The sequence below is a fragment of the Hippocampus zosterae genome, chromosome 7 (genome assembly GCF_025434085.1).
Source record: "Hippocampus zosterae strain Florida chromosome 7, ASM2543408v3, whole genome shotgun sequence".
Lineage (NCBI taxonomy): Eukaryota > Metazoa > Chordata > Actinopteri > Syngnathiformes > Syngnathidae > Hippocampus > Hippocampus zosterae.
The window spans coordinates 1,930,995-2,382,161 of record NC_067457.1 but is presented as its reverse complement, the minus strand read 5'-3'; the positions used below and the strand labels follow the sequence as shown (position 1 = coordinate 2,382,161).

The following is a 451,167-nucleotide window of genomic DNA, read 5'->3' as shown; positions in this document are numbered from 1 at the left end:
CTCCCCCCGCCCCCCCTCCCAGCCTGTTGGAGGTTGAGACGGGACGACAACTTTTAAGGATAATGACAGTTAATTAAATTCATTTGAGCAGGCGAGGAGACGGATCAAGTACAACCTGACGGCCGGGGAAGGAGTGTCGACCTGTTACTGCGTCTGCAAGGTCATTTACAATCCAAACATATAAAGGAGCAGTTGTGGTGCGCCGGATGCAACTTGTGCCCTGCCCCAACCGCTTCTCACAGCAAAGAGAGGAGCACGCTCCACATTCTTATCCGCGCCCATTTTCCAAACCACCTGGATTGACCCCCGGCTCCCATGCGAGAAACATGGTGCTCGTACCTGCCGTCTTGGCGGATTTGCTTTTTTTTTTTTTACCCCCCACCCCCTCCCTTAATGTGTGTGTGTGTAGTAGCATCACAAACCGACCGTCATCTGCTTCAAAGTCTCCCATTAACAATTGACAAAATAGCAGCCCGCCCCACGCTGGGTGGGGAGCGACCCACCGAATGTTGTCACGAAACAGGAACGGGAAGTGATGCAGGAAGCACGGGGGGGGTTGGGGGTTGGGGGGGTAGGCCGGTTAATGACCAGCGCTGCGTGCGTGCGCGTGTTCAGCCTACCTGCATGCTCTTGTGTTTCCTGCGTCTCCCTCCTCTCCTGGCACCTTTCCTACCCCCCTCCCTCCTTGCCTCCCTCCCTTCCTCCCCCGCCCTCACCTCCCCCGCCAGCCTGTCAGACGAGAGGGTGGAAGGCAGTGTGGCGGGCGGCGGCGGCTTCTATTTGAAGTTGTAATGGTGTCAAAAAGTCAGGGCTGACTGACAGACGTCAGTCCCACAGGGCCTCATTAAAAACACCGCCACTTGACAAGGAAATAATTGAGCGCCGGCGACAACCTGAGGGAGGGGGTGGGGGGTGCGCTGGGTAAGGGAGGTGTGCGCTTACTATCCCCCCCCCCCCCCCCCCATCTCCTTTTTAGATGTTTTTATTTTCTTGTCACTACTGTCACCGGGCGATTATGTTCATTAAGAGGCAGCATTAAAAAAAAATAAATACGGCAAGCCGAGACTCGTTTTGAGGGACGTCAGCCCACTGCCCCCCCCCCCTTCCCATTCATTAGTATCCCACCTTTTAAACTTGTCAAATATTGGTTAGGTCTTCCTCCAGCAGGCAGGTAAGGCGGCCACCCCTCCCCCTTTGAGACGCCACCCACGTCTCCGCTTATATTTTCAAATCATCGCTTAAGCCCCCCCCCCCCTCCACTCCCCCTATTGTGCAGGACCAAAAAAAAAAGTCAGACCCCCTTCCCGCCCTCCATAGCAACAAACAAATGGTGATGATGTCATGCCGCCCCCTCACTGTGGGAGTGAATGGTGGGAAGGTGATTTGGGACCCTCAATAAAACTTTGGGACCCCCACCCCACCCTTCATGATGCTATACCACCCCTGGCCTTAGTGGGGCGCTCCACCCCCCGAGTGGTCTTGACTCTTGACCATCGAGAGACATTCCTGCTTGAATTTCCAAATGATTGTTTTGCTGGCCTTCTTGCACCCACTCAAAGAGGCACCTGCCCCAAGTTGCGAACCCCCCCCCCCCCAACCCAACCCTTCATACCGACAAAATGCTGATGGCATCCCTCTTACGTCCTCGGTGGGGCGCTTCTATGAGTACCAGTTTCCCACCTGCCTGATGTTTGTCAGCCATTTACCATGACAAGGGATCGTGACGAGAGGAGCACCGTCTCACAAGGGGGAGGGGGGGAGCCGTCCACTTGGATAAGGCATCCCAGCACCCCCCCCCCCCCTACCTGTAACACCCTATAATGCACACGTACCGACACACGTGCACATGAGAAGGCTCGTCACTGCGACAACTCCCCGAGGAGACACAACAATGGTGTCGTTTGAGCGCCACAATCAATCCGCCACTGTTGATGTCAAGCCCCCCCCCCTCTCCCCCACCTCCTCCCAGCATGGCGGGACACACGGTGCAGTGTTACGCCGTTCACAAGAGGCGCCACGTTCTCCGCTTGTACGCCAGAGCAAACGGCTTGTTTGGCCGGCAGAATTTTTCAGGTTGTCCCGCTGATGCAACAACGGCCGCCATTTTCACAGGAAGTATCGATCCACCGGCATCTAGTATCATTTCGTTCTAGATCCATCAATATCGTAGGGGTTGCTTTTTCCTTTGAGACTACCGCGTGATGCGCCGCCGCTGTAAAATTGAATTGCCTGGAAAAATTCTTTGAAGTCATTCGAAGACTTGAAGATGGCGGGATAAGAAGTCTGGTTACGTCTCTGCCAGAATACGCCTATTTCGTGTCCCATCGCGGTCCAAAGAAGCCGAGACACGTTCCCCCTGGAGGCGGCTCGGACGTTGATCGAGAGCGAGCACCTTTTACTCTGCCGGCCCTCCGCCCAGCCCGGCAATTTACTTTGCATGCGGCGTCTTAGCCGACACGATTCTAAATTTCCAACTGGGAGGAATCAGCTTGTTCAAAAGGCGGCCTGCCAGTCACGCTCCGCCCGTAGCCCGAGATCTGAGCGCCGCGTGATAACCCGCGACATCTCGCCGCGAAAAAACGGCGGGCCGATCAGCTTTGATGGAGCACATCCGCCGTGACAGGCTACTGAAGAGCTTGCTAATGAATGAGGGGGGAGGGGGGTGCAGAGGCGGGGGGTGGTGTTGGGGTGCGTTTAGCACCCGCGATGAACAGATGGACCGACGGCGAGCAGAATTCGTGCTTTGCCACCAAACTCCTTTGGAGCAGGCGTATGGGTACCGAGGTACAGTGGAGAACGTGACCATCTGATTGGTTCACCGTTGAAACCGCAGATTTTTGCAGGAAGGGGCGGACCGCCTTGTGCCCCCCCGCCCGCCCCCGTGATAACAAATAACGAGCCCAACTGTTTTTATTGGGGTAAACAAAACTCGTCTTCCGAGGGCTAAGGCAACAACTTTTGCTCATGTCAAGGCCTGCTGAAGACCCCCGTGAGTTGAGAGGCCATATTGATTCCCCCCCCCCCCCGCCTCCCCACCAGCCCCTCCTTTCATGACTCTGGGATTGCCCATTTCCTCATTCATTTTTAAAGACGACTCATGAGATTCTTCTGTCCCCTTTTCTCAGATTTTTTTGACTCCCATCAATACCACAGCCCCACCTCCAACCCCCCCCCCTCCACCACCACCACGCCTCCCTCCACACCACAACGCCACCTGTTGCAACCCCTTTTCCCCATTGCTCCCGCTCCCTCCTTGACCCTGAAAACTGTCATTCAACCACAGATCACAGCCGCAGAATATGACGCCTTTAAATAAAATATGGTGAAAATTTTAATTAAAAAAAAATTATTTTCATGTCTGCAAGAAATCATTTGGATTTTGCACCCCCCCCCCCCCCCTCCACCAAAAAAAAAAAAAAGATGAAATTTGAAAAGGAAAAAAAAATGCTGGAGAGATTTCAGCACCATGGACAGATTCTGCAGCTTCCTTCATCGTTGAGCTGACCGGAAGAATTGTCCAGATGCTGTCGGATCTTCCCGGTCAAAAAGGAAACACGGACCTTCCTGATCAGGGTGACGGCAACAACAAAGTAAGAGATCTATTTTTTTCATCGATCATGCCCTAGACCAGCGGTTGGGTCATATTCATGGTAGAAATCATTTTATCTCGGTCTCATTTCTAATACCACAAAAAACTGGCATTTGAGCAAGGGTGTGTACACTTTTTATATCCATAACTCATTCTTATGCTGTTTTCCTCTTTCACTATTTCGAGATTCCTCTCCGACCAACAGGTGCTCGTGTTTCTCTGGGGAACCTTCACAAATGTGGCGAGACCACGCACAGTTCGTGTTATCATTTTATTTCATTTTCACGAAGGGTATGTAACGGATTCAATCGCAAGTCACAAATAATGGCCTTCCGGTTTTCTTGCGTGCTTTCTCCTTCACAATTGCGCCCCAACCCCCCACGCCCCCCTCGCCCCCCCGACGCTGACAGGGAGTGGAGGTCACCCAGAGAGGTGCCTCGCTGATGGATGCCACTCGGCGCGCCTCATCCGGCCGAGCCGGCAAGTGAGCGGGGGGGGGGGGAAATAAATAAATAAGTAAGCAGTGGCATCAAAGGGATGTTCAAAAGGAAAACAAAGCCTGCGTGCGCGTTCGTTTGCGAAACACACACACACGCGCACGCACGCATGTAGAGTGTGTGGGGGGGGGGGGGGGGGGCGAGAGAGACACACTTTTAGTTTTTCATTTATTTATTTATTTATTTTGCTCTCCAATGACATCCAGCTGCAGACAAAAGAAGGCAGAAAAACGGCAAATGTTTGATGTTTTTTTCCACGCGTGCATCCGGGCGGCATTTTCCAAAAAGCAACAAAAGCGAGCCTGTGCATTTGCCACTGATAAACTCACCTAATTGCAGATTTTTTTTGGTGGGGGGGGCGGAGGAGGGGGCTACAAACTAACCAACAGAGATATGCAATGAACTAAAACCTCAATTGGAAACAAACAAGTCAACCTTCTTTACCACTTAGCATCAATGCTAACAGCCGGCAATCTAATCTATGAGTCGTCACTTGCCCGAGCGGTTGTACTCCGTTGACTCATCTAGTAGGCGCCAGATTGAAGACTTTTTTTCCCTTCGTTGAGCCTCTCAATCCAATAAACTTGATGCTAATGCTAATTAGGTTGCGGTGTGTTAACCTTTCGAGCAAGTGACTGAAAACAAAACGGCGCGGCGAGCAAACAGGACTCGCGTTCAAATATCAAATATAGCGACTGAGACTAGCGGCGCGCTAATGAGCTGAGAGAGAAATCGAGGCCTTGTTATGCATTCCATTGGGCTTCCAGGCAGGACACGTAACCGCTGCAATATCGGCTGCTCCATCCAGGCAGGTGTTCCTCTACTTTAATAGGAAGAATGGCCTTACGTTGTTTTCGATGACGAGCCAAAGTGAATGGCAAATATCTGCAACTCGGATCCAGGCAAGATTGTAGCCGTCCTTTCTGTTTGTGTTGTTGCTCTCTTTTTTTTTTTCATTTTGTAGCCTGCTAGCATGGCCTTCACATACTCAGCATGGGCTCAACACATGAAATATTGAGGAGGCAGGGGGGCGGGGGGGCGGGGGCTGATGGGTGGCAGGAGACGGGGGATCGTGTGGTGGCTGCTGTACCAGCTCCCCAAATCAAAACAAACGTATGAAAGCCTTACCTTCAGTAATTAATGTTTTGTTTGTTTGTTTCGCTTTTGTAAAATGATTTTGTTTACATTCCTATGTTTCGCGCCTGTGATCTAAACCAACTTCTGATTTTTGGGGGTGTGGAGGCGGGGGTTCCTCGGGGCAAGAGGGGGGGGGGGTTCTCCTTGAGATTGACAGGAACACAGAAAGGGTCGACCCGCTTTGACGGGCTCTCCTGTCAGGATGAAGCCGAGGTGCTCTCTCAGGGCTCCGCCAGTCTGCCCGCCCGCTTTCCAGCGCACCGCACCGCTGCCCTGATTGGCTCCTTATCGTGCTGCTAATCACCCAAAACACGCGCACACATTTAGGTGTCCTTCCCTATTTGGAATCAACAGCGCCCCCAAAAAAGCAAAAAAAATAAATAAAAAATGAGGTAATCCTATTGGCTACGGTTGTCGTGGTAACCCCATGTTATGTTAGTGTTAGCATTGATGCTACAACGTTGTGACTGTTTCGAGTTGTTTTGTTTATGACTTTTATTTTTTTTTATTGGTTTGAAAAAGAAAAGTTGACTGACTGAGTGACTTATTTTCACTTCTGTTCCAGATGCTTGATTCTATTTTTGTTTCAATGGCTGACGTCCCCCCTCAACGAGGAGCGCATCCTCACATCATGGCACCCTCATCCCACGCGGCAGAGACTTGGATCTCGCTGCGCTGGCTCGTTGACGTCCAGATTCACGCAAAGACTCCACCTGTTAGGATTTCAATGATGGGCTTTTCTGTCCCGCTCTTCATGCGCTCTTGAAATCAAGTTCGGGTGAGTTGAGTCAAAGCTATATTTTTGCGGACATGCTTAAATTTGAGCTTAGGTGAACTTTCATTTTTTTTTGTCGTCCGGCGACTTAAAAAATCTGCATCTGGGTCCGGATTATTTCATTTTGTGCAACCACTTCACGTCAATGAGCTTGTCGTCTCTTTTGAAATTCGATGAATTGTGCAGCCCCAACAGAGCGTCGCGCTTCTTCTTCAGCCACACAGCGCTAGCATGCTAATGCGGCCGCCTTAATAGCCCGTATGATGAGACTTTATCTATAGTTTGTGCATATAATCAGCAAACTAAAGGCGCCGACCCCCCCGGGAGCGAGTTCACCCGCTGACACTTGACATCTTTATAATTAAGCGGCGAGGTCTAATCTCTTCCTCCTCACATGACACCAAGTGGCCAGCCGTCACATTGCGGCCCGCCATTTAATATGCTTATAAGCAGCATGTATTATTCACATATGCAGATGAGCTCCTGTGCCCAAACAGACTTTTTGACACGGGTGCGGGTGGACCTGCCCTTCTTGCAATTTTTATTTCCAGCCCCCGACAAAGAAAACAAAGTTTGCTGCCAAGGACAGTTTGATTTTTTTTTTTTTAAAGCCATATGATAATATGGAATTGTTGTTGTTGTTGTTGTTGTTGCTAGCGCGACAGTTCATTTCAACAAGTAGAGACTGACTATCGACGGCATGAAATCTTTTATAATCTCGGAGTAGCCGATACTTTGAAATAAGGCCCGATCCCGATCCACTTTTCTTCATTGTCATCACTTGCAGCAGCCCCAAATAAATAGATAAGAGTTGCGCAATATGTTTTCTCCCCGTGGTCGGTTGGCACCAGGATGTAAATTTGCCCTTGTATTTTAGTCGCTTGGGTGAGATATATTTGGAGTTTGGCTTGATGTCGGGCTGAGGTTGAGGCAGCAAAGCTTTTTGGGGACGCGAGTGGAAGAAAGAGCCTTTTCTGTTCCCTTTGAGCTTGGCTGACCTGCGAGGGGCTCGAGTGAGCCGCCGCTGCGACGGCCGTCCTCGGCGGGCCCGACGAGGCTCGACAGCCTCGTAGCTTCGCCGCCTGGCACGGCTCAGCGCAGACGAAAAGGCAAAATTTGCAAATTAGGATGAGCTTGTGCAACAATCTTTGCTATCGAGAAATAATAGGGATGCATAATCAGGACCGGTTAAGAGTTCACGCTTCATTTTAATTATGAAGTTAAAGATTTTATTTATGAGTTATTTTTCTAATTCTATTTTATTATTTATTTGTTTGCGTTTTGGGGTACTTTTTAAAATAATTTTTTGTTGCTGTTTTTATGAATTTGTTGATTATGTAGGGGGACTTGTTTTTTTTTTTGTTATTTTTGTGCTTAATTACGTAGTTTAAAAATTGGTTTGATTGTATTATTTCAAGTTTTTGAATTAAAAAAAAAATGTAATTATGTTATTTTTATTTAATTTTTGTTGTTTATTATTTTAATTTTTAGGTCATCTTTCCTGACTTTTATTTTATTTCTCCTTTTGTTTTTTTTCTGGTTGGTTGTATTCTTATGACTTTTTTTTTAGACTGTTATTTAATTATTTAAGTATGTAATTATTTTCCGTTGACAATGATGTCTTCCAATCTTGGAAGACATCATTGTCCATGGAGGACAGCTGCAGAAACATATTAACACGTACAATATATAAATGGGCAATTTCATTTTCTATTCCTTTACACTTTTGTCTCGGATGAATGAATATATACGAACCTCTTTTACATTATTATTATTATTTTTTTTTATTAGATTGCAGGTAATTGTTTCCATTTGTTGTTGCTTCCAGTTGCCATTGTGCCACTCTCGTAACCACCTGTTGTGTTATTGGGGATTGGGGGGGGCGGCTTCAGTTCCAATTTTTGTGCGCACGCGTGTGTGCGCGTGCACGTGTAGGTCACGTTGGAATGTGTTGCACAAATTGAGAGAGGCTCCAGAACATTGTCCGTCGGTTCCATCTTTGCCTTTCGTCGTTATTGACCAAACACAGTCCGACAAAGAAGTTTTTTTTTTTTTGCCTCCGCCCTACTGAACATCAAAGTAGCAAAGTGCACCCCCACCCCCACCTCCGCCATTGCAGGTTGCCCGCCCCCTTCTATTAGGCGCCCTTAAGAACAGAGGGGAAAACATCCATTTGCGCCACATCAATAGCCGCTTGCTAATCAATTGAAAACGACACTTGTATGGGGATGCAAATCCAATCTTTGTCTTCTTCAAGCTTTTAGGAGATGCGTGTCGGGTATTATAAAATAAAAGGAGAGTTTTTTTTTTTTTATAAATCTAAAAGATGCCGAGGTGTTCGTAATGGTCCAAATGAAAGCCCTGAGGAGATGGCGGCAATTCGTTTTGCCTGTGATCCAATGACGAGTTTGCGAGGCGGCTAATAAGCAGAAAGAACAAAGAGGAGTTGGGGGTGTGGGGAGGGGGGTCAAAGTCAAATTTCTCGCAGTGAAAAAAATTTACTTTGTGCAATTTTGAATTTCACGCAAATGGCCATTTTTTTACACATGCGAGTGCATGTGCAGTGCTGTGAAATCTTCTTTTTCAGAATTGTTGTTTGATGTTGCATCCGACGGTGCTAATTGTCGTCCAAAGTTTGATAAGATCTTTCCTGGGCGACGGACTCGCGTGCGTTCTGAAAAGTTGAGCAGGAGAAACTCGTGATCCAGCAGCTCCAGGCCTTTACCTCAGTGACGCCGAGACAATACGTCGTCCCGTGGCCCGGAATATTCATTTTTCATCACAGGCAAAAGTCATTAGCGCCGCCGCGTTCATTGAAATTCATCTGGCCAAATCCTGCAGCGATGTGCAGCGCATTGATTGTTGCGCAAGACGAAGAAGACCCTTCGGATGCAAAACTTGAGGCCCATTGATTTTGCCGCGTTCGTTTTCTCAAATTAGGACCGAGGAAGACCGCAAGGGCCGCAGCCCCGAAACTCCGCTGGAGTGTCGGCGAGGCGCGCTCGTCTACGAGTGTTTATTTGCGGCACCTAACGATTGGCGTTTTGGCAAGACCTGAGAGATAATCGATAGGTCAAACAAATGGCGTCTGAAATTTCAAACAAAAGACGGCTGCTTGCGTACGGGAGTCTCACGCTTTGCTGCGAAATTTGTGAGGACTGCTACTTGCTAAACATTCTGATGAATACATTGACTGTAGTTTAGCGCGCGCCGCTTAGCACAATATGCTCGCACAAATCCGTCGCCACCGCAACCTTGATGACGCTTGCCGTCCTTTTTGACTTTGCATTGTGGCGAGCACAATAGCCCCCCCCCCACCCAGTCTGCCATCCCTCCGGCTAATGAACGGCACACGTTGCTCTCGTTTTTGCCGGCGTTTGACTCAAGGTCAGCCGCCATTGTGGCCCTCATTAATAAGTGCGTGGCGTTTCAAAAGGGAAAAGATTTGACAAGATTCTTCAGCGTTTGCCAGACTCGTCGGCAGTGGAAGAAAATCACCTGCAACAGCTGCAAAATGAGCAAAATGAGCGGCGGCGTCTCGTTGAAATCGGAGAAGAATTTTTTTTTTTTTTGCACAGTGTGTTTATTTTGAGTGAAAAAAATTCAACATTGGATTTAAGCAACCACTTGATGGCTAATCCTCAAAATCGTGATCACATTTTGTTGCCGTGCTCCACCCACGCGATTGGCTGAATTTGCTTGTCGAATGCAAAATGGCTGCTTCAAATCAAAATCATGTCATAACAGGACTTGAATTTTGACGAAATTCGACAACGCAATAGACTTTGGGGGAAGCTGCATGTGAGAAATTTCGAGTTGGCCAAATTTTGGTAGAGGCAACGGTAGCCCTTCAATACAATCGTTGTAAGGAGCTTACAAAAATTTGATGAGATTTTTTTGGGCAAGGGGGTATGTGTCCAACCCCCTCAAAAGAGGCAATTTGTGTTGTTGTTGTTTTTTTTTTAGTCCCTCAAAGGCTTGGAATGTAATTGTTGAAGAACCCTTTTACCTCTTTTGCTTGTGTCACAAAGCAGACCTCCTGCTTCCTGTTTGAGGAAGACCCTTCGACAAGATGCTCCCCACCCGGCCTTTTAAAGGACATTCTGTCCCTATTAAAACATGGGGGAGGGGGTCCCCCTCGGTCAAAACGTTGGACTTGTTGGGTGGCAACAGGAAGTGCTTTCTTTTTTTTCCTTTCGTGATGACAAGCATTGAGCTGGACTTTATCACCAGCCGTCTCATATTTCTTGCAATATTTGGCCACTCTCGCGTCTGCGGTTGAAAAACCTCATACATTTTCCAGTGACCATCATGCTTTGGGGGTGAGTAGCAGCCGTCTTGGCGACTTGCGGCGCGGTGAAAATCGACATCAATCACACAGGTGTTAACAACAACTCACATTCTTTGGCCGTGCGCCCTTGATTTGGAAACATCTTTACTAGTTTTCGTACAGCCATGCCAAGGACTTTAACAGTCATTGATTGAATTCCGTCAAAAAAAAAAAGGGCTCAAGTGGTGAGCCCTGCGGAACCTCGCCTGTGTACTTCTTTGCGAGGTTCACAAATCAGGTTTTGGTTTGGTCCCATTTGTTAACGATTTAGCCTTGGGGATTAGCGCGTGACAATTGATCCGTCTTTTGTTAAATGGCAATATTTGCCACAAAAGGGGTGGTGCTTCAATGCATAATTAGCCCTTTGTACACTTTTACAGCAACAAATACGCGTATTTGTTCAAATGGTGAAAATCGAGCTCACAATGACAGCCACGATGGATCGTCGTGATCCGAAGCGACAACTGCTCGCCGCTCGTCTGCTTTGGTCTGGAAAGTGGGGGCTCTGCCCATGAGCTCAGGGAATGTGTGTGTGTGTGTGTGAGTGTATGTGTGTGTAAGCTGCCTCCCCATGTAATTGGCTGGAATGTTGGAATTGCCAATGCCGTGTTCATAATTGTGTCATTTGTGTGTGTCGTCCATGTGAAATTCATTGTGAATTTGCTCACAGTTCCATTAAACCACGGCTCCAAAGAGAGATGGCATGTTCTGAAACGAGGAGATAGTGGAAGCGGCGCTCATCACCGATTGATATCACACACACACACACACACACACACAGAGCCCCTGGAAAGGGAAAATGATTCTTCCTCCTTTTGTTTACATTACAGGTAAGCTACTAGTACAGCATTGTGTGTCTTTTGTTAACCTTTTTGAAAATAAGGATTCTGTACATTAAAAAAAAAGAGATAAATAAAAAAGCTCATCATTTGACACCCTATCCCCATAATGGAAAAACACCTTATGTGAGCAATGTTTCATCATCTCATTAACATGAGTTAATTTTATTCTTTTATTCTGATCTGGGTTCACATGAAAAATGTCTTGAGAATAAATATAAGATAAGATAAGATAAGATATCCTTTATCTTAATATCTTTAATATCTTAAAGATGGTGGTAAAAATCCAATAATTTTATTTAAAAAAAACAACAACAAGAAACAGCTCAAACAAGTCCACATGATGGAGTATTTATTTTTCAGACTCGGTTTAAAAAGAATTTATTTGACACATTGTGATCTCTTTTTACATGTCGATCAATTGTCTTTTTGTCTCAAAGAAAAGGTTGGAAGATGATTTTAAATAAATAATAATCATCATCATTTACCCCCAAAATAGAAAGCAAATAGACATTTGTTCTACCCACTCTCAATTATATATATACATGTACTGTATGTCTACATTATAATTCACGTTTACATGTAGAAACAATTCTTTTTTTCTTTCCACAATCTCATTTACAAACAATTTCCCCCTGCGTGCTGAGGATGACAGTACAAAATGGAATTTAAAAAGAGATTTTGAGCAGCCACGAGGAATTCTGATTAGTCCCACAGGACAGCTCACCTGTCACGCAGGCCCGAGTGCACAAAAAAAATGTGGGGAAATATTACCTAATATGATGAAAAATAGATCACTGCAGACCAAACAAGGGTTTGTGCTTTTTTTCCCCGCAAGATGGCCTTTGAGGAGAGGAATATTGTGAAATATTTAAAAATGTAAATAGATGTGAGGGAATGGTGAAGCTAGTTCTCGTTTCAGCCCGCCCATGTGTGCTTTTATTTCATTTTTTTCATGCATGCAACAACTCCTTGGTGTCTTTTTTTCCTGCAGTGTTGCCTTCACTGTCCTACCTCGCATGCTCCGACAGAGCCGGCTTCCTTCCTCCCTCTCTCCTCCTCCTTTTCTTTTTTTTCCGATTTATGAAAACGTCACTTCAAGTCCCTCCCTGTTTGAATCTCATTAGTTTCTTGTGTGTTTCTCCCTGTCAATAATCCCGAATCCAGACTCTCTCTATTTCCATCCCTCTCTATCTGTCAATCAGCGCCGCCTTTGAACTGAAAACCACTCCGACCAACTTCAACTCTCTCAATCCGAGCACCGCGGCTCCTTCACCGGCTTCCCCGTTTCCGGCAAGGGTCCCCTTCTTTTTCTTTTGGGGACTTTTTTTCAGTGGGGACCGCGAACGCCACACGCTGTGTGTGCGTGTGCGTGCGCGTGTTTTTTTTTTCTACTGGAGGGGGGCAACGCCACCTACGACACCCCCGAAGTCTCGCAAAGTGGCACTTTTTTTCGACGGTGAGGGGTCCTTTAAAAATATATACAAAAAGTTTCTCCTTTTGGAGGACTTCCCCCCACCCCCCACCACCACTAACGAGAGCAGCAGCAGCAAGCTAGCCGCCTTCAGTGAAGCTCGTGGGGGGAAAAAGCGGAGCGAAAATGCCGCAACTGAACGGCGGTGGAGGGGACGACCTGGGCGCCAACGATGAAATGATTTCCTTCAAAGACGAAGGGGAGCAGGAGGAGAAAACCTCGGAGAACTCGTCGGCCGAAAGGGATTTAGCGGACGTCAAGTCGTCGCTCGTCAACGAGTCGGAAACAAATCAGAACAGCTCGTCTGACTCGGAGGTAAGTTGGGAGCTCGGCAGCCCCTCCACAACGCCACCCCCCGGACAACTCCGAGCCGAGTGGCCGGCGGCGGCGGCTCGCGAGGCGGCCAACTCGCAGGCAAAGTTCGGCCTGGGTGTCCCGCTCACGCAATGCCCGTGTTTCATAGTTATTTTTTTCTTTCTTTCTTTTTTTGTCTCCCCACTCCAACGTCTCTCAAGGCGGAGAGACGGCCTCCGCCTCGGTCTGAAACTTTCAGAGACAAAACGCGAGAAAGTTTAGAGGAGGGTGAGTCTGGCTTCCATTTGAAACTCCACACAGCACACACACGCCCGCCCCGTTTGTGTCTTTTTCATTTATTGTTCAAAAAACAAAACAACTTTTGGCCCTTTCTTTTCTGTGTTCTTTCCGCCAAAACCACAACTCCGGTCCCGCCATGTTAGCAGCGAAGAGGCAAGATGGAGGGCTGTTCAAGAGCCCACCGTACCCGGGCTACCCGTTTATTATGATCCCCGATCTCACCAGCCCCTACCTCCCCAACGGATCACTTTCTCCCACAGCGCGCACAGTAAGTTCACCCTTTTTGTTGTCTTTCCTGTAACGACGCGACACGACACGCGCAAACCCTGTCACCGGCGTCTCGCGAAGGGGGGGACAAAAGTAGACAGTGTATCAATAGTCGACTTTTTGCCACTGTCCGTGAAGTGTACAGTTGGAGCGGCTCCCGAGTCCTGGCTGTCGTCGCTGCTAGCATGCTAAGTGGCTAATGAAAAAGGGGCTTTTTGTGGCAGGCCAAGTGTGTGTGTGTGTGTGTGTGCGTGCATAGTTCAATTTTCGATCACAACAATTCTTATTTATTATTATTGTTATTATAACAAATTATATTGCTTAATTGGGATTTCTTTAAGTCATGAATAATGCATTTATGTAGTATTTGCTCAGCCCTCATCAAAAATGCCCTCTTTTCCCTTCTCAACAATGTGAAAGCTGCCCCCAATCAAATATGCAAATGAGCTAGAAGTGTGCTGCTATTTGCATGTGTCAAAAAAAAAAGCAGGAAGAACGTCCACACATTCGATTGTTTTCATTTGTAGGATTATTGCCATGTTATTTTCTGGGGTGCAGCGCACCTCGTCATGAAATTAAAATTCCAAGTTCATCAATAAATTCAGGTTATTTATTTAGCTGGTGTTTTAATTATGCAACTCGCAGATTCCCACTGGGCCAAGGGCGAGCCTTAAGCGCCGTTAACCCTCCCCCACCCCCAATTTCCTCCCTTTTTACATACTCCCCTTATATTATTTTAAATGTTTGCAATTACGAGTCAAGCACTTTAGGGCCTGTCATCTCATTTTACAAGGTTAAGGCGTAAGCGAGGCATGTCGGAAATTGGAACCCTCCAAGCCGCAATACACCCCTCACCCCCTTTTTCAGTACAAGCTCAACGCCTCATATTTATCTCCTCCATTCTCTATTGTGCACACCCTGAAAAGGAATACGTTGGATAAGGGAGAAAATATTGTGCGCCGCTGTAAATTTTTGAGGCGTCTATTCCTGTATTATGTCATTGAAAAGGTAAACAGGACTATACCCATCTCCCTTTTTTATTCATGTCTTTTGCCGTCCATCATTTAGTCTCATTAAAACTGACACACACACACACATCAGTGGAAAGCACTTCCTCGTACAAGGAGTCGTGTGACGACGCTTTGCACTTTGCTCTTTCGATTCCACCTCGGCGTCATCTTTTTATAATTGTGATCCACAAATAAATGAGCATCGTCTTCAATTTCTTGATCCAGATTTTCGCCGATTTAAATGCATCATTCAACATCTGAATTTTCAGAGTTAAGACTTTCCTCACTTCATCTAAAAAGTAGCTTCCATTCCCGGATAACACACATCACTTGAACTCCAAAAGGGCAGACCTTAATTACGCTTAAAAATTTAACAAACAACATTTACTATAACAGTAACATTTAATTGCTACTTCTTGCTTTATTTATGTTTTTCTTTGTGTGTTTTGTGTGCACGGACTCATTGCGAGTCATTTGTGGTGGGGAAGCTTTGCTACTTGTAAGGCGATAATATTTTCTTACATTTCATCAAGGTGGGGCCCTAAAAACCCGCAAAATGTCCGCAGTTGGACTTCCTTCAGCGTGTGGATGGTCTGTAAATAAACCCCCCCACCCCACCCCAACATCCTCTCCCGCTGTGTCTAAGCCATTAGCGTCTTTGAAGTGGTTGGTGTCTCTAATATCAATGTATTCGACTTAAAGCCGCCATTAATAATTCACCTGGACATTGATTAGCTGTCTGTTACGTGGCAACTCGCGATGATGACGGAGAGGGAAAAAAAAAACAAGGCTTTGATTTGGATTTGGAGGCAATGGTGTTTTTTTTTTTTTTTTTAACAGAACGGCAGGGAGGGTTAACATCATTTATGTGACCTCTGGCGGGAATCCGTTTCGCCAAGCGCCGCCGAGTTCCAAAGAGGCCGCCAATTGAGTATAATTTTGACACGTGTCCAGGCTTTAAAAAGCAGCCCCCCCTCCCCCCACTCTCTGTTCACTCGGCAGACGTCCGCTCAGCTCGGACTTTTCCTTAAAGCCGGCACAAAGACTCGCTGGGCTGCGCTTGGCCTCTCGTTTCCTTTTTTTCTTTTAAACACTGGTTCAGTGTGGGCTTACATCCCACCAAAACAGGTAAATGCCCTCCATCCTTCCACGTTGGCCCACCCCATGGCCTCATTATTTAGAATTTTGGCCAAGGGATTGTATTCATCTGGATGTAATATTGCCCTCCCCCCCACTTCAGACTGAAACAATAGTTCATTAAAAAAAAAACAATTTAAACACACTCCGCTTCTTTTTCTTTTCTTCATTTCAATAATACATGTGGCTTTTATTGTCCCAAGAAACGTGCAGCGACGGCATCCTTTTGTATCCGTTCTAATTGGCGCGCTGAGCGACGGTATCTCGGCTCAACATGGCGGCATTGTCAGCACAACAATGCGTCATCGTATGGATTACGTGTGTTCGTCCTCCTGTAAATGGATTTCTTTTTTTTTTTTTCCTTTTTGGGCCAAAGATGAGGATTTAAAGGATTGTGTGTGTGTGTGTGTGCACGCGTGTTTTGGGGGGTGGAACGTGGGAGGGGGCTACACCTTATCAAATTGGCTTTACATGCTAATGGCGTCTAATTGGTGTCTGCAGGGGAGCAGGGAGTTGGGCTGGGGGCTACTGGGCGTCAAAACCGCGCAACGTTGCTGGGCCCTTTTGTCTTGCAAATCATTTTTGTTGAGAGAAAAAAAAAAAGTGTGGCAGTGGAAGCTTCCAGATTTTTTTTTCTTCCCCTCCACGACTCGTAAAATCTGTTTTGGATTTGCCGAGTTAACTTTAAGCGACTGCGGGGGGGCGGGGGGTTAGGAAGTTTGGCGCACTAAAACACGGGGCCTGCGATACATTATCGGCCTCGCATTCTCTCGGCTTAATTAGTCCGAAATGTAATTGTTCACGCTCTGCGAGCAAAGAGAGAGTGAGAGGTTTTTCTTTTTTTTTTCTTTCACTTTTATTATTATTATTTTTTTTTTTACAGAACAATAAATCACTCGCATATTTGCGCCGTGATTCACGTGGAGGCTCGACCTCTCCCCGGCTCGACATGTGGTAAATTGTGAAGTCAATGAATCGCAGATGTAGAAGCGCGGGAGGGGGGGGGGCGTGTGGGGGGGGGGGGACTTTGGAGAGGCAGTACAGTAAGGTTTTGTCGGTGCCTGGCGAATGAATGGGAAAGATTTTAGCCGTAAATATTTACTGAGAGGATGTGTGTTTGTTTTTTTTTACCCCCCTTACCCCCCCTGCTCCCATCATCTCTGGTAGCAGGGCTTAATTGTCTAAATCGGAGGATGTTGGCAGGCTGAGCTGTCACCATCTGAAACATTTAAAAATAAAAAAATGTGGATGTGTTTCCCATCAAATTTTTAACTGGTGCGAAGGGAGTGTTGAGCAAAATGGCGGCGGCGGCGGTGAGGCGCTTCAGCTGCAGTCACGTCGAGCTTGGATATTTTTTTTTCTTCTTAAAATGAACTTTATTGACACTATTGTTTTAACATCTTGACATATTTTTAGTTTTATGTCGACAGGCTTTCACAAAGGCATTCGTTTGGCAGCTGTGCGCGAGTAACCCCAACCCCCCTTTTAGTGTAACCCCCCCCCTTTTTTTTTGTAGCCGCACTCCCAACCTTCCCTCCCGTCGTCGCACTCCCCTCTCTCTTATTCACTCCCTCCCTCCCTCCCGCGCTCACTTGCTCTTTCTCCCGTGCATTTCTATAGCCGTCGTGGCAGCAGCACACAAAGATAGCACCGTGCATCCGAAACGCCAACTTTTGTCATCGTGTTGAATACAGGCCCCATCCGGCTCTTAAATCCACGTGCGTTTACGTTAACCCGTTTTCCTTCTTCCATCTCTCGAATCTGCGGTAAAAAAGTTGACATATTTAAAAAATTAAATAAAATAAATGGCTGGAGCGCAAGCAGGCCTTCTTATTTTCGCCGAAATGCCACGCCTCCCGTTTGCCTCGAGAGCAACCTCGGCGTCCGAGAAGCTGCGAAGAGGGCTTTGGAGTCCGATGGATAACCATCAAAATGCTTGTCACCGCGGTTCGGCCTCAAGTGCAAACACGGGCCACAAATGCCAGACTCATTTGTTCTCCTAGCACAGGTGTCAAGCCTGCGGCCCTCGAGGGCTTTCATTTCGCGGGCTTTCCATGTTTCCCCTCCTCTAACACAGCTGAGTCAAAATGATCAGCTCATCAGCAAAGACCTAAATGGCGGACGAGTGGATCGACCTGCGGCGGCTCGGAGAGCGCGCTAGCGGGTAAATTCAAGTACGTTCGCACAAACTCGGAAGTATCTCGGGCGTCACGAACGCAATCAAACGTCCGTAAATGCCCATTGATTTCCTCTCCAAAGTGGATAGAAGATGAATAAATCCGTTGGCAGCGATTTGGAGGCTTCCTCGTGGTGTCACGTTCAAGTTCAGCTACTTGAACGCAAGTGTCACAAGTGCCAACGATGGCTTTTCCTTTTGTTCTCCAAAGCGGATAGGTGACTATTAAAGAGCGATGTTCCGACCACATTTTTTTTTTAATTTTTATTTTTGCACCGCAGTCTGAGTCTGAGCCACTTGATTGAAGTACCCGCCATTATGTTGTCATGATTCAAAACCTCTGCAATGCAATGACTGAGAAATTAACAACCGCATCAAAATTGTCTCAATTATCTTAATTTTTTTTGGGGGGGGGTAAAAGTAACCTAAGATGATGGTCTGTTTATGGCTATATATCAGCAGTAATGAACTAAAATATTTTGTTCTTGAATCATTTACAAATCCGATCTTTTCGGCTGATACCGATCAGTGTTCAATCCCCGATTTTCGATCGTGTGGGTCGGAATCGGGACAAGCCTACTCACAAAACCCCCCCGGGGATTTTTTGGAGAGTTGCTCGTGGTTAAAATTCAAGTTCATTCACAGGGGGGAAAGTCGTAAAGTGGGAGGGAAAGTACAAGAAAGCGGGAAACGAGTGCAAGTGGAGAGGAGGGAGTCGGAGGGTGGGGGACAAGCTGGGTGGCGGGGGGAGGGGTTTAGCGGCAGTGGAGTTGTGCTGCGGGGTCACTCTCACAAAAGCCAACTGAATGGAGTGCATAATTGCTCCTAATGGCGGGGCAATGAGAGCGGTGACAGTTCCTGGTTAGATGTCTAAACAATGACCCCCCCCCCCCACCCACCCCGATGGCTCCACAAAAAGCAGAGCGGGAATAGAGCGAGGTTGGCCAACTCACTTTTCCCGCAGGTGTTGAAGTCTCGCTGTGCTGGTCTGCCGCCGGCGGATTGTGCGCAAAGTTTGGGAAAGGGTCAAAGGGCACCGGTGCTTGACATGCTTGTCGTTGACAAAGAAAGGGAGTGGAGGGGAGGGGGGACCCTTTTTTCTGACCACCACACGCGCCTTGTGACAACTGTTGGTCATTGTTCTCTCTCCGAGCAGCGCCACTGCAGCTTAATCTCTCCTCATTCCAGACCCCCAAAATGCATTTTTCACAAATTTCATCGTCAATCAAACCACATCAAAATGAATCCATAGAAAATGCATAAAAGTCTTTTTTATTTTTATTTTTTAAAATTTGGTTGACCTAGTTTGCAGCATGGGATCGGGTCAAAGATGTGGTCATGCCGTGACATTATAATTGTCAAAATAAAACTAATTTCTCACCAATTATCCATCTGTCCATTCTCATTGATACACTTCGACAATGTATTTTTATTCATGCTAATAATTGATATCTGGCGCGTTCACTCTGCAGGGAGTTCCTGTTGGAAATTGGCGTTGCTGTATCCTAAATGGCGATAAAACTCCAGCCTGTGTATTTTTTAATCTACTCATTAAACTTTTAATTGAAGCGGGATAAGCTCTGAGGAGTTATGTGCAATTGTGTAAAGAAAAAAAAAAACAGTGCGAGGGCACTAATGAGGCGATCTGAGTACGTACGGACGCGTAGCCGCATGCCAAAGGTAAGCGGAGATTTGTCGGCGCACGCCTGGCGCAATAAATTCATCTGCTCATCGACGGATTATGGCAGGATTTGCACGTTAAAAGACAGGAAAAAAAAATTTGCGCCATGATTTGAAAATGCGAAAGGCTAATAAATAAAATAGCACTTTTTTTTTTTTTTTTATAAATCCCTCCACCCTCGGAGGTTGATGAGCAAATTCCAGTGGAAAAGCAGATTAAGAGTAAATTAAATGTTGGCTCCTAAAGCAGATGTTTGGAAACCTATTTTCACAATAATAATGCGTCTCTTGTAAAGAGACAGCTGTCAACTTGTGTACCGCTCGAGATAACATTTCATGTGAACAGCTTGTTGTGGCCACACATGGCACCCCCCCCACCCCTAACATGTGGGCCCTGCCAAGCATTATAATGAAGGTAATGGGCTATGGCGTCGCTAATACGGCTCCAAAAACACAACGGCGACAAATTGCGAAGCGTACTTGCTGTGGGTTATTATTTTTAATAATTGGTTTGATTAGCTTTCTTTAGCGCCATTTTCACCAATGCCTTATTTAAACTTCCAATTAGATTTTTTGGGGGGGGGCGTTATCACCCTTGACCTGCGCGGGGCCGCAAGCATGTCCCAAAATGTTATTTTTCGTATCCGCAGGACACAAATTCGCCGTTGTGCATTGCTAGAAACACCGAACGGTGTGCTCATTTTGAGGCCCAAAATCCAGTCATTATTTCCTTTCGGCTCCACCTCGTCAACGTGTTCAACTCAGTGCGCCGCATCAGGTGTAGGTCACTTCCCAAATTGACTCGCCGCATTGAGTGAATTGTCAATTGTCCTCCTTGCGTGGAGGGGGGTCAGATTGCATCAAGTGACTTGTGTGGGCCACCGCGACCCTCGCCGTCCACCCGGCGGGGATTGACTAACTTGACTAATCGACAAGAGAGAGCGAGAGTGAGGGGAATGGGCCAGCCCACCAACAACGGTTTGGCACTTTTGAGGCGGAAGGTGATGCAATTCGGTCACCCCGGAATGACTTGTTTGATTGGAATAATGATCGCACGGTACACGGCGGCCGACAGCTTTTCGCCGCGTCTCCTCCGCTGAACAATGGCGTTTGTTTTGCCGCAACGAGGCGAGCAGAGCCCAGCCCCAGCGGTGACGGATGTATTGGATTTTTTTGGCGCGCGCGTCCCCGCGGTTTGAATCTCGGCACCTCGCGGGCGATATCCTGCTCTCTCTGTAATGACGGGGTCTGGAAACAAAATTGGGGCGAGTTCTGCGGCAGGTTCCCAAGTGGCAGTTTCTTTTCCTATCCGAGGGAGTGGTAGACCGTATTTTTTAAAATTTATTTATTTTTGCTTGGTTTGGAAGCCACATAGGATTCAGAAGTCCAAAATTAACACCGCAAAGTGTGTCTTTGGAGGCCTCAGCGACAATGTGATTCGCTCAAGACAAACTCTGGAATAACGCGGCGTTCACTTTTGGACACCCCCCAAAAAAAAAGAAATCTGGTCCATTCCCGCCCAAGTCGCTTCGGGTGATAAAATGAGCGTAACCCATCGGAGTCGCCGATGGGAAGTTATTTTAGGTCACGATCTATCGGCACGCAATCGAAAGGTTGCAGCTATGAATCAGAAACCAACAGCCGTCATTATGAAAGTTGAGATTAGAAGATAGCATCACTCCGGCGGGGGTTGGCCTCCGTGTCATGTGACGCACGTCACAGTGCCCTTTAGAACCTGGAGGCTCCTTATCTTCACTTTTTACGGCGCCCGCCTATCTTTATTGGCCGCCGACGCTTGCCCCTATTCCGGTTCGTCACAAAAGACGGAGGAGACGACCGACTCCCCGGGTTCGCGCTCCGAGGACCGGAATCCGGAAGCCGTCGCTCTTGTCGCCCTTCTCCCGATCCGTCACGATCCGGGCAGGCGTTGGTTGGTGTCGGCTCCTTTGCGCAAGAATGCGATATCCACTGTTTGAACAGTGGCTTGTTTCAGGAGCGCAGGGAAGGAAGTAGCTGCCGTGTTTACATAGTTGAATTGTCCTTTGCTCCCCCCATCCCCACATCTCCTACCCCCCTCTAGTGTCTAATGGACGCCTCTTCAAACATTCCCAAGTGTTGCGATGACCCCTACTACTAAACACGCGCTCGATGCCCATCGAAGAGCTCGACATTGACGTACGGTCCGGTCGTCGAGCTAATTGTTGTTTGAATTAGCACGTTATGATCCCATGACAAATGTCTGGAGCACGCCGGCCGCCAGAGCGGAAAATGTTTCCAGGGGATTGGCGTGATCTTTTGCGAGTGTGTAAACCCGCCTTCAACAAGATGGATAAATGCAATTATTGGGCAGACCCGCAGTGGAGGAAATCCATTTAAAGCCCGTAAAGCTCAGCAGGGTCCGCGCTTAATTCATTTGGCCAATTTGTGGGGTGATGTACGAGTGCAGGGCACATTAGTCACGCTGGGGAGGGCGGGGGGGGGGGGGGCGTCTCGCCGGCGTGGATGGACGCGGCGCCGGGAGAGGCCGCGGAGGGATTAACGGAACGTGAGAGAGATGCCCGTCGCTCGCGAAAGGAATTTCCTTGGTGGACAAAACGAATGACACCCGGACGCGGAAGTCGCTGAAATTCGTCCATCATTCGCCGGAGTCTAATCACTTAGCAGTTGCAAAAAAAAAAAAAAAATCAAAAAAGAGTGGCTAGCGCAGTGCCCGTGTCGAGGGAAGCTTCAAACTTCGCATTTGTCACCTGACAGAAATTCCGTCCGGCCTCCGCGTGAAACCGTGCCGGCCGGGGGGGGTTGTGAATGCGGAGACTTGTCGAAGACAGGTGCCGGTCGCTGTCCCTCAGGCTTGACGCGCCGCAGCTGGGGAAGGACTTAAGGCTCGCGGTCAAGTTCGGGTCGGAGGCCTCGGCTTGAATTCCCTCCTTGACTGCGAAGGAGCCGGACGGGAACAACAAGACTCCAATGAATCCCCGTAGCGGAAGTTAGCTGGAGCCACCTTTTTGGAGCCACCTAATGGTCTCTTGGCTGCCCCAGGAAGCCCCCCCCCAACCCCCACCTCCCCATCCTCGGGAGTGTGAAAATCCAGCCCCGTAACTTTTGCATGTGCATATGTCATCATCCCGCCCCTATTTCGTCTGCGAGCTGCCGCCCAAAGTGCTTGCCCAATCTCCAGAGAGAACAACTGTTTTCTGCCGTGTTTAGTCAGGAGGAATTCCCTGCCCCGACTCGGAAAAAGGAGAACTTGTGGAAGTTTTCGATACGCCCCTGCGGATCGAGTTTCATCGGTGGGGCCAGCGGTCTTTACACAACTGTTCCCAGTTAGTGGCGGGATGCCAGTCTCACTCGGGTCGCCAGTTGGACAAATGGTTTTCACTACCGCTGGGTTTAGTTTCACACTGTGCCGCTCAGTTGCAGAAATATTCAAGGTATCGTTTTCAACCCCCCCCCCCCCCCCCCGCCCCCAAAAAAAAACGTCACCTGGAGAACACGCGTGGAATTCCGCACGTATTTTTGGACCGTCGGCACGGTTGAGATATTCTGCGGCTGAGGCAGAAAGAGGCCCCCGCTGACATTTGAGCGACAAATGAATTGACAAAACTGGCCCCCGACTCCATGAGAGTCTCCTTTGTTGGCTTCTCGACGTCCTTGGCGAGACGACGAGATGCGGTCGGAGACGCCGGAGAGAGTCAACCTCTAATTGCTTCAAAATGATGATTGAGGCATCAGCATGGGTGGATGCTGCTATGGGACTGCTTCCACTCAAGGGGGGGGGGCGGGTATCTGGAAGCCAGTGGGATTGCTCCCCAATGACAAATGGTTGTCATAAAATCGACCCCCGCTAACCACAGCAAATCGCACTTTTCTTGGCGCACGGCGAGGAGACAATCGTTTTCCTCATGTTTGGAATCGGCCTTGCCATGCGGTTTGCTCGGATGGGCCGCCTGGAGCCGACTGCTTCCACATCAGCCCTCCCGCTCTGGTTATAGTCGGTATTTATTTATTTTGCTTTTTTTGTCTTAAATACCGCAGCGATCAGTGCCAAACGTCCCCCCCGCCCTCCAAATCGCCACACAGTCATGGCCTTGTATTCTCAACTCTGACAAACAAGAGGCACACCTGCCCTTGTGACTCGGGTCTTTTTACCCCACTTGTAGCCCACCCACCCCAGCCCATGGGCCATGCCGTGATTTAGCGAATCACCCCGCTTAATGATTCAATTGGGCATAAAGTCATTGAGAGGCAGCCTGCTTGCCATCTGTCCGGTTGAGATTAATACTCTCTGTAATTAAATGTGACCTTGGGGGCCATCAAGGGAGATTCTGGTGGGTGCCAGTAGCCAAAGATTTAAAGTTAAAAAAAAAAAAATTGCATTGGATGACGACACGTTTACAATGAAATGTTTTTCCGCCCCGTCTTGGGTTTGATGGTTGAGACGAAAGCTTGACCGAGCGTGTCCGCGAGATGCGTTGATAGCCTCGACGACGACTGCCGTTTTAACTCCTCATTATATGCGTGGTTTTGTACGGACTCCCGAGCGTTGGTTTATCTTTTTGGACAGCGTCCAGAGACTACAAGGCCTGCTTCTCCTCAGCACTCCAGCCAGGTCGGCGTAAAGGGCCCTGCAAAGCTCCGTTATTGGATTTCAGGCCTGATCTGGTTGTTTTTGCAGCGTAAACAGGACATTAAAGACAGAGGGTGGTGGTGGTGGTGTGGTGGTGGTGGGGGGAAAAGATGGCGAGCTAATGAGTCTTTGTGTCAGCGTGAGCGCGGCGGGCGGCGGCGCTCGGGAGTTTTCAAGCCTTATCCTCTGCATCCGCTGTCGCGGTGACACGCGGTGAAGAGGAGCCGACACCCCTGCGTCGGTCCGATTCCAGTCAATAGAAATAAGAGACATTAGCGCGCTTCAGTCTGTGCCTTGCAACTGCAGCCCGTCCCGTTCTTTCGGGGAGGAACAACATCCCTCTGGTTCCGCCGGACCAAAAATAACCATTGAAATTGCTATGGTTGCGTTAGGTTGCGGCGGCGGCGGCGGCCTCGTGGCAGCCAGGAACCCGATTTGAGGTGGGATGGGAGGCCCGGCCGGGGGTGAGATCCTCAGGGTAGTCAGGCGTTGCGGACTACGATGAGAAAATCAACCCCAGCGCGGGAAAACGGCCGAAGCTGAGATTTGACCCCCTAACCACTTGGCCCATCATGCTGCCCCAGGTTGTAAATGATGTCAGCATATTAAAAAAAACAACATTTTTTTAAACATACTAAAAAATCCATCATGACGTCTCCCCAGCATGCCTCAAGTTGTTCCTCTTCTCAACACGCTCGCAGCCTTCAAACTCCCTTTGGAAACGCCTCCCCTGCCACCTCGCTCCGTCTGCGTACGCGCTCTGATTACCTCTCCAAACTGGCAATAAGTTGATTGCTTTACAGAGATGATGTAAGCCTCTGCCCTCGGGTACATCAGGTTGGATTTCTCCTTCTTTATCTCGCAAAGCCTAAATTAACAGCTGGTTTGGTCGGAGTTCTCCCGGATCTGACTGGAGGATTAGGCCCGGTTCTCATGCGAGTCAATCCAGTTTGATTTATTGCAGGTCTATCAAAAAAAAGATCAATGGGAGTCCTTTTGAAAGTAAATCCTTAATCGCTCTTTGCACTTACGTGTCATCATAGTGATTTCTTTCCCCCTTCTCCTTTTGCCCATTTCTCACTCCCTCATTCTTATTCTTTCCGTACACCTTGTCCCCCCCCCCCCCTGCCCCCCTTTCCGCTGCGCCAACAGCATCAGGGTAGCCGGATAGATCAATTATTTTTCTTCTTCTGCTCTCATTAGGGATATATTCAAGCAAGCCAGCTCCAAGTTGGGCGCCTTTGCGTTCCGTGGTCGTGCTCGCAACCTTTTGTGCCGCTCGTGTTGTGTCTTCGCCGAAACTTTCTCATATTAGGCCCCGTCGCTCATGCCGGGCTCGGTAATAAGGAAGTTCTCACCTCTGACTCTGCGATCCATATTTATGAGCGCAAGACTGAAATGACAATGCTAGTGAAAGGAAAAGGCTCTCGTTGGGATGCTCGCCGCTCCTCAAGGAATATTCCTTTGCTTCGACGAGGCCGTCGGAGTTCCCTTTGGTTCGGCGCAGCACAGTGGGCTTTTTATTGTTATTTTTCTTCCGCTTTGCATCTTTATTGTTGGAGGGTGTCCGTTAACGAGGCCGCTACGGTTCCTCGCGTACGGCTTTAGCTGAGAGTATTAGCCACGCTTGGTGTAATTCATGCTAACGTGACTCATCAGTGCGTCATTTTTATTGAAACCATCTGAAGAACCAACCGCCTTACTCCAGCCCCGTTTGGATTGCCTTGCTCCAGTCCATTGATTGCTCGACGGTAAATCTTCGCTCCGTGCTCGTTTCCGGCTGCAGATGCTAAGCAAGACCGCCGCAAAATGAGCCTTTGACGCCGTCACGCCGCGTAAGACGTCGCACGATGACGTCGTGGACACCGCCGAAGCCGGCCAGATCAGGATTTGGTGTCAAGCTCGTAGGAAAGATGACTTCATGTAACTCACGTAGGGGGGGAGGGGGGGTTGATATGACCTCACCATCTGAGCGTGGGAACGTATCCAGTCGCTTGCGTTGAGGACACCCAGCTTAATGTTTTCAACGGTTTCCAAGGCTCCCGGGCTCAGTTTACCGATTCGCCATCAATCGAGCGACGTTCATGCGCCGCAGACCGCCCCGCCTCCTGAAATGATACGCGAGATGATGTGCCTTAAAATCAGGTGTGTGTCGTGCTAGCACGCTCGGCCCAGCTGACTGGCACACAGACCCCGGGCTTCTGCAGGGGTGGGGTGAAGCCGGGCTGACAGGATACGTGGGAAGGAAGGGGCTTGCTGTCAGCCAGCTGGACCTCTTAATCCTACAGCCTTGGGGAAAGGGTGTGTGTGTGTGCGTGTGTGTGTGTGTGTGTGTGTGTCAATTCTCGTGCACACCTCTCGCAACACTGTGGCGCAGCTGAGTCCACGTGTATGTTTGCGCTCCATTGAGACAACCAAGGTTTGTTTACCGCAGTCCTGCCTTTAAACGGCGCTCTCGATATTCAGTTCCGTCTCTCAGCACGTGACGAAGGGAGCTTCGGAGGGACTTGTCACACCAGCAACCCCCCCCCCGCCCCCACCCTCTCTCACATACCATAGCCCCCTATCAATTAAATCCTGTAATTCCGTGTTTTTTTTTTTTAAATGTCACCTAAAATGTAGAGTCATTGAGGGGTTGGCTAATGGCGAGCATGCTGTCGTTTTCTTTTCAAGTCAACAGCGCTCACCTGCAGCCGCAGTCCTCGCTAGCGTTTGCTCCATTGTCACCATCCAAACGCGGAGCAAGCAAGCGGCCGGTGGCAACGCGTTCTTCTCGTCGACGTCGTATGAGATTCTTTCCTTCGTTTTTCTATTTTATTTATTGATGTATTGATTTTATTTGAGCTCTTTGCATATATCACAAGCTGGCAGGCTAAGAGCTTGGGACTTCCCCACGCCACACACTCCAAAGCCTTTGATCGCTTGCTTTGGAGGTAACATCAAACGCCGCGGCACAGAAAGGCAGCTACTACTGTGAAGTTCAATGTTCAACTTGATGGCTTGGCTGAGGGCTTTTGCCTCCCCCCACCACCACCACAACCAGCCTGCACCCCTCAGCTCCTCTCCTCCTCTAGCCCACCACCACCCCTGCACACCCCCAATGCTACACACCCTCCCGCCGCTCCCTCGATCCCTCTGCTGCATTTCTCAGCTGACAACCCGAAAAACACAAACTGTTTTTCGCCAAGGTTTTTAATACCTCCGACCTCGCCTCCATCGAGTCGAGGTTGCGCGATGCGAGACCTCCTCCCCGCGTAAATTTCAGACGTCCACAAAGGTATTGCTGTCTGGCCTGCGTGGTTAGAAAGGGCAACCTCCTCCTGTATATTTCAGGCGGTTGCATCAATGCCAAGCGTGAGGCCCGTTGTGGCAGGAGGGGAATCGCAACGTAGTTATTCCGGGAATTAATCTCCCCCTTGCCTTCATCACACCTGCCAGAAGTGAGGGAAATATCCCAATAAGAGCACACAGTTTTGAATGAGAATTTCACCCTCTGTCTTCTCATATTCCATGTCCCGCCATCATATTTAGCAGATGTTTGCCAAAGTTTCTGTTCATGCAGATTGGGTGCAGAGATTTTGGTTTCACTTTTTCGGTCCACCACAGAATCGAAATGCTCCACTTGTGAGCATTCGCCGCCATGAACCAGGAATTAGTCTGTCCCCGTGCCACGATTTAAAAAGAGGAGCCGATGGCGCGTCCACAAGGGAAGCAAAATTCTTTATTCCCCCACAGTGAGTGCCACTAAATCCTGCTCGCAGACTGACTCCGCTTTGCTTTTCCAGTATTTAAATGAGTTGAGACCAGCCAAGGTGCTCCGCTAAACGCTTTTTCTCACTTTCGCTCTCGCTCTCTTTCTTGCATATGAGCTTCCTTGTCTGACTGTGCCAATTAGCAACAACGACAAAAAAAAAAAAAAAAAAAAGCAGTGTGGCCTGCTTTTCTTCTTCCCCGCTGCAGCTTCCTTGATAGACTTGAGCACATGCGCATGTTTTGGTGTATCATTAGCTCGGTGTGCGGGGAGGCGTGCGCCGGCTTCTGCTGCCTTATCTCCACGTCAGTCACGGCATCCGTGTGTGTGCGTGTGTGTGTGTGAACATCAGTTGTAATGATCTCTATCTAGCCTGTCGGTGCGTGTTAGCGCCCAGCTTCCCTCGCCCCCGGAGCAAACTGTTCCCTTGCTAATAGATGCAAAATTAAGCTGATCAATAGATGGCCCGAGCTCATTATTGACACGTTATCTTCGGCGTGGGATTTTTGTCCAGGGGCGGGTGCGGGTGGTGGGGGGTACTCAATGCGAGGCCTGAAGATACCGAAGTGGGAAAGGGGTGGAGGTGGGGGGGGGGGGGGGGGGCGTAGAATATGGACTCTATTTTAATAATTGTAACACACAGAAAGTCAATTAGTCTCACTCTAGTATTTTTGTGGTTCTGTTGGATTCGTCAATAATTGGCATGTTATGCAAAAAAAAAAAAATTGATCACTGGTCGTTGTGCTACCATGTGGAAAAAAATGTTTTGATCATGTTTGATATAAAAAGAATTCCACAAAAAAAAAGTCCTGTGTGACCTTGGTTGGGAAGTTGATGTTTTGAGGTTGGACGATGCCAAACCAAGCAAGTGCTTGCGTGCAGAATTTTATTTGAACGGAAAAGACCAACCGAGAATCAAAGTGCCAGCCAAACATCTTGATTGCGCCACGATGCGAGCGACGCAACGCTAAAAATGAATCCTTTGATGAATGATGTGTTTATAAATCCAGAACTTGACTGGGACTCGAGTTGTGATGCATCATTTCTCAAATCATGAATATTCAGGCTGGACGGCTTCCAGGTGCACTTTCAGGTGCCGACGAGACAAAAAAAAAAAAAAAAAACGTTTGTTTGCCGCTCGGAACGTTGCTTTTGTGAGGATTAATTGCCTGTGTGTGTACGCGGTGCCTCCTGCGTGATACTTTGGGATTGATGAATATGTGTAGGTGGATTGGTGTGATAGTGCGCGGCGGCGTTCCCGGCGTGTCGGAAGTCTTTGTTGAAGCCTGAGAGTGCACACATTGTCTCCCCTGTGAGGAGCAGCTTCCTTATATCCCGTCTGCCGTTTAACTAATTCACAGCGAACTCTCGCAGAACAAAAAAAAAAAAAAAACAACAGATAGAATAAAAAAAACATCAAGGGCAGCTCTCCTCGTAGCGCTATAACAAATAACGGCAGACTGTGGGCGCTGCGCATTTCACACCCTCAGCTGAGCTCAGTTGCCGCTTCACCTTTTTAACTCGCCCCCCCCATCCCCGTCTTTCGCGATGAGCTTATGATAAGGGTTGCCCGACCTCCTCCCAACCCCCCCTGGCCTTGCCTTTCGCCAAAAAGCAGACGGACCATCTCGTAGGTCAGTCCAATCAGCGCGGTAGAGCGCGGACAATCCAAGAGCGTGATTCACGGAAGAGCGCTACAACCCACGCGAGATTTTTTTTTTTTTTTTTTTACAGATTTCAATCTGAATAGTTGAAAGTATTGTGAACATAACTGCGAATTAAATGCAATAAAAAGTCGAGCCGCGGTGACTATAATACAGTCGAACCTCGTTACAAGGTACCCAAAGGGACAGAACGAATATGTATGAAGACTGCGTTACATTGTTGGCCGGACATTTTGCTGAACCACATACAGTTTGGGAAAATGGCTTCAGGCAACATCATGTTTCTATTTATTTCTAATGCTTCTGCGCTGAACTCCAGCGGGTTTCTCAGGCACTTCGAATTGCCGAATGCGACGGCCTTTTTGATGGCGGACCAGTAAATCCAGTTTCTGCGGTGTTAGCACAGGTAGATTGCGAGTTGCACGCCGGAAAGGAACACGAGTCGGCAGGCGAGCCGAGGGACCCGTTTATGATCCCTTTTCACAATGTGAAGGGTGTTCATCCAATGCCAGAAAAACGACAACTGATGTCTGGCGCGCTGGAGCTAAAAAGAGTTGAAGACTTGGCACCCTCAAGTGTAATTTTATTATTGTTGGCCAGCTTTCGAGGAAGATGACTCCAAAAGATTGTCGTTGCCTTCGTTGTCCGTTAGCACAAGTGCCATTTGTTTGGCTCGCTGGAAGTTTTGTACGTTGATTGTCGGTCGATTAGCCGGATGACACCCCCAAAAATGTTCTGAGGGGGAGGATGACGCAAATATTTTTGGATAGGCATTTTGGTTAGCATCCATTCAACCATTTCAGCACCGCTTATCCCGATCATTGGGCTTGCCGCAGCCTATCCCGGCTGACTTCGGGCGGAGGGTCAGACCACACCCTGAACTGGTTGCCCGTAAGATAAACAGATGAACAGCTAGCGCGACTCTTGTTGGAGTAGGAAGCATCTTAAAAAGAGGCTCCACAGCGGCGCCCAATGCTAAAGGTTTGCCAGGGAAGGCCTGTTCATTAGTCAGGCTGATGGAAGCCTCGCCATCTCCTGCTGGCCCTCCATCCTCACCGTCGCTATTTATAGAGCGGCCAAGATACTCCTGATGGCGCGGGATGAGGGGGAAGGCGGACCGGGGGAGGGAAGGGTTTGAAGAAATGGAACACTGCGGACTCCTAGGAGTCAAATGGAGAAGGTGAAAGATTGCGCTCAAGCCAAGTTCTGTCACTGGATCTTCACGTCAAATCCACTTCAACTATTTTAGAAATCTGAATTGACCTTCCCGATGATGTCACGGGATTTGCGAGTGCAGCTGTAATTTTCATTTTAACGGGTAAATTGATTTGAAAATGGGGAAAATTCCGACATGGCTAACGTCATCATTGCAACATTTTCTGTCGCTCAGATTAATGGTTCAGTACGTTTGCGCTGTAGAACTGAGAATAGCCAGCAAGCTCACCGTCGTTCTGCAACATTTTTCTTGTGGATGTTTTTTAAACTTCTTTTACAAGGTAGCAAGCAGTTGCGTAATCCTCACCATTTACTGGTCACCGGGGTCGGTTTTTGACTCGCACATTTGTCCACACCTATTAAGTCAACAGCGCAAGAGCAGAAACTGTATTTATCTCATGAAGCAATGTTCAAGGGAGCAGGATAAACATCCATGACAGGCCGGGTCAAAGGTCAAGTGTTGGTTGACGGAGTCTTAAAACAAGGGAGAGAAAAAAGAAGAATAAAAAAAAACTAAATGCAGTGGACACCCCCAACTGGTCACCAAGTCAATGGCAGAGCAAATAGAGACAAACATTAACACCTATTGACAATTTCGCCTGTCCAGTTAAGCGAAGAATCGTGTTTTTGGGGACCTGGAAACTCCAGCGCAGAATGAAACCCGGATCGCCTTTCTTTGAGGCAGACATGCCAAGCATGACACACAACCACTAATCGAGTGTGCTGAGTTTGGAAACGTTTTCTGGAACAAAATCATGCGAGATATTGTGACGGAAGTGGTATACATGTCTTCTCTTGGCTGTTCAATGACCAAGTTGACAAATACCAACTCATTCGCTGCCAGATGTTTTTAAAGCCGACTTCCCTCTTCTGCTGAAACAAAATGTTGACTTCTTTCACCTGAAAAAGGAAAAAAAAGTCTCCATTTCTTGCTCTTTCCATTTTTTTGTTGTAATGAGAAGCAGAAGATTGACCTGAAAGCAAAAAAACAAACCTTTGTCGGCCCGTGGTTAGATTCCAAGTGACGAATATAAAAGTCCCACACGGCGAAAGAATATCTGAGGTTGCTGCAACTTAAAAATTGCAGTTTGACACTCGCGCGTTGGTTTTAAAATGCGAGTCAAGTCGACGTTTGGTCATGAGACGGGGGGGAGGCCGCGCGGGCACCGCCCGTCAGAATTCGCGTTGATTTGTTAAGAGTCCGGTCAAGCTCCTCCCCTCAATCCCCCAAGTGGAGTGAATATCGCCGCGCTGGACCCGTTCCCGCCGCAGGGCACGCAAACCCCAGGCCTTCCCGTATTCCGCCTTTTATTTTCCTGCTTGCGAATGGCCTCCGGCTATCAATGCAGGTGGGGCGTATTTTTTATTTTTTTCCTCCGCTCCAATATTTACTCATAAAATGTGTATTAGTAGGCCCAAGCTGCCCGCGTTGCGTGTTCTTGCGCCGGAGTTTCATCCAGTGACCTCTCCAAAAACATCTGTATCCCCGCATTTGTTTTTCAACCCCGGGGGGGATTCCAACGAGGAAGAATTAAGCTTCCGCTGCCCTCTGTCGCGCAGCAAATTAAAGTGTGCCATCCTCAACAACTGTTGTTTGCGCCTTGCCTTCCACCTGTTCCCAAGAAGAGACTCTTACTGCAAACAGATCAAGTGAAGACGCGGCCTGGCTGCTTTTAGAGGGATCAGATTGGAGTCAAACTAGTTGGGTTAATCCGTTAATCCGCCGGTAGTTTACTCACATGGCTTTTCTTTTTAATGGGCTTCTCAAACTCGTTTTTAGCTCGTCAGACTTTAATAAAGCTCTTTAAAGCGCCAGCGGTTTAATTGAGCGTAATCTGCATGATGTCAATCCCATCTCCGAGCGTGTTTCTTTTTTGTTGTTTTTTTTTTCTGGGCTTCTTTTACCAAAAGTATTTCCAAATGCGGCTTTCAGGTGTGTCTAATTTGCGCAAGTCGGAATTTTCCGCACAATCGTGTATGATTTATGGTCGGCCATGTCTGACAGATGGATTGGAGCTCTGCTGCAGTCCCGTCGCCACACACAACATCCATATGCTGACTGTAAACCCAAGCTGCTATTTGTCCGTTTCTGACCCCGCCACCCCTTCCTCTTGCGCCCGAACGTTGCTGCCGCCTGTCGGACCCCTCGTCTGTCCAACGGTCCCCCCCCAACCCCCCTGCCGAAGAGCGAAACTGAATTTCTAGCTAGCGTTTACTCGTAATCCCACAACGAACGCGATGCGCTTTGGCTTTTTTTTCAGCGGTCGTGTGATGCAATTTATCAGGTGGCAACTTGATTGACAGAAAAAAAAAATGGTGGAAAAGTAAATGGTTTGTTTTTAAGAACTTTCCAAAGACTTGGCCTTTCCGCACTTGAATGAGTGAAACGGCATCAATCATTCGGTCAATAAATCTGCCGGCCGCAAATAAATTCTGATCGAGGCACAAACGAGCAACGGCCATTCCAGAGAGAATGGGAAAGTGAATGGCTCGTCCAACATAAATAGGTAAGGACTCCACACAAATCCCGAGATGCGCTGGTCTTCACTGGAATTTTGAAGAAATCTTTGGCTTCTGTGAAAGACTAACACACCCATTTCGACACGTGTGTCATCACACACACGTGTCACTTGGACTCATGGTCATTCAAATGATTGCTTCCAGCACCCAAGCTATTTCAAGACTTTTGCCTTTTAAAAGTCTTTCTTTTAATAGGCTGAAGACCAGAAATAATCCCAACTCCAACCCCCACCAAAAAGCTTTGGTTTGCCTGGGGTGAAAAATTTACCCCGGCGGGAGTTGAGTTCATTGCGATACAATGATTTGGAGGACCCCGTTGTCTTTCACTTCATCAGAGACAATTGAGTCATTCAGCTTCCGTTGTGGGGCCGGCTGGGGGTGACGAGAAGGGGTGGCCTTGCAAAGGGGGGTGGGAATGGGCTGCAAAGGGGAGAGAGGAGCAATCTGGGTGGTTCTTAGCATGTGGGGGGTTGTTTGAGGAGGGGCGGGAGTGCAGGAAGAGAGACAAGCGGAGACGAGAGAGTTATCCTGGAACTCTGCAGCAATTTGTCACTTTGGAATGGCTCTTGAGTTACCCAGGAGGCCCCCCTCATAGCGGGAGAGTTTTCAGGTTGCGGCGTAGGGGGGCGCGGGGGGCAGCCGGCGGGGGCTTGGGAGCAGCAGAGACGGGTCAGAGGTTGCGGCCGACTCAAGCCCAGGCAGTGTGTCCGTTGATGGAGGGAGAGAGGGATGGGGAAAGGGGGGAGGGGGCGTTGGTCGGAAAAGCCGGCGCTTGCCAGGGCTCCGTTTTCTTTGGCATGCATGTAAAAGCTGCAGGAGAGATTAGTGCGCGAGGACATTTGCAATCGGCGAGCTAAAGTGGGGCCACTTGTTTGGACATGCCCCCCCCCCCCAGAAATCAACCCAGTGCCACTCTCGAGAGGGTGTCACCTTCACCCAGCCTCAGAATGTCCTCATGCTACAGCTGCGTTGACATATTTGCGAGCATGTGCGCACATGCGCCGACGGGACATTCCAACGCTCGGCTTTGCAGTTTGCCCCTCCGCTGCGGCGGCGCTGGCCTCGCCGGCCTCGCTGGATCATCTCCCGCACTCATCTTGAATTACCGCATAGATGACAGCAGCATACAGCGCATGCGCAGACTCCTCGTTGGCTCGTTGTTGCTGCAGTCCGCCGGCACTTCCGCCAAATTGAAAATGTCAGATCTTCCCCCGTAAACGAATGCAAGTCGAGTGAACGGCGTCCATCGCAGGGGATTCGTTCCTGGCCCGCGCAAGCACCATAGTCCAAACTCGGCAGTATTGAAAGACAATATGACTTGACTAAAATGCATTAAAAATATTTCGCATTGCACAAAATAGTAATAATTTTATGTCATTTTATGTTTTCATGAGTGTTTCCAGCTATCAGTGTATGTAACGTTGTTGCTCTAATATTGAACTCATGATTTATATCAACCTAATAACTTAGAGAGGCTAAATGCTTGGAGGCTAGCTTCAATATTCTGCAAATGTGGCACTTCATAGAGTTCGGCACCAATTCATCCCGTTCTGTTTGCAAAATGACATTGTCATGGCCAAACGTTGTTACTTGACAGGTAATCAAGAGAAATTGGTTTTGTCAAATAGTCGATACGTCTTCAATCAGCAAATTATGGACGCGTGCTCAATGACCGTGCAACTTTGACACATCCAACATGGCGGCGACATTGCATACATGGCCGCTCCGTCACTTCCTTCCATCCACTCCCCATCATTCTCCCCTGGCCCCACCATGACAATTAATTACCAGCGTGTAGGGGGTCCATAAATCCTCGACAGACCTCAACGCAGGTTTTTACAACGGTTCATCCCCCCCGTCCCCCCCTCCACACACACACACATACAAACAAGCATAAACAAAGACAGCTTTCCAGCACTAAAATCTGTCTTGTGGTCATAAATGAGAAGTGAAGAAACACCAGGCAACAGTACCCCCCACACACCTCCTCCTTTGCAGGGGTTGTAACCGTGGTCATGGAGTCAATAACTCCCTCCAGCCTCGACCACTTGCAGGCACCCCACGGTGAACCCTGCGCTAATTACAACTGATTTAGACACAGTCTCAGGAAGGGTCGTGACACACTCTCTACGACCAGAGCTGACTCAAACACACACACACACACATGCACACACACGCACACAGACATGCATACACACTAGCGGGCACTCCTGCTGGATGGCAACCCAAAAGATACTTAATCTAACCTTGCACTTGTATAGCAACGTACACAAAAAAGGTCGGCATTAAAAATAAACAAAGATCCGCGCTCACGCTTTATACGGAACGTCAGTCTGACACCGTCTCGACCTCAAGCAAACTTCTCCGTGCGGATGTCTTGATGGTGGGAATGTACAATATTATTCCTTGGACAAAAAAAAGGCAGTGTGCTCAAAGGAACAAAAAGGTCCTTCTTCTAGAACACGCTAACGCCCATATCAAGATTTCAATAGGAGACATTAAAGTCAATTTGAAAAGTCAATTGATTTGCGTGTGAAAAGTCACCTAAAAAAAAAAAGATTTGAGAAACCAATCCTTAAAAAGAAACCGCCATTTTGTTTGAAGCAGCCATTTTAGGGTCAAAGAAATTTGAACTACTCATACAAGGCGCTGATGTCAGGCAGAATCGTGCATCTCCAAAACTGTCAATTTTCAGTGAGGGGGGGGGAGAACCTGAAATTTCTACCAGACATCTTTTTGCCTGATTGTCAGCATATTTGAAGCACGTCATGTGTCATGTGGTTGCAGTTAGGTTGACATTTTAAGGTTCAGGTGAATTGCGGCAGAACACACACACATTAAAAAAAAAAAAAAAGTGATTTGCGAGGAAGGGAAAAGTCTGCAGGAATAGTCTTGCTGGGAAAAAGTACGACATCCAGTGTGTCATCCCGTTCTGACAAACGTTTCACATGACCCTTGTTTCCGCTTATCTGTGCTCGAACGTGTGACTCGGCGAGGCAAGAGCGAAAGGCTTTGGGTGAAACGTCTGATATGGGCCGAGTCAATCATTTATGCGAGCCGTCAGGAGGTCTAGCCTGCTGAGACGCCACGCTCGGACCTTTTTATGGCTGTCAATAAAAGACTCTCAACAGTCCCATTTATGACATGAGGTCACCGCCGAGCCACAAACTGCGTGGCGCTCGTTGGAACCTCCACCTTAGCCTTGTCCGGTTTTCATTGAGGTTAAAATGTACATAATGCAGAAAATCACACACAAAAAATCTCGGCAATGGCCGAGTGTGAAATCAATCGAACCCTCCATCCACCATCCATGTTTTTGAGTTTTGCACGGCCATCGAAAGAAATGTCCGTCGTCGTCGTCGTCTGACTTTACGTTGTTCTCGTTTGCTTTCTGCATTAACGTGTTTTGTTCCCCTTTCTTTCCATTCTTGTTTCCTTTCTGCCATTCAGTACCTACAGATGAAATGGCCCCTGCTAGATGTTCAACCTGGAGGTCTTCAGAGTAGACAAGCACTTAAAGATGCCAGGTCCCCGTCACCGGCACACATCGTCGTAAGTAGCAACTGCTTCCCGTCCGTACCCCCCCCCCCCCCTCTCCAAAGCCAAATGCAGCGTCTTCTCCCCCTCAACAACAGAGTTAATAAACAAATGCCTGCGTTTATTTGCGCGTTTTTACTCCATTGGCGAGGCGCTAACCTTTGGGAGCGCGGCAGGTGCAAGCGTTTCGATAAGCTTACTCGGGAATGACGTAACGCCGAGCGTGGGCGCTTGTCCGACATTGATTATCCGAACCTCGCGGAGATGCAGGACGGAAAACTCTGGCATTTGTCGGCGAGAACGAGAGAAGCCGTCCGGGCCCAAGCATCCGTCCACCGCGGGCATGTCGATACCGAAGGAGGCAGCCGGTCGCACTTCCAGCCTCGTTGTTTCGTTTGCGCTCAGAGGCGAAAAGTTTTTTCCAGAGGTCGGCAGTAAGGTTGAGTGTGAGGATGAGGTGGCGGCGGTCGCCCGCCGGGGTCAGCCAGGAGGGAAAATCAATGAGAGTGGGGGTTGCTGGCAAATTAACAACCGTAAGTTTCTGTGTTTGAGATGGAGAATTTGTGAAAGTGCTCCGGCAGTCGTTGAAGAACAGAATTTGTTCTCATTTTATTGTTTGGAATTGCTGCCTCTGGATTGGCACACTCCTCAGCCTCCCTGGTAAGGTCGATTCAGACGACAAAGTGTGATTACGAAAAAAACCCCCCCAAAACAAACAACAAAACCGGCTGGAGTCGCTCCTTCTCTTGCGCTGAATGCTGGTGTTATTTTTAAACCCGCCAGTTCAGCGGGTCCCCTTTTTTTTTGTGTTTTTTATCTTGCGCTGTTATTTCAGGACTCGCCGAAAATGAGTCCTTAAAGCGGTGGTAGGCAGGTAAATACTCCCGCTTTTTATTTTTCTTGAAAATGACTCATCCGGCTTGAAATGCCCACGGGGCCTTGCTTCCAACTTCCACGAGCGCTTTTTATGACTCCTTTTAAACGGAGTTCGGGAACAAAGTTTATTGCTTGGCGTTGCAACCTTTGTGCACTAACAAAGAAGCGTCTGACATCATTGTGGCTGTGATTGTTGTTTCTCTTTAAAACAGTCCGAAGTGCAAAACAAAAGGCAGCAGTGCGTTACGACTCCAAACTGGCGTTTGGCTACATGGGGAAAATGAACACGTTTGGCCGTTTTTTGTCATTTTGACAATCTCTGCTGCGCGCAGCTCTCGCATCGCCGCCAGCGGCATGCTAAGTTGGATCCTGATGCTACTGCGTCACGCCAAAGCACAAATCGACACGCACGCAGCCCATTGTTGCAGCCTGCTGTCGCCGTTGTTCTTCTACCTCCCATCGTGGCTCCGTGTGAATCAACAGCGCCCCTAATGGTTGCAGACAAATACTGCACTCTATATTTCAACATCATTTATCCCCTGGGGGAAATTCGATGATCACAGCTGCAATGCTGTGATTTTAAGCGTGAATGGTTGTATGTTGTGTGCCCTGTGATTGGCTGGCAACCAGTTCAGGGTGTCCCACGCCGACTGCCCGGAGTCAGCTGGGAAGGGCTCCAGCGCGTCCGCAACCTTCGTCATGACAAAGCGCTGCAAATAGTAGGTGGATGGATGGCTAATGTGTCCAGGCTGTGCTAATTACTTTTGGGCAAAGCTCGCCATTTGTGGTTTTTCGCTATTTGCAGGATTTGCTGTTTGTGGATTGTCGATCTCCATGAGTTTTTGCTGTTTGTGGATTATCACCATTTGCAGATATTTCGGCACTACTCTACTGTGAGGGTGTCTCATTCCTCAATTGCTTGAGAATACTACAAATCCGCAGGTTGCGATCAGTGAATCAAGTACAAGTCAGTGTAACACTTTGTATGAAATTATTTTCAGCGTATTACACCCCTGTAGCCAAGTTGATGCGTCCATTTCTGAAGGTGTCTTTGTTAGGTCAAGAAAAACTCTTGAACTTGATGATAAATAACTCAGTAGGGTCTCCCCCCCCCCCCCCCATTTATTTAATATTTTTTTTGCCTCGTTCTTTTCCCCTTCAGCACACAGGACGCAAAGCTCCGGGGCATTGCAGCATCACGCGCACACACAAGTTGCCGTTGCTGCGCGTGATGAAATTGAACGTGAAACGCAGCTTGTATTGTTGGCGCTCCTTCTTTTGCTCCTGCTCTGCTATCAACCTCTTGACTGCGAAGGAGGTGCAATTGAATGTTTCCTCGGTTTGCATCATACCAACTGTGTTGCATCTGGAAAAGAGAAGAGCAAAAAAAAAATGGGGGGGGGGGGGACTGATTCCTGTGGACTGCGTTCATTGTCGACCCCGCCGCCCCCTGCCCGTGTCACTCAATCAATCTCTTGACCGCAAGCCGGCCTCGTCGTTTCAGCACCGCGATTCCCCTTATCAATAAGCGCTGTCAACACTGGTTTCCTTGTTTTTGTTTGCAAATGAGAGGAAATCATTCCTGACACCTTGACCTGGCCCCGCCCGCAGCGCTTGTATCAGGGCTGCTCCCGCCGCGATAAGACGCCGCCGCCGATTGGTCAGCAAGATAAGAGTGTTGCTAACAAGCAGCCAAATGGCCAGGGGCCATCCAGGCGAAAAATCGAAACCACTGCAAATTAAACCTATCACGATATGGACACGCGTTTCGGATTTGGCAAATGTAGCTTGTAGACACTTTGCCACAACTGTTGATGGTTTTTTTTTTTTCTTTCAAGGAAGCCATTCCAAGAAAATGGCAGCGCCGCAGGGAAAAGGGTGAAATAAAACACTTGTTGCTTTGTCACCTCTCGCTGCTGTATTGATAGTTTTTCCATTTCTTTTTGCGGAATGTGAAATATCAACCCCAGCAACAGAAATAGTTCATTTTTTATTATAGAAAAGTACATTTTTTTTAAAGGAAAGTGCCACATTAACAGTATGTCTTCTTTTTAGAGAAAATATTTTTTTTGAAAACATTTTTTAATCAGAAGTAATACCATGAAATCATTTGTTGGTGACAGGAAAGTGGGCATAGGTAGAAGCAACTCACAATCTGATTGGTTGTCTTAATTTGCCACTCTCGCAATTGGGGCAGGAGTACGAACGCACGCAGTCTCACGCGCACTCACAGCATCAACGTCTAGCGGGCAACAATGCCGCCATTGTTTCGCCGCCTTTCACTGGCAGCGGGGGCCGGCTGGAGCGTTAACCATTTCCCGACCGCGCTTCGACGAGCGCGTCATTGTGTCGTCGAGGCTGTGAAGAGAAAGCGTCCCGGGGACCAGGAAATGGGGCGGGCGGAGAGGGCCCTCGCCGCGTCACACCCCCTGCCAACCCCCTCGCCTTGAGTGTGTGATAATTAGCGAAGAGGATGTGATGGAATCTGGACATATTTACGGCTAGCGGGACCCCCCTAGCATTTTAGCACCCTTAATTTTAACATTGGAAGCACGTTGAACTCTTGAGTGGCACTGGATGGTCATGTGACTGCTTCATGAGGTCAGCGAGTGAACAGACAGTTACCGGATCAAATTCACCTTTCTTTGTAAATTTCCCCAGTGTGGGACGAATAAAGGATATCTTATCTTATCTTATCTTTGTCACTTCTCTCTCCAGTCGGATACAAGGGGACTTCCTGTGGTCTGAATGGGCCGTGCACCTGGACCGTCGGGACTGAGGGGGGAGGCCCGGCGGGATTTTCTTATGAATGAATGACCCCCGTGATCAGCAGACGCCACCCACGCACCGAGCTTAGGACCTCACCGAGACCGCTCACGCGTTGATGCCTATCTGTTCCACGTCGTCCTCCGCAGACGTTTGCTTAAGGCAGGCGCCCTATTGGGCCCGATGTTGTTGTCTGGATGTAGACGATCCACTCACGGTGTTGACTTTGTCAAGCAAGACAACAATGACTCAAAGAGTCACGTTGATCCTTTCAATTGAGAACCTGTTTTTAGGAGGTCCCCTTCTGAGAAACAAGTGGCAAAATGGCCGCTCGCTGACATGGACAGAAAAAAAAAAGGCTGGATTTTTACTGCCTAATTTCTATTCCACGTACGTGATATCAGTGTTCAGACCAGTGGGGCTGCATGGAACCTATTCCTGTAAATATAATTTTTTGGGGCTTGACGCTCCCTTTAAGAGTGAGCCAGAGAGACTTGAGGGGCAGAGAACTTTGCCGAGAAAAGCCAACCTAACCTTTGGTGTACTGACCAACTCCGGTGCCCGAAAGCAATCCGACAAGTTGCTTTCTCGGCGCTGAGATCACTGGCTTCTATTTGCACTTGCACTTAACCCCCCCGAGGGCCGGCTGAGATAGCTCGCGCCAACAGCTGCACGCTCGACAACACGTACAAAGATGTGATCGGGCTGTGCTGCTCTTTTGCGGATGTCCCGAGGTAGCCCAATGTTGCATATGCACACTTAGCAAATGAATTTGGAAAAAAAAAGAAGAAGAAGAGGCAGGATGTGGGTCAAAACCTACTAATAGATTATTTTGTATTCATTTGAATAGATTTTGGAGGATCCACTTTGATTTATTACTTTGTTTCTATTTTGGCCCAAGCAACTTTGGGAGATTTACGGGTGCCCAATTTTTGAGGACTTGAAGATGACATGCAAATTTCTCCATTGTGAGACTCTTACATTTGATCTTACTTAAATCTGCAATCTAAATTCCGGCAGTGCCACTGAATCCCGCCCCCCCCCTTTTTTTTTCCTTCTCAAAAAGCAAGCAAAATGTCCGGAACGTACTCAAAAGTGTAATATTGTTGGAACAAGGAGCCGGCCCGGTACAGACATCGACGTAACCAGAAACGAGCGCCGTCTTTCTGCTGTTTTCTGACTGTAAAAGCTCTAATAACCGACTCCGACACGCGCCCCGGAGGAGGCCGAGTCCGGAGAGACGAGCTCGTCGTTTGAATAAGTCAGAAAATAAGGGAGTGTGGGATTTTCTAAGGAGAACGCCTTGCTTTTTGCATAAATCCTGGTCCGCTTTGTGCGTGCGTGCGTGCGTGTGTCTGTGAAGAGCTCATATAATTGTGTGACTTGGGACCGTCCATCTTTGCCTTTCAGGGGCCCTTCTGCTGGGAATTCCCTGGACAGTCAGATCTGAGCCTTCACCAATTTCATTTGGTGAGAGACCTTTGAATTCCCCCAAGATATCATGCTAGACTTTTATGGATTTGTTTTTATTCCACACCACCCAAATTAACCCTTGCTAATTGTTGATTTGAAAGAAAACAAAAAGATACCTTGGGATCATGGTGATGATGATGATGATGATGATGATAAATCCTGCTTTGATTCTGCTTGTTGCTCAGTCAGTTGCTGCTGCTTTCTTCTCGTTATTTTGCTTCTTGGGCTTTTTGAGCTTCCCCCCCCCCCCCCCCATAACCAAACTAAATCTGATATTTTCTCTTTCTGTATGTTTGCCCCCTGCGCCCCCATGCTTTTTTTTTTTTTGTCTCATCCTTAACATTCCTTGGTGATCCAGCTGATGCGTTTCAATTGTGCACCCCCCCCCCTTCCCTCCCAATACATAACAGTTGGCGTGTGTCTTCAGAACACACCTGCCAAAATACCTTCGTCAACATAAGGATATGGATGATATACAAGGCTCTGTTTGTCATTCCGCTGCTTGACGAGCACAAGCTGAGCGAGACCCTCCTCCACGCCCACCTGTCGCAAAATGCACTTGACAAATAGGTTTGTCGGTGGCGATAGGACACCAAAGACCCCCCGTCTTGTGTTTGTCTCAAAGTTGGAGTACTTCAGATCAATCCCGGTAGGGGTTGAGTCGGTCGGGACTTCCTCCTGGGATCATTTGGCTCGTCGCGGCCTTGTCGCCTAGACGAGCCCTTCAAGGCACAAAGCGCGCTTGATTATGTCAACGAGACGAGCCAAACACAAAGGGAAACGGCGCTGTTTTTCCCCCGTGTCACCTTGGCCGGCTTTAGCTCTCATGCGATTGCGTCTTTGCTAGAACTTGTTTGACGAGGTCTGGCTGGATCGCGTTTGGGTGCGCCCGCCCGCCCGCTCGCTCGCCTGTCTGTCTCGCGTGTATGCATCGGTGTCGCACGAAACGCACTTTTTCACGGACCGCCGTGGAAAAGGCGTGACCGGAGTTTCAGATGACAGCTTGTCAGACGCGGGTCGAGTCGCAGGCGTCGCTTGTCACGGCCTTCGACAACTTGAACTCGTTAAATCCCCTCCGGCGGTGTTAAGTAGGCGTTGGAAAAATGCGGTAATCACAGTTTACTCGCAGCTTTTACGTCAATAATGAGGGTCAAAGTGGCATCGATAATCCAATGTATTGTTGACGAACTGTACAGCCGACCGCCCCCCCCCCCCCCCCCTTCCCCCCACCCCCGTCTGCCGTAGTCCAAACTTGAGCCGCCTGTGGCAGCTGGCTGGCCGGCCCGTTGAGTGACAACAGAACCGGCGGCTGGCTGTGCTACTGTATGAACACCGGAGGCCGTTTCACAGGGAAACTTGTTTTGACAAAACTCCAGGTGTCTCATTGTTGGCTCTGGCATGGTTCAACAGATTTAGCAATTAGCACTGGGCTGAGGGCACGGGAAGGGCGGGGGCGCAGCCAGAAGGAGAAGGAGAAGGAGGAGGAGGGAATACAACGAGGGGTTGGATGGCGGGGGCGGGCTGGATGGGGGATGACAAGTTGGCTGCAGTGATGGAATGAGGAGTAAAACCTGTCATTTGACAAAACGACACGCATGTAAAATACAATGAGGAGATTATTTCGAGGGGGGGGGGTTATCCGTTTTTTATTTTATTTTTTTTTTATGCCAAAGAAGTAAAAACGGCAAAATATCACAAACATGAAAAAAAAACAATCCCTATTAGATTTTTTTTTTAAATTGGGGGGTTGGATGGGAGAAACCGAAAATGAATTGCTCTCAGGAATGAAGTTTGAAAAGCTCCAACTAACTATTGGACGTTTTCTCCAAGTTATCCACAAAATAACACGTAGGCCGTTGTCGCTCTCGACATGTGTGGGCCTTGTCACATTTCCGTCCCCGTGAATGACCCGCTTTGTTATTCCCAAGAGGTCTGCCCCCGCTTTTCGATGAAGTTTCAAGACGACAAGCTTTTGAGAAGAAGGTGAATGCCTTTCATAAGACGCGGCAGTCTGAAGCCACGCAGACAAAGTACGCGGCGTGCACGAACAAAAGGGAGAACGGGCATCATTGTGAAGAAGAAGCGAGACCGAGGCTTTGCTAACAATGCTTGTGTCAGGCCTTCGGGGAAAACAACAAACAAAACAAACACAAAAAAAAAAAACATGTGGCTTAATGTCAAAGAGTACGTCAATTGTGCCAATAAATGCTTAGCATTCCGGGGTCAGGGTTCTTCTTCGGTTGTGGCGGAAGTTGCAAACTTGTAAATGCAGTGGATGTCGCATTCGAGTCATCAAGACTTTCCGCAGTTTTATTGACTTGAACGTTGCTGTTTTGTGCGTGCGTGCACATTGAAGTCGAGGTGGCAAAACAAAAAATGTATAGCAAGCGTTGACATTTATTTTTTGGGGTGCGGTGGGGAGATTTGAATTCCTTCGGGAACAATTTGAAGTTGTGGATGAGTACACCGTCGCAGTCAAATTTGAATGTTGTCGTGGAATGCTGAGTGATTCCCTTGAGTACTTAAGCTGCCTGGAATTCTTGTTTGCGGCCCCCTTAGAAAAGAAGAGGGGCTTTTCTTTGGAGCGTTTGCAGGGGTGGACGCGGGGTATCTGCTCAGTTCTGTTTTTAGGCGTCTGGCGTCATAATCCTCCCTCCCTCCCCAGCCCTCCTACTCCGCCGTCACGCTGCCGGTGTACCGCAAACAATGCTTTCAGGTTGCTTTTGTTCTTCTCCGCAGTTCCAAGAAAGACCCACCTGAACTCCATCCAGTTTGTTTGCCACTCGTTTTGATGCGTGTCTTGTTACTGTGTGTCAATATACATTTTTTTCCCCCTTCCTTCTTCCAAGTCAGTGTCGCAGACGTTGTCGGCGTGCCAAGGTTTTGTTTCGGAAGGAATTCGATACGAGGCGTCGTTTACTCTCGGCGTGCTTTCCTGTTCCTGTCCTGGAAGTTTTGGCCGCTTGAGTGAGACGGGCGATGATGCGATCAGACGGCGTACTGCATACCTGTGCAGGTGTGCACATGCTCGGCGGGTTACTCATCCTTAACCTACCGGTGTTATTGTGGCCTTGCCAAAAAGAAATACCGCGTTTGCCAATGGGAGTGGCACGAGGCAAAACATTACATATGCTTTTTTTTTTTTACTAGGAAAGAAAAAACACGCCACCGCTTCCCCATACCCCCAAAATATGACATGAGAATGACAAAAATATCGCAAAAATGACATAGCTAGCAAAAACATGCGAGCCTGCAAAAAATATGACAACATTTTTATAATATGAATAAACTATATGACATAAATCATGTGTAACATTCAGGTAATTGTCAACAAAATAGTCCTACAACCAAATCTAAAATGATACCAACAATCTGATTAAAAAAAAAAAAAACGCATGAAAATATTAGCTGGAAAAATGTATAACAGAAAAAAATATTCCACCAAAATGTCTGTTACAAACTGCAAAAAGAAATGCAAAAATATTTCACATCAATTTTGATAACGTTGTGCCCCCCCCAAAAAAAGTTCCAAAATTACTCTCAAAATTTCTTTTAAATCCAATAAAAAATACCAAATTAATAGATGTCAAAAGTTGGCGCAGAAATATCAGAAAACAATATCTAAAATACAAACACCTGCTCAGGTAGCGAGTCGCATTAAAATGAACAACTTGAAGATCCCGTTTGGGGGAGGAAAAACAAACCCTCGGCGTAAGGCGAGTGTGACGGGGTGAAAAGGAGAAGCTGGATTTGCGAGATTAAGGGAGGGATCATCGTGCTTGATGGCTCAATCCTGACGGCATATCGGGGCCGATACGTCCAAACTAATAACGACGGACCGGTGAAAGATTCCGAGAACTGCGTGCCAGGGAAAGAATAAACGAGCCTGTCATGGAATCGGCGGCGCTGTCAAAGAAGCGGCTTACCGTTCATTCATGATTAACATGACGGAAACACATTAGCGCCGTATTTATTCATTCATTTGTCTTGTTAACACCCTCCCAGAGTGAACCGAGCCGCGCTTCGGCACCAGTTTGTGTGACAGTTGCGCCGGATATGGAAAGAAAAAGATGGGGGGCCTTGTGATTGGAACTGGACCGAAGCCGCCGTTTCCTCTGCGGGCTCATTAGCGGACAGCAAATGGCGCTGATGTTGAATCTCAAGCTAATCTAGTTTGGATTTGTTGTGATTTTTCTCTCTCCCTCCCCCACCAACTGGTTATTGTAATTGGAACTTTTGGCAGTGTCTCCATCTTGCGTCGGAACGTCAGACAAGTCGAGTGGCTGCCGATGCAGAAGGGGGCCGGGCTGATTGGCGTGCAGCGAGGCGTGCCTAAATCAAGCGCCGGCATGAATGGCTGCCTTGCCTGTGGCTGGCATTCAGGGGCAATCTATGGCAGATTCTTTTTTTTGCGGGGGGGCGACTCTGGAATAACGAACGCGGAAGATGCTCCCTTGAAGCGTGACTACTTCGCTTTGTTGCCGCGTTTTAGCCACACTGTCCCCCCCACCCCTCCGCATTTGTAATGTCTCATTGTTACTCGACTCGATTCATTGCGCCTTGATGTTTGCATCTGACAAATCTGTCCGTGTTGTACAAAAGCAACCGCTGAGACCTTTTTCAGGATGTTTGCTAAATGTACACGTTTCGAACGTTAGCGCTTTTTGGCTAGTTTCAAATTCATATCTTTTAAGAGCGCTCGATACTTTCGGTCTGCCCTCACGCCGCCGGTTATGAAAGTGTCGAAAATAGCCGGAGAACAAAAACCCTCGATTCTTGGAACACGTGAAGCGTCTGAGAAGTGTCGAAACTCGTTAGGCTGGCTACAATGGCTTCAGTGCAAAAGGGGGCCCCGGTCGGCCACAAAAGTACGTTTGTGTGTCGATTCATTTCAGCCTACTTAACTATTAGTCAGCTCATTGTTTTTTTTTTATCGCGTCAGTCGTGGCTCGAAGACTTTTGAATAGAGTTTGGTAAGATGCTATAATCACAGTCGTCGTGTTTCTAACATTGGTGTGGTGTTTGTTTTTTTTTTCAGTAAGTTCAATTAGCATTATCCAATAATTACGGGGTGGCGTTGCGTTGATGGGAGCTGGCAACGGTTTGTGGTCACATCATACACACTTGAATAAGATGATGCTCGGTAGGAGTGGCCACTCCGGTTCAGGGTCGAGGGTTCGGGTCGAGATTTTCTGTCGACACTCGTGATTCCCAAATACTCGATGAAAGCAAGATTACTGTCACTTCACTCCCGAGTTGCGCATTTCAGAATCTCCCGGACAGAATTGGCTTCCTCGACGCGGGAAATTTACGAGGCGGCCAAATGACAAGCTTCCCCTGGCCCGCGCCGCGCTCGCTTAATGTGAAGCACATGCTCGACCGCCGAGCATCTGCATGGGCCGCACACCTGTTTAAACGCTCTTTGGCCTCGCTGCCGTAAATTCAGGCGCGGTCACGCCAGAGGCGGGCTGGCTGGAAGCGGGGGTCAAGTTGGAATGGTTGTAATCCTCCTTGACAGAATGTCGTCCTTGTGTTTGGCCAGGCATTAGCGCGTGTTTGAGTGTGTGTCACGAGGAGGAGGAGGAGGAGGAGGACAGATTGCCAGTGGTGCAATTGTTGCGCTCTCCATACAAATGTGCGCGTTTGTGTGTAATCACCTGGCCGCCTGCCACCGAGGCCCTCTGGAGCTTCCCCGTTCTGGGCGAAATGCGAGGCCAAGATGAGGTCACGGCCTGCGAGCTCTCTGTGCATGCTCGCGTCCACCTTTGTTGTGTAACGCTGGATTATCTCGCCGACGTCAGGTGGAAACATGGTAACTCCAAAATCACCCCCCCCCCCCGCCCAAACAGCACGTTTGTTTGCCCATGAACAAAAATGATGTATTTTCCGCGTGAGAATTTGTGTTCATGTCCAGAATATATCATTTCATTTAGCGGCCAATATATTGATTATCAGGTGATTTTTAAAAATACATATTTTTTTAATCACCTAATATACATATCGGCCTGAAAGGAAAAAAACTATGTAATTTAAATTAAATAGTGAATTCCCATGCTACATATTAAAGGCTAATTCTTAAAAAAAAAAAAAAAGAAAGAAAATTGTACACCCAAAAAATGGGATGATTGTATTCGGCAAGCGTTCGTTCACTGCCCGGGCGAAATAGTCTCCGAATAAGAAATAAATGCTCACATGCAGCTTTTATTTTTTTTTGCAGGGAAGGCACCGTTAGCCAAAATCCTTCTCGGTGCTTCCTCAGTCACTCCTTTACCCGATTTGGCGTCGATCGCACGTCGACCAGCTACCGCCGCCATTTTAATTGCGTCTCGTCAGCGCTGACGGCTGCAAAATACGAGCGGGGAGGGGTGGCGGGGGGGCGGCGCGCAGCCGCAGCACATGAAAGGCTACCTCCTTAGACAAGTCGCCCCGGCTTCAGAGAGCCAGAAAAGGCGATTGGTGTGCTGCTGTGGATTCCCTGCCGGAATAAGTTTGATGGGCTAATTGTAGCCCCCAGTGGACACGGATGCACATCACAGCAATTGAGCGCGCGGTGAAAAGCACACTTTTCGACACGCTACGTGCCTTTGATTCTTTTTTTTTTTTTTTGTAACTGTCCTTGAATACACGAATGGATGCACTGTCCATCAGTCGTTCTGTTTTTGTTTTCTCATTTTAGCGTTGGAGGCCTCATGGTGACACTTTCTCTGGGCCATCGGACAGCAGGAATCCTGTCCGCCATTCCTTTATGGTCACTGCATCTAATAGGCCCCGCATAGCTTTTTGGAGGCTGCGCAATGGCCGGCCATGCAATGCGATGCAATGCGCAATCGGCACCACGAACTGGCCTCGCCGTAGTGCTGATCAAAAAGACTCTGCCCGTCTTTTGAGCTTGTTTTTCTTTTTCGCATCAAAACGGAATCGATATCTCAAACTTTGCAGCGGCCGTATCAGTGAATCCTCCTGTCCCTCTTTAGCGTCATGCCACGGGAAGAAAAAAGAAGGGGAGGGCACAGGATGATGACACCGGGGCTCGGAAAGCCGGGAGAAAATCGATGGGAGGGGAATTCACTCCGGTTCGTGGAAACGGCGCTACGGGAGGGCAACCTAGTTGTGAATGTGGAAAAATGTTTTTTTTGTTGTTGTTGTTTTTTTTTTCCCTCCTCTTTTCTTTCCTACCCAGGGAGAGAACATCTGAACATTTGAAAAGAGTGTTCTTTTGGTGAGGTTGACTTGTGCGGTTAGGCTTTGTTTCATCCGAGCGCGCACCAGCGCGTGTACAAGTAGCTGCCTTTGGAAAGGCTCCTCACGGCGTGTTCGAGGGTACTCGGTGGACGCGCATGCCCTGCAGGAGGCCGAATTATGAATACAACATGAGTAAACAGACACCTACGTACGCGCCATTAAAATAGCACTTGCCCGTTTTGGATGGGAAAGCATTCTCGGCTGTGTAAAGCTCTCCAAGAGTCCGTCGTTAATGAGAGTGCGTTTGGGCGAAACTTCCTGGGATCGTCTAATAACAGCTACAATTGAAATGGTTGATTGATAACAGGGAAGCGGCAAGTCGGAGGCAATTACCGTCGCAGATAATTACCCATACCTTTTTTTTTTGTTTTTGATTTTTTTTTTTCCTTCTGCAACGAGACAGCAAATCTTCACGAAGCTCCCTGGGGGGCATTCCTGGGTTAGCAAGCAATGGCCACAAATGTAGCGGTTAAGTGGAAGCAGGGCAAACTTGAATGGCCACCCCGAATTCAGATAGGAATCAAATTTGCACATGTCAAAGGAATTTTACCCTGAAATGCCACATTAGATTTGGGCCAAACTTTCCGGGGGCCGTCTTTGGATAAGACTCTTCGTTTAGCGTTAGCGTCCTTTCCTGAAACGCGCGACATTAAATACAAAATATGGACAAAATGAGGATTTTTGGTCTGCTGTCGCTTTTTTTTTTTAAACGGTTTCCGAGCAACCTAGACTTGTTGCTGCCCCCTGCAGGACCGTCCCGGTACTAGCCAAGTCACTTATGAATGATTGAATGAATATTTTGGTTTGTGTAGCACGCGCAAGAGATTTTACGGTCATGTTAAAAATCGTTTCTTTTGCGGGTCACCAATAAAACTCAGGGAATCGTCTCTAGTCAGGCTCACGACGGAATGATTTGCACATTAATGTATTCATCGATCCTTTTTGCCCTTGACTTGCGTGAATAAAGTTTTTTTTTTTCTGGGATAAACGCAGCAGCTGTGAACAAAGAGCACAATAGCGCGCGCAAGCTCGAACCACAATTCCCAGCCCGAGCCGTGAATGCCATTCAGGCTGGTAGTGGTGGTGGGGGGGGGGTCAGCATGACTGGCACAGTTGGCACCTTGGCACTCGGATGCGTCGACTGAAGGGGCGGCAGTGATGCGCCTTCAGCTTTCATATTGTCGCCGCTTCCTGTTTTGAAAGCCACGAAGGAGCAAAATTTCCCCGCAGATGAAAAGGCCTGCGCTTTTGAAACGTGTCCAAGCGCAAATGTGAAAAAGAGGGGGAATGAGAGCTGATCTGTAAACATCTTCATCGAGGGGTCGACGGAAAAGGAATTGTGAGGACGGCGAGGAGGAGGAGGAGGAGGGATGGAAATGATACATTCATTTGCCGCCTTCTTCTTCGCCGTCGTCTTTTTTTGGGGTGGGGGGGTGTTGTTTTTGATTCGCTGATGAAAGAGAGGCGGCGTTTTTTGTTCGCAGCCAGCTGTATTGCTCTATTCAGCGTATGGGGGGTGGGGGGGGGCATGGAACGACGCGCACAGCCACCACCCACTTAACCCCCTTCCGAAAAATTGTTTTGTGGCATCTGCATCCACGCATCTGCGCATTCACCGCAGCCGAGGAGTATTTATAGAGCCGTTTGTTTTGTAACCTCGATGCTCTGATCACCCCCCCCCCCCAAAAAAAAAGACTTATAAAGTCAAATTTCTTTGTTCTTTTTTTTTTTTTTTTTTTTTTTGACAGCCGCAGTGACGCGACCCGCCAAGTCACCTGCGACACCGGCATTTCGTTGACTCTCACTGGCTGTCACATTTGTTTCGTGCCTGTTCAGCTGCTGGCCTGCCAGAGAGTCGCTTGCTTCTTTTTCTTCTTCGTTTTCCCTCGGCTGCCTCCCCCCCCACTGACCAGTCTGCACCTCTTAACTCGGTTAAAAGGCTCTAATGGAGCTTAATTGTAACCTCGGGGTGTCGTCAAAGAAAGTGTCGCTAAACAAACTGCAGCAGGCCAGCGGCGTGGCCTCCAATGCAGACGGAGGCGCTGTTTTCAGATAACCAGTCACCGATTCTGAAGGGCCTTTTATTCGGATTTGGGTGAGAGACTTCCTGAGTGCCATCTTGGGGTAGTTTCCAGTCGTCCTTTGCCATATTGCTGCAGTTGTGTTTTTTTTTTCTCCTCAAGCTCAGCAGCATATTTTAGAATGTTCAATGAAAACTTCAACAACAACAAAAAAAAAAGGCAGGGAGTGGGAAATGGAGTGCATGTGTCGACTGCCGCCTTTGTTTTAAGACCCTATCACTCATTTTGGCTCTTTGCTATCTTGGACTAACCGCCGCGTGCTTTTCCTGCTGGCCGCAGCTCAAGTCGCACTCCCACACGCCTGCAGCAGCGCCACCTGGGGGCTCAACGGTGATATGCCCCCCCCATCTAATTCCAGTAGAGAGGTGGGGCCGGCCGGGCGCCCGCCATGCGGGCCTTTGCCGGGTCGCTGAGCATTATCGCTGGAGAGCTGCAGATGCCATTGAGCCACCGAAACGGCAAAGCCCTCTCAACCGTGTGTGTGTGTGTGTGTGTGTGTGCTTGTGTGTGAACGCAATGGTGGTGACCCCGAAAAGCTGCGACCCATGAGGAAAAAGGGAGGAGATAATCACACTGAGCTGGAAATCTTGGGGGCCATTTGTTCTCGGTCTTCTCTACCTTGTGAGGTCTTAATCCAGCACAGCCTGCTTGCTCTTCATTTTGACAGCACGTTTGCTTTTTTTTTTTTTTTTTCCTTCTTCGATGACAATGTGAATTGGGCCCTGCGAGCGAAATAAAGCCCAATGTGTGTGTGTGTGTGTGTGTGTGCGTGGGTGATTTTTTTTTTCTTTCTTTTTTTTGCACAGACGTGTAATAATGTCCCCGTAAAAGTCAAGACGGGAAAGGCCTCATTTTCTGTCTTCTCGGAGAAGAAGAGGCATAATTAAGATATATAGCCTGCTGAAAATATAGACCGGTGGCAGCGTGTGGTTTTGATCTTTGGCTGAAGACTGCATCTCCATGTGTGTGTGTGTGTGTGTGTGAGCAGCGTGCTATAAAAGGCTAGCGACTCAAGCTTTTTGGCTTTTCTGCATTGTGGGGCTCACCGCCAGCCAAATCTTCACATCTGTATGTGAACACGTATACATAGTTGCAAAGAATGGCAATGTGCGTGTGTGAGAGCCAGCGTGTCAGGTTTGCCATGGACGGTGAGAATGTCTCGGTTGCGTTTTAAGTGTCAGGTTTTGGGTGTGTGATGATTGTTAGCGTTTGTGCTTGTGTTGGAGACCTTTTGTGGGGGTCCTCATTAAGCGCCAGGTTACGTTTTACAATACGTAACGGCAAATTACCCAGTGAAGGTTTTCCCATGTATAATGAGGACGTACATTAGACTTGATGAGCTTGTTTACAAGCCGGTTGCGTCGGAGTACCTGCGGCCCAAAGCCAAACTGTGGCAGGGTGTTTGCTTTCCGGATCTGGATTTCCCATCGCTGCCTTCGAGTGATATGTAATAGCAGGAAAGGTTGCCATGGTGGCTCTCGGCCAGTACGCACTCTGCTGCACACGGCTCAGTTGTTTCAGGCCTTTGTCACTTTCGAATGCCAACTATACATCGATGGGTGGGGCGTCGCCGGCGGCGATGAAGACGGATGGAATAGTTTGCTCCGTAATTACAGCGGCAGGGCCGGTGAATGGCCAGCCGTACGCGGCCGCATTCCATTCGCACTTGATTACGAGGTTACTTGTGGTGCCTCATGGCAAGTGTCATCATCGATTGGGCGGTGGCTCGCCCTTCTTTCTCCGTCTCTCTCTAAAATTGGGATGAAGTGATTGTTTATTGAAGGTGTCCAGGAAATGGACTTCATTTCACAAGGAAGAAGTACATCACTCGGACCAATTAACCTCACCGCAGCTCATTATAAATCTCTCCTTTCGAGCCCCCCACCGAGCAAGCGACTGGTCCGCCAAGGCGGCGCACATGAAAGTGCAAATTTGTCCAAACTCTTAAAAGTCATTTGGAAAGGTAAGGTTATGATATGACATCTTATAATAGGGCTGAGTAATTTGGACCCTTTTAAGACTCGGAGGCTTAAGAACAGGATCTCAAAAGTCGACCCTCGGGGGCAATGGTTGTCGCGACTGCGAAATTCCGTCAATAATCAAACGTTGACTTTGCACGCGTCAATGTTAAGGCGAGGGGAGCATCTCGGTGCGCGGAATGCAAAATTGCCTTTGTACTCTTTCTCCTCGCGTTGTGGTGGAAAATCCATTTGGGTGGTTACTCCTAATCTGGGAAATGCGCGACGCTAATTGCACCTCGCTGCCGTTTTTTTTGTTTTGTTTTGTTTGTCATTTTGATATTTAGCCTCGTAATGGGTTAACAGCCTGGAGTGGCTCTCTCCAACCAGTGTGCACGCACAAGGCTTTTGTTTGCTCAGACACTGTGCAAACTTGTGAAGCGGCCTGCCCCCCCCGCAACCCCCTGTCAAATAATTACAATGCAAATCATTGCAAATAGACCATTTGGCCATTTCGGAAGCGATCTAATATTAAAACACACACGGTCGACCGGTTTTGCTCAAAGTGTGGAGCGCGGGGCTCACTTCAGAATCACTGAATGAAATAAGAGTAAAAGGGACTTTCAAAACATGCTACTTGGTGTCAAAAGTTTGATGGCGGAAGGTCAACACCCATTTTTTTTAGTTCACCCGGCGCTAAACTACAAATGTCCAGAATGAAATTGTTTGGCGAAAAAAAAAAATAATTCAGTTGACTTATGTGAATCGTAGCGATGAGCGTAGCATCACATTTGCGCTTGTTAAAATGTTTCCTTTTGGCCTTTTGTCTCGCCGAGGGTATTGCTTACGAGACCTTTTGTCTTGTCTTTAGCCCCGAGGCAAACAGCAGCCCGAAATCTGATTAGCCTCCATTATAAAGAGTGATGTTTTCATCCCGCTGATTCTCGGCACCGCATCCCAGCGTCGGGCCGCTTCATACCGGGAACCGGCCCGCTCTTTTGACAGATAGTAGATACTCCCCCGCGTGGCTTGTTTGGACGGCGGCTGTCTTTAGTGTCACGCGAGCAACAAGACGGCCGAGGAAACTAAAAAAATGCATCGAAATAATGTCAAAAAGAGCAGGAATCGATGATGGGCCGGAGGAATTTGATACGTTACGAGCGTCTTCCCTCCGCCGCCAAAGTTGCTTTTGTTCGGGTCCCTCGGAGATGTAATTCAAGCATAAGGAAGCCACTGACAATAGCTGGATTTGGACTCCCAAAATAGCCTTTTACTTAAAGGTTGCGGCGGCGGCGGCGGGTGGCCGGCATCCGATTTCAGATTTTTAATGAAACGGGCAGCCGCGAATCAATGCCGACGTGAAACACGAGATTAAATTAAATCAAATGCCATTGTTTGAATCAGGTTATTTTTTCGGTTTCCTGCAGTGTTTGTTCTTTTTGATTATTATTTAAAAAAAATATTTTGGGGGGGATGTGATTCATTTCCACAACAAATTAAGAATAAAATCTATTTATATAAATTATATAAATAAAGTACATACAATCAATTTTTAAAATGTTTTGAAATAGCAAAATCGGGATTAATCTGAAAGGGATTTATTTATTTAATGACAATACATTTCTATATTTGGAAATAAAAACACGTTTGTGGTGCAAGCATATATTTTGAAATATGTAATAATAATCGTCTTGCAATATTACCCTTTTTGAAATTTTAATGAACAATTGAAACCAAAACAATTCAAATAAAAACAGAAAATAAATATTAAAAAAATAATAAATAGCCTCTGTATGAAAATATTTAGATGTTACAACTTTAGCAAATGCCTGCTTTGTTTACCAAACGCGCACAATAACAGATGCTTTCGATTTGCAACATTGACACACGTTCCGGGAAAAAAAAAAAATCCTCTAATTATATTTCTTTTCATGTGATAACGGCATTTATCGTTTCTAGCGCTTTGGCTGCGAACGCTCGGTCACATTTAGGCGACTTTAGCGCATAATTTTCCCCCGTCTGAAGAAACGCCGGACCGTCTTCAAAAAATAATCTCGACGGGTCGCGCGCGGGGCAACGGTGTTGGGTTTCAACTTCTGTGGGGAATTGTGATCTGTTCTAATGAGAAATAATACCAAAAAAAAAGAAAAGAAAGAATGCAGCTTTGACACAAAGCGTTGCCGCGCTGAGGCTGCGAGATAGACGTCGGATTAAAAAATAGAAAGAAAGAAAGGGAGGGGGAAAAAAAACAATTCCTGGCCATTTGGATGAGATAAATTTAATTTCTTTGCTATTTGGAGGTCTTCTTTGAAAACAGGCAATCGTAATGAGCACATTCAAAACCGGAGAATAGATTTCCCTTCTCGCTTCAAATGAGCCGCCGTTATCGGCGTCCGTCATTCGCGCTTTCCCATTTTCCAGTTGCTAATTGATGTTTTTGATGTTGGCCGGGGGAAAAAATTGAAGCAAATGTCACATGTGAACCGGCGTGGAAGTTAATAAGATTGACTCCGTCGGGCTGAATCCGCAATGAACGCACGGGAAGCGTGTAATTTCGTTTTTTTTTTTTTTTTTTGTCGACGGCGAATTTACCGCGTCCATCTGCCCAGAAGTGAAATCGACACCGTCGGAACAAGAATTTCGCTCATTCACAGTCACCAAAACCCCAAAATTGAACGCTAGTATTTGCTTTTACTTCGTCGGCGGCTGTTTTCTTCCAAATGAGAGCGCAGTTTTTCTAGCGGGGCCGGGGGGCAAGATTTTCTCTCTTAGCATTGGAACAATCCGCATTTGGAATGCCGTTTTGAGTTTGAAAAGCCGCATTGCTTCAGAAAGGGTTAGCTTCAGGGGGGGGAAAAAGAAAAGAAAATGCTGCGATATAAGTCGGGGTCAACGCATATGCTTGGCCGATGTGTAACAGAGCCTGATCTTAAATCCCCCCCCCCAAATGAAAGAATAGGAGCGCCACCGGGGTCGCACCATCTTGAGCCATTTAGCGAGCTTTCGCGGCTAGCCAAACGCAGAAGTGTCAAACATTAAAAAAAAAAAAATCTAAAACATCAAAAAAAATGTATTGTTTGATTGCTTTTAAATGTAGTTTTGACTGAATTCACACACTGTTTAAGTAGCAGTAAAATAATACAATTGTCATGTGGATTATTTCGGTTGAGTGCACTTTTTTGGCCCCAAATGGGCCGCGACCCCCACTAGACACTTTGCTTTTTGAAACAAAAAAGAAAAAAAAAAAAAACAAAGTAGCCTCTGCTCTCGTTGAGCCCTTCGAGGATTGCGGATAAGGGACATTATTCTCGGAATAGGCAATTAATTCCGCTGGCAACGATCGGTTGGCGCCCCCCAACCCCCCCTCCACCCTCAACGCCCTCCATTCGCCATTTGAAATGCTAACACCATGAAATATTTTTCTATTGGTCGGCGTCCCCTCGGTTAAGCCGCCACCGGCCGCCGGCGAAGAATTTCATCGACTGATGAGACCACAGGCGAGCCCGATAAAAAGGTTAACTGTACGTGACATGCACTCCGAGTAGCCCCTCCCACCTCCCCCGCGTCCGCCGCTACCTTGAACTCGTAAGTTCGCCCTAAACTTTTGATTGACTTTATCCCGGTTGTTGCCAGGTGCGCGCGTTTCGTCGCCAAAAGCTCAAAGCAATTTTCTTTCCCCCCCCAAAATGAAACGGAGCGACGATTTTTGCTGGTTATATTTTGGCTGAAACGTAACGCACGGTTAAATTGTCCTTTTTTTTTCCCCCGTCGATTTTTTTGGGTCCATAAATATATCTACATAAACGGAGGTTTTGTGAGGACAGATGCAGGTGACTTTAGCTTCTACATGACCACATGCGATTGGAAATGGCGGTCCTGTTGATCAATCCCGCCGACATGACAGCGCCGCCCCGAGTCCCGCCGACTCTGGAGTGCAGCGGCACAAGCAGCCCAAGCATGAGTAGCGGCTCCTTTGCCGTTTCTACTCTCTCATTGACCCAGCTTGCTTTTTATACTTGCAGGGTTTTTTTTATTATTGTTATTTTTTTAAATTTGTTTTGGGTTTTTTTTTTACATCTCAAAAAAAACTTCACGTACAGTCTAATGCTAATTTAAAAAACAAGTTATTTTAATTGATCAACTGTAAAAAAAAAACATATTAGTGAAATGTTTTGTAGATATTTTTTATGTTTTTTTCAATACTAGTTACATTATTATGGGAATTGAAAAATAAGGCTGAGTAATGTTATTGTTTGAATTTTTTTTGTTGAGCAGCTCTTTCATTTTGTTTAATAATTAATCCGTTTTAATTACGGAAGTCATTACACAGTGAATAAAAATAATGTATTTTTTGCATGAATTGAGCAGTTAATTGGTTAATTTAATTGACATGTATTTGTTGATTTGTATTGTTTTAATTATTGGACAAATAAAATTTAATTAAATATATATATATAAACTATATATATATAAAATTAAAAATAAATATAATTATTTGTCCTTCCGTCATTTTATTTATTATAAATAATAACATCCGCAGCTCAGAAATATTTTAGTAAATTGGTACATTTAATTGATATAAAGAACATGATTAAAAATGAAAGTAATGACAGAATTAGGCTTTTATGTTTCCACTTTTTTTTCTTTTTTTAACATTTTTTTTTTTTACCTCACCTTGTAATGACCAAGCCCATCTGTCTGATTTACAGATCAAATGTGGCCCCTGAGCGTTTATTTTTTTTATTTTTAATCATCTCTCCTGCCTCCCTTCGTTCCCACCACCGCATCCGATGCTTCTCGAACCCTCCATCTTAACACGTGGAATGTCACGTTGTTGCTATTTTGGCAGTTGTATGCAGTCACATTACAAGTTGAGGTGATGATGAAGCAGAGTGGGCATAGTATTGTTATTATTTATGTATTTATTTTGTGCTGGGATTTGACCTTGACTCTAGGCAATATGGGCATCCTTGCGGAAAAGCATATCAGGTCTTTGGCAGTCAGGATAAAAGGGAGGAACGAGCTTTTATTTAAGTTATTTTAATTGCAATTGTTCTTCCACCACACAACATCCCTATATACATAATTAAGTGGAGCTGTCATTTAGCATTTGGTTTATGCAGCCCCCCCACCCCACCCACCCACCATGCACCCGTCCAACCTCTTTCTAACTCCATCACACCCGCAAGTAAGTCGTAGAACGTCAACGCAACTGTCAGCGAACGGCTGTTTTGTCGCTTTGCTGACTTGTCGCGACACGTCGGCCGCTCTTAATTCCACCGCCCAACAAAATGTGTGTGTGGGGGGGGGGGGGGGGGAGTTGGGGAGATAAGCGCGCTTCAAATGTTTAACCGTCTTATTGTGCTTCTCGCTTCCCCAGATTTCTTTCTCCCTAAATATCTCTTTGAGGTTAGCATCTTTGTTGGTTAGCTCGCACAGTAATACTGCGTTGACTTCAATGTTTCCAATTTAAGCAGAAAAAGTGTGTGTCAAAAATACCACCACAAAATACGTCATCCCTCCGACGTGGTCAAATGTAGTCGTTATCACGCTCGTCTCCTCCTGTCACGACCATGTTAACAATTTTTTGGCGGAAGCATCCTTCAAATGGCACACGTCTTTATCAGTCTCATTGGCAGGATTGCGAGCGCGTAAACATCGACTTACTACCACCACCCAGCGGTAACGAGGACAAGAAAGTGCAGGTGTGATTGGCAGCGCGCCGCATTTAATGTTGTGTGCCTGAAGCCAAGTGGGTACGGGGGTTCCGCGCACAATAGCGCCGCTATCTCGCTCGCGCTCTTGCTTTGTCTGGCTCATTGTGCTCCTTATTACACGCCGTATTTGCCGCCAAGAATCCTCCATCCCGGCTTCTTATCGCCGCCGAACGTTAATGGCCATCGTTGCGTCGTGTTGTTGTTGTTTGAATCGCAAAGCGCGTATGAACAAAAAGCACTCGGGGCCCAAAAAATATATATATATATATATATATATATATGTAGCCACCGTGCGTTTTTTTTTTTTTTTTTTTTTTTTTTTTTTGGTCATGCAATTTCATCTGCTAGGTACGAATTATCAAAAATCTGAAAAATGTCACCAGCATCCTTGAAATGCTTTCGGACTCTTGCTGGAGCCGAATCTAAACCCGGGCTGGATCGGGTTAATAAGTGTGAGGCGAATTTGGTTGGGGGTGGTTTTTTTTTTTTTTTTTTTTTTTGGAATATCCTCCCTGGTCGTGTGAAGGCCTCGCTCTCCTGATCAAAGCGTATCTTGTTTTATGCGGCTGCTTTGAAGTGGCCCGAGTCACCTACAGCACTCACTTCATCAACTTCACGAGTGTCTTAATAGCAGATCAATAAGTTTCAAAGTCGCTGCGTTAATTTGATACCAGCACCGATGTGATCACGCTGGGCCTCCCTCTCTCTCTCTTTCTTTCTTTGGTCAATCGCTCGCTGGCTCTCCCCTCCACATTTTTAGTCGGCAGGATTTGTCTGCTCATCAATTTAAACCTCCTTTTTTTTTGGAGCATCCTTGAAAAACGATCACCCTTGCTGGACATCAGCGTTGGGCAAGACTGACATCTCTGTGATGTTAGCGTTCGATAGCGGCATCGTTCATCAAAATTGATCATTTGATATGTCTTTAGCGTTTGTATTATTTATTCATGTGAATTAGCAAGCGCATTGTATGAATTCATTATTCTGCTTCATCTTTTTTTTTTTTTTACCTCTTTGAAATCTGCCTCCTCCCCCAAAAAGTCTTGGTCTAGGTGCAAATTACATTGTTTCTGAGTAATCATGTATGTTTTATTTGTAGGTCAAATTACCTCTTTGAAATTGTGTTTATTTTTTTAAGTCAGACCAATTAGTTTTGCGTACGATTTAGTTTCAGTTTTCTTTTAATAATAATCCGTTATTATATTTCTTTCTGTAGGCCAACTTCACTTTTTGGGGAAAAAAAAATGTCCCCTGCTATTTACAAAGTTTGAGAAAAATTGCAAATTAAAAAAAATATAATTTGACGTTAGCTATTCGAACAGATTTGTTATTTTTAAATCAGTCTCCTAAAAAATTTCTCACCAAATCTACTCATGAAAATCACATCATTTGAATGTTGCCTTGACTGACGTGAGTAGAGTATCAAATGATGCGTCTCCTCTGCATGAATTCAACCCGCAAATAATGTTTGGGTTGTGTGTACGAAGCAAACTGAAACTGCTTTTCGGCAGGAGCGAATGAGCAAACTTTCCCCTTTGCAGCTCGCAGCCGACTTAAGAGGAGAAAAAGAAAAACGCCATCTGCGTGCCGGATCTGCAACCCGGAGAACAAAAGCCAATTTAGTGTGTTCATCGAAGGGTTGCTAATGGTATTAGGGCAGCCCGCGGGGTGGCCGCTCACCCCGTCGCCCGGCCGGACGGCTGCTCGGTCGGGTCTGGCGAGGGCCACCTCTCCCACCTCCCGTACTGGACGTCGATTCGCGGGGCGGGCGGCCGGCGTTTGTGCCCCACATCTGCCGAGTCTTAAAATTCTTTTCGCTTTATTTTACGATGACAGCTCCCAGGACAGAATGATGACTGGGAAAGGAAGAGCAATTCACATTTATAGTCTGGGAATTATTGCCGTTTTGTTGCAGCGAGACTTATTCGGCCTTGTGAGCAGATAATGGGACAAAAGGAGATCGTAATGTTCACAAAGGGGCCAAACAATGGCATGAAAAGGGCAGAAATTCATTTGAACAGTTTGGGAATTATCTTTTTGGGGGGGGGGGGGGCCTGAACTTGTGCAAAATAAAGGAAGCAATTTTGGTGGTGAAAACGCTAAAATTATTTCACCCACAAAAGGGAAGAGTGGCAAAATAAGAAAAGGGAAAAAACAATATTGCTCAAAATAATGATCGGTTAAAAAAAAGAAAATTTATAGTCAGAAAAAAAGTGTTTGTTGAGAGAGCTAAATTAATTGACTTGGAATGGCAGAAATCATTCGAGGAGTGACACGGTTGCTGCTTTTTTTTTTTTGGCCGTCCTTCTCACTTGCCGGGTGCAGCCTGTGTGGTCCGCGGCGGTCGGCCCAGCAGCGCTCCGCCGTGGGAGACGGCGAATGCCGGGGGTCCGGCGCTTTCTTAATAAATCTTTCATGATAGATTTAAGCAGCGCTCGTGGCAGGGGAAAAAAAAAAATCCACTCTTGTCCGCACCCCAAAAAAAAAGAGAAAAGACGAAATCCCGTATCTCAAAATCGTCAATCATCAAAACGGTGAAATACAAGATTTCAAGTATATATTTTTTAATGCCCCCCCCCCTCTCTCCCTTCCCATTTCCCCCTCAAGTAACTACGGAATCTTGCTTCATTAAAAGTGTATTAATCTCGCCCGGTCTCCCGGGAGTCACCTTAAAGACGATGTTGTGTCTTTTTCTTTAAATTGTCAGAGGGGGAGAAGGGAGGAGTGGTTGGGGGGGGGGGGGGTGAAATCTTCCAGATTTGGTCCCTGTCAGTCAGAAATAATTGTGTGCTTAATCTTGTCCCTGATGGATGACTCGGAGTTCAGCAATGGGCCAGCTCCAATGACAAATACAATATTAATATTCATTAACCGCTTTGACAATGCTAATTTTGATGCAGTCGTAAAAGGGCCGCGCAAAGTTGGCGGCCAAAAGCATCAGAGCGCCGCGCAAGGTGGCGAGATAATTTGTGCTGCTTTCGCGAGCGAGCGGGCGAGTGCGCGTGCGGCGGCGGCGAGCCTTTTTAAAGTCTTCAAGCGGAGGACAAGAAAAAGAAGAGAAAAAAGAAAAGGGGGGGGGAGAAAAGGCAAGGTAGCACAAACAAAATAAAGGAGAAAAGGGAAAAAGTTCAGACGCATTGGAACGCAGGACCGTGGAAGTAATACGATCAAGAGGACGCGGCTGGGGGGGGAAAAAAAATTTGACACCTTCAATGCGAAATACTTTTGGTCCTTTCTTTTTTTTTTTTTTTTTTAATTAAAAAAACGCAAAAGCGCTCCGGAAAAAAGCTGGCAACAAAAAGGACAAAATGGTAAGTCGGCGCATTCTTGATTTTTCTTCTTCTTCCCCTTTCTTTCTTTTTTTTTTTTTTCCTTGTTCTCCTTTTTTGTTTCATCTTTTTGATCTTTTCAATTATCAGCATTTGAAGATCAATAGTCAGTTTTGGTGTGCGGCGGTTGAAAGGCTCACAGCGGTGGTGAGCGGCGGCGGCGGCGGCGGCGGCGGCGGCTGGTCGGATCACGGCTTTAAGAGTGGGCTTCCTCCTCGCGCCGACGCCACTTGGCCGCAATTTGCCTCCGCCGGCTCCTCCGCCTTGACTTTTTGTGTTGTTGTTTTTTTTTTTTTTTCTCTCTCCCCCCCCCCTGACTTTTCCCTGTTTAGCTGCTGCCGTCGTTGTTGTTGTTGTTGATGTCGGCGACGTTGCGGACAGGCTTGCCGTTGTTGCTGCTGACTTTTTCGTCAGTCTTGGAAGTGTTCCGCTTGCTCTTTTTGACGCTTCTTTTTTTTCTTTTTTTTTTTTTTCCCAGCTGTGGAAAATCTTCGGAATGCTTTTTCCACCCCTCGATTTTGTGTCTAACGTAGTGTGACCGGCGCTGAATGGAGCGTGGCTAGTTTTTCTTTTTTTTTTGCCGGGGTGGGGTGAGGTGGGGGGGATTACTGACATGACGGGAGAGACACCCCGCTGCTCGAGTTTAGCCAAGTTAGGGCAACTCCGAAAAAGACGCATCACTCCACTCGCCTTATGTCCGCCGAGCCGGTGAGTGAAAGCCTCTCTTCTTTTTCTTTTCACTTTATCAAAGACGGGAGACGCGGACACAAAAGGGCCGTTTGCAGCGAGGAGGGGGGTGGCGGCGGTGGTGGTGGTGGTGGTGGATATGAAGACGCACGAGGGGGAGAGCGAGGGAGTCCCGGGCGGACGCCGTCGACGGAGCGTCGGATGGCGCCCGGGCGCGGCCGGCCCGGGCGACGTTGCCCGTGCCGGCCGGCGCGAACCCAAAGGGCCGGCCAGGCGGCGGCCGGGCGCCGTGGCGGCGGCGGCCGTCTTATCGGCTTAACCCATCGGGGCGTGAGCGAGGGGGGCCGCCGTAGACGAGGTGCTGCCCCCCAGTGGATTAGTGGCTGACATGGTGGTGGGAGTCTGCTTGGAGTGAGTGCACGAGCGCGAGTGGCGGCATGCGCGTTTTAACCAGGAAGCGAGCAGCATCCCAAATCCGGCTCTTTTAAATGGTAAGACTTTTCACACTTTCTGTTTCTTGTTTTGTTTTTTTTTGTTTTTTTTCCCCCCCACGTGTGCAAATGCCGTTTCTCCCCTGCATGGCTTCAACGATCATACGGGATTTTGTGTTTTCTTGCTTTTCCTGCGGCCGGGGCGCCGTTTGGCAAATTTATAACACTTATGTTGCTAAGTGACAGATTGACAATTTGGATTGACGAAAGGTGACGTTTGATGGCTTTTTTTCCGGACAGGCTGACAGGGAATGAATTAGTCCGAAGCGTCCCGAAGAAGATGTTCCTGATTATTTGTTTGCCGTCTTTTAGAATTGATTTGACGTGAAGGACGACATTCGTTGTATTGATTTATTTCATCACATTTGGACTTTGGCTTTTGTGTGTATTTGTTTTGAGTCCAACGTGATGAATATTCAGCTGCAACAAACGAGGGGAATATTTCAAAGAGACTTTTCTGTTCCTCAAAACACTTGTTTCTTCGTGTAAAAATAATCACATTTGACCCCCCCCCCCCCAAAAAAAGGAAATATTTCAAAAGCAAAGAATTTGTTTTATCATTGAAATTGAATTGTCCTCCTTGCTTTTTTAATTCTTGCGCCACTTTTAATACAGTGGAAACTATTTCATGCTCCCCCCCACTCTTTTTTTTTTTTTTCCCCCGTCCTGTGTTGTTGATGGCGTTGTGCCTGCGCGATGGCGAGCTGTCCATCACTTTGCGTTGACTGAAGAAAGTGCACGTGGGACAAAAGGGAGGCGGCGGGAGCGTGGCGGGCCCGGCTGAATGGACGGCGGGCAATTAGCCGCCGCCTCGTCGTGGGGCTCTTTTACTTGTCAAGCCCAGGAGCCCCCCTGCCGTCACCCGCCGCTATTGTGCCTGACATTCCCCCGCCTTTTTTTTTTCTTTTTTCTTCTTTTGCCTTTCGGGCCTCGGGACGGGACTCGCTGCGATGCGGCCTGCAGGACCAGGGAAAGTTTTAAAAAATACAAGCACTCGCAGAAATTCGGCTTTCGGTCGAGATGAGATAGAAGTGCCGAGGTTTTCTCCTTGAAATTTTATGATTGATTTGTAAGCATTTTATCATTGAAACTTTTATTTTGGCTCGACTCGACGTGTTTCCCTTCAGAGCTGCGGTGCCCATGTTTAAATAATATTGCCGATAAATATTTAATTTGGTGTGGTTCTTGTTGTTAGGCGCTTGGGTGTTAGGTCATTAGAGCATATGTTTGGAATTTAAGGCCGTAAAAAATACGATGAACCAAAATTTGTTTGTTTTTTTTAAAAGTTGTAATTTTAATTTTGATTTTCGAGAGTTGTTGGAAAAACGTCATTGTAATATCACCAAGATGGAAACCATTTGAAAGTGGTCCCCCCTGTGAGCTTTGATTGCCGTGTCATTTTTTCAAGGCACTGATTGGCCGTGCCCTGTGGTACAAAAGTTTGGATTGTGTTGGGTCTCGGATGGAGACGTTTTTTTTTTGGGGGGGGGGTGAGCCTGTTGTCGTGATTCTTGAAATCAGCACCTCATGGGCCTGAAATGGCCTGCTCGAGTGTTTGGTGAGAAAGAACATTTCAGAGGATTTTTTATTATTTTTTGCTGCTTTTGCTTTGTTTTGTTTTTTTTCATAGGCCAAACATTTAGCCCCTGAATTTTGAAAGAATGCCCCCCCCCGCCCCCCCTTTGTGAGGACCGCAGACTCTTGTTTGGCAAAGCCTTCTGTTTGTGAACTATGTTGTGTGTGTTTCCCCCCTTTGCCAGAGCTTGTCATCCGAGGGGCAAGGAACCCCCCCCCCCCCCCGCCCCCCACCCTCTCCCAACACACAGTCACATACTTAACGGCAGTTTTTATTATCCCCCCCCCCCCCTTATGAACTATTGTTGCCCGAGGTCATCCACCGCCTCCCCATGCCCCTCGCCCCCCCACTTCTTGTCACCGGTATCAAAAACTTTGTGCGAAGAGAGCACGTGTGATGGATGAGGCGGGATGAGGTAGCGCTCGCTAGGCCTCGCAGCCCCGCCGGAGAGCTGCTCAAATGACTAAACACCCTTGGGGGGGCAATGCTCGGCCACGGGCGAGTGTAAAGAGAGAGTGCACAATGAACACAAGTTCACCCACACGCGAGCACGCTTCACTCGGCACGGGAAGGCGGCGAGGAAAGGAGAGGTTTTGCGGCGCCGCAAAAGGGGAGCTTCTGCACGCCGCGCAAGGGAGGGCGGGAATCGCTGGAGGGGGCGGAGGGGGAGCGGCGGTCGGAGGGGGGCCGGGGGTCGGTCATGTACCCGCGCGATGGATCTCCATCCGTGTCGGAGGACGTTGGAGTCATCCGGAGGGTGGGCGCCTGGCATCTCAATCTGGGCAGTTGGGTGAGTAGGCCGCTTCTTTTTTTGTTGTTGTTGGGGGGGGGGGGGGGGCTTTTGGTTAATGTAAACACGCCGAGCGTCACCCGCTTTAAAAAGCCGTCAATATCCGTTTTACAAGTGGGTTTTATTCATCCCCCGTCAAAAGCGTTTTTATTTCACAGAGGAAACTGTTGAATCAATCTCATGTCTTATCCACGGCATGGTGAGGGGGGGTGGGGGGGGGGATCAACGCGCTCGACAGCCTAACATATTCTTTTGTCGGCGTCCAATTGAAAATCTTGATTGCCAGCCTTTCAAGTGAAATTCTGCGCGGCTGATTGCATTTCAAAAAGCAGAATTCGCCGGCGCTCTTGACACAATATCGCCCGTTTAACTCAGGTACGAGAGCTCAAGAGGCTGTTTATGTTGAAAAGTGTAGCGAGAAGTGGAAGCTCGGAGTACGGGAGGGCGGGGTTTGGGGGGGGCCGCTTGAACGCACGTGCGTGCCCGAGAGTCAATTTGTCAACACTTCCACCAAATAGCACTTCATATTTCAGCGACTTGCGCGCCGCTTTATTTGCGTGTGACACATCAGAACGTGTCCTCTCTGCCATTCCATTTGATGTGCCGACTATCAAAGGCGCGGCAAGCGGGGAAATGAACGCTGACGAGCGACCCGAGTGGCAGCGTGAGGACGGGGGAGCAAAGGCCCGGCCCGCGGAATATTTTTGTTCCGCACTCTGATCAAGCAACTGCAAAGTGAATAATTAAGTTCAATAAAACATCTTGGGGTGGGGTGGGGTACCCCCCCCCCCCCTCTCCACACACACACACACACACTTTTTTGGGGGGGGCCCCCGGAGATGCACGCTCTCTCGGCAGAGAGATCAACACTTCCGGATCAATCTCGGGCTGGCCAAGAAATATGATTTGTGAGGGCTAATCAGTGCGGAATGCCGGCGGATGCAGCCTGCGATAAGCCTTTAATTTGTCTCGGCATTTCATATTCCATCGCCGTTAATCTCTTAAGTATTCCCTTTAGATTGTCTGCTTGAATTTGAGGATTTGCGCCCCGAAGGGGCAAGAAAAAACCCCCGGCCCCGCCAAAAAGAAAGAAGAATCCGCTTTCCACAGGGCTGACATTTATGAGAATCGAACTTAATCGAAACTTAATGTGGTGCACTTTTGTTTTCCTGCCCGGTGTCAACACCCCCCCCCCCCCCCCCCATGGGCCCGCCGGCCCGAGCGGACCCCCGATCCATCACGCCACTTTCATCCCTCCAGGTCGGCCCCCTGCCTTGGCCACACTCGCAGCTCATTAGCGGCCCGGCGAGCTGTTGTGACAACTCATCATATCATGACACAAAGCAGAAGCAAGGCGGCGGCACTAGCGTAGGACAGCCCCTCCCCTTCCGGGGGGGGCGCGCAAGGTCGGCACCTTCGCATTTAGGGCCCCCGCGAGGTGCCGGCAGGCGGAAATGCGGGGCCAACAGCTTTTTCCTGTCCGGCCTTCACCTCGCCACCCCCGCCGCCTTTGTCTCGCTCTGTCCCGCTGTCACTTTCTGAGCCCCCCCCCACCCCGGCCTAGCTCCCGCGCCCCCCGCCCCTGCTCTTTTCTCTCACTGGCGGTCTGACTTGAAGCATCACATTGATTTGACCGCCTCTCGGCGGGCACTTTTTAACAGCTAGTGACTGCTCTTTCCAAAAGTAGATTAGTGTTGAGACTCCAAGACTGCGAAGGACTTTTAAAGCCAACCCGAACGCCGAATCCCGATCGGGGCGGTCGGCCTTCGGCGCCGCGCGCATTTTGTCTTCCCGTTGGAATTATCGTCGCCGCGTGGGAATCGCAAAGTACGGCCCGTTGGAAATGGCGTGCTAGCAAAAGGGACTAAAAGCTCTGTTTTGAATATGTAAGCCCCGCCCACAACAGGAAGTAGGAGCAAAAGCAGTGAAATAAATAGAAGCTGCGGTAATCTCGGTAGCATAACCGGAGGTGTCAAGTCCCACGCACACGCTTGAGTAGGTTGCCGTACTCGACAAGCGGGGGCGCCCTGCGTGTCCCGGACAATTGAGGAAGTCTGCGCGTTCATTGACGCCGCTTGTTTTTCAGCGCCTTGAAAAGCTCGGACGTCTTTGTCTGATGCTATTTTTCTTTGCCGTAGTGACGAAGGATCCGAGTCAGCGGGGGTGTCGGGTGCAGGAAAAGGTTCTTTCTTCTTAGCGCGGCCTCTTGTAGAGAAGCCTCCCACGTCGCCCGCTTTTGTCTCTGGGCGCTTTGTTGTGCGACAGAAGCGCCCGAGCCTCCCCGCCAGTCAAGTGCGAGGATTCGGAGCAGGTTCAGGGCTTCGTCGCTCGCCGGGGACCGCCGGTTTCTTGACTTGACGTCATCGGCGGCCGAAGCCGATGACGTCAACCGCGTGCCGCCGCAGATGATCGTTCACTGGCGTCGTCGTGTTTAAGCTGATCTGGAATTTGCTTTTTTTTTTTTTTTTTTTTTTTTTCTTTCAGAAGGGAGCTTGGCGCGCATCAGCCATTTTGGTCCTCAACTCGCAGAACCCCAAAAGGTTTTGCCTACTGTAGCCAAATACAGAAAAGGGGGGTTTATGATGTAAATCGACTTGGTCTTCGAGCCCTTTTCCCCCCCCTTTAAGATGCGACGCGGGCATTTTGAAGCGTCCTCTCAATGGCCGAGGCCCGCGGACAAAAGACTTCCTTCAAATAGCCAGTAAAGCTTTTCAGAACACAGACGAAGAATCGACAACATTCTTTCACATCCTAACCCGAGGGAGGAGCAGGCATTTGCGAAGCAAGAGGTTAGGAGGTGAGAGGAGGAGGAGGAATAGGGGTAAGCGTGAGGGGGGGGGGGCAAGGGCAACAGAGGAAGAGTGACAGAACTCGTCAGCTGCATGCGGCAGCTGTCATCGCCCTGCTTTTTTTTCCCGTCTCATCATCCGTCTATTGTGGATGTGCAGATCAGATCGCGAGCGCCTTGGTTTGTGTTTCTTTCTAACGAATCCCGTTCCACCTCACACCCCCACGCCTCCAACTCGACACACAAGCACATATACGCGACCCCCCCCCCCCCCTCCTCCCCAGCCCAACCCACCGAACCCCTCCCCGCTCCTCCTCAGCCTTTTCAGCTCAGGGCTGTGAATGAGTCCCAGGAGTCTCGCTTGCCTCCCCGGAGTTCTGCGGGGGTTCATTAATCTTTCATTGGGACCATGGCAATAGGGAATGCCACCCTAAGCGCCCCCCCACCCCACCCCCTTCGCCATCCACCTCCCCGGCCACCTTCCGCAATTCTCCAACCAAAAATACCCGAATCAGGTTGCCATAACCCATTGGGGAAGATCAACTCCAAAATCCCATATTGAGTCGCATGCCCCCTCCGCCCCCCCCCCCCTGGTCCTATTAATGCTTTTCAAAGTCAACCCTACATCCGCCATGATTGGGTTTTTTTTCTGCATAGATTTAAGTCCCTAATGAGGTTGTATGAGGCCCTACACGAGACCACGCACTCGAGCAGATCCACCCCTTTCCCGCGCTTTTGACACCACTCCTCACCCCCCGACCCCCACCCCAACCCCCCCTTGAACATATCATCCATGTTATGATAAGCCTGATTAGTGCTGCTTCTTTAGCTGCTGAGGGTAGGATAAGGATGTGCGGGTGAACGGGCGAAAGCCACCAGGCTAATCTACAGCCCCGCTTTAATCTGGTTATCTGGTAGCCGGGGGTACAGTCCCGGGCCCAGAACTATGGGGGAAAGGGGGAGGGGGCCACGGCAGCTCCACTGTAATCTTTGGGTAATTGAAAAAAAAAAAAAAAGGAGAGGGAGGGCTGCGCCACTTAGGAGGCACAAAGAAAAGATTACATAGCTCCAAGTAATTTGGCAAAAAATGCAGAAATGGATTTTCAGCTGCTAACCCTTTAAGTAGGATATAGTCCTACTACCCCTCGAGAATCAGGCCCGGGGGGGGGGGGGCGAGGAAGACGGAGGCAACGGCGGCGTGTTGACCGAAGCCACTAATGACTCTGGATTTACATGCGTTGTCTTGATTTTCGGCGGTTTGCGCAAGATCGATGACTTGCGCTGCTGCTGCGGCTAAAAGTGCTTCATCACACATCAAGCTCCAAATGAGAAGTGGCAACGACCCCTCCCACCCCCACACCCCCCTCCCTGTCCCCCCAGGGCCTCATAGACGCTCTCTGAATTCCAGGGTGACACCGCAGAAGTGTTTTTAATTACAAACCGCAATGTTTTCACTGAGGCCCAGCGATCCGGCACCTCCAGGACGCGCAAAATACGAGACGCTTTTATTTTAGGTTTCTCCGAATATGAACCCTGACCTCCTTTTTTTTCCTCTCTCTTTCTCTCGCTTCTGCAGTCGAATAAGGTTCCAGTGGTTCAGCACCCTCACCACGTGCACCCTCTCACACCGCTGATCACTTACAGCAATGAGCACTTCACACCCGGGAACCCGCCACCACACCTACAGACAGACGTGGACCCCAAAACAGGCAAGTGTCGGGACTCTGGATCAAGTCAACACCAAGTACTAAAGCAAAGATGGTTTTTGCATCTGCAGGGTTTTTTTTTTTCCTCAGGTCGTCACTGGAACTTGATCTGCTGCCCTCTTTTATTTATTTATTTGTCTGTTTATTTGACGGTCAACCCGCCTCTTCATGCCCAACCCTGTCGTTCTATTATCGACTATTTCATTGGTCTCCAGTCAGTCATTTAGATAATGATGATGTCTTATTACAAACGGCCCTCGCGGGTAGGGAAATAATGTAGCAGCTGCCGTTTAATGCGGTGCCTAATGGGGCCTTAATCGGGGCTCGGTGTTTAATTAACGAGGCGTATTAGGTCCGGTGAGCCGCTTGTGTGGCTTTTAAGCAAAATAGCGCTCCAAAAATGCACTATGGATTTCTTTAACGCTTCAGCCTGGAGATGCAGTCATTCCTGGTGCTATTCCAGTACAATGCTGGCACCATTGAAGAACACCCCCCCCCCCCAAAAAAAAAATATCTCGTACTTAGGTGAGAAGTTATTTTTAAAAAAGACTGGCTGCGCAGGACATTTGTATCTTATCAGGAGAACAGAGTGTCTTTCAAACATACCAATGGAATAACCTGAGGATGTTAGCTCGGGCTCGCTAGCTAGCGTTTGCCTTACATGCTACAAGTCAACGTCGTTTCACCAACTCTAAACGCTTTGCCAGTGTGCGTCGTATCTCAAAATTCTTCACGCAATACAATACATCCTGATCTATGGAGCGCACTCGCGATCGATAGCCAGCGTTAGCATACCGCCTTCACTTCACCCAAAGCTAATATTAGGCCCTTTCATCCATCCGCCTTCTTGTTATTCGTCTTCCGCAGTCAAAAGCGACACCGGTGCCTGCTGCGCCATCCGCACGCTTTGATTGATGTGGCTAAATCAAAGGAGCCCGCTCCCCAAAGACAATTGTACATTTTTCACCGGCGCTGACACCAAACAGCAATCGTAGTAGTCACCAATTAGCCTAAACCGCTTTGCTAACCATGTTAAACAGCTGCACATTTTCCGATGGCTTTTGTTGTGCTTATAGAATGATGGCGCTGACAGCGAATCGGGAGGCAACGTCCCTCTGATCACATGCAACGGCGTAATGATATTGTTGAGTTTTGTTAACTTCTAAACCCGCGTCATTTTACATCATTAATCTCCCGAATTTGCGTGACAAACGTGACAAGAATGGCGCCGGCGTCTTACTTATTTATTTTCCATTCCACTCCTCCTCATCCTCACCTCTCTCCCCTCTCTGCCTCCTCCAAACACGTTGTGCCGCTGTCGCCTGACGAGGCCTTTGATCAGGAAGTTTTTTTTTTCTTTTTTCCCTTTTTTGTGTTCATTTATTTATGCTATTTTTTTCTCTTTTTTGCGACACGTACACGCTAGCAACAAGGCTTCTTCCTCCTCCTCCTCGTCCCTCCACCCCCTGTGATGTGTGCGATGCTCCGGATTCTGACAAAAGATTTTGATTCTTCATCCTGTCCACCTCCTCAACGTGTCATCTTCCTTTTTTTTCCGCAGGAATTCCAAGGCCTCCGCATCCTCCAGATATTTCTCCTTATTACCCGCTGTCACCCGGCACTGTCGGGCAGATCCCCCATCCCCTAGGATGGTTAGTACCACAGTAAGCGAATCCCCTTTTTTTTGTACTACTACTTCTCCTCTTTGTACTTTGTTCTTTCACGTGCGAAAAGTTGGGACGAGTCCACTTTCCGTTATGAATAAACACCCCTTGATATTGTGAAAAATCGGCTTTTTAATGGCAAAGCCAGGGAAATCGCCGAGTGAACCGCCCTCAAATGCCACACGATGGCGACAAAGCACCTTTTTTTTTCTTTTAGACTGACAAAACCTACTCCCTTCAGTTCAACCAAGTTCCTTAGCACAAAAGATGGCACCCAAAGCGATATTTTTCAGGAGACGTGGATTTGGCTTCTCGGTAAATAAAAGTTGCTGAACAGCAGATTCCTGACACGAATTTCTCATTACCATTTTTTTTTTTTTTTTAAAGGCGCACACTACTTTGCATGTCTCTGTAGGGTCAAATTAGAGTAAACGAATGGCGATTGCCCGCCTTTTACCCGCAATCCCGTACGGGGACTCTCCCTTGGTAACTCTTGTCAACACTTGTTAATTTGACAAAAGGCTACAAATTAAGCTCTGTTAATTTAATGTTTTCTCGCTGCCGTCTAAATAGCGAGAAAGGGCCCCCGAGCGCCGCCACGCCGCCCTTTGATTTGCTGCACTTTATTTTCGGTATAAATTTACATTCATTATTGTTTGTCTTTTGGAGGTGTAGACCTCAATTAGCGTGATGGCTCCATTAAAGGGAGCCGCACTTCGTCTTTAATTATCACAACAAAACACCTAGTTCCAGCTTGGGGAGGGCACCAGGGGGCCGGCGCACCGAGCGGAGGGTTATGAAATTTAATTAGCCGCCGCCATCAAGATTTGCGGCGTTAAATATTGTCGGGAGTTTATTCCCACCCCGCCTTTGATCTGCCGCTCGGCAATCCCCCAGATTTTTGTCCCCGATCAAATGAGAATGAAAGAGGCCGACTTGAGGGGGCTCGCTACCTTCTCGTCTGTCAACCTTGTTTCTTTACCTTTCTTCTTTTTCTTCCCAGGCAAGGTCAACCTGTTTATCCAATCACAACAGGGGGTTTTAGACACCCCTACCCAACTGCGCTCACTGTCAACGCATCCATGTCAAGGTGAGTCGAGCCCTTGGCGCGCGCGCACACACACACACACACACACACACACGTATCCGTGTACACAAACCCCTCTTAGCTAGCGTTGCAAGTTTTCCCTTAAGGACCCTCGCGCCTTCCCATATTCAAAAGGCCAAATCTTCAGCAAGGGTGCTCAAATATTCATTATATTTATCTTCTCTACCCCACCCCAACCTTTAATGAGGCCCCCGAAGAACATTTAGCCCCCGCTGCACGTCAGGCTAATGCTAAATCAGCCGGGCTGCGTAATTGCCAGACGTAAACAAAGCACAACAGCGCTTTGGGAGCTACAAAAGTTACGAGGCATAGTTTTATTCCAAAGTGGCGCTATGAACGTTCATGCATATAATGTGTATGTGTTAGCATTTTGTGCATACATGCGTGTGTGTGTGTGTGTTTTCCTCTTTTGTTGTTTTTACAGTCATGTGATGCCCTTGAGAAACTGGCTTTGTGTGGAAAATGAATTAAACATGTTTGGCATTTTTTGCGGGACACTTTGGATATGCCAACATTTGATATCGGCGAATCCACTTTGATCAAAATTGGACGCATGGAAATCAATTTGCTGCTGTAAAAAAAAGCTCAGAAGTCGAAAATCTGGCCTAAAAAATGTCCTCAATGTTCCACGTTCCCTCCATAAAGATGGCGTCGACGTGTCATGTTGCTATTTCGAATGTACTTAAGGAAACAAATGATGTCGTGTATTCATTTATCTATCGCGCCAATGAAAGGTAGTCAAAAAAATGATCGAATCCCCGAGGACAAGACATTTTTGGGTGTAGTTTCTCCGCAAAGCCGCCAACTAGTGTCCTGGCGTACATATTACCGCCTTGTCAGCCATTTTCCAGCTCTCCTCCTCGATAGCTGGACTCAGCCCGGGACTTCGCGGGCTGCGTTCAGCGCCGAGGGACCCTTTGGAGCTGGAGTTTAATTGCGGCCCGAATGGAAAAGCAGCTCCTGCGGGTGTTGTATTTAGACCTCCGCGACATTGATGGATCACGTCCATGCGGGGAGGGAGGCGGTGTGGAACCAGGGATTTCGGGAGAGGGTGGTGGGGGGTGGGGGGGGTGAGTAAACTGATTTTTCAATCTGACACAGCTGTTCCCAAGTCGTTAAACTGTCCTCAGTAACTCGTCTACCTCGTTGAAGACGATCTTTATGGAAAAGGCCTCTCCAGATTCTCCCCTGGGGAGCCGAGGTCCAGACATCTGGCAGTGGCGTCCGCGTCCCAACTGGGCCTTTAAGTGACTGATAATTCACTCTCGGCGTTGTCATCATCCTATTTCCATCGTGGCTAATTGAATCTGCCGGCTGCGGGGTGTGTGTGGGGAGCTAATGCCCTGTGATGAAACCCCTAATTTAATTACCCAATAGAAAAAAGACGGGTGGGGGGGGGGAGACTGGGGCACCAAGACGACCACCGAGCCTAATTCTACTCAGAATTTCACATTCTGAGCCGAGTAGCACGATTGTCATTGAGTCATTCTGACTGAGCGTTATTTTAAAAAATTCCAATGTACTTGCTAAAATGTCACTGAGGACTTGAGCATCGAAAAGAATCGTCTCCCTCTCTCTCGACTTCGGAACCATGGTGCTCTTTTACACCTGACCCCAAATTAGCGGACAGGAAATGGATCTGGTACCTGCTAGCACCTTGCACCTCCTGTTAAAAATGCATCATGGGGTGAGATGCGATTTTGGATAATAATGGGGCTCTCGGTACCTGTATTGTGTGTGTGTGTGCGCGAACACAGCTGCCTGTGACAGGTGGGCCGCCCTTTGATATGCCCCCACCCACTGCCAAATCCCGTCGTTCCTGCTCCTTCTCAGCCGGATCATTACACATTAAACAGGCACGGGGGGTTGCGCTTCACCTCGGCAATTAAGCGGCACTGCTTCGCCACCCCCCCCCCCCCCCTCCCCGACATACCTTTCTGATTGAGACATACGGGCCCGGGGTCGGGGCGGAGCCCTCCACCGCGTTCCTTTCTCTTGTGTTGATTAAATTGGGCCGAGGCGCCGCGTTTCTTGACGATGGCGATGACGATGCCCCCTGCTCTTCAAAGGGACGGCCGTCATGTTTTAACCATAACCTGGGCCCGCCGAAGGGGGGGGTGGGTGTGGGGGTGGTTCAGGCAGCGTGGAGGTGGCGAGGGGACAGGAAAGACAAGAAAAAGGGATGGTGGGGGGAAATAGATTTGGAACTGAGGAAATTTTAACAAGTGCACAGAGAGGCGCGAGAGGCGAAAGGGAGGGAGGAAGCGGCGGCGGCGGCGGCAGCCCCTAATGATGGGCGACGCTCAGCCGCCGCCCCGCCCCGCCGAGCTCCCCATCAGCACATGACATGGCACAAACACCAACGTGTCAGGGATGAAGGCAGGGAAAGGGAAAAGAGTGTGAAGGGTGTGTGTGTGTTTGGGGGGGTGGGGGGGGGGCCCCTCGCTCTCCCCTGAGATGGCCTCCAACAGAAACTAGTTGTTCCTGGCGAGTTTATCCTCATCATTATTTTCTGGCTCCGAGCCATGCAGCCAGCCACGGCGAGATAATGAGCTTTACACACACACACACACACACACACACACAAGGAAAAAAAGAGAGAAATGGCAGAAATTGGAAGAAAAAAAATCTTTTCTTTTCTCCTCCTCCTCCTTCATCCCTCTCTCTTGGATGTTTGGTGGCCCTGCACTGTCAACAATTGCGGGTGGCTGGATGTGCGCACACTCGAGTGCATTCCTGCGGGAACGCGCCGGCTTTCATAAATTGACGGCGAAGACGGAATGACCGGGGCAAGAAGGGACGATGAGAGAAAAGAACGAGGCGAGCCGATGCTCCATGTTGCCATTTATCGACTTAAATGGGCTCTCCCGTCCGACTCGAGCGGTAGAAAATGGGATGGATTTTGCCGACTTCTGCTCTGGAGTCCGCAACCGAAACAAGTCTGTACTGTTCGACTTCACGCCCGTGTTTCACCAATTAGCAGCTAACGGGCCCAGTTAAAGCTTGTTAGATTCCAAGGGAGCAATTTATAGACTTTGATAACGGGATAAGTGGAAGAAAGCAGACGGACGGATCGAAGGATTTGCCGACTTTTCGACTTTTTTGTAATCACCAATTTACAAACGAAGGAGCTTTCGGTTTTTGCGGCGTTACATTCGTGTCTCACTTAGTAGCAGCTTTGTGTTCTCGCAAATGCTAGTTTGAAAAATTGATGGTCTTTGATCGGCTCGAAACAGGATAAATTCTAGAAAAAAAAAGTCGTTTGGATTTCCCGACTTTGCGAGACCGGTCGTTGGCAATTTATGGCCAAAACAATCTTCCATTCTTCAACATTACGCCCGTGTTTCACTTGCTAGCAGCTACCTGTCCGAATTAACGACCGTTACATCCTGACAACCAAAGTCGTTTCCACACAATACAAGTTTCTCAACGTTGAATGACTGTTGACTGATTGTTGGGAAATATGTACGCCGTTTTGCATTTTGTGGCCCCGCCCTTGCCCGCGACGATCAATCCGCGTAACGGAAGCTAGCCCGCCGAACCGTCGTGCTATTGTTACATGTGCGCCATTGCCCCCATTTCACCCGTGTCCATTCTGACGATTTACACAGTCTTCTGTCCTCTAGGTTCCCCCCACACATGGTGCCCCCCCACCACGGTTTGCACACCACGGGCATCCCGCACCCGGCCATCGTCACACCCAACGTCAAGCAGGAATCCTCCCACAGCGACATCAGCTCCCTCAACAGTTCGTAAGTAGTCACACAATGATGGACCCCCCCCCCCTTTCTTGGGACAGGCCTTTTTTTTTAGTTTCTCCACCTCTCTTTGGCATAGGAAACAGTCCGATGCTAAAAAGGAGGAGGAGAAGAAGAAGCAGGTCCACATAAAGAAGCCGCTGAACGCCTTCATGCTCTACATGAAGGAGATGCGGGCCAAGGTGGTGGCCGAGTGCACGCTGAAGGAAAGCGCCGCCATCAACCAGATTTTGGGGCGGAGGGTGAGATGCCTGGCGGTGAAGCGCTTCGGTCTGGCGCCGCGTTTCCCCCGCTTCCCCTGCTCACCTCGTCTGCCGCCTCCCCTCTCGTCCTCTTCCAGTGGCACGCGCTATCGAGGGAGGAGCAAGCCAAATACTACGAGCTGGCCAGGAAAGAGCGACAGCTCCACATGCAGCTCTACCCAGGCTGGTCGGCCCGAGACAACTATGTAAGTTTTTAAGTTTACAAGTCGTAACGGGCTCCTCTTCCCTCAAACCCAAGCCTCCCACCTTCAAATAATCTTTTGGATCCGCTTCCTCGGAAATCAATCTTTGTCAGAGAAACCATATTCTGTAGAACTGTAAGTCTTTGTAACTCCGCAAGGCGAAAGCAGACCCGGCGACGCTCGCTCACTGGCGCCCACGTCACTCACCAGACCGGGCCCAGCCTTTTAAAGCCGTAGGCATGTTGTCAATAGCAAAAAACGCCCGCCGTCGTGAGCGCAACAGAATCATCAATCTGTGGGTCAACTTGGTGAAGCAGCATGCGGCCGATCTTGCCGTTTTGATTCCAGAGTCCATAATTTGCTGTTTGCAGTTCAAGTCCAAATGCCACCGTTGCAACTCTCGCTATTTCTATTATTTATCTGTCTTTGTTTACTTTGCCGTCGACGCCGGCCCACGTTGACTCTCACCCCGTAGTCCTTTTTAGCGCCGTGTGAATCCGGCCTCGCAAACAATTGCGGTCATTAAAGTCCGCTTTTGGGAGCCCATCAAGACAAATTGAGGAAAATAAGCCAGAGGAGCGCAGGCGCTACAAGAAAACACAATCCTCATCAGGCTGGTACCAACCGCGGGGCACAAAAAAAAAAAAAAAAAAAAAAAAGATGGAGAAAGAAGCAGTGAATAAATAAATAAGTAAACACAAAGAAGAGTTGTAGTCTCCCGGTTTCATGTTTTGGGGCGTCCTGCAATATAATAACTAAGGTTCCTGTCTGTGTCTGTCTCCCCCCTCCCCTTTTTTTCCCCCCCTCTTTCTATTTTTTTGGCGGCTAACCAACAGGGGAAAAGGAAGAAGAGAAAAAGGGAAAAGCAGCAAGCGGAGAGCAACGGTAAGCAAGCGGCAATTATCTCCCATATTAGAGCGGCCCCGTCATGTGTCAGCCACGTGTGACACCCCGCCAGATAAAAGTCACGCTAGTTTTGTTGTGTGTGTGTGTGAGTGTGTGTGTGTGCGCGTGTGTTTATGCTACTTTTTTTTTCATCATAGTCATGCAATGCAATATTTAAATGGTAGCGTTGGCTGTACAGTAACACTCCCCCGTCCTCCCTCCCTTCCCTCTTTTCTGTAGTCTTCCCTTGCTAATAACAGCTGAATATGCATGAAGCCCCTTAAGACCCCCTCCTGTCCCATCCCATACCCCCCCCCCTCTTCTTTTTTGCCCGCTAGCATTTGTGTGATATATGTGTATTTGAGAATACCCTGCCATGAAATTAACAGTTTTTATAATGCCTGCAGCCTGCAAATACACTCTCGTACTGTGTGTGCGCGTGCATGCGTAACGTGTGTGTGTGTGGACACTAACTGGGCTGCCCCCTCCCTCTTGATCACAATCGAAACAGAAATTAAGGAGGTTTCCTCATTCTGTTGACTGCTCCATCTTTCATCATTCACACGTATATATTTCTCCTGATCACGTTCGCTTTCATTGTGATTATTGCCGCTGTTTTTTTTTTGTTTGTTTTTTTAAATACATCTATCATTTGGGGTTGTTTGTTTTGTTTTTTGGTGACGGTGATCTCCTCTTGAAGGCCTCTCTATCTGTTCTTGTTTTCGTTGCAGAACACAGAGAATATTTTCCAAACCCTTGCCTTTCACTCCCTCCGATTACAGGTGCTAATGTCATTTTTTTTTTGACTCTTCAATATACTAACTTGTTTTCCTTCCTTTTTAATTGCTCTTTATCTATCGATGGATGTGTTGAATTTTTTTTTCTGCTGCCTTTTTAAAAAAAAAATCTGTAAATGCTAAAAAAAAAAAAAAATATGTTGATATACATTGATCTCGTTTATGAGCTTCCTGTCTGAACGGTTTGATGCCAGGGTAAACCTCCTTAATGGATAAAACGCTCCCCCTTGTGCCTCATCTGTAGGCTCGCATGCCCACTCGAGATTATTTGAAGCCACTCCAAGGCAAGCGACTAAGCATGGGCCGGATTCGAGCAAATTTGGATGGTCTGATAACCATGAGCAAAAAAAGAAAAAAAATATAAGATAAGATAAGATATCCTTTATTTGTCCCACACTGGGGAAATTGACAGCCTCCAGCAGCAAGAATGTATGTAGAAAGAAGAAAGAGGAAAAAAAGAAAAAAAACGGTATACACCGGTGGAGGGAAGTTAGAAGTTAAAAAAAATAATAAATAATATAATATAAATATTGATGCAAATAAAAAACTCTTGCAGTGGACCCAAACTTTTGCCAGCGATTCGGGACCGAGTGTAGAGTTAAAAAAGGGGAAAAAAACTGTAAAGGGGGTTTCTCGGAATAACAGGTAGGAAGTCTGCAAATAGGTGAATATGCAAATACGGAACCTTAAATAATCAAGGGGTCCACTGCATTTTTAAATGTTTTCTCTTTACTTTTTTTTGACAAAGGGAAAGTCGAACCTCGGAATGGTTAACCGGCCCATGCCTACACGCGAGTGGCTGAAAGTATCTGGGAAGTCGCTTTCCCCTCCGCCTTATTAATCCGCAACCCTGGACAAGGGCTAACAACAACTAGTCGCCACTTTCTGGCCGTTTGGATGAATCCACCTTGCATTTTCTTAACTTTAACTCTCCGCTTAGATTCCGCTGCTGGAATGCGATTGATATCCTGATTTGATGGTGTGCATGGAATGTGGTTGGACTACTAATAATGCTTGGAAACAATCCCATGGAAGACTGGATTTACACTGCAGGTCGAAGTCGGGGTGAAATGGAGATCATCTCCAGTCACTCAACTGCTAAACTTATTTGCCTGATGTGTCATTTCCATTTTGAGCAGGCAACTTAACAATGGCGGGGGGGGGGGCACGATTCTGTTCTCAGCTCTAGTGCGGGGGCGCCATTGAGCAGTTGTGTGACACAAACGGCATTTTAAATAGGGACAAAATGCGTGCATTTATGTTTAAAAAAAATAATTGAACGAATGAACAGAACAAAGCCTTTTGCTAAACGCCATATTTGAATTGCAATATTTAAAGAGCAACGCAATATTTAAACGCTTCGCCACATGCGTCTTTTACTTTGTGTTGTTTGCGTAGCCGCTCGTCCTGTACGTGGCATGAATCGGCGTCTTCAGATCACGCGAGGATGGAAAATAATCAGCGATATTTGTTGGCGATATTTGCTGCCGTTTGGGTTCAGTGAGCAGATTTGCGTACGTCGTTGTTGCACGCTGACAAATGAATCAAATGTTTTTTGTTTTTTTTTTTAAACCCATTTCCAAAGTGGAACCAGGCAGTGTAAATCCAGCCATGAGGCACAATTGAGAATAGCTGTCAATCTCCATAGACTCCGTGTAACTTTCTCTTTATTTCTCTCCTGCTTGTGCTTTATTTTTGTTTTGTTTTGTTTTTTATTTTTATTTTGGTGCGACTTTTTTTTTTCTCCCCTTCTTCCTCCTTGCTGGCTTCCCCCACCCCCTTTTCTTCGCCGTCACGGCATCAGACCTGAGCGCTCCTAAGAAGTGTCGAGCGCGCTTTGGGCTCGATCAACAGAATAACTGGTGTGGCCCGTGCAGGTGTGTATGGGGGTGTGCTTGCACCTAGTCCGGGCGGGTGGGGGTGGGGTGGGGGGTCGGGTGCAGGCTCGGTGGGGTGGGGGTGACGCCACGCTGGGACTTCCTCCTCCTTTCGCTTGCTCCCTTGTTTTGTTTGTTTGTTTTTGTTTTTCATTTGGTCTTCCCCCTTCCTTCCTGTTTGTATCGCCGAGCTACGCCAGCTTCCTCCAGCCACGCCCTGCCGGTCTGTCTTCTATCTCGAAGGGTGCCTGAGTGATGCTTGTTACGAGTGTGATCAAATTTTGGGGGGGGGGGGTTTGTTGACTGGCAGATGGGGGCTTGGGGAGGTCCAAAATGGAGGAGGTCCCAGTGTTTACCAGCCTAAACCTCAACCCAGGCTCCACGTGTGTATGTGTGTGTGTGTGTTTTTTTTTTGTGTTTGTTTGGTTTGTCTGTGCAATGACGTGTCCATTTTTTTTGTTTTGTTTCCTTTTTTCCTATGTCTCCTGTATGTGTGTGTGTTTTGTGTTTGTGTCCTTTACCTCTTTGGCTATAACAGATGCAAATACCCCAAAGAAGTGTCGTGCCTTGTTCGGGCTTGACCAGCTGAGTTTATGGTGCAAACCGTGCAGGTACATAACTTGCCTGAATGGGAGGAAGGCGACCGCCACCAGCCTTTTTTTTTTTTTTTTTTCTCCTCCTCTCCTTATTTCCTTGATGATTTCCTCGCTCTGTCTTTCTCGAAGCCACGTTTCCATCATTAACAGATGGAAAACTGCTTTTTTCCCCCCCCCTACCGCTCCACCGGAACTTCCTGCAGTAGACATATTTGAAAAAAAATTAATAAATCCCTTTCCATTAGGATGAGTTTGAGCCAATCGGTAGAAAATGGATTTCTTTTTTCTTCTTCTTTTAATGTTAGAAATCCATTTTCTCCCCTGAGCCGCCCTATCTGATGAACTGTCATGTTTGCCCGAATTGGCGCCTCCCTTTCATTGAATAGCCATGTGATGCTCGCCATTTTTAATTTTTTTTTAAATTTTAGCCCTGCTTCCTCTGTAGGGGCCCGCTCAGTGACACTCTTTTCTGTGCTCCTCCTCCTCCTCCTCTTCCTTCCCTCTCTTCCTCCTCTTCAATAACCCTGACTTAGTCCCTACCTGTTGTCTTTCTGTTCTGACACAAGCAGTCTTTGAATTGGGAATGCTTTCATGGTAGGTATTTGTTTCCGCTAAGTAAATTCCCTGCCCCTCTCCTTTCCTTTTTTTCTCCGTGGCATATTCCATTTGTGTTGTGACCACCGTGTCCGACGCGGACGACCCCCCCCCCCCCCCCCTTTTCCAACCGTAGGAACGCGCGCCGTATTCAATCCAGATCGCAAGATCGGCGCGCGATAATTCCGTCTTCATTACAGAAGCCGAGAGGTTAAGAGTCCTCTCCGGGGCTCCCGTTGCCGAAAATCCGCCGTAATTTCCCGGGAGGTGGCGGGGGCCAAAAAAAAAGTCAGAGAAATCAATAGCGGCGCATATGATGGATCGATGCGCGTGTTTCCAAAAAAAAAAATGGATATGAGCTCATTTGTTGCTCTTTGACGGACAGTTAGCAGGAGCCGGCCACGTACTTAGCGGCCAAACGATACCCCGGTGGGACCGCTCGATGCTTTTCTCAAAGTTCCGCCTCCTTGAATTGCATGTGTAACCCCCCCCTGCCCCCACCGAGCATGTATGTGCTTTGTTGGTGTTGCCTCATCCCCAGTAATGTGCTCTCTCTGGTTTTTATCGCCCCCAAAATTGGAAAAAAAAATATTTTTTTGTGTTTTGTTTTTGCTAGTCTGAGTTTCCGTGATTGCCCTCAGGCGGGTTCACCGCCAGGGTCAAGGTAAAAGCACGAGCGGGGGCAGATTTCACACCCCCGCCCCCTTAACCAGATCCAGCCCGGGGTGGTCACCTTAGGACTCGAGAGGGGTCCCGAACCCGACAGGAATGCAAACGCGAGGCCGTGACCCCTCATGTACACGCTTGTGTCTGTGGGGCAGGTGCTCGCCAGTGCGCATCTTTCTGGATTATTTTTGAAAGCAAAATTCTGTGCCGAGTGTACAAACTGGGACCCCCTCAGGAGGAGGAGGACGTAGAGTGGGGGTTGGGGCGGGGGGGGCTCAGGAGCACAATTGTGATAGGCAATTGTAGCCTCTTTCACACAGAAATCGCTGGATCAAAGTGGGTTTTCTTTTTTTAACACGGAACCCAGCTAAGAAGGCATTTGGATCGCTAGTAGCTGGCGACGGTGTCTGACGTTTAAAATCCTTGTAGGATAGCGCGCAACAGGAGCAGGCCAAACTTAAAGCCGTGCGCGAAACTTGACAATGTCTGTCGGCATTGCATAATTCCTTTCCACGCGAAGCGACGGTGGGAAATCGCCACCCGCGCAAAATTCTCAAATCGGGTCATGAGATGACCGATTGACAGATTGCAGGGTGGCTGAAGTCTGTGTGTTGGGTGTCGAACTTCACACGGACACACAAGCATCATCCCGCCTCTGTTACGTCTCTGCGACCTCCTCCCAAATCAGACTCGGGGGGGGGGGCTCTTCGGGTTCTTCTTTTTGCAAAGGAACTTTCCTTTCCTATCCGAGCAATCTGACCCGGAAGTGCCTCAAAACAATTTTTGATCCACCTAAACAACCTCCTCCATTGCCGTCACCTAACGATGTCGGTGAGCCAAAGTTTCATCTCGTCACTTTCCACTCAGCTTGGGGAAAGTTACTAATCAGAGTGAGGAGATTTGACTTTCTGAAGACGGCCCCCCCCCCCCTCCCCCCGCGGTCATCACATTTCCATCGGTACAAAAACCCAGAGAGGGAGCATTACTCCATCTTGGTGTCCACTCCTCATCACCGCCACGCTCATTTCCCGCCTGCTTGATGTCCTGTTTTCCCACTGTGGGGGGTGGGCGGGGGCGGGGCCATTTCTCGATCACGCATGGCAAAGCGCCGTCCTCGCGGCGCGTTGACGCGAGCCGCCGATGGAATCAGACGTCTGAAAGGTTGTCTTGTCTCGCCTTGCCCTTCCCGATCCAGGAGGAAAAAAAAGTGCATTCGCTACATCCAAGGTGAAGGCAGCTGCGCCAGTCCTCCCTCCTCGGACGGAAGCTTCCCAGACTCCCCCCCGTCCTCGCCCTCCTCCGTGGTCCCGTCCCCCTCGCCAAAAGAGTCCAAACCTCAGACTGAACAAATGCAACCTCTTTCACTGACTATGAAACCCGCCCACCAGCCGCTCCTCCCTCACCCGCCGCACCTCCCGGCCGGGCCGCCGGAAAACGCCGCCGCGGCGGCGGGCGGCAAAACGCTGACCCCGGAACCCGGCGACGCCCCGCCCTCGCGGCTACCGGGCCCCTCGGTGGTGTCCCCCATGGCCCGGCCCTCGCCACTGCTGTGTCATTCCCACTCGCTGCAGCCTCTGTCGCTCGTGACCAAGTCCATAGAGTAGCAGTCGGACCCTCCTCCTCTTCTTCTTCTTCTTCTTCTTCTTGGTTTCCTTCTAGCCGCCGCTGCTCGCTACTGTTGTGTTTTCAAGTTCATTGGTCAATATTTGACCCGCCGAGGAGCCTGTCGAATTGTCCTCAAGAACGATCACCCGCAGCTGCAACACCAGCTCAAACATTTTATTTTATTTTTTATATTTTGCTTTCTGCAAAAGTTGAATGGAGGTGACGCTACTTTTGGTTGAGGAAGACTTTTGAGCCAAAGGGCTTCCGCGGTCAAAAATGAGATGCGGTGGTCATCGGAGGACCTGGAATCTTCTAAAAGGCTTTTCCGGGTCTAAATTTGACAGGAAGCCTTTCAACAACCAGGAAGAGTTGTGTTGCCTCCATTCGACTTTTGCGGACGGTGGTGACTCTGATGACTTTGCTTCGTCAGCTCTAAATTTGACCAAAGCTTTTGGAACAAACTGTGGACGTTCCCTCATTTCGGTGAACAATCCAAAAGATTTCTCCGGTCGACATTTAGAACTGAAGAAGCTCTTGTTCAAGATCTCACAACAATGGACAGGACACGCCGTACGGCTAGCGTTGGTTCTCCTTCTTATTTGTATTAAATACGAGCTTGCGAACCAATCACACCCCCTTTCACACAGCGCGCGAGGGCGGAGAGCCCGGCGGCGACGCCGCCGAGGAACTTTTTAATTGTGATGTTACTTGTTGTTCAAAATGTACAGAATCAAACAAATTGGAGCTTCGAGGCGAAGGGGGACGGGCTGGTCGGGTCGGGGATAATTATGCATTCTTCCACTGCTTTTTCTTTGTTTACCTTTTGGGGGAGGGGTCGGGGTGGGCGGGTGTTTAAAAGGGGTCGTCGGATTGAAAATGTTCACCACGCTAGGACCAGTAGTATTTATTGCTTTAGAGATTTTTGCTCGTCGTATCTCGTACGTGTCTCTTTTTAGACTTTTTATTTCTTTTTTTCTTAAAAAAAAATGTACAAATATTTTTTTCGTAAGGTAAGCGACACACACATATATATATATATGAATGATCCATTTTTACAAGAAGTCCCCCCCCCACCCCCACCCCACCCAAACCGAGATTCCGCCCTTGTGTCCCGTGTCGATCTCACCAAGCGAACGTCTGCACAATATTTCGAGGAACGCGTCGGTCGATAAGCCATGACACGAAAACCAGTGCGTCGATAGCCCTACCCCGTCACCATTTTCACCTTTCAGACTGTTGCTCCGCCGTGTACAGATTTTTCCGTGCCAATTTTTTTCGCTAATTTCATTTGCCCCCCCCTCCATTGCCCCGGACCACGCTGTAAGGATCCTCCTCTTTTCGTTTCAGTTCAATGCCATCCTTTTGCTGTGACGTTACATAGATTGCTATGTATGTAGTATAAATGTTGCTATAACAAATGTGTTTGGTAGCAAATTGTCAAATATTAAAAAAATTTAAACCTAATAATAATAAAAAAAGAAAAAAGGAAAAAAAAATCACGGGCATCATACTGTATAAAACCCACACGGGCCAAATTCTGTATATTAGGAGGTTCATACAAAAAAAAAAACTATTAAATGCCAAAAAAAAAATACACAAACTGCCACTTTTAAGTACACAACTACATATAGGTAGGTAGGAAAAAAAATAGGCATGTTGATGTTGCAAGAGGCTGTAAAATATTAATGAGAAAAAAAAAAAGCTACAAGAGAAATCATCCACTCGGTGCCATTGTAGTTGACATGACGCGACTGTAAACTGTCGATTTCTTCTCTGGTTTATTAAGATGCTAATGATAAATAGTTTGAATGTTTCCTTAACGGCTGTGATGTTCCTGTTCTCTTTTACGCTCTTATCTTTTCTTCTCTTTGTTTGTCCGTTTGTTTGTTTCTTTCCCGTTCTTTTGAAATGGTTCCCCCGAAACTACGTTTTTTGTAACGGAAATAAATGTTAATGCTGTACAGTCTCTGTAGCATGCAGTTCTGTGTTAATAAAAGCAACTTAGTATGTGCACGCCTGCGTCTTCCTTTTGCTTCAACTTGGACGTCCTGTGTCTCGACTGACTTGCGTGTGTTCGTCTTCTTTTCAGGACCGTAAAACGTCACGTTTGTCTCGATTTTAGGGGAGTGCAACATCCTCCTACATACTCGGTCCTTCTGACAAATGGCGAGCTTGTGATGAGCTCGCTAAGCTAGAGCAACATTTGTATTAGAATCGTCATATTCTTTTCATAGGATGAAGAATATATGCTCGTGTGTATTTTTATACTGCCTTGCCTCCAGGCGTTGATACGCCGTTTGTGTTCAAATGTCCACCGCTTTAAGTGTTTACAGTACCGCCACAGGGACGCTATTTAAGCTAGCAATTTAAGCTAGGCAATATTGTGTGGTTGTTTAAAACACAGTGTCCTCGGTTCAGTTTGGCAGAAACGGCTTGAAGACTTTACAACCCCCCCCCCCTGCTCCCCCCCAAAACAAAAAACAAACAAACACGTGAACATCTGCCAAACTAACAGCGACACGAATCTGCCCATGTTCTGCCTTCGCGCCTTTGTATCTGTTCAACATGTTATTTGACCTTGAAAATACCAGCTCATTGGCCGGTTAGCGTGCGCTCCTTTCGAGGTTATCTGCGCATGATGGCGTCGCGCTCAGACTTTTCCATTCTCGGTTTATTTTTTTATTTGTTTGTTTGTTTCCTCCAAAGTGTAAAATTGCTTCTGTACTCGCTTGTATATATGGATTCCGAACAGGTATTCTGCTATAGGCTGTCCTCCAATCACGCAAACAACAACCGGGAAGTGTGGGGTGTGGGGTGGGGGGGTTGTCTTTGTTCTCCGTGAATGCAGTCTAGAGTGTGCACCCTCAATGCATCGACGTGGGCCTCGCCCTTGAACTGTCTTGGCGCCATGTAAACACAGGAGCGGTTCAATTTCATAGCGAGGAGAGAACCAAAGGCTTTGTATACCCCGGCAAAGAAACGCAGCTTTTGATGTGGCGACTCGACAACAACGGCGAAGGCCAACGCCGCTGGCGAGCGTACGAATCGAACGCGCCATTTTTCCACGTCCCTCAGCTCGCCGCAATCACATATGTTGTCTTTTCTCCCCCCCACCCCCACCCCTCCCCATTTCTCGATGCTTTTGAGCAAATTGAAAGCTTTGCTAATTGGCCATAGTTCAGCTGCTTTGAGGGTCCTTTTGGTTTTGGAGGTCGTTTTCTTTCTTGGCTAGCTACTTGAGTATTTTGTGAAGGAGGCCCTTAGTTTTGAAAAAAAAAAAATAATCGAATCCAAAAAAAATTTTGAGTCAGTGAGGTCAGTTGATGGATTTTGAATTGACTTCCAGGGGAGTATTAAAGCTTGTATTGTATCGGCAAAACCTCAAGAAATCCCCGCAAGCAAGCAAGCAAAACTTGCTTGGACTCATGTCCTTTTTTTGCCATTACCGAATACTCTATCAGGGCCCTCCGCTGGCATTGCAAAAGTCAAGTGAGCGCTGACGTTTTCATTGCGAGGGCACTCTGTCGTCAATATCAGAGGGTAGCGCAATGTCAAATTGTCAGCCCCCGACATGGCTGAAAGTCGCTGGATTAATTGGCTTCCGTCTTTGTCCACGACTGCAATTCTAATCGGAATACGCCGCCGAGTGTGGCCACCAAACGTGTGACTCGAATTCCCTTTTACAGTTGACATTTGACCTTTTGGGAAGTCGCCATTTTATTGCATTTTATTTTATTTTTAGCCTGCTTCGGCCCGACGGCGCACCTCCGCACTCGTCTGTCCGCGCACTTGCTGACTGACGACTGGTGTGTGTGCGAGTCTGGCCGTGCGCTTGCGTGCGTGTCACCTTGGCGCCACGAGCACCCTCCTCCCTAATGATGGCGCTGTGCCGTGCAGGCGGCTAACTAGCCTTAGAGTGGAGCGAGCCCCCAGGCTAGTGCCACATCTCTCCATCAAGGTCCGCCTTCATCCCGCTTTGCGATGGGACACACACACACACACACACACGTTGCCAATGACAAATAATTCATATGATCTGGCACGGCTGAAAGTTTGCCACACTGCCTCATTAAACAGTCCTGCCACTCCCGGGGCTTAATAGCACACCTTGCTTGGCACCTTTTCCTCACAAAAAATAATTTGAAGCCGCATCCCAGCAGAGGGCCTCAAGAAGGAAAAAAAAATAGTTGTGTTGCTTTCTCCCCCCCCCCCCCCCTCCCCCCACCTTGTCAAGGTGATGCAACTTACGTGGCTGTCACATGTCAATAATAATAAAAACGCTGTCCTGTGGATTGGCAAAGGTGGATCAAATGACAAACGTCTTAGTTCCCTTTTGCTCGTTTGGCGCGAGAAAGTTTATGCATGACTACGTTGCACTCGCGGAGCGTTAACTTTTGTTTTTCACCTTTTCAGTTTTTGTCTGATTTTCAGGACGTGATTAAAACAACCCCCCAGTGTCAAGCGTCCGGCGTCAGTGGCCCCCGCCCCTGCTGTCTCAGTAAGTGCAGTGATCCGCAATCGCAACCTGCAGTTAGGAAAAAAAACAAAAGACGAGGTGAGTGTGCGCAAGTCGAGCTTTGCACTGTTGTGGCCGATTGAGAGCGAGTTTTGTTTTGGTTTTTTTTATCCTAATTTGCATAATTATCATCAGCTAAAAATATGACAAAATATTTCATTGCAAGTTCTATTTTACATGTATTTATTTATCATTCGTGAGTGATTTTAAGTTTTTTTTTGTCATAAAATGTGAAAATGAGAAAAAGAATTTATCAGTTTGCTAATTGAATTAGAATGAATTAGAAATTTATAAATTAAGATTTTTATATATATTGTAAGTTTTAAATACAGTGATTGGTGAAGTAATATCAATTGACAATACATTTTTTTAAACCTCATCAATAAATCAGCCAGTCAGTTTGGCATTTAACATTCAAATGTTGCCCTTGAACCCCAAATAGTTTGCCTACGCTGCCGCTCAAAAGAAATGTCATCACTCATTTCTTCCCCCGTCCAGTGGGTGGCGCCACCTAGCGACTCCACCGTAAAATTGTCCGATGCCGCGTCTTGAAGCATCACAGCTCAACTTCTTGTCACTCGCGAGGTGCCTTGCCGAGGGACTCGATGACTTCCTGGCAAAATTCCTTTAACCCGCTCGCTTCAAAAAAACTTCAGCTTGTGTAGTCGTGCAAAAAAAAAAAAAAAATGGAAAAGCGAAGAAGGAAAATGTGTGTGGGACTGAAGTTGAGGTGTTTTAACTTGCTCGAGCGCTTGTTTCCCCCTCTGCGCTGTTTCCACACCAAAAAAAGTTTCCTCTTCCTCCTCTCGTCGATTCCCCTGGAAAAAGTGCGCGCGCTCTCTCGCCCTCAGGACAGAATGCGGCTCGGCGCCGCGCTGCGCCGCACATGCCTCGTAGGCTTGCCAGGAGCTCGGCGGCTCTCAACTTGACGGATTGCCACTCAGGCAAACACGAGAGAGGAAAAAAAAAAAAAAAAAAAGCCCTCCTACACTGTTGCTCGACTTGCGTTTGCTGCCGCGCACAAAAGCCGAACATCTTTAAGTCTGCTGCCTTTTGTTTTCAAACTTTTATTATATTTTTTGGGGGGGGGGCTGGCGCAATCACAAGCACTTGTTACGGATCAAATCGATATCAAATCAATTTGATGTGTGGAGTTTAATCAGCTTCCAAGAGCCACTTTTTATGTTTTTTTTTTTTTAATTGCGTATCGAATGCGCGCTTAAAATTTGGTGGGCAACGTCGTGCGAAAAAAAGACCAAAATCTGCTCCCCCCAACGCGCTCCAGTTAAGGTCGTCCCGGAATAAAGTGCGCTGCAGGCATCCAGCCAAGTGCTGTTGTGCGAGAGGAGGCAAGAATTATTGTGATTATTATTATTAACGACGATTATTTGCTAACCAAAACCGCAGCAGGCAAGCAGTTTCTTGCTTGAATCAAGCAGCGCCAAGCTTGAGGAAAAGAAGGGGGTGGGGGAAAAAAAGGGGGGGCCCCATGCCCCCTGCACCCCCCCTCACATCAAAGCCCTGCCCTCCAGCGGCATCTTGTGATATTTATTTATTGAGATGATTTTGCCAGAAAGACTAACACCCCCCCCCCACCCACCCCCGCCCCCCAACAATGGTCTTTGATATGTTGCCTGGCGGTCTTGGGCTAAGCCGGGTTTCAGGGGTCACGAGGGGAGCTGGCGGCTGGAAGAGCAGGTCGCGGAGCGCCGCGGCGTTTCCAGATGAGGCGCGGGGAATGGGGTGGGTGGGGGTTCCTTATTGAACATGGGAGGGGGGGGCATTGATTACTGTTAAAGGGGCAATTATTGTCTTCCTCCGCCGTTTGAAGGAGTGCGGCGCACATCTGAATGAATATCGGATTAAGATGTCGGCACTTTCGCGTGGGCTAGGAAGCTACACAAACGCTAGCGTCCGGCAGCTGCCGCATGAAAGAGCGCAAACCTTTCTGTCGGTTCAAATAAGACATTTTAAATACCAACTCAAGCACTTGAAGAGCTTGAACTTTTTAAAATTTGTTTATGCATGATGAACAAAATCACTTTGAATTTGGACTCTGGTCCCGACTGCTCGTTTTTCATTATTACGAGGCTGCCTCCAAATGCCAAAACGTCCGCTGAGAATTCCCGCGGCGTTTTTTTTTTTTTTCCGCACTCTTCATCAACGTTTGCATGTCTCGTACAGTAATTGAAGCGCGTCTATCCTTAAAGGCCTCCCCCCACGGCCCCATCCTTCAAGAGATCTCCGCCTTGTTGCCTCTTCCTCGCCCCGTCAGCCATCTTTGATTTGGGCGAGGGGGCACGCTCGGGTGCCGACCGGCCGCCAACGGCCATGTTGGGTTCCATAGCGCTCACGCCGCTAATTGAAGCGGCGCAAACAATAATCCGTCGCTTGCGTAAAGCATTTAACGGAGTTGTCATGAAAACAAATGCAGCCGAAACCCCCCCGGTCGCCCTTAAATGAAGATGGATGGGGAAGGCTGGCATTTAAAAAAAAGAAAAACAGCGTCAACTCCTTCGTTTCATTCAAAGAGCGGGGGGGAGGCATCAAGTGTGGTTTTTGTTATGCGGGGGCCAAATGGTGTCATCCATCAAGGACGGACACCGCAATTTGCCATCCATTTCCTCCTCGATCAAAATCTTAAGCCAGGGCGAGCGTTGGCGCCGGATGTCACCTGCAAACAGGCAAACAGGCAGCAATCTCAACGCATCACTCATTCCACCTTTATTTTTTTTTTTAGCCTTCTTGCAACAAACCGCAACATAATTTATTTCAAGAGTGCATATGAAAATTATTCGGTTAGCTCTATGACCAAAAAAAATATATATTATAATATATATATATAAAATATATATAAAATATATATTTTATATATATTTAAATATATATAAAATATATATATAAATATAAATATATATAATTATATATATAAAATATACAGTATATGAAAAATATATATATGTATATATATATAAATATATATAAAAATATATATATAAAATATATATACATTATATTTTATATCTTTTTTTATATTTTATATATATATATACATTTTTTTTGCTTAATGTTCAATCGAGCTCAGTTGCGCTCATAGTGGTCACATTTGGTGTCCTCTCACCCACTGCGAGGGGTGGGGAGGGGTGGGGCACGCTGTCTCATAAAGCACTAAAGTGTTATTAACCCGACACGTTGACCTATGACCTGTGCAGCAGCCGCCCACCAGGCGGCAATATGTGCATGGCGTCGCGCGGCGAGGGCCTCCTGATTTATGGATGCCGCCACGGCGACGAGGCCCCTCCAAATGCTGCCACTACTACTTCTCATTCGGGGCGGGGCATTCGTTTCTTCGACTGACCCGCAATTGACTGAAGGCGGAGAAATATAGTCACGTGGAAAAGGCCATCCGCCTATTTAGGGTAAGGCGTTTATTTTCTTTGCGTCCGTGTTTGACGTCATTTGCGGCGGATGAACTGCGCGTTTGTCATCCGTTGGCTTGAGCCGCGGCGTCTGATTCGACGCCACCTTGCGACTCTTTCATGCCGGCATTTACTGACGCGCCGTTGTGGAAAACGCGTTTGAACGTCGACGATTGCGCGCCGCCCGTCATTGATGCGACGCAACGACAGCGTCAGCCTTTCTCCTGTCATCGATCCTCATCACAGTTTTGCTTCCGTTCGGATCTAACCGAAAAGCAGAGTTCAGCTTGTTGTAGTTGTTGTCGAGTGCCAGTTTGCTAAAAGAATAAATATGCATGGGGGAGGGGCTGGGGGGGGCGCCCTGGCATACACCATCCTGAGCTGGGAGATGTTCTAAAGACCTCCTCTCACTTTTTGTGCCAGCTCGTCTTTACCCGAGTGGCACTGCATTTAAGTCCCCCCCCCCCATCTGCTTGTCTTTGCATTATCTCGCTCCAGGGCAGGCACCTTGCCCAAAATACACACACACACACACACACTTTCATCTTTGGGATGATGACGCACTTTTTGTGTCGCCCACACACACAAACGCGCACGTACTCTCACACATCCCCCACCCGCAGCCTAAAGATGAAGAGGAAAGCGGCGGCCTCCGGAGAGGCAAGGCCGCTAACTTCCTCGCAGCGTTGCGATTGCGGGGCGGCTCCATCGCGAAATCGGCAAGTCTACTTTCGGGAGGGACGCTGCGCAGGGAGGCGAGTCGGCGTCTTGGGTGCGTTACGTCGGGGAGATTTTTTTTGGAAAATAGAAATAAAAATAGGAGGGATACTTTTGGTTCAGGATGGTGGGTGCGTAGTACAACTTTTTAAATAGATGATGAAAAATATAGATTTAACATATGGGAGGGGTCATTTTGGCATCACATCAAAGCCATATAATAAGCAAATTTAATAATTTCATGTCAACTTTTAAAACGTATAATTTTTTAATGAAAATACATTATTGAGGCCACTTTCAAATGGTTTCAAATGTTTGTACTTTTTCACTTATTCTCAAGTATTTTTGAGAAAAAAAACACAAAGTACAATTACTACTCATGTTTTTGGAATTTTGAGTGATATTTTAACAAAATACTTTTTATTTAATAAATACATAAAAAATCATTCAATCAGAATTTTGATTCTAAAACATGACTGAGATTACTTGCAAATGTATCTTTCAAAAAAAAAACGTTTTTGAATTTCTATTGACATTTGAGAAGGAATTTATGACTTGCAATTGGATAAAAATGTTCCTTAGGAGTGGGGGGGGGGGGCACTTGTTTTCCAACACGTCGGTCAACGACGCATCTTGCCGGCGTTTCTTTTTGGGCTATTTTTCAACACTTGTCTTGACCTTCCCATGAAAGGAAGGAAGCCAGAACACAGATTGTTGTATAATTCATCCACACCCCCCCCCCCTGCCGAGGACGCGCCGCGCCGTCGTGTTCGCATCTCCATCGGAATTTGCTTTTGTTGGCGCCTGTTTGTAAACGACAGTGCCAGGGCCTCGTCGTCAATTACCTCTTTAAACATTCATCGGCCTTAACCAAGAGCGGCAGGAGAGGCGGGAAGGAGGTGCTTGATTTCCCCCCCCCCCCCCCCCCTGCACCTCCCGCACGATGAATAGGTTAATAAAAAGATTTCTCTGGCATGCTTGAAATGCTCCCCCCCCCAACCCCCCCACAAAAAAAAAAGACGCACAGTGTCTGCGTGTGCACAATAACAAGAAGACGAAGGAAGAACTCCTGGAATGACGCTTCCCAGTCGTCCCTCCCCGCCCGAGCGTTAGCGTCTCCTGAAATACCTCGCGCTGGAAACTCGGAAGCCGCGGACGGCGTTCCCCAGGGAGCCTCTGCTGGTATCATTAGCGCGGCTCAAGTGGCGTACAAACTTCAGCAAAACGTCAAACGAGGGGAAATGTGCTCACATTGCACCTCGTCCTCTTTTTTTTGCCTTTGCTTTCTGATGCCGTCGCCGCCATACTCCTCTCCCAAATTAATATTTCTCCAAATAAAAGTCGAGGACAACTTGAAACTAGCGAGACGAAGAAGAAGAGAGACTTGTTTGAAGTGGAGCCTCCTCTCATTTTTTTTTTTTTTTTGTTATCAGCTCCATCTTGGAGTCTTCCAAATGATGAGGTCGGCGTTTGGCGTGCGCGCACAGACACAGTGGCACATCCGCTGTGTACATCAGCAAAAAGAAGAAAAATCCTTTTTTTTTTTGTCCTTCCAGAGGAAATTCTGCCAGTGTCTCCTATTGTCATGCATGTACAGACGCACTCATGCAGGAAAACAAGCACTCCTTTTTTAGGGTGTGGGGGGGCAGTGAGGTTTATCCCGCAACTTGTCATTGCATTCCAAGTCAAATTTTGCTTCCAAAATGCAGATATGAAGAAGTAATGCCAAGAAAATGTTGCTGGCCAAAACCTGTGAGCCCTGTCAAAGAAAACCAGCGGTCCCATCCCCACCCTCCCACCGTTTTGAATACAGTATATTGAGTTCTACATCGCTGGACCATATTTGTAATTTGTGTCTGAGCCAACAAACAGCTGGCAGGCCGTCTGGTCGGCGTGAGCTTCTATAAAGAGAGCACTTGAGCCTGTTATCATGGCAGGCCTCACAAGCGCTGCGTGCTCACTCGCTAATGTGCACTCAGGCCAAACAGGGTGCAAACGTACAATTTGACACTTGACATCTGCGGTGTGCAAACTCGGTCCTCAAGGGCCACTGTCCTGCCTGTTTTTCTGCTCTCCGGGAGCAACGTACCTAATTCAAATAATCATTGCTCAATATCTCATGCTGCTTCAGAGACGGCTGATGAGCTGATCCACGAGAGCTGGAAAACAGGCAGGACAATAACCTTCTGGGCCCACAGGTGGACGTACCTGCTAAACGTGACGTCACTCTATCATGAAGGTTTTAAAAAAATATTTGCTTTGCGACAAAACATTGAAGTAAACGTTGGATTCTGATTAATTTCAATGTGAAGCGGTTAAAAAAAAAGAATGGTGTTGACTCTTGTTTCGTTGTTGTTTGAGGAAACTCATCACGTGTTGCCAGCCGGAGACGCCAATTGACAAACGACCACAGACTTGGACGACGCCACAAACGTTGAACAAGTGGTGAGTGCTTCGCGACTTTTGTTGAGCAGACTCTGAAAAGTTCGGGATATGACTGAGCTGACGGTTGAAATTTCAGGATGAACCACAAATGTTTACAGGTCAACTTTATTTGTATATCGAGTTATAAAGTGCGGTTCGCTCAGCAAGCGAGCTAACAGACAGGTCTCTGGCTAATTAGCCAGCTTGCTGCTAACTGTCGAGCGATTTATTTAACATTAAGATGAAGATATCCTTTATTTGTCCCATACTGGGGAAATTTACAGTCTACAGCAGTAAGATTGTGGGTAGAAAGAAGGGGAAAAAAATAAAAAACACCGTTCAATTAACTGCAATATAAATACAAAGTCGCAGTGCTATTTACAATTGTTTTAACAATCTATCTACAGCTACATTTTAGTGCATTCGTATGACAAGGTACCATTTGGGGGCTGGGAGAAAAAAAATTAATGAAAAAAATACTTAAATGCTCAAGCAGGGTGGGGGGGCTATAATCATCTGATTAAATTCTTAGCTCACAGCTTTTTTTATATCGATATTCCTGATGGTATTATAGTTATGTATTTCTCTTGGGATCATGAGTTTTTTTAAAAGGCCCAAAATAAACCAGAAGCAAGGTAAAAAATAAATAAACAAATGCCAAAACAAAGCCCAAAAATGCAAGTTATCCATCATGTTGTGACAGCATTGATGAACAGCAACCCCCCCCCCTCCCTTTCCCAAAATAATAAATCAAAGTGCATTGCATGCACTGAATGGAACACGAATCATTGCGCTTCCTCCCTCCTGCTTGCTTGCGACATCACATCACATCAAGCTACCTTTGATTAGACTCTTAAAATCATTAGCGCGCCACACACCAAAGAGTGTGAGCTGTGTGTGCTTGTGTGCGTGTCCCAATGAGTGCTGCACACTGTCAAGAAGGCCGGACCCCCCCTTCACCCTCAACACCCACCCACACACAATCATCATCCCTTGTCACATCATCCCCCTTGGGGGAGATTTGGATGATGCCTGGACAGACATTTGGATAGCTTGGACTTGACAGAGCTCATATATAAGTATTTGAATTAATTATATTGCAAATAACGTCTTTTTAATAACCTGAAAAAGGTTACAATGAGGTCTGATTGTACAATAAAGAATGCCAAATTAAGAGAATAGTCAAATTTTTATTAAATAATATTGGGAGTGTCTGATTTATTTTCAAGAAACTCATCATTAAAACCAAAAAAATGTACTTTACAACAAAAATTACATATAGTTTGGAATCAGAATTGCCTTTTTTTATTGACAATGTATAAAATACTAGAAAACGGAACCAAAAATAAATAAGAATTGTTGGATTTTTTTGTTACTGAAATATCTCAAGAGTTTACTAGTTAAATAAATCCACAAAAGCAAGATAATAAAGTTGATTTCTTCCAATGAGAAAAAAAAGTTGCAATATTATGACAAAGCTTTATATATATTTTTTTCCCTCCAGTGTGAACATCTGGGTGTGAGTCATGGCTTCCGCGAGCTCCTTTGGGGTGTTTTCATGTTTGTGTTTGTTGCGAGGCTGAAAGTGCATTGGTGACTGTGACTCTTTGCCTTTTCGCAACCTCAATTTCTCTGCTCTTTTTCTCATTCAACCCAACAATTGAGGAATTTGACAAAGTCGTGCAAGCGTCAACTCTGAACCAAAAAGAAGTTGAGGGTACCACCAAACAAGTAAATTGAGGTCACAGCATGACTACAAATCCTAAATCAAGGTACTGCTCGTGTTATTGGTATGGTTCGTGTCAATATTAAAGCATCACTACTTTCCATATCAATCCTGCCCTTGAATGCCTCAACGTCTTGCCGGTCGTTATTTATTAGCCGGACACAAAAGACAAGTGGGCGCACGAGAAGCAAAATAGCCGCCCGCAATTTTCCTCATGTGTGCACGCGCGTCCGTCCCGCGATGGCCCGCAGTCGTAAACGACAAGCGCGGCGAGCGGCGCTTTGATGTGACAATCATTCCCAAGTTAATTTGTCTTCAGTCACCAGCGCTCACGGCGACCATTGTGCAGTCATCAAGTCAAAAGACATGGCAAAAGAACACAAAAGCAGGAGAAGACGGAAAAGGGGGGGGGGCACTCACTTTTCTGAACGATGTCACTTTGATATGTATCCTGATGAGAGTTCACCTACAGGCCAAACAGGATCACTGCATGTGGGCAACTGCACATGTAGCAGTCGGGGATATTTTTGTTAGTGGGGGGGGGGGACATTTTTCTTGGAAACACACTTACTTATTGGTGATATACCTCCTTACTTGATCCATTTGTTCCAAGCTGCCTCCAGTCTCGATTGCCCTGAGTGTACCCAATGGAGTGGACGGCTGTTGGACAAGCTTAGCGTGGTGAGCGAGCATCTTCTCCTTCCTTGTGCTCTTCTGCCACCTGGTGGTTAGTGTCTGGATGTCTGCCCCCCACCCATCCCTGCCATATCCAACCACCAACAGTCTTCCCACACTGCTTGGGTCTCGAAGATTCAAACTACATACACGCTTACATTCTTTTCTTCTTTGTGTGTGTGTGTGTGTGTGTGTGTGTGTGTGAGAGAGATCCTCATGACAGCTGATACTTCTTTTAATGACCAACACAATTAACTTCCAAATAGCTAAATAAGGTCTCCTCAGTGTGTGTGTGTGTGTGTGTTGTCGTCATTAAAGTGACGGCGGAAGCTGCAGTCGCAGGCCCTCATTTGCATAATTGAATGGAGTCGCCTGTGTTTTAGACTCTGGAGACCGCAGGCGTCATCATTAAACGTCCTCCTCCTTCTTGGTCTTTTTCTTCTTGTTTTGCCACAACAAAGACATTAAAAAGAAAAATACTGACAAATGTAGCCGCACCCCCTCCCCCACCCCTAAACATCCCCCCAGCACTGATGAAAACACTGCCGTGGAAAACTTTACATGTCTAATTCATTCCACACCCACTTGCTCCACCCGCAAAAGCAATCGACTCATAGTTGTACATCTGCCGTACAATCGGCCCACCAAAATTGGATTGTACGGCGTTTTGTTCTTTTTGTTTCAGTACCAAGTGCTCTACTCGCCGCTTGTCTGGCTCGCACACGCCGCCATGACCCACTCGCAAAAGCTGCTAAGAATAAACTGTTGAATTGGCCAGCATGTTAAATGGTCGCATAACTTCCTTGGTCTTCTCACCTCACCTCTTGTCAGCCTCACAAACACACCCACTTGCTACAATTTCAAAAAAAAAAAAAGGGTCAGAGTAAACCATTCAATCTGTCCTGTAGGCATACCCTTAGTCTCCCAAAAGTTGCACAGGTGAAATTACACAGCTGTTCTCCTCACCTACGCTAACTGAACCGTACCAACCTCCCCTCCTTTTTTCTTTTTTTTTACCCTCCCAGCTCCACCAGATGAGTGTTGGCATGCGAACCGTTTGACGTTGGACAAAGGGGATGAATCACTGAACACGTAGAGACCTTTTCTCCCAAAATATCCTGAAGGGCCGGTGAACAAAGGAGCCCACCTGCTCGGAGGGAGCATCGCGCGCGCGCATCCGGTCAGGTAAGCGACTTAAACCAGTTGGTGAAATCATGTCGAAGCACCGATGATTGTATTCGGTGAATAAATGTAAATTCCCCAAACAGGCTTGTGGCCATTTTGTGGACATATCAATGACAAAAATGTGCTCATTTTACAACTATGGAGGGATCTACTTTAATATTATTATAATATGCTTTACATCTAATATTGTTCAATTCATATTTTGCCATCTAAAAAAAAAAAAAGAATTATAATATTGGTAAAAAAAAATTGACTGACCCTGCCTTCATGTAGTCAGTACCATTTAAAAATTTTGAATCCTCAAAGCTTTTCCTCCATAATTCAAGTAAAGCAGTTTGACTCTCAGTCGAAATTAATCTTCCTGGCCGGCGATTGTTATTCATCATAAAGCGAGTCGATAGGAAAAGTGTGACAAATGTCAAGTTGCAATTGGGGAAAATGAAAGTGCCCCCCCCCCCGAACCCCCACCCCATTCGAAGGCCTCGGCCAGAAGCCTGCCGGGATGCAGGCGTCTCCATGATCCGCTCTCGAGATAGCATCTTTCTATTTGGCCCGCGGCATTACCTCTGTAGGGTAAGGTATTTATTATCGGGAGCGCCGATAACGGCCTTCTCGTCTCGCTCTGCCGCTAAACGGTCCAGTCGGCGCTGCGGGATTGTTTACGCGCGCATGTGTGTGATAAGCCTCGGGACAAACACTCGACCAATCGACACTTTAACAGCGAAATTAATGATAGCGTGGGCCTGCATCGGCTCACCGGTCAGGTCGTGAAAAGCTCCGCAAATAACCCAGCAGCGCCATTTGTTTTGGTCTCCGCGCAAATATACCATCGGAATGTGTCCTCTGCTTGTTGCTAGGCAGAATGTGAGGCGCACAATCCTTGATGCCCCACGCGTAGCATTTGGACAACAAAAATTGTTTGGGCGGATCAAAAAAAAATAATAATAATCTTGAATCTCAAAATATTTTTAGTTTGACATAAAAATATATATATTTTAAGTTATCTATTTTTTCAAACTTTGCTATTTGCAACTTGCTCGGCAACACATTTGTTGTTCAGAGGAGGCGATGCAAACCGGACAGAGATCACCGCTCTGAACGGTACGGTAACCGACGTAAAACGAGGCTAAATTCCACCCGGAGACAAATTCCACATGAAAGCCCAACCTTTCAAAAATAAAACAACATGGGCCGTGTTCTCGCTTGAAACACTTTGGGTGCTTTTTTTTTTTTTGTTTTTTTTTTTTTGCTCCAGTCTCAAGCTACAAATCAGTACTGACACAGGCAATCTGAGCGTCCACAGCGGAGGGAAAAAAAACCTGTTCAAACGCGGGTAGGAGACTCGTCGGGCGCGAAGCGCACAATGCGGCTAATGGCCTCCCTTCTGCGACTCCCGGCCGGCGCGCTTAAAAACTCTTTGGCGCTTTCATGTTGCCGCAAATGATGCGCGCGCGCGGGCGCCATGCTCTTTGGGAGCGCTGTCCCAGATTTAAAGGCTCGTCACGTGCCGCCGGCCCTTTATTTTGCCGTAAACGCTTGTTTTTTTTTTTTTGTTTTTAATCTTCTCGCATTCCTTGTGGGGACTTGTTGTCATCGGCGGGTTTTGAAACGGGTTGCGGGGCGAGGGGATGGCCACAAATGGGAGTTGAAATGGAAGGCGTCTTCGTTTGTTTGGCGGTTGCGTAAGAATATTCTTCTGAAGTCCCCCCCCCCCTCCCCCTTAAAGTTATTTTGAAGAAATGTAGATTGAATGAGACAAGACAGATGAGATTCATCTTGGAGGCTAAAATTCACAAAAGACGGTTGTCCTGGACTTACCTACACACAGGACTCTCCCACTTTTCAAGTAAGCAGAAGTATTGGAACAGACAAAGTATTATTTTCAAGTGAAAAATAATAATAATTGAATATTTGGTGGCCTCTGCCTTACTTGCAAAAAAATAAGAGCATCAAGCCGCCAGACTCTTTGAAATGCTTTTGCAGGCCTTCCCTTTTAGTTCTTGTTTGTTTCTAGCCTTTGCTGCCGTAATTTCACCAGCAGAGGCCGAGGCGCATGACTTCTGGAATTTACAGCGGCCCTTCTTCTTCCCACCTGTTTTTGCACCGATCGTCCCACACCTGTTCCCCTTCTACCCCCCCCCCCCCCCCCCCCGTTTTACAGATGTCTTCCCCGATTGCTTGGAACGCGCAAAGAGCTGAATAACTGATTTTAAAAAAAAAATGAGATGGAGGCGTGCAGACGTGTGCGATGATTGGAAGCTCTTGAAGTCAGCCAGCCAGGTGTCGAGTGTTTGGGAGAGCTCACGTTTGAAAGAACTTGCGAGCGGCGCAGAAAAGACAACGAGAGAGCGCCGAGCGTTTGAGAACAATGCGCCGTGCGTAAACAAGTCCTCACATCTCCAAACGCGAGCGGCGAATGTTTGAAAGTTTCCTTTTGCGCGCCGCGCTCATTAGCATGGCGAGCACGCGTTCCTCGCCGCTCGGCTCCGTCCCGGCGTCTCTTTGCCACTTCTTCCCGAACTCCTGGTCTGCGGCACACCCGCGACCGCCGTGAGGGGGAAAAGTGGGCTCCGATCATGGATGGATGAAACTAATGCTCAGATTCATAAAACCTGAACTTTTGACAACATAAGAAGCAAAATTAGCCCGCTCAAAAAAAAAAACAACAACAAAAAACGTTTCAAACTTCTGCATTGAAAGCGTGCGCTCTCTTGTGGCCTTCAATTTGTCCCACGAGCGTTTTTCTCTGCTTAGCTGTTTTTCCCTCGCGTGTCCGGCGACAACATTTCTTTTGTGGCAAGTGCGCGCTTTGCTTCCGCGTTGCGATAGTTTGCAGCGGTGGCTTGGACTTTGCTCTCACCACTTAGCTAGGTGTTGGCATTTCCGGAGAGACCGCTTTAGCGTTGTGGTAGGAGTGCTCCATGCTTCCTTCCACCTGGCAGCAGCTGCGTGCACTTTTCGCTTTATTTTTTTTTTTTTTTTTAGGGGCGAGTGTCTTTTGAGCGTGACTTTGTGTCTTGGCAGGCAGGAGTGCACTCGCCTCTCCTTCCAGCTTCCCCCTTCCTACTGCCACCCCCAATGAAGCATCCACGCGGAGACGGCGGCTTCCTTTGCGCCGCGCAGCCTCCATTTTGTGTGATCTCGCCGTGTTGTCTAACCCTTTTGCGCTCCTCTTGTCTTTTGTTTTTTTTTATTATTGGATTTTTTTTTTTTTTTTGAAATCCCTCCATTGCTCTTTCTGTGAGTTACGTTCCGTATTGACTGCTCGCCGCTTTTTAATGTTTGCAGGGAAAAGGAGGAAAAAAAAAAAGGCCCGGGGCTTGCGGCTGGGTGGTGATGGCGGAGGGAGGGGTTGACTCCTGCCGCCCCCGTAGTGAACTCGAGTTCCCAGCGCTCTCGCAAGTACACTTGCTCTTTTCTTCTTCTCTTGCCTCCTCTTTTCCCGCTTTCCCGCACCCCATGCAAAGATCACCTTATGGAAGATTAAGATGTTGGAGCGGCATATTTGCACAAATAACCTTCCCCGCCTTGTCTCCTCATCAAAGCGGGCGAGCGGAGCCGTCCCGCGGGGGGGGGCCGCCGGAGAGCGCCGCGGTCACAGAGGCCTCGGTCCAAGGCTGCCAGGGAACAAACGGGACGGCTCCTCCGCCGGTCGGCGCACTTTCAGATCCCCTCTTGACTCGCATTCGTCTTTTTTTTTTTTTTTTTTAACGCGCTTTGGCGATCGATGCGCTACGCCGCCGCCTGTGATGAGCCGGAGTTGCCTGTAATGGGACTTCAGCCGCTGATATCTCACTCCTTGTCTTATTTGATTGCCAGGGTGCAGGAGTCAGTGGGGCGGGGGCAGGTCCGCCAGGTGGCCCCTGTTTGACCGTCGGGGGCAGGGGGGGGCGGCCAAGGAGTTGCCAAGCGAAGCTCGGCCCGACCTGTGTTGCAGCGGCTAATGCGGGATGACAGTTAGCCACTCGGTAAGTTAGCGGCGTTAGCTATGAAAAGCCAATACAATGAACACGTGGTTGTCTAGTCACAAACGTATCCGCATTCTCAATTTTTGCGCTCCTTCCGTAACACTCCGAGACATCATAAGGTGATGTCACGCCCTCGGTTCGTAGGAAAGTAGTCATTTTCAGTTTTTCCGATGTCTATGAAAAGGAAATTGGAGACTCAGAATTTGCCAATAGTGAGCGAAGGTTTATCCTCCAGTTCAAAGCGGTGCCAAATCAAATTGCACCCACCAAAGAATAGGTCATTAGGAGTAAATGTTCTGCTTTCTGGACACCCACCGCCCCCCATACAAACTCTTGAGCCCACCCTCTTCGCTGCGCGTTTCCTTCCCATCCCGTTTCGCTGTCAGAAGCTCAAAGACGCCGACCCTGGCGTGATATTGATCGGACACTCGATAAAAGGTCACGGGGAGGGTCCATCTTTTGTTCCCCTACAAACCCCCCCCAATCATTTCCCATAAGACTCAGTGGAGACATCTTGAGTGGCTTGCAAATGTCAGGGATTTTTTCCCCCCCTTTTCTGAGGGAATTTATTAATTATTTGTTAATTAGCTCCCTGAGGGCTGTACGCTAATTGAGAGCTGGCAAGCTTTAAAAAAAAAAAAACGTCAGCACCGCACAAACTTGTACATAAATTAGCCGGGGGATTTAAAAAAAATAATAAATAAGCGGCGGTTTAATTTTGATCTGCTTCTCAGGCTTCCTCGATTTTTGCCGGCGTCTCAGCGCAACCTGTCAAGAGCATCCGTCGGCACCCGCCGTTCGCCAAAGTTTTGAAGCAATTAGCGCCGCCCTTGCCGCAAGCCAACTTTTAGCAGCGCTAAAAAGTCTCCCTGCGCAATTAGCGCTTGCCGCTACCTCGACCAGCCCCTCCCAGAAAGGAGCGCTCTTGTCAAGAAGTCACAAGACTTGCGAGACAAAGATGGGAAAGGTTGAGTGCGGGTGGGCTGTTTCCTCAATTACCACCCCGCACTCCCCCATTGACACACCCCGCCCTTCCTGTGATATATATCGTGGAGCGAACGCAAAGTCTTCCGACCTCTTATAAATAGATCACAGGGATCAAACTTGTTTTGTGTTTTTAATTTAAAGTGTGACAATTCAGTGGCGTCAAACTTGAAAAAAAAAACGAAATAAAGAACTCGCGACAGTCTGATTGCTAGCCTGGCTGCGGGTTTAATTGTTCTTTTTACGCTTGTTTTTTGTCATTTCCACCAACGTCGCGCTGACAGTAAACATGCGAGCATATTGGTTTTGTCCGTTTGAACTCGCGTCACAAGTCGTCGGTCGACTCGGGAGAAAGTTCGACGTTTTCATTCGAAAAGGCTGACACTCGTCAAACAAATGGGTCAAAGTTTGTTATCAAGGGGAAAAAAACTTGAAGATTAAACCGCCCCGTGTCGCTTTTTGGGGGCGCTCGTTGAACAACGTTGATATTCAACATTTCCGCACGAGCTAATTATCGGGAGTGCACGACAAGATGCCGTGTTCGTCGGATTTTAAAAAAAAAACTTTTCATCAAGATAGCTGAATTTGGCAACTTTTTGTCCTTTCGTACAAAAAAACTTTAAAGTCTATCGGATTGTTTTTGTTTTTGATTAAAGAAAACATCTAGCGTTATGCTTTTTCTTGGAATATTATTTGTATTAAAAAAAAAATCTTTTGGAGCTATTTTTCGGATCGAGCGTTGCAACCCAAGCTGCTTATCAGAGTGCGCGACTGATAAATAAAAGTGTTTTATTTCCAAGGGATCAAATAATAAAGAAGGTGGATCCTGCCCAAAAACCTTTTCTTCATTCATCAGATGACAAAAGGGGAAAAAAAAATTCAGCTTGACTTTTGTTTGGGGGGGGAACAAACTTTCCAGGAAGACTTTTTGGATAAGTTTTTCGTATTAAACGTTAAAATGAGCCACAGAAAAATCAGTCCATTTCCAGACATTGGATCAAAAATTTTTTATACCTTTATCAGGGCTGTTGTACGCCCACAAAACATAAAAATTAGCAGATTCTGGATTGGGAGCCAATTTTGGATGGAATATTGTTTACTTATTTGGGGGAAAAAATATATGCACGCACAGCATATGTTGGCGTTTTCCATTTCCAATAATCATTTTTTCCTTTTATCCAATTTTTTTTCCATTTCTAAAATGACCTTTACATAAAAAGAAAAAAAAGTGAGTCTTATTTTATATGCAGCTAATACCCCACCCTCCCCTTCTTTTCTTTCTGGGGCCTTCCTGTCACAATCCCCTCGGACGGGGCCCACTTGGATCGATCGCCACTCGGTATTGACAACGGCACCTGCCGAGGGTAAGCATTAAGCCGTCCGAGAGCCGACGCGTCACATCAAAAATTTTGAAAAGAAAGAAAGACAGAAACGTCCGCCGCCTTTCATGTTTGTCAACACCAACCATTTGCATAATGACCTTAAAAAAAAAAAACAGACAAGGGCAAAGCTGCTTCATCGTTCGTCTGTCGCCTAATTAGAGCGAAGCGAGGGGCCGAGGTTGCGATCGCCTGCAGGAATGCGGTGTGATCGCCTTGACAAAGCGCATCTTTTCTAATGAAAGCCCCTTCTTCCCTTTCCGTCTTGCATTGCACCAAAAAACACCTTTTTTTTTTGAGGTTGCATAAGTCCACGTTGTCACAGAATGTTTTCCCGGTTTTGTGGCCCAAACTCAAGTTCTCCACATTTTAACCATTCCGTGGAGGGGAAGAATATCTGTGCGAAAGTGCGGAATTTGATTCCCCCTCCCCTGCGGAATCGTCCCCTTTTCCTGGTGTTGTCAAACAGAATGACTAAACGCGGCGGCTCTTACTAATTTATAAGGTTACGGGCGCGCCGCGGCGTGATTGACAACGTGATAAGTGTTATTTGAATATGGTTGACATGAATTATGTAACGACGGGGAGAGGCGCCGCCGGTGGCTTTGTTGGCCCTCCCGTTTGCGTTGGCACGGAGGGCCGCGTCGGCGTGACGCTCGCTGGGACGAAAGATGCGCCGAAGAAATGCGAACACTTGACGCGTGGACAGAAAAAAATTAATGAACGCCTTACCCGCGATAATGCTTGCGTTCACCCGCTTCGGCTAGTTGGGCAAACTGCTGGAGAAATACCCCAAATGGAAAGAAAAAAAAAAGAATGTAACGAAATCAATACCTTATCCTCTAATAGTTGTTGTTGAAACTGTCGTGAGCCCTCATCTTACTGGGAAGGTGTGTGTGCGTGTGGAAGGACTTCCGTGTCCCACTTGAGGTCGCAACAGCTTGTTCGGCATCCCGTCGCGGCGCCGCGTGACATGTTTTGAGCGCGGCAGCTTACTCTGTTGGTCTTGCGCCGTGCTAATGGGAAGACCTTGAATACCGCATTCCGCCTCCTCCAGACAATTTCTCCCATCTATTTTTTTTTTTTTTTACGGCTAGAAGAGCAGTTTTTAATCTCTGTGTGTGTGTTTCCTTCTTGTGGCTCCTCGCCTTTGTTGCCAGACATCCACGCCTGCCTGCCGAGCCCCGCTGTTGTTCTGGGACGCCCCCCCCCCCCCCCGTCAATCACGGCTCGACGGCTCCGTGACAACGTGTACGTAGGAACATTTGAAACGGGGCCTCAAAGGCGACGCCTGACAGGCGAGCGTTTGAAAGTGGCTGGAGCGGCGCCGGCGACAACAAGCTGTAAAAAAAAAAGAAAACAACAGCAGGGCAGGGAGGAGGGATCCCTCCTAAAAGTAAGAACGTGGGTCTCGATGACGGGATTTAGATGGTCATGCTTTTTTTAATTCGGCTGTTGGTCTTCAAGGAGCGGGAAATCAAGGAGCTCCTTCCGCTCCTCGGAGGCCTCGCTCTCAATTCGCCAGCGCGCCTTTTAAGGCGGAAGATAGCGTGCGGTTGTTAATCCCACGCTTGATTTCTACCTCCTTTGCTCATCAGTCCCACTAGGAAAGCGGAGAAAGGAGAAGAGGCCTCTTCAGAGCAACTCGCCAAATGGGAGATGTGCGGCTGAAGCCGAGTTATTAGCATCTCCGTTTTTGTGGTGAGTCATCAAACTTGGTGTGCTATGCTCCGCCCACACTCACGCACAATAACGGAAACTCAAATTCAGCCGAATGTCGTGCTGATGATCCGTCTCGTATGGCAGCAATGGGATGGAATCCTTCGGACGAGTTAACGTTTAAATGACCCTGCGAGTGAGTCACAAAAATGGCACCATCAAGTCTGTTTCAAACCAAACTGCTCAACTTTGTGTTTTTTCAGGCATGGCGTCTTCACTTTTTTTGGAGCAACCGATCGCGAGGGATGGGCCTACCAAATCTCTCGTTGCTGAGTGAAACTGGCTTTAAGAGATGAGCTTTCCCCAAATTGCAGGTGAGTTCACTTTCAAGGCTCACTGGAAAATGACCAAACGGCCACTAAAATGTCCGCTCGAAATCAAAATGGCAGCCTTGCGCTGATTTCTCAAGCCTGACTACTCACTTTTTTTTTTTTCTGCGTCCTATCGTAATAGATATGTCCACCAAATTGCTCAGTGCAGCTGGGTTCAGGAGCTGGATTTTTGAACATCTGGGGGGGCCACAGGATGCGGAAAGCCATCGAAATGATATCATTTGTTTGACCTAAGAATATACGGCAATAAAAAAAAAAATTAAAAAGCGAAAGCATTCCTGGAGGGCTGCCCAAAATATCACCGCATGCGTCGTCGTCAGATAAAAATGTACAATCTAAAGGGGAAAAAAAACACCCCACAAAACATGGCAACCGTGCTGTTTTCACAACAAGACGGAAGAACATTTGAAAAGGCCAAATGCAACGACAGTACAAAACGAGTCACAACCACCGGGGGGGGGCGTTTTGGTGGGGGGGGGGCCGTTCCCGCGCCAGGCCCCGACATTCGCAGCCAGCGTCTCCGAGGCCCCTGCGTGCGAGCGCACACACGATGCTACAAAAGCACAACGCGTGCGTGTCTGAGACTTTTGACTGTTGGCTTTGAAGGCGGTTGCGTGCTGGGGGACGCGGGTCACGTCAGTCTTCGAGTGATTTTGGGGGGCTTTTTTGTTGTTGTTGTTTCTGTTGCACGCACACACACAAATCGAGCTCTCGTGTGTGTGTGACAAATGTTTAGATGCAAGCAAACAAATGTACATCCAAGCTGCAACAGAGACATGGCTGCTTGTTGAAAAGAAAAAGAGGAAAAGAGAGAAGAAAAAAAACTGAAAGTTCTTCTGGAAGCTTTTTCTTTGGCTTCTAGTGCCCTCTAGTGTTGGCAAAGGATTTGACAGTTTCATCTGATTTTAAAGAGAAAAAACATGCATAGTTGTTTGTATTTGAAATTTGTGTGTTTTCATGTTAAATATCAATCCAGACTTTTTACTGAAATAGAAAATGTATATATTTCAGTTTGTTGTATTTTTTTCTTGTTAGGATCTATGTCCTGATTAGATTTGTTATTCATATCAATTGATGATAAAGGAAAGTTATTCACGGGTGTGAAATAGACTAAAAGTAAAAACTTATTTGATTCTTACACTTTAATATTATTTAAAATTTGTTTAATTTAAAAAATATGTGGATGGACGGACAGCTAGCTGTAGTGTCAAAAAAATGAAGAAAATAAAAGGTGAAGTCAAATTTAAATGGGAAAATAAAAGGCGGGCTTCCCTTTAAAATGAGCCAAAAACTTTAGCCATTTATTTCATATTTACTTCACGTGTTTGCTCTTTTTTTTCTGAAGCTAGCTGGGTAAAAAGTTGAAGCATGAATAGTTAAAGCATTTATTATCAGGCTTAATAAAGTCAAGGCAGATGTGGGTTTTTTTTCTTCTTCTTTGAGCGTGAGGAGCGGCGGCGGCGGCGGCGGCGGCGGCAGCTGCTTGGGCTTCTGCTTCTTCTCGTTCTTGTTGCCGCGCAGTCAGAAGCTCATTTCAAACGGCGCGCAAGGCTCCCCTTAGGACGCCGCCTTCTAATGTCATCACTTCAACTCCTCTAATGCTGCGCTTTTATTTTATACGCGCGCCTGCTGTGAGACGAGGGCAGGGGAAAAAGCAGATTCCAAATCAGTCAAGCACTCGCGCCGATTTCGCTTTGGGATTTCATTGTAATTTGATCATTAGGCGCAGGTGCTTATGTTGCATTATTAATGCTCAAATGACTTTTTTCAATCCTGGGACCCCCCCCCCCCCCCCCAAACAATTTAAGGGTATTTGTGTCCACATGAAGCAGACATCTGATTAGGTGAACAGCTCCTGTACCCAATTGTCATGACATTTAACTCATATTCCTCATGTCCTCATATTGCTCTTCTAGGAGCACATCCCGTACAAAACTCCCCTGCCCCCCCCCCCCCCCCCCCCCCAAAAAATTCACAATTTAAGATAAGAGTGCCCGGTTGTTGTGCTCATCGTGGCGCTTTTTGGTATGATGCAATCCAACGAGCTCCAAAGTGACTCCAAAAGAAAAAAAGTGATTGTTCCACGCGTACGTCTCTGCCGATGCCAATCAAAATTGAGCGCCGTCAACCTGATTTTTAGTTGCAAATACTCCATTTGTGATTTAGGGGAAAAAGAAAAAGACGCAATCAACTAAAACCTCTCAAATTGCCCTTTTCATCGATTAAAACTTTTATACTGGAGCTCGTGATGAGCTTTGCTCATGTTAAGTCCCCCCCCCCCCCCCCCCCCCCCCTTTAAATTTTGGGAGTCTACCTGGCGGGACAGGACGACGCGCTTCCTCTAAATAAATTTTCAAATGGCCTCTGGCTATGAAAATAAAAAATAACTTTCATGTTGCCAAGCTGCAAAAAAAAAAAAAAAAGTGCAGGCAGTCAATCAAAGTCAGGCTATTTTTTTTTTCTTCTTACTTTAAACGGATGTAGTTCATCATGAGCATAACTTAGCGGGGCGGGAGTGGTTGGCAGGTGGGCAGGAGTGCTGGTGGGTAACATGATCAATAATTGATAGGCGGTGCAATGAAGAAGAAAAAAAAAGAGCTGATTTTCCTGCCTCCCCTCTGGTGCGCTTGTCACTTGCTGTTGTCAGAACACATTTGCTTTGATGACAAATTTGAAGATGCCAACAAGGGCGTCACATGTGATTACAGAGCTGAAAGGCAGGCGGCATGGATGGGGGGCGAGGGGGGGGGGGGGGACAGACCGGGCTCAACTCGAAGGTGAGGTTTCGTCATGTGTCAGTAAACGTCGCGATTTGTTTGAAAGGCACCCGGATGGCAGCGTGAGCGGAAAAGTTGCCCGCGAGTCACGCGGAGGATTGGTCGCCGTCAACTCGGCTCAACTCGGACGGGCCGTCGACCTAAAGTCGACTCCCAAGTTCAAGTTGGTGCATTGAAACCAACCGAGCAACCTTTGACATTTCTACGGCCACTTTAAGAGTCTCCAAGTCCGCTATGTGACGTGCCGCACTAAGCAAGGAACGTGGCGCGAAAAGCTCGCCCCGCGAACGCCCAAAAAAGCCGTCGGGGTACTTTTAATGGTGTTTTTCACGAAGCGAAGGTTCGCCGCAAAATTTCCAAGAGCCGCAGTGAGCATAATTGACAGCTGCATGCGTTCGCTCGCCGCGTCCAAGCGCCTCGCGCCTGCTTCCCGCTCTTCCAACAAACCGCTTCCTCTTTTAATTATCCCCCCAGCAAAACAAAAAAAAAAAAAAAAAAAACGATGGAGCACATCAGACACATGGCGGCAAATCCGGAGGTTCTGGCACAGGCTCACAGCGCCGCCGCCTGCCTGCCTGCAGTTCCCGATAGACTTTCCGACGCTGGCAGTGACAAGAGAGGCGGCGGCACGCCTGCAGATTGGGCGACAAAGAACGCTTAGGATGAGCTCGCCGGCTCCTCGTTTGGGAAGGCTTACTTGGCCGGCGCAGTTTTGTATTTTTGGGGGGGGGGGTATTTTACTCCTGTCGCCAGATTAAGCTGACTGCCATTGTTTACACCTCGTCAGCGCGGCGCTTTTGAGAGCGAGAGGAGCCGCTCTCCTATCTCGCGTGGCAACATTTTTGGGGTGACACTTGTTCTATACGCCGGGGTCGCCCCGCGCGTCTCTTTTGGATTGTGCCAATCGTATGTCGCAAACGCCCCTCTCGTTGTCTGGATGCGAATTGACAAAAAGTGGCCTTCAAACCGGAGTTGGGATGCAAGCGGGGGGTTGGGGGGGGGGGGCAAGGTTAGTTGGTCGTGTATTACGTCGCACAACCCAGGTTTTGTGCTCGCATCATATTGTTAACTTCGAATTGACCTTTGAACCTTTTGGATGTGAATGGCCATGAACTCGGACACCGGCAGCCATTTCCAAAAGCAAAGTTCCTCATATTGTCGGCCATTTCTGAGCGCCCCCCCCCCCCCCCCCCCCACCTCATCTTGATGCAATGAAGCCAAAGAAATACTCAACTTGTTTTGTTTTTTCCAGTGGTTGCTTTCCGTGGCGTTCACCATTCCTTCCACCAACGGCGTCATCTCGTCCCACCTGGCGCGGCGCTACCCGACTCTCACTAGGTAGGGGCTGCGCAATCTCGCTAAAATGTCATCTCAAAGATTTTTGTCACGTCTCATGAACGATATTACGATGGGTTCAAGCTTTTTTTTTTTTTTAAATGAGAAAAGAAAAAAAATAAATCCAAAATTCACATTGTACACTGTGACTTCCAAAGTGTTTGCAGAAAAACAGACTTGACGAATATATTCGGCGCCGGTACGAAATAATCGGATGGCATGTCTGATGACGACACGATGAAATAAAAGTCGTTGGCTACGTCACTTTCCCGAACCCGATTGAGGAACCACAGTCGAGTTTTCTTTTGTGAGGCGCACGGATGAAAGTAACTGGTGCCGGCGTCGCGGTCGGCCCGAGTTTCTCCTCGCTCGGTGGGGCGCGCGTCAATCAAGCGCCTCCTCGCTCGACGGGCCCCTCCTCTGGGCTAACGGATGTCATCATCCTCCCGCGTGGCGACACGCCAGCACCTCGGACACAAATGAAGCCCCCCCCCTGTCCCCCCCGCCTCAAACCACCGCCGCTATCACGCTGTTCCCTGTTCTCCTCCCCCCCCCCCCTGTCTTCCGTCATCCTCAGATGAAGTGTGTTATGCTCCACAGCGGGGGGGGCTTTCTTCTTCTCCGAGGTGGAAGCCGGGAAGAAGCAAGAAAGCGAGGCAACGCGCTTTGTGATGTTACAGTGCCTTCGGGGAGGGGAGGCGACTGTAGCCGATGAACATTTGGGGGAGTTGCCGAGGTTGCCGTGACGTGGTCGGGGTGTGATGATGATGATGACAGTGTTTTTTTTTGGGGGGGGGGGTTGTACTTTTTTGTACGGCGTCTCAAAAGAAACGGCACATAAGCCAGCGGTCCCCGTCGTCTTTTCTCGTACGTTCAACGTAAACGCGGATTGTTTAAAGTCGCCTAAGAAAAGCATCCGGCGTGTGCGCGAATCTGCCGGCATTAGGCAGCGCGCTGTGATGAAAGGCTCGCAGCGATCCGCTCGTGTCATAGGAAATGCGCGCGCAACGTGAAACACGAAAAGGCGCCAAAGCTTTGCGGCGATTCTCTTTCCGCAGAGCAAACCAACAAAAAAGGCCGACGCGAAGAGAGCGGCGTGCGCGCTTTGTTTTCCCCGCAAAGACCAGAGTGACCTTTCTGACACGCAGCGGACCACGTGAAGCGCCGATTGGTGGCGGCGTGGCTTTTTGGATTAAATTTCACGCTGCAAAGTTGGAACACTTTTTCTGCCGCGCATCAGCTGTCCTGAAGGGGCGCCGCTTTCCACTTTGCATTCCAGGTCGTATTCGACGAGAGAAGGCCGACTTGACCGGCGATCCCGACGCGCGCAGCTGGATGGGCGCCAAAGGACCGCATCCGCTCCTGCCAGCCGTTCCCGCCGGTAAGTCAGTCAAAACAGACAGCTCCCGCCCCCCCCCCCCCACCCCCTCTCAAACACCACTCAACCACCCCGCCCCCGTGTACCGCCGCTCACCTTGCACATCAAATGGCCGCCTTTTCAAAATGGATGTCAATCAGCGCGGCTTTTGATTCAATTTGGAGATCCGCTGGCAGGTCGCGGCATGAAAGGCTGTGCCTGCGAGGCCCACAAAGGAGAAGCAGTCAGCCTTGAAAAAGAAGGATCATCCAACCCCAGAAGACTCGCCGCCTTCATTCTAATCCGGCGAATCACACGAATGGCTCCTGGCACTTTGAGGCAGCGGCGTGGAAATGTTTGACAAGAAAAAAGAAAATAAATGAATGAATAAATCTAAATCGTGTCACGCCCCTGAAAGGCCCACTGGCTTTCCAAGTGGAAGATCATCTGAGGGCACGGCCTTCGCAAGTTGCAAAACTGGCGTCATACTCGCCCAGCTGTTTCAAATACACGATAAGTCCAATGGTCGGGAATCTCGACTTGACCCGAATAATTCTATATGTCACAAAGAACCCAACAGGGACAACCGAACCCTACTTGCACACCCTCATCTCGAAGACGCTACATCTGTGGTCCAGCGGTACCTGGCAGGGGGGGGGGGGGTATTGTACGCAGTCAAGACGCTCTGTTATATTGGAAGAACCAACGCACTACTTTTCCAAAGCTCTCCCGCGTCGCAAAGGAGTTCCTCTGTACGGCGGCATCATCGGTGTCAGGTGAGCGTGTGTTCTCCACAGCAGGGGAAATGGCATGCAAGGAACGCGACAGACTCAAATTCTGAAACACCGGAGCAACTTATTGTTCTGAAAAAAAAGAAGACAAAGCCCACCGGCATCCTCATTCACATAATTTTCACATGGTTCAAACTGAATGAATCACACAATATGAATGCATTGATGTCAATGATATTGGATACACGTTGTCATCAAATCAGTCTGCCATGTTAATCACTGTGCGGCCGAAAGTCGAGCAATTTCCGGGGTAAGCCAAAGCAGTCACCCTGGCGGGTCAACGGGTGGCGCTCGTGTGCAAAACAAGCAGCGGTAGAAGAAGGTTGGCCCGGATTGGCCGACGTGACGTCAGGCTAGCAAATGAATTGGAGTCAGGTGTGCGGGAGGAATTTAATCGAGCGCGGTGCACAGCTGCGGCAAGATGGCGACCGAGCGAGGACACGAGCAAATGTTTGTCGCTTGTCGTCCTTTCTCGCGATGTCCTTTTGTTTGTTCCCCGATTTGCAGCGTAGGTGGTGGGACTGCAGGACGCCACGACCCGTTCGCCTTTCCCTTGATGTCGTGCATTGTGCTCTTCGTTTCTCTTGCCGCGTTTTCAACTTTTGGGGGGTTTGTTTTAAAGCTGGCCAGCCTTTTTTTTGTGGGGGGGGGGGGTGTTTTAAATTGTTGCAAATGACAAAACCGATGTCTTTGTGAATTGAACAATGAAAGGTTTGGGTTTGTGTGTTTGACCAAATGTTTGAACGTTTCTTCTCAGGTGGTACGCACTTATTTCTCCGATTCATGTCTGGTTTGACCAAGTTTCTTGTTTGGGTTTTTTTTTCCCTTCAGCCAATATGAGGAAGCCCAATTGCATGTCTAACCCGCCCCTTTGCAGGTTATTCACCAATGCCCCCCGCTGTTCTATAAATGTGAATATTACTGTGGAAGCCTGAATCGTTTCACGAATGCACATTTTCAGCGCTTTCTGCTCCAAACACAGCCCAAAGTCCATCTTCATTCGTCCACTTGCGGGCTGCGAGAGGCAACAAGATCCATGAGGCGAGAGTAAGAGGACCAACGGTTTGAGTCGTGAGACCTGCAGAACCTGAGTGTTTTTTTTTTTTTTTTTTAGCACTGTGTTTGCATTATTTGGGACAGGATGCACCAGCGAATTAGAGCAGCATGAAGACGAGTAGAAGAGGAGCCCAATGAATTGGAAGAGTGTGCGGAGGTGACCAAACGCATGGCAGTTGAATTAACGAGGGGCACCTGCAAAAATGTTTGACCTTTTGTGTTTTGCAGGGCTCACATGGAGCTGAATGGAATGAGAACAAGGAGCAGTTCCACAAACGAAGCGAAGCGAGCGGCACACCGATGAGGATCATCCGTCCGCGGGCTGCCTGAAAATGCTGAACAGGAGGGGCCAGAGTATTGAGGTTTGGGGGATGCCTCATGGTTTGCGTGGGTTGTCTCTGATAGTCGCGGCGGGCGGCGCGTTTGGAGCCAGCAGTGAAACCCCGTGTCTTTGTGGGGACTCGTGCTCTTTGGCAAGGAGTGTTGGAGATGGTCAGCTAGTTGTTTGGCTTGTCTGGATCCAGAGCAACTTTGTGGCGTTGGTCAGTTGGGATGCTGCTTTGTGGGCGACAGTGTAGGCAGGCTCGTTTTGCCGGATGAAGGAAGGGTCGAAATGTCATCAAACACACGGCCAATAAATGTGTGAGTGGTGTCTAACTGCCCCCCCCCCCCTTTCAGGGCTCTGACATGGATGTGATCCGGAAGAAGGACCACTTGCTCTCGTCAAGGGGCTCCAAGGTGAAGGTAGCTACTGAGGCGACTTGCGCCTGCATGAAAAATGATGAGGCATGTGACCATTTATTCCCCCCCAGTGTTCCCAAATGAGAGATGCGGAGGCCATGGCACTGGGAGAGCGAAATGCCAAACCGACGGGGAGAGTATGTCGACGTACCGCTCGGTGTTTGTCGCCGCCGCTCTCTCACTAACTCACTGGGTGTGCACTCACTAACGCCAAAGCATGATGAGGATTTGGGACGGAGCCTCTCAACGAACAATTCAATAAAAGTTTCAGCACCTTTGGTATTGTTGTCAATGACATGTACAGAACGATCAACGAGTTGCGCAAACCTCAGTCAGTCAACGCAGCACGTGAACAGTGGTTGCAGCTTCCGTTCGGTCCGACGGCGGTGGCAGCAGGGGCTTGTTGGAGGCGACGGCGAGGAGGAGGGCGGCCGGACTCTTCTCAGGCAGCGACGCGTTGGTTTGACATGGGTTCCTCCCCCACCCAAAAAAAAATCCAGTCAGCTATTTACGTTTGTCTTTATTCTTGAACCAAAGAGAGAAGGGCCGTCGAATGGTCTACTTTAAGCAGTGGGGAGGGTGTATGTGTAACTTGTTTTCTTGTGTGGGGGGGGTGTAAAAGAATGACAATGTTAAATGAATTTGAGAAAATGCCATGACTCGAATAAATGTATTGGGGGGGGGGGTGACGTTTCTGCCTGGGGCAGTTGGGCTCTTGTGCAATTCATTTTATTTGCTGTGAATACACCCCCCCCTTGTCAATCATGCTTCACGGTTTTAGTCAGACATTGCGTTAAAGTGGATTTACTTTGGGTATAACGCTTTTGTCCCACATCCTCCCAAAATGCACGGCGGGTGAATTGAACTCTTCGAATTGTCCCGAGGTGTGAGCGCGGAATGACGGTCATGTCTGTGAGCTTGCAGGACAGCGACGGGCTGGCAACCGGTTCCCCGCCTCTCATTAATTGGTTAGGGTTAGTGATCCGCATGGTTAATTGGTTAGGGTTAGTGACAAGCATAGGACATAATTCATTGTTAGTGCGGTACAGTACAGTGAACACAAATGCATTTCCCCTGCCGAGATTCGAACCCTGGATCTCAGGTGAACGAACCCGCGGCGAACCCTCTCGGCCAGCGGTGACCTGCAGACCGACCCCGCTCCCTCTCCATACATCCTCAAAAATCGGACGGCCCGCCCCTCGGGGCTCTGGCTTTGGCTTGCCGAGAATAAAAGTGTACAGCGGCCGGGAGTCGCCGAGCCGACGTGGCCCAGTGGCAAAGGACACGACGGAGCGATTTGACGACCCCGGTTCAAATCCTCGTTTCGGCCGGGGGTGCTGAACGACAGGAAAGGCACGTTCAATGGCGACAAATCTGAAAGACGGCAAAATACACGCCGGTTGAATTTAATTATACCAAATGATCTGTACCCAAATACATAAATACTATATATACATATATATATATATACACATATGTATGTATATATACAATATTGTTATGAATAAATACATCTGTATATTAATGTATATACATAAAAAACTATATATGTATAGATAGATATATACAGTATATATGAATAAATAAATGTATAAATCTATATATATATACAGTAGAGAGAAAAAAACCCTTTACATAGGTTTTTTTCATTTACAGGGGTTTTAAGACAGTAGGGGTGGGGGGGAGGCGGCGGCGAAGCCGCCGCCTCCCCCCCACCCCGAAGGAAGGTGTGTAGGGGAGGGGGGAGGGGGCGGCTTCGCCGCCTCCTCCCCCCTCCCCTACAAGGAACCTAGAGGGGGGGGCTGTGGGCCGCGGCTTCGCCGCGGCCCACAGCCCCCCCCTCTAGGTTCTTTTTTTGGGGTGGTGGGGGGGAGGCGACCCATGCGCTCCTTTTTTTGGGCCCCCCCCCCTTCTACTGCATACATATATAGATATAGATATCTATATGCATATATATATACATATATATAATTTTATATATATCCTGTATATATATATATAGATATATACATTAATTTATTCATATATACTGTATATCTATATATATATATAATTTTATACATATCCTATATATATATATATATATACATTTTTTTATTCATATATACTGCATAATCTATCTATACATATATATATGATTTTTTATGTATATACATTCATATACAGATGTATTCATTCATAACAATGTTATATCTACATGTGTATATATATATATATATATATATACATAGTATTTATGTATAGATCATTTTGGTATAATCAATACATATATATATAGTATTTATGTATAGATCATTTTGGTATAATTAAATTCAACCGGCGTGTATTCTGCCGTCTTTCACATTTGTCGCCATTGAACGTGCCTTTCCTTTCGTTGGGCACCCACTGCCGAGACGAGGATTTGAACCGGGGTCGTCTCATCGCTTTGTCGTGTCCTTTGCCACTGGGCCACGTCGGCTCGGCGGCTCCCGGCCGCTGTACACTTTTATTCTCGGCAAGCCTACGCCAGAGCCCCGAGGGGCGAGCCGTCCGATTTTTGAGGATGTATGGAGAGGGAGCGGGGTCGGTCTGCAGGTCACCGCTGTCCGAGAGGGTTCGCCGCGGGTTCGTTCACCTGAGATCCAGGGTTCGAATCTCGGCAGGGGAAATGCATTTGTGTTCACTGTACTGTACCGCACTAACCAATGAATTATGTCCTATGCTTGTCACTAACCCTAACCAATTAACCATGCGTGTCACTAACCCTAACCAATTAATGTGTCCACGCCGTGTGTTGTTAATCCTAACCGAATGTCATTAGAAATGTATGCAACGTTTTATTCCTTTATTGGAAACGAAACAACTTAAACTGACATTTTTTTTAAATAATTAATGATGTAGGCATGCATCCATAACTTTAACAACAAATATAAGGCGTATTCAAAACGGTTAACCGTGCCTTGCGCTAAGAATAGGCAGCCGAACGAGGATTTGGACCGGAGTCGTCGAAAGCTACCATCTCGTCCTTAACCACTGGACCGCGACGGCTTCGTCGTGTGCCGGCCGCTGGTGAATTTTACTCTCGGCGACCCACGGCCGGTGCCGCGCGGCTCGGGACGTGCGATTGTAGAGGATGAATGGACAAGGAGCGACGGTTGCGGCAGGTCATCGCTGGCCGAAAGGGTTCTCCGCGGGTTCGTTCACCTGAGATCCAGGGTTCGAATCTGGCCAGGGGAAATGCATTCGTGTTCACTGTACTGTACCGCAATAACCAATGAATTATGTCCTATGCGTGTAACTAACCCTAACTAATTGACCGTGTGTGTCACTAATCCTAACCAATACATGCTGTCACAACGTATGCCACTAACGCTGAATAAACGTCGTGAGAAAATTAGCCTGCCGTTCTTTTCTACGTGTAAACGACCCGACTTTCTTAACCATCGGTCACTCATGTTGGCATTTTTGCATGCGCACCAACGTTTTGTATTTTTGGAGGCTAAAAACAAGAAACGCCAGAACGTCACCGACCCCCCCCCCCCCCCCCCAATACATTTATTCGAGTCATGGCATTTTCTCAAATTCATTCAACATTGTCATTCTTTTACAACCCCCCACACAAGAAAACAAGTTACACATACACCCTCCCCACTGCTTAAAGTAGACCATTCGACAGCCCTTCTCTCTTTGGTTCAAGAATAAAGACAAATGGAAATAGCTGACAGCCCCTTCCCCCACCCCTCCCAAAAATCCAATGTCAAACCGACGCGTCGCTGCCTGAGAAGAGTCCGGCCGCCGTCCTCCAACAAGCCCGCTGCCGCCACCGCCGTGGGACCGAACGAAAGCTGCAACCACTGTTCACGTGCTGCGACGACTGACAGATTTGCGCAACTCGTTGATCATTCTGTACATGTCATTGACAACAATACCAAAGGTGCTGAAACTTTTTTTTTTATTGGTCATTGAGAGGCTGACGGCGTTGACCGCAGCAGGCTCAGTCCCAAATCCCCATCATGCTTTTGCGTTAGTGAGTGCACACCCAGTGAGTTAGTGAGAGAGCGGCGGCGACAAACACCGAGCGGTACGTCGACATACTCTCCCCTGTAGGTTTGGCTTTTCGCTCTCCCAGTGCCATGGCCTCCGCATCTCTCATTTGGGAACACTGGGGGGGAATAAATGGTCACATGCCTCATCATTTTTCATGCAGGCGCAAGTCGCCTCAGTAGCTACCTTCACCTTGGAGCCCCTTCGACGAGAGCAAGTGGTCCTTCTTCCGGATCACATCCATGTCAGAGCCCTGAAAGAAGGGGGGGGGAAACATTGTTAGACTGACACCACTCACACATTTATTGGCCGTGTGTTTGATGACATTTCGACCCTTCCTTCATCCGGCAAAACGAGCCTGCCTACACTGTCGCCCACAAAGCAGCATCCCAACGCCACAAAGTTGCTCTGGATCCAGACAAGCCAAACAACTCGCTGACCATCTCCAACACGTCTTGCCAAAGAGCACGAGTCCCCACAAAGACACGGGGTTTCACTGCTGGCTCCAAACGCGCCACCACCACTACTATCAGATAGACAACCCACGCAAACCATGAGGCATCCCCCAAAGCTCAATACTCTGGCCCCTCCTGTTCAGCATTTTCAGGCAGCCCGCGGACGGATGATCCTCATCGGTGTGCCGCTCGCTTCGCTTCGTTTGTGGAACTGCTCCTTGTTCTCATTCCATTCAGCTCCATGTGAGCCCTGCAAAACACAAAAGGTCAAACATTTTTGCAGGTGCCCCTCCTTAATTCAATTGCCATGCGTTTGGTCACCTTCGCACGCTCCTCCAATTCATTGGGCTCCTCTTCTATTCGTCTTCATGCTGCTCTAATTCGCTGGCGCATCCTGTCCCCCCCAAAAAAAAAACAAAATGAAAAACACTCGGGTTCTGCAGGTCTCACGACTCAAACCGTTGGTCCTCCTACTCTCGCCTCATGGATCTTGTTGCCTCTCGCAGCCCGCAAGTGGACGAATGAAGATGGACTTTGGGCTGTGTTTGGAGCAGAAAGCGCTGAAAATGTGCATTCGTGAAACGATTCAGGCTTCCACAATAATATTCACGTTTATAGAACAGCGGAGGACATTGGTGAATAACCTGCAAAGGGGGGGGGGGGGGGGGACGGGGTTAGACATGCAATTGGGCTTCCTCATACTGGCTGAAGGGAAAAAAAAAACCCCAAACATTTTTGACCAAGACAGTAAACTTCATCAAACCAGACATGAATCAGAGAAATAAGTGCGTACAACCTGAGAAGAAACGTTCAAACATTTGGTCAAACAAACAAACCCAAACCTTTCACTGTTCAATTCACAAAGACATCGGTTTTGTCATTTGCAACAATTTAAAAAAAAAAAAAAAAAAAAAAAAGCTGGCCAGCTTTAAAACAAACCCCCCAAAAGTTGAAAACGCGGCAAGAGAAACGAAGAGCACAATGCACGACATCAAGGGAAAGGCGAACGGGTCGTGGCGTCCTGCAGTCCCACCACCTACGCTGCAAATCGGGGAACAAACAAAAGGACATCGTGAGAAAGGCCGACAAGCGACAAACATTTGCTCGTGTGCTCGCTCGGTCGCCATCTTGCCGCAGCTGTGCACCGCGCTCGATTAAATTCCTCCCGCACACCTGACTCCAATTCATTTGCTAGCCTGACGTCACGTCGGCCAATCCGGGCCAACCTTCTTCTACCGCTGCTTGTTCCACGGTGTTTTGCACACGAGCGCCACCCGCTGACCCGCCAGGGTGACTGCTTTGGCTTACCCCGGAAATTGCTCGACTTTCACACCCCCCCCCAAAAAAATCATAGTGATTTACATTGCATAAAATACAACAAACTCGGCTCCCGTTACATATTAATTCTTCTTGGCGCCTTCAGGCGCCACGTTGTTGGTCAGTATGAGAAATGCTGTCAGTGACAACTTCTGGGAAATCCAAAGTTAAATAGACGAGTCAACCCAAGTTCGAGACCAGGTGTTGTCCATAAGGAAAGCCTCTATCATTTCGCTCAGGATTTTTTTTTCAGCACAAGATTTTCACATTCACTTCCTCTTCAATATAATATTTTCCCGGAAGTGACGCAATTGAATGAAAGTTTCAGAACCTGTCATCTTAATTTTTGTCTTTCAATGTAAAGCTCCTAATGACATTAAAAAAAAAGAGTAAAATCTTTCTTTTTTTCCAAATTAAAGAATGAATTGTTTTATTTCCGATTCAGTTATCCAGCTCTACTTTTTTTGGGGTGGTGGGGCATTTGCTGGCACATAGTCAACCGTTGTCATCAAAGCAAGCGGCGGCCTCCATCTTCTCTTGGAGGTCGCATTGCGATTAAAGAGCAGGATAGGCTACAAGCGGATGTACAACAAGTTAGCGTCTTTAGCAGATCACATGGCACCATGAAAGACGTCCACGTTAGAACCGCATCATACGCGTCAAAGACACGCTGTCAAAGTGTCCCGCTCTTAGCCCCGAGCAAGCAGGCGCGAAACTCGCTCAGAACCAACATACACAAAAAAATAAAACTGCTGCTCATGCATTTTACATCAGCCTGAGATTCCTCTTTCAGAAATAAATATCAATTATTGAAATTGTTAATTAAGCACTGCATAATTGGCTGAGAGTCGCATGAATAAATCACTGAGCATTAATTCTTGACTGCAAAGGAAAGGAGGAAAAGAATGGAGCACATTTTGAGGGTCTCTTAAGATCAACTGCGAGAGAAAATATGAGTTTTGGCCCACAGTTATGTCCAATTAAAGGATTTCCGCCTTATTCGGTGCACCCGTCAAGCGCTTTGACTTTTTGTATGGATGGATGGGAATCATACAAGGCGCTGTGGCGGCGTAGATATCCGCCCCGTGGACCATGTCAGATCAACTCGAAAGTTAAATGTCCCACGTCAGTGAAAGAAGTGTACATACATACATACCTAAATATACAGTACATCTCTCTCTCTCTCCATTGTGCGACAAATAAAAGGTTTTCCTATCGTATCTTATCTCTCTCTGAGAGATTGACATATACATACAGGTACATATACGGTATGTGTGCATGCATGTCCAGTACATTTGTGCCTTTATAGTAGATACGGTATTTTTTTTTTATTGTTCCAGTGAAAATAAGCACAAAATGACAATCACGCAATTCATCTAACAACTTTGTAAATTGTGTATAAAGGATTGAACAGATGTCGAGGGAAATTCCAAAATGTCACCTTTTAATAACTTCAAGCAATCAATCTTCGCAGTCTGCTCGGCACCGTTTGCGCAACATCAGCGTAACACATCCTGCCAAAAGCTAGACCTTCAAAATAAAAGTACACAATCTAAAAACAATTTCCCGGGCCTTGGACCCCAGCCCCAGATAAGTGTGAGAAAATGGACTCCGTAACCAAGCACAAAATGAGTTTAGCGCAAACGTGTTATTCTTTTATTGTCACATGTTTTAACTTCTTTTGGACACTCTAAATTGTTTTTTTTTTAATGGTAAATGTAGACTAACTTCAATCATTTCCTGAGTTGGCATAAGGGGAAAAACTGAAAGTTTTCCAACCAATGTCCCATCATAACACTTGCATGTGGTCCGTATGTTTTAATAGTAGTCTGCAATTAAAAAGAGGACGTGCGCTCCACTTTTTCCTGCCTTTTGAACGGAGAAAATTGTGGGGTTTTGTCTGTGCCCCTTTGGTGCCGTGGAGCTGATTGAAGGGTAAAGTAGTGCATTTTCGGGACTTCTTTAGGTGATAAGAAGGGAGAAAAAAAAAGAGCAAGAAATCCTGTGATTCCCATTGTGAAGTCTCCTTCCGTCTCTTTTTCAGTTGTGACGGCCGGATAATTAAACCTCTGTAGTATTGTCTTGCATCTTTTCTCTTCTCGCCCCACTCACAGCAGCAACGGGGGAAATTCCCCTGTGGGCCCGATGCTTGCGAAGACATCAATAGCACTTCTTTCCTTTTGAGCCCTTCGTTAATTTGGGGGGGAAAAGCGGGACGATACGGCGGCCGTGTCGACCATATCCGCGTTTGAAACTAAATATCCAAATACTATATTCTTTTTTAAGGCTTTTTCTTTTTAGATGCTCCGATGATAATATTCAAGGAGAGACTTCATTTAAGGAGCCATCATTTTCTAACAAGTCCCCGATGGAAATAGGGATTACACCCTGTGCATGTTTCATCTGATTTAATTCGAGTGTAAATTCTGTGATCAGCAGGACAAAAAAAAAAAAGTTCAACAACTCTTATTACAGTCAGATTGAAGCTTATCATGATAAAGATGAGAAAAAGGGATATACTATTGATGAAGATCTGCACTTTTGCGTATGTTTTCCTTTGAATTTCATCGGATGTAATATGTGGAACTCCACATTTGTTTTTTGTTTTTATGATAAAAAACAATAAGGTGTGTGTATATCGTCTTCAAAGAAAGATTTCAAATTACCACATGATAAACCTGCATGCCTTCTTTTCATTAAAAAAAACTGAACTCATCCAAATGATTAATTTGTGTTTCAAGTTCGAAGAAAAAAATTTGTTCGAGAAAAAAAAACATCACCATAGTTTTTCTTTTTGTTTTGATTCAATCATAATAAAAACAATTTAAAGACAGATGTGTCTCAATGGAGAGCGACGTTTTGTGTATTTTTGTGTAAATTTTATGCAAATTCCCCACTGAGGGAAGAATAACAACTCCTGTGAAGCTTTAGGGCACTCCACAAGCTGGTCACCTGAATGAAAAGGTTTCTTCAACTCAGCTGTTGTCGTTCCTCGGCTGGGTCCTCCCGCAGATCTTCGTGGAGAAACTTCATGGTGCCCGACTCGCTGAAATCGGCGGCCACGTGGCCTTCCCCCCGGAGGACCCACTTGGTGGTGAGCAGCCCATCCAAGCCTACGGGGCCGCGGGCGTGAATGCGCGCCGTGCTGATGCCCACCTCTGCTCCTGTGCGGACAAAAAAAAAAAAAAAAAAAGTAGGAAGAGGAGGAATAGCTGCCGGACAACAGAGAAGGCACTCACCCAGTCCAAAGCGGTAGCCGTCGGCGAAACGGGAGCTAGCGTTCCAGAAGAAAATGGGAATTTCTCTCCCCACAACACACCACTTTGAGGAGGCCAAGTGAGTACTTGTGCGGTACAGGTGCTGTATTGTGAGAACATGGCCTCATACAGCGCCATCAGGCCACTCTGGCCGGAGGCCGCACACGCCCGGGCCTCCAACACGGGCACCGACTGCAAGAACAATGCAGAAAAACGACAAAAAATAAATAAATGTTCACATTCGCCTGCGTTAATGTGTTTAATGTACGGCGGTAGCTTGACTTAAAAGAACTTCTCTCTCAAATCGGCTGCTCCTTTTGAAATGAATGAAATTCAAAGAGTAGTCTTGTATTCAACACATAGTAAAATAGAATGTAAAGGCAAACTGTCACCTTACTGTCACTGAACACCACAGAAACAGAGTGGTTTGCAATCACCTAAAGATGCCACAAGTTGGCAAAGCGAGGAAACCACTGCTGGTTGTCGGATGATGTGTAGCTGAATGCCGCCATCTAGCGGCGGTGTGTCTGAAGCTCGTTCAAATGGCACATTTTTGAATCGACGGCACTTGTAAGTCAAGGTAGCGCAGCAGATGATTTCAGTGACCGTGTCTTTGAGCTGACTGTGTCCCGAGTGCAGTGCCTGCCGGACACTCTGGGACAGCAGGATCTCGTGCCGCAGCCTCTGCTTGCCAAAGGCCACAGCCCCGCTGGTGACGATCATCATCTCTCGGCCCTGGTTCTGCAGCACCGCCACCTGTGGACCACGTACAGCGTCAAGTTCAAGCGGAGGAGTTACTGCTCCTTTGGGAAGCAATCGCGTTCTGAGGCTGCAACGTAACAGAACTAAATGAAGAGAAATAAACTGATTTTTAACAATACAATTACATTGACACAGACTTTAATGATTTTTTTTTAGAATACTACAATGATCCAAAATAATACCCTCATCCTGATGGACACCTTCCCCGTTTTTGGTGTTTTGTGTGATATATTTCTCGAGCACACTACGTTTCCTGGCCGGAGGCTGTCATCTCCTTACGACTGCTCATAAAACTATCGGAGGATGCAGGCGACACTTTTTATTATTTGCTTGAGCAAAAAATTTCACCTGCTCCACGATCGACGCCAGCCGGCCCAGAGCCAGGCCGCACTCGTCGCCTCGGGTGACCACGGCGCTGCCCAGCTTCACCATGATTCTCTTGGCCTGACGGAGCTCGCTGCGGTGGGCGAAGGGGCCGCTTCTCCGGGGACCTGGGTGGAGGGTGAACAACAGGGAAGCAAAAGTATGCCAAAAGAATCATGCTGACCAGAGGTGGGGACGGGTGGTACTTTGGCTTGCGTAAATAGTAAAAATATAGTTTCACTCACTTTGCCTTCAGACACAGCAAGGCGCGCAATGGATATTATATGCAGTAGGACAGTAAAAGAAGACAAACATTTTGGCCCGATGGAATATAGTGGAGATGAAGCTATTACTCTACAATTTTGTTGTAAATAAGATTTCTTATTTTATTTTTTGGTCAAATATGACCAAAAAATGTATACATATACACGACTGTATAATATTTTATGATCGAACACATTGAGCTCCCATTCCCATTCACGTGGATCTGTAACCTTGGTCACGCACGGAAAGCCGCATCAGCACAAAAAATTGCCGACATCACTCGGGAACAAAGAGGTGTGCAACAGGCGGAAAACGTTCACCACGAGCAGTTTACTCAGCAAGTGTTAAGGAAACTAAACGTTATTCCTCACAACATCAACGCTGTCGCTAAGTAAACCGGTTAAAAGTATTTATCAAAGTCAAACGACGATATTATTTAACCTTGGGGGTGTATGAACGAAGGCGACCTTTGGAATGAGTACGGAGTATTAAAGAATACCCGAAAGAAGAAACGGAAGCGTGAGGTTGACCATCTGACACTTGAAGAGAATTTGTACTGTATGTGCATCATGTAAAAAGATTTAAGCTTTCGACGCAAACAAACACTGAAAAGCTGGCAATGAATGCATTTCCCATTGAAACGTCCGCCCTCCCGTTTCAACATCAAGAATCTGGGATGCCGCTCGCTTGCCTTGTGAGAGCGTCCTGGTGATCCTCCAACGGTGGTTGCGGGGGCCCAGCTGAATCCCAGAACGCAGCCTCTGGAGCAGCATGCCGACTTTGACAGTTTCTCACAGATTTACGGCGCCTGCGAGAGCATCCACAGCAACTCAATTGGCATCAGTTGACACAGCACAAGGTGAAGAGTGTGAGAGTGTCCGTACTTAAACTGCTGATGATAATCCACCTTGTCGGTGAGCTCTTGGCCCTTTTTTGGCAACTTTAGTACCAAGTGGAAGCTGATGTTGGTGGGTTCGGCCCTCCCTCACCTTCCCTTCCCTCCCCATCCTGACATAAACCGCCGGATGAAAGTGGCCGTTTTCGGCTTCCGTGCTCTTTAAAAGGTGGCGCCCTGCCATTGTAAATACCGTAAATGCTTTCTACACCGCCTGAAGGTCAGTGGAAGAATAAATAATTTATAAAATGCGGGATCGGTAAAATAACCACATGAAAGAATTCTAAAAGTTCTACACAGAACACGCCATTAAAAAAAAAGAGATATGAGAGTACTTAGTTTTTGATCAATTTGACTTTGCCATTTGATTACGTATTGAAAACAAAAGCGTGACTTGTGCATCTTTTATATTTACTCTCTAGTGAAAAAAAAAAAGGTGTATAGGTGAAGGTAAAGGCGAGTGCAGAGAGCCCGAAGCACAGCGGACTAACCCGCCACCTGTCCCTCAGCGTCCAACATAACTCAATCGTCCCGGGGTTTAAATGCACGTTATTCCATTATTTCGGCCCTGTTTTCTCTCGAGTCCACTTTTTGCTCTTTATCTACACTTCGTCGTTATCTGTTATTTGTCCATTTGACGAGCGGGAGAGGAGCTCAGCCTTGCTTACCGTGATGCTCCAAGGCCATACTTATAAAAATGCACGGACTAACACAAAGTGTGGTAACGTTTTGAGATATTCTCTTCTCTCTAAATTGGTTCGGAAAGAGGTTTTCAGAACGTCGGCCCTACCGTGCTTTTGTATTTCACATTGGCATGTAACCAAAATAACCGCAGACGCACAACTATGTAAACAGGGCACTAATCCGCCTTCCACCCACCCAGCCCCAACACTTGTACCACATTCCGTCAGGCGCACTCAGTGGGTGCAGGAGAAAAAGTAAGCCCTTCACAGTCGAATCAAATTTAACAAGGGCATTTCTGTTCGGTTCGGACTCTGTAAAGATGAGCGGCGTCGGTGGCGCGCTGGACTGCTGCCTGATGGAGGAGGACTGGCTGAGAGGACAGACCTACTCGGCTCATTGGCACAGTCTCGGTGTGTCTCGGGTGCAAAGGTGAGCAACCGACTATTGGTTCTTTTCGATGGTGTTTTGTGCTATCATGGCCGCCATTGTACCCCTTGAAAAAAGCAAAAATTATGTGTCTAAGGATATCTTATCTTATCTTAAAGATTAAAATTTGAGTTAGGATATGTAGTGAGATTTAGGCTTTTTGGATCTGGATAGGCGAGTCCATGCAAAGGAGGGACAATCGATTCCATGTTTCTTTGTGTTCTCCTCCAGGCCCACAGTGACCGAAGCAGAGCGCTCGGAGAAATACTGGGAAGCCAGGCGACTCCTGCAGCGTTTCCTCTCGGGGGCCATCAATCACAGGCTGCCACCAGAGACCGTAAGGGGGCCCTCTGAAAAGATTGAGCATGGAGGCTCACTGCAAATCCAGGAAGGAGGGTTCGACTGCAAAACTCCAAAGAGCCTCGTGTTAGAAACTAAGACGACCATGAAGATGACATTACCGAGGTTCCTGGGATGAAGGATTTGCTGATCATCAATGGATATAAATGCTTCAGCAAATGTTTTGGTTTTTTTTCAATAAACCACAAAGCAGAGGTGACCGGGTTGTCCCGTTTGTTTTCATTCAGATATATGAATAGTTTTGAGTTATTTCATCACAGAACTGGCAAATGCTCTCAAAAGTGATGCCAGGGAGATGATCACATAACCTAATTTTAAAACTGACATGTGGCAAAATTCCACATTCCAAATACTGAGACTGCGAGACTGTGTGTGTCCATCTGCCAGGGATGAACGAGGTGTCAAGGGACCCCTGGGGAAAGCAGTTTGAAGAGAAGGTGGCAATTTTCCACAGCAGTTCAGCTGCTGCTTACACTGAGAATAGGTGTTAAATTAATCGAATCAGCGGCTCAAACTGTGTTTTGTCAGCTGTCCTTGGTTGCTTGCGCTGTTCTAAGTCTAACATGGGCCTTTAACCCCCCGCAATAAATAGGACTCCAACCTACCAACTGTGAATATTGGTTGGCTACGACTCTGCAGTATGCGTCCAAACAACACAAATGACGCATGTGTGCCTTGTTTTTACGTACGCTGAATATTTTGAAGTACATTTGGGAACGCGGTAGTTCCACCCGTCAGGGATTGGCCCGGGCCGGGGACTGGAAGTGCCAGACCTACTGGACCAAAATATGAACGCTCAACTCTCCTGTTAAGATTCCTTTTCTAAAGTTTAGAATCCAATAACCACTAGAATACAAAAATGGATGCCCCGCATATACACAGCGATATCTCGAAGAAAGAGGCAAAGCCGTGATCTGCTCGTGGGCAGGGAAAGGCAAACCTGGACTGATCGTGAAGATAGAGGCCTGCTGAAGGGTGGTTACAAGACCTGAAAGCAATGATGCATCCATTAGTGTTGCTGAAAGCCCCCTAATCTGATGGCATCAGTGCTTGGGGGCAGAGAAAGAAAGCACAAACGCACCCTATCAGGATTCAACACGACCGTCCCCAAAATTACGACCTAGGTACACCCACACAAAACGGCTATATAAGGAGGCTCCAAAGGGTAAACGGTGCACCTGGAAGCTCACAAGTGAACCGACTTGCATCCGCAGCGGAAGAATGGAGCAAACGGGGACAGAAAATGGCGTGGCAGCCATGGCAGCCTGTTACCAGCGTTTTGACCCGGCGGCATATCTACAATACAACTACACGCCACCGCGGGCCGATTTTGATCGGAAAGACAGCATTGTGCCGTGGAAACTGGCGTGTCTGCATAGAGCCTTCACTGAAGGTAAAGCGCTGGGGCACATTGCCGAGATGCCGGTCCCAACCTTGTAGGCTGACGGCAAGTATTATCAACGCAAAGGCAATAACTTGGCGAATAGGGAAGCAGATTTAGAAGTCATTGGTATGTTTGTGTTTACGGCAACACATATGCCGGCATTCTCACACGTCCGGTGATTTTATTTTTTCTTTCTTCCCAAAATTAGTGGGTAAAGTAATTCTAATACATTTAGTGCAAGGGTAATGCGGTAAGTTAAGTTTGAATTAATGTCAAGGTTAGTAGGTTTGTGACCATAGCTTGGATTTTACAGCGGGATGGGGACGGAGCCCTGCCACAGAGAGCAGAAAAACGACTTGAGGTCAACAGAAAAAGGCTTAAAATTGCCGGTAGATGCTAAAAAACGGATATGGTTACGGCTTGGTCTGTAACCCCGACGAACAGTAAGTATTATATAAACGCACATCTGACATTTTGCTAAGGTGACATGAGCGGCGAGCTGCTGGTGGACATCGGCTCGGGACCCACCCTGTACCAAGTCCTGAGCGGTTGCGAGGTGTTCAACGAGGTGGTTCTTACCGACTTCCTGGAGGCCAACCGAAAGGAGCTGAGGCGCTGGCTGCAGGGTGACGAGACCTGCAGCCTGGACTGGACGCCTTATCTGCAGCACGTCTGCAAGCTGGAGGGGCGACGGTATTAAATGACATCATTTTTCATGTGAAATACAGTAATCCCGTGCATGAACGCAGTTACTATTAAACTACTCTCAGTGAAATTTGTCAAGGAAGAATGTTGAAGTGAGAGCTGCTAACCTGCACGTTTGAGATGTTTTGCTCCTCCAACACACCTTGTTCAAATGTTCAGGATCAGGATTTCAATTGTCACTTTCAGTGCCTCGGCATGGACAGAGAAGGCGGCCAAGCTCCGGCAGGCGATCACCGACATCCTCCCCATCGATGTGCACCGTCCCCAGCCTCTGGACCCTCGCGTCCTCCCCTCGGCAGGGGCCGACTGCCTGGTGTCCTGCTTCTGCCTGGAGAGCGTCAGCCCTGACCTGGCCGCCTTCACCAGGGCCCTGGGCCACATCGGGAAGTTGCTCCGGCCCGGCGGCCACCTACTGCTCATCGGAGCCCTGGGGGAGAGCTTCTACTTTGGGGGCCCCGGGGTGAAGATCCCCGTAGTGCCACTAGGCGAGGCGGAGGTGTGCACCAGTTTGAAGGAGACCGGCTACACCCTAATCCGGCTGGAAGTTTACACGCTGCCACAGGACATGAGAGTGGGGGTGGATGATGTGACTGGGGTGTTTTTTGCAAAAGCGAAGAAGGATTGAAAGATGATGAGTGTGTCCAAAATGTGCTTTTCAACTGCATTCTACGTGCCTTTGCTGAATTGAGTTATATTTTCAGATGGACAAGAGGCTCTCCTTTTGTTGCGTGGTTACACATCGCACCCTGCAGTCCTGAAAGAGCCACTACAGGAAAACCAAAGTTAGCCAAGTCTTTCTCCACTTATTCAACTTTTAAAATTGCCCACAATACAATGATAACATATTTTATTTTCTGCATGTATTAAATTTTTATGGAAAAATATATAAAACCAGATTACTGGTATAAAACTGTATTTTCATGCATTTAAAAATGAACTTACGAATTATTGCACAACGGTACTATTTTACTTATATTTCAGTTTTATTTTCATGAAAAATCAATTGGTGTTTATACTCTGCACATGTATGCACCCTCTGCATCTATGTATAGTGAAGTGAAGTGACGTCATTCCTTTTGTCTTTATTGTTTTGAAACACTACTATTAAAAGAGCTTCCTTCACTGGTAAATCAAAGTCTTGTGTCTTTTAATAAAGACACTACATAATATGCTTCAAAATCCATTACGGAGGTTTTATTAGCAACCATCACAAAGCATATTTTTAATGCTACTATACTATACAGGAGAAGCACATCAAAAGCCTAATAGGCAAACCATCACTTGTACCACCAAAATGGACAAGAATGTCTGGTTACATTATCGTGGGTTCTTTTAAACACCACTTTGTGGCACCGACTGAGATGTTCTTGCACATACTGTATTTACAGGACATTTACAAGTATGCATGCACACAAACCTCCCGTCCATGCTTTTATGCAAAAGAGATCTTCCGACGTTCTACTTTGTCTCCAACATCGGCCTCTTCTGTGGGTCCTAACAGTGACAGATCCCTCTGCGCTTTGTTTTGCGTTCCAGCATCTACCGAGAAATGATGGCATTGAGAAAACAATTTTAATGGACATTCCGGGTCAATTTTGACCCCCGTAGTTCTTGGGTCCATTCCTTTTTGTGCACTTTGGGTCACGTCAGGATGAGTTATCATAATTTTCTCGAAAAAGGAATGACATTGAATGTGATTTTGTTGTAGTCAAATGTCAAAAAGTGCACATTTAACCTATAAAGGGTTAAGGAAAAATTGTCTCCATATCTGATTTTGTAATTATTAATTTTATTTTATTTTTACCTGAGTCCAGCTGCGTGCTCTTTACATTGTCCTCTTCCTCTCTGGAAGGTGGCTCGTCCTGGTCCACAGAGCTCATGTCGATGGAAGATAGGTGCGCTTGGGCCATTCTCTGCACAGCTGAAATTTTTTGTATATATACACTTTTAAATCGTAATGAATCCATTAAAGTTCACCAAAAACAATTGCATGTACCGGCACTCATCCCAAAAGTCAACCAACCTTACGTCTAACTACAGTGGAACACAGCATTGCACTTACACTACTGCACGGGCCAATACCAAAGCAACAGATGGCGTCCGAACCTTGATGATCAGGCCAATTCAACCACTCATATCCAATTGTTGTTTTTAACCCCACCCATGCTCAATATCACCAATAGCACTTATTGTAAACAGCTTCTTATTATGACATTCAGTTGGGGGGGGGCCGTGTTGCTGCAGCTGTGTCTATCTCATAATCCCGGATGATCCAGAGCTGCCTCTGCTTCTAATCTCAAATCACACACGCGCACACGCGCATTTCTTTGGGACAGATGTAGACCACTACAATTGTTACATAATTATACAACACAAATGTGGAACACCAAGAGCACTTGCAAGCCCACTGACCTTTAAGCGAGGGCGGCTGGTAGGTGCTTGGCATCTTGTTGACAGCATTTGCCTTCAGGACCCCGTTTTCTCCGACTGACCACTGCAGGTGGCATGGGTCGGGGCAGCGGGACATATCAATACACTCTGGAGACACACACGACAAAATGGTGCAAAACTGGATTACCTGATGAGACCCAGTGTCATCTTCAGGTGACGGTGGGTCCGTCAGTCGGAAGAGGGTGGCGGGAGTGGGCCTCCGACGTCGAATCTGAACACATCGAGAAGGTCTTGACTCACCTTTGGAGGAACACACTTCTAAATGTTCTCTCAACTTGCCCTGGTAGGGGTTGCTTTGGGGCCTCATCGTTTTCCATTTAAGCACAGACCAGGGAAAAAACGTTCACTTCCTGCTTGATAAAAACAAGTCGTCATTCACTACAATGGCTCTGTTGCCGTGTCCCAAGGCCACATGGTTAGCGTTACTAACCATTTTTCACACTCTCATACAAAAGAGAGTGAGTCATAACAACCGCTGAGAGTTGTGTAACTGAATAAATGTAAAATGGACTTCCCCTCCTATTGTAGCAGCTGTTCTCAACAAAGGATATTTGGTTGGTACAACATGCCGAGCCGAAGAGTGTGAAAGCATGCTGAAGAGTCGTCATCACCAATGTTTTGTAACATCATGGAAATAAGACAGTTTGCCGCAATATAGGAGAGCTCGTCGACCAATCGCAGAGAAGAGCGTGGGTTCGACACGTGGGCGGCTTTTTGGCATCTCCGCTTTTGCTTCTCTCATGTGTTGGATTCGTGCCCATTTCGTGGAGATGAAAACTCACGTTGCTTTGCACAGACATCAGGCCTGGCAAAACCATTTAGATTTTAGAGAGTTGTTGTCCTCTGTTCCAGTCCCCCAACATGGCCAGGATTGTGAGGGCCCTTTATAGCAGAATTGAAGCTTGAAACCTTAGTTTTGAAACCGTAAATTTAAACCATAACCCTGACATGGAACACAATCTTGAAACGCAACCCCTCCCTGGGCTGGACCCCATTTTTTGAAACCCTAACACCTGACCTTGTCACCCTGATTTGAAATGCCAACCCTGTTTTAAAAATCTCAACCTGTTTGAAAGACCAAGATTAAATGGCCTACTTTTGCTCTGCATCTGAAATTGGCAGTGGTGGTGTACAATCTCATTTTTAATATTTCTAACGGGGGAGAGGCTTTATCCCTCATGTCAGCTCCTCCTCCACTCCTTTTGATGCCTCATCACTTCTAAGAGATGCAAAAAGTCAAGCTTCAACGGCTCAGTTTAATCCCAATGCTGTCCATTCTCTGCTACCAACAGATGGTAATGCATCAAAAAACTGGAGTTCTTCTACTCCTCATATTATGTAAGTAGCAGTCAATTTGGTGCGGGGATAAGAGGGCAACGCGATGACTGACAAAATACAGTCGAAGGTTACACAAAGTTCACTTAAATGCACTTTGGGACTAAAAAAAGGCCACTTCTTGATTGATGAAGAGTAGTCGGAGCCTACTCCAAATAGACTCTGTGCTGTGTTAAACTGATGGTGCTGTCCTCTGGAATAAATTAATGCCATACCTCAAAAGATGCTTCACACAATCAAACAGAACAGAATCACACTTTTGCTCACTTGTGTCATATGACCATCACCTGGAAAAGCAGTCGAATGACAGGCAGTTAGAGGAGGCTTGGTCAGGAAGCTTGGCTTCAATTTAGGCTGATGTTTTTTTTTCATCATTATTGTTATCATCCTCAAGCAAATATATTATATTACGCTTGGTAACACAATAACTTCATGTCTGGATTGAAGACAAAAATTGTGAGAGTAGAAAGGGGTGTATCACAGTTCTGCCATTTCAAAGATGACAGATTTGAGTCTTAGGATTGTCATGATTCTTTAATGATATATCATTTGAGGCTTTCTATCTACTCAATGAACCATTACTGCTGCAGTTTTATTCGGGTTGTTTTGACATCAATTCCGTTTTATGATATGGGACACTTTTTTAAATTCATCTAGATCTATCTATCCACTCTAATGTGATATAATAGATGCCTTGTGCTCCCCTGCATGATTCTCACCATTTCCACTTGTCGCGGGTCCAGCTGGATGGGCACCGCCGAAGGCACCGAGAATTGGATCTTCCTCTTGGCATCGCTGTCCTCAGGCTCTCGTTCCACTCTCGTCGTGTCGATCCCCGCAGGCAAAAGGGGCTCCATGATCACAAGCCGCCAAACCCTTGTCAAAAATTCCAATCTCCGTCTCTTCGTGTCAGTCCCACTCCCACATATGCACACTCGGTCACGAAGCAACACAGCGGCGCGTGTTCGTGCGAAGGCTTATGACGCAATCAACTGTTGCCGCAAACATCGCGACATTTCAGCGAAGTGGCGCGTAAGATTCCAAGCCCCTGGGTTGTTTCCAATTTTTTTTTAATAGTCATAATAACCCTCACAGCAACAACAAAGGTTTGCTGGCAAACAAAGAATTCACTTGCAAAGCTCAGAAGGATTCATGTAACTTATCTATTAACGTCTTCAACACACTCCAAACAAGTCGCATTTAACAGTTAGCAAAACAGGTGCCGTACAAACCGCTACAGGTGGTACCTGAGTACTTGCCTTACTTTATTCTCGTTTAGAGTCGAGTCTCCTGGGTTTGATTTCCTAGTGTAACCCGTACCCAACCGCAAAGAAGATACAAGACGCAATGCCGTTCACGACAGGAGTACAGTAATGTTAAAAGTTAGATGGCACACCGCGACATTGGTAATTGACTTCCGTCGGAAACGGCCTGCTTCATTTCCGGGTCACGTGACGTTTGCACGCCCAATTGTTGCTTGGCAGACTTAGTATGGCATAAAAGGTGCATACCTGTAGGAGAAAAATATGCCAATAAAGCATCACTATATTCATTTTGAAACATTTGTGTATATGGTGAACCCGACCCCTGATGTGAAACCCAGTATTGACAACATAACTCGGTCTTAAAACCCTAATTTGAAACCCTTCGTCTACCTCAGAACCTTAAATTGAAACTCCCCAGCTTGTAACCGTAATTTTGGCATGAAACCCAATTTTTAAACCCTAACCACTTGAAATCAAAAACCGTATCTTCAAACCATCATTTCAAATATTTTGAAACTGTCAAATGACACACTAACACTCGCTTTGAGACCCCAATTCCAACACATTCATAACCCCTTCAAACTGAATTTTGAAAGCCGAACTCTATTTTGATGTCCTAATTTCAAACTGTAACCCTAGTCTTAAACATTAACATGACACCCAGATCCCATTGACGAACCTTAACCCTGCCTTGAGTTGAAACCCAAATTAATTGAGACCAAAATTAATGTTAAAGCCGAGTGAGTCAAACTAACACTTTATGTCCACTAGATGTCAGCCCCTACCAAAGAGAGCAGGAGAATGAAACGAGTACATTGTGAACAGTTTAATGAGGTGCCTACTTCCGAGTGGCAGAAAGGTCATTGACCACTACCGACTTGAAGTGAAAACGATTACAAAAGCAAAATTGTATTTGGGGTTGCGCCACTAGATACACGGCAATTTTTTTCCCCATGTACTAAAGCATTCCTTCAGAACCTGTTTGAATAATGTCATACACATTTACAGAGAAGGATGGCGATGGCCTGATAATCAAGCATCCATCATTGAGTTTGTGGAAGGTATTTTCTAAAGGGTATGTATAAAACATTTGGTGGGATTATCATGAAATAATGTATCCCTCCATCCAATTTCTGATCCGCTCCATCCTCATAAGGGTCGCGGAGGCTGGTGCAGCCCACCCCAGCTGTCTTCGGGCATCAGGCGGAGATACCCTGAACCGGTCGCCAGACAATCAATGGGCAATAATTTGATGAATAATTTAATTGCTAAAATGTGCTGGTTATCATTATTGGATGTAGCATTTCAAAATACATTTTCCCCGAACATATCCCTATAAATAAGATTCCGGCTTTGTCTAGTTTTGCATTCTTCTCCCTTTCTCGTCTCTTGGCCCCCGTCCGCGATTCCCGGTGCCCGTCCGTGCCAAGCTTGGCAAGCGGGCACGTCTGCGAGGGCACCGCTTTAGCTCGGTTCAATTGACTCGTTTAGGCGATCGCGCTCCGACACCCCGGCTTTGGGGCGGCCGCCATATTGTGTCGTCTGTTCCCGTGTTGTTCCCGCTTCCCCACGTGGGAACTTGGGGATTGTTCCGGAATTATTTCAGCCATGAATCGTTTAACGATCGTAAACCCTCATTAGCAAGGTGTTCATTTGACCAGAATGTTGATTGCCATAATTGTGCTGCATAAGTGTTCGACTTCAACAAACACCCTAACCCTGTCTTAAAAATCAAACCCAGACTTGAAGACCTAGCACTAGCTAGAAACCTTGACCTTAGTTTTATACCCCAATTTCTTTGAACCCCTACTCCTGGATTAGAACCCTAAACACTAGTTTTGAACCCTAACATGACACCCTAACCCTGTCTAAAACCCCTAACTCAAATTTGAATTGATTGACCTGATTAACCCCCCCCCCCCCCTCCCCAGCCCACAAATCAGGTGTGACTCTACTATGGCTTGCTCGGAATGCTTTAAAGTAGATGCATATGATGGGATTACATGTAACATTTTTTGCGATTGACCCCATTTTCCCTCTAAAACAGAACCAGTGTGAAGCCACTCACTTGCAGCTTATTTCATTTTGCCTTTCAGTGCCCGCTGACAGATGGCGAGTTCTTCTCATCCACCCCCACCCACCACCACCTCACCCAGCCGCCCGCCCCAGGGGGAGGTGTTGGGGGGGGGCAGTCTCTGTGAATGCGGCCACATGTCAATCAGCGGCTCTCGTGTGATGGCTCTTGCCAATGACATTCCAGCCATATGGGCCTGGCATCACACGGCCTCGCTACGCAAGTCACCCGTGCGCTTGCTCCCCTTGCGCGCGTCTGGGCTGCAGACAGAGGCAGGGTGGCTGTAGAAGAAGAAGAAGAAGAAGAGGAAGAGGAGGAGGAGGAGGAAGAGGAAGAGGGAGGTAGGCGCACAAGCGAGGACCACACGGCAGTCTCTTCTTTGCCCTGCACGACGTGTCGTCGACATGGTGTAAACAAAACCCAGGTAGGTTCCTCTAAAATAGTTCTTTGTGTCCACTTCCATCCCGTCACTTGTCCACGCGGGCATCTTTTTGTCGTTCATGGATCCTTATTGCTGGCAGCTTTACAGAGACGTGTATGTGTGTGTGTGTGTGTGCATCTGAACACCAAGCGGGTCGAATTCTCTGGGCTACACACGGGATAATGGACAAAATATACGCCAGCGGGTATTGCAGGGTGTTTATTTTAGGTGGAAAAAGGGGAGGAACCCCCCCCCCCCACACACACACAAAACTGATAGCATCTCAAATGCTGAGGAGTGTATTTTCAATTCATTTTCAATGTAAGCAATAAATAGCACGGAGTCCAACATGAGGCATTTGTGATTTATAAAAATAACAACAACCTAAATCAGCATTATTCAAAGCAAAATTAACATTTTTGAATCGAATCAGGGTTCTTTGAAAACTTTTTTTTTTCAGCTCAATTTTTACATTTGGGTCCTCGCTCGGCACGCTAAAATAAATCATATCTTACCCTGGCATCATCTACTGGAAACCATGCTCTAAATTGTGTGGCTCACAGCTTTTAAACAAAAAAATAGTGCATGGATTTTTTTTTAAAGAATAAAAATGTCAAGTATTTTATGTATAGGGGTGATGAACTTGGGGCCTGCAGGTTCTGCTCATTAGTCAGAGCTTTAGGTACACCTGCACGCCATGCCACGCCCTTCCCAAATATGATTGTTTTGATCGACACTGTCAAAGAGGTGCCGATTTGACTATTTGACATGCTGAAACGACAGGCAGAATATTAGGAACACATTGCGTGTGCGCGTCTGTGTCATGTGCATTCCACTCATACCTAATTCTATGACTCGATGATGCATTTTCATTTCTTTTTGTGGACCATCATATGTTGGAGGTGTACCTTATCATATGGCCCAACACATACGGTCCCCACCCCTTTTGTTGTGTTCCAGCACATGTTGCAGGTGTACCTAATGATGTGACACATCAATTTCCGGCCATTTCTTCTCATCGTGCGGAAAGTGTCCCTAATAATGTGGGCGGACGATGGCATTTTGTTGCATCCCATGTTATACATGTCCCTAATTATGTGACCGGAGACATCCGTTTCCGGCCATTTTGGGTCTCATGCCATGCTGCCGGTGACGCAGACTTTTCTTTTCTGTGCAACCTTCACCCATGCATCACATTTCTCTCATCCCATGTTGCAGGTGTTCCTAATAATGTGACCTAACATCGATTTCCAGCCATTTTGCATTTCATGCCATGTTGTCCTCTGTCCCTAATAATATGGCACGGCACCTGCATTCCTTTTTGTCCCCTCATCCCATGTTGCAGGTGTCCCTGAAGAGACATGCATTTCCAACCAAACATTTTTTGTCACATGCTATGCAGATATCCCAAATAATGTCCTCTTCAACTTTATATTATCATCACGTGGTTCATGTGACATGGCTCATCCATTTCCAGCCTTTTTTTTCCCCCCATGAAGATGACATCATAGACTGGATATAAACACCGCGCGCGGGACCCCGCCTCCTCTGTTGCAGGTGACAATGTTGAGCCGTCTCTTCAGTGAGGTACTACCAGACGTCCAGCGGCTGGCGGCAGACTGGGCCGACACCCCCGCCGAGGTGGCCAAGGTGAAGAGCGAGCATGAGAAGCGCCTCGGCGGCGAGGACGATCTGGACGAGGCGCGCGGGGGCGACAGCAGCAGCCGAGCCGAGTCCGAAATGGCAGATGAGGAGGAGGACGAGGAGGAGGAGGAGGAGGAGGAAGGCGCTGTTGATGAAGGGCCCGAGGAGAAGGGCAACAAAAAACGCGGTCCGAAGAAGCGCAAGACGAGCGCGGCCCGCCAGGAGCGCTCCAAAGTGCGACGGGTGAAGGCCAACGCCCGCGAGCGCACGCGCATGCACGACTTGAACTCGGCGCTGGACAACCTGCGCAAGGTGGTGCCCTGCTACTCCAAGACGCAGAAGTTGTCCAAAATCGAGACGCTGCGCCTGGCCAAGAACTACATCCTGGCGCTGGGCGAGATCCTGCGCAACGGCAAGCGGCCGGACGTGGTGAGCTACGTGCAGATGCTGTGCAAGGGCCTCTCGCAGCCCACCACCAACCTGGTGGCCGGCTGCCTGCAGCTGAACGCGCGCAACTTCCTCACCGAGCCGGACGCGGGGCGCTTCCACATGCCCGGCTCACCCTTCTCCTTGCACCCGTACTCGTCGTCGTCGTCGTCGTCGTACCGGTGCCGCCTCGCCAGCCCCAATTACCAAGGTCCGGGCGGCGGACCCCTCAACCTACGCGGGCACTCGTACGCCTCCGGCTTCGAGGCCGCGTACGCTCCAGGCGGGGCCTCCCCGGACTACCTGAGCCCGGATTACGAGGGCCAGCGCAGCCCGCCGGGGTGCTTGGGCGTCGGCGTGGGCGCGTCAGGCAAGCAACAGGAGATCGACGCCGAGCGGAACTATCACTACTCCTCTATGCATTACTCCCGAGCCGGACGCGGTTTGACGTTTGGTCCCTCTGGAGCGCGCGGCGGCGGGGGCGCGCACTCCGAGAACATCCCCCCCTTCCACGAGGGCCACCACGAGGGCGCCGTGGGCCCCTACGAGGACATCAGCGCCTTTTTCCACAACTGACTCGATTGAGTCACAATCCTTATCTTCTCCTGTAATCCGATTACATGATGTTGTTCATTGTGCGGTACCGTGTACGTGCGTATGTATGCGTGTGTGTATGCGCGCGCGTGTGTGTTTGTGTGTGTGTGCGCGCGCGTGTGTGCTAAATGACCGGACACGTGTAATATAAACGAAATACACAAATAAAACAAGATTTATAATTGTTTCATGCGTCATTCTAATCTATACGGATGTGTACCCACCCTCAAATTCTGCCTCATTTCAAACAGTTGAATCATTTACAACGAGAAAATAGATTATACTAAATTATTCAAAGATTTGATTTTCTATTTCTTGCAGGTTACCCCACCATAAAGGCGTGGTGTGTAAAAGCCACTGGGACGTTACAAAATGGGTTCTCTATGGATTACTCCCCCACCCCCGAAAAAAACAAAACAAAAATAAAAAGCAGACCATTAAAATGAGTTGTCAAGATCCCGCCCGATTTTAAAGATCAGGGCAAATTATTCACCTCAAATTAATTTATACGAAGTCTATTTTGCACAGGTTAAAAAAAGAAAAAGAAAAGCATCTCCAGGGGAACACAAAACTGTTTAATTGGGTTTCTTTTTTTTATATATATAAATGGACATTTCAGTGAAAATTTGAACATGATATAAATTAATTTCAGCACCTGCTCCTTGCATACTCTCTATTCTTGCATTTTCAAACACTGCACGGAGGCTGCTTTTCCAGTCCCAATGTTGACAGGCCTACCACTCGTGATTTCTCCAATCCTTTCTAATAATAATAATAATAATAATATTCTAATAATAATGATGATAACGCTCAGAGCGTGCGGGCGCCATGTTGGACCACCGCCCGTGGTCCCATATGTTGCCTTGCTGGTCAAGTGTGCGAGGCTCTGCAGGCGCACTCTCTTTCTTTCAATAAAAAAAAGCACACAAATTAACATAGCGAACATTGACACATAAATATGAATTTAAAATGGTGCATGCATGAACTGATACAAAGTGAAGAACCTTTATAATAAATATAGAGCCTTTTTCTCCCGGAGCAGATGTTCCACCTTTTGAACCATAAACAAAAAGGGAAAAAAACGAGCTGAATTTTAATAAAAGTCATATTTCAAAGCGCCGAACCTGCCAAAATAATCAAGAAACCAGTGAATTTAAAAATGCGCACGTAGCGGCTTTTAAAATGGCCAGCCCATCTTAAAATGGGAAAATAATCGTGACAATGACTTTAAGGTTTTTGTGTGATGTTTTGCCGTTTTAGGCCGAAATAAAAATTGGAGCCACTCATGCGTGCTATGTGCGAGGGAAATAAAAGCACCTACCACGCAGAAGAAACGACGTCTAAGTGTAACTATCTTCACGTTTAAAAAATGACTTTTTGATTGAATAATCTGTTAATAATTAGTTTATAAGATGGGAACATTTACATTGCGAAGCGATTTGAGTGCGTCTAAATGCCCTTTTCTGCAACGCATCCTCCATGAGAATTTTGCGCGCCGATACAGGTGGCAGCGATTCGCACCAAATCACCACCAGAACGCAGCGAGCACGTCCACCGAGCAGGCGTGCACGCTGCCCCCCCCCTGCGCAGCTGCCGCGCCACGCCATGCCGAGCCACGCACGCCGCAACCCGGCCACGGGCCCTTGTGGGAGGGCCCCTGTGTTTCTTTGCTAATTCCATCAACATCTGCTCATTACTCCTGCACAGCCTGCTGGAAAAAAAACAAACAAACAAACAACAAAACTGCATTTCGATTTTTTGTTTATTTCATGCATGCAGGAGAATGTAGTTGGACTCGTTCACAATATGCAATGATTCCTTTTTTTAATTTTTACACTTATTTGGATGGATGTGTCATATAAATGGAAATAGTGCCTTTTTGTCTTTTGACAACTGAGGCCTCTCCTTTTTTTACCCCCCCCCACACACACACTCAAATTGTGATATGGATTTAATCACCATTAAATCAATTAGTTCAAGCCTATTTGTTAAAATGGATGTCTGTAAAATGCCTTAATAAATACCGTGCAAAATGTAATCAAATAAGCCAGCGAACTGTTCATTTTGTGTCATAGTACAGAGGCTTTAATTTCCATCTGGACCAATACACTCATCATATTATCACTGTGATTGCATTGCAGTAATTTTGCTGGTATTAGTCGAAATTATGTCCAAATTAGGGGGCGGGGGTTGCTATAGTGCAATCTTCATATTTAAGGTTAACTCTGTGTATCCATGCAAAAGAAAAAACAAATCAAACCACAATCATTCCTACTTCTGAATGAGTTGTCACCTGACGCCTTTCATACCCATCGGTATGAACCAACCTTCCAAACAATTGAAGCAAGTGTCCTTATGATGTGATCAATAAATGGGTGACGGAATGATTGTTTATAGCTTTAGCTGCTGTGACTCCAATTTATTCATGCGTTCAATCCAAAAGGTTCGAAATGCTTCATTACTTGCAAATCTTAAGGAAACATGTTCTGTTTTTCTAAAATCCTTTATTGTCCTTATCGCGCTCGTGTTGTCGGTGCTCTGTTGCTAACCAAAACAGGAGCAGATAAGCCCCTCAAATGAATTAAATTGATCTAAACGTGTTAAAGGTAAAAAAGTGCATTCTAGCAGTTTCAACGTGTGTCCACTTGACAAACTGCATGCGTCCCATGTTCATTTTTGCTTTCTTCATAATAGTTGGGGGGTTTAAATTTAAATGACATTTAATCTGCATCAGTTTCAATGTGTCATATGTCAAAACAAACAAACAAAAAAGTAGAAAGTCAAGTAGAAATTAATGCCTCCCCTCTGATATGAGCCGCCCTTGCCCTGTTTGATCATTTGCAGAAATACAGGATGCAGTGCAAAAACATATTCATAAACGAGTGTTTTGTTTACCTTCTTATCGCGGCTCCTGTCATGGAGCTCATTAGAGCTTGGGCGGGTGTCCCTAATGAAGTGGCCTGCGAGTGTCTATTATGCAGTGGTGTTTTGCCGCACAGATGGCAGGAGTGTTTTTTTTTTTTTTTTAAATTTACTTATTTATTTATCTTTCAGGGAGTGTGAGGCAATGAGCACTGGGGAGGGTGATGGAGAGGCAAGTGAGGAGGATGCTGGGCGAAGCCGCTGCCGCCGCCGCCGCCGCCGCCATGGCACGGTCACGCGGGCAGCAGTAATTGGCGGCCATATTGAGGGGTTTTGCAGTGCTGCCGGGCGGGCAAACTCCCAGCTGGACCTGTCAGATGGTATTCAGTCCAGCTCATTGCCTCCATTTTTTTTGTTGTTCTTCTTCTTCTTGTTTTTTTCCAGCATCGTCCCACTGCACTTGACTTCTTTTTCTTGTTTTTTTTTTCTTTCTTCCAAATTACACGTACACTTTCCATATCAATCTTTCTCTCCTCGCAGTCCCTGCCACTCACACCTTTTTCTCCCAGTACATCACACCCTTGCCTCAGGCTCGGCTGGCTCTCTGCTATTGGCTGCTGCTCACATTCATCAAACCACACACACACACGCACACACACACACACTAACTCTCTTTCTAAAAACTCCCTTTTCAAATGCGCAAGCCATGGACAAAAAGTCTTGAGACACTTCATTCAATGTGTCTAAAACTAAAAATGTTTCCGTTCGTATCATGAGCCTTTCTCGGGCTCCTGCAAAATATCGACATGAGAGCCATTAAATATATTCCGACGGGGGACGACGGGGCTCTCCATGGCGCGCTGAGAGGCACGAGCTACCAGCTAGTCCATAAACTAAAGGGTAACTACGAATGAGACAGTTATAAAACCGCATACCGCGGTTTTAAAAATAAGTTTCATGGTCCTGCAGTGTAATACAGCAAAAATATAGAGAGCGTACTCATGAAGTGTGTCTGTTCGCAAAGGTCATTTGCTCAATACGAACTCACATTTGCGTGAGTTGCCTTGTCGTGAACTTTTGCACGCAGGAGTTAGCCTGTCGAAATCAATCCGACAGACTCGACGCCGAGGCGGACTGCGTGGCTAACTAGCATGGCTAACTAGCATGGCTAACATGAGCCAAAAGAGGTGCAAAACTGACATGGAGAAAACGGTTTCATGCTGCATTTCCGCAATTCAGTAACATCCTTTGCACAATTTCAGCAATTATCTTCAAGCGTGTCTTTCGAAACATATCTCTGAATTCACGTCAATAAACCGTCTTTGCCATTCACGAGGAACCTGGTTACAATGAAAACGCGATCAATGTAAAACTCTAAATTCCACGCTTTCATTCGAACCGGATTCAGTCTAAATGGGAAAAGTGATGAGCAAGTTAGACCCGAGCTACTACCTGATACAAAATGTATTTTTAGCCAAAACGACAACAAGATATTTATTTTTTTAAAAAACAACATCTCCGAAAGGCAGTGATGTTTTTTCTCGCCCCTTATGTTCATGCCTTCACTGCTTCGAGATGTGAGCAGTGCGGGCTTGTCAAAGACTAATGAACATCTGTCACCGAATTCAAACACACAGATGCTCTCAACACACAACACACACACACGCGCGCACACACACACACGCACACGCAAACACACTTTAATCGCTGTCCTCGACGCCTCAGTCGCCACCCGCTGCCGGTTTCGACTTTGACCTGAAAGTGAGATTGACCTTGCACGGATTTCACCTAATTGGCCGCCGTCTGTTGTCACGAGTTCTCATCTCGGAAATGACAAAACATAATCACGCTCAGTCAATTCGCCGTCAACACTGCAATGTCATAAAATGGAACAGTTTGAGTTCAAACCGTTGGAGTTGCACTTCTCACCGTTGTCCAAATTGATGATGTTGGATTTTCCGAAATAGAAGGCACACATTTTTTTTGCGTTGTTATTTGGGTTGAGGCATTTATTTGTTCACGTGAGGCGCGGCGTCAATAGGAACGGACATCAATATTTACGGCAGTGTTATGATGACTCCGTCAAGTGTGTCTCAGTTGCAAGTCAACGGAACGGAGTGCACGCCTCTCTGGATTAAAAGATTATCAGAAGAGGAGCAAAGAGGAGAGGAGGTCTCCGTGTGGGTGCTGTGGGGGGGGGGGCACTCTAGCACTGAATTGGGCGTTATGGGGTGGGATGTGAGGGTCGCGTAGAGACATGCTGGTATTGAACATATGCTCATGCATATGCGCTCATAAATGAATGTATGCGGCTGTATAGCGACGACACTCGTCCAATTATGAATTTAGCGACGGAGTCACTTTTACCGGGACGTGAGCATTCGCAAAGTGTTTTTCCAGCGCTCACAAGATTTATACACACGGGAGGGGAGACGTCTTAGGGGCAGGATTGATGGAGTCAGCTGTGAAGGACAGGGGGGACAGCGGCCGTTAGTCTTCTGTTCGTGTTTAGATTTAGTTGTGCAATGAGAATGATGCGCTGTAATTGTGAATTTATCATTCTGGTTGTTGCTTGTGGAGAACTTCCATCATCGGCGTCACAGCGACATCTCTCCACTCGTGGGGCTAAATGAAACAACTTCCTTTTGTCAAGCGACCCCCCCCGTAATACTTGAGAATTGTGGAAGCAATCATAAAGCCCATTTAATTAATTATGTATCTAAATCGCTTTATTTTGTACTTTCCAAAAAGGACAAATTATGAATGTGCCGTCCTTTCCTGAAATGAAGACGAGCTATCTGGGTTGCATTGACAACAAAGAAAAACGATTGTGGTTGCGCTTTCCTAAAATGAAGACGATCAGAGTGATACTTTCTGAAAAAAACAATGATTGCATTTTTCAAACAAAAAGGAAAGTAACAAACACGAGGTGACGGAAACCACAAGCTCCTTGGCGGAGGTAATAAGCGTCTGTCAGAGCCGGAGGATCGGTGCAAATGTGTGTGCGTGTGTATGGGGGGGGTCCGTCAGCATCCGACAGGATGAATAAATCAACTCTTTCCCCCTGAATTAATCTCTTTCAAATTGAGATTCTATTACCAATGAGCTTGGACATCACCATGGTAACTGCAATTCTGCTGGGCGATCCCAAGCGGCTTTGCCAGGGTGGCACGCGCCCGCCAACGCCCGACCAGGTTCCGTTCACTCGTACGCATTCAAACTCGGAGCGAAAGATCGCGTCCGAATGCTCGCAAATAACACGACATTACTTTGCATCCGTGCAGAAAGAGCGCGTGGCGATGAATAGTGGACGCCGTGTGTGCCTCCAGTTGCCAGACGCGGCCGAGTTGCCAGAGTGGGAATGCCAGAGGGAATCAAGCGCCACATGGCACGTTGATGGTGAGGCCAGCTGGGGGGGGGGGTTCATGTGTGTGTGTGTGTGCTGAACTTAGTGGGGTTTTTGTTTTGCATGTTAAATTCCACAACATCTGTTCAGTAGGCAGCACCATATAACGTCGACCAACCAGGCTGGTGTGTGTCAAAGCAGCGGTGGGGGTGATCAGGGGCGGGGGGGCATTTCACTTCATATAGAAAGAGCCACACTCAAGTTAGACACATAGAAAATAGATACGATTCCACATAAGTTGTTATTATATCGATCGGGAAAATTTCTAACTCTTCCTTTGAGGTTTTATTTGGCGTTAGAATTAAATGGTGGGCCCAATCAAGTGCTATTTGTCAGAATGTGCAATATCAGTACCGGTACAGTAGTTTATTTTTTAATTTTTTTGTGCTACATTCATAGTTTTTCTTTTTCATGAAGTGCAAATGCATACGTTGTTCTTTTTAGGACAGTGCTACATTCATAGTTTTTCTTTTTCATGAAGTGCAAATGCATACGTTGTTCTTTTTAGGACAGTGCAATGTCAGTATTTTGCCTTTTTTTTTTTTAAAGAAAACGCAGCGCAAACAGCTTGTCTTCTTTTTAAAGTTCTCGGCTGAGCACACAAAATAGTAAATTCGTTGCGACGGAATAAAAAACAAAAGCAGAGTGATTACATTTCCTTCACACATGTTCATTTTGCCGCAGGCTGATTAATGTGACGTGACCATCCCAATTTGTTGTTCATCACAACAACTGGGTTAAAAGTAATTTCTAGCATGATCGCGTGGAGCCTTTTCCACTAGCTGTGTGCAGGTGTGTGTGTGTGTGTCTGTGTGTTCATATGTGCATAACTCCATGTGTGACACACACACACACAAAAACTACTCCTTCTCCTCATCCTTATCATCCCCATTGGCACGATGGGGGAAAAAAAATCCCCTCCACCCTCCTCCCTCTTTCATTTATCTGCCCCCACTTGCCCCCCTAACGCCCCTAAGCCCCCCATCCCCACCCGTGGCAGCCGATGTCTTTCGCAGCGTGGCACGCCATCTGTTGTGTTGCCCCCCCCCCTCGTCCGCCGCCCCCGCTCACAAACACACTCTCCAAGATCAACTCTGTCTTTATACTCGATACAGAGAAAACGTATATTTTGACATTTAGTTGTGTCATGTCTATCCTTGCATTTCAGCAGGGGTGTGTAGACTTTTGTTCACTTGAAAAGGACAGTCAAACATCAAAGTCGTTTACACGTTGTGCATGCATTTAACAGAGCCGTGTTAACTTTTCCTTGCCGAAAGCTGCTTTGCTTAATCCTAGCGCAAAAAGCAAAACGCCGTAAATGGGCTAACAAATAGCATCGCTGTGACAGTGTTATTGAACCTTAAAACAATGTACATAAACTGTGGTGCAACACATGTAGACAGACAATGTAACACCACTCACAAACATGTGTTCTTTATCATCGGTGAAGAACCACTAAAATTGCTGTTGCCTATTGACAAATTTCGATTTCAAGGCACCAGTGTGTGTTAGAAAATCAGGAGATAATATCTAATAATATAAGAATAAATCTCATGACACTCAAACATTTACCTGGCGATAGCGAGATCCGAAAAACTGATCATTTCACCGCAGTCACTTAATTTTTTCCCCCAGATAATTAACGGGGAGAATGCGCGTCCAGTGTCCAAACAGAGGCCGGCACCTGCGCCCGAGGGCATCATTCCGGTTCATTCCGCTGATTTAACCCACGAATGAAAATGGATGCGCTTGCATTCGCTTTGGCTAAAAAGTGGAGTGACACGTGATGAACTTTTGCGAGCAGATTTCGACAAATCCTCCCCGAAGCTGCTCCTCTCATCTCCTCAGGTGTAAATGGAGGCGCGCGACCACGCCGACAGCTCATCTGTCAGCCACGGGGGCCATGAGTGGCACTCTTGGAACGCTACCAAAGCAATTTCTCTAGTGAGGCACCAGCATGCTGTTTGATGGCCCGTATTAGAGGAAAGGGTCTTCGCTTGGTGCTCCTGAAGAAAATTCAAGCAGCCAAGCAAAGGGCGCCAGCACTCGCTTTTCACAGCGAGTCGCCCAAGCCAGCATTTGATGCCATGCTCCTCCCATAATAGGCAAAGGGGGGAAAAAAAAATCTTTGCAATTTAGCGTCGCCCGTCTGTCGAGGTTACCTTGCTTCCGACACCAAATTCCCCAGGAAAAGCCCTGGAATACGCCCAGAATGGAGGCTTCAAAACAAAATGGACTATTTCTTGTTAGGTGTGTCTATGGGGGCTTCAAATTAGGGTGTCGAGTTAGGCTTTCGCATCTGTTTCAAGGTGATGGCTTTCCAGACAGTCTTCGGCTGCAAAAACTGAGTTTCGGCCTCAATCCTGCATGGGTCAGGGTTTTCAAATTCATTTGAACTCATACATAGGGTTAGGGTTTGAAATTACGGTTTCAAGACAGGGATCCATTTTTCTTCTTTTTGCTATTATAATGTACCGTATTTCTTTTTTCATTCATTCATTCATTCATCTGCCTAACCGCTTGATCCTCACTAGGGTCGCGGGGGGTACTGGAGCCTATCCCAGCTGTCTCAGGGCAGTAGGCGGGGGACACCCTGAATCGGTCGCCAGCCAATCGCAGGGCACACAGAGACGAACAACCATTCGCACTCACACTCACACCTAGGGACAATTTAGAGTGTTCAATCAGCCTGCCATGCATGTTTTTGGAACATGCCGGAGCAGCCGGAGAAAACCCACGCAGGCCCGGGGAGAACATGCAAACTCCACACAGGGAGGCCGGAGCTGGAATCGAACCCGGTACCTCTGCACTGTGAAGCCCACGTGCTAACCACTGGACTACCGGGCCGCCCGTATTTCTTTTTTATTATTTGAATCTATTCTTGTCATGAAACCAGAACTCTGTCTTGAAACCCTAAACCTGGTCTGGAAAGACTCATTTGAAAATCATTTTCGGGTTTGGCTTGTAAAACGTTGTGTGTGCCCACCTCGTGTCAGGTGGTCACACCAGTGGCAGGGCTGAAGTCGGAAGTCCATTTTCACCAGGATTTCTCATTTGTAACTCAAGATCTCATTTCGGAGAGTTTTTTATTGGGAACTCAATTTTACATGACAACAAATTGCATGTTGTTTCATATACAAATGAAGGCCTCCACCCTAATAGATGAGAAATGAGAAGTGTGAAAGAGGGAGCGAGAGAGGGAGCCACACAGCAGCTGTCCACCTAATTCCTCCTTAACCAGGGCGCTTGTGCTCTGATTAAGAAAACGATCTGGCCTTTAATTTCCTCGTGACACCGCTTAATGCCTTCCGCGCGTCTCAATCGCCTCGAGGAGCCCGGCTCCTCTCGCGCTCTTCTGCCATGAGAGGGAAGCAAAATGGACACCGGATACTGGGAAGAGTGGATTTGACCTTCAGATTAAGGTTGCAAGCCAGAGTCGTTGTTCCATTCCATAGGGTTTGAATTTAGGGTATCAAGCCTGGGTTAGGGCTCCAAACAAGATTACGGGTGTCAAATTGAGGTTTCAAGAATGTCTCTGGGGTAGGGTTTCAAGGCAGGGTAAGGTTTCAAATCAGTTGAAAAGGTTCAAGGCAAAGTTCAAGTTTCAAATGAGAGCTTCAAACGAGGTCTACGGTGTCCAAGTAGGATTTAGGGTGAGTGCAAAACTGCGTTAGGGTTTCAAATTAGAGTTAGAGTGCCCAAGTAGGGTTTCAAACTCGAATTAGGACTTGAAATGCTTTTGATTTTCTCCACCCTCGGTGGGTGATTGCATTTGAAATTCGTCCTTTGTTTCCCTTCTCAAGTAACACTCACGGCGCGGGTTCGTGTTCGCACAGACGCCGCAATTGAAGCCTCAGTAAACAGCACAGCGGGCGTGCGTGCGCACGCGTGAGCGCGAGTGCGGGCGCGTGCGCCACCCGGGCCGCCATGTGGCACGTGTGTGCGCCGAGCGAGGTGGCGTTGCTAGGAGCGCCAGGTTGCGTGCAGAGCAGACAGCGGCACGCATGCACGACTGACACGGCAGCATGGCACTGGAGAAGAAAGGAGTGGAGCAATGCCAACAAGACCCCCCACAAGAGCCCCCCCCCCTTCACACACACACACACACACACACACAAATTCGGCCCCTTGAGAGTTGAGGCAGAGGAAGATGGAGATGATCATGTGCCCGACGTTGGCCAAATGATATGCCCGTAAAGGCAAAGGGAGATTGCGGAGGAAGGTACGAATTCCAAATTTCCAGACTGAGTTCGGGTTTCAAATAAGGTTTTCGGTCTAATTTCAATTCATGGCTGTAAGGTTTGAAATTAGTAGTCAGGTGTACGTGGAGACTTTTCTGTCATTCCAATTGACATCGTTCCAATTGAAGATCTCCGGTCAACTGTTTACATGTGATGGGATCTGTTCCGATCTGCCGTTTACATGCGCCACGATACATGAAACCGGAACGGATGCGTGACACGCGGAAATCTTTGTAAGCATCGCGTGATTTATCAAGCTGGAGTTCATTTGTCTATTTAGCACGGCAGTTGTGATTGTGTCAAGACTTTTATTAGTGGAATAGTTTGATACTAAACAAATTGCGGGTAGTTGAAAACAAGTTATCCCATCGCAGAAGAGCTCTGGTATGACGCCTGGATTCGGGTTTCAAACCAGGATTGGTGTTCGGATTTAGGGAGGAGTTGGCGTTTTCTCTCCCAGCCGCTCATCCGCGGTGCGCCTTTAAAAAAAGGGGGCGTCGTGCGAACGGGCCCGTCTATGCAAATGAGGCGGTTATTACCCCGCTGCTCATCAAGCAGCACAGAGGAGACATTAATAGGCTGATGAATATGCATGCGGATTTGTTAATTAAGTTAATTATTCTGCTGAAAATGCATTCGTCTTCCAAGGACATCTTCCCCAGGATTTCAACCTGCTCCGCTCATTAGTCATGCGATGTTTCACGCGGGTGAGAGGAGAAAAAAAGAGAGATGGGGAGTGGGGGGGTGATGTTGTTGTGGTTGTTGTTGTTTTTTTGGGGGGGGTGCATAATGTGTCTAAATGTCACGTGCTCACAACAGGATGCTGTCAAACTCCATTTATAGGCGTCAACTTCGTCCTCCCCTCGCCTCCCTCTTTTTTTCGAAATACTGTTTGCCGCACTACCAAAAAAAAAAAAAACGAGGATATTTTCATCCTCTCTCTTTCCTGCGCATGTGCTTCCTTTCTCGCTCGCCGCCTTCTCCCTAATTGCATATTAAAACCCTTTTAAATGAACTTTTGCTGCCAACTTTCCAACACATTAATTAATTGTTTTAACCAATTAAGTGGCGCCGTGCAAATGAGCCTCATCGCAAATGGTCCTACAGGGCCCCCCCATCTCCTCCTCCTCCTTCTCGTCTCCTTTCCTCCCCGTCTTCCCGCTTCCTCTTCCCATCTGCCCTTACACTTCAAGGCACACGGCGCCACGGAAGCAGAAAGCGTACCCCTCCCTTCCGAACCCTCTTACCCCCCTCATAATACCGCACTGCTTTCTGGACCGTGTCCAGGCCTCAGGCTCCTCGCTGATATCCAACTTTTATGGAGAGAGAAAGAAGCACATTCAAAAAGCTTTAAAAAAAACCACAATGACTGATGCCTGCTCTTAATATCTGCTGATGTCGTCATTCTGCTTCATATGTCAGGCACAAAGCTTTCAAGAGAAGGTTAGCGGTTCAAATCAGGGGGCTAAGTTTAGGGTTTCAAGCTAGAGTTAGGGCATTAAGTTGGCCTTTCAAATAAAAGTTTCAAGCAGGGGTTACCAGCTCCAGTCCTTGAGGGCCCCCGTGACCTAATGGGGGCATCAAGGACCGGAGTTGGTGACGCCTGCACAAAAGACTGTCTCAAGTTTGGATTTTAAGACATAGGATTCAAGCAGGTTTCAAAACAGGGCATCAAGACTTGGCCACTGTACCAAATAAACGCCTGAGCTTCAAATCTCAAACTGTGGGAATGGCATCCAAAAATGAACTTGGATGCGGACCAGCGTCGGCAGTTGAACTCGACTAAGTCCCGGTGGCGCTGTTGCACCCGGCGGATTAGTCCAGGCTGGTGCCAGTCTCCATCCGTGTGCCACCCCTCATCCCTTGGCACTGAGAGGAGGGCGTTGGGGCCCGGGCACGTGCCCGCCCCTCCCCACCCCCCCTTGGTTGGCACACTAAGGGGAACTAGAGTCTGATTGATGGGCACGCCTTCAGCCCTCCGTAGGCCTCCCAGTCCCCTTGTGTTGGCACCAGTACTCGTCGCTGCGTCTTTCCTGTGCCAATTGCAGCTCTGTTGGGGCACATCAATTACAAAAGAGAGCCTCCTTTTCCCCCTGGTGGCTGTTGACTGCAAGCACGGGGGTCCTCTCGGCTGAGGTGTGTGAAGATGGCTTCACGAAATGCCCATGGGCTCACAGGTTCCGTTAGGGTTGCAAATTAGGATTTCAAAACTGGGTTGGGGTTTCTGGACTGGGTTTCAAGCAAATCTTGCATATTGGTTTCTGGTCTTGGCAACCTTGAACTAAGACAGGTATGACCTGATGCCACCTGCCTATTTCTCGAGTCAAATCATGGTTTCAAATTGGGTTTTGCAGCAGGGGTTTAGGTTTCAAGGGAGGGTTGGTTTCAAATAAGCTTGTGCTTACTGACGGCACGGTGCGTCGTCTGACGGGCAGGTCCTAATGGGTGGTGGCAAAAGCGTCCCCGGAGAGTCGTGAGCACGTCGCCTGGCACAGGCTCAGCTGCTCAACTGGGCTCAGGTGCGCCCCTTCCCACGTCGTCTCATCCACTTGCTTAATTACCTCCCTGTCAAAAAAAAAAGTCATTGTAAAAAGGCGGCACTCATCACCACGGGTCGATGAATGAGATGCTTCAGGGGTCACGCTGGAGAGAAACCCGCACCAAACAGGGACGGCTGGTTTGTGGCAATCGGGCGCCGCCTGGCGCACGTTTCCACTTTAAATTTGAGTTGCGTTTGGCGCTCGGGATTAAAAGGAGCAGGAACAGTCTGTAGCCACCCTTCCAATTTTTTGCTCCAGCACATTTGTTTTGGTGTACTAAAATCAAATTTTACTGGATCTAAAAGTTTTAGTTTTCAGTTTTACTTGCATTTAATTCCCTTATAATTTAGGCTAGGGACTAAAGATTGCAAAAACAATTTATATGCATTACCACATAAAGGCCTACAACATTTTTTCTTCTACATGGGATAACTAATATTAGAGTGCATCCCAAAAAGCGACGACGTCCGTCAATATTGTTTGCGCGTTTGGTATGAGCATTACTGTAAAGTACGGAAGCCGGCACAGGTCCGGAAGCTGTTGGGGGAAGGAGGCGGGATCGGCGATGAATAGCGAAGTGGACACAATGGCGGCGGTGCCTGCAGTCCTGATGCAGCGCAGTCCTGCCACGGAACTTTCGGTCCCGCTTCCGCCGGCAGGGGTTCAGCCTCACGGGGAGCGAGTGAAAACCGAAGAGGTGACCGGTGAGCGTGATTTACTGTCGCCCTCCCCCCCACAACCCCCTACACTCTGCCATGCCCCTTTGGTTAGTCTGGCTAAGCTCGCGAACAGAGGCTAACATGACGTTAGCACACGATTTAGCCTCAGGAAAGTATTTGTATTCATTTTTTATTCGTGTGCGGATAGGTGGAAGCAATACAGTAACTACATTTACAGTCTTTTTCCTACACGGACACTCTCCCACCGAGGTCTGTTGGATAATATTCTTCTTTGTTTTGGTTGTAACGTTCTAGTACTGTACATAGTCATCGGCTTCCAAAACTTGCAGTTCATAAATGGAGTTATCCAAATGTGCATGTGTTGCGTTAACAAAGCATTTCATTAATTTATTTTATGAGCATGGGAGTTATTTCGGGTTGCAGTCATGTACAGTTAGTCCAGGAAAAGAATTTGAGATGCTACATAATTTAAATCATGTACTTAATATAGTGCTGTGCAATAAGGTATTTCAATTGGGAAAATGAACGCAATTAATTAAAATGGCGACCCTACTTGTTACAGTTTAATATTCTCTTTACATAATACTGTAATGGTAAAATAAGTGTTTCCGTTATGTAAACACAATTGATAGTAATAAATGAACAAATGGTCATTTATTTCACATCTTAAAATGAGCAGTCAAGTTTGGCTTAATTGGTGAATTTGTCTGTTGACAGCTCTTTTCCTATGTACAGGTGAGGGAAGCCAGCCAATCGAAAGAAGAAAATTGTTCAGTTTGCTGGCGCTAACATGGTCAAATTGCCTGTCCAAAAGTTAAAGCGCCATGTTTGTTTTCCAGAATCGGAGAAGCAGAGTCGCATGGTTGCTTTGCTGGAGAGGCTTCATGCTAAACACAACGCGGCCCGCCCGTGGCAGGAGACCAGCAAGGTGGTGCGTCAAGCCATGGTGAGGCACACTCTTTACATTAAGTGTTCTTAACTTACAAGTGCCTCAACTTGTGAGTTATTTTACTGAGCAGCAGTTTCCCCCACAAGTGTGCAGGAACTGCATTTACAACGACAAAAACATGGACGACCTTGTCTTGCTTGCTCTGTAGGAGAAACGCGGGATGATGAACGCCGCCAGTCACCAGCTGCTACTCACCTGTTTGGAAACCCTTCAGAGGGCACTTAAGGGTGAGACCGACACCTTTTCAAAGCAGCTTTGAAAACCAGAACGGACCGTCGTCGCATTTCAACGTTCAGTTTTGGTTTTGGCTTCTTTCAATTTATTAAAAATTTCCTGAACAATCTGTAGCCATATTTCCACAAAGGCTCCATTAACATTTGCTTCTGGGGACCAAAAGTACGTTTGTCTGGTTGGGCCTCAGGGCCAACAATATTAACTGATTCTCTTTCCCTCTGTTTTTCAGTTTCATCTTTGCCTTCCATGACAGATCGTCTCGAGTCCATAGCGAGACAAAACATGTGAGTGTGCACACTTCCCGTGAAGATACAGGAAATGTATTCCAATGGTTTGTGCTCTTTACTTTGCCAGGCTGGGCTCCCATCTGAGCCCGTCCGGAACCGAGTGCTACATCACTTCGGATATGTTTTACGTGGAGGTGCAACTAGACGGCGCTGGCCAGCTTGTGGACGTCAAAGTGGCTCATCAGGGCGAAAACCCCACGGTAAGGCTGATCCCAACACTTAAACGTTCTTGAAGATGCTGTCAGATCAAAATGAACGTTTTTGTTTTTCAACAGAGCTGCCCTGAGTTGATTCAACATCTAAGGTGAGCTTATAATTTGCCACCGTTATCATTGAACGGATATGCTAATTTCGTCCATGTTTTTTCGAACAAGGGAGAAGAACTTTGAGGAGTTTTCCAAGCATCTTAAGGGACTGGTTGACCTGTATAAACTGCCTGGAGACAAGTGCGTTTTGAAATGTCTCTTTCTTTATTTTATTTTTTAACTCTCCCAGTGTCGTCATCCATTTTGATTATCTTTTTTTTTTTTTTTTTGCCTTGCAGTAAACTGAAAACAAAGATGTATATTGCCTTGCAGTCCCTGGAGCTGGATCTCACCAAGATGATGCACATGTTTCGGTCAGTTTTCCTGCCTCAATTGGATAGCTAAGCGAAAGGGTTGGAGTTGTTTTTACTTTATGTTAACTGTTTTGTAAAGCGCTTTGTTACAGCTAAAACAAATAAAAGTTTATTCTTTGATGCATCTTTTGCTTCCCAGTACTAAGCGTCTCCTCAAACTGTGATAAAATCGATGGATCAACCAGTTGCGACTTACTCTCGTCGAGTTATTTCATTTTTTAAAAAAATTGTTCTCACCCCTCTGTCCGCCTGTAGGCTGGCGACCAACGCCAACGCCGTCGAGACGATCCTGCTCGGCAACGTGGGCCTGCTGACAGCCAGGAGCGGCGGCCATCTTGTCACCCTCCAGTGCTACGTGTCGCCGTATGACATTTTCGAGGAGGGAATGGGCGTGCACGTCAACCTGACGGACGGCAACGGTAAAAGCCACTGGAGGATGTTTGCAGTCGGCTGCTTTTGAGCTTTGCTTTGTATTTTTTAACGAATGAAAAACTGACTGCGTACAACAGTCGCACGCTCGCTGGGCGTGAGCGTTTCCGTCACCATCGAGGGAACGGCCAACACCTACAAGCTCCCCATTGCGCCGCTCATCACTGGATCGCACCCCGTGGACAACAAGGGGTAATTGATATACCGTTACAAAATAGAATCAGTTTTAATTTCAATGAGTGGTTCATTTTGGATTTGTTTCAGAACACCTTCTTTTTCCACGGTGACCAACTCCAACTGCGTGGACCTGCCGGCTTGTTTTTTCCTCAAGATGAATCGGCCCATGCCGTTCTCCCAGTCCTTCATCCACAGACTGGGCAACGCTACAGGTGAATTGTTGAGAAATTATACCGTTGTTTCTGAGGCAACTCAAGCACCAAATCGCCGTTTCATGGACAATTGGATTAATTGTGTGTTTCACAGCTATCCCTGTGTTTGAAAGCACCCCAAGCTTGTCTGCGCTCTACCAGCTGATTGTCCAGAGTCAACTTCAGTCCCCGGAGGAGGGGGCGGCCACCCTGCCGCCCTCACACAACATGCACTTCTACTCGGTAAGCGCGCTTATAGTATGCAACCAGACACATATTGTCGGACGTAAGGCTGGGCAATTTTTTAACTTGAATTGAATCACCGGAAGGGGACAGGAAATCGATTTGAATCAGTCATAGGGAAAAAAAAACTCAATCGATTTTCTCTGCGCTCCAACAGGTGCTGCCAGACCAGCAGCACTGCTACTTCTTGAACGGTGACGCTCCGGTGCAGGACGGTCATTCCTTGCAAGGTGCCCTGGTGAGCAAAATCCCCTTTCGCCACCCGGCTCAGGTGCCCCTCCTGCTGGACATCATTCGGCACCAGGCAGCCTACAACACCTTGATTGCTAGCTGTGTGAAGCGGACGTACATCAAAGAAGGTAGCCGGCAATTTTTTGGGGGGGACGGGTTGTGTAATTTTAACCACAATCGCTCAGCCAGGAATGCAGATTCATTCGCTTTTATTCTTAATTCGGCCTTCAGACAGCGTCGGCTTGCTGCAGTTTGAGGTCTGCCCCCTGACCGACTCGAGCTTCAGCGTCTCGTTCCAGCATCCCGTCAATGAATCGTTAGTCTGCGGTAAGCTCTCGTTCTCACACAATTTAACAGAAGACTTGCCTATTTCCCCTACCTACTTTCTTCTTGCTCATATCTCCCCTTGAGTTGAGCATTGCACCTCCTGTTATCTCATAATAAAAGATGATTGAGCAGGCCACACCTACCGACAGCAGTCTTGACGATGTTTCAATGCATCTTTTTTTTTTTCCAGTTGTGATGGACGTGCTGGACTCCAGGCAGGTGTCCTGCAAACTATATAAAGGACTGTCTGACGCGCTGATCTGCACCGATGACTTCATTACCAAAGTGGTCCAGAGGTAAGTGTGTTTGCTACATTAAAAAAAAAGCTTGTTTTGGTACCATTGCCAATATTTTAGTTCAGGAATTGGCAAGCATTTGCATTATTACAAGTCTTGTAGTCTTTGTATTCATTTAAATAATTCTTCCTGATAATTCAAATGTTCGTATTTTTTAATAAATTTATCTCATTTAATAATTGAGTCAGTATACTATATTGTACTGCACATCAAACAATATTTGCAAAATAAACTATTGGATATATGTTTCACTGAATAACTGGTTCAATAAAATTCCATGAATTATAAATACACCTCATCTTCGAATGAACCGGCCTCTGTGTTCTTCCTCTTGTCTCAGGTGCATGTCCATTCCTGTGACAATGCGGGCCATCCGGAGGAAAGCGGAGACCATCCAGGCAGACACTCCGGCCCTGTCTTTGATTGCGCAGACGGTGGAGACCATGGTGAAAAATAATCCGCCGCCCTCCGGCAGTCCCGCCTACAACATGGCAGGCGGAGATGCGACAAATCCGATGGGGCTCTTGGGACTCACTGGCGGCAGCACCCCCACTGGAGGAGGACCACCCGGCGGGCCTAATTTTACCGGGTCGATCACTTCACTGTTCGGGATGTCTCGCAATGAAAAACAAGTAGCCGAGTGCCAAACTCAAGCCGGCCAACAACAGCAGGTTCAACAACAACAACAGCAGCAGCAACAGCAGCAGCAGCAGCAGGGTCAAGGCCATGCGGAAGACTTCAGCAAAGTGACGCAGAATCCAATCCTGACGAGCCTTCTGCAGATAACGGGAAGCGTCGGTTCAAGTCCCAGCTCGCAGAACGCGCCGCCGCCTCACCAGACTCCGCCGCCGACGTCATCGCCCGCTAGTAACACCAAGAATCATCCCATGCTTATGAACTTGTTGAAAGACAACCCTTCGCAAGACTTTGCCGCCCTGTACGGTTCCAGTCCGCTCGAGCGACAGAATTCATCCTCCGGATCACCTCGTACTGATAGCATGGGGGGGGCCACTTGCCCCGGAGGAGGTGTGAAAGGCAAGAAAAAGCGGCCACGAGTCCCAGAAAAGGGGGGGTTGTTGCCCGGGACTCCTGGTGCAGGCGCAGCAGCCGTAGGTGGTTTGGGCCTGAAATCTCAACAGGCGACTTCCATGTCGCACCATCAGCACCACGCGGTCTCGCATGAGGACGATTTCCACCGCGAGCTTCTCTCAATGGACGTCGATGCGTCTCAGAACTCCATCTTTGACGTGAATCTGCCGGGCGACGGCTTGGACACCCCCCACAGCATCACTCCGGCCCCGAGCCAATGCGGAACCCCGCCCTCTGGCCCCAGCATGCCTTATCCGCCAAGTCACATCCAGGCCCAGCCCCCGGCGGGCGCCGTGCCGCCCCGCATGGTGCGCCTTTCGAGTTCTGACAGCATCGGACCGGATATCACGGAAATTCTGTCAGATTTGCCAGAGCAAACCGGAAAGGCCGGCAGCGGAGGCCAGCATCCAATGGGTGGGGGTGGTGACGACGCGGGCCCGCTGGGGACCCCTATTCGGGATTCCTCCAGCTCCGGACAGGGCAGCGCCGTGTTTGACTCGGCAGACATTTTCAACACCAACAGCAACGAGAACCCCTTCACCGACGCTGCCGACTTGATTGCCGAGGCTGCGGCCACACCTACCAGTGATTCATCCTCTACCAATTTCTTCACAGATGCGACTGACTTCAACCCTGACCTGCTGAACTCGGGCCACGGCATCTCCCAGAACTGCTTTGAAGACAGTTCACCGAGCGCTGACGGAGACATGGATCTGGTCAAGGGCTTTGGCGGGAGCAGTCAGCAGAATACTCCGTCAGGTACGCCCCAGAATCCCACACCGCACAGGCAAAACACCCCGGAGCCCTCGCTGAAAGACTCCTTTGATATGGGAATGTTTTTCGGCGGCAACAGCGGCACTGGCAAACCGCTTCTCGGGCAAGCTCCGGATTTGGGAGAAACTCATTTCGGAGGCTCGCAGAGCCCCCTCATGATGGGGTTGGGGCCGGCATGCGTCGATTTCAAAAGCGCAGAGTCCAAAGTCAAACAACAGAGCCTGATGCGGCAAAAGGATGACAATGCCGGCAGCGGAAGCAGTGGCTCGGGAATGGGAAGCCTGTCCACCGAGGGCAAACAGGTGAAACGTAGCAGGACTCCCTCCAGCGAGGGCAAATCCAAAGAGAAGCAGCCCAAACGAAAAAAGCTGGACCCAGATGGGAAGTCGCCCTCTCACAGTTCAGGCGGACGGCCGTACACGCCTCCCAGTGGCGGCTCTGGCTCCGGGGGGAGCTTGAGCGGAGGAGGCTCCAAATCTCCTGGAAGTTCAGGATGCTCACAGACGCCACCTGGTGGCGCCACGCCTCCCATTCCCAAGATTACAATTCAGATCCCCAAAGGCACGATAACCGGTGGGAAAACCTCCTCCCATAGCGGCTACACGTCCAGCAGCTCGGCCTCGAGCGGGACGGGAGGAACCGGGGGCACTGGCGGCAGCAAAAGCCACCATTCCCATTCTTCTTCTGGGAAGATCAAATCCAAGGAAGCCTCCATGGCGCAAGGCAGCAGCTCGAAGTCGGCGAGTGGTACGGGGATCAACACTGGACCCTCCCACTCTAAGGCTTCTTCTCAGGGGGTGGGTGTTGCCAAACCGGGGTCGTCTCCAATCACAAAACATGGACTCTCTGGTGCTGGAAGCAGTGGAAGTGGACTCGGCACTGGTAACAAGATAAAAACTCAAGGCGGTAAGCCTCCCGGATCGCTTATGAATCCAAGCATCAAGCCCAACATCTCCCCTTCTCACTCTCGCTCCAGCACATCTGGTGAAAAGCTGTCTTCGCCCATGAAAATACAGCAGTCCCAGGTACCGGGAACCCCGCCTTCCTCAAAGGCCAAATCCCCAATGGGCTCAGGAGCTGGCAGCTCCGGAGGATCCAAGTCTTCCTCCGGGGGAGGTCTGAGCTCCCAGAAGCCGATGAGCGGGACCCCCTCGACTTCCACATCCTCGTCCTCCAGCTCCTCTACTTCTTCCGCTTCCATGGGCTTTTCTGGGGGCTCTCAGTATAGCGGAGGGAGCGGTGGAAGTAGCGGCGGCGGGAGTAGCGGAGGTGGGGGTGGCGGCGGCAGTGGGGGAGCCGGCCAGAACAACGCCAACAACCCAAACGCCAAAGGAAAGTCCCCCAGTCGAAACAAGAAACCGTCCCTCACGGCGGTTATTGACAAATTGAAAAGCGTGGGCGGCGTGGGTGAGGACGGTTCTGAAGTTGGACCGCCCGGGGGCCCGCCTGGTCCCGGGGCCCCGGCCGGCAACGTTCCTGTCAATACCCCGCCTTCAAGCATGGTCACCGCCAAGCACGCCGCATCTTCCCAAAGCGGGGACTACAAGCGTGAGAGGTCTGATAAAGAAGGAAAGGCAAAAGTGTCCGTTTCAGCGGGGGCGAGCGGGGATAAAAAGCTGATGGACCCCAAAACAGGAGGGGTGAGCGGGTCTGGTTTAGCCAAGATCATCATCAGCAAGCCTGATGGAGGCTCACCCAGCATCAAGGCGAAAGTCACCCTGCAGAAAGGCGGCGAAGGCCCCGGCGACTCCATGAGGCCGCAGATCAGCAGCCTGAAGGCCTCGCCCCTGTTCAGCGGCTCCACGCCCAAGCACGACCGCTCATCCCCGAGCCACAGCCGCTCGCCTGGCCACACGCCTCTCAACCACGACAGCGAGAGCGAGTCGGGCAGCAGCTCGGTGGCCGAGAAGTCCCACCAGAACAGCCCGAGCTCTGACGACGACCAGACGCCGCGACCGCTTCCTGCCCAACAGGACTATATGAGCGCTGTCCCGCTGGGCTCCGGCGAGAAGCACAAGAAGCATAAAAAGGAGAAGAAGAAGCGGGAGCGCGAGAGGGAACGGGACAAAGAGAAGAAGAAGTCCATGTCAGGTGGACCGTCGTCGCACCCGATGAAGGCGGACAGCTGGTCCCGTTCGCCCATCTCGGCCTCGGAGTCCTCCTTGTCCATGCTTGCCTCTGAGCGGCCTTCGCGATCCAGTCCCATGTACATGAGGAACGAAGATGACGACCTCATGGACTCTGCGCTCACTGGCAACCTTTAATATCACAGTTTGTAAATATATAATTTTTATTATTCACAAAAGGAAACACACAAAGGTCTCTATTTTGGGATAAACAGTACAAGATGCAATGTGTAATTTCATGTTGGAGGTTTCCATATGATGTACTTTTATTATTTACACTTTTTAACCCCATAGAACTTTATTTATTCATATTCGGACCATGAGTTGAAAAGAGAACATATTTTACGTGTGATTTTGAACGTGCCATTTTGCTTGGGATTAGGATGGCAGACTCAGTATTGTCTACACTGTCATACAAATCCCATCATCTTTTAGTCTGAAGTTAAGTAGAAGAAAAACACCAGTCACTATTTTGGGAAGTTTGTACATATTTCCGCAGGCCAGGATAGTTGCAGCTGTTTTGGTTAGCAATCTAGTTTGAATAGACTCTCTGGTTGTCTCTTTAATGAGGAAAGGTGTCATTTTCTGAGAAATTGACATTAGTCTCGCTATACCTTTTTGTGTTAAAGCTTACTTTAGATTTTAATAAGAGGGGATGGGGATACGGTCCTGATTCCTACATGTTCAATAAAGATTTGAACTTGTGAAAATGTCTTAACTACCTCTCTTTGTGTTTATTGACAGCAGCAGCAAAGTCAAGGAGAGCTGGTTTTGAGAAGAGCACCTTTTGCTCTACTCTGGCTCTGCCACTTGTACACTAGGGGGCGTCATTGTATCAGAGGCTGACAAAGGACCTTCCGGTTCACATCTTCCGTATGGGCCTTCCTCGGGAATTTTTTGACCAATCATAAACGAGGTAGGCGCTGCGTCACTAGGAAATCAAACGTCACAGAGCGCGCTTGTAGTTTTCAGTCGAAGAGTGGAGCGGCAAAGTGGATGACCTGTGAGAGAAAGAAGCCAGCCGGCGTCCATACTAAGTTCCCGGCTATCGAATTGGACTTCAAACGCGTAAGCAGACACGTTATATTCACGCCTTGACATTCAAGTCAACAACTGTGACACTTTTGACGGGATATGTCGTTCGAATGAGGAGCTTGGGCCGAGGGAAAGGCGCCAAACTTGGACGACTCCTGGCCATGTGCAGGTCATTTCTCGCCTCATTTTTTCGCCAATCTTCTCTCCCGTTCGACTAAGAAAGACTGAGGGTTGTAAATTCCAGTCGTCATGACGGAAATGAGCGAGAAGGAGAATGAGCCACAGCGGCGGGACCTCCAGAGAGCACCGGCTACTGTGCCCAGCCAAGCAGAGTCCAAGGTAAAACCACACCTGCACCCCCCCCGCCCCCTTGCCCATTTGTTTCTGTTGGAGCTTATGGGCATCTGTTCCTAATTAGGCGCCCAGTGAACTTTACGTTGTCAAGAAAGTATTGGCGATTTTAACTCATTTTCCAACCCAAAATATGTTTCAATGGTTAGTTAAGTGTTGTAAATCAGTGGTCCCCAACCCTCGGGACGCGGATCGGTACCAGTCCCTGGTCATTTGTTATTTGGTGGCACAGAAAAAATTAATAAATTACATTATTTCTGTTTTATTTATTTGCTGAGTGCCTATGCTCGAAAGAAAGCCAAAAAAAATGCACATTTGCATGGTCTTGCGGCTGATACGTTAAGTGTGTGATTGTGTGCTGTATCTGGAAAACGAGGCCGACAGCCTTCAACAAGTCATTGTCAAAGACACGCAACAAATCACAATGATCCTGGCGAGTGACCTTGTTGTTTGGTGCTTGCCTCGAGACGACACAGTGTGCGTAAGGTGGCCGTTGAATTTATGGTTCAATCCCACAGCAGAAGTTTGCCGTGTCTGGCCTGAGCTCGTAATTCACAACAAACGGGCCGACTGGACGTGTTCTCCGAAACCTCTGCATCGTGCTAACGCTACTCGGTCACCATAGCGATACTATATAAAAGCTCAAGGTACCGGTACTTAAAAAAAAGCTTGTTGTGATTTGAAACAAAATCTGCCTTTTGAAATCATTACATAAAAAAATCCATTTGGTTCGGTGCACTTTTGTATGGAATGCTATCAAATTCTTGCAAGAACAATACTGCTGCTATTTTAGTTAGAATACTAGAAAGCAACCTACTGTAGAAATAATGCCCCTCCCAAAATCTAGCATCCACCTTGTTTTTATTCATGTGCTCTTTTGCGACAAGATCCTTCCCTGTTCTTCAGCCTGTTTGAGGGGGGAAAAATGAGCACAGGGACTGGTCTTTGCCCGAGGCTTCTATAAATAGGCTGTTGTGAAGAATTCTGGGATAAATTAATGATTGAGTAGTGGGTGTGTGCGAGAACTCTCGTGGGAAGGCAAAGAGGGGGAGAAAGGTAAGCTGCGATCACAGCAATGGAAATTTTTCTCATGGATCCCTTGCAATAGCCTGCAGATACAGTAACTATAATTTTTGTTATTTTAATGAACATCTACATTGCGTTTGGGAATGTACATCATCGACCCCACCTTGGGGATCACTTTCCGATCAGGTGTACACGAAGCACAAATTGCCTGCCGTTGCTCTACTTTGCTCATTCAGTCTGCTCTGCGTTTGCATGCGAGTAGGTGGGACGTTGCGTCACAGCGGGGGCTTTGTAATCTGCCACGCATAGTTTCATACCAGGTCCACTCTCGTCGATTCACACCGTGCAAAGTGATTAGTCCCGTGTTAAATCACGGGTGACCTCGTTAGGCGTGACTCCAACCAGCCACCAGGGCCCGGATCGGCGCGCAAACGACCTTTGCAAACCGCAGAGCTTTTGCATGGGCATGCATGAAAAATTTACCTCATGAACACATTTAAACGGCATGGTGCAATCAAGGAAATGAACGCACACATTTTTTTTCTTTCCGATTTTGTGGATTTCCAAACAAGTGAGTATAATGTCGCTTCATTCGGTACCGCCACTACTTGAGCACTTTCATTTTAATACGCTAATGCAGTCAACAGCGACAAGTAGCCTCCTGCTCGCTCGCACAAAATAAGCTGACTGCAGCTGATCAAGCGGCAGCAGTGGCCCGAGTGCAGCAAGAAGGCTTGCTCACGTGGCAGCTTTGTGACTGCTTCCTTGCTCTTTTGCTCTCTTATCCTCCTGAGGAGTTTCAGAGACTTGAAATTCAAGCGCTGCACTTTCCGCGAACTCCCTCGATGTGACGTGCAGCGGCTGTTCTGGTCTTTAAAAAAAAAGTAGTGTTATTAAAAAATACAAACGCCAGCATGAGCGAAGCACTTTTTCCGCTGAGGATAAGGGCATAACTTAAGATTTGATTGGTTGTTTAGTTTTGCCTTCAGGAGTATGTTTTGTGCCATTTATTGTCTTTATAAGAACAAGAAAGTGTTTTGTGTCTTTTTTTCCACGCGACGGCACCGGCAAAAACTGGGTCAACCGAGGCAGATCTTCATCGCTCACACTAATTGCCGTCTGCACGCCGAGAAAAGGAAGAAGAGCCGCTGTGTCCCGAGATATATCGATTGGAATTTTTACACAACGCTGCACAATGCTCAGTGTTTCATTAAATGCCACAAAACAACCAACATTGGGTATATGAGCCACATGCTGCTTCACCTCGAGATTATCTCATCATATGCGGCAGATAGTCGCTGGTAAAATTCCATGCCAGGATTTTAAACTTAAAATCGTTGGTTGGAGCAAATGCAAAGACATTCTTGAGCGCTCGAGCCACATGCTGCTTCACCAAGACGGCTAAATAAGTGTTCACCTCGTCAGCGTCCTTTTCTGTGGCCGTGACGAGATGAAAAGAGGCAGTGTTGCGGATAAACTCGCTGCGTCCGGTGCCAAGACGGGCGGGCCCGCTCAATGAACCCAATCAAAAGTGCATTTTTAAAAGGCCTATCGATTGGTGTCCGCTCGCAAGGGGTGGCAAATTTGTGAAGTCAGGAAGTCGGGAGGGGTTGGCGGGCAAGGGTGATGGAGATGGAAGGAGAGAAAAAAGCCCGACTGGGAGCGAACGCTCTTTGAAAATGGGCCTTTTGAGGCAAATGTCCTCATGTCCTTGATCCCCCTCCATCCCATCCTTGTCTTGTTCTTTCGTTCAAAGGCACTCATGTGTGTCGTTATGTCGACCGTTGTCATAAAAATGATTTGGTGAAGCAGCACGTGACTCATTAGTCAGCATTTATCTCCGGGCTGGATTGCAGTGCTTGAATTGAATGGCCCTCACCGGACTCGGCTTTCAGGCATTAGTGTAAGGTGTTGTTGAAACCTTTCAGCTTTTGAGTTAGTCTGCAACCCATCGAGGCAGCTAACTAGTCAAGCGTATATTGCAGGACTTGCAAATAGTTCTACACCAAACTGAGCGTTGTAGCATTAGCATTCAATATTCTTTAATTGGTAATGCATTTCCAGTTTTGATTTCACCTGCCACCCATCGAGGCGAGAAACTCATCCAGTTTTGTGGAACTGAATCGTTTGACTCCAAACTTTGCTTTCCAGCATTAGCATTAGCAACATGCATTGCTTTCTAGCATTAGCATGTTGTTTGATCAGCAAATGTTCTTCCGATATCTTCTGCAACCCATTTAGGCAATAAATCGCCATCTCTTACTTGACGGCTAACGTGTTCGCGTTCCTTTCAGCTGCAGCGTCTGAAGCGCTCGCTGTCCTTCAAGTCTGTGATGCGCAGCAAAAGCGTGGACAACTTCTTCCAGCGGAGCAATGGCGACTCGCGACCACCCTGCACGCTCATCATCGCTCCTTCGCCGCCGCCCGCCTTGTCCGAGTCACCCCTGGCCTACGAGCGGTCGCCCGCTCTCTCGCCGGCCGTCAGCCCGAACCCGTCACTGTCCGAGTTGTCGCGCTCGCCCTCCGTCAGTCCCTCGCTGTCTCTGAGCGCCAAGGTTCAGCTCAAGTCTGCGGCCCCGCCCGCAGCGCCTCTCAAGACTCACAGTTTCCACGAGCACGTCTTCCGCAGGCCGACCGGCTGCGAGCGATGCAAACATGTGATCCAAGGTGATGGCCGCTTATATACAACATTTCTCGCTCCCAATTTAGGTCGCTAACGATTCATGGATGATTGGCTGTACTTGTTGTCAGTCCACAAATCTCACTGCGGTGTTTTGACAAGCAGCACTGATTAATTTGACTCCAGTGCCATCATCTGCATTCTTTCAGGCCCATCGCGTCAGTCTACCGGTGTGATTTCTGGTAATGTAATTGACTAAGCGATGTGGATGTCCACGCAGGCAACTCCAAGCAAGGTCTGCGTTGCAAAGCCTGCAAACTCGCGGCTCACCTGTGGTGCTCGTCGGAGCTGTCTCAGCAGCCGTGCAATGGCAAGGTAGGGAAGCCATGAAAAAATCGACTTTCACACCAAACTTTGCGTTCCAGCGTCAGCTTTGCATGTTTCGTAAATTGCTCGGGAACATACATGTGTGTTTTTGACTTCCCCTTGCGACCCGTCGAACCAGATTGGTTGCGGTAACAGTAATCCGCCTGGCAGTGGCTGCATATTTTCGCACGGTTAATCGCGGCAGCGTGCGCGCTGACTCGCGGAACGCCACGGCAGCATCTGGATGCCTTAATGGTTTCTCAAGTTGTTGGCCTTGGCGTCTGGCTAATGGGCTTAGCCTGACAAGGAGTGGGATGTCCTGTACAAAGAGGATCAGTCAGTCCCCTTTCAGTGCAAATATAAGCTGCCCCGCAAAGACGATTAAGACACTGACCAGCGTGTGAAACGTCGGCAAAGGTTAAAAAAAAAAAAACTATACATGAGTTCACCTTAAATTGTTGGACATCGAGCGGCTTTTCTCACCCAACCTTTCACGTCTTCTCACGACGCTGCAGCCCATCGCTTCCCCGCCACAAAATCAATATCTGCCCCCATACAGCTGGCCCGGCTTAATTCAGTGTGAAATTCGGGGGCCTTTGAGTGCGCGGAAGCAAGCCGTCGTCACTGTCCTTTTGGATGGCTGCTCACTCATCAAAGCGGGGATTAGACGTTTCGGGAATCAGCCGCACATCCGCATAACCGGGGAGTCTCACGGTGAGGAAGCACACTCGGAAATGTGCTTACCTAGTCATGAGTGTGACCTACTTCAGCCTGAAACATACAGATCAAATATTCATCCTATGCAGGGCTGGGTTAAAAAATTTTTTTTTTTATTTTTTGGAACCTTTATTTCACATAAAAGTTTTTCTGCAACCGCAGTAGTGACACACGCTTGTCATTTCACTCGTGAGACTCTCTTGCAGAAAGCCGTAAAGGAGATTTGAGATTTAGTTTCCTGCTTGTAGTCTGTTTGTTTTACCTTTGGCAACTTAAGGCGCTGCACATCATCGAATGTCTAAAATAAACCGAGAAATAAACGCTGACAGCACCCAGGTGCCTGCTCGTGTTCAATAGCGGAGTGTGACAGTCATCGTTTTTTTAATATGAGGCTCCAATAAAGCCGCCGTGTATTCTTGCTGTGGTGGCATCAGTGTTAATTTAATGTAAAGAACTTAATTAAAGAGGCCCGCTGAGCCCAGCCTGGCCTCAAATAATGACATGCAGGGACACGGAAGAGACATTTTGCATGTACGTCACCTCAAATTTTTTTCAATCTGTCTTTCAAATGAGTCGGCCCTTAGTTGTTGGCGCTTGCACGCCCAACTTTGCTTTCTTCTACGATTACCATTGCGATGTTTGAATTACTACGGAACACCTGGACGCTTGCTATTCATTCCTTCCACAACACGTTCGGCCTGTAAGCCAGTTGTCCAGCCCCCCCAATGTTGATACCTCACTGTATGTGTCTATTATTAGAAGCCCAAACGACTTCAAGGTGAGAAAACAGGCCTTTGTAATGTCTTTGTGCTTTCCTGACGAGCATTCTAGACATATTCCTCGCGCTAAATAAATCTCGCACTGATCCTCGTCTCGCTTGATCTTCCGCAGTTTGTCCTTGGAACGCGTGGTGATTTTTAGTCGCGCTTGATCACACATGAAACGAAAATAATAAGACTAATGTAGACAGGAGCCCTGTGGAATGCGTCGACGCGGTGTTTGCAGGCCCCCGTGGAGATGCTCTGGAGCCATCTGGCCAACCCATGACACTTCTGGCATCTGTGTTAACGATTCGCACCTTATTGTTGTTGTCCTCCTTAGGACACTTTTTGATTTGGTGCTGGCTTTTGTGGTCAGTCCAATCGCGCTCATCCTCAGGGGTGACCTTGCTTGCCTTAAGGGACGACAGCGCGACTATTTATGGCTGAGTGACTTCTACTCTGTAACTTTGCTGCCAGTTGGTCTGACGTTGTCGTGGTAAATTGCAGTCAAAATGTCCGAAATGTTAGATTCCTTCTCATCGAGTGAACTGGAAATGTTACCGTCTGTGATTGACAGATTGCCCAGTGGTGCACTGAACAGTGGTAGAAACGTCGGGCCTGAATTGCAACATGCGGCATGCCTTGATGGTTCAACATCACATGTCACATGCTAGCATTAGCATGACATGTTGTTGGAGCCACGATGGGACATTTACTTCATTTCTTGATTCCCTCTGCCAACCCATCTAGGCAACAAACCAGTCGGATCTAAATTGCAGGGCCCAAGGCAAACTTATCATTCTTAATTATTAAATTTGTTGGCCTCTGCAAACCCATTTAGGCAGCAGACGTGGCTGCATGCATTCTTTTAACATTTCACCTAGCCGCTTGCTAATCTATGCACACAAATGTGCCAACGCCACTTCCCCCCGCCTCCCTTCACGCTCCCATCACTTAAGACCTTACCTGTCACCTGTCGTCTTCCCCCCGCACGCCGTCTCTCTTCAGACGGGAGCTTTTAAGCGAAACTTCAGCTCGCCTCTACTAACCACCGAGTCGCTGGGCGTCGTCAGGGAGACTCCTGATGTGCAGGGTGAGTGAGTGAGGGGGGGTGTTTTGTCTGGTGGAAAGGTCGCCGCCGTTGTTTCAGGTGTTAGATGTCAAATGCGCTGCATCGTTTGTTATCTCGCAGAGGTGGACCGCGCCACGGTGGACCCCGTGTACGAAGCGCTGCGCTATGGGACGTCGCTGGCCCAGATGAGTCGCTGCAGCTTCGGCAGCATCTCCGAGTCGCCCTGCCACGAGGTAGCCGACTTTCGGTTGGCTTACGCGTAGCAAAAAGACGCGTCGGTCGAGGATTTCGGGCCGAAAACGCCACAAATGATTTGCTTCGACAGGCTGAGAAGTTCCCTGACAAGCTGGAGAATCAGCCAATCGCCGAAGAGGAACCCATTCCAGGAAGTGGGTGAAGTTGTTTCAAAACGCTCTGTCCATACATGCACACATACAAAATGTAAACATCCTTCTTCTTCCTCATTGTGTGTGTGTGTGTGTGTGTGTGTGTCCAGTGCTCACCCCTCCCGAAAGCGAGAAGGCAGATTCCGAAGAGCGAGTCAGCCTAAAGGTGTGCATTCGCACTTCCTTTCCTATCTTTCCTCTTCTATTTACTTCCTTGTCTTTTTTCCTTTGCTCCTTCTCCTTTTCTCTCTTCTTTTTCTCCAAGTACCGTAATGCGTGTGTGATTTTCTTTAGACTCCCAAGCGTGTGGAAGTCCACTCCATGCACACCTATGTGGCTCTCTACAAGTTCCTGCCTCAGGAGAACAACGATTTGGAACTACAGTCAGTTCTTTCATTGTCATCGGTACATTTCCGTGACGTGCGGGACAGGAAGTAGTCAACCAATTTATTAGCGAGTCACTAATTCGCCTGATTGCATTTTTTTCTGGGAAACCTTTTCTATCATGAGCTATGGAAACTGCATTAATTTAAAAAATAATAGTAATAAGAAGAAATCTGTTTGACTCATCAACTTAATGAATTTCACGTATGGACCACTCAGCCCTAATTGAACCCAAGATCATATTTCCGCTAATGCGAGCTGCTTCTTCGGTTTATACTTCAGGCCCGGCGATCGTGTCAAAGTCACAGATGACTCCAATGAGGACTGGTGGAAGGTGAGTTTGGAAGCAACGTCGTCATCTTCGTTCCTGCCTCCCGTTACCCTTTTGCGAGCAAACGCCATCCTGGCACTTGTGCAATCAGTCAAGCCTCCTCCAGTCCAACGAGGCGGCGAGACTTGAGAGCCTGCTGGTTGCCTTTGAAGTTCAATGGGCGTGGGGGTGAGGATGCCTGGTTAGCGTGGGAGGTGGGGGGCGGTGGGGGGGGGGGGTTGTCTGTGTTTCGTAAAACATGCAGTCACATGTTTACCATATGTGCCACTAACCTGAACCCTCTCTCTCCGTTACGCTGAACCCAAAGTAGCGAAATGAGCCACTTGCTGCTTCACCGAGTTATTCTAAAATGATCATGAAGTGTCATGTCTGGTGATTGCCCTGTAAAAGTATAAGAGTGCCTTTTTGTGCTTGATCATCAGGGGAAAAGCCGCAGCAAGGTGGGATATTTCCCTGCCAACTTTGTGCAGCGAGTGCGTCCTGGCGAGCGAGTGTGGAAGGTCATGGCTGGTTTCCACGGCAACAGAGACAAAGGCCAGATGACGGTGAAAGAGGCCCAGGTGAGCACGCACCCATCCCCCCCCCCCCCCCCCCCCCCACACACACACACATCCACACACCGAGTGAATGCATTAATGACAACGTATGCAAATGGATGCGTGAAAGTGCTGAAGTGACAGAAGATGGCACATTTGCGTTGTGATTCAGCCCAACTCATGAAAGAGAAACTCACCATTTTCCCCCAATGATTCTTTTTCTGTTTTCTGCCCCGTCTCGCTCCCAATCCATTATCCATATCGTCACCCCTCATCCCCGTTGTTAACCTCCTGCATATCCCATCGTTTCTGGTTTGCCCCCCCCCCCCCCCATCCACCTTTCCTCTCAATCCGATTCCCATTCTTTGGCCATTTCATTGTCCAAATCACTCGTATCACCCATCACCCATAATCGTGTTCGCCATCCTTCCCAAATCCTGGATTATTCCCCCCCCCCCCCCCCCCCACCCCACATTCTCCTGCCGCAGATCTGCGTGGGCAAGAACGAGGAGACGGACGGCTTCCTGCGGCTGAGCAGTGGCAAGAAGCGAGGCTTAGTGCCGGTGGACATTTTGTTTGAAATATGACACCGGATAATAATAATAATAATAATAATAAGAGTACTTGACTTGTTATAATTATCAGAAATTGACAGAGGAACCCTCGGGAATGCTTCCCTCCCAACCCCTCTCAAAACGCCCTCGCCGACGGCCATAAAATGAACAGCTGGCGTAGGGAATAACGGCTTGTCTCGTTTTGTTTTCTTCAGGGCTACTTTTGATGTAGCGCAAATGTGGGAAATGTAGCATCACGGGGGGGGGGGGGGGCAAAAGCGATGTCAGGCTACCTCACCGCTAACTGGGAAAGCTCGATAGGGCTGCAGGGTGCCTACGGGGAGACTTGTGTGTCACGCATTCAGTCCTGTATTCAATATGGGTGCCTGATAATAATCATTAAAAAATGGATATTAGTTAGAAAAAAATTGTGACACTTTCCCGTCAAATCTCAGATGCAGTGGAACCTCCAAAGTGGAACGCGGAGCTTCTCTCATCGTTTTGAAGGTAGTCATTACCTGTGAGCTACATGCTATTTATGACTTTGAGATAGCTATATATAAACAGTAAACTGCAGTAATATTTATCATTTTTTGCACAGGACAAACAATACATGCCCGTGACTATTTTTATATTATATGTCCACACTGTTTGCGATTAAATATCCTTAGCTTGAATGGTTAACACACACAACATGCTATTCATTATACGATGGCATTTTGCAGTATTTCATAGCATAAGAAATGAACACATAAATCTTAATTAATCAGTTGTAGGGAAAAAAAATAATGCGGCTTTATTGTAGGACTCCTTATAATGTCAAATGTTAAGAGTGGACCATAATTTGTCCTGCCTTGAGGCCTTACGAGATTTTGCACGCGACGTCGTTTTGATTCCAAATTTATTTCCAACTCTCGGGGCGTTCCACTTTTTGGAAGATCTACGTTGCACTGCTCTCGCGATTGACACTACCACCGCGCAGATGCGCCTTTGGTAGTCTCGTCACATGATAATTTCACCACTTCCAATTTGCCTTATCTGCTGTACTCATACTGTACGTATGGTCACATTATGTGACCGTTTCTTGTCAAGGTGGCATCTCTCGCAACGTTTAAAAAAAAAAAAACAATAAATGGCATCAAAGCAATAAAACATGGCCAGCCTTCTCGTGACACGCTACTCGAAATAGTAAAGCCATGCAGGAAGGGACTAATCAGTGCATTGATATCCCAACAATAGCAGAGCATCACTTACAGTTTTCATTGGCATGCCTACTGCATCTTTGGCCAGTTTCTCCCATGACACGTCTGACAAGTACTCATTCAGATTCCTCTTTGCAGCTTGCAAAGCAAAATGTGGAAAAAGTAAAAGCCCAGTGAACACTTTGCACTCTTTATCTATTTACTCGACTAAGCCCGAAAACTATGCACAGCCCATGTCGTCGCTCGCTTTGTTTTGTCTACACACACGTACAGTCACACACACTTGGGCTCAGGACCATTTATTGACAGGCCATATCACTTTTCGGCGTTACCCAATAAAGTGCGATGAACCCTCCGTTTTGTTTGTGTGTGTTGTCCTTTGTTTGACGAGCTGATTGACAGCCCGGAGAGGAACTGTAAAATTAGCTCACCACATGTCCAAAATGTTTAACGTTGTGCGTTGCAACTTCAAATTAATTAATCAATACCCAAGAAGTACGTCTCGGTTTCCAAAAGGTCAGTGACCCCTGGTATCAAATGTTCGGTTTGCTTAATGACGGAAAGCCATCTAATTAACCTACAGAAGATGTTTTGCATCTATCCAATGTTGTTAGTCCGTTTTTTTTCTGTGCAGACCTTGGGAGGATCCATCACACTTAGGTTGCCCCTCGCCTCCATCCCGAGAAGCCCCCACTCGCCTGCTCGTAATGAGCGCAAGTAATACCATTAACTCCCAATAAAAGTCATTGGCAGCGGAAAAGCTGCTGGCAGGCCATTGACCACACTGGCACCGTGTGTCAGCGTGCCTGCTGTGGCGCAATTTCGCAAATGATGACCCAATTCTGTTATCAAACTGGAAGGAATGCGATTTTGGAACGATGTGGGAGTGGCAGAACATCAAGTTGCTCTGGCATCTTGTCACTTTTTCAGCTTTTTTTTTTTTCGTCACTGGAGGGGATGCGAAACGGCACCCACAAACAAATGTGTACTGTAATTATTTTCACGTGTATTTGAAAAAAAATGCATTTCAATATTTTTTGAGTCATTTCTAAAATAAATACAGAAACGGAGGGATCAACTCAAATGGTCTCCATTTTTCGTCTTGTTGAGGTACGCTGGAAACGTCACTCTTGTTTCGTTGAAAGCTCGGGCAAACAAAACGTCTATTTTGCAAAGTGCAGAGGAAGATTGAGTGCCAAAAATAGTGCTTGATTACATTGTTTGTTGAGAAGGGAGGACATTTTTCGATCTGTAGCTTTGGTGGAAAATAAACAACAAAAAAGATATTTATTTTTTTTAATGGGGATATACTATGATTAATAGTCCCCTTGATTCCCAACTTTACACAACTCCTCCTGAAAAGGTTTATTCTGGACGATAATTTCCTACACATGCCACAAGAGGGAGCCAGATAACTACTTGGACCTAAATCTGAAGCTCCTCAACTCATTTCAGATGATACCAAAGCAATACCACCCGTGCACAAAAACATGAGTGTGAATGCCAAACTGCACATTTGCGTGGGTTCACTGTACTTTACTCGAGCGTGTCCTTAAAGTTGGGGTGAACGTTGCCGCGGGCGATTCCAGATGGCTGAGTCAGCGCTTATCGCAGATGTTTTTTGTTTGTTTGCAGATGGATGAAGCTCATGTGGCACATTGTGGCAAGTCAACCCTCTGCTCGCCCACCTCCACATCTGCTTAGAGCAGTTTTCTTCCATCTCACCCTTTTTGATGTTGTCGCCCCTTCCATTCCCCAAAACGGTCACGGGCGAGCAGAGGTGGCAAAAGTATTAAGTATAAGTACGAATATTAAGTGTGTAAAAGTAGAAGCCAACGCCTTGAGACCCTTGTGAACCCGGCGATGCAAGCCACCATTGGAACGATTTTTAATTTTAACCTCTTTGGGATGAGTCTTGTGTATGCATCTCGGATGACTAACATTATTCTCATGTCCTTCCGTATAGGTCTGTATTACACTGCCTCCCGGTGGACAAGACGCACAACAAAAGGAGCAGCACAATGGCAGGTGAATTGAAGCGAAACCGGTTTGATTCCTTTTCATTATGTCACTACTGTACGTTTTTAAGATGCAGGGTTTCTCCCCTGACCCAGGATTGTATTTAAAAAAAAAAAAAAAATAGTGTTCATACAAGCTATGTTTCCTCTGTGAACTGACTAGCAAAAAAAGTGCAAAATCAGTAACTGATAACAACAGATAAAAATACACCTCAATATATGTGGGATTGTTTTACAGATTAGAGGGCCATTCTTTGAAAAGTAAAGAGCAGGAAGCAACGATATATCTTCACATGTAGGGAGTAGGAGTAAAAAATTGTGAAGTACAGTTGTCTGAAAAAAAAAGCTACGAAAGTATTTGTACTTTGAGGCATGCAGTTTAATGAGGACAGTGCTCCTGGCAGGCAAGACGCTTGCTTCTTTATCTTTAATGCTCCCTCTTAATGACTCCAGGGAGCGTGATGGTGATTTATCTCTGTTCCAAGCTGCGACTCACAAATGAGTCAAAAGAAAAGAAGAAAAAAAACAACAACAAACTTGTTTTTTTCCTCCTAATGTCTGAGTAAACAAGGTTCTCCCATAGTCGCGCTTCTGTTTCCGCTTTGACTCAATGACAAAGTGACAATGAAATCATTTTTACAATACATTGGTTACAAATTTTTAGACGTGAACCAACCAGACCGTTACAAACTCAGTAAGATAGTAATAGAGTACAACGAAATACAAACATGTATCTGCCAAAGTAGGATTTTTTTCCCCTTTTTTATTGGACTTCATGTCAAACATCTTTTCAGCCCGGTTCGCTGCTTTCCAAACACACAGAACCGTAAAAGTGCACTTGAAAATCCATTAAGTCGCAAAGAAAGGTATTACTTTTTTTCTTCTTCTTTCTTTCCTGTGCTTTCGGCGGCTTGTGTCACGGACGCATTTGCCGACGCGTAGATATGAATTTTTTAGCTCCTCCGCCTAAGCGCGTTTCTGGGCCTGGATTTTTAAATGTATATCTATTTTTCACACGCCGACACTGCAATTTGACGCGCTTCTATTGTTTGTTTTCGGACAGGCTGGCTGCATTCAAGTTAGAGAGAATTGCCAACGCGAATCTAGGCAAAGTCACCTTTGCATGTTCTTCGGGTGACTTCAGGAGTTTTTAGGGGCTCATTTCGTCCTCAATGAAATGGGCCCAAATCAGAATCAGAGAGACCAGATGGCGAAGGAGTTTAATCCCCACGTCGTAGGATGTGGGTGGAGCCTTGAACCACAAAATTCAAATGACTCTGCTCCAAACACATTTGGCCTCCTTCCTTTCATCACATCTTTCCATCTCTTGCCCTTTCTGCAGCATTCAATTACCCCGCGTGCACCTCAAATGGAAATTCATGTTCTCGTCACTTCAGTTCGGCAGCGCAATGCACACAGCGAACGAGAAAAAAAAAATGGCCACAACAATGGAATTCATCTTACATTTGTCACCCTGCTGTTAATTAAACTTCTGCAGCCTACTTGCAGAAAGTGTGAAAATGAATCGCGTTGCGGCTTAACTTGTTTAGCATTTTAATGCGTTTAGCGATTGCAGACTCATGTATTATTTAATGATGTGTTTTTTGTTGGCTGCCCCCAGCTGATTTTTTTTTTTTTGCTTCCCTTCGATTGTTTGTGCCTTATAACTCCACCTCCAATGTTTGTTTATAGATATTATTCATAGGTCAAATTTTAACCAAGGCGGCGTGGACAGACCTCAATTTTGTTTAGATTTGAAATCAGTTTTACCCATAGAAAATGAATTCATCCGATATCTTTTACTTGACACTGGTGAAATTACACGTGCGAAATGTTGCATGTTTTTGAATGGGAGGAAAACTAGATGCATAGAACATAATGTAAAGATTTTTTTTTTAAACTTCCCCTTTGGAAGAAAAAAAAATGTCCGCTGTAGCTTATTTGCTCACTATGGAGAGCCCACTGTACCGTTGCATTAGAGCGGATGTAAAAACAGCAAAGTAATAGCTAAGCGGGTCAATGATGGTTAATGTTAGCTTTAAACCGGTATTGTTGTTGCATGTTTAAAATTTGATTCCGTGTGCGTTGATGGCTGAGCGTAGTAATGAACAGCGGCTCATATTCCTTCCCCTCGTCTAATCCCATTTAGCCTCACGCTTCAGGAAACAGCAGCACCTCCCAGTAATGAAGAAACGAGATGAGGAGAGCTGCAAAAATGGCCTCCCCCCAACCCCCTCCGTCTTGAAGCCTCTCATTTACTTTACCTGAGACGGCTATTTTTACATGCGAGATTGCTTTTATATGGCGGCACCATAAACGTAGGCTGCAATGTGACCTTTTATTTCGATTGATACTAAAATAACAGGGCTTGCCGATTAAACTGTGCAGGCAGGTTTGAACTCATTCACCAAGGTGGATGTTTATATTTGTCAACTGGATCCCGTGACCCTTTTGTACTACTGGCGTGTGGATTTTTTTTTCCAAAGGCCGAGCATGGATGAGGGTGTTGCCCACCTTGTTTATAAATCTTACCTTTTGAGATAACTCATGACAACCTGCTGCTGGAACCTGACTTTTTAAGTTCCGGAGTAAAAAAATGATCATCTGCTCTCTGCTGCCACCTTTTGGCATCCAGCTCAAAACACTGATTTATTCACAGAGCGGTACCTTGATACCTCTGGAATCGATCCCTTCTATTTGCATCTTTAAAAAGTTGATACTTGTAAGTCGAGGTACAACAGTATTTGAAATCTAAGCTCCACACGTTAAAAACAAAAGACGCTGACCAGCATGCGGTAACGTGAACCCAAATTTATTCATAACAAAAAGCTGAGTGGGATGTGGTCGCTTATTTGCCGGCTTCATCCTCTTTGGCCAAATTCTTGATGAACTCCTCTTTTCGAGCCTGGAGACGCTCTTCTCTGCGTTTGCGAGCTTCCCTCGTCTTTGTGCGGCGAGCCTCGGCCTGGTCGCTGGACCAAAGAGAACACACTTACTTGGATTTCATTCGTTGGGGTGACACCAAAAATGACATTTTCAATGATCATTTGGACACGTCCAAACCCCGACTGGCACAAAATATTACTAGGATTCCATGAGGGTTTCATGAAATAAAATAACTTACGCCAAGAGCTTCTTGCGAGCCTTGTCTGCCTTCAGTTTGTGAATGTGCTCCATCAGGATGCGCTTGTTTTTGAACACGTTACCCTTGGCCTTTAGGTACAAACTGTGATACCTGGACAGGGAGAGGCAATTTTGGGTTGAGCTCAACAAATTTGGAATTGACCCCAAAAAAAACCGAAGCAGCGCTTACATGTGCTTGTCAATCTTTTTGGACTCCCGATAACGGCGGAGGAGACGGCGCAGGATGCGCATGCGTCGCATCCAGATCAGCTTCTCAGGCATACGGGCGTTGGCGGTACCCTTCCGCTTACCTGCAAGCGGAAGAAAGCGAGTTTACAGTTTCATTCGAGGGCCGGTTTATTGTTTGAAAATTCTTGTATGGAATGTGAAAAAGCCACTTGCAATTTGAGCATAATGGAAATGAGGCAAAAAAAAATAGCCCACCGTAGCCCATGTGACGTCCTTTGCGGCGTGCCAGAGTGTTCTTGCGGCAGCGGGCACGGGAATGCACCGTCACAGGCTTCCTGATGATCAGGCCATCCTTCACCAGCTTGCGGATTTGCTGGCCTGTCGTGTCGCGTCGTATTGGAAGAATTAAGGTGGCACAAATAGGTTACAACTTGGCCATTAAAACAACTCACGCGAGTTGGCATTGGCAATCTCATTAGTCTCGTTGGGATCCAACCAAACCTTCTTCTTGCCACAGCCCATGACGCTGGACGCCAAGCGCTTCTGAAGCCTGAGCATACTTGGGAAACAAGTTGGATTAGGCATGTTATGAGACGCAATGATCTTACTGACAAGCTATTTTATTACACGTAATTTGGATTTGTTCCAAAAAGATTTTCCACCCCAATTTATATGACACCAAAGTGGCATTGAGCTTGTTTTGGTCGTTATTCCAAACTGTGGCTTTGATGAAGATTCACAATGGAAAAAATACATATCTATGTAACAACTCAGTTGTTGAACTCTGGTATCATTCATTGCATGCCTTGTCAGGTGGATTAAAAATTGAGCAGACTTCTAGTTTGAATGCATTTGTCTCTAAAGATATAAAACAGCAAATCGAAGTTGAAATTGGGCCTGTAAACTGAAAACGTCAGCTTCGTCTCGAAATGTTCAGCTTTGTGTTGTGACGTCAGACATGTCTGGGAAGTTTACCAACTTGTTAGCGCTGGGCCAAAATATACATTTGTCGAACATGACGCTTTAATTCACATAAATGCTAAAGAAGTGTTTGAAATAGGTCATTGATAACCGCTTGTTTAGGAAAATGATCCACATCTGGACATGGAACGGCAAACTTACCTCATACCTGCAGCTAGCTTGATGCGTATGCAAAGCAGGGAAACCGGACGGTGCGGTCGCAACCACTTCAACCGTCGTCAGGGACATTGTGTGCACATCCGTGGCTATAAACGGCGAAATAAACCCGTTATTTTCGGCCAAGCTGTAAAAAGTAGGACTTTAGTCGCTAACATAGAAACAAACTAGTGTGAGTGTTGCCAACAACATTAAGTCGGAGCATTTTATTCAAATCTCCCACACATGGCAGAGTGGTCGGCTCGACGTGAATGTAATTCTTTTTTTTCACCGCAAGACGGCGTAAGATGACAGCTGATTGAACCTCATCGTAAAACGCGTAGTTCCTAGTTTAACCTAAAGGTGGCAGTCGCGTTTAATATTCAGCCAATTGTAAATTAGCAGTCAAAGATGGGTGGCGCCGCATGAATGAACGTACTTTATAAATATTCACGATAGGCTTTCCTGCAAATAGGATTTGGACTTGGCCTCAGCCAATCAGAGCTTAGTGAATGTTGTCAATATTAATGAGCAGCCTGAAGCTTTTTGCTCCAATGGACGAAAGGCTTTAATCGCCGCATTCTGTGTTCTGCGGCGGCCGACGTTAGAACGGTACCACTACAACACTCACGGCGGCCAAGCTCTGTGGAGTAGGACTTTACGTTGATGTTTGATTTTTACTAGACGTTTGTTTGAGACATGAGTCGACGTAATACTACACTGAAGGTAAGCAAGCTCCCTACGCCTTGCTAGCAACCCTCCATCGGTCGTCTCGTGCTGTCATTGTCATGGAAACAGGCTGCCGGTTGCTTCTTTCATCTTTTGTGACGTTGGCGGCCGCAATTGAGCAACTTTCATCCGACGTAGCATCGAGTCGTGTTACCTCCGTGTTCCCCGTGAAATAAAGACTAAAGTGCTCCCGCTAAGCTTGTTCAGTGTCTTCCCAACTCAACCAGTTTAAGGTTATCCCGGTTAGCATAGTGGCTAATCCCGGTTCCGCTTAGCATGATGCAGTAGTGTGAGGCCAGACGTCCAGCTCGCCATTGTTGTCTGTGCGACTAGTTATTTGCATCTCCATCTGTCACTTAACAGTTTGACCTGCTTATTTATGAAATCACGTAAGGGAGGGGGCTTCAACTGCCCCTTGTTTACCTCCCCGATCATCATTGTGTCAAAACAAGAAGACTATTCTTGTGTCTCCATCACGTTTGCGGTATGCTTCCATCAAAGTACTCAGAAGATCAAGGTGAAATTGGCTTGTGTTACAGGTGCATCTGTCTCATGCATTAAACAAGCGGCCTTTAAAAATCCATATGATTAAGTAGTAATTTAACCCCGCCCCCCTGGAAAAAAAATCCAGATGACATCAGTATTAAATTGAGCATCACAATCCCACATTTCAAACCAATTTTGGAAAAGTCTTGAAAATTGAACACAGGCGGAAGTGGGTATTGTTTAAAATTTAAAACCTAATTGTTTGAGCGGAAGCAAAAAACGGACTATTGCTTCTTCTCGACGTCTACAGCGACCTTCCACTGTTACTCAATGGCCACGGCCTCTCATTCCTCACTTGCTTTTGTTTGGCTCCCAACAAAGTCACCCCATTGCGGGTAGTACTCTCGGCCAATGACCCCGTACAAAAAAAGCCCACTCATCAGTGTGCGCGGCGAGCACTTGCGCTGAAACGCAACACGCACACTAGACGGTGGGCAGCATCCATTGATGAAAGTGACTCACTACACTATTTCCCAAGTAGGCGTGTGCATACGTTGTGGCAAGCAATGCGGGGGAATAAAAGGCCAGCCTTGCAAATAAATATTTGTGCTCCCTCGGTGGTTCAAACGGACTGTGACTCGAGAACATCAATTGAAATCAATTGTCTGTGTTTTTATCGTTCTAACCAGGTGTCCAGTTAGAGGGTGGCTGCGTGCACAGGGGACGAGAAGAAAAGGGCGCTGAAGGCCATGGAGTTGGCGGACGGCTTGCTTCTGCAGGTCAATAACGGCGAGCAGTGGTGCAACCGCTGGAAGCGGCCCAATGACGACTCCGTAAGACTCAAAAATCCACCTGTGTTTGTAAACTTAGCCGATCTGAAATTGTGCCCTCGTCAAAGAATTCAGCTCATTCAAGACATCAGAGCAATTTTTTAAAGAGCATTATCTTGTTTATTTTTACCTTGGTGTAATATTTGTGTCTTGTTGTCCTTGAAGGATCGCAGTACCAGTCCGTCAGTCCTGCGCTGCGTGGCCACCACGTGGAAGGAGGGTCTTCTAAACAGGAAGAGGCCCTTCGTCGGCCGCTGCTGCCACTCTTGCACGCCACAGAGCTGGGTAACCTTACACGCTGACGGCAATTGACACGTAACCATTAGCATAACTGACGTACAGGAGCAACAGGCATTGGAGACTACATTTATTATGCTAGTTTGCAACTGTGTAGAACTGCAGCACACCGAGTGCTGTTTCTTTAGATAATTCTTGCATTAATTAGCCCGACTGTTGCGTCACAGCGGGGCAGAAGGGCTCACTCAAAAGACACGTATTCATTCATTTGTATTGTAACCACAGGAAAAGCTGTTCAACCCCAGCATTCCATCGCTTGGCCTGCGTAACGTCATCTACATAAACGAGACCCACACCAGGTACGTGCTGCGGGTCGATGTTGCAAAGTGAGGGTCCACCACGTGCTAATAAAATGCTAACATCAGCCAATAATGGAGTAGGCAGCTGAATAAGATAAGATAAGATATAATTTATTCGTCCCACACTGGGGAAATTTACAGCCTCCAGCAGCAAGAATGTATGTAGAAAGAAGAAAGGAGACAGAGAAAAAAAAAACAACAAACATCTTTCAATTAAATACAATATGAACACAAATGGATAAATCGCAGTTTAGTAATTGAAAGTCGGTGGAGTCGCACGTGTCAGTTCAACTCCAAATGTGCCCGATGCTTATACAGTGCGGACACTCCCAAGTGAATACAAAGAATACCAATACCAAAGAATACCAAGAGTACCAAAGAATACAATGCGACGCCGGTCACGTTTTTCCTCATCTCAAAAACAAATTTCTCCGCAGCCAATAAAGCCAAGTCAATTTGCTGCTTTCATCAAAAAAAACTTTATTCGGGGTGCGCTTTCAACTGTGGTGCAAGTGTCAAGTCAACCTCACCATGTGCTGTACTGTGAGCATGCCTTTTTGATCCCGTCTGCAGGCAGCGCGGCTGGTTGGCACGGCAACTGAGCTACGTCTTCTTTGTCATGGAACGAGACGTTCACAAGGACATGTTCCCCCGGAACGTGGTGGAAAACGTGCTCAACAGCAGCAGGTAGTCCACCCGATTAGTAGACCTTAATAGGTGCAAGACATTAAGTTGTCCCTTATCCCAAAATATGTTTCCTGTTAAAAATAAACGTTCCTTCTGTGTCAGTGTTGAGAGCGCCATCTTGAGCGTGGCCTGCGATTCGGACGAGGCCGGCAGTGAGCACAGCAAGTCCGTCGGGAAAGTCAAGCAAAAAGCCCGACACTTCCTCCAGCAGATGGTGGCCAGCGTTTCGCCCGCCTTCGTCAGGTACATGTGTGTTGGGGAATAGGGGCATTAAATCAAACATCCAACGCTCACTTCGCTCGCACCGTGGTGTTGAAAACAGTTGTTACTGCCTTCATATGGCACCAGGCATGCAGTATCAACTTTTTTCTTACTCTCCGATCCAGGCTGACAGGATGGGTTCTCCTGAGGCTCTTTAATGGTTTCTTCTGGAGCATTCAGATCCACAAGGGCCAGCTGGAAATGGTCAAAAAAGCAGCGGCGGAGGTCAGGAAGCACTCCCCCCCCCCCCCCCCCCAAAAAAAATGGTTAAAAAGTTCAATCTGTCAAGCGTAATGGAGTCCGCAAATTGTTGATGTCGTCTGTGGCCCCGTGCAGCACGGCGCTCCCATGGTCTTCCTGCCTGTCCACAAGTCCCACATTGACTATCTGCTCATCACGCTGATCCTCTTCTGTCACAACATCAAAGCGCCGCACATCGCCGCCGGCAACAACCTCAGCATCCCCATTCTCAGGTGAGCCTCGCGTCACGTTTGCTGAAGTGAATATACTCATGGTTTACAAGCAGCATTTTCTTTTTTTTTTTTCTTTTTTTTTGTGCTTTCAGCACCCTGATCCGAAAGCTGGGAGGATTTTTCATACGGCGGAAAATGGAGGAGTCCGGGGACGGCAAGAAAGACATTTTGTACAGATCGCTCCTCTATGCTGTGAGTCGACTGCTGTCATGTGGACAAAAGTCTTGGGACTCCCTTCGCGGGGTGCCCATGCGAATTTGTACTCCAAGCGTCACCCTGCAGTACATTTAACAGGATATAATATATTTTTTTTCACCCTGCATGTAATTCCACACGAGAAAACTGCGCTTCGAATGAATGCATTTGTTTGAGAGTTGCTCTTTGTCTGTGACATGCTGCACTTCACATCGACCCGCCAAAGTAATTGTGTGTTGAGCCAATAAGATAAGTGCTATCAGCTCTGGACAGTTGTGTGTGTGAGTGTGTATAACCAACTAGTGTAGTTTGACCTTCAAAATTGTGCCTCATGTCTCCTCTAATGCTACAAAAATAAGACCTAGACAGTACCTACTCAGCAATATGATCAAACCTAACAGTCTGCGTCACAATGTAAATGCTGTTAGGGCCTCTGGTCTTTGCAGCTGAATCCAAGGCGGCGGTCTATTTTGGGACAAAGCGCCCCCCACCCACCTCCCCCCCGGACCTCCAAAAATGTCTTTAGACAGCTGTGAAAGGATGTGATGACACAACACCGCTTTGTGTCCAAAGTCTGGCACGCGGGTGATTTCATACAACGCACTTTTATTTTAACGTGCTCGGTTTTAGCTCGGCTTGGTGACCTTCAAGTAAAATCTGATTCAGAACAAAACCAATATGTGTCCAATTATTGATTGAGAAAAACCAATTGTGGAATCAAGAATATCGAACTGCGACTATGCGAGCATTTATTGTCAATTTTGAGCACAAGAGACTTTGTGATTGCCTCTGTGCGAATGCCAAAAACGTTTTGTTTCTCACTGGCTTTTACCTGTTGCATCATCTATCTTCTCGTCCTCACGTGATCGAACGTGGTCTCTCCAGTACACAGAAGAGCTGTTGCGTCAGCAGCAGTTCCTTGAGGTTTACCTGGAGGGCACGCGCTCCCGCAGCGGCAAAGCGTCCACGGCGCGCGCCGGCATGCTGTCCATCGTGGTGGACGCGCTGCGCGCAGGCTCCATCGGCGACGTGCTCGTGGTGCCGGTGGGCATCTCGTACGACCGCATCATCGAGGGCAACTACAACAGCGAGCAGCTGGTGAGGCCGCCGGTTTCGGCGTCGTCCACTCGGGGTGGGGGCGGCGCGGCCGTGTCTGAACTGTTCCGTGAACGCAGGGCAAGCCCAAGAAGAACGAGAGCTTGTGGGGAATAGCGTGCGGCGTGTTCAGGATGCTGAGGAAGAACTACGGCTGCGTCCGTGTCGACTTCAACCAGCCGTTTTCCCTCAAGGTGAGAGGCTCCTTGTTCTCAACACGTCTGTGATGGACGGGTATGGTTGAAATCGATCAATCAAGAATGACATCACACTGTTCTGACTATGTTCTGACTCTGACCATTTTATACTGCCGATCGAATGTTTAGCAATCATTTAGGTCCCTCTACGTATGCCAAAATATATTTCCTATCAATAAAGCGACGCATCGCAATATGACCGATTCGTTGATTGTGAGCCTTTTCACCCGTCGAACGCAGGAATACCTGGACAGCCAGAGAAGCCGCCACATTGCACCCCCGCTGTCCCTCGAGCACGCCTTGATGCCCACCATCATAGATGCGCAGTAAGTGCAACTCTCTTCCTCTTGCGTGCCCAATAAAAGCTTTGAATAAAGCCTCCAAAATGGCCGCCTTTTTTCCCCCACTTCCTCGCAGCAGGCGCCGTCTTTGGACATTTGCGCACGGGCACTTGAGGCGACATGACCCCAGGGGTCATTTCGGTTCACAGTCCCACTGCGGCTGCCCGTTTATTCGGACTACACCCTTAAAAATAAACGGCAAATGATCTTTCTATGACATTTTTAAAAAATTTGTTCAGGCCCGACGCGCAGCTGTTCGACGGACAAGAGGAGGGCCACCAGAACAGAGAGCTACCCGAAGACTTGTGCCGACGACAGCTCATTAACAACCTGGCCAAACACGTTCTTTTCAGTAAGGCCGCCTCTCTTCATTAGTTGATCTTATTCCTGCCCAATGTCACGTCCTAAGGTGTGCTTTATGCAGCAGCAGCAGCAGCAGAAACCGGTTCCCCCCAGCTCGGTCAGCTGCATTGTCCTCCTCCCCTTCCACCCCCCTCATAGCCAGCAGCCAATCACAGCACCCGCAGCTCTATGGCATGTTGTTTTCGGCCAATAGGACACAGAGGAGGTAGAAGGGGGGGAGCCCAAGAGGGGCCAGAATGCAGCGCCAGCGCCGGTGTTCTGCTGCTTCCGCTGCCTTTCGTCCCCTCAAAGGACCGACGCGTACGATGACTTGGAGTAACCCTCACACCTTACGTTTCTTCGTCTGTTCTGAATTCCTTTGTGAATATTTTGCGTGGCCTTGTTGTGATTAGATGAAGAGCAACATATAAATCGCGCCAAGGGTTCACGTTTTTCTTGCAAGATGTATAATCCCACAGAATGCACTTTATTTTGTATGATGTATTCAGATTTTTTTTTTTTAAATAACATATTGCTCAGCTCAGCTGGTACCGGTTGTAGAGTTTTTAAGGCCTCTCACATCTCCATTTGAGGCGATGAGCACCAAGCCGCCACCATGTCTGTTTCTGTGTTGTTCAACATTCATTCTATCCTCCCCACGTAGCGGCAAACAAGTCATCCGCCATCATGTCCACGCACATCGTGGCCTGTTTGCTGCTCTACCGACACCGACAGGTACGTCTGCTCCTTAGTGTTGTTTTTTTTTTTGTAAGAGGGATTTTACTCTACCTCCTGCCTGCCCTGCCTTGTGGTGCCCTCCACCAAGTAAGGTGTAACAAAGGTCACAAAGACCTCACTGCACAATCATGACCCAGAGATCAGGTTCCTTCGGTCACAAGCAATTTTAAACATTAGTGCCCCCTGCAGGAACTGTGGCGCATGTGTCTGGCCAGCATCCGTACGTTTTTCGAAACGTGAGGTTCCTTCCCGCAGGGCGTTGCACTCTCCAAGCTGGTGGAGGACTTCTTCAACATGAAGGAGGAGGTGCTGTCACGCGACTTTGACCTGGGCTTCTCGGGCAACTCGGAGGACGTGGTGATGCGCGCGCTGCACCTGCTGGAGAACTGCATCGCCGTCACCGGCGGCGCCAACCGCAACGGCGAGTTCACCATCGCGCCCAGCCACACCGTGCCGGCGCTTTTCGAGCTCAACTTCTACAGCAACGGCCTTTTCCACGTCTTCATCCCCGACGCCATCGTCGGTACGTCGTCGCTCCATCTGGCATGTCATGTAAAATAATTTCACTGTAGAACAAAAAAAAATCATGTTCAACCAATTATTCAAGACAACACATTTTCATTTGACTATCAATGAATGTATTCAATGTGAAATTGTTTATTTTGACAACATTGATTGGGGGGTATTAATTGAATTCTAATGACGCAAATCCCCAACGCGATCTCGCCTGAGCATTCGTTGAATTTGCACGCAGCCTGCAGCATCCTGTCCCTTCAGCGGGAGCAGGCGGTGGAGTCGGAGTCGGCGCTAGCGTTGCAACAAGGGCCGAGCGCCGGAGCCGCCGACTGCCCACTCAGTCAAGAGAAGCTCATCCGCAAGGCCGCCGGCCTCTCGCACTTCCTGGTCAACGAGGTGTCCGTGGCCTCTGTAAGTGTTGTGCACCGCCGGGCTCAAGCGTACGATTGTTCATTGAACGGACAGTCAAGCCCAGCCCGTTTCCACCCCGCAGCCGTGCCAGACTATATATCAGGTGTTCCTCGACGCCATCACCCGCCTCATCCAATATGGCGTCCTCTATGTCGCGGAGGTCAGTTTGGAGGGACCCACAATTCCTGTCACAATGGCACTCTCCGTCCTGATGGCTTTATTATGTGTCAGGAGGACCAGGAGGAACTTAGCCCCAGTCCGACGGAAGAACCGTGGCCCAAAAAGTTTCCAGAGCCGCTCTCCTGGAGGAGCGACGAGGAGGACGAAGACAGCGACTTTGGGGAGGAGCAGCGGGATCGCTACCTGAAGGTTCTTGTTTGCTTTTTCGTCCACTTCAGGCAGACATCTTGGGAGTGCATAAGTAATGAAATTAGATAGCAACCAACAACACGACTTGACGCTTGCAGAGTTTCCCTTTCCAGGTGAGCTTGTCGGCAGAGCACCAGGAGTTCTTTGTGTTCCTGCAACGGCTCCTCAGCTCCGTCCTGGAGGCCTACAGCGGTGCCGCCATCTTTGTGCACAGTTTGAGTCAGCCCATGGCCGAGACTGAGTACACGCAGCGCCTCTTCAGATACCTGCTCACGCGCACCGAGAAGAGAATTGCTGCTTACGGTGATTGCGGGCAAATGCACTTTGAATTATTTAATTTAAAAAAAAATCAATTAACTTAATCTCTCTGACAATATTAGGTTGGCATGTTTTTTTTTTTTCTTCAAACTTGTACTGCAATCCAAATTTTGATCATTTGTCATTCTGTCTTCTTGTGTCTTCATGATTCACTTTTCTTCAGGTGAAAGTGCAACTCATTACCTGGTGAAGAACACGGTCAGAACATTCAAGGATCTCGGGGTAATCAAAATATATTCAGAATGAGAATGAAAAAGTCACCTTTGCTGGAATTTGATGGGACTGACAGCGTGCGTTTTCTTTCCAGGTCCTCAAGGAGCGACGAGAGGAGCACGTGACCACGCTGGAGCTGAGCCCCACCTTCCTACCTCAGGCCAACCGCAACAAACTGCTGCAGTACATTTTAGGCTTCTCCCTGCTGTGACCCCGAAAGGCCCACAAACCTCGTTGCTTCAGGCTCCCCTCCGACACAAGGGCTTCTTACTTGTTACTTCGAAAATACGACTAATCCAGGTGCTACCCGGAAGTGCCTTCACGTTTAGAAGAAAACAAAAAGGCTCTCTCTATTCCCTGTCGTGCTACATCTCCATTACTTTGTAATATATAGCAATAGGCAAAGCTGCCTTTTAGAAGAAAGCATCCACAGGAAGTGGGCAAAGTAGCCATTGCTCTCTACACTAACCTGTCAAATCAATCGGGATTCACCTTCGTTATTATGAATGGGATGTACTAAAGAAACCTTTCAAGGAGCGCTGTAGAATTGTTTTCTCGTATTGTCACGTTATTGCAGAGCTGACCCGGTGTGGCATTTGCCGACATTGCCTAATGGGCGAGCCGGCTCTGCATTGTCTTCTAGCAGCTGTGAGGTCAAATGATACTTTCCTGATTATTTTGTTGTTTTTAGACATACTTTCTCACAGTGGGTCTAATAAAAAAGTGATTTTTTTTTCTCCAATTTTTAGGTATCAAATAAAGTAGGGGGAAAGTGCTCTAAAGCAACAGGGGATGTGCGTGGAAGGTCCAAGTAAGTCTACTGAAGGAGATTTCTTCTCAAGCGTAGATGGTTAATTCATTTTTAAACCTGCATGCGTTCATGCAGAATTTCCTTACCTGTGACTTAAACGTGTATAGAAGATTTGGCGGCATGTCAAAGACAAAAAAATGTGAATGAATTGGAATGAGGCAGACAATGGTGAGTTTCAATGTCACTCTTATGGACTGTACTGCATGTTTGCTGTCATGGGCACTTGACTGTAGAGTTTGTGTTGTATTTAATGGTTCCAAGTGTGTGAAGTATGCTGCGGAGGAGGTGAATGTATCGTGTTGTCGTGATTGTCCAAAACCCAAGTGGACTTGCTGTATGCCCAAAGGGATAGGGATGCCTGGCCACGACGGAAAGTCAAAATGGAAGAAAACACCATCACACGGTATGAAACCCAAGCGAGTGAACAAATGTACATGTGGCTGTGTAAGGTTAAAAATGCCTGTATCATGGAAACAGGTGCCTTTTATTGTTTTCAAATCCAATGTTATGGTCTGTACTTGTATTTTTATGCATGTTAATGATTCGGAATCATAAAAACACTGTAATAATATAATAAGTTATAACGTGAAAAAAAATCACCAGCCAGTAAAAAAAAAGAAGCCTGATTTGTTTGTTTTCTGTCTGATTTTTGCTTTCACAGAGCAAAGCACAATTGTTAATAGGTTTGTAAATAAAATGGTAGTAGCTGTTTTGGGACGTTTGTATCTGCTGCACGACTAAAAAAGAAAATTCGACATGAGGAATTCCATGTTTTTGGAAGGTAGGAGGAAATTCGCCAATATTCCATTTGTTTTTAAGGAATTGAATTGAAATTAGACTTTTACTTAAGGGTCTTAAATGCACCTCATTCTCGCGATTACCACTCTTTCGTGGGCACGTGAATGCAACAAGCCTCAAAACACGGAAGTCAGCAAGACAACTGATGATGGCCGACTTGGAGGAAACTTGCGGATGCGCTCTTATTTTGTCAAACTTCTTTTTATTGACTGCCGACGACGAATGTTATCCCTAATAAAACATTACAGCGTGGCTATGTCGTCTTTTCGAGCCGTAGTGCTGGTCTTTTTGTCGGCGACATCGGCCGCCGTCGCCATTCTCGTCCAAACTGAGGGTAGGTCATGTCTCCTACGGCACAACAGCGCCACCAGCAGGCCATTCCTTCCGCTGCTAGTGATCCCCCGGTTTGTGTAACTACGTTTCCCCGCAGCCCTGCCTCGTCCTCCGGCCGTGGCCGCCGCCGCCGTCAGCGTGTGCGCATTGATGGGGGTGTCGCTGTTGTTGAGGGACATCCGGTCCAAGGTGAGAGGTGAAGGCCGGACGTTGGGGAGCTTGATCGGCCAGTACGCAGCCGTCAAGGCCGTGGGCTGGCTGGGCAAGTGGCAGCGGGCCAAGTTGGAGGCCGACACGCTGAACGTGAGGAAGGCCCAGGAGGAGACGCTGTTGAGCCGCCTCCGGAAAAACGAGCACACGCTCTATGGGAAACGTTTTGACTTTGCTTCTATCAAAGGTGAGTGGACACGAGTGACACGGCCAACTCATACACAATGCAATTCTTTCAAACATTTCTATTTCAGATATTGACACCTTTCGCACTCATCACCCGATCACCACGTATGAGCACTACCGTGACCTGGTGGGTCGTGTGGCGTCTGGGGAGGAGAGGGTGCTCACCGCGGAGAAGCCCCTAGTGCTGGCCATGACGTCCGGGACATCTGGGCCCAGCGCCATGCTCCTCAGCACCAAGGACACCAACAGTGACTTTTTCCTTCGGGTAGCCTGACACATAACAGGACTCTTTGGGGTCTATTTTTCCGGACAAATTTGTGTGTGTGTGTGTTGGATCTGATCTCATATTTTATTTGAAGGCACTCAAAGAGCTGATTTTGTTCACCAGGGTGTGGCGGTGTGCCTGGACACCATGCGGCGAGCGTTCCCGGCCACGGACAGCCTGCAACGCACCACCAAGTTTTTCTACACGCCGACGTTCCGCCAATCGGAGGCCGGCATTCCCATTGGGCCCAATTCATCCACGCCGGCCTCTTCTCGTCACATGCTCCACCTCTACACCACACCACCGCCTGCCTTCCAGGTGAATGACGTGGGATCTGTATTTTTCAAAAGGATACTTTACAGTATCGTGCTTTCCAAAATATTCCCTTGTCATCTCACTTTTTTTGCAGGTAAAATCTTCCACTGAAAAAGATTGTTAGATTCCAGTTTCTATCGTACAATGTCAATGTGCTCATATAATGATGTTCGTTTTGTGTTAGTTTTTCCGCACTTGTGACGTTGCACGTGTGACTTCAGGTGACGAGCGAGAAGGACGCGCTATACCTGCATCTCCTCTTTGCGCTCAAAGATCCCAGCGTGGGAACGCTCGAGTCCAACTTTGCCTCCACCGTCTTCTGCGCCTTCTCCACTTTGCAGGTACATTTGTTTCAAATGTATTTCCCTCATCGCTTCTTAGTCTTGCTCTATAGTGATGATTGATACCAAGTCAGCCATTTAAGGTTCCCGTGGTGGAAGCCCTCATTTTCCCTCGGCGCGTACAAGTGAGGACTCAACATTGTTCCGCACCTTCCAGGAGCGCTGGCAGGAGCTGACGGAGGACGTGGAGCGCGGGACGGTGAGCGGCGCTCTCCACCTGGAGCCGCGCGTCAGGGCTGAGCTGGAGGCCCTGACCCGGCCCGACCCAGAGAGGGCGGCTCGGCTCCGGGAAGACTTCGGCGCCGGCTTCCATGGCATCGCCGGACGCCTCTGGCCCCGCCTCAACTTAATTCTGACCGTGGATTCTGGCTCCAATCAAATCTACGGCGAGATGCTGAGGGACGACTGCTGCAGCGGCATCCCCTTCTACTCGCCCTTCTACGCGGCCACTGAAGGTCCAATGAAGTTTTTCTTCAAAGTGATGTCGATTGTTTTTCTCAGTAACTGTCGAGATTGTCACACCCACGTTGGTGTTTTTTTCATGTCAAATTATGATACATTTTTATCGCGCGATTCCCCATGCAGGTCTGATTGGGGTGAACCTTTGGCCCGAGGAGACCGGCCGGCGTTACCTGCTGTGTCCTCGCTCCATGTTCTGCGAGTTCCTACCAGAGAGCCTTTTGGAGGATGAGGCAGCGGCGGCCACGCTTCTCATGGAGGACGTGAAGGAGGGACAAAACTACGAGCTGGTGGTCACCAACGCCGCCGGCCTCTTCAGGTGGGCTCCCCGGTAGAAACGGGAACCGAGGAGTTAAAAGGAGCCAATGAGATCTCTCGTGGACTAACTCCCATTTTGCAGGAGAGGGATTTCAAATGTTGCGGTTGCTTTTTATTTTTTTTTCTCGGTTCCAGATATCGCATCGGCGACGTGGTGAAAGTGGTGGCGTTCCATCACCAGTGTCCAATTGTGGAGTTTCAATACAGGTCAGCCAATTCATTAGGTACACCCGCACACATCTAATTTGAGCAGATTTTTGGAGTGGGCTCAGCAGCTAAAACAATGCGAGTGTACCCGAAATGGTGAGCAGTGCTCTTGAGGAGGCGCGTGTGTGCTCGCAGGCGCGGTCAGATGCTGAACGTTCGCGGCGAGAAATTGTCGGAGGCCTTGTTCCTGGACGCTTTGAAGGAAGCCGTGGCGCAGTGGCCCGCCGCTCGCCTGCTTGACTACTGCTGCGCCGAGAGCGGGATTATGGGTAGGGCAACTAATAGATGATGAGTGTTATATATTTTTTTGCAAACGATCATGTTGTTACATCATGCATTTTTATGCCTATTTTTTCATAAAAGTGAAACAAGTTTGTTGTTGACTGCTCTTGCCTAATTTTCTGAATTTTCACTTCATTCACATGACCGCACATTTTTTCTTTTCTTTTTTTTCTGGGCCGCAGGGGATTGTGTGGGCAGCTGCGACCCTCACTACCAGGTCTTCTTGGAGCTGACGGGCGTGAGGAACCTCAGCGAGGAGCAGCGCCACAAGGTGACTCGCCGTTGAGTGACTCAATTCGTGTGATTTGGGAATCCAACGCGCGTCTTGGTCCGCAGCTGGACGTGTGCCTGCAGCGGGCGTCGGCCGTGTACCGCTCGTTCCGCATCAAAGGCAGCATCGGGCCGCCGAGGGTGCAGCTGGTGGGCCGCGGCGCCTTCGCCGAACTGCGCCAGCGCATGATGAGCTCCTCCCTCACCTCGGCCAACACCTTCAAAATGCAGCGGGTGTTGCGGCGCAAGGAGGACGCCCGCTTCTTGCTGACCAGAACGGTTTCCTGAAGAAGGAAATGAACTGAATAAGACTTTTAGGAAGGAAATGAAGAATTTTACAAGCATACTAAGTTGTACTTCAGGTAAATGTGCATTATTGTTCTATATTTATACATCTCTTGTGGATTTTTACGTATTTCTGACAGTTGCAGCAACTGATGTCAGGTAGGATATTTTGCGGTGGCCTTGACATTTGTGATCCTCATACCAACCTGTTTTATGTCCTACTTACATGCGTTTATTTCGTTAGTTTCAGTGCAAATGAAGCAAGTCAATCGCCGGCAATAAAAAAAATCACTTGCACAAAAATAATTTCTTTCCATACATACCTACGTATGTATGAATGCACGTGTACATGGGTTGCCCCCCACCCGCGCCAACGGTTGTTCTTGCACAGCGTGCAGGTCTCCCATTTGGCATGTGCCCTGATATTTTTAGCAGCGTCGCCCTATTTTTTGTCCGCATTTGACATTGTCGCGCCTCGCGCCCGTTCAGAGCGTAATTACACGATTCAATGAAACGCATCGACTTCAGCCATCTTCAGATTCATTGGAAATTGTGCTGCTCCTTCCTTAGCCACTTGGGGGCAGTAAAACACATCTACTGAGGGACGTGATGACACTCACAAGTCCTCAGTACGCTGCAGCTGTCATTTTTTCATAACGTGGGGTCATGATGGTGTGCAAGCTAGATACATCGTGTTGATGCTTTATGATCCTGACAATATTCTTCTATATGTATTGTGGGGGGGGGGTTGTTGTCAATTTTGGGGAGGTATTTTTGTGTTTTTTTTTTTTCCTAGAGGATTTCAAACTTTTGTAGTATTTCTATTGTCTTTCTTTTTCGGATCACGGCTACCTGCGGGCACGCTTCCACCTGTCGTCGCCTGCCAGTTGTTTGTTGACTTGTCGGACGCGTTACTTGGGGTGTTAAGAATCAAGTCGTCATGAAAAACATCTCCCGGCTTATCGGCGTAATCCGCTTTTAGCGGCTTTTCTGCCCGCGGAGCCTTAATTCTGTCACGAGAATGCTGTATAGGGGGGCTGCGGGTCTGTGGTGGGATGGGGTATAACACAAGCTCGAATTTTAAACGGCTCTGATTTGAGAGTTTAAAAAAATACTGGTGGAGCAGCTGTGGAAGGAGACGCATTTGGTTTTTACGCAATAAAATGACCATAAATCTTATTCTTTCACCGTGAAAGTTTTTTTTTCTGAAAGTTGTCGTGTCAAACGATATGGATAATAATTGGTTCATAAAAAGCAACCGAGAAAAACAAATGGTTTTGTCCAATTGTATTTGATTATGCGATGGAATAATCCATACGAAAAGTATGCGATAGTGACACCGTCAAAAAATGACGTTGAGACACAGTTGACCAAATATGGTCAGCTCTATGACACGACGAAACATCAGCCCATCCAAGGAGTGACCAATCAGAGCTGGCGAGTTGTGCCCAAAAAAAATTTTTTAATTGACTTTCAGCTCTTATTTTGCTGATTGTGCCTCAGGTAGATGCTCTAGAATTCATCTTTCCGCTTTTGAGAATCAAGTTCCCCTTGGCCCGTGTCAATATTGATCCGGAACACACTGTGGAAAATGACCGGTATAAAAAAAAGGTTCACTGAGATTCCCGTGCGGGAAGAACACAATAGAAAGCATCCATCTACCCACCGAATACAAAAGCCATGTGCTGATAGCGGCTTCCATGGCTTCTGTCAGCTCCTCAACTCTCCCTCTCTCTCTCGCTCTCTCCCCACTTCTCTGTGTGTTCTGCTCGCTCTCAGAAGGAAGCCAGCGTCTGATTGGTCGCCGGCTCACGGGGAGCGGGATGCGGGAGCACAAGGAGGAGAGCGCAAAGATGCGATGAGGGATTGCCACGGAACTTCCTTGTTCGGATTGGGGGCTCTTTTCGCCACCCTTTTTCCAGATCAAATGGCGGACCGCTGGGGTCGCCGCCCGCACGGAGCCCCCCCTCACCGCGCCTCTGGAATGATGTGACCCCACTTGGACGCCGCACCCCGAAGCGGGGCTCAACATGCCAGTGATGAAGGGGCTCCTGGCCCCCCAGAACACCTTCCTGGACAACATCGCCACTCGCTTCGACGGCACCCGTAAGCGCTCGCTACGTCCCGTATGGCTTCAATATTCTTGGTTGGTCGAGCTTTGCCAGTGGCAGGCAGAACAACCAAATGCTCTTCCACAAGATGGCGGAATTTACGATCAACTTGCGTACCCACCTGTTGCCATTCACACCGAAAAATAGTTGTTTGTTTGTTATGTCCAACCACTTTTTTTAATGACAGCTATTTTGTTTTTTAAAAATGATTTTACGTTTAGCGCCCAAGCGGCTGGTGATCCCGTTAAGCCGCTGCTTCGCAACTCTGTTGTTTTGTAGCCGCGGCCTCCTCGAGGGAACGCGTGCCTCTTTGTAGGCCGCGGCCATGGGGATGTGCGTGCGTGCTTGTGCGTACGTGCGTCTTGTTTCAGCTCTCCCCCCAGCCTCCGTCGCCGCAAACCCTCGGAGGCCCATGCTAAATTCGTGGTGAAATATGATGCAATTTTTTGCCATATTGTCCTATGCCGTGCGCATTTGCGGTTGTTTACCTCACTGTTTTGAATCATTTGAGCCCACTAACAAATCGACAGAATTTCTCTGCTACTTTTCTACGTTTTCAGGCACTTGTTGCTAGGCAGACTTCAACAGGGCTCCATCATAACTGCCCCCCCAAGGAAAACCCAAATGTCATTTGCCAACCTTGCCATGACACTTGCGCGTTCAATCCAAAACGTATGAGAACGACGGTCGCAGCTGGCTGGCTGCAGCGCGGTGCAAAGGCCAAAATGCCCGCTGCTACATCCTCGTCCCCGAGCCAAAATGGCCGGCGTTCAAAATGGCTCCCGTCGTGTCGCCCGGGTGACAGGTCGCCACCTCTCGTGTGGGAAACGGTCGGCGTTGTGGCTCATCTGGTTGGTTGCAGACAGCAGAGACAAAAAGAAATGGCTGGGAAGTGAATTGATTCATTGAAACATCTCAAGTGGAAATGAAAGTCCACGCTTCAGCGCAGCTTTACAGATGCCATATCTGTGTTATGGTGGCCCCCACTTCTTATTTATTTATCCCAAGCATTGGTAGTCTATTTGATGCGTAGCATTAAATTCATTCATCAAGTAGACAATGACAGGAAATCATGAATTTTGAAAAATGATACGTTGAGCTGTATATGGCAAACCGCATCGTTTGGTGCAAAATATGTCAGATACGCCCCCCCTCCCCTCCCCAACTCCCCACAAAAATGGATGAAGTGCTGACTCGGCGGCAGCAAATGTCAAAACAGCGGCTCAGACGTGTCACTCTTCGCTCCCTTACCTTCTTTGCATATTTTTACACCGCCACGAGATGGTTCACGTCGATCCAAGTAGGCTGCTTCATTAACTTTTCTGTTTTAGTGCTCTCATTAAAAAAAAAAAAAAAAAACGCCATTTAAAATTTAATTAATTTTTCTTTCGCCGAAGGCATTCAATTCTCGTTAACTATCGATGGCAGCTTGACACATTTCACTTTTTCACTCAAAATTCACTTTTTGAACATTCAGAATGTTTTCACATTTGAGATTTATTTTTCAAAATAAAATATGATATCTTGCCATAATCAACTCTTTAATTGAATCTCAATTTTTTTTTTTTTTTTTTTGCTGACAAGAAGAATTAACCGGAGCGTGCTTTGCTTTTCCTTTGTCCCCCCCCCGCACCCCCTCCCCCACCCTGTCGTGCATCAGACAGCAACTTCCTGCTGGGCAACGCGCAGGGCCAGCGCGGCTACCCCATCGTGTACTGCTCGGACGGCTTCTGCGAGCTGACGGGCTTCACGCGCACCGAGGTCATGCAGAAGAACTGCAGCTGCCGTTTCCTGCACGGCGCCGACACCAGCGAGCGCGTGGCCCAGCAGATGGAGAAGGCCCTGGAGGGACGCCACGAGTACCAGGCCCAGGTGCACTTCTACAGGAAGGACGGTACGCGGTGCCAAGGCGCGCAACTCGGGGGGGTGGGGGGGGGGGGGGCTCCTTTAACTCATTCACAAGCATACCGTCACTCCCAATGTCCATAGACGAATATTGCCATTTCGAGTTCAAGAATCTCGACAGTTTGATGTTATTTAAATTTTTTTTTTGGTGCCAGGTGTGCCCTTCTGGTGCCTGCTGGACATCGTGCCCATCAAGAACGAGAAGGGCGAGATGGTCCTCTTCCTCTTCTCATTCAAGGACATCACCGACAGCCACGGCAAATGTCAGCGCAGCAGCACCAGGGAAGGTAGACGCATGTTTTTCTGAGGCCAGGGGGCGGGCAAATCCGCATCGGCGCTTTTTTTGGGACTTTGTCGGCGTATGAGCATGTTTTGCACCGCCGTGCGTTTTGTCGCGCTAGTTTTGGAGGAGGACAAGCGTCGGCGGAGGAAGGGCGGCTCCCGCCTGAACGAGGCCCGCAAGCGAGGGCGCGCCGTCTTGCACCAGTTGACCAGCCGCTTCTCCCGCCGGCCCAAAGGCGACGTCAACATGGGCGGGGTCAGTACGCCGCCGCACACGTGGCAAATGAAGATCAAATACGAACGTGTCTGCCGGAATCGGAAATAAATACAAATAAGTGCATACCTGTGTTTAAAATATTGCCAAAATTATGTCACATTTTTTGGGAGGTTGTTTGTGCAATACTACCCCCTCAATATAACATCCTGCATATTTTTTTTTTGTTGACTTTTTCAATGGCGTCGTGTCTGTGGGTTGCGTTTGTCAGACACCTTGGCGAATGCCACCGTCCTCCCACGACGCCGCGCTCCATTTATCCCTCCCCATGTTCTATTTTCATTACCTCCTCCATCCTTCTTTCAGGGCACATCTACGCGTGGGTCTGCTTCTACACACACGCGCACACACACTCTTTTAATAGCCATGAAAATATAAGGTTTCAGCTTCTATGGTTGCATAATACTTCAGCACATCATAATCCAAAATATTTTGGGGTCAGTTCGGTGACGGGATGGCAAACGCTGCCGTTTTGTTGAGCAACCGTGATGAAATGGACTCAGCAGGCAAGCGTTTAGTGTTTACGCTGTGGACATTTGAACACAAACAGTGGGGCAACACATGTAGACTGATAGTACAGAAAGACTGACATGCATATATTTTTTATCCTCTGGAAAGAACAACCAATCATAATGAGGAGTTTTGACAGGCTCCGTCCGTGGAGTAAAAAATGTGGTACGTTCTATTGTATCTATGTATATCCATTTTCAATTTCAAAATATCCCATCCGAATGTGTGAACGGCAGAGAATTAGCTCTCCATTTTCTCCCCCAAAGCCTGCTGAGAATTTTTATTCCCTCCTGACTTAATGACGTGCTGCGTCCTCACCAGGCCGCACTGGGCCTTTTCCCAATCACCGGGCGGCCTCGCGCCGCGACATCTGGGATGAAAGGCAAAAAAGAAGAGTGTTAAAGGGGGGGGGGGGGGATGGCAGCAGCTTTTCTCGACACGGCCCGGACGCTCATTCGAGTGTCAGTCAGCAGCTGTTGATGACTGTCTGAAGCCTTCTGCTTCAAACTAAAAGGCTTTTTTTTGTGGGTCTATCCATGATAGACACATCTACCAAATTGCATGTTGCTTATATCAATAAAAAAAAAAAAAACGAAAATCATTTGACTCAATTCACCCTCCAAAAATGGCGTCAGCGTTTAAATTCTTCCAACTAAAATGGAGCACATTCAAAGAGATGACTCGCTTCCAGTTTTTAGCCAACGCTTTGCCTTTTTGTGTCCGCGCCGGTCAGAACATGATGGATCGGCTTTCGGTGCCGGAGTACAAGGTGGCGGCGGTGCAGCGCTCTCGCTTCCTGCTGCTGCACTACAGCGTGTCCAAGGCGCTGTGGGACTGGCTGATCCTGCTGGCCACCTTCTACGTGGCCGTCACGGTGCCCTACAACGTCAGCTTCACGCCCTACCACGACAACGCCGACGCCGCCGCCGCGCGCTCCACCATCGTCAGCGACATCGCCGTCGAGATGCTCTTCATCACAGGTCAAAACTGGGATTAAATGCGGAAATTAGATCTTAGTCATCATGTGTGAACTTTTTTTTTTTTTTTTTTTTGTGGTGGCAGACATCATCCTGAACTTCCGCACGACCTTTGTGAGCCAGTCGGGTCAGGTGGTGTACCAGTCGCGTTCCATTTGCCTCCACTACGCCACCACCTGGTTCTTTGTGGACCTGGTGGCCGCTCTGCCCTTTGACCTCCTCTACGCTTTCAACATCACAGTGGTGAGGATGCCTGAGCGAGGTCCTCTCATGTGGGCGATGGAGAACCAAAGCTCTTCTTTTTTTTTTTTCTTTTTTTTTTTTTTTATCTTTGGCCGCAGACTTCACTGGTGCACCTGCTGAAGACGGTGCGTCTGCTGCGGCTGCTGCGGCTACTGCAGAAGCTGGACCGCTACTCGCAGTACAGCGCCATGGTGCTGACGCTGCTCATGTCCGTCTTTGCCCTCCTGGCCCACTGGATGGCCTGCATCTGGTACATGATCGGACGCAAGGAGCTCGACACCGGCCACACCTGGGAAATCGGTCCGTGCGCTTCATTCAAATGTCCTTTCATCATTTCAATTTGAAATATAGATTTTTTAAAAAGTGTTTTTGGCGCTGTTGGAAAAAAAAGCATAAGTCATATTTTTTTTAAAAAGTCACTGACCTGAGTTTTTGGACGCGTCGCAAGGGTGGCTGCACGAGCTGGGCAAGCGTCTGGAAACGCCGTACGCCAACAGCACGGCGGGGGGGCCGTCGGTGCGCAGCGCCTACATCGCCGCCCTCTACTTCACCCTCAGCAGCCTGACCAGCGTGGGCTTCGGCAACGTCTGCGCCAACACCGACGCCGAGAAGATCTTCTCCATCTGCACCATGTTGGTGGGCGGTACGTACCCCTCCCCCCCCCCGCGCCCCTCCCACTCCGCGGTCTGACTGTAAATCCTCCCCGCAGCGCTGATGCACGCCCTGGTGTTCGGGAACGTGACGGCCATCATCCAGCGCATGTACTCGCGGCGCTCACTCTACCACACGCGCATGAAGGACCTGAAGGACTTCATCCGCGTGCACGCGCTGCCCCAGCAGCTCAAGCAGCGAATGCTCGAGTACTTTCAGACCACCTGGTCTGTCAACAACGGCATCGACGCCAACGAGGTATAGCCGCCCGCGCCACCCACTCGCTCTCGGAACTCCGCTAACTTCTTTTTACGCTTGTGGGCGGCTCGCGCGCAGCTGCTGCACGACTTCCCCGACGAGCTGCGCGCCGACATCGCCACGCACCTGAACAAGGACATCCTGCAGCTGGCCGTCTTCAAGGGCGCCAGTCGCGGGTGCCTGCGCTCGCTCTCGCTGCACGTCAAGACGTCTTTCTGCGTGCCTGGCGAGTACCTCATCCGCCAGGGCGACGCGCTGCACGCCAACTACTTTGTCTGCTCCGGATCACTCGAGGTCCTGAAGGACGGCGTGGTGCTCGCCATACTCGGTTCGTACACGCCGCTGTCGCCGCTGCTGCTTGTAAATTCATACCTTCATTGTACTGGCTACAAAAGTGTTTTTTTTTTTGGGGGGGGGGTTCCATTACAGATTTTTTTTTAAATGACTCTGCTAAATAATCATATCCAAACCGGCATCCGTCTCAAGAAATCCAAGCCCTTGTATTATATTTGTAGTGTTAGATTGCATGTCTAGATGTGCTGCGACACCTTTTGTGCTCACGTAACCTTTGGTCAAAGGATCCAAACAGCACACTAAACATGCTATTTGTTGGCATCACCAAAGATCTGGCGAGACGGGCAACCAGCCAAAAGTCCTCCGAAAATTGCAGTAATCGTATTTGTTCTTCGCCGGGGAGTCTGGTAGAATGACTACATTGTCTGTTTGGGTTGTGAGATCCATTTCTTCATAATTTTTGTGGATGGGGTGGGGGCAGGAAAAGGCGACCTGATCGGATGCGACTTGCCGGAGAGCGAGCAGGTGATCAAGACCAACGCGGACGTGAAGGCGCTCACCTACTGCGACCTTCAGTACGTCAGCGTGCGCGGGCTGAGGGAGGTACTTCACCTTTACCCCGAGTACGCCGGCGTCTTCGCCGCCGACATCCACAACAACATCACCTACAACCTGCGGGAGGGCAGCCAGGACCAGGTACTGACCAATTACCGCACATACATCATGGCAGGGGAAAAAAAAAAAAAAAAAGATCATTGGCCTATTTTTGCATCGTGCCTTCATTAGTCATCCAACCGTTGAGAATTTGAGGGCAACCAAAATGGCGTTGAAGAGCGGGAGACGCCGCGCCGGGATGCCGCCGTCTACATCCTGCAGCCGTTCGTCCAAAAAGGCTGATGAAACGTTGCCAAGGGAACAGACCGTAGGATCGCAGTCCAATCTGCCAGATGGAAGGCTATTTTTAGCAGAGTCAGGGAAAACCCTTCAATCCCGTTGGCGTTTCATGGCCGCGCCTCTCCGCGCTGATGTCGAAAAAAAATAGGAAGTTGCCTCGATGTCTCACAAAGGGGTTTTCAAAATGTGGGGCGCCGAGACCACTTTGAGGGTCCGAAAGCCAATTCAACAGAACGACCGTGTCCGTCCATCAACTCCACACGAATCTGGGTGAGAAGATCATTTGTTCTCAGAAAACAAAACACGTCCTACACATCTTTAAAACTGAAACGGTGTTCCCAAATGTGAGCAAACGCAACTTTCGAAGTCCCCCGCAAAGGCATTTTTCCAATGTGGGTCACTTGCAGCAATAACGCAGGATGCTCCGTTCACATCCCGTGCGTCATCACAACAAGTCTGCATCGCTCCGGGGACAATTTTCGAGGAAAAAAAAAAATGACCGGTGCTGCCGCCACTAAACGTTTCTACCCTCCCGCCAAGCCCTCTCCCTCCCCCCCTATTGTACGATAAAATGCTTCTTCAACTTTTTTTTTTTTTGACGATAATTAAAATGCAAATGGAGTCAATTGGGGGCCTCTCCGCTTTTTCTTCTCTCTGCAGGGACTCGGCAGGTTTCCAAGGTCTCCCAGGATCCTACATGTGAGTCCGCGTGTGTGTGTGTCTTTTGATGGATTTCTTTTCAAGTCAAATACTTCTTTTCATATTGCTGTTTATTTGATTTTCATGATGACTTTTCTGTTTTTCTCCGGTTGGAGTAAAAATATCTGAAAAGTCCGCCTCTCCTCTTTTTTTTTTGTTTGCGCGCCTTAGGAAGCGCGACCGAGTCCCTTGGCGGAAACGAGCAAGCAGGAGAATTCGTCGCCGTCGGCGCGATCGCGCCGCAACCTGCTGTTGCCCAACCTGAGCAGCCCCGTGCGCCGCACCTCCCTGGGCAACCTGCTGGGCGACGAGCTGCGGCAGTTCAACGCGCTGCGACGCTGCCGCTCGCCCAACCTCCGCCGCGGCTTCCTCGGGCCCGGCGCCGCCGCCGCCCCCTCGCCTCCGACTCCGGCCAAACCGCAGCGCGCCTCCTCCGCCCTCCAGTCGGGCGAGGAGCGCAAAGCTCCCGAGCTCCTCATCCCCACCGTCACCTGCTTTGGCCCCCCCGACCTCAGTCCCAGGTATGCTCACGCCGTCCATGTAACCCGCTTTTCAATTGTCTCATTGATAAGGATCGTTTTTGGGGAAATGAAGCTCCTCAACTCAACAAAGAATTGATTAAGAAGGGTGCCGGCAGAGTTTTTCGGTGACTAATGGGGGCTCGAGTCCCCCCCCAAAAAAGAAAACGGTGAGTCACCTACTGTCCGGAGTCCGAGTTGAACGCGCTCTCTCGTTACTTGGCTCAAGGGTGGTGGACGGCATCGAGGACAACGGGCACGTGTTCCATTTCAACGTGGAGCACGCCGGGCCACGGGACAAAAGAGGTCGCGGGGGAGCCCAAGGTAAGCCGATCGCCCGCCCGCACGCCATCTGGCGGTCCGGGTCGGGGGCCCGCGCTCGCTCGGCCGCCTCCTTCTGCTTCAATTTCAGATTGGACGAGAATGACGACGATGATGATGTCGCAATGCGAAGCAAAACCTTTTTCATTTTGCTCCAAACTCAGATTCCACGCGGGTGAACGGCCATCTCTTCTTGGAGACTGAGGAAGTCCGGCAGAGTATCGGTCAACTCCACCAAAAGGTAAGAAGCGGCTTATCAGAGGTGTGGTTTGTTCGTCGATTGTCTTTCGTCGTGGGCAAAGTTATGTTGTGTCCCCTGTACTGGGTCGCAAATAGGTATGTAGGTAATAAAAAATAAAATAAAAATACGCAGGCAGCTCCAAATGGGCTCAGGAAGGAGTGCTACAAAGCGAGCGTTCATTAATCCGCGAGGTTCTCTGACTCGACAAAAACGTTGAACAAAACTTGACGACAATCCAGCGCTGCGCCTTTTTCCACTACGGCGGCAGCGTCCCCGCGGATTTGAAAGTGCCGTAAAGCGGATTTGCTCCCTTTTCTCCTGCGCGCAGATGGCCTCGTTAAACCAAGAAGTCTCGGAGCTGGCCGACGGCCTGCGCAGCATCGTCCACCTCCTCCAGGCTCACTTCAACGCCCATCAGAATTCGTACCTCCGCCACCAGGGGGCGCCCGCTGAGCCTGGCCACCGAAGCCACCCGGCCACCGCCCGGTGCCCGAACGCTACCTTTTTGTCCGCGACGCCGACGTCGGGTCCGACCGCCATCAGCCGATCCCAGCCCGCTTTGGACCTGCGCCCCGATGCCGACCCCCTCGCCGACCTCCCGCCGGGCGGTTCTTACCCCCTTCTCGGCCTGCTGCAAACCTCACACGAGGACGTCGCGTCTTTCGTTCAAGACTCGCATCCCTCTTTGATACCCGCTTGCACATCCCCGTCCTCACCTCGATTGGCCCACCCGGGTCTCGATCTGAACCACCACGGTGAGGAGCGCCCGCAGGGCAGCCGCAGAGAACGCGAAAGCACGTCCAGGTCCAGCGTTGGCGTACAGACGCAGAGTAGCGAGCAGTCGTGGTTTCTGGAACTCGCGGATTAAAAAAAAAATGCTTTTGTTTTTTTTTTTCAATCGGCGTTTCCCCAACACCACCGACGAAAAGACTTGGAGGAACCCCACAAGGCCATCGAGCCTCACTTGAGGCCCTCACGCTCCTCCGCGCTTTTTATCGTTGCTATGCAAAGAAGGCATTTCTAATCGAAGCTTTTCTCAAATGATGAGACGGCCGTCGGAGTTTACAACAAAACTTTTTCTTACCCCCCCCCTGAAACGCATTTTACGCCCTGGCATGGTCAACATATTCTTTTTTTTTTTTTTTTTTTTGAAGGAAAAGCTTTCCAAATGGACTTGTTTGCATTGGCTGAGCCACAGGCGCTTTGTGGAAAGCAAACGCCATTGCAAATACGCTCGCATGAAACAAAGTCCAACCGCCCCGATGGGTGGATTGCATTACATCACATCACTGCAGCAAAAAAATGACATAAAATGAAAAAAAAAATGACACCAAATGAACATCCCGATGATAAGTCGGTAACTATTCCTGTATGTACTGAAATTGGGCTCTATACCTCTTCTCGGGGCCAATTCTAATTCCACCAAGTGATTTGGTCTGATTGCTACCAAAGAGTCAACGCAGTCAAAGTTAAACAGTAGCTAATCATCTGTGGAAAGCTTTGAAACGTTCCCACATTGCTTCATGTTGTATTTTTTTTTGGGGGGGGGGGGGGATGAGGGGAGGGGAGGTCGCTATGAACCATGTGTTTCAATCAAGTCTGTTTACTTTTTTTTTTTTTTTTTGGTTTTTGTTGACCCGCAGTCCATGTTTTTGTACTATTGTGTCAAAATGTATTTCCCGAACAAGAAAGTTGCACATAAAAGGAGACGGCGCTCGGAAGAACAACATCAATCCAGTCGGATCTTGGCTTGAACAACATGAAGTGCCTCCTCGTTGCTCTTCTCGTCTTTGTGCTCGTCAGCCAGGGTGAGTGTCGTGTGCGCGATTCACACTAACGCCTGTTTAGTTTTGCTCACGTAAAACTTCCCCCCCCCCCCCTCCCCCCCCCTTGGTCTAGGCGAGGCCCTGCGGTGTTACTGTGGAGGAAAACGGCACTGTCCAAGCGGATCGGTGGAAGTGTGCACGCCTTCCAGCAATGCCTGTGCCAGCGTCATCTTTGAAGTCGGCAGCGGTGAGTATTTTCTTCTTCCAGTGTTGTCATATTCAATTCGCGTATGTCGTATGATGCGTCTGAATTGTTTGGGGCACATCTCCCACTTTTTTATTTTTTTTTATTTTGTCAATGATAGTCAGATTGGGACTCTTTTTCTTGGATACAAAAATACTGCAACTTTATTTATTTATTTTACATTTACATTTCTCAGAAAAGTATATCATTTTTGGGGGTATCTTTTGAACGTGTTTTTAAGTATACAACTTGTTTGTTTGGGGGGGGGTTCTCAAGAATATATTTGTCAGGCTTGCTTGCAATGTTTTTTTTCATTCTCTAATACTCATGACTTCATTTTTGAAAAATGTGAAAATTGCAGCTTTTTTTGGTCATATTGCACCTTTGTTTTTAATATTTAAAAGATACTTTATTTTCATTTTTCAAACTGTCACAAACTTTTTGCATCTTCTGATTTTAGTCGTTGGAAAAAGAAATGCACCTTAATTCTGCAAAAAATAAAAAAATCCACACTTGGTCCTGAATTAATATGAATAATTCTGGTAAGAGTCCGCTTGTTTTTTGTTTTTTTTACCCTCCAAAAATCTGAATTCTCTCTAAAAAGTACTGTGAACCCCCAACAATGACGACTTAATGTCACGGCTCCAGCCGGTGGGGACCAGCGCGAACGGTCTCGAAAGCGGAAGTCCGCTCGGCTTCTACCAGCTGTGTGTCCATTTTTTTTTCTTTTTCATCCACAGCCCCCAGCTACTTTAAAGGCTGCAGCACGCTGCAGAACTGCCAACTGATGAACAGGCCTGGCATCTCCACGGCTAGCTGCTGCACCACCGACTTGTGCAACCGTTAACGCTGATGTCGGAGAAGAACACGACAACGCTTATGTTGATGCTTGAATAATAAAAACCTGGTTTGGCTGTCTATGGGCTTCCCTTGTGTGCTATTTTTCTTTTTTTTTTCAAGGGTTTAGGCACTCATTGGAGTCCATTAGAATGGTGCTCAGCAACTTTTAGTGAACTGCTCAAAATTGCAATAGAAGTCTTTGCTACCAAAGAGTAAAAGTAGTAAAAGTTCAACAGTGCTGAAGGAAGAAAAGTATCAGATGACCTTTGAAAAGCTGGAAATCACCACGACATTGCTTCATGCTGTATTTTTTTGGGAGGTTCATCATTAACCGTGTGTTGCAATAAAGTACCAGTAGGTATGTTTATTTTATTGGATTTTTCTTAACCTCTGGCACATGTTTGTGTAACACATATTTAGGGGTTCAGATATTTTAATTGAAGTTTCCGTATCATGACGTCATCGAAATACAAACCACGTGCATACCTGGCGACTAATTGTGAACGTACGGTAGCTAGGATCATTTCGCTAGCATTAGCTTCTCTGGTTTCGGGGACGCTCCATACCTTTTGGACTGCAAATGTCGACTCTTACTTCGCCGCCATTCTTGAGGTAAATAGTGTTTGTGACACGTGTTTTGAATTATAAGCGTAATATCTGTTCGTTAGTTTTCCGTGGAGCGAAAAATGAAGGCGGCGTCCTTCTATTGTTAATAGAGGGACGCTAGCAGGTTAGAAAAACGCTAGAAAGCTAGCAGGTGGATACTGTACCTGCTAACAAGCTAGCAGGTGTATACTGTACCTGCTAGCTTCGAATAGAAGGCTTTCAACACTCGGACGCACTTTCTTGATAAACTGACACTGTATTGAGCATTTGTTATTATTACCAAATAACGTGGTGATTTTTAAACGTACTTTTCCTATGTTTTTATGATTTTATGTCCTGTTTTTATAGAATATCTCGCCTAACAATTCTTACATTGTATTTTCTTATTGTCTGTACTGTACAGTGTCCTTGTGAGGCATGAAAGGCGCTTTTAAATAAAATTCATTATTATTATCATTATTAATTTCTGTTCATTAGTTGTTCTGGCGAGCTTTCAAATGAACACAGCTTCCATCCATCTTTGCAAAACGAAGACCTCGCACGAGGACCGTGATGAGGGCTATCTCAGTGAACGTGGTGACAGGGATGAGGAGTACACTTCCAAACCAGGTGAAAATAAGATCGTGTTATGTTTCAGCTTGTTTGTGATACTTATGGGTTCAACTATGAATAGGTAAAACGTCTGCTGACTTGGACTGTGGACGACAAATGTGAAACGTTCATCTGTGCCTCAACAAAAAGCGCAACTGCTTTTGTGAATCCCACGCGTGAGCTAAAATGACATCCTCACTTCCAGCAACTCCAATCGCATAAAGGTAAGTCGAGTTGTGTTTTGTGTTCATATGTTTTATGATTAATACTGGTCTTTTAAAAAAATAGTATAGCAGATATGTCTATGAGTTGTTACTGGCTTTAGAGATGAAATGAAAACCAAAATAGAGAATAAAGATCAGTATTCTGCAAAAAGAGGTGTATGTTTATTGTTAGCAATTTGATTACCCCTGTCATTTAATAAAAACCCCCATCCTATTCCAAAAGTGGTTACTTAAATTGTTTTCCAAAAAAATGTTTTTTTCAACTGTCTGTCAACTCTGCTAGGAGGCTAATACAATTATTTCAAGATGTATTTCTCTCCAAACATTGCATTTTGAAACAAAGATATGGTTTGTATTATTTATAGACTATTTTAGCCCGCAAAAATGTGCTCTGTTAAAAAAGGACCACAGATGATTATTTTCTTGAAAAAAAATCTTTATACTGTACATTCTCGGACAAACAGGTATGTCGCTTACACACACACACACACACACACACACTTGTGCTTTTCACCATCTTTGATTAATTTCTGTTGCTTTCATAACTTAAAATAATTTAAATTAAATTAAATGGACATTTGAAGAGGAGGAGGAGAATGACATGAGTTGTTATTGAGCTAGAATGAGGGGCGGGGTTATGTGTGTTACAAGTTAAATTGGGCCGACAGATTTGTACTTTTTTTTTCAGCCGATTAATGATAATCGAATGATTGGATGATTGCATTAAAAAAAACAACAACAACAAATGCTTTGCTGCCGTCTTGTGGCTTCTGCGTGCAATTACAAGTGTTTTTGGGCAGTTGTCAATTACCTGGGGGATTTTGTTTTATAGCGGTGGTTCAATGTATGGGTCGGGTGTCAAGGGTCAGGGTTTGGAGTCCCAGAGAAAGGCGTCGTTGTGCAACACTTGCGCCAGCTTGCGGTTGAAAGGCGCATAGAAATGGTGCAAAACGTGTTGCGTGGCGGGGAGCATGGGGCCCAGGTCCTTGTCGGCCGGCCTCCTGCTGTTGGAAGCGGGGCTTCTGTTCAGCTCCGACTCTATCGGCTGACTCAGTGGCCCTGTTAGTGCGTTCCCACAAAATACAAAAGAGTCCTTTCAGGTACAAAATGAATTAAAAGTGCCCAAAAAATTGCCACTAGAGGGTATTGTTGCGCAAGCTACTTCATAATCGTCATGGTCATTGATAGAGCCATAACCGAACTAATTTTATGGGGGGGGGTGGGGGCAGTCTAAAAGTCAAAAATTTTTTTTTGGATAAAATGTCATAATCTTATAAAAGTTGAATGCTTTTAGGCTAGTAAAAATTTACATTTCAAAATGAATGTCTAAATTATCCATGAATAAAGTTGTTTAGGGAGTGGGGGGAGGCATCCTTTTGGGAAGCAATTTGTATATTTTGAAGAGTAAAACTTTTTTAAATCAATATTGTCAAAGAATAAAGCTGTTTAAATGAAGTTGTAAAAAAAAAAACTTTTATTGCTACTATGTGTCTATTTAATTAAGTTGCATTGCTTTGGATACTGCCTGTCCATTTAGCTTTAAAGCTAACAAAGAATGCGAAACGCAATACATATGCCACCAAATAGCATCAGTCGAATACGGCCTGGCATATATACTTTATCCTCTGTGTAGAGCGACTGACTGCAGCTGATTGAGGACCTGAGACCGTTCTGTGTACTGTACCTCTGTATGACTGTATCTCAAAGTTCGACTGTATAATATTTTCTGTCTGTATTCAATATAGAGTACTGGCCCAACTTTGAATATTTTTTGGAGTAATAGCCACCGAAAGTAGATTTTCATCCCTTACGGGTTTCTGCTGTAGGAGCTTATAATTACTGAGCCCGTGTTTTTGCACTTTTCCGATCAATGCAACGCAGTTGCAACATCGCGTGCCGCTTGTCCGGCTGATTAACGTGCCGCGTTGTATATCGATCGCACACGCTTACCCAGGCCAAGGAAGCGGAAAACGGTGTGCATGGTGTGCTTCATGTTGGAGGCGTGGTCTTCGAGCCTGAGCACAAGGATCTGCTCACGGCTGAAGATGCTCAACCAGTCCAGCAGGTAGACGACGTAGAGGCCCACGTGCAGTCGCACCTGCACAAACAAAAAAAAAAAGTGCTGTGTAACAACCCATAAACTTTTTTTTCCTCCCAAAATATTCTTTTCATTTTCTCAATATGAAGACGTTTTCTTTGTTATTCAAATTTGATGACATTAGATTGACTTTTTGTCTAAAAATATATAATGCGCCGTCGTTTGGACCTCAAACTTTTCTCACAGGATGAGGAGGACAGCTGGAAGGCATTTTTGCATGCTCCAGCAAGCATGAGGTCGCATTAGCGGATTGGCAATTAGGCCATTGGTGGAGCGTGGCGAGCCCGTAATGGGCCGGTCTGTTCTGGGGGCACTGGGACAAAGGGGGGGTTCAGACGCGAGGGGCGGGGCTTGAATTGAGAACGCTCTGCGCCAAGCTCTGCGGTGTGGCGTGGCGCGGGACTCACGGGCATGGCGTTGTGGACACTGGTGTTGTAGACGCAGGAGCGAAGCGTGGAGTCGGACAGGCAGCCGTCCAACAGCTGCAGGGACTCCGACACCTTCTCGTGGAAATCCTCCGCTGACTTGTTGGCGATGCCAAAGTACAGGTAGTCTGAATAGAGCCTGAATCACAATACGACATTTGTAAACATCGACTTTTACCTTGGGCAAACAATTGTCAACTGTTAGTTGCGCACCTTTCCACCGGGTCCCTGAGCATGACGATGAAGCGAGCGTCGGGCTGCAGGGCGTGCACAAAGTCCTGGATGAGGAAGGGCGGCTTCCCGCCGGTGGTGGTGGCGTTGTCGTAGAAGTACACCCAGGCGTTGTTGTCCCACATGGTGGAGGCGCTGGCTTCGCCTGCCAAACACAAAAGTGGACAGCTGTGAATTTTCGGAGGGCGAATGCGCTTATGGAAAAAAAAAATGGTAAAAGCTCCCTTGCAACCACATAAATGTGCCTTATCACCCCCTCTGGAGGTTTGGAGTTCTACGATAAATTTAGGACTCGAGCTCAACATAATTGATAGATAAGGAACCCTTTCATTAAGGAAAAAAAATGTGCGACAAAAAATATAACTTGAAATCCAAATTTATTCCGCTTATCCAAAAGTCAACGGCGGGCTCATGTACATGGAGGGGGTTGAAGGCGGCGATGCGGCAAACCGGCTTTCCAGAGGCGCGCCACTCTGGCCGGAGACACCCTGAGGCACGGCGTGTGAATACTGATCGGGGGATTTGGTGCCTCGCCACGGATTATTTATTTAAACTGAGAAACAAAACGGGACGAGCCAGCTAAGCTGCGCTCAATCGTTGCGACGTGATTTCTTTTGCGCTCGGATAAGGCTAAGCAATGGGCGTGTTGAGTTAGCTGCTTAGCGAGATGCAATATTAATTAGCTTATTTGGTCGATTGGTTGGTTAGTTTGTTGCGTGGTTAGCGGCAAGTAAATTTTTTTGGGGAGAGTAAATTCCAGCACTGAGTTGCTAAATTAGGTGGCTGTTTTTGCTTATTTGGTTAATTAGTTGCTTGGTTAGAAGCTAATTAGTTGCTTCAGGGAGGTTGTATTGTGCAACTGCAAATGATTGCACACGAGGCAAACGTGGCAAATACTTGACCCCGGCGTTCCCACGAAAGTGTGACGCAATATTACCAATGATGACATCGGGCCGACTCGGCGTCTCACTGTTGTTAGCCGCCAAGCTGCCTTGGATCAGGTGAGCGGCCTGGTCGAACAAGTCCAGGTAGTCCTCCACCGGGTAGCGTTCATGGAAGCCCTCGCTCAGACGGATGATCCCTGCAAAGGGAGAGAGTGGGGCGGGGGGGGGGGGTGCATTCACACGGCTAAATGTTAACGCTCGCGCTCTCTCAGTTGACGGTGCTTTTGTGCCAATGTGGTTCCATCTGAGCCAGTGTGCCCTAATGACGGTACGCAAGGTAAAACAGCAGAGCACTCTCGAGTGGGCGCGCAATACGCAGATAATGAGCGGGGCCCCCCGAGTGTCGCCGTACAGCGCCTCGTTCTACTTAGCAAGGTGGTGGGAGGGATGGGGGATGGGGGGGGGGCACTCTGGGAAAATACTCCCCAGCTGCATCATTATTCCAAGTGTCAAATGTTACTCGCAAGGTGGGATGGCGGCGGGCGACGCTAAGAAGCGCATAGCTCCCATTCCATCAATCTTTGTTTCATCTCGTTGGTTTTTGATCATCATGCAGGATTTTTTTTTTTTTCATACTGATGGATATGGTGAGCGGCATCAGTGCCACTGCTGAATATCATGGCCGGGAATATCATGTATGATATCTTTTTATGTCAAAGGGCTGTATGATGGCTTCCTGAAGGCGTTGAAGCTAGTTAGTTACCTCAAATCTCAAAAACAATCATGTCCCATTCCTCTTCTGTCTTCTTGGTGTTTTTTTTTTTAATAAGCGCTGTATTATAATTCACTTCACACAGCTATCCTCTAATGACGTGACCAGTTTAAGAGTTCTGCATCCAACGACGGTATTTGTCATCCCACTGATTTGTGCATTGCGCGTTGGCGGTAATCAATAAGATTACTCAAAGTAATGTAGAAGGACCAAAATCCCGCAGGTGCCCCAAAAAAAAAAACATGACAACTAAAGGATGAGTGTAGCGTCACGGGAACTTTGCTAGGACTAAAAAAAATTAATAAAAATAAACATGAGTAGGAGTCATACAGACAACAAATCTTTCTCCCTCCTATCGGAGCTCAGCATTGCGCTGCGAGTGATCAATGCCTTCATAAGGTTTTTGTGAGCTTGAGCGTCATCAAGGGTGCAATCAAAAGGCTTGGGGGGGGGAAAAAAAATACGATTTCGGCCCTGCTCTGGAATATTGCAACATTAACAATATCAAAGTGAAATGATTTTAAACGTTTTTTTTTCTGCTTTGAAGCGGCTCAAAAGCGCACGCACGCATTAAAAAAAAAAAAAAATTAGAGAAGGATAGACGCGCACTTGTGTGGCGGAAAATCGGCACGCCAATTGAGTCATCGTTCTGCGATTCGCGCGGCAGCTGTTCTTAAAGGCGGCATTAAGAGATTATAATCACTGCACCGCCTGGGAGCTCGTGCCTCTTTCAACTCGCTGTTATTTATCTCGTCTGCCTCCGTAATCAAGTCAGCGCGAGGTTTTGAAGCGCGGCGTCACGCCGGCGTATCGAGCTTCCGTCGGGCCGCTGAGCGGCTACCTGAGTTCACGGCGCCCAATCAAAACTGGGACCGAGTCAGCGGTGAATTTCGGCACCTCTTTGTCTTGAGTCCGATTATTGTGCGCCCCCAAATCAAGATTGTTTGGCGCAGCCTGTCGGCCATTTTAACCAAGCATGCACTAAAATTGGTGACTTGAGCCAGGCTCGAGTCAAGTCATGTGACGCGAGTTCCTCGAGCAGCTGGGGACCATGTTTTGTAAGTTGACGATATATTTGTCTCACGTCACACTACTAATTATCTCGGCTTTAAATCTAGGCTGCCGTAACGTTTACAAGCATCTGGCGAACTCACCGAACCTCTTGCGGGTCCACCAGTGTGGCTCTTTGAAGGTGGAGAACTTGACGTCGGGGTGCAGCCGCAGGCGGTCGTAAAGATCCGTGGTGCCGCACTTTGGCTGTCCGATGATGTAGAAATACGGCAGGCAGCGGATGCGGTAAAGTTTACCGTCGCGGCTCCGCAAGTGCTCTCGGAAAGTGTCTCTCAAGTGCTGGAAAACGGCGCGGAAGCGGCGTGCGTAGTGCGCGTACAAGTTGGCGCGGTATGGGTTTGAGGTGACGTTGCCCGCATACTCCTCGTACCAGCAGGGGTTGCGGAAACCTGGAAGGAATTGGCGTGGGATGACTGAAAACATCTGGAAAGAGGGAAAAAAAAGATCAATTCTTCACAGCTTGAAAACATTTGTCCGAATCAGGCCGTTAGTTATCTTTGCGTCTGTTGTCTTGTTGTTTTTAAGATGAATTTTTAAGGCTGTCGGAAGAGGCTCCAACTGAGGTCCGACACTTTGTATTCCAGGGAGGTTGATGGAAGCCGTGCACGGGAAACCCCAAACTAACCCCAACAGGCCGGCTAAGCTAACAAAGTTAGCCCCACCCTCCTCTTTGTGATGCCACGCGACGGCGAGAAATTAAAGCTTTAGCAAGGTGTACAGAATTATCAGCCCTGAACTGAAACTAAAAGTATCGCATTGCATACGTATTGACCAATTTCAATGCCAACCGCGGTGTAATCAATATTTGCAAGCTAATAATGCAAAAAGTGTTGCAGCGCATTCCTCAACGCAGCACAGGCAACTCTCACACTCTCCTCACGATCAAAAGCCTGACGGAGCCGAACGCCAGCTCCTCCAAAAGCAATTAACGGCCAGATGCGTTGGGACGCGGGATATCGATCGTCCCGCGTGGGGGGGCCGCCCTCCTTTTCATTCGCGTGTCGGACCAGAAATGAGTTATGTCGCAAACAGCCGAGGCAGAAGTCGTTATCGTTTGAATTAACGGGCCAACCGAAGACGCCGCCGAGTGTTCGAGACGGCAGCCTTAAATACATGACCTGGGGTGACTTTCGATTATAGTTCAGTTTTTTTGTACACGGCATTTGAATCAAATCGGTAGAATTGAAATCATCAACATTAAAGCCAACAGCAAGTTTTATTTTTTTTTTAACCCTGCCAATGAATCCCAGATTGACTCGAGGTGGTTACTCACATGTTGCTCACTGCGAACCAGAGCCTTGAGCTCCGGTAGCTGTCGGGCACTGTGGAACTCCACCTTGGACACGATGGACTTGACCACCAGCTGAAGGTGCGCGTAGTCCTTAACGGAGGACAGGTTGAAGGCAAAGGGTCCCGGGGGATTGACCAAGTGGTGATAAGGCGACGGCGTGAGCAGGAGATCTTTCCTGTCCCCCGTCAGTGTGTACGAGGCCATGATGACGAACGTGACGGCCACGCCGAGGAGGACGCCGCATAGGCGGACCTTGCCGAAGCAGCCGGGGGCGCTCCACCTCCCAGGGAGCTCGGGCTTCACCTGCAGCACGGCGAACAGGTTCATGGGCGCCCGGTCCACCTGCAGGAGCAGCGGCCTCTTGCGATAGTCGTCACCCCCCGAGTCCAGCAGGGTGTACTTGTAGTCCATGTGGGTCACGGTCCGCGACTGCTGCCTCGCGGCGGGAGCCCAGAGTTTGGAGGAGTTTAGGTGACGACCGTCCATGATTGGATGGTGACAAGACGCCACCTCATCCGCCGATGGCTCCCTGACGGGAAGCGAAACGAGTGTCATTCACAGGCGGAATTCATTGATGCAAACGCAGCTTAACGGAAGCCACATCGGTGGAAACCACAGAACAAGTGGGACAGAACCAGGAAGTTGCGCCATTTCTGCCGGCGTAGCAGATTTGACACCGGGTAATGACTCACTTGCGGTTGATGCCTGTCAAAGTCAGATGGTGTTTCAAAATATCACGGCTCTCAGTAATATCTACACAGGATAGGGTTGGTCATTTTCCCTGACTTGCATTAGATCTACACACGCGCAAAAAAAAAAAAAAAAAAAAAAAAGCTACGCCCGATGAGACAGGAAGTCTGCCGTTTTGCTGCAAAGCACACATTTTCGGTTTGGTAATGCAACCCAAAATGTAAAATGTTGGCCAATGAAGCCAATTTTACTCGGCAGCATGACATCTAGTCGGCATGGTCTTCTCATGAGTAGACCACAAAAAAAGTCTCGACAAACTATGGAGGTCTGCCATGTTGGTTCAAAGGTCACATTCTGAGTTGAGTAATGCAACTCACAATGTTGTTCATTGTCAGCCCCTGAAGCCATTTTCACCAAGTCTTGTGGAATTTGATAGACATGTCTATCATGAGTAGACCCCTGGAAACATTCTCAAGACGCCATCCCCCGAAAGGCAGAGGTAGTCTGCCATTTTGTTTCAAAGTGGCAATTTTGGTCTCCTTTTGGCCATTGCCGGCACAACTCCCAAGGCCACGCATTATTTTAGTGCTGAACTCCAACCGCCCCCTCCCCTGCTGCACGCAATCGCAATATGGAAGCAGCGATAAGGAAATGTGGGATGATTCCAAAGGGGGGGTGGGGGGGAGGGCTTTGGCCAGACATCCATTCCAACAAAGCCGATGTGGGTCGGATGCGGGATTGTGTTAATCGGAGAATCACATTTCTCACGATGATCAAGAGTCAGGAATGGGCCAAAGAAATGATTTTCTTTTTTTTTTCCTACTTGGAAAAAATTAATGATTCAAGATGATGGCGATAAGTGAACGCGACACCCAAGAACACGCGGGTTTGAATCGCTTATGCAGACGTGATGTAGGGAGGATGTGCCGCTCCACCTGTGCTCATTCATCAGGCGATAAGAAACGCTGTGGAGGTGACTCATCAACCTCCCTCCACCCCCCTCACAGGTGCACTCCCATCCCCCTTATCTGTGGGACCGATAAGAGGATGCCTCATCCTCGCTTAGGTGGCTCGCCATCTTGCCACATCAACGCAGGCGCGCAGGCAGAGGAATAACAAGTAACCCCCCCACCCCCCAGCTTGGCAAAGAGGCTTTTTTATCGATGAAAAAGAGCCCTGAGGAGCAGCTGAAACTGGTCAGATAGGAACTTTGATTTTTTTTTTGTTTTTTTTAATTTTGGGTAACAAAAATTCTTACTAAAATTCACCACAAGTAAAAGTTGAGCGGGCGAGCACGGTCACGCGACTTTGCAGCCACCCTTTGATTGGAGGAAGTGGCGACAAGAAGGGGTGGTTTTGCTGACCATAAACAAGCGAGACGAGAGGGATGAAAAGGGTTGCCGTGATCGGATTTTTGAGGGACGTACAAAAAGAGCAGAATGACGAGTGTAAATGGCGCGTCTTAAGTGTGTCAACAAAGGAAATCAATTTCCACTAAGGCGTCAAATGAAGCGGGAGCAAAGCTGACGAGCCGAGCGTGAAATTAATCCGGGGCTATGGGAGGAGGCGGGGGTGGGGTATCGGCAATTGGATTTGTTGCTCACCGCCGCCGAGATCCCATAACATAAAAAGCCCGATGTACATGAGACGCCTTAATGCCGGGCCTTGAGATGGCGATGTCATTGGATTTACCGTAAACATTTTGCGTAAGTTTAATCTACGCATAGGGAAGGCCACATTTGGTAACGATGGGCAAAGGTCCCGTGGATGAGGAAGGTATACACCCCCCCGTTCTATTTTTGTGATTTCAAAATAAAACAAAATCTGAGCTTGTTGACATACAGTACTTGCCAGAATTTCCCCTAGGCGTCTCCACTGTTTCTGTTAGCCTCTTAGCATTTAAAAAAGGGGTGTGTAGACTTTTCCTATCCACTCTTCGATGTTTTTGCGCGTCAGGTGGCTTGGCCGTTCGGTGCTCGGCTTCCGCTTATCTTTTATTCATCCTTTTATCTCGCGTGAGGCCCGACGCTAGAAGGCCAACGGGGATCTTTATCAGCGTAAACAATTGCGGCAGCTAAGGAAGGAAAAAAAACATGTTTCAGCGAGAATGAATACAAAATAATTGCAGACTTTCCTTCCCATGAATAATTGATCAGGCCGAACTTATTATGCGCCTGCAACTCAACATCTAACTTTAGAACATGGATAGGCAAAGGAAAGTCTGACAAGTCGCCGTGTTAGTTTGCGATCACGCAACCGCATGTTGTTCTTTTATTATTGTTAACTGCGTAAAATTCATATATATATACTCAGCACAGAATGGCCACCAAGACATCACAATAAGCCAAAGCTTTGCGTGTGGGTTTGCTGACAAATTGTGAGATGTCTTTATGGGGAGGGGGAGGGGATGTGTGCGGAGGGGGGAGGGGGGCATTTTCAATCTTCTCAGCTGTTCCGCTTTGTGGAGAAATACAACACACACGCACTTGGTGTTTGCAGCCGTGATCATAATTAGGAGTCTGCCGCCGCGCAATCTCTTAAAGAGCAGGCGTGCGCTCTGATCACTTGACTCTGTAATCAACGATCAGCACATGAGAAGAGAAAGAAAAAAAAAGACGGCACCATAAACACGTCGGATGACCCATGCTGATATGAAAGCAAGAGCACAAGCAGTTATTTCCCCCACTGCTGTCTGACCACCAGCCCACCAGCAATTTCAAAGAAGGGGAAAAAAAACTGAATTCCAATTGTTTTTCAATGCAACGGCCGCTTTGCTGTAATTGCTAAGTGCACGCGCGCACACAAAATTTGCGGCCTTTGTACAATTCTCGTAATCCTTCACCACTCAGTGCGAAAATGGCCTTAAAGTGCCTCGTTCACACCGTCTGTAGCCAAGTGTCGTAAATTGGGACATTTATCCGTGAGGAAGAAAAAAAAATTCTATACTAAGGAAGCTTTATGGAAATGGATGAAAATTTCCCCCTCCATCCCCCCCAATGCCCCCAAACAAACAGCGACTTATCACGCGACTTGCGAATGTATTCTTGGGTTCATTTGACGGGGCTCCAGCTGCAAGCGTGCGCGCACACATGCAAGTTTGCTGTGGCGAGGCATCGACGGTGCGCTCTGAAAGGAGGACATTATGCCCGCCTCCCGAGCGGGGCGCCCGCAAAACTTTTCCACCCTGCATTTGACTTGGGCGTGCGTGTCAAGCCTGCGAAAGGCTTGGAAAGGCGCCCGGCTGCAGCAGCAGCACGCAACTCTCCCAAATGTCAACAAGCACGTTTGAATGGGTGAAGGCGATGCGCGAAACGTACCATGTGTTGCCGGCAGCCCCCGTTACGCGGGCGCCGGGGTGGAGCAACTTCTCGCCCCGCTACGGGTGTCCATTCCCGCAAGGGATTTGTGCTGAGAGGAGACAATCCACTGTGATGGAATTGTGTGAAAGCATATGATGAGCCCAAGCCGATGCTTCCTTCCTGCCTGCCTGTGTTCTGAACACTGACTAGCGCGCTCGTTCGCCGCTTCTCCCTCTGGCTCCTCTCTGATGGAAGGGAGGGGGCAGGGGCAGCCCCCCCCCAAAGGCAACCCCCCCACTTTGCTCCCTGCCACACACACACACACACACACACACACCATGTTATTACATATCTTCTCCATCATGCACACATGTATTTTCATCTGTAGTTTGGGCGAAAGGAGACGCAACTGCAAAATGATCCGCTAAAACGCTTTTGCACGGGATAGAAAAAGAATTCTGTTGATTAAAAAAAATCTAGATCTACCTACCAAAAGTTCAGTTAATACCCAAATGACCAAATGAAGAATTAGCAATTTTTAAAAATAAATATTATATATATATATAAACGTATTTATATATATTTATATATATTTTATATTTATATATATTTATAAATTTTATTTTATAAATAAAATAAATATTACTTATAATCAATCAATAAATTTCAAGAACGATTTGGATTTTAAACATTAAAAGGGATTTAAAATATACAAAACAAATGTTACTTCTTTTCCCGCAACAAAAAAATGTGTTAATAATACACTTAAAGCATTTTTTTAATCCAGTTTGAATGAATGGGCTCCCCGCCCCCCCATACCTTGGAGTGTGCCTGCGTGCGCTTTATTCAGGACACGCTTCTGGACGCTTTTCAAGTAAGCGTCAACTTGCGTTATTTCTTATTATTGCTTGCACTTATTGCAATAAGCAGGCAGCCCCCTCAGGGCTTACCTCACTCTCGCTCACTGTATAGATTTTCCCACCATTTCATCATATGATTCTTTGTGTGTCTCGAGTGATCTCAGCTTTTATTAAAAAAAAAATTTGGGGAGGGAATTTCAGACTTAGAATGACTCTCCCGAGTCGTCTTTATTTTGCCGCCAGTATTTTGTTGCTATGTCTGGTTTGAGTGCCGCGGGGGGTCGGAACGGATGGGTGGGGAGGTGTCTGGTGGTCCAGCCTCGAGCTTGACTAAGCGTTTTGGTTCCAGTGATTGCGTGTGATGGCGGCGCGGTGTCATGACTACATCATGACGCCGATCTCGTGTGAATTCGCAGATGTGTGCTTCCATTCATTTGCGCAATCGCATTTAATAAGACTCATCCACATTCATAAGTGGGAAATGCAATCGCTCTGCTATGCTCTGCCATACTGTCATTTGGATGTGTGATGCAGTTTTTTGACGTTATGCCGTGTAACGCTAGTTTATGCGATGCTATCCATTGCGTAGCTTAGCATGCGACAAGCTAAGTCGTGCAATGTCACGTTCGCATACCAGGGGTTTGACAGCGTGACTGTACACATGAAGGTCATGTTCCAGGGCCGTACAATAAGAGCAGTGTTTCACTCTTGATGGGGGAACCCCCCCCCCCCCCCCCGCCCACCCCTTCCTAACTGCTCCACGTAGCTGAGTGGAAGGGGTCACCCGCTGAGCTATTTTAAGGCCGCACTATAAATATAGGAAACATTCGTCAGCGCTGAACATAACAGTCGATTTTCTGTTATTCAGGAATTTGCTCATATTGGGGTGTGGAGGGGGGGGATAAATATATCGTGGAGCTCGTCACCGAGGTGCCGGAGAGTTGAGTGGAAAAGCAAACCTCTTGGGGGGGGTTGAGTCGGAAAAGGGGGGCGCAGCGGGCATTTTACAGCCAAGTGTGCTTTGTACAGTCTGTTGGCGTTGACAGATTGTAACGTTCTCGTGCTAACGTACCAGCTTTTTAAATCCCATCACCTGCACTATGTAATGGCGTAGACCGAACAAAGGATAGCAGTATTGCTATTCCTCCATTGCCCGTTTTTTATGATGTTGCGCCTTTTCCAGAAACGACTTTGTTTGTGTATCTGATTGGCCATCTGTCATTTTTTTTATACTTATCGTTGAAAAAATATGGATGAAATGTCATCATTTCGATCTCTGCAACATCTTTTCCTCTGCGTAGCCTCGAAAGAGGCAAAATAGCCTAAGGTGCCATTTTTTGGAAGCAGGCCGTTACTCAAAATGACCTGCAGCTCCTTTTGGGGTTGATTGTTTTTTGTGCCTTGCAGCAAAGCATTATAAAGGCCACGCCTCCTGGGGAAAAAGCGACCGCCGCCTCCTCGACACTAAATTGAAATTTTTGTTCCGAACAAAACAAGCCTCCTGCGAGCAAACGCGGATAACAAATCACCACACTGCGGGTTACTTTGCAGCCGCAGTACGTTTGAGATTCGCTCGACATCATAAATCTGCTCAGGTGTACGAATGCTACTTGCAGAAATAATTTTTATATTGTGATTATTGTTATTATTATTATTTGGACCTTTAAAAAAAACTTTGCATCGCTAATAATTGCTCCCAGCTTTAATTCTGACCCTTTCCCCATGCGTTTGCTTCATCAGTTGAGTCGCTGCGGCATCCCATTCGGTGTGACAGCGTATGACTTCTGTCGTTCACGCGTCTGCAAACATCACCGAAAATGGGTGGGACGAAAAATTAGTAATGCACACAGAGGCTGCTGATTATCTTCTCAAATTCAATTTTTTTTATTATTATTTTTTTGCCTCTGAGTACTACGTTTTCGTCAATTGAATTTCCCCCCCAGACCATTACGTTATTGCAAAAATGAGACTTTTCCTTATATTCACACAGCATAAAATAACAACCGAAATGTCCACTTTATTTTGGTTTGAATGATGACGCTATTCATCGGTACCCGCCTCCCGATGAATAGTGACCAGTGTTAGTGCAGGACATGAGCTCACCACCCCTGGACATCCAGAAGTCCATGCCGACCCGTACGGCGGTACCAGAAGTGATTCCTCTCCTCCTGACAACATTCCTTTGGCTCACCTGCCTCCTCGCCGCAACAGCTGCTACGGTCTTCCCATTTTCCCGGGCGTTCCCAAATTCAACGCGGGATTCTTCTGCCCATGTCGTACTCCCCCATTTCGTAGATGAACTTTATGACAGGCCCAAAACTCACGTCTGAGTCGGTTTACTCATCGAGGCGAGAGAACCGTGAGTTGAGCAAGTGATGAAAACGTGACGAACCGTGAGTTAGTTCCTAATTTCTTTTTTTTTTTTTGCAATATTTCTCTTCCCTGTTCAAATTTCCATCCGCCCTCGCCTTTCCTTCCATCCCGGCTTCCTTGTTTTTTCTTTCCACCCATCCACGTTTCTGTCTTCCTGTAAGTTCATTCAAGAAGCGTCCAGCTACTTTTTTTCTGGCCCTACCTGGACATGCGCTGGGATGTTGGCCCATTTCTTCCATGACAGCAGAAAAACTTTTCATGTGAAAAGTTTCTCAGAACAACTCAGACGGCCATGTTGGCTTTGGGCTTCTGCACTGGGGTGGTGGCTTCTCTTCCTTGTGTGTTCTCCATTAGCACATGTGATGTGGTTTTGGGTTTTGAGTTCGGGGAAATTCCACCCCATATGCACAAAAAGATGCCATTAAGTTTTTTTTTTGTTGTTTTTTTTTTCCTTTTGTTGCCTGAGGAAACAAAAAAAATGAAAACAGAGCAGACTTTGCTAAAAAAAGCAACGAAATCAACAACATTGGTCGTGGATGAACCCCTAATTCCTTGTGCTGCTTTGACCGCGTCAGAATGACACATTGATGAATCATCATCTGCGTTAGAAAGAAAAGTCTTTGTTCACAATTTTTTTTTGTTTGATTAATTGTATCAGTGCTCTGTATCGTGAGTGCTCAAATGTGAATACTCGCACGAGTATCGCACCCCATGTCGGGCTCTTAAAACGCTGGCCAAATAAAAAGCAGGCTGGGCTTCTTTTTGAACGTCGGCTCTGTGGCTGTGGGGACAGCGTGGGCATACTAATACCAGCCAGGTCCAGCTGCTTGCTACGCATGGACGACTAAACTCGATTGTGAAACATCACACGGCCTCGCACGCGCGCCGGGGTAGCAAGCGGCAAAGTGGCTCACCACCGCGTCGTCCGCCAGGCGCCCGTCTCCTCTGATAGCTGAGCGCTTATTGCTTGAACAGGCGGCGGCATCGGCGGTGTCACTGAACTCGTCGTGCCGCCGGTGCTGTCCCGTGCATACAGATGCACCTCCATTAGTAGTACAAGTAGTTACAAGGAGTAGGGACCAAAAAAAAAATTTCATGAGGAGGGAAATGGAGGTGACCCAAAATGGAAGAGCGCAAAAGCATTAGGAAAGTGTGGACTGGTTTGGCTTGTTTTGTTGAATGCCGGCTTTGTTTTCATGACACTTCCAAGGCGTGCCAATTACTTGCGGCTTCACAAATGAACTTTGAGCCCATTTTGCTCGTTTTGAAAAGTCAACCGTGTCTCCTTTTGAGGACTAAAATTTGCCCAGCAGGCTCGATGAAGTCTTATCAAGTCTACACGGGGTTGCAGCTGAACTTATTGGAGCAAGGACAAGCGCTGTCGACACCATCCGCCTTCAAAGTCGATGGAGGATGATGATGATGACGACGATGGTGGGGATTTATCTTTTCGGACACTTGAGAGCTTCGGTGGCAGCGAGCCCAAAGCGCGGCTTTGCCCGTCTCACCTTCCAGCCTCAAAAACCATCCTTTGCCTCCCACAATCATCGCCGTTGTTTTTAGGCATCGGTTTCCTGTGGGTTGATTTTTTTTTTTTCTTTCGTTCTCCACTCAAAGTGGAAGCTGACAATTCCTTCTTGCCTATGACCTTCCTCTTCTTCCCACGTCTCCAGCTGTGAGCGTGATCTGTGTTCATGGCGCTTCTGGCTCAGGATCTGCCCGCCTGTCTGCGGCTTTCGGCTTCCCCGAAATACCCCCGGGCACGTTTTAATGGTGAAATGTTTCGGATTTTGCGGCAGTCTTGGCGTTCATGAGAGCCTGGCGGGTCTGTCACTTGTAACTGACCGACGGGAAAGTGAAACGGGAGGCCACGCCCCAAAAGTTATATTAGGAGGTGTGGTGCACCAGCTGGAACGCTTGAAACGACAGGATTTGTTTTTCGTGGCTGTAGCTTGACATGTCAACCGACAACGATTAAAGGGCGAGTCAAGTCAAACGTTTTCTTGACGCAATGTTCAGTGCGCCCCGACGAGTCCAAACATGGCGTTCTGATTAATATCATCCGATATGAGTGAAGGATTTTTTGTTTTTCAGCATATATTTCCAGACTGAAGTTGTAATCGTTTTAGAATGTTCTGAATAATGTCACGTTGTCATTTCAACTCCATCGTCAGGGTGTGACGTACGTTTCTTTTCACTGCGCACCAAACCCACGCTTGACGTCAAACCTGGGCGCATCATGTCAAATGTGCTAATTGGAAGTTTTCCCAGGAGGAGACGTGACCTCCTAATGGCCACGCCGAGCCTCATCCATTTAAAGTGGAGCGATTCCCTACTGGCAACTCAAATGGGAAAGATAGTCGGCGCGCAATCCTATTTCAAGATGATGTGCCATTTATCGGTCCACTTGGACGTCGTGAACTTAATGCAATAGTGACGTTTGTGTCATTTATCGGTTGCAGGTGGGGAAAAATGGATGACTCTGTATTCCATTTCCGTGGACGTGGAGTTTGTCTAATTTGATCCCACGTCATAAAATGTTTTTATGAATTGAGTTTTAAGGGATGTCCTCTTCCCCATTGGGCCTGTTTGTCAAGCATTTATCAGGGAAGGAGGGCGGAATAACCAATGATGCGATTTCCTTCGGGATGAGACTCTTGGCCTTGAGCAGACGCACTTGCAGAGGAGTTGCGACGGTAAAATTAGTCCAAAAACTAAAACTGAATGTGAGCAGAAAGTGTTTCACGATAATTTTTTCCCCGTTCAGTCTGTTGAGATATTTTGGGGGGGGGGAATAGTTCCCCTCCACCCACTTGTTTGATTAATGAAGAGATTCGTGCCAATCCCTTTGCTCAAATGGTGCACACCTCCGAGCAAGTCTTGACACAGGCAAAGTTTGCGGTCCTCAACGTTGCCCAACCTGTCACCCCACCTGCCAAAAGCAAAGCTCATTGTCGGAAGAGGGGGGCTGCGACGTGCCGAGAGGGACGCATCCTCCGAGCCTCAAGGGGCCTCGCTCGCGTTATTTGTGTCACCTGCTGCTAAAAGCCTGCTCTCTGCTGCCAACCTCGGATTCCTCTCATATTTCACAAGCAAACGCGGAGGCCTCGCTCGGCTGGCTGCCATACGAAATAATGAGCTCTCCTGTGCTGTCTGATTTGAAGACACTGGGCCCTTTTGTCGTCCTCTTCTGCAGGCCTCGCTTTCCGAAAAAGACAGCTCCGGGTCATCTTAGCCCACCCAATTTAAGCAGAAAAATGGAGAATGTCACATGTCTAAATGTTACGACAAAGTGTATTCATTTATTAATGCTCATAACATTAAATATTTTTAAAATGTGATTATTTACCAGTGCAACAAATTAAGTTCTCCACTCTTCTAATGTACTGACTGCAACAGTTGTTGCCTTACGTGCGTCCAGTGAGGTCACCACACCACCTAGTGGTAGTGTTGGTCATTACAGAATTTCCCAACTTGATTGTAATTTCGTTGTGGGTTTTTTTTTCATTGGCGACATTACACAACTCACTCCACACCATGAATGGCTGCAATAATTTATTGCATTTTTTTCCTTGCACATAACAAAGCCTGGCTTTGGAAAAGAAAGTAAGATGCAACCCTTGTTCTGCTCACTTAAAAGCGCCATCCACCAGAATGAGATGACTATTCAAGAAAAACAACTTTTAAATTCTGCTCCTCGACGTGCTTCTGTGTGCACCCCTTGCACACCTTCATAGTCCCCAAAAAACTTTCAGGTTCATGCCGCCGTTTCAATCTTTGAAGGACAAGTAGTAAAATATTTTTCAATTTTATTTTAAACAATGAATTAGAACAGCAGGTCTTCAACACCACTAGGTGGCATTATCATTGTGCAAAAATGTTTTCATTTAAATAGATGTTCATACGGTGGAAGGAATGGAATTCACTTGACCTCTTTTCCTGCCCTTGCGCCCGTAAAAACGTAATGAGGGTTGGGGGGGACAAAAAGAAAAAAAGGGGGGCACGACTCACCGAAAACGAAAGCAAAGCCACATGGCTGCTAGTTGGACTTTTTAGAGCGCCGCGACGGTTCTGTGGATGATGTCGATGCACTCTCTCAGCTGAGGCTCGTTGATGGTAAGGGGCGGGGCCAGGCGGATGATGTCGCCGTGGGTGGGCTTCGCCAGCAGGCCGTGATCGCGGAGGCGCAGGCACACCTTCCACGCGTCGTATTCTGAGCGGGGCGGCAAGCGGCCCGTCAGCGTCCCTCTTGGTACAAACGTGGCCAAATGGCGCGGCTAACCTTTGGTTTGTTTGATGACGACGGCGTTGAGTAGGCCCTTGCCCCGCACCGCGGTCACAATGTCGGACGGCAGCTTCCTTAACTCCGAGCGCAGCAGCCGTCCCAGCCGCTCGGCGTTCTCTGCCAGCTTCTCCTCCTCCAATACCTGCGCGAAGCGTTGTGTGTGTGTATTACAAGTAATGGCAATGGAACTAAAATTGTAATCCAAATAAAGTATCATTGCTGAGAAAAATAAGTTAAGAACATTTTTGAATTGAAGCAATTCAGGATCGGCAAATGTCATTCATATATTGTTTGACGACAGAGTTTTTTGAATCGCTTCAAGTTCTTCAATGAGAAAATGTCGCAGCCCGTGCAAATAAAAGATGCGGGTCTTGAATGAACTTGAACTCTGACCTCGAGGGCAGCGATGGCCACCCGACAGGCGACGGGGTTCCCGCCGTACGTGGACCCGTGCTCCCCGGGCTTGATGGTCAGCATGACCTCATCGTCGCACAGCACCGCAGAGACCTGACGCGAATGCAACCGTTATTCGTTGCGCAGTAAAAATAATGAAGACAAATTTGGCTTTGGTTATAAAATTTTTTAAAAACGCTTACAGGGTAAACTCCTCCCGAAAGCGCTTTTCCCAGAATGACAATATCCGGACGTGCTTGCTCATGATCCACGGCCAGACGCCGCCCGGTACGCGCCAAACCTGTCTGCACCTCGTCGGCGATCCACAACACCTGAAAAGACATTTTTCCACGCAACTAAATTCATGCTTCCCTCTGTCTTTTTTATAAGTAGCGTTGTCAAATTATTTCAATAACCAACTGCAAGTTTGTTTGGCGACGCTACTTGGCATGACGAATCCTCACAGCAATGGGGAAAGCCGAAACAACAACTCACGTTGTGCCGTGTGCACAGCTCTCGGACCTGGGTCAGGTAGCCGTCGTCGGGCACCAGCACGCCCGCCTCGCCCTGGATGGGCTCCACCATGAAAGCGGCGACGTGCGGGTCTCGCAGGGCTTTCTGCAACAGATGTGACATAACAGAACATGACCACGCCTCCTTTCTCTTTACACAGAAAAAGTGAGCAGTCGCGGTAATGATCGGGGGGGGGCAACACCCTCTCTTATTTTGTCTGCTAGAATCCAAAACCAAACCTCAAGTGCGGGAATGTCGTTGAAGGGGACCAGGTCAAATCCGGGCATGAAAGGGCCAAAGCCTTCGTAGCTGCTGGGGTCAGTAGAGCTGGAGATGGCTGCCAGGGTGCGGCCCCAGAAGTTTCCATCTGGCACAGAGAATATTTTTCTCATCCGGCGATGAGCGACTCGGCGCCACTTGTGGCCATCGGCGGCCGGTGCGTGAATGTGCCGAGCGATCCGTTCCGACTAGGTCATATCGAGTTGGCGGCCATCGAAACGTGACCGTGTGTTGCTGCGATCGTCTATGTAACGGTACGCTCGGTATCTTTCATTCATTCATTCATTCATTCATCTTCCTAACCGCTTGATCCTCACTAGGGTCACGGGGGGTGCTGGAGCCTATCCCAGCTGTCTCCGGGCAGTAGGCGGGGGACACCCTGAATCGGTTGCCAGCCAATCGCAGGGCACACAGAGACTAACAACCATTCGCACTCACACTCACACCTAGGGACAATTTAGAGTGTTCAATCAGCCTGCCACGCATGTTTTTGGAATGTGGGAGGAAACCGGAGCACCCGGAGAAAACCCACGCACTCACCGGCAAAAATAATTTTGGCTTTGTTCTTGGGGACTCCCTTCACATTGTAGGCCCACTTCCGAGCCAGCTTGCAGGCCGTCTCGCCGCCTTCCACACCTTCAACAAAGACTGCCATCAGCATTTCTCTGTCACACCCCCCCACCCCCACCCCCAACCCAATGGACACTCGTATTTATTTCCCCTTACCGGTGTTCATGGGTAAGACCTTGTCATAGCCAAACATGGTGGTGACGTACTCCTCGTAGGCGCCCAGCACGTCATTGTAGAAAGCTCGGGAGGTCAGCGTGAGCGTGGAGGCTTGGGCGGTGAGGGCTGCAATGATCTTGGGGTGGCAGTGGCCCTGATTGACGGCGCTGTAGGCGCTCAGGAAGTCAAAGTAGCGGCTGCCTTCAACGTCCCAAACAAAGATTCCTGAAGGTAGAAAAGATTCCGTTTTTCAGCTCATTGCAGATTTTTGTGTGCTGCCGCTTCCGTTGTTCAAAGCGTCGCCCTGCAAAGTGCGCCGCTTCCAAAAAATTAGAGAATCGCTGCAAACTTTGAATTCTGTGACCTTCGGCAACTTAAAAATAATGTAGAGATGAGCACGGTTAATTCTCTTAATTGCCTTCCACATAAGATCCCAGAAGAGGGAAAAATCAATTCAAGTTGGAAATTTTATTTTTATTGGAAATAAATTATTTAAATGAGTATGTCCAGACACGGTCTCTCACTTTTGTGTCCAAAAAGACTTTGTAACGTGCCGTAAGTTTTTTGGGGGGGCGCAATGTTAGCTCACCCTCGCCTCGCTGCAGCGCCACAGGCAGGGGATGGTAGTTGTGCGCGCCGTACTTCTCCTCGCGGGCGTAAATCTCCTCGGGGGTGAGCGCCTGTTCCATCTTGCGCGTGACGCCGGGACTCGCCGCCGAGTGGACCCCACGGAGGGCGCCGAGCGGCGCCGAGCTCCTCAGGCTGCGACCCAACTGGAAAATCAGTGACCTCATCCTGGTGTGGTTGCGTCTTCGAGGAGAAAAGGCAGACGCAGTCGAGGATTATGTGGATATTCAGCGGTAACTTGCTGATCCTGTTCCCCGTGCGGATCCGTTAGCCTGCTTCCCAGTCAAATTGGAAGCAAACACACGACAAAAGCGGCGCTATTGAACGGGAATAAGCTCATTCCTGGCTTTGTGCAAACATCGCCGGTGTGCTCACTCGGGTCTGCTGAACAACAGCGAGTCCCCTTTCACACCGTGGACAATACAAGTGTCAAAACCACAATGCCACTGGCTCTTTGACAGACTTGTCAAAATTTAATATCAAAACGCTTCATCTGTCATGGGCGTTTGGAGAACCCCCCCCCCCCCCCCAGTTTGTGTGGCGTGATCAGGATGCGAGTTGTCATCAGCAGTTTGTGTATGGATGTCCTTATTTACATTGTTCAACAATGCGTGTTTGTTCCGTCGCTGTTCTGTTCAGCATATAAGTTTAGTGTTCATTTCCTTCACCACCCAGTGAAAGTGGTAAAAAAAAAAGTCCTTATTTATCTTACCATCCAGTGTTGGAGATTAAAACAAACTATTTAAGTGTACCCAAATAATGCATACATTTATCATTCCTACTCACAATTCTTTTGCAATTTAAATCAAGTTGGATTTATAAATTGTGTTGTCAAGCATGTGAGGAATTGAGATAATCTATATATATATATTGCGCGTCGTCCCGCACGCGGTCTGTCCTTCCGTCTGTCCCTTTTCAAAACGTACCTACTTCACCGCGCCGCCACTGCGCCGCTCAGGCAGTGGCTCACTACGATCGCGCGGGCATCTTAGCGAAAAAATGTTGTCTACCCACAAGCATTGCAATGAAATTGTTAGTTATTTCGTAGAGCTAAACATCTCTTTATTTTCGCGATAAGCAATGAAGATGAACAAAAAGTTGAACCAAGCAACAACACTTTTGTGGGCCGGAGGCCCAACTTACCAGCCTTCCGCAGGAACAAGCTGATGAGCCGCCCATAGGGCGGCGAACCAGCTAGTGTAAATATAAATGACATAATGCTTAAACCAGATTATACCTGCAAAACGACATAAGCCGCCGCTGACAGTTGATTCCCCTGATTGGCTGCTCGCTTGCAAATCGGCCAACCACAAGTATCAGTCGTTACAAAAGCAAAGCAAACAACATTAGAAATTCAGTTTCTCTTAAATTTGTTCTTGCTTGTATTTTGAGGGCATTAGACACGGTTGGTGTGTGCATTTTGTTTTGTGAAATATTGACTGTGGATGGTATGATTTCTCTGCATTTTTTTTCTGTCATGAGGTTGTCCTGGTAAGCACAGGGTTATAACGGATTTCTGACTGCATGGCAGTCCTCTGTTGTGACGTATCTGTGCCACCTTACACTAAAACCCGTGGTTTATATTCCACATTTTCAAAGCACAACAAATGTCTTACCCTTTAGGAAGCGCATTGACAGCATGCTATTGATGTGGAGGTCCCTTGACTTGATTTTCCTTTGGCTCCCAAATGACTGTCACGTAGTTAAACTCTAAACACCGCAGTAGATAATCAATCGTCCTGACCTTTTTGGCATTGCTGGACAGTTTAACCAGCCCCTGAAAGATGATAGGCTGCAAGGGAGCAGCCTCCAAACACGCGGCCCCACTTGATGCATGCGTCAAACCATTCTGCTTTAAAAGATATCTATTGCCAATTGGTTGATGTATATTATGCAATATCCATTTCAGTCAATATCTCATCCATGATCATATAATTATATTAGCCCGGTAGCTAAGCTAACTTTAGCTGTCAAGTGAAACGGAATTAAGACAGATGGAGAACAAAGCACAAGTACCAGAACAAGGTGAAATGTAGTTCGGGAGCGTCTTGGGGCGTGTCGTGTGTCTGTGGGGCTTGGGGCTTGGGTTTTTATCCGATGTTCGGCGTTAGAGCAGGTCAGATTTCGGTGTGCGAGTCCTTGTCAAGCATGGAAATATACTAAACGTGACGTCACAGGACACGCCCCCATGTTGTAACATTTGCTGTGATTGCGAAACCACGAGTGTGGCTCGTATTGTCCCTTTAAAAAAATTACTATATTTTTAAATTAGAATTTAAAACCTGAAAAACTAGTTTATTTTGAAACGCTGTTCCAGCGCGACTGTAAAGATGCTACTCTCGCGCATGCGCAAAAGAAGAGCCGTCTCGTCATGGCGGACACCGGCTGGCCCAGCTGCGCAAGAAGTTTAAAAGGCGTCATACTGGACATGTGTGGAGTCTTGTATGACGGCGGGGAGGGCGACGGGGTGGCCATTCCCGGCTCCGTCGAGGCCGTGAGGAGGTGAGTGTTGAGCGGCACACACATTTGATTTGAACCCGGTTTTGTTTACATCCCTTCACTGAATACTCTCGCTGACTTTTTGTGCGTTTGCGAAGGCTCAAAGCTTCCGACCTGAAGCTGAGATTCTGCACCAACGAGACGCAAGCAGTGAGAGAGAAGTTTGTGGCCAAACTTCAAAGATTGGGATTTGATATTTGTGTCACTGAGGTCTTCTCTCCTGCACCTGCAGCCGTTGCTGTGCTTCGGGAAAGGGGGCTGCGGCCCCACCTGCTGGTGTATGACGGTATTGTCTGTTCATACACGAAGTAGTCGAGGCTTCATTTGTACTGATTAGCAAACGAATCTGGGGGCTTCATATCTTGAATGTTTGTGCCAGTTGTTCATGCTTGTAGTTACTCGTTTTTTTAAAATGTGTGTTTTCTCAAAATTTGGGCATCACCTGAGGTACTGTCATCCTCTCCAGCTTCATAGATTGCATCACAGTCAGAATCATCTTGGTTGCTCGAAAGGAAAAAGAAAAGTGCATTGAACTGTTAACATTGTAACTAAACCAGAACCTTGATATACACTAGTGCTCATGTGTACTCTAAAGGTTCTCATGCGTTATCATCTGAAATATATTTATTGTCTCGCTGCTTAAGAGTTATCACAATTGAGTTTTTTCACTGTAGTTCTCAATGTTTTATTTTAACCAGACTCGTATAAATATATATTACATATTCTCTCTCCCAACAGCACTCATGCCCGAGTTTGACGGCATAGACAAGAGCGATCCCAATTGCGTGGTGATCGGCGACGCTGCTGAAAAGTTCTCCTACGCCAACATGAATGAGGCGTTTAGGGTTCTGATCGGCCTGGAGAAGCCGACCCTGTTCTCTCTCGGCAAAGGGTAATTGTTTACCTGTCCTCGGGATGACAGTACTGCTGGTTTCCACCACATGCATAAATCACAGCTTTTGCGACGTTTAAATGGCCGCCACGTCTGTAGAAAAGTCCAGCGCGATTGACTATGTGATTGTCTCTCTTTTACTTTGTTTCATTGTGTCATACAGTGAGTGGTTAACCTCACTCTCTCTCGCCACAGAAAGTACTACAAGGAGACAGACGGGTTGAAGCTGGATGTGGGAGTTTACACGAAGGCCCTGGAGGTAGAGCGGCCACCACAGTAGATGGGGACTGCTTGTCATCATCATACCCAAACTTTTTATTTCTTAACATTCTTGGTTTTTATAAAGTGCATACGATATAGAGCTGTGTGACTTAATAAAACAACAACAGCAACTCATCATTTCGAGGCACCAGAGTATATTAACAAAATGGATGACAAAGTACAATTGCAAAGAAAAAAAAAAGGTTTCACACCTGTTTGATTTAATCTAGTACGCCTGTGACGTGGAGGCAGAGGTCATCGGGAAGCCGTCCGCTACGTTCTTCATGAGCGTCCTCAACGACATGGCGCTCCAGCCACATGAGGTGGGTCGAAGCAGACACGCAAAATACTCATGACCGCGCATATAATTTGAATCTTGTCTCTCATGTGATGTCCTTCATTACAGTTATTTCTGCTCATTGAGGGAGCGTCTTGTTTTGACTTTTGTTTTTTTTGTTGTTTTACAACAATATATTTTGATTGCACCGGTAGGTGATGATGATAGGTGATGATCTGGTGAACGACATTGGCGGCGCCCAGCAAGTCGGAATGAAAGGCGTGCAAGTCCGAACGGGAAAATACAGGTTGGTGAATTACAGGGTAGTACCCGAAAATAAAAAAAAAACGTGACTGATGATTATTCATCACAAACGACTCTGGTAGCCATTCTATTGCGACAAAAGACCAGCCCCCTGGGAGAAATGCCTCCTTTTGTCAACAGAGGGCGCCAAGCACCAGATGTTTCTTCTCGTATTTCCTTCTTTGGGTCAAAGATTTGTCCGTTTTATTGAGACGTCTCCAAAAATACCTCTCCGCACAACTGAATCTCAACATATTTATGGTACGAGGCTGCTCGGGTACCTGAGTTGCAGTGCAACTACAGGTGTGTGGATGATTATTTAAAAAAATAAAAATTATATTGTGGCTTGAGTGGAGAGCAGATGACGCGCAAACCTCTGCTTCCCATCAAGCTTGCAAAGAAAAAAAGAGAGCGCCTGAAATAGGCCAGCAAAAAAAGACACAAATCACAGACGCTTCCTGTCGCGACTGTGTGGATTAGAGTCAGGACATGATCTATTATATCACTGAGCGCTACGTAGATGATTTATTCATCATACCCGCTGACTTTTACAATTCAAATAGCACGACTGATAACAATCTGCTGTAAAAAAAAAAAAAGTCCATATTCATGACAAGCATCACCTTGTACAATCAAATTAAGTGAACACCCTGACTAGAAATATGCCAGTCCATGTTCAAATGGCCCGAGGGCCTACGCCTTTTAATAACTTTCTCTCCATACTGTGGGCGTTCCGACACCTTTTAATGAGACAAACTTGACGGGATTACCTTGTTTGAAGGATTTGTTCCAGAAGGAACTCGTTTCTTAAATTGACTTGAATGTGTTTGACAAAGCTCGAGAGAGAGAGAGAGAAAAAGCACAACTGCATGTGTTAAATCGGAGGCCCTAATCAGTTTCACATGTACTGTACATGCAAGGCTGCACTTTTTTTTTGTCCACATGACCATTAGTGTTATTATTCCTGCAGCAAATACCAACTCTTATGACTGAACGCTTAAGAGGCCTTTTGAGATGACAATCTGTTTCCTTGACGAAAGTCTCTTTTCGTTTAACGTACAACCCATTTATGAAAATGGAGGGAAATTTAGTTGATCTGAACCACGCCAGAAATGACAACCTCCAACGGGGCCATTAAACGCCGGAAACGCGTTCAGTATAATCATCCGCTCGGAGATTTATGAGTGTGACATGATGCCATTTTGAATGAATTGGCAAGTAAGGCCAGATCTCCCATAAGACACTTTGGACTAGCTGGTCACTTTATAAGGAACGCCTACACAAACAAAAGGATGGTGGGGTGTGGGCATGCGAGTTAAGCAGAAACCGGTTGCGGATTCCTGTTGGAGATTGGCATTGATGAGAGCGCCCGATAAAACATTTTCACACAGCAGCCGCCGTCGCCGCCGCCTGCAAGACGGTTTACAGTGTAAATCATACCGCCTGCCGGACCACGCTTGGCTGCACGTGAGAGCTGAAGCCAGTGTTTCCGAGCTGGTCCGGCTGGATTCTGTGTCTCCTCCGCCTTTGGGAGAGACTCAACCGACGTGAGCGGGAAAGCTTTTGACTTGTTGACCCGGCACTTTGTCTCAACGGGGCTGGGGGGGGGGGGGGTTCCCTAATTACCATTAGACAGTTCACGCTCTGTGGGGGAAAGTGGGCCTGAGTTGCTCTTGCAGTTTTTTCCCCCCTTTTAATTGTGTGTGACTCGGGACTCCCCTGAGCTGCACTGAAACGCTCTTACGCGTTACGATATTGGCGAAGGAAACGTCCCTAAAGCTTTTTTGTCCAGTCTGCATGCACTGAGTCTCAAGCCTCAATTTCTGTATGGACTGTATCAATCAGTGCCTCATCGTACGATTTGTTATACATCGAGCGGCGGAATTTGCTATACGACGTCAAACTACCGTTTTTCACACATTTTCTGCCATCGTCATGTGACGCATAAGGATAACGGTCTCTCGCAAAGCAAACAAAAGCCGTGGCCTTAAGACGCAGCCGTGGGGACGCCGGGTCCAACAATTGACCTCTGTGAAATCTGGCTGGTGTTTGGATAGGCACTCGTTGCTAATTCCTGTCTAAATAGGGATTTAGATTAGGGAAAACTTTATTAAAAAGAGTGGATACAAGCGATAAAGCCAAGGCTTCGGCGGAGGGGTGTTGGAATGAATGAAAATTGCGTAAATCCCAAGAATATTGTTCAAAGATTCCTCTCTTCAAAATTGAAGCAACACATGAGTGAGAAACTGAAGCTTTCTCCCAAAGTCCCGTTTGTTCAGCTTGACCTCTTTGTATCGTAAAGGAACACAAGAGCTTTCCTCGTGATTTTGCCAGTTTGAGGATCCTGGTTCCTGTGGCTCTCACCAAACCGGAGAGAGCTATGAAGATTGGATTTTACGGTTTCTTAAAAACTTCAGATGTCACAGAGACGCTACTTTCCCTTTTGCATAAAAATGTCAATCACCTCGCAAATGGTTGGCGTTGTTGAAGTATCAAATAGAACTTGCCCACAAGGCTCGGCTGAGTATCAAGGTTATCGCTAGTCTGTGGTGTTTTGAAGGGCGCGATTCGTTTTTCTTGCGCGTTTTTCTCGACAGCCGTGCCCTCATTGGTGCGCTCTGAAAAACCTTCGCTTCTCCACAACAAAATGACTTGAGTGTTTTTCCATCCAGCTTTGGCAGGCTTTTGACTGTTTTCCTTTTCGGTATTGCTGTCTCGAAGCGCCATAAACGGGATTCCCCCCTCGGCGAAGGCCGCCGTTATTTCCACTTTTTTTTATTTTTTTTGGGTGTATCTTGTTCACGCAGCAATAAGGCCATGCGGGCATGAAAAAGCGTTGAGGGATTATTTTCAAGTATTGGGTTGCAGGTGCAACCGAACCACATCGCCCCCCTGCTCCCTCGAGCGTGCGCGTTGAGAAATTGTTTCGCGCCGTCACCGTGTGGTGTTTTCATCTGCACCTGGCTGACGTCTACGGTTAACGGCGAGCTTTGCCTGTCCTGAAAAATGCTGACAACGGTGTCCTCTGAAGATGCAGTGTTGCACCTCGTTGATTATCGATGTGACAAAGCGATTAAAAAAAAAAGTTTGGCGAGCAAACAGTTTTTAGCGTCAAGTCGCCTGTACCTAATTTTGGCCAGCATTGATTCCGTTTTGCCTTATGTGGCAATGAGGAAACCACAACGGTAATAGAAGAAGACAAAACCTGCCATTTGAGCAGCCCTGTTTTTGATCGGCTCAGTGTGTTTGCATGTTTTGTGAAGTCAATCCGTCGGCGAGGCCGCATGGAGAGACGCAGCAGCGGGACCATTTGCACCTCAGCTCGCGTAACCCAAAATGCCCGGCGGCTGACAGACGTGTGCAAACACATGGCGGCGGCTTCCCCCTGCTATTCACTATTCAATAGCATCTCTTTGCAAAATCCCGCGCCCGGCCTCCTTTCTGGCGGCATACAAATATTTGCCACGGCGCCTTGGCGAGCTCTCGAAGCACAGGATTAATGGCTGTGTATGTGTGTGTGTGTGTGCCACGCACTCGGCACATGGGGAGGGGGGGAGGGCGCCGGGGGACAAAGCCCGGAGCCCATCTGGAACTCCGACCTGTGGCTCGATCCAAGACGCAGGATGAGGTGGGTGAATATTGAGGCCGCCGCTTCATAAATGAGTTTTTTGTTGCCCACACAAAAGCCGCCATTTTACAGCGATTGTGGATGTCAAAAGAATATGAAGGACATGAGCGTTACTTTGCTCTGGCTTTTTTTTTTTGACCCTTTATGTGAAGAATACGGAAGATCGCGGTCACGTGCAGGACAGTGACACAAATGAACAGACATTTTGCACGTTTGTCGGTATGGAAATGTTTACGCTTCTTTTTTTTTTTATCGCCAGAAAAAATATATAATTTAAATAACTGCTTCTTTGTGTCACTGTCCTACACTGTACATGAAAGACACAGTCAGTACTTGCCAGATTTTTCCCATGTGCATAAAAGAAACGGCACAAAGATTTATTTGTAATGATGTTTTGTTGTCATGTGTGGGACTCGGCCAGTACCAACTTGCAGCTCCTTTGTCACTTTAGCCGTCTTGATGCCCTCGATGCGAAGAATATGGCACATTGTCTGGTGTATAGACAGGAAATAGAGTTGGAAGAAGATGGTGACTTGATTGTTGTGACATGTAGAACGCAGAGGTGCGCTCCCTTAAACATTTCAACAGCGGGATGGGCGTATCGGACACACACCTGCAATTTTAACAAGGGCTCGACTCTAAAAATGGTATAAATCATCATGTTTTGTAGCTTTAATCATCCAACTTGCCCGCAGGCAGTTTTGCATTTGAAGCCCGACTGATCAGAAGCCCAAAAACACGCACTCTCCCGCAGGCTTGGCGGCGTCCGCATACTTTGTTGACGTGAGCGCTCGTGATTTCCTCCGCCCCCCCCCCACGGGAACAATTTAACAGCGGAATCTCTCGGTCGACGCCCTGTCATCAACTGTTCTTGTTTTGGGTCCTCCTCAGGCCCAGCGACCAGCGGCACCCGACCGTCACTGCGGATGGGACGGCCGACCACCTGGCCCAGGCTGTGGACGTGATCCTCAGCCGCAGGGGCAAGCCCTGAGCTTTTGCCGTCGCGTTGGAACCGCTCCACGATATGGACCTCCAAAACCAGATCACAGTACGGTACGGTGTGTCTGTACGGATTGGACTTGGTTGACTCAACTTGTAGTTGCTTTCGTAGAACGATCAATGACACGACCCCGACCCCCCCCCCCCCCCCACAAAAAAAACCCTCCCACATATAAGAATCCAATCCGAAAGTAGGTCATAGTCTCGTTCCGTGTGAAAGTGTCACAACTGGGCTCAATCAAACCAACGAGTCGTTCCTTTCATAGAATCGGCAAAAACTGATGCTGCCGTTCCAGAGTGACCTTGGTTTCATTACCTGGGGTGGAGTTTAGTGTCATACCGGCCGCATCAATGAACGCTCGCCTCGCAATAGTCTGGCTTTGGTGCCGTGCTTACCAAGTGGACCAAAAAAAAAAAAAAGTATTGGGACTTGAGAGCTTCTTTTCTCTTCCACTTTTTTTTTTTTGGGCCCACTTAATCTGCATTCGAGTTCAGCCAAACAGCGTCTGACAGCCTTGCAAGTCGGCGCTCTTGATTTCTTTTGAACCCATCCCATCATGCTCAAACCCACAGAAAAAAAAGGCTCGTTTCCACCAAGTTGGCAGCATTCTCCAAACAGTTTCCGTCAGACAAAAAATTTGCGGCGTGAAAGGAACTACAGAGTCTAGTCATGAAGTAGGCTTGCCTCCAAACTTTTGTCCATATCGTGGATTTGGGCTTGTTCTGATCAATAAAGTCATCAATGATCTGTGGTTATCATCAATCTCTGACATTTGTGAAGAGCTCCTTGTTGTTGTCTACCTAGAATTCACTCCCCCCCCACCCCCCCTTCACATCTGGGAACGGGAAGCTGTCCAGCACGCCAAGACAACAAACGGAACCCGAGTGTGACCAATTGCCCCTGGGATGTTCTTTCCAAGCTTCTCCTCACAACGGCTCGTTAGCATTCGCTCTTAGCCTCGACAAGAAGCGGGAAACTGGTGAGAGATTGGCCTCGGGCAGGGCAGCCGGAATGAAACCGAAACAATTTTTCCCTGGCCGCTACCCCGCAGGTTCCAGTGTACAAAAAAAAAACAAAAGGCCTCATTGACAAATGATTAATGGAGGTCTTCGCGGTTCACTTCACCATGAACCGACGCAAGCTTGACCGTTGTTGGGCAATTAAAGGTAATGAAACGCTCTAAAAGGACAAAAGTGCCACTCCTCTTCAATTGGAATGAGACTTTTCACAGATTTATGGACAATTTTTTTTTCCCCCCTTCTTGTTGTCCTTCTGCCCACCCCATATGGGTTCTCCCTTTCCTTCCACAAGCTCACCATTAAGCCGCTGATCTCATTTTCGACGCTAAGATGACGGACAGCGCAAAGTCTGGAGTGTGTCTGTCAGACCGCCTCCATCCCGGCGCCCCCCCCCCCCCCTTAATACCTTTTGACTAAGCCGCGTTATCTTTGTTCTTGTTATGGGGACTCCCTGGCCCCTCCTTAGATTGCGCAGATGTAACTAAGAGCAATAAATCCTAGAAAGAAGCACCTTAGGCTCTTAGCAAGTGGCAAATATTTAGCGTTGTGTGTGTGTGTGTGTGTGTGTGTGTGTGTGTGTGTGTGTGCACTCTGCCCTTGACCAGGATGTCAACTAAACTCTGCACACCTGCACTGGTCCATGTGCAATCTTAGAGCACCGGCGTACCGATACTTCGGGAGAGCGCGTGCAAGTATGGGGAGAGCATGAAACCTCCGCACGTGGAAGGTCAGAGCCCAGACCTATACCCTGAAACCTCAGAATTCTGTTTTCCCTCCGTTATGACGATGTGGATAAGGGAGCACGGTGCAAGTCAAGAATTTGACATTTTATTTGAAGGCTGCGTTTCCCCCAACCGAACTACAGCTCCTAGTTGATTTAAAACTTTACGGTGTGCTTGGACAAGAAAGCGTTTGACTTGTAGATTTGACTACATGAGCACGATCTGAGTCAAGAGTGAGTGTAGGGCCAACTGTCATGTGATAAGGCCGGGTGTGACCCCCCCATGAACACTTGACTACCATTTTATTGTTAAGACCACCCCCCCCCCCCGCCCCCCGCCCTCCCTCCATCCTCCCTTTGCACCGTTATCTCCTATTAGAACATGGTCTCCTTCCCCTTGCTGCAACACGGCTGATTAAAGGGCCGGCCGGCAAGGCGCAGGATGTTTCAGGCGGCCGCACAAGGTTTCCGTTCTGAAACAAGAATTGAAGTCTTGGCGCATGGCAGGTTTTTGTAACACAATGGGGAACTTGTACCCTATATGATGACTGACGCGTTTGATCCGAATGTGAAATCTGGAATGAATTACGGAGTGAAGCGTTTTGTTGTGATTGGGGGGGGGTTTGCGTGGCGGGTCGCTGCAAGGTTAGCAAGCAAGCCTGACACATGGCCCACATAACACAAGCGCCTCGCACGTCACCGGGGCTCCTCTCAAGGAAAAAAAAGACCCTTTTGTTTGCCCCTTGCAGAGAAGGCCGCGTGGGATGAGGGGAGGGCGGGGGGTGGGGGGTGGGGGGGTCGATCTCAGCTTAGCTCCGTCACTCCAGCCGCAATTATCATCATCATTCTTGTTCGTTCGGTCGGCTTCACAAACACAGATTCATCAAGCGCGCCGTCGCTTGTCTTTAATTAGGTCAGTTTGCATCGTGGCATTAAATACAAAATCGCCTTTTTAAAACTTCAGTTGCTCTCCCGCAGAGGGCCCCCAGCTTGGCTCCGATACATTTGTATTTTTAACTACCAGTAGCTAAAGAAAAAAAAAGGGGGGGGGGAGGAAAACACGCACGAGGGCCCGTTTGAAACTTTTTATTTTATATAGAAATACGCTCGTGTTTTTACATCACCTTATCGTCACACGTCGTTAAAATATGAATGCGATTAGCGTCAGAACGGATCTTGCATCGATCTTGGAGAGAAGCCACGTTTCCCTTTTGTGGCTTGAGTCATTTCCCTGCGTGTGCGTTTCTGTGCTTTGGGTCGTCCGACTTGCCCGCTTGTGGGAATCTCTACAAACCTGCTGCAAATTCTCTCCAAGCGCTAACGTAGCGGTGAAGGGTTAGCGGCAAAAAAATGTTAAGACGAATAATTTCAGAGTTGACGCTTCCTGATTGCCTTGTCTCCTGAGACGCATTTGGAACCCCCTGCCTACTTGGGTGGGGGGTGTATGGGGGGGTGCAGCTTAAGACTGAAAAAAAATGAGTGCATAACAACTTCCTTTGTAAGACTTTCAAGTCGCTCTCAATTCCTCTCGATCTGCTCAATGTCCAGCTCTCCTCCGAGCAGATGCACGTCCTTCCCGGTGCTACCGAGGCCCGTCCACGGGGGCAGCAGCTTATCTTTGCGGCACGTGGACATCCGCTCCACCTCCTGGATGTTGAGACCAGGCGGCTCGTGCTCTGTCGCGGGCGGAACATCGTCCGAAGCGTTGTCGGCGGAGGAATCCTCGCTGTGTCGACACTGGCCTGAGATTCCATGGCAGCTGAGGCTGTGGAAGTTTGGAAGTTTCTGCAAAGATGGATGGAAAACAGGAACCGCCTTTGTGAAATGATTCCGCACGGACCCCTTGTACATTACAGCTAATGGCCTAATGAATTTCATGTTCATGGTGCACTTCCACGGGAATGAGTACGAGTCATTATGAGCGTTATTCCGTTTAGGCATCGATGAAGCATGCTAATTGTTCAGCGCTCTTTTCCAGCGGGCTTCGCACAATGACGGCATACATGCAGGAGAAACCTTCAAAGGACCTCGGGTAGAACGGATGCCAGGATCCTGACAGCTGAACACTCGGAGCGAGAAGCTTTGCTCGCTCCGAACTGGGATGATCCAATCTTTACGCTTTAATGCGGAGAAGACGGAACAGCTGCCCAGCGCCCGAACGCGGCGGACAAAGGGAGCCCAGAAAGCCCCTCGATGGCTTACGTAAGCAGCAAACAGGCGTGCTGGAGACTGAGTGTGATCCCCCCCCTACCCCCCTTTCCTGAAAGAACCTCCATCACCCCGCGCTGGTGAAACCTCGACCAGTCTCATCATCCGCTTTGACCTTGACTGGCAGTCCACAGACGCTGATCAATTATATCGCAGAGCCGAGCCCGCCCTGGCCTGTTGCCCCCCCACCCGCCCGCTCTAGCTGAATTCACCCCCCAATCAATACCTCTTTACAACCACGCCCCGCTACTGTGACCTCTGCCGCAGCTGTTTCGGTCCCTGACATTGACGGGTAACTGACACCCCGCCCTCAGTCAGTGGGCCAGCCAGCACTGCGAAGCGCAGTCAAGTCGGTCACGACCCGGTGTGCAGGGTTCTGGGACCCGTTTTGATGAGTTTCCAACTCCCTGCAACGAGTACGGCCGCGATTCCACACTTGTTAACACCAACCTGGGTCATCTTTGCCAGGTCCAGCGAGGGCCTTTGCACGTCATCCGGCCTCCGGCGCTTGACGCCGATTTTCTTGTCATTGAGGACGCAGGGCTGTGAGCGGCTGCGGGCGAGACCCCCCGGCCCTCCTCGGCGCTCCGGTTCAGGGGTGGAGTCGGGCGAGCTGACGGGCGAAGGGCCGCCGAGCTCGGGGATCCGTTCGTCGGAGCGGTAGAGCGGCCGGGCCAGGGCGGCGGCGGCGGGCAGGCTGAGGCTGAGGCTGATGCTGGCGCTCCGCCGGATGGCCGGGAAGCCCGTGGGAGCGATTCCGCCACCATGGACACTGCCGCCGCTGTGGCACCTCCTCTTTTCCACGGCCGTCCACACTCTGGATCCTTGAGGTCGCCAGGTGGAGCGGTGCAGCTCCTCGGAGCAGGAGAGGGACCGGCATTGACGTTTGCTGGGCGGCGCCGCCGGCGAGGACGCGGGGGCCTCGGTCAGGCTGAGGTCCTGCAGGAGGCTGCTGATGGTGCCGGACGTGCGGCCCACATCCCAGCCCCATCTGGAGGTGTTCGGGTGCACCTCTGGCAGGATGTCCCAGAGGCTCTCCAGGCTCGTGCCAACCTGACCCTGCGGCGCGGCGCGGCCGCGTGCCACTCGGCACCATCCCCCGGTATCTGCAAACACGTCGGCCACACACACACACACACAATTTCTTTCAGAATGGATTCTCACCCGTAAACGTGTCCAAACACTGAGATGTCACGATTCTCAGAGCTAATAGCCGTGCCAAGCTCTTTTCCCGTCAAAACCTGACTTGTGAATCCTGATTGGAATTAATCACTCATGTGATTGAGGAACCGAGCAACTCTTAAGGCCTTTTCTTTGGCCGCTTTGACTCCTTTGGGATTTATTCAGTGAGCAAGGCTGCAGAGTAGCACTTCCTGTTCTCTCTCAAAACCATGAGTTCGAAAAGAGCCCGCCCGGTTAATTGCGTCTCGCGATGCTGCACAATCAGTCGGATGTATGAATGACTTGTGCTGTCTTGTGCTTGCTCGCCAGGGGACGTTCGGTCATTTCTCAGGAATGGCGCACGGTAAACACGCATCCGTTTTGTCTGTCCTTAACCCCTCACCAGCATTGTCTTTTCTCAGCTTGTCAACGCATATTCTTGTCAACGCCTTTCTTTCTTACCCGCGAGTTCACGAGAGAAGAGAGCGGTCCCCTGGCTCATGGTCTCGCTCTGGAACTGCGGAAATAAGAGCAGAATAATCACGCCGGCATGTCTTGACTTCATTTTCTTGTGGCCCAAAGGGCAGGACGGAATTCTTCTACTCCTCCACCTACGCGATTTGCAAAAATGAGTCAGAGTGGCCGACGCTGAACGACTCTATTGTGCCTGCGAGTGGAGTAAACGGAGAGCGGGTGACAGAAACGCCGCGGTGAGATCTGGCGGAGGATGATGATGATGATGAGCCATGATGCAAGTCAATGTAACGGCTACAAAAGCCTCTCGTGTTCTCAATTTCAGTTCCGTCGCACCATCTTGCCTGAGCAGTTTCCGGTGGATGTCGAAATTGGAGCTGGAATTCAAGCTGACGCAGTGAGCGCTCACTCACCGAGCCCAAATGTGTGCTTTTCGACGTTACATTTTCGCCGCCCTTTTCCGGCCTCTTCTTGCAAATGATCACCATTGCGACGCGCATCCCAGTCCCGAGCCGTTTTGGCGAGTGTCAGTCCGGCGGGCCATGGCGAATCTTCACTCCTCGGGCCGCCGATCCTGATGGGAGAGACGCGCGCACAGTTGAGTATTTTTGCCGAGCATCTTTTCCCCATGCCGATGTGCTTTAACCCACTCGAGCTTTTGTCTCATTTGGAAAAATCAATTTGTGCCACATTTGTTTTGTTCTCACGCTACTAAACGGATGATTCATAGCCGTGCAAACGAGGCAGGAGCGAAAGTTATCCACACGGGGTCAAAGTTGTGTAATTGAATCCTCAGAGTGTTTGCGGGGGGTGGCCAGGAATAGCCGACCTTGCGGTTATCCACACAACCTTCCCGGCGGTGGAGGATGCAAGTATCACGAGTACCACAGAGCCAAGTGGCTTCGGCGAGGCCGGATGGATGACATGGAAAATCTGTGTAGCATTAGCTTGTAGCATCAGTCCAAGTTCCCCCCCCCCCCCCCCAATACTATATGGGGATGTCGATGGTTGTTTATGTTCACACCCTGTGATTGATTGGCATCTAGTTCAGGGTGTGGATGGATGTGAAATAATACAACTGTAATGATCATACCGTTTATTATCTATTTTAATTATGACTCCATTTGTTGAAGTATCATACGAATGATCGCAATTTGATCTTGTCAGCAAAGATCAGGCTTAATATTGTTTCAATTGCTTCAATGCATGCTACCATTTCAATTGTCTGTGCCCAAAGAAAAATAACGTGAAATTAAAAAGTATGAAATATGTGATTAAAAATATAATAAATACAAGATAAGAATTAGTTTTCCCCAGTAGTCTTCTACAAATTTAAAACAAGGAGATCCGCTAAAAGTGTTGGGCCTAAGACACATCCCGCGCGGTGCTTCCAAGGGGGCCGCAAAATCTGATACGCCCCAATTAGAGCGGCTTGTCCATACATTGGCTAGACTGTAATCCCCCCCAGCCAACAAACATTACATCAGGATTTGGGTCTTGACTGACAATTAGCGCTAATGCTAATCCATGCTATAACCCCTAGACAGCTGGTTTAAAAAAAAATAAAAAATACAAAAACATTTTAAATGTCGAATCAACTGGTTGAAATGTAAATTGCGGCCGGCGTTGCGTCTTCCCTTGCAAGCGACTTAAAATGTCCTTCACGTAACATCTTCACACATTACAGCAGTTTATGATCAGCAGATATTTGCTTTCGTGCTAGTCCGCGAGAGTTCACCGGATCATAAAGTCTGTTTCGCCAAAGTGAAAGGAACACCGCGTGACTTAGGTGGAAAGCACCTCACAAAGACGTTCACTAGTACGCGAGTACAGCTCGTGGCGTACTACTTGTAGCTTGCCATGTTTGGACTCTTGTCTTGTGTGACTAAACGTGTGGAAGGGTGTGTTGTGACAAAGCACGTCAAAAAAGGAAACGCTTAATTGACGGTTGGAACCAGTTTTTTTTTTTTCCGATGCCTAATCGCTGTGGTAATTTACCCAAAGGCCAAACTTTTTCTTCCTTGTTATTAATTAAAGGGCAGGTGCCAGGATGACGGGGCTCAAAGCAAACATACCAAAGTAGGCTACGTTCACTTCTGTCCATTTATGAATAAAATGAGCTCAGCGGAGTGGGGAGGGATCACGGGGGTGGGCCGGGGGTCTCGTCCAGCTTGCAGCTGCCCGCTTACCATAAACACAAAGACTCAGCATGGCTGCCAAGCAGAGGCGCGCTCCCAAGGGGGCCCGCTGTTTAATTATCCCCCCCCCCCACCCCCTCCACACACACATAATCGCGGCAACTGTACACTCTAGCGCAGGAGCCATTAAGGGCAAACAATTGAAAACACAAACATCCTCCGGGCCGCGCCGCACGGGAACGTGTCAGAAGCGCGCTCGCCTCTTTCACACGGAGATCCTGTAAATTTGCCCCATCAGAGCAGACCCCCACCTGTTATCCAATTCCTAGAAATTGTTACCCTACAATTCCGCAAGAATCGCATTTTTGGTACAGATCCATTTCAACATGGCGCTACCGACAGTATAAGCTCGACATTGGGACTGTTGCGTGTCGGTATCTTTCACGCGGAACAGTGCGGAAGGGGAAACGCTAGCTTTGCTTGTTACCCCGCTGATACTGCATCATCACGTAGGGCAGTAACTTTTCCACTAAAACGCTACTGTACTAGCAGAGCCACACCATGTACGCTTCTTACGTTCGTACATCATGTGCAGGATCATACGGCAAGACCACTGCAACTCTTTAGAAAGAACTCTCCGGTTTGTCCCTGCGGCGCAACCACAACCACTAGTTCCACCAACAGCCAAGACCCCCCCCCCACGAAAGTCGAATTGAGTTTGGCAAAGAAAATTGGCATGACGAGCACCCACAGAATGTTACACACAGGCTACAGAGCAAACACGAGGTTCTGCCGCCATCCGCTCGGAAATGGATCTACTGTGCTTGTTTTAAAAAAAAAAGGTCATATGTGTAGTTGAAGTGTAATATTTTCCACATGTATTGTCACATCACGGGGTGTCTTTGAGCCGCACCGTGACTGAATAACTGACGACAGCGCGTGTTTCACGTTTTGGTTCTGGTGGACTCGTACGACAACCACATTTGAGGGTAACGGTCCTCCCTTTTTAAATCCTACGTCAAGCGACACCATTAGCATGCTAAGATGGTTCTAAACTTTAAATTAATTCTCTTATGGCTATGTTTGAAAACCCTTAGACCAAACTTTATCAACCAATCCGTAGTAATATATCTGACTTACGACAATGTGTCCGGATTTATACCGTAGTAAATAACAGTTCATATAACTACTTTTTTCCCCCTATTAAAAACATCTGTATTCCATGTTGGTTCCCCTCAGCATAGGCCATTATCAGAGTGTGACACTATGATAACCATGAGCAAAAATATCACAATTTCACGGTATTGCAATTGCAGTTCTAAAATGTATTGCTTGGAAATTTGGTTTGGTAAGTAAAATTTTCCATTCAACCAAAAAGGTATTAAAAAAAACAACAAGAGAACATTTGGTGTATTTGTGACCGTACAAAGATGTTTTTTTCTTGAATAAAATATAGTATAAAAACCAAAAAGAACTTATTTCTCAGGAAAAAAATGACTAATTGCTGCGGGATGGAACATTTTGGATTGTTACAACCGCTATAGATTTTATAGAAGTAATTTTGCGGTCCGCACTCACGCGCGGACACCATCCCCCCCACCCTCAGGTGGATGCCTGGGGGCCCACTCGCCCCACCCCTTTGCACGCCACTGCGCCCCATGTGGGATCTCAACTTTATCTTATCAAATTCATAACAGGGTACGCTTGAACTTACATCAAGTGAAATTAGAATACGCCGTTTAAAAAAAAAATCAGTGGAGACAATTCGCGTGAAAGAAAAAAAAAACATGTCGTTGAATGTGTGCAAATTATTAAAAGAAATATACACCACAGACAAAAGAAAGATGAACATGGTCGAGGAAAACGTTTTCAGAGCCATAAAGTTATTTGACTAACAATCACCATCCGTGGCGACTGAAGAACATGTTAAAGCGCTCTAACAAGTTAGTAAACACATTTCGTATTTACGTGGTCAAAGCTTGAGACGGGTGTCTAACATTACCTTCTAGCTGCTTTTCAGTGTAGCCGGATCATGTTGTCATCTGATGTGCATTCTTTTGAAGCAAACGAACAAAAACAGAAAGCCAGCATGAGACGCGCAGCCAGTAATTCGCTGAGCAGCAGTGTAAAGTGCAACATTTACTCAAGTCCGACGCTCTACTGTGCAACATTGCTAGTGACGTCACATAGTGGACGAGACCATTCGCGAACAGCCTGGAGGGGCGTCGCATCACTTTCCCACCGCCAAACTCGACATGTGAACAGCAATGCGTTTATTGTTCATCGTCATACAATCATGCAATTTTCACTTTTCTAAATGAAACGCTCATATTTCCAACCCTGTTGAAAAGTCAAAGCGTATGTGAAAATTATCTTCCTTGAACTTAATGGATCGATCCGGACGTGCTGTAATGAAAAGTAATCAGTTTTGCACGCGCACACGCACGAACACTAAAGTGCTTCCACAACATAAAACTTGAAACCTGATAACTTTACCATACCAATGTGACCCAGAGGGGGTAATGCTGAGATCTCTCTTTCTTAAACTCGAATAATAACGGGTCTGTCATAGAAAAAAAAAAGAATAAATACATTTATGGCAAACAGATGTCCAGGAAGTGACCTTTGACATTGTTCTACCGACATAATATAGAGTCTTTAAGTAAGAATATTCTCACTGTACAAACTGGCTGTTGTTTCAAATGTTTTTGGAAGTAGATTTCATCCATTATACTAAGGGGCACAAGCACCAGTCATTCAATTTGATACAATTTTCATTTTTGATCGACACTGGCAGGGAAGTATTCATTTTGCGATAATGCTTCACTAACAGCATCATTTCCCAAGTCATCTTTAACTTTAAAAAATATTGAAAGATGCACATATTCCATTTTTAAGGTAAGAGTTTTTTAAGACATTTTTAATAACAGTTGTAGGGAACTTTTTTCCATGTATTTTTCCATACTAAATTTCAAGAAAGTTTGTTAAAATATGCATCAAGGTGGCACGGTGACCTACTGGTTAGCACATCCGCCTCACAATGTACAGATCATGCGTTCGATTCTGATGTTAAACTTGAAAAGCACGTGTTCAACCTGAGTCTGAAGCTGGTCAGAATTTCGCAGCTGCCTATCTGCCCGGCATTGGCTCATTTTGAAACTGTGGGTACTAAGGGAGGCACACCCCTGGGTGAAACCCTTTCGGTCATCAAGGAGTTACATCTGTTAAGTGTCACTAATCCCCCCCACCCCTCCATCAGCCCCTTCTAGACTGTCTGCCTTTTGTGTTAAAGGGCAGACGGGATTTGTGCTTGCTTGAGGGAGGATGGTGGGGCGGGGGTTCCAAATATCTTTGAATGTTTTGTTTCACACTTGTATTGTGTTTATTGAGCTCATAGGGGGCGCTGTCTACTCACAGAAATAGACTGCGAGTTCCAGGAAGCTTGTGATTTATGGCCTTAGGACAAGTGTACACCACCTGTAGCTCTGACGGCTGGCTCACAGACTCTTGTCACAGGACCTGATCTTTCTCTCCCTTGATGAACAGTTTGTCCTCCTCCACTCCACAAAAGGGATGGAGGGGGGGGGGGGGGGGGGGGGGGTCGACACGCATTGTACAACTAATGTATTTTTTGAGTGTGTAGGAGTCCAGTGTCCAGTGGAGTAAGACGTGTTACACTCTGAAAAAAAGACTTATGATTGCAGCGTAGTCAATTATGAAACTTTTTGTGTGTATTATATGGCTACATCCATGTACTGTGTGTGTATAATATATTTTTTATTGGCAAGTAAATAAGTGGCTGTTTAAAACTGATTTATTTTCAGAAATGCAAGAGGTCACGCAGTGTCTCAGAGAGGTTTATAAAACCAGCACATGGGAAAAAGAACAGTAGTTTAGAAAAACACCAGCACCGAAGAAGAACGCGTCTAATTTGTATTTTGGAGAAGCATGTACAGTAACAGGAAGTGTATTTTGCTCCTAACAATTGATTTTGATCCGTAATGCAACACGGTCCCACGGAATAAATATGTCAATACATTAATTTTCAACATTCGACTTCAAAAGCGATACTTATGCATTGCTTGAAAACCCCCGCAAAAATACCCGAACAAAAAAATTTTTTTTTTTTACATTCTGTGCTCTCTCTTTCATAGGTGTGCCCTGTTGCTAGATGTTCAAAAAAAAAATCCCTTCCAGTGTGCATGCTTCAAAGTTCTTAACGTGGCTGTTGCGGGGCGGTTTCCTGAGCGCCCGCCAGCTTCTCTTCATCCATGTACACCTGAACCGACCTCCAAAGGGCCCGGACGTTGCCCTCGCCAAAGCCGCTCGACCCCCGGCGCTCGATCAGCTCCAAGAAGAAGGTGTCCTCGGCAAAGAGTGGCTTGGTGAACACCTGCAGGAGGTACCTGGGGGAGGGGGACGTTAAGCTTGAGGACTGTTTGCTTACTGAAAGGAGATACAGTAGAGCTGGACAACGTGGCAGCATGTTGGCGATCCCTGGTGTAAGCAGCTTTGAGCTACCCAACCGACTTAGGGAGGGGAAAAAAAGTGTGAGGGGGGGGGTGGGGGGGGAAGAAACACCTGTCCAAAAACTTGGATCGATATCCATCCATCCATTTTCCTAACCGCTTGATCCTCACTGGGGTCGCGGGGGGTGCTGGAGCCTATCCCAGCTGTCTTCGGGCAGTAGGCGGGGGACACCCTGAATCGGTTGCCAGCCAATCGCAGGGCACACAGAGACGAACAACCATTCGCACTCACATTCACACCTAGGGACAATTTAGAGCATTCAATCAGCCTGCAATGCATGTTTTTGGAATGTGGGAGGAAACCGAGTACCCGGAGAAAACCCACGCAGGCCCGGGGAGAACATGCAAACTCCACACAGGGAGGCCGGAGCTGGAATCGAACCCGGTACCTCCGCACTGTGAAGCCGATGTGCTAACCACTGGACTACCGGGCCGCACTTGGATCGATAATATTGATTAATTGGCCAGCCCTAATATGAGATCAAATAAGATAATGGATCACCTCTGCGACTCGCGGGCCGACGAGGCCTGCATCTGTGGGTCGGCGTCCAGAAGAACGCCGTGCTGCGCCAACTTCTGGGCGTCCTGTCCCGCGTCCTCAATCTCCCGCAGTTTTCCCAACTGCTCATGCACAAGTTTTAAAAGACAAAAGGTGGCGAGGAACTTAGTGACGAGAATTAGTTGCTCAACATGGAACAAGGATTTATTACAGAATTCAACTTTCTCCCCCCCCCCCCCTACAATAAATCCGTTGGATCATTTATATGATGGGATTTTATTGTGTTGTATTGGTTTTATCACACTGTTTAGTATTTGTTTATACATGTATGAGCACTGAACTGTTCCTATAGCGTTAATACATATAATCGTCATGCAAACGTAATCCGTATATCATACTTGTGGTATTTGTCTATCAAACAAGCATAACTAAAAAAAAATAAAAAAAAAAGAACAGACTTTGTGTACCTCAAGTGTCTGTTCCATGACCACTTCTATTTGTTCTGAGCATTATGTGTATTAGCACTGCAGGAACAGTTTACACACTGAAGAAACAATGTCTTGCGGCCGGCCTGGGAACGAGTCAAAATCCCCCGGGAAGAGCTGGAATAAGTGCCTAGGAGGGGGGGGGGAGTTTGTAGTCCATTTAGGCCGTTGGTGTTTATGCAAACCTCAGTGTAGTAGGCAGGCGGTGGAGAGAAGAAGCGTACGCCGGCATCGGCCATGTGGCGCGCCGCTTCCACGATGTCGCCTGTGTACAGTCCAATGTGCTGGACCCCCGCCGCCTGGTGCTCCTCCAAAAAAGTGTTCACCTGGTTACTGCCTGCGGGGAAGCACGAGATGACATTGACATTCAATAATATTGAATTAATCTTCCTCACCGTGTCAATATTTGCTCAGCTTTTGTCACCACCTTGATCGGGCAGCGATTCGGCGAGGACAAACTTGCATCCGGGCTGGTTTTGCCGTGCGCCGGGCAGCGACAGGCCCGACTCGCCGCATTTCCTGTACTCCATGGCGGAGAGGCGGAGGCCGATGCCCTTCTGGTTGATGACAAAGCCGCTGTCCGCTTCGTCATTTCTGCCAAGATGCCGCGCACACATCGACATTGCATCAACTGGGAGGGAGACGCAACCAAACGCCGCTGAACACGTGCACTTTTTGGTGTCGTGTCGGTCATTTTAGGGACCGGTGGACGACCGTCCAGTAAGAGCAAACGTATATGAAGCAAGATGTGGCATGGCTGCCATTAAGTCAGGACACGGTGATGCATTCAGGTTCAAGTTTCATTTGTCCAGTGACTACATTTGGAAGTAAAAAAGACTTGATCAAATTAACTCAAGTCTAATTCAAACTAATCCATTTAAGGAGGTCTTACCGATGGATGAAGAACCTCTGGAAGCCAAATAGTTGTTGGTACCAACTCTGGACTTTCTGGCTGGTACCGGTGGCGCACGCGTAAGTGATGTGGTCCACGTGAGTGACAGCCTCAGGTCGGTGCTGCTTCTCTTGGTCGCCTTCCGTCACCAGGAAGCCGGGCAAAAAGCTTCCCGGGTACTCGCTCTTGTCGATCAACGTGTGGCACACGTTTCCCACCACGGAGCGCAGCACGGCGTAGGTGACCTGGCCCCGGTGGTCCCGCACGGTGGTGGGCGGCACCGGGAAGCTGCAGCCCATCCGCCGAAGAGCCTCGTACGAGCCGTGAACGTCGTCCACCTCGAAGCACACGTTGCACGCCGTGTCTACCGGGTGGTGCGACGTGACGTCGTAAAGGCACCCCGCCGCGTGGTGATGCTCCGGCGGCTGCGGCTCGACATTGAGCCGGCCGCGGTCTCCTCGGTTCGCCCTCTCGTTGACGACAAACACGGCGGATCCGGTCCTGAAGGCGAGCTGCCGGGTGCTCTCCGTCAGCCTGGTCGCGAACAGGTTGAACTTGAATTTGTTACGGAAGTCGTTGGCCAGTTTGTCCACATTGGAGACGTGCAGAGAAATGTGGTGGATCCGTCTCACGGAGGCCGCCATGTCGCTTGTGGAAAGTCACCACTGGGCGCGTCCGTATCATGCCAGTTTAACTTTTGCTTTCTCGCGCTCTCGCTCGCTGTGTTTCTTTTTTCTCTCTCTCTCTCTCCCGCCCTCTCTTTTTAAAAACGTTTGTTAACGCTTACTTCTCCAATCTATGTATGATATTTATGAGGTCATCTTAGATGGCATGCAAGGAACGTAACAGACTCAAATTCTGAAAACACCGGAGCAACTTATTGTTCTGAAAAAAAGATTTTTGAAAACAAAGCCCACCGGCATCCTCATTCACATAATTTTCACATGATTCAAACTGAATGAATCATACAATATGAATGCATTGATGTCAATGATATTGGATACACGTTGTCATCAAATCAGTCTGTCAAATGGATTGCCTGCAGGGATTTTGACGGTCCAGCAGGTGTCAGTGGTCAGCGACACAGGATCCACACAGTGCGTCATCGTGTCACACGCTTTATGCCGCCTCATGGATCCTTCACGAGAGAATGGGAGTTTTCCATGATCTTGTGGAAGGGCGTGCGGCGGAGCGGGTGGACGGGGACGAGCGGAGGCTGGCGAAGGTGAGAAACGAGTCGTATTTTACGCCATGTTAATCACTTTGGGGCAGAAAGTCGAGCAATTTCCGGGATAAGCCAAAGCAGTCACCCTGGCGGGTCAACGGGTGGCGCTCGTGTGCAAAACAAGCAGCGGTAGAAGAAGGTTGGCCCGGATTGGCCCACGTGACGTCAGGCTAGCAAATGAATTGGAGTCAGGTGTGCGGGAGGAATTTAATCGAGCGCGGTGCACAGCTGCGGCAAGATGGCGACCGAGCGAGCACACGAGCAAATGTTTGTCGCTTGTCGTCCTTTCTCGCGATGTCCTTTTGTTTGTTCCCCGATTTGCAGCGTAGGTGGTGGGACTGCAGGACGCCACGACCCGTTCGCCTTTCCCTTGATGTCGTGCATTGTGCTCTTCGTTTCTCTTGCCGCGTTTTCAACTTTTGGGGGGTTTGTTTTAAAGCTGGCCAGCTTTTTTTGGGGGGGGGGGGGGGGGTTGTTTTAAATTGTTGCAAATGACAAAACCGATGTCTTTGTGAATTGAACAATGAAAGGTTTGGGTTTGTGTGTTTGACCAAATGTTTGAACGTTTTCTCTCGGGTGGTACGCACTTATTTATCCGATTCATGTAAATGTTTGGGGTTTTTTTTCCCTTCAGCCAATATGAGGAAGCCCAATTGCATGTCTAACCCCCTCCCCCCCCCCTTGCAGGTTATTCACCAATGTTCTATAAACGTGAATATTATTGTGGAAGCCTGAATCGCTTCACGAATGCACATTTTCAGCGCTTTCTGCTCCCAACACAGCCCAAAGTCCATCTTCATTCGTCCACTTGCGGGCTGCGAGAGGCAACAAGATCCATGAGGCGAGAGTAAGAGAACCAACGGTTTGAGTCGTGAGACCTGCAGAACCCGAGTGTTTTTCATTTTATTTGTTTTTTTTGGGACAGGATGCGCCAGCGAAATAGAGCAGCATGAAGACGAGTAGAAGAGGAGCCCAATGAATTGGAAGAGTGTGCAGAGGTGAGCAAACGCATGGCAATTGAATTAAGGAGGGGCACCTGCAAAAATGTTTGACCTTTTGTGTTTTGCAGGGCTCACATGGAGCTGAATGGAATGAGAACAAGGAGCAGTTCCACAAGCGAAGCGAGCGGCGCACCGATGAGGATCATCCGTCTGCGGGCTGCCTGAAAATGCTGAACAGGAGGGGCCAAAGTATTGAGCTTTGCGGTGTGCCTCGTGCTCGGCGTGGGTTGTCAATATCCGATGTTTGGAGCCGGCGGTGGAATCTGTCTTTGTGGGGACTCGAGTGCTCTTTGGCAAGGCGTGTTGCTGGTCAGCTAGTTGTTTGGCTTTTCTAGATCCAGAGCAACTTTGTGGCGTTTGTCAGTTGGGAAGCTGCTTTGTGGGCGACAGTGTAGGCAGGCTCGTTTTGCCGGATGAAGGAAGGGTCGAAATGTCATCAAACACACGGCCAATGAATGTGTGAGTGGTGTCTAACTGTCCCCCCCCTCTTTCAGGGCTCTGACATGGATGTGATCCGGAAGAAGGACCACTTGCTCTCGTCGAAGGGGCTCCAAGGTGAAGGTAGCTACTGAGGTGACTTGCGCCTGCATGAAAAATGACAAGGCATGTGACCATTTATCCCCCCCCCCCCCCCCCCCCCCAGCGTTCCCAAACGAGAGACGCGGAGGCCATGGCACTGGGAGAGTGAAAAGCCAAACCGACAGGGGCAGAGTATGTCGACGTACCGCTCGGGTGTTTGTCGCCGCCGCTCTCACTAACTCACTGGGTGTGCACTCACTAACGCCAAAGCATGATGAGGATTTGGGACTGAGCCTGCTGCGGTCAAGGCCGTCAGCCTCTCAACGACCAATTCAATAAAAAAAAAAGTTTCAGCACCTTTGTTCTGTACATGTCATTGACAACAATACCAATCAACGAGTTGCGCAAATCTGTCGGTCGTCGCAGCACGTGAACAGCGGTTGCAGCTTCCGTTCGGTCCCACGGCGGTGGCAGCAGCGGGCTTGTTGGAGGCGACGGCGAGGAGGAGGGCGGCCGGACTCTTAAGCAGCGACGCGTCGGTTTGACATTGGATTTGCTGTGAATACAATACCCCCCCCCCCCTTGTCAATCATGCTTCACGGTTTTAGTCGGACATTGCGTTAAAGTTAAATGGTCGCAATTGCATGTTACATTAATGACGGTAACGTGTGGCCTCATGGTCCAATTGGCTCCAAGGTCACACGTTGTACAGCATGAATTGGTTAGGGTTAGTGACACACACGGTCAATTAGTTAGGGTTAGTTACAAGCATAGGACGTAATTCATTGGTTATTGCGGTACAGTACGGTGAACACGAATGCATTTCCCCTGGCCAGATTCGAACCCTGGATCTCAGGTGAACGAACCCGCGGCGAACCCTTTCGGCCAGCGGTGACCTGCCGCAACCGTCGCTCCTTGTCCATTCATCCTCAACAATCGCACGTCCTGAGCCGCGCGGCACCGGCCGTGGGTCGCCGAGAGTAAAATTCACCAGCGGCCGGCACTTGACGAAGCCGTCGCGGTCCAGTGGTCCAGTGGACGCGACGGTAGCTTTCGACGACTCCCGTTCAAATCCTCGTTCGGCTGCCTATTCTTAGCGCAAGGCACGGTTAACCGTTTTGAATATGCCTTATATTTATTGTTAAAGTTATGGATGCATGCCTACATCATTAATTATTAAAAAAATGTCAGTTTAAGTTGTTTCGTTTCCAATAAAGGAATAAAATGTTGCATACATTTCTAATGTCATTCGGTTAGGATTAACGACACACGGCGTGGACACATTAATTGGTTAGGGTTAGTGACACGCATGGTTAATTGGTTAGGGTTAGTGACAAGCATCGGACGGAATTCATAGGTTAGTGCGGTACAGTACAGTGAACACAAATGCATTTCCCCTGCCGAGATTCGAACCCTGGATCTCAGGTGAACGAACCCGCGGCGAACCCTCTGGGCCAGCGGCGACCTGCAGACCGACCCCGCTCCCTCTCCATACATCCTCAAAAATCGGACGGCACGGCCCGCCCCTCGGGGCTCTGGCTTTGGCTTGCCGAGAATAAAAGTGTACAGCGGCCGGGAGCCGCCGAGCCGACGTGGCCCACTGGAGAAGGACACGACGGTGCGATTCGACGACCCCAGTTCAAATCCTCGTCTCGGCAGTGGGTGCCCAACGAAAGGAAAGGCACGTTCAATGGCGACAAATCTGAAAGACGGCGAAATACACGCCGGTTGAATTTAATTATACCAAAATGATCTGTACCCAAATACATAAATATTATATATATATATATATAGTTATGAATAAATTCATCTGTATATTAATGTATATACATAAAAAACTATATGTATAGATAGATATATACAGTAGATATGAATAAATAAATGTATATATCTATATATATATACAGGATATATATAGAATTGTATATATATACTTATATATATATATATATATATATATATATATATATATATATATATATATATATATATATATATGCAGTAGAGAGATTGGTTTATATTGGTTTTTTTCATTTACAGGGGTTTTAAGACAGTAGGGGTGGGGGGGGGAGGCGGCGGCGAAGCCGCCGCCTCCCCCCCCCACCCCGAAGGAAGGTGTGTAGGGGAGGGGGGGAGGGGGCGGCTTCGCCGCCCCCTCCCCCCCTCCCCTACACGGAACCTGGAGGGGGGGGGGCTCTGGGCCGCGGCGAAGCCGCGGCCCAGAGCCCCCCCCCCCCAGGTTCTTTTTTTGGGGTGGGGGGGAGGCGACCCCTGCGCTCCTTCTACTGCATATATATATAGATATATATATCTATATACATATATATATACATTAATTTATTCATATATACTGTATATCTATCTATCTATCTATAATTTTATATATATCCTATATATATACACATTTTTTTATTCATATATACTGTATATATCTATCTATACATATATATATGATTTTTTATGTATATACATTCATATACGGATGTATTTATTCATAACAATATTATATCTACATGTATATATATAGTATTTATGTATAGATCATTTTGGTATAATTAAATTCAACCAGCGTGTATTCTGCCGTCTTTCAGATTGGTCGCCATTGAACGTGCCTTTCCTGTCGTTCAGCACCCCCTGACGAAACGAGGATTTGAACCGGGGTCGTCGAATCGCACCGTCGTGTCCTCTGCCACTGGGCCACGTCGGCTCGGCGGCTCCCCGCCGCTGTACATTTTTATTCTCGGCAAGCCAAAGCCAGAGCCCCGAGGGGCGGGCCGTCCGATTTTTGAGGATGTATGGAGAGGGAGCGGGGTCGGTCTGCAGGTCACCGCTGGCCGAGAGGGTTCGCCGCGGGTTCGTTCACCTGAGATCCAGGGTTCGAATCTCGGCAGGGGAAATGCATTTGTGTTCACTGTACTGTACCGCACTAACCAATGAATTCCGTCCGATGCTTGTCACTAACCCTAACCAATTAACCATGCGTGTCACTAACCCTAACCAATTAATGAGAGAGGCGGGGGACACCCTGAACCGGTTGCCAGCCTGTCGCAGGCCTGCAAGCTCACAGACATGACCGTCATTCCGCGCTCACACCACGGGACAATTCGAAGAGTTCAATTCACCTGCCGTGTATTTCGGGAGGATGTGGGACAAAAGCGTTGTACCCAAAGTAAATCCACTTTAACGCAATGTCTGACTAAAACCGTGAAGCATGATTGACAAGGGGGGGGTACTGTATTCACAGCAAATAAAATGAATTGCACAAGAGCCCAACTGCCCCAGGCAGAAACGTCACCCCCCCACCCCCCAATACGTTTATTCGAGTCATGGCATTTTCTCAAATTCATTTAACATTGTCATTCTTTTACAACCCCCCACACAAGAAAACAAGTTACACATACACCCTCCCCACTGCTTAAAGTAGACCATTCGACGGCCCTTCTCTTTGGTTCAAGAATAAAGACAAACATAAATAGCTGACTGGATTTTTTTTTGGGTGGGGGAGGAACCTATGTCAAACCGACGCGTCGCTGCCTGAGAAGAGTCCGGCCGCCCTCCTCCTCGCCGTCGCCTCCAACAAGCCCGCTGCTGCCACCGCCGTCGGACCGAACGGAAGCTGCAACCGCTGTTCACGTGCTGCGACGACTGACTGAGATTTGCGCAACTTGATCGTTCTGTACATGTCATTGACAACAATACCAAAGGTGCTGAAACTTTTTTTTTATTGAATTGGTCGTTGAGAGGCTCCGTCCCAAATCCTCATGCTTTGGCGTTAGTGAGTGCACACCCAGTGAGTTAGTGAGAGAGCGGCGGCGACAAACACCGAGCGGTACGTCGACATACTCTCCCCCTGTCGGTTTGGCATTTCACTCCCAGTGCCATGGCCTCCGCGTCTCGTTTGGGAACGCTGGGGGGGGGGGGGGGAATAAATGGTCACATGCCTTGTCATTTTTCATGCAGGCGCAAGTCACCTCAGTAGCTACCTTCACCTTGGAGCCCCTTCGACGAGAGCAAGTGGTCCTTCTTCCGGATCACATCCATGTCAGAGCCCTGAAGGGGGGGGGGGGGGGGGGGGAGGAAGGAAGAGAAGAAACATCGTTAGACTGACACCACTCACACATTCATTGGCCGTGTGTTTGATGACATTTCAACCCTTCATCCGGCAAAACGAGCCTGCCTACACTGTCGCCCACAAAGCAGCATCCCAACTGACAAACGCCACAAAGCTGCTCTGGATCCAGAAAAGCCAAACAACTAGCTGACCAGCAACACGCCTTGCCAAAGAGCACTCGAGTCCCCACAAAGACACGGGTTCCACCGCCGGCTCCAAACGCGCCACTGCTACCATCAGATATTGACAACCCACGCCGAGCACGAGGCGTCCCCCAAAGCTCAATACTCTGGCCCCTCCTGTTCAGCATTTTCAGGCAGCCCGCGGACGGATGATCCTCATCGGTGCGCCGCTCGCTTCGCTTCGTTTGTGGAACTGCTCCTTGTTCTCATTCAGCTCCATGTGAGCCCTGCAAAACACAAAAGGTCAAACATTTTTGCAGGTGCCCCTCGTTAATTCAATTGCCATGCGTTTGGTCACCTCCGCACGCTCCTCTTCTACTCGTCTTCATGCTGCTCTAATTCGCTGGTGCATCCTGTCCCAAATAATGCAAACACAGTGCTAAAAAAAAAAAAAAAAAGTAAAGCACTCAGGTTCTGCAGGTCTCACGACTCAAACCGTTGGTCCTCTTACTCTCGCCTCATGGATCTTGTTGCCTCTCGCAGCCCGCAAGTGGACGAATGAAGATGGACTTCGGGATGTGTTTGGAGCAGAAAGCGCTGAAAATGTGCATTCGTGAAACGATTCAGGCTTCCACAGTAATATTCACATTTATAGAACAACGGGGGGCATTGGTGAATAACCTGCAAAGGGGCGGGGGGTTAGACATGCAATTGGGCTTCCTCATATTGGCTGAAGGGAAAAAAAACCCAAACAAGAAACTTGGTCAAACCAGACATGAATCGGAGAAATAAGTGCGTACCACCTGAGAAGAAACGTTCAAACATTTGGTCAAACACACAAACCCAAACCTTTCATTGTTCAATTCACAAAGACATCGGTTTTGTCATTTGCAACAATTAAAAAAAAAAAAAAAAAAAAAGCTGGCCAGCTTTAAAACAAACCCCCCAAAAGTTGAAAACGCGGCAAGAGAAACGAAGAGCACAATGCACGACATCAAGGGAAAGGCGAACGGGTCGTGGCGTCCTGCAGTCCCACCACCTACGCTGCAAATCGGGGAACAAACAAAAGGACATCGTGAGAAAGGACGACAAGCGACAAACATTTGCTCGTGTGCTCGCTCGGTCGCCATCTTGCCGCAGCTGTGCACCGCGCTCGATTAAATTCCTCCCGCACACCTGACTCCAATTCATTTATTAGCCTGACGTCACGTGGGCCAATCCGAGCCAACCTTCTTCTACCGCTGCTTGTTCCACGGTGTTTTGCACACGAGCGCCACCCGTTGACCCGCCAGGGTGACTGCTTTGGCTATATAGTTTTAACATAAAATAAATCGCTCCTTTTTAAAGAAAGGCTCCTTGAAAACCCAAATATCCCACTATACCGAACGCCTCATGACTTTCTCTGTCGGCCCCCCGCCCACCTCCCGACGCGCACATTACCCAACGTTGTTGTCCTCCCGATCTCACCCAATCACGACGAGCGCTGGGCCAGCTGATTTGTGACGTCAACGGGCCCAGCGTTTATTTGGGCTCAGGCTACGCTTTCGTCTCTGCATCGCCGCCATTAAAAAAAACAAAACAAACAAAAAGCAACAAAACACACACAAAAAAATCAACGAAGGTCGCGGCTCTTCACAGGTCCGACCGACGAACAGACTGTTTCTTCTGCGGCGTGGTGAACGTGTCCGTCGAGCTAAACATGTTAAAGGATAAAAGGCGTTTGAAGACGTCGATTCGGGAAAGATTCGACCGAGCAGTAGGCGGCGGCGCAGGAATTGGAAGGGGGACCTCACAACAAGCCATTGTTGTGGTTCCCCAAACAACACGTCAAGTGAGACGGTAAGAGATTTGCACCCTTTCGAATATGATGAAATAGTGGGTCGTGTCATGGTGCAATGCGTCGCCAGGTCAACTGGGTTTGCAAAGATGGCGAGTTCACGCTGCACAGTCGTATTTCAACTTCGCCACTAAATAAAACAAAAGGCTGTTCGACTCATTTTTGCAGACAGGCTCGGCAAGACCCTCTTCCACGCCGACCTGTTGAAGAATATTTTTGGACGTTACACTCTATTCGACTTTATTTTCTAATCCGTTTTGATTTTGGTACAGATTTTCCAAGTACAGGATGTGCTCCGTATGAAACGATGGATGAGCTTGACACCCGTGCGCTTGATCTGCTGCCGCGCAGGTGATCCACGATGACGGACGCGAGGGAGAAATGGGCCTGCGACTACTGCACCTACGAGAACTGGCCCTCCGCCACCAAGTGCACCATGTGCCGCGCACACAGGTCCCGCGTTCCCATCATCACGGAGGAGCCGTACAAAAGCGGGCCCGACGCGGACCCGGCGCGGCGTCCGTGGGACCTCCGCGCCGGCGAGGGCGGCGGCCTCCTCATCTGCCCGGACTCCAGCGCCCGGCCCCGCGTGCGGCCGGCCGGCATGGCGGAGATCGCCGCCAAGTGGTCCTGCCACATGTGCACCTACCTAAACTGGCCCCGAGCTGTTCGCTGCACGCAGTGTCTGTGCCGGCGCCCCAAAAACGGCAGCCCGACCGAGTCGCCCCACGCCTCCGGCTGCCGCCCGGCGCCGCCCTGCTTTCCCGCGGACCCGTGCGAGGAGTACAACGACCGCAACCGCCTGGACACCCGCCGGCAGTACTGGACTTGCTCGTCGTGCACTTACCAGAACTCGCCCGTAACGCTCACGTGCGTGGCGTGCGAGAGCCCGCAGGCCATCGAGCTGGCCGCCCCCTCCGCCGAGCGCTCGTCCGTCATCAACGAGCAGGAACGGGCGTGGCGGAGCGGTCGCGCGGGCGGCACGGGTCCTCTCGGCCAGGGGAGGTCGCCTTATTTGGCCGAGAGCGAGGCCAGCGTCCAAATGGACTTCCAGAGAATCGAAGTGGCGGCGGCGGCCGTGAGCGGCAAGGACGAGCGGGAGACGGACTTCAAGAAGCTCAAGCAGATACGAAACCGCATGAGGAAAACGGACTGGCTGTTTCTCAGCGCTTGTGCCGGTGAGTCGCTCTTGCGTTTGGATCCACCTTCACGCAGAGATGGCGGCCTTCCTCGGCCTCCGTTTGGGCCACCGGCGGATTGTGAAACAATTCCGCCCCGCCCGTTTGTTTGTGCCGCTTGGTCGACTTGAAAGCGGCCAACTCGCCGGCAGTTGTTGCGACGTAGACAGACGGCATCAGGGCGAGCGTGACACGGCCCTTTATGGCTTTGACTGAAGATAGCCTTTGAGGGGCTAAGAGGGGGGTGGCTGCTGGCCCAGCTGGTGGCAATGAATGGGCATGTCTGGCAGAGTGGCCCGCGAGGACTTTCTGGATGTGGCTCAAAACAACCCCCCCTTCCTTGTAAACACCACCGGAATAGATAACAAGGGGGAGTAGGTATTGTATGACATCCACTTCTATGAAAAAGGAAAGTAGACCCCCCCCCCCCCCAACTATAACCACACAATTGTGAACATTCTGCAATGTTTTCTTTTGCGTGTTTGTTGAGAGTCACGCTCACTCTTGGCAGAGAGCGCCGTTCTAGTTTCATGTCAGGGGGGGGGGGCGCACTCGGAGGTTCCCGACAGTACAGGAAGTGTCCGGCGCCTCGTCACTTCCTCGAGTGCGGCGACAGCATAGGGAGAATCTCGGAATGATTCTTTTTTCCCCTCCTAAAATGCGATTTCTATTTGACTAGTCGACACGCATCGATTTCGTGACTACGACCGTCCTGGCTTATGCACGCACCTCAAAGGGGGGGGGGGGGGTGATTTCCAACGTGTCGATCTCTCCTCTTTTTCCCCCGCCAGGCGTGGTGGAAGGAGACCTGGCGCCGGTGGAGGCGTACAAGTCGTCGGGCGGCGACATCGCGCGGCAGCTGAGCGCCGACGAGGTGCAGCTGCTCAACCGGGCGTCGGCGTTCGATGCCGGCTTCACGCTGGTGCACCTGGCCATTCGCTTCCAGAGGCAGGACATGCTCGCCGTCCTCCTCACCGAGGTCAGCGCCGACAATTCGCTCGCTGACGGGCAACGGGTGTCACCTTTGCGCCCCCCCCCCGACCTCCCATTACCTTTTCAGGTGACTCAGCGGGCGGCCAAGCGCATCCCGTCCATGGCGTGCCCCGAGCTGACGGAGCAGATCCGCCGGGAGATTGTGGCGTCGCTGCATCAGCGCAAGGGCGACTTTGCCTGCTACTTCCTCAGCGACCTGGTCACCTTCACGCTGCCCGCCGGTGAAGCCCCCCCCCCCACCCCCCCTCCATTTCATCGTGCCCGTTCTCCGCCTTCTAACCGCCGTGTCGCCCGCAGATATTGAGGACCTGCCCCCCGCCGTCCAGGAGAAACTCTTCGATGAGGTTCTCGATCGGGACGTGCAAAAAGGTGAGACGCTTACCCGGACTTGCTTCGCGTCAGATGCGCCTCGACGCCGACTCGGCCCCCGCCCGTCGTCTTGCGTTTCCCGCGCAGAACTGGAGGAAGACTCGGCGGTCATCAACTGGTCGATGGAGCCGGCGGGCACGCGTCTGGACAGCCGCCTGTACGCGCTGTGGAACCGCACGGCCGGCGACTGCCTGCTGGATTCGGTTCTGCAGGCCACGTGGGGCATCTACGACAAGGACTCGGTCCTGCGCAAGACGCTCCACGACAGCCTGCACGACTGCTCGCACTGGTCAGATCGGGGGGAGAAAGAAAAATCAGTCAACCTGCACGTCTATTTTTTTTTTTTCAACGCGTTGCCGCTCTTTTGTCGTCTTTGCAGGTTTTACACTCGCTGGAAGGAGTGGGAATCGTGGTACTCGCAAAGCTTCGGTCTTCACTTTTCTCTGCGGGAGGAGCAGTGGCAGGAGGACTGGGCCTTCATCTTGTCTCTGGCCAGCCAGGTGGGAGTCCCGTTGCGGGAAACGTCGGCCATTTTAGCTCGCCGTTTCATTTAAACAACCTGGCGGCACAAGAATATATGATCAAACTTGACGTGAGATGAAGGAAACCCGCAGTGTGTGACGTCTCCTGTGTGTGTTTTGTGTGGGTGCAGCCCGGGGCAAGCCTGGAGCAAACCCACATTTTCGTGCTGGCACACATCCTCCGCAGGCCCATCATCGTTTACGGCGTGAAGTACTACAAAAGTTTCCGAGGGGAGACTTTAGGCTACGCGCGATTTCAAGGCCAGTTTCTACCATACCGCCTACTCCAGAATTCATCAGCAGATTGCTAAATTTGTCACATCGTCTATTTGGGAGATGTCAAATTGGGCTCGGGTCGGAATCGGAGCCCCGGTGAGTCAAAATGTGCGGGAAAAGGGGGCAAATGATTGTGCGTGTGCGTGCGCAGGCGTGTACTTACCGCTGCTGTGGGAGCAGAGCTTCTGCTGGAAGAGCCCCATCGCGCTGGGCTACACGCGCGGCCACTTCTCGGCCCTGGTGGCCATGGAGAACGACGGCTACGGCGACAATCGCGGCGCCGGCGCCAACCTGGACGCCGACGACGACGTCACCGTCACCTTCCTGCCTCTGGTGGACAGCGAGCGTAAGCTGCTGCACATCCACTTCCTGTCGGCGCAGGAGGTACGCCGCCGGATCCTCGCGAGCTTGACGTTGAAAGGGGACGGGGGGGGGCCCCCTTTGAAAGCTGCGGCGGCTTTTCCTTCAGATGGGCAACGAGGAGCAGCAGGAGAAGCTCCTGCGATCGTGGCTGGACTGCAGCGTGACGGACGGCGGCATGCTGGCCGCCGTGCAGAAGAGCTCGCGGCGCCGCAACCACCCGCTGGTCACGCAGATGCTGGAGAAGTGGCTGGACACCTACCGATAAAAATACGACCCTGCGCCGCGCTCGACGACGGCGAGGAGGACGACGACGAGTGAGTGACGCGCACTTGTTAAAAAAAAAAAAAAAAAAGAGTGCGGACAGTCGGGAGGACCCCCCTCCCAACCTCACCAAAATCTTTCCAAACGCATGTGCTGCTGGAGGAAATCCACTTGTCCACCTCATACTGTAGATTTACCAGTACAGTACCACTTTTTTTCTTGGGGGGGGGGTTGCAGTTTGCCTGACAGACATTTACCCAAGGAACCCCCCCCCCCACACCCCCTGTACCTACCCCGACCCGTTTGATTATTCTTGAAGCTATTTATTTTAGTTTTTTTTTTTTGCATAGATTAACAGCTGCATTCTGCAAGGGAGGGGTGGTGGTGGTGGTGTGGGGGGGGGGCGCAGTTTACTGACATTTTCACATTGAGACACAGAATCTCGGAAGAGAGAAGAAGCAAATGCTTTCTCTTTTGACAGAGTGCATTCATTTCATTAAATTTGATTCACTTGCATCTTTGCTTTGCTTCCCCCCCCCCCCCCCCCTCCGATTGTGTGCATCTGTAAGGCGCAACTTGCAGCTGGATCTCAAAATTATGAGGAATTGCGCATGTGAGGATGATGTAAAAAAATAAATCAAAGGATTGAATATGCAGATCAAGAATTCACGCCAGCGTCTCCAATCCAATCCGTGATCAGCAAATTTACAAAACGGATACGAACCTTCAATCGAAGCGCTTGCTCTGGAGTCCTGAAAGAAATTTACCAGAAAATATCAATTTCATATTTACCATTAAAAAAAAAGACCATGTTGGGGGGGGGGGGGGGGGGGTGATCAAAATCTAATATTCAAATACATTTTGGGGTGTCCCCCCCCCCCACAAAAACAAAAAAAACCAAGTGGGATTCAGATGGCATCTGTGAAAGAAAAGAAAATGTGTCAAATGACATCTTTTAAATTCAGTATTTGCACATTTATTTTTGAAAAATAGGATCTGAAGAAAACATTGAAATGCCGTGCGCCCCGAAAATGAAAGAGAGCCATTTAAGCGACCGCCTACGATCGATCCTCTTGGGATCAACAGTAAGTTGAGCGAGGGCAAGTCTTGCTCCATCCATTTTCTGTCTGCCATCTTCTTGCGATTGGACATTAGGAACTACCGAGTCGAATTCAACATGAGTATTTAAGGAAAAGACAAAGAAAGGCCTCACCCTCGAGAAACGCTTGGAAACAAGAATCAAGAATGAAAGCGAGCGAGGGAGGGACAAAAAAAAAAAACTAAATACTCCCGTGGGCCCAAAATCAAAGCACACAACAAGGTGTTTGAGAATATTGTCATTTTTTGTTGTTGTTTTAATTCGAACTGCACTGAATGCTAAATGTTCACCTGATACAAGAAACAAACGCAAACACTTGGGCTAAAAAACAAAAGCATACCTGCTGGGGGTTTTCGGGCTCTGCCTCGCACTGCTGTGATGGCTTTTGACAAAGAGTACAAGATGAGTCTGGACAACGAAAATTGGCGTGGGGGTGCGGGGGAGCGAAGCACGCGGGACCACGCGAAGAAGAACATCCAACTCATTGACGGCAATCGCCCGAGACTGCCAAACTTGTCAAACGCTGAAGAGGTGACTTGTTTTTTGTTTTTTTTCAGTTTTTCTTGAACTCACAAACTGCAAAAAAAAAAAAAATCACCCCCCCCAAAAAGGTGGGGTATTCCTGAGTCATTAACTTTGTGGCCACCTTTTTCGTATCACACTGGAATGAATCAACAATCAAGGGCGCCATTTTCAATTTGGTCAGCCTATTAATGACTAATTGGTTTTCAGATCCGTTTTTGGGGAGTAGTAGATATGATTTTTAAGTTCTTACAAGAATAAGGAGTGGGGGGGCTGGTGGCTCAGGGCCAGAGAATGCATTAAAAAAAAAAAAAAACGAGGGGGCGGGGGGTCCTTGATGCATGTTCCAAAGTCCACCGTGGTTGCCCGCCAATCCTACCTCAAAAATCAATACAATAAAAATACAAATTCCACCGGCACCTGTCAGAAAAGGGGCACCGTCTCTTGGTCCCGGTTGATCGTGAGAAGAGGAGGGATGGGGGGGTGGGGGGTTGTCTTGTGGTCCCTTCTGGCCGCTATTGCTCGGTGAGGTGCTCTCTGGGCTCGCCGTGTTTGGAAGGCTGGTTGGGCGACGGGGCCTGCGAGGGGTGCGTCCCCGAGGTCAGGGTGTGGGCGCCGGGCACCATGCCCTCGAAAGCCCCGGCGAGGCCGCCCGGAGCCACGCCCACCACGCCCGGAGGGTATCTGAGGAAGGCGGAGGGCAGAGCAAAGAAAACAACAAGATGACCATGTCAAGTCAGGCTTCCTAGATCTAGTTTTGGACAATTCTGACTATAACAAGACAAATTTTTGACCAAACGAGTAAGAACTAAAATGGCAGCTTACCACAAAGATAATTCGGCTATCAAAGGTTTGGAAGGACGCACACACACACACGCACGCACACACACACACGGGTGGCGTTCTAGCGTCGATTTGCAGTGCTTTTACCTGCTCCCCCCCTCTAGGCATTTATTTTGTCTTGGGGAACGCCGGCAGCAGCAGCCGGCAGCGTTTGGTTGACGTGGCTGCGTGGAACGACACCAACAACACTGCGGACATGACGACAACATTCGCCAACCACAACATACTCACACACACTGTGCAACGTTGCACTTGAGCGTCACGAGAAGTGTGAAAGGCGCGAATCGCCACCGCAATTGCTTCTTTTCTCGTCGCGGAAACTAACGCGTCAATTGTGAAGTCGCCGTCGGATTTTTTTTTTGGTTTGTTAGTTTGGAGGGGGCGAGGTCACCTGTAGGCGGCGCCGTTGAGTTCGGGGTGAACGGCCGGTTGGTCCATTGCGGCCCAGGGCGCCGCGGTGACGAAGAACTCCTTATTGACGCAGTTTCTTAAGCTGTCCGGGATGCGGCCTGTGGCGCCACACAGCCAAAAGGAGACTTTGGGTTGCCCGCCGCCTGCCCACGCGCGGACCAAACGCGCCACCTACCCGTGATGGCTCTTCGGATCTCGGTGGCGGCGGCCTCCCTCATCTCCAAAGACGCCTGCTCGCTGTACCAGGCCGTGTGAGGCGTGCAGATCAGGTTGGGCGCGTCTTTCAGGGGGCCCTGAGCAAAGCTGCAGCGCACACAATTTGCCTTTTATACCGTCACATATTTGGGGGGGGGGGGGGGTATCTGCATTTTTGCTCATGAATTGAAAGAGGAAAAAACTAAACTGCTATTTGAACAGGGGCTTCAATCCAAAGAATATACTAAAATCAGTTGGGGAGAGGGGGGGAGGGGGGTTCGCGGTGCATTTTCACTCATATCATGCTGAACTATAAAGTAACTCGTACGTCGTCATTCTTTGAATGGAGACTGACCTAAAGGGCTCGGTCTCGTGGACGTCCAAGGCGGCCCCACGTATCCGGCCCTCCTTCAGGGCCTGGGCCAGGGCTTTCTCGTCCACTAGGCCCCCCCGGGCTGTGTTCACCAGAAATGCTCCCTGACGCATCTGTACACACACACACAAAATGACAAGTGTCGCTGAAGAAGCGTTTGGACTTGGGTCTCGCAGTTCCACCGACTCGCCAGCAGGTGTCAGCCCACTCCTATCCCATGTTTGTACATGGGTGGCATGAGATGACAATATTGCGAAAATAAGGCAAGACGTAAATATCGACATATAAGGTTTGGATTTTTACAAATCAAAACTATGACGTGCTTCGCTGCAGCGGGGTCCCCCGAATCGATCGGGCAATATCAAGACGGCGCCCCCGCGGTGGCGTGTGCACCTGTTTGATGGTGAAGTCATTGATGAGGTGGTGGTTGTGCTCGTTGAGGTTGCAGTGCAGGGAGACGCAGTCGCTCTGGTAGAGGAGGTCCTGCAGCGTGTAGACGCGCTGCACGCCCAGCGAGCGCTCCAGCCCGTCCTGCAGGTACGGGTCGTAGAACAGCACGTTGAAGCCGAACACCTTGGCGCGCACCGCCACCGCCTGCCCCGAGCGACCTGACGACCACAACGCCGGTGTCAAAGTTGCGTTTGTAAGTGAGCTTCAAAACCAGAGCCGAGGTTTGCAAGTCTCATTTTGCTCGCTCACCAAATCCGATGAGGCCCAGGGTCTCCCCGCGGATGCGCGCGGCGCCGGACGCCACCTCTCGGATCTGCTCCACGCTCTGGACCCGCGTGCCCTCCCGGAGAGCCTGGTAGAGCCACGTGTTCCGCCGGTACAGATTGAGCACGTGGCACAGGGTGGAGTCGGCCGTCTCCTCCACGGCCGCCGACGGGATGTTGCACACGGCGATGCCTGCCGTGGGGGGGGGGGGGGGGGGGGGGGGCATTTGGCATCCAAAATGGCTGCATTTGCTTCAAATTGCATCTCTTTTGGTCTAAAATGTTTCCTCATAGCCTCGAGTCTTCTCGGCCATATTGTCCCATTTTGATCCAGTGGCGGCGGCCAAGCGATGGTCTTCGCCATCAAACCTACCGAGCTCTCCGGCGGCTTTAATGTCGATGTTGTCGTATCCGCTGCCGATGCGGATGATGATGCGCAGTGCTTTGAACTTCTCCAGGTCCTCCCTGGTCAGGGTGATGGTGTGGTACATCATGGCCCCCACCGCCTCGTTCAGCACCTGCCCACCAAACAAGACCCGAGGCCTGATGAATACGTGCCGGAGGTTGGAGGTGACCCGCTGCTCGGCGTGGAAATTCCCTCCCAGCACCCGAATTTGCAAACCTACTTTATTTGAGAAAAAAAAAACAATTATAGAAACTAGAGAAATAAGTCCGTCAGTCCCAGTCTGATTCGAGAGTGAAAATGCAAGTCAGAGAAGCAGAAAAGGTAGCATTTGGCTCCTCCCCAATCGCACAGCGCTAACCTTGTACTGTTTTTTTTTTTTTTCAACCAACCTTTCTGGTGATTTTCTTTATCAGCAACCTGTCAAAATGTGCAAGGTAATGAAATGTACGACGGGCCCATGAGAACAAGATTGGACATTTTCAATCTTTCCCGGCGCCTCCTGCGGCTATCTGCGCTTATTACGGCCCACTGCCGAGGTGAACATTACCGTCGTGTTTTCCCTGATAAGACGGCGTGAAAACAACACAAAGGTCCGCCGGTCTTTTGATTGAATGGATCTCCATGCAAATGTTTGCCGTGGCTTGCTTTTTTGGTTTTTTTTTTTTTTTTTTAATCATACTCGCATTAAGGGAGGAAGGAGGGGGCACATCCTGCCATCTGCAAGATGCAGCAACAGATAGCACCTACCCATCTAGGGGAGTGCGGGGGGGTTGGCGTGTGTTGCTTTCGCAGCAAATAAAAGAGCCTCCTCTCCACAAGCCAGAGTAATTACAGTGCACCCCCCCCCCCCCGCTGCACACCGCGCGATAATAAAACAACGACACCGATGCTTCCAGGGCAACATTAAAGTGCAAGCGTGCTACTCGACGCGCGGGCTCGTATCACTCGCTTCAGAGTGACATAAAAGGAATTGCAGTGGAGATACCTGCCAAACAAAAAATGCAGATGAAATGATGATCTGGTCACGTTTTACTTTGCATGTACGTTAATGAAACATTTCTGAGTTAAAATGAGTTAAAAAAATCACATTGCCGTAATCTTCCACAATCTTCTGGCAAATATTGATCATTGTGATACCTTCTCGTGAATCTCCTGCGTGGACTGCGCGTCGCAAAAGGCGACGGTGGCCAAGTCTTTGAGGATGGGCATCTCCACGGTGCAGTCGCGACCATCCAGCAGCGCCACCAACGGGCGTGGGTGCATGGGCCCGTTCATGATTTGGGGCCGGATACCTGCAGGACGGATAGAGGAAGGGCAACGGCTCAGCTTTGATGCCGCAGTCCTGACCGGAAACCTTCTGGTCGAACGTACAATGAAAATAATTGTTAGCTCACTATTTCGCTGCATCTAAGACACTTGGATTTTTCTATGATTATTATTATTATTCATTTAAATGACACCAATGCAAATGTTTTCGAAAATAATTTTAAGATCCCTACTGGGCAGTTGATGGTTGTTTTGATTCTGTCAAATGCGCATGAACACGCGCCGGCACACAAAGTCTAACAATTTGACCCCCCTGCAACAAAAAAAATATATAAATAAATAAATAATGTAGGCTCATTATTTGACAAGCTGAAAGATACTGGAGCATAATATTGATTCTGTGAAATGTCAAATGTTCTCAACAATTAATGTCGGTTCACTATTTGGCAAGATGGGAGACTCTTTTGGGTAGTTTTATCAATTATGTTGAATGTCAGCAATTCCAAGGACAGTAATTGCAAGGTCAATATTTGACGAGATCAAAGACACTTGGCTCGTGTCATTGATCCTATGAAATGTCACTACAATTCAACTATTTGGACATTAAGTGTAGACCCACTCACTGTTCAGTGAGGGGAGGGGTCCAGGGTGGGGTGGGGGGGATGACATTTGTGTGAAACGAGCATGAAAACAAACAAAGGTAACACAGCTCGTTAGCCCCAACTGCTCCCAAGAGACACATCGGCGACAAAAGGGGAGAAAATGAAGAACGCGGAAGGCAAGCAGCCAAGCGAGCGGTCCGACATTGCGGAGGAGGAAGAGGATGACGGAAGAGGAGGTGTCGTATCGCAGCCTGTTGTCATGGCGATCACTTAAGCGGCCTTGGCTGCCACTTCAAATGTACTTTGACTTGATTTTGGACGGCAGGTCGCAGGTGAGCCGGGAGATGGCCGGCGGGCGGGCGCCTTCCTGGCGTCACTCGACACACATTCGCCGGTCAGCCCCTGGACAGCAGCCACATTAAACCGGAACCTCCGGGACTGCTTGCCGCGCGCTCACTGATAACGTTTTGGGATCTCGAACCGTGTTTACTTTACAAGTGCGCTGTCGCCGCACGCTTCCGATTCTGCTGGGGGCCCATCCCCACAAAAGAAGCCAACAAATAGCAAAAAGACTTTTTTTTTTTTTTAAACTCGTGCTGGCGAGCTCTCAGCCGTGAAGTGACAAAGGCTCTCTCGTGGCGCCGAGGAATAAAAAGTGAGCGGGGGCGGGCGCCGGACATGTTCACCGCAAGCTGCGCGGAGTGCCGCAGGTGTAATACACAACCCGGGGGGAGAAAAACAACACAACGCGTGACAACAAACGTGCGCTGAATCCACCGAACGTCGCCGTGGTGCTTGTTGCTCAACTGTTGCCTCACCGTGCGTGTCGGGAGCCGCGCATGTTCGGAAGAAACCGGCAGCTGTCGCGGCGGCGCTCGCCAACGGGACTGCGACACACATGAACCGTGACACCAAGACAGAAATGCTAATGAGCGTACAAGCTAAACAAGGCAATGAAAACGGCACAACCGCGACGGCGACCGCGTGCTAACTCGCGGGCGGCAAGCGTCGAACGGCTGCGGGGGTTAAAGGTCGCAACGGAAGTTACTCGGGGACTCGAACCGGCACGGACGATGAGACTTTGCTACTCCTTCCTCCTGTAGAAAACCACGCACGGAAGCTAAGTTAGAAGATTGCTGTTGCTACTCTTGGTGCAGCCAGCGACACTTACGAGTCTGGCAGCCCGGCGCAGCAGCAGATGAGGCCAGCGTTTCCATTATGTGGCCAGCCGTTTCTTCCCGCTGCGAGTGGGGGGTGGGGAGGGCGGGTTATGGTGGGTGTTTGGCGGGTGGAGAAGGGGAACCAGGAGGGGAAAGACATTTACGAGCAGACATGCTCTCCATCGTATTATCTTCCAACGGCCCGCCGGCGGTTGCCTAGCAACCGCAAGCTGCCGATTGCAGGTGGCCAACACCGACTCAAAGAGGTTGGCGGATGTTGAGTGACCATCCGAAGATGAAACATGAGACTTCACAATCTCACAGGGGGGGGGGAAGTGATTCCACTTCCATTTTTGCCAAAGGATTAGTATCAGGGCAAATAAAAGGCAACTGCCAGAATGGGGAAAAAAAGTACAACGAAAACAAGTTTTGATTGATGTCATTGTCATATGCTTAACAGTTGCTTATTGCTTACGGGAACATCCACAGAGATTTATTTATTTTTTGCTCGCCAAGCCCTCGCAGACTTGTATTTTGCATTTTTCCGCTCGTTTTCTCACACCGAACAAGTGGCCTTGACACGGTGCTTTAACAACAGTGCACAAAACACACATTCTCGGATATTGGCAAACTATGTGAGCCCACGCAGGCTCTCTCACAAACGCGGGCGCATGAAGCTAAGGTGGCGCGTCCGCCTTTATTCCGCCACAGTTTGTAGCTCCAGTCCGGCAAATGAGTCATTTGCAAGGAGAAAAGCCTCCATCGGCCCGTGGTAGCACAAGGCCCCCCCCCATGGGGTGGGCGGTGTGAGTAAGCGTCCTTTGTTGGCCGTCACCCCGCCCCCCCACCTCACCCCCAGAAAAAAGTCACGCACAAAGGCCACTTGTCTCACATTGTGCCCCACCCGGCTGCCCGCCACACCGCTGCCCATGAAATTGAGCGCACGCACGCCTCGTTTCTTTTGGTGGGGGTGCAGAACAAAAGCTAATTTCAACACAGACTCTGCACACCTGCCAAGTTACGACCCAGGAAGTAAGAGCTAAGTGTTGGTGTGGAGGGATGACAACACGGTGACCGAGCCCCCCCCCCCTCCCCCTACCGACTGACCTTCTCCCCCATGTTCCGTCCCACATGCCAGACTTTATTAGACATCCAGCAAAGAAAACAGGAAACATGCCGCTTGCCTGGAAAATGTTGCCGCCACATTCTTCCTCACTCTTATAAACGTCGCATGGCAGGGGGTGGGAGGAGAAAAAAAAAAACAAGGTGGAGAGAAGGGGAACCCCCGCCCCCCCCCCAAAAAAGTGGAAGAAGATAATCCAAGGACGACCTACCCACTCTCCCACTACCTAACCCCCCACCCCGCCCCAACCTTACGGTCCGAGGGATGGGGGGGCAGAAATCACTGAGATGGCAGATGCATCATCTTTGCCGGAAAGATGCAATTTTGGGATGCAAAAAGGCGGCGGAATGGGAATGGCTGCTTCCTTCTCGGGCAGTGGCGACGGCGCAGCGGCTATTGATGGCTGGCCGCTACTTTGGTGCTCCGGCAGCACCGTTCCTCCCTCGCTCCCTCCTTCATTCTCCCTTTTCTCTCCTCTTCCTCCTTCTCCTCGCCGCTTTTTGGGACTAATGTTTTATTTCTGATCTGGACTGCTCACACCCCTCCCCTCTCATATACACACGCCCCCTCAGCCTCCAGATTATTTGGTTTCCTCTACTCCTGCCCCCCCCCCCCCCCCCCCCAACATCTCGACGGCAATAGTGGCATATCAAGCGAGGGGACTGTAACTACCAGCTGACGGAAGTGAAATTCAAGAATTTTCAGTCCCGTTTGCGACGAGCCTAACAACGCCTCAGTCGATTTACTTGTCTTTTTTTGGGGGGCGGGGGGGGGGCAGCAGCAGCTCAAATTTGTCCCCAGGGGAGACAAGACAGCAGATGATTGACAGGTCGCTGTGTCGAAGGACCACGGGTGGGCGAAAACGGCCTGTTTAGAATAACAATGTCGTTGCGACTTTGCCGCGGCGAAGGTCTGTGTGTGTGTGTGTGTGTTGTCGGAGTCGGACGCCAAAAGCTATTAGCAGTGACGGTAAAGCTGAATGGGGGGTGGGGGGGGGGGGGGGCGCACAAGTGATTGTAGGGTGCAAAAACCCAGAAGGGCACAGCAGCCATTTACTTTACCTTTACAGATTCTTCTTCTTTTAACCAAGACTTTCATTAGCAAGTACTTGTCAAGCGCAAACCCCCCCACACCCCCCTAAAGACATCACTAATGGCGGCCAGATGGAGAAATTCGGACATGTGGCCCAAGCGCACTTTAACTGTAAATGACTACCGTCCGCCCTTTCTCGGAAACAAACGCGCCCGTATGGCTCTGCGGGTTTGCGGACGTCAAGAAGCCACTCCGCGATGCCTCCGACGCGTTTGTTGGAATCCCGAGCCAAATCAACTGCCAGAAAGCGCCACCTTCTGGCCCGACGAGGCATGGACGATCCCACCAATTGCCTAATCTCGTCATTGCGCCCTGTGGGAGGATTCAAGAAATTTGAAGAAAATGAGCGCTAGAGGACGAGCAGCTCTTTGGCAGCCCACAGCAAGTCCTGCCCCCGGTTTCTCATTTCGACCCTGCTGTTTACACACGAGGCCGGCGGGTCTTATCCAGTGTGAGGCACCTGCCGCCGCCGCCCCAGAGAGGTCCAGATAACAAGCCTGAGTCAACAGGGGCCTCTTGGCTTTTTGTTTTCTCATCACACCGACCAATGGGGGATGAAGGAGGAAAAACGCTTACAATCAAAGAGATTTTCCTCAAAGAAAGCATCATTTGAAGCCGCGTGCTACAATTTTCTTTTTCCGGTTCATCAAATGGCCAGTGGGGCCTGTCGCTTGGTCGGTCGGGATTCAGCTTCAGAATCTCCCTTCCAAGCACAGAAACAAAAGCAATATTTTCCCCCAGGGTAAATTGAGGAAACGGGAGATGTGGGGTACGCCCCCGCCCCCGCCGCCACCACGTCGGTTGCAGGTGGTCCCCAGATGTGGTGACTCGGGGGAAGGGGGCTAATCTGGTCCATTTTAGGACCCCCGGCCTCCCCCTTTTTCGTCCCTCCTCGGCAGTGACAGGAGCCATCTGGCCAGGCAGAACCTTCCACGCCCTCCCCGCGTGCGCCCCCCCCCCCTGATTACACGGCAAATAAAAACGCACACATGCAATGCGTCCCGTCACCTCCGCCCTCCCGCGCTGTCATACGGCTATTAAGCCGGGGAGGCAAAGTGCGGCCCAGCTGTGCTCCAGCCGGCTCTGAATGGAATGTCCGACAAGGTGTCCGTCTCGCCACACTTCTTGCCACCCCAAAAATTATGCGGCGGGAGATTTCGAGTCTCTCTATACGCCCCTCGGGACACTCGACGCCAGTATGTGCGTTAGCCACGTGATCTTGCATCTCAAAACTAAGTGCCATTATCACAAAATAACAATAATTATAATACTGATAAAACCAAGGAAAATAATGGCCCTCCCCAGCGCAGTTGTTGGAGGGTGAGCGATTAATGCAAAAGTCTAAACGGAAATACTGCTCAGAAAAACGCCACATGCACGCAGATGCTAACTTTGCTTTTGACTCGGCCGGCTCGCATTCACGCAATTGTCAGGTTGATTTCATGAGATGACACCGTTTCACACACCACTGCTCGACGAGGCCCCCGCTGGGTTTGTTGGCGACGTGTGACATCGATTTACAATGCGGGCTGCAGATCAAACCGCAAGACAAGGTGGGAAAGTAAAGCGGGGGGAGGTGGGGCATGGCAAGGACCACTGCAACCAGGAAGTACCGCATACGGTGCGTCAAAGCTAACCAGCTACCGGCTCCTTGTTCTACCCAAAAAGACGACAGCAGTGTATTTTTTTTTCCTCCCCCTTTTCATCTGCAGCTTTTTGATCTCCCTCTCCACTCACCTCCCGCCCTCCCTGACCACTCGCTGTCCAGGAGAGACCAAGGTAAATATGTGCAGCAGGCAAAGTGATTGGTAAATCTTTGAAACAGCCTGGCGGTGAGATATGGCTCTCTCGAACGCTTTTTCCCCGAGATTTCAGAGGGAAAGCGAGTGTGAATAAAACACACAAGGTTGGCCAACACTTCACAGAGGATATTCAATATCCATGAGCTTTTTCATTTCAGACTGATGAATAATTCAGGGTGACCTGCCCACAACTGAGAGAGGAAAATAAAGAGGAAGAAAGGAAGAGGGTTGAGACACTCTGAGAAAAAAAAAAGAAAACGGGAGGGAGGGGGCGTGCGCGCTTGCCTGTTTTGGCAGCTGTTGCCATTTGACGAGCACGGCGCTAATACGAGATGGCGGCAGGTAATTGGGGAGGGGCGTGGGGGGGATCATCGTGAAGCGCTGCGACATCACGTGAAGGATTCGCTGAAGCGGTGCGCTCCAGCCAAGGGCAACAAATGACAAGATTTGTTTCTCAAAACGCGACACTTCTGTGAAAAATAAGCGTGAGATTTTGTTGGGCCCAGGCTAAAACGAAGGGCTTAAAAGCCTACTTGACCCCTCCCACATTTGAATAAGAACACTCCATATTCTGCCATCCATTCTTTTCGTGTGACATTTCTGAACATCTTTTGACTTTCTGGACAACGCGGAGCTCAGCTGCCACCAGCACGCAGCAAAGTGTCACAAGCGGGGCCAGAAAAGCTGTTCCTCATTTGCTCGGCGGGCTTGGCCGCCATCACCACAGTCATTAATCCCCCCCACCCACCCAGTGAACATGAGCAATTGCTCCGGGGGAGGGAAGCGCTGTTCTGATTTTTGTTCTTTTTTAAATGTCACGTGTTAATCGACGGCGCAACCTGTTATTCAAGGATACATTTCTACGGCAATCAAGAAAAAAAGGGGGCCGTGCCTTTAGGGAACACGCCTGGGTTTTATTTTAGAGCCTTTAACTTTGTGGTGACACAAAGCAACCATTAAATAAGCCTCATGCTGAGACTCAGTCATTTCGACGAGACTGAGAAGGCTCTGATTGTTGTTGGGATCCGGCAGGAAGCCCACAAGACCAGACTGGAACTTTGAACCTCAGAACTCCGAGGCAGACATGCAGACCAGCTCGGTCATTGTGTTGCTCTCATTAAATATACAAAGATTACATTTCTATTCCGAGCCCCCCCCCCCTTAACACGCCAAACGGTTCTTTTACACAAGGTTACTAAACTGTCAGAGGCAACTTTAACTGCTTCCAGGCATCCCCCCCCCACCCTCCTCCTCGGAAAGGATCTGCCATTTTTGACAAATGTCCCAGGAAGTTGCGCATAACAACACCTGGGCGCCGTGTCCAAAAGCCGTCGCTTGATATTTCCCTCGTGACTCCAGAGCGCTGAAATCCGGCCCCCCTGAACACACCACGCCCACCCTAATACTCCCGCTAAAAAAAGCCTGGCTGATCCCGAGTGGATTAGCTCCTCCAGGAGAGCACGTGACGACACGCCATTCGCCACCTCCGCTCAAAGCCAATTACGCGCCGAGCCGGCGTCACGTGACGTGGAAGCTACCCACCTGCGCTGCTGCTCTGCGGGACGCCGCTGACGGACAACTCCATGGCCAAGGCGCGCAGCCGCTACTTTGGCGGAGGAGAAGGTAACTGTCGCGACTAAGCCGGACTCGAGCGTTTAATGCCATTATTAACGCCGCTTAGCCAACCAAGACGGGTGCCCTGACGCAGAACCCTCCCACCACCCGACACTTTCGAGAGCTGTGCAATCTCACCTTTCTTAACGGAAGACTTATGCTGCTTTACTTTAATGTTGAAAATTGTTTCAGGTGTATCAATCAATCAACTGGGACATGAATGGGGGGGGGGAGAGACACGCAGCACCGTCCCTTTTCCCCCACTTTCCTGAAATGTGAAGATTATCCACCTTCTGATTGCCACCAGAGCCGAGGTTGCCTGGCAACACGCAATTAAGAAGTACGCTTTCTGATTGCCTGTGTGCGAGACCCCGGCCGTTATCAGATGAAGTTAGCGAAGCAACAAATATCAGCTTCATGCAAATGGGTTTGCTGTGCTGCGAGGATAGCAAAACAAAAAAATAAATTATAATAATATAACCTTGGTAAGAATCAATTCGCTGCTCCCTGATTCAATCAACAGTGCGAAAGCCTTTACATCAAAGTCATTCATTTATGAACTTGTTCGACAGCCCAAAGAACTCTTTGGAGTCTTAGCGGCTGAAAAGACGGTTATAAAAAAAAGAAAAAAAGACAGACCTAAAATAAGATTTCCAAATAACAGTCACTGATGTTTCACGTAATTTAAAAACGTTTGGTCGTGCCTTTCACAAGCCAAGCACGCAATTTCTGTTCATGGTCATCGCTCGTTCCGTTCACCAGAAAAATCTTTGGATTTTTTTTTTTTGGCCTTGTGTAAATAAAAGCAAAATAATTATGAGTGTAATAACCTTTAAGAAGAAAGGGCAAGGACTTGAAGTTCCATGATTACAGTCAGAAGTAATGAAATATCAATGGCGACGAAAACAGACAAGGCGTCTATAAAAAACGATTCTTATAATAGCCGATACAAGGGTCTATCTTATTAGACTAATTGGATAACACGGCACTTAAGCACCTGATTAGGAGAGAGTGGAGTGTAAAATAACGACGGCGATATTTACCAACAGAAAAAAAAGAAGCCTGGTGCCTATTTAGTCCCCACAAAACAACCAAATAAGCCTCAAGTTGATTCTTACCAAGAGAAAAAGTAAAGATTGCTCAGGAGACGCGTTGCAGTTTGGCGAAACGAGATATAAATGTGCTACGCGAAATAAAATGGATGACGGAGTTAGCCCTTTCTCATTTTTCTCAAAGTCTATCAAAGAAAAGAGTGAGAGAAGAAAGATGACTGTACTTGTGTCAGGTGCCGTGGTCATGGTTGACACAATGACAGGTGGACCGGTGCGGCGTCCGACCAACTTGGCGGCGTTGGGGTTTTGCGCTTGGAGAGCAGCGGAGGAAGCCGAGGCGACGACGTTGCTCTCGGGCGCGGCGTTCATCCCTTTGCGGAGGAGTTGCGGGCTGTGAAGGGGGCTCGGAGGAGCTACCGGTGACGCCGGGGGAAAGTTGGGGGCTCTTTTCATCAGCTCGATGGGGGAATAAGAGCCCGAGAAGGTTTTGGGCGCAGCTCCAGGAGTTCCTGGGGCAGGTGGGGGCTGTTGGCCAAGAGCAGACATGGCGAGGCCAGTGTGGGCATTGTACATGGAAAAGGGTCTTCCTTGGCTTACGGCATGGCTATATCCCGCGGGGCTGATGGGTAAAGCTCCAGCCGCCAGGGGGCGCGGTGCCGGGTAAGCGGTGGTCTCCAAAAGGTGTTGGGACGGAGCGCTGCTGGGTCTCCTCCCGAGAAATTCTCCCAATCTGGGAGACGCCGCTTGAACAGCGGTTGGAGGCTGCTGCATCAGGCCGGCGTCCATGGTCAAACCTTGAGGCTGCACGTAATAGTCGTTGCGGTGGCTGAAGCTGTTGGATCGGCCACGCGGTGCCGTTCCGCCGGTCTTGGAACTCTGCACGACGCGGGAAAGAACGCGGGCCTGCGCCAAGTTCGGGGCGACGGAACGGACGTCGTGGTCCTCCATCATAGCCAGCACGGAGAAGGAATCAAAGCCATGTTGCAGCAGGAGAGTGATGGTACTCTCAGCCAGACCTTCAGCTCGCAAAAATGCCAAGAGGGAGGGGTCCGCCATCTTCTTGGGGTCCGCGGCGCCAGGGTGGTGGGGAGGCAATCCGCCGGACATTCCCGCAGCGGAAGCCATCATGGCTACGCTGGGATCATAGCTGGGGTCATAAGGAAGTCTTTGGGAGGCTACGGCTCCGTAAGCACGAGGTAGAGTGCCGTCCATTCCCTGCGAAGTCGGGTCCACCGCGAAATCGGCGGCAGCCGACTGACGGGCTTCCAGGGACAAGCGGCTGAAATCGTTGATTGGTTGGTGAGCGCAGGCGGACGAGTGCTCGGCAGTGTAATTGGAAAGATGCGGCTGAGGTCCGTAGATTGCGGGTTAAGGAGAGCTGCCGGCAATACGCTGAGCGTCCGAGATAATCTTAGATCCCAGAGTTTCCCTGTACAGACGGCTCAGCTCTTGGACAGGAAGGGGAGGAGGCGGCGGGGGTGGGGGCGTGGGGATAGGTAGAGAACCGGAGGCCTGCACGTAAGGTGTGGCTCTGGCTTGCGTTTGATCCCACAGAGGCCTCAACCCCCTCGCGCCGTGCCCATAGCGCAAGGCTGATCTCATGAGTGGTTGGCGGTTATCCCGATGAAAGCCCGGGTCTTCGGGTGGCTGACCAGTTGGGCTGGCCGGAAAAAAATAGCCGTGAGGCGGTGCGGCGCCCCGGCCCGACATGGCTTGCTTCAGGTAAAGGCTATCGCCGAGATCCGGCTGAGAGGTCTTACTCGTGAACCGCTGCTGCCCAGGTTGGTGGACCGGATCACGCGCCGACGATCCGAGGAACGGAACCTGGGTCTTACGATCCAAGTCTTGCAAAAAGCAACTTCCACCTTCACCTATGCCTCGTGCCAATGAATTCCTCAGGTCGGGAATGGTCCCACAGTAATGACAGCGACTGACGGCCCCGTCTCTCTGGCCCTCGGAGCAATATGTACCCCGCTGGCACGGAGACCCGCTGAAAGGCGACCGCTCGCTCGGATTAGGCATCGGGGAAAACAAAATGGACCGCTATAGGATCGCAAAATAGACACGTGTTGTGTTTCAACTCTCAAATGACATCCACGCCTATGAAAAAAGGGCGGAGCGAAGAGGTGAAACACTACCCACACCTGAGCTGCCGCTGTAGATCGCCCCTGATGCTCATTCTTACGTCTATGCGATCATGTGGCCCCCCAACTAAATAATTCAACCCGTTGAAATATTAGAACTTCATACGACATACAACTTTAGGGGGGAGGTGCTACTCCACCCTCGCAGGGTTGCGTTTGTGCTCGGATTACTTTGAAGACAAAAGCACTCCAAGAAATTTGCCTTAAAAAATAAAAAACACAGCCGGACAACACCCGCAGAACGAGAGAGCGGGAAAATAGACGCGCTAATCCAGTGAAGTTGATGCACACCATTGGCGGAGGCACTCATCCGCACAAGTCGCCGCAGGGGGATTAACAACAAACGCGCTTAAATCCCTTGCCAACTATGACATCATGGGACAAGATTGCACACTGCGCATCAATTGTTTTTGGTTTGTTAGTTGGTTTTTTTTTTGCCCGCCAGATGCCATCTTCAGCGGAGTGATCATCCCAAGTAGTGTTAAGAAGAGCTTTGTGAGTTAGCCATAAAATCACACTGCTGATTGTTTCAACAAAATCATAGTTCAGGGGAGTGCTCTCCCTGTCGCCTCAAGTCAGCTAGGATAGGCCCCAGATCGCCCGCAACCCTCATGAGGACAACGTAGCAAAGGTATCGAAAATTGAGCTCTAGAAAGTGGATGGTCACAGGATGTTGTATGCCGCAGGCCAATTGTATCACGGAGATATTTGGAGCGGAGCAGCAGCGGTTTGCTCCCTGAGATGCGGCCATTGGTGATAAACTTGCCAAGAGCGAGTGCTGAGCAAACAGGAGGGAAGGAGGGGGGGAGTGGCAGGAGAAGAAAGGCTCGCACTGATAAATATGGGGTTGAGGGGGGGCGGTTGGGGGGCACTGCTGATAAGGTGGAGAGCAGACAAGCTTCGACTTTCTCACCTTCAAAACAGAGTGCGGGGATCGGTTTGGACAGCAGCGGACTGAGGCCACTCCATCATCAGACTCGTTTCTCTATTTTTTACTTTCTCTGTAAAACGGTTTCGAGGGCCATTTTATGGACGCTTCCAGAGGCCAAAAACAACCGCGATAATCAACATTTTCAAAGTGACAAGGAACAAAGTTGACTACTCTAAAACATGTTTCTGGCAATCTTTTCAGGTACTCCGAAAAATATTCTGCCTCGTATCTCTTTTCGCCATCGCTCACAATACAACTCCGACTAATAAGCTGCTTTCCAGAGTCGTGTGTCATTCACGTTCCCTCGTTCCCTGACATGGCAATAACCGTGCGATCCCGCGCATGCGGCGGCGGCTTGAGAGCCGCTCAAACCACAACCCGGATATCATGTCAAGTGATTCATTTCCCACAATTCATCGGCAAAGATGCAGCCAGTTGCCAATTTTATCTTGTATGCCTCTCGTGAGGACTGCTCCATAATTAAGTGAGCTTGCTATATTACACCGGTGCAACGGGGACTAGCCTGAATAATACAAGAAAAAGGAAGAGTCAAACTACGATATTTGGTGCCAATACTACTACTACAAAAAAAAAAAAAAAAAAAAAAACACAAAGTCAGCTCTCGTTACAAAGTACAATGCGCTGAACAGGCGTCCAGTCGCCTTGGTGCCTTTGGAGCAATCTGGCCATCTTTCTAGGCCACGGGATGCTAACGGCGGGGAATTGGCAGGCCGAGATAGCGGCGGAATGATTTAAGTAGCCGCCCGCTCTACTGAGCGATGAAACTTTCATGACAACTTCATGAATTAAAGCACGACGGCGGAAAACTGGAAATTTTGTTTCAATGATCGTGATTACAGTACGCGATTGCGCTAATGAGCCTCTGGGCCATTTTGTGTTTCCAGTATGGAGAATATCGTTGGGCGTGAGATTTGCATTTTGTTTGTAATATTTTTGGGGGGTAATATTTTTGCATTTTCCGTCTAACACGAAGATTGACGTCTTGTATTTTCTCCCAAATATAGGTGTATTTTTCTGTTAATATATATATTTTTTTGTATTTTCATAAAGTGTGCACACCCCTCTCATAGCGAGCAAGTGGCTGCGCTCCGAATGAAACAATCATATTACAACGCATGCGAAATGGGAGTCAGCAGGGATGTGGAGAGATTTTGCATCCGCTGAAGGTGATTATTTGCCTTCCATCTTAGTTTTTCAGTTCTCGAGCCTGTGGCCCATGCAGCCTGCAGCACAGATGGGGCGGACAGAAGGGGAGCGGCGACGGCCCACTTGCTTTCTGGTGAGACGAGGGGGGTGAAAGAGGGGGCGGGGCTACGCGAGAGCTGGAGAACACCACAAGCCGCAACGCCGGAGTCACATGTTGGAAGCTAATCTGACAGAGTCTGGTGGTAAAGAAAAACCATCGACAGTGTGTTAATGTGCAAATCTTGAAATGTGTTCTTTGTCAAGATGATGTTTTTTTGGAGAGCTACTGGACGTATTTTTGTGTACCGGGGAGTACTTTGAGTAATACAGATTCAGAATTGTTCAAAAAGGTAAAGGACACCTTCTTATCTGATGAAAGCACTTTGTGCGATGAGAGGGTGAAACAGGGGGAAAGAAAAGATAAGGCAGCGGTCGCTTTGGCCGGCGCAGAAAGCACGGCGTCCGTCTCCGTGGACGCTTTGTCAAAGAAAGTGCTTCACATTTCCCTCTTGAAAGAGAAGAGCTCCTTCATCTGCTCTTCATCTGCCTGCCAATGGTGCCAAACTGGATCGCGATGAGTCACGCCAGAGAGGATTTTTAGCCTCACGCCAGAGACAATAACCGATTGGGGTCCTTGCTCTGTGTTCGCTTTCTCCTGGAGCCGAGACTGTCGTCATAGAGGCCTTATCGTGCTGCTACATGCGATTGGTGGGAGAACTCCCCCCCATGAGACCCTCTGTTGGGACCAGTTTGTTTTTCTTCAAATCACATTTTCATGATTTTTTTTCATTGTGTTTTTTTCATTATTTTCCAATATTTTCCTTGTTAGATTTTCGGAATATTTGCGCGTTTACACTATTCTGTATCCTGTCAAGAATTTAATTGAGATGGTACATGGACTCACTGAAGAAAATGGGCGCATCCACGATAAGCGCAGAAGGACTGAGATGAGATCCTTACCTTCACAGATTCGGTCCAGCCGCTGCCTCTTTACTTTGTGCTTGTCGGTGAGAGACATGGCCTCCAAAAAGGATGTCTCGGCAAAAACGGGCGGCGGCCGACGGGGTGGCTTCGGGTTTACGACCACTGACAAGGTTCAGATGCCTCTAGTGCACTGTGGGCACTGCTCCCCGGGGCATAACGCCTCGGCACGCACACCTGAAGCAGGAGGGGGGGAAAAGTGATGAACAAAAAATTGTTTTGACTTTGTACAATAGTCTTGTCTTAAAATTAATTGGGGTCTTCCCCCCGCCGCCCCCAATATTCGTGCAACTATTCCAGGGGGAGGGGGGCATAATTTCTGGTATTATTTTCAAATATTTTGCTAGTAATCTTTTTTTTTGTCACTCCCTTTACATTAAAGTTCCAATAAACCGCATTCTGACAAGAATGTACCAACAAGGACACGGAAACCCAAGTCATGCACTCACTGAACGGTTCGCGATGGATCGAGAGAAGACCTGCCGACTGCAGTATTGCAAAGAAAGTTGTGAATCCAAAAAGAGCGCACTCCCTGGAAGATACCGACAATGTAACAACACATTGAGCCCAGTAGAGGGTAGTTAAAAGCAACTCACAGAGCGGAACTCAATCGAGAGGGAATCAATACCCGTGTCTCTTTCCACTTGAATGACTTTAAACAGGAATTCTAGCAGAGTGAAAACGCATCTTATTTGCCAACGGCTGGCCCGCATCACGGGCAACGGTGCACAAATGCATTGTTGCTCGAGAGAACACCAGAAAGTGAGGCAAGCTGGATTTTTTTTTTTTTATCCCTTTGCTGGCACAAGTACAATGCAAGTGGAGGAAAAAACACACAATCACACACACAAAAAGGATTAATTGCTGCACTAAGAAAACTGCTTGTTCAGTAGCAGAGGCAGCCTTCCTCCCGCCGACTATACACATTTTTGTCTGATGTTAGCAAGCACGCAAGAATCAGGAATAAAACATTGGGGTGGGAATCATTGCCTGAGGACTTGAAAGTCCTCTGTGAAAAAAAAAAGGAGTCCAAAAACAGAGCCATCAAATTGCTTCCAATGGTGAGGAGGAAGCACTATCAAGAAATGTAAGATCGCTCAATAGCAGTTGAAAAAGTCGACTTTTTTTTTTTTTGCAACTGACATTTTCTTGCTAGCGATAGGCAGATCAATTGGGACACATCGACGCCTACCTTTTTTCCGTACGGAACACTTTTAGAATGTCATGTCTCGGAGCCATCAAAAAGCTTCGCTGAGTCTTGAATGGAAAACATTTGTGCATAATTGTTTGGAAAACGAGATGTTGGATGAGTGGCCGCCGTGGCTGTCCGTCAGCGGCGGAATTGAGGGGCGAAGCGCTGGTTTCAATTAGCCACGAGCCGAAACACTTTGCGGCCTCAGTTAGTCGATTAATGGATTTAGCGGCAGACGGCTACTCGACAAGTGATCGATCGCCATTGTTGCTTGTGGTCCTTTTACTGAGCGCTGGTGAAAGGCGCTTGCGGGTCTTTGGTCAGTGGCAAAACCCCACCTGGGCAATATTTTTTTCAATATTAAAGAATCATCAAACAAATTGGCGGTTGCAAGATGATAAATGCGAAAGGTTTGGTCTGAAGAGGCTAAGACCTACGAGAAGTCGGAAATATCTAAGGTCGAAGATGATTGTCCCCATCGTGGCCAGAGTGATGACGGGGGAGGTATCAATTAGCCTGCGGGAGAAATACTTCGCAGCCTCATTCGTCGATTGATGGATTAGCACTTGACAACTGATTGATCGCCCTTGTTGCTTGTGGTGGCTTAAGTGAGTGCTGGTGAACTGCGCTTTGAGGCTTTGGTTTTGGATTTAAATTTAAAAAAAGGAGGGCGGACCTAATGCTGCATAATTAATTGTTTTTTTTGTTGATTAATTGAAATTTCTTTGTCAAAAAGAAAGGAAATCTCATTTTAATGCGGGGAGAAAAAAAAAATCGGATTACGGCTAACACCAAGCTGATTTGATGCATTCTCGCTGAGGCCATCCATCTTCGAACCAAGAAGCAAATACCGACTGATCCGAATTAACCGACACTAGCCTGTTGCAAAGACAAACTGTCCACGGGAGACGACGCTCAGCGGGCATCGGCGGATGCGACTGAATTATTCAAAAGGTCACGACCACCTGCTCGCTGCGCGGGGCCGACGCTTACTCGCCGCGAGAGAGGCACAACGCCAAAGAAAGTCATTCGGAGGACTCATCCATTTCACCCTCAAACGCATCCAGAGCTAATTGGCCACAATTAGCTGACATTAAGCCACGAGCGGTAGGTGGTAGGGTTCTTTCCAATAAATCTCACGACGGAAGGCGACGCGGAGACAATCGCGCCGATGGACCAATAGCAATACATCTCCACGAGTGTCAATCAAGTGTCCCGTACCTGAGATTTACTCCATCTTACGCCCGAGTGATGGATGAGTCCGGAAAATCTCTACAGCCTTTTATTAACATGCAAATAGTCTTCCTGTTTTTTTATTCGAATAAAAGTATCCCTGACAAAACGCTGTGCCCATTTTTTAGTTAGTTTAGTTAGCAAGATGCATTTACTTGGTCATGACTGTCTCAACTGCTCAAAGTCTATCTTGTCTATGTTTCGGTTCCTTCAAGTCTCAGTGTTGACTTTGCAGTAGTCTTGACTCGGTCTCAACCCCTCAATGTTTTAGTCTCGGCTTGGTCTCCAATCTTTCATATAAATCTGTCAGCATTGTGCCAAAACAAAAAAAAGAGGAAACAGGAAGGTGTGGTCACCTGGCAACACCAACCCAGCTCATCTATTAATATCCCATGGCTGGCCGCCTCCTTGTGCACCGTAAAGTGTGATTTTCGTGCTCGGAATGAGCTGCGCAATCCGCGTGGGCAGGTAACAACTTGACGCAATTGTAATTTGCTGGAAAAACATGCCAAAAAAAACCCCCCTAAAAATAAATAAAAATAATCACGCTGCCCACATGCACGACTGGCGGCATCGGGAATGAAAGTTGCATCGAAGAAAGATATTGCAGTCCGCCGAGCGCTATTTACGTCCAATCAATACGCTTGCAAAGTTCCAGCAGGCGAGGTTATCTGCGCGGAAGAAGCTGGAGCAAAAAAAAAAAAAAAAAAGCCCTGGAGCGTGCCAACTTGTTGAGCGTGGGGAAGGTGTGGCGCTACCCACTGGTACCCCCCCCAACAGTAAGAGCCCAAGGCTCAATCCGGCTGCTTGGCCACAGCCGAGCTCGCTTTGTGTCCTTCCAGGAAAAGGTGATTCAGAGACTCCCGTTGCAGAAACTGAGGTGCTTCCACTACCACTCCCACCCCCCCTCCACCGCCCCAACCTTACCGGTCCTCCCTGGAATGTGCCCACAAGTTCCCAGCGGGATGGTGGAGAGCGCCTGTGCTGCTGTACACGAGGTTTGTATTGGGAGCGTGCCAATTCAAACAATGTGCCGATAGAGTCCGGAGTACAAGTGGTGAACCGGGTTGCGAAACACCAATGAGGACTCGCGCAGCCGGGAATGCTTGAAAAGCATAATTGCAGGTGGTTTCAATGTCGGGTTTTTTAACGACTGAAATTTGGCAGGCGGAATAACACAATGAGTTCAGAAAGAATGATTTCACTGACAAAGATAATTTGTTCCAGGAAGCTCACATTTGAATCTTGCCCGTGACAAATTCCCACCGTTGAATTTAGAAAACGGCGTAAAGGGCGTCCGTGGTTATGGCGGTTCAGCGAGTTTTTCGAGATTATAAATGGCGTGCAATAAATTAGTTGGCGTTCGAGAATACGGGGTCGCGCCGCGTGAAAAGGCACGCTCAATTTCTGCTGCAATTACAGTTTTTTTATTTGACCGAAGTGTTTTCATGCAATGTTTCTGGCACGCCTTCATAAAGTGATGACCCCCATAAAGTTAGCATTGTTCACTGTCCCAAAGTGCGAATAATTTGTTCTCCTAAACCCAAGACCCGATTTACACTTCAGACCTAGTGCGCCACTAATCCCTTTCACACACGTATTTTTCTACAGCCCTTAAACCTGAGATCGGTGACTAAGTTTTAGTTAGCATCCTGGCACAGCTGGAGCTGCAAATTTGCTCGTCTTTTAAGCCTTAGCCGGCTGCTTTTGAAAGAACGAGCAAACCCGAGGCACAGCTTTTTAGTGCAACCCCTGCCGATGACTACGGAGCGCCTCCTCTGCCTCATTCTTGTTCTCGGTCCTATCATCTCAGGCTCGACTAAGACACCGCGCTTCAAGTCACCAGCACTAACATGGACACACTTGCGCTTCTCACTCAATTAATCCTGGCCCAACCCTGCAGCTGGGAGATAAACGGTGTGGAGTCTCACTCAGCTGGCTTTTTCCTGCTCCTTGTTCTCTGCATGTAGAACAGCTCCCCAGAGGATGGCAAGCCCCTCCGCCACCAATCCCAAGCGCTCCTACACTAAAAGATGACGACCAGGACGGGGTCAACACAGCTTTTTTTTCTCCCTACCTTTTGGCCGTGTCACTGGTGTATAAACAGAGGGAGCAGGCCTGCCGAGCTTCTGAGACAGTATCGGGGTTGTTATGGATGGGAAACCACCTGAAAGTAAAATGCAAGAGCTGAGTTGTGTTTTAACATTTGACACTCATCTCTTACGTTCGTGTACATAACAAACAGGAAGTATTTTAGATACGCATATCACGCACCAAAACCTGGATAAATGCCAGGTCTTGTGCTCGGATACAGCACTTATGCAGGATCCGCGGTCTTGGCTTGATGACTTTGTTGTTCGGAATCCGGAACTGATTGCAGTGGGGCGGCACGGAGGCCAAGTGGTTAGCACATGTCGCGCCGACTTGTTACGCAATCGGCCATTCAGAGAAATGTAATTTAAAAAATATATAAGAAAAATACTTCCTCGAACACAGACCGTTGATAACAATTTGGATGCGGTTTTCTTTTACTTCTTGATTGCATCGCATTGGAGAGGTAATAGATCGAGACCCTGTACCGGCAGATAATCGCATACAAGGGACATTAAGTCAGGTGCAAAAAATATTTTCTTTCCAATCCTGAGACAGTACACCATCTCTTGTTAAGCCTCCGATAATGCATCAAAGTTGTCAAATTTCTGGCTTGTCTTCAAGCCCTCCAATGGTACCTTCCACCCCGGGCATCACGCCGAAAACGGAAAGGAACAGCTTAAATGACGATGTTGGCGTTACCGTGACGGCGTTAGGAGTCCATTTCCCGAGGCCATCCGAGCAGAAAGCCTGTCGTAAATCGTGCCATTGAGCCATCTTATCCGGACAGACATGACAATCCTTTTAACGCTCGACACCCCCCACCCCTCCACACCCAATAATGGTCCCTCCCATCTCGGAGCACTGCACCCGACTCCCTTTCATTTTCGTTTACAGGCGCCGCTTCAGTCCGGAGCGGCTTGGATGCCGGCGTTAGAATTACAAGTGAAAAATGACCGTCAGAGTGCACTTGGCCCGACGGATTAACTGCAGAGCTAACGAAAAAGTGCTGATGGGCAACAAAAGAATAAAAACGGCGATTCATCATCGTGACACGGGGATCAAACCCGCGCGTTTCTAAAACCGCACCGCTTGAGTTATCGCGCGGCGCCGACGGGGTGGCAGCTGCAGAGATAAAGATGACTCAGAGTTAGGACTGGTTCCAATGGGGCCACTTCCTCCGCGTCTTAAGAGGGAGCATGTTCGCTCTCCTAAGATCATTTCATCAATTTTTCCTCAAACAAATGCAAAAACCACACCCCTCCCCCTTCCGTGCGTTTATGCTGAGATGGCATTTCCGCTCGGCCGCGGATATCAGTGTGGAAATTAAATCACTTATTACACACACACACATTTTGATCCTCGCCGCAAGCCATTTCGGCACAAAACTAGTTGGGCCTAAATCGCGGCACACGTGAATGAATCCACAGGAACCTCGCTTACTAGCAATAGCGTTAAATTACTGTTGTGGTGCTCTTGGTTCCTCTTCAACCCATGTAGGCAACAAATGGATGGCTAATATTAGCAAAACTCACACAGCGGCTAAAGCCACCACCCTTAGTTGGCCTCCATTTCAACTTGGTCACCATGCATGTTTTCTCTGATGCAAAAAAAATAAAATAAAATAAAAAAATGTCTCCCGATGCCAAGAAGCAGCGCACTCTAACGGCATTGCCAACAAACATGGCCGCGACCTCCTCCTCCTCATCGACGGGACTCCCACTCACCTCTACCTGGCTCGCTCAGTATGCTGTGCAAAACCCTCTGACCCAAGCAGCTTGTTTACAGCAACACTACTCGTGCTCAAACTCGACTCCAAAATACAACTTTGAAGTTTTTATGCTTTTATCACGGCATCCAAATGCCGCAAAACAGTGTGACCAACTATAGTCACAGACCACAACATCGTGTGGGTCTGTTCGTTAAAACTCTTGAAAGCGGCTTCTGGCCATGACTGAGTCCCCTTTTGTGAACTCTCTGGGATTCTCAAAACACGTGATGTCTTGCGAGGTGCGACCCCCAGCTCCCATTTAACCATCCATCTGCTCCGAGAATAAACCGCCCTCCACTCGCCACACACAGAGGGGCCGGATTAAATCAAGTGCGGTGGAGAGCGGGTCCCCTATTGCCCTTGCAGGAACCACTTGAGCGTCTGCTTTACTAGCCAACGTCGGTTGCACCCCCTCCGTATTCTGAAAGCAGAAGGCTTAAGTCATCCGGGAGGTCAGGAGTGGGCCCCCGGAGGGGGGTGGGGGGGTTGGTGGACCTCGACACGGTGACGGAGATGACCGCGATAACGGGAGGGCTCGTTTGGTCATTGTTTTACATCTGATAGAAAGTAGGGGCGGACGCGACAGGACACCCAGCGCCACTTTAAGCTCGCTTGAATGATTGCGCAAAACTAGCTGAATTAACTCCGTATATCAAGCCCGCTCGAAGGGGCCCGATCTAATTGGGGGGAGGGTCGAGCGAGGGTGGGTGGGGGGGTGCAACCCAACAATTCTATCTCCCGCCATTAAAGTTAACCACTTCTTCCCCTTTTTTTCTCTCACTCCCTCTCCAAAGCCATAAAGCTGCCAGGAGGACGTCTGATTTATCCCGCACCCTAGCCTGGGCTTCTGTCCTCACTATCGCACGCCTCCAATTAAATTTTTTTCCGGCACCCCCTCTCTCCTAAATGTGATGAGATTGCGGCATACCAGGGCGGAGGGGAGGTGTGGTGGTTTGACAAAAACCGCTGACGCGGGTTCATGCAGAATTTCCTTAATAATGCTGAAACCTGCCTGCGAAAGCACAAAGAAAGAAAAAAATAATCATACAAAATGTGTTCCCTTGCTGCGGATGTAATTAAAAGAGTCATCAAGGCAGCGTGTTATCAAATAGTGTAAATGACAAAGTGACTGAAGCAAACACAGCGGAGGCATCTTAGAGCGGATGGACGACCCGAAATCCATTTGTCCGCCTACCCGCCGCCTACTCGTCGCCGCTTTTGTACCCGACGCCGCCAGTCAGACAACTATGAGGAAGACAGAGGCTGAAACTCCCGGCGATGAAAGAGAAACGTTAGCAGAATCATTTGGACTCAGGCGCACGACGAGGGATCCGACTGGTTGCATGCAATGGCATAGCCGAGCGATGCAGCTGGCGGGTCTTAACGTGGAGGGCTTTACTCGCGTCTCAAGTGTCAGACACAATTCGCCGAGACAGTCCTCTAACACAGCAAATCGATTCTAGGATGGCCTTCTTGTCATAAGCAAAAAATAAAGTCAAAAAGATTATGTAGCGCTGCTTCTGTGGTGGCGAAACAGAAGCTATCCAAGCGAACGAGCGCTACTCGTCTTCTCCAGACACACCCGTACAAAACATCGCGCATGGGTCCTAATGAGACTCGGAAGCCACGTTTTTGGAATTTCTCCCACCTAATTTGGCATTCTTCACTTGAGCCGATTTTCTCTCTCGCGCTCTCAGCAGACTTCCAATCCAAAACGCCGAGGCCTAATGAAACTACACAAATAAAAAGACAAACACATTTTTCATATAGCAGCTACGACGAAAGGCTAAAAGGTCCGCAATCTAACCGTGAGGTATTATCACCAGTGTGGTTCAGCGGGAAGGAGGTAAGCGCTACATCACTATTAGTGTCAAATACATAATCCGAGTGTGAAGTGAATACACTGGTTGGCGCTCACTCATTACTCAGCTGACCGGCCTCCAGCAAGAGTGGTGACCCTGTGAAAGGGGGCCTCCGTCACACTTTCCAGCCAGCAAATGCACTGAGGCCCCAAGCGGCTAATGGCATAATGAGGCCTGAGGCAGCCCAGAGTGATTGGGGGGGGGGGGGGGGGGGGGCTTGGCTACTGATGGTGAGGGTTGAAGGGGGGGAGCCAAACAGTGTTCCAAAGACTGCAAGATAACTCACATTTTTTTTGTTGGCTATTAGAGAACAAGTGAATTAGCTTAGCATAGTAGCAGGAACAGAAAGCCAAAACAGACACATACGCTGGTCATTTTTTGAAATATACCGTCAGGGTTGAAATATGCAATTTATGTCTCGGGAGCACATTGCATAAGCAGCATTAGAAGCAGCATTAAATTTATTTAAAAAATAAATTAAATTGGTGGTTTTATTCCTACAATTTTTTTCTCCGACTGCATAAACTCCATTTACGATGTTGGTTTAAAAAATAATAATAAAAAAAAACAATATAAAGCATGAGCAGTGGTGCCTTGAGATACGAATGACCGTTCATTTTTTTTTACATTCAATTTAATTATGCCATTAAAATATAATAAAGTCAAAACTGAAAGACTCAAGTGTTTGACACTATGTATGCATCTGCTTACTAGGCAATACGTGGGAGTTCAGGCAAAGCATTCTGACAAACTTCAAATGCAAGTTTTTAGTGCGAGATCAAATCAGCTCGTACAAAGTCATGGAGTGTCATGCTGTCTGCAAAAAAAAAAAAAAAAAAGTAGGGCCTAAAGTTCAGCCTCCCCCTCCCCATTTTTTGACCTACTTGAGCACGAGCACGTGGCTATGAACTCTGCGTGAGTGCGCAGGGTGGTCCCGTCTGATTTGTGGATTCACCTGGGATGTTGTGCTCTTTTGCACGCTTTCGGTTTCGCTGTGTTTTGTTTCAAGGGGAGTCATGAGAAGTGGACCCCACGCAGGAACGATAGCACTAAACACAAAGAGACAAGAAGGGGGGGGGGGGGGGGGGACACAGTCTAGTCGGTCAGGCAGAAGTGGGCCAAGCTGGTGTTGCACTCAGGAGATGACACACATTCGAGCGTCTGACTGGACTCATTCTCTTAAAACACACACACGCACGCACGCACAATCCCCTGGGTCTTACGTGCTGATATTGTGCTCCACACACATCAAGCTGACTAAACAAGATGGAGAGGTGCGAACAATGTAATTGTTTTTTGTTTTTTTTTACTTAGCAGTTTGATCAATGATGGTATTTACTCAAACAGCAGCCCTGGCTGCTGAATTTAATTACCTTTGCTATGACTGATGTCACTGCGTCGAGTTCTAAATGTAGAGCTGCGGGATGTCAAGTATTTTTTAGGATAGATTATTCTCCTGATGATAAAAAAAAAAAATGATGGTGCATACCTGAGGTGCAGGTATGATTTTGGTCGACTTGGGGGTCGTCTTCTTTTGACATGGGAGGTTCACAGCTGGCTGTTAATTGGCTAACCGTTAGCCAGTCCACGTGTTGTGTGACTGGGCGTCAGTTATGGCGATGGTGGCCAAGCAAGCTTGAAGAAAAAAAAAATGTTCATTTAATCACAAATTAAATCGCAAGAGGAAAAAAAAGTGGCTTAGCGCAGGCGAACCTACTCTTTAAGGAGCTTTTTAAACCAGCCGAGAAGAGCATTTTTTTTAAAGGCCTATACGGTTATCTCCATCGTATACGTTCTCGATCTCAAGGACCCATAAGAGGACCGGCAAAACATAACCCCAGGTGATCCAGCTGCAGATTGAGCTGTCTGCTCTCTTAACAGCAGCCAGGCTCAGGCCCAAATGGAGCAAACTGATTACATTTCTCAAGAGGCAATGTTAGTGGCCTAAGGCCCGCCATGAGTCAAGCCAAAGCTTGCTCCGCTGCCGCTCGCGGCGTTGGCATGAAGCGAGTCGGACTATACCGATAAAGCGCTGAGATTCTAATTCAAATGAGCATTGACATTTCGCATCGCAAATCATACGCGTAATGCCTCATTCGCGTGTGCAAGTAGGGCATGAAGGAAACATTTTGTAAACACAAACCCAATTAAAACCTACTTTTGGAATTAATTCTCCATCTACAGGGACGACGGGCGGGGAACAACATTTGTGACTCTGTATAGATATTCGACAGCGGTGGCGGCGTTAGCGCAAGCCGGGCTTGCGGGGCAAACGCAGTCAGCCGCCGCCGCTCTCCTCCCTTTGCGTACTTCGCACAAGCAAACTCTGCAAGTCATTACCCAACATGAGCTCATCGTTAGCGCAATCATCATTCACTGTTAAGGATTATGTAATTGCACCATTAATCAGGGGGCGCCACGACGGCAGTACACGCAAGCTTGATAGTCACAAATGTGCGCATTAAAATAGATGACAGTTGGAGTGCAGCGCTGGATGTACACGTCATGGATCAAGGGATACAATTATAATATTTTGAACAAATTGGATATGACTCGATATCGCCATCATTAGCGGAGCAGCCGCAGTTGTACTGGCAAATATCTGACTTTGTCCACTGTTCCATCAGTTCAACAAGGGGCGGGGAAAAAAAAGTGGACAAAGGGACAAAAAAGCTTTTGCTGCATAATTTATCGACACGCAGGCAGCATGAATGCATCTCCGCGCAACGACCGTTGCGGAAGTGCAGACGCGTCGGTGCTTGTCATCTGATTGCAGCATCTGGCATGCCTTGTGAGGACTTAATCCAGCGGCGTCACTCGCTATTTGACAAGGAAGAGAGATGGAGGGCGCTTAGGTGGGAAAATGAGCGGCAGTGGTTTACTTTTGAGCGACTTTGCCTTGCCGTGTCTTCTAGTCCTTGTTAGAAAGGTCAGTGACACTCTGAGCTTGCCCCTGTGCGCGCTCTTCTCTCGAGTGCTGTCAAGAAATAACGCCGGGCGGGGGAAAAAAATGGCGGCACAGTAATCAGATATTTTTTCCTCTGCTGCCTTCCTCCCCCGGATTGCACTTAAGGCAATGTCTTTCTGACTTCGTTTTCAGAGTGGGAGAGCTTGCAAATGTATATGTCGCACCCCAAAATGGGACCCGAGTGCTTGGCACCTCACTCGCAACCTACGCACAAAGCAAACAAGTAAACGGTTTGTGGTTGCAGTCGAGGTGCTGGCAGAGCTTCAGAAGATTTAACGCCGGCTGCCGGGGCCCGACGCATAAGCCCGGAATGGAGAATGGCAAGAAACCTCTCTTCTATTGTGGTGCATTTCCTATGTGATGCTTGGGGAGCTTATGCATTCACCTTGCTCAAGTGACATTTAAATAAGCAGCAGCTATTTTCTTCTTTTCTCACCCCCCCCCCCCCCACACCTCCCGTCTCCCTCTTCCTCTCGGCTCCATGTGTGCCACAATAATTTGAAGCTGTCACAAACAAATCCTCTGCGCAGAACCTTGACAAATGTCAGGTCCCATCAAAAGGGGATGACGTGCTTCGGAAAAAAAAAAAAAAAAAAAAAAAACGGGACCTTGGAAACTTTTTGTCGACAAAACGGGAGTCTGAGCGCGCGCCCTATGAATATTTATGAGCGTCCGCCATTCACTTCCTCCAGACGACAGACTGAGTTGCTGATCTGACAGAGCCGCCCGACTCCAAATATTCTAAGTATGGCTCAGCTCCAACTTACACCCTGTACACATTACATTTGTCAGGAAACGACAGATTCTCCCCCTAGCCCCATGTTGGAAAAAAATGTCTCTCATGCCGTTTTTACGGAATCTGCTCCCGAAAACCGAAACTGAATCGTGAGATGCAAAAGCGGCACCCAAAAACCGAGCATAAAATGCAACATGAGCAAAACTGATCAGATGCGATTTCATCTGATCGGGCGGAGACGCCAATATTTTTATTTTGTGGTGTTTTACATGATTAATGTATTGTTTTAAGCGTCTGTTGTTTTATGACTAGATTTGCTCCATGTACAGCAGCGGTGGTTGCTTTCAAACGCTCCATAAATAAAGTTGCGTTGAGTCAAACGATATATGGGTGCTTTTGCCTCATTATTTGTCCCAATATGGTCTGAATTGTCTGAAATGGATCACATCACTGTTTTGTATATGAAATTAGCGACTCAACCTGATTTGGGGGCGGGGTTACGTTGACATTAGTCCTAAAAACGATGCTGCGGGCTGACTGTGGCTCCCGGGCCAGGTGACGAACGCTACAACTCAAGTCTGTCTTGCGTGCACTCCTCTTGAAAGTTCTGTGACAAATATGGTGCGAGATATGCGATGCCCTGTTGGGAGGGCAGGCACATTTTTCCAAATGAGATCATCAGCGTGCACGGATCCAAAACGGCCTTCAAGATGGAGCTCTTGTCTTTCGGCCTCTTCCTGCTGTTTGTGCTGCCATCGTCTAATCTGTGCTGTTGCAGCTGCACATTATGTCACCGAGTCCAGCGGGCCAGACTTTTTTCCAGACAACGGTGGGGGGGTGGAGGGGTAGTGTGGTAGTGGTGGTAATGCAAGGAGGGTTTGGGGGGGGGGGGCCTCCTTTCTCTCTTCCTTTTCTTGCACCGGGCAAAGGATCAGAGGCTTTAATATGGCTGCCAGGGAGGCAACAGCCATTTAATAACAATGCAATCGTTGCTCACAGCAGTAGTCCGGTGTCGCTCAATACGCCCCGCCGTGTGCAGATGGTACATTGTCTGCGCTAACCCAAAACATCGTCACCGCACCCCCCCCCCCTCTCTCACTCCCTTTGAGATTTGTTGTCAATATTTAACCCACTTCCTGACAGAATCAACAAGCAATCACACTGCAGTATTGGTAAGAGAGGAGTGATCTTGTCTTTTTTTTTTGTTGAGGACATCTGGACGAGGCGTTTCCATGTACAAACAGAAAGAGTTGAGAGCGCAATTGTCATCCAACCAAGGACGTAACAGGGGTTTCATTAGCATGCAAAAAAAAAAAAGTGGAGGGTGACGCTCGTTCCATTCAAATCAACACAGTTAATGTCGCCATAAGCCAGTCACCTTGCCAAGTTACCCTCAAAACTCATTCGAAGGCAATTACGCCACACTTTGATGAAACCGAGCGGTATTACAGCGTTTCGCAAAGGTGGGTGTTCATTACGTGCAAAGCAGGGAAGAGCTTGGCCTTAATAGAGTGCTGGCTATAAACATCGCTCATCATCACCGGGCCTGCCATTTGATCTCCCATGATGGGGATTGTGGCGGCCGGGCGTCTTCATTTCTTTGTGTGTTTACTCGATAATGGACTTTGCCCAAAGAGTTGCTCGCAGCGGACAAAGCCGACGCGCCTGACAGAGCGCTGATTAACGACCGAATTACAAAACAACTCCGGGTCACCTTCCTTAACTCCGTGATGGATGGTCCAAACGCGGGGATTCCGATGGCATTGGCTAATAATGGCGGCACGCCACCTGTGAGACGCTGCGTTCTCGCTCTTAAATGATGAATCAATGCTTCCATAAATCAGCCAATACTACAATTCGCAGTCATAACACCGGAGCCGGCGATGCTTTACAGCCTGGCTGACGCAAGCGACCTTAGTCCGGCGTCTGCGAGGCCTCCGTTAGCGCTGCCCCGCTTTGTCGCCGCCGTCACGGGCAGTTTGCGAGGCTGCAAATGAGGCTCGCCATCTGTCCCACCTCGATGAGAGTTTTGCGCCGCTTTGGCATGCCTGAATTCCCCCGAACGCCGCACAAATGTTTGGAGACATTACATAAGCAGCGAGACCTTCACGCGGGTCGACGGGGGGGGGGAATGGGTCGGGAGAGAGAGTGAAAAAGGCGCCGACAAAGAGGTCCTCTTCGACTCACTGCCCGCATGATGGTACGGGTAAACGTTTAAGCACAACACAACACAAAGAGGTTTGACATATGACGGGCAGATGATGAGGCAAACTTTATAGTATTTGAAAGCGGAGCATATTCGACTGAGGTGAAATTAAACCGCTGTAGGTGATGCGAGCAGAATTTGCATGAGACGAAGAGCGAAGTAATTTTACGTGGGCACGTTTAAATATCTGACAAAAAAAGAAATTTTAAAAATCACGTGTTTGCTGTAAAAGCATGTGGATTTACCACTAGATTTAATGAACGAGTCGTGTGCAAATATTGGCACTCCATTAGCGACAACCTCCCGCTGCTACCAAGGAGAAAAAAAAGCATTAGAGGAGGTGCTTTAATATATAGGCACTGTGTCCTTTTTCAGAAAGCCACATTTTTATTTTTATTTTTTTTCCTAAATCGCACGGTGTCTTCCGTAATTTATCTTTTGGCCAATGTTAGCTTCAGGCATCCTTTCGGGAGAGTTGGGAAATCCAATGTGTTACGGGGCAACGTCGCCATAGAAATGGCGAACAACTGAGCTGCAAGCGTGGCAGTATCATGGATTTGCATGTATGAAACTGGAAAGGAAAATGAAAAGAAGCTCCAACATGTACTTTTTGCTTTGTTTTGAGCTGTGATAAGGCTAATATGTGTGGGCCATTCCGGAAGTGTAGCATTATTAACTCAGATTCGGAGAGTTAGCCTCTAAGACATAAAAGGGATCTAAAGAGAGGAAAGACTTACCTTTTGCCAGGGAGTACAAAGTTCAACTTCCGTGACAGCAGCCTCGCATGAGTTGAAGCCAAATCCAGCAGCAGGGGAAACAGCCAAGTCTCTCTCCTTACTGGTGAGTTGCCAGCATCAAAAGCCAAGGGTTCCGGTCGGGTCCTTCATGATGGGGATCCCGCCACACCAATCAAGTCCAGCTGAAAAGTGGGATCACAGATTTTTGGTTAGCCTTACATCGAAAGCGAGCGATGTGTATTTCAAAGTAAAATTCTGACAACTGGGAAATAAACACTCAGTCGTAGATTTTGAAATATTCCTGGAACAACTTCCAATTTCTGTTTTCATGCCGTTATTGTACTGAACAGAGGGAGCATGATAGCATATTGACCTTTACCGCTGTGGCGTGCGCACCGAAGGAGGAGTCAAATATTTTCGGACCCTCATTCACAAAATAAAATGCGTGGGCAAACCTGACCACTTGTTGGAAACGAGGCTATCATTGCTTCCGCCGGTCTTGGCTTCCAGACATGATCGTTAACTGGACTGATCTGCAGATACAAAACTGCTGAGCGGCACATTGCGGGAGACAAAGTAGCAGCGCAGCCATGCCGCCGTTACCATGGCGGCCCTTCAACCCCATTTGGCTGCCTGCGCTGTAATTAACCGTGCTCAGCAATTTTCCTCCTCTGTGTTGGGCTCATGTTTTGCATACGTGCATAAGAAACGGGCTAATTCTCTCAAAATAAAAATCACAGCTGAATTGCTATTTCAAAAAAATCACACACAAAGCCGGGGCAATGATGGCAAAATAATAAGGATGACCCACATCCAATAAATCTCAGCGGTCCCACTTGGGAAAAAAAAAAAAAGCCTGTTGAGTTCTTATCTCCAGAATAAAAACCAAGGGCAACGCAGAGGTGGATATCGCAAATCACATTACAGGGACATGAAATTAGCCCGTCCTCTCAAAACATTTGGCCATCGCACGGTACTCGTATGACCCTGAAACCTCATTCATCTTCTTTGCGAGGGGAAGCCATAACCTCCCCCGTTTGCCCCAGCTTCTCGAAAAAGAGCGCCTTGGCATTCCTACAATGGCTCCGGTGAGGTAATTATTCAATATGATCCTTGGCTGCGCTTGCGATACCTTGTAATTTCATTTCACTTACCTCTGTTTAGCGGCGCAACGCACAACGAGGTGTCCCAAAAGACCACTTCCTCCTTAAGCTAATAAAGGCCTTTTGTGCTCGCCTTTGAGAAATCCGTGGTGGATTACGCCAGAGCACATCAATTAATATGCATTAAATGAAACGTGTATGACGTTTTTAAGAAAATAATCAGCCTCAATTTACGCCGCCGCTCGCCCTGATGTCACGACAACACCCACGGGGGCGTGCGGGCTCTGAGCTTGACATAAAGGCATGACCTAGTAAAGGTACTGTAGAGGTAAGCCCATCTGCTCGCAGACCACATGAGGTTCAGCGCCACTGACTTGCGCTGAAGGAAAAAAAAAAAAGGGAGAGACATCGGTTTAGCAACACATATAGCCTTATGTAAGACGTATCGCTGCATCTTGTCCCTTTGAACGGAGCTGAGCTCTCACTGTCACCGTGATAAGGATATCCATAGCTCCAATTATCCTTTCACCTCAACATCACACAATGGCATCAGATCGCTGGGGGCAGATCACAGCAAGAAAGTGCAATAACTACCTTCCACTCAGCCAGACAGTTTCTCCGGTTGTGTGCAGGAGAAATGTAGACGCCCAAACACCCCGAGAGACCAGACAAGTGACATGAAACATGTTTCTTTAGGTCCACAATGAAAACAAACCCTCCATCATAGCGCAACTCCTCTAACGACTTTTAATTAGCCTTACTTGACATCAACAGTGAAGAGTTGTCACAAAAAAAAAAAAAAAAGCAACGTGTAAATATCCAATGTGCAACGTATTTGACGCCTCAGCCCGGCAGATAAGCGACCGCGCTGACACACGCTCCCTCTCGGGCACTTCCAGGAGAAAGCTGCCACCGTAAATCCCAGCTAATGGTGGCCAGTGAGGGAACTTTTTAACGTGGAACTCAGAGAAGCCGCCGTTATTCATCCGTGGGGGAGGAGAGAGTGGAGAAGGCGGCGGGGAGGATTCCGTTCGAGGGTTTGACTGATGGTAATAAATATTGCACGGCGCCGACAGGGGTCCCTCTTCGAGAGCCGTTCAATTGCCATGACTGATAGGTCGCTGCTGGGCAACACACGGTGGAGGACGGCAGAGGGCACATTCCTCACGCGGGGGAGTCTGTTCTAAAAGCTCGACAGTAGACATTTTAAACGCAAAGGGATAAGAGGAAAAAACAGGAAGCAGGCCGCTCGTTTAACTTATGTCGAATAACTTTGTAGGATTAACAGCCCACTTTAATGGACTTCATGGTACTGTCCACCATTTTAACTACTTCCTTGGCAACAATGGAGCTGATGGAGGACCCTTATGCATTTGACCAGTGGGGAACTTAACTGAGCCCCTATTTCATTACAGGGTCATTTAGTGGGGACCAAAATGGTCTTTTAGTTCCAGCAACTAAAAATATCCAGAATCTAAAGTTACCGAGACTCTAAAATAAATTTTAACGCTGCACAACATAATTACTTTGTTTGCTTTCGGGATCTTAAAAGAATTTATAAAAAACACCAGATATAGTTTGATCTCAAAACGGATTAAAGCCTGATGAGGGCCAAATTAGTGAATTTGTAAAGTTTAAAAAAAAAACAGCAGTTGTCATTTCCTTGTGTTTTCATGCCTGAAGATATGGTCATTTATTATGCATCCTGTATAACACATGAGAAAGCTCATTAGGCAGCAAACTTGCAACGACCACTGTTACGCCATTCACAAATGAATGAGACATACTATCGCATGTTGTTGCAGTAGGTTTAGTTTCTGTGGTCACGACAACAACAGCATCTTCAAAAGGCTTTGAGGGGGGGTATTTTTTTTAACTGTTAAGTTTTGCTCTCCAAAATATAGTTCAACATACAGCCAAAACTAGAAGGTAGAATAAATAGAAGAGAGGTCAGATATGCTTTACAAAAATGTGTGAGTAGGTGAGTCAGTGTATAGTTGTTTCTACCAAGTGTGAAGGTTGGTCACCCCCAAGAAGATGACTAATATTAAGAGGAAGGAAATAACTATTCTGAGGATGGTAGTAGAAGACAGCAAAATGCAGCGGCCAACGCTTAGCGCAGACACTAGCTTGTTGCATAAAATGCTGCATCAAAAATCAAAACAAAGCAAGCCTCAAAGACCTCGAGGCCCTCCCTCATCATCGAGGGAGAGGTCATGGCAAGGGCATCTGACAAAACACGAGGTCAGGGTCATTTCCACATGATAGATGCGACAATTTAGCTGCTAGCTGTCTCTTCTTTCAGTGATTGGGAGCCATTTTGATTGTGGTTAGAGATGTTTAAGGCCAATTTGGACATCCTGCAACAAGCGCCTACCCAAAAATCCTGCAACATATACTAATAAACAATTGTCCTATAGTTGTTATGTGTTTATAAGAGTCTCGGTCACAGGGTCATACCTTTTTAGGTCGAGTTGCATCTCTTTCTGTGACTTAATGACCAGGTCAGCTGCACTTTTGAACTACGGTACTTTAAGTACCGGCCAAAAAATCCGACAAATGAGTACTGGGGGAAAAGAGCAACATTTTGTACTTCTCGGCTTGTTTGGCGGCTTAATGACGAAGCCCGGTCGATGAGCTCCACCGCGGGGGCCAAAGTGAGCGAGGGCTAGTGGCAGTGGTGCAGCTGGGGGGGCAGAAAGAGGATGGCGTCGTTCGCTGCACGATTTAACGGCCACAACTCAGAGTGCGAGCTTTCAGGGGCCACCCTTCTGACTACATTACTAACTTCGCCATGCTAACATATTGGCTATTTTCTCTGAGATGGAGGGACGGTGGGGTCAGGCTCGCCCTTGCCTCGCAACGGTGCTAATGGAACAAGGTGGCGGACACTAACGTAGGGGGAGGCGCGCTGTCAGTCGGACCGACCCGCTGCTTCCCTCCGCGTTAAGGTGGCCGCACATGGCCGCTCGACCGAAGCTGTCTGCCCACCTCGCCGCGAACTCAATTAAAACGCCGACATTCGCTTCTTATACCTTCACGAACTGTGAAAAGGGGGGGGCAAGTTGACTTTTTCTAGGCGCACGTCGCTGTCGTCGTCGTCTTGATGGTCAACGGCTCGGGTAGCATCATCACCATCCGTAATTCAAGATTCCACTTTATTAATCCTTCCGGGGAAAAAAAGGAATCTTCTCCCTTTTCTCCTTCCTGCTTTCCCGGTCGCCTAAAAGGTGCCGATAGAATACACGCCACCTCCTTGTTGACTAAAAGCCGAGTCCAAGTCCGCTTTATTTTCTACCCCCCGCCTCTTTTTTGCTCACTATGTGCAACTCTAGTGTGTGTGTGTTTTCTTCTCTTTTTTTATCAAGGCGGGGTCTTGGCTCGTTCAAGCCAATGACAAACACCAAGAAGCCCCCCCCCTCCTCTTTTTATGCATATGGTCAAAGCATCTCAGACTCAAGCAGATTCGCACTTTGACAATCATCCTTTCCTGACAGTTAACAATGCTTATAGTATACCTGCTTTTTGTTGCAAAATAGCATTCACTTTCAGATTTTGAATTGGTGGACTGAGTAACTGAAGTGCAGTGTCATTTTTGATCTTTTCTGCTGTGCAGATTTAGGCGAGGATGACATAAAAAAACTATTACCTATCATCCTTTCCATCGCGGAGGTATCGTTTGAACAATGTGTAGTGTGCACACCACCGCCCTCGAGAGACACAACATCTGCTAATGAATTGACGCCATGTTTCTTTCATTTTGGTGGATTTAGTCGCTCCTGCCAACTACACTGATCAATCGGAATTCTCAGGGAGAAGGATCTTCACATTTTCATCATGCTCAGTCGGCGTATCTTATCAAAATAATTTCCCACTGCATTACGGAGTTGTTGTCGAGGTCAACTTTACCCCCACGCCCCTGCCAAAAGCTGCCCAAAAGTGACACGCCTGTTTCCATGACTTTCTCATGGCAGCTCTGTTGCAGTGACAATTGTTCCTAAAGTGCTCCATACTTTGGAGTCACGTTGAATAAATAGGAATCGTAATCATCCTAGTCCCTGTAAAGTGAAAGTAAATGTCTTGTAAATTTTTCACACCACGGTTAAGAGTTTAACAACCCTAACAAACGTGAGTGATTAAAGAAAATCACCAAGGACAGTCGTGTATGTGTGTGAGAGTGAAGCGCCTGTTCACACACTGGCTGTCACATTGCAGTTTATCTCCTTGCTCATCTACCTTCTCACTGTGACATGCCTGCACTCACGGCAGGCAACGATGCGCTCTAAAGCGCCCATGCTAGCGCACTTGAAGGGAAAATGCCCTTTCAGGTCGGAGGCATAACTCCCGTCGCTAGTTAACTGCACGTCTCAGTTACGCCAGATAACCATCAATGGAAACTAAGGTGCTCAAATTCTTCCAGTCAGTCAAGGACGACTTACGCTCGACTCCAAATTGCATAACATGTCCACACCCGAAATTCCGAAACACTGAAATGGTTTAAAAAAAGAAAGATTTAACACTGTATCTCCACAACTGAGCACGCCATAGTTCTTAGTGCTTGATTGTTTTTCGGAATTATCTTTAAATATGAATGAGGAAACGCAAAACTCTTGCAGCGTGTCCGGCGCAACATGCTAACGACTCAGCGACATTCTCAACTCAAGGGCGTTGCCTTCAGCCGTATGATATTTATGCCTTTATGGATGTACACCACGATGACTCCCTCCCGCCGGCCACTTCCCTCCTCTCATTAATATGCAAATGAGGCTATCATTGTTGCGCGCCAGGAAGAAAGCCGTCATGTCTTTGCTAGTGTTTGGAATTTTTTTTCTTCCCCTGGCGAGTGTGTCTTATCTTTGTTTAGCCAAAGAATCAAACATGTAAACATCGCATCATTAGCAATCTGTCAGCAAGCGATGGCTTTTAATATGCTCGTTTCATTGTTGCTCTCCTGCTGATGGGTGACCAACTTATTTTCATTTCCTGGAGAGCCAAACACTTTGAGGGCTTTTTAAAAGTTAAGCCCCTTCAAAAAGCATCCCTGAAAACGAGAAACCCATTTGAACCTTTTTTTAAAATGGGATCAAGAGGGGGACCGATGCAAACAATCAAGGGAGGTGTGTGTGTGGGGGGGGGGGTTGATTTTGGAGATAAGAGGATTCCGCCCGACTGACGACGTGTAATAATTACAAAAATAGTCAAACATTGAATTATTTAAATTATTATTTTTGGGTTGGTTATCACTGACGTGTTGCATCCAAATTGAGTAAATATTTTGGAGTGGCTGTTGAGTTGATGGCCTCCCCGAAATAGCGGCAATTTCCACGGCGCGGCAGCACGTTAAAACATCCACTGATTGAAAAGGACCCTTTCCAATTACAATGTGCCGTTTTCAAAACGACAAGCCGCACATGAAATCCAAGACGCCTGCCACGTTTTATGACTCTCGAGTGCTTTGATGGAAAATGCGCTTTATTATTGCGGCGACACCCAATTTGTTTCCCCCCCCGGCGAGCGCTTGTTGTTTATTTTCATAGCCTTATCTTTTACTGGTGACGCGTTGTCGTTCACGAGGAGAGTCGAAGAAATACGCCGTTAACGCTCTCTCTCGCCCCTTCATGAATCATCACTGACATGAAAATGCGAGCGGGAAATAGACGGCGGGATACGGATGCGGCGTTAACCCCTCCGCCGCCTAGAATCAATGACACTTCCAACAGACATTATCCTCAGCCTGGGTAAATACATTTATGACTGGAGTCATATTGATTCATGTCTTTGATGAATGAGCTTATATTGGCGCTGTAACAGAGGTGGGACCTTTTCTGTTTGGAAGTCGACAATCAAACGCGGAGACATTTTAACCCTGTCGGCCAGTGGTTTGCAAACTTTTGAGACCAACTACGAACTAAGAAAATATTTAGCTCTCCAAGTACAACCATAATGATCAAGATGGTGCTGGATATAGCAAAGCAGCCCCAGAGAGGTATTTTTTTTTTTTTTTACATTTTCAGTTCTGTTTTGTCTGTACAAAAAGCACTCTGGCACCGTCTAAGGGTCACCATGTTGTGAGAGGTTTTCCTTCGAGCGATAGTGCTGCCGGGCAGGAGCCAACAGACAGCAGAAATTGGGTCGGAGTATGGCGAGATTGGGGGTGGCGGCGTGCTGGGACACTCAGTCTGGTGTGGAGGTACTGGATGCGCACAAAAAAAAAAAAAAAAAAAAAGGCCTGCCTGTGCCCCATGGCACAAAATGAACGACTGTCATCTTTTCTGGCCCTCAGTAGCTGAATGCAGTTGACTTAAGAGTGCCCCACATTCACAGTTTTTGCAGTTATGAGCCATCACTGTGTAGATTTTATTTAATTTTTTTGCTTTGCCATTCGGTGTTGACGCAGAACCCAGCAAAGCCAGATACTGCTGCAACTGTCACAACAGCAGTGCAAGTTTACGTTTTGAAAACGGACTAAAAACAAACACTGAAATGTCGTAAGATTTGAGCCACTTGCTCCATCGCCGCGTTAAAAACAAACTCAATGGAGGACGGGTTGAAAAATGGACACCAGCCTTTAAGCACGTGTGTGGAAAAATCATTACAGCGTGTGCGTCTATGCCAAGCCCGGGCTTGCCGACTTGTTATTGCGCCATTAATAACTTTTTTTTTTGCGCTGCCAAGCAGACATCATCAGGCCCGCTCGAGGGACGCGGGAGGGGCTAAATTAAAACCATCAGTGTTACTTTTTCACCGCTTTCCCTTCCCATCACAGTTCTTGTGAGTTTGTTTGACCTCCTAAAAGGCAGGACAGCGGTGTAAAGTTTGACACTTGACTCTCACTTCCAACATGTTGGTCGCGCTCCAGCAATTTTCCGCCTGTCTCGCGTCCTGAGGCCTTTTTCTCACTGTAAGTCGCCAATGACGAGCCCATTTAAGAGGGCCCGAGGAAGGAATGCCATCATGTGACACGCCCTCAAATTGAAAAAAAAAAACGTTAAATTCCAGAGAAGATCAGTCATTTAATGGCTCCAATTCTCTCTCTGAAGTTGGGGAACGAAAAAAAAAAAACGACGAGCCTTCATCGACGTCCCTATTGCATACTGTGGGATGTTGCCACATCTTTCAGACAGACTATTCTTTCATTTCATTTCTCTCCATTCCACACTGAGGGGAATTGACAGTGACACAAGACTGCTGCGCTGTCAGGCTTTCTCACGTTGTAGTGGAGATTCTGCTGACGCATCTTTTTTTTTTTTTTTGCAAAAAAAAATATATATATACAGTATACAATTTTTTTTAGAGCAGTGACTCAAGTGTCGGAAACAGACGGTAAAGCGGGAGGAGGGACGGGGATGCTCTTATTGTGCATTCCGGCCACATTCCTTAACTTTTTCATGCCTGATGCGGTGCCGGATAAAGGCCTCACCAGAATACAATCGGGCAATTGGAAGAGGAAGTGCAGCGTTTTCCTAAGAGCCACCATGAAAAAAAAATAATAATAATCAAATGACGGTGAAAAATGTAGAATATTAGCGCAACTTCCATCCATCCATTTTCCGATCCGCTAATCCTCACAAGGGTGCAACGTGGTGATGCCACGACACTCAAGCCCATGAGGGACGAATTACTCGGTTTCATGATGTCATTACGGTCGCCGTGGAAACCATACACGCCGAAGGAAGTAAGCCGACGTACGAAGGAAGGCGAAGGGGCGGCTCTCGTGTCAGGATGGGAGAGGTGGCACAAAGTGTTAATCTGTGAAATTGGATGAATTTAAATTGCCTGGCAAATGGGATTAAATTGTATCGTCTGCACATGGAAAAGGGGCTGAAAGGAACGGATATGCGTGTTATGCTATTAAAAGAAGACCCCCGCCCCTATCCTCCCCGCTGTTCCATATACAGTACATTTCAACCGGTGGGAGTTTGGGGGAGGTTCAAGTGTCAGATCGAGAGAGATACAGCGTGGGACGCCAGATGTACACAATGTAAACACTGAGCATGACCTTTGTCTTGAGTTTCTATCCCGCCCACGCATAGGTCACGCCGAGTCGGTTTAACGGCGAGGTAACCGCGAGCCAGGTGATAAGCAGACAAACGTCATCAACCGGAAACTCATGGGTCAATGAGGGGACGATTTGGAAAAATAAAGGGCATCACTACATCGAATGGATTTGTGGCACGCGAGTCGGAAAAAAAAAAAAAAAAAGCCTTGTCGCATCGTTAATAGTACACTGCCTGAAACTGATTTGGCCTTCAGTTTGACGTGCATCTTTTATCGGCATTATTCATGTGAGTCAGAGTACAAATGCTATTATGGGTTTGTTCCGTTGGTAATCTTAAGGATGAATAATAATCCCCACCCCCCACCACCCCAGCACTGTACATAAATTGCGACAAGGTCGCTGCGGTAGGACGCAAATGAAGAAACCTTCAAACAGCGTTCGCATTCGGAGCCAAAATGGCGGGTCAAGTTTTCTCGGCCGACTTTTATGAGCCTCTCAACAGAATCGTCTTATTATATTGATTCATTTATTTATTTGTGGGATCCGTTTTGTTTTTGCCTCCGCTCCAGTTGTGGTGGCATGAGGCTCGTTTACACATGTTCACCGCTGAGCAAATATTGACCTTTCCCTCCCTTTCTCACTCTCTCTATGCTGGAGACATTTCTCCAAACGACGGCATCTGCTAACTTTTCCGTTTTATTTCCCCCTGCCCGGCGTTAACAGAGTGTTTCTGGCACACGCAGATGGACGTCGGCGTCAAACTGTGAACGAGCCACGTCGGTTTTATGGCATCGGAGGCGATTAAGCTATAAACAAATAAATAAATGAGGGAGGGCTCATTAGAAGACGAGATTGTCTCATTTGAAGGGTGATCAATAAAAAGGGCATCGCGTCACAGACTGGGAACCGTATTTTTCGTTACTTTAGGGCTCAAAATCGCTGCCTCGCTATCCAACAGTCGACAGAAGTGTATGATGATAGTCTAGCGATATCGAGAATGACACCAAGTGCAGATACCCCCCCCCCCCCCCCAGGCCCAAGATTAACTCAAATATGGGTTTATTTTCTTATTCGCCGTTTGTTCCTAAGCAGGATTCATCGGGCGCAACTAGAATTGCCCCGCAGCCATGCTGGGAACCACATTTGGTTCTTGAACTGCTTAAAATGGCCACCTTGTTTTCAGACAGAATCAGAATATGATGCTGCGGTCTAACGACAACTCGAAGGCAATACAAACGCCTCCCAGGGACAAAGATATGCCACGTCATCTAAAAAAAAAGGACGTTTTGGTCATTTTTGTGAGAAGAGTAAACAATGCAAGCTGTTATACCCACTGGTGGTGGTGGCGGCGGAGCATTGCTATAGCAACCCCCATTTCCTGGTCATATCTTTAATGAAAAGGTAATGAGAGAAGCATAACAGTCCCGACTTCATTACAGCGGTAAAGATTGGGCAATAAAAAAAAAAGTCAATTAGCGCGTCCGTCATGTGCTGCGTCTACAGTCAGGAATGGGAACAGAAGGTTTCCTCTGCCTAAGCATTCAAGATGAATCTGGTTGGGTTTTTTTTTTTTAAATACATTTCTCACTTGTCACTGCTCCCAACGTAAGGCTCATTTAGCCTCACAATATTAGGTACCTAACAATGTCATCTTGTATGTTCTCAGGGGGCACATGTGCGATTTTTTTGCTGTAACAATTTATTTTGTACGAAAACCGATTGCCACTTATTGTTTGATAGACTTGGATTTTTCCAAGTGGAAGCATCTGGAAAAATCAGACAGTCAGTAATTGACCCCCCAACCCCAAAAGTTTGTTATTTTAAACAACCATATAGCTTTGCTTGATAAGTCCATTTAGGCCAATGCTAACAAACAATGTAAAACACCATAGAAAGGCTAATGAATAGCATCGCGGCGTTATAACCGTTGAGGTAACATATATTTGAACACAAGCCATGGAGCAACACATGTTGACGGATAATAGATCAGTACTTACAGACATGTATTCTTTATCCTCGGTGAAGAATAGCGCATCTTCCAGGTAGCCACGGTGCAACATGTGCACTGGAAGGAAGCAAAAAAAATTGTTTAATTCTTGACATTTTATTTAATTAAGTCATTATTGTATTTTTTTGCTTCCCCCCCCCCCCCCCCCCCCATCAAAGAGTACAGAAGGTGTGCCTTTGACAATCGCTGACTTTTAATCCCTGCTCCACAATGCACGCTGGTCCAAATGAAAACAAGTCTGTAATTACATGTCCTCCCCCCGGGGAGCCACCATCAAACACCGGAATGAGGAATCTAAATCACGCCGCTGTAATTAAGCATTGTGCAACCTCATGCGTTATGTAGCTTTTAGCCCCTTGCTAAGTAGCTAATCAAGGCGACGGATTCCCTCGCCCCCGCCACCACCTTGCCGGGTGCACTTGTTAATTGGTCTCGGCATATCCCGCTCCTGCTCCAAGTTGAACCTTCACCTCTTGAACATCCAAGAGGGCTTTGACGTTGTCATTTTTGAGTGGCAGCTGTGAGTCATGAATTTCATGTACGATATATAAAAAGCACAAGTGCCCACGTGACTTCGGAAAGTGCATCGCCGCTGACCGATAAGGACGGACTGTTGACAAATGCCCTCCCACATGAGAAAGGAGAGCCACAGTCGACGAGTGTAGATTGCGCGAGACTAATCCGAGTGTCCGGTGAGCGCGTCTATAAAAACGTAACAGGAGGTTGCCCGCCTCGAGTGTATGATGATATAGTTTGCCTTGTTGTTTTCCCTCCGCCAGGCTTATAGCCCATGCGACCTTGGTGTCCCGCCACCCTCCCTCCGGCAAACGGGCATATGGCGCTAACAAATTGCCATGAAGAAAAAAAAAAATCTTTCCAAGCTTTGGCCGCGTTTCCTCCCCCGCCCCCCCCCCCCCCCCACGCAAATGGAAAGTGTCATGGAACACATTTGCATGGTGTGATGCGTGATGAAATGCTGCTGCAATTGGAACTTTGTTTTATTCACCGCGGTGGGGTAAAGCGTCGACGCCAAGAGCTGTCAGAAATCAGGAGTGTCGGACAAGGAGTATTCCGCACGTCACCGTCGGCCAACATGTGCCCCCGCTCACTTGTGTCAAAGCGCTGCAATGAATTATGCACGCTTTTCACCTTGATGGGCAGTCTGGTTGGAATGACTTCAGACTCTTTGAAGTCAATGCTAAGGTCATGATGCTCAAGTCAACGGCGATTAATCGATAATGATGTAAATCGACTTTTTTTTCGCCCCCCCCCAAAAAACTTCTGCAGTCACTTTCGCCACGCTCCTCTTTTGCAGCGACTTTCCATGAAACGCATCGCGCAAAATCAGGCTGGAATCCGACTTGGGATTTGCACTCTGGCTCTCTCGGATGGAGGTCACGCCTTATTGTTAAAAGAGCGCTCTTGAAAGTTCTAACTTCCTTTTCTTCACTTGCTTTTTGGATTTTGTTAGTTTGTTTGTTTGATCTCAAGATTTTTTTTGGGAGGAGTAGCGAGGGGGAGTGGAACACCCGGGTGATGGAGCGCTGAGAAATCGGGAGCGACGTCGCCACCTCACAGGGCCGCGCTCGTGCCAGGCGTCTGTTTTGTGAGGGAGATTAATGTTGCGTCAGTCACATTCTTTGTGCAAAACGGCTCGCCCGGAATCTAGCGACATTGAAAACCGACGGCGGGGGAGAAAAAAAAAATAGAGGAGCCCGGCATTTGGGGGACGCAATGCTAAATTTACTTGACATGCATAGCGTCCCGCTGTTTTCCGCCAGTCAATGCTCGCTTGCCGTCGGTGGCGTCATGAAAGCTCCTCGTGGGCGGGACGTGGCTCGGGTATGCAGCTCTACGCGCCCAACAAGGCAGGGCTTTTATTTTTTTCCCAACAAGGCTTTGCTCAGGGACATGACACATTTCTGAGGGGCTTTTGGATCTCCTGGCCTGATAATTCCTTTAATTATTCAACGCTTTGCTGGCAGATGTAGTGAGGCCATGAAAAAGGAAAAAAAAAATCTTGGGGGCAGCACACACATACACACACGTATGGATTCCCATGGAGTGGACTCTACTCAAAAATAAAGGTGGTGGAAATTCGGACCAGATGACTTGACATTTGTGTCCAACTGTTTCCGACCTCAACTCATCATAAGCGATTTGGATTTTTTTATTTCCAAGGAGGGGCAAAAAAATTCTGAGGTAAACTTAGCAGCATTACCCCAAACACAAGTTCGTGCAGCATTTCAACACGAGCCACCAAAAAGACAAAATAAATGTCTCCCCACCCTCCGCTCCTCCAAAGGATTCCGTTAAAATTGTGGTTTGTTTTGTACCTGCGCTCATTTCCTTTGTTCATGAATAATACAACGTCTCCTTCCACTGAAGTGGAGATGAAGCGACCTCCCTTTGCCTTTCATGTGCATCGTCGAAACGCAAACCCCGCACCTGTATGGAAGCATGAGAAGGTCGCGCATACAGACGAATGTGCGCACGGGGGCAGCCGTCCATCCCGCCGTCCCTCCCCACCGCCACCGCCGGCACGGCAGACTACGCTCGTGCAGATAAACGGACCCAAAACAAATGAGTCTTTGTCGAACCTTCTGCATGATAATGACGCTGATGTGAGTGCGAGTCCAGTCAGACACGATGGCTGCCACGACGACGCACAAACGCAAATGTAGACTCCAACTGGTCAGATTTCATCACGCATCCATTATGTGACCTTTCCGCTCTATGTTTTTTTTTTTTAAGTCTGTATCGTTAGACTATGACAAAGTGAAGATCCCAGCTGTCATGGTGTTTGTCTTCCTCTGAAAATTGCCTCATTTTCTTTTCATTTCTTTTTCCTTGCAGTCACTAAGCTCGACCGCAGTATCGGGCTTGTGATCCGACTCCCACCGGGGGTCTCACACCGCCCCGCTGACCCCCTTCAAAACCATCTGAATTAATAAGTGTTTCAGGTACGTATCGATTCCCCAAATCAATGTCTTGTTTGTGTTGCGCCGCACTGGCATGATGAGGTTGGAATGGAAACGGCAGAGAAAAGCAACTGCTCCTTTTTCATTCACATTTAATTTAAAGGACACCATTTTGATCGATAGTGGCAAAGAAGTCAGCGGTTCGAGTGGCAAAGAGGTTTTGAGATTTTTCTTTCAATGCAAAAAAAAAAAAAAAAAAAAAGACTTGAGACTAGCCAACAAAATAGTTTTTGTCAAAATTTAAATGGAATTCATTTTCGGGAATAAGGCTGTCACGAAATGAGGAAAAAAAAAGTACGCGCTGTGAATACTTTAGGATACGTTGCATTATCAATGGATTGACTTCCAAGTACCTCTTCATCTAGTTAGCGTGAGTGCGGTCGGGTGGACGTCGCAGATGTCGAACCAGTGCTGATCCACTTCCTTGTGCGGCAGCAGGCCGTTCCGCGGCAGGAAGGGGCGTCGGCGGCGGTCGCGGCCGCTCACCACCTGCCAGAAGCGCCGGCCCTTGAAGAGGAAGACGGCGTTGTGTGCGTACGAGAAATAGGCAACGTCGATGTTACCGCCCGGGTGGTCTCCGCCAGACACCGGCGGGAACGCCTTTTGGATGGCTTTCGGAAAACCCGGTGCCATGCCGTTGGACTCCACGTTAAAGGCGTACACCTGTCAGAAGACGTAACTTAAGTTTACGGCCATTTCATGTTTAAATCTGCCGCCGGGATGACATCCTTACAAGGGTGTTTTTGAAGAAGTAAATGCACGAGTCCCTTCGGTCGTACACGGCCGTATCAATGGGACCGGAGATTCCCGGGAAACCCTCGGAGATCATCCTGGGATAGCGGCGGCCCTGCGGGTCCTGTCCGAAGACCTTGTCGTTGTCGCTGTCGTACTTCCAGAACTGAGTACCTGTCACAACAGGTGGTCCAGGACTTATAAACCATCACACATTGGGAATTGTACCCAGGTTACCTTGAACATGACCACTTAGCTTAAATATTGCAAGATTTTGACAGTCTCTAATGGAGGTGAAAAGTATTGGATGAGGAAGTGAAACTCTACCTTTGAAAAAGTAGATGTCGTCTCGCTTCAGAGACCAAACGTGCACATAGGCGTCCACTCCATCCGCGGGGAGCCCCCGCCAGCCGATCCGCAGCGGCACCGGGTCGCCGTAGCGCGTCCGGTTGTTGCGGTTCTCGTACAGCCAGTACCAGCCCTCCCTCATAAAGTAGGTGTTGAAACGGACCACCACTTGGCCGTAGGGGCTCCTCTCCCGTCGGATCCAGTCGAACACGGTGCTGAAGCGGCCCTTGCAGGCGCCTGTGGGCAAGACACAAACGTGGGTCGAATCGAGGACTTCCCGTCCCCGTTCGAAAGCTGGACGGCGGGCGATGCTCACCGTAGAGGTTCTGTACGGCTTTCCTGTCCATCCAGCCCATTTCAAAAGCGGCCTCTTGGGGCAGGTAGCTGGGCTGCATGATGGATCCGGGTCTGTAGATGTGGGGTAGCCCTAAAACGTGTCCGATCTCGTGAACTGCCACCTAAAAAAAAAAACAATGTCCGGGCAGGATGTAAGACCCACAAAGATCGTGATCCAGGCGTTCCTTGGACACTCACCTTCAGGAGGCTAATTCCACTGCCGGTGTTCGGCGCTGTAAAATGTTCGTCGTCATCGAAGTGGATGTCGCCCAGAAACCAGGCGTGAGCAAACTCTTGACCGCTGCCATCAAACCTCTGATTGCAACCAAGATGTCTTCCTAGGTGCCACACAATTTAATCACGTGATGTTGTGTAGTGTGTGGAACGCAAAAATTGTTCTGCAGTCAAATGGCTCAAAATGCCAAAGAGGCGAAAAGTCTGACAATCCGCAAACGGGATCTTCCTATCTCTAGTTTTCTTTTGTAGAATATTTTTCTGTCAGAAAATTGTTAACCGCCAAAATAAAACTAAAAACAACTAAACAAGCTCAGCGGCAAAAGTGGCACCCAGTTTGAGTTGAGCAAGGCGTTTTGCCCCACCTGTGCCAAAGCCCAGTCTGATGTCGATGTCCTCCAGCGGTGACCCGTTGTCCTCCATGAACTGGAGCGGTGACACCTCGCTCCACATGCGGAAGGCCAGCCTGAAGATGTAGCGCTGGTCCTCGATGGACAGCTGATTGCTATAGCCTTCGCCCATCAGCCGCCACCTCAGGACGTTCTTGCTGAAGGCCACGTGGCCCATCTCGCTCAGGTCCCTCCTGTGCCGCCTGCGCTTGGTCACCAGGGCGGCCAGGTGGCGTTTCCTGCGTGTCACCGCTGGGCCTGACCGCGTTTTCGCCAAGTGGTAATCCCGGGAGGAGCTCGTCGTGAAATCGGCGCGGAAATTGGTGGCGTTGGTGTCAGAGAGAGCACTTACCGTGCCGTTAACGTTCACCTGGTCTGTTTCAGAGTCGTTAGCGACACGAGGGGGGGTGTCGCTTATTGTGTAGTTGCTGTCAGTCTCATTGAAAGTGTCTAAAGTTGTGCCGTTTTCAGCATCTAAGGCCAGACTCTCCTCAAGTTCAGGTCCAGGACTGGACACTTCCATAGGGTCCTCCGGTTCCTGCTCTATTTCCTTGTCGGGGACGCCACACCTTGGCTTGTTCATGGCCTCTTTGGTGGCGTCGTCAAAAGCGCCAGTCACTGGAAGGCCAGACAGCCTCTGGAAGTCTTTAAGTGCTGCAGTCAACGCTTGGTTTTCTCCTTCTAGAGGAGGGCGATCCCTGAAATGAGGCACCGTGGTGCCCTCCTGGATGCTCGCTTGGAGGTCGTCAAGGAAATCATAATTGTCGTCGAGATCCTCATACCTGTCCCGCGTCTCCGCCCACCTCACTGGCTTCATGAAGCCGTATCTCGATAGGAAGAGCTGATCAAGACACGCAGGAATCAGTCATGGGGATTCCACTCCACTCCTACATTTGTTTTTTTCATGATTTAATATACATTTACCTCTGCTGTGTATTCGTCCGTTATGGTCTGAGCCTGCTGGGCGTTGAACACCTGCAAATCCGAGTGATCGCGATGGTGGAAAAGCTTCTCGCCGGTGCTGGTCCAAAGAAGCAAAGAAGTGATCAGCTGGATGGAAGTCAGCATCGTGATGGCGTTTCAGGCCTGTTGGAAAAAATAAACGTTGGCTGTGTGGCTTTATAGGACCAACCGGCACAGGTGCGCTCACCCGGACGGGGAGGGCGTCCCACGGCGTTGTGTGAAAAGCAAACACAACTTGTTAGCGACAAATTGTGCGGATATGCCGTGCTGTATAACGCTCCGCTGGTTTCCAATGGACTTTGAAGAACACCCACTTTGAAGAGTGAAGCAAAATGAATTAAGAAGACCACACAGACAACAACAATAAAAGCTTTGCCATATACAGTCGATGAATATAATGTCCAATTGACAGACAAAACTAGCGAGAATAATTTCAAATAGACATTCACAGGACACTTTATTAGGTACACTTGCAGGGTGGAGAACCTTTTTCCTTTTTCGGTGTGAAAAATTTACATAAAATCTGTCAAATTGAAAACACAAAAATGTACTGTATATTTTGGCAACAAATTACCTTCTGGGCTAGTGAACACACTATACTGACCAAATCTTGCAAAAAATTGGGATCCTGGCAAATAATAGACCAGGGGTGCCCAAACTTTTTGGATCGAAGATCTACTTTTCGATCAACTAACCTCACGGGATCTACCCTTACCGGCACGCAGACGCACACACACACAGAAATTTAAGATTTACCTGCTTTATTTTATTTTTTAAATATTTTTTTTTGTGAAAATGAGACTGATTAGTGTGCAGTGTATATTAACACAAAAAATATATTACTAACATGTACAAAGACACACAAATGGTTGTTTGTTTTTTTTCTTCTCGACACTCCTCGGATCTACCAGGGACCTGTCTTGGATCTACCGGTAGATCAGGATCTACCTAATGGGCACCCTTGTAATAGACTATTTTAGATGTACAACGTATGACGGCAAACAAACAAAAAAAGATCTGTGTATAGGTGAATACATATGTAGCAAATCACAAAATGTACAGGGACACCAGTTACTAAATATTAGCAGCCGTCACAATTGTGTCCAGTTGACGGAATCCCACACGCACATCCAACATGACAGGATGCACAAAAATCTATGTAGAACCTATGCTGTGAAACGCACAGGTGGTTAGCCATTTTGGTGAACTGCATCTGCCTTTTTGTCCATACCTGACCATAGTCCTCCTCAACCAATTGACAACGGTTAGGTGTACCTAATAGTGTCCAGTAAACACACTTGACCGATAAAATTCAGATGGTCATTTTAGCGCTTTGCTGATGGCCTCCGCCAGGTGCTGCGGCGTGGGCTTCTCGGCGGTGCAGCTGACGCTCAGACCCTCCGCCAGCATGGCGTCCCGCGTGGTGGGCCCGATGGCGGCCAACTGCACAAAAGATTTGTCACTTGTCTTTTTGGAGGGGTGATTAAATTGTGCGTGTTTGTCGCACATCCAGATTTACCTTTATTTGCGGAAGCTGCTCACCGGCCAGCCCGCGCAAGGCCTGCAGACAGAAGTTGACTCCCGACGGGCTGAAGAAGGCCACACTTGCTGGGGGGCCCTAAGGGTGACAAGCAGGGATTCCCAACCGCTGTGCCTTGATATATTGCACAACATAGCACGAGTTATGTTTGACCTGTGCAGCAAAATAGTCTGTAAGATTCTTCACCACGTCAGGATGCACGGCTGTTTGATAGACAGTCAACGTCTCGAGGGGAACCCCTAGTGGACAAATCAGGTAGTGATCATCACGGGTTCCACTGTAGTTCAGTGACTATTTTCGATTGATAAATCCTTTTTAACCATCTGCTTTAAATATACAGTATACCTATTCCATAAAAAGGACATTTTACCATTCTCCCTCAAAGCCACAGGCAGAACTTCTCTTTTGATGGAGCCACAAGGGAAGAAAAGAGGGAGGATACCGGTGTCCCCTCCTACATAGAGAAGGAAGTGTGCCAATTTGTAATTAAGGCAACTTGACGAATCACAATCCTTCGTATAAATGACTTATTCGGAACAAGTAACTTGAATTAATCAATTGATAAGCCAGCCGTTCTTCTGAAAGCACGCCACCGTACGTTCAATGATGACACGTGACAGGACTTCCGCCGTCCCCGTGTCCTCACCGAGTGGGTTCAAGCCAAGGCGGCGTACTGCAGGGAAGACAAAGAAAGAAAAAAACCCAACATTTTTTCTCCATCATTTTCTATAAAAGTCAGCAACAGTGAATCACTTCCTGCCACTTAGAACTACCAGGTGCCTTGTTGACAAACATTAGGAAAAGGTCTATAGGTCGTAAAAGAACAACAAAAGGTGGGACACACTTCAGGAAGGCACCTAACCTGTTCGGAAACAAAAAGAGGGCATCGCAACAAGTTGTCACATGTGCTAATGGCACCTCGCGTGTTCATGTCGGTGGCAGGTGACTTTACCTAAGGCAGCCGTCGCTTTCCCCACCACATAAACGGACTTTGCATTCCACTTGTCTTTCGCTATGCGCTCCCATTCTGTAGAAAAAAGACACAAAAGCGTAGTTTTGTTCCACTTGTGTGACAGTTGCATTGTTTTTCACATTTGAAACGGGTGGGTTGTCCATATTAAGTTCTCCATTTTGGTTTCACCTTCTCTTCTGTCCCCAAGGCACATCTTCACTGCTTCCACTGCTCTTGGGCTTGTAAATATAAGGCCACCATATTTTTCCGTTTGGAAAACCTTTGGGGATGATAGAAATTGTCTTTAATGTAAGATGACATTCAAAAGAGACTAAATTGAGCATACAAAATGGCGGGTCACCTTTTCTGATAGGGTGTTTAGTGAAACAAACTTAAACGATAACACAGGTAGAAGGGTTGCTCGCAGGCCAACGTTCGTCATTTCCTGTGGCATTATAAAAATAGACACGCATTAAAATATGAAAATATAACGAGGGTTTGGACTGTATTGATATTGTTTTCGCGCCTCTACCTGGTTGTAAGGATCAGACCCTTGGTCTCCATCATTTGGCTCTTTCAGAAGCAGCACGTTCATCTTGAGAAAGACTGTAGAAATTATATATCATAAATTATTGAGAATATACTGGATATTTGTGGGAAACTGAGTTGAGCCGTCATAAAGAATTCAGTGAAGTGAGAACGGAGGGCGTGAATGCACACAAACCCAAACTACACCCAACTGTCAGTTTGCTGATAACAACGTAGCTTGGATGTATGATTTTGGGTGATACTAACCACTCACAATTTATTCAATAAAGCCACAAAATTCAATGAGGTGAAAACACCTACTTACATTACCCGTAACGTACCATGGCGTCTGGGTTACACCACGGTCGCAAGGATAACATTATTCTAAAAACAGAATAAAAGTTGCTAGCCTGATTACACAGCTGAGCACCTAGAGACCACTAATTGTACAGGGGAGTAGTATTAATTTAATGTTGTCTAAGGTATTTCTCCCAGGCATGACTTGTGCGTTGCAGCTAATGGGTACTTTAAAAAAAAAGTATGAATCGAATTCTCTAAGACTCAAGAACAAATGTGTGACTTCAAATTGCGGATGAAGCGCACTTTGAATATCTTTCACCCCTGCGCGAATGGTTTATCCCAAGTCGCCATTGATCCCGACCAAGCTACGGCGAGTCAGTAGGGCCGAAACAAATTTTGAGCCAAAATGGCGTCTGAGTAAACAAGTAACATTGTAACGGAGCAGTTCATTTAAATATTGAATAGTGTTTAAGTCACTTGTAAATAGGGTGACACTGTGTAAAATATTTCGTCAAGTGACTGTTGATGCACCACTGCGTATCACGGGTGAATTAACCACCTTCGTTCACGACTGCTTTATTACATTTGACAGCGAGCCATTGGGGTTCTCCGCCACGCCCACCCCTGCTGGATCGATCCACACGCTCGGCGCATGTTTGCAGCATGGCCTCGTCGGCTAAGAAGAGGGCGGTGGGTCTAGGGAAGAATCCCCGGGAAAGCGATGAAAGTTCGGACAACAGTCTGGGGGGAGACGGCGATTCCTTCAGTGAGGACAGCGAAGCGTCCGAAGAGGAGATTAACGAGGTGGGGATGATATTTTAGGGTGGGCTGAACGAATGCTATGTTGCTAACGCTAACACGGTTGTATGACAACAGTGTGTGACTAGCCTTGTGCGACTAGTTTGTGCAACTTGTAAGTGCATTAAAATAAACAGAATTCTTTGCTATTCAGGAGGTGACGGTGGACTTCGAAGGACACGCCGTTACGCACAACGACTTCAATGGCATCAAGAAGCTCTTGCAGCAGGTTGGTTGCATTCAAACAAAATAAAGAAAACAAAACAAAGTGTCTTAATGTGGTGGTTTGCTGCGCTCCAAGCTGTTTCTGAAGGCTCACGTCAACACGTCAGAGATGACCGACATCATTATCCAGCAGAACCACGTGGGAAGTGTCATTAAAGTAGGTCCACTTTTAGACTGTATTAAAAAAATCGTTTGTAGTCGATAAATACTTCGATTTTTATTACGATTTGAGGGTAATGATGATCAAATTAATTACAGTTTTAATTTACAAGGATTACAAATTGTATAAAATAGTTGTCTCAAAATTGTTGTTGATTACTTACTGTATATTTTTTTAAAAACATTTATTTTATACTTATTTATCCATCCAGCGGGGTGGTGCAGCCTATTCCAGCTGTTTTTGGGCGTGAGGCGGGGTACACCCTGAACTGGTCGCCAGTATACTGTATTATTTTTTATTTCCAAGCAAGCCGAGGTGCCCGAAGACAGTGACGATGACGACCCAGATGAAGTGTTTGGCTTCATCACCATGCTGAACCTCACAGAACAAAAGGCAAGATTCTCCGTCGTCCGCTCCCAACAGTGTCGTCGGGCTTCTGTGACGTGTGTCGTCAGGCTTCTGTGACGCGTGTCGTCATCGTGCGCAGGGCGTGCAGTGCATGGAGCAAGTGAAAGAGCTGATGCTGGACCAGTGCGAGAAGTGCTCAGGCCGCGTCGCCGCCGAACAGCTGGAGCAGATGCTCGGCGACACCGCCAAGCCCGTGGGCCTCCTGCTGAGCGAGCGCTTTGTCAATGTGCCGCCGCAGATCGCCCTGCCGCTGCATAAGCAGCTACAGTGAGTTGCTGAACTTGCATAATGTGTATGGGGATGGGTTGGGGGTGCAATCTTAAAATGAGTCTCAATTTTGGGAGAAAGACCTATAAGTGAAAAAATCATTGTTTCATTGCCAGGAAATGTATCCATATATTTTTTGGGTGGAGGAAGAAAACGATCCAAATCGAGTGTTCTCATTGCCTTTATCTTGCTAGGGAAGAAATCTCTGAAGCGGAGCGGACAAACAAGCCCAGCGGGAAGTACCACTACTGCCTGATGATCAGCAAGACCTGCAAGGAGGCCGGCAAGGCCATTCCCGCCCCCAAGGACGAATACACGTTCATCAATGCCGAGGAGGAGTTTTTCTATGAGGTGCTGAAAATACGGTTTGGCTTGACTTGCAAGTGCTCCCGACTAGCTATTTTTTTTTTCCTCTTTTTTCCACCTTGGAAAAATGACTTTGATTTGGATGATTAAGAAGGTACACTCGGTGTCAGTTAAAATCATGACAGGCAATTATGCTATCGGGCTAGTTAACAAACCTTTGCCGAGATCAAACCTGATTTTCCAATTTCTTCTCGCAGCACGCCGTCTCCACGTTCCACTTCTCAGTGCAGGACGACGCAGACTCGTGCCTGAGCGGCCGCTGGTCCTTCGATGACGTTCCCATGAAGCCGTTCCGCACGGTCATGTTGATCCCGGTGGACCGGTTCCCCGCCATCATGGACAAACTTAAAGAATATCTGACCGTGTGACGACTGGTTGCATCACAGAATAAATGGTGGGGGAGGGGGGGGGGGGGTTCACCACATCCCGGGGGAAAAAAACCAAACAAAATGGACAGTCATTATTGTTATTGCAAAGATTTAATGTGGTTATGCGAATGTGCAGCAGGATGGGGGAGGGAACCTTTGGAAGGACTCAGAAATTGTTGATTATACTTTTATCATCATGGTTTTGGGGCTTTTTAGAGGATTTCAGAAAATTGACTCGACTCAATTCAATTTTCTACTCTTGTGTTTATAAAACTATGAAAGTCTGGTGATGATGAAGGCAAAATAAACTGGACTGATTAGTCTGCAATTCAATTTCTTGCTCTCCAGAGTCCTATTTGACAAAGATTTTGTTTTTCCGACCGCTCCGTTGTACCCGTTTGTGAAATCGTGTCATTTCATAAGAATAAGCGTCACTGAATGGCACAGCGATCGGTCGACTGCACGTCGCCGCCGCTCTGGTTCTCGAGAGCTTTGCCGCTAGCTTTGTGTCCGTCATCTTGACGAGTGGCGTGCGGGTCCAGCATGTGCTGCAGGATCTCTTTGCTCTCGCTGTGGGGCAGGTTATAAAAGTAGTAAAGCGGCGCCGTTTGAGTGAATCTACGACAGGGAGATCAAATGGAAAAAAAAAAACTAAGCGTCTGACGAAGATGATTTGATGGTGGCGATGAATCGCAAAGACTCACACTCGGGGTGAAATCGCCGTGACGATCCGCATCCAGTTGTTTTCCGCCAGCGTGTAGTCGTGGAACAGCACCCACTCGGGCACCCCAGTCTGGTCGAAACGCGGCCCGTAGACGGATCGCGGGTGCACCTGGGCCACGTGCTTGTGCGCCAGGATCAGGTAATTTCCCGAGCCGTCCACGTCCCGAGCCACCTTCAAGGCCGCGGCGAAGGGATGGGGAGACGAAAATAAAAATTTGCGGAGAATTGTGGGATTTGGGCAACGCACCTGCATGAAGAAGCCCGCCAGCAGGGCCCGCTTCAGGTCGGCCGAGTTTTTCCTCGTGCCAAACGCCGGTTCCGAAATGGGCAGCTCGATGCGCTTCAGCGTGTCGGTCAGCTCTGCCCTGATGCTCTCCGCCATCCGGAGGGCCGAATAGTCCAGGAAATTGTCCCGACACCATTTATCGACACGGACGTCTGCAGAGAAAACTGAAAATCGTGAAATAAAACAAAAGTGGGAGGAATACACTCGGCTCAGAATTCAACACCGCGTCTTACACGGCTCCTTTTGGCTTCTCTTGAAGGCGTCAAAGACGTTAATGAGAGTGAAGTGGTCGCCTTCTTGGTGCTGGAATTTCCAGTGACAATGCGAGGCCTCGTGGCTCAATCCGGACGGAGGCTCCAGGAAGCAGGTCGGAGCTGAAGGCAAGAAAAACACACGAGCTGCATGAGTTGTGCTATCGAATAAAAATGATTTGGGTTACTGCGTATTATCGTTGTGTCTTTCTAAATTCCTGAGGTCTCCGAAGGCTCCATCATGTCGATAGAGTGATCGGTGGGGAACCAGGAAGCGAGTGGGCAAACCAATCAAATTGGCGTCAAATTTTTATTTTTATTTTCTGGGTACCTGAAAGCATCGCCGCGACGGTCAGCATCTCGCTGACGCAGTCGAACTCGCAGGAGGCCAGCAGCGCTTTGGCCAGCTGAGGCTCCAGGGGGATTTCGGACATGACGATGCCGATCTCGGACAGGTTGCCGTCATCGTCCAGAGCGGCGAGGTAGTCCAACTCCTCCAGGGACTGCATGAGACTCTCGGGATCTGTGGCGAGGGAGCAGAAAAGCCCCCCCCGAGAGTCAGGACCCTCCATGTTGAAATACACAGCAGCAAAGTGTGAGGAAGCGTATGCATAATGATTGACACAAAGATCGGTCGCCGAAGAGCCAAACGGGGTCACCGCCCAATCGCGGAGCGTGAGCACCTCAACGTCGTTTCCTAACAAGACAAGAACGTCTGTGTGAGCACTAACGAGTTGTCCCCCTTTTTCACCCGACAGTCAAAACAACGCCGGGCAGCCTGGCTCATGCCGGCTCGGGTCAGTTACGCCTCAACGGGCCCAAACAGAGAACAAAAAGGGCCCCTCTGTGGGAACCAAAGCACCTCTCGCAATTTTGCTTTTCCTTCCAGACAATGCTCAAGGGGTTTTCCCCGCCGAGCTCACCGGGTCGGTCGATGAACTCGCAGTGGGCCAAACCTCCGATTTCCATCCTCTTCAGGAAGAGCACAGTGGCCGTGATGTTGAACTCCAGGATCTGCGGGGATCTGCCTGCGGGCAGTTGGCTGTCCGTCGCGTATAAACAGAGACATTTACCTGCGGTGGGGGGGGGGGGGGGGGGGGGGGGGGGGAATAGTTTGAAACCAGGATAAGAAGTTGAGCCAGAGCACTTTTCTTGCTTTTTAGACAAGGTACAGACGACGAAATGAAGCCCCGCACCCCTGCATCCACCACTTCAACGTAGCCGCTTGCTATGTACCTGCTGGTCGGCACATCTTTCTGCGTAGTTCTGCCTGGCAACGACTGATGGGCTGGAGCACCTCGGAATTGGCTCTTATTCTCGGATTGTACACCTGGCAAAGGGAAGAACATCGACTCTGACTCGCGAAGAGTGTAAAGCGTAGGGGCATTGCATTTTTAGATTTGTAGGAGTCGGACGAGATGCTAGCATTTGCATTGTGGGGAGTAACTCACTCGCTACAGAACCAACCTTGATGGAGGCAAGAACCTGTCATCAGAAAATTACCATTTTCTTCTGGACTCCGCAGTCAACGACAAAGTTCACAGACTCCATGGCGCGCCACGAATCCTCTGCGTGACAGGTGGCAAGGAAAACTCTTCTGATTTTCCCACACGTTCCTGCGTCATCTGGCGGCGGCTCAAGGACCTCCCGACCAGGAAGCAGGACCGCGGGCAGCATTTGGCCCAGGTGCGCTCCTAGTCTGGTTCCTTCTTTCTGCAGGATGCTACGGGCGCGACGCACCTCCTGCGGAAGGACTCAGATGTCACGTTGTCCAACGATAGCCGTGCCGTACTTGCGCCAAACGGACCTCCTCCGATGCCAAAAAGACGAGGACGTCGCCGTCCTCCTTGGCGCGGTGGATCTCCAGAACCAGCCTCAAAGCGGAATAGAAGTAGTCTTTTTCTTCCCCGCTGCGCACCACCTCGGGGAGACTCGACGAAGGTGACTCCAAGTTGAGGATCGGGGCTCTGCGGAAGTGATTCCGAAGGCTCTCTGTCAGGGGCGGTGCGGCGAGGACCACCACCCGGAGTTCAGGCCTGTGCACGAGGATGTCCTTTAAGAGTCCCAGCAGGAGGTCGGTGCTCACCGTCCTCTGGTGGACCTGGTCAATGACGATCGCGCCGTAGTGCTCCAGAAAAGGGTCGGACATCATCTCTCTGAGCAAGATGTCATCGGTGCAGTACCTGAGGACGTACACGTGCCCTCGACGGTTCGACCGGGTTTCTACTACACTCGGTGTGCATCCGAACGGTTGAGCGACTGACCGGAGAACGGTGTCGGAGCAGCAGCACGTTTCCAGGCCAACGCTGTAGCCCACCTCATGGCCGACGTTCACGTCCATTTCGTCCGCCACGCGCAAGGCCAAGTCCACGGCCCGCTGCCCGCGAGCCTGCGTGCACACCGCCGTGCCAAAACGGTAGCGGGCCGACAGGCACAACTCTGCGCACCACTGAGGGATCTGTAGATTCAAGAAAATTAAAAAAAAAAAATGAATGGCAACATTTGCATCTGGTTTGGATATTTTAAAACAAACATTCAGTTGGGACTAAATTTATAATTCACCGTTAAAGTAACAGCTCTCATTTTTGGGGGGCTGCTGTTGTGGTGTACCTAATAATGTGTCCACTCACCTGCGTGCTCCCGCCGGCGTCAGCGTGCGCGCACACGACCAGCAGTTGCGCGCGAGCGAGCGCGTCGTCGAAACGTCGCCGCAGCGTCCAGACGGGCAGCTTTCTCCTGTCGGCCAGCAGTTTGTAGTATCGCGACGACAAAGGTAAACCGTCGAAGCGGTTCAGCTCCAGCTCGTCTCCGAAGTCAAAGGGAGCCTCGCCGGCCCGTTCGGTCGCACTTTGGCACGTCTTCGGAGCATCGTTCGTGGGATTTTCCTTGCAACTCATGTTGCGTTCAGTGCGAGTCCGAAATGCCAGCGTTACTGGTTGACGTGACCGAGGTGCTCCCTCCTCCCACCGGCACACGACGGTCTGTCCCGACTGACGATGAACGCCCCACCCCCGCTTTGCTGTTGCGCGCGTTCCCATTAATGACTATTCAATCAAGCATCTTTAACGCCATTATGAACGTATATATGTGTCAAAATCATTGGCAAATATAAACACGCGTTCATGAGAAATGCTACTCTTAGTTTGCTTTGGTTCATATCAAGAAAGGTGTATATATTTTTTTTCTTCCAAAATGCTGGAATAAATAAATGTATTTTGAAATGTTTGCTGCAGCATTTCCTTAAATGAGACTTTCACAAAATAGTGCAAAAAAAGGAATAGACACGTGGAGAGAAGGACCCTGTGGACAGTGTTTACTGCACATAGGATGTATCAAACATTTGGCATAGAAAAACATGTGTTCACCTGTAACACACACACACACACACACACACGCACGCACACAAACACAGGGTGCTTCCAAGCGCACAGACATGTTTTTTGTTTGCAGTAAAACTAGTGCATGATACCAACCTAAATGTTATCAAAAGTAACAAAAGTTCAGTCCCATTTGAGGCTTTTCCTGTTTTTTTTTTTTTTTACGTGTGATTTAACTAACAAAACAACACGACAAGAAGAAATGACAAAATTATGCAGTATGTTTGCATGAGATATGAACAAGACAGGAGTACGGTATTATACGAGGTGCGGCAGTTCAAAGCAGAGCGGTCATTTGCAGTCATCCACTGGCTTCAAGTTTAGTTTAGCATTGCACGAAATTTGACAGCCAGCAACATAAAAAACAAAAAATAAAATTGGTAGAATTCACATATGGTACTTCTTACCCAGGCTGCTGTAAGGATATATGGGGGAAGTGGGTTGTAACCCAAAAGTTGACAATTCTGATGCATAGAAAAAAAAAATCACATTTTAAAGCAAAAGTGACCCAAAAAAAATACAACTGCAAAAGTAAAAGGTGGGACTCGTAACTTTCCCTGACGTACGAGTTTGCCAAGCTCTTGACTCAATGTATTCATACGTCAAATGCAATGTGCCCATTGAAATTAATCTGTCATCCGTTCTAACCTTTAAAAAAAAACATCCCTAAGCCAAGGCAAGAGTCTTGCTCACAGAGTGGCAAATCCAACAATTTTCTCGCTTTCCAAACATATAAATGAGGTGATGACAAACAAGACAGCATGGCTGTAATTCTTGGCTCCCGATGTAAAACAATAAAAGTGCCAGGCACAGTGCACTACGTGGCGACAAATAAATAGGGATCAGATAAATAGTTCACTTGCATGTACCTGAACTCTTAGCACCAAGGAGGCATGTCAGGGCCGCCATTTTGAAGGCGGTTCCAAGTGCAAACAATTCCACCGCTGCCGCAACGTCATCATCTGCCAAACTTGACGTTGGCCATCACGCGGGGCTTGGGCAACGTGGCGGGCTGCTGGGCCACGCTTCTGATGGAAAAAAACAAAAATGCAATTGAATAAAAGGCGCCATTTCCTTTAGATGCCACAAGATGGTGGTGGAGACTCACTTTGCAGACTGAGGGCGTACGGGTCTGGGTCCAGGTTCGGGTCTGGGTGCAGGTCCAGATCCTGGTCCTGGTCCAAGTATGGCGTGGGAGGTCCGGGGGTTTGCTGGCAGGGGCTTCTGAGGGGGGCCAGGCCGCTCCGTTTCCTGACGTGAGGACAATAGCATGAAACCTCCACAAGAGGGCGACAGAGTCGACAGGATTTTTTTTGGAAAGATAAAATTGAGGCGGGGGGGGGATTTATTAGTCATGTAATACATTCCAGTAATTACTGATAGAATCTTTTCATTAAAAAAAAAATCAATTTATTTTCATTTTTTTAATTGAAAAAATGTCATTGTATTTGCATCAGTTAATACGATGAAATGTATTATTTATTTACAATTAAGACTTAATTTATGGATGAATTTGTCCTTTAATGAATGAACATTAGAAATATAACCTGAAATGCTTCTACTTAGCATTTATGATTGACTTCATAAAACATTTTTCTTATTTCTGGATGCTCACCATTCTGCAGCCGTTGAACGCCACAGCCGTCCTTCTCGCCACCGCCACATGGACGTGAGGATGAAGATGAAGAGGAGGAGGCGCCGCCGCCACCGCGGTCAGTGACACGCTAAGCGAGAGAGGCTGGCACTGAGGCAAGCGGCGCAGGCTGTGCGACGGGTATGGCGGCGGCGGCGGGAGCTGCGTCTGTGGCCCCCGATGAGGGGGCTGTGGTGAAGATGGAGAACTATTAACATCCAGATACCCATCCCAAAGCAAACATTTAGTCTCATTTTGCCCCCCCCCCCTAGGCAGAACTTCCTGAGAACCAAGCAAAAAAATAAGACTACTTGGGTGACGTCCTTCCTGATCATGTCTGCCATGTTGAAAACACATTCTCCCCATTTGTCATTTGTAAGTGGGCCACAGCTAAGCAGACCCCGCCCGTCTAAGCAGAACCACACTGGAACCTGTCCAAAATATCAGCGCTTTGTGTTTCGTCAGGATCAGGCTGTGGGAAGATGAAACTTTTTTTCCCGCTCATCCTCACGCGGTCCCATTTGGAAGTGGCCCACAGAGAAACGCCCCCCCCCCCCCCCGGATCGGCAGAAACAAGCCAAAACATGAGTGCTTGGTGTTTAGACCAGATGTTGGAAGTGTACACATGAGCTCATGTGCAGCCACCCCCCACCACCACTGGAGGAAGAGCAGGATGACCTCACCTGCACCGCACACCACATCAAACATCCTCTGGAAAACCTTCACGACGAGAACCACATGATTCAAACCCGACTAATGTGCAGCAGCTGGAAGAGGCAATGATGGTGGGGAGGGGCAGGGGGTGGTCCGCCCTCTTGTGCTGTTCGGGTGAGTCAAGTCCCGCAACACCATGGCAGATTGAACGCCTGAAGGGTGTTTTAAAACCTTTGGATGTGTTTCAAGTGTGTCGCTGTATCGCAGATTTTCATTGATGGCCGAGTGAGTCTTGAACCGCTGACGCTAAAATGGGAATTCCTGGTACCTTGAAGATGGTGGCGCTGTGGGGCGGAGGTGGTGCCGGTCGAGACGGGGACGGCACGCTCGTCGGCTGAGGCCGCTTGGGAGTGGATGGCGCGCCCGTCGAGGCGCTTATGGATCTGTGGAAAATGAGGGAGGGCAAACAGCCATCAACTACAAGATAAAAAGCAACCGCGTTTGGATTAAAAACCAAAACCAAAACCTGAGCTTGTCAGCCGGGGCCTTCTTGGTGCCGGAGAGCACCCCCCGCAGACTTTTCCGTTTGATGCACACCACCACAGCGGCGGCCACCAGTGTGAGGAGCACCGCCAGGACGCCCACCGTCACACGGATGCCATCTGCCCTCAGAAAGGGTCAGGGGGGGCGGTCTTAAAGACAGCGCAGCGAGATAAAAGCAACCTTTGGTGAGTTTACCTGCCAGTCGGACGGGACCGCTGTCCACGCTGCCCCCGAAACCGGACGTGTCGCAGAAAGGTGGTGCACGGTGCGCCTCGCAGTGACAGTTCTTCTTGTTGTTACACACCTGCCAAAAAAAAAAAAAAAAAGCAAGAGGCTTATTCCCGAAAGACGCGTGCCCCCCATCCACAGAAACGGCACTCGTCTTTATAAAAAAGACACTTAGTCGTCTTTACAAATTTTAGAGGAGGAAAAGACGAATGGCGCTGGCATCAGTTTTTGTGTGTGTGTGTGTGTGTGTGGTGGTGGTGGAAGTGGCGTACAACAAGGACGACCGGCCGAGACTATGATGAATAGCATTGGGCGCTAATCATAAGTGAAACCATTACGCTTAATTGAGTGGGCTGCTTTTGGCATCCCGGATGATTGATTGCGCGGCTCTTGAATGACTCCCGACGAGAAAAAGTGGCGCTGCGCACTCAAGTCAAGCCATCACGGCTGTTCCGTTTGTCAACAATAGACGCCGGGGTACTTGCGGAAGCGACCGACTTAACATTGACCCGAACTGAAACGGTGACAAGGACGAGCGGATGGCCGTCACGGTGCGCTCACCCCTCGCCCGTTGCACTTGGCGGCGCACTCGTGCACGCCGAAAACGCTGACGTTCTGGCACCGGCGGTTCAGGCACATCTAAAAGGCGACACGACACGCACGCGTGAGTCTATGAGAAGATCAACAAAACGGAATCGCGAGGGTCTCGGTGGCTTTGGGGGGGGGGGCTCACCATTCCACCGCCGCACTTGGTCCCCGTCAACACCAGGCCCGGGTCGGGCATGTCGTCGCCCAAGTAGACGTGCGTGCCGCGGCACAGGATCCTGCCGCCCTCTTGTAAGGGGATGTTGGTTTCTATGGAGACGGCGTTGGTGCCGATGACGGGCCGATTGGCTCCCCCTTGGCATTGGATTTTTCCGCACTGGGCGTCCCTGCAAAAGCAGACGCACGATGTCATTCCGGACACAAGGCATTAAGGTGGCGTCAGACACTTTGGAGCGCCTCGTTGTTGGCTGTGAGTGCACGCGTCATGCAAAGAAGGAGTGAGGAAGGGCGGGGTTTTGGGTGGGGTTTTTCTCCCCCCCCCTCTGCCCCCTATCCATTTTCCATCTTGACAGCCAGCATGTGGACTGGGGCTTCAGGCCAGCATGGCCGCCTTAGAACGCCTCATTGTCGCAACCGGTGACTTTAATCAGCAATTGAACATGTAGCCGGTTACCCTGCATCACATTTGGCAAAGGATCCTTTTGCGTCTTTGCCGCAGTTGCCGTAAGGATCGCCCGCCGAGTTGACTCTCTCGAAGCAGATGCCAGGTGCGGCCTTGGCACCTGCCAAACAGAAAAGTCATTCCCGGACCAGCCGAAGGAAGCGGGGAATAGGGGATTGGGGGGGGGGGGGTGTCTTCTCCCTCCCTTACCCGGGCCCCACAGCGTCACGCACTGCTGCTCGTGCGTCTGGCACACGCCGTTGTAGCAATAGCCGTCCACGCCGCTGCAGGCGTGCCCGTCATGCAGGTAGACGTTGGCGGGGCAGTGGGGGCCGCCGCCTGTGCAGAACTCGGGCAGGTCGCACGAGTTGCCCGAGTCGCGGCACGGAGTTCCCGCCGGTTTCAGCTGGGAACGACACGCACGCACCAAGCTGTGAGCCAACGAGTCGGCGGGGGCCCACGCGGCGCCGTACCTGACAGTGGTGGCAGCACTGGCCGTGGGCGCACACGGCGTCCCCCTTCAGGGTGCAGGTGGTGGCGTTGCAGCAGGGATTCGAGCATTCCTGGGCACCAAAAAAAAACACATCAAGCGTTCATTGGACAATTCAACGTCGTCGCGTGGCGATGGAAACCTCGGGCTCGCCGCAGTCGCACTCCTCGCCCTCCTCCACGTAGCCGTTGCCGCACTTCTGCCCGCCGTAGAGCACCTTGACCTCGGGCATGTTGAAGAGACACATGCCCACGCCCTTGTCCAAGCTGGCCACCAGGTCCTTCTTGCTGCAGCTGCTGAACAAGGTCGGGAAGGGGTACCTGCGCCGGTGGGAGAAGAGCTCTCACAATCGATGGCCGGATGTCAAAGGTCAAGGTACCCCTGCTCAAATGGTGGGTGACGTGACGAGAAACTTTTTTTTCACCTTGCTGTTCTACGACATGTTCCAATCAATTGAAACCAAAAGAGAAGTCAAACCAAACGGCAGTTGCGCAAGTGTGCGCTAGTCACTGCTCTAACAAGTGCATGATGGGATGCGTTTCATATTGTTCCTGGATGAGATCGCACGTCCACGCCCGTTCCCGAGCCCCTCCTCAAATGACGTCTGTGTGATGGTATCAACAGATAAAGAAGAATCTTCGGAGATGTTTTTCCAAACTCCATCGAGCACACGGGAGGCACACAAAGGGCGGCGGCGCCCGTCATATTTCTCCTGACAGGAGATGACTCACCCCCACCGTAGGAAAACGAAAACCAAGCGTCATAAAATATTTAATCGGCCAGAAATGTCCTGAAAGAAACGCCACATCCCCCCCCCCCGCCCCCCCGTCACCTGCCTATGGCCTCCGAAGTGAAAACAAACAATTTCTGGTTTTCCGGTAAAACGATCATCAAACATCAACAGCGTGCAACGGGATGCATAGCGGACGATACTTTCCAGAAATGAATATGCTGGCGTTCACTGCGGTGCCGTTGCGGATGAGCAACACTCAAGCGGTGACAGTTCACCGTGTGCTAATCCTCGTGGCCTTTTAAAGAAATTCAACGGGGGCGGGGGGAGGTGTTGCCAACAAAGAAGCCACAGCCGAGCTGTGCGTTTGACAACATGAATGCCTTCATCCCGGATTAAAAAACCTCAATATTCACGTCTTAATTGTACGTGATTATTATTTCTATGTTTAGCACGCGGCGGCGTATTTCGAGAGCCGACGCGCAAACAACAACGCCGGCTTCAAAAGATTTAAAAGCGGCCGACTTGGAAGAAAAAGTGCGGAACAAGACGGTTTTCAGGCTTGCTTAAGTATTTATCAGTCACCGCCGAGAGTTTTTTTTTTTTTCCCCGACATAAAACTTGCATGCGGCTGGCTTCGAACGGGGGGGAAAGACGGATTTTTTTTTTTTTTTTACAAGAACAAGAAGACGCCTGAAAAAGTGTGGAATACCAATTGATCGTGTCAACTTTGATCACAATTTCTAATCTTTGTCTTCCACCTCAAAAGCGGCGCGGATCTCAATTCCATATTGATGCAACGGCGCCATCTACAGGGATTTATTCATCATTGCAGCGGTTTACAAACTTGATATTCAAGAGTCCCGGTTGAAAGCGAATAGGCGGATTGATTGTTCAAATGGGATAACTTCAATTTTTAGGGATATTCGGGGGCCATGATTAAAAAATTAACGCCCCTTTCTGGCGCCTATAAACTTGCACTTATGACGTCGTGTGTGCTGTATGTGAACTAATCACTTACACACTTACTACAAAGACTCAAGCTGCGGAATGCGAGCACAGCTGTGGTGGTTCCAATTAAAAAAAAATAAAAAAAATAAAAAAAGGGGGGGGGGCCTGAAATTTCATGGCCCACTTTTGTAAAAGACGCAACAAAAGCTGACGGCCGCGCGGCTCACCCGGTGGAAGGAGTCATGATGCAACCGCCGCGCTCCGCCGTCACTCGGCAGCCGCACCCCCGCTCGGGCGTGTCGTGGTTCATGCCGAAGTTGTGGCCCAACTCGTGCGCCAGCGTGACGGCGGCGCCCAGGGGGTTGTCCGAATGATCCTGAAAAGCAAGCGGAGGTCAAAACGCAAAAAAAAATAAAAAAAATCGTGTGTGTCATCATGTCCGCCAATTTGTGCCATTGCAGATGCGGAGGAGAGCATGGAAACATCTGGAAAGGAGCCGGAAACGTGGAGGGAAACTATCGGACGACGAAGGGACAGAGCGGCGTCATGGGAGGTGCAAATAAGATGGAGGACGTACCATGACGATTCCTCCGGACTGCTCCGCCGTGCACATGCTCATGATGGGCGCCATGCCGATGGTGGTCCCTTGGAAGTAGACCCCGCTGGCGAGGGAGACCACTTGATCATGAAACCCTTTTCCCCACTCGTTCCAAGACGCAATCTACGCATGAAATCCTACAGAGGCGCTTGTTCAAATCCTGCTCAATTCTTTTGAGACCAGATTCCACATTGCCCCCCAAAAAAAAATTACAACTGCTGCCCACCCAAATCCATTCTCATCACAGATGACACAAACAAGCGCCAAAAATCCCACCAAACTCTTGTCCTAAGATTTGTTCAAAAGCAAACAAGTTCAACATCCCGAAGTGAAAATGTTACCATCGCAACTGGTGAAAACGCGCAAATCACCGCCGGCTTTTTTTTTTTTTTTTGTGGCTTGGCGCAGGTTAACGGCGTTTCCCACCTGATGAGCTGCGCGTTGTCGTGAGGCTTGCGAGGGAGCAGCTTGACTTTCCTCCAGTCCAGGAACTCGTGCAGGGTGGTGAAGGGGTCCTGCGTGACCGGACACTTGTCAGCGTCGCTCCAGACCTCCAGGCCCACCAGGGCCACGCGGATATTCAAGGCCCTGTAGAACTGATCGGGGAATGAGGGCGGGGTTGTCATCAATCATATGAAGGCTGCCGATTGGTCGGTTACCTTGTCCACGTAATTGGCAATCTCGGCCAGCCGCTGCTTGACTTTCTCCAGGTCTTTGCCTTGCTTCTGAAACTGAGCGCGGCGCCGAGCCACAACCGTTGAGCCTTTTAGCCAAAAGAGACGACGACAACGACGACAGGCCTACCTCGCGGTTGTCGGCCACGATGACCAGCTCCACGTACTTTGTGGTGCTCTGGATGTGACGCTTGTGCTGCCAAGGAGAAATGGAGAGTTTGTTTTGTCAGTTGGCAGGTTTCTTCCTGCTTGATGCATTGATAGTATTTATTATTTTTATTTTTTTCAAAACGATGCACAGTTCGTTGGCGACCAGTCGTTCTCCCTCGTAGGGCACGTTGGCGCGGGACGCCTTCTTGTGAGTGGCCGAGCGTTCATCCTGATGGCCAACGTCGCGCCCTGCCTCTCATCAGCTTCCTGCTTTTCCGATAAGCCCCGCCCCCACATCCCCCGAGCCGTTACGCGTTGAATTTACGAACCAGAATTGCGGGGACAAATCCCAAAGTTCCGCTCATATCGGCCGCATCCAATTTGTTTGCAAAAAATGGGAAAAACAGCGCATTTCCTGATGGATTTGGAGCAACATATGGTCTTCCCTCGGGTCCCGCTGCGCGGCGGCGGCTTCTTCCATTTTTTTTTTTTTACCAAAGGGACTCTTCATACCTCGGAGCGTTATGGCGCCGATAAAACAAAAAATGAGCTTGCGCGGACACGTGGAGTCACATTCTTTGTTTTATTCAAAGAATCGAATCAAAACGGATTTAGTTTCAAACGCAATGTTGCGCATGTATTTTGTGCACTGCGGGTTGCCATCCTTCCGCTCCACTGTCGCGTCTGTGACCTTTGCACGTGTACGGCGGGGCGTGGCCCCGGTGAGTGACATATGGGTGTCAGCGAATGGGAGTGTCGTATTGTCTGTCGGGACGAAACTCCCAATTGGTGGCCACCGAGAGGAAAATAATCATCCGCGTTTATTATGAGATGGCCGTCAACTGAATCATCGGCATGTCATTGTTTTGCGCCATCACAAAATGGGAGAATTGAGCAAGACACTCAAGTGTTTTGAAGCGCCATATGTTTGGCGTGCATCCCGAGAAGCAAGCAAGCATCCAGGGAAATGATTTACAAAAGATGGAAATCATTTTTCGAGGTGGGGTGGAAAGTCCCAGACTTGCGGGATGTGCAGATGGGAATCACAAGAGTTGCCTGCTTTTCGCCACGGATCACGCCTGACGTCGAGTCTTGGCGGTGAAAGGTGAGGAGAGAGGGGGAGCTGGAGGCTGGCGGGGGGGGGGGGGGGGGGGGCAACCTCTTGCGGGGCAAACGCCACGGTTTAGCAACATTCCCGCAGCTTTTTGTCCTCTCCCGCCGTACAATCCTAATGGCCACCTTTCGATCCGTTGGACGACTCGGGTGAATAATTCAAACGAGCGTCAGCGTGATAAAATATAAAAGACAGCCCCTTGAATAATTTGCAGAATCTGCAAAGCAGGATTCAGGTGAGGCGTCATTAGTTCGCATCAGAGGTTATGTGCTTTTAAAAAATGTAAAACTCCGGAAAATAAAATAATATTTCAAGACGTCGGTCGGAACCAGACGTTTTTTTTTTTTTTTTTGCCACTGCGGCAAAGTGGAGAATGCGGACTACGAGGTTGCCGTTTGCTTCGTGAGTTATCGCGCCTTGAAAATTGAGAATGAGAGGCGCAAACGTAGCTAAAGGTCGATTTCGGTCATCCTCACCCTGGCGCTGAAGGATTGGAACGGGTCGCGGTCAGGCGGGGCGACGGCTTCGGACGTGTTCCAATGATGCCCGCACGTGCCGGCAACCGAGCGGAGGCGTTGCGTCGAGTAGATCCGGTGAGTTCCGCGAGGGCCCCGGGCCGCCGGCTCAATCACGTACGATTCGCCGTCCACGGATATCAGCCCCCTGCGCACACACAAAACAGGGTGACGGATTTCAAATTAGGGGGCTTCGAGACGGGGTTCGGGTTTGAAAGCGGTTGAGCTATTTGCCGCTATCATCACGAACAGGGCGGCGGACTCACTTGAGCGCGGCGTTGCAGGTGCTGAGGCTGACGTCCGAGTCTGGGTGACGTTCCACCTCGCCGTGGTAGTAGCAGTGAGCCTGGTGGAACGCCACGAGACGGGCGCGCCAATTGTTTACATGAGCGTACCGCCGACGTCATCGTCAGCATCATGGAATACGAACAGACAAATGGGATTCCTCGAAAACCACTTTGAAACCCTGACAATGGCTTGAAACCCTAATCAGAAATTCTCACCCTTGCTTGACAACTCATTTGAAACTTGAATCCCGGCCCAAAATCCAAATCTTTACTTTCAGAGCAAACCCGGGGCCAGGAACCCGACTTTCAAAACTCATACCCGAGTTTGAAACCCGACCCGGCCAATGTTCAAGCCGACAAGACTTGAGCAGCTTGACGAGCCCCCACGTGGGTTTTGAGCGAGGAATGCAAGCGATGCCCGCCGACAGCTGCTTTTGAAATGAAAAACTGAGCATGTGTGCTTTAACAAGAACAAGAAGAGCTGGTGAATATTTCATCTCTTTTGACTTTTCAGGCACACTTAGTCTTCCATTCAACACTTTCACTCCACCAAAATTCCTTTAAGCGTATCCATTATGAATTAAGCCCCCCCACACCCCAAAAAAATGCAATTCGTCTCTCTGACCTCATCTGACTGCCCCCCATTCATCAATTATGAATTTCGTGAGCACGGCAAATGAAGATTGCCCTTTTTTTTTTGTTCTTTTCCTTCCAGTGGATGAAAAACGTCCATACCACGGAGTTGTGTGCGCCTGTGACTGCAGTGCCATCACGTTGGTAATGAGTTTCTTTGTAGCCGGTTGCAAACAGACCCCTGGAATGAAAAATAAAGACAAGAAAGGATCAGCGATGACCTTAAGGAGCGTGCGCCAAAAATCAATTGCACAGCGGGATCACCGAAGATGCCTCGGAAAAGGCCGCCTGGCTTCAAGGAGACGTAAATTGAAATGGAGACCGATAAAAAATATATTTTCATGATCAATAAAGTGAGCCTGAGGTTCGCCAGAGCACCAGTTACACTTTCATAATCTTGACAATGCAGCAAATCAACAAAACAAATGGAACCCGCGAGCATTTTTGAATATTTTCAACGATTCAATTAATCAACAATAAATACAAACAGATGTGCCGTCTTTTAATAATGTAACAAAAGAAACAAGCTAGCTAGCCTAGGCTAAGTTAGCCTAAGCTAACACACCTAGCCGACCCGCGAAGTGTCATCACCGTGAAAACAGCTCGCGGTCATTGGAACGTTTTTTAAGTTGGACTCACGCAATTGTTCCACATGAACAGACTCCTCGGTTTCAACCACCACGCCAACCCGCTAAGTGCCAAGGTCGTACGAGGAGAAATATCTCGCGCGCTGTACGACTCCAGCGTTGAGAGTCCGAACCCAGCGATGACGACTAAAGGAGAAACACATGCTAGCATCTGGCCCATTTTTCACTCCCCGGGATTGGCTTTTGATGCGCAGATGATTATTAGCAGCTCTCATTTGACGGAGCGGGACGGGTGAGGACGCGCGAGTCCCACCGCGAGGCTTCCCAAATTAAATAACCTGTGGGCGAGTCTGGGGAGGGGGGGGTCGTTCAACTGTCCGGTCGGCTCGCGCCAGTTGATTGACCGGCGGCAAATATTTTCGCTCGGACAAAGAAAATTTCTCGTCTTTGGGTGCTAAGTGGAAAAATCCCTTTTTTAGTGTGACAGTTGGTTGCAATTGTCTCCCTAAACGCCGAATTGACGAGACCACAAAAAAATCCAAAGAAGATTCCCATTGACGACAACACACGGCCTTGTGGTTCCAGACTCAATAGGGCCTTCAAAAACAAACACGCAGTGTCATAAAAACATATTTTCAAGGGATTGAAGAGTTCAAAGCGCTGGCTTTGAGAAAAACAACAACAAGTGCTCATGCTGTGACAAGCCAAAGCGGAGTAAAAAGGGCAAACAAGCGTTCTCAAGCGCGAGAACCGTCAGGTGGCTTATGACGGAATCGAGCGCTCTGAGGAAGATTAGCGGAGAAGAAGAGAGACTCGCAAAAGGATTGCAACGGGGATGGGGGGGACAAAAGGCCAGATTTGGCATTCGGGAATCACAAGTTCAATGCCTTCCTGGCACTTTGTGAGCCGCTTTGAGAACCAGACGAGACAAAAGCAGCGATGGCTCTTTGTCAGCGGAGCTCGCAGCCTCCGTCGCCGCGGAAATATGCGTCTCATTTGATCCAGAGGAGCGCAAAAAGCGCCTCGAAACTGCTCGACGACATCTCCCACGGTCCGGTCATTGTGACAAATGCGAGAGCGCATAAAAGTTCCAGTGCGGATCAAATGGAAAGATGTGGAGAGGATGAAATCATTTTAAAAAGTTGGAAGGCCAATTAGTGCAATAAAAGCCACCGGGAGAGATTCACGAGCCAATGTAGCAAGCTTGACTTGCGGAAAAAAAAACAACTTGTGAATGGTGACCCTTTCCTGAGGAGAGAAAAAAAAATGTCTGGGATTGAATCGTTTTTCCAGAAGCGCGGCAAGCGAAGCCAGCAGCCCTTTCTGGCTGTGATGCGTCCGACATCGGTGCCAAGTAGAGCAGACCATTCCCAACCATTACTCGGATCCCGACACTCACGGTAACTCCCGGAATTGCGCCTTGCCAATGGCCCACCTGACAATTATTTTCAGGAAGATGCCCCCTCCCCCCCACCCTCCATCACCTCTGACTAATTCAACTAGTCTGAGACCACCTTTGACCGGTGCGGTTGAATTCAACCTCTTGCGGACGGTCAACTGCGACTCCCAAGCAGATGTTTTAAAATAGCTGAAAAGTTTGAAGAAGGAAAAAAAAAAAAAAAAGAAGTCACGGCACTGCAGATGAGGAGAGTTGAGCCGCCGTGGCAAAAGCGAGCTCCATTTCTTACAAGGGGCCTCATTATTATTCTTAACACCCGCACAGGCGTCGCGGAGCAGAAAGACGGTCAGGCGCGATAGCCATTAGCTTCCGAGGCGACGCAATTATCGCAGCGACAGTCACCTGAAGATTGATGCGCCCCAGCCCGGGCCGTGCCCCCGGAAATCAATTAAGTGTCATCTCGAGGACGGATGACTGGAGGGATCCCAATTACGGGCCGGGCGCTGATGAATACCCCCCGCCCCCCACCCCCCCAGACAAAAGGATGAAATAATGGAATCGGCAGAAGAGGCGACAACAAAAATACCCAAAGATGATTACGGAGAGCCGCGTCTGTCGGTGGGCCTGATTGAGTTTCTCAATTGGCTGATTATCCGCACACAAAGCAGTTCATTCAGTTAATTAGAAAACGAGGTAAAAATGATCACGGCAATGACTCTGACGCTTGTGGAGCTGACTTATTTGAGTTAGGTGAGGCATCAAGACTGATCTGGCAAAAAGGAAATTTTCCCAAGGCTGCTCAGCCGCTTTTCAATATTTCACATCTGGGAACCAAAGCCAGAATGAATTTGCCTGCCAAACGTGAAATTTGGAGTGGGGTAAATAACGCTCATTACCTTGGCGGCAATTCCCATCTCAAGATTCGAGCGGATGAGCGCAGGAGAGAGACACTCCATCCTCCCAGACGGCCCCCTTGGCTTCTGTTTCTTGTTTGTTTGTTTTTAATCAGACCGCCATTTGCATTGAAGAGCGACGGGCCGGTGCCGCTGCCGAGATTTTACCGTACGCGCTCACAGATCGCGGGCAGATTGGCGCGAATCTTGAAAAGAAAGCGGCTCGGCTCAAAGTTAGCGAAGAGCCAAAAAAAAAAAAAACGTGAGCTTTTTGGAGGGTTCTCAAGGGGACAGCTCAGAGCTGAGATGCTGCGGGAATACGAATTAGCGCCGCGTTTGGTATCGGGAGAAATAACGCAAATCCCAGAAGGGGTGGAGAGAAACAACAGAGCAAAAACTAGCAAAGTTGAGCAGAAATCCAACTTTTGGTGACAAGATCCTTCAATGTTACATTTGAATTCAATCCAAATAGTGAAGCTCCGGTCACGAGGAGAGACATTCCAGAAACATGACTCCAATCTCAAAGCAAAATTCAAAGCAGGAAAGCTAGAATACAAATCAACTCTTCCTCCCCCTTTTTTTTTGTTTTTTTGGGTGGCTTGCATCGGGTGGGCTCGGTCGCACACCCTGACCGGCCGGCGCTCTGATAGAAATCTTGAGAATGTGCCGGAAAAGGAGGAGGAGGAAAGACAAGCAAATCAGAGCGAGAGCAGAAGATGCCAAGTCCAATTCATTAGGGAGCCAAAGCATAAATCTTCGTCGGTGTCCGTTAAATTGGATTTTGCCGACAAAAGAGCTTTGCGGGACACGCGCCGTTTTCAATCAGCTCTCCGCGTCCGTTCATCTTAAGGGGCACAACGACGTGATTTGAGGCCCTTTTCCAACATCGGGCAGTTAGCTTAGCATAGCTTTCATAGCTGCTCGCCGTGTCGGAAAGACACTTTCCTATTTGCCACTAATCCCGGTAAACGTGGTCTAGAGAGGGTCTTGAAAGCCCAATTTTGCCCCACGCCCACCCCCCTTTTTTTTTTCTTCCCCCAAACATGAAGGCCCCCGTTGGGTGGAACCCGAAACAGCCTGACTTGAAACGTCTTCTCCTCATCAGTTCTCCTTCAGCCACCACTCCCAAAAACAAAGGCCTGGCCTAATTAATCAGCCACGGAGTGGCTCCGAGTCCACCTTGAGAAGTAAGCGCCGCTCCGAGCGTCAAAATAATTGGAATTTCTGAGAAGCTGATTCCAAAGAGCGCCTTTCCCCTTCTCAAAAGCCTTTTGAACGAAGCAGCTAAAAGGAAGAGACACGGGATCACAGGCTAACGCTTCAGTCGCCATCAGAACGTCTTTATTAACTTCCCAGGCGAGGGTTTAAGTCACATTTTAACGTTCCTCAATTCAACAACCCCCGAAATAAAGTCAACCTAAGGGACTGAGAGCTACTGTAAACCGCCAAAACCTGCACAGAATTGAAGCCGACATTTGCTCCGATCCGACAAAACCGGGCAGGCTAAGCTAAGCGATACAACGCCACGCTGCCACTGACCAGCATTGAAAGCTATTCCAAGTTCACGCAGGCAAAAGGTCGGATGAAGTCTCCGCTTATCTGACAACAAGCAAAAGACAAAAAGCAGATGGCCGCTCCCCCCCTCAAGGCCCGTTAAGCTTGACAAGAGCATCCTCCGCCGCTCCAACGAGCGGCCCCGAGCTCCCACCCGTACCGTAACACGCCGCCCGAAGGTTCGGCCTGAGCTTGCGATACCCTTGACATGTCGTGCTCAGCAACTGGAACCCATTTGAGACTCCCGTTGAAGCTCCGACATGACCTTCGCCAAGGTCAAGCCACAAGAAAAACTTGCCGGCTTGTTTGGGATATTGGAGTAGTTACAATCCAGTCCTGCAGGGGGCAGTAATAAGGTTTGCACACACACACGCTGGTGCGTTTTGGCTGCCGCTGCTCAACCCGTATTGTTTTGTGTTTTTACACCGACACACACACACACACACACACTCTGCCGGAAAGTTTGGCAAAAGAAAGGCCAGAATACGCGGCCCACGCCTTCCGTCACACATGCCCGCTCCATAGATCGCAGATATTTGCTATTAAACACGTGCAGAAATGCTCCGCGGGGGTGGCGACGCCCGCACATTCACTTCTGAGGGGGAAAAGCACGGCGAAGCAGGCAAGCAAAATTGAAACAATCAGTTGAACGCATGAAATTGGATGATGAGTGCCTGGAGTGCTTTCAAATGGCGTTACGTAAGGGACGGGACGGGGGGCTCAAGCTCGCGCTCTCATTTTTCAAGCGGACGGATGGGCCGGTTCATTCATCTCGCTTACAATTATTTTAATTAGACAATTGTTTCATCAAATAAATCCATCCGGAATTAACCAAAGCAAGGGAGTGGGGGGCGGGGGGGGGAGCATTGCAACAAATATCAGCTTGTTGGTGAAGCTGAACAAGATCACGCTGGACGGTGCCGATTTCCGCCTTGGGGGGGGGGGCCGTCCGTTCTCGGCCGTCTGTTTTCGGAGGGGCACTTGGCACAGGTTGACGCGTTGGCTCCAGGCGCCGCGCGCCCTTTTCGCCCGCTCAAATCCTCAGCCTGCGCCCGTCTTAATGTCAAGGGCCAGACGCCTGGCAGACACTTTCCAAATGTCATGAAACAAATGCCGTCTCCCGACCAGCAAACCTCCGACGCTGCCTGTTGGGCCGAGATTGTCTCCTCTGGCCTTGTGCGGCGCCGCCAACCCAATCAATCACTCGCCAAATAAATCCGCATCCCTCCTCCATCAAATATGACTTGCATTCTATTTCTGCTCTTTGCCGTGCCGTCCGTCTTGGTGATTTGAATAAAGTCGGGAGTTTTGACTGTATCTTCCGCAAGCTTCGGTGCAAACCTGCTGCGCCGACATTTGTTATGAGTTGGTCTGCTGCGCTGGTGACTCGGCTCTGAGCTCCTGATGAACTCCAGATGTCCAAACACAGACATCGTCAGCTGGAGGGAGGTGCAGGGGGGGGCAGTGGGGGTGAAAAAGATTTCAATGAAAGCCGCAGACTTGTTTTCTTGTTGTTTTGTTTTGGCTAAAAAAGGCCCGCTAGCAACATTGAGTGGATGCAGTGCGAACCTTGCCGGGATAACATCAGATTTCGTTTTCAAGCGAGCGCATCACCGCTGTCGAAAGCCAGAGGGCGCTACTTACACGTTTTTGCGAAGCGTCAAAAGCAGTCGTCGGCCTTCCGCCTCGATCAGCAGCTTCAACGTCGTCGGGTGATTCTGCGGAAGCAACGCCCGCGCACGGAGGTGTGAATTTGAATTTTGACATACGCCGCGTGTCTCAATACGTCAAACAAAACGTCCCAAAATGGTGTCAGAAGCGGGCTCATAAATAAAATCTGGCCACGTCGTTTCCCCGGGAGAGCTTGCGCAAGAATTCTGTCTGGAATCTCCAGTGTCCTGCTTCCACTTCCACTTGATGACACTGGCGCAATAGTGCGGCGATAAGGGCGGGTGGGTGGCGGGGGGGTGATGGATGACTTAACCCAGAGCACTTCTTCTTGTCACAGTTGACCGGGAACGAACCGCACATGCCGGCGCTGATAGCAGGCGAAAGTACGCGCACGTTAATGCTTGCGCGTGGCAACCATGTGCGACTTGCCACTGCATTTCGGAAAAGAGGCTCCAAGATACCAAAAAAAAACCTTGTTCCACTTGTTACACCAATTGGGACATGTTCTTGACGCGTCACCACACTTTACTTTCGCTAGGTCGCTACCACTGTAGCGCACTGTCACTGTCAGACGAACACAGAGAAGCTCCACCCGCTCTATTTATATGGACACAGAACACTGTAACCTTCCACACAAAATAGTTCCAAACAAGTAACAAAACAAAACAAAAAACATTGGCCATGGGACATATCCGAGATGTCCCATGGCCGATGTTTTTTGAGACGCGTATCCCAATACTGACACCATGTTGGTTTTCTTGAATACGTCACTTCTCATATTTCCACTTTGGACGTAATTTAAAGTCTTTGCAGAAAATGAAAATGTTATAGCTTGACGCGGAGTCAACTCGAAACGCGTCGTTCGGTGTGTTTTTTGCCTGACCTGCGATTGGAGCAGGTGCATCGGTTTCCAGTCCTGTCCAACGAGCTGGAAAGGTATCGTGGTGCCGTCGCCTTTCTGCTCGGCGTGTTGAACGCCGCCGCTCCCTGCAAGAGAAAAAACCGTAGCGGGAGAAGGCCATCATTCGTGCTGGAATACCATCTCGTCTCATCTCAGGAAGTCGAGAATACATGACAAGCTATCGGGAAGGACTGCGTCAACGCAAGAAAGATCAAGGTCCTCTTGGGAGGGCCGGCGGGGCAGTACGAGTCTCGAACACCGCACTTTAAAGTTTCCTTGAGTGGCAGAACACTTCATTTGTCCTGAGCGTGAAAATTTTTTTTTTTTTAAATCAAACGAGGAGGAAGCGCGGGTCTTATTTACGCGTTCAGTCAAATCTAGCCGGGCTCTGGACGCGATAAGCTCCCTTTATTGCGGCGCTGGACACAAAGACACCTTGTTCCGTTTTATACGAGCGAAATAAATCTGCGCTAGTCGGCGGACGCTTTGTACGCGGGACCGAAATGCAACTTAAGTGCGGCTTTGTGAGCGTTTTGCCCGCAGACACTGAGCCTCGACGCCGGTGAAGCAAAGGTCACTCTTTCGGGATCCGATACCGCGCCACTGCAAAATACAAGCAACAGGGGTGGGGGTATTTTTTTTGGGGGGGGGGGGGGGGGGCATCACCAGGAGAGCGTCTGCAAAATGTTGCGCGTGATATGGAAAAATGTGTACGTCCGCATGAGGATTGCGGCCGAGATGCAAATGCGAGCCTCGGAACGGCGAGGCAGACGTGCAAACGGCGACATGGTGTTCTTGCCGTGTTGCCAAAGTTGCGTCTGGGAAGTTTTCCTGCACGGGATCCCCTCTGCCAAAAAAACCTCATCGTTCATCATTGCGGCTCTGCTCTTCTCTTTTGTTTGCTTTTGCTTTCAACTCATCACCATGCTCTAATTTATTCCACATGCGTCTTATTTCTGGCAATATTTCCTCCTTGTGATTCAGAAGTGAAAGCCTGTCCTCCCGTGCACTTATTTGTATACCGGGCAAAGGATTGCGGCTTTCCGCAGACATTTTCTTTTTCAAGAATCTGACAGACTCTCAAGAGCTTCAAACGAGTGTCCTTGTAACGCCTTTTTTTTTTCCTTCCTCACAGTACTGTCATCGGGACTAGTTTGTTGATGTGCCGGGATCCCATTTCGGCCTCATCGAGTGCACACGAAGGGTGCGAAGCGAGCGTCACATGTGGCAGATAAGCGAACGTCGGCGCGAACGAGTCGTGTCATTTCATGCCTGGCGGCGGGTGGCGGCGTTGAGAGAACAAAGCCCTGCGAGGCTTTAATAAATCCGCTGTTTGGGGGGGGGGGGTCAGAACAAAGTGAGCGGCAGATAAAGGCCGTCAAAGATGAGTTATTATTTTTATTATTGGATGTGGAAAGGTCGCAAGTAGATACCAAGTCGATCCTATGTGTCTGAATTGCTGCGCCGGATTCACCCAAAAAACGTGCACGGAAATATAGTGTTTACAAATTTACAAAGCTGTGACATTGCAAAAAAATAAATAAAATAAAATAAAATAAAAATAAAAAGAAGCTTCATTCCGTCAGGCCATAGCTTTGTCTAATAGAAACAAGCGCTTGGCTGCCATCTGGTGGCATCTTTAGGCAATGACCAACCTTTGTGTGTGCCACCAGTGAGCATTTGTCGTAAATAAAATCATTTTCAGTCCACTTAAGTGAAATTGGATCCTCTAACGTGCTTGGGAATAGCTGATCGACGATCGCTGGCTACCGTGCCCAAACGGATTCAATCAGACGGGGGGGAAAAAAAAAGGCTCTGTCATGAAATGGAATCTGTGCAGGGACTGATGATTGTTTGAGGCATAATCAGGACATTTAACACCAATCTTCATCGAGTGGTAAATAACCTTTCGTAGTCGTTTTCTATACTACCCCCCCCCCCAACCTCCTCACGCCTTTTTGTATAATGAACCCATTCACTGTCACACAAGCGGGACTTTGGCACATAATTGGAGGGGTGGATGAATGGCCCCGCAGCCAAAACGTCATTTCGATCTCAGCGAGAGGTTAATATCGTCCCAGACGACGAGAGTGCAAGGTTAAGACACCGCCATCCGTCACCCCCCCCCCCCTCCCCACTTTCGTCTTACTTAGCCTGAGCGATGAAGGTCAGCTTCTGGGTAGCGGGCTGTGCGAAAAGTTAACGCTAATGCTAATGCTTCCCGTGATGGATTTCATTTCGGGCCGCCCTGGAAGCCAAGCGCACGTCTGGCATCCGTTCAAACGCTCAAATCGGAGAGCCCGGTCCTAGCGCCGGGTCGCCGCACGGTGGCGGCCTCGCAAACGTGTCGCAGTGCTCGCCAACTTTGACCGTGACCGAGATGCCGTGTCATCTTTGACAATGTCAAGACTGCTGCTAAAACCGAAATTGACAATCATTTGTCGTTTTGCAATTACGACAATCGGCGAAGAAGAACTGCACTGCCGGTATCCCGTTGCCTCATCAGTGGCTAATTTCTGAGCCCCGCTTTCCATAATTTCTAATGCAGATGTAAAAATAAAAGATGATCAAGGAAGAAAATAGGAGGATTGTGTTTTGTTTTTTTTTTCATCCACAAAAAATGATCACATATCCGCCACTCAGTGATGCGCAAAAAAGGAAGAAGCGGAAGCGTTTGAGCATGCCGCCTCTGATTCGTGTACTACTCATGAATTAATTGTCGTGTCGGATCCACGCGAGCAGGTAAACAAAACAAGCCTAAGAGTGACGGCGAAAGACGCGTCAGGCGGGGGAAGAAGTGCCCGCGGGAAACACGACCGAGATGAGGGGGAGGCACCATCAAGGCCAAACCATGACGTCTCGATGACTAAATCAGCACTGGTACCACACACATAACACAAACGCACACATTTGTCCTTGTTGCCTGCCTCTTAATTAAATCCCAGGGTTCGTCAATTACAAGAGTGAGTGGGACGGCGTGGAGATGGGAGAGGTTAGACACCAGTCCCAGGTGCATACGTGCATCATGTCGCCGCCTACACCTTCAAGCGCATCAAACAAGGAAGTACAATCAGATGTTCCAAATATTTTCTCTCAGATGGTTTTTGGGTGAGGTTGTGGGGCGGGTGTGGGAGCGAGTGGACTAGGGATTGGGCACAAGAAAGGGTCGATATGTTAGAAACCGGTCTCGTTGTGATGCAGATAGATATTTTTTGGGGTGTGGGGGGGGTGTGGAGGGGGTTCATGGTTACATATTGTGTACATAATTATTTAAGCTACAAATGCCCCAAATATTGTCGAAAAAAAATTCAGGTGCATTTATTTCGTGTGTGTGTGGAGGGGGTTCATCGTTACATATTGTGTACATAATTATTTTTCATATAATTAAGCTACAAATGCCCCATATATTGTCGAAAAAAAAATTCAGGTGCATTTATTTCTTGCCTAAAATGTGAGAAATTTTGAGATTTAAATTCCATCTACAGTCTTTCTCAGAGGTGCATTTTAAAAGTAAATGAAAAATGAGCCACAAAAGGTTGACAATTATTTCATCGCATTATTGGGTTGAATTCATTTAATGATTTCATTCTTGATTTTGAAGATTTTTCTTTTTCCTGACTGCTTTCAGATGAATATTTTTCAGTTTCCACAATATTTGCATTCGTTATGATATCACTTTAAGTTCTTTCTAATTCAATATTACTAATCGTTACAGAAAAGAAAATCGAATGCTCATATTATTCCCCCCCCCCCCCCCAAAAAAAAAGACTGGAGTGGAGTTGTACTGTACATCCACGACCGTTTCCATACAGAGCTCTCATGCAAACCTGCACACACGTTACATCGTTAACTCACGCGCGCGCGCGCGCGCGTTCCATCCCGTCTTACCTCCCGCAGGGTGAGGCGCGCTCACGCATAGACACGCAAGGAGTGCAGCCCAAATCCCAAAGTTCCCACCGGCCATGGCGCTGCCTGCGCGGATCAGTGCTGTCGAAGCGTCATCTTCATCTGCAGCATCATAATAATCATCATCATCGTCAGTCGAGTCAAATGACGTCGTGAAACGTGATCAAGTTGCAAGGGAAATCCCATGGACGGCGAGCCATTGTGAGGGAGTCTGCGAGAAAAAGGACGGCGGGCAAGTGGAAGCAAGTGAAAAGGTGACGAAAATGAAAAATCGCAAGAAAGAGAAGGACAAGAAGTGGTTTTGTATCTTGTGAGCTTGTGAGTGACTGACCATGTGCGAGACGAACTCTACATGGTCCTAAAACCCGCCCAACCGGAAGTTGGGAAAGAAGCCAGCAAGCGAAAGTTTGCAAGGATGTTTCACAATAAAATCCATGGGCGTTTCTGTCTCTAAACAAGAAATAACCCCCCCCCCACCCCCCACCAATTAAGAAAGCAAGACCATGACAAGGAAAAGTATCTTTAATTAATTAGTTTACATATACAATGAATAACAAACAAGTGAACTAAACTCGAGTTGGACAGTGCCACCTTCATGACTTGACTTACAATTTTTATTTTTAGTTATGAAGAGTAGCCTACTAACATCCAGATGCATTAGCACCCAGACTGAAGCAGCAATACTGTACTTCAATTTCTTTTTGAGTCTTCAATCTCTGACTCTGACTTTCTGGCATGCTTTTGCGGAGCTGAAGCCGGATTCTTGGGTGGGGCCATCTTGGAAATGAGAGTGGCACAATGTCAGATGAATGAATCAGGAACAGTGATGAGTCCAGTAAAGGGTCGGACCCTGTATGTCAAAAATTAGAACTCAACCTTGATTTAGACCAGTATTCGTCCGATGCCTGCCCTCACTTTATTTTTGCACTTATCTGCAAAGTGAGTTAGTCCATTTTTGTTCTCAATATCTCAGCTGTGGTTCTGAGACATACTCATGTACTTTGGCTGAGCTACGTAAGAAACAGCCAGTGTGCACTGGGACAAAGACACCATTCTAACCGGTTGCTCTTCATTAAAATGTAGCAGAGAGGTCACATTCGGCCATCTTGCCACTTAATAGCTTGGCACCGCCGCCACGGAATGGCCGACTGCTTTGCACCACCACGGGAGCACAGCAATGGTTGATTTGTTGGCCAGGATTTGATCATCTGCCACGCAACGACAATGAAAATCACAGATACAAAAATGTACACACATAGAAAATCCCCTCAGTTGCCATTTAGTTGCTGCTCCTGTGGAGAATCTGATCCAAAAGTTTCTGAAAAAGAGAAAATATGAACACGTGGAGCAATACCAGATATAAAATTAGATACACCCCCCCAAAAAAGAGAGCAAGAGATTTGCCTTGAAGCAACTCTCAACACATCCCCAGGCACAAGAACGGACACCTTTGTTGCAATGTGCACAAAATAGGACACATCGTGGAGAGTCCGGAAGTGCAGGGCAGGAAGTCAAAACTCATAAATCTCATCGATTGTTTATTATACTTGGGATGCTACGTAGCAGACGCTCAAATTAATGACGACCACACAAATAGGAGCATTGTTTCGACAAACAAAAATGGCTTTGTGGCGTTCGAGACTGGCAAATATGAGGCAACACTACCCTCTAGTGAAAAAAAAAGAAAATACACAAACATTACAATTTTTAAAACAAATCGAATACTTGAAAATAACAAAACCAATATGCTCTCCCAAAACACAAATATTTTAGAACCACACGTCTGTGTACACCTACGTGGACGGTACCTTTTTGAAAAGCTCCACGCGCTGTCTGTTGGTCAAACATGCCTCCTTCTTCTTCTTTGCTTCCTCTTTTCGCTTCTTCACTTCTGTTAGTGGCCTGCCATAAAGGAAATGGGGAAAAAAGGCAACGTTTTTTCCAACATAATATTACCTTCATATTTAATGCGTACATCACAAATTCCTGACCGATTTGATTTGAGCTCCTTGGATCCCTCTCTGGATTTTGACAGATTTTCTAGAAAAAAAAACAAGAAAAACATGTATACATTCGTTGAATGTACGAACATCTTCAAATATTCGTGTAACGGTCTAAAAATGTGAACAAAATGCATCAAACGGTGTAAAAAAAAACGCGCTACGAGAAATGGTACTGTTGTAGTATTCCCTAACGACCAGAAGATGGCAGTAAGTACATCTTTGGTGGAAATGCTAGATCATCGCTGGATGGTTTACCCCATATAATATACATAAAAATACGTAACATACATCAAAACAGGTGCTTTTATGCAAATTGTGCTTTTCTGAGTATTTCTCATCTGCATGGCATATTAATGAGATACTTCCAATTATGGTGTCCATTTATTATTATTATTATTATTATTATTATTATTTTTAGTAACTGTCCAATTTGCTCCTCTTACCGTTGATGGAGCGGGCCTGTTGGTGAGCTCCTCTGGGGGTACGAGGGGCAAGCGTTTGCGAGGCTCCTGCCCTGGAGCGCTCTTTCCTTTCCTGGGCCCTCCTCGCCATCTGTTGCACGCGCTCCCGCGAGCGTGCGATGAAGCGCGGCCTGGACTTCAGCAGGGCTTCCTGCAAACATCCAAATCTTATTTTTCTTTTACCCGTGATAAATGCTGCTTCCGAGCATGCTATGTTCACATAGCCTCGAGATATTTCCCACAGAGGAAGTCTCTGAATAACCCGTGATTCCATTTTGGCGGATAATAAAAAACATCGAGAATGAGCATAATAGCGGCACATGTTTCTCTTTTCAATGTTTTGTTCTTTGGAAGACACGTTTTGGTTGGCTTTTAATGTAATTGCCTGTAGATGCCACAAAATGGCAGCAAAGCATATATTTTCTGTGCCATTGCGGGCGATATGGCGTGACAAATCGAAGCTGTTCCCCTCACTGTGACTTGCTTGGATACCACAAGAGGGCGCCAACGTAACATTTTTCTGTTGGACGCCACTTTGGCCTCAGCACAAAAACGAAAGAAAATGTCAAACATTTTTAAACAAAAACACTACTAGATACTAGAAAACCGTTACTGTTTAGTGCCACAGAAGCTCAATGAAAGATGGAGATTCTTAGGTAACTACCAAACTGAGCAGAGAAGTACCGGTCAAAAAAATAAATAAATTCATTTTTTTCAAAAATCTGTCTGAAAACAATGTGGGCCTTTTTCTCACAAAAATTCAGAAAACACTGCCCTAGCATGTCGCTATCAGCGTGATATTGAAACATTGTGTTTGATGGCGAGTCATTGAAATTTGATTCCCTGCTCCATATGCCTCCTTGTAAATTAGCGAATCCTTGTTGAAATTTGGACGCAGTTAGACAAAATCTCCTGGACCAGTTCAGTTTTTTATGTTTTTAGGATTTTCTCACCTGGAGAGAAACAGTGGGACGGGATTTTTGAAGGTCAAGAGTGGGAGGTGCAGGTTCAGGGCAAGGCTCATCCCGGGTAGGAACGTTGCTGTGAGCCTGTGCCCACCGTCCTCTGACTGACGCCGCCGCCGAGGCAGAGAGAAGCACATTCTTTTGACTTTCATTTACACACGGCCGGCGGGTGCGGACGGCGTCGTTCCACACCCCCGCGAGCCGTGCCAAGGCTTCGCATTCAATCAAAGGTGCCGGCTCTGGAAGCAAAACTGCGGCGCTCGCAAGAATTTCAGGTCGTTGTGACCGAGATCGATGTTTAATCAAGGCGGGAAGTGATTATTACATTTGAGGAGTAATCAGAGCACCTGAATCTCCCTGCGGAGAGGTGGCGGGATCCCCCTCCGAATCGCGAGCCGCTGGTTTCTTCTGACTGAGCTGCCGCTGGAGTTTGATGTTTGCGATGATGGCGGCCGCGTTTAGGGCCAGGACTTCCTCCGGAGACTGGTGAGGCTCTGCAAGGCAAGCAAAAGCCGATAAAAAACACTCACTCTGGAATTTACATTTTGCAATTTGTAGGCCTCGTTCATGTGGACTCTCTTTTTTTTATGATTTGGTTTTTTTTTCCTTCTTTGGGTTCATCAGTTCTTCATGAAGGCACTCACTTTTCAGTTAAATAACAGCCTCGCTTCTCACGAACAGCACCGAGGCTTCTTTTTGGCCACGTTGATATATTGGACGGTGCGCTGAAGGAATATTTTATTCAATGCGCATTGTGAACGAGCAACACGCTCACTCGCTGGCTCCTGCTGCTTCGTTCGCATAATCAAAGACATTTGTTGGTGCGAGGACATCATGGTGACTAACATCTTTTCCTCCTCAAGGACACGAGCGAGGACCGTCGTCAAGTAGCAATATTTGGATTTGTGTAACATCTCAGAGGAAAATCACACAGGGGGATTTTGCGATGGCAACCGAAAAGCGTTGGTCGGTTTAGGTCACTTTGATTTCCATTCATCAGTGTTCTACAGAAAACCGGAGCACCCGGAGAAAACCCACGCAGGCCCGGGGAGAACATGCAAATTCCACACAGGCGGAGGCCGGAGCTGGAATCGAACCCGGTTCCTCTGCACTGTGAAGCCGACGTGCTAACCACTGGACTACCGGGCCGCCATGCATAGAAAAAAAGTTCTGATCCAAACGTCAAACCTACCCGGGGTTTGAATGAGGGTGAGGCATGGAGTTGAGCTCCATCGGGCGGCAAACGCCTCCCGGTGGGCTTTCTTTGGGGTTTCCTGAGGGAGTCCCAAACTCCATTTCCTGACAGCCGGTCCCTCGGGTTCTTGTGCAGTAAACTCAGCAGGAGTAGGTTCACCATTTTGTACCGGAGACGTTGTTCCAGCCTCGACACCAGTCGGACTTTCCGGTTGCCTCCAGGTCTGGTTTTCCTCGCGGTTCCCGCTCGGAGTCCCCGGACCGTAGCTCTCCTTATGCTCGATCACTTTGATGATTGCGGGCTTTCTCCGTAGGAACGCGGGGGCGGAGCTGACGGTGGTCCTCTGCTCGGTTACTTTAACGATGGTGGCCTTCCTCCGGTCCATGGGATCGGCGGGCTGAGGGTCGGCGGTTTGAGGCCCGTCTGACGCGGTCAGACTGGCCGAGCGGCTGACTTTCCGGCTGCAGATGGTGATGGATGAGAATCCCACTTTGGTACGGGGGATGAGCGTGGCGGGCGTGGACGTGGTCTGGATGTGTTGCGGCTGTAAGCTGTGGCGCCGGTACGGAGCGCCGCTCGCCCCGCGGGACGGATCAGGCACCTTGGACTGAGGGGAAGTCGTCAGTGGACGACATATCGGGGGTTCCTCGACTCCGGTTGGCTTCCCGTGGGAGTCTACGGGCAGAATATTTGAACAGGAACAGGAACATGAACAGCGATTGACACACAATGAAAAAATTGGAAGAGCGGCTACTTACCAGGAGAACTACAGTACCCATGTTGCACAGAGTCAGGTCGGCCATAACCGAGAAAAGGACGCGGGGGATCTTCTCCTGTGGTTCTTCTTACAAGAGGTGAAACCTGATGCGGGTCTGAAAGGATCTCCGTCGGGGGTTGACCGGACTGAGTCCCTGACCCCCTGTTACTATTCCAGCCTCTTCTCAGTGCTTTCCAGATTCCGGTTTTTCCCTGCTCATGAGCAGCGCAGCTTTGCTTGCCTAACACCTGAAGATGAGATTGGAGATGAAAACCAGTTTCCGAACGCTGAGGCCACCCATGTCTTGATGTCACGTAACACAGGCCGCCCTCCCCCCCCCCTGCAGAAAATGACCCTCGTTCCATTTATTAAGCGTGAGGTCTTGACAGCGTGACTGCTTTTCCAAAGAGCGCCTCAGCTGCCTTGCGTTCCTTCGGGGTTTTCGCTGTTGATTCTCCAGTCAGATGACTTGGGGCTCGACACACTGGATGCTCCGCCAGCCACGGAGGCAGCGAGCGAGACCGATGCAGCGCACGGCGTCTGCGCCTCTTCCCTCGCAGAATAACAATGAGACTCCAGGCTCAATAAAGAGGCCAGAAAGCAAAAGAGCGGCACGTCTTCAGAGGCCTCTGACACCGTTTATCGAGCACGAAGGAATTACTGATGCGCCGTGTCCTGGCTCGTAGGGGCTTTTTGCCTCTTGTGCGACACATGTTGTGCAGAGAATTTCGCTCGGATGTTGGACGAAAACAAATGCGCAGCTTGGTTCGGATCTAATATTTCAGCAGGAACAGGAACAGTAAAAAAAAATGGCGGGGCGTATCGCAATACGGTATTTCGATACCGAGCAACGAAACCTCTCATACTGCAACATTCATTCATTCATTCATCTTCCTAACCGCTTGATCCCCACTAGGGTCGCGGGGGGTGCTGGAGCCTATCCCAGCTGTCTCCGGGCAGTAGGCGGGGGACACCCTGAATCGGTTGCCAGCCAATCGCAGGGCACACAGAGACGAACAACCATTCGCACTCACACTCACACCTAGGGACAATTTAGAGTGTTCAATCAGTTTTTGGAATGTGGGAGGAAACCGGAGCACCCGGAGAAAACCCACGCAGGCCCGGGGAGAACATGCAAACTCCACACAGGGAGGCCGGAGCTGGAATCGAACCCGGTACCTCTGCACTGTGAAGCCGACGTGCTAACCACTGGACTACCGGGCCGCCCATACTGCAACAACTAAGATATATTTATTTTGGGGCTCAGACCGACAACTTTATTGATCATCCTCTACTCACCAAACAACACGCTATTCTCCATGACACGTTCTAAACTTGGGGGGGGGCTCCAAAAAACTAAAGCTTGGACTTTTTTTGAAGCAAAGTTCGTGTCCACCGAGCACGTTGTTCAGTAGTTTTCCACAATCCTCAAAAAATGCACACGCGGGTGTCAGGTACCTGTTTGATGACAGGTGACGAGCGGTCCGGGGTCCGCCACGTCCCGCGCCGACTCCTCTCCGCTTGGCCCTCTACGACGGAGTGTGTCAAGGCAAAACAAATGTCACAACGTGTACTTCTCCCTCCCGGTGTGACACATGCGCACATATATTTGTGTTACCTCGCACTCCACAGTGACAGTGTTGACACTGTCAATAATGGATGTTAGCTTGGAAAGGTGAACGCGGCATCGACCCCGTGACGCTCTTTCGAGCGGCGTTTCTCATATTGGGGTCAGCAAAATAACTTTTTGGGTCAATTAATTTTTTTAAAAAGTGCAGCGTTATTTTTTTTGGGCCCTACTTGTAAAGATTTACTTGAGAGTGTCGTATTTCCATCTGCTGCTGCCTCTGTTGCCATGGCGACAATTTGGGGGGAGATAACCCCCACCCCTCCCACCCCTACCCCCTAGCCTCGTTTAGTTTGCTTTGGAGATGATCTGCAGCCATTCTCATTCCGGCGGGAGACAACTTTTTGAAAATGGCAGCACTTTTGCACCATGTGATTGCGGCAAGAAAAACAGAAATAATGTGTTTTCCGTGATGCTGCCAGACGGGAAAGTGCCTCCACCGCGTTCCATCTGACTCACCCGATGTCTCATTTGCGTCCCGGCAGCAAAAACCAACACACCCCCACACCAATCCCCCTTGCAAAAAAAAAAAAAACTAAATGCAGCAGACTAATTTGTGCCTCCTAGAGAATCTTGTCATGACTCCAGCGGCGTTAGTGGCCATCCTCCCAATCTATTCCTCACGCTGACGGCCCGTTAAGCTTTAGCTAAACAGAACGTGGGGGGAGGAGGGGGCGCACGGGTAAAAATTGGCCAGCAAACCTGAAGCCTTATCTCGGTGGCCGTCATTTGCTCATTACCGTCAGGCAGTCGTCAAGTTTGGGACGATGGGAGATTCCGATGAGGCAATTTATTTGTCTGCATTCGGATCGGAAGCGCGAAAAACCAAATGACAGCTAGGCTGAAATCGCGCACGTCATCAACTAGCTTTGAGGAGGCCAAACCTGTTATTCACCTCCTCGCTATTGATGATCTTCTTTCAACTGTGCTTATATCGCCGAGGATGGATTACTTTGATTCCCGAAGGGGATAATCGATGTATCAACAAGGAAGGTTGAGGGATCAAACCTGGGATAAAGCCGGCCGAGTGACGGACTGCCACGCTCAAAGATTAGCCGCGAGAGGGGCCCTACTCCAATCAGTCGACATCTCGTCTTATATTTCTCTTTTTTGGTCGTATTTTCCGGGTTGAAAAAGCCTCTTCTCCTTCAAACGCAAAATCCCGCCAGAGTGATCGTGACATTATTTTTCATCAGCCTTGAACTACGTTCCTGTTCCGGGAGCGGGATGAGCACAAACCTTGGTGCGGGCTGACCGCTCCTCGACTCTTCAGAAACGTCGGCGTGATGGGTTGTTTCAGTTTCACCTATAGATCAAATTGGGAAAAGGAATTAGCCGCAGTCAAACAGTCAAAACATCTGTCGGATTCGGTTCAACTGCGTAAAGAGTGCGGCCGAAGGAACGTGAGCGCGTTCGACAATCGATCTTTCGCACTTGGTGGAGGTCAAAGGTCACAAGTGCTCCCAAGGACACCGGAATAAATCAAAGGTATTTCAAACTCTGATTCAGCTGTGAGTCACAGGGCAAATGTTGCCGTTGTCCGGCAGAAGTGGCCAGTACGTTATTTTGTGAAAAGCAACCAATGAGTCGCAAAATCACACACTGGGTAAGGCGCCGAAAGAATTTGCCGCATATGAAGTGGCTTCGAGCGCAAACTCTCGCGCCGTAGCTCCACAGCAGTCGTAAACCTTAAGAAATAATGCACAGTAAGCTCTTTTCAAAAGGATGTATTGCAGCCGGGGGGTGCGGGGGGGGGCATCAAGACTTCACGACAAACGGCTCCCTGTGGCACTCTCTTTCTTTTTAGTCCCCACTTTGCAATATTACCTTGAGACTTGCAGACCTGAGAGTCCACAAAGCCGGTGAGGATTACAGTTAGCGAATCCTCCGGGGCTGAATCTTGACAAAGACGTGCTTAATACGACCGCAAAGACAAAATACTCTTGAATCAAGGTACCACTTCAAATCTGTCAGAAACCGGGATACCGCCGTCGCCTTTGGACATTGCGTATCGTCAAAAACATGGCGTAGGAGTCACTGGATGAAAAAGTCGAGTCAGGTGGACTCACCTGGGCAGCAGAGTGCGACGGAGCATTTTTTTTCCGGTCCTGCGAATCATCTTCCTCCTTCATCACTCTTCCTTGAATCGGGAGCCACCCGCTTTTCACCGCCGCAACGTCACTGAGTCGGGACTGCTCCTTTTTGGGCGTCTGCGAAATATGAACCCTTTCCAGACTCCCCGTGCGCCCCACGGGGACAAAGAACTCACTTTGGAGGGACTCCCGGCTGCCCGCGGAACTTCTCGTCAAGTTGCCCCAGGACGACGAGACCCCGCCGAAGGAGGGAGTCCGGTACGGTCTTTCACGGCTTGGTTCTGTCCCACGGCTGCCGCCCTGCATTCTGTGGACTTGCCGGAGCCAGTCGTCCGGCTGGCCTCCCTCGATGGCGCTCCGAGGCCGAGCGGCTCGTCGGGAGAAACTCTCCCCCTTGGAGCTCCGCGTCTCCCAGCCGGACTCGTCTCCGGATCTCCTCCAGCCCGTCGGCAGGTGAGCAGCTGGCCTTCGGAGAGCCATCCGTTCAGCGGCTCGGGTAACGACGCCAAGGTCTCCGGTTTCAGGCTGTGATCAAAGACTTTTACAGCCGAGGCAACCCTTTGCGCATGTGTCAATTGTGTATATCGATACTTACCACTCTTTTTTTTTTTTTTTTTCACCCGCGCCCAACTTTGGATGTTAGATGGTCTTCAAACAACGAGATGCCACAGGGCGCCGTCTCCAGTCAAGGCATGTAGTGTGAGGGATGCTCAGCCAAACAAAGGCGTTACTGAGCACAAGGGAGGGAGATGGGAAGATCCAAGAAGGGGGTGGGGGGGGTAGTTTGAGGAGAAAACAAACACTTGTTGATCCCAGAACAAACCAAATAATGATTTTGTAACACTTTTTGGAATCTGTGTTCTCATGAAACATTTGGGTTGCCAGATATGCCACATGAAGATAACGTCCCAGATGATACGACTATAAATGTTACACGATACTTTCCTAACAGCAAAAAAAAAATGCACCCCCACCCCTCCACCCCCCGTCTTTGTAGACTCCCCTCCATTTGGGCCCGTCCCAGGGATCTTGTGATCAGCAGATGATGATGAGGCTCGTTTGTCCTGCAGCTTCTGTCTGTACCACGTGACCCTCGCAAGGCTATCGTAAGAGTCAACAGGGATGAACATGGCGCGGCTCATTGCATGAAATGTTGACGCTGTCACGATTATCTTAAAAAAACAAACAAAAAATTCAAGAAATTGTTTTTCACTTTGATGTGGAATGAAATTCGTTGCTTCACAAGGGACCGAAAGAGGAATTTTCCAGAGGGCACTTTTGTTGCTTTGTACATGTTTGGGAATGTCAGTGTCATGTCAAAAGAGCTGATGTAGCAAAACTAAAACAACAACATAAAACAACATTTTTAAAAAAAAAGGTTTTTCATTATCAGTCATAAACGTCACTTTAAAAGATGGCTCTCATTGCACCAATAACTACGTGACATAAAATTATCTCACAGTAAAACAGTAAGAAATTGCCATTTTCATAGACACGTTCAGTATAGGTGCGTTTTATAATGACTTTTGGTGGTGTGAATATATTTTACTGCTTTAATTAATCTCCTCTCGTATATTAACCACCGTAAAGCTGATGTCTTTGCATGTTTTCTCTCCTCCCAACAGTGCATAAAGCTTGTATATTGTTTTACGAGGGAATACAAGCACCCCAAAAAACATTAGCCATCTGGGGTGTGGGCGAGGCGGGAGGTGCGTAATTGAGAGAGTCCTCACACAGCATGAGAACGTAATGTGCGCATAAACAGCAAATGAACACTGGTGATGTGGTGGAGTACCTTACACTGTATTTGTCTACCAACAGTTGGGGATTTTTATGTCTCGTGATCATTGTTCCACAATAAACCACATAACCGTTTGTTGAGAAACTTGGGCCCGTGGTAGAAGAATTTATTCCAGTTTCAAGATTTTTAATTGAAGAATAACAACAACAAAAATCAATCAATCAGGCATATGCAGATGATGGGTAACAATAAGATGAACGTTTGTCTTTCTTCTTTAGATTTGTATGCTTTTATACTTGGCCCGATACAGCCTTTTGTGACAGAACATCTATTTGTTTGAATATAAAACGACCCTACTTAACTTTATCACACTGTTAAATTTTGAAGTGCACTTCAAATTCTGCCTAGCAACAAGTGGGAAAAAAAACTACGTTGAAAGATTAGAGTGATTCAATTGGCTTATATGCTACACCTGCTCGCACGCTAAAATGTGATTTCAAATGTTTAGAATAAGATAATTTATTAATAAATATACATGTATGTAAAAACCCATAAATCATTGATGTACCAGAGATTTGATTCAATATAAAACAAAAAAGTTTAAATAAAGTGATTGAAACGGTTGCACCTCAAAGTCTGCCTATCAACAAGAGGCAATCTGACGAAAAGCGACTCCATTGGTCTACGTAAACGCACCTGCCTGCATCGCTTTTGTTTTTTCCAATTAGAGAATTTTAAAAATATATATGCTTTAATATGTTAGAACCCGCTGAAATTAATGGAGAACTGCAGGTTTGTTTTTTAAAATAAAACGCCAATTCATTAGTATTACATTACGTGATTGACTAGTTGACCGCATGGCCAAACCAATTTCCGGTAATGCTGTAGAATGGAGTGATGTGTGCTTTTATTATTATATTTTTATTTATTATAATATTATAAAATTAAGAAATATTCACGTGGTTTTCGCCGCTTGGTGCTTTTCGGATCCTTCCCGGCTGGGTGGGGAAAAAAAGTTTTGAAAAAGTTCCGGTGGTTCCCTCTAGTGGAAGAGGCAGCGGCGGAAAAAAAAGAAACATGGCGACCCGGAGTAGCTGCTCAACTCTCTGCGGAAAGTGAGGCAAAAGTCGGGCGTTTTGCGAGCGACGAGGTCTCGGTTGTGAGGCCTCGTGGAAACGGGGGAAGGAGGTCGGATAATGTCTCGTTGGGTGCCCACCAAGAAGGAAAAGTACGGCGTTGGTAAGTACAAATCAAAAGCAGCAACTCCATCGTTAGCGCCGTTTAGCTCTCACATTGAACAAGTTTGGGAAGGGAGGGGAAAAGAAGGGACGGTGAAGCCGAACACGACCGCTACTCTCCGGCTTCTCCTTCCAGTTTGGAGACTGTGTGAGTGTGCTTTGGGGATGGACTTTGGCAGCGCGTTTTGAAGCGGAATGGTTGAAATTAGTCTGCTTTTGCGCGGTGGCAGTGAAGACGCCGAGAATCGTTCCGAGGCGCGCCTCGGTTGCTGTTTCCTGTGAGGACGGACGAGAGGGGCCTGAATCACGACCTCTCTCCGCTTCCAAACTCTTCCACTTGAGCTTTACGGAGGCAACTTTTTACAATGCAAACTATGGCTCATTTCTGCTTTTTTTTTACTGCGTCTCTTTTATAACTGAGCGGTCTGACTTCACTCTTCCACTTTACTTCACTTCCCTCGACAAGGTAGGTGTGTTGTTACGTCCATGCTAATGTGATAAATCACTCCAGGATTAGCTAAATACCTGGGATGTGTCACAAATGACATTCTAAATCAGGGGAGTCCAAACCTCTTCGTTTGCGGGCCACATACGAAAAAAAATGGAAGGAGGAAAAGGCCACTTTAAAATTCGTCATCTTTTTGAAACACACTGAAGTCAGTGAAGAATGTATCTCATCATTGATTTGTACGCTATTCAGCATTTCATGTAGATCATCATTTTGTCCACTTTTATACCCACAAATTGGTGATGAAAAGTCATCAGTGTCCACTGATTCTCTTCCAATATAAACAGCAGTACGCAGAAATAATAATCCTGCAGTAACTGTCTCGTGATAATTACTTTGACTTAATTAAAAAAAAAAAAAAGAACATTCAGGGGGAAAATGTTCTGGAAGTGAATTCCTGTAGGTTAGCATCTCCGAGTCGGTATTGGTTGGCGGTCTCACCGTTGAAAGATTGGATTAGTGTTTCCGATTGGCAGTTGCGGTTGTCTGCCCCGCAGACGGCGCTCATTTGAAACAGCAGGTGACACAGCCGAGCGATGTCGCGACGGTAAGTCACACAATCTTAGGTGCGGGTGGCTGCCAAATATGTTGGTCATTAAACCCTTACTGCTGCAGTTCGAGCCATGCGTCTTTGACCTGCTTCTCATGACGGATGTGACGTTTGCCCTCCTCTCACCGTCAGTTCAGGTCCAATAAATATGGGGAAGGCTGCCTCACGGTGAAATGTGGGACGCCGGTGAAATTAACTTTGGGGCGACTCAAGAGACTGGCTAGCACTCCTTCCCCTTTTGGACAAAGGCTGCCAAAGATTCAGTGGAACCTGTGTGGCAATGTATCCCGCTCCCCCCTCCGCTCCCCTGCCGGTATTGATCCAAACAGGCCTCGCATTGTCTGCCGAGGTGTCCCCGCCGCGCTTCAGTTGCCGAATTGACAGATGGTCCAATGGCGTGCGCGGTGTCGGTGTGAAATGCAGTTCAACCACGTCGACCGGCATCATTACATAATTTAGACGGGCCTTGGTGACAATAATGCAGCAGAGCCGCCCGACTGTCAACTTCTATTAGGCGGCTGGTGGCGTGAAAGTGGAACCCCTCTCACCAGCCCCCAAGTTTCGCCTGATACTCTTTTTTTTTTTCTTTGCCAATAATTGACAAAATAATGTCACCTTGTAAAACCACAGAAAAAAAGTTTCACACCCATTTTGATAAAATTCCTTGATGAAATTGACACTACGAGACACTCATGCAAGCTCGTGTGACTCTCGAAAGCTTGCAAAGTTTGTTAAAAGCTTAACGACAAACTTTTGGGCATGAAGTGCTCGCAACCCCACGCCCCCAAGCAACGCTTTAATCTATCAGAGTTTTGCTCGCAAGCCAACGGGGGCTTTGACATTGGACAACCCATCTTCTTCAGCCCACCAAGAACTAATCTCACAAGTCCGACACTTCAAGGCTGTCTCTCGGCGCTTGTTGTGAAAGTCCCCAAAGCTCTTTGAAAGGAAGTTGCCTCTTATTTATTCGCGAATCAACAGGCTCAGGATCTCTTGGGCAATTGGGGTCATACTGTCAACATCAACTTAAGTCCTTGTTATTGTTGCGTTTGTCCCATGTTTTCCATGGCGCCGTCCGTCACTGTTTGGATCCCTGGGAAAATAATTTGGGTCGTGTATGCAGAGACCTCAGTTATGGGTCCAGATGTTCCATGTTTCTCTGTGAGGAACCTGCCGTTTGCAGCCATTTAGCCAACCCCACTCGCGAATGTGGAACAACACCTACGTATGGGGTTCGGCGAACAGTCCATGCACGAGGGTGGCGGGAAAGCCAAATTACTTTCGAGTCTGTCGCTGATGGTGCTTAATGAGCACTTTCAGTCTGGAGCTCAAGGCCACTCTTTTGCAGTCGAGGAAATTTCAACAGGAAGCTCCCCCCCACCCCATCTCCTCTTGAGCCATTTATAAACAATGGCCCCTTGAAGACGTTTTTATGAAATTGTTGGCATGATTCGGCTAAAATGTGCCGAGTATAGCGAGAGGGAGAAAAGCTTCCTACTGACCCCCCCCGCCCCCTGTCCTGATCGCACACAAGCGAAGAGGAAATGTCGCTTGAGATATTAAACAAATCACAATGGACGGAGAGCTTCCAGTAAAGGCCGAAGGAAATATGATCCCGCGCAGGAAGATGAACTATGTATCATTTTGGCAAGTTGTCCAAAAAAAGAAAATAAAACGCAGGGTTGCACACCAACTCTGAAATTTACAGACTCCCGCTTTAACTTTTGAGCAAGCTGCGGTGCGAACCTGTGACCTTTAAATAGTTGTGCTTTTGCAACTCTTTCTCGGTGACTCGTCCATTCCAAAGCAAACGCACTTCAAGTGTCCCTAAAGCGTCCCTAAAACGTATGTTTGATTTTTGTCATTTCCAAGCAAAAACTCACAAACAAAACGAGGTGATCACAAGTCAGAGGTCGACCAAAGCCGGGACATGGGACATTTCGACAGAGCATGCGGCCCGCTTAAAAATAACACACAGGCATTTCCTGCCATTAGCGATGGCATAATGGAGCGCTCCCTGTTGTAAAGTGACCAAACCCCTGTTCCGTGTTTTGTTTTTGTTTTGTTTCACGGCCTTCGCCCCACGTCGGTACCTTTTGTGTACTTGAAACAAACCGCGTGCGTTTCCTGCGGGTAGCGCGGGTCTTTGTTCACGTGTCAGCAAGAGGCTCTGGTGAATTCTCTGGGTTGTTTGAGGCCGCAAGGAAAAAAAAAAAAAAACACTGGCGTGTATTTATTGATGGCAACCTGACACACGAGGCTAATTGAAATACGCAACTGCTTAGTCTCACACCGCCTCCAATGTTTTGGTCTTTCCCCGCCGCCTGTTGATGATGCCGGCGTCAGCGTTAGCCGGCGTGGGTGGATGTAAACGCACGCCAGTTCCTCCTCGTAAGACTCCCTCCGGTCTTTTTCAGCCATCTACAACTACGATGCCCGCGGAGAGGAGGAACTGTCGCTGCAGATTGGAGACACGGTGCACATACTGGAGACACACGAACGTAAGAATCTTAATCTCATCTGACGTTTTCTCCATATAGGGAAGTACAATCTGTCCAAACTTCTCATTCGCTGTAAAAATTCTCCATCGGTTCCTGTATTCTTCGCCATACTTACCCTGCATTTCCTTTTTGTGTATGTTCTCTTGTCTTTTCTTTTTTTTCCTTGCAGACTGGTACCGAGGGCATCGGCTGAGGAGGAAATCCAGAAAGGTGAGCGTCGGGTTAATACCGTCAAGTTCTGACCCAGTTCTTGACCCGTACAATGCTTTGCATTGACCTGTCTGACCTGTGTTCCACTCTGGCAGGGCATCTTTCCCGCCTGTTACATCCACTTGAAAGAGGCCACTGTCGAGGGCAGCGGGTCAGTACTCGAGCAGTGCGTTTCTGTGATTGCACAATAACGTTGCTTTCCTGTCGGGCTGCCAGATTCGAGACCTTTCAAATGAATTCAGAGATTTTGCTTCGAGGGACAGGTTGGAGGATCACTGCTGAAAACGTTCCAAGATGCGGGACAATGTCGTGCACGATTGTGGAGATGCGGAATTATTATATATTTTTTTGTAATTGGCTAATCGTAAACCTTGAGATGCACTCGGGTCCCTGGCATGAGTTGCCCCTTCTCACAATATACTGTAAAAAATGGAGGAGATTGCTTCGCACTTTCCCTCACTTCGACATAGTTCCAAGATGCCACCAGATGGCGCCACGGCAATATTTTATTTCGGGGCCCGAGCGATAAATAAAATCGATTTTAAAAAGAGACAATACTGCCCTTGTTTTATGACATGCGGTTCCTTGTGACCAGCCGTCACTGTTTCGATTTGCGAGTAAACCATCGTATTTGCCTTCGGTCACCGCAGTCAAAAGGAGACGGTCGTTCCCACTGAGCTGCCGCTGGTGCAGGAAGTCACCACAACGCTGCGGGAGTGGGCATCGATATGGCGCGACTTGTACGTGGTAAGTGGCCACTTTCTTTTGTCGCTCTATGAATCTGGTGAGCGTGTGTTGACAGAAATTTGCGGTGCTTACAGGGAGACAAACGCGAAATGTTCAACTCGGTCCGGGACATGATATACGACCTGATTGAATGGCGTTCGCAAATCCTCTCGGGCACGCTGCCGCAGGATGAACTCTCCGAGCTCAAACAGAAAGTCACGTCCAAGATCGACTATGGCAACAAGTGAGGATTTGCTTGTTATCCTCTCTAAAACCTTTCTTTGATAGCACCACTCATTAAAAAAAAATAAATATACAAAACATCTTTATCATTTGACCAAGGCAGAGTGGTTGAGAAATCAAAACCGAATGGCTTAAATGAAGATTTAGCCTTCTTCAGTACCCCTAAAGTTTGAATGTGTGACGTGCCAATGGAAAATAGGATGACGCGAGAATGATGTCAATTGCGCGGAAGGGGGATGGAATCATTCATATTTCAACAGGTGAGTTGATTAAAAAAATAGACGCGGTGGAAATTTAGTCTGAGTCAACACGGTCATGAAGAGTGTGACAGATTAATGGACTTTTCTGTAGCTGCGATTAATGACGCGGAAGGGAAATGGAGCGGGTGCTGTCGTGCTGACGTTCTTAGTCACCTTTTGTGGAATATTTGCCGCCCACTACCAATTTTTTTTATTTCTACGAAGGAAGAATGTGTAACGAGAGCGAATTTGATCCTATTCTTTTTTTTTTTTTTTTTTCTAGGTACTTGGATCTGGACCTGGTGGTTCGGGACAAGGACGGAAACATTCTGGACCCGGAGCTGACAAGCACCATCAACCTGTTTCGAGCTCACGAGACGGCTTCCAAGCAAATCCAGGACCGTATCCAAGAGGAGAAGGTGAAACAAAATCCTGGCTGGAGACCTGCAACCATACTTTGAAGCTCTGACTTCAAACCCAAATTTTAAAACCCAGCCCCTATGCCCTAAAAAAACGGTTTAAATGGGAATTCTTCTTTTTGCCTTCAGTCGCAGAAGCAGAATATCGACCTGAGTCGGCAGGCCAAGTTCGCCTCCACGCCGGCATTTGCGCTCTTTGTCACGCTCAAGAACGTCGTGTGCAAGATCGGAGAGGATGCTGAGGTGCTCATGTCGCTCTACGACCCGGTGGAGTCCAAGTTCATCAGGTGAGTCCCTCGAGGAGGACACGCTGACTGAGCGAGCCGTGGGGTATTGATTGTTTTTTTGTTTTTTGTTTTTTCTCTCTCTCTGGCAGCGAGAACTACCTGGTTAAGTGGTCCAGCTCCGGTCTGGTGAAGGACATCGACCAGCTTCACAACCTGCGTGCTGTCTTCACCGTGAGTCGCTTTTCAACTTGGAATGTGATCAGCGTTTCCGAACCTCCCCAAAACAACAGCACACGTATTTGTCATGTGTTTTTAGAAAAAATATCACTCCATATTTTATTTTACAAAACCCAACAGACACAATAAAACGGAACATAAGGATTTTTATTGATTTTATTTATGTGGACGTTTTGAATAGCTGTCTTTTGTTTGACTGTAAACGTCCGCTGGGAGTGGCAACAAAACGCTGATGAACAATTGCCCACTCTTTGCTGAATTGCTGCTTATTGTGAAGTGAGTTGCATTGCACCGCTGTGCTGTTTTGCTCAGTTGAGCGGCAGCGGTGGTTTTATTGCTTGACGATTCGTTTCCTCTCAGGATTTAGGCAGTGAAGACCTGAAGCGCGAGAAGATCAGCTTTGTGTGTCAGATCGTGCGAGTGGGCCGCATGGAGCTTCGCGATAACAACACCAAGAAGCTGACGTCAGGCCTGAGGAGACCCTTTGGCGTGGCAGGTGAAGCTTGCCGTGCGCTCCTTGAAAGGATGGTTACCCAAAATGTCTGATCCTTTAATAGATGTCCTGCTAATCAGGGCAGTGTGGGACAAATAAACATTCAAAGTATCATCTACTGTATTATTATTATAATTATCACCCCTGGACACGATGTGCGAAATGAACGAGGCTTCCCCACTCTGAGGCCAGCAATTTTCCAATAATGCTCTCCTTGTCCCTCCTCCCTGCAGTCATGGACGTCACTGACATCATCACGGGCAAAATGGACGACGAGGACAAGCAGCACTTTATCCCGTTCCAGCCGTAAGTACACAACGCGATCATTCTGTGGCCGGCCGCGGCGGCGCCGCCCCCCTTCCATTCCGTTCCCCCCTCCAGTCCTTGACACCTGATTAGCGCCGACCTTAAGAGGCGTGCGTTTCGCCTTTTCCCCCGCTGACTCAATTAAGGCAATCTCATTAACGGGCTGCCACTCTCGCAGACAGGCGGAGCAACCTTTTGCTTAACGCCATTTTCCGCATAATTGCAAACGCTTCAACGGGGGCCAACAGGTGACCCGGAATTTCACCCGTCCGCATAAATTATGCTCATTACAGCTCATCTACAAGCAGGTGCTTTATGTGTTTAAACGGACAAAGCATCGGGAAAAATAGCACGTTGCACAGTGCTACCTTGACTTGCTTTAATTCGTTCCACGGCTAAGCTCTTAATTCAGTTTACCAGTACTCAGTGATCCTTTTTTGTGACGCGGTTTTAAAACGGCGAGTGAAATTCAATTTAATGAAGGAAAACTGAATAAATGTGGTTTTAAAAGAGCAGGTAAAGCTCCAGTTCGATGAAGGGAAACGAAATAACTTTGGCACAATTACACAGAATAAAAGTATGGAAAATAAAATGAGCAGGAATAAGACGAAATCCTTTATTTTAGGACTAATCCTCTCATGACATCAAAGGTACCCAAAAAGGTCATTGACCTCCGCACACAAAGCACCTTTGTCCACAATCATCAACACTCGTTTTTATATTAGCACGTCAGTATCTGGCGAGGGACATTGTTCTCTTGATTATGCGCCGCCAGATTTTGCTCCAACGAGTTAAGCTACCACATTTTGTGTGTCTGACATTGTGTCCTGAGTACTTCCCGCACTTCGCTATCACCATTACACTTGTTTCTCTCAGCATCACCGGCACATCTGCTGTGAAAACATGACGCCAAATGACGAGTACATAATTAGCATGGTTTTTTTGTTTTTGATCGCCCAGGAAGTTTCCATCTGTGAAGACCCACCGACGCCAACTGGATGCTGTTTCCGAAACGATCATTTCTGCTTCACCGCTAATGAGCGGAATTGTGCGGGTCTTTCATTGCCCATTTCCTGTTTGTTTGTTTTAACTCATTCAGGGTAGCCGGCGAGAGCGACTTCCTGCAGATGGTCATCAACAAAGTCATAACGGCCAAAGAAGTCAACCACAAGGGCCAAGGTAAGCAGCGCCCATGATGTGTGATTGGAGCATAAAAACGATTTTATATTCAGGAAAAGCTTTTCATGCTCAAACGCAACATCGCTCTTTGTCAAGCATTGACACTGTCCCCGTACCTAAAATAACCTCCCGCGCATCTCCATGGTAGCAGCATTCTTCCGCTAATTAAGACACACGGCTCTTCTGCTAAGATATGATCACAGATTTGACACGTCTGCGCAGGAAGGAAGAACATGCAAGGTGTCTCCTGGCTCTGTCAGCAGCTGTAAAGCCCTCCCGAGATAAATCGAGCACTCAGTGGCAGCTAGCCTACCAAAAGGCTTCCAGCTAGTCTCATAACAACATGAGGCCTCTCTAGAGCCGATCAAAAGAAAAGGTTGAGGTAGATGAATTCAGTGCCGGGGGGGAAGAAAAACACGCTCATTGAGTTGATCCTTTGATGCGTGTCCTTTTAGTGAGGGCATCATGAAAAATACAAATAAAAAAAGCCAAAGTAAAAACAAAACACATTTCAGTATTTTCATTATTATTGTAATTATTTTTTTTTAAATCGTTAGGCCTGTGGGTCACCCTCAAACTGCTTCCCGGCGACATCCACCAGATCCGCAAGGACTTCCCTCACTTGGTGGACCGCTCCACAGCCGTGGCTCGCAAGATGGGCTTCCCGGAAATCATCATGCCTGGTTTGTGGAATAATCTTTTCCCGAATTTCACAATGTCTTGTCCACTTTTAACATCACGCTGTTGTTTCTATTTGCCACAACTTCTGTACTAATTTCCGCTAGCCTACGCAGACATTTATTTGTTTGGTAAAATGATATGGATGATTCAATATACAATGTTGAATTCTCTTATATATTAGTTTTTTTTTTAAATATCACATCGGGTGTGTAGATTTATTTTTCCTCTTTCAGTCAGCCTGACAATTGTGTTTTCCCAAATGTCACATGTGTGTTTTTTCTGTTTCCTGTACACTACAATGTTGCTGCTTGGCCCCTTCCTGTTCCACTTATCTGTTGTTGCTTTCCAAAAGGTGACGTGCGAAATGACATCTACCTGACCCTGGTCCAGGGAGACTTTGACAAGGGGAGCAAGACCACCCCCAAAAACGTGGAGGTCACCATGTCCGTGTACGACGAGGATGGCAAAAAACTGGAGGTACGACATCAAAGCTGATCTAGTCAGCTAAACATATCTTCGGGTTGAAAAATTGTACGCCGAAATGTTTCCTTTTTAAAAATTATTCTTATTTTATATATATGATTGAAGGTATTTTGGTTTGCGTCGAGTCTCCAAAGTCTTTCACTTCCATTTGGACTCATCACTCCATCCAAAATTTGCATACAAGCTTCAAGATATTTTTTAATCATCTGCCAGTCCCTCCGTGTCTTGTGTCCTAATTAAGCTTTAGCGCCCTCTAGAGACTCCAGCCAGTGGCCGGCCTTTTTTTTTTTTTGCGCCGGATGTTTAATTATTGCCGACCCTTGCTGGGACGACACCTTTTGTACTGCAGAGGCCGTCAGCTAATAAGGCGCATAAGAGCTGTACACCCCAATGTGGGAGGAAGATCGTCTGAGGAACATAATTTACTTTATTTGCGAGCTATCTTCAACAAGAGTGGAACCTCCAACGTCAAAATCAACGACGTTCTTCTGTTGCCAGAAGGTTTTGTGATGCAGCCAAGTGACCTCTCGTTACCCTGGCACTCCTTTTTCCCTTTTTTGGCTGCCATAAATCCCGGCAGTTTATAAAGTGAGTAGTGTGCCCCCCCCCCCCCCCCCCCCCCCCCCCCCCAGTCACGTTCAACTGGGGGCCCTGTTATTCCTCATAATTGCCACTTGTCAGAAGGCATTAGCGTCGGACGAGCTCAGCGTCGGAGAGTCAGCTGGCATCGTGCGAAAACTCATCCGCCGTCGGGCCCTTGCCTCGTCGGTACGCGGGATTTTTTTTCTCCCATATACACGCTGACCACCTTGAATAATTAATTTCTCATTTATCCATGAAATCCGCAAGGCTTTCGGGAGCTGCCGGCCGTGCTTAAGCACGGGGAAAAGGCCTGTACCCTGCAAGTGGAGCGCATTTTATTCAACAAGTGTGAACGAAACGCAGTGAGAAAAGCGCAGACATTTTGATGATGTCCATTTGTGGCGAGGGGGCGTGTTTATTTACTCAACTGCAAAGGGAAGGAATTGGCACCAAGCCAGAGACCCATCTTTGTGTCACGGCCAACAAGTTAAACACCCCCAGCAACACTCCTATTGTCAGCTATGTAGTGTTTGTTGAAAGATTATAAAGTGTGCCGTGGTAAACGATTCAATTTCACTTCAGGTTCCCGCAAAGTGAAAATGAACATTTTGAGTTTGACACATCATAGAGAAGTGAGTCCAAATAGGCTCAGTAGTTCATAAAAAACATTTGCATAATTATTATTTTTTGTTCATCTGTGTCTTCCAGAATGTGATTTTTCCTGGTGCCGGAGACGATGGGATCAGCGAGTACAAGTCAGTCATCTACTACCAAGTCAAGCAGCCGCGGTGGTTTGAAACTATTAAGGTATTCCGTTAATATACCACTTAACAAATACAAGATGGCGTGTTTGCTGAATTGCTTCCAAAAAGGTTTTTCCATGCGATGTGGTGCTCCACACATTCCAGGTGGCGATTCCCATAGAAGACGTCAACAGGAGCCACTTGCGCTTCACCTTTCGCCACCGCTCGTCGCAGGACTGTGCGTACCGCTACTTATTTTTCTGCTTTCATGTGCAAATGATCTATTCCCTTTCTTTTATTGAATAAAAAAATGGTTCGTTTGGTGATGGTGTTTAAAAAAACTAAACTATTCCATTATAAGATTGCGACTTTTCTCCACAGAACAATCCATCATTATTGATATACAAGCGGCAATTCAATAATAGAATCTGACTTTTCTTTCTTGAACAAAATCCTGAGATAGTCCTTTAAAAATATATATTTCTTCGAATATTTTTCTTGAAAACACGGACCATTGACATGACGGCTCGCCCAGCATTCTTGTTCAAGGGCGAGTTAATTCTCATGTGTTTTTGTCCTTTCCCAAATGCACCTTCATATTTATGCCGGCAGTAGCTCCTCTGCTCTAAAATATGCGGCACAGCAAAGTAAACATAAATCTAAAGTGACAGCTTAACTTAATGTCAAAAGGCAGCACACCTTCAGCACAATTCAAACTTTGATTGGCCCACAAAAGGAAATGTAGCCCAAAATGAACTCCTTTCCCTCATACTTACCTCAGCCGGATGCCGTGCACATTGCCTTCTTCTCTCCACTGGCCGCCAGCCCAACAATTATTCACTGCTAGGGCCAAACGGTCCAGGCGGAATTTATACAGATAGAATGCGCGCCACATCGGTGATGAATCACACCTGCCCCTTGCGTAAATCGACGCTTGTAGATCGTAATGGTGGATGCCGCCGCGACCTGAACTTTCTCCAGAAAACGACCTTTAAAAAAGAGTGTGGGGGGGGGGGGGGTTAAAATTAATTATCAAAAAAAGCCTTCATATTGTTGTTTCGCAAAATAAGTCTTGAAAGTACGTTTTCAAGATCTCTGCATGGCTTTTGCGTCTTCTGTTTTTCTTTCCCCTCACAGCAAAAGACAAATCGGAGAAGATCTTCGCCTTGTCTTTCGTGAAGCTGATGAGGTACGACGGCACCACCCTGAGGGACGGCGAGCACGATCTCACTGTGTACAAGGTACGAGAGCAAACCAGCCCCTCCCACCCTCCTGAGATACGCTGGAGGAGGAGATGTTGTTGCACGCCGCTATAAATAATCCTTGTGAATTGTATCTTGGCAGTCAAATTGATTTAAGATCCACTTTGGCTTGACTGTGGCCACTAATGTCATTTCAAATGTGTTTTCTTTCTTATTATTGGGAAAATGTTCTGAAGGACGTGTGCAATGAAAAAAAAATGGAACGCCGCCTCCACTCTTCTCCATTTTGCGAAAGGGTGCCTAAGGACATCCGCATTTGAGCAGTAACGGTCCAGATGTTGAGGGAAATTTCCTCTCGACAAACTTGCAGGCCGAAGCCAAGCGTTTGGAGGACTCGTCCTTGTACTTGAACTTGCCCGCCACCAAGCTGGAACTGGAGGAGAAGGGCTACTCCAGCACAGGCAAGAGCACCCACAACCTGGGAAACTGCACCGTCAGCAAGGACTCCTTTCAGATCTCCACTTTGGTGTGCTCCACCAAGCTCACGCAGAATGGTGAGCAACGCCACACACACACACGTCGCCACAATGTTCTACCTACCTTAACTTCTCAACTACCATCCTACGGTTGTATTTTTACAAACCCAAACATGGTAGTGGGAAAAAAATCCTTTCTAGCCCTCCCCGAGGCTTTTAACTTGTTGAAGCTTTTTTTAAATTTTTTAAATGACACGCTTTAAAAAGATTCCCGCCCCATCATAAAGACAAGAGCATGTTTAACACCGAAGGTCATGGCCTGTGAGGCTCTTTGCGTGTTGGCTCATTGGAAGTGAACCAGTGCAGTGAGGCCGCTGGCGCGGTTCAGGAAATATTCACACGTTAATGCCGAGCATTTTCTGTTTCAATTGCGCCGCGGCAAGGTCACCTTTTTGTGGCAGAGCTATTTTCTTCATTTTTTTTTTCCGAGAGCATTTGTTGACTTTAATGACTGCTCACAGCAGCTGTGCTCCTCTAATTTCACCACATTTTTTAAATGCGATCTAACTATCAGCCTTAAAGAGAGAACGATTTGGTTTTTATTTTTACTACATACAGTATCTAATGAACCTATTAATTTCTTATCTAATCTTATTGCCTTTCTTTCTTCCCAATTTCTCTTTCCAATCCTCCTCCTTCCCTCTCATAACTTCTTAACTTCAACCTGCCTTCCATCCGCCCCGGGCCTTCAGACGATACCACCTCCGTGCACTTGGGTAAAGCTTTTGTCTTGGTTTGTTTTCCCAGTGGACCTACTCGGCTTGCTGAAGTGGCGCTCTAACACCAGCCTGCTGCAGCAGAACCTCCGACAGCTCATGAAGGTGGAAGGCGGCGAGGTGGTCAAGGTCAGGACTGGGCACTACCTGCCAAATAGGGTTGCGGTTTCAAGACTGGGTTCGGGTTTCCAACCTGGGTTGGGTTTTCCAGCCTGGGGTTTCAGTGTTTGGATGACGTCAAGCCTCGGAGATTCAAAATAGGTTTTCAGGCTTGTGTTAGGTGTTCCAAGTTCAGGCTTCCTTTCTGGATCAGAGTTTGAAACTCGTACTCGGTTTTCAAATTAGAGCACAAGAATACATTTGTGAAGTAGTACATTTTTGCAAAGTTCTTGTTAATTAGATTACACAGAAAAACGTGCGTGCGTGCAGACTGCTGATGATTGGCGCCTTCTGTGTGCGTGTTTGCTGGTGTTAGCGGCGCTTTTCATATTGGTAAACATTTCAGCAAGGCCAGCTGATACATCTCACTCGTTTGTCTCCGTATGACAGACAAACACCCCGGGCCCTAATGTGATTCATCATGTTTATGTGTCGCCAGATGGATTTGCAGTCAAAAAAAAAAAGGAACGAAAGAAGCAAAGAAAGCTGGCTTTGTTGTAGTTATGGGATATGAGTCATGGAAGTGTTGAAATTAAACACATGCTGGGTCTTGGGTTCAGGCTTCAAACGAGGCTAAGGAAATCAAAGTTTCAAAAGGGGTTTCAAATGGGGTTGCCGGCCAGGGCTGATGTTTTAATTTTAGGGTTTAAAAAGGGATTTCAGCAACATGAACGTTTTCAAACTAGGATCAGGGTTTAAAATGATTTGATCCAACTATGAGTTGAAGACACTGGACACTTTGTGGCACATTGTGTCCTTTTCAGTTCCTGCAAGACACGCTGGACGCTCTCTTCAACATCATGATGGAGAACTCGGACAGCGACACCTTTGACACGCTCGTCTTTGACGCCTTGGTGAGCGAGAAACCGAGAATTTTGGTACATATGTAGAATTTGCTCTTAAATGTCAGCCATTGCTAATCGAGGTACTGTATATCGAACGACACATGTAATTCAGGCCCAACTGCTCTGACTCAATGGGCATGATGTGCGTGACTAAGCAAATGCCCCCCATCTTCTTTGCTCAGGTGTTCATTATCGGGCTCATCGCCGATCGCAAATTCCAGCACTTCAACCCGGTTCTGGAGACGTACATCCGCAAGCACTTCAGCGCCACGCTGGCCTACACGTGAGTCGGATGGCGTCACGAGGGAGCGACGCACGGATGACATGCCGTGTGTGTTTGGGCAGGAAGCTGACCAAGGTCCTGAAGAACTACGTGGACAATGCCGAGAAGCTGACGGAGCAGCTGCTGAAGGCCATGAAGGCCCTGGAGTACATCTTCAAGTTCATTGTGCGCTCACGGGTCCTCTTCAACCAGTACGTGATAATGAGGCTCTCCTTTCATAACAATGATGATGCTGCAGTGTACATTAAAATTGCTAAATGCAAACATGACATTTGCACAAATATATTACTGGTATGTGCTCCCCTGGCAGGCTTTATGAGAACAAAGGCGAAGCCGACTTCATGGAGTCTCTGAGGCACCTCTTCACCTCCTTCAACTACATGATGAACAGCAACTCGGAGAATACGGGCATGGTGAAGGTATTTGGATGCCTTCTGATTCCGATGCTCTTTGTTTCATCCTTCGCTGCTCTTTCTTTGACTGTCTTTTCTGCGTAAACTTAGTGTGTGAGGACTGCACAAACGAGCCGAATCGTGCTCTTTGCTATCCCGTCAATGCTGTCACCCATCGTGTGTTAGCATCAAGCTAGTTATTTGCTTGTTTTATATTTAACACTAACTGCGAGTGGCACTTGACAGTTCAAAAGACTGAACGATTTGTTCACTATCTGCCAAACTGCTGCTATCCCTCAGCATACATGATCCAAAAAATAAAGTATTGGACACAACTCACAGGCTTTACAGTATGTGCAGTCCAGGCTTCCCTAGATGTACTGTACTTTTCATCACTTCATACTATTTGTTTGTTTCTTCTGTCTCGGTGTCTTTTCCTCCTCTCAACCTTGACTGTCCTGTGAACTGGTGCTCCTCTTGGCTTTTTGCCCTTTAGCTGCTCCTCAAGGTATTTATCTCATTTCATATCGCTTTAGTGTCAGCCATTGCAAATTGAAATGTAAATCACCTTTCATTCAGTTTGTCATCAAAACAGGCTGCGGAGGCCAGCTCGAATTTAGCCAATTAAATCCGAATGTAGCTTGACATTCTTTTCCCATGACGGCACTTTATTCAAAATGGCACAAAATTGACTTTTTTTTTTTTTACCAACAGTTGTGGTTGTTTGTGTCCAGGGTGCTGCACTCAAGTACATTCCCACTATTGTCAATGACGTCAAGCTGGTGTTTGATCCTAAGGAACTAAGGTAAGAAATGTCATACCTGAACATCCCCGATGCAAAACCAAGACAACACAAACAATCCCATTGATTCAGTCGGCCGTGGTGCTTTTCTGCTCCCTGCACGCTTTAGTTTCCTTCCACTCCAACGCGCCAACAGCACGTCTTGAGCCAATAAAGCTTTGTTAAACTCTGCAAATATTTGCTTCGCAGTCACTGGAGTCACAGACCTGGGAAATAAATACTCCAGTCAATCAGCAGCCGGCTCTTTGTAAATAAAACACAGAATTTTGAGTCTGACAACCTGCTCTGCAAATATATCAGGACATTAGGTCAACACACATGGAACGATAAATCGTTCAAAACTTCGATGTGGCGACGCAATATTAAAGCTGCCGGTGATCCGTGCTTTGCTTTTTCAGGAACGGCGTATTTGAAGTATGACAAATAAACAAATATTACAAAAATGCAAACATTTTCCAAAAAAATAAATAAAAATAGACAAAATAGATTCAATAGAAGTACAAAAGGAGGTGGTTGAGGGGCTCCTAATGACCTTTGTTCTTTCTTCATTTCCACAGTACGCTGTTCACGGAGTTCATCCTAAAGGTTCCTCCGGGTCGCCTGGTGAAGCAGAAACTGGACTGTCTGATCGACATCGTCCACAGTGATCTCTTCACCCATCACGGTACGAAACAGTAATGGAATAGGTCACGCCACATGCCTGCGGGCTCGCTCGCTAAAAAGGCCATCAGCCAGGGGTCTGTTTTCTCTTCTTCCCACAGCAACACAGTGGTGAAAAATAGTAAACCCCAGTCCGCGCTGAAGTTTTTGCTTTTCCGGAGATAGTCATCGAAGCTCGTTTATGTCACCTGTAAAAATCTGCATTTCCGCTTTTTGTCTGCGGTCATGGAGTAGAGGTGACAAGTACTGACGTTATCATTTTTGAAAATGTACTTGGAAATTTTCCGCCTTGAGTGGTCGGATCAGAAGCCGCTTTGCCCTGCTTGTACAAGACATTGTTTTTGTACCTTGCTGTTCTGTGTAAACAGCAAGTACACAGAAGAAGGTGGTGAAACATTTTCTGCCCTCGGGGTTTGGTATCAGAAGCCCCTTTTACACTGCATGTAGAAAGATGGCCTTCCCCCCCCCCCCCTGCCTTTTCCATGTTGCTGTTCTGTTAAACACCTGTGTGTCAGGGATTTCCTTGATGCCGGGTTGCGGGCGAAACACCTGTTGTCATGTTTCCAATTTGTCTGGTAAGTGCATTGTTTACATTGAATCCCCGAGCTCGGAGGAGGAATCCATTCGAGAGCGCCAGCCGTCTGCATCGACATATGCCGCGCCGCGCCACCCGCCCCCAACCACCATTGGTGTCTGTTTTGCGCTCTCCGCAGATTGCCGTGAGATTCTCCTGCCTCTGATGACGGAGCAGCTGAAGTTCCACCTGGAGAGGCGCGAGGAGCCCAAGGCCTGCTGCCAGCTGCTCAGCGACATCCTGGAGGTGCTCTACAGGAAGGACGTGGTGAGGAACGTCCGCATTCAGGCGCTCCCTGTGGGGAATAATCCAGTTTTATTGCAAACACGCTGCGCTGCCAACTGTAAGTTACCAGGAGTTACTTTTGTGCTCATGTGCTCACCTGTGTGCAGGGCCCCACCCAGTGGCATGTGCAGATCATCATGGAGAAGCTGCTTCGGACCGTGAACAGGACCGTCATTTCCATGGGACGAGACTCCCCCCACATTGTAAGTCGACATTGACGTGCACACACTCTAACTTTCAGAGGTTTAAGACGGTCTAACTTAAAACGGAATGCTTTCACTCACAATTTCACTCAGAGGTTTTGATCTATGGAGCAGACATTTTTTTGTGTGCATCTTCTTGCATATGTCTGATCTCCAACTCATTAGACGATGGCCGATGCCTGGCAACAACGTGTGCAAAGTATAAATACTCTGCAAAATTTGCATGACTTTAATCCGTCTCCTGAGCAGTCTCCAAATAAAAGTACTTTTCATTTGTTCCCTCGCCGTGCCTTATCTCGGACGTGCGGGTCTGCCTTTGTTAGTTTGTCATCGGACGTTGACAAGAGGGGATCATCAATGTGAAATTATAAAGTGCATTATTTTATTTTTTTAATGGATGAGGACACTCATATGACGCGCTTAAAATACAGCTACAGTGACTTATTCTACCCCCCTCCCCCCTAGGAATGAGAAATAACGTACAAAATCCATTTTTACCTGTATTCTCAATGGTAAAAATAACCCAGAGCAGCTGTCCTACTGCATTTTGCCTTTCTCTGCTGCCAATTAAAAGCTTGAAGTTGTTTCCCGCTTTGCTTTTCTTTAAAAAAGGCATTTGCCGAATGGAGCGTGCCATTTTTATTCTAGTAATGCATTGCGACTCGTGTTTTGACAATCGCTCTGCATAAAATGCTTCCTCCACAGTCTGGAGACGACCACCTCTACTGTGTCCTCTCCCAGCTTTTCATTGCCGTCCAAGACTCTCTGCCGGGCCTTGTGTTGTGCAAATCTTGGGCGATAACGCCATTGTTCGCCGGCCAGTTTCATTTCCTCGTTCATTCAGAAGCCTGCTGAAGTGGCCGTGTTAATTAGCCAAAACTGCCGGCCCGAGTTGAAGATCCACCCATTGAGCGCGGACACAAAAGGCTGCAGCATGTGTAATGCCATCACTTTAGATGAACCGCTTTTCATCTTGCGGACACTTTGCATGCTAATATGGCCGCCGGTAAACACGCTTCGCACCGGATGATGTCTTGCTGTTGAAACCTTTGCCGTTGGGGCCTTTTGATCCCGCAGCCCCCGAGGGCCCACCACTTTGCCCGTAAGGCAATCAGCTCTCCTGCGTGCGGGTTGTATTAAACCATCCCGCTCTTGCGGTGCGCATTCAATGCAGGCTCCCTGGTTAATGAAACTCCTCTGCCTGCCCGTGACCACCCGCGGTGCCACCTAAGTGTGTAATGCTGAGCGATAGGGCCTTCAAGTAAGCATTAATCGATTGTATTGGTCTGTCCCCACGTTTTGATTTTACGCATTATGAACCAATTTATATTTAAATGTATTTATTTTTGACAATAAGAATAGAAATAGTTCCGTTTGAGTAAGCCTGTTTTGTGAAAAACGTAATGCTTAGGTTCAAAAGAAACTTGTCAACCACGTGCCGATTAATTTAGCCACTAAAGAGAAAAAAAATTGGACCACAGAACGTTATTTACAAGTGTGAAAGTGGCCTTGGAGCCTTGCTAAAATGTATTTCCTTTTCAAATCAAGCCTTTGAAACTGCTCCCAAAACCGTTTAATCATCAGTCAGGTTGAATTTTTATTTTTATAAATTTTTTGGAGCAGCTTTGGCAGTAAGCGCCGCCGTCGCCTCCAACAGCGGTCACAGTATCCCGGCCGCTGACCTTGTCCCACTGAGTGGCATCCTCTCCCGTTTCAATTTATGCATTAGTGTTCTACTCCGCTTCCCTGGGCTCACTCCTCAGTTTTCCCTGCCGCTCGGACGGAATGTAGATGAAGCGGCGTCACGCAGACGGGTCGGCGCGCTGCCCTTCGGATGATGTCGAGCTGGATATTGCAGTGTTGCAAATTCACCATTCATGTGGGGAACATAACCTACCATCATTTGCTGAAAAACTCGCGATTTGTGTTGCCCTAGCCGAAGCCGTGTGTAGTATATAAAAGTATTGCTTTGGCGCCATCTGTCACATGACCACTTAGCATCTTTGAAGAGCGAGTAGTTTGACTTGATTTTCGTATTACTAAACGGTGCTTGTTCTACACTGCCACGGTCTCGTGTTATTTCAATACGTCGCCTTCCTGTTTGTTGTTTCCTGCCTGACAGCAGGCACTGTCACGTTTTCACGCCCCCCAAAGCCCACAACTCCCCGCCCCCCAAAAAAGGAAAACTTCAGTTTTTAGATCTTTGCCTCGCTGCCTTTTTCTCTTTTGCTACTGAACTCAAAGTGCTGCAGAGCCAAGAAGCAGAGCGAGAAATGGCACTGCATCGTAATCAGTTGCTCTCCCGCGTTCAATCTCTGAGTGTCTTTTTTTTTTTTTAAAGCCCTGCAACAAAATACAGCAGAATAGAGACTGTTATCTGGTGTTTATCACTTGGGGTTTGTAAAGGATACAGAAGACTTAATTGGCACATTTAAGAAAAGGTTTAGAAGCCTATTATGTTGTGTATAACAAATGCCATTATTTTGCACGGGGGGTGAGTACATCTACTTGATTTGGGGAAAAAAAAAAAGTAAATTAATTGTCGCTCAAGAAACCTAGATGTACTGTCAAATTTTAGGCGCCTTTCCAAACTGCGTTTCATTTCAAAAATTCAAGTCCATTTATCAGGCGTGGAGGAGTCTCAGTTTGTGAATGTCAAATTTGTAAACCACAGTAATGACTCTCAGATCCCCATAGATGGCAGCGTTGTCACTTTGCATTCGGGATCAATACAGTATCGTCTTTGAGTAAATGATCAAGATTAGGCAGCGAGTCTCGCTTTATCGTTTCGATCACGGAGGGGAGAAATGCCAATACCCTTGGAAGTCAGGCAAGTTTTGGCACCTCACACTGGAACAGAGTAAATATCAAGATTACCCCGAAGCCGATCAAGATTTTAGATACCGTTTTTGGCACCTGAGCGCGAAAAATGCAAAATGATGTTGAATGAAACCAGTGCAACATCATTTGACTGTCTGGACAAATAATTCCAAGTTTTGTAGGTGTCTGCTTTAATTTTTTTTCATCGTTTGCTTATTAAATTTTTTATTTTTCTTTCAACAGTATAAAATACACGGTATTGCACATAGTAAATCAATTGCACTTTTTTCAAGATACAGATAATCTCGGAGGTTTCTCTCAAGTGCTAATCATAATGTTAAACCTACGGACAAGGTTGGCGGTGTTCCCCGTAAGGTTGGGAGTAAAATCATCTTTGAATTTGTCTTTGAAAATGCAGTTGTTTCTTTTGAAGCAGTTTCAGTCCTGCTAAAATGCAAGGCTACACTGTACATTACGTTCAGGTTCGGTTTACCACGGCAATACAATCAATCGCATGTAGTACCCTTCAATGGTGTTCATTATTTTCAGGGCTGGAACAAAAATATACAGTACATATATTAGAGCCTCGACTCCATTTTAAAAAGATGATAGTAGCTTAGTGGCATTAAATGCGAACAGCCCCCCCGATTTCCTAAATATATTCAGCTAAAACTTTAAGATCTTTTTTTTTAATACAGCTATAGATAAAAATGTCCTTTGATGTCCAAAAATGCCATTAAGAAAATAAGTTTCATTTAACAAGACTCTTCTTATGTACATCTCCTTCAAAGTTAGTCGAGAAGTCAATGTGACATTTGAGAGATGGATAAAATCGATCGTAGCTTTCTTCCTTGAGACGGTATGAACAGTTTCACACGTGAAATTAGTCTCGGTATTTGGGGGGGTGTGGGTTCCTGAACTGCGTTTGTTGTGCTTTGCTGTATGGTGAGAGACAAGCCCATGTAGTCCCAACGTGACCCAAGTCCGGAATTTCATTAGACGGCAGCTTCGAAAGGAGCTGCTCATCACATTTTGTCAAAAGTGTGTCACCGCCCACCCAGGTGCGATTTCACTCCCAGTTTGACGACAATTACTTCCAAAATGGCGCCAGGCGGAAGTTCCCGAGTTAGGAAAGCGTGACGTTCTGCCCCCCCGCCCCGGCGATGCATTCACATGAACCAAAGTCTCCATCGGGCGTGCTTCTTGGACTCGGCTTTGGACTTGCGCTTGGGCGTGGATGTGAAGGCCTCGTGGGGGTATGGCAAGGCGGGGAAGTGGCTGTCGTCCGAGGGGCAGAGTCTTTTCATGAGAGGCTGCAGTTTGTCCTCCTGCTGCTTGAAATCCAGCTCCACACTGTCAAGCAAAAGGGACGGAAACAGATTAGCCACCTCGAAACAAAAATTTATATACAGTATAATATATAACTTCACACTGGTTGAGGCTGGTAGATTGTGAGTTATCTGCAGCAGCCATCTTTTTTTTTTTTTTAATCCTTGCAGGCACTTGACCGCTAGCTTCTGCTAAATGGCGGGCTGGGGAGGACCGAGATTACAGCCTCGCTAAATGCGCTGGCACTTTTAATCTCTCGGAGCGTCCTCCGCTACTACCAGCACCCGGATGGCTTGATGAGGGCCGTGTGGGGGTTGCGACAAGGCTACACTTGCATAACGGCTGCAGGATTTGCTTCGTGATTGCCGGCTGGCTGGTGTGAAGGTGAGCTTGGCAGCAGGCTCTTCTGACACTTAGATATATTAAAAATGGAGGGATGGAACGCAATCTTTTACCTGAAGTTGGCAGTTTCAGTTGTCAAACTTGAGACAGATGCCCACACGCAATGACAAAAACGTCAGTGGTTTAAAATGGGTGTTGTTTGAACGTGCCCTGGAAATGGCCAACGGGATTCTAAAATGTCCGCGTTGAACCAAAATGGATGACTTCCTGCGGCGGTGAGGCTATGCTCTCAGCACTTTGCATTCCCCCCCACCTCCGACTCAGGCCTTTTTTAAAATTCGAGGCTGAGACCACCGCAGTAATTGGCAATAAATCACAATCGCTTAATTAGTATTAAGCGATAAAATAAATTTGTGTCTGATTAATCAGGGGAGGCCTCTTGCTTACCTACTCGGATCCGAGTTGCCGACTCTCAGCTTTGATTCCCCCCGCTTTTATATTTTCAGCGTATCCCGCTAAAGGTTATTGACGCAGGCAGCAAAGTTTGAAGTCGGCGCTCAAATTAGCGCGACGTGTCGGTCCGGTGTGATCAATGACGCGGTGCGTTTTGTCGGAGGCTAATGAGGATTTGCGGCTATTGCCGCCAAAGTATTTCCGTGTGGCCCTTTCATCGCTCACAAAGCCTTAATTGCGTCTGTGCCAAAGCATCCGAGGGGCACGTTCTCATCCATTGCTGCCGTTTTCTGTTTTCCTTCTTTTTCTTCGGGGATCGCTCGCACGTTCCCACACACGCGTACGCCAACACTATCGCCATAATAGGCTTTTCCTCGCTCTTTGGAGTAAGCCCATAATACCGTTGAGACCGTTGTTGCTCACCATCTGTGGCTACAAGTTATTATTTCCCTGCATGGACAGAAAAGTCCATTTAAGCTCATTTCCAAAACGGCTATTTTTATAGTAATTAATTCGCCGGCGGCCATTTACATTTATAATCCGCGGCCGCTCGGCACATTTGCATAGAATTGCATTTAATCCCCGGCCTGGGTCTTACTGGTGTCGGGTAGCAATTTGTTCGAAGCAGCAGTTGACCGCATGGAAAGAGTGAATAATTAGGGGAAACCTTGGATGCATCTAATGAGATCATTAAAACGATTAATCTACGAAGGGAGAATGTTTACATGAGAACGTTCAAGTAAAAGCAAAGGGGTGTTCAGTGAAAGGTTTATCGTCACTCATCGGCTCATTTATCAGTGTCTAAATGTCATCAGGCGAGCAGACGTCCCGCACGCCCCCAAAAATCGTAACGTATTGTAAGGGGGACGCTGTGGTCCACAAAGACATGCGGCAAAATTCCATGACCGTGGTTCAAAATCTTCTCATCTGCCTCATTGACTTTCCGTTCGCTCTCTCTCTCCTCCCCTTCCACACCTTGAGGTATTACATCACCCGACGATATGCCACAGAGGCCACTAATCTTTTCATCCCTCGTCTCGTCCACTCCCGATTCAAAGCCGCGCACGTTTGTGTGAAAAAGTGCTGAATGCCTTCCCGTCGGCTGCGCTGCCTGAAGGCGATAACGCATTCAGGCGATATGGTTCAGGGTTCTTCAAAAAAAAAGAGGGGGTTGGGGGGGGGGGGCTGGGCTTGGGGGAATTGAACCTGGCAAGGGCGGCTGCGTTTGCGTATTCTGCTTGAAGTCCTCGGTGCCGTGGTTGTGCGTTTTGATATATTGATTATGTGCAGGGTGGGTGGCGTCCTCTCCCTTCTTGCTCTGTTTTCGTCATAATGAATTGCCTTTGCCCCAAAGACCAAAGCGTATTATGTGGGTCCCCACATTTATTAACACGGACCAAGCGACTCCCATGCAGTACGAGTCGTTCCGGGTACGTCAAGACGAATGCGGCACACGTACAAAGTTACTCGCAGCGATTTCTCAGATCGACTCCGATCGCAACGCAATTCGATTCTCTCCGTTATGTTGTCGTGATGCAATATACCCGAACGATGATACAATTCAACGTAACCTTACGTCGCTTCAGTAACGATCCGATTGCGCTTCTCCGCACTGACAGCGATTCTACCCACGCGCAACTTTGTTTCCCGTCACGGCTATGCTTCCCAACCGGGCTCTGCTTTCCTCCTTCTTCTTGTGTTCTTCCACCTCCGGAGAGGTAGCTTTCATGGAGATGGAGGTAATTAGATTGCCTTTTAATCCCCCAGCCTGCATCAATGCTTTTGCTATATTTGAGTCTGTGTCCAATCGAGATCATTTTCTCAAAACCAACGCTGATTTCAAGGCTGGGTGCAGACCTTTTAAAAAGGAAACCCGGGTACATTTGGGCAGGGGGGATGGGGGGGGGTGGATTCTGTTGCTCTGCATGTCATTGGGAGACCAAGTGTTTTGCAGGCTTGTCGCAGACCGAGGAAGCGTTTTTTTTTGTTTGTTTTTGCGCCAATCGGCGTGACTTGATTTATACCCGGACGTATCCGCTTGCGACTGTGCTGGAAAAGTGTATTCTTGCGTTTAGTCATATCAGTCTTCCCCATTGTTGGCAAAGTGTCGCGTTATCGAATGGCGCATTATGCTGCTTCTTGGCTCATCCTGATTAATGGCTCGACATAAAAGACGCACATTTATAAATCAATTGCTACGTCCCTATCGGCCAAGAATATCTATGAGAACGCTCAGTGTTGAGTTGTTGAAGTTTGTAAGAGGAATCGTCATTTGTACCCACCGCAAAGGTTAGCGATGTTCTCCAGAGAGTCGCAGTCTGTCTCTGCTCAAGCAGACACAGCAGAGAGATGACGAGTAAGAAGAGCGGAGGGAGCCCGAACGTGACTCGCTCTGAAAGGCAACTTGTAACTCAAGCCTCAGCTTCCCGCATTTGACCCCAAAACAATATAAATAAAGCCCCTTTGTCAAACCTCAAACCCTGACCTCAAATGCCAACGTGCATCTTTATCTCAAGCATCTATAAAGTCGCAAAGTGACTGGCAGAAAGCTCCGCAGGAGCCTGCTCACAATCCTGCTAAGACGTGCAGCACGGCGGCCATCAAGGTCCTGTCACTTCCACACCTGCTCCTTCTCCCCACTCCCCCAAGCGGGAACGATTGCACATTTCTGTCTTTGACGGGCTCGTGCCACTGACCTGTAAATAATGCATGCGCTGTTCCGGCATGTGTCGCAGTTGGCTGTGTCCTGTCCGGTGCGATAGGAGAGCCTGCGGGTGGGGGGGAAGGAAGATGAGAGTGGTGAGTGTGTAATAATTACAGGCCTTGTTAAGCCGCTCCCGGCTTTCTCGCCGGCGTACGTCTCCCGCTCATTAGCGGGGAGTCACGCCGCGCCCCGCTGAGCGTCCGGCAAGCGCGAGAGTCGGGGCATTAGCCACGCTTCGCTGATTGAGAGTGGAGGTGACTCCGCGTGCTGCGCTAAGGGCTAGCTTAATCAAAGCCTGACCACCCGATTGACAACATTAGCTCACAATTACGCTCGGCTCAGAAGGGCGCAGGAGCTAATTATTTTCCTACGCAGTCATTTCGACTTTTTATTATCGTTCTTTATTAAACGGAGAGAGGGCAGGGGGCTAAATATCAGGCGGCAGTTTACCTAAAGCCACATTTGCGCTTTTAATACGTTGACTTTCTGTCTGCACAATTCAGTTCTTTGTTTCAGCTCGATGTGTCATCGACTGAGCGTTCACTTCTTGGCCGTAACCAGTACAGGTGCTGTTGAGTCGGTCTTGTCTAATTTTTTTGCAAGATATGTCGTGACCTGTGTGACGTTAGGCCGCGTCCACCTAATTCAACACCGGCTCCGTAAGACCGAAAGATAACACCCTCATGCTATTTTTCGAACAAAGCCGACCACTACCGCTTATGTTGCAATTAAAAAATTCCACAATCGCCAAGTCCACTTCTCTTGTATTTAGGCCTCGTAAAGAACATGCTTTGATGCAATCGAAACCCTTTGAGTACAGCGCAGGCTCAATTCTTCCTCAGGCAACAAAGCACTTCTATTGCTCCCTCCGCTCATACCCAGCCAGAAAGATAGCTCCCATTTTATGTGGGTTTAATGGGATGTTTCGCTCACGTAATATTCCATCTTAAGCACTGCAGAAGGGGTTTACCTCCATTGTGTGTGTGAGAAGATATCTCCAAACTCTTAAATGGAATGTTCGACATTGCTGTTTGATGACCCCATCATCTCTCGCCGCTTTATGACCACGTCAGACGAATGCGTTAGCCATCGCGTTTAGCTCATCACGTCTCCTAATCATTCTCTCTCCGAGGTGCTGCGCCAGTCAAAAAGGAAAAAAATTAAACGCCGATCATAAATTCCCCGCTCCTTATCGAATGCTTTTCCCGCCATATGCTCTGACAGATATATCGGGGGGGGGGGCGGGGGGTGGATGCCGGCGTGGTATTTCACGCCATTGCGGTCGGGGAACGGGATGAGCTGAAGGTGATGTTTTTGAGCGTTAATTAAAGGCGACATATTTTGGAAAAGTGGCTTTTTAATTGCTCGTGTACACATATTTGGGTCGCTGCCTTTCAAAGTGACACGACCAAGTAGATGAGTTGTATTGCATTTTTTAATGTTGTACTTGGCGGCCACTCGCGCAGAGGTCCACATTCGGACTTGGCAAAACGATCATTTCTGAGCCAAAAGTGTTGTTGGCTGCACAGACTAAGTTCCGAGAAGCGCCACTTTGTTTCATTACTTGGTAGCAGTTACTCGCATAGCTGCTGGCCTTTGTCTCCTTTCATTTGGATTGTAATTTTCGTCATCGGGAACGTGGCATTGTTGGGAAAGTGTGTACAAAACTCGTCGTTGGAAACATAAAAGCCATGCGTCACCCAGGAATTACGCTGTGCAGTCGTCACGGTAACACAGTCTGCTGTAATTCTTCCTAGAGTTATGATTACCGAAGCAGACATATTATTGAGACCCTCCTTGTAAGTTGTGGGGGGGGGGAATTGCACTTTTTCTCCCGCAATTTGGAGAATGCCGTAACGGCATGCCTCTATTTGTTTATTATTATTTTATATCTATACAGAGATACAAAAACAGCAATCTGGTTGCCTCCAAATCCACGCAAACGGCCGTCGCAGCCCGTCTCACGCTGAGCTAATAAGACAAAATGGCGCCATTGTTGAGCAAGTCTTCCATGCGGGAGACTGAAAGCAAAAGGCGCCATTAGCCTTATATTGAGCACCCTGATTTTTATTTTTATTTTTTCTCCCCCCTTAAAAGGTCACTGTGCGGGCGGGTGTAAAAAGCATGTACGGGAATCTTATTAGACAGGACAGCCACGGGACTTTGTGTTTTATTGAGCTGCTCTTGTGTTCACTGATGGCAAATTTCAAGAGAGAGCGAGATTTCGGAGACATTGAAACTTTTGCACGTGGAGATCGATGGCGAGACTAAACGCCATTTACACTTTTCCTCTCACCAAAAAATGAACAGCTCCCTGAGATGAGCGGTTTGTATGCCAGTCCACACCTCAAAGTATCTGATTGCCCAGGGCCTGGCAATTCTCTCATCAAATTGCCCCCTTTGTTGGCCTCTTTTCTGATAAACAGTCCTCTATTTCCCAGCTGTCTCAATGCTATCTGCCGTTTTTTCTTTTTTTTTATAAACTCAGTCGCCATTGAGCCACAAATGTGCATTTCCAAGGTCTGCCGGCACGCGCCTTGGACTCCTTGACCATGACGCCGCGCGTACTTCCAAGTGGCATTAGCGAGATCAATTGCTTGGAAAGAATGGCCTTCATTTTAACAGGTAGAGTCCAATTTAAATGCGGTGGAATTTCAGACATAGTTAACAATCACTGAGAGAATGGCAACGTTTTTTTTTTTTTGGGGTGGGGGGGGATCCACTTACCCCTCTCTGTGGGCCTCCCCTTTTTCCAGTTCTTGGATCACCCCCAGAAGCACCTTGATGGTCTCCTGGCTGGAGCTGATGATGTTTTCCATGGCTTGAAGCTGTGCTTTAACATGCCCGTCCTGATCCACGGGCACGATTTGCTTACAGGCCTCCTGGTCAGCCGCCGCCATTCGCTGGGGCTTGTCGGCGGGATGACGCTGCGCCTGCGCGGCGCAGGCTCGGCCGGCGCGCGGCAACGTTTCGCTCTGCGGCCCGTCGCGCTGCAGGCTTTTTTTACGCTTGTGCCGTGCCGACAGGCTCTCCAGGCACTCCACTTGGGTGAGGGAGTTCCACGCGATTGGCCCGCTCACCTTGGAGGCCCTTTCCGGCAGGTTTCGCGAACGCGGCGCGATTTCATCGCGATCGAGCGGCCGCCTTTCCCCCGGTGGTAATCCCGCACTGGTTTTGGATGCTACGCCGCAGAGCTGGTAGTCCGCGTTGACGGCGCAACTCGGCGGCGGCGCGTCGCCGCACGGGCCGTCGGGTGCCGCGTGCCGCTCCACCGTAGCCACGCGCTCATTTGTGTGGAGCAACGCTTTGGTCCGCCAAACTCTGCTCCCCCCGCGGGCTCCCTCCTCCTCCTCCTCCTCCGCCTCGTCGTCGAAACACCGCGGCGAATCCGGCTTCACCTCCATGACAAAGCCGTTATTCTGACCCGTGTACGTTTCCGCGAGCGCCGCGTGCTTCAACGCGTGCCCTTTCTTGCGCTCGAAGGGGAACGTCTGGTAGCGCTTCTTCAGGTCGGGGGACGTTTGCACCCCGGTGCTGCGCGTGACATTGGGAATGGATCGACGGGCCGGAACGGTCATGTACTTGCGGTACGCCGCTTTGTAAGAGAGGGGATTCCCGTCCTTGGCCAACTCCGCCTCCCTCTGTTCGTTTTGCGCCTCGCAGATATCCTTGAAACGCACTTGCAGGGCCTTGTTCCGCTTCCTCACCTGTCGACTGGCGTCCAGAGAATACTTGACTTGCAGCGCCAGCGAGGCGGTGGGTAAGGGTGCCACCGCCACCGCCGCCTCCGAGTCGGATTCCGAGTTGGTGAGCATGTATCTGCCGCCCTCCTTGCTCACCATGGTTCCTAAGAGGCGTGGAGAAAGATAGGGAGTCATTTGGCGCTAATGACTGGGGCTTAGTCGGAAAGCTTTGTGTGTTACAGCCACTTAAACCCAAGTAACGGGGATAAACCTGCATAATTATGGCAAAGATGACAATTCCTAGCCTCGCAATTGCCTTGCTTACCAAACAAAATTTGCTCATCTCGTTAGAGCTCCTTTCAATCTTGTGCCGACCCCTTTCTTAAGCCATAGCACATATTTTTAGAGTGCCTCATTGTCACGGCACGAAAGAGCGCAGTGATGACCGGAGGCTCAAAATGTTTTTGTGGCTCAAACATGCATGTACAAGAAAAATGCTGGCGAAAATAACTTGAATAGCACAAAATATCCCTTGCATCCCTTCCCTAAATTAAAACTAAACAAAACCAAAAAAAAAAAAAATGCAAGAATATCCGGGAGGCTTTGGTAGTACCCAAATGTGAAGGCATTTGTTCAGAATAATCCATTGGGGTTGCTCTGTAATCCCATTCTCTATGAAATCTGAGACTCCGATTATTTTTGGGGGTCCCTTAATCCATGAAATCATCCAATCCATTTCGTGCTTGTTTCGCTCGGCGCCAGTTGCTCAAAGCACTTCGGCATCGACAACTCACGATGGCGTCACGCCATCGGTTGTATTTAACAAACGCCGCCTCGCGTTTGCTTGGCTTTTAATTGTCTGACCTTTTCCTTTCACTCTCAACCCAACAAAACTTTATGCAACCTGAGAAAAAGACGACTCGTCTGGTTCGACACATAAAAAGTGAACCCTTTTAAAGCCGCGTTACAAAAAATGTGTGTGTAAATGGACTTTTGTTTTGAATCGGTGATGCCTCCATCCCCGCCAATAGCGATGTGGGACTTGAGACGTGAACGGCGCTCCCTTCTCCTCAAATTTTCAAGTGGGTGAAAATTGTGTTTTACTCGACCTGCCAGCACAGCGCAAAACCAAATCGGACCTGAGAAGAAGGTAATAATTTTGCATTTCGCGGGCTCCTTAACTCCTGACACAAACACAGTCTAATTTCTCGCCCGCTGATTTACAACGAGCAAACAGTCCGCAATCTCATATAGATGTTGAATCAGACGGGGCAATTATTTCCCCCTCGGCTTATCTTCCGTTGCCGTCGCGCTCTGTCAACAGGAAAAGGGAGGCCCCATTCAAAGCGCTCTCTTTATTTACCTGCGAGCCACACAGAAAGAACGTTGCGCCCTCCGTCGCATTACCTCTCCGGCTATTTATCGTTGAATTATGCATGAGGGGGTGGGGGGGGGGCATCTTCGTTTCGTATCTGAACAATCTTATTGTCCACAGGCCGAAAGAGCCACGCCGCGCCACACGTCCGCAGTCTCCTCGTTGCTGCAGCGCCGTTTCCTTGTTGCCCTCAATCTCCAGGCATAAAAGTGCGTCTCTTGAACGTGCTCTCGAAACGAGGTCACCGCCGTTCCGAATAGCGAGACGCAATCGTTCGAGGTGAGGAACAATTTGAAGCGTCACCCCGCTCGAAAAAATAAGAATGAAACATGAATGGAGTCAGTGAGCCTCCGCGCCCTCCCGCTCTGACTACATCGTGAGCTTCTTTTTGCTTCTGATCCTTTTTTTGACATTTTGGCACCAGTGCGAGCTCTATAAATCCGTATCTTGATGTTTGAGAGCACCCCCCCCCCCCCCTCCCTGCCCCCTACTGTCGGCCTCTTGCAGAAACAGCATGATTCATCGTGCGAAGCGTCTTCTTCTGAGACTAGACCCCTTTTTCCTTATTGGGGATGGGGGGCGGGATCTATCTCTCGGCTTGCTTGTCAGAGAGACGTTTCTTTACAAATCCAGATTCCCGCAGTAAAACAATTAATTGCTCAATTATGGAAATGTTGTTGTTGTTGTTTTTTTTTTGGGTGCAGATGCTAATTTAACACGCCACACTTTGAATTCCGATATAGCCGTCGGCCCAACCCTGACTCGGCAGTTTTCCGCGTGACAGTCGTCACTGCGGGTAAACTCGTAAAGGGTTGAAATGTCAGCGCTCGGCATTTCCAACCCTGGGGCGAGTGAATGTTTGCCACTTTTTTTTTTTTCCTTTCTTTCTTTATTACCCCAGACTAATTTCGTCTTATCTCTCGCGCTCCATCGAAAGGGAAAATTCATTAATGTTGTGTGCGTAGCAAAAAGCGCAGAATTAATTAAGCACTGGCAAATGTGGCTGTACATGTCAATGAGGGAGAAGCAATGCAAAGAGACTTTCTTGAAATCTTTGAGGGACGAAAACGAGCAAAGCAATTGGATGACAATTGACAAACTCGACCAAAAAAAATTTTGCGTGTGATGAAGTTTGCTGAGGAGATTTGTGGGTCGGAACTGGCCGGCAGCCCCCAGTCGCCGCTTGTAACTTTGATTAATGTTGCGACTGCAATGAAGGCGGCGAAAATCCAGCAAAAACACCATGGCCTCGATCCGCCGAGGAATTCCCACTCTCCTGCCGTGACAATTACAGCTGCGAGGCTGCCCGAACAAATGAGCGCGGCGGCGGCATGATGGAACTTCCCTGTAATCCTGCTTTATCTCGCCTCGTTTTCTCTTTCTCCCTTACCAGCTTGTTTCCGATCTCGTAATTCCAAATGGTTACGAGTGTTTTGAAACATGTCGGATCCGCCTCTCGACCCTTTCGTGCTGCCAGCCTCAAATTTAATCGCAATAGGAATACCCAATTGTCATTCCTTTCACCTCAAGTTCCGAAATTGACGGAAATACGACATTGCGGACGTATTTAAAGACCGTGCGGTGTACGTATTAAAAGGTCATTGCTGACATTTTGCAAAGACTGGGAGCTATCAAGAACTGAATTGTGAGTTTTTCACCGTCAAATATTTTCACTTCGGATCGGCGGCTGACTTGTTAGCCCAGTAGCATCTCATGGAGCCAGGCTTGATGGCCGGGCGGCCGATTTAGAGCGCCTTGTTGTTGGCCGTGAGTGCACGCATGTCACGGAAGGCGAAAACAGATTCGATCCGTGTAGAAGAGGAATGAAATGTCAGGGTTAATAGGGGAGGGGTTCAGGGGCGGTGGAGCTGCAGGTTTACTCGGGATGGTTTGACAGGCGTCACGGCCGAGTGTGTTTTACAGTTCCTGATGGAGCCTCGCCGCCGTAGCGCGCCGCCAGTCTCCGGCCGGAGTGATTGACTGCAAAGGTCAGCGCGGAGGCACCATCAGCCGAGTGCCGCGATGGAAAATCCTTTGTGAGTTTAACGCCAGCTTAATACCCCTCAAGATTAAAAGGTGGCTGGAAATCGGCGGATTTGAAGGGATTGTTTTTCTGGCGGTTGTCCCTCTGGCCGCCTCGCAGAGCTGTTGCCAGGCAGCATCTTCAACATTTTTTTTTCTTTTTCTTTCTATGCTGCGGTGAGGACTAGATAACAGAAGCGCCGTTTGAAGGACGTGCAAAAGCCCGTCACCTCTTCTATTGCAATCACATTGCGGCTCAACGCTTCAGATCAGATGAAGAACTTGGCAGCGGTGCCAGGGTGCGAGCTCCTTTGCATACCTGTTGAAGGCACTCAACAGGATTTATTGACATCCTTGCAACTCCTACCAAGTTCCCGACACCATTTTATTTTTTTTTGTTCTAAAGTGCACTTCCCCAAAAGTCTTGTTTTGTTTCATGAATAGACTACTACTGGCAGCCATTTTAATTTTAATCCCCTCCGAGTGGAATTTTCTTGACTTTTCCCCCCACTGCCTTTGCTTTGCCCTGTTTGTTGTTTACTTTCCCCTCGCTAATGTTTCATCTCCTTGCGCTCGCGTGTAGGCGCCGTTTAACACAAGTCGCGGGCTGGATTCGGTTCCACCTTGCTCCAATTTCGTCTTCGCTGTGAGCGCTCATTTTTGAAAATCAATTCAAAGCCATCGCTTCTTCATAACTCGTTCCGCCGCGCGTGAGCTGCTGTCCTTTCAAGCTGCGGCTTGGCCCTCTTGAGTGACCAGCGGGAGGTTAAAGATGGACTCTCGAGTGACATACAAATAACAACGCGTCGTTTCCACGTCGATACAGGCGCGTCCCCTTTTCACCCGTTCGCTACGACTTGGGATCACCCTCATCATCTCCATCGCTCTGTGGATGATCTCGAGGGAAGATGCAATCAGAGCGAGAGCGGAGTGGAGAGGAGTGAGTGGAGCAGTTCTTCTTCTGCCTACTTGGATCCTCGCAAGCTTCCTCCACTTTGCCAAGCGTCCCCTCTAATCAGCCCTTTCAAGTGCTCGGCTTTGGACGTGTTCCGTTTCGTTCGTTATTTGACCGGCGAGTCACTCGCCGGCTTTGTCTGTTGACCGGCAGTTGGTCAGGTTACACTCTGCAGATGAAAGCTCAACTTTGCATGTTCAAAAAGGAACTAAGAAGTTGTTTCATCACAAGCCTCAAAAACGGAAGTCATCAGCCCCCCCCCCCCTTCCCCCGCCCCTCCTCCCGACCTTCAAAATATGACTTGACCTTTCTTTGACACAAATCAGTGGAGCTATTCTCCCCTTCCCTGCTGCTTGACTTGTCAGTGGTGAGCTGGTGTCCTTCCCAGCTGACACCCTGGATTGGTCTCCACTCAGTCGCCAAATACAGAGACGGACAACGGGGGAGGAAACCAGAGCGAACCCATGTCACGACGCAGAGCCAGAAAACCATTGACCGCAAATCAAAGTCCCTCAGAGCTCGACCATGCCCCAGGGATTCTTCAACTACTGCCCCCCCCCCCCCCCCCCCCACAGCAAGGAGACTCACCTCAGTCAGTCGTGCAGCGCTGAGGGAAAAGATGATTTCCCACTTGCATGCCCACCGGTGGGCGGTAGAAAGGCGACGCCATGGCAGAAGTTGTCCGGGCCGGGGCGGGCATACGGCAGAGTCGGGGAGTCGTCCGCGCACATCGGCGTCCTGTGATGCACCGTCCACTCAGGCCCCCACCCGCCCCCCCTCAACTCCCCTTTTTCCTGCCCGCGTGACGACGGCAGCAGGGGCTCCCGCTCGCTCTCCCGCACACGCACATGCATCCACGCACACCAGCATACAACGGCAGCGTCCTTACGGGTAGAATCTTCTCCCACCCCCAACGCGCTTGCCCCGCTGCCGCTGCAGCCGGCGCTGCTCCTCACGCTCCGGCTTTCCCCCTCGTCTCTGCGTGCAAGCGTCGGAGTTGTGTGAGGTGGAGTGAAATTGCGAGAGAGAGGGAGGGAGGGGGAGAGAGAGAGGCGAGATGAAGGGCTCCGAGGGAGGAGGGTAGGACACGACATGTTGAGAAACTCCGAGTTGAGGCTTTTTAACTTGTTTGGCGCAATACGTTTGCGTTCCGTCTTCAAGAACGGTTTGTTTTTAAACGGGTGTTCCACATGCATGAAATACATTTTAACGGGTTGTTTTTTTAAAGCGTAGTTTTTGATCGACCCGTATTTACCTGCAACGTTAAGTGGCTTTGTCACTGCGGTCGATTTTTCAGGCGCCTGTGCTTTGAGTGTTTATTTTGCCATGTTTGACTTTTGAAACCGGAGATCTGTGCATTTGAATTCTTAATTTGTCACTTAACCCGGAGATGATTCGCTCGTTGTAGAATTTAAACAACCCCCCCCCCCCCCAAAAAAAACATACAAACCAGACATTTTTTCAGTGCCGATTTTGTTCTTGATCCCATCTTTGACTCTGAACTGACCTCGGATACCCCCCCCCCCCCCCCCCCCCCGAGCGCTTGACCTTGGAGCACGCAGGTGATCACCGCTCAGGGTTGACGGTTTGTCTTCTAACGCGCTGACCCCCTTCAGAGATTCATTTCTCAGCTCCAAAAAAAAAGCTTCTTGCTTTTTTTTTGGAGCTCAGCGATGTGCTTGTGTAAGCAAACTGTTTCTCCGCTGGAGTGACTCCTCTCTCTTCTGCTATTGATTTCATTAGCTCCGAGCCAAACCCTTGTTTGGGGGGGGGGGGGGGGGTCTTCTTCGATGTCCTTGTCGCCCCGCCTGTGTAGCGCACGCTGAGTCGCGGGGTCAAAGGAACCTCCTTGCTGTCCTACCGCCGGCTCTGCTGGGATTATAAATTGATTCATGGATCGCCTGCTTTGCAATTTAGAGAGCCGCCGTTGCCTTCTGACGACGAGAGCACGGCACGCGCTCAGGTCAACTCCTGTCCGAGCTGCGTTTCAGCGGCCTTGCGGTCAATCACTCCGCCTCCTATCGAACATGCCCGCCGAGAGTTCCCTTCCGCATCCATGCGCGGGACACAGCTTTTTACCGTCCCAATTTGTCTTTCCCACCCCGTAATCACATTTCCCCCCCCCCCCCCCCATTTCCACTAACAGTCTCCGCCCCCCCCCCCCAGCCCCCTCCCAATTTTTCCCCCTCAAGCACGAGGTGGTTATTGAGCCCCTCGGGATGGCGGTGATAGATGTCAGCAGTCAGCTTTGCTTTATTGTCGCTCGGCGGGAGAAATCAACTAGATCAACACTCCAGCTCGGTGGGCGTCCATTAGATGATTGACTTGGAATGTTTGATGGATGGGTTGGAATAAAGGACGGGGGGTGGGGGTGGGGGGGGGGGGGCGGGGGAGTACAGTTTGTTTGGGTTCAGTTTGGGTTTGGACAGCAGGATCCATTTGTTGATTTTGATTGGCGAGCCAGTTACTTGGCTTGTCGGTCGGCGCGTTACGTCACTTGGCACGACTGCAAATGTGTCGGGGGGGGGGGGGGGCTGGGGGGGTTGCTCTCGGCGGTATCGCCCGAGTGAGATTCCTCCTGATGATGAGGTGGGGGAAAATGCGCGGATCTGTGTGTGGGGAAAGTGGGGGGGGCGGGGTAACAACAATCAAAGACTTGTTTGATGACAAGCTGTTGCGTCTTAATTTTCTTTGCCTAATTGCTAGATCCGACGTGTAGAGCCGGCGGCATGAAGGCCACGCGGTAATTCCCGCCGCATTTGCTTTATTGATAAAAGCGCCGCAAACTTCAAAGCCTCCTTCACAAGTCCCCTCGCTGCGCACTCTTGCAACCAGCAACAGGGTGTCCTGCCGCAACTGCTACTCTTCTTCTCGGCGGGAAATCCATCCGGACGATAAGGATCGCGCGAAGCCGTCGGGCTGCAGCACCAGCCGCTTAAGCTAACGTGCGCGCGCTGGCCAATCTGACATTTGATTTTATGACTCGACTCGACTGATTCATCTACGACCGGGCCAAACATTTGCCGCCGGAGGCGCCGGGATCAGCTGCCGAGTCCTAATTGTCAAATTTAAACAGAGGTGAGGGACCTGGCGAGAAAGCGAGCGGCCCGACGCGCTTGCTTTGCCAAGAAAGTGTATCCCGCCGCTGTCACCCCGCCACAATTAAGATCTAAATGCAGAACGGGAGCGCACGCCGCACCAGATGTTCAGGCGCCGTGTGCAGAAATGAGAAGCGAGGTGTGACGGCAAATATTGCAGGGACGACGCGGTGCGTTCTCAACGTGGAAGGAGAAGGGCGGGCCCAAGTCTGCTTTTCTACAGAGACAAAGCTTCTGGAAATCTTACTTTGACTTCTAATGGGCACAAATCAGATGAATTGGTCAAGAGATCCCATCTCTTAATTTGGCTTTGGTAAGAATAAGATTCATGTCATGAGGTGAAAGCAGGTTCAAGGGCAGAATTTTGCAAAGATTGTCTCGTCTCCCCCACACCGTTGACGTTTTGTTGTTTGAAGCAAAAGTGCGTCGCGTGGTTTCCAAAGTTTTTGCCGGCGCGATTGCTCAGGAAGCTACCCGAGCCGCATACGCCGTCCCGTTTATCACGCCGCTCATCGAGAGCTCGCCGCCGGTTGAAATGACGGCTTCTTATCTGCGCTTCATTTTCTCCTGATTGTCTCCATGATGTATGCAGCCTCTCGTCGTCAGCGCTACAAATCATGCAAATTATTATTCAGATGGGTTGCTAATTGCGAGCCGCCGCATCATTTCTGGCCTATTTAACTCTTAAGAGATCCGAGGGACATTTCATGCCGTTTTTTTTCTTCTTCAAGCCATTGGCTGTGTTGAACAAACTTGACTAGAATTTTGCTGGATTAAGATTTTTTTTTTTATGGTTCTAATTGTCATGTCTGCATTGAACTGAGTGGTGGCTATTGAAAGGCCGTCAGCATCGAGAGTGTCCTTCCGAATTTTGGGCTGAGTCGGCTTGGGAGCGGCCCTTTAGGGACATCACGGGCTTTTCTAATCAGCCGAGACAGGGGTGGAGGCCGGCGGGGTTAATGAGATCGTGCGAGCGCTCCCCCGCTCCCAAACTCCCGTCCAATCAAGTCCGCAAGTCCATCGCAATTCCGACGGCTTTTGACCCACCGCACTCCTTGTAACTTGTTGTTGCGCAGGGGAGCTTCGTGGCCAGCATGACCGCCACGCTGAGGCAGATGGACGACTATCACTACGCACATCTGATCAACACCTTCGGCAAAATACGCAGCGACGTGGTGGTGAGTGCCAGTACGAGTGTACGGAGTCACAAAACAAATGATGCGTGTGTAGATCTAGGCGCGGAATCTTTGCATAGATTGATTGTTTCTCTTGCAGCCATAGCCACATTTCAAAGATGTCTGCAGCGCACAGGATTTTTATTTTATTTATTTTTTTGCCACCTCAAATCTCAGAGAAATGCATCCCTCACTTTACCACTTTGAAGTTTTGTCCTCGTTATCCCTGGGGCAAATAAATGGACATTTTCAGGGCTTTCCATCCCCCCCCCCCCCCCTCCCGACCTCCAAAAGCACTCACGGAGCAGCATGAAATTCAGTCGGCGTCTGTCATGAAGACTCTCCAAAAAGTCTCAGGAAATCATGTCGGAAAAGCCGCTGCAAGTCGTTCCAATTGGCAATTTTAGAGTCAATTTTGACCATTTGCAGCAGTCCTTCAAAAAAATGTACTTGCCATCAAAATTTGGTCTGATTGCTACCAATTTTGTGTATCCGATCCTGGATTGACTTGTTTGTGAGGAACAGATGAAAATTCAGCACCCGAAACATTCAATATGGTTGGTGCAGCTTCCATGCGTAGACCCTCCCAAAAAAAAAAAATCTCAAGAAGCCGTGTCAGAAAAGACACAAGACGCTCAACTTGCAAACATTTTGGGGTTGGTGTTGGCGGAGCATTTCGGCAAAGTTTGCTCATTTGCCGAAGCGATGTCAACTCAATTTCCTCAAGGTCGACGCTTGACCGAAGTTATGAACTTAAATTTCTTTTCCAGGACTTCCTCATGGAAACCTTCATCATGTTTAAAGACCTCATCGGGAAGAACGTGTACCCCTCGGACTGGGTCATAATGAACATGATGCAAAACAAGTAAGTGGCGCGCCGCTGTTGGCCTTGAGAGTACCAATACTGACGTTGCTAAGGAACAGGAGTCAAAAGTGGGTTAGCATAGCTGCGCGTTGTTCTCCCCCCCCAACCCCAGCCCACCCCACACCTCACCCCGATCCCGCCATGCAAATAACATCAACACCAGGCCTCGGCAGCAATGCGGCAATCAGATGAACAGTCGCATGAATTAGAAATGCTAATCGCTCAACTTTCAGTCCTGCCATTTTTCCTGACTTGACTGCTTGTCGTCTTTTATTCATTGCCAACCTGGCCCGGTGCCACCCCGGTTGAAATATAAAACAAACAAAAATATCTGTGCGGTGTATTCAAGCGCCGCTTGTCGGGTGAAGTTAAGGCGAGTCGTCGGAAGGCGCTTGTTTATTTATTTTCTGCTGAGCGGTTGATCTATATTTTAACCGCCGTTCGCCAACCGCCGCTGTCACCTCTTATCGCCTCCGGGTCACACGGGGACGTGAGCGCGACTTTATTTTGCCTTAGTGGCCGCAACTTTCGCTTCAGACGCAATTTTGCCTATTCCCTGGCGTCCTTTAAAAAAAACGAATCCGTCGGGCAAATTTGAACCATCTTTAGCGTGAAGTTTTGACCTTTGATGACAATTGGCCGTTTGTTGTTTTTGTGCAGTTGCCACCCAATTTGAACCAGATATGCACGGCAGGCAGGCGGGCCCCCCCCCACCCCCCCCCCCCCCCCCCCCCCGACTCATACGTGCGTTCTCTTCCGCCATGTACTCTCTTCGATTTGCTTCCCGAACAAGCTACAATGCAGCGTAGCCGTGTCGCCTTGTGCAAAATTACTTCTCGCCGTTCATTAGACAGTCCAAGTGTCCCTTAGGTAACCTCGTGTCTTTGTTTGTTCTCGCGCTTAATTAGCAGACGTCGGCTTAAGCTTCCTCACCGGGATAGGAAGATTGCGCAACATGTTTTTTTATTTTTTTTCTTTCTTTCAACTTTGTACGGCAACATTTGTGTGCCCGTTTTGCCCAGTCGGCCGAAAGTACTCCCTCGCAGGATGGTTTTGATAGTTCACTTGCCGTGCCTCTTTATTGCCGCTGATGTGCTGACTCACAAAGCTACAGTAAGTCGTCGTCTTCTTCATCATCATCATCATCATCATCCTTTTCGTCACGTTCCCCTTTCGTCGTCCATTCGCTTCCCGCAGCACTTCGTTAGCAGATTGGCTTAGAATTGGAATAACGAGCGCAATGAGTTTGCAATGTTGCCACTTGTTACGAAAGGGAATCATTTGAGCTAAATGCAAAGTTTGAGAACGGCGTTGTCACGTCGGCGCGAAAGTAGCGTTGCAAGCGCGTCGATGGCTAAACGCCCGGCGTGTTCATCACGTGGCTGAAATGGAGCTAATCGCCTTAATGAATGGATCTGATAACTAAGCCTGGTGACCTTGCCGTTATCTCTTTGCGCGCAACTTATTTCCTCGCCGGCGTACGACGGACTATAGATGGGGGGGGGGGGGGGGGGGGGGGGGGGGATCATTCTCCAAGTTGCTCCCTGAACTCAATTAGCAAGTATGATCGGCTGATAAATGTTCATTAGCATACGTCGCTGCAAGGGGATGGAAGGTGGTTGTGGAGCGGGCGAAGGGAGGGGGGCCCCGACATACATTGAGGATTCAAAATGGCGGCCATCCATCAGCGATAATGAGGTGATTTCTACGACGGCGGCACATTGATTGAGTGGATTCATCATAACGACGAGGCGTGTGTACTGTATCCAAATGGCTCTTAATGCCGAGGCGCGGCTCCGAAGCTCTCAAGGTTCCTTGCGACTCGACTTATTCGTCGCGCCGTTACCTGGGCGACCGGGACGACTTGAGCTGCGTCTCTAAGTCAACGTAAAGTAAAAATGGACGTCGTCACGCCGTCGTGAAAGTTCCTCTCATCCATTCTCGCGCTCATTTCACTGAGCAACCTGAAATTTAGCAAGTTTGAAAATTTTCATTTCGAAGCGGCTGCACGGCTGAAAAGGTTTGACCGAGGCTCCGTGACGATATTCAGGAAATCTCGAGGCTGCCTTTCAAACGGTCTTTTTGGACCATTTCCATCATCGTGATGGCAAGAGTACACATTCTATTTTCGGCCACCTCATTAGTTGTGTGCATTTTTTTTTTCTTTACACTTTTAATTAATGGCAGGATGTGCTCACGGTGGAACTGTCCTCCACCCCCACCCCGCCCCCCTTCCTTTTTTTTTTCAAGCTAAACATAAAACGAAGTGTATTAAAAGCACATAGCTTTGCCTTAAAGTCCACTTACAAAAAAAGGTCAAATGTGTAACGCGCCTCAAATCCGTGGCAGTTGCAAGACTTTTTAGTTTTCTTCATTCGATGTGGATGTTGCTAATTATTTCTTTTAATCAGCCCCCAAAGTATTAGCTTCTCTTGCTGCCATGTCTATCAACCAGTAGACCCACACACAAAATAAAGTCTCATGAAGCCACGCCTGAAAAAAAACAGAGGAAGTCAACCAAAATGTGTTGCGGGAAAAGTCTCAAAATGAACGTCATGGCGCCCGTTTGCGTTTGTCTATTCTCCTTCCCCAAAAGCACCTTAAACGTCCCGTCTTAATATTTCCCCGCTGGTGAAGGTGCAGCCATTGGAAAGCAATTTTAGCATTAACCCCCGCCGTTAAGTATATCAGCTATATTGGCATGTGCACGCTAGCAGAAAATTGAGTGAGACGTGCACAACGACGGGCTGGTAACAGTCTTGAGCGCTCAGCTGGGCGGGATTTTTATTTTATTTAATTTTTTTGTGGCGTTCCTTGACAGGTGTTAACCTTCGCCAGTTATGATTAAGGTGACACTTAATATGTGTGGCACACCAACGCCAGATATGAATCATGTATCGTGTCAGTATTGGCGTTTGTTCGCGTTCAAGGGCAGTGTTGGGCAACATGAGATGATCCATTTATTGATTATTATTGATTTAATGATCCAACACGGTCGTGTGGTTCAACGGCCATCTTGAAATTCCAACCCATTTTTGAGGGGGTCTCAAGTCTTAGCTGTGTCTAATATAATTTTTATTTTTATTATTTTTTTTGCGGGATGAGCCGTGGCAGGGCAAGGGGTGCGGTAACTAAAGTCTCGCCCGGCCTTTTAAAAGCTCCGCGCCGCTAAAGTTATTAACTTTTAATTGCGGCACATCACAGCGGATTAGTTGGTCGGACGATGTTGTCCCTGCATGCTTTCTCCCGCCCCGCCGTCCTTCTGCTGCGCCGTCTGGATGCCGCGAGCTGCTTCGCTCACTGCACTTGATTCATTTATAGCAAAGGTGGCTGGGAGGGGGGAGATTTATATCAGTCCTTTGAAAAATTTACATTCTTTTCATTTTGGTTTGCTACTTATTTACTTTCCTTACGATACTTCACTTACCGGTATTATAAATTGATCAGATTTTTGTTTTTTTTTTCGTAAAGGTTGTACTTTTAATTTTGCGAGGCACAATGAGTTACCTTGAAAAAAAATTTTATCGGTCACATTCATGATGGAAAAAGTTTGGAAGCGAACATTGGAACTGGGAGAGTGGGGTAGATTTTATTTTATTTTTTTTAATTGACTTGTGCTGATTGGTCAAACTGCCTTGGAGTTCAAAGGGGGGGGGGGGTCCGTTTGACTTTGGATTTGCTCAGTGGGTTGTAACAGGAGCTTTTTAGTTTGTTGGCATTTGCGAGACATGCCACTCACAATCGCTGTTGGCTCTTTTATTTTACAAGGCAAAGTAGTTTCACTGGAAAGTGACCTTTTAAGGCTGCATAAAGGGGAACAAAATGCGATTATAAGTATGTGAGTTGGGTTTTTTTTTTTTTTTTTTTGGAAAGTCCATTTTTGAAAATATCATTTTATGGTGCACCCGCTTATCAGATGTGAGCGCCAAACACTTTTGTGCACCGCTTATCTGCGCAGGGTCTTCCTGCGGGCCATTAATCAGTATGCGGCCGTGCTGAACAAGAAATTTCTGGATCAGACCAACTTTGAACTGCAGGTAAGAGACGAGCTCCTCGGCACCTTGACAAACGCCGTCAATGTCTTGAGTGTTTATTCAAGCCCCCCCCTTCCCCCCCCCCGCTGTTTGTACAAATCCTCCTTTTGCCGCTCTGCCTCACATCTGCTTTGTTTTGTTGGTTTCTTGGATGCGTGAAGCTGTGGAACAACTACTTCCACCTGGCCGTGGCCTTCCTCACGCAGGAGTCGCTGCAGCTGGAGAACTTCTCCAGCGACAAGAGGGCCAAAATCTGCCACAAGTGAGTCGACCCGACCCGGGCCGGGCCGGCGCGCGTGCAGCGGTCACCTTCGGCTCAGTTGCATGACTGCGCTAATGTGAAAATATAAAGCCTGCTCTTCCTCCCCACCCCACCCCCTCTTTTTTTTTTAAATGATTGTATTATCCAGTTTCATTGGAATATTTTGTTCAGAATAACGCAATGAGCTGAGTTGACCCTTTTGAATACCGCTGATGCCTCCAGGTACCAGGACATGCGGCGGCAAATCGGCTTTGAGATCCGGGATATGTGGTACAATCTAGGTAATTTCACAAGCACAATGTTTCACATCGTCCGCGGTTCCCTGACGGCTGTCAAATGGGGAAAATGTACTTGAATGGGCTTTGTGTTGTTGTCCGGAGAGGCGCAAGTAGGAGCTCATTAGAATTCTTGACCTCAGCGCTCCTTAAATGCTCTCATCTTACTCCTTGACCAGAGCTTTTTACCGAATGCCTCTGTTTTCGGTTTGTTTATTTTTCCTTCCGTTTGCCTTGAAATGATGTGTCTCCCAATCCCCAAAAAGGGCCCCACAAGATCAAATTCATCCCTGAGATGGTGGGTCCCATCCTGGAAATGACGCTGGTCCCCGAAATAGAGTTGCGCAAGGCCACCATCGCCATCTTCTTCGACATGATGCAGTGCGAGTTCCACTTCACGTGCAGCTTCCAGAGGGTACGTCACGTCAGGGATTCATTTTTTTTTTTGTAGCCCGCGAAAATGTGTGTATGGTAAATGGCTACCCACTCTTCCAAAAAAGACCCCGAGTGCGCTTGCTTCATCCCGGTTTGATTTGACTGAAAAACAAAAGGAATTTTCATGTATTTATCCGCACAAAGCATGAAGTCATGCCCCAAAAACTGTTGAATTCTTTAAATTCTCTTTAATTACGACTGCATTTTTTTTTTAATAGCATACAATCAAATGCGATCACGAGTGCTATTTTTTCGCATTGAAAGAAAAAAAATATATACGGCGGCTGCGCTCCAATCACACGGGAGTCAAGCGGGCGTCTCAAACAGGAATGTGAGGGATCATAAACGGCGTAGAGCCGCGAGCTGGCTTGTAATTGGGCAAATCTCATTTTGTTGTGTTGCGCCGCGATTATCAACGGTGGCGCCGCGAGCGCCCTAATGTTCTGCCTCGTTACGGCATAAAATGAAGCTTTTCTGCATGAGGGGAATCCACTTTGCGGCGCGCGCGCATTGGCACCTTTGAATTACACGGACCGTTTCAACGTCATAACTCATCCCGCCGCGCCGTTGCAGTTTGAGAACGAGATCATCACCAAGCTGGACCACGAGGTCGAGGGAGGCCGCGGGGACGAGCAGTACAAAGTCCTCTTCCAGAAGATGTAAGTGGGTGTCGGCTGCGTTGCGCCTATAGATGGCGCCGAAAGACTTAACACTCTTTGTGTCTCCAGTTTGCTGGAGCACTGCCGGAAGCACAAGTACTTGGCCAAAAGCGGCGAGAACTTTGTCACCCTGGTGGTGCGTCTGCTGGAGCGTCTGCTGGACTACCGCACCATCATGCACGACGAGAACAAGGAGAACCGCATGAGCTGCACCGTCAACGTGCTGGTCAGTGACACGGGGGGGGATAGACAGACAAACAAACAGATACGTACACTACACGCACGCTTTTTCTTTTCAACGGAAGGGAAAGAAAACGCCGTTTTAAAAAATAAATGCATGCATTGATATGACTGCGAAAGTCCTTTTTTTTTTTGTCGCATGACAAAAAATATAATAATAAAGCAAGGAAACGTGATCGTTTCAATGCATTTCCAAAATAAAATCATAAGCCTAGGAATGTGTATGTATGAAAATGTATGACTATGTATCAAGTTAGTATGAATTTTTTAAAAAATGCATTTCAAGTTTTTGCCCGATGGTGTCCTTTCCCTCCACAGAACTTTTACAAGGAGATTGACCGAGAGGAGATGTACATCAGGTAAGCGCTTCCGGCTTTGATGACACACTTGTGATTTTTCAAAACTAGATATATAATGTACAAGTATCCATAGAGATATAAATATATTTTCTTCTTCTTCTTCCCAAAGGTATTTGTACAAGCTGTGCGACCTCCACAAGGAGTGCGACAACTACACGGAGGCGGCTTACACGCTGCTGCTGCATGCCAAGCTACTGAAGGTACATGTTTTGAAAAATAAAAAATATATATATATTTAAAAAAAAAAAACATTTTTCTTATGAGGGGAAAAAATGGACTGGGCCCACTTTAGCTCTCAGCGGATCATTTGTGGCCGCGCGGATGGAGAGGTCAGCCGCGGATCAGCAGAAATCCTTTTAGCATGTAAATGGCGCACTCCGGCTGTCGGCGAATCAATACGCAGCAGCGAAATGGATCGCATTTGTTCTCGGGTTGGAAGCAGTCGAACATGGCCACCATTCGCTTGCCTTGATGATGAAACAATTGTTCCCCCCCACCCCACCCCCCCAGTGGTCTGACGAGCCGTGCGCCGCCCACCTGACCCAGCGCGACGGCTACCAGGCCGCCACCCAAGGCCAACTGAAGGACCAGCTCTACCAGCAGATTATCAATTACTTCGACAAGGGCAAGGTGAACTGCGCAAACGCACACACTTGGTTGATCGGAATGCGGCGTGTGATCATTTTAGATTGTTTTTTTTTCTTGCAAATGGACGTGTGTGTGTTTGTTTGTTTTGCAGATGTGGGAGGAAGCCATCATTCTGGGGAAGGAACTCGCCGAGCAGTACGAAAATGAAATGTTTGACTTTGAGCAGCTTAGCGCATCTCTGGTACATTTTTTTTCATTTCTTTTGAATAAAATTGCCCGAATATGGTTGTACCTTGACTCTGGGGGGGTGCGGGAAAGGAGTTGAGACAACCGCAAACATGAGCTTTGGTGACGGAACGTTTGACATCCGCTTGCAGCGTAAGCAGGCGCAGTTTTACGAGAACATCGTCAAGGTGATCCGGCCCAAACCCGACTACTTCGCCGTGGGCTACTACGGCGTCGGCTTCCCGTCATTCCTGCGGGTGAGTTCATGAGAATTGATGTCGGTTAGTGTTTTTATTTTTGTGTGTATACATGTCTTTTTTTGGACTCGTTATTATTCCACAGACGTTCGCTGGCCCGATCGCTTCACTCCGTCTTTGTGATATTGCTCGTGCACGCCATTTTTTTGTCCTCTTATCTCCAGAGTTCTGGTGACTTTAGTGAAAGCGGCGATGTCACACACAAAATAAAGAAAAAGTCCCCAAGCGTTGGTGAAGGTCCACTTTGAAGAGCGATTCTTCTTGTGTCGCGCTTTGATTCTTTTCATGTGTCCTCACAGACGGCAAATTGCGCCCCTCTCAACTCGGGCTCTGTGGAAACGTCTTTTTTTTTTGTCTCGCTTTCGCCTCTTCGCTCCTTCCTCCCTCACGGTAGCTTTTTGACCTTGTCGGAAAAGTAATCGCCGCCGCCGATCGTCTCCGTGAAGGTCGTCCTCGTCCGGCTGACGAGTCGCTGATGCTCCCGTACAGTACCGAAAATGAAGTTGGCGAATAGAATAGTGAAAGTGACGTTCAAATTGTTACCAGAATAAAATCGGTAATGTAACCGGGATGAATATTTTCAATTCAAGTCCACAGCAGGAGCGACGTTGAAGTGACATAATTGTTGTCATCATAAATCAACATCGATCAAAGTGGTCATGTCACCAAAATGAAACCGAAAGGAACGGGAATGACGTTTATTTTCACGCCATATCCTCGTGTCGCAAGGTTATGTGACGGCCTTGTCTCCCCCCCCCCCCCCCCCACCCCAGAACAAAATGTTCATCTACCGCGGCAAGGAGTACGAGCGCTGGGAGGACTTTGAGGCCCGCCTCCTCACGCAGTTCCCCAACGCCGAGAAGATGAAGACCACCACGCCGCCCAGCGAGGACATCAAGAATTCCCACGGGCAATGTATCCACCATCTAGCCAACTCATCCGTTCAATTGTTCCCCCCCCCCCCCCCCCAAAAAAAATATTTCCTTAATGTGTCTGCGTGAAGACGTGCAGTGTTTCACGGTGAAACCCATCCTGGATTTACCCGCCAAGTTCCAGAACAAGCCCGTGGCCGAACAAATCCTCAGGTGGGCGGCGACGTCAAGAACGTGTTTTTGTAACAAAGCTCATTGAGGCGCAGGCTTGATTTTTATTTCAAAAGGTCAAATTAATATTTTTATTAATTATTATTAAGATTTTAAATGAGTCATTTATTTGCCTGAATGTCATCCTCTGATGACATTAAAGACCAAATGACCCCCCCCCCCCCCCCCCCTAGATATGTATTGTTGAAGGTGGCCCTTTTGCCCGCGTCGCTGAGGCGTATAAATTCCCTCACATGCGCGTGCCGGCGAATGCATCGGTGGGCATAATTAAAAGGGGATGTTTACCCCCCCCGTGGAAACCTTTCTGCAAATACACCTGGACCGCAGCTTTTATCGCGCAGCTGCAGGGCCGCCCGCCCCTTCGGTCGCCTTATTTGCTCGCCGCCTGATTAGGATGCGCCGACCCCGCTCTCGGTCACGACAGCGGCCGGCGTTCCGAAAGCGAGTGTCTCTGACCTGCCTTTGACCAAAGTGCCTCCTGGCCCGAATCTGGCCGGCGGTCCGTTAAATTTGCTCCGTTAAATAATCGGTTTATTAGATGAAGAAATTCACGCCGCGCTTTCCCGCATCACTCCGGTTCGTCGGTAATGTGATTAAAAGGCGCGGAGACGGCCAAGAAGGCCTCAGTCATCTGATGCGCACCTCCCGCCCCCCAGCGTGAGAGACCTCGTGTCATTGGTGAATCATTTGCTCTTCTGTCTCTCTTCCAAAGCTTCTACACGGTAAATGAAGTCCATAAATTCCAGTATTCCAGACCGGTGAGAAAAGGCGAAAAGGATCCGGACAACGAGTTTGCCGTAAGTCATTGAATCGGTTCAATTCTCACTTTGGTGTTGTTGAGAGTTGCAGGCGCAGTCAACTTGCCGTCCGTTTTGGTTTTGTTTGTGTTTTTCAGAACATGTGGATCGAGAGGACCACGTACACGACGGCTTATAAGCTGCCGGGCATCCTGCGCTGGTTCGAAGTCAAGTCGGTGTGCACGGTGAGTAGTGGCTCGTCCCGGGCGCCACCTGCTAATCTGATGACGATGTTCAGGCCCGCCCATCGATTGGTCGCCATTAAGCGATTTGGACGGCCGTATTGACGCCATCACGAGGCGCTGGATGCATCCCCTCGCTGTCAGAAAAAATGATTCGGCTGCCTCTTTTTTTTTTTTTTTTTTTTTAATTTTTTTTTTTTTTTTTTTTTTATTATGCTCGCTTACGGAAAGCGTAGCGACCAACGCCACTACGATAGAAGCGCTGGCTTCTGTTTTGCTCTCTCAAGGCACGGCCTTTGTTTTTGTTGAACATTTCCAACCCCCCCCAAAAAAAAAGATTTCAAAATTGTATTTATTTTTTTTTTCAAGTGCAAATAAAGTAAATGGCAACGTCACTCGCCCCGTCAGTCCCCTGATCCGTTTGCGTGCGCTCAGGATGAAATCAGCCCCCTGGAGAACGCCATGGAGACCATGCAGCTGGCCAACGACAAGATCAGCAGCATGGTGCAGAAGCACCTCAACGACCCCAACCTTCCCATCAACCCCCTCTCCATGCTGCTCAACGGCATCGTGGACCCCGCCGTCATGGGGGCTTCGCCAACTACGAGAAGGTAGGCGTGACTCATTATTTTCTTCTTTGCCTACTTGCAGCTCTCGTTACCCGATTATTGACATTGTCGGGCTTCTCCTCCACATGATCAAAAATGTGAACCAAATTGCTGAGTGCGTCCTTCCCCCGCAGGCCTTCTTCAACGACAAGTACACGCACGAACACCCGGAAGATCTGGACAAGATGGACAAGCTCAAGGACCTCATCGCCTGGCAGGTGCAATAAACAAATAAAATATGGAGAACGTCACTTTGAATAACCGAGGACCGAGTATGGTTTGGAAATGGTCGCCACTTTGATTTTCAAAGTCTCAACCAAATTCGGGCCTTGCGCTGAAAGCTCTTCAACCACGAGCGAGTGAGCGCTTGTCCGTCCGCACGCTCCGCAAATAGCCGGCGCCTTCCTCTGCACACGCAGCGCGTTGCCATGCCGCCGCTCAGACGCGCTCAATCATCGTCCGTCATGCTCGCCCGGCTCTATAAAAAGGCCGCCGACGGGAATCCTGCCACGCATCTTTGTGTCTCCCGCTTCTCACGCCGCCTCCGCCGTGTATTCGTCTCATCCTTCTCAGGACAGCGTTGAGCTGTCCGAATCGTGACGAGGGTGATGACGAATGCATACGGTATGTATTACTTTGAAACATGGCCGAATGACGTTGCATGTTGCGCAGATCCCGCACCTGGCCGAGGGCGTGCGCATCCACGGCGAGAAGGTGACGGAGGCGCTGAGGCCTTTCCACGAGCGCCTGGAGGCCTGCTTCAAGCAGCTCAAGGAGAAGGTGGAGAAACAGTACGGCGTCAAGACGCTGGTGAGAATGGACAATTTGAATAGCTCTGCATCATTTCAAGTGCAAAGGGTGTCAGATGAGCTGGAAAATACAAAAAGACCACAGCGCCACCCTCTGGCAGAGTGGGACAGCTACAACGAAAATCACCCAGGGTCCAAAGTCTTATTTATTCGTGGAAATTTTTAAATTAGCCTATTTTCAACAAGCAAAATACTCTTGTGTTTGAATACTTGAATACTCTTTTTTTCTGCTTATTCATGTATAAATATGACAATGAATCTCAATGCTTGTTGTCTTTTTATGAACGGCGATGGCCTCCCCAGCCGGCGGCGGACGAGCGTCGCGGTTCTCGACCTCACTCGATGATTCGCTCCTTCACCATGCCGTCGTCGCAGCGGCCACTGTCCGTGGCCTCCGTCACCTCCGTCTCCTCGGACAACCCGCCCTCCAGGCCGGGATCCGACGGGTAACTAGCTCCAAAGTACCGGCGAGCCGACGTGGATTCTCAAAAGTCAATTCCTCGGTCGGCGCGCCAATCATTCATTGCGCATACCAGGAGGTTCAATTCAATGTGCGCCTTGTCCACATGGGGGCAGTATAACGCGGACGTACGCATATACTATACAAGGAGCTCAGTAAGCCGCAGTAACATTTGTCATTGTTTCCCGAGGATAAAAAATGTGCCCGTCCAAATGTGTTAATCAGCCTCTTTTTTTTCGCTCCCAAGTGCAGTCCCAGAAGAAAATGGCTTGTGATGGTTCTTTTCATCTTTTGCGTTGTTCCAGTTTTGCCCTGGAGCCTCTGCTCCCCAAGAAGCTGCACACCAAGTCCCAAGACAAGCTGGACCGCGACGAACCCGAGCGCGAGCGTCGGGACAAGAAGAAGGAGAAGCGCAACAGCAAGCACCAGGAGATCTTCGACAAGGAGATGAAGACCACCGAGATCCCGCTGCAGCCCGCCGAGGCCGTCATACTTTCCGAGACGGTACGGAGCGGGTCCTGGAGGACAAATGGTCCGTTTCTCAATCCCCCGATGCATTTTCTGTTCTTGCAGATCAGCCCGCTGAGGCCCCAGAGGCCCAGGAGTCAGGTGCTGAGCCAGATCGTCGGGGACCGTCGCCTGTCCGTGTCGCCGGGACCGCCGGCCACCTCGTCGTCCAACTCATCCTCCTCGTCTTCCTCGCCGGGACCGCCGCCCATCACGCCCCGAAGCAAACTCTCCTTCAGTCTGCACAGTGAGTTGTATTGTTACAAGTCACGATCAACACAGATGGCTTCAGACTATACATAGATGGGGGGGGGGGGGGAATGAAAAATTGAGCTCCCGTGTTTTCTGGTCAGGCGTGGATCTGAATGGGGTTGCCTGCGGCGACAAGGTGGACGTCCCGCCTCCGCTTCCCGTCAAAGGCAGCACGGCCGATTACGGCAACCTGCTGGATAATCAAGACGTGAGCGCCCCAACCGCCACCACGCCGCCGCATCAGCGGGTACGTACGAGTTCAAACGCAAAATCACAAACACCTCCATTATTTTTGTTTTTCTTCTACCCCGAGGCCCAAACGTTCTTTCGTGACATTCTACGTTCACGTTATGAAATGAAGAAGCTAATTTGGAGAAACGTGTGAGCGTTGTCAATTAGCTGCTTTGTGCTCATGAGGCTTGTGTTTTTAGCATTTACCGCCGCCGCTCCCCAGCAAGACGCCGCCGCCCCCTCCACCCAAGACTACCAGGAAGCAGACATCCATCGATTCGGAAATTGTACAGTAAGCGTAAAGACGCAGACGACCGAGACCGCCACAAAAAAAATGCGGGCCGCTGCCCCTTAAGACAGACACACACACAGAAACACTCGAAGACACACACGTTCCTGGCACTCCTCACCCAACGCTGACAAGATGAATACCTCATTGCAGACCTTTTGAGTTTTTACCCTTCAAGTCATCGAGACATCCATCAACTAGAATGTCCCACTATGTATGTACAGAGGTTTGTATATATGATTTTTATTTTCTGTTTTGTACGTGATTGTTTGTATTAACGCATGATTAGATCACACGAGGCATTTTTACAACTCGAGAAACAAAGCAACCCCCAAAAAAAAAAAAAGGCTTTCGAGTGACTTTACTGGTGAAAAGTTTGGCGTGCGTAAAGCGGTTGACTAAACACGCGTCTGATTTTCCATCATGAACCGCTCCAAGTTCACTACTGACAACGCTTCTGAATAAACATTCACCGTGTATGGATTTTTCAAGCAAAAACATGTTTGCCGCCTCCTTATTTTCACCACTCACTTAACAGCAGTTGGTACTCATTTCATTTTTTTCCCCCAGTTTTTATATTTGTGACATGGGCGTCTTCCAGCGATATTTTCTTCAGTTGTTTTCCTCGGGTGCCTCGAGACATGGAGCGACCTGACTTCGTTTTTCAAGATACGCTGACTCAAATTAATGCAGAATGGGAAACGCCAGAGCCAGGCAGGAATTCAAACAAGCAAAATGGTCCAATTAATTAATATAATAGGGCAAGTCTCTATAATTTTGAATTTATCGTGACGTTTTATGGAGAGGGAGAGAGAAATTAGCATTAATGTTATCATCTAATTGTACTTTATTGGCGCTGTAACTAAGCAGAGAAGTTGCACCAAATCCCAATTGTGTGAAATACAGCCCAATTTGTACAACGTGGTTTTTTTTTCTATTTTATTTCGCACGTTTCTTTGATGGTGACGTTATTATAATGGCTCCACTTTGGCGACGAGGCGCAGTAAGGAAGAAAAAAAAACCGGACTAAACGTGAGGCTCCCTGTGCTAAATGGAGATGGTATCGTCATCAAATGGAGATGGTATCGGTGCTCATTCAAAGGCAGATTGGGCCCGATTGAAAAAAGAGGAGGTGTGACCGACCCCCTTTCAGAAAAGAAAAAAAAAAATCTCCCCGGGAGCTCCACCTGGCCCCTTGCCCATAAATACGCCCCCCTCGCCGGGATGGGAGTTCACTTGAGTCGGGAGCGCTTCGAAGGTGGTTGTTTCGCGTGGGATAATGAACGCCTTTGGACCGCAGCAAGCCTCCAGCCAGCAGAGCAGCAGCGGCCACCCCGCGCACGACCTCCTGGACATGGCCGTGTACTGTGACAACTACGGCGTCTACCAGCACCAAAACCTCCACCATCTCCATCACCCCCAGAGACCCCCCAACCACCCCTCCGGCTACGGCTTGAGCGACTACGCCGCCCCGCCCACTAACCCCTACCTGTGGCTCAACAACTCCCCGGCCTCGACCTACCTGCCCGCCGGCGGAGGAGGAGGAGGGGGCGGCGGCGGCAGTGGGGGCTCCACTTTTTTGCAGTCGGCTGGCTACGGCTCCGGCGGCCAGCGGCAGCTCCTGGCGGCACCGGGCGCCGACCTGGGCTGGTTGTCCATCTCCAGCCAGCAGGAGCTCTTCAAGATGGTCCGGCCTCCGTACTCGTACTCGGCCTTGATCGCCATGGCCATCCAAAACGCGCAGGACAAGAAGTTGACCCTGAGTCAGATCTACCAGTACGTCGCCGAAAACTTTCCTTTTTACAAGAAGAGCAAAGCCGGCTGGCAGAACTCCATCCGACACAATTTGTCGCTCAACGACTGCTTCAAGAAAGTGGCCCGGGACGAGGACGACCCCGGTGAGTGCCGCTCACGTTTTCACGCGTTTATTGACACCCTAAAAAGTGGCCCGAAAACACACGACGTATATGTTGAAAGTTACGGGTTTACAAAATGCTCTCATGTTAGAATGAACGACTACGCGCAGCTTATTTCAGTTTTCCAATCAATATTGAAAACGCGGATAAAAAAAATCAGCAATTCCGTTTCCTTTTCTCCTCCCAGGCAAGGGCAACTATTGGACGCTGGACCCCAACTGCGAAAAAATGTTCGACAACGGCAACTTTCGGCGCAAACGGAAGAGGCGAGCCGAGATGAGCACAGCGGCCGACAAGCCGGACTCGCTCGCCCGGCACAAGCTCTCGGACACGTCCAGCTTGCTGAGCTCGTCCCCGCCCAGCCTGCGCGGTTCGCCGGCCTCCACGGAGCCGCGTTCGTCGCCGCCCGACTCGGCCGACCACAGCCCGTGCTTTGCCGGCTTCGTGGCTGGCGTCAACACGCTGCTGACGACCGGAGCAGAGGCCTCCTCTCGGGCCCCGGAACGGGACTTTGGCACGGAGTCGTCCCAAGGTCGCGAGGGCACGCCCGGACTGGGTTCCTACTCGCCCTCCTTAATTTCTGACAGCAGAATGAACTACTACAACCTCAGTAATCATTTCACTGTCAACAACCTCATGTACAGCCGGGAAGGGACGGAGGTTTAACGCGGACCCATCTGAACACGGGACTATAATTATGTACAGTCTATTGCGTGGAGGAAAAAAGAAAACAAAAAGTCCACAATGGTGTTGAGAAATCACACCTTTGAAGTCAAACACTTGTCCTGTTGAAGGAGAAAAAAAAATGTACGCACATTATTTTTTTATAAGAAAAGTGACTTGTATTTTGTTTTATTTAAACTCACATTGATGTTTGAATAAAATCCTTTTTTTTATTAGACTATGTGCTTCCCAGTGTTGTCTGCATTTGCAATTCTCATTTTTAAAAATTCTTCTCATTATTCACCTTCTCCCTTTTTATGCCCAGCCCAAATAAAGCCCCCTTTCAAAAGCCCCCAAAATCCTGCCAGGTTGTCTACAGTCAAGTGGCTGTAAGTCATCAAAGTGTGTAAAACGGAGACATTTTCCGCCTGTCACCCCCAATTTGAGCGCCACCCCACCCAACCCCGGCCCGGTTCACAAGTTCAGCGTTTTTGTTTCCAGCTCGTTTCACGTGGACCTAGGGAGGAATATTTGTACCTGTCCCCCCCCCACCCAGCTGTTCCCGAACATCACGGGTGAAGCCTGCTCACTCCTTCATGGAAGAGCGTCCGACAATGCGGAATCAAAGGCGAGCGAAATGGAGGAACCGCTTCTTGTCGGCGGGATAATTGAGTGCAGTGAGGCGCTGCGTGAAAAGGAGAATGAATTGAGAAGCACAATGACCGCTTGGCATCGGGAACGCTCCCCTCCTGGGCTCCGATGAAAATATTGCCATCTGAAGATGTGGGAACAAACCATCCAGGCCCTCGCACCCCCCCCCCCATCCCGGGGACACCTTTTGTGCCATTATCTGGGAACAAAGCGCAATGTTGGGCAACTTTCCAAAGTTTGCACCCTGAAAATTTTTATTTCCGCCTGCTCTCCTCTTCATCGCATGGTTTCACTTTAATGTCCTAGTAAAGTGAAATTACTATCTTGTAAATTTGACACAGCACAAAGGTTGTTAGCAACCCTGCCAAAATAGGAGTTTAAAAAATAGAGAGCGAGCCTTTAAAATTGTGAAAAGTCAAGCAGACCTTGCGGGCATGTCCGCTGCAGAGAATGTCGCTGGGCTTTTTCAAGCTGCAACAATGAGGCGCTCTAAACCGGCCACAGCAACACCAAACCCCGTCCATACTGTGGCTGTCATGCCGAGAGGCTATTTTTAGAACATATTCCAACTTGCTCATTTGCATTCTCTCTGATGTCAGCGTATGCACGGCTGACAACGAGTTTCTCGAAAGCAGTCGCGCCAGTGCAAAGCCCCGCGGGGTCCACATACTGGTTGTCAAGTTGGCCTTTAAAAAAAACAAAGCATTTCACATCGCCTCGTCTTTTCTGTGTGAGATGCACACACTCATGGTCAACAACAAGGCACTCTAAAGCAGCCATGACTACCCAAAAAAAATCCACCCTCCACTTGTCTAGTGTTCCTCTGTGACTTGGGCATACTCATTGCAAACAACGGTGCACTCTAAAGAGCCTATTTGAAGGCCAAATGCACGTATCCGACGACATTGAAGTGGTCTCTGGCCGCACGCGGTAAGCGGTACATGTGGTGCGTTGAAGACATGATGACAGGTTCAGGAGCAGGGAAGATCTGTAATATATGTATGACTGCAGGGGGTAGGCGCGGGAGGGGCCGGGTGTCTGCGTGAGTGACAGGTGAGGAGAATGCCCATCAAAGTGCGTGACCCGATTGGGTTTCATCACTTTGCTTCATCCGAGGACTGGAAAATGGATGTATCAGCAGGACATGCACATTTTCTGATGTGTTTATAGGCACTTCAGTTACTGGCAATGGACCCTTTGATGTGGGTGGGGGTGAGGGGGCAGCTAATATCAATTCATACATTAAATCCATTTTTGATTGATGAAAAAAAAGATTAAAAACATCACATTCACAACAATAAATACTCCCCCAAAGTTTTTTGAAGTTGTCACCCCCTCACCCCTGTCCTGAGTATAATTGTTTTTCTGTTAACACACGCACACATTAGGGAATCGTCGGGGGGGTGCGAGAGGACCTTTTGGGGAAGGGTGGAGGGGGTTCGGTGGTGACAGCGCACAGCTTGAAGCACCTGCACTCTGTCATTGCCTGCTCGTCGCAGACAGGAAGTGGTGACAGATGACACAGGAAGTAGCTCCGCACTGGAGTGAGTTGTGGGGTGGTCGCTGTGGGTTCCTAGCCGGAAATCTTGTTGGTGTTGGGGGGGGGGGGATGCACGTCTGGCTACTTTGAACAACAATGTGGAGTTTCACCTGCTTCCATGTTGCACTGAGTGTGTGTATGTGTGATCCCAGGAGAACCCCCCCCCACCCCCTGCCGCCTCCCCTGCCATCAAAACAAAACTCCCCTCAGGCCCTAATGAGACCCCCTACCTACTCCTCTATTATGAGGGAGAGACAGCAGAGGGAAGACAGACTCAGGCTCAGAGACCTGGCCAGACCCTGCCCCTTCTACAACCAGTGCCCCCCCCCATCTAAACCTTGGTTGTACAAATGTTTTCCTCCAAGGGCCACAAAGACATGAGTCATGTATTGAAGACAACCTCACAGATTTCTTTTAAGTCTGCGTAGCGTAATGCTAACACACAATGCAAAATCACCTAGACGGGCTAACAAAACTAGCATTGGCGTCATGATGTTTTCACCCTTGAAGCAACCAACGTTTGAACTCAAACGGTGGCGCAACACGTGGACATGGGTCCTAGTTTGGGCCCCCTCCCCCACCCCACAAATGTCAAATGCGGCCTAGCAGGGAGCCCTGTAAAGTGCCCCCACTTTTCCCCGTCAACGTTTGACTTTGAGTCCCTGTAAGCTGCTGACGATCTGGGGCCTGAAGACCCTAAATGACAGGCTTTCAGCAGACTGACTCTGCCCCCCACCCCATGCCCCCTCTTCAAAATGCTCTTTTTGTGTCGGCCCCCTAATCTTCAAGCTCCCCCCACCCCCACCTCCCTCCGACTCACTTCTAACACACCTGGGGGAGGTGCGTGTGTTCATGTTTGTTCATGCATGCGCGTGTGTCCGTGTGCATTTGTGCCCGTCTGTGGCAAAAGTTGAGATGGCACCATCATGAACCATGAACCCCCCCCAACCACCTCCCTCCAATGTCTTTTGAGCAAACCATGCCGGCAATGGTTTGAACGCTGATTTCGGCCTTCTTCTCTTCCGCCATTGTTTGAATGTGTTGAAAGTGTCACTGGAGAAGTTGTTAGGTGAGCTCAGTTGCCGGCCGCGATTTGCATCTCAACAGCAGTCGCTATGCTCATGGCGCTCGTGTGCCTCAGTTGCGCGGTGGCGAAGCGGTCTCGGCCTTCGCTCACGTCGAGGAGTAAATCCTTTTCTTTCCTACCCACCAGTGGTTGGTTGGCGCACCCCCTGCCCCACCGCCATACCGGGGCTCCTACCTCATAAAGCAACAGCATGATGAGATTTTTTTTTTTTTTTTTAATAAAGCTGACAGCGTAATAGCCCCATGTCCAGGTCTCTACGTCCTGCCACTATATTTAAGCGTTCATCTCAAGCGCACCTTCAATAAAGAGCACAATCAGCTATAATGACAAGGCGGCGCCACATAATGACGCAATGCGAACGCTGTCAAATTAAAGTGAAGCCCGCGCGGATTCCGTCGATGGCCTGGAATGGAACATTCCCGCGTTGAGCGATTGTGTCACACTTAAAGGATTGCTACGCTTTCGAGGATGATGGCGAGCGTCGGCGACGAAGCGCCGCGTTATGTAGCCGTTTCATCGGAAGAGACGGCGGGCGGGAGGAAGCCGGCAGGAGGTGCTGCGGATCGATTACAAGTTTTGACGGCGCTTAAAGTTTCCGTGGCCGTATTTCACGCCGTCACGCTCACCTGTACTTGACGTTTTACGTCTGCGCGCGTTCAAGTAGCCAAGACGCGGCGGGATAAATCACGGGCGATGAGCACTACTCAACACGTTCCCATACGGCTCCGGTTTTATGGCGTCTCCACGGCTTTTTGATTTTTTTCCCTACTGTAATCCGGTAATGCTGTGTGTTCACGTTGAAAAAGAAGGAAAAAAAATCATCGAGTTTATTTGAATTTTATTTGAAAAATTCTGAAGATTTTACTCATAAAATTTAAACTTGTGAAATAGCTGGAATTTAACTTTTCTTGTTTTTTTTTTTTTATTTATTTTTATGGTTTTGGTCATTTTTAAGTCTGAAGATATTCCGCATAAAAAAAAATCCCTCTCATTTTCTTTAAAAAAAAAATATATATATATATGCTGTATATATTTTTCCCAAAACAAGTTAAATTTTGACAAGTCTGAATTTAACTTCAATTTATAATATTACCAGTAAATATGTCAAATTTAAAAAAAAACCTTGAAAACTAGCTATTTCTTCTCCTCCCATCTGTCCTTATTCGCTTGAAGATGTCGGCGCTTTGAAAGCTGCCGATTACACCACCGACCAAGCTTTTCGCCCTTCGGCTGCACGCTTCCACATTTTACGGCCGCGTCCAAATAGTCGCGGCTCTTAATGCTTGGGAAGTCATCTGCAGGAGAAGGAAGCGAGAGGAAAAAAAAAAAGACAGAAAGAAAGAAACTCGACTAAGTCCAGGAGGAATTTCCTCCCCGGGGGATCCCTGAGTGATGTCCGTCTCCTCGCAGTCCATCACGGCTGAAACTGGATCACTTGACACTCGCTTAAGTGACTTCAGTTCCTCGCAATCCTGCGCGCCGTCGCTTCTCAGGAACTTGTTGTTCTGCGATTCGGGAATTTGGACCACAACAAAGGGTTAGAATACCCTCCCCCAACCCCCCCCAAAAAGACGTCTTTATTTCTCTTATCTCTCCCGATAAGTCAAATGGACACATTTAATATTTTTACTTCATTTTATAGCATTGAAAGTTTTTTTTGTTTAGTCATTCATTCATTCATCTTCCGAGCCGCTTGATCCTCACTAGGGTCGCGGGGCATGCTGGAGCCTATCCCAGCTGTCTTCGGGCAGTAGGCGGGGGACACCCTGAATCGGTTGCCAGCCAATCGCAGGGCACACAGAAACGAACAACCATTCACACGCACACTCACACCTAGGGACAATTTAGAGCGTCCAATAAGCCTGTCACGCATGTTTTTGGAATGTGGGAGGAAACCGGAGCACCCGGAGAAAACCCACACAGGCCCGGGGAGAACATGCAAACTCCACACAGGGAGGCCGGAGCTGGAATCGAACCCGGTACCTCTGCACTGTGAAGCCCACGTGCTAACCACCGGGCCGACCTGTTTAGTCATTTTATTTTCTAAAATATTTTTATGGTATTTTCTAACACAACTTGGATGGGAATACCACCTAAAACCTTATTTTCTTTTTAATTAATTGGATTTGATGGAATATTTTTATACTCAATTGTATTTCTGTGGTAGGGCGAACTAATTATTTCTTGTATATTATGACATCGCAAAACATTTAGTTGAAGTTCCCAACTTAAAGGGGATTGCCTTGAAATTTGCCTGGGTGTGTAATCCCCTTTGTTTTATGTTTAGTTTGACGGCAATCCTCACCAGGGAGCTGCATTCAACCTCTTGAAGTTTTTTGCTCACAAGTCAAAGCGAAAAAGCGGTCAAACGACAGCTCGTATCTTGAAAAATGTATCGGTCGGAGTTCGGGCTGCATTTTGCTTCGGGTTGTCGCAAAGGAAGGAAGGCCGCAGATAAGACTGTCTTCACCCCGTTGCGTCACCTCATCACCTCGCCGTCGCGTGTCAACGACGGACGGAAGAGGCGAGCTGGGACGCAAGGGGACGGACGCCGGGTGGGAGGGGGGGGGGGTGGGGGGTTCACACTGACGACGCACACTTAGCATTCGAGCGGCCGGGCCCGACTTGTAGCGGGGGTCAGGGTGGGGATCCGAGGGCGAGTGGGTTGTAGTCGCTCACCCCGGGGCGACACTGGGGCCTCCGCCTCGGCCCCTCCATTGTCATCAGGCCCGACTCTTCATCAGCCGCACTTCCTGCCGCCGCATTCTTCCTCCCTCCGATACCCACACCAGCAGCGGCGCGGGATGAGGGGTAACTTGTAACTGCGTGAGCCCCCCCCCCCCCAGCGTCAAGGGTGATGTATGGAGCACGGTAACACGACCCCTCGGATCCTGACCGCAAGAATAGGGGCCACGTGTAAACACCTGGAGCGCCGGTGCTCTCGGTTCTTTCCTCGCAGGATTGGACACAAAAAGACATCAGGCAAATCGGAGACGTTTTTGGCACACTTAGCTCAAAAGATTCAAATTGTCGTTCATACTGTGTTGATTTTTTTTTTTCGTTACAAAATACTCTGCACAAAATAAATGAATACATAACTAATCATGTTTTTTTTCTCTCTCAATAGGATGACTTTCTTCTTGCTTCTGATTGGCTGTTGGACGTCCAATGTGGGCCTGTAGCGCCACCTGTTGCTCTGGCATGCACTTGACAGCCTCATCGGCATACCGTGACATCATCAATGAAGCAGGATCATTTTGACTTTTAAATTGGGGAGGGGCCGGGACCCGGACGGGAGGGGTAGCCGAGGCGGGGGCCCGCCACGTTTGACTAATTGTGGAGCGGGGCCCCGAAGCCGAGCTGCGACCCCTCAAGCTGTCAGACGCTGTGTCTCCTCGCCCCCTGCAGGGCGCCGCCATTGTTGAGGGGCAGATGCCTTTTTGTCTCCATCGGCCTGCAACCTTTTTAGGGGCCACGGAGACATTTTCCAGGGTCCGCTTTGGGAAGCGCTGGCTCCGGAGGTCAAATGCCCGCTTCCGGAGCCAAAAGTGGTTCCAGGATTGAGTTGCACGCGCTCATTTGTACCCGCTTGATGGACGGAGCGGCACTCGGCACTCTTAAAGGAGCCCCGCAGGCCTCGGCTGCGTCCAGCCAGGTCCATTGGAAGGGATGATTGACAGCTTTATGGCTCGGCTTCTCGAAGCCATTCATAAACATCAGTCGGGGTGAGGGGGTAGGGGGGGGGGCACTTCTGACAGAAGCTGACAAGTAGTAGTGGAAGTGCTTATCAGGTGTCGCCTTGCATCATGGGAAACACAGCCAAAGACCTGTTAAATATTTGCTTCCAACAATTTGTCTTTCTTCGATTTTGTGTTGTTGTTGTTGTTTTTTTTTTTCATTTCGTGTGGTTACAAACGTCAACAACGTTGCACTTGCTGCATCTCTTGCCGCTTTCGGGACCAACGTTGTCTTTTATGCCCTCCAAACACATTGGAAAAGGTGCTGCACTCTTGCTTGCTCACCTCGTATATCTTTGCCATTCATCTTAATTTGTCACTGAGGGCTGGAAAGGAGAAGGAGGGGAGGGGGGGGGGACATTGGGAGGGGGGGGGGGGAGAGAAGTAATTGCACCCCTGCTGCTCCATTATGGTGTCATTCCTCTGTTAACAGGCGATAACATCTTCTCCAAAGCACCTGAAGCCAAATCTCCACTTTACCTGCGTGGCCCGGACACACAAACACACACACACACACACACACACAGATGAAAGAAAGCCAGACCAGCGGACTCAAAGTGGACCGGAACCCGTTCAACTGTTCTTGTGAAACCAACAAGCCTGATGGATGGATGAGGGGGCAGGCCAGCACTTTCTCTGCTGATTGGCAGGTGTGACGGATGACACACACACACACACACACACACACAAAGACGCGTCGTAAGCATGGAGCTCAATTGGCGCCATTTGACCCGACGAAACCTGAACAGAACGCTTTTCGAGTGCACGGTCATTTTAAAAATGAAAATGTATTTGATTATGGGAGCATAGGCAAACTTGACAGATGTTATTGTCCAATCTTAAAATCTTGTGTACTTAAAAAAAATTTGGGGGGGGAAGCGTTTATGTCGCAAAGTGCATCCAAATATCTCCAGTGAACTCGCTGTCCCTAATGGAGTGTCTCCGAGTGTCTCTCTCGAGTGAGTGGTTCCCCCCACCAACCCTTCCTCCTGTGACCGCCCCCCCCCCCCCCAATCCTTCCCCAATCCCTGCCACCTGCCCTGCAGCTGGAGGTGTCCATTTCACAGGGCGGGGTCGCATTTCACACATCCAAAAAGTGGCCCTCGCTAATCCTATCACATAAAAGTGTCTTCATTTAATCCCGAAAGCATCCAAAGAGGAAGAGATTAGCGGCCATCTCTGATTTTATTCTAATGATGTTTGCAGGGGGGATTCACTTTCAATGCTGCTTTTTTTGGAGTGGATGGGGGCGGGGGGTGCTCTCCACTCTTGAATGACTCTCCTCTCATGATGAATGAGTTGCGAGATAAAAACGGCTCCTGCGGCGGCTGTTTGACACTCGTGGATGCTAAAGTGGTCGAGCAATGAAAGAGGTGAGACTTTTTCCGACGTGCGCTCGGCTTTATTTGCGGATCGGGACCATCAGCGTGAAAATGGCGCACAATATCATTTGAACAGTGGAGCACAAAGAACAATTAGCTCGTGGCCCTGGCCTGAGGGAGCTAATCAAAGATTGCAATTTCTTTCCGTAGCCAACCTTCAAAGACGGACGGTGCAATGAGCAAATGTTTCGAGTCAAATGGGTGAATACGAACGTGCGAAAGGCTAAAAAATTTGCGGTACTTACTTCAAGTTTGGTGCGGCCGCTTTAGAGCGCCTTGTTGTATACGTAAAAGGAGCACGGATTTTTGTCGTTGTTTTTATAAGTTCAATTTGATAGCCGGGGAGTTCAAGGGCTCCTCGTCGTCGTGACGCAGAAGAGCCGGGAGGCTGAAAATTTTATTTTGAAAAGTTTGATTTGACAGCCAGTGTACGGACAATCTTGGTGTTGGCGCGGCCGCTTTAGAGCGCCTCGTTGTTGGCCGTGAGTACGCACAAGTGACAGAGAGAAGGCAGAAGAGAAGAGGACCATAGTCCAACACTATTAACCATCTTTGACCCACTTTGTCTTAACATTATTGCACTTAGTTGGCCTTCATCCTGCTCCGTCCAACATCGTCCTGGCTTCCATTGATCCTACCTTAAAAAAAAAAGGTGGCATGCGAACAGATGACTAATTGCCACATCGGCAGATCAAACGGGGGCCCGCTTCCCGTTTCCTCTCGGCCCAGTGCACATTCTCCGAAACATAATCCATATTCACCCCCAAAAAAAAAAGCAAATTGCAAGGTCCCTCCGCAGCTGCCTTGAAGTGCGAGAGGCTCTTTGAAGGCAGTTAGCCGGCGTTACGAGAGCAACGTAAAGATGGACGTGTCCAAACAGGGTCCAGGTGACCCAGGTGAGTGATGGGACACAGGACACTTGAGCTCCCCGATGCCATGTCAGCACCAGCAGCTGGGATGAGAAAAATCGTTGCTTTGAATCTTTGGCCCATCTCCTTTGTTCGTTTCTTTGTTTGTTTGTTATTTTTTTGGTCATATTTTCATATCTATTTCAAATAGTAACTGACGACAAGGACTCGCGTGAAATTCTTATCTGCCTGGTTGCTATCTTGCGTTAGCATCGTTAGCACATTGATAGGCTAGCTAAATGAATAATAACAACATTTTATCCCCCCACGTACATTCTCATTACAAATTCACATTCGCTATTTACAGTTCATTCCCGCGAAAATAAGTTAATCGCCGTCCCCTCGATTCGGGAGGGTCCTAGTACATCATGATCTCCTTGGGGGCGTCCTCGGTGGGCCGCTGCTGTTCACGCCGCTGCGTGTACGCGGCGTGGTCGTACATGTAGATGAGGCCGATGGCGAGCAGCGAGAGCGCCGCGTACGGGATGAGCAGGTAGTAGCCCAGCAGCATCTCGGAGGACACGATCTTCAGGTATATGGAGACGTTCCCGGAGAAGGTCCTCACCAAGTCCTCCGCCACCGTGGTCACGCTGAAGTTGACCACGAAGACGACCAGCGCCAAGACGGACAAGCACGCTGGAGGCATGAAAAAAAAAAAACCTCTTCAGCCAAGCAAAATTCATTTTCAACAAAGTGCCGAGTTGTTTAGCTGCGCGGCGTGGCTAACCGCTGATGGCGCTGCTAGCGTAGATCCCGATGGGCCCCATGTACGTCTCGTAGGGGTTGCTGACGCTGTTGTACAGCGAGATGAGGATGCTGACGGCCGAGCACAGCAGACACAACACCAGCAGGCACAATGTCACGGCGTGCAGGACCAGCGGGACGCCTTTGGTCTCCGTCAACTTGGGGAACACTGCCAGCACCACACCAAAACATTTCTTAGCATGTCAGACAATGTTGCGATTTTTTAAAATGTAAACTGTGAGCATGTTAGCATTTGAAATTTGAAATAGAACTCCATGATGGACAACCAAAAACCTGTGGAAGTTTGCCTTAGTTTTTTTTTTGCTAGTCCGCTACTCCATTTTGCAATTTGTTAGCGTATCAACTGTTAGCATGTTTCTCAGATCTCAGATCCTGCTTGATCAGCTTCTATTGCTTTCTCTCCTCATCTTATATGTTAACAGACCAAATGACTTATTATATTTACAAACATATCAACCTTGGAAGTCAACAGGTGGTCCAAAAAGGGGACAAAGCTCCTGTTCGAATCTGCCGTTGAAGAGCTCCAGCGTGACTGCGGCCGAGCCGTTGAAGATGCCGCTCCCGTCTCGGGCGCACTTCATGCTCTTGGTGGCCCACGCCGTGGACATGGCGAAGCCCAAGATCCCCACCGATATGCAGGTGACCAGCGCACTGGACAGGAAGTGCAGGGTCTTGGTCCTGGATGGCATAGCGACTGCGCTTGGGTCTGAAAATGAAGAATCGTACGTGTGCAAACGCGTTATCTTCCAGGGCGGAGTGAAATGCCGGCCATAAACCAGCCCTGGTTATGACTATGACCTTTGATTATTCCCTGAAATGAAAATGTGGTTGCCTAGGCTACAACGTCGTCCTATTCGGATCAGCACAGGGCCATCCGTGTCTACAGAGAGATTACAAGCCAATTTCTTGTATGTCTCTGCGACACTTTTCAAAAAGGCCCGTGAAGTGAGCCGATGATTCGTTGTCTGAAACCCTTCTTAAAGGGTCGGGGGATCCCCGCCTCAGAGCTGAAGTCCTCTTTCAGGGTCATAAAGCACAATCAAGGTGAATGGTTTACTTTGTGTGCACGCCCAGCCTGGAAGAGTAAGCCCTCAAAGTGTTTAGGAATGAGTGAATGTATGTATTTCACCAGTGAAATGAATACAAATGCCCTTGGATTCGTTCCAAGCTTCCAATCAAGTGGCTGGAATATTGTTCAATTTTGATTGACACTTCCACAACAACATACTCTATTCTTTTTCTATTCACATTTACTTACAGTATATAATAAAACACATACTAGAGGTCGGTGTGGAAAAAAAGTCCTTTATTTTTTTGTTATGTATTTATTTTTTATTTTGATAGGATTTATACAATAAAACATCAGGTAATCCAAGAAAAAAAAGTCCTTGAAAAGATTGCGTGTCGTCATGGTCACGTGTTAAAGCAAACCAGGAAGTCCACGCCGAGACGCCGGTTGTTGCAGTACATGAAATGGCGCCAGCAAGCGGCGCCATTGTTCGCGTTTTGGAAATGGCGGATGATGGCGGCCACTCGTGTTCGCTGGAGTAAACACTGGCTGACTAGCTGGCTTGCTGACTCCTCCTTTGACGCTGAGAGTCGGCCACGCCGAATGCTCCTATGGTCGCCTCGCCTTCTTTTTTTTCCGCGTCCCTCCGAGAAACTCTGCGCTCCGGGCACACATGTTGAAGCCTCCCAGGTGAGTTGAATTCAATTTGCTCGCTTAACTCGTCGTCGTCGTCGTCAAGTAGCCTTCGGGTACCGGGGAGCTTTTTTTTCCCCCTGCCTTCCACCTGTCTGTGACGCTCTCGGGGCGCTTTCGTGAAATGTGAAATTTTACATCCCTCATAAACCATATTTTGAATTTTCATTAATCCTTCGTAGTTTTTGTCCCCCCCTTCGAAGTCCCTGGCCCGCTTCCTCATTCTTTTGTACTCCAAAAGCACCGAAAATACGGACGTGTGTTTAAAGTTGTCGTTAATGTTACTCGTGGCCCGATTAATTTGATTCGTGCCCCCCTCCCCCCGAGACGCCAGTGGCGAGCTGTCAGCATCCTTGCCATTAGCCATTATCTGCTTGAGATGTCTCCCCCCCCCCCACGAGTCACTGGAAAGTAATATTATTCATACATGATTTCAAATGGCGCATTACCTGACTGCCACGGAGGCCATTTTAAAAATAAGAATCAGGTTTTGCCCTCAGAAATTATGACTTGTTGCCAAAATGGATTGGAGCATGCAAATACTTTGAAAATGAAGCATCAAGATACACCTAATTGTCGTTTCAAAAATAAAAATAACAGATATTGCAGGGCAACTAACTTGGTACTCCAAGAAGAAACTAAATGTTTCAATGAATACTGCAACAGGTATTGATGGGACGGTGTGTAAAAAAAAAAAAAAATGTCGACAAATAGTGGTGTCATTTAAAGAGGACAATATTGGAACATGTTGAGGGAGGTTTAAATCTAACCAATTACTCACTTACTGCCTATTTTGCCATTCTAGCTATTTTTTTTACACAGTTCATGCTTTAAGCCAATCGACCTCATCCACTCCTCACTTTCTTCAGCCCCATGATTAGAATAAAATATTTTTACGACTTACCTGCATACCCTCAAGCCAAAACTTGGCTGGCGACTTAAAAAAAATGGACAAATTGAGGCACTCTTAAGTCAATGTGCCACTGCTCGAGAACACACCTTTCCCCTTATCCATCTTTTTAATCATCACAGTCTCTTTGTACAAGTTGCGTTTCCAGACGCCCCAGATGAAAGCCTGGGTCACGTGAGCAGCTCAACGTGCAGGCAGGAAGCGGATTGTATCATCATGCGTGGTCCTCCCCGGAGAGAGGAAACGCCTCGCTCGTAATCACGCCTTCCTTTTTGCATGACCGCATGTGAAGAGTGTGCGTAAAGACCACGAGAAGCGGCAAAGCACTCTGGGAGTTCGCAATACATATGTGCGGATGGGCTTTGTTAGCGTTTGGCATTATGTTCCAACGCCAGTGTGCCACTGCATGTCACCTTTGGTGATGGCATCAATTTCACACAAGCTGCTGACGTGATTGTTAGCTGCGGCGGATCAATTACCCGCTTTTAAAGTCTCAACAAGATCAACTTCGTTTTGCTTGAAGTGCCTTTTGCTGTCAAAGGCGGTGTGTTCTTGCTACTTGGAAACACAAAACAAGACAGTCGTCAAGTCCACTTTATTTATCGGAAATGAGGGAGAGGAGGAGTGGCAGTTCAACGGACCAAAATGTGAAATTTAAAACCTGTCAAGTACGTCTCATCAGCAACAACCTTATTAATGACAAATTGAATGTGTCAATTTTGCAGGATTCCTGTGGGGAACGTAGACGCGATCAAAACGTGGAATTGGAACCCGCTCAGGTAAAATCAGTCTTGGTTGTGTAACCATGGCAACGGTGGGGTTTCATCCCTTGACTCTGTGCCGACTTGCGGCGTTATGATGGCGTGAGTGGGAATCTGGCTGGCCGGCAATCCATCAGCGCGGCCCGTTGCACCGGCAACACGTGTGCTTGTTTTGAACGGCCGCCATGTTTTTACCAGAGAGCAAGCAATTAAAGCCTCGGCTAGTAAACCGACCCCGCAGCAATAAAAAAGATCTTCATTCCCCATTTGAATGCGTCTGGACTGAAATGCACTGCGGCGTCTGTGAGCAAAAAAACAAAACAAAATAAAAAAGCTCGCGAATCAATTCAAAGCGGCAGATCGGCCACTTATTTGACTGGAATCCAAAAGGATCCAATCGGAAGGGATCTTTGAGTTAATGCAACGGTTTACAAACGTCTTTGTCAATCAATCTACCGCTGTCGTTCCAGATTTGAGTTTGTGATCTGTCCAATCCCATCTAATTTGGCGACAGGGATTTTGGGGGTCGCTCAGTCCCCCGCCCTCCCCCTCCCCTCTTCAATTTGGTCAACACTGTTGACCTTGTTTGAAATGAGTCGTCCTTTTGTTTGTCCGCCAGGAACAAAAAGCGCCATTGTCTACCGGCTGCCGTGCGAATAATCTGCAGCTGTGCAGCCCGGCCTCGAGATCGCCATTAATCCAGATTGGGTATTAATGACTGTCTAATCCGCGCAGCCCCCCCCCCCGAGGACGCTCAACATGGCGCCTCCGATGTTCCCACTTTTGACTTTTCACACGGCTGGTTTCCCGATACTGTCCGATGCCTCGATTGCAGTCTCGAGCTACTCGATCTGCGGCAGTGATGCCTTGGAGGAGGGAGGCCCAAACAGTTTGGGTGATTTTTATGCCCCGCTGCCTAACTTGTGTCTACATTCCTCAAGGCAGACGTGTTATCAGAGCGTGCCTGGAGTCAATAAAACCTTGCAGGCAAGTTGTAACATGTTTGCGATTGAAGCAAAAAGCGGAAAATCAAACCCTGACCGCGCCATCGCTCGCCCCTTTAAAGCTGCTCAGAGGTGTGCGCGGATAATCAATTTAGTGGAGACACGGCCGCCGTAAATGTTCTAGGTCATATTTCCCAAATATGGCATTTTAGCGAGCCATTTCCTCCCGCTAATCTGGTTTAGCGTGCTGCCGAGCGCGGCCACGTGTAACGTCAATGTTTTTTTTTTTTTTTTTGAGTCGCCACGCATGACTGGAAGACTGCCGGCGAGACGTCCTGATTCCCAACCGTTTCCTGTTGGACGTAGCCTTGCGCCTACGAGCCAGCATTCAAATCCTCCCTCCGTACTGTTTCACCACCATTGATAGAAACCCAAACAACAGCGCAGCGACTTTGTGTCCCCGTTCCGTCTCAATGCAACATTCAAACAAAATGTACAACAATGCCAATACAAAATATCCATGAAGTGCAGTTTTTATTTATTTTTTAAAATCTCACCATCCTCGCATTCAACACTCTCGTCTACTTTGTCGCATTCTGGCCAATTTTACCCATCCAGTCTTCGGTTACACATGCATGCAAAGGGGATGCCATCTAAAGTGTTTCTCTTCCTGCTTGTGACTCAGTTCGCGACAATGACAAAGTCACCAGGGGAGGAATTCCCCTTTTTAGAAGCAGCCGACGGGGTACGAAAGCTTGGACTTCACTCTGTCCCCCACTCAGAGCGTCTGACCCTGTCTGGCAGAGGACGACGCATACAAAACAAAACTAAAAAAACCCCGCCTCCGATGATGTGTTATTCCCACCGTTTCCCGCAGGTCCTCGTGAAGTACAGCAGCCATCTAGCACGTCCATGCATGGCAGGTAGATAAACACCCACACATCCACGAGTGAGTAGAGAATATTTCTGACATGAATGCTGTCTGAGACAGCTTGAACCCCCCCCCCCCCCCCTGCCCCAACATGACCTGCACTAGCATTCGCTGGACACCGTTCAAGTTTCATAGGCGGTGGAAGAGCTCTCGTGGCCCGCAGGTAGGGTGGCGTGTCATTTGTGCAGTTGTGGCTAGCGAGCGCGATGATGTAATCGACAGCTGTGGTCTCTCTCGGGCCGATAACATCCAACAATGAGAGCCAAATCCTCAACGCTGTCCAGTCGCTCTCAAGGTCACTTCCTGTCGTTTTTTTTTTTTTTGCTTACTTCCTTTCCCTTCACTGCATCCTGTTTACCACAACACGAAGCGCTTTTAGACTACCTGTTCAAGATTAAATTCAGAGCCGTGTCTTGGAAGTGCGTTTTGAAGAGTAAATGTTAGCGTGAACCCGTTGCCACGGTCTCCACTTTGCTGCAGCGCTGCTTTTATTTTACTCGCGTCCCTCGAGCCCATTTGAATTCGCCCCTCATGCAGATGCATATTTGGTATTGGTATTGTTGTTTAATAATTCAGAATCAGTTCAAAACAATTCAACGACGAAATTATCAGCGTACCACTAGATTCTAAAAATAGCCGATATCTTTAGCCGATTTGAATGTTGTAGGCTTGTCACATTCCAAATGACGCATCCACAGCGTCTTTTTTTTTTTCATTTTTATTTTTGGGGCGGTTTCCTGTCGTACTAATGACAAAATGCTGGAATGTTTTGACTCATGCCTTCCTCAAAATTTCAAATAATGCTTACTGGGCTTCATATGACACCACTCGGCGCTCATCCTCCGATGCTGCGAAGGGAGCCGTTTGTGCCACTTTCAGAGTCGGGTTCAAAGGGCACTTTGTAAACACGGCGATGTGCCGGACTGATGGTCGCACAGTGACTCCACATTTCCTTTGGGAGAAGTGGCAGTTTGTGTGTCTCACGGCTTATCTCTCTAAACGGATTTGTTGGGGGCACTCGCATATCTTCATTTGATGCGTTAATCTGATTGACCGCAACCCGAGAGTCGAGAAGGTCTCCAAGTGCGTGTGCATGTTTGTGTGACACCTTGGTGTCACGTCCCTCTACGGCGGCGCGCTCATAGAGCCAAGAGCCGTTTGACATTTCTCGACCGCGCACATGCAAAATCTCCCCCCGCCCCCCCCCCCCCTCACATCCCCCGGCAGCAGCACCGCTGCAACCTGCAGACCACATGTGTTACCAACGGCAACAAGATGGTGTTGTTCACTGCTGTGACCTGGCATCACCAATCAGGAACACGGCCAAAATGTGAAAGCAGAGCCTCGGCAAATGGATGCTCGAGAGCCTGAAGAGAAATATTGGACCTTTAGCCACTTGCACCGTGTGGAGAAGGACCCTTCGAAGGCATGATGCCCTCGCATGTGCTTCCTTCACACGGCCTTGTGTCTGCTGACCTCTTTCTTCGAGAGGGAAGGCATGCCGCACATTTCACACATTCATCCATCACCGCAGAGAGAGAGAGAGAGAGAGGCGAAAACGTCAACCCCCACACCCCCAGCCCCGCTCTGTAATCCGCCTCTCCTGCACCAGTTCGTATCCATGGCAACCGCTTGCCGCGCTCCCCGCCACATTTTTTTGGGTGTTTCGAGTAAATAGAGCAGCGTGGATGAGAAGGAAGATTTCCCTGCTGTGCTTTCAAAAGTTTCAGTTGAGATTGTTTTTCAGGTGCATAAATTGTGCCACGCGCAGCCCCGCCCACCCCCACTGTAGCCTCATTCCGGGCTTGTGCCGGGGAGACTCGGGGATTATAGATCAGATGGCAACCGGTTGTGCACTACAAACAGACTTGTGGGATCAAATTGAATGTGAACGTAATGAGGCAGCGGGGGAAGCTTGACGTGGAACTGGGCTACAAATCTGGGATGATTTTGTTATTATTTTGGTTTTTGCAGTTGGAGCCACAGTGGCCGGGGTGAAAAAACAAAACAAACAAACTTGTTGAACTCTTCGGGATAATTTGAATGTCGCCTCCTCGCCGCGTTTACGTTTGTGTGACCATCTTCGCCATTTTATGAGGCTCCCCTTGGAGCTGAACGACATAATTATGCAGCAACTGTCGCCCACAGTTCACTCCCACAGGCATTCTCTCCTCCTCGCCGCAGTTCAAACACCAGTTCCTGTTGTCATAGAATTTCCTCCTAGAAATATTTTCAACATTTATATACCAATTGAAATCAACGGGAACATCAATTTGGAGGCGGTTTATCCCAAACACGCGTGGAGACAGTCACAGCTCCTCAGTAACTTGCAGTTAAGCAGATTTTTTTTTTTCAGAGGATAAATAAAATGTGCCAGAGTCTTGTATCACAATGTGTAATTCTCTTTGTTTGATGTTTATCTTGAGAGGACATTTGATGCTTGTTGTGAAGCGAGTTTAGGTCACGCTTATGTCTGAAATTTTTACTCGCAAGTCGGAGCACAAAAAAAATCTTCCGATCAGAAGATTGGACCACAAAAAATGTCAGTTCGGTATAAACAGTATCAAAACTATATGACGTTTGTCTTTGTGCTTGGCCAACATATTTGTAGAATGTCAAGGGTTCCGTGAAACACGGGTGACTCAATGAATCTTTTCTGAAAGCCATTCTTTCTTCTCCCCGAAACTTTAGGTGGTGCACGTCCCTTTAGGGCCTGCAGAGTTGCCTTACCCGCTTCCAGGTCGGCCGAGGACCATGTGACCACCGGAGGTCTTCCAGCATCATGTGACCCGGCTGTTATGGAAGTCAGATTCGGCTCGCTTTAACGGGCACTGTCTTGGGTAAGGCTGTCTTCCGTTTTTTTGTGCAAAAAATACAACATTGAACCGGACTGGAAAACACAACATGGTTCCGCTCAATTTGCATTTCGTTTGTTTCAAAAATTCATTCATTCATTTTGCCATTCAAAAATAAGAAAAGAAAAATATAATATATAATAGCTAACTCAGCAACGCTAATTGTGCTTCCGTAAACTCGCTCTAGCTGCAGCCATGTTGCTGCCGGAAGCAGTGAATATGTCGATTGATTTAATCGTTGACTTCTCCATTATACTTTGCAACCGGTAGAATAAAAGAGATGGGGCGATTTTTAAACAGTAAAAGTCATCCGCTCAGACTTTTTTTTTCCCCCTTTTGGACCTCGTTTTTGTCGAGGTGACTCGCAAACCCGCTGTGGCGTTTGATGACTTCTGAAGATGTGCGTCTATGATAAAATGAGCACCAAGGGAACACCGAGCGACACTTCAGGAAAGAGGACGGATGGCAATTTGTGTGCGTTTGTGCCGCGTTCGTATCTTATATAGATGAGGAATTTTCGGTATGTGTGTGTGCGGCTGCCTCGCTCCCATTTCCCCTGCAGCACAGCAGTGTGCTTGACAGGAAGACCTGACATGGTGGTTGGCTGCAAAGGACAGGAAACTGTGTGTGTCGCACAGCAGATGGAGGACGCCGTGTGCTTACACTGCACAGTTACGCTCACGCCACACACACACAACACACAACACACACTAGTGCACACACAACTGGCGTCCATAGAAGCAAGATTGCGTTTTGTACCGGAGGCCTTCTTCCTCAAGATTCACTTCCTTTGCACGTCCGGCTACTGTTTTCCGGTCAACTACTTTTGGGAGCTCCGAACAGGCTTTTTGGGAAAAGGAAACATGACAAACGTTGTCAGAAAAACGAAACTGACGCCTCATACTGTACAACAGGCGAAATAAGATGGAGGAATGAACGTTTGATGTCAAAGTAATCATGTGGTTGCAGAGATTTGGCGACTAATGAGGCGTGGAAATCTTCCCTGGAGTTCGCCATTCGTTCCGTCAACTCCATCGTCACCCACACACTTTCCGCTAAGTGCTCCAAACACATTCATACCGGCGTACTCTGGAGTGTGAAGTGTCTCCACAACTGCCAACGTCGGCGTTTCTTTGCCTCACGGTCGACGGGACGAGGCGCGAATCACCCCCCCCCCCCCCCCGCATCTTTCTCTGCTACTCAAAGCTGCGTTCTCAAGGGCTACTTTTTAAAACACAATTTGTCTTTTTACAATTGCTCGTTCTTCCGCAGAATGCGGGGAGAGAGAAAAAAATGCGCCATTGTCGCCGATTGCGATAAGGAAGCAGGCAGCGGGGTTTGCTTCATCGTGTCTCTTCGCCATGGCAACAGCAATTGTTTGCCCTCAAGTCACATGACCCCCCCGCAGTTGGCCAGAGGTGCTTTTATCTTTTATTTTTTCTTCTTTCCAAGAGAGAGGTTTTGTCAAACAAGCTTCCTCAGCATGGGCCCTTCACTTTGACCCCCCTCTGGTCCCCACGTCGCCTCCTCTTCTCCTTCGAGAATCAAGAGGCTTTTTGTTCGACGGCGGCGGCGCTTATCGCTCTTTTCTCCACCGCTGCCCTCCCTGCCTCCCTCCCTCCCTCCCTGCCTCCGTATCTCGCTGCATGCTTTGACTCAGGCCATGGAGGCATTCTGTTATTGCGGATGGATGCCACGACAAGTGGGAGTTTGCCCCAGTTGAAAATGCCTAAATATAGATATCGAGAAGAAACTGCCGGATGCATTTTTCCTCGTCAACTCGTCCGTTTATGCACAAAAACGCAAAGATGCGGTCGTCCTTCATCTTATCACGGGTTGCTTTTTTTTTTTCCAAGATCACGATTCATCAGTCAAACTCATTTTACGCGGTCGATTTTTCAATCGTGCAAGATCTATTCTTAGGCCAAATAATTGACGGATGCTGTACTTGCCGCCGTGTCCCTCACTCCAGCTTCCGGCGTCCCGCGTGCCTTCACGCACCGTAATTGCAGGTCATCGCGGCTGGCTCGCTCGTAATGACGCGCGTCACAGCCTTCGCTTTGGCAATTTTCAGCCCGGCTGCCACGCCTCACCTCGCGACGATTGCAAATTGGCTCACCAGAAGTGGGAGGAGAAGTTGGATTGGCTTTTTTATCAGCAACGGGTGATCATTTCCATTCAAATCGGGAAATGGGACTCTTGTCAAACACATGGGAGGTATTTTAAACCCTAACGCGCTTATGTATGCGCACGTTGCGGATGATTAAGCACGAGCAGAATGATTCCTGACACGTGCGTTTGTTGTTGTTTTCATGACAGTTTGGAAGCAGATTTGGTGCATGTAATGTGCAGGGGTGTAAATCTGTGGATGATTGGGGTGGGGGGGGGGGGGGGGGGGGAATGTCAAGCTTACTCCTACCCTGCATGCAGACACTGCAGACGCTAATTTCTCATCTGTATTTTATTTGCTTTACTCGCCACTTGCAAGCGTCCATGAGCGCGTCACCTCGCGCATTTCGCTCATGCCTTCCAAGATTTTGAAGGCGGAGCTGACGGGTAGGTGGGGTGCAGTTGATACCGCAGCGCGTCAGCCGGCGGCTCTCCAAGGTCATTAGAGTCGAAGCCCCTGGGAAGGAGGCGGGATTGATTCATGGACAGTGTGCAAGGGAGCGCAGCGGGGCCAGCGACCCACATTGGAGGGCTGCAGCGGCCCACAGAATACTCCTTCTTCCGATGTACGAGTGCGACGGTTCTGCTCCCGTTATTTGCTTAAAAACTCCCATTCGCTCTTTTGTGCTCAGTGGAAATTCCTGTTTGATAAGATCATCCATTTGGTGCCACCTTGCAGTATTTTGGTGCCGAGGAACTATTTTGAAGTGAGTCGAGGAGCTCCATCGGGTGCCTTGTCGACATCTCGCGTCTGCTTTAAGGCAACTAAATCTTTTCAAAGGGGTGCCGAATTTCTATTTATGGCAGACATCGTTCCTTGTCATCCATGAGTAACAGGCCACACTGGATCCACCTAGACAACATTTTTGGCGATTAGCATCAGGCAATATTTTAGTGTGTGTGTTTAAAGATGCACACCCAATCGAAAAAGAAACAAACTGTATGAGGTCACCTCAGGTCGCAGACAGACGCGTGCGAATGGTAAACAAGCAGCTGGCAGTTGGAGGCTTTTCCGAGCACATCGTGTACCTTGACTGCAGGCTCCTCGCATTCCCCGCGACACCCACCGCCCACATTGCGAATTCCCCCGGCCGATGTATGCAAGGAAAGGAGACAGGGGCGCTTTGTGCCCGGCAAAAACCACGTTGGGCTGTTCTGGATGCAGCTCTTGCGCGCAGGAAAACGGTGCGCTTTTGAAGGCGAGAAAGACCGCCGTTTGTTCTGGGTGGCGCTTTTTTTTTTTTTTTTTTTTATCCTGAGTCACTCTGAATCGGAATTCTCACACTGTACTGAACAAAGACGTAGGACAAAAGGCTTTGATTCACATCAATTTTCTATTGTGACGGCACGGCCTTCAATCAGTTAAACGTGTTAACTGATTGCTTTTCGCTCGCTGCGATGTTAATCATAACATATCGTGACTCGTGTTAGCACGATGTCGATGTGTTATTAATCGCTTTGTGTTAGCAGGTTTCCCTCGTGTCAAATTGGCCCCATCATCCTTCCAAATAGGGGAGCAGTGGTCGAGTTGATCTCTCAAATGCAGCGAAGTTGAACTCGGGTTGTTAGCGGAAGGCATTGACGATATTCCGAAAGGGAAGGAAGACAGACAAATTGGCTTTGGTCAGGACATGGAGTGAGGTGAGGCAAAAGTGTGAACAGATGAAGATAAGTCGCTCGGCGGGTGGGGCGCAAAGACAGCCAGTTAAGTCTCATGTTAAATCTCAATTTTTGGGACTTTCCAGTCGAGCGTATGACATCATCAACCCTACTGAATGTGTAACCTTCATCCAGGGCTGTTGGGACTTCCCGGAGAGCCTCACGAGAGGGAGGAAGGGGGTGCCGAAGCCAACATGAGAAGGAACCAGATGAGGGTCCCGCCTCCTCTGCTCTCCTCATTAGAATGCCGTCCTCGGTCTTTCGGCGGGGTCTCCTCGCCATTTATTGATGGCCCCGGGGAAGTGTTATTGACGTGATACTTGTGCTCCCTCGAATTCCTCCGGCCTCCCCTCTTCATGTGCCCCCCTCACCCGCACCCCGCCGAGCCCCTTTTACGGGCTGCCGCAGCACGGCCTGGCAGCTCACCGCGACGCAAACACCTCATTGATTATACACTCAGCCCTTCATCTTTTTCGGAGCGCAGCTGCTGCGCACACCTGCAGCCTTGAGGCGATGCCCTTTCTCCAGCGGCTGGAACGCGTTGCGACTTTTTAGTGCTCGGGAAACACGATGAAAGCTCTCAAGGTCTGTTGCGTTTTAAGTCCTCGGCTGGCAGCAGCAAGGCCTTAAATGTCGTGTAGACTCGAGATGCTTAAAACCGACATTGCGAGACGTTGCTTTCGCTACCCCGTGCTGGTGCGCATGGACACGTTCCACTCGTTTTATTGATTATTAATCGTGTTCATCTTGACTGCTTTTCAGTTGCGTTTTCTCAATGAAAAGAAGCCATCCTGCTGGGCCTTCGCTTCCAAACGTTGCGCAGTTGCGCCTCCTTGTGGCCTTTTACGCAAGCGCGGCTCGAATGAATGAGCAGGATACGAGCGTATCGCTCCATTGTGACTCCTTCTCACTGGATGAGCACATTCCTCCGATCTGAATGGGGCTAGTCTCCCTTTGGCGTTCCCATGCGGGGAAATTTAATATCCGTCTTGTTGTTGTTTTTCCCCCGCAGTCACAATGCTTCTGTTTTTGGTGGCAACCACAACATCATCGAATTTGAGCAGCAATGGCAACCACACACAAGGTAAGCAGCACACTCATCACTCATCACTCTACATCGTTGAAGTCATTTACAGCTTAACAATGCGGTTCGTGTACCGCTTCCTAAAGTTGATAAACAATGGCCGCCGACGTACTTCTGCGTGACTCTCCACGACCTCATCTGAGTTTGAGCGCGACCACATAGACCAAAAAAGTTTGAGCTTTTATTAGGATTGCCTTGTAATAATAATACTCAGCAACCCAAACGTATGTGACGCCTCATGGTGACAAGCTGTCTAGGTGCGACTCAAAATGTGCTGAAGCAAAGTTTATTACCTCCGTGTTGGAGGAGCTTTTGATGACGTATTCGCACACCTTCCTCCTCAGAGGGCGTTCCGTCCACTGGCCACCACGTCCTCCCCACCGTCCTGGTCCTGTCCCTGCTGCTGCTCATTGTCGTTCTGCTGGCCTGGTACCTCCTCAGGTAAACGCCACCCGGCTGCAACAGAACCTGAACACAAGATGGAGCCTTTCACACTCAACGCTGCTCTCAGATGCGACCTCCTAAAAGCAAACAGTCATGACATAATCAAATAGAAAATCAATTAGTTTGTGTCCGCTGTCTGCAGTCTATGACATACGTACGGATACTTTCTCGATGAGAACGTCTCAAACACTCTCAGCTCATCAGTACGGCACTAATATTAGTCGTTCTTCGCATAGAATGAAGAATATATGACTCTGCGTCTGTCCGCGCCTGATGCTGCTTAAAGTGTTAAAGCACCGCGACATCAATGTTATTCCGCGTTAACAGACTGAAAGGCTGCATTTCGTAAATCCAGTTCCCACTGTTGTTCTGTGTTTGGACTGAGTGTGTAGTAACAGGCAACCAAATTGAATCTGAACAATTCTGTTGTTTTCAGCATATTACTGAACCATGTCGAATCGATCGTGGCTTAGTACATTGGAATCGAAAGTATGCGGCCTTTATGTATCGTATCTATAAACAAACGCCGCTGTCTTACCCCTCCTCCTCGAGCCTCGCTGATTGGCTTGTAGCCAGATTCCGAGGCAGAGCTCCGGGTTACAAACACTTCCTCCTCTAGTCGCCGAGGCGGAGCCCGAGTCAGGAAGTGGTGCTCATTGCCTCCCTCTGACAGCCAAGCCAGTCAGTCAGTCAGTCAGTCAGTCACGTTAACAGAGCAGAGTGAAAGAACGCAAAAAGGCTGTCTTCCTAACGTGTTAGCTCATGAGAAAGACGAACTTCTCCAGCTTCAGATGGTAGGAAGTTTTATTTTTATGTGTGTTGTATGTTTTTTTATGGATTTGCTTTGATTTGAACGGATGTGTGTTCTAGGTTAAAAAACCAGAGGAAAGCGGTGGTCACCACAGTCGACAAGAAGCTGCCGAATGGCAACCTGGAGGAGCAAGGCAAGTGAAAGCGCTTTATTGTGATGGAAGGGAAGAGAGAATGTGACACGAGCAGCCGCTGCTTGACTCTCTCACATGGCTTCATTGTGGCCGTCCTTGACTTCCTGTCGCCGACTTGACAAAAAACACAGCGACACGTTCTCCCAATCATTTTGTCGGACACAGACGCGACGGTGGTCCTCCTGCCCAGATCCCCCTCCGCCGCCAAGAACTACCCGCCGCTCGCCGTGGAACACCTGGAGGAGGAGTACAGGTTGCGCTCGGCTGACGACGGAAAACTCTTCCGGGAGGAGTTCAACGTAAGCCCTCTTGAGTGCCGTCTTTGTCACGGAGGTCCTGCGTATTTGCTTGTTTTTTATGAGCGCAAAGAAGGGGGCGTCGTGCTGCATCGATGACTCGAATATCACAAGTAAACATTCATGCACGATGGCCACAACTCACTGTTAGCCTGTGAACAGCTAGCAACTCTTCTTTTCAAGCCATACACACTCAAAGTCACCAATTGAGTTTGTTTTGCCTCCCCCCGGGTCCCCCTGAGTGCTGTTGGTATGTAGTAGGGACATGGAAAAATGTCAAGGGACCTTCTTAGACTAACACTAAATATAGAAAACTGCCAGGTGGGCTTTGTCCCTCCCCTTTCTCGTCAGTGCGGTTTATACAAAACAGTGACGGGGGGGGGATGCTGCCTTTTGACGGCTGTCTAATGCGAGGCTTTCAATACTGCAGTGCAGGGGAAATTGGAAAAGTTGTGGAGGGTCAACACGAGAGCTGGCGTTGCACTCCCCCATAATCGCCCTGACAATCAAAAATTCACTCAGGCCATCTGTGTAGATCTGATTTCCAAAGTGGTGCAACGCCGCCATCTACAGGGACCGGGTTTGTTCGCGAACCTGAATTCAATGACTCTACTGGGGAAAACTGCTGAGACTTTTTTTCCCCCCCGTGACTCATATATACATCCTCACATGAAAAATACCCCTTTCCTCTTTCAGCGTTTGAGTCAGTATAACGTTTCGTGTGTGACTTCTATTTGGCGTGCGCCGCTAATAGAGGAAGCGCACACATGAACTAACCGAGGAGGTCCGATGGGTGCTTGTCGCAGAGGAAATGACTCAACTGGAATAACCAATGCAGCGCAGCTAAATAGTCCGTCGTCTGTTTTTAGTGTCGCGTGCACGTGGGCTCAATTGACATGTCGACAATTTGTTTGGACAGTCGCTGCCGGGAGGGCACGCCCAGGGAACGTACGAGGAGGCCAACAAGGAGAACAACAAGGACAAGAACAGATATCCCAATATTCTTCCCTGTAAGTATTCACGGAAGCTCCGGAAGTGGATACATTTAAATGAAAAAAAAATATTTGATCGGGTTGTTGGCATTTCTGTCATGAAATGCAATCTTGAAAGATGCGTGTTTGGTCGCTGCGTGCTATGCTAAGCTAAGCTAAGCTAAGCACACCCCGGGCCTGTGACGTATTTGACTTAATTCTTGGATGTTCTAATGAATTGAATTTCGTCCTTCAGATGATCATTCCAGGGTGGTGCTGACTCAGCTGGAAGGATGCCCCGCCTGCGACTACATCAACGCCTCCTACATCGACGTGAGCTTGAAGATAAATCATCATGTGAATACTTTTTTTCACGGCTATTTGACATGATTACGCATGTTTTCCTTGAACAGGGCTTCACTATAAAGAACAAATTCATAGCAGCACAAGGTACGTCGATGTTCACTTGATGAAAGTTATTCGAAACAAACATAGCAGCGAGATTTTGTTGCGCCAGGTCCAAAGGAGGACACGGTAGCCGATTTCTGGAGGATGATTTGGGAGCAGAAGGTGTCGACTGTTGTCATGCTGACCAACCTGAAGGAGAGGAAGGAAGTGAGTGGTCATCACACAGCGCAGCAGGTGGCAAAAACGGCAGCGAAAAAGGGGCTTCCGATTGCCAAAAATTCCATTCGGATCCGACCCTAAGTTAGAACTAAAATTCTTTGATATTGTGATTGTCAAAATGAACATTCCAAGTGCTCTCAAATTGCGATTTGTACGAAATGGAAGCTGTTGTCCATTGCCGCGTAGGACAAGTGTTACCAGTACTGGCCGGATCAGGGCTGCTGGACCTACGGGAACGTGCGCGTGGCAGTGGAGGACTTCACCGTGCTGGTGGATTACACCATCCGCAAGTTCTGCATCCAATACGTACGCTGGCGTGAGCACCAAACGGCTCATTCGGCGCTACGCTAGCCACGCCAACACTTTTGTTACGTCCCGCTCGTAGCAATCCAGCGACGCCGGCAAGATGCTGCGTTTGGTCACGCAGCTCCACTTCACCAGCTGGCCCGACTTTGGCGTGCCCTTCTCGCCCATCGGCATGCTCAAGTTCCTCAAGAAAGTCAAGGCGCTCAATCCGGCCTTCGCGGGGCCCATCGTGGTCCACTGCAGGTACACGAAAGGCGTCGCGCTTCAAAATATTTGTCTGGCTAATATTCAAAATAGAGCCGGTCAAAATATATGAGGCGCAGGTCTGTCCGACCCCAAGAACAAATCAATGTGCGCTTCCGTTCATATCTCTTGACGGCATCAATCCCAAAGTTGACGTGCCTGATGTTGACCCCTCCCTCAGCGCCGGCGTCGGTCGGACGGGCACGTTCATCGTGATTGACGGCATGATCGACATGATGCACGCCGAGCAGAAAGTGGACGTGTTTGGCTTCGTTTCGAAAATCCGAGAGCAGCGTTCGCAGCTCATCCAGACGGACGTGAGTCGGGGCGCCGCCCCCAAAGCGTCTCTCGGGTACATGCGGCCGGCGCGCGCGCGGCCAATGTTCACGCGGACTATCCTCATTCCTTTCCGTCCCGCAGATGCAGTACTCGTTCATCTACCAGGCGCTGCTGGAGTACTTCCTGTATGGAGACACGGAGCTGGACGTGTCGTCTTTGGAGGGACACCTGCACAAGCTGCACAACACCTTCAACCAAGGCGACCGCGTCGGCCTAGAGGAGGAGTTCAAGGTAAACCGGGAAGAAAAAAAAAAATCAGCCTTCTGACGTCTTTTCCACTGATTGACAGAAAATTCAATGGACATGCTGACATATAGATATCAAGATTGTCCGTTTTGGTTGGAAGCCGACATTTTGGGGCGGATTTCGGTGCTGCTGCTTATTTGGAGGATTCTCCATGTTGTGTTTGCATCTCAGAAACTGACCAACATGCGTATCATGAAGGAGAACATGAGAATGGGGAACCTGCCCGCCAACATGAAGAAAAACAGAGTGCTTCAAATCATTCCGTGTAAGAGAAGAGGAGGAACAATCACGCAGAGGAAATGCAATCTTCTGTTTGATTTTGAAGCTTTTTTTTTTTTCCTTCCACTTTTAGATGACTTCAACAGAGTGATTCTCTCTATGAGGAGAGGTCAGGAGTTTACCGATTACGTCAATGCATCCTTTATCGACGTGAGATCCTCTACCTGAGTACTTCTTTTGCTCTTTACACACATTCCAATAAATGATTTTTTTTTTCCTCTCTTGTCGACAGGGCTACCGGCAAAAGGACTACTTCATTGCCACGCAGGGCCCCCTGCAGCACACGGTGGAGGACTTCTGGAGGATGGTGTGGGAGTGGAGGTGTCACTCCATCGTCATGCTGACCGAGTTGCAGGAGAGGGAGCAGGTATGCCGTCATCGTCTGAGCCGGTCCAAATTGACGACCAACATATTGCGTGTGCGTGAAAAAGAAACGTTATGCGAGGGCTAAAGATGTGTGTGTGTGTTTTCAGGACAAGTGTTACCAGTATTGGCCCAGTGAGGAGTCGCAGACGTACGGCGATTACAGCGTGGAGATGAAGGGCGACGCCTTGTGCGACGCCTTCAGCCTACGAGACTTGGTACTCACCTTCCTGCCGGTAAGGAGGCTTTATCATCATTGGTGGCAAACAATTTTGATTTGGTCAAAGTAGTCAGTCAGTCGGCTACTTCAATTCCTCTTGACACGGCTTTCTCACAATAGGAGAAGGTGACGCGCGTCATCCGGCACTTCCACTTCCACGGCTGGCCCGAGGTGGGCATCCCGGCCGAGGGGCGGGGCATGATCGACATCATTGCGGCGGTGCAGCGGCAGCAGCAGCAGTCGGGCAACCATCCCATTGTGGTGCATTGCAGGTACATGCACTAGAGGGCGCCGCAGACCTTTTCACAATGGTCCGAAACGGTCGCCGACGGGTTTACAGATGTGGGACACGGTTAAGAGAAGCCAGCTGAGCTCAATTCAAACTGATGGCGAAACCTTTTTGGTGCCGCGTGTGGCGTTAACGGCCCCGTGTGGCTTTGTAGCGCCGGCGCCGGTCGGACCGGTACGTTCATTGCACTGAGCAACATCTTGGAGCGCGTCAAAGCGGAAGGCCTGCTCGACGTCTTCCAAACTGTCAAGAGTTTACGAATGCAGAGGCCGCACATGGTCCAGACGGTGGTGAGTACCAGCACAAAATCTATTTTCATTTGTAGTTTGTCACTTAAAAAAACACATTCAGTCCAATTGCACTGCGGGTGCATTTTTCTTTCTCAATTGAAAGACCAACGTGGCTGAAATCAAACAACTAAATGGACTTTTTTTGTTTGTTTGTTTTTGGTTTTGTGTGTGTGTGTGTGTGTGTTTATGGCTGACAGGAGCAGTACGACTTCTGCTACAGGGTGGTACAGGACTTTGTGGACATTTTCTCTGACTATGCCAACTTTAAATGAGCTGATTCTTTGCCTTATCAATGTTGTCGTTGTCCTCTTTTTTTTTTCTCTCTCTGAAGCCGGTTGGTAAACTATATTTTTTGCTATGCACTTGCCCTAACATCAACTAAACCTCCGCCCGGGCTGTATTATATATAAAAAGAATTGTACATGGGTTAAATAAAACAAAGTGGTAATTTATATTTTGCAGTATGTATGAGAATTGTCTGATAAGTTCCGTTGTTATTATTGTATAATATTGTACCTTGCAATGTTTATGTCAATGTAATATTTTTTAAAGTTGTAAATGTATTTATCTACCGAAAGCCACCTTTTGTGTGTGAACCTTTTTTTTTTCCCCTGGCATTTTTGAGGACTGCGTGACATGTTCATCAAGTCCTCAAATATGATTCAGGCTTCGTTGCGTACCTCGCACACCTGCCGCATTTAAATCAAGTAAAAAAGCACATAAAACTTGGCCTTTTACAACCAAAAACTTACACGTAGATTTTGTTGGGTGCTCTTTATTTTTTTATTTTATTTTTGTGAACACTAACTTTATGCACTATTAATTCAAACGGAAAGAAAAGCACAAATTAGAATGCAGTAAGAGTCGATGATTTCAAAAGTAACACAGACAACACACCTTTTATTCAAGTTATTTGAAACATGGAAGAGACTTGGCGGCTTGTCTGATTGTAAAGCTTCCAAAATAACTCGGCAACCGCATTAAAGTCACCTTTGGGAAGAATTTCATTGGACAAACTTATTGTGTGTGTGTGTGTGTGTGTGCGCGTGCATGCATGCATGCCATTTTTCTCAATGACAACAATAGTCATTACAAAATGATTTTTTGTTGTTAATACTTCAAACCAGCTGAGGGCACTGTTGTGCCTTTCTGCCTTGATAATAAGCATCTTGATTACGTTAAAACAAGTGCGAGTTGTTGGTGTGATGGTGTTTGAGTTTGTGGTGAAGCTTGAAGCCACGCGATCCTGACAGTGTCACAATTTGAGTACGTGTCCAACAATCCTGTTTCTTATGTTGCAGAGCATCGAAAAGCTTCTTTGTGGACTCCTCATAACACTTCCTCAGGGTCCTCATTGCCACGGTAACGTGCCACCAGCCCCCCCGCCCCAATTAAAGGTCAGCCGTGTGTCTCGAGGTCGTATGAATTATGGATTAAGCCCGCTGTTGTCGCTTGATCTTCTATTTTCGAATTTCTTTCCGCTCGCGATGCTCTTGGACTTTCATTGACTGCAAACATCATTGAAGGTGGCATCGCTGACATCTACGGTTGCGTGGCAACGTCAACACGACCCCAGTGTCATACTCTGCACCCATTGAAATAAGGCACACCCGACCGGACGAAAAGTCCTAAATGCTTCCACGCTTTTGGAGCTGGGGGAGGGGGGGGGGCGGTGGGGAAACATCCCGACTTTGGTTCTTCAGGCGACATGCTGCGGCGCGGCTCCTGCAGAGCGAGTGAAGTGGCTTCTCAGATTTGTCAGGGTTTGTTCATGGTCGCAGATGTTTCCCAGCCGCTTGTAGACTTTTCTTGCTGCAAGGGAATTTTGAACATATTAAAAAAATGTTCTCGCAGCAAGAAAAAAAAAGGGGGGGGGGGCTTTGCGGACGCTACGTGAACATTTGCGACCTTGAGCGAACCCTGAGGAACTCTGACGTGAACGTGCATTTTGCTACCTTAAAACGCCTGAAGGGAAATTTGTCGATTCCGTGACTTACAAAAATGAATCCCAAATGTTCTGTTTACTGAGCTTGGATTAAACAGGCCTCGCTCTGTAAAATGTGGTCAAAACTATGACTTCGATTGCGTTGATGGAGGGAGAAATTGACCATTTGCCCTCCCAGTGTGCCCTAACACTGCCCTCTACTGGTTTGCTAGGGCACAGCCCCACCATCATATTTCCGTTGCCACACGATGTATTTTTTTTTACCCCCACCAAAGTGCCATTGTTAGATATGCCCCATGCGAGAAAATCTTTCTTCTTTATTTATTTATTATTATACAGTCCCACAGCTTGCTTCACATGACAATGAAGCGCATTGTCACAAACAACCCCGAAACCCCTGAAGTTCCTGCAGACCTTGACATGGCCGTGGACTCCAGGTTTTTCCCATCGGACTGGAATTTAGTTGCATAACAAGTCGCACTGCGTTCACCCCGCCTCCCACTTCCATTTTAAATGGGCGGTGATAAGGCTGATGATGTCCTTTGCTTTCCAGGATTTTGGTACCTTGATGTGTGTGCCACGTTTTACAGAGAAAGATAGTGAAAGCGAGGAGGGGGGGGCGGAGCAGAAGCAGATGGAAAGTTGAGGAACTGAGGGTGGTGATGAAGGTAGAGGGTGAGTCTGAGGAAGAAGGGAGGGGGTTGAGAAGCAAGTGCATGTGAGCGAGCGAGAGGGTGAGAGAGACAGGAAGAGGAAGTCAGTGAGAGAGGGAGAGGGAGGCTTTAAAAGAGCGAGAGAAAGGGATAGACACACAATTGTGTTGCTGCTGAGATGTCTGCACAAAGAGGTGAGTGCACTGATAACACAGACAAACACAAGGAGGTCTGTGTGAAAACAGGTGCTGTGTGTGTGTGTGTGTGTGTGTGTGTGCGTGTGCGTGTGTGTGTGTGTGTGTGTGTGCGGCTGAGTTAATGGCCAGCTTTTGTTAAATCAATCAGATAATTGCTTGACCATGCTGGGTGTGTGCGCGCCTGTGTGTTAGTTTTAGTCACGGTCGCACTTGTGATTTTCTACTTGCTGAGTGGGGGGGAAAAAGTCGCATTTGTTTTTTTTTTCCTCTTCACGAAAAGAAAGTGCCACTGCACACCCATTGCAGTAGGTGGCAGTGGCACTGCTATGAGTGTGAGCGCAAAGCTGTTTTGTTGTTTTTGCAGTTATTCTTTGCGCGTTGATTTGTATTTTGTTTTGGGTTTCTTTTTAATGTTAGGCTCACAGATACAGACAATGTTACAGACAAATGTTATTCATTGTTGCGGAGGAGAGCTGGGGGCAGAGCGGGGGGGGGGCAATATTTTCTTCTTCCATCTGTCTGCCATCCACCAGTCTATGGAGCCATGTGTGCCTTGTGACACCCTTGAGCTTTTGCTCTTCTCATTTCCCCTTTCTTCACATCTTCTCTTCTTCTTGCAGTCGCTAAACTTCCTCTTACGTCCCGGCAGAGTTCTAATTTGGTGCATTCAAAGTAGCCACAATTTTTTTTCCCACCGCCTCCCTCCCTCAAAATATGTAATGCAAAGTTAGTTTCATCAAGGCCGAATGACGCCAATTCCAATCAGCAAGTAGCACTCTCACAGTTTCGCACCCCCCCCCCCCACCCCACCCCTCCACCGTTTTGGACCAAAATTGCAGCTGACATTAGCATTTATGAATAATTAGGACTTACTCAAAAGTTGTGGCATTGCTCGCTTCTCAGTGCACCCTGTTCTGGGGGAGGAACTTGCGTAGAAAAAAAATGGTGGAAACAAAAGAGCGCTTTTATGAATGGCTCCACAAATTTGCAGGCTAGTCACACACACACGCACGCACACACAGATGGAGACGGGCAGGGGATCCCGATCCGTCACAGTTTGATGACATCATCTGGGTGCTAAACAAGAGCCAAACAAGGGAGTCCCCCGCTTCCTCCGCGCTGCGCAGGCACGGCTGCTCTCATTGGTTGGCGGGGGTGAAGGTGTCTCCATGGAAACCTTGAGGAGGGCGGCGGGTTGTCCATTCCAAACTCACTCACACACACACACACACACACACACACAGCGGCCACTTGTCATGGTGGAGGCTCTAACCTTCTCTCGCTTTTCTTTCACTTGACTAGAGTCAACAAAGCAGGTAAGGAAGCGACACTTTCTCACCTTTCTCAGTTTTTTGTTTTTTTTTCTCCTCCTTGTGCAAACAGCACACCGGCGTTATGCGTGCGTGTGTGTGTGTGTGTGTGTGTTTGTGCGGTGTGTGCGTTTCCCCATCAGTAAACAGTCGGAAAGCTCTAAACACACGGGAAAGACGAGGAAATCCGGCCTGTTTCTTGGCATAGTAAAAAATATACAGCAGGCGTAACCTTTTCTGTTCACGTTTAACAACCGCGTGTCAAGTCAACATGCGCTTTTAAGAATTTACTTGCATTTATTTGGGACGAAAAAAAAGAGCTCAATGCCTCGGTTCGTTCAAAGCAAACGATCCCATGATTTCAATAGAATTTTGTGTTGCATAATACATCAATTATTTTGGGGGATTTCATATCAATGGCGTCACTTCAAACACGATCATATCAATGCCGCAACCCCCAAATTAAATCCTGTCAAATTCTTATAAGGGGATGCACAGTCTGCCCGCTTCCTCTCTTTTGGTGACTCGGCTCCGAAAATTTGCAGGCACTCACAGGCGCATCTGGGCGCAAGCTGGTTTAATGCAAATGCTAACTTCTCCTTTTTTGTACCCTCTGACCTCTGCTTCCTCTCCGTCTGGTGATGCACCGCCCCCAGCCCCAATCATGAAGGAGAAGAACCTGTGGCACAAGTCCGGGATTGTGATTGTGGCGGTGATTGCCGTGGTCGCCGTGGTCGCCCTGGTGGTGGTTTTGGTGGTCCAGAACATGCCCCTGCCACAAAAGTACAAGGTAAGATGGTAACATCTACCACTTATGAACAAGTGCTAAGCGTCATCATCGTCTTGTCTTTGATAGTTCATGCAGAGTACCCGTAAAATTGTGGAATTAACGCTGGATGCTAAGGTCGGATCTTAATCTGGCAGGTTTTGCATTACTTTTCTGGCATTTGTACACCAGATTGGGTCCATATGAATTCTTTCATAGTGACAAGTGACAATAACTTTTTTTTTTAGCTCCATGTATCTTTTATTGACCACATGGTATATTCTTAACCCTTGCGTGAAGTCCTTTTTCTGGCCAGTTAGCCACCCGGCCGCCAAGTTGCCAAGGGAAGCGTCCAGTTTAGTTGCAATACGACTTCAGACTGTTGAGTAGCATGCAAAACAAAAAAAGAGAGAGCTATAATGGCTGATGATGTCATGACTTGACAATCCCTGGCGTCACATCTGGTCTACATTAGCAACCCCGAAGCTGTTTAAGTAAACACTTAAAGTTGCACTAAAGTGTTTATCTGTGTGTCTGCAAATGCTCAATGAATCATTAGTCACGCTTCAAAGTATCAGCGCATCCCACCACCACTTCCCCCGACAAGCACACATTCAGAAGATGTTTTCAGCGGGAATTTATTCCCCCCCCCCCAACAGTACGGGATTGTACTGGACGCCGGCTCGTCGCACACGACTGTCTTCATTTACGAGTGGCCCGCCGAGAAGGACAACAACACGGGACGAGCTGAGCAGAAACACTCCTGCAATGTCAAGGGTAGGCCGACGCACTTTTCACGCATCGCTGCTTAGGAGGGTTTGTTTACATTTCAAAAACGTTTTTGGTACTTTCACTCCGGTTAGAATTTACTGTTGTTGGGCGATTAAAAAAAGAAAAAAACTCAAAAGGAAAATATAATTGGGGGGCGGCCAGGTGTGCCAGTGGTTAGCACGTCGGCTTCACAGTGCAGAGGTACCAGGTTCGATTCCAGCTCCGGCCTCCCTGTGTGGTGTTTGCATGTTCTCCCCGGGCCTGTGTGGGTTTTCTCCGGGTGCTCCGGTTTACTCCCACATTTCAAAAACATGCATGGCAGGCTGATTGGACGCTCCAAATTGTCCCTAGGTGTGAGTGTGGGCGTGGATGGTTGTTTGTCTCTGTGTGCCCTGCGATTGGCTGGCAACCGATTCTGGGTGTCCCCCGCCTACTGCCCGGAGGCAGCTGGGATCGGCTCCAGCACCCCCCGCGACCCTAGTGAGGATCAAGAGGTGACTTGGGCTGACTTGACTTGAACTAAAACATGAATGTGAACTTTCCGCGTTGGCAGGTCCAGGTATCTCCAGCTACGCGGGGACGCCGTGGAAGGCCGGCCAGGCCTTGCGGGAGTGCATGCGGGAGGCCGAGAAGAACATTCCCGAGAAGCGACACGCCCAGACGCCCCTCTACTTGGGAGCCACCGCCGGGATGAGATTGCTCGAGTAAGGAAGGCCACCATCCATTCAGGCAGGACTGTCCCCTGCTGTCAATTTTGCTGCTTTCCTGTGAATGTGAAGGAGGCCCTGTAGTTTTCGAAATTTTTCACACGAAATGATTAACCAGCCATCGATCGATGGAAGCTACCGCATTATTTTGTTTGTGCGTAGTTTACAGAACAGATCGGCATCCGATGAGGTGTTCCGGGCCGTGTCGGAGACCCTGCAGACCTTCCCGTTCTCCTACCAGGGCGCCAGGATCCTCAGCGGCCAGGAGGAGGGCGCCTTCGGCTGGGTCACTGTCAACTACTTGGACGACCGCCTCAAACAGGTCCTGACGCAAGTCCTCGTTGAAGTCCGGTTACTTTTGCGGAGGGGAAGAAAAACATTTCTCAAAAGTCAACAGATTCAGCAGTAGCTTTTATTGCATAATCGCTACTACATGTGTTCACATGTGGTTCGTGATTAGTTACACAGTCATGGCTATCATGTTTGTGGATCTCGTTTGTTGTTTATTGGCCAAGTTCTGCCGCACATCTGACTTTGATGCTTCTGTGTGTGCACGACTGCAGGGTCTGAAGACCACAGGGGCCCTGGATCTGGGCGGGGCGTCCACCCAGATCAGCTTTGTGTCCAAAATGTTTGACGGCAGCGAGTCGCCAGGGAACTCGGTGACCTTCCGGCTATACGGAAACGACTACAACCTTTACACACACAGCTTCCTGTGCTACGGGAAGGATCAGGCCCTCAAAATGGCGCTGGCGCACCAAACTCAGGTAGACGCCCTTTCAGCTCCTTACTTTTTTTTGTTTTGCATTCATTTATAAGACTTTATAAGACCTTATTTTTGTTTTGGATGATTTTTCACTTCCCTTCCTCGTCCTCCCCCAGTCAGGTCCCCCAGCAATAAAGGACCCGTGCTTCCACCCTGAATACGTCGAAACCAAGGAGTACTCGAAGCTCTATGACAGTCCCTGTGTGTCGGACAGGAAGCCTCAAGGAGCCCCCGCGTTTTTCCAGCACACGGGAATAGGAAACTTCCAACAATGTCAGGACGTAGTCCGGAGCCTCTTCAACTTCAGCCAATGCAAATATAGCCAATGCTCCTTGAACGGGGTCTACCAGCCACCTCTGCAGGGGGCTTTTGGGGTAAGGAGGCTCTGGAGACGAGCACAATGTGTAAACATGGCAATGGACAAACTGATAGAAATCTAGAAAATGTTCCGGTTAGGCTTCATTTGGCTGACAGTTGGTTCTAAATTCTGCTGTGAATTTTCTTAGTAAAATTTAGGATTTTATTGAGCAATGCTTAGGTCCTGAGAATGCAAATCAGCCCCAAACCACAGTTGGCATCCATTCTTTTACGTCTCCTTGATTTTTTTTTTTGACAGTGATGTTAAAGATTTATATCAGTCTTGAGCCAACATGCTAAAATATGGAGACGTGAAAAAAAAAATCTCAAATTCCTATAAAATGAATTATCTCAAATAAAGCCAAAGTCCTGCTGTGAAAATGATGATATATTGCACTCTGCATTTGCAACTTAGCACATGATTATAAAAATGGATTTTGAATGCAAGTCATTGTAGCAGTGATTATGCTTTTTAATATTTTGTTGGTGTCTTGTGTGTGATGGTAGGCGTTCTCGGCTTACTACTACATCATGGACTTCTTCAACCTCACAGACACGTCCATCCATTTGGACACAGTCAAGGAAAAGATCGCACGCTTTTGCGCCACACCCTGGCAACGGGTTAGCTATATGCCATATATACTGCCTGTGTGTGTGTGTGTCTCCTCACTCTCTGTATATGAATGCATATGTGTGGATATACTGTATATATAATGTACACACACACTTTTACACCCAGGTGAAGCAGCAGAATCCAGGCATCAAACTGAAGTATTTGGTGGGGTACTGCTTTGCCGGCACCTACCTCCTCACGCTGCTGACGGATGGATACAACTTCACCTCCGAAACCTACTCCAACATCAAATTCATACACAAGGTACATTACCCTTATTCTCTCTCCTCTTGGATAAAATGTATCCCGGCCCTTTGTAAATAACCAGAGAATATGCAATTTCCCTTTTTGCAGCAGCGCCCCATTTTCATGCTGCCCTTAGTTTCATTGGGATAAAATGTAATGTAAAAAAAAAAAAGAGAGCATCCTAAAAAGCGTGCTGATGAGATCACTTATCCATCGTGTGCTTCCCAGATCAAAGGAAGTGACGCGGGCTGGACTCTGGGGTACATGCTCAACCTGACCAACATGATTCCAGCCGAGGCTCCCAACGAACCGCCGCTGCCCTACGCCGGCTACGTGGCCGTTGTCATGGTCATCGTCATCTTACTCGTGGTTCTCTTCTTGTTCATCGCGCACGCCATCAGGCCGAGCTGCTCCAAGCGGCCGCGCGTCGTATAGCCGCACGCCCTTCAAAGGACTACGCATGAACCTGTACATGAATATATGGCTGTACAAATCAAATAGCCCACCGTTTATACACACACTGATTCCTAATAAGTATTTTAATCCGTTTGTTTATTTTTTGGGCGGGGGGTAGATCCATTTAATGTACAAAGCAGTATTTGTGGCTGTGTTTTGAGCAGGTTAAGTGAGCCGTACAGGATACAAAAGTTAATTGCTTCAAGGGTGCAAATGCT

The 451,167-nt window shown here is 48.2% G+C and overlaps 32 protein-coding genes and 7 long non-coding RNA genes across 96 annotated transcripts in view; 22 read left to right on the top strand and 17 right to left on the bottom strand.

Moving 5' to 3' along the window:
- The first annotated feature begins 12,276 nt into the window (after positions 1-12,276).
- Positions 12,277-88,751, top strand: tcf7l2 (transcription factor 7 like 2). 36 transcript variants are annotated; one of them, XM_052070830.1, is made up of 16 exons: positions 12,280-12,956; positions 13,157-13,223; positions 13,379-13,503; positions 36,733-36,834; positions 41,872-41,931; positions 70,170-70,302; positions 71,861-71,963; positions 72,967-73,053; positions 76,683-76,823; positions 76,909-77,071; positions 77,170-77,278; positions 78,097-78,159; positions 78,891-78,941; positions 80,761-80,833; positions 81,963-82,023; positions 83,885-84,013. In XM_052070830.1, the coding sequence occupies exons 1-15, from the start codon at positions 12,768-12,770 to the stop codon at positions 82,003-82,005; spliced, it is 1,509 nt and encodes a 502-aa protein (XP_051926790.1). In that variant the 5' UTR covers positions 12,280-12,767; the 3' UTR covers positions 82,006-82,023; positions 83,885-84,013. The 36 variants fall into 36 exon arrangements, with proteins under 36 accessions (XP_051926767.1, XP_051926772.1, XP_051926792.1 ...); XM_052070833.1 differs by having other exon boundaries at positions 81,999-82,023; positions 83,885-84,009; XM_052070807.1 differs by lacking the exon at positions 81,963-82,023 and having other exon boundaries at positions 12,277-12,956; positions 71,861-71,951; positions 83,885-86,307.
- Positions 88,752-96,749: 7,998 nt separating this feature from the next.
- On the top strand, positions 96,750-113,787 carry LOC127604070 (uncharacterized). The gene is made up of 7 exons (XR_007963198.1): positions 96,750-97,142; positions 97,710-97,777; positions 98,797-102,924; positions 106,895-107,320; positions 111,368-111,453; positions 112,730-112,831; positions 112,993-113,787. It is a non-coding gene; the product is annotated as an uncharacterized LOC127604070 (long non-coding RNA).
- Positions 113,788-119,304: 5,517 nt separating this feature from the next.
- On the bottom strand, positions 119,305-259,468 carry aldh18a1 (aldehyde dehydrogenase 18 family, member A1). Of its 6 annotated transcripts, none has more exons than XM_052070891.1 (7): positions 126,528-127,669; positions 125,558-125,700; positions 125,054-125,203; positions 124,430-124,639; positions 124,143-124,354; positions 119,605-119,671; positions 119,305-119,536 (listed from the first exon to the last, which is right to left on the bottom strand). In XM_052070891.1, exons 1-5 carry the CDS (start codon positions 126,607-126,609, stop codon positions 124,304-124,306), a joined length of 636 nt encoding a protein of 211 aa, XP_051926851.1. In that variant the 5' UTR covers positions 126,610-127,669; the 3' UTR covers positions 119,305-119,536; positions 119,605-119,671; positions 124,143-124,303. The 6 variants fall into 6 exon arrangements, 3 of the variants coding, with proteins under 3 accessions (XP_051926851.1, XP_051926850.1, XP_051926852.1); XM_052070890.1 differs by having other exon boundaries at positions 119,611-119,671; XM_052070892.1 differs by lacking the exons at positions 119,305-119,536; positions 119,605-119,671; positions 124,143-124,354 and having other exon boundaries at positions 124,482-124,639; positions 125,071-125,203.
- Positions 119,958-260,473, bottom strand: LOC127604074 (uncharacterized). Its single transcript, XR_007963203.1, has 3 exons — positions 260,325-260,473; positions 120,195-121,099; positions 119,958-120,123 (listed from the first exon to the last, which is right to left on the bottom strand). It is a non-coding gene; the product is annotated as an uncharacterized LOC127604074 (long non-coding RNA).
- Positions 129,414-130,974, top strand: LOC127604054 (phenylethanolamine N-methyltransferase). Its single transcript, XM_052070876.1, has 3 exons — positions 129,414-129,594; positions 130,068-130,278; positions 130,477-130,974. The coding sequence occupies exons 1-3, from the start codon at positions 129,423-129,425 to the stop codon at positions 130,913-130,915; spliced, it is 822 nt and encodes a 273-aa protein (XP_051926836.1). The 5' UTR covers positions 129,414-129,422; the 3' UTR covers positions 130,916-130,974.
- LOC127604064 (protein phosphatase 1 regulatory subunit 1B-like) lies at positions 131,463-135,061 on the bottom strand. Its single transcript, XM_052070896.1, has 5 exons — positions 134,796-135,061; positions 132,869-132,952; positions 132,703-132,784; positions 132,095-132,211; positions 131,463-131,829 (listed from the first exon to the last, which is right to left on the bottom strand). The coding sequence occupies exons 1-5, from the start codon at positions 134,931-134,933 to the stop codon at positions 131,723-131,725; spliced, it is 528 nt and encodes a 175-aa protein (XP_051926856.1). The 5' UTR covers positions 134,934-135,061; the 3' UTR covers positions 131,463-131,722.
- Positions 137,566-140,686, top strand: LOC127604042 (neurogenic differentiation factor 2-like). Its single transcript, XM_052070858.1, has 2 exons — positions 137,566-137,839; positions 139,394-140,686. Exons 1-2 carry the CDS (start codon positions 137,606-137,608, stop codon positions 140,480-140,482), a joined length of 1,323 nt encoding a protein of 440 aa, XP_051926818.1. The 5' UTR covers positions 137,566-137,605; the 3' UTR covers positions 140,483-140,686.
- med1 (mediator complex subunit 1) lies at positions 154,086-162,915 on the top strand. Its single transcript, XM_052070770.1, has 16 exons — positions 154,086-154,253; positions 155,069-155,175; positions 155,327-155,405; positions 155,642-155,696; positions 155,767-155,899; positions 155,975-156,003; positions 156,074-156,145; positions 156,244-156,318; positions 156,574-156,737; positions 156,828-156,939; positions 157,012-157,136; positions 157,231-157,358; positions 157,516-157,717; positions 157,821-157,916; positions 158,107-158,212; positions 158,553-162,915. The coding sequence occupies exons 1-16, from the start codon at positions 154,115-154,117 to the stop codon at positions 162,337-162,339; spliced, it is 5,409 nt and encodes a 1,802-aa protein (XP_051926730.1). The 5' UTR covers positions 154,086-154,114; the 3' UTR covers positions 162,340-162,915.
- On the top strand, positions 163,164-173,897 carry LOC127604044 (SH3 and cysteine-rich domain-containing protein 2-like). 2 transcript variants are annotated; one of them, XM_052070861.1, is made up of 12 exons: positions 163,164-163,405; positions 163,481-163,575; positions 166,908-167,280; positions 167,514-167,608; positions 170,086-170,170; positions 170,270-170,382; positions 170,475-170,538; positions 170,646-170,701; positions 170,830-170,918; positions 171,202-171,253; positions 171,673-171,810; positions 172,275-173,897. In XM_052070861.1, the coding sequence occupies exons 2-12, from the start codon at positions 163,486-163,488 to the stop codon at positions 172,371-172,373; spliced, it is 1,254 nt and encodes a 417-aa protein (XP_051926821.1). In that variant the 5' UTR covers positions 163,164-163,405; positions 163,481-163,485; the 3' UTR covers positions 172,374-173,897. The 2 variants fall into 2 exon arrangements, with proteins under 2 accessions (XP_051926821.1, XP_051926820.1); XM_052070860.1 differs by having other exon boundaries at positions 163,164-163,575.
- On the top strand, positions 175,510-190,308 carry gpam (glycerol-3-phosphate acyltransferase, mitochondrial). Of its 2 annotated transcripts, none has more exons than XM_052070785.1 (21): positions 175,510-175,589; positions 181,893-182,036; positions 182,199-182,318; positions 182,556-182,629; positions 183,203-183,316; positions 183,419-183,559; positions 183,703-183,802; positions 183,914-184,050; positions 184,143-184,242; positions 185,131-185,343; positions 185,421-185,534; positions 185,778-185,863; positions 186,118-186,230; positions 186,885-186,955; positions 187,214-187,481; positions 187,713-187,885; positions 187,968-188,045; positions 188,117-188,254; positions 188,368-188,557; positions 188,736-188,794; positions 188,880-190,308. In XM_052070785.1, exons 2-21 carry the CDS (start codon positions 181,953-181,955, stop codon positions 188,994-188,996), a joined length of 2,490 nt encoding a protein of 829 aa, XP_051926745.1. In that variant the 5' UTR covers positions 175,510-175,589; positions 181,893-181,952; the 3' UTR covers positions 188,997-190,308. The 2 variants fall into 2 exon arrangements, with proteins under 2 accessions (XP_051926745.1, XP_051926744.1); XM_052070784.1 differs by lacking the exon at positions 175,510-175,589 and adding an exon at positions 180,529-180,714.
- Positions 178,357-180,030, bottom strand: LOC127604063 (60S ribosomal protein L19-like). The gene is made up of 6 exons (XM_052070895.1): positions 179,995-180,030; positions 179,325-179,431; positions 179,128-179,250; positions 178,874-178,994; positions 178,685-178,795; positions 178,357-178,532 (listed from the first exon to the last, which is right to left on the bottom strand). The coding sequence occupies exons 1-6, from the start codon at positions 179,997-179,999 to the stop codon at positions 178,409-178,411; spliced, it is 591 nt and encodes a 196-aa protein (XP_051926855.1). The 5' UTR covers positions 180,000-180,030; the 3' UTR covers positions 178,357-178,408.
- ghdc (GH3 domain containing) lies at positions 190,516-193,966 on the top strand. Its single transcript, XM_052070803.1, has 11 exons — positions 190,516-190,728; positions 190,825-191,124; positions 191,192-191,388; positions 191,512-191,706; positions 191,925-192,044; positions 192,202-192,499; positions 192,630-192,822; positions 192,957-193,028; positions 193,164-193,297; positions 193,493-193,581; positions 193,647-193,966. The coding sequence occupies exons 1-11, from the start codon at positions 190,569-190,571 to the stop codon at positions 193,866-193,868; spliced, it is 1,980 nt and encodes a 659-aa protein (XP_051926763.1). The 5' UTR covers positions 190,516-190,568; the 3' UTR covers positions 193,869-193,966.
- Positions 195,334-205,636, top strand: LOC127604016 (potassium voltage-gated channel subfamily H member 4-like). 2 transcript variants are annotated; one of them, XM_052070778.1, is made up of 16 exons: positions 195,345-195,971; positions 197,637-197,870; positions 198,037-198,168; positions 198,283-198,419; positions 199,681-199,927; positions 200,010-200,167; positions 200,266-200,467; positions 200,616-200,810; positions 200,877-201,076; positions 201,155-201,404; positions 201,852-202,066; positions 202,925-202,963; positions 203,135-203,484; positions 203,711-203,805; positions 203,967-204,043; positions 204,372-205,636. In XM_052070778.1, exons 1-16 carry the CDS (start codon positions 195,896-195,898, stop codon positions 204,909-204,911), a joined length of 3,147 nt encoding a protein of 1,048 aa, XP_051926738.1. In that variant the 5' UTR covers positions 195,345-195,895; the 3' UTR covers positions 204,912-205,636. The 2 variants fall into 2 exon arrangements, 1 of the variants encoding a protein (XP_051926738.1); XR_007963188.1 differs by lacking the exon at positions 204,372-205,636 and having other exon boundaries at positions 195,334-195,971; positions 203,135-203,609; positions 203,967-204,028.
- On the top strand, positions 205,677-206,971 carry LOC127604066 (toxin 3FTx-Oxy5-like). The gene is made up of 3 exons (XM_052070898.1): positions 205,677-205,851; positions 205,943-206,056; positions 206,794-206,971. The coding sequence occupies exons 1-3, from the start codon at positions 205,803-205,805 to the stop codon at positions 206,898-206,900; spliced, it is 270 nt and encodes an 89-aa protein (XP_051926858.1). The 5' UTR covers positions 205,677-205,802; the 3' UTR covers positions 206,901-206,971.
- On the top strand, positions 207,371-208,484 carry LOC127604076 (uncharacterized). The gene is made up of 3 exons (XR_007963206.1): positions 207,371-207,505; positions 207,977-208,108; positions 208,173-208,484. It is a non-coding gene; the product is annotated as an uncharacterized LOC127604076 (long non-coding RNA).
- Positions 208,938-219,291, bottom strand: LOC127604036 (carbohydrate sulfotransferase 15-like). The gene is made up of 8 exons (XM_052070847.1): positions 219,094-219,291; positions 215,069-215,615; positions 213,879-214,218; positions 212,006-212,149; positions 211,051-211,213; positions 210,820-210,976; positions 210,265-210,412; positions 208,938-209,373 (listed from the first exon to the last, which is right to left on the bottom strand). Exons 2-8 carry the CDS (start codon positions 215,570-215,572, stop codon positions 209,180-209,182), a joined length of 1,650 nt encoding a protein of 549 aa, XP_051926807.1. The 5' UTR covers positions 215,573-215,615; positions 219,094-219,291; the 3' UTR covers positions 208,938-209,179.
- On the bottom strand, positions 225,851-231,307 carry oat (ornithine aminotransferase). The gene is made up of 10 exons (XM_052070856.1): positions 231,148-231,307; positions 229,094-229,314; positions 228,505-228,729; positions 228,319-228,414; positions 227,739-227,866; positions 227,482-227,604; positions 227,190-227,318; positions 226,987-227,100; positions 226,591-226,735; positions 225,851-226,521 (listed from the first exon to the last, which is right to left on the bottom strand). Exons 2-10 carry the CDS (start codon positions 229,296-229,298, stop codon positions 226,361-226,363), a joined length of 1,326 nt encoding a protein of 441 aa, XP_051926816.1. The 5' UTR covers positions 229,299-229,314; positions 231,148-231,307; the 3' UTR covers positions 225,851-226,360.
- On the top strand, positions 231,425-238,738 carry lhpp (phospholysine phosphohistidine inorganic pyrophosphate phosphatase). The gene is made up of 7 exons (XM_052070875.1): positions 231,425-231,633; positions 231,729-231,916; positions 232,369-232,522; positions 232,718-232,781; positions 233,014-233,106; positions 233,276-233,367; positions 237,883-238,738. The coding sequence occupies exons 1-7, from the start codon at positions 231,503-231,505 to the stop codon at positions 237,980-237,982; spliced, it is 822 nt and encodes a 273-aa protein (XP_051926835.1). The 5' UTR covers positions 231,425-231,502; the 3' UTR covers positions 237,983-238,738.
- Positions 240,805-248,618, bottom strand: fam53b (family with sequence similarity 53 member B). Its single transcript, XM_052070872.1, has 5 exons — positions 247,715-248,618; positions 243,988-244,148; positions 243,563-243,617; positions 242,390-243,045; positions 240,805-241,516 (listed from the first exon to the last, which is right to left on the bottom strand). Exons 2-5 carry the CDS (start codon positions 244,072-244,074, stop codon positions 241,250-241,252), a joined length of 1,065 nt encoding a protein of 354 aa, XP_051926832.1. The 5' UTR covers positions 244,075-244,148; positions 247,715-248,618; the 3' UTR covers positions 240,805-241,249.
- LOC127604071 (uncharacterized) lies at positions 243,045-246,535 on the top strand. The gene is made up of 2 exons (XR_007963199.1): positions 243,045-243,810; positions 243,900-246,535. It is a non-coding gene; the product is annotated as an uncharacterized LOC127604071 (long non-coding RNA).
- hpdl (4-hydroxyphenylpyruvate dioxygenase-like) lies at positions 249,505-252,930 on the bottom strand. The gene is made up of 5 exons (XM_052070859.1): positions 252,118-252,930; positions 251,653-251,819; positions 251,411-251,562; positions 250,744-250,862; positions 249,505-250,118 (listed from the first exon to the last, which is right to left on the bottom strand). Exons 1-5 carry the CDS (start codon positions 252,759-252,761, stop codon positions 249,929-249,931), a joined length of 1,272 nt encoding a protein of 423 aa, XP_051926819.1. The 5' UTR covers positions 252,762-252,930; the 3' UTR covers positions 249,505-249,928.
- LOC127604077 (uncharacterized) lies at positions 251,814-252,272 on the top strand. The gene is made up of 2 exons (XR_007963207.1): positions 251,814-252,016; positions 252,108-252,272. It is a non-coding gene; the product is annotated as an uncharacterized LOC127604077 (long non-coding RNA).
- LOC127604069 (uncharacterized) lies at positions 253,360-255,203 on the top strand. Of its 3 annotated transcripts, none has more exons than XR_007963197.1 (4): positions 253,360-254,189; positions 254,278-254,340; positions 254,412-254,898; positions 254,987-255,203. It is a non-coding gene; the product is annotated as an uncharacterized LOC127604069 (long non-coding RNA). The 3 variants fall into 3 exon arrangements; XR_007963196.1 differs by having other exon boundaries at positions 254,268-254,340; XR_007963195.1 differs by having other exon boundaries at positions 253,362-254,340.
- Positions 260,474-260,612: 139 nt separating the features above from the next.
- zranb1a (zinc finger, RAN-binding domain containing 1a) lies at positions 260,613-265,409 on the top strand. The gene is made up of 10 exons (XM_052070793.1): positions 260,613-260,934; positions 261,284-262,110; positions 262,902-263,089; positions 263,171-263,324; positions 263,401-263,472; positions 263,560-263,761; positions 263,852-263,972; positions 264,125-264,254; positions 264,421-264,653; positions 264,739-265,409. Exons 2-10 carry the CDS (start codon positions 261,294-261,296, stop codon positions 264,895-264,897), a joined length of 2,076 nt encoding a protein of 691 aa, XP_051926753.1. The 5' UTR covers positions 260,613-260,934; positions 261,284-261,293; the 3' UTR covers positions 264,898-265,409.
- Positions 265,410-266,217: 808 nt separating this feature from the next.
- ctbp2l (C-terminal binding protein 2, like) lies at positions 266,218-303,853 on the bottom strand. The gene is given in 14 exon segments (XM_052070779.1): positions 266,218-267,198; positions 267,749-267,866; positions 267,944-268,071; positions 268,319-268,449; positions 268,730-268,944; positions 269,036-269,242; positions 269,423-269,567; positions 270,593-270,747; positions 279,391-281,209; positions 284,408-284,605; positions 284,878-284,960; positions 288,931-289,020; positions 299,225-299,406; positions 303,363-303,853. Coding segments are annotated over 9 exon segments (3,066 nt in total). The 5' UTR covers positions 281,189-281,209; positions 284,408-284,605; positions 284,878-284,960; positions 288,931-289,020; positions 299,225-299,406; positions 303,363-303,853; the 3' UTR covers positions 266,218-267,029.
- On the top strand, positions 277,818-287,803 carry LOC127604078 (uncharacterized). Its single transcript, XR_007963208.1, has 3 exons — positions 277,818-278,123; positions 283,453-283,541; positions 287,676-287,803. It is a non-coding gene; the product is annotated as an uncharacterized LOC127604078 (long non-coding RNA).
- An 8,727-nt stretch (positions 303,854-312,580) lies between the features above and the next one.
- mmp21 (matrix metallopeptidase 21) lies at positions 312,581-316,475 on the bottom strand. 2 transcript variants are annotated; one of them, XM_052070802.1, is made up of 8 exons: positions 316,279-316,475; positions 315,331-316,195; positions 314,930-315,069; positions 314,712-314,853; positions 314,375-314,632; positions 314,049-314,221; positions 313,669-313,978; positions 312,581-312,782 (listed from the first exon to the last, which is right to left on the bottom strand). In XM_052070802.1, exons 1-7 carry the CDS (start codon positions 316,420-316,422, stop codon positions 313,673-313,675), a joined length of 2,028 nt encoding a protein of 675 aa, XP_051926762.1. In that variant the 5' UTR covers positions 316,423-316,475; the 3' UTR covers positions 312,581-312,782; positions 313,669-313,672. The 2 variants fall into 2 exon arrangements, with proteins under 2 accessions (XP_051926762.1, XP_051926760.1); XM_052070800.1 differs by lacking the exon at positions 312,581-312,782 and having other exon boundaries at positions 313,394-313,978.
- Positions 316,476-317,099: 624 nt separating this feature from the next.
- Positions 317,100-319,824, bottom strand: uros (uroporphyrinogen III synthase). Of its 2 annotated transcripts, none has more exons than XM_052070879.1 (10): positions 319,679-319,824; positions 319,342-319,415; positions 319,171-319,254; positions 318,999-319,089; positions 318,810-318,884; positions 318,456-318,530; positions 318,228-318,311; positions 318,044-318,096; positions 317,837-317,935; positions 317,100-317,760 (listed from the first exon to the last, which is right to left on the bottom strand). In XM_052070879.1, the coding sequence occupies exons 2-10, from the start codon at positions 319,402-319,404 to the stop codon at positions 317,638-317,640; spliced, it is 747 nt and encodes a 248-aa protein (XP_051926839.1). In that variant the 5' UTR covers positions 319,405-319,415; positions 319,679-319,824; the 3' UTR covers positions 317,100-317,637. The 2 variants fall into 2 exon arrangements, with proteins under 2 accessions (XP_051926839.1, XP_051926838.1); XM_052070878.1 differs by having other exon boundaries at positions 317,204-317,760; positions 318,011-318,096.
- A 424-nt stretch (positions 319,825-320,248) lies between these two features.
- On the top strand, positions 320,249-322,568 carry bccip (BRCA2 and CDKN1A interacting protein). The gene is made up of 7 exons (XM_052070899.1): positions 320,249-320,441; positions 320,590-320,664; positions 320,737-320,817; positions 321,127-321,225; positions 321,308-321,495; positions 321,690-321,846; positions 322,059-322,568. The coding sequence occupies exons 1-7, from the start codon at positions 320,301-320,303 to the stop codon at positions 322,227-322,229; spliced, it is 912 nt and encodes a 303-aa protein (XP_051926859.1). The 5' UTR covers positions 320,249-320,300; the 3' UTR covers positions 322,230-322,568.
- dhx32a (DEAH (Asp-Glu-Ala-His) box polypeptide 32a) lies at positions 322,322-326,679 on the bottom strand. Of its 2 annotated transcripts, none has more exons than XM_052070786.1 (11): positions 326,120-326,679; positions 325,754-325,947; positions 325,297-325,672; positions 324,993-325,232; positions 324,726-324,819; positions 324,413-324,562; positions 323,821-324,012; positions 323,472-323,612; positions 323,200-323,402; positions 322,934-323,124; positions 322,322-322,847 (listed from the first exon to the last, which is right to left on the bottom strand). In XM_052070786.1, exons 1-11 carry the CDS (start codon positions 326,525-326,527, stop codon positions 322,661-322,663), a joined length of 2,376 nt encoding a protein of 791 aa, XP_051926746.1. In that variant the 5' UTR covers positions 326,528-326,679; the 3' UTR covers positions 322,322-322,660. The 2 variants fall into 2 exon arrangements, with proteins under 2 accessions (XP_051926746.1, XP_051926747.1); XM_052070787.1 differs by having other exon boundaries at positions 323,200-323,390.
- Positions 326,680-326,787: 108 nt separating this feature from the next.
- On the bottom strand, positions 326,788-348,280 carry LOC127604018 (disintegrin and metalloproteinase domain-containing protein 12-like). Its single transcript, XM_052070780.1, has 23 exons — positions 348,167-348,280; positions 344,261-344,364; positions 343,351-343,424; positions 337,376-337,454; positions 336,620-336,699; positions 336,315-336,501; positions 334,705-334,770; positions 334,560-334,631; positions 334,327-334,496; positions 333,880-333,964; positions 333,530-333,678; positions 331,764-331,941; positions 331,605-331,694; positions 331,342-331,537; positions 331,144-331,252; positions 330,658-330,856; positions 330,486-330,563; positions 329,892-330,000; positions 329,680-329,815; positions 329,482-329,596; positions 328,482-328,688; positions 327,975-328,117; positions 326,788-327,894 (listed from the first exon to the last, which is right to left on the bottom strand). The coding sequence occupies exons 1-23, from the start codon at positions 348,240-348,242 to the stop codon at positions 327,825-327,827; spliced, it is 2,772 nt and encodes a 923-aa protein (XP_051926740.1). The 5' UTR covers positions 348,243-348,280; the 3' UTR covers positions 326,788-327,824.
- On the bottom strand, positions 348,183-360,135 carry c7h10orf90 (chromosome 7 C10orf90 homolog). 4 transcript variants are annotated; one of them, XM_052070789.1, is made up of 14 exons: positions 359,986-360,135; positions 357,884-358,457; positions 357,262-357,810; positions 356,432-356,498; positions 355,024-355,094; positions 353,567-353,813; positions 352,806-353,483; positions 351,961-352,107; positions 351,602-351,852; positions 350,631-350,799; positions 350,176-350,224; positions 349,993-350,086; positions 349,440-349,502; positions 348,183-348,286 (listed from the first exon to the last, which is right to left on the bottom strand). In XM_052070789.1, the coding sequence occupies exons 3-13, from the start codon at positions 357,763-357,765 to the stop codon at positions 349,464-349,466; spliced, it is 2,316 nt and encodes a 771-aa protein (XP_051926749.1). In that variant the 5' UTR covers positions 357,766-357,810; positions 357,884-358,457; positions 359,986-360,135; the 3' UTR covers positions 348,183-348,286; positions 349,440-349,463. The 4 variants fall into 4 exon arrangements, with proteins under 4 accessions (XP_051926749.1, XP_051926748.1, XP_051926750.1 ...); XM_052070788.1 differs by lacking the exon at positions 348,183-348,286 and adding an exon at positions 348,691-348,961; XM_052070790.1 differs by lacking the exon at positions 348,183-348,286 and having other exon boundaries at positions 348,691-349,502; positions 351,602-351,717.
- dock1 (dedicator of cytokinesis 1) lies at positions 360,112-410,971 on the top strand. Its single transcript, XM_052070767.1, is given in 53 exon segments — positions 360,112-360,265; positions 363,740-363,823; positions 363,993-364,033; positions 364,129-364,184; positions 364,684-364,780; positions 364,855-365,003; positions 365,525-365,660; positions 365,790-365,947; positions 366,037-366,118; positions 366,485-366,620; positions 366,851-366,923; positions 368,023-368,102; positions 368,660-368,785; positions 369,136-369,260; positions 370,557-370,655; positions 370,757-370,829; positions 371,729-371,832; positions 372,164-372,347; positions 373,077-373,174; positions 373,969-374,058; positions 374,232-374,332; positions 374,395-374,523; positions 374,643-374,751; positions 375,459-375,529; positions 376,084-376,190; positions 376,900-377,027; positions 377,153-377,248; positions 397,106-397,207; positions 397,975-398,069; positions 402,028-402,106; positions 402,265-402,365; positions 402,588-402,646; positions 402,907-403,055; positions 403,649-403,734; positions 403,804-403,960; positions 404,293-404,333; positions 404,443-404,533; positions 404,844-404,963; positions 405,073-405,162; positions 405,299-405,403; positions 406,177-406,318; positions 406,407-406,488; positions 407,219-407,303; positions 407,402-407,488; positions 407,921-408,068; positions 408,071-408,096; positions 408,228-408,311; positions 408,766-408,903; positions 409,206-409,348; positions 409,668-409,866; positions 409,936-410,116; positions 410,223-410,368; positions 410,553-410,971. Coding segments are annotated over 53 exon segments (5,607 nt in total). The 5' UTR covers positions 360,112-360,222; the 3' UTR covers positions 410,649-410,971.
- LOC127604040 (inhibitory synaptic factor 2A) lies at positions 380,236-393,929 on the bottom strand. Of its 2 annotated transcripts, XM_052070855.1 has the most exons (4): positions 393,520-393,929; positions 387,624-388,743; positions 384,889-384,960; positions 380,236-381,421 (listed from the first exon to the last, which is right to left on the bottom strand). In XM_052070855.1, exons 2-4 carry the CDS (start codon positions 388,736-388,738, stop codon positions 381,238-381,240), a joined length of 1,371 nt encoding a protein of 456 aa, XP_051926815.1. In that variant the 5' UTR covers positions 388,739-388,743; positions 393,520-393,929; the 3' UTR covers positions 380,236-381,237. The 2 variants fall into 2 exon arrangements, with proteins under 2 accessions (XP_051926815.1, XP_051926814.1); XM_052070854.1 differs by lacking the exon at positions 393,520-393,929 and having other exon boundaries at positions 387,624-388,774.
- Positions 410,972-411,124: 153 nt separating the features above from the next.
- On the top strand, positions 411,125-413,416 carry foxi1 (forkhead box i1). Its single transcript, XM_052070867.1, has 2 exons — positions 411,125-412,539; positions 412,745-413,416. The coding sequence occupies exons 1-2, from the start codon at positions 411,921-411,923 to the stop codon at positions 413,221-413,223; spliced, it is 1,098 nt and encodes a 365-aa protein (XP_051926827.1). The 5' UTR covers positions 411,125-411,920; the 3' UTR covers positions 413,224-413,416.
- An 8,826-nt stretch (positions 413,417-422,242) lies between these two features.
- Positions 422,243-424,033, bottom strand: LOC127604057 (clarin-3). Its single transcript, XM_052070882.1, has 3 exons — positions 423,748-424,033; positions 423,253-423,438; positions 422,243-423,161 (listed from the first exon to the last, which is right to left on the bottom strand). The coding sequence occupies exons 1-3, from the start codon at positions 423,977-423,979 to the stop codon at positions 422,884-422,886; spliced, it is 696 nt and encodes a 231-aa protein (XP_051926842.1). The 5' UTR covers positions 423,980-424,033; the 3' UTR covers positions 422,243-422,883.
- Positions 424,034-424,790: 757 nt separating this feature from the next.
- Positions 424,791-442,940, top strand: ptprea (protein tyrosine phosphatase receptor type Ea). Of its 6 annotated transcripts, XM_052070794.1 has the most exons (23): positions 424,791-424,989; positions 426,628-426,681; positions 428,485-428,530; positions 431,249-431,378; positions 436,234-436,305; positions 436,650-436,746; positions 437,620-437,693; positions 437,859-437,992; positions 438,909-438,999; positions 439,217-439,293; positions 439,374-439,410; positions 439,478-439,575; positions 439,774-439,893; positions 439,973-440,136; positions 440,318-440,453; positions 440,557-440,706; positions 440,893-440,986; positions 441,074-441,150; positions 441,233-441,367; positions 441,474-441,599; positions 441,704-441,855; positions 442,027-442,162; positions 442,360-442,940. In XM_052070794.1, the coding sequence occupies exons 5-23, from the start codon at positions 436,239-436,241 to the stop codon at positions 442,432-442,434; spliced, it is 2,040 nt and encodes a 679-aa protein (XP_051926754.1). In that variant the 5' UTR covers positions 424,791-424,989; positions 426,628-426,681; positions 428,485-428,530; positions 431,249-431,378; positions 436,234-436,238; the 3' UTR covers positions 442,435-442,940. The 6 variants fall into 6 exon arrangements, with proteins under 6 accessions (XP_051926754.1, XP_051926758.1, XP_051926755.1 ...); XM_052070798.1 differs by lacking the exon at positions 426,628-426,681; XM_052070795.1 differs by lacking the exon at positions 428,485-428,530.
- Positions 442,941-444,426: 1,486 nt separating this feature from the next.
- Positions 444,427-451,167, top strand: part of entpd1 (ectonucleoside triphosphate diphosphohydrolase 1) — a 6,967-nt gene continuing 226 nt past the window's right edge. Inside the window, exons 1-10 of the mRNA XM_052070853.1 lie at positions 444,427-444,954; positions 446,930-447,057; positions 447,693-447,810; positions 448,358-448,508; positions 448,674-448,833; positions 449,075-449,278; positions 449,394-449,651; positions 450,142-450,255; positions 450,374-450,511; positions 450,722-451,167. The exon at positions 450,722-451,167 is cut by the window's right edge and continues 226 nt beyond it. Of these exons, the coding sequence (XP_051926813.1) occupies positions 444,939-444,954; positions 446,930-447,057; positions 447,693-447,810; positions 448,358-448,508; positions 448,674-448,833; positions 449,075-449,278; positions 449,394-449,651; positions 450,142-450,255; positions 450,374-450,511; positions 450,722-450,928 (1,494 nt within the window). The 5' untranslated portion in view covers positions 444,427-444,938 and the 3' untranslated portion in view covers positions 450,929-451,167. The remainder of the gene's footprint in view (positions 444,955-446,929; positions 447,058-447,692; positions 447,811-448,357; positions 448,509-448,673; positions 448,834-449,074; positions 449,279-449,393; positions 449,652-450,141; positions 450,256-450,373; positions 450,512-450,721) is intronic.
- LOC127604051 (potassium channel subfamily K member 1-like) overlaps positions 451,015-451,167 on the bottom strand; it is a 2,617-nt gene continuing 2,464 nt past the window's right edge. The window contains exon 3 of the mRNA XM_052070873.1: positions 451,015-451,167. This exon is cut by the window's right edge and continues 1,006 nt beyond it. The gene's annotated coding sequence lies outside the window, so the exon portion shown is untranslated.

Bases quoted from the DNA above. Each gene is read 5' to 3' on its own strand.
- tcf7l2 (XM_052070805.1), top strand. From the start codon at position 12,768: ATGCCGCAACTGAACGGCGGTGGAGGGGACGACCTGGGCGCCAACGAT. The intron at 13,504-36,732 runs GTAAGTTCACCC...TCTGCCATTCAG, and splicing joins TTTCTCCCACAGCGCGCACA to TACCTACAGATGAAATGGCC. The intron at 41,932-70,169 runs GTGAGAGACCTT...TCGCTTCTGCAG, and splicing joins GCCTTCACCAATTTCATTTG to TCGAATAAGGTTCCAGTGGT.
- aldh18a1 (XM_052070891.1), bottom strand. From the start codon at position 126,609: ATGCTGCTCCAGAGGCTGCGTTCTGGGATTCAGCTGGGCCCCCGCAAC. The intron at 125,701-126,527 runs GCAAGCGAGCGG...CCCTCCACCCAG, and splicing joins CACCAGGACGCTCTCACAAG to GTCCCCGGAGAAGCGGCCCC. The intron at 124,355-124,429 runs GTGAGTGCCTTC...TTGTCCGCACAG, and splicing joins CGGCTACCGCTTTGGACTGG to GAGCAGAGGTGGGCATCAGC.
- LOC127604054 (XM_052070876.1), top strand. From the start codon at position 129,423: ATGGAGCAAACGGGGACAGAAAATGGCGTGGCAGCCATGGCAGCCTGT. The intron at 129,595-130,067 runs GTAAAGCGCTGG...CATTTTGCTAAG, and splicing joins GCATAGAGCCTTCACTGAAG to GTGACATGAGCGGCGAGCTG. The intron at 130,279-130,476 runs GTATTAAATGAC...TGTCACTTTCAG, and splicing joins TGCAAGCTGGAGGGGCGACG to TGCCTCGGCATGGACAGAGA.
- LOC127604064 (XM_052070896.1), bottom strand. From the start codon at position 134,933: ATGGAGCCCCTTTTGCCTGCGGGGATCGACACGACGAGAGTGGAACGA. The intron at 132,785-132,868 runs GTAATCCAGTTT...TGCCACCTGCAG, and splicing joins ATGACACTGGGTCTCATCAG to TGGTCAGTCGGAGAAAACGG. The intron at 132,212-132,702 runs GTCAGTGGGCTT...AAAAAATTTCAG, and splicing joins CCAGCCGCCCTCGCTTAAAG to CTGTGCAGAGAATGGCCCAA.
- LOC127604042 (XM_052070858.1), top strand. From the start codon at position 137,606: ATGGGCCTGGCATCACACGGCCTCGCTACGCAAGTCACCCGTGCGCTT. The intron at 137,840-139,393 runs GTAGGTTCCTCT...CCTCTGTTGCAG, and splicing joins ATGGTGTAAACAAAACCCAG to GTGACAATGTTGAGCCGTCT.
- med1 (XM_052070770.1), top strand. From the start codon at position 154,115: ATGAATAGCGAAGTGGACACAATGGCGGCGGTGCCTGCAGTCCTGATG. The intron at 156,940-157,011 runs GTAATTGATATA...GATTTGTTTCAG, and splicing joins CACCCCGTGGACAACAAGGG to AACACCTTCTTTTTCCACGG. The intron at 157,359-157,515 runs GTAAGCGCGCTT...GCGCTCCAACAG, and splicing joins ACAACATGCACTTCTACTCG to GTGCTGCCAGACCAGCAGCA.
- LOC127604044 (XM_052070861.1), top strand. From the start codon at position 163,486: ATGACGGAAATGAGCGAGAAGGAGAATGAGCCACAGCGGCGGGACCTC. The intron at 170,171-170,269 runs GTGAGTGAGTGA...GTTATCTCGCAG, and splicing joins GGAGACTCCTGATGTGCAGG to AGGTGGACCGCGCCACGGTG. The intron at 170,919-171,201 runs GTCAGTTCTTTC...TTTATACTTCAG, and splicing joins AACAACGATTTGGAACTACA to GCCCGGCGATCGTGTCAAAG.
- LOC127604063 (XM_052070895.1), bottom strand. The intron at 178,796-178,873 runs GTAAGCGCTGCT...CTCCCTGTCCAG, and splicing joins AAAAAGATTGACAAGCACAT to GTATCACAGTTTGTACCTAA. The intron at 178,533-178,684 runs GTAAGTTATTTT...TCTTTGGTCCAG, and splicing joins GCTCGCAAGAAGCTCTTGGC to CGACCAGGCCGAGGCTCGCC.
- gpam (XM_052070785.1), top strand. From the start codon at position 181,953: ATGGAGTTGGCGGACGGCTTGCTTCTGCAGGTCAATAACGGCGAGCAG. The intron at 182,037-182,198 runs GTAAGACTCAAA...TTGTCCTTGAAG, and splicing joins AGCGGCCCAATGACGACTCC to GATCGCAGTACCAGTCCGTC. The intron at 185,535-185,777 runs GTGAGAGGCTCC...CGTCGAACGCAG, and splicing joins ACCAGCCGTTTTCCCTCAAG to GAATACCTGGACAGCCAGAG.
- ghdc (XM_052070803.1), top strand. From the start codon at position 190,569: ATGCGCTCTTATTTTGTCAAACTTCTTTTTATTGACTGCCGACGACGA. The intron at 192,823-192,956 runs GTGGGCTCCCCG...TCTCGGTTCCAG, and splicing joins AACGCCGCCGGCCTCTTCAG to ATATCGCATCGGCGACGTGG. The intron at 193,298-193,492 runs GTAGGGCAACTA...TCTGGGCCGCAG, and splicing joins CGCCGAGAGCGGGATTATGG to GGGATTGTGTGGGCAGCTGC.
- LOC127604016 (XM_052070778.1), top strand. From the start codon at position 195,896: ATGCCAGTGATGAAGGGGCTCCTGGCCCCCCAGAACACCTTCCTGGAC. The intron at 195,972-197,636 runs GTAAGCGCTCGC...GTCGTGCATCAG, and splicing joins CACTCGCTTCGACGGCACCC to ACAGCAACTTCCTGCTGGGC. The intron at 202,067-202,924 runs GTACTGACCAAT...TTCTCTCTGCAG, and splicing joins GGGAGGGCAGCCAGGACCAG to GGACTCGGCAGGTTTCCAAG.
- LOC127604066 (XM_052070898.1), top strand. From the start codon at position 205,803: ATGAAGTGCCTCCTCGTTGCTCTTCTCGTCTTTGTGCTCGTCAGCCAG. The intron at 205,852-205,942 runs GTGAGTGTCGTG...CCCTTGGTCTAG, and splicing joins CTTTGTGCTCGTCAGCCAGG to GCGAGGCCCTGCGGTGTTAC. The intron at 206,057-206,793 runs GTGAGTATTTTC...TTTCATCCACAG, and splicing joins CATCTTTGAAGTCGGCAGCG to CCCCCAGCTACTTTAAAGGC.
- LOC127604036 (XM_052070847.1), bottom strand. From the start codon at position 215,572: ATGGACGGTCGTCACCTAAACTCCTCCAAACTCTGGGCTCCCGCCGCG. The intron at 214,219-215,068 runs GTGAGTAACCAC...CCCTCTTTCCAG, and splicing joins TGGTTCGCAGTGAGCAACAT to ATGTTTTCAGTCATCCCACG. The intron at 210,977-211,050 runs GTGCGCAACTAA...ATTGTGATTCAG, and splicing joins CTCAGGGACCCGGTGGAAAG to GCTCTATTCAGACTACCTGT.
- oat (XM_052070856.1), bottom strand. From the start codon at position 229,298: ATGAGGTCACTGATTTTCCAGTTGGGTCGCAGCCTGAGGAGCTCGGCG. The intron at 226,736-226,986 runs GTCAGAGTTCAA...CGCTTCGCGCAG, and splicing joins TGGCCATCGCTGCCCTCGAG to GTATTGGAGGAGGAGAAGCT. The intron at 226,522-226,590 runs GTTAGCCGCGCC...CGCCCCGCTCAG, and splicing joins CGTCATCAAACAAACCAAAG to AATACGACGCGTGGAAGGTG.
- lhpp (XM_052070875.1), top strand. From the start codon at position 231,503: ATGGCGGACACCGGCTGGCCCAGCTGCGCAAGAAGTTTAAAAGGCGTC. The intron at 231,634-231,728 runs GTGAGTGTTGAG...GCGTTTGCGAAG, and splicing joins TCCGTCGAGGCCGTGAGGAG to GCTCAAAGCTTCCGACCTGA. The intron at 232,523-232,717 runs GTAATTGTTTAC...CTCTCGCCACAG, and splicing joins CTGTTCTCTCTCGGCAAAGG to AAAGTACTACAAGGAGACAG.
- fam53b (XM_052070872.1), bottom strand. From the start codon at position 244,074: ATGCGCGTCGCAATGGTGATCATTTGCAAGAAGAGGCCGGAAAAGGGC. The intron at 243,618-243,987 runs GTGAGTGAGCGC...TTATTTCCGCAG, and splicing joins AAAGCACACATTTGGGCTCG to TTCCAGAGCGAGACCATGAG. The intron at 241,517-242,389 runs GTTGGTGTTAAC...CCATCTTTGCAG, and splicing joins ACCTGGCAAAGATGACCCAG to AAACTTCCAAACTTCCACAG.
- hpdl (XM_052070859.1), bottom strand. From the start codon at position 252,761: ATGGCGGCCTCCGTGAGACGGATCCACCACATTTCTCTGCACGTCTCC. The intron at 251,563-251,652 runs GTGGTGACAAAA...GCTTCCCCGCAG, and splicing joins CGAATCGCTGCCCGATCAAG to GCAGTAACCAGGTGAACACT. The intron at 250,119-250,743 runs GTGATCCATTAT...CCCCTCCCCCAG, and splicing joins TCGGCCCGCGAGTCGCAGAG to GTACCTCCTGCAGGTGTTCA.
- zranb1a (XM_052070793.1), top strand. From the start codon at position 261,294: ATGACGGACGCGAGGGAGAAATGGGCCTGCGACTACTGCACCTACGAG. The intron at 263,762-263,851 runs GTCAGATCGGGG...TCGTCTTTGCAG, and splicing joins CTGCACGACTGCTCGCACTG to GTTTTACACTCGCTGGAAGG. The intron at 263,973-264,124 runs GTGGGAGTCCCG...GTGTGGGTGCAG, and splicing joins TCTTGTCTCTGGCCAGCCAG to CCCGGGGCAAGCCTGGAGCA.
- mmp21 (XM_052070802.1), bottom strand. From the start codon at position 316,422: ATGCTGACTTCCATCCAGCTGATCACTTCTTTGCTTCTTTGGACCAGC. The intron at 316,196-316,278 runs GTAAATGTATAT...TGTCTTGATCAG, and splicing joins CGGACGAATACACAGCAGAG to CTCTTCCTATCGAGATACGG. The intron at 314,222-314,374 runs GTAGAGTTTCAC...CTGTTGTGACAG, and splicing joins CGACATCTACTTTTTCAAAG to GTACTCAGTTCTGGAAGTAC.
- uros (XM_052070878.1), bottom strand. From the start codon at position 319,404: ATGAACGTGCTGCTTCTGAAAGAGCCAAATGATGGAGACCAAGGGTCT. The intron at 319,090-319,170 runs GTGACCCGCCAT...TCATCCCCAAAG, and splicing joins TAAACACCCTATCAGAAAAG to GTTTTCCAAACGGAAAAATA. The intron at 318,097-318,227 runs GTAAAATGTCCT...TTTGTCCACTAG, and splicing joins TGTGGCTTTGAGGGAGAATG to GGGTTCCCCTCGAGACGTTG.
- bccip (XM_052070899.1), top strand. From the start codon at position 320,301: ATGGCCTCGTCGGCTAAGAAGAGGGCGGTGGGTCTAGGGAAGAATCCC. The intron at 320,442-320,589 runs GTGGGGATGATA...TTTGCTATTCAG, and splicing joins CCGAAGAGGAGATTAACGAG to GAGGTGACGGTGGACTTCGA. The intron at 321,226-321,307 runs GTCGTCCGCTCC...CATCGTGCGCAG, and splicing joins AACAAAAGGCAAGATTCTCC to GGCGTGCAGTGCATGGAGCA.
- dhx32a (XM_052070786.1), bottom strand. From the start codon at position 326,527: ATGGGAACGCGCGCAACAGCAAAGCGGGGGTGGGGCGTTCATCGTCAG. The intron at 325,673-325,753 runs GTCAGTCGCTCA...GTACGTCCTCAG, and splicing joins TGCTCCGACACCGTTCTCCG to GTACTGCACCGATGACATCT. The intron at 324,563-324,725 runs GTACATAGCAAG...CCCCCACCGCAG, and splicing joins AAAGATGTGCCGACCAGCAG to GTAAATGTCTCTGTTTATAC.
- LOC127604018 (XM_052070780.1), bottom strand. From the start codon at position 348,242: ATGGCCGGTGGGAACTTTGGGATTTGGGCTGCACTCCTTGCGTGTCTA. The intron at 331,253-331,341 runs GTAAGGGAGGGA...TCTGTTTGGCAG, and splicing joins CGTGACGCTGTGGGGCCCGG to GTGCCAAGGCCGCACCTGGC. The intron at 329,597-329,679 runs GTTTTGGTTTTG...CATTTTCCACAG, and splicing joins GCCCCGGCTGACAAGCTCAG to ATCCATAAGCGCCTCGACGG.
- c7h10orf90 (XM_052070789.1), bottom strand. From the start codon at position 357,765: ATGGCTCTCCGAAGGCCAGCTGCTCACCTGCCGACGGGCTGGAGGAGA. The intron at 351,853-351,960 runs GTGCTCTGATTA...TTTTGCTTCCAG, and splicing joins CTCTCCGCAGGGAGATTCAG to AGCCGGCACCTTTGATTGAA. The intron at 349,503-349,992 runs GTACCGTCCACG...TCTCTTTTTCAG, and splicing joins GCGTGGAGCTTTTCAAAAAG to AAACTTTTGGATCAGATTCT.
- LOC127604040 (XM_052070854.1), bottom strand. From the start codon at position 388,774: ATGACTCCCTATCTTTCTCCACGCCTCTTAGGAACCATGGTGAGCAAG. The intron at 384,961-387,623 runs GTAAGTGGATCC...CCCCACCCGCAG, and splicing joins GGGGAGGCCCACAGAGAGGG to GCTCTCCTATCGCACCGGAC. The intron at 381,422-384,888 runs GTCAGTGGCACG...TTTGCTTGACAG, and splicing joins AGCGCATGCATTATTTACAG to TGTGGAGCTGGATTTCAAGC.
- foxi1 (XM_052070867.1), top strand. From the start codon at position 411,921: ATGAACGCCTTTGGACCGCAGCAAGCCTCCAGCCAGCAGAGCAGCAGC. The intron at 412,540-412,744 runs GTGAGTGCCGCT...TTCTCCTCCCAG, and splicing joins CCGGGACGAGGACGACCCCG to GCAAGGGCAACTATTGGACG.
- LOC127604057 (XM_052070882.1), bottom strand. From the start codon at position 423,979: ATGCCATCCAGGACCAAGACCCTGCACTTCCTGTCCAGTGCGCTGGTC. The intron at 423,439-423,747 runs GTTGATATGTTT...TGGTGCTGGCAG, and splicing joins ACCACCTGTTGACTTCCAAG to TGTTCCCCAAGTTGACGGAG. The intron at 423,162-423,252 runs GTTAGCCACGCC...TCATGCCTCCAG, and splicing joins CGCTAGCAGCGCCATCAGCG to CGTGCTTGTCCGTCTTGGCG.
- ptprea (XM_052070796.1), top strand. From the start codon at position 436,239: ATGCTTCTGTTTTTGGTGGCAACCACAACATCATCGAATTTGAGCAGC. The intron at 439,576-439,773 runs GTGAGTGGTCAT...ATTGCCGCGTAG, and splicing joins ACCTGAAGGAGAGGAAGGAA to GACAAGTGTTACCAGTACTG. The intron at 440,707-440,892 runs GTAAACCGGGAA...TTTGCATCTCAG, and splicing joins GCCTAGAGGAGGAGTTCAAG to AAACTGACCAACATGCGTAT.